The sequence below is a fragment of the Rissa tridactyla genome, chromosome 5, assembly GCF_028500815.1.
Source record: "Rissa tridactyla isolate bRisTri1 chromosome 5, bRisTri1.patW.cur.20221130, whole genome shotgun sequence".
NCBI classification, from domain to species: domain Eukaryota; kingdom Metazoa; phylum Chordata; class Aves; order Charadriiformes; family Laridae; genus Rissa; species Rissa tridactyla.
This window is the reverse complement of record NC_071470.1, coordinates 52,895,595-53,472,310: the sequence shown is the minus strand read 5'-3', so window position 1 is coordinate 53,472,310 and position 576,716 is coordinate 52,895,595. Positions and strand designations below refer to the sequence as shown.

At 41.1% G+C, this 576,716-nt stretch overlaps 1 protein-coding gene across 2 annotated transcripts; it reads left to right on the top strand.

The window, feature by feature from the left end:
* The first annotated feature begins 310,215 nt into the window (after positions 1-310,215).
* UNC5C (unc-5 netrin receptor C) lies at positions 310,216-574,423 on the top strand. 2 transcript variants are annotated; one of them, XM_054203569.1, is made up of 17 exons: positions 310,216-310,379; positions 475,938-476,159; positions 497,755-497,898; positions 511,255-511,358; positions 523,467-523,647; positions 525,770-525,937; positions 527,197-527,361; positions 541,505-541,561; positions 543,053-543,244; positions 544,506-544,850; positions 547,671-547,758; positions 557,518-557,686; positions 560,016-560,249; positions 565,111-565,260; positions 565,499-565,663; positions 569,350-569,528; positions 569,759-574,423. In XM_054203569.1, exons 1-17 carry the CDS (start codon positions 310,256-310,258, stop codon positions 569,922-569,924), a joined length of 2,853 nt encoding a protein of 950 aa, XP_054059544.1. In that variant the 5' UTR covers positions 310,216-310,255; the 3' UTR covers positions 569,925-574,423. The 2 variants fall into 2 exon arrangements, with proteins under 2 accessions (XP_054059544.1, XP_054059545.1); XM_054203570.1 differs by lacking the exon at positions 541,505-541,561.
* The last annotated feature ends 2,293 nt before the right edge of the window (positions 574,424-576,716 follow it).

The following is a 576,716-nucleotide window of genomic DNA, read 5'->3' as shown; positions in this document are numbered from 1 at the left end:
TTCTTCTGCAGAATCTCTCATTTCTCTCTAATGGAATTATGAAATCTTTTCTTCAGGTTCATAAGTGGACTACACATTTGGTATGTATAACATTTAAATAACATGTAATAAAATCAAATGTACAGGAGAATTACTACAGATACAGCCACTTTTTTTTCCTGCTTTTTGCTTAGTGTTCAACATGCTTTAACCAAAAGCATTAGAAACACACCCCAGGAAATGCAGAGTATCAGCATGTGACAACACCTTGATTATCACACCTTACTAAAGAGTACACGCTGCACACAGGAGGGATTGTAAAGAGAGGCAGATTAATTTTCTGCATAAAGGAAAGGAGGTTGCATCATACGCCAAAAAAAGCCTACCTGACAAACAGAGCAGTCACAGGGCCACAATGCCACTTCTCTTTGAGTGACGCCTTACACCACAGAGAGGAGAAGTCCCATCCCTGCTCTCTTCAGGGGACCTTTTAATGGTGAAGTGGAGGTCTCCTGGCTGCGGTACTTGCTTTCACTCTAATGTCAGCTGGTGATGGAATGTGAAGCAGCAGCATCAGGGGAGAACGAGAGCTACAGCCTATGCAACTGACCTTTTGGGTAAGTATTTGACAAAAGCCATCACGTTACTTAAGGGAAATACTTGTAGTGTTCTGGTATGAAAATGTACAAAGAGCTTCCACCATAAATGTCAATTAGAAAGTCACATCTGTCACATTTGTGTCCATTTCCACTCCCATTTACAGATAAATTTAATGACTAGCACCAAAGAAAGGAAATACACTCATTACAAATTTTGCAGCAGAGAAAGGCTGCATTAGAGAAAAAAAAGCACATCCCCACTAGAATAATAATTACAATAAAGGAAACACTCAGGACATCACCTATTAAAATCTGAATATCCTTGATCTGTAGCAAAAGGTAAACTGGTCATCACAACATGCCACTTCTCCGCACTGTTCGGAATTTCTGTCTCATATTCTTATGAATATGAGACAGAAATTCCAGAAACTCCAGACAGACAGAAACTCCAACAATGATGCCCTGCAACATGTGATACTGTAAGGTTTCCCTTTAAAACTATTAGCTGAAATAATAGATGCAAAAGATCCAGAGAAAATTTGCAGAGTTGCACTATCCTCTGCAGCCCAGCATTTAACACTAAATAACAGAGACAGCAAAAACTTAGAGGAAACACAGGCAATTGCCGCAGACATTACTTATCACCCCTTGAAAGCCAAGGTGCAAAATTACCTCTTAACTTTAACTGGTTTGGACAGTTCAAATCTATAATCCAGTGCAACTTCATGCCACAGCCTAATTTTGGCTGCGTAAAACAAAAAGATGCTAAACAATCTGAATAAGTCAGGCTTGCACACCACAGTGAAGTAGTAGTTCCTTAAACATGTTAAAATGAAGATGCAGCTAACTTTCCTACCTGCTAAGAACTGCAAACATCATAGTTTGTCAGTGAAAGCTTATCTTTGATAAGGTTTTCCTACTTCTTTAAATAGTCTTATTTATGTACGGTTTATCAAAACAAACAAATTCCAACAAACAAATCCACCCTCAAGGAACAGTGCTGGAGGTATCAGTCCTGTTCAGCAGTGAGTCTTACAACCTGCAGGAGAGCAGAGCTCCAGGCTACTTCAAGTCTGCCTGCATTTTCTCAGATGGAAGCCAGCAGGCTTCAGAATTTTCTTCCCTACATCCCAGTTGATAGCCAAAGGTAGAGGCCAATCGTGGGGATGTCTGAAGCATTACGTTTCTTTATCATAACAAGAAATGACATGCTTGATTTTTGTTTATCCAACATACCTTCTAGTTGGGAAATAAAGTACGTATAATCAAGGTGGCATTGATCAAACCTTCAAGACTGGGCTTTCAAGGAATGAACTCTGTACTTAATATACTAATACTGGTTTGTCTCTTATTACTACTATGTGACAAAGCACGGAATATTCATAAGAAGCTCTTTATCTAGGTGAAGAAAAATAAAATTCTATTTCAGCTTGACACGGATAGAGAATTGCATAGAAACTGTTTTTTCCGCTGGAGTGATCTGCTGTAGGAGTTAGCCATATGCTTTAAATGTGACTGACATGTCTCTGAATTTAATGTGTCACCTGCTGAGTTCAGGATCTGCTGTCTATCTCTCAATGTGTTAAAAATGAATTGCTTCAAAATGATTTATTGCCAGCAAAATAGAATGTGAAAACAACAATACAAATAGTGCTGTAACGGCATCCTACATTTAATAGCACTGTTTGATGAGTAAATTATTTCAGAAATACAATCAAACATTCTTATTGTGAAACTCTCAGTCTTGATAAAGCTATTGCACAGTCTAGTGTCTGGCCTCCTGATTCATTAAGAGCTAATGCTATTAAGAACATGGAGAAATGTAGCATTAACTCCCTGGGTTCCATTACAGCTTGTAACTCCATCCAGAAAATACAGGGTTATAATTTCACTATTAATCTGTGGAATTAAATCTCTCCGCTTTTACCTTTTGTGCTTTTTCTTCCTTTCCTGTAAAGTAGCTACAGAAGCATCTTTAATAAAGGATTTTCATTTTCTATTTCTTTCTACAAATGCGTGGCTTGCTTTATAACTCTCATCTGTGTACGTGCTAGCAAAGGCTTGATACATCGAACTATTTTCAAAATATCATGCGTTACCCTTCCAAAATTTTTAAAATGTAATATATTGATATTAATGTTTAATAGCTTTAATATGTTAACCTTAGAAAGATTAACATAAATGTTAAAAAACAGTGATAAATACTGGAGGTAAAAGCTCCACCTCATCAAGAAGTGTAAGCATAAATATAATTGAGTATGTGAACAGTTTTATACATGAACAGGACTACTATGTTTAAAAACAGGCTTAAAAGATAACACATCATAATACACATTGAATCACGCTCAGCTTCTAAAAGCAGCAGTCCAGTAAACTTCCAGGAAGTAAACTTCTGCAAAGTATATTTCATTTCCTTTAAAAGCAAAGCATAGGTGCTTACCTCCCTTTCCAGACCATATCCATGTCATCCACACCAATGTTACTCGCCAGAGCCATTCCTAGAGCACAAACAGAAAATACTCAAATAAAACTACGGGCTTTGTTTCTTGTCAAGCGTCTCGCCAAAAACACTATCAGCAATCAAATAAAATGCTACATATTATTAGGTGCTCCTTGGCTGCCAAAATAAACCAGTTTGGTTATTTTTTTTGAGGTCAAGTAGCTCTTTGGTCACTAGGTTGTTAAACGACTCATGTTTACAGCCAGCATTGACACTGGACCACCTCCACCCACCCCCTTTCTCTTTAAGTGCCTGCTGTTTCATATTTGGGATTATAATCTCTGAAATAAGCAAAATGATGGACCTATAAGAAATCCTGTGAGTTACACACAAGCAAACAGAAACGAGAATAAACTGTTGAGTTGTTTGGTGGTTTGTTCTTTTTCCTTCCAGTACTTACAAATGGTTACCTTTTATTTTCTTCTAGTAATTACTAATGATAGGCGGACACAAGGACTTCCTCTGTGTAAGGCTGATTTTGCCTGAAATGGTTTGTTGCTGTTTGGTTTTAAAAGAAACTGAAGTAGCGAATATGAATGACAGTGGTAGCTTGCCAAGTCATGGTAGGTTATTTTAAACATTGACAAGATCTAGCCTTCTTGCCAGCACTTAAATTTATCCACTGCCTTTCAACATATATTTTTCCCTGTTTTGTGAACATTACCACACTATTCTGCCTGCAGAGGAACTCTGACATTTTAATGTCTATTAGTCACAGAAACAGGAGTAGGAAGTGGGGAGAAAAAGGTAAAAACCTACTTTCTGCAGTATTTATCTCTTTTTTTAAATATGTACAAAAGTTAGAAGGCAGCCAGCTGCTGGGCTTTTTTGTTTGTTTGTGATGCTCATGAAACCAATAACTCCTGTGCAAAAATAGATATTGCTTATGCCCCCAGTATTAGTTAGGGCTTCAAAGTGCAATTGGAATGGCATTGCGATGCACAGCACATAGCGATTGTCAAAGTTTACTCTAGAAGAGTTCCAGCACAAAATAACGTTGGAAAGAAAAATGCAAACAAACCCAAAACAACAGAGGAGTTATCTGCCCACAGTTATGCATAAGGTTAATTGCAGACTTGACCATTCAGCGTTGAACTGAAAGTTAACTGGTTTGCCAGCCCTTAGGTAGCACACCCAGACCAGTCTGCCCAGTCACAGGCTATTCGTAGCCACGAGAGGTACATTCCTTAGCAGCAGTATGTATGTAAAGGTACAGCTGACTTACCACCACATTTCAACATGGGACAGAAAGGAAGTGCTCAGCATGAACAAGAACAGGTATTGGACAACAGGCGTCCGATTTGCATGCAACTCCAAAGTTAACTTCAGGAACAAGCTGTTCATAGCTATACTGGTAGGGATTTTCATTTCACTTTTATACCTTGAAAGAGAAAGACCATTCCTAGTCTCTCCCTATTTGAGATTGTGAAGGAATTCCTTAGCAAAATGACAATATGATATTTGTGATGCTGAATGTATTCTCTTAAAGGTACAAAGAAGTCTATTGTCATGTTTGATATAACACATAACAAACTCAGTGGATTTATGTATATAATTCTTTTCTTTTTATTATGTATAGGTCACCATGTTGCTCTGAGAATAAAGAACGCAGGTCACCGCAATCTGTTTTGGATTTTTGGATGCCTGACCTGTTATTGTTCAATCCCTTTTCCCCTCCTACTTGAGTACTACAAAGAAGAAAGGTTACAGTTTGGGAATAGAGCTTTCTGCTTCTTGCACCCAGCTTCAGCTGCTGGCAGCGTAGACATGATGCTCAGTGTAAAATCCTAAGCTTAATATTCAAAGGTAATTTTAACACAGAAAACCTAGGAAAGGTGAAGTTTGGGAGTGAATTTCACCTTCTCTCATAAAAAGGAGGCTGACTGGAAAAAGTACAGAGGATTTCTTTTCAAACACTGAGTATAATACACAAAGTATTATACCTCTATCAAAAAAAAAAAAGAAAAAAAAAAAAAGAGTGGCTTGGATCTCCGGTGGGCACACCGACATTCCATGCACACAGCAGCAGTGGCTATCCCATGCATATCACTAGTCCCATCACTGTAGAGATACGGCAAAATGACAGACAGTAGGATCTATGCCACTTTGCTTAGTGGCAATGTCTGTACACGGCATTGCTAAGTGACGTGATGTATGCACAGACAGCTGCCGACAGCACTAGCATACTGGAAAAATACTTCTATAGCTGAGCTGCTTCCTCAAATACAGGAATTAGAGATTAAATATGGGATTTGAAATCAGGTCTTTACTTGAAAAGTATATAGCTGTTCCTTTTCCAGCTTCTGCTCTATGGGTAAGACTCCAGAGCCCATGATTACAGTTAAGTCTTTCACAGTCATCGTAGTTTTGCCCTTTCCCTTTGTCACATTATATCTGGATCTGAAGTCAAAACCTTTCCTTTTGCTCTGTTGTTTTTTAACCACTTCAACAAGAAGGAAATTAAAAAAAAAAATATAGTTATATCTATACTGCCCTCAGAGGAGATTTCAATGGTCTGGAGAGATAAGTCTTTGCTTACCACTGAGAGGGGACAACATGCCATACCATGGGTATCAAAGTACTGAAGTTTTAAAAGTCTGAAATAACTTCCATCTTTGTTTTTTATTTCCTTCACTAACCAGGTTGTATTAACGCAGGACTTTCAGCTCATGGAAATCTTGAAAATACATTGAATGTCACAGCAAATTACCAGCAACAGATGTTATGGTTCTTAATAATTACCCATAGAGAAAGGTCCCAAATATATATTACTATATGCACGTTTATCACCATTAATCTTAGAAAGAACTGCAATGTCCAAGCCAGATGCAACTTCTTCACAAGATCTCTAACATAAAATGATTTTAAAAAACAATAAAAAAAAATATTTTCTACAGTTACTTAAGAGCAACCTTTGTTAGATGTAAAAATGCAAGGATACATGGAAATGCATGGATGGGTAGAAATCCATCCATCTACCCATCTATTGATGGGTAAACAGACAGGTAGGTGTATAACATAGGAAAATAACATGTTTCAGAACTGAACAGTCAGATTCTGGGATTGTAATCAGATACTAGATGAGGGGAAGAAAATTTTGTCTGCTAATATTAAAATATGGGTACTAGACCTAGAATAATTAGAGTCAGATTTTTTAAAGGCACACAGGTAAACAAAGGGGTTTCCCAGCTTTGCTTTGTAGAAAGGCTGCCAGCCTTTTGAGAAAGGGAAGAGACAAAGTGCATAAAATTACCTCTTGCATCTCTCTGACAGCATGCTCAACCCCAGTGGCCGTCCCACCTTCCTTGTTGGGGGAAGTTGGCTCAGTTCAGTGTGTCAGGGAGCAGCTGGATCAGCACAGCTCCCGAAGGAGAGGTGAGCCTGGAGCAGAGGGCATCCCATACCTGGCAAGGCAGGGGCTGCTTCAGCCAGGGCGCATCCCTCAGTAGCCAAGCAAGGCAAGCAACGCAGCCCTGGAGATGGCGGCCCGGTCCAACCAAGAGTCCAGATCATAAGGCAATATCATAGCGATGAGGCAGGTCTGTAGCCAAGACAGAAAGTCAACCCACAGGATGAGCTCTCACTCAAGGGGTGGACCAGCACTCACAGGGCACAGCTGAGGAAGGGACCAACACCCCCAGGCTGAGCTTAATGAAAGCTCAGGGGGTGGTGGGTGCAGAGGGACCCAGGTGAAATTAGTCAGGGCCATTAAGGCTTATTAGTGCACTCAGGGCTTCACTGGGTAGAAAAGCTGTATGCCTTTAAAGCACTGGCCTTGACAGTGTTACACTGATTGGAAGGATGAGATGATTTGATGTGTTATGCAATTGTGGGGGAGACCCCACATAAACTATAGAATATGTTAACTCCATTACTAAAAAGGCCGCTATCTTCTGCAGAAGGGCAATGAGAAGAACTGTACAGATGCAAGTTTTGCTACCGTGGCTGCAGATAACTTTGTGGGTGGTATTTTGGCAAAGGAAAACATGTTTTGTTAAAGACACACAATATGGCACTCTATTACATCTACCTACCCAATGATGGAGGCTAGAGACAGAAAAAAATGTATTGAGTCTTTTATTCTGTTTGGATATAAAATTATGGAGATAATAAGCTGTAAGGTACCATGTTAATACATTTCGTATAGTTCCATCCGGTGATTTTGTGTATTTTTTAGAAAAAAGATGGAGCAAGATACTGTTCTTTGACCAGTGAATAAGGAAATATCAACGCAGAAATTATTAGAGAAGTCCTAAAATTTGAATACAAAAATAATTTATCTTTTAGTTTTAGCAATATGTACTATTCACACTAACACAGTTATGTTCAACTGTTTTTTCAAGGAGGAACAAGAAATTTCCTGTGTTTCTTTACAGAAGTAAGCCCCATTAATGCTGTATCATTTAAATATTCTCACAAATAAATAGGAGATTAAAAACAAGAAACCAATATATTCAATAATTTGTGAGATATTTATCAATAAACAGAAATAACAGTAATACTTCAAGATTACATGCTTTTATATGTAGTTTAATAGGCATAAGATTTCTAATAAATGTTATGAAGTCTAATCATTATAACCATGCCAGATGCTGGATTGTACAGGCGAAGGTTGGTTTGAATGTGCTGTCATGTTAGACATACTTGCCAATATTAAACAGACTGTGACTACTATCTGTACATTTGTCTCTCTCTAGGGCATTTTTAAGAATTTTTTAATTAGCTTTTGTTTCCAAGCAGTGCTTTCATTTTTCTTGATAAAGCTTTTGTTTTTCCAGGTTTTATTGAATTCAGATTAGGTTCCACATTTCCTATAGTCATTACAATAAGAATATGAAGCTTTTAATAATACATGAAAACCAGCAATGACAAGTATCTTCCAGTGTTTTCCAATCCAGTTAAGAATGAGATAGTTTAATGGTTAGTTTCTTTTATTGTTTTAATTTTGGCACTATCTTGTAGAAACAGTATTTCTCATTAGAAAATTCAGATAATAGAAGTTTATGAAAAATGAATAAGAGGTTGAGCCCTCATGACAGAAAGCGTACTCCATAACGTGGGTGCTAATCTTAACCCAGTTACCCTACTTTCCATGGTCAAGGCCGAGGGCACTCGTCTGAGAGTTGTGTGTCTCTATCTTTGCTGTATTTGTCTCTGTTCTGGGATAAATGCTAGGTTAAGATAAAAGTAAGCATATTCCATATGCTGCCAAGAGGACGTAAATCAAGGTATGGCCAGAATATAGTTTAGCATGATTGCTATCTTCCCTGTACCCGAGAGCCTATTGTGATTCTCTGAGCCTCCCGTCTAAGCTTTGCAAGTCTAGACATCCTTGAGACTCAATCTGCCAGTCTGTACCTATTTTCTTTATTTCTTATACTCAGTTTTCCAATTGACTCCAATTATGGCAGCAAATTCAGTGACATAGGTTTTAACCTATTGTTTCGTACTAGCAGTCAGATTTAAGTCAGCGGTTACGAACCAACATGATTTTCAACAAATTAAAGCAACCAAGCAATAGTCATTTACCTTTAGAGATATTAATAGTGAGTTTACCAAGCAACAATATTCACTATTACCTTATAAAAAATGATGTTTATTAATGGCGTCTCATCGCCTTTCACAGCAGGGTTCCCCATCCTATTTTGCCATAATGACAGAGCCAGCATCAGATTTTAAGAACGAATGTTATCATTATTCACTACAGTACTCCACTGAAGCTTCACTAGAAAGCAATAAAGAACAAAATGTATATTTTAAAGACCCTCATTTTCCCCTAAATGCTTGAATTAAGTTGCAGACTGTGGCGTTCTGAGAATTGAGTTATGTCCTAAAGCAATGCTTCTGAAGAAGTGCATCATGCCTGAAATTGGGCTCCGATTAGCCTGTGAGTTTTCTAATACAGGCCTCTGATTTTCTGCAACTGTAGCTGCCGTTGGAGTTTGCGTTCTGGCATGGCGATTCTTTCTGTTGCCGAGAGAACGATGAATAGTTGTCTGAGTAGCTCCGAGCACATACTTATTTCCTCTTCAATAAGAACAACAGTCAATATCATTTAGGCACAGGAAAGCATCACTTCAACACAACAAATCCAAGGAATGCTTTCTTTTTTACTGCTGATTCTAGCTACTAAATTGTAGCTCTTTCACAGGTTATTTGCATTGCTGCTGTGCTCCAATGAACAGGTATTGCTAAAAAAAGGGTGAGCCTTCAAAGGCCCTAACATAATAAAGCATGAATTCAAAAAGGGGCACGGTACATAAGGTACCTGTGAAACTGCAGCAGTCCTAAAACTTACAGTTCTTTCACTCCAATTTGAATCTCATTTTAGTGACAACATCCCAAAAGTCATACCAGCAGAATTCAGCGCATGCAAGAAACAGTATGAGACTTGGTTAAAAGCTGTTTAGGGTTTTTTGTACTGAAAAAAACAATAAAAATCAGATCAATGAGCTGAGAAGTTTGCAGATCTCAGCTCTTTTCATAAATTTCACGACTTTAAACTTCTGTTTGTCTGGAGAAAGAGTTTTTGACTGGTAAACCATACTTTTTTCCATTTTTAAGATGAAAACCTGGAAGGATAATTAATTGGACATGCGCATTCTTGAGAGAGAATGAAATGAGAAGCAGAAAGTTTGAAATTAAAATAGAATACTTTGCAATGGCCTACATGAAATATTTTTATTTTCAGCTTACAGGAATCTGTGAGATGTTTAATGACTTCTTTTGTTGATATCCCACAGTGTGCTACAGGAAAAAACCAAAAACCTTAGCATTTCTTGAAGATTCTGTGTCACTAAATGGGTGTTACTTAGAAACGTGCTTACAGACTTGGATCCCATTGGCAAGGTTCACTGTGTTCTTTAATCACAACACATTAGTAAAGCTTTCTTGCTAGTCATCTAGGTCCTGATCCCATGGTCACTGAAGTCTAGGAAAGATACCATGGCTGAAGGGATTAAGGAAGTCCAGAATATTGTATAGAGTATTCTGGAGCCTGAAGTTATGGTGTAGCTTTGTATAACACAGCAGTAAGTGCATGTCTGCTATTAAATTACCTATTGTGCTAACCAGACATATTTTCTAAATACCGTCACAGTTACACTACAAGTAAATTCAATACTGTGAGTATCAAGCAATAATAAAGTTTAGTGACCAGTTTCAAACTTCGTATTTTTCTGACCATTCCGGGGTGGAAGTCACTAGCCAATGTCTCACAGGATTTAATAGTTCACCATCAGGCGTTCTGTTGTTTGGTAAAAAAATATAATTTTCATCACTGCAGACAACAAAGTGTAGGGTATGACATGGCGTGCAATTGCCTTCCATCCAGCCACAGCCTATGAAAGCTCTACGCTGCCCAGTATCTCCTTGCATGGTGCACAGGCATTTCACCACCTTTGCCCAACTAGAATGGAGACGAGAATCTATTGCTTTCATCTAGTGCATAATTTATAACAAAAAAAAAAAGAAGCAGTTTTAAAATGATGCTACATCCAGATTAGGGCCATAGAATGAAATGGTGTGCAGAACGTAAATCAGACGCAAAAAACTGTGCATAGGAGCCCCCTCAGCCCACACGAGAGTAATACCCACCCACCAGTCTCTGCAGCCTCTGCTATTCAAGCCATGCCCCAGACAGGGGTAGCCCAGCCCTGGCTTCCTCTGCCTACACCCCCCTCCCTGATTTTTAGAGCAGAGCAGCTCTGCCTGGACTGGGCTGATCCTACATGGCACAGAAGCACACTAACAGCATCCTTTTGTGTACTCTAGCAGTAACAGGTAAACATTCAAAAAGACCAAGAGATTTACATACCTGGCAGAACTTTCAGGGCTTTCCCTCCTGTGCAGAACTGGGTAATAACTAGGGCCAAGTGAATAAAGTATACATTTTCTGTTAATATTGATTTGAATTTTAAAATGAACCTACTCTCGCACCTGTGTAGCTGTGACTGGAGCCAATGCACTCTCAAGCAAAGGGAAAGGACAAAAAGATTAACTCTCTCTAGTCCTCCATCCATTAAAATGAGACAGCCTGGAAACTAAATTGTTTTTCACAGCAACTCCATGTCCCTTGTACACTAAAAATTCCCTGTATTTTCACTGGTCACTGATATTCCATTATCAGAATGTTGTTAAACGACTGCCATTTACATCTTGGTATTTAGCAGTTTGTAACAATATTATCTACTGAATATCTAATTAGTAACTAAACATGTATTCTCACATGGATGCTTTTTTAAACAAACAAAAAAAAATGGCAAAAAAGAAAAAGAGATGGAAGAAAGGATCACATGCCTGACTTACAATCTCATTTTAAAAAAGCTTTATTGGTAAGCTAATTAGCATGAGTTCCAATTCGGGATTCACCATCCCTACCATTGGGGATGTAAGGGAAGATGGCCCTCTGTAGCTACAAGTCAGTATAGAGCAGCTGAGAAACGGAGCCCTTCAGCAGGGGTGCGGGAAGTGGCTTCTGAGCATCTGGGAAACTACAGGCTGCTCACTGCCAAAACAACACTCCTTTGTCAGGACACATTCATCTTCTCTTTCCCCATTCCTCTGCACAGACATGCAGTTTGCTGGATGCCGTACCAAGAGATGCAAGCAGCAGAGTCGAAGCACTGCATCGTGCGTATTCCTTGCTCTTCGTCCCAGAAGGCCGGCAGAGCCCTGGGTACAGTGGGAGGGTGATGAAGCCCAGCCGCAGCTCTCCCAGGCATCAGGCACTGCCTCTCCCCCTTACACGAGTGACAGCCCCGAAGTGGGAAAGACCCCGTTTCTTCAAAAGCGCGCTGCACTGCTGGCTAAAGGCCAGGCGGATCTCAGGAGGGCAGGTGTTTCTTTTTTAGGTCAAATCTTTTCAGGCTTTTTTTTTGTTTTCTGTTGGAAAGCTCTCCTGCGTGCATATCTAGTGCAGCATTTCAAAAGCAGCCTGCTAGAAGAAAATATGCTCCTGACGTGAAGCAAACTTTACAGTACCCTTTGATATGTCAAATTATATCAGTGAATATCAACAATATTCTCCAAAACATAGCATGTTTTTAATACTTAAAGTTCTTGGCAGAAGTGTGCCAAAGTTGCTACGAACAACTTGCTTGCTAAAAAATAAAATAATTAAAAGAAAGGGTTTTGCAGATGTTTTTCCAGGTCTGTCAAGTTTCCTGGCAAATTATCTGTGTACGTGAGTTGTTAGGTTACTGAAAGTAAAAGATACACAGTAAACCTAAATCAGTAAGTCATATAAAAGACAAAACAATTATTTTATTTTAGGACAGAAGAAAACAGAAGTCTTACTTAATTTCTCCCCCCCAGTGGGACTGGGATTTGTTAGGAAGGTGAGCTGGTACAGATACACTGAATTATCTCAGTAATAAGACCAGGCAGATTGCCATGATTTGATGAGTTTCTCTTAGAGAGCCTATCTGTAAAAAATGATGTCATGGTATCCACTATTCAGTGCCAGGATTTGTATTAACATTGATTCACCCTTGACGCTGGACAAAGTACTCACAAATATTGAGTTCCTCATGACCACTTTCTCCAGGGTTCATTACTTGTTGCTTGACTGGTTGCCACCAAATGATCCCTCATTTGATCATTCTATCTATTATGAAATGATCGACAGGACAGAAAGAAGAGTGGCACCCTTGTTCACCTGTTTCCTCTTCAACCACAGTGGTCAATATCCTCTGTCAAAAGGCAGTGGTGGCAGTGACAAGTCAATTGAGCTATTTTAAAACTTTTAGACACCACCTACTTAGTTTAAGATGAAAGGGAGTCTGTGCTCCTCAGATTTCCTATGATTTTTGTTTTTCTTACTAATGAATACATTTGCACTGGAAAGATTAATGGATCATGTTTTGACACATAATGAAAAGAACTCTCACAGTACAAAAGTATGGAGCTCATCAAGTAACAGTAAAATTTAATTAGTACCTGAGATGTCTGAAATGTAGAAGTTTAATTCGTATTAAAAAAAAAATAAATCAAAAAACCCCGGCACCTAGCAAACCCTTACAAAAGTGCATATGACTTAGGCGATTTTCAATGCAGTGAATTAGAAGACTGTTTCCAACTCATGCGTTGAGTTGCTTCACAGACAAGGTTCATTAACTATAGACCACTATGAGTTGGAAAAAACAAAGTTTTTTCTTCAGACAAGTTCCAGTGCAACAGAGCCTAAAGCCCATCCTCCCACATGATACAGACGTGAAGACTGCTTTTCAGTCCTTCTACACATATGAAGAGGATGTAAATCACTAAGAAACCAAAAGAGCAGATTTTTTTAATGAGGTCTACACCAGTGTATATGGATAGCTAGCATGTGAAACAGTACTGTGAGAATAACCGGCTCAAAAATATAGCAACACAGTGCTACAGCTCAACTGAGAACACAGGGATTATGTTGATTTTCTCCACTAGTGAACTTGGTCTACACACGGCTGTTTCAAACCTCTGTTCAAAAATTCAAGCTCAAATTGCAGTTCTTCTCCTGTTCTATATTACGGGAAAATCTTGCTACCCTTTTGTAACTCAGGGTTGTTGGCTTTGTTCTTATTACTACTTTCATTTGTTATCATACTTCTGGATTTATTTCATCAATAAATTGGAGCTCAAAAAGACCTCAAAATAGACTGTTATATCACTAGTTCTGGGCTAAATGGAATTAGGATGTGATAGGATCTTGCCACAGATTCAATTTCAGCTTTCTCCAGTTGCCAGCTCAGCACTGAGGACTTCCCAATTTTTTTGTGTTTCTCTGTATGCCACAGAGGAAAGCAAAGAGGCCCGAGAGAGAGAATTTCGTCAGGGGACACGGCAAATCATATCTGCACACTATGTTGGCTTTCAACAACAGACACTCAAGACAAATCCAAGACTGAATCTAAGAAGCCGAAGGTTTCCTGCACTCCGTATGTAATTCCTCATTTGAGATTTTGCCTATATTTCACTCCTTTCTTGACATGTATGTCTGGCAGCTAAATATATAGCACTCTGTGAAATGGGTTTGGAAGGATATTTGTAAAAACTGCAACATAGCAAAGAACAAAATTGCTAGCTAGAACCACGAATGCATCTCCACCACCCTGCTACTGGCCTTTACTTATTACTATGTCCAAGCTGAACAGAGCTTTACAGTTTCTAAACAACGATGAAATCATGCATTACCCTTTCTCATAGCCTTCATTCATGTTTCCATGGCTGAATGTTTCTAATAATTGCACTTCTACAAGTTGCTAAGAATGGCACCATATCCCAGTTAACATTTGCAGAACAATGCTCTAGAAAATAGCACACAAAATGTATTTGTGTGCCTGCTACAGTGACTCACTGGAGCAGGAATCTCACTCTAATGGTGCTTGTTAGAAAGAACATTTTTTGTATCTGTTTCAGAAACTGGTGTGCTAGTGGTTTGACAGGTAGTTAAATGAACACTTTTGTTCCACCTCTAGATAAATTCATAAATTGAATAAATTACTATCAACCTTTCTCTTCTAGGCAGCAGTACCCCTTTCTCACATTTCACACTTAGGACAACAGTGAAGACTGATGCTTCCTATTACATTTCTGTAATCAGTTTCTTGTGCTAATGATACAGAATAAACGGAATAAACTTATTGCAGATCTTCCTCTCTATGTGTCAGGACACATGCAGAAAAACTCTTCTCTGATGTCCAGAGACTTGTTACGACATCAGCATGACACACAACTTCACTTAAAGAAATACCTTGCTTAAAGCAACACTCTTTAAAATTAACTCTTTAAATTTAAACTCTTTAAATTTTATTTAATTTTAAATAAAAAACTCTTTAAAATTAACTCTTTAAATTAAAAAAAATTAAAATATTTTAAAATTTAAAGATTTTAAATCTACCTCTGCTGTGTTTCTCAGGTACTGAGTGGGCTTAGGGCTGTTTTTTGTTGGAGAGTCATTTGTTTTTAATATAATGTAGACACGGGGGAAGAAACTGCTTATAAAAGTGTTAGGAGAAAGCTACAGTGTTTGAAATGACATACATTAAGAATTCAAGTTAACCGTGATAAAATGTTCTGTGGTTACTATTTAATGCGTGGAAAGGTCGAATATCCTCTTCATGTGAAACCTGTTGTAGCCTACACCAAAACTTAGCAAAAAAGATCAAGGCTCTGATAAAAGCCTGAAGAGCTGTTAGCTGAGGCTTTAATAAAGACCTGCCTCCTGATCTTATTCTCATGTAAACAGTGCTCATCACAGTTGGCCTTTTACTTGGCAGATTAAACAATGATCTTCAACATTACTTGCAAGGGCTTTTTATTTATAGACGTCTCTGACTATTAACGTCTAAAACCATCATGTGCTGTGTCATATTCTTCATAATGCCTGTATAAAACAAAAAGGAGCACTGCTCAGAGAAAAGCCAGTGTGTGATATCTGCACAAGGGTTTCCAAAAATAAGCGGCATTACTAAAATGAATTAAAAATGCAATGACTGTCTCTGTAGACATTTGGCAACGTCTATATAAATGGAGAGAAACTGTAACAAGCCATGAAAGCTGTAAGTTTAGCACAGAAGAGACAAAATGGGAGACTGGATGCTGTATAATGGGCAAAAGAAAAACCCAAGGGATGATTTATTTTAACAGCTCTGTTTTTAAGTGCTGTGGAGCAAGCTGTACTTACTGTAGATAGGCCTGAAGGACCTTAGGCCCTTCTGTGGGGGCCTGTCATTTCTTGTCTTTCTTCTCCCCTCTTTTATTGGAAATGCTGGTTTTCATTTTAAAACTTAGACTCAAATAGTTCAGTTCTCCCAAATAGCAGGTATAAACTGCACCACTGGACAAAAAGAGCAACAACAGGAACAACAAATAAAGGCAAGTAGCAAGCTGACAACAGTATTACACAAGTGAACAAAATTTTTCAGTAATAAATCCAGTCAGCAAAACGGTCTGTAGTGGTACTGTTTGAAGTCATTATTATTCGTCATTAATGAAGTGCAAATATTCCAAATTAAAGAATCGGATTTGTCCATTCAGGTTCACATACGACACCCAGAATAAGAAATACACGCACGTCTCAGACAATGCCAAACACAGCAAACCCAGCGGGTAGTCGGGCAACTAGTTCGGAAGTTTCTCAGCTTCCCCCCCATTCACCCCAGGCTGCGCTGGCCTGTGACCCTCTCTGTTGGCAGACTGCAGATGCCATTCTCCAGCACAAATGTAGCCAGCTCTAACTAGAACTTCCATGGAGGGGTCCCAAGCCCTGACCAGCAGTCAGGCTTCTCCAGGGATCCATCCAAGCAGGGAGTTTGCACGAAGCCACTTGGTATTGCCGGCGAAGACAGTTTACTAGACCTGAACTATTCCCCTCTAGTTGACTTCAGTGCCTGGAATTCTCATGAATGTTAAGTTTACATTAACCTGTACCCCAAGGGCTTGTTTTGTGGCACTGTGAAATTTCCATACAGGCAAGCAAGCAAGCAAAAAAAAAATGAAGCACGAAAAAATAAGCTTAATATTTATTTGGTTGTAAATGAAAATCACCGCGGTGACACTGCAGTAGGATAATGCTGTCTTTTCCTAAATTCTGGTCACTTTGTAAAAACGGTGCCTCTGTCTTCGCTACACACTGAAGCAGCAAGGGGAAGCAGCACAAGGAGCTTTTTGTGAACCACCTCAAGTCTGAAGAGGATTTCAGTAACTCTCCCATGAATTAAAAAATAAAAATGCACTGGCCTTCTCCATCCCTGCTTCAGCACAGATGCCTAATGCTCCACAGATGAGAACCTTCCTATTGCAGCTCACCAGCAGGGATAACATGATATGAGTTCCCTTTGAATAGAAAAGAGCTGACAGAAGTTTTGATAAATAAGACTTGTTTCAACATCCCAAAATTTCTTAAATGGAGTTTCTAGCCTCCATTTGAAACTTCTTGTAGACTAAATATCAGCAAAGCAAATTAGGCAGCAATGTAAAAATAAAACAATCAAGAGCTGCCTTTGGTAAACCCGTGTTTCATCATCCTGTGGTACTTACCTGAAGCCTAGTCACTTCAGAAATCTAACACTTTGCCCCTCTATTCTGTACAATAGCCAGGGCATTAAAGCCTACTGGTGCAGTGCTTGACTTCAGCCCAGCACAGGCAAACAGATGCTGCACATGAAGGATGTTCTCATTACTAACGAGCTATAGGTCATGTCATTGTCATCACCTTATTTTAGCACTGCTCATTTAAGCAGAGATGTGTTCACTCTCCTTGCTTCCTTTCATCTCTTCTTTCTGATGCATAGGAGATCGCCTGATGCAAGATAATTTTTTTTCTTTTTTTTCTTTTAGGATGACTTCAAAACACCTTCCAAGCAGGTTCCTCTCCCTGAATTAATTCAAGTTCAGTTGATAACTGCATTGTAACTCAGCTAGTCTGAAAATATCGCCTAGTCAGGCATACACTTTATTTCTGACCTCTGCTCAGGACTGAAGTCTTGTTCTTCAGAGGATTCACATATAGAAACAGACCAATGACTTGAGTAGGCCTGGGTCATCCCCCAGATGAATGCAAACAGTACCGTACTGAATAAAAGGGGGCAGTGGGGAGGACGGGTAAACATACCACTACAGATGGTGTATGCATGTCACGCAAAATCAAACAACATAAAAACAAAGTCGGAGAAGGTCAACTCATCAGAACAAATGATCCACATGTGGTATTAACGACTAGTAGAGAAAGAAAAGGGAACATTCTGCTCCACTTAACTTAAGCAATTCTCTCAATAATCTCTACCTCAATGGTATCATAAAGTGGTCATTGATTTGTGATATGAACTCATCTCCCAGTGCCCAAAACACCACTTATTTCTTCACGTCTTTCACTCCTCAGATCCCACAGCTCAGCTCACAATGGCTTTGCTCGCACAGTACTTCCTTCTGAGGGAGTGCACAGGTTGGGTTACCAGCTGGACGTCTGCTGCAGTGACCACACAAAGTACAGTGCAGTGGTGAACGCTGTAATAAATGCAACAATGAAGGGGGGAAAAAACCAACATGAAAGTGCCTTCAAATCATTGAAATTGGCATTTCTATTCATCTGGTTATCAGGCTGGGGAAAATTCTGGACAAAAGATAAAGCTTAATCTCTCTACGCTCTTTCATAGGAATGGAAGCAGTAATAGGTGTTATTTTACCTATCAATTAAGTGGAATGAAATGGTTAAAACCAGATGAAAATCACAGGACAATTGGTAAATTACAATGTGGCTTGCATCAGTTTACTTACTGCGTCTTACAGAGCATCACTGAATTCCGAGTAATGATCCACAAGCAGATTTGAATAAACTTGTAGCAAAAATACCAAGACACACGACTGTTTGCAGTATAACACAACACTTATTAATCTCTCATCTATGAAATCCATTCCTTGTTCGAACAGATAAAGGTTTTGGATAATTTTATTTTGAAGGAAAGTGACTTATCAGTGAATAAATCCTTCATCTTCCTTTTATTGGTTTCAGTCACAGCTGCTATCACACCTGACCCCTGGAACCCTTTCTGTACCTACCGCAGAATGCTATTTTAAATTGGATATCAAGAGATTATGGAATTATGGCTTTTGTGAATCAAGTTTAAATGGTTTGATTTTTTTTTCCTGAGCTAAACAGATCTAAGGCAAAAAAATAAACAAACTCACAACGTTCAGAAACAACAACCCTGAAAAGAGCAGGAGTTACCATGTTTAAGCAGTGCTATAGTCCTTGCTTCCTGTAACTTTAGCCCTGAGATGACGGCAAGATATTTTACATATAGCCAAGAGTGATATTATATTACTAAACTCCAAAGAATTTGGCAAGTATGAGGAAGACCATTCAGGGCAATGCTAACAACCTCTGCCAAAGCTCACAAGCAGCCCAGGAAGTGTCCCTAGGGCTAAAGAAGACGGAAAAGGCTTTTGATGATTTCCCAGGTCTTTGATGTTAAGCCACATAGAACTGGATGTGTGTGTTCTCCTCTTTAATGTTACCCAGGAGAAGTGCTTTTCCTACTAACTTTCAGTGCAGTTCCTGAGACCACCTTGTGTGGCATTTTCCCAAATGAAAATTAAAATGAAAACAACGTCAATGTCAGTAATAGACCACTGACGACAAAATCCAGAAATCTGTACACATGCTGGGGAACATGCTCTTCAGAGAGAGATTTCACTGGAAAAAGAAAATTGTGTTAGTCTTTGTTAAGTGAGGTGTACTCACAGTGCGGATCAGAGGGGAGGTGTCATTGTGTTGGGGGGTCAGTCCTGCCCAGGGCAGGCACAGAGAGAGTGTTTACAGTCATGGTAAAATAGTGATGAGCCAGACTGAAACACGTTTAGGCTGTCTCCTGCCCAATACCAAAAGTGAGACAAGGATTGCAGTTAAGCTCAGAACTTCTCAGCTATAATCTTTTCTTTGCCCATGCTGTCGTATTTTGTTATCCTGGTTTACAGCTTCAGCGGACTTATGTGACCATGTTCATCATGTGTCCGTGCAGGTACAGGCTCGGGAGGACAGAACATGAAAGGTCTCAAGGATAAATGAAGTTACACAAGCTTAAATACCATAAGCAGCTGCATGGAGATGGATGGTCACTGCCCTGCCAGAAGGAAGAACAACAGCCTGACCTCGAGCTCCCTGCCTGTTAAGGATCCCAAAATAGGAGAAAAAATAGGAGAAAGCCCCTTACTATACTACGTTTACTTATTTATAAACCATACCCACAAAGTAAAAACAGGCTTTATTGGTTCCAGTCTCCTCAAAGCATCTTGTTCATGCTGTGTTCTTTTACTCCATGGAGTAATCCTGAAAAAGGCCTGATGTCTACTGCTGCTTAGTATGAGGGACAGCATCTCAGGCTCAAAAGTGCAAACTGTGAACACTTACAAGAACAAGGTTTTGGGCTCTAGGGAACTTTTAAAGTTTGATAAATCTCTGCCAAGCCAAGGAGCTGAATAATCTGGTCATCATTTAATTTCTTGTGTAAATGATTGTTGCCTTCATACACTTGCCTCAGAGCAAAAACAATTTGCCTTTCATTAAGGATTAATATGTCCTGGCCCCAATGAAAATCCCAGCAAAATTTCCTGTGACTGGAATTTCATCCAATGAATGTGAAGGATACTATTCATGTGCAAAAAATGTTTCTATTTTCTTACAAATGTAACTATGCTTGCTTCATAAGTAAATAATATAAGGTTGCAGAGAAAAAAACCCCAAACAACAACCCAAAAAGACCTGATTAAGGTTTTTAATTCTGAACTTTCGATTATTTGATGTTGAAGAAAAATTATGGTTCTTCAGGATCAGATGACAACTATAATGCTACCAGATAATATTGAATATCTTTCTGCTTTAACCAGACAAAATGTGAAATAAAAGCTAGCCTCAAAACAGTCAGTACAATAAGGAGACGGTCTAGCAAAAACCACCTTCCTCTTCAGATCAATTTTTTCTACTGACAGAAGTTAATTGTAGACTTATATGCTATACTTAGAAAGTACAATCTTGTTTTCAGAGAGATGGAGTATGTTCTAGACCTGTTTATGACACTGGGGGTTATGGCTCATGGTTGTCGCATCCGAAAACCCAGCTTTGACAAAAAGGACAAACAGAGGCAAGTAAATGAGTCAGATCTTATGCAATCTACACTTTCAGGAGGGGGAAAGCAAGACTAAATTTAGTAGACCGTTTTCAGTCACAGAATCTGCGATGCTAAGTCACTTACTGCACTGTACCAGCATTCCTTACTCACCTGTTGCCAAAGTGTTTGAGTTCTCACTGTGTTGCAGCTGGGGTAGCTCCTAACGGATGTAAAAACTACCATGCTTTAACCGAGCATTAATTTAGCATGTAACCTCTTCTCTAGATTACACACAAGTGTGTTGGCCACATCTGCATACATTTGGTATGCAAAGGGACACAGGTTATGGAAAAGCAGTTACAGGGCTATCTACTAAAATGAGTAAGACTGTGTATCCCTGTGATAGACTGGAAAGATATGAGACCATGTGACGGTGCTTCCAAACTTTACTGATCTAAAGTGCACTGTTACCCTAAATAAATATACCCAAATTCACAGACAAGCAGGTCAACAGTGAAATTTTCCAGGATTTTTCAGAGCTAGCTATAACTTCGATCATCAAGAATATTCTTACTTGCTCCCTCTCTCAGGCCACTGTAACTACTGCAGTGAACAATTACAGACAGGTTACAGCACTTTTCACTGGAGTGGTAGCATTGGTAAAGATAAGACATTTGATTTCCAGAAACACACAAGAGTTCTTCTTAGTATCAAGTGGTTGGAATGACTAGGGCAGGTGCCAGAATGGGATCTTTGGAGATTTATGTCTTTTCCTCGCCCACAGACAGCAGGAGCTTATGCAGCCATCCCCTCACAATGACCCACTCATTTGTCTCACCAATTGTGGCCAAGAGGCTTCTTCCAAGAGGGAGAACACAGCTCATACTCAATTTGCAATTGACAGTGACCCTCTCAGATGTTCTGATGAACAAGAGCACTTGTCGCGATCGTGGCTTTTGATTAAAAGCAATTCGGCAATAAGAACAAAGCTGACAGCACTAATTTGTTTCATACAAGCCAACCTGAAGCTTATCTTCAATTTCTGCCATACCGGGACAGATTTAAACTGGCAACAAACCAATAACTGTCTACACTTTAAAACGCCTAAGCCACCCAACTTTATACTGGAGAACACATTTTTATTTATCTGTAATTATTTAATTTAAAAAAAGGGAAACTACAGATTCTGAAATGCTGTTCTTCCTCTCCTTGATCTATTTTCTACCTTCTGACAGCACAGTACCTGTAAAGCAGCTTAGATAGATAGGAAAAGAATAAAGTAAAAGGCTTAGGCATTACTTTCTTTTTTATTATTTTTTCAATCTTGTCATCATGTCAGGAGTTCTCATAATCACATGCCAGACGCAAAATAATTAGGCCTATGCCTGTTTGTAAGCTGGGGGATAACTGAAGTGATGACAACCCAAAGCTCTTCAATTATAAGAAAAAGGTGGACATATCAACTCAGGGAGGGCTGGATCTATTGCTAGACTGACTATTGTTCTAGCATATTCATATGAACTTCAGCTATCAGCACAGGATCTACATGATTAGAAGAGGTTTAATCAGAAAAACCAATACTCTTGTACTGGGTAAAAGATGCCATAAAGGAATTTGAGAACCCAAGCAAAGCAATTATCAGGTGAAAGGAAAAAAAGAAATTCTTTCCTCTACCATAAAAACTAAAATAACACTTGCAGAATCAATTGGTACTTGCAGAATCAATCAAGGTCTCCTATAACGTTTGTCTTCATTCTCAAGCTTGCACATGCAGTCCTTGCAAAAAAGCCTGAAGTTTCAAGAAAAATAACTCATTTTGTTTCATTCAGGAAAGCTGTTTTCCCTAAGGCTCTACTGAATCCCCTCAGTCTCCCTTCCCCCTGCTCCCTCATCTTGGTAGCCATCAGTTCCCAGTTTATTCTCTGCTGCCCGCATGAGATCCCCTACCCTTACTCCAAAACTAATCGCAAACAGCAAGTTACTCCTAACAATCCCCCAGTCCATTAAGGTCATTCCTGATGTCATTAAGATAGCGCTTCTTTATTACCGCCCTCAAAGCATCAGTACTGATAAAGACAGAGCCAAAGAAGGCAGAAAGTGATTCCTCCGGTTCACGTTAGCAGTGATTGGCGAGGGAACAGAATTAGACTCAGGGCACAGCTGCCTGGACTGAAATGCTGGAAATAGGAAAAGAGGCTTTCTTCCCTCCTAGCCCCAGAACTGCCTGAACCTCCATGTAATTCATCAGGAAAAAATAAAAACCGCAAAAAATCCCACCAATGCTAAAAATGTTCCTCTTCAAACCAAGGAAAATTAACATGAAACATTAGTAACTTTATCTGTGCAAAGAAATTAAGTCTGATCACTCAATTAAAAATAAATCAGATAACACACTCCAAACTGATTCCAATGAATTAGTACTCAGGAGTTTCCGATTAATTGCTGCCAGCCAGCCAGCAAACATGTCTTCTGTAGTGTTAATTTTTGTTCAAAAAGAAAATTACACTTCCAAAGAAAACATTTCTTGTGTCTTTAGCACTGTTATTGGAAGTGTCTTATTACACAAGGTTAAAACAACTGGCATTTTGCACTGCAGGGACAGATCAGATGAGTGAGAGGAGTTGTGGGAGAAGAGGGAAGTGAAAAAGCTGTCTCCTTATCTTGTTTTTCAACCATAAAAAGCAATTGAAACTTTAATCATGTCATCTTTCGAAAAAAAAAATACTGGGGGGGAATATTTAAGAGGTGCAAATGATATTTTCTCATAATAAAGATTACATGATCTGGTTGGACGGACAGAAAAACAACCCAGAATCTCACCAAACTTCGAAATATAGCTATAATACACAAACACCGTTACATTTGTCTACGGCATCATTTGCTCAAGACAATAACTTTCACATTACCCCTTTGCAGAAGAAATGGGAATGCTAGATAACACAGCCATAGTGGAGATAGATGGTCTATGGTGCCCGAGGGTAGGTGTAGAGCTGGATTTAAGATGCAGCCAGAATTAGCACACAGCGCAGCTGAGTTCTCTGTGCAGCAAATACTGGTGCTGCACTGCTGAGGTTCATTCAACAAACAGTCGGCGAGGACCCTTCCTGGTCAGAAGAAAAGGCCTGATCAAAAGTGGAGGCACAAACCAGGGAGGAAAAATCTTAGTCCTGCTGGAATAGCTATGAAACCAGCTACTGAAAACAACAGCCTGCCTTAACGGCAACATGGTTTTAAGTACTAAGATCCACCTTTGTACTGACGGTCCCCCACCTTTGTACTGACGGTCCCAACAAAAAAAGAATACCTCTGGCAGAGCTAAACAAAATAATTTCTATTCTTTCTTTAATGATAACAATACATTACACTGTTATGGTGCTTTATGCTGTCCATAAAATGACTTGCAACATTAGCTAATTCAAAAGCTTGTCCGTTGTCGCACAGCCAACTCCTACGGCGACGTGGCTGGATTGCATTAAAGGGATAATCCTAGCAGTGCTAGTACTCATATCTCCAAGTGTATCCTCACTGTATAATCAAAATATGCAATACAATAATCATATAAAAATATTTATATATCCAGGAACACTATAGAAAATTTAAATCATATAATAGTTATCTATTTCATAATTGCTACACTTCACCCCTGGCCCAGTGACAAATACGTGCCTTTTACATGTACTCATTCTTCTTAATCCACAAATTCAGAATAAGGCAAGTTGTTTTTACCAGACTCATTCCTTACCTTGCAAACATCTATATTTCATAGAAAGAGGCACTGTGGTATTTGTGATAAACACTGTGTGCAACTGCAAACCATCCTGTCCTGCATACGTATGCAAACAACATTTTCATCAAATCCCTGTCTGCACAAATGAAGCCCTGTGGAAAGGGGTCCTACATGGTGTATTTGCAATTTAAGCTCAACCTGTACCCCAAGTCTCTAAGTACAGACAAATATCCCCAGGGCAAACAAAAGAGTATCTGAACACAGTAACTGCAAAATTATTCTGGAACTTGATGGGAAGGTTCTGGATTCCTCTCCCATCAACCTGGCACGTTACCTTCACCCAGAGAAGGTAGAGCTAGCCACAGATTCGACAGGTGGCCACAGGTACCGGGTATCAGAAAGATTAGGTAGAACCACCATGGCTGTGGTCAGATAGTTGGAGCCCAGTTGCCAACAGCAGAATGCAATTCTACAGCTTTTTTTTGTTGTCTTCCGTAGCATTTATTCTTAATAATGTTGGAAAGGGACACTTGGATTTTAGTTATGACATTTTAGATTTTCAATAAAGCATTTGATAGGCACGTTTAAACATGAGGTCATTGCAAACTTGCAAGTTGTTAGCTGAGAATAAAACACACGAGAAGTGTTTCCTTATGCAATTGGATAAGTCTCCTTTCTTAAAGATTTTCAATGTATTTTCTCAGTTCTCATGTTGAAATCATGCATACCAGCTTTTACCCTTGTTATCTCTTGGCCTATAGCACTCAAGGCATCATATAACATCCAGTGAAAAATGTTAGCTTCGGCCAGACTATTATGTCTATATACATACTTTACAAGATGCTAAAGTGGATCTTATCAGTTAGTAAAGCAAGAACCCTGGAGGCTGAATATTACTGGGAACGTATTTGCAAATTTTTAAGGATGCAGGGCTCAAAGTGGTATCTTTAAGAATCGAAGACAGATGTTCTCCTACCTAAAAGCCAACAAAGAGACCAAATTACTGACAGATGATATCCTTGAAAGCCACAGTAAATAAGTGACAACTGTTCACTGGCAGTGCAGCAACCAGAAGAAATAGGTTAACCAGTTTGTACACCAGTCAGTCTTAAAAGTACTATCTATTAATTCTTGTGATTAAATTCAGATGCTTCTCAGTGGAGATAACACTACTGAACACCTAATTTCTACACTGGAAATTTCCTAAAATGCTTTTGGAAATCTACCTATTTTGTTTGAAAAGGTCACTCTGTAATGCAGAGCAGCAAGGCAATCGTGCCTGAGGATTGTGAAAAGCAGCTGAACAAAGAAGTGCTTCTTCATACACTCAGGTGCTTTTCATAATAAGATTTCTTAAGAAGAAAAGTCAAATGAAAAACTTCAGCTGAATTTTGCATAAACATAACACTTAAAGTATTTTGCTTTGTATGAGAAGTGTCTTCTGGAGAGGAAAAAAAGTTCTCATTTAACTGCTTATTAGTTGTAAGGAAAACTGAAAAGGTCAGAACCTCAGCCACGATTATTGGCTGCCTGGCCAGGCCTGTTGATGCTGCAGGCTGCATTGTGGTCCCAGACAGAGATAAAGCCAGTTTCTGGGCTCGTTCGGACATCAAAAACAATCTAGCCAGAGCAACGAAGACCTCAGCATGATCTCATTTACTTGGTCCGCCTTTGTTTCTAATATGTGTTTGATGTTTTTTACAGTATTCAAAGAAGCACCACAATAATGAGAAAATAATATCCCACAGCCTTTTTTATCCTCATGCTGACATTTTAAAGAACACACTGATAATATGACATTATAATTACAGAACCATTAGGCCCAGTTCTGAAGTTCTTTCTTGGTTTCTGGTCAGGAAAACAGAGCAATTTCTGAGGTCTGAGGCTTAATGAGTTCAATTCAGCACTTTTTCTTTTTTTTCTTTTTAATAAAATATGCTGAACACAAAAACAGGAACAACAAAAGGCTGTGTTGCAAAAGGCTGGCACAAAACTTGCTTCCTCTGTCCAGGGATATACATTAAAACATATGCAAAAGCACAAGCAAGTCACTCAGTCAAGAATCTTTGCTGTTTATTTGACTCATCTGGAAACAATAACATGAGGGGAAACTTGGTAGAAAACAATGCTTTTTTTTCTGCTTGTTCTTTCCACATATCCCTTCTGCCAAAAGAACAGGTGCCACTGCTCTCCCGGGTGCCACTGAAAAGCTGGGCTTTGCAGAAATGGTGCTTAACAGAAAGGACCGGCTGAGCCTTGAGTAAGAAAATGGCTATCTGGCAGGAAGCCCTCCAAAACCAGCGATATGAATGTGGGTAATTTTAAAGGATAAAAGGGTAAAATACATATGCTGGTGTAGCCTGTGGTGAAACCCATGGATTTAAATGTATGCTTTAGTTATAACAGTAATGCAGCTGGGTGTAAGGGCTGCACCTATGCCCACACTCAGCACACTCAGTCATCAGTAGGGCAGGAATGATTGCTCCCCAACCATTACTGCCCAGGTGAGATTCTTGATGGACAGATGAAGAACCCCTGCAAGGCAATCCTGGCCTCACAAAGACATCATCAGCAGCTGAATGACAGAGACTCCCTAATGGAGAACTCTGGTTCCTGCACTGTGTTATGCTCAGGTGTATTTATTACTGGATAGGACACTTTTTGTAGATGCTTAAGTTATATTTTCAACACATAATATGTTTTCATAAGATATGTTTTATGCATAGCTCAAGATAGTCAACAGACCACGGAGTGGTCACATAGGACCACGGGTGGCTGAACAACAATAATTCATTGGACAACAGTTCAGGGAGTCTCAGCTGATCCAGGTGACGAAACTGTCACAAAGACGTCTGCAAGGAAACCCCCATGACCATCTAGACAGTGAATGACCAACCTGTTAATGGCATTCCTTATGTGAGTATTAACCTTTGAAGATGATCCCAATAAATCAATCTGTGCATGAGTATCTGTGTAGCATGCCAGCAGAAAAAAGAAACAAGCTCAGTCAGAATATGACCCAGATAGTATATGATATGGAATAGCAGGAGTTCTCCTAGTAGAGGGAGGAAGGCTGTTCAGCAGTTTGAGCTTTAGTTCAAGGCTTAGGAGACTTAGCTTTAATTCCCTTCTCCAGCTACTTCCTTCCGATAGGGTTTCTGGAAACTGTCAATATAATAAATCTTTAAGTACCTTTAGTACTGGACCCTTAGTTTTCCTGTAACTCAATTCTTCATTTGTACATTATTATAGTACTTCCTTGTCTCACAGGGGTGTTATGATGGGCAAGTGCACTGAAGATGGTTAGGCACTCAGGTGCTGCAATGGTGAGCGCCATGCAAACATCCAGCTCATAATCTCGTTGATGTGGTGCCTGGCTGTGTGATTAGAACAAATCCCTCCACCTCTTAGTATCTCTTTTCCTCTTCAGAATTGGAAGAATATTTTTCTACTCTCTTTCCAAAGTATATTAAAGGAGCATTCATTAATGCCAAAAGGTGATGACAAAAATAATGATGAGCAGCTTCTGAAAGCTTATAAATAAAGAAAACATAGTCTTGTAATCAGGATCTGTGATCCTTTACTATGAAAGGAGACTGTAGACAGCCAGGGGAAATAAAGCCTAATCTAAAAACCAATGGAATTAATGGATTTGTGTTTTAGGTTCTTTGATATCACGCAGATAAAGAAATGAGGCAGTTTAAGAAAAAGATGAGACCTAACCTGCTCAGTATAAGATTGAGATCTGTGCATGCAGAAGAACAGAACTTTAGGAACCTGGGGAAATCCTAGCCTTAACGTTTTTGGAGTTTTAGGTAATTGTCTGGAATATTTTAATCATAAATCTTGGCCCCTCAATTCCTCTTGAATCAAACTCTATACTCTTCAATACTTCTGCAGATCTTTCAGTCTCTTTATAGTTTGACTTCTACAATCCAAGACTTTCAGAAGTATTTAGATGTTTAGAAATTGCAGAGAAATGATGACAGAACTTCCAAATGCTTGTAAGAAGATAAGGTGCTAAATCCCACTTGAATCTGCATTTGCATTCTAGTCAGTGTCTGACTGCAAAGTTGCATAGCTCAATACCCTAAAAATCAGATCTTCTGCCATTTAAATCCATTAGAAAATTTTACCCAAATCATATTGATATGATTTATTTTGTGCCTCTCTTATCAGTAACAGATGAGCAACTACTGAGAGAATTTCATACAGTATGAGTCATCTGGAAGTACTTTGGTATCGGTTTTACTAGAGCTTAAATAATTGAAGCTTATTACTTGTGACTTATCATTTATTTGTGTATCAGTGGTAATGCAAGGCTATACATTATCCAAAATGAAATACTTAAACAAAAAGGAAAATGAAAACCCAGAGCTTTTTTATATTTCTGTTTAAGTCATACTGGTTGATCTACTTTATTAGAGAAAACTGGAGATTATATCTGCTACATCAGGTAGAACTTCCACCAACCCATGACATCTTCACTTGAAAGTCACCTGACCGCTGTGCCAAAATGTAAAAATCCTTTAAAAATAAAAGATGTAAAGTAATAGCTATTAGTCTTGATACATCTGATGCATCACTGTGCCAGCAGCTTTCCATTAACAGATGATCTTAAAGAGACGATATAAAATGTTACATAGATGAAAAAAGCTTGGTATGCTGTCCAAAAGAAATTACTGATTTGGGAACTTAATTCCCTCTACACTGGAAGGACAGTAGAAAGATTACTGATGCCAGTAAATCAAACTCTTATGTTAATGATCTGTGTGAGACCAAGGTGAGGGTCAAGCCTATCATTTCTGCAAATTCAAGTTTTCTTTTAACTACATCCATCTTTACAGAAAGTGGGGCATCCATTCCATTACCAAGCTGCTGTAAGAAGCTTACGGTTGATGTGTTTGGCAAGCAAAATGATTTGTAACAGGAAAAAAAGGACATGAAACTCAAGAGAAAATGCCGAGCTGAGAGATTCATTCACAGATTGTTTTTATGACAACTTTTTCACATTCATTTCCCAGTTAATCAGTGGAAGCATGTATTACTGAGCAGCAACTATGTTCAGCATGGCTGGGAAAATCACCTATGAAGACTTTTGCTGAATGATATTCTAGGTCAAAGTAAGGAAAACATGAGCTGTCATCATTATAATTGAAATGTTTCATTTCAGATATACTTATTGTCAAAATAAAGACCAAGATCAGGAAGCAAAAATAAAAATACTTATTATTTAAATGTGCGAATCTATCAGTTAAATCCACAGATCACTGTGTAGTTAGATACTGTTATTTTGTTGTTTTGCAGATATGGATGTAAATGAGTGCCTTTTCTTGTGGACAAATCTCAGTGATTCTGCACCTTGGAGATAGAGATCATTACCCTTTTTCTCAGTATTGACTCATAGAAGCTGATAGCTGAGAAGTATCACATTTTCTATTATCATGGTACAGTTTTTCTTTTTTATATAATCCATGCGTGGGTCCAAATTGATGTTTTTAACATCACCTCAGAATTGAGAATGAGCTTAAACCAATATATTTTTCAGAATGTTCCCAAATGTCTAGATATTAATACTTTTTATATGCATATTTGACTTTGTGAAGTGAAATCACATCTTCCCGGAATCTTTCCAGGATGCTTGCCAAGGACTGTACGTACATCAAGGACAGCATGTTTCACAAGAAGTGCATTCAGTAGCTAAGAGCCCTCAGAAACAATGTTTAGATTTTAGGTGAATTAAAGTTTCCCTTAAGAAAAAATCTGCCCAGAGACTTAGCCCATCAATCATTGCTACACAAGTTAAAAAGAGAAGAGGAAAATATATTTATGTTTGGAATTCATATTGATTTTCAAGCAACGTATGGGATTTTCTGCTATACAAAGCCAAAATGATAAAATTCAGCAACATATATGTCATAAATCAAGACACATGATCAGTGATCTCCAAAATGGCTTTGAAATCACTAGAATGGATACAAGGCTATTTTCTAGTCTTGGACATTGCCATACATCAGGAATTTCAATTTAGCTAAAAATTGCCCTGTGATATTCATGTTCTGTTTGGGACATTCCCAAAAGAAACTGATATATTCTTTCTTTTTCTCTTTATAAGCATAAGCAAAGATTCAAAAAAGGTGAAGACAGAAATTACCAACCAGTTTATACATTCATGCCCATCTCAGTCATGTTAGATTGATTGCTCCTTGGTATACTGGTCCAGTGTGGTTTTAAAACTCAAACGTGTTTTACAGCTGGAATTCTAAGGTCTGCTCTGAGATACCCACTTACCATGTAACACTCAGGGGACATTTTCTATCTTAAGGGGAAATATTCAGTAAACATACTACTTTAAAACTTCAAGCTTACAGTAGTTGTTTCTAACAAGTATCTCATGCTCTCCAGTATATGAAAAATATTTTGACACTATGTTGTACTAATGTTATAGCCCCGTGAATCTTCAATAATTTGTAATAGAAACCAATGGCCTTGGATAAAAATCTGACATTATGTACCTTAAAAGGGTAAGAAAAAGTCACTGGGGTTCTCACTGAAAGTATTTTGAGACAGTCCATAGCTTTCTACCCCTTTAGAACTTGCATCATTTCAGCTATTCATCAAATAATTTCACCAGGGAATTTTATTGTCATTCCTCAGAACCTCTTGAGTCTTTCCTTCATGTCTCAGGTAGTCATTTACAAAGACTGGTTTGATAATCAAGGGCCAAATTCTTCAGTGGTTTTCAGCCAGCTCTCTAGCTGTGCATTGCTAGCTTCACTGTAAAAACTGCTAATGTGGACAGTTTTCATAAAGTATTGAACACAATGGATTAAATGCATGTATGCAAATCCCATATATGTATAATAATGTATGATTATTATGCAATGGACATAATTAATTAATGGGCAAACTGAAAATATAAGTAATGGCACACTGAAGTTTTAATGCAGAGACAGAAAGCGCCGTTTAAACATTTAATATCTCCTGTCATTTGCAGTAACTAACTTTTTCCTAGGATGGCGAAGGATTTGGACTGTTTCATTCATGTGTTGTATTTCCTTTGATAATAACAAGATATTGCTGAAATTATTAACGTGTTCTATTCAGGGGAAAAAATAAATGCTGTCTTTCTATTATACCAGGAACTTTATTTTCTCTCAGTTTTCCTGTTAATTCCCAAGAATGAAACCCCAGGGCCGGTTTTCAGAAGGTCTGAACACTTAACAGCTCCCACCGACTTCAGCTACAATTCTGTTTTGAACACTTCTAAAAACCAGGCCTGCAGCACAATGGTTCTTGCTCCTTATGAAATACACAAGGGGCTTTCTAATGTTCACACAAAATCTCTGATTTTACAGTGTCAGCCTAAAGATTCACATGTGAAATCTGTTTATTATAATGTTTCCTGTCTTTGAAAGAAGAGACCATGCTGCCCACATTTGATTCTATCCCTCCAAGGAGTTTATGAGTTTCGTGTCAGAGGTGGAGATAATTATGCTAGGTTTAGAGATAAAACACTAAATAGAAAAAATGACTCATAAGCACTTAATAGCACTGGTGCAATTAAAAAAACCCTCCTATTCAGCTGCAAGAATATAACCAATTGCACTCAGCTTCTGGGGCTTGGAAAATGCTCATCAGAACATTTTCCCTTTTGTTCTTTGAAGCGTACTCACTCACTTAACCTATTAATTTTCTGCCTATTTCCAGAAAGCAGTTAAATATCAGATGTAACTTTCAATTGCCTCATTGCAATGCATGGTAGTATTTATAGGACAGCTGAAGAGGTATCTGCGTGAGAGAGTGAGACGCAGATGTGGGGGGAAAAAAACAAGAGAAGACAGAGATGTTCTATGTAAATTGAATCCGCCCGTTGGTGTCTTACAGAAACAATTAAACTAAACAATGTAAAGAAAAATATCTCCAGGGAAATACTCTCCTGGAAAGCTGTTTGAGCATAAAGGACTGTTCTTTCTTCCCCTGCTCCTTCCTTCCCCAGACTCAAGCTGCCTATTAAACTCATAGAGCTGTGAAGTAAAGGGAGCACGGTGTGTGTGTTTAAGGCCATGGACGGCAGAGTAGACGCTGCCATCACATCGCACTGAATCTGCTGTTGCATGGAAGAGTTCCGCGTGCTCCCCGCTTCCGTGTTGCTCCAACATGACGTATTGCTCAAGAGAGAGAGACCGTCAAACAGCAGAAAAGGCATAATTGCACAAAGTAATTAGATCAGGATGATTACCACAAAATGACAGTTTTGAAAGGCAAGACAGTGAAAAGTGCAAGGAAAAATTATTTGAATCAATATAATGGTTTTTAAAAATTATTTAACTCTTTGAACAGTTACTCTTTGAACAGGCACCTCTTTGAACAGTTTAGCCATTATATTAATTGCTTTTTCTGTTGCTTTCCCATCCAGATTACCCATAAACCGCCGCTGCCTTTATTTTTGGCAGCAATGCTAAACCAATCAGGTATTTGTTACTTTAAGAGGCTTACATTTTGTCTGGGCTATGATTACACTCTATCATACTGTATCACATGTCTGTGGTGTTGCTTCCCTCTTGGCAAGCTGAGGATGCTGCCGTTTAGCTAGTTCCTAATAAGTAGTAAACCTCCTAAACCTTTTTATTCCCTGCTTGACAATTTACATGAAATTATCATGTAGTGGCTCTGTATTGCAGTTTTTAAACCTATTTTAATGCAAATTAGGGCTATTACCTAATACCTAGACATGTTCAACTTAAATACTATTATTCAGATTAGAGATTTGATTGTTGTGTTTATTGCCTACCTCTCATTGCTAGGTTTGCATGTATTTTCATTTGACCTTTTTGTTAGGTTGGTTCTGGACTTAAAGGGAAAATATCACCTTTAATTATGTGAATGGATTTTATTGCCATTAATAATGTCTTTGCAGTGAGCTATTATAAAGTATTCACTCACGTGAATCTCACTGTGGAAGTGGCACACTCTTTCCTTAGCACAGTAGCATCTTTCACCTTCACTTACTAAAACAAATAGTATATAAAAATGTAATAACTACGGCACGTTGTTTGCTTTGGATGTTTCACTCTGTTTGGTCAGTTACCCATTTTTATGTGCAACTGCATTTTCTTCCTCACATTCAGAAGCATGACGCTGACCTCACTGAAATTTTCAATAGCATTTAGAAAAATGACAAACATGGTTTTTAGTGGAATAATAAACATCCTGGAAAAATGTCTGCCTAACAAAACTGACACGTAGGTCCTCAGCCACTTGACATTGTCTCCTTAACAACTAATCTTTTTGATACAGGGTCTCCAAACTGTATAATTACTCCAGTTAATGGATAAATTGTTCTCATTAAGAGTCAGGATTTCTAGCATGAAAGCCAGCTAAATAGAAACATGAAGTCTAGGCTTATTGGCTTTGACACAGAACAATCATTACAATTTTGCTGTAGAGTCATCAGAACAGCTCTCCCTGCAAGGATCTCTTCCAGCGGTGATTTCTGGAGGGCTGAATCGCATACCTTCAGCGCAGTAAAAGAGTTGAAACAGTCGTGCAACTATTGGTTCCACATTCAAAAATACTTTTAGGGTCCTAAACATTTCCTGTACTTGCAATTAATCTGAGATGGTGTTATCTGAGAAAAGAAGTTCTGCCCAAGGATGATTAATATGTAAAGCCACGTACCTCCACAGTTTAATAGTTTTATGTGAGTTTTATAGTGCAATGCAAGTTGAAATTCAGCGTGGGATTTTCACCTACAAACCTCTGCTCATACAGAATCCTGGTTAACTCCTTATAAGACCAAGTGGTAAACAATCCCTTTACAATTCCTTCTGGAACATTTCTGTAAAGGACATCTCATTATGTTAAGCCAACTTGGCAGAGGCATAGATATTGTTGAGCATTTATTAAAGTGCCTCCTACATTGCTATAGCTGTGCAAAATCTAATTAGAATGGAAGCCAACGTATATAGCCTTATAAATAAAATAAAGTCTTGCAGTAGAGACCTGCTGTCTTTGCACATAATCAGAGTGATCATCTATACAGCAGATGGCTACTTAGCCAGTTGGCTAAGGGTTACAGTACATTCACATTTGCAAAAATGGCTGAGAGTTTGTTAAAATGCTTTCAAATAACTGATTTTCCATGATGTATTAGCCCAATAATATAACTTTAAAGACAGTTTATTGGCCAATTGAAAAGATCAAAAAGGAAATCAAACTGGCTAATTAAGGGGCTGTTGTAGTAACACCTTTTTATCTGTTTCCATTTAATATTCCTTCATTTTTACTATCCTGAAAAAATAATGACACTTCACTGAACATAAAGCTTAACTGCACTGCTGCTCTGGATAATCTTCCAGACATTTAACAGCTTTTTAGCCATATGGACAATGCATATACAGTTAGAAAACAGCTTTTATCCAGATACATATGAATTTACAGGGAAATAAAAGGGAAATATGTATCTTGGGAAGTTAAGGGCAAGCATCTGGTAATCCCAGAAAACGCTTAATTGCTTATTTGTAAACTTCCAGGTATACTGGAAGTTATCTTTAAATAATATCAGTAAAAAATATCACTAAGCACAGATTCATGCATTTATATTCTCCCTATATATAAACACCCACAGAGTACAGGAAGGTTGTGGATAGCTCTGTAGTTAACTGGTTTCAGCACTGCAGTTGAAAGGGACTCAATCTTTTGATACACATGAAAATTACAATGTATCCTTCCCAAAATTACCACACTGACTCACTAGGAAATGAATTTGTACAGAATGAATCAGAAATCTGCCAGTTCTTTTAGGAATTACAATTAATTAAAATTTATTAATTTAAGGTACTTAACACTCAATGCCAGACTAATCTTAGTAACAATAACAAAGCTTCAGGCTTCTGATATAGTTAAAATAGAGAAACGTTATATAAGGCTACATTACAATTTTTCAGAGTTAAGGCCATTTTTACTTCCATTCTTTTTCATTCATTGTCACAGAAGTTATTTATTCACCGCACTCTAAAGGATAAATAGTCGACTCAAAATCAACCTGTGATGAACAGCTTTTTCTAAAGTGATTGTCACCTCTTATTCTTCCCCAGGGGGACTGAAACCAAAGCTGAGCTCCACTGCTGGCCACTCCGAGACAGACTGGATGGCAGCCTCCCCACCCTCGCAGCTCAGGAGACCACTGTGCTCCCTATGTCTGTCTTGGTTAGGATTAACTTCACACTGTGCTTTCACCTCAGCATCACACCTAAATTAAACACAGGACCGCACAGAAAAAAACTTACAAGATGTAAGTAATGTATGTTCTAGTTATCTCCACTTCTGCACACGGTGGGCATACCTATAGGTGCAATTCCTTGGCCTGAAAGTACAGTGTATCTCTTAAATTGCTTTATAGTGCCATATGTGCTGCAAATGTGCAGCATATAAGACTGTGATTTCTTTCTGGGAAGGTCATAGAGTTGTGTGCAGCGGCGTACTGTGCTGTAGGTAGACTGTCATGCTTCTCAGACGCTGGCATAAGGTATGTGGATGCACAGCATGTAGATTATACACCACGCCATGCTTTAGATTGCTCTTGGCCTGTGCTCCACTGAACAGTACAGATATAGCTTTTGACAACACAAGGCACTGCTGATTGATCACTCTGAAAGGAGTCCTTTCTTGCGCAAAGAACCATTTTTGAGATGATAACTGCAAAAATGGATCATTCATTTCAAATCTATGATTTCTGAATAGCTATCCACTGAACCTTATTATCACGTCTGGGGTGGAGGAGGGGGTGAGGACAGTGCACATACACTGGCAAAAATGAATGAAGCAGGTGGGAGAAGCAGAAGAGTGTTTGCACAAGAAAATCAGGGATGCAAGAAACTGTGTGTATTTGTTGAGATACGATTGCCCAGGCATACAGATTAAAGAAAGATAGAAGGAGCATTTCAAAGTACAGGGGGGAGTGCAAAACTAGCCTGGCAAAATGCAGGATCTCTCAGTCCAGTTAAATTGGCTAGTTTGTACTGGCAGCTTTGGGCAGGGATAACAGAATGTTTTGATGACTCTACAAAGCCAAAAAGTTGATAAAAGATTGATATTTCTTATTTTTGATTACTGAAAATATCAGTGGATGCATTGTGTTTGGTTTTTCCTGGTATTTTTTGCTTAGGGACACCATTTTTCATCTGGGAAGAACCAAAGAACAAGAAACTGTGCTAAAGTGAAAGGTGAAGCGGATGTACCTGTCTATGATTTGGAGTAAAATACAATACTGGGATGTTGTAAGTGTTCTCAAACATACATTATGACCCATCAAAATTAATCATTAAGCTAAGTAGCACTCCAAACAGATGAAGCTAGAAATGTGCTGTAAAGGTTCTGAAAAGACTTGGTACTATAACAAATTCTTCAAATGATGAAGAATGAAGAATTTATGATTCTTCACAAATGAATGATGAAAATTCTTCATCAATGAAAACATACAGAAGCAACATTTGACTATGTTTCCTCATGTAATTTTTCAGCATTTATATTCTTTTTCTTTCAATAGACATATTTACCTCTTGGTAATAACTACCCTTTTTGGTATTTGAGATAAATGAGATTGGAGAAGAACATCCCACCCACCTGCAGTGGAACAGGAATCTTCATCTTTTATAAGGCAAATAAAGTTTAAAAAAATTAAAATCTTCTTTCCTCAAATCCCAGATGATTTTTTTAATTGAACTTTATCTGTTCTTCTTTTAGGTTCTAAAGCACTTGACTAACTTAATTTCTCTGCCTACCAGCCTAAAACAGGCATTTGTTTTAGGCTTGAAACTAGGTCAGGAGCCGCTGAGGATCCTTTTCTGCTGAGGGCTACTGCACAGGCATCCTGTACTTTTAGTTCCTGTGTGCAGCGGTGCTGGGCACGGTACTGGCGTATAAGCCCCTGCCACCCTTGTTTAGTGCAAGAGGAAAACAACTCAGCTGTTACAGAGCTGACGCTCGGTCAGCTTCTGGTGGGGATGGAAGAGCTTCCCCATGGAAGGGCAGCCCCTTCAGTATTTCCATCTGGCAGCAAATGAGGAAAATACAGGAAATTTGAAAAGAAAACCTAATCAAACCTCTGCCCTCCCTCAAATTAATCTTTCCATGTATGCCTGCCTCAGACTAAACCTGCTTCTAAATCACCTTTTCACGTTTCTTCCCTTACTATTTCTAAAGTGATTCCGTGCCTCAGAATCTCAGCAGAGATCAAACTGAGAATCATCACACCTATTCCAGACTGATCTTCATTTACCAGCTTTCTTCAACTCTGCGCAACTTCTTAAAGTAAAACCCTTTAGATACTGCTGGAAAAATAATTATTTATAAAGGTTCATTATTTGCAGTTCTTTGTCTATCAAAATGAGCAGGCTATCTGTGGTATTTTTTTATCAACAAATGTTAATTTTAAAAGATTTTAATATCTCAAGTTGAGATTTACTCAAAATATTTTTAAATCTAAAAGCCTGTCACAACTCTTGACTGCAGTCAGGGAATTACAACAATTAATAGGCTAGTCACTTCTCATGTTTCACAGATTAGTGATAAACAACTTGTAGTATTTCAGATTTTTTTATAGTTTTGTCCACATGAGCGAACTTCTGAGGCATTAGTGCCTCATAATATCTTAAGAACAATTACTTGCGATGCGAGAATGGCATTTTATCAATGGCTCTTCCATTAAACCAGCCTTCTGTCTTGTTAATGCCATGGTCTTTTTTTAAGATCTTGACATCATTACAGTATGTCACTGCAAAAGAAAATCTTTGATGGTTTTAAATACCAGAGGAATAAATACATATTTCTAGTGGTGATTAACTTAGGATTCAAAATGGTTTTCTCCTTATAGACCTTGAGCTCTCCATAAGACACATGCCGATATAATCAGAACATCGCTGACTGCAACTCAAAAATCCAATAATAAAATTGGAATGTTTTATCTCCCGTAACGGTTATTTATTTAATATTTTGAGATATTCCTGTCATCTAAGACAATATTGTAGTATGCATGTTGTATACATACTACCTATTTTCCCTGAATACAGGAGAACACTGTGCCTTTCAAGTATAGCAATTCCTGAACATATTAATTACCTCCAAAGCCACAACCTGCAAGGCTTTCATACTGATAAGGATTTGATTGAGTAAATGTAATTTGGAGCATTCAAAATCACATGTGCATTAGAAAAGTGTGTTTGCACGTTTGTTTGTTTTTCCTGGTGTTTCTGGCAGAAGGCATGATAATTTTCATGTTTATTCTAGCATGCAATCACATATATGCCATTTTGAATGTCATGTCAAATGTCTAATAATCTGATCCAACGCCTGTTGAAACTGGTAGGAAGGCTCTTATTAATTTCACTCAACATTAAACATGACCTCATATGTAAAACAGGAGTCAAAACCATTTTTACCTTTGCAGAATAGGAAAGTTTGAATGACATGGTGACTTGTGACTATGAAATTACTTGATCTCTTCCTGTTTTTCTACCACCTCTGCATTAAGCAACATACAAAAGCCTTACCAGAACAAAGAGGGGGTAGAGGACAGTTCTTATGCACCTTAGAAATAAGATCTCCCTTTTCTTGCCTATTTCATGTGGATGTATGTAATTCAGATTTTTAATGTGAAGTCCTGCCTGTCTGTCTTGGTATTGTATGTCTATGACCTTGAGCCATTAAGAGATATCATGTAGCTACTGTGCATTGGAAAGATATGAGAACCCATTAAAATGGAGACAAAATATATATTGTTGTAATTGACTGAAATGTGATGCTCTTGCTACATAAAAAATGAAGCAAAAAATCAAAACCAGAGATAGAAATAATCAGAATAATGGGGGGTTGGGTGGGTGGGTGTATTACCAACTGTCAATACTGCACCATTACAGTGTCTTAAAGTTGTTCCAAGTTATCCACACATAGCCTCAACCATGCTTTTGTTAAATAATTGCAATACTTCAAATGATTTCAAGAAAGACAGCGTCAGGTCTACTTTTCTTCGAGAACATTAGCCCATTATTTTCTGTGGGTTCCTACTGAAACTACCACTTTATTTTGTACATTGAATATTCTGGCTGAGTGACTAGAGGACAATTTAAAGTTGCAGGACTGAAACCTTAACGTACAGCTTTGGTTTTGATTAACATTTCTAAGTTCGATTACACAATTTGGCAAGCTTCAACAAGAAAGTTGAAATCTACATATTTCACAAGGCACAGTTCAAGGAGTAGTAGGGTACAAGAGAGAAATCAGCATAATTTCCAAGATTTCTCTCATTTTACAGAGTAAACTGTAAAAGGCAAGACCGAGGCTTCAAAAAAGAGGAGAAACCTGGTAAAAAGGATGTGTAGCAAACTTAGAACAAAGTTGCATGCGCATTACCAGTGTTGAGATCTGCTTTGAAGCTCTAACAACAGGGCAGAACATCCCCAACCTGCCAGTAAAGAGATAACTTTACTAACTTGATCCGTACAGATTTTTGATTCTATCTGGTTATCAAACTCTGTTTCTTCTATGTATCATAGATAGAAGCAGTTTATTAAGATAAAAAATGGCCTCCTCCAGACAACCGCAGTTTAATTTACTTTAGTTTCTATCAGTAAAACCCATAAAACATAAGTCTTTGTTTTCAAATTAGCTGATTAAAATATATAACACCATCTTTCCCCTTTTTTTACAAATAGATGCAGCTTGTGCTTCTTTAACTGTTCCGGTTTTCTAAAAATAAGAGAAAATAAAATGTTTTTTCCTTCCTATATAAATAGGTCTGAGTATGAACGGAATTACATCACTGAACAGTCAAACTAGACTGGTTTCCTCTGAGAAGACAGCAATATTAACATCAATTTACAGTTCATTTAGATGGTTTTTCAGTTTTTGGTTTCAGATACTCCTTATTGTGCATTTGAGGAAATGGAGATATCGTGATGATGTGACTTTTAAGAGTTGAACCTCCAGAGCTTTACAAGAATCTCTTTTTTGGTGTATTCATCTCCACATAAATGCTGAAATGTTTAGACTGCAATTAAGAACTGCACATCTTTGTTGCAACCATAAGCACTATTTATCATCCCATCTTTCATCAGCACTCTCAGTATGCTCCACGTGGCTTCTTCATATCCACGTTCATTACAAGCAGTAAGAAACAGCTTTTGGAAGAGGAGTAGGGAGTTTGATCAATCCTACTCACAGGATTGTGTGAGTCACTGCAGCCTACTCACTGCAGCCTTCACCGCTACCTGAGTAAGAGAGAACTCTCTTTGGTCGTGTGTGGATTAAGGAAAGTAAAATGTAATTACTATTTAGAAGTGACAATCCCTTCCACATACCAATTGCCAGCAAGTAGTTTACTGGTGTCGATGACTATCCATACTCTAGAAATCTTGAGTGAGTTCTCATATACTGAAAAGGAAGCTGGTGGTATACGTGTTACAAACGGCAAGAATTTTCACTCTTTCAAAGAAATTTGCTTTTTCAATAATGTACAATAAAGCTTGAAGCTAGTCAAGGTGAACACAACAGCAAACCAGAACTTATTTTGGAGATTCCTGGCTGGACTTTTATTGGAAGAAATTGCTGAAGACTCTAGTTGATAAAAATAATTAAGAAATAAACAGCATAAATTAATAAGGAAACAAAGAGAAGCCATCTTCACATACGTTACCTATCTGATAAAACTTTTAAAACCCCTTAAAGAATAGCTTTAACACCTTCCCTTACTTGTTTTTTGTATATTTGTTTTCCTTCCAGGATACCACAATTAAATGATGTCTCACGTTTAAAGCTTCATAATTAAGTCAGTGACAGTCTTTTCATTAGTATCAATGGATTGCAAGTTGGGCAGAAGCAAGTTCCAATTGAGCTTTTAGTGTCAGGCTAGCTTTCACTTTTACTAGGGCTAGTTTTAACTGGACATCTGGGCACTTGTGGTATTTGTAAAGGAAGCACAGACCAAACATTTGGTCTCGAATACAGGTGTTTGATTTTTTACCTTACGCTGTGTCTTCCTAGGCTGCTCAGGACATGAAGAACAATCTAAGGAACTCCTATTCGAAATACAGGTTTTCCACTTTTTACAGGCATAATAGGTTGTGTGGGAACAAAATGTACTTCTTTGAGAGGATGGAGCAGAGACTGGCTTGCACGATATGATTGGCCAGAAAATCAAATCTAAAATTTTGTGAAATTCATAGGCTATTTCTAAGGGTCCTTCCTTTCTATTATTTTTACAAGTAAAAAAGGAAATTCCCTTGCAAGCTTTTTGTTAAACTAAGAGTTCAATTGAAAAGCATTACCTATAAATATGACATGTTTTTAAAAATTTTTTAGAAAGTAAGAAACCATTAAATTAATCTACTGTCAACCTCAGGAAGAAAGCCTTTAAAAACAAAGACAATAACCACGACAGAGCTAAGTGACCCCACCAACTTAAAGACAGATGAACATTTTGACCAGAAAGCAGTGCTAAATGAAACACTGAGCCACACTATGACAAAGTGGGAAAGATTTTACTACTAAGACTCAGTTTTACATGTCCTTGAGATCCACAGCCTGCATTATGTGGTTTGGTGCCAAATGGATAGCCATAGCTGTAAGCTATCAAGCACAGATGACTGCAACAATACATTTCTCAGAGACCTGCTTATCTGAAGCAGATAACACTAAAATTGCTCTGTTTATCTGAACTGCAGAATGTGATGTGTTTAATATTGCTTATCTTATCTTAAGGCCCATAAATCCACTGTTTTATATGTCAATACTCATATTGCAGCCCCCCTCTCAAGTGTCTTCATTCACACATGGCCTCAAAACAATGTTCGTCCTTCCAAAACACGTCTAATATGAACAAAGTTACCCCTTACACCTAACATCTGCTTGCCCCTTCCAACTTGCTATATTATTGTAATATAATTACATTAATAATATTGTAATAGTATTGTCATTCCTGGTTCAATGACAACCAAGTGCGTCAAGCAGCAATGACTCATCGTTTCTCTTCATTCCAAGCTTTAAAGCCATCCATTTATAATTTCTACTTTCATGCTGGTCCTTGTAGAAGTCTCTAAGCATATATTTCTAAAGATAAGAATTGGTAGCTAGGAAACTGTGTTAACGACTTGGAGATATAACATAATGGTGGAAAGGTTTAATGCTATCTCATTAACTAAGTGACCTCCAGATATTGACAATTTGTCCCAGATGAAGTGACTGACAACTGGAGACAAGAGACAGTAACTACCCCACAGGTATTTGTGTACAGCATACTCGCTTGCAGCCTTTCAAACTTTTCCAGAGAGAGATTGATTTATTGTACAGCTTCAAAAGGGACATGACAAACTCTTAATCAAGGGATCCTTTATTACCAGAAGAACATCAATGCCAGTTTCAAGAAGGACCACCCTTCTCCGCCATACTCTTTGTATCCTTTAGTTTTAAATGGTTTAGAAACCTTTTTTCATAATTGAATATGGGCACGAAGTAACAGGCCTGAAGAAAAATACTGTCTAAAGATGCCGAAGAAATAAATTACTTTGACTCAGAATTTTTGGATCAACAGCTATTTCCCACTCGAGTTCTTTCTTGAAAACTTATTGGATAAAGGTACTCTCCCATTCTCCCCACATACACAAAGAAATACAAATAAGAGTTTGAGAGTAACAGAAGAAAAGGCCAGGACATTCATGGGAGTTCAACGGAATTAGGTGAAGAGGCTTGTCTAGAAATCCTTGCCCAAAGTTACAGCACTGCAAACAGAAAGAAGTTTTTTTACATGCACTATGGATCCGCTTTTCACCAGTACTGTAAACTCCATTCAAGCCCAAGCAAATACGGCAGTGTACTTCCTCAATAAGAACAACCGTGATCTCGCTTCAGAAATTCCTCCCAAAACATTCCTAGAATTTTTAATCCCTATTTTAAATAAGTGAATACTTGCTATCATCTAGAAAAATCTCTGTATCTTACAGAACACAAATATCTTTGTATCTTACAGAATGTCCACATTAGAAAAGTAAATTATGAATTGCCTTCAGCTGGTGAGAATCACCATGTTTTGTATGAAAGCAGCATAGTTACGCCTGATTGCACCATTCAAGGAGTGTTCGTTGACATTGAGACATCATACTACCACCTTCGCAACTGAACACTCGCACTAAATAAAAAGACAAGAAAAGGACAACGTGCTCTAATATAGTTATATTTGGATCTACTAATGAACGTTTATGTTCTGATATTTGTACAGAGGATCTAGATATTTGCAAATTCATACAATATTATTATTTACTACTTCACATATGTACATATATTGGTTAAGTGCATGAGGTTTCAAATCCAGGCACTGTGGAAATTTTCTGCATTTCCTTATGAAAACTTGCTTTTGTTAAATGCAGTGAGATGGAAAGAGAGAGAACCAGTTCAGTTACAAAGTAAACTGGTCTCTACTTTAGAAAGCCTTTGATAATTTCAAAACCTAGGACCTATATTTCAAGGACATATCACTAACTACTGAAGCAGAATGAAGCATTCTCGTTGTGAGGAAAATTTCGTGGTAAAAATAGCCTTTAAGTAAGTCACACAACATTAGCAGAATAATTAGTCTTTGACAATTTTCAAGGACAATTCAGAATGACTTATTTTAGAGGCTGGCTTTTTGTTGTTAAACCCAGTATGCAAAGGTATAGAATGACCTGTAAGGTACAGCTTTTATTTCCTTTATATTATAACAAATCACATGTACGCTGAGCTGTTAGAAAGTTTAGGCAAATACAGTATGTTATATTTATCATGACAACTCTGAAGCTCATTGTACAACACCCCAACCCAGAAGGTTTAATTATAACTCACTTTTAATACTGACATGCTCTCACATCATCCCCTTCCTGCGATAACACCACCTTGGCCGAGCCTGTTGCCTTCCTTACCAAAACCAATACCAAAGCTCACGGAATGTGATATGTAGATTAAAAATTTCCTGCAGGGGAGTCACACAAACTGCATCCAAATCTGAAGGTTAAACTACAGCCAACTTTGCTGGACTGCCAGGCACTTTAAGCAGAAACATCACTTCAGGTGTTACACATTATTCCATCTGGGAATAACAAAGAACTAGCAGATGCTCTCCAGTATTTAAGAGTGGTATTCTAGTTGAGGTTATTCACTGCAAAACTAGGCATCCTCTTACCCTGAAACTTATGAAAAGGCTTCCCTATCTTCCTAAATCAGGACCTTAATGAGGATGAAAATACTCAAATATCTACAACACAAAGGACATCAATCCTTCATGCCAAGGACATTCCAGAGTCTACTCTGGCCTCTCTGGGTGTCTCATATTTTTCCCTGAAAGAAATGATAATACACAAGCACAGAATTTCTATTGGTAACATCAAGAGGGATGAGTATGTCTGCCCATAGGCTTTACTTTGGGACAACATTGTAGAGCCTATTTGATGAGGAATTAGACGCAAAAAATGTCCTTGTCTCAAAAGACTACTGGCTTATTTTAAAGAATGTAGGCACTTCGCTGCGATACCTTCCTTGCATCTTAGCACTCCACTGGAGAAGGGCAATGCCACATGCCCTTTTCTCCCCTATTTTCTCCCAGAGCTTAGAAGCAATACCTTTTACTGTGTCCCCCCACAGCCTCAAAGACAGTGCAGCTATTCTCAGAGGTGTTTCCCTAAAGAATGTGCTGTGGCACCATTTCCCACAGGTACACAGTTGGGAAAGTGGCCGTGGTCACTTGCAAAAAGGACTGGCCGGTAGTTTCCGATGGTCTGGTGATTCCTAGCTACTGTGTCCCACTACAAGTGAGCTCCTGGTATTTTCCCTGAGGACCTGGCTTAAGCAGACCAGATTCCAGCAGTCTTTTCACCCCTCTAGCTCTGAGCTGTGGTTCGTGCACAGCTAGGAGAATCTGGGTCACAGATTTTATACCGTGGCATGCCGGGGGGGCTTGTTATTTCACTTGTTTGCTCTCAGTGCCAGTCTGATGCAACTTGGCATGCAAAAATACGTGCAGTGTCACACTAGCCAATAAAGTAACACATATCACCCTTGGGTGACTCTAAACGCCAATGCTTTTCCCATTAAAAGCACTGGGCAACATTTGCCCAACATTTGCACCAGTAAAACTCAACGTTCTTCACCAGAGTTCCTTTTGGATGTGTGAGTTGGAGTGTAGGTAAGAAGACAAACTGAGATTTACGATAAAATTTTTCAGCTTATTAGGATCAAGGTTTTCTCAGGAAACTGGGAATTCTGCTCACACACTTAAACTACGATGATCTGCAAGGCTCATATTTAACTTAAATGATTTTTATGCAGTGCAAATTAGTTACAGATTGGGGAGATAATGAATCAGTGTTTTGAGCTGTTGCATCTGTGTTTTTCCTGTTGAGTTGATGAGTACTGGTTTTCACAGCCTTACAACCTACACTTTGTTACGTCAGGCACTATTATGAGCCTGGACAGCAGCTCGTATTTTTTGTTTTTCATAATGCATAAAGCTTGCAAGGCTCCACTGCTACTACTAATAAGCAGCTTCATAGAATAAAATGACACAGCTGAAGTTAAAAGCATGTCCTTTCTCAGAAATTATCAAGCGTTATACATCATAATTCTCTCTAACAAGTAATAAGTTTAACAAATTCAGGGGAACCATTAATACTTGTATAATGCTTTTCACATCATTTTTATAGTAAAACTTCTAAATTTTATGTGATAAAAGTATACGTTAAAAAGTAACTGAGAGAACACGTCTGGCTATAGAAAACGGTTCAGTTTTGAAAGCATATTGAGACATTTTATTGTGGCCAGCATTAAACTGGACTCGTCTTTTACTTTCTAATATTATACAGCTCCATAGAACTTCCAGGTTCTAAGAAGACGTGCTGAGATACTTATTTTGGCTTTAGTGAATGCTCCATGAATAACCCATGTATATGAACGCAACAAAAGTTCTGACATTAAATCGGATTTTGCTCCAAGAGAAGCTTGGAGCTTGCTTCCTGAGCTGTATAAAAGCCTCTGCACTGCCACTGTGCTGGGAAAGATTTTCACCTATTTTTGTGCACACCACAATCTGCCAGCTTCTTGCAGTTCTATGCAGATGTGTAACACAAGTCTAATATATAGGTTTAAATACTGGAAAGAAAAGGCCTGTGAAATTTGATTCTTTCTTCATTTTCTTTTGCTAGCAATGGAGTTGCTTTCAGAATCATGAGGAGCATGAGTTGCAATAGAAGATAGATAAAACAGGCCAAATAACCATCATTCCCTTTTTGAAAGGTCTTATATCTGAAGTTCCTACTTCAAACTGAAGAACTAAGAGTCCTGAGGTCAGTATTTATTAGGAGTCAAAAGAAATTTAACAGGGGATTGGGCAAAAGCAGCACAGGACCTGTAGCCAATGTTAAAAAATACGGTGTTCATATAGAAGGCAATCTTTCTCTCTGAGCATGAGATGCACAGGAGAACACTTTTCAGAACCTTTGAGATTATGATGGCTTGGCTTTTGTCATTTTGGTTTCATTTCTTTATTTTTAACAGTAAATAGGATAGGATTAAAGCGTGCTAAAAATGGAGTATTAGCCCAGCACAGAGCCTCCATTCAATCCATGCATCATCCATGGCATCACAGCTATCACAAGATTCTTAGTTTCAAACCCAAACAGATGTGGCACTGCTTTCTTTCTCAGGACATGATGAAAAATTCATAGAAAGACTGGCTAAGTATCATCTCACTTTTCTGTAGCCATCAAAAATGTAGCTTTCATTTCTTTTCTTCACATGTATTTGCTTTCTTGTTGAATTTTCCCCTGATACATCATTCCATTCTGATTAGACTCTTTTCACATTTTACCTGTTATCAATTTCATCTCTCATAAGAAAGCTCCAAAGCAATTTCTTCTTCTTCATAGCTTTATTCCCCGCTCATTCAGGAAAGCGCACACCACTGAGATGAGCATAAGCCAGTCACATTATACAGTCAGTGACAAGCTCTGCACTGCCAGGCACTCACTAACCAGCTTCCCCTTGACCACTTTTCATCCAGATGGGACAGTTCAATAGAGAGCGTTGGACTGATGACTTTCAATATCAGCGGTTCCTCTGCACAGAGTTCAGCATAACTCTAGCAGTCCACATCTCTTCTGGACAAAAAGCACTCCTAAAAATGTTTAAACCACTTCTCATCTGCTCCACTTGAGATTCTTGCTATTTGAAAAGCTTAACTGAAGGAAGGAAATGTGTCTGTTCAGAGCCAATAGCACAACGTGAGGCTGGTGAAGGAAAGATGCGATTCCTTAATCCTGTACTTCATAGAGAGCATGGAAAAATATTTTCCATTTGGAGCTTCTTTCAGCCAGGAGCTTTTTCTTTTTTTTTTCATATGTGTATTATTAATACTTGTTCTCCCTCAGACATTTAAGGATGGAAAAAACGGGGGGTTTTGTGCAATTTACATACACTATTATCAAAAGTAATAGGAAGACATAACACTGAAGAGTTAGAAAATTCAGTCCTGTGAGCCTGATACCTTCTCAAAGAAAACATATTTTATACAGAAGCAGGAACTTACTTCTCCCTATAACAAGGGAACAGGAGCACTGTGATCTCTTCAGGCATTTGCTGGGTTAGGAACCCTACCAGAGGAACAACAGCGGGACCTATGATCTGACTATTTGGGTTCTCTCACTAGTTGATTAACCTTTCTCTAACATCTGATACACATTTCTTATTTTCATTTTCAAATAAGCAAAGGACAGATTATTTTAGGACAAGGACAATAAGGGAATATTACTGAATTTGCTCCTAGTGACTGCTACCTTACCATATAAAGAAATAAAATTTGGCATCTGTTTTCTAAATACTTCGCAAAAACCTTCATTATGAAAAATTATGAGAAACCACAAAGGATTTGAATCAATGAGTGTGGCTTTATTTTTATGCCAGGAAGTGTGGTCTGAGGGAGGAATATGAGTTGTGGATCTGTTTCTAACTTCCTAACACACAAAAACTGTAGTATTTTCAGTGGAAATCCTATTACAATCTCTGGCTGTTAGCTGCGCAGATGTACACATTAGCTAATACTGCTTTGTCTGTGTGTGATGAAATTTTTGTGTGCTGTCATGATACAAGCATGCATATGTTACACTGATTGCATTATCTACCATATTGTCTTCTTCAGAACACAGCTGAATAATCTGCAATAATTGGTTGTCAAGTATTTCCCCGCCAGAAGCCAAGCTGAACTATTGCGTTACTGCTTTGGGGATCTGGAAGGAGAGGGGACACCGGATTGCTTTTCCTTTTTTAAATGGTGTGTTGCTGATTCAAGAGCTAAGAGAAAATCATGGGATGTGGGAGATGATAAAACTGGTACTGCTGCTGGACGCTTTGTCCTGCTAAAACCATGCTCTTGGCATATCGTCCAGAGCATGGAGCCCCAATTTTCAAGAGTGCCATTGAACATGCACTCGTGGGAAGGCAAAAGAGAAGAATCTAGAGTTAGTCTTTTTCTTTAGCAAAAAAGGCTAATAAATAATAATATTATAATAACATTTTGGCTGGTTTACATTTTATATTGTTGTACCATGTTTTAGATTTATATTTCACGTAGTTGTAGACATCAAAAAATTCACAACTAACCAAATTCCCCGAAGCACAGAACATTTAGAAGATTCCCTTTTAAAACATTTATACTCAGGTTCTGCCCAGATACTATAAAGGTAAACTTAAAATCAATGGAGAAACATAAAGAATTAAAAGCAAACATAAAACAAGCTGAATGACCAACATGAATGACTCCCTACAGGTTAGAAGCTTGCAAATGAAATACTAAATATTTCTAAATCACTGTAATTTTCTAGATGCAAAAAATTCTCCTGGTATTTTCATTAATGAAGCATTTCAGAAGGTAAGTGTTCAGGTTGCTATGGTTAAAATGCAATTTCAGGTTGATGATTAGGTGATTTGTTTGTGTACATGGCAGGGGGCACTGGGAGTCACATTTACACTTGAAGTTACAGTTTTTGTAGAGCACTTTGTTACAAAGAAAACTGATTGGAACAAAAACCTTCTGAATTTTTTTTTAAACATGATTTTTATATTTTAACAATGCAAACAGAAATAAATGTTCGGTCTACCCAGCTGCAACACAGAAATCATCACAGAAATTACTATTTGCCTGATGGCTATCTGTAAATTACCTGTAGAGTAAATACCACATTCATTCCCATAAGTGTACAGAAGGGTCTTCTCAGAAGAGAGAAGGGAAACCGGGGAAAAACATCATTATCTCAGAAGACAATGAGGTAGCAATAGCCTAACAGGAAGGCCACAGTTTTCACAGTTACTTCACTTGCATCTTCTTTTCAGATTCTTCCAACCTCCGCTGGATGATGAATCAGTATTTACATACTAAAATGTTAATGTATTTCACCACTAAACCAAATCAATACAACTGGTCAAAAAATGAAGTCTGTTAATATAAAAAATGTTTAAAGGAATATGATGAATACGATGGTCTGAATTTTTTGAGGGCACTATGCTATAAGCTATTTGCAATACAATAAACATCATTTTGAGATTCTCATTTATGTGACTTGTGTTGCAGCATTCACCTCCAGGTATTGATTATAACATGATGACTACTATTTTATATTCCAGTATACTGTATCCTATTATCAAAGAGCAATATTTTCCTTATTAAATTGAAACGTGACGTTAAAATGTCATGACTATTTGTTTAAAAACTGATGTTTTAGAGACAATGCTAATGTTTAAATTTCTTCTTTTTATATCAATACAGAATGAAACATTGGACACTAGAAATTCCTTTTTAATTTTTATCAGTTAACAGCTGATTAATAAAAATACTTGTTTTTTGAAAGAAAGCATGGATGTATGGTGCAGCTGGGCGCTGAAGTTTTACCTGGACTAGGCTGTTTTTAGAAACCGCATGTTCTTACAGATGTATTGAACAAAAAAATAATAGGAGAAAAAAAATATCGAGAGTTCTAGCTTGTATGGTCATTGGATCCATATGTCAAATCATCATTTTTATTATGATCCTGTGCAGCCTGGTATTACTTTGTTAGACCTTCACAGTGTATAGAAAATCAAGGTCAATTAAAGTACAGTGAAATGTGTTTATATGAGACATTGGGCACATATCAATCTCCCTCTGTTTTGAAGTCCCATCTTTCCTTTCTTTAAGACTATTCATTATTTCCCTATGCACATTCAGGATTTGTTTGTAAATGTTTATGGAGATTAAATTATTTTTTTCCCTGGAGTAATACATCCTGCAGCTTGCCTCAAGATATTGGTTATATATTTGAAGGTCAAGAACCTGAATCTTTACGCTCAACTGAATGTTCTCCTCAAAGTTGTAGCTTTTCATAAAGCCACAGTGTACACAGAAAGATTAGCACTTCGGTGCTGCTTACAAAAAAATGGGTTTATAGAGTGTAATAACAGAATGTAAATACTTGTACCAGAGGTCATGGCTTATACTCTTTTCTCAAACACTTTTAAACTTAATGGCTTAGACAAACACAAGAATAGCCTAGACCAGGCCTGGATATGCTGACTTTCCAACATGTCTTACGTATCTCGACATTTCTAACATTCTAGCAATAGCTTCACAGAATTACATGTTAACAGAAAGGATGTCTAGCGAAATGCTAGCAAAAAACACCCGAAAGATGTGTCCATGTAACTCCACTAAACATCTGAAAGTCACAGTATCTTTTTGCTGTGAGCAGAGAATCATGACTGATACCCGATGCTAAAGAACAGAGCTCTTTGTCTCTTATTCTTATATAAAGCATATAGGTACGTATATGTGCATATATAGTGTAAATTTAATGCATAAAATTGTTAGCCTGAGTACAGTTTCTTACAATAAAACCAGAAGCAATTACCATTTTTCCCTTTTATCCAATTGACAAATATTCACCCCACCTGAAAAAATTATCTCAAAGAAGAAAAATCATGTTTGATTTTTCAAGCTCAGGATTTCTAAACTGCAGTTTCTTGACGAGACTGGCAGACAACCACTGTCAAGCAGGTGACAACAGTGACCATGGGAACAAACGCCAGAACAATTCTCACCACCACCGTCACTGTCCTGTCTAGGTACAAACATACAAACTAGTCCAGAGAAGAGAATTTTACCTAATCAACTGGCAATATTACAGAACAAAATTGTACATTCAACTCCACCATTCAAACGTCTTCACCCTGTATTGAGAACTGCGAGTTAAATCTGTGCTGCATAGTGTTCCATAGGTCTCAAATGCCACATCCCTCAGATTTTACAGGAAGATGAAGCAGTCTCCATCAAAGCATTAGTTACACATATGCAATGGTTACTGAGTACAGCAATTTTTTTCTCTTTAGTTATGGGTCATCTCATTTCAGTTTAGAGACAGTTCACAATCTATTACCCACCATCTAAAATACTGCGGATCAGGTTGTCTTAACTTTAAAAAATCCCAGACAGTACAAACATGTGAAAGGAATAAACTGAATTTTAGTGGTTAAATTAATAATTTATATAATAAAGTTAGAGATGAACTGCAAACCTTTTTACATATTCCCCCAACTTCAGCAACAGATGTTGAGCTGGAAGAGAAAGCTGAGCATTCAGCACAAATGAAATGCAAACCCTACTGGTTTTGAGGTCCCACAACATCCATTCTGTTAAACTTTTTGCCGCCAGTTCTTCAGTGATGCCCCACTATACACTAAAGTAGTATTATTACCTCAGTAGGGACACCAACCTGAAGCATAAAAGTGACCTTTAAAAGCAGAGAGGTCATACAAGTGACACCTTTTAATATTTAATAAAGGCTTAAAATGTATTGTTCTATATTCATAATATCAAAGATATAAAAAGATATTTTTAAACTTATAAAAAATTTTACTTCCGGTTGGAGACAGAGAGAGTATTTAAAATACATTTTTTTATAGCTGACATAATAGCATGACATTAGAATATATACTGACTATAAGCATAATTTATTTCAGTACTTGAAAGGCTGAAGGATATTCTCAAAATATTATTGTAAATACACTTATTCTCTATTGCACCAGAAGTAATTGCGTGTGTATAGTCATTCTTAAGCTTGTAACAAATTTAAGCCTTATAGATGCATATGTGCATTCTCTGATTACTTTTGAAATACCAAGCATTAGAATTAAGAACTACCTTCAAAATATCAGGAACCCTATGATAAGCAACCTGTGAGTACTTGTCTAAGCGGGACCTGAGTAATGGAGAGCTGCAGGATCACGCTCTTAATTTTCCCATTTTGAGTTCATTTTCCACCTTTATGATCACGGTCTGCTGTAAGAATAAATTTCTTTTAAAGTAGGATCTTGATTGTCCAGTCCCCTCCCCAGAAATCATCTCAGAATTAATCACAGCTAAAAGACTCTTTAAAAGGCGCTGTAGCTGTGAAATAACAATATTTGGTATTTAATTGACCCATAGAAATAAGACTTTGTTAAAGCTGATTCCATAAAAAGCTGGTTTCAAAGGACCATGGAAAGCAGATGGATTCTGGGAAGGAATTAAGTGTCTGCTGGTAGGGGGGTGATGGGTTGCTTCATTAATAAAATGTGAACAGCAGGAGGACACTAATGAATAGGCACCCTAGAACTGGCATACCAAATTTATTCCATCAGGCACGCGCATTCACACGCTCTCAAAATGAAAAAAAAACCTCACCAACCCAACACAGTTTTACTATACCGACAAGCTGAAGGAGTCTACAAAGGGATTCATCTAATAGCAAAGTAAATGGTGACTGCATGATAACTTTGAAAGCAGTGGAAAGACCTCTGAATGCTAGGCAACTTGCCCCAACAGGTGGTCCTGCTTTTATGTCGTGTCTTTTCTCAGGCTTAGCTTTCCCAAAATTATCTCTCAGTACACTGATATCCTGTGCAGTATAAAAGACACGTTGCTATTTTCCTGTGAGCATTTATGGCACTTGATGGAATGTGACAATATCACACAAGGAAAATGCAGCAAATTTAGACCCCCTTTCAATATGGCAGTTATTTAGGTATCTAACCTCAAAGATTGTGCTGCTCTCCAACCCTCTTTAGCAGAGAAACTTTCTGTCATGATTGAAGATCTCTGACTCGACTACATACTCAGCCTTAACGATGGTTGTATGTGGCAGTTCTTTATTATGGATTAAAAGACGAATAAAATTTTTATTTAATTAGCCCTCACAACATGTAAGACCTAGATATATGGATCATGCCGTATAGTTTTGGAAGGGAGTACAGAAATCCTGAATAGCAAAGTATTAGTGTTCGGCTGTGACAAAATGCCCGAAGAGCTCTATAGAGAAAGACAAAACTACATGGCAGGGTTTCACTAAGCACGAGGGATGAGGGCTGATGCAAAATGAGCGATATGGTTCCTTTTTAACACACATTAAGGCACACATTTAGTATTGACTATTTATACAAAAAGTGTCACTTACATTAACCTTTTTCTTTGGTATACAGTTGCTTCTTGAAGGCTTACCATCTACTACAAAGGTCAAACCCCATCTCCACAGTTTATGAGGTCTCAGGGGTTCATTTATTGTTTAAGTTGGTACACCGTGGTCCAACATTCTAAATCAATGGTAGGGGTTCTTAGCTGCAATAGCATTACACTCCTGAAGATTCAATTTGGTCCCTCAACAGTCAGCCTGATGTTTCTCCCCTACAAGTCGAACGCAGTAGGAAAAGACTGCCCCATCTCTTGGTGGAATGAAAAGACTTTGGAAATCATTCTTGGAAGCACCAGCTTATGTAAGAGAATGCGCGTTCCCACACCGGAAGATTACAGTCTATGCCAGGAGGCTCCTTGCTCTTGGAAATGGCTTCGCCAGACAAATGCTGAAGGCATAAACATGTAATCGGTGCTCTTTTTGCCACAGCATGTTAATGGCTTCCTCGCTAATCTCTTATGGGAGCAGGATAAATATTAGTGGTATCTGAAGACAATTTTAGTGGTATCTGAGTGGTGTGAGCATCACAGAGTAGTTTTTGTTCTTTGAATGAATTAATGTATTCATGAGAGAGACCTGAAATAAGCCAATGAATCTCTGGTTTTGCTATGAAAAGGAAGGTACTTAAAAGGAACTATCTATCTAAACATAGTAAGGAAAGATGACAAATACTGTGTGAGGAGTTTTATTTTTTTTATGGGCACTTACACGCTTTCCTGGTGGCATTTTTTTTTTTTAATAGGCTACTATTATCTTCATTAATTTAAATTTAATTTTCTTTCAGTATTGTTTATGTGCCTCATGATATCACAGTCCAAGGTGCAAAGAAAGCAGAAAGATGCTTGTTCTAGTTTTTTTAAGGGGTTCCCTTTCAGAAATCTTAAATAAATTTTAAGGAACCCAACACTTTCTGTCTGGTGGTACCCCATCCAAACTACTTTTGGTATAGGCGCTCAAAGCTGGTAATTTAAAATACTCTTTCAGAGGCACAGCTTAAAGGAGAATATAATGTCATTGAGCACCAAGCATATTTCTCTTTCTTCTGCAGAGATAATGGTAATGGTAAGTTGTTGTTTGCCAAAACCTAGAAGAAGAGAGGTAAAGGAGCAGCTAAACCACTCTTGTGGTTTTCACATTGTCAACTGTTTATTGATACATTTTGCAGTTTTCACTCATTTCTGTTAATAAATCTCTAAGAAATCATTACTTTGTGCTACCAAAAGTCTAGATGTGCTCTGTTCCTTGGAGTTTGTAAGCTGGTGCAGGACTAAAACACATATTTTCTCTAGAAATATTGGCCATTTCCAAAAGAAGGCCTAAGATAGGGAAAAAGTAGCCGGAAAAAGTACTGCTGCAATTTAATACAAAAGGACAAAAAATGCTAAGAGGAAACTGGTCTTTGAAGTACAATGAAATGGCATTTTTCCTCTGAAAATTATTTGAAGCAGAATACCGCAAATCACCCAGTAGTCTTCTTATATGATATTCACTGTAAGATTTTATCACCGCTTTATTAACTTGGGCACCCTGCGCTCTTCTGCCCATCATGGAAGAGGCACGGTTAGGATATGGAAGAAGAACATGCCTTATTTACCTCCACCTTGCTTCCTTCAGACCTTACTCTTGTTGAGGCAGGACGGACCCTGGTATGTACGGCACAGAGCCATGAGGCCTGGCTGTGAAAGGGCAGAGCATCTCCAAAATAAAACCACAGCCTATGCTTATGGATTTCCTTCTCCATCAGTACAATACATCCAAACCTTCATCAACACTGTGGAAGCTGTTGCCTTTGTCCAGGGCCCTTTAGAGGCAATGCAGAAGGGAGCCAGCATTGCACCCGCACTCACTCCCCTCTCTAGGGATACTTGTTAGTTAGGGCAAACATCTATCAGGTGCAGCAACTGCCCTGCAGCTCTACTGCTAATACAACCATACCTTAAAAGCATTTATTGCAACTTTTAACAGTTGAATCCTTTTTAAAAAGCAAATGAGGCTAAAAAATATTAGCTGGATCTGGAGGATGCTTTTTTGCAGCATTAAAAAGGCAACGCTCTGGAAAGCTCTTTAATAATCACTGCCATTAGGTAACAGCTGTAATCCCAGAATTTGCTCCTCTCTTCCCCTCTCTTTAAAATCTTGTGCACACTTTTATACCAAATATTTCCATTTGCATGAGGTAGGAAAAAATTTGAATTGTCTTTAAAAACATAATTTTATATTTGCTTCTCCACTTATTTGGCACACGAACATATACAGCTAGATAAGCTTAGAATTGGGTTTTCTAAAAAATTCATCTCTTACATTCTAGAAAAATATTTAGAAATGATTACTTGACAGTGAAAGGGATTCTCATGGTTTAGATTAGCAAGCTTTAAATTAAAATAGAAGAACATTCAATACACAAAAAGAACACGGTAATTTCTAAATGCAGAATAATCGTACTTGAGGTATTTAAATAAAATTATACACTTTAGATGTACATATGTAAAATACTTTAAAAACTCTTTCATTTGGCGTGCATATTTATGTATGTGATACTAATGCAGTTTCAACTTTACTTGCTGAGAAAGCACTAGTTTCTTTAGATACATATAGTCCCATCCTTTTTACCTACGTTGTTAATAAAGACACGATGTAGTCCTGGCCACCATATGAGTCCCTGTGGCATACCACTGATAACCAGCCACCAGGTGGACTTTGCATCACTGATCACTGCCCTTTCAGCCCCTGGTCCAACCCATTTTTCACCCATCTTGTCGTCCACTTTGGTTGGAAGTTGCTTCATGTTATTAAAAGTGTGTTTAAGTTCAACAATTGGCAAAGATTCTTCGATTTATAGCGATGAAGATTGCAAATTGTCTCAAAAGATCATTCCCCAAATCCCCAAATCTCCGTATCCCCATTCCTGTGATAAAATCTGAAAAACATGGTGCACTGAAATCCCTAGGGATTCCTCATGACTGACAGAAAATCTTACGATAATAAGGTTCTTCAGGATCATTTGAAATTGATGCTACTATCTAAATATAAACGTACTATCATTATTTCAATGGGCAATCACTGAAGTAAACAGCAACATTTCTATCAATGTGAAGAGCTCCACTGCAGACAGGTGCACATATATTTGCATGTATCTGGAGCACCATGCACTGGCACACTGCTTGCATTCAATGGAAAGCCAGAAACGGAGGATTTTCAGCACAGAGCTTTCAAACGCTTCAAACTATGTTACGTCTTAAGCAAATGTAAAGGCACTTTTGTTCTTGCTGCCGGCTGAAGAAATAAAAACAAGCTACTTCTGAGTTACTTGTATTCAAAGAAATAATCTAAAAAGGTCTTATAACCTGAAAACATCTTTCCATCTAGATACGGCTACTCTCCAGGCAGAATTATGTTCATTAAAATCCTTGGGAATATATAACAGTTGAACATAACAGTAAACATGAATATTTTCAGGTTGAGATTTCTACAAGAATGCACTTTCTTTTAAAAAAATATATAAGGGAGAGGAAACAAAGTAGGTCTGTATCAGCTGGAAAACCCAGAAAACAGCATCTTGTTACAGGTTGACTTACAAGTTATAGCTTCTTGGTGTAAGAATTTCAAAGGCCAAACAGATGGGCATGCAGGAAAACAGCTCCTGTAAATAAACAAATAAACAAATAAATACTGTCATACAGTAGTAAGTTAGTTAAGGCAGAAAATCATCAGTGATGTCTCAAAAACTTCTCCTCCATAACCTCAATAAAATACTCAAATCCCAAGCACCCAGGTTGTAAGACCTGATTTTACAAAGCTATTCCTAGTAGGGGTTGCTGCTGTTTTGATTTCCTTCACACAAGCAAACTCAGTTTACTTTGGGTATCCTCACTTGTACCTCAGCTTCTCTATGTTCCAAGATCAAACTTTCTTTGCTGAACAATGACATCAGGGCAATACAAAATGATGAAAAGATTTGCAAGCTCAGCTGATTCCGTCTACAAAAACAAGACAGCAGCACACAAGCAGGGAACCGAATACCATAGGGACAGAAGAGCATCACTGAATGTGTTCACTTGCATCAATGCCACAGCAAAGCATATGCAAGACTGTGTATACTGTAAAGGCACAGAGAAACATCCTTTTTACACCCCTGGGCAAAGCATCTGAGTCACTATGGAAGACAGGAGTTACTATTAAAAAAATTCATGTTGAGCTATATGCTACAGTATAATATTAAGTATGTAAGTTGATTAAATTTCATCAGATAAATGAGATAAACAGCTTCCGACACAGGAGTTCTGTAGCGTGTGTATTCAGGAACCCATCAACTCTACCTTCCAAAAATGCACAGTAAGCACGGCAAGAGAGGGGGAGAAGGAAGAAATCCAGGATGGTCCTTCGCCTTGACATTCATAAACAGTACAAATCTCAAGTTTCTGGAGCAAACAGGAACTCTGTTATGCCTTTTTTCCCAAAGCGAGTGTCAGGGCTCTAATAGAGAATTACTTTCCTTATGGTATTCCTGCTGGTAGGTGAAACTGGACTAGCTCATAAATTGCAAATACGCAATGAAGCTCCTAATTTATTTGCATTTATGTTCAGCCCTTAAGGGACTTACTGATACCAAATGCTATAAAACACATCATCATTGTCTCTAAAAAAAATTTCTGCCTTGCCTTCAATGATAAAAGACAAGACCATCATCCCCTAATTACATATATTATTTCCCAGGTGAAACCTAGCAGATTCTAGCTGCAGAACATATATCATATTATTTTCATATTAAAGAGCATATAATTTTAAAAAAACAAACCCATATGTGTGAATTAATCTTTCCTTATGAACAGAGCCAGGGGAAAAGTTGTGGAAATGCAGATTCTGAATTTTTACAATGGATTAATAGAAAACTTTAACAACATGCATTGATTTGTATGAAAACTAAAGAAAATTAATCAGCACAATGACAATGAGAAGCAAGATGCAACGTTGTTCAAAAGAGTAAAGATAATCCATTTGTTTAAAATTAAAAGCTGTTCCCTTCATGTGAAAAAATTTGAGGCTATTTTCAGTCTTCTATAAAAAAAGGAAATATTTAATTAAAAAATTATTTTTGCATCAAAACCATATTTAATCCAGTTAATATTCCTTCTATTAATTTTTGGATATGATATATATTTTATCCCTCAATGTGGTGAAAATATTAAGGAAAAAAATAAAATTAAGCACATAAAAATGAAGAATTTGACTCTTAAATTCAAAAAAATACATACATCTCAGAACTTTTTGTTTTATGTGAAATGCCAAATATCCATTTTCTGTTCCAATCCAGAACATTTTTTTTACACGTCAAACTTTCTGATAAAATGGAAATTCTATTCTTAATTTTCCTATGCTGACTCAGCACAAACACATGGCATCGCTTGTGCCAGATAGAAATCTTCCTGTTCTTCCTTGCCATCTTGCCGGTTTCATTGTATAGTTACGAGGTTTTACCTAATCTTGCAAAGATGGCAAGACTGAACCAAAATGATGCTTTCCTGACAAAGTAGTCGTAAAATTCTATACGGTGACCAAAGAAAAGACATTCCCCATTCAAATCATCATTAGGAAAAAAAATAAAAATGCCTGTTTGAAAAGATGAATTGCCTCAAACCCTTGAAAAATGGATAGATTATATTCTGCTAGGAGATTTGCATTGATTGTATGCTATGGTGTCTTGCCTGGACACTTGAGGGAGGAAAGCTGTGTGGGGCTGTTATTATGTGCAATGTGTGTTTTGTTCTGGGACAGCTGCAGGTTCTTTATGTCAGATCTGCTGCACCTCTCGATGAGATTGATCCTTGACTAAATAGCACACTAAAGATAATGACTCATATTTTTTGTCTTTCAAATTCCAGTAAATAAATAAAACCCACCAATCGTAACAGAAGCCCTGAACCCTAGCTGCAGTAACGTGAATGGCAAAGCATCAATTGATTGACTAGGGGCAGGATCAGATCTCAGTGTAGCCAACTGCTGCAATCCCAGAAAGGACACTAAATAAAACACCTGCATAGAGCTTATCTGAGTGGATCTCTGATAGTGAAGATTTAGCCTCATTTTTCATGGTCATTCGTGCCTTGAAAAAAAAATAAAATTGGATGTCCGGATACAATTAGGGAAAAATAACAAAAAAAAATCATACTTAATATTTTCATTACTCTTTTGATTAGATGTGCCTTAATATTCCTTTTTACACAATTAAATGCTTCAGCTTACTATATGTTATAAACACTCCACAGTAGATTAAAATTATTATAGCTATTAAGACTTTTAAAAGCTTTATGCAAATTCTCTTTTAACTATAAAACTATTTCATATAACTAGAAGCCAGGAAAGATGAGATTAGTTCAACTATAAGGAAAGAACACTTTTTGTTATTATTTTTGTATGTGGCACATAGCAAAATATATGTTCTATTCTTAGTTCAGACGTCAATTTTTTAATCAAGGCCAAGACAGCTCCAGTAAACAAGCATCCTATCAAGCAATATTTTTTTGGGATAGCATGAGAAAGAAACTTACATTTAAATCCTGACTACTCCTAATTAATCATGTAAACCATACAATTTTGCTACTCATTCTCAGTGCTTGACTTTCAACAGCATAATCCGAGCAATTTAAGACTGTCCATCTGGAGCGTGTGCACAGTCAGATAAAGCTATTTACCTGTTTCTAAAGGCCAGCAAATACAACATGTGTCTTTTTGCATTGCCATGATTATTTTACGCAGAGGTATCACACTGATTTAAGGTGCTTGGAGACCCTGACTCAGAGGAGATCAAGTAGGAAATTCTTTTCATGACTCACTAAGTGCCAGTCAGCATCTTATAGGAGTCATTACGCCCTTGGCAATAGAGGAATCTACATCAACCCTTGTGCTATATTCAGAAAATCAACGTCTGTTGATTTTCCCAACTTTAAGGGGGCTTAAATAAAGATAAAGGTACCGCTCTTATCACACTCATAAGCCAGAAATGAGCCACATGCATTGACCTCATTAATATTTGCTGTCATGAAGAGTTGTTGACTTAAACTCTTATGTGAATTATTAGCTCCAGTGCATGAAAAACTTCATCTGAAAATATTTATATTGCCATACCTGTGATAAAAGCATTTTTCCTCTCAGTGGCTTAATGGCTTGCTAGTAGTTTTGTCAAGCACAGAAGTTACACCTGCTCTACTAAATGGGCATTGCCACTACCAAGAGATGCTCACGTTCCTCGTGCTGGCTGCTGCCGCCTCTTAATTCCACTCTGCAATTTAGTTGGCCAGTTCCCCTCACTAAGTGCAGCAAACTAGCCAATAAAAGTCAAGAGTTTATCATTAGATAAACTCTAATTACATTACGTTTGTTTTTTTTTTCCCTTCAGTCACTCATGTCTTTATGAACCTCTATTTCCAAAAACCTAAATAGTATACTTTGGCTTTATAATTAATTTTGTTTCCACGTTATCATAACGATTTTTTTAAAGTACCTGTCTATTCTGTGGGCACTTAGTCTGTAGAGGCATGGCTGCCTAGAATGAAGGCAGTGGAAAATTCCTGCCATGTCCTGGAGTTCACAAGCTCTACATGGAGCCAGGCAACTGGGTGCCTGCTGAAGGGCAGCAACTAGCATTAGCGAGGCAAGTAGCCCAGCAACAGGAAAGTAGTAAGAGGAGTATCCAAGCTTCGGAGAATTTGCAACACACTTTTTACGTTTTGAAACACTTTAGGAAGCTAATTTGCCCTGCCACTGGAAATCATAAAGACGACTGTTAGTACTTCTAACTGAAAGGATGGGGAGGTTTTGTTTCATTTCTAGTACCAACAAGTATTTGCCTAAGCTCAGAGAGAAAGCAAGAATTTTCAAATTGTATCTTGGTGAAGAAGAGTTGAGGCTTCATTCTGAAAAAATTAAACATCCCAACGTTTTAACTCTTTCCTGTATCCAAAGTGAATTATTAAAGCAAAGCACAGATAGTATGTACTTTTCACTCAAATTCTTCCATCTCTCTCCCTGTCACAAAGTGAATTCAGTGAATTAAAATCCCTTCAACTCTCACCCACATCCTGGGCTTCTACCGAGAGAAAGGATGTCACACTTGATGCATTTCTTAAGAAGTAAACAATTACTCACTGAGATAAGCGAAAGTTTTTCTCAGTCTCTGATGGGCAGTATGTGCACCTGTTGGAGGAGATGTTCCCAGCTTCACTGAAGACACCCTCCAAACATATACAGAGCAGTACGCAAGAAAGATGGATGAGTGCCAGCCAATGCAGGCCTGGCTAAACACCCACCTTTAACTCCAGGAGGATGGGAATCAGTGAAAACTAGCATCCTGTTCTACAAATGCTATTATCTGTTGCACTTTGCAGCAGCAATGGCAGCAGGCTGCTGCTTCTAAAGAAATCACAGCCCAAGCCGATACCCTTCCCTCCAGTTCAAAAGGGAAAATGACTTATTGCTGTCTGTCTTGACAGCACCCATACAGTATTTTTACCTGGTGCTGCCTTTAAGTACAGATGCTGCCTTGAACCAGCACAGATAAAGGGTTCAGCTTCAGGTCAACAGAATTATTTCTGTTCTGATATAAGTCTGGCACTCCTATATCTGAGGTTTATACATGCCAGCGTGTCTGCTGCTACATGTTTCAGGGATTGTGTAGATAGCAGGTAGCACGATTTGCATCTAGCACGCCTCAGTAATGCCACTCTGCTCCTAGCTGAGGTCGGTGCACACCTTGGTTCTTTGTTTAGCAAAGAGGCTGTTCTATGACTCATCAAAATGCAGGAAGATAAAATTGAGTTTGCTGAGGATTCACTGAAGCTGTGCTGTTTCTCAAACACGCAACAGCAAAGAGCCATGTACTGTTGCCACTGCCAGTGCTGCATTTGAAGTTTTCTGCTATTGATCCAGCTCCCATAACCTGCACACCGTCAGTTGTCTGCTCCCTGGCCCTCGCACGCCAGCGCTTGCACGCAACCTCAGTGTGCTTGCAGGTCCTCACACAGCAGAAGACCCACTACTGCATTTTAGTGAAAGAGGTAGGGCTATGGATCTGTTGGCTGGGAGTAGCTACACCGTGTGAAGCTGAGGAGGGAGTAACTATGTAGAAGGTGAATCCTCCTACACAGAGAAATGGCTTATGTCAATCTGTACCTTTTCATACATCCAATAAATACATGTATAACTGTGTGCTTTTATGACTCCTGTTTTTGGCTGATCCGAAAAAGACTCTGAAAAAGTCTACAAAGCGAAGTTTTTGAACTAAGCTAATGAAACCATGGAGAGCAGTGGCAATGGGAAGACTAACTCTCTACTGGACTTTCTGCCTGCTTGCTTCTGTCACAAGATATCTTTTTTACAGCGTGCTTTCTCCATGATTGTTTTCTATATGTTTTGTAGGACCCAAAGTCATCACCAATCTGGGACAGTTTTCTGTACCCAGCCAGATGACAAAATAGTTGCAATGCTTCTAGCTCTGCAGTGGAAAGGGTCCAAAATCCAGGAGGCTGCCTACCTGCCCTTATCAGGGGTCAGCCTGGCACGATGAGAGTTGCTGATAAACTGCATACAGGGTTGGGGCACTGCCTAATCTCTCCCCAGTTTATTTAGCAGAATGAGGTCCAATAGAGGCGAAGAGACAGAGTTTTTTTCTCCACTTGTGAATAGTGATGAATAATTACATCCTCTCCAGAACTAAAAATAATCAAGCACAGTCCCTGAGTAACTAGTGTCTGTGGACAGTAGCCTGCAGCTGTAGGGACTCCCAAGAAAAGCAACTGCATGTACTGCTGCACTAAAGGAGGATGCTCTAAACTCTTCTTTTTCCACAAGTATCATTACTTCCTGAACCTGGAATAGTCAACTGAGTTTTGTGATCCTTTTCAGAGCAATTATCTGCTTATAGCCAAGCCACATTTTTTCTATTATTAGGGTCCATTTTGCCTAATTTCAACAATAGTTCCTTGATTGAATAAGCTTCCAGAAGAAGGAAACCTGCTTCTTTTTTTCTTTCTAAAATGGCCCCCACAAAAAACCACTCATGATCAACGATCTGCTGTGATCTCCTAGTACAACTAATTCAACTCTCAGATTTCAGTTTTGAGACAGAGATATTGACACTTGAAGTAGAGCAATTGGATAAGATAGATCTCTTTTATTTTTCTTTTTTTTTTCCTTTTTTTTTATACTTATATAAAATGTGTCTTCCAGTCTATTTGGATGTTGGTGAACAAACCAAAGCCTTGTGGTGATGAGTTGAATTCAAGGCCTGATGGCTATCTCTTAAAAAACAATGGCCCAGGACAGCCACCACAGGAATACTCCTGTGATGGGAGACAAAGACAGAAGCTCAAGAGCTATTATTTTCTGTTTTGTCCTTAAAAGATGCAATATACCCTCCTCCTGGGCCATACACAGGCACTATATGAATAGGAATTGTATCAGCAATCAAATTCTGAGAAGCTACAATACGGCTGCAACTGACTGAGCTAAGCCAAGTAGAAAACATGGCTATACCAAGGAATAAACATACCTGATAACAAAATTTTCCAGCATCATCAAACCAAACAGACAAAGCCAAAATTAAACTGGACAACTGAAACGAAACTCATCTTTAAAAATGAGGTTCTGTTCTTGTTCTAGGTAGACGAAATGTTCACCAAATATGATGCCACTTAGTCACAGTACTGAACTTGAACACATCATCACGTTTTAACAAGAAATGGAGTTTATCAACCTTGTCCCCTTAAAAATTCTGTTCATTAGAAGCTGCACTACTTGAACACCACTCCTGGTTATTTCACGTAGTCAATCTGAGCTTTACCGCTTGATCTGTGACCACTGAATTGCACAAGACAAGTTTTCTGGATATGGAGTGAGAATCTGTATGTAGTCTTGCAAGTGGAAGGCTTATAATACAGCCCTTCTCAATAGCTTTACAGCAGGCTTTTAAAACAATTCTCCAGGTGCACCCTTGTCTGAACCAGCTACTGTTATCGATTAGCAAACTTGTTTAATATTCTTTTGAAACTAAAATAAATGAGGCAGTTCAATAAATAAAGCAATTTCATGCCATGGTAACATTGCAAATAAGAAAAAAAAATATCTATTATGTGTGTGTCTGTGAGAGAAGCTATGTTAACAGCCTTGACATACCGAAATATATCAAAAGGCAAATCCCTCTATTCTTAGCTCCTCATGCAAACGCAGACCTGAAATACGAGACTGTAAATTATTGACTGAAGAACTGCATGACTTATACCACATCTGATCAGTTACTAATTCACATGATTTGCAGGTTATACTCTTTTATACTCATCACCGTATGCTGTTTATCATATTTTTAACAGGAGAACATTGACAATTCATATTTAATCTACGACAAAGTATAGCTATAAGAACATTATTACAACATTTGTATCCATTTGTATCTTTTCCATCCCATTTTTGTTCAGCTGGTTATTTCTACCGAAATGTAATATCATGCACTTACTGAAATAGCCTAAATGTGTTTTAGAATCACGTCTCCAATTTGTAAAGATAATTTTGGAAGTGCACCTCTTAGAACATTTTGACAGGTTTCCTAGGATGGTGTCAGCTGCACCTGTGAGAAGCATACTTTATGTCATCAGTCATGCCATTAAGAAAAGTATTGAAAAGCACTGGAATCTGAAGAGGTCTCACTGAGCTCCACCCATTTTGATGGTGTAAGGTTGATAACTGCTATCTGGGAAGTTTTACAGCCAGTTTTACATAGAACCTTATAGGAGACTAAAACAGGTTAGGATTCTCAAATTGCTTATAGTAATGTTATGAGAAACAAGATCCATAGTGAATTTTAATTATTTTATCTGTTGCTTTTCCTTGCTCACATGGCTGTCAGCAACCTATCGTGTAAACAGAATGATTATGGCACTATTCATTCTTGCAAAAAAACATGTTGGGTGTTAATCTTCTTCTTCTTTTATTCTAGGCAACTACAAATACTTGCTTTTTTGCCTTTTTTTTTTCTTTTTCCTTAATAGTATATCTGCTCTGTTCCAGTTGCCTGTCATCTCATCCACCCACTAACTTATAAAGTAGTTATCTTTGAGATTTCTGAGATTTCATCATCCAGTTTATCAAGCTCAGTGGATTTAAGAACCTCTAAGATGTTCCTAATCTATTCTTTCCTAACTGAAGATCTTGGTGTTGAGATACTAGATCAAAAAGGAATAGGAAGATACTGTTTTATCTCCAGCACTCAGTCAATATATTTCTTAACGAGGGAGCTTTGCTTGGTTTTTATCTATCCGTATGCCTGTCTGCAAGCACTGGATATACATATGCGTGTACACATGAACACAAATGCAGACCATGCCACAGGATAGAGAAATATTGTTCCTTTTAATGCTGAAGTTATCCCCCATGCTCATCTGACATAGATAAGTGCACAAATGTACGCGTCAATATTTCACGTTAGTTGTGTAATTTGCATATGCTTTTAATAATCAAGAAAATGTGGCTTGGCTACTTAATGTAAGGGAGGTAACTCATTCATGATTCCAAAACATTATCCTCTCCATGATGCACTTAAGTAATTTTTGTGGTCTTGAGTAATTTCTTGAATTTGCAATTTGGTAATAAACCTGTCATATACTTCAAACATGAAATGCTAATCTGGCACTGGACTTCAGTTTAGTTATTGTGCTCTCATTTCATGTTGGATATGCACTGAGCTTCTACTTTATAATTCTCAGTGTCAGAAATTTTTCTTTCTTTTCATGTGGAGTTCTGAAACTTTTTTAAAAATTAACATGTGTTAAAATTTCACCAAAAAATAAAAATGCAAAGCATACATGCTAACTAAGGATTTCTTAGAGTTGTTCCTCCATGCAGTTTATAAGGAAACAAGGATGTGGCAGATTAATGAAGAAAAAGTACATTGAGGAATTGCATAAATATTTGGATTTAAGCATCCTGATCACCTGATATCATCCTGATAATCTACGTCTGATCACCTGAAGGCAACAAGACTACTAATCAATGCAGTCCTCTTCTAAGCTTCTGTACCAAGTCCCTGAGTAGGAACCATACTAGCAGGTCTTCACTCTGTTTATATTCAATGTTTTTATTCGTAATATGTCATACACATTTGGCACAGCAATCAGCTTCTGGGTCCTAAACCAGTTCTTGACTATATATGCAACATTAGCTTCCCAGGAAGCTAATAGAAACCTTGGAAATGGAAAGGTTAATAAAATATGTTGGAGGGATGAGGTTTTTTGTCAAGAAGCACAAGTGAACAAGTTTCATAAAACATTGCCAGGTTATTAAAGTGAGGTTCTGTGGGAGGAAAAAACAGAGACTTTAGAAAGAGTCCCTTTTTATTATAACATCAGGTAGCCATATTTCTGAGGAAACAAAATGCAATGAAAGAAAAGAATCAATAATGCAACACATACTGCCTTTCCTTCCCTATATGGATTCACACCCACATTTTTCTTTATGCAACTATACAACCTTATTTGCATGAAGGTTTACTGGTAAAGAAGTGGAAACTTACAATGAGTTGCTTCCCAAAGAATATTACACTTATATTTCTTAATAAAATAAGTGCAAAGAAAGCAATTAAAAAAAATAATAAAGTAGGCAAAGAGAAAAGACTAGCACATAGAAGCTTATCAGTATGATTCACAAAGAAGCCATGAGATTTACATTATGGTGGAAACTCTTCAGAAGGGTCAAACAAGTACAGAAAATGGCGATGCAGAGAACCATTCAGATATTTAATGAAAGCCATTGACAACCTCTAAGGCTTTAAATTTGAACCAAAAAAGCTCATGAGAGTATGGGTTTTAATTTTTATTATTATTATTTTTTTAAAACAGAATTGCTGTTGTTTCCTTGTCACAGGCAGACCTTTAATACAGCCGGGTCATGCCCTCTCAAAATACTTAGTAGATGTCTGGTTATATTTCCCCTTTCAGGGAATACATGCAGCCATTGAAATTGTTTCTTCTATAGTCCCAACAGCCTGTTTCCCGGTGGCACCACTCCACATGCCCCTTCACAGCATACAGGCTTCTTGCTAGGGTCTTGTGTCTGGAAAGATGGGATCAGCACTGCTCTCTTGCAATTTTATTCCCAACTTCATGGCAGACTTTCTACACCACTTCAGAAAACTGCCTAATCTTCCTCTACTTCTGCTTTCGCCGTATGTGAAAAGGGGTGGGTGGGAAGGGAAAATAATAGCCACTTTTGCTGATAAAACACTTAGAATGTTACACATGAGAAGTATCATATGCACGGTAAGTAACTGCAATAAAGAAAGAATTACTATGAATTTTTAAGCACTTGTAGCGCTGTGGGAAAATTTTGCCCCTGATTTTTTGATGCTATTCATACTTGGATGGTTAGTCTTAGGTTGATCATAAAGAGTTTCCTCATGTGTACAAATTTAAAGGACTGTTTTATAGATCATAAAAATATGTACTCAATTACTTCAAATAACACTTGGGGAGCTGCATGTAAATGGTGCAAAAATTGCTCAATAAATCAAGCCAAAGTCGCTTTCAAAATCAGGAACCTGGGGGTAACCAACATCAACAAACACATACACGCTGTTGAGAAGAGAAAGCTTATTACTGCTGAGTAGTTTTCATCTGCGCTGTAAATAAAACAGGGGCTTTAAACAAAGCCACTTCAAACATGCATCTGCAGCAATTCTATTATTAAAACTGGTAGTGGCTCAGGGACAATCAATGTACTTTGCATCAATATTGTTTTGATCTGCATTACAGTATACTTGTACAGCATATAGATTTATAAAACAGCTTATTCTCCACTATACATGTTCCCAACAAGCTCACTTAAGCCCTATATATCATAAGCTGTAAATCAAGGGTTTGACACTGCAGAACTCTAGTAAACGGAATTCACGAAGTTGGAATTCTCCTCTTGCCCTCTGCCAAAACATCTATTATCACCATCATCAAGGCCTCTAAAATACGTCTAAAATGCATTTGTACAATGTGTTACGTTTATTCTGATGCTTAAAAAACCCTATCAGTTAATTGAAGGCTTACTCGTTTTTCTCTTTTTGATTTTTACCTTTTGACCCATCGAATTTTAGATTCACATCCTACTGAAATTTGGAGCAGATTTTTTTCAGTTGATTTCAGTATCAAGTTCACAGTTGCAGGCTCAATAACTTACAAGTAGTGCCTAATTGTTGGGGCTTTTTTACGCTGAAGCCAATTTTAAAGCTTCTGCTAATTTATATGGAAAACACAAAAATGTTGAATCCCAAAGCTGGTCCCCACAACCTGACCACTATAGAAGAAAGAGAAATATAAGTTCCCGATGGTCCTTACTTCAGAGGAATTACATTACTCTGTCAGTGCATATGGAAAATGCTCTTGGAGCAGAGAGCTAGCTGCTGCTGGAAGGGCTGGTGAGAATCCCGGTGGTTTGGCCCTGGCTTCCTCCATCCACACTTGTGCTGGACAGGGTCACCTGGAAGCTCCCGGGGAACAGCACACACTGTGGCAAAATGCCTTAGCATATGATATTATTTCTACTTTACCTTTATCAAGCACCCAATACCTGTGGACAACAAAACATTTCTCAAATCCTGAGCAGTCTTCAAGGCTCCCCTGAGCTAGACCAGTGAAAGAAGCACATGAGATTTAAATAGTTGTCCTTCATCACCAGGTCATTTGATGGCTGTGCAAGGGGCACAGATTTTATGACATGCTTATAGGATAATTTGTTGATACTTCAATCTGGAAAACAGAGTAAAGGAGAGATGATCTACACTGCTTTGAGATAGGGGCTATTGATTTTATGTTCACTACTGCATTATGAGACTGCATTAGGAGCAAAGAAACCCAGCATCTGAATATAAAAAGGAAATACAATTCAGCCAGTATGGAACAAAATATATATCAGTTCTGTCATCCAACATCATTATAAACCACACCAATCACTCCACACAGAAGTCCCTAAATACAGTTTTGACTTCTTGATTGTTTAAGATTGATAATTGCTTCTGAAGGCAAATGAATCCAAAAATGTGCTTTCCACTGTGTACTTTAGATCATCAGTCTTCAGTTGACAAAGAGTATCTGACTGGACCTACTGTTTCTAATAATGCAGTTCAAAATAATTCACATTGTGTTTGGGAAGGAAAAGCATTTTTCCCCTAAGCATTCTCTCAGCTTTTACTTCAAGAATATTTCAGTACCTTGCACTTGAAAATAAATGAAAATACGCCATGACAATTATGCCAGCAAACAGTGCTTTATATCACATTTTCCAGGGTGCCTTTTCACGCTGCTGTTTATGCGTGCCAAAGACAATGTTTTGTCCTCCTTTAAATTTCTCCATGTGACTAGCACCTTTCATGACGCCTATTAAAACCAAGAGTGAGTAAGCAGCTTGGATACTGTTCTCATCACGCTGCTCAGGATCTCCTGAATATAACTTATACTGTCTCTCCCTCAACAAGATAAACCTCATCTTTATATTCAGCTGCTGTTCACCTGTTACTGTTTAGGTCAAACACTAGTATATGTTGTGATGAAAAAAATTTTGATTCTGCAAATAGTATGATAAATACTGATAGTAGCAGGAGCTGCAGTACAAGTAGTAGAAATAAGAATCATACAAGTTCTACCTGATGCAAACATTATTATCCCCCCTTTTATAGATGGCCTACTGAAGCACAAAGATGGAAAAACTTTCAGAGTTGCCTAACAGGAGAGATGTAGCTAAAATTCCGAGCATTCACTTTACAGATGTTTTTCAGTTTTGAAGATTTGTTAGGAGTTCTAACTCTTAACCTAAATATACTGGATCAGTAGATTCCTTGCGAGAGAAAGTGAATTGCACTTTTGTTACCAAGCAAAAGCCAGCTTTGTCACAACAGGTTGGAGGACTTAACTCTTCAGAGACTACTCTGCCTTTGGAAAATAGCATGCAGACAGAGACCAAGGAACTATATAGTACATAGTGGGCAACAGAGAGCACCCACTGCTGTGGATGCTGTGGCATGCATCTTCGAGGTCGTGGATGTGGAGTTATGATGCAACCACTGTCCAGAGGACTATGCATGTAGCATCTCAGCTTGGAATAAAAGGTAGAGAAATACTGCGGAGAAGGGACAACACTGAAGTACATTTCCATCTGAACTGCATATATTTCAAATAAGTGTGCAAATTAGACGCGAAATGTTTGTGGACAACATCTTAGATCCCCGCTTCTTTGAGCATGCACACCAGAGATATGTTTTTATATAAATTATTTGTCATAGATGCACCAATACTTCCTGACAGAATTAAGAATTGAATGCAGACCTTGAGACTTCCAAGTCCACACATTAACCAGCAAACAACACGTCTTCTTGGCTACCTCACATGTAATACAATATGGGGAACTCAAACAGGCCAGTGACTATCTATCTCATCAGTTAAACAAGGCCAAATTCTGTTCTTTCATTTAGTTTGAAATACTGTAATAAATTCAGTGACATTTCTATGGATTTAAATGCCCCATGTATGAAATCCTGATAATGCAAAGCTCAGCCACAGAACTTCAGACCTCATAAGGTCTAAGATGTGGCTTTCAGAGTAAGGGCTTAAGTAGGTGACCTCTGTAAACCCTGCACTGGGGTAAATTTCACTCTCAGACTAATCTTTTGTAACAGCCTCATAGAAAATATAGCGTATCTCTTTTTTATATCCTTTGGTCCCTATTTAGAACAGATTAATTTAACCAGTACTCTATACACAATACACAGATTTTTGACCCTCAAGATAAACGTTTTCTGCTGCATCTAATGACATTGCCAGACCACTGATCAGTGACTTTACAGTCCAGAAGCTGTTCTCGTTTTCAAGCATCGTATGTCCCAACCCAACAAAACATTGTGGTGTTACTGTATGGCTTCCATGCAGAAATTCATATTTTTCTGCGATTTGAAAGCTTAAAGTGCTCCTCTGGTTAAAATAGACAGCAGTGCTATCTTTATCAAGCTGTTGGATGCTTCATCCGATTGCCTGAGTCATTGGCAAAATAGCTTGAGGCCAGACAGGTATATTACTCTTTAGAAGCAGATGGTGATGCACACAGGAGATTTGAGAAACACACATTCTCAACGCAGCGACGGATCTCTCTAAAATGAGCTGTCCAATTTGTTATGGGTTATACAAAATTTCTTCTATTACCCTCTATTACCCCACCATTAAAAGTACAGTATTTGAAAACAGGCATCAACACAAAGGAGTTTTATTTTCTGGGAAGCAACTTCAACAGAAAAGAACAATAGATTCTTTTCTGTGCAGTGGGTATTTTGGAAGAGACAAATTCAGAAAATTAATGTTGAAGATTAGCATTAGATGAGGAAATTTTTGTCACCAGTGCCTGCAACGCATAGTTTTCTGAAGAAGATGCAGTAGCTTGATATTATTTTTTGTATTAACAGCTTGGGGGCAGGGGCGGGAGAAGGGAGAAAAGAAATGCATTATTGTTGCAAGCATTTCCTGATTATTATCTGCTATTTCATCATCCAGCTATCTATCTGCACTTCTCTCATTGTAATAGCTAAACAGATAGCCTATTAAAAATATATCAATGTTTATTTCCAACCCAATTTATTTAAAAATAAATAAATGAGCATGATATGTCAGTGTACCCTAGCGTAACATTTGGTATCGTAATCACAGCATTTCTAATGCCAGCTCTAAAGTTTGAAATAAGCATCATGTGGTTAAAACTGCTCTTCAATTTTTGTACAAGTAACTAAATTTTGTCTTCGAAATGATCACAGAATCTGGGGAGCATGAGGGCAAAGAAAATGACTATTCCTGTATGTTTGCATTTCGAATTTCACTTTGGATTTGGGACTTCATAGAACTTTTATATGTGGTGAGAACTTTGGAGAGAAAGGAAAGTAAATGAGTACCAATTTCCTCTTCAAAAGTGCTAAACTAAAGAAGCGTAAGGGCACGCAAAAAATCTTATTCTTCATATTACTTAAAAAAGAAACATTTAGATTCTAAAACTAGGAAACAGGTAAGCTGGTAACTACCCCTCAAACCCAGCAATGTTCCCAGCATAACCACCTGTCACAACTGAAAATGAGAAGTGCTCCACAACTTTATTATTACTACAGGTTAATACTTAACCTTTGCACTGTAGGTTGCAGGGGCAGGTTTATAGTAAACTTTGTAGTATGTCCAGCACTGTTTTACAGTAATAATTAATTTAGAATTTAGATAGCAACAATTTAGTAGATTCTGCAACACCTCTGTCTTCCAGCAATTCCTCTTACTGAGGAGATGGAATTCAGAGTGGATGCTGGCTTTTGTTAAGGAAAATACACTGCAGCATTCTCCTGCTTAGAACAGTTTATGGTATTGCCAGCACTAATCCCAGTTAGGAACTAAGTATTTGCTAGCATTTTTCTTTTTGTGTCTACGTTTTTCAATAACTTGTAGCTTATAGCATGGCCATCTTTACAAAAGATGAAAGAAAGAGTGAGAAACTAAATACGTAAACCATACAATGGCTTGTTCCTCACTGCTGGTCAAAAACAGAATAAAAACAAGTAAAGGGAACGTATACAATTGCTACAAAAACTGAAGTCATGACAGCATGTAATTACTTAGACAGCCACAGAAGGTAACATACCCCAGTAATTTTTCAAGATGTGGAGATCTAAAGGCAAGAACACTACCAATGCTGTAAGAGTTTATTTTCCAACTAAGTGAGGATGTACTTGCTTGCTTATGGCTTTTCCAGAACCTACTGGGTACTATCCTTCAGGAAAGAGAAGATAAACAACATTAAGTATTACAGCTACGAACAGACAGAGTCATCTTTTCTCTTACAAAACACAGGTGACATCATTCCTCCAGCTGCTCAGCATGAGGGAGGTCAGTTGGTGATAATCCTTGCCAAATGTCTCCAACAAGCACAGATGAAGAGTGGAGCCTTCACATCATCATAATCTTCCCTCTGAGCCTGTGGATTCTCTTTTGGATGAACACAGCATGGTCCAGGGCTTTGCATACTTTCAGGGGATATGTCTATCCAGGAGGAAACAGAGCCAGGCAGCAGCCACTCTTGGTGGCACTGTTCCATGACAAACTGGTCAATAATCCACCAGAAAATCCACTGAAGTAAATGCTGATTGGAGACGCATTACCTCTAGCTTCTTGGCTTTGCTCATATTAAATGTGTGTTCATTGTAGGCATGCACGGTGAAGGAGTAAACAATTTAAGCCAGGCCACTAATGCTACCGTGGCTCATGACTGAATTTTCTTGCCAGGGAAAGAAGCCAGACTGCAGCATGAACTGCCCAGAACTCTCTGATTTTGTCCTGAAATTTGCAAGGTGGTAACGAAGATCCTTGCAGATCCTTATGTCAGAAATGCATATGGACATGCTTTGTGGCTCCTGGCCACATTCAAGGATTTGCAGCGAGTCTCTTTCTCCTGTCCTGTTAACATGAAGTTGTCAGATGTATTCTGATGCACAAAAGGGAGTGCGTATGAATCATGGTACCATTAGATAATACATTATTTGTAGTGCACCCATTCAGAAAGTGGAGACTAATTTTATCAAGGAGTTGCAAGCAGGAATACCCTAACTACATGCTCATCAAAAAAAAAAAAAAAAAAAGTGCTTGACTAAGTTTGTGGAATGGAAGCACCCTAGATCAGAAAAGCATTACAGATACTTGTGCAAACCACGTTCAATTTCAGGGAAGTACTTTCCACTGATTCTAATGGTCTTCATATCAAAGTCTTAAAATGGATTGATTTTTTTTTTTAAATGCAGTGCACTCCTCATTCACAAGCCACTCATGTCTTCTCAATAGCCAGCTAAGACTACACTGCATTTATTGGGAAGCTTCCATGTTCAAGCCAAGCACAGAGTAAAAGATGAGGCAATAGGGAGAAGTAGTCAGTAAGAAAAGAGAAATAACATGTAAGAACACTTTATTTAAAATGTACAGTGACTAAGGGCCATTCAATTGCATTGTTCCCATTCAGCTAGAGGATAATCGGATAGGTACCATCTTCTCAGCAAATGAAAAATGCACATTTATTCATCCTTTCTAATCTACTAATAATATTCTGATTATTTTTTTGCTACTTTCATTGTTCAATAATAGTCTGAATAAATACGTAGACAATAAAATCCTCTGTGAAAGGCTCTAGTCAGCTAGGACAGTCCTACAAAGTGGTGAAATTCACAGGAATCTTCCCCAAGGACTTTCAATTAGTCAAGTGGTATTTCATGCCTTACAGAGGATTTAAAACCATTCTAGTACAGGAGTGAATAGAAAACACCTACCTGTGATTAGGTGGTTGGTTGTTGTTTTTTTTCTATTTAGAATAGCAAAAATAAAAGCTTCCTACTGTGGGAATCTGGTATTTCAACAGAGCATAAGAAACACAAATCGCATCCGTAAAAAACAGTGGCACCTTTCTATCCAGGTACCCCTTTACCCAGTGTATCTGAAAATACCGAGGCATGATAATGCCACTTCTGTTTACACTGAGTAGTACCTTGGCCCACAAAGTTTCCTATCAAAATTAATCTACTGTCTTGCATATAAAAAAAAGACACTGGAAGTGAACACCTTGATCATCAAATCTAGTACTCCACAATGACAAAGGACTGGGCAGTAAGTGTTTCATTCAGCAGGGTCTGGAAAACACCTGCTTTTTATCCTGCTCTGTAGAAATGAGTTCTCAGCACTCCACATCAAACTCACAAAAACAATGCACAACAAGATCATAGGTCTCATCAACAATGTTTGAGGTTCCTGAAACAGCAGGGAACATGTTATATAAAACTCCAATATGATCACGGGAGAAGACTGGTCCTCATATTACAGTCAAAAAATAACAGTGACACTAGCAGAAATCCCTGCCAACTTCACTTGATGGGGGAAAATTCAGCTTGATCTCAAATCTGAAGATAAACGTAATCCTAAACAAGTAAGCAAGACAAAGATATTTTTCCATGTGATAAGCACGGAAAAGAATCTGGTTTCATCTAATGAAAAAAGTTTTAATCGATACACGCCAGAATCAACAGCACAGATATATACAAAACAGAACCACAGTTGTGCAAATGGATCAATCATTTCAACTAAAAAAACTGTACTCAGAGTCATACAGGAACATATTGTTCTATTTTAATTGTGCCATAAAGTACACAGGGGAAAAACCTCCCATGGAAATAAACAGGAAATAAACAGGTGGTGGATACGTAGGCAACATCTAAGTAACCTCTTTAACTCCACACTGACTATTACACATCTCTCAATTTTCACATTTAATACCAACTTTTATATAAATAACTTGTAAATTACAAATGCATTGGGTCCATAAACGGACAGAGCCTCTCTGCAGCAGCAGTAAGGGAAAAACTTGCCTCCCTCTAGTTTTGTAGCAGACATTTTGTAAACACGTTCTGTTCTGAGTTTCCTCCCATCCTTCCTCAGATGGTCACCTCCACCCAAGACAACTCTGGACTTAAGTCTACTTCCCAAAATTACCCTTTCAGATGCAAAAGGAAATTCTATCTTATCTTTTGTTTGTTTTTATAAACTTCAGCTCTTTGCAAAGCTTGTCCCACAACCAGCTGTGCTTCATTCCTGGAATAACTCAGAAACTTACAAAGCTAGCTAGTAACGTTGTTGGGTTCTCTGGGAGGAACACTGATAAGGCTGCATAAACCATTATCAGACTAGCATTTCCCAATTACACGACTGCTTTTCCTTCCATACTCCTTAGATATGCAATTTATGCAGCAGATGACATAGCGATCATTGTCATATCATACAGTATACGCCAGATCCATATTACAATGTGATAGCATTGGACAGAAAGCTGAGACTACTTACTTCCTTAGCACTGCATTCCTGACTCTAATCATTATAGACATTTGTGTGTTATTTTTATGTTCTCTTAATAAGGGATACAATGAGAATGAAATAATTCATAACTTACCCTATGTAGTTTACTTTTTAGCTACATGACACCTGCCCCTGAATGAGATTTCTGTTCAGCTGAGATACTTACAGAATCAAATTTTTCCATCCCTTTTTGTCTTCACAAGTCACAAGTCTTTCATTCTCTGTTGACACTTAGTCATCAATAGATTTTCAACACTAAAAAATATAGTATTAAACTATATATCCTTCAAAAATATCTCTCTGCCCTTTCATAAAGGTGTGTTTCCAATTTACAAGCAGTGCACAGAAACAGGAGCTGTGTTTCTGATCTACACAGACTATACCTGACTTCACAACCCAAGCCTCGGAAAGGCCACACAGGAAAGCATGAGGCTATTCTAAAACCCCACCAGAAGAAGTTAGCTGCCTGGAGCAATTTTTTTCCTTACAGTTCAAGGGATCCAAAAATATTTGCTAGACCTGCACATAAACAAGAGGTTCAGGGAATAATGTTCTTCATAATGAAGTCCCTATACATTGAAGGATACTGTTAAATGCCTTCCAAGCCCATTGTCATTAAAGTACTTTGCAGAACACATGCACGCAGAGATTTGGTCAATAAACTGCAGTTACCACACAGCTTCACTATCTCACTTTCATGCTGCTAATCCATCAATCCTGGGATTACTCATAATACCCATAATATTCCAAACATTAGAGTGCTGCCAATAACTACAGTTTAAAAAATAAAAATTGCCAAAATGTTTCCTCTTTTCATCATAAATGAGGACTTTCTCTATAAAATCACACTGGCCTGTGACCAAAGATGGGCAATAATCAGCACTGGAGCACTGACAGATTTGAATGCCATTATTTCACAGGACAGCCAGGCTAGAAATGAATGGTATCTGCCAAGAGATAACAGTGATTCTCTTCTTCCAGCGACACTCAGAACCTGCTTCTAGATCCGAAACATAAACTGAAAGATCAAAAGCTAGTTGCTTTTTCACTCATGTGTTTCATGTACATATAATAATACATTTTTAAATCCTATGTTCTGTATCTTTCTGTCTCTACCTGCTGCCTTGAAAGCCAGACTTACTGTAATAAGGGAAATAAATTTTAAAAATAAGTAAGGAAAAGGAGCCTCACTGTAACCTTGTAATGCTCCCTAAATATCTATCAAGATTTAATCTGCAAACTCTCTTCTATACATAAAGCAGAATACATGAGTGGGTATGAGGAATCACATGCTACTTTTGGCATATAATAACTAAAACTTAATACTGAGAGCCCAACTCATACCCATAAATCTTTGACATTACACCAAAAGTCTGTAAGAGCTTGTGGGGACAGAATTACAACTACATGAATGATAGCTTTGTAGAGAAAATATTGGTTTGGTCTTCGGTTCTTCAAGCTGGCATTTGATGGAGAAATAAACAATTATTTTGAGTCTCAAAAGCATTATTTAAAACATAGATATACAGTTCATTCTGTGAAGCTGGATGAGATTAAGTATCCTTCAAATACAGAATAAATCAGAGCCCAAATGAGTGGATGGCCTTATTGTTATTGTTGTTGTTGTTATTATTATTATTATCATCAACTTTTAAGGGACATAGCTTTTAGTGTAGAAGAATAAGCATACATTGCTATGAAAAACTCGTTAATACTTCTATGGAGATATGCAAAGAGAGCAATCATCTTAAGCAAATAAATAAGTACTGCTAAGTAGTAGTAGATGTAAATCAGACATTCCAAATTTTAGGCATTTGTTTTCCCTGCAAAAACCCTGAAATTTACAGCAGAAATCTGGAAAAGTAGGAAGCTGCATTTGTAAGTCCTGCAAAAGAAGTTATTTTAAAAGACTGTAGGTCTTTATTGCTACAAGAATACCAGAGAAAATAGAATGAGAACTTGCAGGCTGCAGTGACTGATGAGCAAGAGGATGGTGCACATTGTGTCTGTGAGTGGAATGAACAGGAACAACTTTCTCCTGTGTGTTTCCCTTATTTTTCATTATGCTTGACATTTATGAGACTTACTCTAAGTTCTGAACTGCCTACTGCAGTGAGAGAGGTTGGAGATGAGAGACACTGTGCTGTGTTATGGAGACACAAAGTAAGAAAACACCTGAGAAATCGGAATGGCCTGGCAGTGGTTTGAAGGTTGAGATGGTGTCCTAGGTGATGCTGTGAAACAAAATACATGTCGTGTGTGTACATATCACAAAAGTTCTGCACATAGTGAAAGAAATGCTAGATCTTCCCTGTTCTTTTGCTGTGCTGCATCGTCTAATGTTGGAGTGGGAATAGGACATGACCCGTGCTTGATGTTCCCAGCATGTTTAATGGTACAGCTATTCTGAAGAGTCCACACTTGCCTGGGACTCCAAAGTAGGATACTGCCAGACATAGACAGTTTAGGGTCAGTACCATTACTGTCTCAGCTTGCTCAGAATGAAAGGAGAAGTTGGCAAATCACATGTTAAAAACCTTCACAGATGCTACAGGTAAACTAGGCACTTTTTAATCCTCTCCTCATTTTTAAAGACAGCCCTACCTGCATAGGGTCCTTAATGTCAATACAACAGACAAAGCTATGCCAGATTACTCATTTCACCCATTAACAGAATTGTGGTAATTATAATGCTTAATTCTTATATTCTTCCTGAAAATACCTGAAAATTAGTCCGGACCTAATTCACCTTGATGCAGCTGCTCAATGTTGCAACACTTGTTCAGGACACAGGAAGGTAGGGCTCACTTTTGAAACAGTCAATGTTTCATAATTCATTTGTCATAGACAAATAAACAGTAAGTATGACTACTGTAAGCATAAACTAACAATAAGAGCTCTCGTCCAGTCTGTTAAACCTTATTTAGTGATGCATGGAACTTGCATTTCATTTCAGGCACGCAGGAGTACATTGCTAGCAACCTCTGACTTGAGCACAGCTTTTCTAAAGAAAGTAAAATAAAAAGCTTTGTCACCAGTCTACCCTTTGTGCTTGGAAGAAGACAGCATTGAGGCAGCTGTGTTTCCAGGGATTGTTCTAAACTGGCAATTTGGGAGAGTTTTCTACTTGTCTGGTGTCACTAGAGCAACTCAAAGCAGTCAAAGGCATGACGGGGATCTGAGCCTCTGAATAATGTACCCTCCTTGGTCTGTGAGAGACAATTTTCTTGGACAATTTCCTCTGGTATTACTGCCTTCCTCCTTTTCAGTTTGTTTTTCGAGTGCCAAAGTGATGATCTCAATATATTATAAGCCCTTCAGATAACAGTTTCAGGATTACGAAGAACAGTTGAATGACTAGCACTGGAGCCAAGTATGTCTTGTCTGGTGCTAAATCAACATTTCAGGAATATTTTTTTCCCCCTGGTGCTAAATGTTGAAACGATTCAGGCATTTCACATATGGCAGTATTGCCTTAAATCCTCCCTTCTGTTTAGTCAGCTTCCATGTGTACCTCTAGACCACTGCTCATACACTATCAACCATACAGGGAAGACTCCCTTAAAATCTACTGTTTCTTGGTTCCCTTCATGATGATTCTACAGCTTCTTTCCAGCATTGTAGTTGTCATTCTGATAAAAGGGAATCTGTTCTTCTTTATAGCAACATAAATCAGCAACAGGTTCGTTGGCTTGAGTGAAGTGATTCCTCACACCAATGAGTGTGGGGGGAAAAAAAATATTGTCATGTTACAGCACTCCATCAGTGTCTCCGCAGAGATCAGGACACACTGGCATTCAGAAAAAGGATAAGCAGGAGAAAAAATATTTGAGTAACGCACCTCTGCTGTGGAGGATTTGGCCCTGCACTGGCTCATCTCAAAAAGGATGCTGGAAGGGCAATGTTTAGAAATTGCAGACAAACGTCAGACTCTTTCAAGAGTCTATTGTCTATCACAGTGGCCAGTAAATTCAATAGAGGAACAATATATGACAGAAAAAAAAACAAAAAAAAAACAACAAAAAAAAAGGGAGCATTAGCCAAATATTAATGAAATAAAAAGAGAAGGTGGAACTACCATACAAAGGTGAAAATATTTACATCAGTATAAACTTGCTTTACATAGGTATAGATGACTAAATAATGTTCTTGTCACTAAGCAAGCAGGCATACTTATATGAGAAGCTGAATGGCTGCATGTTGTGATGAAGCATTGCAACAAAAATGGCTTTCAGATGGATGTAAGCTAAAGAAAAGAGTAGGAATTATTATGAACTTGACGTGTGCTGAAGAAGCAATTTACCATTTTAAGAATCCTTCCCCCTTCTCCTCATCCCTGGTACCTTTCTTCACACATTCAACATTTCCTACACACTAGGGTAATGCCATTCTTTAGTGAGATGCATATTCAGTCTTGTTACAGACATTTTATGTAACTCCTATATGTTACCCTTATTATGGCAAAGCTGCTAGATTCTTCACTTGAGCACCCCTGTCACTGCTGGGTGAGGAGGGAAACAAATAGGAAGGGAGGGGACATCCCATGCACTCTGCAATTTCTGCAGTTGCTAACACTAAACCCCGAGTGCCCCACTTCAAAGGAGACTGTAGCTCCAGCTTTGGGTCAGAAGGCTGGATGCACTGTAAACAAATTCAAATAAGGGCTCATTAGATTTCATGTCTCCCTGGTCTGGTGGCAGGTTTTAAAGGCAATATACATCTGATGGGATTCTCAGGTTTTCCAGGTTCCTGACAAAAAAATCCAAAAATCTGAAAGTCCTAGCCTGTGCTAGAATTTGCAAGGCAACTTCACGTTACAGACTCATAAAAACGAGCCTTTCAGGCTTGTAGGACAGCTGTCTGTTGGACTGCCTACATGTTGCAGTCTGGTAAAACCAGCTACCAAATCAGGGAGCTCAGGAGTCAGCTGGTCCTGGAAGCCGGACACCCAAAAATGTCTCTGCTCTGGATTAAGACATATGGTGGCCATAATCTTTGCATCTCTCTCCCCTCTATTCAGTGGTGAACAGCCATGAAGCTAACAAAAGTCACATTGATTTCACTTGATAGCTGCTGGAGTCCCAGGCAGTACATGCTGTCCATCTGCTGTTCTTTATATCAACCATCCTTCCCCCCCCTTTCTCCCCCTAGTATGTCTACTCTAAATATTTTTCAAAAAAATACTTTGTCTTTAGAATCTGCCACATATATCGTGCCACTTGTGTGTTGGTGCTTCATTTAATTTTTGTTTTCTTAACACTTCAGCAAAAGCAAAATACTGTATCATCTTACTAGATACTTTTCCTCCTACAGCAGTGTTCTGGTAATTTATAGAACAGCGAAAAAGCAACTCCCAAGACATTTTATGGAGCAGATCTTCAGCTGACGCAATGTGGCTCAGCCCTGCAGGCTTCAGTGAAGCAATATCAGTTTACACCAACGGATTGTCTGGCCCTGCTGTAGCTATTCCATCTTTGAAATAATGCAGCAAGAATCCAAATGCTCACCGCAGAATCAGCAGCATCAATAGGTGGGGAAAGAAAAACCACATATTCAATCTAGGGGGGCCACAACTGTGCTGAAGAAAGTCTGAAGGGAACCCCTTATTTTGGGCTTTCCATACTGTGTTCCGCAAGCTGGGCTACAAAACTGAAAAAATATTCAGTTGTGGCTTTCTTTGTTTTAGCACAAGCCCAGCGTAGCTGCTGTCAACAACTGACTCTAAAGGCTTTGTTAGTTCATGGTAGAGGTGCTGGGTGATGATGATGCACCTTTCACACTGTAAAAGCGAACGGATCTTATCCCAAGATTTAATACACACGTGCCCCTTCCCAAACTCAGCACTCGGTGCTCACAAGCCTTACTGACCAGGGCAATGGGGGAGCTGCATGCTTTCCACATCAGCTGAAATAACGACAAAGATTTTGAGAGTTTTTATTATCATCCCTTACTACTTTGACTTTTCAAATTACTTTGCAATCTCATGAAGCCCGATATGCTGTGCTGGTGAGCTACTCAGCGCAGAAGTGGTGATTTTCCATTGAGTATTACAATTAACAGGCCTACAAGCTCATTGATTCATTAATTCCAAATGAACACATTCTTTCATTCTTTTTTTTTCTTTTTGGTTGCACATGGTTCATTTCAGACATATTTCCCTCTGCTTTCAGCAACGTAAGCAAATTAACACCACAGAGATTCAGAATCTATGAAAATGCATCCTCTGAGCATCTGTTAAGTACATTTTTGTTATGCCATATAAATGAGGATGAGACCTAGGTCGGGTCAAGCGCTGTGAAGGACATGCTAAACATATCAATTTGCAGCAATCACTAATCTCTGTTGTCTGCATTTTTAAGACACAAAGTAATAGCTTATTTGTCAACGAAACATGCAGAATTATTGATAGAATTAACATCTATAATGGCAAGAGGAGGAAGTCTCCAGATTTTTTTAATATTTAAATTTATTTCTCTCATCTCAGAATCTATAGAGGTTTTTCTATTTGCAATTTTTGATGGAAGAGAACAGTGTTAGTAGCATTTAGAAAATACAGCAGGAGTATTCTAAGCACATCCATTAAGAGACACAAGCCTGGAAACCTTTCAAAAAAACAGAAGTTCCTGCTTATCTACATTAGCCTTTGCTTTCTTGCCTCAGCAGGGATGAAGGGGATCAGAATAGATTAGGAAGGCTGGATAGACAGACAGACTGACCAACCAACCAAACTATCTCTGGGCCCCTTCTGTTGAACAGCTGGCAGTCTGCTGTTGTCAGGAGGCTACTTAATGTACAGCAGTGAACCGACACACACAATGCAATACAGAGACAACGTGCATAACAACAGTGAAGAAAGCAAAAATCTTGGCTTCACTGGCATTGTCACTCTCACAGCTTAGCCACACAATGGCTATTGTTAACTGTTACTCGTACTAGAGAGGCAAAGGACAAAGAATAGCTATGCAGAGTAATTTTAAATAGAAAGAAGCTTTTCTACTGGACTTTGTAAAATGGAGAGCCATTTCTAAAGTCCTTACACCTTGGTCTCATAGCTAAACTGGGAGCACTGGCAATGCTAAACATTAGCAAATTAAATTTGTTTCATTATATCAGGACTGTGTGTTGTTTTATGGCACAGACAGCTGTCCCCTAGTATTCTGGCCAAGATAAAGAAATTCCTTTTTTTTTCCCTTCTAATGCTAAGGTGAATTTCCAGCAAGGGACAAAAAAGAGAGGCTATGACAATATGTAGTGCCAGGAAAGGAAAAAGGTGGCAAGAGTTGAGTCTCTCAAGGACCAGTCTTCAATCCGATTTCATTTAGTGCTTCAACAATGGTTTCAGTCTAAGAAAAAAGACTATGGCAATTAAATGTCTTGATGACAAGAGGAAAATAAAGGGAAAACAAACAAACAAAAACCTCAAAATTGAAAAGGCATCCTAAATTTAAGGAATAGGAAGAGTTGCATGACCATAAGAAATGGATAAATGAAAGCAGTAGTAGTACATTAAGGGACAAAAATCTTCTGTAACTTTGGGTCTCATTATAAGAAAGCATCTGCAGAAAAATGAGAGAATTACAGCTGTTGTAGGCAGTCAAGAGCTACCCAAATGAGAAAGGAAAGTGATCTACCTCTATCAAGTAAGATCTGTAGAGACCACACCTGAAGCGTCACCCTGTGAACAACCTGGACGTCTAACATTGTGCAAGACCGCTTCAGTGAACAAATGGAAAAGTGAACATGAACTGAATTGAGACTGCTATTTTAAGTTTATGCTGGAGAAGGTATAGGTCTATTATGTACAAACACATCAGGAAGATGAAAAAAATGATACATTAAAGACAAATACTGGAACAAGGATTTATACATTATCAGAACTTAATAAAGCAGTAGGAACATTAAACCACAGGAACTTAATTCAGTACTTCAGCCTCTTAAGTTTTCATGAAATGTTTAGGATCACAGCCAGTAGCTACTGATGTCTGCATGAAAAATTAGGACATTCAGACTTCACTGTTTGCTATTAGGACTGCAAATGAGAAAGAAAAAAAAATTTAAAAATGCATTCTATCTGCAAGTAGAAGCTTGGAGACAATCCACAAACATGTTTGCATTTAAACCACAGAAAGTCCCTTATTCCCTCCATGCCAAGAAAGAATTATATTTTAATCAGTACACCAGATTTCCCCACTTAAAGCATCTTTTCAGTGTTTTCTAAAATCAAGTCTAGAGACCAGTATACAGCTCAGATCACATAAGATTCTGCAGGAAACAGTAAGAAAGTCTATAGTGAAAGAGGAAAAAGAAGCGTGGTTCATTTAACTAAAATCAGTGAAAGCATCTGGGGAAAAATATTTTCATTGACACCTTTACTCGAGCATCCTTAGTGGCTTAAACTTTGGGTCAGACCCTAAGATCTCACTGGAATCAAATTTTATACTTAAAATACTGCCTTAAATGTAACTGTCTGTTAAGACGGGCCTCATTACTGAGAGGATGTTTGTTGTAATTAATGATTTTGTTTTACTTTTAAAAAGAACTTTTATAAATGTTCTTTGGGCAATAACACTTAATGATACATTTCAATGCCATTTTAATTAAATTATAAAACCACAAGGGTCAGTTTTTCATTGCAGAGATGAAGTGAGTTCCTTATGAATCACCGAAATCAGCATTTTGCAAGGTATTATCTAATTACCTAAATTGTTTGACAGGATATTTTTCTAAGGACACATACATTCTGGTGAAGACTTCAGCAGAAAATGAAGAGTCCAGCCAAATGAACAGGATCTTTAAAAAAAAATTAAATTATGGTACTGAAAATAACATATAGATCTGCTAGCAATTTCCACAACTAGAAAAAGAAGCTGTCTGAAGGTGCTGTGACTAATAATTCACCAAATCAGCACTTCTTTTATGGCAGCTTTGGAGAGAGACCCAAATAAATCAGATTTGTCATAACTCTAAATACCATTTGAAATGTCAGCTGGGATTTCGAACTCAGTGTACCACGGCAATGTGTTTGTAAGCCTTGACTGCACTTCACAAAAAGCCTGTTGTTTTCAGAGATCAAGAAGCCATTTTCTGTGGGAGAAATTCTTCAGTTTTTTCCAGTCATCTTTCTTCTATCTGTTCACATCAGATAAAGATGCTCATTCTGTTCAATCTAAATGTACTTCCTTCTTACCAAACACGCTGCTGAGTATGTAGAAGTTGTTCTGTCAGAAGCAGTTTTAAACAATGCTGGCTTTTTCCCCATATGGTTTTCAAAAAACATGGGTGACAGCACAGAGCAGTCATATTGCCTGTACTAGCAGGTAGCTTATTTACTTTCCATGTTTTAAAAATGCCCCTTTGCCTTAGAAAAGGTCACTATTCTTTAAAAGTCCTCTGCTGAAATGTAAGTGGTCATTCATTTAAACAAAAGCGGACGGAGTCTCACAACAGCTTCTTTATGGTGTTTTGGTTTTCAGTCAGGAAAAACCAAATGCTTAATCTGAAATAGATTAAAGCCTAATGGAACAGCCATCAGCAGAAAGCAAGTGTATAAAACACATTGGACTGGATTGGTTGGGAGCATGGTAGCTCCACGTTACCTGACTTACCTGTACCTTTGCTCTTCTGAAATCATTCACTCACAGGAAAACCTGTCCACACTGATCCTCAAACGTATACCACTCTAAATTAATAAACCACCAGTAACCAACATGGTGAAGGCAGCAGTGGTTATACATCATTTTCCATTTACTACATGAAGACAGCATAGAGGAAGGGCAAAGAAAGATCTGACTTGGTTTTGTGGCATGAAGATCCTCCCCAGAGTTAATCTGCTTTTACGCAGCGATGCCAGATTTAGAATTATGTCAGTTTCTCAGCACAAAGTAACTGCAGTTCATCAGAGAATCTAATTGTGAAGTAATATTCTAGGTGGTACTTTATCTCTTCTCTGATGGTTGGGTCAGTTTAGGACATTACATTGTCCTAAACTAAATTTTTGCTAGTGTAGAGACATCCCAAACTGATATTCAGCTATGAAAGACGTGTTTCAGTTTGAATCACTACATAACCAACTTTTTTGCTCTGCTTTCGATTCTCTGTATATGTATTTTGTTGGTACACTTTTTTTCAAGCCGTTGATATATTTGTACAGTCTTTCGAAAACTGTATGTTTACAAAGCCTTAGGAACAATCTAGTTTATACAAGAGATAAGCCTATTACATAAAGTAATAAATTCCACCTTCACAGAACTCACTAACGACTCCCAAAGAAACAAAGGCCACCATCACTGGAATTAAAAATTGTCAGTGTCCTCCACACCCTTGGAGACCAAAAATATTATTTCCCTGAAAAATCTCACCGCAGCACAGGAATAAATGGCCCAGCCAAATAACTACCCACTCACGTAATCATTTTAAGATAATATTTTCAGATACATTTTCATAATAATGTAAGCCTATGAATTCATTTTTAAAAGAAGGCTTTATCCTTTATATTGAAATAAAGCGAGGAAAGAATTCTTACCTCCTTTTTTTCAGTCTTCTAACTCTTATAACAAAGGCAATATTAAAAAGGTTTGTTCTCCCATATTATTTGGAGAAAGGCATTATTCATTAACCAGCGTAACGGATATTGTGACAGAGGAAATGATTCCCTGTTCTGGATTTAAAATCCATTGTGCATGGTGCAAACATTGAGCAAAGAGGATGTGCAATCTATGTAGTGGCAGACACAGAGAAGGAAGGCAGCTGGGCGTACTGTCAAAATGCTCTGCACTGACAAACCAGACCCCATGTAATTACAGGAAGCATCCTGGGTAATTCAGGAACACTTAAACCTCTCTGCTTCTGCAGGCATTTAACTGAAAGGGGCAGGAATTCCTGCAGAAGAAGTGAACATTGTACAACAGCAAGAATGGAAAAGAATCATGTACATAGCGTAGTCCTTCTCACAGTATCCTGTTCCACATTCCTCTTGTAAATGAGCAATTCTTTTATTTTTTTATTAATTCTGACAAATATAGAAATGTATCCTTTGCTTTTGAAATTTTTATGATTCTATCTATATGCGTGCACCAAAAAGCATCATACCTATGTAATGAAGTACAAAAAATTGCCCATATGCAGGTACCTACCAAGCATAAGATACACAGATGTCCTAGCTACCAGCACTGCATCCAACCATGAAAGAAGAGTCCAGACTAACAGTTACATGGGGAAGCCAGCTCTGAGAATGCAGAACTTCTTTGTAAGCTGTGCCCAAATTTTAGGAGGAGAGCCTGTGATAACTTCAGCAATCACGTTCAGGGGCAGCTGGTGTTGCAACTTCCATGCTCATATGTCTGTGAAATATTTTTTTAAAGCCACTAGGAGTCTAGGTGTGATTTTCCAAAGGTGAAATACGCTACTATGATGTAATGTCCCCATTATAGCAGTTATCCCACCGGCTGCACTGGCTAAGTGTTTAGTGGAAGTGGGAGAGTTAGAGAATTTAGGGCAACCAGGACTGCCTTGCATCATAAACCAAGTTCATCTTATCATTCATTTCACACTAGCATAACACCAGTGACTTTTAGGAAGGTACTTCTGACTTACATTTGTGTAAAGACCTGAGTTAAAAATCCAGTAAGGTCTGTGGAGTCTTAGGAACATCTTTAATGCACATGACAACAGGCTGTAAGTGATATCAGAAGAGCCTTTGTTTATAAATAACATCTTACATTGATTCTTTTTTTAACAGTGAGTCAATATGACAGGAAAAACATATTTTTCAGTAAAATGAATGCATTTGTGTTAACTACTTAATAGTCTGATGTTTTCTTAGAGTATTTCTGTTGAGCGTATAAATCATTGGGCTTCATAAGTGGTACGTCAAAGACTGTTTTTCATCCTGGAATATTAGGTTACTCTTTATTTCCATTAAGATGCATTCTCCTCAGTCTATACAAATTGTATTTCTCCTTCTCTGTAATTTCAAAAAGGATTTCTCAAAAAAGAATAGGACAGAAATATTTCACATGTCAAACCTTATCCATTTCTGAAAACGTTCTAAAAGCCCAAGTAGGAATTGAGTTTTGCAGACTTATTGTGTTTCCTAAAAACAATGAAAACGTTGATGTTTCTGAGGAAACACCATAACCTTTCCTAAATCTGCAAAGGCAGCGTTACATAGCAACAGGATAAAAAGCTCTCAGTTCCATTTATTCAAACATAGCCAACTATTTTTTTAAAATAGATAAGTAAATTGTATTAAAAGCTTAGTCAGTACCCTTTGCCAGTAAGTACATTTTCTTAAAATATTGTTTAGGCTCTAGATGTGAACTTAGGAAACTACAACCAGGAGAGACCTTTTGGATCATCAAGTCTATTCCCTGCTGCTGCAAGGGCGCCATGTCAAGTATTATCATTGTAACAAACTTTTCCAATGCTGTTTTAATTCCATTTTTTCCCCCATTTTCTGCTGGAGAGCTGATAGAAGCTCAGTGCTCTCACTCTTCTCTAAACCCAGGAAGTGGCCAGTTCACATCTACCAGAAGTTGTGTGAACTGATGAGCTTATGAAGAGCCAGAATAACCTTTCATTACTTTTCAGTGTCTCTTCCAGGCCCTCTAAAAGGTGCTTCAGTTCCTGAATTTCCTTGCCCAGGTGTCAAGTACTCCCCCACAGTCTTTCCAGGATTTCTTTCTGAGGAAACAGAGTGCTTTAGCCAGGTTCAGCACATGCAGACTCATTCATTTGAAAACCTGCCTCTTTCTTCTCCTATAGAGTATCGAATTTTTATGCCTGTCAGTCCATCTTCTCACTAAGATAGCATTTTTTCCTATAGTCTTTTTTTTTCAATTTTCTAGACATTGAAAATACATATCACAACCATCTCTACCTGCTAAATTTCTCACAGTAACAGAGCCATACTTTACCTAGCTCTCACTGCAATTGGAACTAGTTCCTTAGATGTTTCTCCAACCTTGGTTATCTAAGCTGAAACTGCTACACTGCATGCCTGCCCAAGTGTGTCCCACCTAATTATTTTATTATTTTTTAAAAACTCTTGGTATTAAGAGAGGAAATAGCTGGTAAATATATAACTAAAGGAGTACGGAGAAGAGGAATGGAGCAATAGGGATGCACAGAAAGACCTGGGGAGAAAACGACTGCTGTCTTACATAAAGGGGAAGGCCAGTCTAGTGGAGAGAGACAAGGAGAGTGTGGGGAGAAGGGAGCCAGACCTTTGGCTGGGCTGTGGAAATGAGGATCTGGATGAGTAAAGTAACAGAAACGCCCAATGCTGCTGCAGCACACACCTTGCAGAGCTTCAGACTGAACCCCAGAGTCCTGCTGCTCTAATCTTGGCAAAAGGATATTAAGTCCTCTAGAAAGTATAAGGATCCATTAGTGACCAGATACAGATGGCACCTGAACAGATCTTACCCTGCACCTCAGCCCTTGCCCCTTCTGCATCTGATGGATCAGTGAATGGAGCTGAAGCTGAAAGGGATACAAGTGTGGAGCTGTTGCAAAGTGAACAGAGATGGGGTGGTGGTTGGAGCAGTGAAGGAGCTGGAGGCTACGCTGCACAGGGTATGGGATTTGGATCTATATATAACATCAGATTAAAAAACAAGAAAACTCTGAGTTATGAGCCTATAATTCCACCTCACCAGGCTTCTGGAGGTATATAAAACACTGTGGTAGTTTATGTCACCTGACCCTGCAGTAAAATCAGAGATCCATAATTCACATACCTGCTGGTTTCCCACAATCAGAAGTTTTGAAATAAGTTAGTAATGCCATTAACTAAAACCCCCAGCTATTGCTATATAAAAAAGAAGACTGAACTTCTGATTTTAAAACAAAAAATAAAGAACGTAGCACAAGAATGCTGTATTTCATTCATATTTCATGATTTTCCCTCACCAAGGCAAAAGCTGGTCGATGTTGATTTTTAGTTAAACTGTATTTAAAAAATAAAAGTTTTTATTTCACTCATTAATGCAGGCAGTAACATAGCCTTCATATGATATGTCTTATTCAATATAATAAAAGATAGAGTTGATAGTGAAACTATTCATAAAATAGAGCTATATATAAATACATAGGCTGTACTGTTTCATTTGGGGGTTATAATATCGAACTACAGACTCCCTTGTAGGCAAAACAAAGTCCTGTTCTAATCATAAAGTAGAAGTACAACAAGCAAGAAAAAAAATAATATTTACTTGCTTTCAAAGCAGACATTAAGGCCTCTAAGACAGCGTGAGAAGCTACTATTGTATAAGCACTTTGTAATGCTATCTTTACTAACAACATAACCAGAGACAATGCATGAGCATTTTGCATTACAGCTAAGCTTTTTATACATACAGACATGTATATAAATAATATATAGCTGCAAAGGGTTAAAGGGAAACCTGTAGTGTAACTACACGAAAGGGTATGGGCAAATATGTAAGCAGTAAAAACTGCAAGGTAAGAATAAGATATAGTACTGGCAGGAAAGATGTATGGTGGAGCCAGAAGAGGAATGGCTTCTCTTTTTCAAGGAGGGCATGATCAGCATAAAACAACAATGATAAGCATTTAAAAATGGGGAAGGAAGAGGTCGCCCTTCGGCTTCAGCTCCCCTTACCAAAGAGGCCCCTCAGTGACTGAGACCAGCGCAGACCACCACCACCAGCGCTAATGACACAGCACCGGCTCTGTGGGGCTGTATGCGCACAGCTAATGTGGGATATGATCGTTAAGGACCATCTGTTTGATAATGATTGATAATGAGCCAGAGCTAACCATTAGCACAAAGTGTATCACTAATGAACGTCACTCAAGCAAAAGGGTGCTCTGAAGTTTGCAACCAGCCTGATCCATCCATCTTCCAAACATGCCCACCCCAGCGACCTCTCACTGCCTGACACAGAGATACCGCCCCGGTCAGTCGCAATGCCCTCCTGACAGCGGTACATTCATTTTCATGTCCGAATCTGTCACAGCAAGAGTTTCCTACCACTTATACTTAGGTTACCCTTACATCGCTTAAAATTATTTTATACCCAGAGGTGGTCAGACAGACGCGCGCACCCACAAGCTATCTTTACTCCTCTCTCTGTTACCCTTCTCTCACCTGTTATTGGACATCATACAAAAAATTCACCGAGTATTTTGATTCATCTGGTTTGTGCTTTCTTTAGGTAAATCTATAGAAGGACATCTTTTCCATCTTCCAATACCACAGTGACAGATAAGCATTACAGTCAACTGCTGTGGGAGGGGAATGTATATTCAGTTAACTGCAATAACCCCTGTCACTACGTAAGCATAATGACAACAACAATTATTTCCAATTTTTTCCAGGTTCATGCTCAATGTTAACATTATGGTGAAAAAGGTGAGAAACGGATGCTCCAATTTAGAATCTGGTTCCAGAGATACCTAAATGCATACCCCAAATTCCTAAGGTGTTATCAATGTAGATACTAAAAAAGAAAAAAAAATCATTTTAATCTACAATTTAAACACCTCCCTTTTAGCCATTAGATCATAAGAAAAACATATTACAAGTACAGATGATATCTATTCAGAGTGCTATAACAGTTTCAAGATTTCACAGACAGAGCTAGTGTGTAATAAAAAAACCCAGATATGTAGTGTATTAAAAGCACATTATTTGAAGTCCTCTGAGCTTTATACTATCTTGCCACTGTATCCTTTAGGAGAATTGTGTAAAAGGACTGATGCAAAATCACTGAGGAGTTCAGAAAGCATTTCCAACCTTGTCTGCTTTCCAGCAGAGTCCCACTGAGGTTCAGCAGCATACTTTCCTCATTACTGTAATTACCAATGAAATTTTTGAACCATGGGTTTGGTTATGTGGTTGAAGCAAATAATGGCTCAGAGGTTTTGTTTGCCTGTTTGTGTATTGCTTTTTTTAAAACAAGTTTCCTCACCTATTGATCTTATGATCGAGGTGACAGGGAGGTTGTTTCAAAGACCTCCTCTAGGTGGGTAATTATGTGTGATCTAAAACAATCACAAAAACAAACTGCGCAAGGTACTTCAGTATTTCTCTACTCAGAAAGATGACAGAGGATTTTTTGGTCAGTTTTCTGCCTGTAATCGCCAGCAGAGAACAACCTTGTCTCAAAGGCCGGTGTTTATTTTCTCTCTATGAGGATTTGCTCTTCAGGGAGAGACACGCCTCTGTGGGAAGTCATGTCGTATCTCTAAAGACAAAATTGTAGCCTTCAATGATGTGCAGTAGAGCAAAACAAACAGTTTACACAACTTTCGGTATTTTTAAGGGAAAGTCTTTCTGATGTGAAGAAGATTAAGTGACAAGAGCACATTAAAGGCCAGGGCCAGCTCCAACAGCCGCCTTGCCTACTAAGGCTCTCATACTATTATGACAAGCGTATTTTGTTCTGCTCCAATGCAAGCATTTACGTGACTTATGCACAGCTCAAATTGGTTTACTGTATGTTTTTCCAGTAGTTTTACCAGGAAATATTCTCATGTGAGAAAAAGAGTCATGAACATACGGTCCCATCTACTTGTAGATTCAAAGAGCTTATTAAATACGCAAAATCAGTACCCACTAATGTAAGTTTTCTGTCATGTGAGAATTACTTGTAAAATTAGGAACCTGACATTGATCTATTTTATTTATTTAATTTTTATTCCGTGTTTAGATTGTGTGCAAGAGATCTTCTCTAATTGTGTTTATTTAAATTATCTCAGATCATTTTTTGGGGCAACTCCTAACTTAATCCTGACGAAGGCAAAAATACCGTTGATTTCACTGGATTCACTTAAACAAACCCATTCTGACACTAAGTTTGGAGTAGGACACATATAACAATAATCAAAATAATGGCAATATCTGCTGGACCTTACAGAACAAAATGGGTAAGAATAAACAGGCATCTACAGTGAGAAAGTATGTAATATAGTATACAATGAAATTTTTATGCACTTTATAGGAAAATACAATTAATAAAACACTTGATATATATTTCACATTGTGTATACGCTATAAAGTACCTGGTTATTATTTTTTTTTAATTCTATATGTGAGTTATTTACCACTGCACTGCCTTACAATCCCTGTAAATTCCTTCTGTATGTCTATTCCTTCTCTAGGCATAATTATTTACTATATAAACTAATTAGCAGTTTATATATCTCTTCCATTATCTAATTCACAAGCTAAAATACCTTTTCTTTGCCCTAATAATTTCTTTCTAGTAATTTATATTCTATAGGTTGTTCCCTTCAGGGTTTTTGTTCAGTCAAATGCGGTATCTACTAGTACCTTTACAGGACTTGAACATGCAGCTAGCTATTGCTTTGCTGATTTTGAGGAAGCTTCTTGACCATATTATCTAATATTTTTACAAGTTCATTCCTCTATCTATCTAGCTTGTTTCAGGAGGATCTTGGTTCATCTAAATACTTAAAATACGCATTTAACTTTAAGTGCATAGGAGAATACTCTTGAAATCAGCTAGTTGTTCTAAATTAAGCAGGAGCTTAAGAACCTTGTTGAATTAGGGTGTACGTGCCTTAAGAGATGCTGAGATAACTACAATTTCACAAGCAGAAGCTTTGTGGTTTGGAATTTTTTCATTTACTTTTTTTTTTTTAAAGGCTCTTCTCTGATTGAGATAAATTTTCTGGAATTAGCAGAAATTGTGACACCCATGGTATTATTTTGCACTTTTTTCACATTCATTATGCTCAATTTGAATAAATTATGCAGTTAATATTGCATTTCCTTTTATTTATGTGACCTGGTTATTACAGTAGTCAGGCTTCTTTTCACCTCGTACCCACTATCTCCACACTGAGGACAGAAAACGAGGAGAGAAAAAAAAAAAAAAGACTCTGAAGAGAAGATACAGACACTAAGCTGTAAAGAAACTTCTCTCACTTGAAACCAGGAATGGTGTTAGTGAACTAAAAGTGAGCAATGAGTAAAACTGGCATATGCATAAGAGCATATGATTTGGGATGGCACTTCTAAGGAAGAAGATGCAAAACTTCTTCATCCGTAAACTAAGATAGGCCAGAAGTTGGAAATAAAGAGGAAGTAAAGAACAACAGGAGTGACAGTTAAGGAGAACCAGGCAAAGAATCAACACAGAGCTAAACACATCTACACAAAAGCTAGAAGGCTAAAAATAAAACAGGGGAAGTGGAATGCCTATCTCTAAATTAAGACACTGATTTACTAAGCATATCAGAAACCCAGTGACAGGAAAAGAATCACTGGAGTACTGTAATGCCATGACAAAGAAATAGTAAACCGTGCTACTGTCAGAATAGATCAACGTGTTTACGACAGCCTAGAAGTAAGCCTCATCAATAAGATAACCATCTCAACATATACCTGAGAATCTGCATGGATTTAAATTCCAGGTCTAAATAAGAATATAATAATGGGTTTGTGTTGCTGACTAACCTGGATGATGACCCCAGTGAAAGACCAAATGTGAGGGCAGAAAATACAACTGTTTGGGGTTACTTCAGTGATGTTCACGTACTCTGGGCAAATGTCACATACATATATTGTAGGGGATGCTAAGCAGAAGTAAAAAAATTTATAGGTCAGTGACTGTTCTCCAATGAAGCATCCACCTCTTCTTCTAGCACCTCCTGAGCAAACCTCCCTCGGAAAATGTATGGGGCCAACTTTTTTGGTATGTGAAGACTGGAAGAGGTCAAATGTCTCTCCAGTCTTAAAGCAGGTTTTTGGGGTAGCGTGGAGAAACATGAGGAGCTATTGGACTTAAGTCTGGCAAGTATATAAGGCAAATAGGTAGAGGCTATTTATAGTATAGAGATTCAGCTACTACATAGTTGTAGTTGACTATTTAATTTCTGTTAGAGATTTATTGACATTTGGATAAATACAGTAAACTTGGTAAGACTTAGTATGGCTTCTCTAAATGGAAATCCCACCTTACAAACATTTAGAGAGTTATTTGAATGGATTTATGACCATGTGGACAAGACCAATCCAAGTGATACACTACACAAATTTTGAGGGTGTTGTCAAATGCAATGACAGCTTCCACATGAGGCGTGAACAAGGACTGTCTTATCAGGAAAGAAGATGATCTTATGGGGATATAGAAATCTATAAAGCTTTGGATAAAATACAGGCTATCCAATAAGGCAGCAGGAATCAGACTCAAAACAAACAGAAGGAGGTGGTTCCATGCACCGGGCAGTAAATCTCTATGACAAAGGACAGTGTGCATGCAATTCAAAGAGCTCAGGGGAAGACTGCAGAAGTAACGAGAAGACCCAGTGCAGACTACTAATTAAGCAACAACAGGGTCAGGAAATTTCTGAGCTGAACACAGCTGGAGATTCGTAGAGAATCAGAAAAGTATACATAATTGCCCTCTTATTGCTTTTCCCTCAGTGTCTGCTTATGGCCACTGTTAGGGACGGCTTACTGAGTTGAACAGACCACCAGTCTGCATCAGTGCAGCCTGTTCTCACGTGGAAAAGGATCAGCACAACCTGGGCTGCATGGATGCGCCAGCACATCGGGCAGCCAGCGCTGCCGTAGGGATCCTCCCCTCCTCCTCTGATGGGAAGGAGCGCTGGTAGAGAGCAGGAGGAAAATGGGTCAGATTGGCCAGAACAACTAAGTGATGCCCCTCACTGAGGGCATCTGGCAAAACCCCACAGAAAACTTTGCATATGCCCCATGAGACAAGCAAAAGAACTTTTTAATTCTAATGAGTATGAGCAGCTTTTCAAAATTACTATTTATTCCATAATTCACTGTTAATAATGTTTGTCGATTTGTATATTAGCAACCAGTTCTTCACTAATTGATGTTTTTCTTATTTGACAAGTTGCAGTATTTATTGTCCCTACAGTGAACAAAGAAAATACCAGCAGATACCTTTCCTAGTGCAAATACAGAGAAATGCCAAAGAAACTAGAAAATAATAGGCACTTTAAACTGTGATAATATAAAGTCTTCTCAAAGGTATTTTAATTAACAAGTGAACTGCAGTTATAACTAAGTCTATTGTATTAAAAAATGAGTACCCCAAGAATTTCTTTTCAGTAAGTAAAATTTACTTCCGCTATAATTTATGGTACATCCTTCGAGTTCAGCATCTTCCTACTGACCCTCTTCCATCTTGTACTTTTCAGGGGGTTGATTAATTTCATGTCCAAATGAGTGCAAAATATTTTTTTTTTCATTATTCTCACACTAGTAAGATTAAATTGGTAATCACTTTGATACTAACCAAAAGCCATAAATAGCTCCTTGTCTCCTCTTTTACATTTTATTTCCTATACCATCAGACTGAAGTTGCAACGGCAGACTGGGCTTGCACACTTGGCTGCTTCCCTCCTCCCCAAGCTGAGCAGCAGCTGATTTACTCCGCTGTTTAAATAGACTGGCAGGCTGAGCTACTGCTGGTGTTCAACAGTCAGCCTCACCTGTTCAACCCATTGCTGCCAAATTCAAAGGGATTTTTTTTTCTCATCTTCCTTTTAAATAACACAATGGTGGAATATTGAGCTTGCACATAGCACCACATTAAGCTACAACACACATGCTGCATGACGGAATTTGCATTGCTGAGAAACTAGAAAAACAGGTTGGGAAATAACAGAATTCATTTCAAATATGACCTTTTAAAGACAACAGTGGGCAGAAACTATCAGCTCGAGGGGGACAAGCAATGAGGCAGCAGTATAGTGGGGTACAAGCTGAACCTAAATCAACACTGTCAGGCCATGGCATAAGACAAACACCACTGTTGGCCGTGTGAATGCAAACAGCTGCAAGAAACTTCAAATGGCTCACGGGACCAATCCAGCACCAGCAGTGCCTAAATTTAAGCACTGTGCCTTGCTTTGGGCACGGTCTACAAGAAAGAAAGAAGGCAGCCTAGAGAAGAGCAAACAAAGTATTCAAATGCCTGGAGAAAGTGAACCCACAAGAGCTGAAAGAACTGGCTTTTAGTCCAGAAAAGCAAAGCCTGAAAGGAGGAATGGTAATCGACTGTGAAGGAGTAGTGCAAACACCAAATGGGAATGGATTGTTCTTGCTATCCGAGAGGGACAGAACAGGGTGCAAAAATGGTCTTAAATTGCAGAAAAGAAGATATAAATACATTTCCAGGAAACCTTTCTACAGACTAGGACAGTGAACCAATAGAAGAGCTGATCTGAGAAAGATCTAGAGCCTCCATTACTATGTATTTTAAATAAAATGTAAGACAAGCATCTATCAGCATCTGACAAGCATCTGCCCTTATTCTGAGGCAGAGGCGGTAAACTAGCTGACTTCTCAAGATTCATCCAGTGCTCTTTTGTGTAAGTAAGTGGCTTAATTGGCTAGTCTCCACATAACAACCTTTTCATTGATATAGATAGTCTGGTTCAAAAAAGGACAGAGAGTATAGCCTGGTGAGCTTCTAATTTCTTGACCTTGTGATCAGGTGGGAGCCTTGAAACAATCTAAAGTAACCCCTAGGCTCTTTGTAGTTGAGCTCACAGCACTCCTCAAAAAGCGTTTTGCCACAAGAAATTGCAGAAGTTCAGCAGATTAAGTTTTAACCTCAGTTATTCTCCTTTATCAGTGACAAACTTCAAGCTGCATCTTCCATGCCATAGGGGTTCTCAGTTGCTTGCATAAGCCAGAATTAGAGTCTCTCTGCACACCCCAGGTAATGGGTCAAGTGCCTAGAAATTCCCCTACTGGTTTATATTTTTACAGCATCTTATCTCCCAAAGTGCTTCACGATGCTATGTGAACATCCCACTGAAATGGAATCAGCTCTGACGAGAGAAGGCAAATGCCGATGAAAACTCAGCATGCTGCATGCTGTAGGAAAAGAGCAGAAGAGTAATTTTGGCAATGACAAGAAGAAAAAGCGAGGCTGCATCTTTGACATGCACAGTGCAGGCACACCCTGCTTTGAAGGATGCCATTCAGAAGAATTACTTACTTCTAAATGGATTCCCTGAATATATTGCTCCCCAAACCATGATTATGCACAGTGCAAATATATCCCATTTGAGTTCTCCTGAAAGTCTAACGCATAACAGTAGGAAAGCAAACTGCATTTTCTAAATGTCAGAAAAGTTTAATAAAGCCTGAAGAAGGATATGGATGTGCCTGTCTTTTACTTGGAGCTGTAATTCGTAGTTATCGATGATGATGTTCATTACTGAAACACAGTGTGATGATTGAAGTACCTAATTCAAACTGTGTGCATTAACTAAAAAATAAATGCAATCGTAATTCCATAGGCAGACTCCCTATGCCAGACCCTTAATAAATGTAAATTATCAGCTAAGGATCTGGTCCAGCCTTGCTATATCTTCCTCCCAATTTAAAAGAAAATGCCATTAGTTGTACATAAGAGATACTGATGCTTCTTTTTTAATTAAACACAGCAGGACTTTTACATTTTTATGGCACTGCCTAAAAGGAGCTCACAGATCAACCTAGTCAAAGATTCCAGACCGCTCATAGAGGACCGAAAGATAGAAAGAGTCATTATGAGTCCAAGATTAGTACTAACCACGATGCCACTGATTGCTGACACTTACAAAAAGAAATGGAACCTGTCTGTAGTACACATGAAAAGCAAAAAGAGATGCTTGGCAAATATAAATGCTAATGAAAAAACTTACATCTAAATAATGCCTGATGAGTTCATGAATTCAAATTATTTCTCAGAATATTGTATGAACTATCATTTAATAGCTTAGTTAGCGCAAGCTCCTTTCAAAGCCGTCAGAAGCTGTTCCGTCTACTCCAGCGCATGCAAAGTGAAGTAATGTCTAGTCTCAACAACTGCCCATCTGAGGTACTCCAGGTAATCCTGTAGTGAAACAATAGCCTGCTTGCGCAAAACATACTACAAAGCCACATGCTTCTCACTTCACCGACCTGTTTATTTACCCAGACTAAGCTCCTGCGAGCACAGCTTGTCAGGAGAGTAACTGGGCTCCCAGGCCCATCAATCAATCAATTGAAACAGGCAGTAAAGCTCATCCTGAAGTTCAGCACAGAAGATTTTGTGAAGAAGCTATAGGCCCCTGAAATACTTAAGAGATGTAAATAAATTCACTGTGATGTCTGTGCGTGTTGCTATAAATAAGTTAAAGGGACACTGTCAAGGTTGTTTGGCTAAGAAATTGTTAGGCACGAAATTTAAAACAAATAAAGCCTGCAGATGACTTACTGTATAACCCAGTAAAAACAAACCTGAGCCAGCTATTGTTTGGTGCTTGCTGCTTTTGTTGTGGGTTTGTGGTTTTTTTGTGGGTTGTTTTTTTTTTATATATAACTTTTGGTTTGTTTTTAAATCCATGACCTTGATAGAAGTTGGCTTTCCAAATGAATACATTACAAGAATCAGGAAGCCAAGATATATGAGAGGCATTTTTTTGGTAGGCATTTTATTTTTGTTTATTAAAGTTAAATAATAGATGTTGGAAACTAGATCAAATTTAAGCACGCCACTGAAAAAAAATAAAAATATAAGTCAGAAGGTATAAACCAATGTGAGTTTTGAGTTTAAGATCTGTTAACCATTCTTTTAAAGCTGTTTTACTTCTGCATTGAGTCAGAGAATTAAAATCAATTATCATATATTTCAGTGCCCAAAGGCTTTATAAATTAAAGAGGACAACTTTAATCTCTTTCACAGATACAAAAAAGGATGCAGAAAACAGTATCTCACCAGGTGTTTGTTTTTTTCTTACAAAAGTGAAATATGTGGCCACTGTGTTTCTACTTGTATACCTAGCAATAGAAAATACCTTTTTAATAAAGCACTAGAGTAACATTAAAATAAAATGATATCTCTGCATTTATTTTGACAAACCTACAACGGGACCATTATGTTTTCTGTCACAAAAACATAATCCATGAAATGCGCCCAGAACCCTTCTCTTTTTCTGGTATCTTTTAAAGATACTTTTTCATCACAAGCAAAATCCAACCTTATGGAAAATCAATTACCTCCCCTCTAATATATACTCCTTTGGTTTCTGTTTTATTTTGTTTTCCCCAGTGAGGCTTTCAATCTCAACTCAGTCTTCTGCGTTAATCAATTCCAACCTCACTATGTGAACTTTTTTTAATTTTTTTGTCTATCTAAAAATATTGCTAGTTTTATCATCTAAAAACACAAAAAATATTCCCACCAACATAAAGTAACTAAAAAATGCATGGAGGCTATGCTTAATGCACATGCATATCTTACATTGAGTTTGCTTGTCATTGTCTGGCCTGGTACTTTTTAAGTAGCCAGAACAGTACAGTCTAGTGGAAATTCTTCATGGCAGGAGCAGGTTGTCTTGTTCATAAATGAAATATGCACTACAGGAATCTTTATCTAGGTTACATATTGATTATTTATAAGTGTGTTTTTAAAATAATAATAAAAAAAAAGCCAGATAGCTTTCTGCTGCTGTTTCACAACAGGAAGATCACTGAATTTCTACTGCCCTAAGGTTAAGATTGGGGCAATTTTTGTGTTGACCAAAATAAACATCAGCATCTATGGCTTCACATCTAATATTTATAACCCAATTCTACAAATGTTCATGCTATATAAGGCATGCCTACCTCAGAGACATCTTAGACAACTACTTCTATAAACATTTGAGGAATGCAATTTTGAGTGAATGCTAATGAAGAGATATTGTTAAAAAGATTAAAAGATGGAGGAAAAGGGAAGATGGTATAAAATCTGATTTCCATAACTAGTTATGAAAAATTACAGGACAGGCATAGCATTCTGAGCAAAATAAATACATTGGAAGAAAAAGCAGAGATCATCCAAAGGCTTCAAAAGGGACTATTCAACAAAAAAAGTTTGCAACTATTCATAATCAGGAAACTCAGGTCATGGAAGCCTTGGCTGAAATTTCTGGATATGTGGAAAGAAAGCAGGTGACTGTTAAACCCTTTTCACTCTACACGGACAAGTTTGTGGAGGCCTCAGGATAATTTTGTCCTTATTACAGGTACTGGAAGCAGGCAGTATGACAGCGGTGACTGTAGAGCTGTTCTCATGTATTGTCCAGACCTCTTCACTGAGCCTGTTCCTTAGAGAAGGAAAGTTTAGATGGAAGCTGCAGATGGTTTATGCATCTTCCTCAAGCAGTCTCACCATATTGTGTAAGAGTACAGGTGGGTGGTATGGCTGGACCTTCAAGACACAACTGGGTTTCATTCTACCTTCCTAGAAGTGCTGCATCACACCTGTATAGAGCTCCATCATCCAGCTTGGAGGAGTGGATCCAAGTCAAGATGAAACTTGAGAAACTAAACTTCCCATGGCTTATACTGAAAATCACTACAGAATGGCAAAGCACAAAGCCAGGAAAGCAATACAAGCAGGTGCACAACTGCTTATTTCAGCAGCTCGAACTTACAAGGATAGAATCGGTTTTTCCTAGTGGAAGTTGGCAGCTTTGTAGTCATCGTGGTGATGTCCTAATTTGGCTGAAAATTTACATGTTTGGTTGATTCATTATTTGCTGCCTTCCAGAACTGCCATTATGGAAGGAATACTTTCAAACTGAGAAGAAGTGCACATTTAAACATATTGCAAAAGATGAGCTAGAAGCAGTGCAAAGAAGTTGCCTTAAATTTGTCGTGTCTGACTTAAGTATTGCTTTTTTTGAATAGAACATGTATCAGACTTAGCTGAGGAACTACTTAGAGCCTGATTCATTTCAGAGACAGGACTAACCTTTACCTATATTCTTTAATTATTTCAGTGCACAGTTGCGGTCAGTCAAACCATATGTGTAAGTGCGTAAACTGATTTTTCACGCTTATATGAAACATATAGTCTTTATTATCCAGCAAACTTACTGTAATCCCCTCATAGCTAATTGTTTTGACATCTGTTGGAGGACTGACTCATTCTTCCAAAAAATACAAAGTTCAAGAGACTATATAAACTCCTACTCCCTTATTATGTTTGTAGAGTCAAGAGGGGGAACTGATTTTCATTTACAGAGAACTAGTAACTTCTCACAAGCCCTCGTCCAGGAATTCAGAATATATGCACACACCTCCAACTCTGCCCACTCCTACGCCAACCCACCCCACAAAAGAAGAAAACCTCTGTGCATCTGAAGGATTCTATTCAAACATTTACCAAAGGATGCTTTATTAATAAGAAATATACATTTATTTCAGTAAAATAATTTCAGAACAACTTTTACTTCTTTTCCCCTTAATTTGCACTTTCACTACTGAAAAGAAAAAGGAAAAAAAGTATGTACTCATCACAAAGATCTAGCTCTAGCTTTTTACCTGAAAAACCAACAGCTGTATCCTTAGCCAGTATGCCCTGATTTCCAGCAAATGATGTGACGCAGTTTAAGCGTTCAAGTTAACAACTCTCTTTGTTTTATTCTCAATTTCTCCCCTCCACATCAACATCAAACAACTAAGAGAACTTTAGATGTTATCTCAGCATTTTGCCCTCCTCATACTTGGTACCTTCTTTATGGAAGAAAAGGCAAACCAACCACCTTTTAAAATTAGGTTCAAAAAAGTGACCTAGATCAAGTAGGTGAACAGTTTTATGTCTATGTTTATGAACCTCTAGGAACTGACACCTGCTTGATCACATTCGATAGGATTCATCTCACTTTGTGCTATAAAATGCTACGCATCTGTCAAATCTCAGCTAGTTTTCCTGTTCCCTCCAGAGTCATTCTAGATGGCAACTCATCCCACTCACAATCCACGTGCATTCAAGTTTGGGGTGGTTCTCCTTCTGGTGAATAGAGTTAATAAAGAGTAAGGTAAGATCCATCGTGTAGACATTACCCCAAAATGTCAAACTGTTAAGCACCCAAAGTTTATCCAAAGCATCATGCTTAAGGATTCAGAGGATATGAGCTCTTTGTTATAATTCAATGACATTGGCTCAGAGCCTGAATATTGCAGACCATGGAGGATGCAACATTAGAGACCATGACAATTAAGAAAATAAAATGGTGCAAGTTAGTAATACAAGAAGTCAAAACACAGATTCCAGAAGAAGAGGAAGGATTAAGCCATCACTTCTTGACACAGTCAAGTGAGTTCAAAAACAAGATGAGACTTTACTACCTTTACACAATCATGAGTGCAGTCTTGAAAAATGGAACAATTATGAATTATATTCCCAAACCACAAAAGCAAGATTGCAACAAAATGAACCAAGTTAGGGAGTCTGAAAGTTTTTAAAAAATAAACCTAATTTTGAAAAGTTGTTTCGTCTTGTTTGGTGAGATTTGCTTTTCTGTTTTGTGACTGGGGCCTGAAACTGTTACCACAACTTACCTCCAAAGTACTTTTTACATGGTCATTTTCACCAAGATATATTAGCAACCTTGCAACACACCCCTCTTGAGGTTGGGAGGCAGGGGCTGCTTCTCAAGGGAGGTTTGTTTAATTTGCTGTGCTTTTTTTTGCAGACAGATCAGCCTATTTCAAAGGAGCATTCAAAGTTCTTACTCAGAGTGAACCAGATCATTAAACTGTGGCTCCCACTGTGCTCACATTTAAGCACGTATATGACTTCACTCACATGAGTGACCTTCTTGACCTCTCTCTGGGATCAGGCATCAGAACTCTATTAGGGTTTGCCTGTCACCAAAATGGGAAATAAACACAAATAGACTAGTTATGAGCTAGAAGTATATTGCAAAACTTTCAATAAAGAAACTCCAACTTTTATATTGAAAATTAATAGAATTCAGTTTTGTCAAGATTTTTCTGGGTTAGCATCAGATCTGAGAGAAGCCTGAAATCCTTCCAAGTGAGAATACTTTTTTGACAGCCCATTAATTTAGCCTTGCTCTCTATGTCATTTTGCTTGCCTTTCTGATCACTTCTGAATCACTGTGAAAACGACATTTCAGAGTTATGTGGGAAGGTTTTCAGGGGCACCATACTAAAAGAAAGATGATAAAAAGGATAAGAGGAGGAGTTGCTGTCTGACGTTGCAGGGTTTACAGTCAAGCTAAATTCACTTATCAATTCTCATCCTATCATCTTTCATTAGTCAGTTCAGTGCAGGGTCTGAACACCTCATGGGCTACTTGTCACAGGGACCAAAAGAGAGATAAGAAATGATGTAAAACTATTTCCCTTGACAGCACAGACACAGATGGAGACTTCATTCTGACCATATTGTCTGCTTTAGTGCCATCCCTAAAGCCATTAACTATCATAATGATGGGGCTCAAGTTATTTATTTCTTCACAATTTCCTGATGTTTTTTGCAGCATTACATCAACGTGCTGAGTCCTACGACAAGCCTTTGTGTTTGTCCTTGAAGGCAGCTGCCACATGCAAAATGCTCGATTCTAAGGTATTCACTTATCAGCAGAAGTACAAATGGGAGTTAAAACAACAATTCTGTATGGTAACGGATCTAATACAAAATAGAAACATTACACTCATTTGCTACATATCTGTGCTTTCTTGTATCAGGGATTGAGGATTTTTTTAACCTTTCTGGCATTTTAGTGATGATTAAAACCAGCAGATAACAGTTACTATTATTGATTTGCTATAATCTGTTTCACTTCAAATGCTCTTGTGAAAATTATCATGCTTCCTGACTTAAAGGAAAAATGAAATACTACTGTTCTCAAAATTACAATTTAATAAAAAATACAATAAATATATAGTAATGCAGACTGATAAAATTAAGAAATATCCCTTCCATGTTTTTCACCTGCATTCCTACTCAGATAATACCGAGCTCCCTAACTGTAGAGCTGCAAAAATCATCTCCCTAATTCAAGACCTGGAAAAGAAATTTATTTAAAATTGGAGATGACAGCAAATGAAGAAACAAGGGGGTCAGTGATACAGGGACGGGCCATGACTACCTAACAGATGTTTGGGTGGAGTTGCTAAGAGAAGAGTTTCTGTTTAGAGAGGATGAAAGGACTGAACAAGTTTTGGTAGAAATGCTACTTCTGACTTCCTATTTTCCTAATCTGCTTGTTCGTATCAACTGGACATTTTCTGAAAAAGGAGCTACAAAACGCCTGTCACAGATTGCTGACCCTCTAGATTATAGGGGACGCTGATACCCCTGGCCATGCCCTCCTGCTAAGGTAGCACAGCTACCTCGATATTTTCATCAGATTTGACTCCAAAGACACCAACCAGGCTAAGATAACAACTGCTATATACACATTTAGCAAATTTAGCTGAAAGTCACTGCAATAATTTACAATGCAGCAAGTAGTGTTCAAAATAGCCCAAATAAAAAAAAATAAAGAAAAGAATTCACTTAGTAAGGCACTCTAAATAGCTCATTTATGAGAACAACATCATTTATCTGCTCCGTGCCAAGAAGTTTCCCACTCCAGCAGCTACCTTGACAGTAGGGAAGCAGAAAAAGCAAGACGAAATTACTAGAGTGTTGCATTTTGTATTCCTAACACTTTTATCCCAGGTGTAGTTATGTCAGTTTTTACGTGTCAGGCCAAATTCAGCCCTTGGATACCACTCTCACAACCGCCATAATTTCCAATGGGACTGCACACACATCTGCCTCCGCAGGGCAGAGTTTGCCCCTTTAGATCAGTGAAGGCATTTTAAGAGGTGTTTACATACATGCAGCAAATTATGAATGAGAGAAGCATCCTGAAGAGTTGTGAAATCCACCCCACCGTTTGTCTGATTTCATTTACTTAGAAACTAGCTTAAATTACCAGTCCCTGCAGTTAGCCTACGTGTGATCCATGGAGACTCCCCTTCTGCTGTGTTCAACCTCCCCTGCGAGAGTAGGTATTCACACCTGTGCTATTCATAGCGCTGCTTGTCAATACGGTGCAGCAACCCAATTTTGGTGTAATTGGAACGGTAGCTTTGATGCTCAGAGCTACTGCTCTGCAGAAATTAATAGGGAGACGTTTGGTCCCTGTAATCATAGCGATGTTTATAATTTGCTGCAAAGTAATTCAGCTAATAGGATCTTAACTAGAACAAGCACCACGGTGAATGCATAGCATGAATGTGAGCGTGTGCTGGGCTAACAGTCATTTGCAGGTGATAAAACTGGTTGCCAGCTTGAGTGTCATGTAATTTAACAGAATAATTTGCGAAAGTTGTTTGACTCCTATTACAAAAAAAAGAATTGAAACATTTAAATATCAAACACACCTAGTCAAAAGGCCTCATTCCTTTAAACCTCCAGTTACAGAGATACTGTGTAATAGCTGGACCAATTTGTGACAAGCCAACTAACTCCGTGTATGTGCATGTACAAGTGTCCATACGCATACGCATGCACGTGTACTCACACACACTCTCTCCCCTCTCTGTAAATAATCCCTAGGGTAGGGACAATGGAGGAATTTAAAATAACCTCTTAAAATAACTATGTCCCTCATACTACAAATTATTGTGTACTCCTACATCCTTTAAAAGGGAAAAAAATCTTTTGGGAAAACTGAAGGCAAGAGGCTATAGCTGAGGTTCCTATTTCCACATCATTTTTGGAAAGTATTAGAAGTCTGTGAAACTTTATCAATAATCATACCTTACGTATCTCCCAAATGAAGACTATAACCCTCTCTTTGTGTTTACCTTTATGCACAGTTTTATCATTTTGAACTCTGACATCTAGTATTATTTTAGGGCTAGAAATACTACTGAAAGACAGACTTCCACTGGCAAGTTGGGAGCACTTCACTTGCCCTCCAAAGACCACACAGACATAATTAAACACATGAAAATGAGATGCATGAAGTACTTCAAGTCTGCTTCATGCAAATAATAATACAATAACCACTAAAAAGCATGGTAATTACATTTGCAAATACGTATTTCTTTAAGAGGAATGTTCAGTAGATTAAAACTCTAGTGATCTATGGAAGGAAGGTACATTTCATATGCCCTGTGGCACACCCGTATCAATCAGATTCTAGTTCCTCTGTGGTGTTTTTCACATGCTTTCATCTAATTCTGGAAGAGTACCAGCCAGTCCCTTTGGAAAGCAATAAACTAGAGAGACCACACATTTCCAGTCTATATAACATACCTAAACAAACATGCTAAGTGTTGGCTAGCCCTAGACAGTGCATATGTTGAATCCCAGCCATGAGCCTACTGGCAATGAGATACATCATTCGCACAGTTGCAGAAGTTGCCACTTTTTACATTCTTTTCTCTTTTACTGGAGCAGATTGAACAACAGGCAGGGCTGCCAGAGAACAGTAGCTTTTGATTTCATGTCACACAGAAGTCCTCCAGTGCAGAAGTCTGGCACTGACAGGAACACTGAATGCGTTTAGTGTTTGGACTCTTTTTTTCCTCCGTTCTTAGAATATAAAACAAAATAGAATTTCTTCCCTGATAAGAGGAAATGTGAGCTTGTAGTGTACAGGCCCTGGAAGGCTCATACATTTTCTGTCAGTGGTTTCAGCCCTCAGCAGAGAAGTATGGAATAGGTTTTTATAAAGATTAGAATGTAAGTGGGCGTACACCTGTATGGCCAAGCTTATTATTGACAGCTTTCATTTCTGCTCCACTGGTGCACAAAAATGTGTGGCGTCAAAACACCAGCCCAATTTAGTTGACAGGCAACAGCTATATGCCTTTCCAAAGTAAAGGTTTAGAAAAGAAGCTCACGCTAAATAAAAAGCTCCTACCCGAGCAACTGTTCAATTGCTCTGTTCAATTAAATGATTGCTTTCACTGCAAATTTTCCTTCAAAATTCCTGTCATTCAGGATTTCTATGCATTTTTACAGTTCTGTATGCATATATATTCTGGTGCTACGTGAAGAATCACATTCCACCTCACTGCCAGAAAGAAGACCAGATTTCCAAATGCAGACAGTGAACTCCGAGCCACAGGAGTCTCTTCTGGTGTCCAGGCCACCTCTACGTGCTTGCCTCTACCCTTCTCCTCTGGGATGTTTCTACTGATGCTGAAGCTATCCTTTTGGTAAGATGCAGTAGGCATCAGTGAGGCTTTACTATATTTTCCTGACTTGCCTATATTCTTATCCCCCCTTTGTAGAAGTTACAAAAAGCAATTTTCCCCTCAGTCTTCTGCCGCTGCCTTCACCATCGTATTTGAACACCTCCGACATAAAAATCAGTATTAAGGTCCCTAGCTGACTTCAGACCATTGCTAGCACTTCTTCTTACAAGGATCGCTATTTAGGGGAGGGTGTTACCAGCATATACCCACACCTCTCATTTACATCCACTGCTACCTCATTTGCACATCATAATCACCAATCTGTGCAAACACAGGGCAAGTGAGCATCATACTGACCACACACAACTCCTCCATAGGTACTTATGCACTATATGCTAGTCTGTGCATCCACGCGCATTTGTCAAAATTAGGCAATCATCTGACTTCAATAACTGTCCAGAACCGCACAGGTCTAGAATCTGTATGAATATAAGCCAATTGTGATACAGGAAGCTACATAACAAAAAGGGGTAAATTTCTTTTCAGTGATACTCTGACAACAGAGAACATTAAAAAAAAAAAAAAAAAAGAACAACCAAAAAAACCTCTATCAACTTTTGAAGTGTTTCTTGGAAGAAACTATGTATTGCTTAGACCTTTTAGTTACAGCAACACATTTTTCTTTGTTTCGGTGACATAACTAGGAATTGTATTGACAGCTGAGAATTTGAAGACATTTAGGATTTTTTTTTAACTTTAGAACTTTTCTGTTCCTTATTTCTCTATTTTTTAACAGTTGAAGTTAAATTCAGTAACCACTGAACTGGCACTGCAAAATTCAGTTCAACAGCAACAACTATTTTTATTATTACTACTCAGAGACAGAAGCTAAAGCGAGGAAAGGGAAACCCCCCCATGTGAGAGAATCTTGAGATACAGAACTCATCTCTTCAGCACCAGCCACTAGTTTAAATCTCATTCAGGGATGGTATTTTAGTTAAATCCATAATTTAAAATCCCATTCAGGCCAACAACAACAAAACTATCCCTATCTTCTAGATATAATTTGGCCAACCTACAAGAAAACTGTGCATGATCATTTTGTTTCCTTGTGTACCAGCGTGCAAATTTTAAGAGGCAGAAGACCTTTCAAGCAATGTTATTCTAACCTAAGCAGAAAAGAAAACAGGTAGAAAATGTGCTGTTCTGACACAGAGGTGGTGTCTTTTTCCTGATACAGTCTAAGAGCAACACAGAGAAGATGTACCATATACCTGTTTTGGGAATCCATTCAGGAAGGCTGTTCCCAAGGCAGGCTGGCAGACATCTAGATGCAGACACAAAACCAGCTGTCTGTCCTGACCCATTCACTTCATATAAGTGAAAGAGGACGTAATTTTCTAGTCTTGTCTTATTTCTCAAGTCGCGAAGAAAGAATGGTTGTTACTGGCCTTGTCTTTTGGAAAAAAAGATTAAACAAGGAATGATTCTAGATCCGACAGAAAAGAAACCTGGCAAAGCTTTCCATTTCCACACAGAGCCTTGGGAGATTTGCCCTTCAGTTTCCAAACAGAAGCCTAAATGGTGTTTTTACACTTTCTTTCCATTATTGTCCTCGCCTCACTGATGTAAATAGTGCCACTGAATTAAGTGTCCTCAGTGCGACACAAGGGAATTAAAAAATAAAACTGTTGGAATATGTTGCTATTCACTTGTGTTTACATAATTTTTAAAAGGAAAGATTTGTGTCTTTGTGTCTTAAAAAAAAGAGAGAGAGACGGATGATTCCCAGTGGAGTTTTGAAGCATGCCTAATAAGCTGATTTAGTAGCTAACAACTTTGAAAAAAATTGTCATTTAAATGCTCTAAAATAGTTTCTGCTCTCAAAGACTACCAGTATCTGGGGACTCTTTATCATGTTTCTGCCTCCAGATGTAGCTCATCCCAGTTGCTGAAAATGAGAATGGCGAGATGTGAATATATCAGTGTTTCCACTTATGCGATCTTCATGTCTGAAATTACTGGACTGACCCCAATAACCCACACCCCCCACTTATTTTATTTGTGGTTTTGTGGTTTTGTTTTTTTTTTTTTTTTAAATGACCTATGGGGCTTTGGATCTTTTCTAAGTAAAAAATGGAAAATGCTAAATGCTGCCAGGTTTCACACAGCATATGTGACTAGCAAACTCTCCCTGTTGTTTGACACTTGAATCATTTCACGCTAACTCTGCTTCCCTGCGTACACACACAGACACCACCTGCATGGTTGCACGTATGCACCCACACAGTCATGGAGTGGTAGAGTGGACAATCACATTCGCTTTGAAGACAGCTTCCCATCAAGTTAGCATATGGTGATAGCACGCTGAGTGACAACTGGATGATTGGTTTCTGGGACAAACTCAGGCTTGCAGCCCTGAGAATAGCAAAGTAAGAGGTTTTTAGAGAGGTGATGCCCCTGTCTTTGGGAGGACAGCTGTCCAATGCAAGAGCATCTCCCAGAAGACTGGAATTGGCAATAGTTGGTGTGCTATTCTTGACTGAAGAGAATAGCACACTGCAGAACAGATGACAACGTGAAATAAGGAGGGGAAAAAATAAAAGAGGAGGGAAGCATAATAAAAATCCTTATTTCTCTCTTCTTCAGGATATGCAAGCAAATCAGATGATTGCTGAGGAAGAAAATCAGCACCCTTTCCCGCCACATATTGTTGTTGTCTGGATCGCTACACTCCACCATGTCTTTCTCTCCTCATATAAATATCATCCTCAACTATTTCCTTTTGCTCAGCTTGTTGGAGTGCTGCACAGGCCTGACATCAAATTGCCTTTGGTCTCTGTTTTCCAGTTTGTGACACTAGATGTGTGGAAGTGACTGGACAGGACAAAACGCTTAATGTACTAGCATTTGTCTAAGCCTGCTTGTCCCTCATTCTCTGACCCTAACAGATTTTGCATTCAGTTCCACTTACTAACCACCTGGCAATTTTCACTTGAAAAGCAGAGGTAAAAAAGCCTTTTCCCTGTCTCACAAACTTTGCTGCTGGAACTTTTTCACTGGAACTCCTTCCCTCTTCTTCCACGTTGTGGTTCTCCATCAGCCTTCTCAGCCCTCAGTCTTTCTGATGAACCTTTATTTGCTTTTCATTTTATCTTCGGAATTAAGATAATAAATACAAAATTAACATTGCTTAGTTGGAGGCCAGATGATAATGGGCCATTCTGGATGAAATACAGAAGACAGTCCTATAGCAGGCATTTTAACATACTCAGTTCTCATTCTCAGTCTCTTCTAATCCTATGTAGCTAAACCAAATACAAGAAGCCCATAATAATATAACTGCCCCCTCCTCTCCTGTAGGTGACATCAGAGGAGGACACACTTGGAAAGTACAATATTTTCTTCTTTCAGGAGTAAAGATATTTAATTTTCAGGTTTTTTTTTAAAAAATGCATGATTTCCCTCTTCCATGTAACAGTTCTCACTTAAACAAAATAAGGTATTAGCGTAAATTAAATCACATTCTGAGGACAAATTCCTTTCTACTAACATAGTATTGCAAAACTCATTTTTCTTCTTGCAACAATGCTTTATTTCAATATCTCTCATTTGAAAACACTATGTCAGAGTGGGACAGTGACCTAATGCTCTCCAAATAAAGCATCTGCACTGAAAACTAACAACTGCATGCTTTAATGCAGACTGAACTGACCAATCCCACTCCGTAATACAAATGCCAGTAAACATAGTTTAAGTGAATTGCATAAATCTCCAAGAGAGATGGGAAATTGTACATAGGCAATTGTATTACATATAATCTTCTATATAATCCTATTTTACATAGCTTCATTTTTAAAAGAATGTTACACAAATTATATTAGCTAAAAGAAAGAGATGGACGGGAGGATAAGATCTAGATTTGGCCTCCAAATAGATGAAAAGTGTTGTTTTCATTTCAGAGTTATAAATGCTCATTTATCTTAATTTTTAGAGTATTTCTCTGGTAAGGTAAGGACCGTAAAAATCTGATCTCAATTGCTATTGAAAGCTCTCTTCCCTCTCTCTCACATAGAACTCCTCCAGCAGCCTCCTGACCTTTCTTCCATCTCCACAAATCCCCTGAATATTTGTATTTAAGGCTATCATTTTATAAATGCAAATACATACATCAGTGGCAGGTATACACATGAGCTCTAGAAAGGCTCCAATGCTCGGTAAGAGCCTTCATAATTTTGGTAGGTGACCTTCGTTTCTGCTGGAGCAAAAGATACAGTTCTAAGTGCTGCAGACCACTTTTTGCTGCAGCACAGTTCAAAGAGCACAATGACAAGAATATATACCTATTAAGAGTTTTCAGTACAGGATTTTTTCTTAGATGCTTTACTTTCTGCCTAAGGTGAAAAAGCTACAGTTAAGTTATCATTGGTTTAGCTAATGGAGCTAGTATCAGATATATACAGAGCAAATGGTTTAATCATTAGAACAGATGCTTCTGAGCTCACAGCCATGGATTTAAACCCCAACTGGGAATTCACTGTTAGCCCTATCATTAGCATAAATTGATTGCTCTGATTGGCTAATCACTTAATTAGGAAAGAGATCCTTAATACAGAACCATTTTGGAATAGTTTCTATAACTACAGGATTTTCTTAGGCACTTTCTGTTTAGACTTTATATACCATGGAGCATATTGACTTACTTTGAATTTTTGAAATTTGTAAAATGAGAAGAATAGATAAAGGATGAATTTTTGCTCACCTTTCTACACTGATTTCCTCAAATTCTCCAACGTTCTTCCCCAGCACAATGCAGAGCATATTACAAAGTAAAGTTTCACTGTCAGCTCCTTCACTGCCCTTAAAGTCCCAAGCTAATGCTGCCCTTGAATCACACAAGTGTAGTTCTGGGGTGCAAAGTAAAAGACCCGGTGTTGCCTCATAGAGCAATTAAGCTACCATCCACATTCCTTACAAGGATAGCCCTAACAGGATACTAAAGGAGGACCTGAGTATTCTAGTTAAAGATAATAGATGATACAATATGTTATGCTGAAAAGGTATGAATAAGACATAAGGAAATTGTTTCAAAGGCCAGCCCAGCAATTCTCCAAAAGAATCCCACAGGGTCTGCCGCTTTCCCTCTCCGATGAGCCAGATTAACCGCCTCGCTCAGTGGCATCACAAAGTAACTAGTTTAAAACAGCACTTCAAGAGCTTTTTAAAAGCAAGAATTAAGTGAGTCTGTCTCGTTTAATTTCATTTAATGTAAGCGAGCCTCTGAACTGCATTCCTTTGCTCTAACACTGAGCTTGAAGCCTTGCTGGCTGATTAATGCCGAGCTGTTTGAAGTATACTCTTTTCTTATCTAGCACTGTGCAGGCCTCACTACAGCCTGGGGAGACCCGCTGGTTAAGTCAGAGCTTGGGGAGATTTTTGTCTGCTCTTCACAGAGGGGGATGGAGGCCAGATAAGCCTCATGCTATAAAACAGAAAACAAAATAAAAACCTGTTGCCAGTCCAGAAAAACTTGTTTATATGGAAAGTAGGGAGAACACACCACACTACAACACTGACTTGCTCTGTCTGCCTACTTGCGTATGACTTTTACTGCATTAATGCATTAATGCCCTCTTGATTGAAAATAATCAGGTACCATTACCAAAAATCTTATATTTCTCTGCAGCTGTCCTTTTTAATTCCATTTGAGCTTCTGACATAATGTAAATATGCATAACAATCATTAAAGGAAAGCAGGTTAGCCTCTAAAAGGGTAGCTACACAGACCTGTCTTCCCGGACCGTGGGCCAGTGAACTTCACACTGTCTCTCTGATCTTCTGAGATCTACAGACATTATGGATCCCAAGGAAATACAGTTTAAGGTACCTTCACTAAAGCATTGGGAGCAACTTAAATATGTACACATTTGTACATCGGTGATTATTTCTGTTGCCACACAGTTAAAATGGAGTGAGAAAACTGCTCATTGGAAGGACATCCTGGATGCATCTTGTATTTTCTTTGCTACCAGAAAGTTGCGTAAATATCTGACTTTGATAGCATTAAATGATACTTCATTCTAATAAGACTGATTGATGTTGGAGCCAAAGAAATGAAAACAATACATAAGCAGTTCTTGTCTTAACTTACTATGGCAGTTTTCTGCAGTCACCAACTGAGAACAGCACCTCCCTCATCAACAGCATCCACAGAGATCAAGATATGAAAATACTAAAATTGAAGGTGTTTCCTTGTGGCTTTCAGGGGAACTTAAAAGAAGGCTAAGAACCGGTGAAAGAGTTCAGAAGCAACACGTTCTAATAAGAGTTGGCTGAAGCATGTTTTGTCTGTCAGTGCAGTTATGTTATTTGAAAGGATTGTGAAGCATTAATGGGCAGAAGAGTAAAAAAACCCAACAAACTCTCTGAGCTAGAAAATGAGGAAAAAAAAAAGGAAAAAATAAGAGTCTTCTTTTGAACTATACACCATCAGGAACATTTCCGTCTCAAAAATACTTATGACAGGCAAAAGAAAAGAACTTCTGTACTGCTTTGTTGGCAAACCTCAACCATGCTTCAGGAAAGTGATACATTGTTTTGCTGACCAGATGAACATTAGGTGATCTTAATTGTATTAAGGTCACGATGATCTAATAATACACAGTTTGCATGAAGAGACATTGTCTTCTATTAGATAATCTGGTAGGGTTAGAAAAGAAGATGGGTGAAGAAGCAGCAGACCCAATGAACAGACTGGCCTAAACACATAGAGAAACTTTTGGGGACAGGTTGTGTTCCCTACACTGGATCCTTTTTCCTCCTCCGTTCTCACTTCATCTCCCCAAAAATTTTACTTGGGTTTATACAAAATGTTGTCCCTCATTACAAACTGTATGTCTTTAGATAGCCTTTACTGCAGAGAACCATCTGACCACCAAATGTCAGAGAATTACCCACTTCAGAGAAAAAGTCTGATCTAATACCCATGCATATTGAGAGGGTTGAGTCTCTCACTTAGGAAAATTCACATATTTGGACTAGGTTCTAGCTAATTACACATGTGAATATTTATGTACAAAACACAATCTGACTACAAAAAGCACATAAGATTATCAGAAAACATTTTAAGATGAAAACTGACTTTAGCACCAGTAATATAGTTCCTCAGTGTAAATTTGAACATACCTCTAATGAAGCCTTATGAAAATTTCTCTTCAAAACCTTTAGATGGTTTGTTGTTTATATTTCCCTTTTCTCACTGCTTTAGGCTCCACTAAGTAATTTCAAGTTTCTAGTATGAGACTGCTGCTTCTTCTCCTGCCCTCCTGTTCTATTTTTCTCTCTTCAAGCCCCCAAAATCCGCATATACTGCGTTTTCATGTACATCACTGCTTCACTACAGATATTGAAGATTATTAGGCTGTGATTATACTTGAAAAATACTTCTTGAGCATGAAGGATATTGACTGAAATGGATTTCCTCTGTCTCTGCATCATGCAGAACAACCCCACTCTTTACTGCACTTTTTAAGGGAACAAAAAAAAGTGTTCTCCATCCCTATTCACTTCCAGCCTTCAAAAGTGAAATTTGTCAGTGTAAACAGGACTATAATTATAAAAAAAAAAATATATTTGGCAACACAAATCCCACTACAGTATCTTACTATGAAGTAGATTTTAAACAATGCTTAAATGGCTCAAGAAACATTATCTGCTAACTATGAGCTCCATTGGTGAGGCCAGTGCAGACTCAACAGCTCTCTTCCCAGACAGGTCAGTTCCATTGATATGCTACTCTGTGGCTGGAAAGATTTCCTAAATAACTTTGAATCAAACAAATAGATGAGAGATCGCGTTACCTACGGTACTTTATAAAGCCTAGCTTTTAGGGCTGTTGAGTGATCTCCCAGATGTAGTTTCAACTGTATATATCACAATGGCAATCTGCACGTGAAACCTAATACACATGCTCATCGTCTTTGATTAACCTTTGTCAAAGACAATTTCCTAAATATCAGTTTTCTTTTGGAGTCTTATAAGAAAATAAATGTCTTTCTACTGGCCTTGAGCTCATTAATATCATTAATTCAGTTTAATCCACTCTACATTAAAACCAGTGTCATTAACTTGCAATTATGCAATAAGCACAGTAAATCACAACGTGTGTTTGAAGGACTGCACTTCAGCCTTAGATGTAAACTGTTGTTTTCCTACAGCAAGGCAAAGTTTAGAGAAAGATGTAGTATCTGTTATTAGACTGATAGAGCTGGGGAATAACAATTTTTTTCTAAACCTTTAATAGTAGTGGAAAACAGAGATTAGATTTGTTTTGTAGCAGATGTTTTTAATACAGGCATCTCTTCCTCACATTAGAGTTTGGATGGTATATTTGTATTCAAGACTGATGTGCTTTCATGTTCCTACAGAATGTGCCCTGCTTGCTTTTACAGTGCAGTGATTAGAGCATTAGGTGGTATCTTTCATATCTATTACAATCCTAGTAAGGGATGCACCTCTACTGTGGAACTGGTTTGTTAAAGCAAGAGGCAGAAAGAATGTATGTATTGTTTGGATTTTCAGGCTTTTCCAGAATCCTCATCTGTACAGGACAAAAACTGTCTACATAAAGGAAATATGGATTCTTACGACGATCTCTCTTCACAATTTTTTTTTAAAACACAAGAAAAAAAACAAAGGACATTTCTAAATTATTTCATTGTTAGTGGAGACAATTACTATATAAAACAAATAGTACTTCACAAGCAGAGAGCAAAATGAGCGCAGAAGCAAAATACAGATCTGAGACTGAGCTAAACCCCACATTGAGATCAAAGTGACAGAAGCAACATTCAAAAGTATCACTTTATCTTTCTGTGACTAAGGAGTACAATAGCGCACATTCTCAGAGAAGAATACACTTGGTTACCTATACCATGCATCTGCTTCTGAAAATTCTCTGGAAATCAAGTGATTTCATTAGGCTGATGTTTTCTTATTCACTGTCCACTGATTCACGGTATCAGAATGCATAGCACTACTTCAGATACTGGAAACAGGAAAAAAACCCACATTTGGGGGTTTATATAACTTTGGAGCTAAACTGAAAAGGACTTAGATGCTAACTGCTGACTGCCACGTTATCTGCTTTTGAGCTAGTCCATGCGGTGGAACCTGCACTCCCTGTGAGACACCTGGATTTCATGTACCTGGCCTGCACATGCTGAGTGAGCAATTGCCTGGCCAATAAGAAATGCTGTGGTCTAAGGATTATCTTATATTTCATCTCCTTGTAACGCTTAAGAATCCTTAAATCCTTCAGGCTGCAAGGAGACATCCTCTCATATTCTCCAGTGTCTTCCAAAATGCTCATACTCCCTCATCTCCTTAAAAATCTAAGAAAAAAATACTATATTTGGGAATAGTCTGTCAGCAGCAATGATGCTATTGCTCTACTCTTTTTTTTTCAGCCCACGAGTCCACCTTTTTATATTGTTTACATTGAAGCTATTCCACTCTACAGAAAAGAATTTAAGATTCACTGTGCCAGAAACAGAAGGAAACTGAACAGGAGTGTGCAGCACTCTGATCAGAGCACTCACTGGGCATCAAAAAACCTGTTTCTGTATTTCATCAAATTACCACTTACTGCAACCTTCAAGAGATTAGAGATCTGTTCCAGATGAGCGTCTTCAAGTGATGCAGGTTGCAAAGGCATCGAAGCCTAAGAGCCAGACAGCAGTGGTTCAGCTGAGTCTTGGTAACACAGTCTCCTGAGTATCCACACTCAGGATTCTAAACCAAATCCAACATATTTATAAATATGCTGTGGGTTCCTAGCTATTATTCTAGGAAAGGTTGTTTCTCAGCTATTTACACTAAACATAGGTCAGTCTCCACTTCAAAACTGGGGCTTTCCTCATTAGTGAACTGCAGCCCTTGCATAATCCTCCAGATGGAAGACACTCCAAGATTCAAAATATTGCTGTCCATCTACATTGTGTGACATGGAGGGCATACAGGGAAAGCTTTTCCTATTCCCCAACCCCCACCCTCAGTTTCTTCCTTATGGGCCTACAAAACTGTGCTTTAAACTGAGTCAGATTAAGGAAAAAAAACAAAACAAAACAAAACAGGTATTCTGCTGAGACAGCACTATTTTCCATTTGTTTTTTAAGCCTCCCCAAGCAATTTTCCACTCTTTTCTTTTGATTTGAAGGATAGCCGCTGTGATTATCTGATCTCCACACATAATCTCTGTTGCTTCTTGCTGTGCATTGGCTTTTAGAAAAAAGCTGCAAGTATTGAGAAATGAAGAGTGTTAAAGAAATTTATGATACGACTAATAACTATCAAGAATTAAAAAGTTGCTATTCTAGTCTGTAACGTACACTAGAACATTCACTTAAAGATCCCAATTACTGCTGATTATTGGCTTGTTGAAAATTTCAAAGGACAGCAAGGTCTGATCAACTTCATCCACTGTGGTTGTGCATTCTGCTTCCATATGCCAGTCATTAGTTCCATTTCACTTCTAGCCAGGACGGAGCAATGCAACCTAATCTATGTCATCATGTGATGTGCTTCAAAATGACAGCTCTCTTCGATGAGAAGCTGATCAAAATTGCAGCCACGAAGAAGGTGGAAAGGGAGGGACACCTAAAGCCAGTAGGTTTCTCAGAACTTTGGTGAGGTGCCAGCTGATAGCAAAACAGGCACCAACAGGCACAAGAAACAGCTGACAACAACATCTAAACCAGACTTAGGCTCCACAGGAATCAGTCACTGAAAGCCATGGCGACTTACAAGATCCTCTGGTGTGAATTTTTAGACAAAAGACCCAAACAGCTTGCAATGTTCTCATTATCTGCAAAACAAAGTGTGTTAATAAGTATGCCAAAACGCTCCCTGTTTCTGAAGTCTGTATGCTGCAGACCTTTCTTCTTTTCGTCACTGAAAGTTGGAAAAATATTATCTTTAACAGGCGAGAGAGCTGGGCTGGGCACAAGGGGCGGCTTAATACATAGAAGACATCAGCCAACTCATTTTCATTCTCTCTTGATTTCTTACAAGAAATTTATTCTATAAACACATATTTGTGTTATCATATACAGAGCATTAAATGAACTGCATATTACACTAAAATTAAAGATAAATTTACACTAAATTTAAAGACAAATAAGCCTCATGATTCATCATTATGGATTTATTTTAAATAGAGTCAACAGTTTCTTGTAACTCGGATCCTCCTGTAATGTTAAACCAAAAATATTGCATGTGAAAACAAATAGGTATGACCTGTATGTGTATTGCTCAAAAAAATCTTAAAGGGAGAGGTGACTTATTATGAACAAAATTATGAATAATTAAGATATGCGACTCAGTTACTTTTTGGCTTGATCCAAAGACTGTTCATGTCAATGGTAGATTTTGCTCATTTTGAGGAGCCTGATGTGAATAGGTCACATTCAAAGCTGGCATTTTAACCTCTTTACTTCAATGCAAAGTAGGTTATCTAAATACGTTATATGAAGGTTACTCATATCTATTATCAGTATTGAAAGTATCATCATTAATAAGAAAGAAATGCACTACAATAAGTCTATAATCTGGGTTACAGATCTATTTTAGTAATTACCTCACTGTTCTTTAACTAGCTTACATGATTTAATAGATAAACCAGATAAAAACGATGTACTTTCTTCCTATTCCTGAATACGTAAAAATGACTAGCTGGACAAGAGCTCCCCCCCAAAACCATTACAAGTTGAAGGTTGTGCCATTTGTCAGTGGAAAGGTCATTTCACTAACATTTGGAATCACGTCTCATGATCTGACATATGACTTAACATCAAAATGATCTGAGCATATTAATGTAGCAATTTTTTTTCCTCCAGACTAGTATAAAGATTAATGATGTGGGTCCAGCCGATGCCACCCTCCTGTACCCATCCGATAAAGAGATGGGAAAAATAAACAGGCAAATGATTTTCTATAAATTCCTCTCTGGTTATGGAAATTTCTAAATCTAGAAATATTTGCCACCTTTTTCTCTCCTTGTTACGTGAAACGGGGCCAAGTGGTTTTGGCAGAAGATAAACCCCCTTGCGTTCTAACACTCCTCACCGAGGTAGGAGGCTAGGTGCGGCTAGGTTTAAATTCTGAGTGATGCCCAATTCAGCACTATCAGTCCAATCGCATTTAATATGTATTAAACTACTACGATTTGGATACACTCATAGTGGACTGCACCTTCAGTCTAGTCGTGCTCCTGAACTAGCACGGCCTCTCTGTAGTTTTGGTCGCGTTCAGTGAGAAAGCGAAACGACTAGCTACTTAAACAGTGCAGTTTATTTAAACAACAGATATACAGGTTCTTTAGGATTGCCGGTGATAAATACACTGTCTGCAAAGCACGTGCAAATAAAGATATTGCTAAGTATACAAACGCGCGACAAAATTATAAACGATACAGCCTGGCTATAAATGTAGGGTAGAGATTCTCTAGAGAAATTTCTAAGTCCCCGAGAAAGCGCTCGGTGTAATCGAAGTCTTACCCAAAGGCTTCCCTATGGGGGGGAAGAAAGGCTCAGCCCGTCGACTGATCCCGGAAATCAGCGGTGGAATTCTTCGCGATGGTGTCTTCCCTGACATCCCCTCTCTCTTGGGCTATTTTTATATTATTTTTTTATCTTCAAAGTGGAGTTTGAGTGACTTTAGTCATACGTACTTTTATTATAATTAATGTATTCAAGGAGGAGTGTTCACACCTCGGGGGCGGATAGCCTCCGGGATGGAGGTGTGTTTTGGTACATTGTGGTGAGCAAAGTTCGCACAAAAGGACAGCATTTCATCAACATTTGACGAAATGTTGGCTCGGGTAGCGTGTAGGCCGCTTATCAGTTCCGTAGTACCATCTCGTCCCCATATCTGCTATTCGTCACAAGGGAAGGCCACGGAACAAGCGTGTTCCGTTCCATCCCTCGTGTAGTTTCGCAAACAACCTTGTACAGGGAATCACAGATGTTGCATTCTTCGTGTGCTAGCTGCGGCTGTATTCTACCTCAGAAGCCTCTTGATTTTATGACTTTCCTTAATGTGTGAACAATGCTGTATTTTTGTATTCTTGGCCAATTTAGTAATTATTCCACACTCCTTTTGTCTCTCCCTTTAGGGAGATACAAGGCTCAACGGATGCTGTTGAGCTGAGAAGGAAAGGAACGAAAACTGTATAATGCCACACACCTTGCTTTCTATCCTGGCACTCATAGACCACGAATGCCAGCTTCCTGGATTAAAGCAAGAGATGGATGTTTCAAATTATCTGCAGTATATCTTATACAGCTCAGAGTACACCGGTTCTCTTACTACCTTGCCAACTTTTAACATCTGTCCCAAAACACTGTGAACAGGCAGCTTTATGAAAATACCATTGGACAAGTCCCCAGCAACACATAGTCTCAAAAACAGAATAGTAAAGACTAAAACAGAAGAGAGGAAGAGAGTACTAAGGTGGAGTGGATACCACAGGGGCTGGTTGAAAACAAGGAACCTGGTAGGAAAGACAAATACCGTGAAGGGCCATCAGCATGGAATTGGAGCACCCAGCACTGGGTACCAGTCTGACCCCAGGAATGTGGTCCTTCACCGAGTCAGAGCTATGTCGGTGTACAGCTCCATCAACACGAGCACAGTGGCAGTTCACTCCTTCATACCTACCCCACTGCCTAAAAAGTGTAACAGCTTGGCGTTTCTCAGGTTTCTTAGCTCTAAGTAGCTTCTGTGGGCTCATTTTACCACATGGTGGTCACTCCGTCTTTTGTAACAATTCCTGATAACAGAATACAAAGCCAGTGCTGCAACACTGCCCCCCACTTGGGTTAATGACTTCCGGAATTCTCCTAATGGGATTCAATTGCTGCTATATTTTGATAGCAGTCATTCCATATTCATCTACTGATCATTGCCTAAGATCCAAAGACAGTTAATGAGCAATAATAATGGCAGTTGTTTGCTTTAGTTTTCTTCTAAAAACCTGTCAATAACAATGGCAGTTGTTTGCTTTAGTTTTCTTCTAAAAACCTGTCTTTCTTTAATGATTAATACTGTTGATTCCTTCTGATATCATTTATTCAAAACCAAAAATAACCTGTATATAAGCTAACAGTTTGCCCTTCGGGTAATATGAGGAATTTATTTTATGGGCAATGCTTTCTAGAACATTACTTCATTCCTACCTACTTATCTGTTCTAGGCAAGGCAGGAAAGATATCTCAATCTATCCAGGAAAGTAAACTGTGATTATGCCAGTTTGTAAAGACTACTGGTTTGTGGGTGTTACTTGCATGTAATGCTTCCCCCTCCCTGCTGCTAGAAAGCGGTTTGGCTGAATTTGCTAAGGTTTTGATTCACTGTAAGGTACATTTTATTTAACAAGAAGCCCCAATCCACAAACACTTCACCACATGGACACACAGGATAAACTTGAAGTAGTTTTTCTTGTTGGAGTTTTACTGAACAAAGAGGAGTTTTACTTGACAGAAGTGAAGGGAAACTCATTCTCAGTGAACTGCTGAACAAAGATGCAGTGTTTAAGTCCCATTCCTTACTGCACAGGCAGTTCAAATGACAGAAGCAAGCATAAGACCTCTGTGACTTTTAGAGAAGCTTATTCTCTCAAGTCACAGCGGCTGGGACCCACCCAAATATGCCTGAGAACTGGTCCCTACATATATAAAGTAATAAAAAATGAATGAAACAAACATGCATGCAGGATTTTGAAGGAGACAACACAGGCTGGCCAACAGGTAGCTTCAGTTGAAAATAGCATGGCTAAAAATTCACATTTATAAGGAAGCGTACGTGTGTGTGTAAACACATAAGTAACACACACGCTTTCTCAGTGTCTTTGTCCTTCCTTTTAAATGAACAGTACACATTGACAAATCATAATATCCTTCCTATCCATAGCCAAAACCCTAACATTTTCAGAAATGTACCCAGACAGGCTCAAAAACACCAAGGAACACAAGCTGTCCCTTTCCTAGATATTTCTGTTTAAAGAATGAGAAGTAACTGGGGCTTGTGAGTGCATTCCACACTAGGAAAACTTTCCACCTGAATAGAAAGCTGCTGGCTGATGTCATTGTGAGGTCACCCTCAATAATCTTTGAAAGATCACAGCAACTGGGATAGGTGCTTGAGGACCGCAGGAAAGCAGATGTCGCTCCTGTCTTCAAAAAGGGCAAGACAGAGGACCCTACAGAACGACCAGCTTCATCTCGATCCTGGGAAGGTGATGAAATAACCAATCATGGAAACCATTTCCAGGCACATGAAGGACAAGAAAGTCATCAGGAGTACTCAGCATGGCTTCACCACAAGGAAGTCATGCTTGACAAGCTTGATACCCTTTTATGATGAAATGTCCGGCTTGGTAGATGAAGGGACAGCAGTACATAATCTATACTGATTTCAGGAAAACTTTCAACACTGTCTCCCGTAAGATCTTCATACAGAAGTTGATGAAGCATGGTCTGGATGACCAGACAGTGGACTGAAAACTAGTTGAATCAGTGGGCCCAAAGGGTAGTGATCAGGACACAAAGTCTAGTTGGAGGCTAGGAAATAGCAGTGCACCCCAGGGGTCAATACTGGGTCCAGTTCTGTTCAACATCTTCATTAATGATCTGGATTATGGGGCAGAGTGCACCCTCAGCAAGTTTGCTGATGATACAAAACTGGGAGGAGGTGCTGGTACACCTGAGAGTTGTGCTGCCATCCAGAGTGACTTCCACTGACTGGTGAAATGGCATGACAAGAACCTCATGAAATTCAACACAGGGAAGTGCAAAGTTCTGCACCTGGGGAGGAACAAGCTCATATAACAACCAAAATAGGTTGAGGGACATGCAGCTAGGAAGCCGAAGTGCAGAAAGGGACCTGGGCTCCTGGTGGACACCAAGTTGACCATAAGTCAGCAACGTGACCTTGTGGCAAATAAGGCTAATGGTGTCCTGGGTTGCATTAGAGAAAAAGTATTGCTGGTCAAGGGGGATGATCATTCCCTTCTGCTTAGCAGTGATGAGGTTACACTTGCAGTACTGGGTCCAGTTCTAGGCTCCCCATTAGAGTCCAGCAAAGGACCACGAAGATGACTAGGAGATGGGAGCATCTTTCCTATAAGGAAAGGCTAAGATAGCTCGGTTCAGCCTGAATTCAGCCTGGAGAAGGGACAGCTGAGGGGGATCTCATCCATGTGTACAAATACCTGAAGGGAGGGTGCAAAGAGGACGGAGCCAGGCACTTTTCATTGGTGCCCAGTGACAGGACCAGAGGCAACAGGCACAAACTGAAACACCGGAGGTGCCATCTGAACACCAGGGAACACTTTTTCACTTTGAAGGTGACTGAGCACTGGCACGGGTTGCCCAGAAAGGTGGTGGGGTCTCCCTCCTTGGAGGTACTCAAAAGCCATATGGACATGGTCCTGGGCAACTGGTTCTACGTGGCCCTGCTTAAGTAGGGGGTTCGACCAGATGACCTTTAGAGGTTCCTTCCAACCTCAACTGTTCTGTGCTTCTGTAGTAGGATAACCACTACTCTCACTTTTTCCCAAGCTGGTGCAAATTAGCTAGCTGTACAAAAGTGCTAGTAAAAGAAGTGAAGGCAAGCAGTATTCCATTTCTAACAAGATGAGTCCTCTTAGCAGACCATAATATCCAACAGTTTTTCCTTTTTTTCTCATTATCTCTTTCCTGTTATTTTTATTCTCCCATAAAATCATAAGGAAAACATGATTCATACAACAACAGATGGTGACAAAAACCTTCTCTCTACACAGCAATGTAGGTGATGTCAGTAGTCATTCATCTCAGCTTAATAGGCTACATTCAGTGCTTCAGCAGAGTAAGGATGAGGATCCATTCCATATAAATTATTGACTTTATATAAGTCACAGCTATATATCTAATATATAAACCAAAGATAACTATAAGCTAGAGGCAAGATTTTCTAAAAAGACTAGTGATTTTTCACACCCATCCTTATAAAATTTAAATATGACCAGACATTCAGGATGCTGCCGGGGGGGAGGAGGGGAATGTTTAAGATGTCTTTGAAATGTTCCACATTGGAGAAAAAGAAAACATTAGGCATCAAATTTACGATATACATTTAAAACACTTGGCCAAATAGGTCATTGTGATGTCATTTTAGAAATACACAAAATCCAATTTTTCACTTACCAAGACACCATTTTACCTTGGATAATTCAATTCCTGCTTTCAGTAGATTTTGGAACATCTTGATTTTTTCCACGTTTAGTTATTAATAGTATTTGCACTTGATAGAACCGTAGTGGCTTAATCAGGGTATGGGACTTTTCCCAAGAGGACATTTTGGAAATGCTCATCAAAATCGTGTTCCTCACTCAAAACCAAAGAGCCGCACTCTTCAGTGCAGCTGTATTACCCCTAATAAACAGGTTTAGCCACAGCACTTTATATAGATTTAACCACACGCGGAAGGAAACTGTTATTTTTCATTTCCTTACAGGTATTATATTTCATTATTGGTACCCAGTATTTGGGCAAATACTTTTAAATGTCCTTGTGTGGTGCTATCTGCCTCAAATAATCACACAGTATCTAACAGAATGGTTTCTAAACCTACTACTGTTAGTGAAATTACTTTGCTTTCTTCTAGCGCATAGTGAATTTCAAAAATACTACCATACTGAAACTTGCTTGTCTTTAAAAACAACAAAAACCAAAATCAAGAAATAGCATAACTATCTTTTTCTAGCAATAGATGCCTCAGAGATCAGACCTGCATGATACTTGATACTGTATAAAATACGCTTCCATATGTCATGGTTAGAAGACTCTGTTTGTTATGAGGAATTTACGGTATTATCAAGCAAGTTATAAAATGCAAGTGAAACACAGAGGTGAATTTATTTGCCCTCTCTTGCACAGTTCCCCTCTGAACAGTGCCTCAATTCTCAATCCCTGTTCCATAGAGATGGAAAGCACAGTGTTAGTTACTGTGAGGTATCTTCATAATATATTTTGTGATCTCTACTACCTTTGACTGCTGATTAGATTGTGAAAAACTATCCATGAAAGGGGATGGATGAGAAGCCTAGAGGAACTATAATATGAATCACTGCTTTCTGCAATTTCACTAAAATGGTAACTAAGAGTAGATCATTCATTTGACTGCTGGAATAAGAACTGTTTTTCCCCTCAGTGTATCTAGAGAGCGCAATATTAATTTCTGTATGATTCATAAATATGTACGATATACAGTAGCATGAAAATAATCTGTTTGGGGGTTTAAACAAAAATGATTTGTACAAAAAGATCCCTAAAGCAAAGTACTTTAAACACCATGGCAAATATTTAACTACTTTGTCTTCATCAAAAAACACCACAACACATGTAGTTAATTAAACTCAGGGAGTTTCAATGGGAATCATTGACTAAACCAGACACTTTCTGAACAGTATATCATATACAGAACTATCCAGTTCACAGTGAGAAATGTTTGAGAAAAATATATTTACCCATCTTTTCTAATTCTGAATGAAGACTAACACAGAACTCATTGCCCATGCAGCACATCAAAGAAGTGGCTAGTCACTTTATTCTGCTGTCAGCGAAGGCGTACAAGGGACAGGCTTGGGGCACCTTCTAACCCCTGTCAGAAATTACTAGCTACTCTGGAGATTAATCCAGATGATGGAAAGATAATCTTCTGTCTTCACACATCTGCATATCCATCTGCACAGCCTCTCAAGATCAGACACATTACTGACAAATGCCATAATAATTCTTTTTTTGCCTTACCCTTTATCACACTTTCACGCCTGATGAACTGCCTATGGCTGGTAGGAAGATTATTTCTATATAAGCAACTAGGCAGAGCTGACTTATTTCATGGGCGTTTGTAATTTTTCATTAGAACCACCAGAATGTCCATAAATCTTAGCAGCACAAAACCAGCTATTTTGGTATATGTTGTTGGGGCATACAGATTATCAATGGAATCAACAATCGTAGATTATTTTTGTCATTAATAAAAGTCAGAATTAATATAAAAGACAAACAGATTTCTAGCATTATCATTTGTTCAGCCATCCCAGTCAGCCAGAACTGACACTAAACTGGACAGGAAAACAGTTACTGAAACGCATATTTCTAAGATTTTTCCAAATCCTTTTAGGACTCTTCAATGAGGAAAAATACAGCCAGCAACTCAAAATCAGTATTCTTTCATTTCAGCCACATAACAAACTTTACTAAATATTGTTTGGCCTCTTAAAATGCTTTTACAGATATTAAAACAATTTGACATTAACAAATGATTTCTTGAGGTCCTCAGTATTTAGCTGCATATTCCCACCACTTGCAAAATTTTCTTCTCAAAGTATATGTCCAAATTTAACTACGGCTGAGATTTTCAGTGCAGCTTGGTGTGCCTGTTGAAATTCAATGGAAGTTAGGCATTGGAGCTCTGAAGCTCATTTGGTAAACCTCAACCTCGAAACCTAAAATGAGGAACCAAATTTTGGAAACTCTCATTATACTCTAAAGAAAAAAGAAAATCCACATTTGTAGGCCTGTTGACTGACTTTATTTTTTTTTCCACCACCAAAAAACAGGAGAGGCTTTCCAGCAGACAGCATCCTATAGATTTGTAGTAATAATGTAATCCTGTGCCACACAGCAACAACTTGAGGTGACAACATACCTTAAACAAAGCACAGAGCCCATTTCCTTTCTACGTCATAGAGACAGTACAGTCTATTGACCTGGACTAAACAGATTTGGCGGATTCAATGGGAAAAAAATTTCCTAAGCAAAGGAAAACCAAAAATCCTGTTTGATAAAATTAAACTATACTAAATATCAGCACTAGATGGCTTTTTCTTCCCTTGATTCCGTGATGAAAAACAAGAGACAATGCCAGAAGTCATGCATAGTCAGTAACAGAGTATCACACAAGGCATAATTATTAATTTTAGAGACAGAATGACCTTTAAGATGTTTAGTGGCAAAGAATATACTTTAAAATTATAAAGGCAGTCCTTACCAAAAATAGTTTTACATTGTCTTCTGAATAAAGGCACGAAACTAGCTGAGATAAAGCAGATACACCTGCATTCTTCCATCTCACATTTAATTTTCCAAAATAAAAGCTAACCTTCTAATTCTAATTGCTGTAAACAAACCAACCAACCAACAAAAACATCCTTTAAGATCCTGACTATCTTATTCAGTGCAGTAATGCAACTGCACAAATTCGCAAAGATCCTTTCAGAAGAGTTCTGAGATCTCAACTGACCAATTTAAACAGATTCTAAATTTGATGACAAATAGTTCTTTTCATCAGAATGGATTTGCTCAGGACAACAAATATCCTATTGTAAAGCTCAACAGGAGCATTTCTGAAAGCGTAGAGGACTGAGGAGGAAATAAAAGGATTAAACAGAGGCTACAGAAGATATATTTATGGCAACCTCACACTCTAGCACCTGAGTACCTTAGGATCTAGAATGGTCTACTTTAGAATATCCTTATGAAAGAGAAAAATTGCCATGTTTCTGATTTTATCATGAATTGAATTTAGATCATCTGAAAGTAAATACAATGCCCTTCACCACCAATGCTTACCCTTTTCTTGACAGTTTTAACCTAAGTGGCAGAAGAGCAGTGGGAAGTTGCAATAGTATCATTCATGTCAAAGGAAGCTCAGTCTGAAACTACTACTATAAATGCTCTTTTCGATCTCTAGCTTTTTTTATTTGTTTAAATATTGAAATTTTTTCTCCAGCACTCCTATTTGAAGGAACAGGGTATGCTCAGGAACAATCATGAAAAAATCCCAAGAAAATTCATGAAACGGTGTACAATCTAACTTTGAATCTTGAACTTGCCACTTTTCCTATTAAAAAAAAAAAAAAAAGCTTTGATTCTTAGGGTGGGGTGGAACAGAAACTGAATACTGAGGTATACAAAGCATCAATGGTAGGAGTTCCTCCAACCTACCATAACACCTTATCACAGCAATGACAGATAATTCCAAAGTCGCTCTTAATTAAAAAGCTTCCTGAAAAGAAAGACGAGATGTATTTCTACAGCTGAAGTTTTGACGTGGGGAACTCACTGTGCCAAGAGTATATTCTAAATTACAAAAATCTACTTCACAGGCAGACCACTATGTTCTCACCACCCACAGAAATCAGATGTTTAGGTAAGAATTTAGATAATTCATTTTAAGTTATAAGTTTAAATGAAAAACAATCCTGTAGCAGAGAATTTGAACTTTACATCCCTAAATTCTGTTTATTTTGGAGGTTGATTCATACAAATGGTATATATACATATACTGTCCTCTTTTTTTCTGTCAACTAACGAATACTTTACAGCGTAGTACGATGCATGGGCCAGTTTACACAACCAAAGAAAAGATTAAGAAATGGCAAAACAAATTTCATAATACTTACAAGCAACACAGCATATACCTTTTCAGAGAGGGACACTTCCTACAAGGAGATAAATCAGTGCTGTACCTCTTCTGCCTTGCTGTCCCCGCCACTGACTGAGTCCCCCTTATATTGTTACCCCGACTCCATTTATATAGCATCAGAAATCAGTGCAAACGAGAAAAAGCCTTCGCAAAGAGCCCACAGAAGGACCCTGGCCCGTATCCAGGCTCGTGTGTGTGTCGATTGCAGGACATGTATCAATTGCAGGACACACACAAGTCGAGAGAACCTGACTAACTGACTTCTCGTACTGATGCATCTGGTATAAATGACAAGAAATTCATGCTCCAAAAACACATTTTTGAGTGAGAAGAAGAGAAAAAAGCTCTTCAGTAACCATAAAAACTATTTTCAGTAGGATTCCATTTTAAAGTCCTTCACTTAAACAGTATTCTTCTACACATGAAGACCTTTGAAAGCTGAAATTTCACAGCTTTTTTCTTTCCCCCCCGTTTAATTAAGGCGACAAGCTTCATTTTTGCTTTTTGTGAATGTTGAACACCAAGAACTAGAAAGTCAACTATAATTTGAATTTCAGTTTTAAATTAATCACGGTGTTCTGCTGTGGTAATGTCCATTCTTTAAATGTAAAAAGTATGTATCTTACCTCTCCATTCATTGGTTGAAAAAAAATCTGAGTAATTCCGTATACAGAACAGTTTTCAAAATATATCTATTAAGACTTACATTAAGTTGACAGTAATGTTATGGCTCAGCTAATACCTAATTAATGTTCATTTCTAAAGAAATTCTAAAGTTTGGTACATCCATGTAATTCAAATGGTGCAGAAGACTGATATTCTGGAGCTTAATACCACCAAAGTCTTAGGGTTAAAGATTTTTTTTTCTTGTTATCATACAAGCCTCAAGAAAACACGTTAGTTGGAATCCTAATTAAATACAATACAACATAAACTGGAGCTCTGACATTTAACAAAATTTCATAGCCCTAGAGACCTAGTCTTGAACAGGAGTTTGAAATATGAATGAATTTGCAATTCCAACGGCGCTTAAGATGAGCTCAAGGTTAAAAATATGATTTTGAGGGCAGACAACTGAAAAAATACCAGAAGGTTAAATAAAACACTAAGAGGAAAACGCACAATGCCAACCTATTTGGAAAGTTGAGTGAGGTTTTTACTTATATAGGTCTTAATTATCATTGTACGAAGAATGTGTAACAAAAATGAATGACAGAATATCAAGTACCAGAATGAAAAATAAGTCCAAGACACATAATATGACTCATTAAATACGTGGGGAACAGAAGTAGGAAAAAACAACAACAGTGATTTTTCCCCACAAAGGTTTTGAACAACCAAAGTTCCTGGAACAGACAGAAGTATTCTGAATACTTTGAGACAGTGAAATGGCATTAAAAAGAAAATTAAAACTAAGGAAAGTGGATTTTCAATACCAAGAAAATTTTTACCATCTAAGAGGGGACTAAAAAAGGATAGGCAAGAATTCCTTACTCCACTCTGAGATGAGCCAAATCAAACTTCAAGAAATTTGGAGGGTTTTTTCCCCTTCAAATTATGAAACGGGGAAGAAAAATTATTTCTTGGAAATATATTTCAGGAATGACTTAAACTCTTCTAAGGGCATACAAGAAGTTTATTACCTTGAAAGCATCTTTCAACAGAGTAAAAGCATTTAAATGGCTGCTATCTCTCAGAACATTTTAAAGGTATTGAAAGATTTTATTTTTCTTCTGTGGTTTTTTTTTTCTTTCTGCAAAACTGGAGATAGTTATGTGTTCTAATATCTATTTGAATTTTATGAACATCTTTTTCTTTCTTTCTAAGGAAGCATTTTGGAGACTGAAATAATCACACCTTCTCTTCAGAAGAGTTCAGTTCATGGCTGATGTATCTTTCTATGCTTTTATCTTTCCCACAGTTCTCCTCTGAATTTTTCCTCTCTTCAGTTTCAGCTGGGGCATCATTGCCTGCTCTGACACTACTTCGCTGCCTTTAGTTGAGAAAAATCAAGTCCTTCTCATTATGAAGCAGCTTCCCTTGTTTTCATGCCTGCCTTTACCTGTTTTCTCTTGTCCAGGAAGGAAAGATTTAGTTACTTCTGCCCTGTCAGAGCATACAGCCAGGAATATCAAGATTACTGTGATTACAAAAAGGGGAAGATTATATTTGTATTTACCTGGATATAACTGTGGAGAATCAGTATATCTTCCAGATGACAGCATACCTGAGACCTTGATTTTTAAATGTGTCACAAAAAAAAGTTTGTATGTGCTTAAAGCTGTTGTAGAAGTAGACTAGTGTAATTCAAGAAGTTTCAACAGCTGTGATCTGAGAGGCAAGCTTCTGCATTTTGCTCATAAAGGAGGTCAAAACCTGTATAGGTCCAAACATGTACAGGCACACATTTGCATTTTCTTCTGCCAATAACAACAGTGGGCAAGGAACATGTGATTTTAGAATACAACCTAATGTTCCAGTTTCCACAATTGTTCACTGTCAGTGCCCTCTTGAATAACTTGTGGAAACGTTAGCTTATGTCCTGACAGCACCAGTTTCTTCTCGCTCTGCAGCATACAGGTAGCTTCCATCAAATTAAAAACCAAGATTTTCAGAAGGGCCACTGATCAAAGCTTGTGTGGCAAGAAAAGGTGCTGGTGTATTTTAAAAACATTTTAATGCATCTTTCAGTTTTTTATCATCCTGGATATCGTGTGAAGCTTTCCCATTCAAAAAATGGCATTTCAGAGAGAAATGTAACTAGGATAGAACAAAACTTGTTCACCTCATGGGGAAAACATCCTATCTAATCGTAAAGTGTTGTTGGTAAGTTCACTCCCCCTTCATGATGTTTACCAAAAGCTTTCAACCCTCATTTCTAAATGTGTGTGAAGAGATTCACTGTCCTTAAACAATGGAGAGAAAAGAAGAGCCTAAGGGGAAAAAATAGCGTATGGCTTGTAATAGAGAGAGAAGGCTATCTGTGACACCAGCCACCCATTTTTTAATCTTTCCAAGACTGGCGTAAATAACAATAACTAGCAAACAAAAGGCAAGTCACGGCATACAAAAATTTCCCATCTGATTTGAACTCCTTCTCTGAAATTTGTTAGCATTGATTTTGTAAGAAATACAGCAGAAAATATCTGTTATGCTTTTGGGATAGAGATCAATACAGGTATCACAAATCACTTCAATATTCAGAAGTGAGAGATTTTTCTTGGAATATTATTTATCCTCCTTAATGTAACACTTTCACACAATACATTTATCGCACTATTACATTCAAAGACCAGAGAGATAGATAAGAGCACTTTATGCTAGTAAAACTTTTCTCACTTTATATTCCATCAGCCCACTACAATTATATTGTTAGCCTGTTCCAGTTAGTGACAGCTTAAAGAGCACAGCAGTATTCTGACGAGTAAACACATAAAAAGCAAATTATTTCGTTGCTAATGGAGCTGTTCCAACTGGGACACAGAAATAAATACCTTCCATCTGCAACACGGTGGGCAAAAATTAAAGACATCCATGACTATTATTTGTATATTTAGGGTTTTCTTCCTTTCCCCAAAAGTAAATGACATGACTTGGAAGTTTTAAAACACACTTATGTCCCTTTGCTTATTGCAACAGGAGAAATTCTGCATGTTGTGCAACAAAGCATCGTGCAGAGCTCTGAGCTGGGGAAACCTGCAAAGCTCAGCACCACACACACCTACTTACTCAGGTTTGGAAACATTACAGTTGTAAACCCCGCTGCTCTCCAGCCAGTCCCCAGGTGCCTTGGAGCCAGTCACGGCTTCCTATACAGAGCAACTCAGCACTTGTAGATTAGCGTGCCTAACGTGAAAGCTCCTGATTAGTCAATGAATTAATGTCTGTGTTTAAGAAGGGAGGATAATGTGCCCACCTTGTAAATCTGTCCAGAACTGAACTGCTTAAAAACATGGTGAAAGCCAGATACGCTGTAGCTAGTATCTTAAAAATAAGAATTTAAATCCATCTAACACTGAAAAAGTAAAAATTCATGTCCACCGTTTTGGAACTTTTCCACTGATGATCAACAGTAAAGTCACCACCAATACACATTTAAGTAAAAAATAAAGGCAAATCTCATTTTCATTTAACAGTTTCTTTCTTCAACAAGCTGAAGAGAATTTTCATCAACGCAGAAAGATGCATCCAGAGAACCTGGAATGAGTCTTTCCTTAACTGACTCCCGACATAACTCTGCACCACTTCGCAGAGGATTAGCTCATCAGATTTAGACTTTCACTGGTCACCAGATGAGGGGCATAGTAAATGACAGGCTGCTCTTTCAATGTACTGAAAATCTAAGATAAACGCTTATCTTTAAGAAATAAAAAATATTTGTGAGTTATGTTCTGGAAAGCTTCCATTTGAATCACTGACTATTAACTTAAAAGATCAATACCACAAACTACTGGACCTAATAAAACTGAGAGTAGTTCAGACATCAGCTTCTTAAAAAAAAATCAAATTAAATTCTTCAAAATAACAGGCACAATACCTAAGCTTTTAAGAAGAAACAGAACCCCAACAGTGCACGTATTATGGCTGCTTCTTTCTATCTGCTTATATCCAAAAACCCCAGGTATCAGTAGCGGGAATCCTCTGTGTTCTTAACCAGTAAAGACATTACACAAATGCCTTCAAAGAGCAAAACTGCATGAGCCAGTCTTACTAGTAATTAGTATATGTAACTTTAAAAATTAAGGGAAAAAATAATTCTGGGGCTTCTAGGCTATCAGAAAATGGTGGTTTGTAGGAGGTACCGCAGCTTAGATTATCTAAGCACAGAAAAATTTATCACCACAGAAAATGCATTCACATTCAGTCAGACTCTTTGATCTGTTTCTGAAATTTGGACATCCAATTATACTGTTCAGACATTTTTATAAATATGTGTATGTTTTTTTTAAAAAAAATACATTCACAAACGCTCTGCTATTCACTTCTTTAATTCTGAAAAGTCCAGAAAGAGTAATTATTTAAAAAACCTCTAAGAGCTTATTCACACAACTAGTGCAAGTGCTAATGAAAGAAAGTTAAAAACAAACCTAGTGCTTGTGCAAACTGAATGAAGAGAAGTATACAGATACCATGGAGTATCACATCTTTTGCTGTTTACAATTGAGAGGTCAGAACTTTGACTATAGAGCTCGACTGGCAGATCAAAGTCTAACAAAGATTATGGTACATAGTCTCAAAACAGTATCCTTGAAGACCCAAGCCTTACATATTAATTAAAAAAAAAAATAAAAAAAATTGAGCAGTAATGAAAACTTCACTATAAAATTTCTGCCTTTCCCTGAATAATTTTCAGACTAGCTTGAGATAAATGCCTGGACATTTGGCATCGTGCTGCACAAAAAAAGAATAAATCACAAGACCTTGAAAGCCAAGTGCCAGGTGCCAGTCAGGCAACACACCACTTATTTCAAGTGACTGCTCCCCACTGCTGAGCAGCACCTTTGGAGAAGAATGTTAACTGTAACTTTATGACATGTAAAGAGAAAGTGATTGTAAAAAGACCATTTAATACAAAAATTAATGATATTTCTACTATCTTGTAAAAAAGAGGGTTATTCTAAAAGCTTGCCTTCACAACAGAAAATGTCCTGTGAAGCCAGGAATGTAGCTGATCAGTTCAGCCATGGTCAAATTTTAAATTGGGTTTCAATCAAGCTTTCAAATTTGGGAAATTCTGAAATGTGTACTTAAGCTGCTAACCCAGAAACAAACATTTCTGATTTCCCAAATTGGGCCCGAATTCCATTTGTAATCGTCAGTTTCCCTATCACGAGTATAACAAACTACATTCTCAGATAAGCAAGTGTAAATTAAAGACATTCCTTTTTTCAAAATGTGACTAGATAAAAACTAATTAAATCAGAGGAACAAAGAAACTCAGGCTATTAAATTATTCAAACAAAAGTTAAAGAAACTGAAGACATTTAAAATCCCCTAATAAAAATAGTTGCATGATATACTCCAGGTAGCTGGATTTTTTTTTTTTGTGAAAAATAAAAGCAAACAAACCAACCAACCCACACTAACCAAAAAAAACCCACCCAACCAGCCAATGAAAAAAAAAAAACCACACCACAAAAACACACACACACTGAAGAACATCACCTGGGTGGATCTGAATGGACCTTTATAAATTGGCTAGGGAACAGGCAGGGACAGATGATTCAAACAGATGGGATTAATTCCGGTGCAATCTTTTGTTAAAGAAGTGAGACCTATGTCACTTCAACAAAGTAGAAAGTTCTTAATTTGAATCCTTCTTTTATGTCCATCGTATGATATGGAATAAAGTTGTTTTATTACACATTTCCATCACAACTATCACTTTGGTATTTAGTATATTATTACTATTTTAAATTATAAGTTTCTGAGTAGAACCTTGAACTTACAGCTGCCTGAATATCCAAGGTAAATCTACCATAAATCAGTTTATTATTAATCTCACTACTTACTCGAAGTTTTATTTAAATCTTACCTACCTGCTCTTAAAAATAAAAACAAAGGAAAGCTATGCTTGTCTTCCTTTCATTCTCCCTTGTAGTTGAAAAGAAATGCTGCTCACTTTGAAGCTTCTAGGCGTTCCATACAATATAAGATTGATTCCCTTAACTCTGATCTAATTATGATTTAATTTTCTATTTAATTGAGTCAAGCATCTTGCATGAACCATTGAAACCAAACCATATGAAAAATTACGCATGATTCAGCTCTTAATTTTGAAGGTCAAAACTCTGAGGCAGACCTGAATAATGCTGATATTTCTGAGGTGTGTTTGAGAAACCATGTTACAGAGTGGTAGAAACAACTTGTTAAGATTTGCCAAGTTACCAGGGTCAGTAACTTTCTGTCCACGGTCTGAGCTCTCTGGAAGTCTCCATTCTTGCTAGATAGCCGAGTCGGTGGTGCAATGATTGCCCCTGGCACCAATAGGGGTAACACTGGGTGTATGGATGTATTGATGGGTGGATGGAAGCGGGGCGTGCAGGCAGGCAGGAATAAAGCACAACTTTTCTTTCGACAGACAGACATTGGGAAGACAGAGCAAGTAAAGCACTTGGGAGCATCGTTTGTCCCTGCCACACCAAGCAAAGAAGGGCTGGTAGAATTCAGAGCACCACTGAACCTTCATTCAAAAGGGAAAAAAATAATCTGTCCTGTCTACCAGATGCATCACCGTGTCTTAGTCCCAAAGGCGCACCACATTGCTCAGTATATTCCTCATCCTCCAAAAACTAAGACTTCTCCTAGGAAACACTTGGCAGCTGAAAAGAATGGGACAACACACACTTCTTTTGCTTTTAAAAAAAAGATGCAAACAATGAAAATAGTTTGCATTTATGGAATCTTAAATGCTCAAATACTTCCAGGTCCTTCTGCCAGCCTGGTCAGATTTCAAACCCAGTGAACACAAAGGCTAGAAACTGACAGCCAAGCCACCCATTCCTCTTCCCTCAAATGTTCACTAATTAATGAACTGTGACAACAATTTCTGAAATCCCTGTAAAACGTGTTGGGGGAGGAGAGGTGCACAGGATTGTACTCTGTACCGATCTTGTCTCTCCTCAGGCACAAAAGAAACCCACAACCACTCCCTGAATTTTGGTAATAGCAGTTCTCACTTTGTTTTGCAAGTACACATTTCTGCTCCGATTTATTAAAAGACTAAAAGACAAATTTATTTCTAACTAGTCCATTGTGTAGACCAAGTGATGCAGAAACTAATTTCCCTTCTTCTTTTAGAACCTACCAGGATCTACAGAACACAGATAACATTCAGATTTTGTGAACACAAAAAATAAATCCCAGACTTTATTACACTCTCCTAGCTGTAATAGTCCTAAAGACAAATAATGTATGAAGAAAATACAAGAAGCTAATTTTAAGCCTCACAGAATTAATGCTCTCATTTTCTCTCACTGTCTCTAGCTCTCACTCTCTTTCCAAAGCTTCCCTCCGCCACCCTTTATAAACACAGCAGTAGGAAAGAAGACTCACAGGGATAAAAAGGCACCGCTGTTGAAACTATTATTAAAACACCACAAGGAATACTGAGCCAATTGTGGCATCTGAGTGGAATCTGCTTTTGTTTACTTACAGGCTAAATTGTTACAAAAAGCATAACAAATCAGCAAAACCAGAATGGAGATGTTTTAGTTCTTCATATGCCGAAAGATTTTGCCTAAAATGAAAAGAAAAAAAAAACACATCAGAAAATACTTTTAATTAAAAAAGCTAGTAACCTTCAGATATGGACAAACAAAACACAAAATTTATCTATATTAAGTGAGTTTTGTAGCATCACTTCATGTTTCATTATCCAACACTCTCCGCAAATTATCAGACTAGAGCTGAAGACAGCATGGAAATACAAGAAACATAAACTTTGATAATACACAGATTTCACAGTTGGGTAGGGTGCTGCCTCAATGTCAATGCCATTTCTCAATAAATGAATGGCAACTCCACAATGTTAGAGGAGTACATCTGAATTAGCCAGAGCAAATGCAGATCCTTCCTGTTATTTTGTTAGCCATAGGGGGAAAAAAAAAAGATGTCTGCAGGTTCCCTTGTTTCTTCTATTTTTACTTCCTCACCTTCCTTCTCCACTCTTCCTTCATTCTTCCCACACTGACTAACATAAGAAAGATGCTGAAAAGAGACTTTAACATCACAGAAGGTGGAAAAAACTAAGCTTTGTAACAGGGGTGATCATAGAAACAAGACCAAGCCACTAATTCTTAAGTGGGGGAAGGGGAAAACTTTTGACATATAAAGAAGTAGAGGAACAATAAGTATTCCTCTATTCCTGTACTAAAGAGAAAACCTCCCCTGATCAGTTTAATATTCATTCTTCTGGACGTATTTCAAATTGTAAAAAGGGTACATTGCATAACACGTTCTCCTTTATCTTTTCCCCCTCCTTGAAAAGACACAGCATTAAAACAGTCTATGAAGTTAACCTACTGTCAGGGCATGCAGATAGTACGTGCCTTCAGTGCTAGTTTTTCAATAAGCAGAGCGAACACAAGAACAAAGCACCCTGGCAAAGTAGCTGGATGGTGTGACACAACCATGTGAGATCCAATCCTATGCACATTTGTAGAGAAACCCAATGTACTTCCCTGGCAGCCTGCCCAGATCAGAGGCTCTCATCCTACAGGTGTGATACACCTCACTTTGAAAGCTAGTACAGCTTTTTTGATAGGAGGTAAAGAACACAACTCTATTTTCCTGACACTGTGGTATGAAATTTGAGAGCCTTTATAAATAGAATTCTTTTTCGTCTTTAAATGCCCTAACTTCTAAGAACATTAGAAGCAGAGAGCATGTTCTTCAAGAAACAATCACCAAAGAAGCTTAATATTCAAGTGCAGTCTGAAAAGTCATATTAGGATTAACTCCCTGACGATTCATCTTTTTCCCTAAAAATCATTTACCTGCTCAGTATAAAACATCAGGGGACAGAATGCAATGCAAATGCAGAATCCGCATTTACTTAGTTCCAGTTCTTTCCTGAAAAGGGCATAATTCAAGATGAGTTTCTCACACATGCTAATTCTAGGTCCTGTGTCCCAAGAGTCAAGCATAGGCTCACCTTTCTCCTTTCATTCACGATACGCTGTTACATGTTAGGATGTTAAAAAAATACAACAGGAATTTTACTCATTTGAATTAATGCTGCTTAAAATTGTCAACAAGGCAGGTACTAAAAACACAACAAGCAAAACATTTTGAAGAGTAAAGCACTGGGGCTTTGCAGTTAATGACAACATCAAAAATGGAGAGTGGTGCTGAAGAGAAGTGTTCTACTCAAAAGAAAGTGATGGCTTAGAAATATGATCTCAATGAAGGCTAAATGACAATTTAAGGAAAGAAGTTTGCTAGGCTAAATTCAAACAGATTCTATAAATATTCGTTGGTATCATGAAATTGTTAATAACAAACCTAATGCATCTGTTCTGTCTTTTGTGCAGTTACCTAGACTACATTTCTTGACACTACTGTTCTGTAATAACCTCCATCTGCTCTGCTGTGTCTGTCATTTCTTTTGCTGTAACATATTGTGACAGAGGCTTCATTTACCTAAACTTATCTTGGCGACTTGTACTTCATTAAAGAGAATCCTGCAAGCATCAGTTAAAGCTTTCTTATCTGGCCATGCATAGCTAAGCTTCATAAATCATTCTTTCACTTTCCATTTTGCAGCTTCTGGAAAGGTAACATTATTGAATTCAGATCACTGGAATAGAGCAGTACTAAAATGTTTATTGACTGGCTTTTAGGCACTGAGCTCTGCTTTGAATGCAGACAGTAATATTAGCTAAAGCTTTTGAATTTAAAAGGGGTGTCACTAATATGTTTTATACATTGCTATAAATACTGTTTGATGGCAGGCCACTTTAGCAAGCTGCTACTAATCTAGCAGAAACAAAATATTATTAGCATATATTCCCTCCTTCCTTGTCCTTTTTTTTTAATCACAGCATCTCCAAATAAAATATTATATATTCATAGATCTAAGACCTCAATCACAGCTCAGTAGTGCAGACTGTATCTGACAAAGGAGAAGGGAATGTGCAAAGGGACCTTAAACCAACCTTTATGTTTCCGCCAGATCAGTCTGGCACTGCACCAGGACAGCCCCTGGTGCAAGTCACAGCAGCTGTGGAAGTGCCAGTCACTAGTACAGTGGTTCCTGCTTTGTAGCACAAGAGAATTAGGTGGGGTTTCTGCCTCTGTCCACACTCCTAGGTAGGAATTATGTGACAACCAGCAATATTTATACTGCAGACAATATTACCCCATGATAAGAATCATTTGTCATTAGAATTAAAATAAAGATGAGCCCATTTACAGATGGACAGAGCTATTCTCTTTTGCATCAGATTCAGAAGAGATCCATGCTGTGCTGGCTGATGAGTCAAATCACAAGTGCTGAGCTATAATAGGGTAGGAGGAAAGGAAGAGGGAAGACTTTATTTGCCTGACAAACAAAACTTAATCAACACAGAAAGACATAAATTCAGATAAAATTCAGCCAATGAATGGATATTTCCTATATGAAAACAATATCCAAACTGTTCGTTTCAGCAATATCAAAATGCACTGGTTTAACAGTTAAGATTAAACAGTTGTAATAATTCATAACAGTCTGGGAATCTCAGAGACTAGTAGGATGGTGGTGGCCTGGATTCAGAACTCTTCTCTGATCCACAACAATTTGAACGGACATGTCACACCTTCTGTGTGTGCACCACTTGGTTCCACAGCATTTGGGGATAGGACTCTCCTGTTTAGCATAGTCTAGTTTACCTAAAATATGCATTTTGTAGCCCAGAGAGACAAGAAAGGACATAAAGGTCATTAAAAGACACCCACCTAATCAGTGAGTGACCTAGATTTAATTATCTTTCACAGTTTATTAAAATGCAATGGTTTAAATTGGACAGATTATCAGTTCCTTGGAAGTTAGACAACCTCCAATGACAAGGAAAGGATCTGTGTGAGCAATGAATTGCACTTCAGTGCAACAGGGTAACATCCTAAACCCTGACCTCTCCAAAGACAGCACTGAGAAGGCCCCTATAGTAGCTGCCTTTTGCCCTTAAAATGCCCCCAAAATCCAACTAACTTTTGAATGGATTAAGTCTAAAATGAATAGTTTCAGTTCACCAAATTTACAAAATAAATAGTTTTAAATTAGTCTGAAACAACATTGCCATAGCTTTCCAATCACAATTTCCACTTCACCTGATGAGTAAAGTAAGCCTCGATTATTCACACTGTCCCACAAACACAAACCACCCATGAAAAAAAAGAAGGGGCAGGGCAATTTTGCATAAGGAATAATCAGTCCTCAGGACCTATACTCAGAAAACATGCAGCTGCCTAGGACACCATTTCCCCCTTGTTCCAGGCTCTGTAAAACAGGCCCAGTATCTAACAGTAATTCTAATGAAATGTCACTATCAAGCTTGGTCTCTCTTCATTCCCACACCAGCTTCGTGGAGTCTGTAGCCTCTGGAAGAAAGTCTGCCATTTTGATGGTGGCTCTTTTTGGTAGAGTCATGGTGAGGGGGAGGTAGAAAACACTGCAAGGACAAGCCCACCAGCTTGAAAAAAAACCTGACTTTCATATAGTCACATATTCCCTATGGATCCTGGACACAGTCAGATCTTGGTGGCTGCAATTCTCTCACGGGATTTGTATTTAAAATACAAATTATTTATCTAGCCTGAAGACCACTAGCTATATTGAAGGGGTTTATACACAAAGATGGTAACAAATTTTCCTAATCTTACAATTTGTCTAACACTTAACTAATGCAAACTTCCTTACAGCTATGAAATTTGGTATCGGTTCTGATAGCAATTTTGTCATCAAATGATGATTCATTTTAATGAATTACAGCACAAATAATTCCATTTTAACTAACGGTTGGTTGGATTGTTTTTTTTCTTTTAAAAGATTTACTCCGCATCAACTACAATTAAGCACAGCCTGCAAGGAAGGTAAAATTAAACTATTATCTCTTATGATCAAGCAAAACATTTTCTGATGGGGATTAAAAAGCAATTGGTTTGTGGTTGCCTAATTATGACCTCACAGTGGTAAGGGGGGGGAGGGGATGAAAGACAACAGAGATGCTGCCTCACAGAAGGGAGAAACAAGACTGTTAATACAAAAATGCCATCTTAAGGATAATCCAAAGAATAAAGCAGCAATAGACAATTGTATTCAGCCAATAACAGTATGCCTCTAATTCAGACCTTGCATGTCATTACAGTAATACTATCTCTGTATGACTTCATTAGCAGATCCCAAGCTATTCAGAAATCACAGTACTCATTTGAAGGGGGGGTAATAATTTCCTTCAGACTACAGAGTCAAATCCACAGAAAAATAACTGGGTCCTGTCTATAGTTGAAGTCAAGTCAGACATATTCATAAACCTTTGTGCATAAATAAAAACATCCCAAGCATCTCTCGGTAGCTGAAGAGCTGCTGAAGTCACATGCCTCCTTCATTTTCACAGCCTGAGAACAATCACCCATCAAAACACACCTTCTCTCACACCTTATCTGCACAACTAGGGCATAAAACTTTTGAAAATGGAGAAAGAAGTGGGAAGTTAATGAGCAGAGGTGGACTAACTTTGAAGATTACCTCTTACAGCTCAATACACAATGAATTCATATCTTTAGATGAACCTCAAGGGAACCACTTCATTTGTAGCTCCTGCAAACCAAATAATAGGAGTCAATGTATGAGCCTTTCTATACCATGATAAATTGTGAGGCTTATATAATGTTTGTAAAAGACTTTTGGATCCTTAGGTGAAAGGACCACATAAGGGCCTTTATAGAAGAGTTCATATTGTACTATTTTTAAAAAATGTAACTTAGACCTTGATGGTTTTCTTTAATTTTACTAGTTTAAAGATGTCTTGTAGAAAAATCTTTTCCTAATAAAAACATGTAGATATGCTGAAATTAATACAGATCCCAGTTGCTAAGCAATTCAGAGAATCACACAATCATTTTTTGCTTTAAAGGACACAGAGTTAAGACAGTTACCCTAAAGATATGGACAGTTATCTTAGAATCTTCAAATGTATATATTATAAGCAAACAGATAGTTTTCCCTCTTATTAAAAGCTGTCTCCTTTCTCATTTTCAATTGCTTACAGCTTTACCAAATTGTGCAAATAATAATTTTAAATGTAAAAATATCTTTTGATGTGAATTTTTGTTTCATTTATTTTAAAAACTTCAGCCAGAACAGCTCAAGCATTTTCAAAAATGTTACAGAAAAACAATGTTTTTTCCCCCCCCATTCAACATTTTTTTGACCTTTCGTTAAAGAAATGTGAATAGTTTTGACATTTTAAAATAGGAATTAGAATACTGACAGTGGAATGAATTCTCCCAGGGACGCACTTCTACACATCCCCGAGAAATTCTGATAAATTACACCAAGTGCTAAAACTTTGGGAAAAAAACCCATAGTTTGCACATGCATAGCATACATTTGGTGCATCTTTGCTGCAAAAGTCTCTGAAGAGTCCAGACTGAGCAAGACTTTCCTTACAAGTGAGATGTGGGAACTGGTGAATAATTTTTCTCTCCTCTGTTTTCAATGCCCAGTTGGCTGAATTCAGGTAGCACAAAAGTGAAAGCTACTTGAGAGAAATCAAAGTCTAAGGGAGGAAGGACGAGACCAGCATTCGAGTGTGGAGGAAGGTGCTGAGCAAGGATGCCACATGTGGGACCTGGAAAGACAGAACACAGTAACACAAAGTAGAGCCAGAAAGAGAAATAAAAAAGCTGAAAACCCAGGAATGAACAAGAATAATTAAGGAAAAGAAATGAGTGGAAATAGTGCTAGTTGTATAAGAAAGTTTGGGATAAAAATGGGGGTAGATGGGCAAGAACAGGACTGGAATGAAAAGCCAGGAATCATGAAGGAAAGGGAAAAAAAAAAAAAAAAAGAAAAGAGACATGTGGAATGGACTGAAAAGGAAATATTGACCTCATGGAGAATCTGAAACATCAATGCAGAAGAATGCAGCCCCCTGCAGAGCAGAGAAAAGGCCAAACTCTGCATCCTATAGTTCTGCACTACAAGAACACAATTTCATTCTCTCTCATAGTTCTCAATGAGTTCCTTACACCTAGTTAGCTATTACCTACAAAATATGATGGACCACTTATGTCACCTGTCACTCCCTTAGCTTAAAAGCAGACATCCATATCTGAGTTTTCAATAAAGTGATTCTTTTGCATCCAGTTCACCTGGACTTGAGATTCTGTTGTTCACATGGTCACTCCAACTTCCCTGGAGTTTTTAGATACATTTCATAATCCAAATACTTTAAACCACAATTCTGCAGGTTTTTGCTGAAAACTGAAGTTTTACATGTAAATTCCCACAATCATAACCACTTTCTAATCTGTTTTGTACACTATTTCAAATTACATTATCCAGCAAACTTCCTTCTGTGTGAGGCAGAAACAGTTGTCTCCTACATTTCTTGTTAAGACACATGAAAGATGTATTGTAAAGCTGAAATCCTAAGATCCAAGGCTGTGTATGATTTTCTACCAAATCAGAAGGATTACCGAAGTAAACAGGAATTGCAGTAGTTTCTCAGTAAGTATTAAGTATCTATCATCAGATTATGTGAAAAAATTAACAAATATTAGATTTGGATAAAAAGTTATTAGGGTATTCTGAATTCTTAGGGTTCAGCATTCTGTTGGCCAGGAATAAGGAGCCTCCAGTCAAACTTGTTGGCTCTTATTTCAACAGTTTTACAACAGGACCTCTGAATTCAAAATAATTATCCATGGCCCTCTGTAGCAATGAGCTCTCCTGTCTCAGAAACTATTAATATGAAAAGACTGCCTTGTTACACTAGCATTCTGAAAGCACCTCTGGAAGCATCACATTAGAAAAAAAAATTAAAAATCCCTTAAAAAAACAAACAATAAAACAAAAACCACAAAAAAACCCTAGAACCACAAACCACAAAACCTGTTGATAATATTTTCCTACTGCTTTTGCCTTCCTTGCATCTCTAAGTGATAAATAACTTAAACTCCGTTTCAGCAACATATGGGCCTGTCAGTCTTACTTAGTGCATGTTGCTCAAGCATACAAATTATCTTACGTATTCTACCATGAGCAAGCCAAATGGGAAGAGATTCCCCAAAAGTGGTCAAGCACAGAGAGAAGTATCTGATGAACTCTCTGAGTGTATGGTAAGGGTTGTGTTTTAGCAGATATGCCAATATTCCTCTCTGATCACACTGAAGTGAGATCGTGCTTTAGAACCACTGCAAAATTCTTTAGTCAACCCTCATCTGCAGGGCAGTCAACCCTCATCTGCAGGGCTTTTTTCTGCACCTTTTTTATAAAGAATACACACATTTATAAATCAGTGGTAGTAGTGCTCTGATTTTGAATACGCCCAAAAAAATTTCTTTCAAATATGCCTGTACAGCACCAATTGATCTCACACAGGGTTTAAAAGTTTCACTTGCAAGGTAAAAATTACCATTTTAGTCATGAATCAGACTGTATTCATATCCTAACGTGCCAAATCTACAAATTAAGTTTGCGATAGGCAAGCATAATCATTAAAAACTATGAGCAAAAGAGATCCCTAAAAAAAATCCATTGTTAGCTATATGAAAACTATTTAAAGTATCGAGTTCCTTTATGCCAAAAGTACAAAATACAGTGAAAGTCAGAAAGAGACAGTATCACACACACAAGGCGTTGCCTTTAACAGGAATTCTTCTAGTGTTATTAAACAGCTATGTTTCTGAGAACGCTGATTTCATTCTGCATAATAAAAACCCTCTCTGTCATTATCTAATCTTTTTTAGGCCATTATTAAGTTTTTATAAAGAAACAGATTATCCATAATGTGGCTTTTCATTCATTTTTTGGCCACAAGCAGTTAGTTATAATCATATTGTTGTTACCACAAAGAATTTAATCAAGATCTGTAGTCAGATGATCATGCACAGTATGATTATGCTGAATAAAAACAAGCGGTTAAAAAAAAAAATAATCCGCAACTTCCCTGTCCAGTCCCCTCCCTGAAAGCAAGTAGGAGAAGGTGCTACCTGCTAAAATTCTGGTCAAGAAGATCCAAATTCTGAGATACTCTTACAGTAAACAGCTAATGGCATGGGAGAGGAATGGGTGGGGACAGGTCTGGGAGAAAGAAACACAATTGAGTTGTTAGTGATAGGCAGTAGTGTCTTAGAATAGCAACTGCTTGGGTATCACTTAGGAAGCACCCACTGATTTGCACGGAATATGACCCATTTCACATAAGATAAAGGTCTGGCTGATTGGTAAAAACACATCACAGAAAGTTTATGTTTAATTTTGCTCTCTTGTCATTCGTTGTTATCAAAGAGCAGCAAAAACTTGGAAGCTACTTGATGCCTTGCAAAAATCTTTCCCCAAAAGCATTCCATAGCAATAACAAAACCCTAATCAAACAGGATGACTGGCTTCCTTCCAAAACCAAATTATGTACACACAGTTTGAGGAACAAATATCTCACAGGTCGTCTTCAAGTCTGGAGAACTCGGTGCCTTTTCTACAGCAGTGGCCATTCCTAACGGGACAAGAAGAAGCCCTTCTGGTTAATCTTGTCTGTTGGTACATAATCACTTCACAGGTCTCTCTTATACTTAATTTTAACATGGTTGGAGGAGCAGGAGTTAAATTATTACTTGTACTAACTTCTGAAACAGCCCTCCCTTCTGGTCATAGTGAGAATATATGAATAAATATCAGTGCTATGTCCTAAGACAAACACTCTCTGTTTGCATACAGGATCCCTTGTGTTCCTGTAATTACTCAGCAGAACAACAGTTTTCTCCACTGCCATTTGTTTTTTCTGCATTTTACTAGTTCCCCCCCAACCCACTGGTGCTTTATTACCTGCCTTATATACCTGCAACTTTCACACCTGCATGGAACATACCAGCTTCTGCTGTTACAGTTTCTACTGACACCTCCAATACATAATGCTTCATGTCATAACAAAAAACTGCAGTTCAGCAAAATAAATTAAAAAAAAAAGCTTATTTTGCTTTTTGAATCGTTTTTATAAAATGTATCACTAAAGCAATCCAAGACTGTAGGGCAAATGGCAACTGCATGAAATTAATACATTCATTGAAGTTGTTCATACTTGAGAGGTCCCTTCATTCCATGGAAAAGGGTTAAAAGCATTTAATGGTCTGGGTTAATAATAGTCAAGTTACTAAGTCAATCGAGTGATGAATTGAGAAAAATCATTAATGCTGGATAGAGTGCTTGACCTGCTCTTTCAAAGGCAAAAGCTAAAAATGGCTTCCCTTTAAAACACCAAGCAACCTTGAGTGATCTATGCTTATGCGAATGTTTGATTGACACCTGTCTGGTGGGTCAGTATGATGAGCAAGATATTGGCTATTCTCAAACCTGTAAAAAACTACGGAAAAGACACTTTCTCAGTACATTGATAATCAAGGCCAGAATTTTCAGGAAACATTTTTAATTTATTCTCAGGGGTATTTAATGGCCTGTCTTGCAGTAGTTTTTTGAAAATCCCAGACCTATAAGGGTAACTTTTTATCCCCATTTATGCTTTAACACACATCTTTAGCAGAAACATCCACATTACTAAAACTGAAATTACAAAAAAATAATCAAGGGAATTTTTCACTTGCAAATAAGTGCAGACAACAGTATTTTCTCACTTAAACAGAGTCCCTGCTGTGAGCATGGGGGAAGGGATGAGCAGAGATGAGAAAATGTAAGTGTGACCTATGGCATGTTAGGCAGGAGGTGGGCTCTAGTATGTGGAGAGGTTCGGCTGGGAGCCATCTCTGGGAAGAGAGGCAGATGCAGAAAAATGCTACAGCTAGAAACTCAGCATCGCAGCTTTTCTGGAAATCAAAGCACGGTTATCTCTCAGATTCGCTTATAAAGTACATATATTTTTTTCCCCTGAGTATTCCCATTAAAAAACCAAAAAGTATATATGTATCACTGCAAAAATACAATTTCCGCTTCTTATATATTTATCTAAAAAGTTTCTACCTATAAAATGGAAAAAAGCGGCTCATTTTGGTTCTCAAATCTTCCTCGTAGGGTGAAAAACTGAGATGTTAACTAAAATGCTAATGTATTAACAAAGACTGTCACTCCATGCTGAAATATGAAATGGACTGAATGATGTCTTTCTAGCTTTAATCTAGCAAAGAACTTGAGCACAAGCACAATTTTAAACCCAACACCATAAATAGTGCCAAAGTCAAAAGACTGTTCATACATTTAGACATATTTCAGGGCCTTCACAAATTTGGACTTTTGAACTAGTACTAAGTAGGAGTAGGTGAAGCTGGACTTTCACAGTTCTTAGCCTGGACCTGAAATTTCCTCACTTAGGGACTTTGGCTTCTCATTTGCATAGGCATCCTCATTTCCACTTATGATAAGGAAAAAATTCTTTGGCTGCATCACCAGAAGTGTATTACCTGAAATGGTTTACACACTTTGAAGATGAAACATACATTTACTTAAAATCATATGTTATTATTAAATCTAATCTAATTGTTATGCCTGAGCCAGAAAGCTTAATATTCACAATTTATAAACTAAATTATACTTAGTCATGACTTATCTAGACTATCATTTAACTTCCTCTTCTGTCTAGGTCTTATACCTTCATCACTGGAGTACTGGATAGCAATAAATAAAAAACTATTGCTGCTTCATTCAAAACCACCCCTCGTATAATCAGAGTTTCAACAAAAATAATAAAAAAAGATCCACACATTTGCAAAAAGCAAGTGTTAATGCATGAGTTCCAAACAACAAAAATATTATGCCCCTTTAGGGAACACACATGTAATCTATTTCCTTCAGGTCTAGAGACAGCTATTTTTTATATTTTTTTTTCTTAAACCACACTGTATGTTCCACTATAGATGTCAGCTTTTGGTTCTTACATTTTTCTGTGAGTGATGAACTTTGTGCTATCAAATTGATGAGAACACCTAGTACAAAGGACTAGGTGTTCATCAACAACTAGCAAACATCAACAGTGAGATAGTTATTGGCAGACAGTGTTTTGAGATGCAAATAATTATAAGAGTCTATCTTTCCCTCAATCTGTAATTGCAGGGTAGAATGGAGGACAGGTGGATATTTCGAGCTCTGCTAAGCACTAAAGTTTTAAAGTGTCTCTCTGGATATGGATTTGGATTGATGGCTGATGTATCATCAACTACTTAGAAATCTTTAAAAATTCCGTAAACAACACAACCAATGTCCTACAAACCTTATCCCTTGTACTTTTTTTTTTTTTTCCTATCAGCAGTTAACACAAAGAGTTGTTTCCAACTAAAGTGCAATACAGGTGGAAAAAAAGAAAGTGGATAAACAGAAAGCTTGCAGGAAGAAAGCGAATAGCAGTAAAATGAGGATAAAGGACCAAGGCATACATCGTTGCTAAAAGAAACAATTACCAAACCACAGGCAGCCTTTGTTTTGCACGAAGTCATCTGTAACTCTAACACTGGCTCAGCAAAAGGACTTCTTTCATTAAAATAACCTGATTTGGCCAAATGAGATGGCATCCTTTTAGCTTGGACTTGCCCGATTTTCACAGAGAATTTAGGAATACCTTAAAGCAAAATTTTAGTATTTTACAAACTGAAGAGACTTGCTGGCCCAACAGTGTAATGTGTTATTTATGCATTGATCTTGAAATGTAGGACATGAGCGTGTTCATGGACTACTCTAGGAAAAAAAAATATTATGCTAATACAGATTTTTCAGCCTGAATTATTCCAGCAGATTCCACATCAAAGAATGAGCAAATCTTTCATAGAAAGTAATTCTTGGAATAATCCGTAACATCATGAAGGACATAAAAGATCACAGCATGCTTAATGGACTATACAGGTTCAATACTTAAATTTTTGCTCAAAAGACTTAATAACCTCAGGTCAACAAACAAGCAAGATTCTTCCAGAAAGGAAACCTTAACAGGGTTTCTCCAGTAGTACTTAATACCACTCCTCAGCTTTCTGTTTCGCACAACAATATACAAATCACCTATTTTACAGCTATTATTAAGTGCAGTGTATGTGTGCAAGGACCTAATATGAAGGGGCATACACAAGTACACTGGTAAAAACACTTAGCTGTTTTCAGGGTGCTGTGTGTAGTGCCTCATGCTCACACCCAATGCCTGCAAGCTTTGTTTCACAAATGCTCTTGGAAAAATGAGTGAGAAGAGTCTGCTATGAATTATCTTTTCTATTACCCAATCAAACTAAGTACTAAGGCAAAGGCACCTTTTAGCTCCAGTAGTCTCTCTGAAACAACTGAAGACTAAGCTGCATAACAGCTTGGATGGCTCAGACAAGGAGGCCTTGGATAGACACTGGGTATTCTTAACTTCTCCATTCACCAGCTGGAGGGTTTTGTCCCTACTGGCAAAAATGCTCAAGTGTTAGCTCATTATTTATTTCAGGCCAGATAAACCTGGGCATGGCATACTCTACAGAAAAGGGATAACCTTAGAAGTGGGGAGCATTTTCCAGCCACTATGGGCATTTGGGCCTCAATCAACTACAGAGATTGAACCTGCCGATTGCCGCTTGTATCTTCTTGTTCACACAAAGTTCTCTCCATATTTGAAACAATTAACTACAGAAATGCCATAATGCAATCCTCAAAGTCCCACATTCAATTCAGCCAGCTACGGACTATGAACGCACACGCACCAAAAGAAAGGATTGCTGACTCTACGGAATGAGCCTCCACCTCTGGGAACAGCAACAATCTATCACGCCATATACAGAGTGGGATCTGGCAGTTTCTCAGCTGACATTCAAGTGATCAGCATCACCTCCATACCTTCTTACTCCCTCGGCACAAGTCAACAGCAGACCAAATTATTTAAAAGGCAGAATCACTAGGAAAGGAAGACTGCTGACAAAGAAGATGCAAATAAAAGTACCAGTTCTGCTCTCAGATGCTCAAAGAACTATGGGATTGCACAGCATGTTCACAGTAGGTCAGCGTAACCATATGGTCTGTCTCTTCTGGGAGACGCTTCATCTCTACTTTAGCCCTCAGAAACATCATGGGTTGTTGTGGTTTAACTCCAGCCAGCAACTAAGCACCACACAGTTGCTTGCTCACTTCCCCCCCCCCTCGGTGGGATGGGGGAGAGAATCAGAAGAGTAAAAGTGAGAAAACTCACGGGTTGAGATAAAGACCGTTTCATAGGTAAAGCAAAAGCCGCGCATGTAAGCAAAGCAAAACAAGGAATTCATACACTGTTTCCTATCGGCAGGCAGGTGTTCAGCCATCTCCAGGAAAGCAGGACTCCATCACATGTAACAGTTACTTGGGAAGACGAAACACCATAATTCTGAACGTCCCCGCCTTCATTCTTCTTCCCCCAGTTTTATATGCCATGCATGATGTCATAGAGTATGGAATATCTGTTTGTTCAGTTGGGGTCTGCTGTCCCGGCTGTGTCCCCTCCCAGCTCCTTGTGCACCCCCAGCCTACTCGCTGGTGGGGTGCCGTGAGGAGCAGAAAAGGCCTTGACTCTGTGCAAGCACTGCTCAGCAGTAACAAAAACATCTCTGTATTATAAACACTGTTTTCAGTACAAACCTAAAACATAGCCCCATGACAGCTACTATGAAGAAAACTAACTCTATCCCAGACAAAACCAGCACAGGGGTAATTATATGAGGCCTCCAAATGTTCACCATGGTTCAGGGAGTCAATCTTCTAAAGAAATGAGGAGCAAATTAAATGTCCTCTTGAATTTAATTCCAAAGCTCAACTATATTAATTATCTTGTGGTTGTGAGGTTCTCTCCAGCCTTTTGTTTCAGTTTTCCACTCAAAGCATTTTACCAGTCTTCAGCAAAATGTTACCTGCTGTTGGGAGTATATAATATTTATAGAGTGCCAAGCACTCTGTAATAGCAAGTGCTAGTAATACCCATGAAAAGGTAACAAAACTTGCACCTATAAAAACATGCCTTCCCCTCTGGATTGAAGGGAAAAGACACAGTGCTGAAACAGGCATAGCAGGATTTAACAATAATACTAACCAGATGGAAAGAAGACAAGAGGAAGAAGCAGAAAACTAATCTAAGTCAAACACGCGAAAATGGAAAATGCTTTTCCAGAATACTCAAATAAGACAGGTCCAGAATGGTAATGCACTGAAAAAATCCAACCAAACTCTACATCAGGGATCAGACACCTGTAATGTAAGGTGTTGGCATCAGAACTGGAAGTCTTGCTCTATTTCGAACATGACCTGGCAATGCACACTTGCAGCCCAGAAAGCCAGTCGCTTCCTGGGATGCATCAAAAGATGCCAGCAGGCCAGAGGAGGTGATTCTGCCCCTCTAATCCACTCTTGTGAGACCCCACCTGGAGTACTGCATTCAGGTCAGGGGTCCTCAACACAAGAAGGACATGGACCTGTCGGAGCGGGTCCAGAGGACAGCCACAAACATGAGACCAGAACACCTCTCCTATGAAGGCAGGCTGATAGAGTTGGGATTGTTCAGCCTGGAGAAGAGAAGGCTCTGGGGAGACCTTATAGAAGCCCTCCAGTATCTAAAGGGGGCCTATAGGAAAGCTGAAGAGGGACTTTTTACAAGGGCATGTAGTGATAGGATATGGGGTAATGGCTTCAAACTGGAAGAGGGGAGATTGAGATTAGACATAAGGAAGAAATTCTTCACTATGAGGGCGGTGAGACGCTGGAACAGGTTGTCCAGAGAAGTTGTGGATGCCCCATCCCTGGAAGTGTTCAAGGCCAGGCTGGATGGGGCTTTGAGCAACCTGGTCTAGTGGAAGGTGTCCCTGACCACGGCAGGAGGGTTGGAACTAGATGTTCATTAAGAAAAGATCCAACCCAAACCACTCTATGACTCCATTAATGCCAGTGGAGCACATCATTAAATTTCACTGCTGAAGTTCATTATTGGGAGAAAACGGAGCAACCAAAGAGTTACAGCTTATCCTCAGTCCAGTTCATGACTAAGGTATAAGTGTTAAGGGGAGATATTTGTATTTGGAACAGAAAGACTTAGAATCTGGAATAAGAGTTTGAAGTTCTGGACTGTGTGGTTGAGAAACAAGAGGGGTATAAGCAGAACCCATGGAGATATGCAAAATAACTAAAAAAAATTATACAGATTTCATAGTACTACCACAATTTATAATACAAAAAAAAATAATGGTTAGACAATGATGTTGAACAAAAATAATTCAAGAAGAAGAGGGGGAAAATATTTTTACACATAATTAACCGGTGGTGGTTTTCCTGAAGGTATTATTAAGACCAAGAGCTTAGCAAGATTCTAAAAGGATTTAGACTTTTATATGCATAATGAGAACATCCACAGTTACATTAGATGAGATTTAAAAAAACACATGAGATATAAACCTTGATGCTTCGGTGAATAAGTCAACTTCTTGCTGGTAGGCATTAGAAGGAATCTTTCCCAATGGGCAGACTGCTCCAGAATTACCCATTACGATGCTTCCTTCACTTACCCTTGCAGCAGCTGTGCTGAGCACTCAGAGTCAGAATGCCAGAACAGACAGACTTGCTTTGGCTATTTCTACATTTCAAGTAAAAAAAAAAAAAAAAAAAATGTATTGTTATACAATCCAATTAAGTATGTGTGATAGTGAGCTCACAGAATTTGCAATGAAAATAGAGCTTCTTATCTCATAATTTCCTTTAACTGTCATTAACTGTAAGGTTTAAGTCACTGATAGCTTTGGCTTTTACTGAAAATTCTGTTTGTGTACATCTTTCTTTAAAATTACATTTGGCATTTCACACTAACTATTAGTCTCTGAGCCAAACTCCCCGACAATAGCCAGCCCCACTGGTAAAATACACAATCCCCTCATGTGCTGTGGGCGTTCCTGTCTAGCAAGTAACAGTATGCACCTAAATTCTGCTTTCCTGTAGTTTACCACTCCCTAAAATGTAACACCAGTCCTCACCATATGTAACAGTCAGCCCCTAGGCAATACCACTCAAATTTACCATACTTTTCCCGAAGGCCATGCTTTACCAGGTTTCTTAGTAGCCAGCCCTCCTTCCTTCCTTGCAATACACTAATGCTTTCTCCCCCCACATTATTTTCTCACCTTTCCCAAATCTTACTAAATACAAACTCCTTCAAGATGCCCCAAAAGGCAAAAATCTCTTTTCAAAAGCTAATCCAGTTTCTGGGAAAAGCTTCAAATACAACCAAGATCCTCAAAGAACAACCTAGACAGGACACTGATATTGTATTCTGTCACCTATGCTTAGCCTGGAAAAATGCTTCACTTCAACCTCAACCCGCCACGCTCACATGAAAAGAGCTATCTGTAGAACAGGACAGTTCACTAAAACATCCTGAAACCTCAAGACTTATTCACATAAAAAAAACCAACCCAAAACCAAAGAAAACCATCAGATGATGAGAAAGAGTTGTAACATGAAGATGGGTTGCAGACCCCGTTTGAAGGACCATTTCTGAATTCTGGCTTAAGACCATTTCATGTAAGATGCAGGCACAGTTCTCAGAGCAAGGACTGAATTCCCCACAGATGAGTGGAATCCTAAACATTAGGCTGACAAAAGATACTGTCTCCTCAGCGTGAACTAACGCACCGTTAAAGCTGCTCTATTGTTCAGAAAAAGAAATCATAGAAAGACGGAAGACTGTTTTCTAAACTTAGCCCTCCCCTCTTACTCAAACCCAGAGATCCAATGATTGCCCCCCTTCGACAAGGAAAAGCATGTTTCAAAACCCATACAGCAAGATGAACTGGGTTTCCCCACGTTCAAGGCAAAAGCTTTTAAGGTTGGCTACCTTATGTAAAAGCAGGCATCCCTATCTGGCTGTTTCTTGCAACTGCTGTTGCTGCTGTGTTTTGTATAGGGCAGACCACTATGTCCTGCAGCTGCCCGTTCATCTTGCTCGCAGCTTGCCCATGAGACCAGGCTCCTCAGAGAATACAAACAGGAGAAGTATTTGACTGCAGACATGAACTCTTTCACCACAAGATGGGACGGCACTGAGCCGGTCAGCACTGAAAAGATAAGCAGGTCTAAGAAAGAGAGAAAACAGGTCTAATCACAGAGAGAATGGGACACCTGGAGAACTTTACAAGAACCAAGTGCCTAATGGGCTAAGTGAAGGCCTGAGAAACACGGTTTCTGACTTCCATGACTAGCTCCCAATTAAATTTTCCAGATATAAATGAACTGACACTTAGCTATCAATAACAGAGTGGGAATTGCACTTCCGAGGTCATGCCAGATGCCAAGTGAAAAGAAACCATCCTTTGTCTTCTACCTTTGCAGAAAATTCAATGTTTAAATGTTACTGAACTTGACTTGAATGCTGATATAAACACACATAATATCCACTTGGATCCTGTCTGAACACGTGTGTTTATATTTTCACCATATGCAAAAGACATCTAATTTGAAGGAGGAGAGAAAAAAAAAACCCTATTCGTTTCGTTTATAAAAATCTGGCATGCATACAAAATTTGAAATGCTTTATTTCTATAGATCATGTTGTATATTAATGTAAATAATTCAACATGCAGATTATTCACTGTGCTGAAAATGACTGGCATTTTTCAAGACTATAAAGAGAACTGCTTGACTAAGTATATCAGGAAATGGTATAAAGGCAAAAAAGACTTCGCAACTTCCAGTAAATATTTCAGACTATACAGATTGTTACACATTTGCAATTGTACAGTATGTCAGAGGTTAACACACAGTGTGCAGCACATATTTTGAAGATCTGTTGTTTGCACTTCAAACAAAATAGATTGCCTCAATTTTTAAAAAACTTAAGTGGTTGAATGTGTACATGACCATATGCCTGGATTTCACTTACCCTTGGCTCAAGCTATTGTACCATCAGGCACCAGAGGGGGTTTTTTCCCCTGTAGAAAGTTAACAAAATAAGAACAAAGGAAACATCTTCACTGACAGCTCAAGGTCATTCCCAGAGATCGCTCTTGCTAAATAAGTCTGTGGACATAGTTAGGTGGAAATATGGTAATTATAGGTGCCAGCTGGATGCAGCCAATCACTGGTGCAGACCACAAACTCAAAGGATGCCAAGGGTTTTGAAGTCCAAAATTAGCTCTCATTTTACTTCTATCTTAACTAAAGAATCTAAGATTTCTGGTACCTTCCTTTATCTTACACTATAATATACTTCAGAAATTCAAATGAAAACCAAAAAATCCCAATACCTCCCCATTAGATTAACAGCTGATCAGGCAAGAATTATTTTTCTATTTGGTCAGACTTGGACAACCACACGTGACTTTCAGTAACATGCTATGGATTTGTCTATATTTCACTGTAAGCATAAACGACATTTCCCTATATCAGCAGTTAGGAGGTTCCATTAACCCAAGACTGTAAAATATACATAATATATATGGGTACAATATACAGTCAGATGAGCTATACTGATGGGCTTCTGTAGCAGATGTCTTTTTCATTTCTCTGAAATAACATAGCTGCCATTATAGCTAGAATTTGTAATAAAATTGTAACATACTTCCCAGAGATCTTATCTACCAAGCTGTCCAAACAGCCTGGGATGCTGGATGTTCTGAGTCCCTAGCTGAATCCAGATTCAAAGTTTACAGCAAGCTGCTATATTTATAATTGATGACAATACTAATTACAGAAACAGGCACACATGCTATCTTCATCTCCCCTTGAGGTGTTAAGTACGAATATATAGCCACAAGTTGTTGCATGAGTGTATCATCCTCATCATATTCTTTTTAATGCAGAGGGCATAAAATTCTCATTAACAATAATTGGAGTTAGAAGCAGGAATTCCAGGAAGGGTGTGTTGTCTCATTAGATATTAACTAGAAATACTGTGAAATATTCTGTTTATACATTGTTAGAGTTCTGGAGTCTTTTTTTTTTATCTTTCAAATTAACACCTCTATGAATAAGTCATTTAGAGCTATAGGAAACCTCCTGCAATTCTAGAAACCATGTGTCTACTTGTAAGCTCCCCCAAGGATACAGCCTTCCCACTAAACTGTAGAGTTTTAAGAAAACAGCTCTACAGCACCTGCTTTGCTTATTCCCAGGTAATTAATCACCACCACAGCCTATGGATCTAATAACACCAGGCATGTGATGTCCTCCCAAAATTCCCACCATGTTGGGGCTCAAAAAACGCTGCTCTAGGTCTGCTTCATGATATGCAAGGGCCTGCACACAGAACCACACACAGGACCACACCATTGCCTCTCCATGGAGAGGACAAGGAGGTATAGTTTACTTTAGGATTCACAACAGAGAAATCAGAAAAACTGCAATTTTCTCCCAGGCAACAATCCCTCCCAGGAGTCACCCCTAAGTGGTTTACAGCTCCATCAGAAAACTGCTTCTGCTCAGAGACAGATCTTCTTGAGTCTCAGAAAACATATTTCATTATACTGAATATGTCAGGATAAAATCTTCATTAGCGGCTTATGCCTGTCTCCTAAAGTCAATCAAAGCATTTCCAAGGACTCCAATGGAAATAGGATTATGCCCATTCTAAACATGTTTACAAACTTCACTTCGCAAGATAGCCCAAATATCAAAAAAAGGGGAGGAAGGGGAACCCACACAGATCTGGGCATTTATAATAAGATTCACAAAGGACTTTAACTCTTCGAGTTTAATAATGATTGTCTGATGCTCACAATTATGAAAGGTGATCCTTTGAGCTGCTGCTCCCAACCAAGAGATGGCACATGGTCCCTTGTTTAAAAAAAAACAACAAACAGAACTGCCTTCTTAAATTGACGTTTGTTGTGAATTGATTGTTTAGCAGTAAAAAAATTCCCAAAGGATGCTTCAGTAATTGACTTCCCAAAGCTAATCTACATAAGGATACAAAGTTAGTTCAAAATAAACAAAGGTGCAGTAAAGACCTAAGACAAAGCACCTGTATCAATTCACATTCACTGCTAAACCTATGGTCCTTTCACACAGCAGTTGTCACTTCAGAAAACATGTACCTTGTATGACTGCCAAAGATGGATGGAAAGCATCCTATAGAAAACAAGATAACTGTCAGAGTCCCATAATGAAAGTAACAGTCACTTGCAAAATTTTGACACAAAGAACTTAAAAAAAACACAATCAAAACCAAACCCCATACTAGAAAGCAGTATCCTCTTATTGCCATTTCATTGCTTGATTGGTCAAAACTGACAGTGCAATTTATCATCTTCACTTCATCTGTTAGGGTTAAACCTTTCCAAAATGCTGCAGGACTGCAAAGGACAGTACTCTCACCCTCCTCCTTCTTCCATTAACTCACTGGGAATCAAGTAAAGCCGGCCACAATATTTCCAAAGCTGCAACTCCACACCACAGCATTACACCAAATCTGGTACACTCATCCACCATGCAATAGACAAGTACCGAATGGTCTTCCCTATTACACATCACAGTTTTAGTGAAAACACCACCTCATCTATAAAAGCACTAGCGTGATAATACTTTCTCTTCCACAGTTTTATAACTAACTACACTTACAGGAAGACGAAAGATCTTTTCTTTTAGGAGGTCGTGATATTTATTCCCCACTCAAATTGATAATGCTCTACTCTATCTAACATGAAAATTATATATTTTTTTGAAATAACATTCAGATTGTCATCAATAATGTTTATAGATACAGGGATGGAAGAAGAATATACAGAAAACATATGTATTGTATATAGTATAAAGTTGTTTCCCACAGACGACTTGCCTCAACTTATGAGAGACATAGCTCTTTGTAATGCTTCACAGTCCAAACATGTTAACACAACTACATGGGCATTTCTAATAAATTGCAGACTCTGCATAACTGATGTACCACAGACTTTTGACTAGCTTTATCATGCTTTGTCCAGTGATCCACTCACACAAGCAAACTGTATTCATGAACAGAAACAAACATCTACACCTATAAACAAATATATTACATTGCTTGAAACTGCAGGTATTTGTGTTTATTTATTTAATTTATATTTTATTTATTTAGGTTATGTCATTATTCTCTATTATTTACATACTGGAAGTCCATAATGTGGCATTTTCTACATTCTCAGTACCCAAATTTGCACTCTTAGTAATGGTATCATGTTTTCTTTTACAGTAAAAAACAAGGCACCAGCTAAGAAATATTTTACAATGATATACTGGAAGTCTCCAAGAACTATGATCAACTCTGTATTTTTTCCTGCATAAAATAGCCACAATAAAACATGCAGCGATGCATACATAAGGTGTCGCATTGATGTTCTTAGCACCATTAAGTAGTCAAGAAACAAAAGTAGTAGAACACCGAATCTCAAATTGTTCTAGAAAAGTCATATTAATTCAGTTTTTACATCCATAATTCCTCTGCTTGGCCAGACTAAGTCCTTTGGAAAAAGCAGAGTCTTGCGATGCTCTGTACACGGCACCTAATGCAACCCTGGCAGCTCTCATGTGCACACCTGCTTACCAATACTTATACAAACACATACATAAGTAAAAAAACTTGTATTTTACTTTTCGTTATCTACAAGAAACAGTAGCTTAACCAAGCCAGTTTTACTGTGCTATCAGCCTGAAGAAACTGAGAAAAACATTACATAGTCATTATTTTGTATAAGTGAGTGATGATATTCACCTTTTTACCACCTCAAACACTCACTTCTATTTATTCACATTTACCATAACTACTTCTAAATTCTCCTACATCTCTAATGCAGTTACTATCATACTAATTCTCAGGAGTTAGTCCTAAGTATTCTCTCTATGAAGCAACATCAGAGATATTTGTTAATTTCTCATGTCTCCGTATTTTGGTCTCCTGAGGAGATTCTGCACAAATATCCATTTGCTGGTCAACATTCCTGTACATTTCTTGATCAAAAGCACAGATTTCCACCCCATGACTACATATGGGTTGTTTTGCACTCCCTTTAGTGATTTAATCCTAAAATCCACAATCTCAATTCTATTAATAATACCTGAAGAACAGCATATTCCAGATTTGAACTAAGTTTTAGAACTCTGAAGTCTCAGTGGCGGCAGAAGGCCATGGTGAAACTTCACTGGGGCCAGGGGAAGGGAAACAAAACAAAACAAAACAAAAAACCCCAAAAACAACCAAACAAAAAAAACCAAAAACAACAAAAACACCCAACATACCAACAAAACCCCCTGACATTCTAGTTCAAACAGGATTTTTTTTTACCCCCTCCCCTTCCCCCAGTAGCAGCAAAAGCTTACTCATATAAGAGAGGGAACCAATAGTGGAAAGAGTATATCTTAGAAACACAGGAAATTTTTTTACACATCAACCAATATTTTACTGGAGAAATCCCTAAAGTAGGTCACCAAAAGTTAAAGACACACCACTTCCAAACTGACCTGGTTTTGCTTTCTGCCCTTCCACTCACCCCCCAAAAGGGCTGGTTCTGATTCAAAACCAATGGGGTCAAATTTGTTTTTTCTTAAAAACATTTTTGTAATTGTAGAAAAGTGACTGTATTTTTAAACTTTTTTAACTGTTCCCTATTAAAAGCTACTTTAAATCCTACGGTTTTGCATATTTAGTACTAAAAGGAGAAAACATATGAAAAAGTAATAAAAACAGCTAAGGGGAACATTTGAAAAATACAAAACTGAGCTGGCATTTCTGAAAGGCAATTTTTGGTTTTTAGAATTTTGAAATTTTAATCCTTGTTCCAGAAAATAAAGCTTTATGAACCTTACATTTTTTCCAGAAGAGAATACTTCCCATCAGGTATGCTGATCTGCTCTTTGGGGAAAGAGGAAAAAAATAGGCTTGTCAGAATGCCTGTTCTTCGCGATTGAAAAAATGTATATCAACGAGTAATCTTAAAACCATCTCATTGATGACCGCTCATCCCAGATTCAGCTAAGACTACACATCAGCTCCTGCTAGCCAGTCTTTTCTTCCAGGATAATCAAAATGATGAAATACCAGAATCTTGTAAGGAATCTTTGGTTTCAACTTCATACTTGCATTTAGGAGGAGCTATTTAGTCTACAATGTTATGCAAACGCACACAGCCTTAGGGTTTGGGTACACCTAGAAAACGATATTGAATGTACACTTCTATGAAAATCTGCTTCCTTCTGACCCCGATCATCTTCTCCTTCTTCAGATGTCAGGATGTATTAAAAAGTTTACAGTCACCATACACTTCCTACAGAAGCTAAGCCTTCTTATCCCCCTAAGACACTACTAGTGTTTGCATATTTTACTGAGGGCTAGACAATGTCACTAAGACACAGCCTGGAGCAGCATGTTTCTGCATTGGAGCATTCCATAGGAATGACTGCAAATTAGACAGAGGCAATTCCAGCCTGCTTCCCTGTTGTTGAAGACAGAAAGTAATTAGCTGCTGGCCTATACCAGCAGCAAATCATTAACCCCTCCTGCCCCTAAACATTTAGCTCAGCTGTGCTGGCCACTGAATTGCAAAGAACAGAAATACATCTCTGTCCATCTTCTGCTTCATCTGGTGCAAAGAATCAGCATTTGCGTGCTGTCCTTGGCTCTTGGATATCTCATCTGGCAAGTCTTCTTGAGAGGACTGGGCCGCATTTGGATTTGTTCAGACCTGATACCCAAATCACAGTCTAGCCCTCAATGATTGCAAAAGCTTTCTGGAGCTCCAGAAAGCACAAAGCTGCCTGCACACATGCTATAGTTCCTACCTACATATAGTAGACACATCATTATCCTGCAACAAGTCAGCATGTACAAAAAAGGGTGGTACAAAGGCAGAGCAAGATCTGGAGCTGGGTTTTGTCACCAGTCTTGGGTTATCTTTATTTTACAACACTTAGATCAGATTTTGTTAAATACTATTTTGGACTTCATCCAATAAAGGCAATGCTTGCCATTTAACCTAGACTACATGCAGCCATTCCAAAAGCCTAAATTTGAGAAGTACTTCATCAAAGTAAGTATTTACTTCAGTACTTTTTCTTCACAACTACCAGCCTAGCAGCAAAGTAGGCCAAACACATCCATCTAACTCAATGGGCCAAACATAAAATGTAGGCCTTTTACAAATGCTTGTAAGAAATTATGTCTTATCATTTGAAAGATAGAGTCATTGCATTGGCATTACACAGTCTGTGCATTAGATCAGACAGCAAATGAGATATTGATAGAACTATTTTGAACAGTCAATAAGCTTTCTAATGATTGATAGCTTTGAGCTACCTCTGGTAATATCAATGTCTGCACTTGGAAATGAGAGATTGAAACTGTAATGTAATATTCTCTTTGTGGAATTCATAAGCATAACTCAAATGTAGGCAGTGTCTCCAGTTGAGGGATTTGCATGGGGCTCTTTCTTCATAGTGTAAGAAAAGAATGACAGCAAATTTTACTTGCTTGAATATTTCAATCTAAATCCAACCAAAGCAGTATCTCAGAAGATAAGAATGAGGGGAAAGCCATGGGAGAAGCCAAGTTAAATCACCAAGCAAAAGAATAAACTGAGGAAACAGAACTTCTCCATGAATGTTGCATTTAGAACACCCTGCAGCTTAGTCACACAAATTTCAGAACAAGTCAGAACAGAATAAGTTACTGGACACTCCAAGTAAAGTACCAAAATTTTCCCTTTGAATATTTTATGTACTACAGTCAAAGAGAAAAAGTAGCCATTAGAAGGGGGAAAAGGAGCAGAGGAGAAAACATACAGTCAAGACTTAAAGGTAATATCAAATAATTATCAGTGCAGACCTAAAGTAGCTAAATTTTCAAAGACCACATGCTCTTTACTCTCTCAGCATAAGCTTCTTTCATCTCACAAGGAATCCAATAAAAATCCACTATTAAAAATATTCCTCACATTTGTACTAATTTCTTTTTGCAGAAGAATGGAGAAGGAATTTTAATTCCCTAACCTCCATCTAATAATGATTGAAATTAATGACAGCATATTTATCTTAATTTAAGTTTCCAAGCTGTCAAGCTGATGGTAATGCTCTGAGAAAGCTATAAATCCTGTTTGAATTACAGTTATTCATGTATAGTAGTTTCTATTTGGTTATCGAACCAAGTTTCCCTTCAATTTCATCCAAAACTGGAGAGGGGAGGAAGGTGAAAGTAGACTCAGAGTCTTTCCTCATCATTTGTAAGGAATTATTTCCCCCTGCAATCTTACTGAAATTGATGCTACTATTCACAGGGGTACTGGCTCACACTTGCAAGAGGTTTGCAATCCAGCTATTAGTAAAGTAAAATGCAAAAGACATTATGATTCTCTAAAGCAGAGAGAAGATCCATAAGAATTACTTGATCAAATTAATAGTTAACACTTTAAAACCTGAGCTGTATCAGACTAGAAGTACTAACATTACTCCAATTGCCACTAAGATCAGCAACGTTTTGGTACACTCAGGCATATCCCCCTTCTGCCCTCTCTGCACCTGATGTGGATGCATCCTTGCTCCCTCCTACACAATACAGAGCATAAAGGCGCCTGCATAGTAAGGGATTCTCTTTGGAAAACCATCTGTCAGCAGAGGTAGCTCTTCTTTCACTTAACTTGATACTACGCCAGTGCAAGTCTACAGTCATCCATAATGCTGCTCTTGGTTTATGCTGACATGGGAGACCAGGATCCATACCTAAAACAAATACAATTCAGCACTTGTAGATTTATTGTCATAATCTACTTAACCAATCCAAAATATTTCCTTCACCACTAGTAGTCTGTCCTAAGGAGGCGGTATCCTTCTTCTCTATTGCAGCACTTGAATCAGTTTTTTATATCCCTCTCACTGCTACCCATGTGCTTTCTCTCTTCGTGTTTTTATAAACACTATGCCTGTGTTTAGGTGTTTAAGTAATCATCTCTAATGCAAACTTCATGGTGTCTATACAAAAAGTGTCCATTTTCAATTCATACTCTTCAGCACATGCAGAAAGCTGCTTGAAATTTTAGTTCACTAAAACAGTGCAGTTGCAAGGTGTTCCAACTGCAGAGAGGTGAAGTGGCAGAGTATACAATATAGCATTGTATACAGAGTATACAGTATAGCAATGGGGTAAGCACATTACATGTAGATAAAGTAATTTAAAAGAAACAGTGAGGAGAATAAAGTTTTTGAAAACTAATGTATGCTGTGCTGTTTGTTTATTTTTAGTATACTGACTCCTTGATATAATACAAACTTAATGAACAAGCAGGCATTGCAGTTTTTAGGGAATCATGTCCTAAGCAAGAAGATAAAAATAACAGACATTCTTCAAACTTTCTTGTAACACCTGCATATCACAACAGAGACAACTGGGGACTGTGAGGGATTCTGAAATTAAATAAAGAACAAAACTGGCACAGTGAAAAACAGACAGAAATTTACCCAAATGGGCAGGTATCATTTTTCAGATTGAGAGCTGAAAATTATTTTGGCTAAATCTTTGGTTGTTACAAATAATTAAAGGTGTGCACACCTTGTGAGTTGTGCTGACAATAGTACGAAAGCCTGGCTTTTTATGTTTATTGAAAAGCAGTCCTTCTGTACTTAGTAATAGTCTTGAACATTTTTTTTTAACAAAAACAGACAGCATGGAAATGAATGATTTGGAAGTGCAGACAAAAAAATATATAATCTATGATCACTTAGGCTTGTAATGACTTTTTTCTCCCCCAAAGGATACTTGTGTGCATCTAAATCTGCATTTAGAATGTGTGCCACCTAGTGGGAGCAAAATTTTGATCAAAATGGTAAAATATGATCCTCCAAAAAATTTACCCTGGCACACTGTAAACTGGAGGGAAATTAGAACTTGCATTCAGTGTTGAAGCACAGTGTTTACACGTCAAAGCCTTCAAACAAAGGGGTTTCCGATTGTCCATTATCGCCTCCTTATTGCAAAACGTGAGTAAAAGTTAGTTGACCCACATAGGAAAAACTACTGTTTGATATTGCTGCGCACTACATATACACTGGAACTACAACTGGCTTTAGATAGACTTCACTAGCTCAGGTTAGGTATAATTTTAGCACTGCAGCTCAATACAAGCTATTTTACTTTTTTTGATTCAAACTTTGGGAGGAATTAACCAATTGCAGCAGTTTGACAAAGCTGCAGCCATTACAAAAGGAATAGCGTGTCCATCCATAAGAGGCGAGTCTTGCATTATGTGAACATGAAGGGAGGTGCACAGCTGCCCTGAGACATTTCACAGCCTTCATTTCAGCTTAATTTGTTATGTTAGACACAGAATAAGAGGGATCTTCTTGTTCTAATATTTGTCAGCAGACTTAAGGGAAATAAACAAGTCTGCTTAGCTTCACAATGGGTAGGTAAAAGGCAAAACATTTATATTTCACAGTATAAATTTCACAAAACAGATCTATGAAACTCACTAACAAAAGATGCAAGATGCAGACCACATGAATTCAAGGAAGGCAGACAAGAAACTCAGACAGTAACTAAATACTCACAGCTAATTCCAGCCTAGCAAGTCTCCTGAACAGAAAATGTCAACAAGGCTAAGGGCATATGAAGTATCCTTGCCCTAGTCTTATTCTTTACAGCAGCTATTGGAAAGGGGACTAGATAGACCTTTGATGTGACTTAGCACAGAAATTCTTGGTTTATGTTAGGTAAAAATAACTTCTGTATCTAAGCCCTGGTTATTCAAGAGTAATACAGAAATATGAAACTTTTGCTCAGTGGAGTTCAAAGGCATAGTGGTCTAATATATGTAGTAACCATATTGGAATATTATTTAAAATTAATGATACAAAGCAGTGCACTGTAATCTAATTACCTGACCTTCAAAAAAATAAAATTCTGTAAATGCAGGAAGTGTCACTACATAACCTTAGCTTCAAATCTAATCAGCTTATATCGTTAGTATGGGCATGGCAAGTAGCATGCAAGAGAGAACGAGTGCAAGAGCTTGGACAAGTCTTAGCTTTTAATGATTCACAGCATGGCCACATGGAGTGCTGCCTGCCTGCTCTCAGCTCTCCCCGTGAAAGGCCACAGAGCACCATCTCCTGTGAGGAAACAAGGTGAGAGGTTTTCAGGCCAATACTATTTCCCCAGGGGCCAGGTCACACAGAGTTAAAGGCAGAAGAACAAGGCTGTGGAGAACTCCTCTCAAGGCCTGTCTATGCTTACAGGGCTAAAGGATACATAAACCTCTCTGGGAATGGCACAGGGCCTGCAGAAGGGGGAAGAGGGGCTCGTAGCCCCCACGCGTGCATCGAAGGACTTCTCAACACTGTTATGGTTTGAGGAACCAACAACCATTCATTATCAGTTAGACAATTATTCTCTCACATGATGACCCCTCCCCACTTGGGAAGGGGAATCGGGAAAAAACAGAGGTTGAAATATAAACAGATTTAATAGAGTAAGACTAGATAATTAACATTAATAACACTAAAGAGACAATATTGGTCCCGATACCAATATAAAATATACAAGAATTATACTCAGGCAATTCTATGAGCAGGAAGCTGTGCACTCCCAGCAGTGGACTGCAAATGTCGGACACTGTGAGCGCCGTGGCTTCGGGAGGAAGGGAAGGGCTCAGGGGTCCAGCACCGGGGCAAGGAGTTCTCAGGATCACAGCCATCAAGGGACAGAGAGAACTTCTCAGCAAACTTTCTAATTTATATTGAGTGTGACCTTCATGATATGAAATTAACCTGTTGGCCAGCTTGGGCCAAGTGCCTGGGTCTCTCGCTCCTCCTTATCCCTACACCAGGCAAGGCTCAAAAACACTGAGACCTTGAAATCCGCGTACCATAGCTGGCTATGAAGTAAATATTTTCACAAATTCAGCTGCTAGAGTCTTCTAAAAGTGCAGTTTTCCCCAGCATTAGAAGGGACCTGACTGAAAAACAAAATTACTGAAAGATAAATTAATCCTGTGTCGCTCAAACCAGGACAGGCGCACACAGGCTCTCCTGCCTGCGCCCAGCGAAGGCGGAGGCACAGCCCGGCTCTGTCACCCCCATTGCAGCCCCTCCTGCCCCCCCCAGCCCTCCCCGCCCCTCTGCCTTTAGTCCAGCTCCCCTTCACCAGCACCCCAGTTCGGGCTTTGCCTTGCAAACAGTTACTCGAATGCAGGAGAAAGTGCTCGAACACTTGCCTTGCCCACACACGGCACGCAGGAGGCAGGAGATGATTTTATTTCTTCGTGCTCTTGCTCTCTCTCTTCCCCCTCCAGGCACACAGGGCGCTCCCCCGCAGCAAGGCGGCTTGCATTCCCGGCCTCTGGCGGTCCGGGAGCGGCCCGCAAACGCCCCTTCCCCGCCACCGTCCCTCCGCGTTTCACGGGAGACTCGCTGCCTCGGGGAGGGCAGGTGGAGAGCCCGGCGCCGGCCGGCCCCCCGGGAAGAGCTTCCCGCCTTCTCCGTGGCCGAGCCCCGGCGCCTCAGTGAGGCGCTGGCTCCGCGCCCGGGGTGGCCCTGCAGGCGGGCTGTGGGGGCGATGGGGGGCACAGGCCTCACCACGACGAGGATTCAGAGGCGCCGCCGCCCTTCGTGCTCCTTCCTGGGACACCGAGCTTGGGTTACTGAGACGGTGCAGCCTGGACACCCCTGTCACGGCAGGAGCCGGCGAGGAGGGGTCTGTCAGGCTGAGTTGAGGCCGCACCAGGAGCTGGGTGCTGAGGACACAAGGCACTTGTGAGGCGGTAGCGCTGTTTTCTTCCCTCTTGTGCTCTCAGGAGCATTGAGTGCTTTATTTTTCACTGTTCCTTGGAAGTATTACAAGCCCCACGTGTGTTACTGTGATTTTTGCCTCTTGTTCCTCAAGTAGAAAGAAGGGTGTCGTAAAAGCATCTCTGGCCCTTTCGATGAAAGTCAAGGCTGTTGGCGCTGTGATTTGTCTTACTCTTCTCTCAAGAGAAGAAGACTTCAAAATGACTTCTACCTGGGCGTTGAGTGCTGGAGAGGATGACAAAGAGAAGGGAGAAGGCCTTACACTACTCAAGAATAGCTCTTACTCTCAACAAAAGTTCTTCACACAGTTATATCTGAAGTATCTTCGTAGTTGACATCACATATTTCACTTATGCGTGTTGTGTCAGTTTATTCTTTGTGCAACTTCAAATAGTCTTCATGTAAGATTTCAAGTGTTGGAGAGAGAAGATGCATTTTTTTATTCATTCTGGTGGGGTTTTTTACATGAACTATCTGACGAATATGAAAGCAGTTCACAGTGCATTTCAGTCCTATCAATTTATTATACTCTCCAAAATTTGGTCACAATCTTTTGTTCAGCTCTATTCTTGTGCCTCAGGCATATGAATCAGTAAACCGAAGCAAGATACTTTTCCATTATTTTGTGGCAACTAAAGAAAAGTAAATGGATATGTTCACTCAAGATCTGTGCAGGAAGTACAAAACATCCTCACCTCTTGCCAGCTCCTCTTGGGAAGAAAACAGACTTTCAAAAGCAACGCTTAAAGGTAGATAATAACTGTCTGTGTTTAGGTGGTCTGATTTTCGGGAGTGCTGAATGTTCATCAGATTATGTGTTGATAATCAGGCTGCTGATCCAAGTAGTAAAACATGAATTTTGGCACCACGTTTTACACCCTGACATTCTAAAATAATGTGTAGAGCTAGAGAAACAAAGGTACAGGGGAAATAAGAAAAACACCTGTAACCGTAGAAGGAAGCATCAAGGCTGTTTGTAATATTGTGTTGAGTTTACCAGGGTGTTTTGGAGGAGGCATTGACATCTTCTGCAAATACTGTTAGAGGACAGACTTACAAATTATTATGTGTGTTACAAAGGAACATTTGTGAAAAGAAAGAGGTTTTCTGAGAGTGTGCCTTCAGCTAGTAAGCCAGTCTAATGAGAAGTTGGGGCCAAAGGGGCACCTCTTCCTGCTTCTCTCACACACACGGTCCCATCTCCACCTCAGGGCTGGCTGTAGGACTTGTCTAACCCCACAACAAGCTGGTTTTGGGAACATAACAAGTAGAAAACTATTCATTTTCTGTGGGTTTCCAGTTTGGTTCCCTGAGCTGGTTACTGCTCAGTCAAACAAGTACAGAAGGAAAGGAGGGTGGAGGGGAGTAGAACTTCGCATTTAGCTGGTTTAGTTTTAAAATGAAACCTTCGTACCACAGTAGGAGCAATCGTTCCAAAGAGCCAGGGACTTACCTGGTACCAATTGGTAAAAAACCCATGGAAACTCATTTTTTTCCATCTGTGGTTTTGATACACATGGTTTGAAACCCTCTGCATTTCAATTCTAGTTGATCTACTTCCAAGCCAGTACATGGAAAAGAAAACAGGGAAAAAGCATCACTAAAAATAATGAACGAAAGAATGTGATGTCAGTTTAGGTCAGCAGATCTACGTAAACAAAATCAGTTATGGGTGTGTATGACCTCCTGCAGGCTGGGAACTAGACAAAAATTATACTGTTGTCTTGCATTTTTTGCTAAACTACACTGTAAAGCAGGATTAAATTTTGGAACTAAAATCCTACTACTGCTTAGTAGCTCCTCCCATTTTTTTCCAGCTTCCCAGGTTTTCATGTAACTTAAACTTCAAGCTTACTAAATTTTCAGAATTTGATACGACTGCTTTGCTAAATCTTCCTTTAAGTTATTGAAGTTATTTGAAATGTATTTCTTTTATGTAGCCTTCTATGACTTGTTGCTCATCCATCTCCTTTGCTATACATTATTATATACATTATTATAAACATTATTTCCTGAAGAAGAAAAGTAATACCAGTATACCTGCTCACAGTATACTATCAAGAAAAAATTTCTCCATAGTGGCTATTTTGGATCTGTAGTGTTTTATGACAACAAATAAAAAAGTGCATGAGGGAAGTTTGATCTGAGTCCACTTAAATTGTAAGAAAAATAACAGCCCATAAAGTGTGCAGAAATGAACAACAAATCTGTTTTCAGTCCTTCTGATGTCTTAACAATATATTTTTCTTCTTTTCCTGGTAAGTTGTTTTCAAATCTAGAGATAAGCTGAAGATGTAAAATTGATACAGAATTCATGTCTGCGTTAAATTCTCAAAATGCTTTTTCAGACACTTAAAACATTACCCTTTCTCTGCTGGAGACTATGGTAGTGTCACAAAAAGGACAGTAGGGCCAAGGTCACATTTAAGAGTAGAAAAGCAAGTGGGTTTAAAGTTGATAAAGTACTAGAGATTTTGGGGTGATGTACTTTTGATATATTAAACAGAACAGAGTATTTTGTAATTGACAACAAACTGATTTTACTTTATGGTTTCTCTTGCTTTATTAGGTTCATCCTTACGAAAAAGACTGATTGTCCTCTTATTCTACAGTGGCTACATCAAAAATCAGAGGTGTGTTACCTATTTAGAATATTTAGAATATTTCATGTTGTTAAGGAAATTTCATGAGGAAACTTCATTTCTACTTCACTGTGCCACACATTTTCAAAGCTTCATAAAGGGAAATTTGCATCAATGATGCCAAGAAGGCATTAAGTATCTCCAGCTCCCCAGAAATTCAATAAAGGCAGTAAGGGCTCCCCAGAGCACCTAGAAACTTAAAGGCTTGAGGTCTTAGGCACTGCTGTCATTTACACCTGGAGAATAATACAGACACATACATATAAAATTGTAGGTTCTTTGTATCTATTATTTTAAAGCATGTTCCCATTCAAATATACAATTCTTCTCTCATGCAGTCTCTTTACCAGTAATGGTGAGTGTATAATGACGGCCTTCATACAGCCTCACTAACAGCTAGATCAATGGTACTTGTCACGTGTATGGTTTCCTGGGCTGCTTCTTAGAGCTAATTTTGATGGTATTACTTGAAAACACACATTTAACTTTTGGGTTCCTCCTATTGATTTTTGTTTTTCTGAATGTAATGTTTGTTTCACCCTAATATGTAAGTGTTTCTTTAAAGTGGATGTATAATGAGGTAGTTTGGACTGTGTGTCTTAGCTCTCTCTGCACACTATTAGTATTGGACTCCCAAGGGCAGTTTGTGCAGTGAACTGCAATAATGAGGTTCATGGTTTATAAAAAGGCTGATGTGACAAATTACTGACCTGTTTTGGAGATTAAGTAACCCTACCTTTGCCAAGGTCTGCATATCAGCTTTTTATTCAGCGTTAATTCTTACAGTATAGTAGTTCCCCTGTTGAGTGTTCCACGTGCCAAGCTGATCAAGAAAATAGTTGCAAAATATAATTACTGATGTGATTATTTGTGCTTCTCCCAAGACAAAACATATTATTCCGTGATTCGGGATCTGCACTGGGTTAAATTTTATGCAACTTCTTGCAATACTTGAGGTCTTTAGAGGTTCTTCCAGTACACTACACCTGCAGCTTTAGTTGGGAGAGTATCGGAAGGAGCACGTGTTATAAAACTCACTTCCCCATAATACAGGTGTCGCCCTTTCACTCCATTAATGTCTGTGACATTTGGTTAAGCTGCAGAAGTATCAATTTGTTATCTACTTGTAATCAAGTCTTCTCAGAAGCGCTCCCTTTCATGAGACACCATAGTTCCTCTCAGTAAGTGGCACCTATATTCTTTTCACTGATCTTGCTTTTGGTGGTAATACAACATACCTCTTGATTCATTTTAATATCTCAAGCATTCTGGATCGCTAGTAAAAATGAATTGCTTTTGTCACCTGTAGGACATCTGTATAGATGTTTTTTTAATATTGGTCCATCAACTGGTTTGTGAAGGTAGCCAATAGAAACAACATCCACTATGTATTTTATTTCATTGCTACTTTTACTGATATTTTTTTAAACTTTTCATTTATGCCTGCCAGACTTTCAATGGGTGCGTTTTTATGGGTGAAAAATGGCTCTGTGATATACAATGTGCATTTACATGTGTTCCACAATAATATATGGTTCTTGGAAAGAAACACAAAAGCTGTTGTCATGCACTTAAAAGTGTGATGATGATGCTTAATTTGTCATTTTATTTTTGGAACACTCAGCAAACTGAGCTTCATTGTCCTACTGATGTGGCCAACAGAGAGTTTGCATTGATAGTCTTTCCTCATTAGCATTGACACTGTCGGTTGTGCTAGCTTTCATCTTTCCCCATAGCTATTGCTTTGGGTTTTTTGCTACAAGAACTCTCAAGCATTTAAATGAGCAGAACTTGCTGTTGTCCCCTTGCTGCAGTGGGATTGTCATTTCTTTCTCTCTTGCTGTCTCGCATACATTTCCTGACGAAAAAATGAATTCTATGAAGTATCTCGCATAATTGTTTGTGCCTTTGTGATGTGTATAATGATGTGTAACATTATTTTGGAAAGGCTAAAGTAATGATCAAAAGTTGAATCCTTGCTGCATGTGTGCTTCATGTTTTATCAAAACAGTTGGCAGGCAGTGGTCACATTCAGTTCTGCAATGATATACATCACTCTCTAAACAAGAGGATGGCTTTTGTGGAGCTTATCTCTACCAGGTGCCAAGAAATAATTGAGGCTTTTTGCACAGATAGCAGTGTTGTGTAGTACAAGAATATCAGCACCAGCATGAAAGTATGACTGCAAAATCCTGGGTAAATGTTGTGGCAATGATAGAATTTGTACTGAAAATGGCATATACAAAGAAGTGCTTTAATTTCCCCAGTACTTTTCACCTGCTCTGTATGCTTTAAACTTAACTCAACTACTGAAATTAGTTATTAATGTTTTTTTCCCCTGAAAAATTGAAATGTAATCTGAACGGTTTTGTAAGTACAGGATTCTACATACAGTACTCAGTAAACCTTTGAGATGATGAGAATAGGCTTACTTAAAATGGAAGTCAAGGTCCATTGCCAAAAAGCTGAGCTTCACCATTTCATATGTTTTACATATGAATGAATTATTTGCGTGTGCCCAGAAAAAAAAGTCTTGTGCTATAAGGAATCATTCTTAAATGCCAGTATTATGAAGCTGGCTTTTGGTTTACCAGTTATTTGCAATTTTGATAGCCAACACCATTCTTCTTTATTTTTATTTATATCAGCTCACAACTCATGCTTAGAACAACAAAACTCTTCAAAAACAACAAAAGCACATTTTGCCTACAGATGAATATGGTCCACTTGCGAGAAAAGCTTTTGAACATAAATCTGTCAGCTTATCATTATTTAACAACCAAGTAATCAAGATTGACTTACTTATTTTCTAGGTCTGAAATGATATTAAAAGCTCTTCCAAAATGAGTGTTTTTTAATTCTTCTTCTCATTCAAGATTTGAAGGCACCCGATATCACTGTTTCCAATGGCTTACGTCTCCAGACCATTCTGTATTCTGCTTACAAGCACATCGAGACAAACCCATCTCTGTCAATATCCCTGCTTGGAGCAGAGCCTTCCTGTTCCATAACATATATTAACGAGTATTGTGGCATCTGTTGGAGAGAGCCAGAGATCATCTTTGCTTTGCAGGTAGTGTCCACATTGCTGGGACACAGCAGCATGATCTGTTATGCAGAGGTTTAACAACCCATTCTCATGGGTAAATCATGATTAGAACAACCCTGGAATTTACTGGTATGTTGATCAGAAGTGTGTGTGCTGATAATGTCATAGTTGAGTTAAGGGAGCAGCAAAAAGAACTTGTCAATCAAAAATTCAAAAATAGTATTACTTTGATTAAACTTGATATGCTACGTGTTGTGTTAACATGCATTGCTCCTATTTCAATGGGAATAATTATGCCAAGACTGATGAATGGCATTTTGTGAAAATCTGTCAGCACCAGAAATACTGGGTATCTGTCATTCAGGGACTCTGCTAGTGCCACTTAAACATTTGAACAGGTATGATAGAAGTAATTTTTTTAATGACATTAAATTTCTTCTTATGATACAAATTCTAGTAAATGAGGGAACTCTTGAATGGCTTAGCTTTCCATTGACTTGTCTGGGCTCTAGGCTGGTAATCAGATTGCTTGCTTACACTCTTCTTGAAACAAACTTTGTTTTTAGAGAGACTAAAAGTTCACTCAGAAACATTATTAAGAGCAGAGCTCTCTTTTGACTTCCTATCCAGATTACTTATGGCAAACTTCAAACACGGTATTTCCTAGAGTCATAGAATCATTTGGGTTGGAAGGGACCATTAAAGGTCATCTAGTTCCAGCCCCCTGCAATGAACAGGGACATCTTCAATTAGATCAGGGTGCTCAGAGCCCCGTCCAGCCTCACACTGAATGTTTCCAGGGATCGGGCATCTACCACCTCTCTGGGCAACCTGTGCCAGTGTTTCACCACACTCATCATAAAAAATTTCTTCCTTATACATGTATCTAAATCTACCCTCTTTTAGTTTACAACCATTACCCCTTGTCCTATCACGACAGGACCTACTAAGGAGTTTGTCCCCATGTATCTTATAAGCCCCCTTTGAGTACTAAGAGGCTGCAACAGGGTCTTCACAGAGCCTTCTCTTCTCCAGGCTGAACAACCCCAATTCTCAGTCTATTCTCACAGGCGAGGTGTTACAGCCCTCTGATCATTTTTGTGGCCCTTCTCTGGACCCGCTCCAGCAGGTCCATGTCTTTCCCGTGCTACGGGCTCCAGAGCTGGACACAGTACTACTCCAGGTGGGGTCTCACGAGAGCAGAGCAGAGGGGCAGAATCACCTCCCTCGTCCTGCTGGCCGCACTTCTTTTGATGCAGCCCAGAAAGCAGTTGGCCTTCTGGGTTGTGAGCACACATTGTTGGTTCATGTCCAGCTTTTCATCCACCAGTACCCCCAAGTCCTTCTTGGCAGGGCTGCTCTCAATCCCTTCACCATAGCCATCCTCAAAGCCCCAACACCATTCTTCTGTATTTTTATCAGCTCACAACTCATGCTCAGAACAACAACAAAACTCTTCGAGGCCTGTATTGATACTGGGGGTTGCCCCAACCCAGGTGCAGGACCTTGCACTTGGCCTTGTTGAACCTCATGAGGTTCGCATAGGCCCAATTCGTGAGCTTGTCTAGGCCCTCCTGGATGGCATCCCATCCCTCAGACATGTCAACCACACCACTCCACATTTGCTGAGAGTGCAGTCAATCCCACTGTCTGTAACACTGATGAAGATATTAAACAGTACTGGTCCCAATACGGACCCCTGAGGGACACCACTCGTTTCATGGGACTTCATTTCTGAGTATATATCAGCTTTGCATAAACCTCTCGTATTCTTCCCCAGAATGTTCCTTTACCTAGTCAAATTGATACAGGGCTGCAACTATTAGTAACGGCATTATCATGGGATTCTCTTCTTAGAGAGAGAGACTCTCTCTAAGAGAGAGAGTCATATCTTAGAGTTTGATAGTACATACTATCAGTGTTGTTGTGGCAAGAAGATGGGGTGCCTTTCTAGTCCTTCTAAGTCCTTAATTGTTTCAATTGTTGTGATTTCGTTTGTATAGCATGTTTTTCTATAACACTAACCAACATATCTCTCTCAAAGAAAAAATTGAAGTGGGCTCAGTGTAATGTATGTAGATACATTTTTCTCCTTACAGGATCCGAAAATTCTCAAAAAAATTACCAGATTCTCAGGCTTGTAGTCTACTCCTTACTTGTAAAGATACATAAAGGATAAATTAGAATCACTCTGATTGGACTCACTCAGAAAAATGTTTTGAATTAAAATAACATCAAAAGGCTGTAATATGTGCAGCCTGGTCCGTGGTGAAACCTCTGTGAAAACATTTCTGATCCATATGCTTGTAAGTCACAGTCCTGCACTGTACAGTAACAAAATTACCAAGAATTACAGAGGAAACCTTTATTTATCACTCTAATATTGCAGACAAATTATTGTACAGGTGGGAAAATAATTGCCTATGGGTATTAAGTGTGTATCTACATGTTCATAATGGACTCTTTATCTTATTGCCTGAAAACCAAGTCCTAAGTAGGCATAGTCATAACAAAAAGGTTTTGTTAATGCAAATAATAAATAAAAACAGTTCAAAGAGGAACTTTATAGAACCCAGTACCTCCAGGAATTACGCATATTATTTGTATTACTGTTTCACATTAAGTGCCAGCTATGAGATGGCTATTATACAAGATAGATAGGAAAAGAATACTGGTTTTAGTCCAGTAAAATGTTGAAAAAAGTCTTGTGATCTTCATGAGGTTTTTGGTGAGATTTCTGACATTAATACCAGAGAAAGGGAGACCTTCATGTGATGCAGCTCATCCAAAGTGGGCGTTAGAGCAGTTGAAAGCCAACTGATGCCTGCTGCACCAAGGTACAGGAGGGCTCAGAGGTGCTGGCAGCTCAGAACATTTTGTGTTTATTTCCCACAGAAATCAGGCTTTTGTGTCCCTTCAATTTTTAAAGCAGCCTGCTCCATCTGGCACAGTCTGTGCTTCCAAATAAGGTTCAGCTGTCTGTTGCCTGCATGAGGAAGAATGGAAGAAGGACCTTTAGAAGGAACGTGAAACTAAGGTTCCTGTACAAGATGACTAATTTTCCCTGTCAGAGTTTTGCCTTAAATGTGGTGCCTGAATTTAGGGGAACATAGAAATCCTATCGTCCAGCCGTGTCTAGACATTATTGTTTTCACAGATTAGTGCAAATATTTGCCAGGGAATATGCACTTGAGATCATTCTAGGAAAAGAGTAATAGTGTCATGGGAGGAAAAAAAGGAGGATTTTCATTAAGCTGAAACATACGTGATTTTTAGCATGATAGAAGTGCCATAACAGATCAAAGCCACAGATCTAGATAAATTAGCAAATGAAATATTGCAGTGGGAGACACTGAGAATAACCATCATGCAGCAGAAAATCATATCTTCAAAAAAGTAAATTTTGATTAGGATTATACCAAAACCCAAACAATTATGCTCTTTGTTTTCCCGCTGTAAAGTATTCTTATTGTCCTTGGGGTCTGAACCCTGTTGTTAGTCTCGAAGATCATCATATTCATATAAGGTTGTAAAATCATGATCATAAACTTTTTGAAATCTATGTTGCACTCAAGTGGGTATTGTAATTGCAGAATTAGTAAAGGTAAGTAGTTGTCTCATGATTTTTATTAGCCATACTATTCGTTATTTGTATACTTCTATCATGCTGCTTCTTGTTAGTCTGTTCCTTGGATTGATTAGTTCCGTTCTGTACATTTATCTCCACTTGGAAGTTGTCCATTCTTTTACAGATTTCTGTTACCTGTGTTTGGATTTCTTGTATGTCTGCTTTTCCCTCTCCAAAGGGATGGGGAGAGAAAATATTGTCGATGAAAGTACATAATTGATTTAATGGCGTCTTTTCAGTTATTTGCTGTCCCAGTCTTTCCGTTTACCTTGTGTTTAGCTACTGATGAAAACGGAGTAGGTATTTTTAGTGGTGTCCCAAATGAATTCAAAGTCATTCTTTCCTCACTTACAGGAGATTTACAATCACTAATTATCTATTCAGTATACACAATGCTTTTGTCACAGAATGACAAGAATCACTGTGTTTTATCTCTTCTTTTGACATTCTCTCAGTCTTTTTTTAGGCTTGAGCAACCTAAATATTCTGCTGTCTGCAAATGCTGCCACCTGCATTCTGTTATTAAATAGTGAATGCATAGATTCTGCTGTAAGTGACATCTTCAAATGAGGCATATAGTTTTCAAAACAGACAACATCGAGTAACAATTTTTTCCGGCTTATTGTGTTACTGTACTTCTTTACATGGGCAAGAAATATCCCCCAACAAATGATAAATTATGTAATAGTGAGGATCTGTTGTCAGTGCTTGAAAAAGTACATGATTTTTGACAATCAGAGGGCAAATGAATATTTTTGGAAGTTCTTATTATACAGCAGTTCTCAGGGGGGAAAAAAAAGGAGGAAGGAATATGGTCAGTCTTTGGCACTGAGATAATGTGCCAGAAATCTTAAAAAGAACCTATTTAGTAACTTTCTGAAACAGGACATTGTGTGTTGAATACATGATTTAGTAAATGCATGAAAACTACAGAACTGACTTTCAAAAATTTTACAAACTGTGTCCTAGAGCTGATTAAAATATATCCTTCCTAATACTCTCCCCATTCTGTATCAGTCCCAAGAGAATGTGAAAATCTGTCCTAGTGCCTCTGAAGATTCATAGCTTGTGTCTTTTCGTCACTAAACCTTACAGGTTAGGGGTCTTGGTTGGATTTCATCTTCTAGATTGGTATTCCTATTTGAAAAGCTGAGGGCATATATCCTGGGGAACTTGCTCTGAAAAGTGGGAGTCTGTGACAATGTAGGAGGCATTTAGCAAATTGAAGATACTTCTTTCTGAATGGTTTTGGATCATGACTTTTGGTGATACTAATATATTTGAGGTGTACCCATTTTGTATCCACAGTCAGCTCTATGTGGAATGTCATGTCTACAATACATCATATGCATTGTACATGGTGTGCAGAACTTGGTGTGCAGAACTTTCCTGTTCCATGTGCCTGGCCGCCAAAGTGCCGTGATCTGTTAGATAATGGTAAAAAAGCAGTTCAGCTGGCAAGTATGGAAACTGGACCAGCTATCCCCAACCTCAGTTATGGCGTGAAATTTAGTTTTGGATTGAAATCTAAATTTGGTATGAAGTTTTGCTAAAAATTTTAGTAAATGTAAGATGTGTAACAAACTTACAGTAATAAAATAAATCACAGTTAGCCCTGTTACACTTCAATGAAAATTTTTGCAGTTTGTTCTTTCAAGAACATACGTCAACCAGGTATAGTGGTTTGATAAATATTTCAGCTATGCATCACACTAGCCAGTAGCTAACAACCTTTTTCCTACACCAGTACTCTGGTTCATTTTCAAAGCAAAGTCATTGACAAGGTACTAATAAACCTCTCATTTAGTCATGCAGCTTGCAGTGAAAGCCTCAAGCTGAAGGCTGCGTGTGTATGTAATTTCTTAACTGCTGCTCTGAGCTACAAGCTTTTTCTATCAAGGTAAAATGCATTAAACTAGCTCATAATTCTTCTGTCTGCTTTGTGTTGCTTGAGAGGCTTTAAAGAGCTATAATCAATTTGCCAAACGGATAAAGAATAGCCATGACCCTGCATCATGCACGACAGAGAATTCACTAGTGAAAATACTGTGCATATATGTAACTCCTCACCTGTTACACAACTGCAGAAGCATCAGGGTCCTTGAAATGATATTGTATGCTGAATAAAGGAGAAAGAGAAAAGATGACAATGGATGTTTTACTTTTCTGAAGTGAAATCATGTATCAAATCTAGAATTGGATATGATAGCAAATGAAATGCTGGTAAAAATCCGTTCTGATTTACAGGTGCTATGTCTTTCTCCCTACTCCTAATTTAAGTTTAAAATTGCCAGGTCATATACCGTGGGATTATTTCACATGAAAAATGCTTTAGCCAGCCAGTTTACACTGGGGATTAAGGTTGTAGGTGTGTTTGGGTAAGAAGAGAGAACTACCTATCCATGTGTTTGTTATAATTTCTAAAAAAGCATATGTTGGAAAGTCATTGTTGGTAAAAACAACTCAATGATTAAGGCTAATTTCAATTTATTTATCTGTGAAATCATGATCAGCCTACCACGAATCCTGGCGGAGAAGAGTGGATAACTCTGAGGTTGTGGCTTCCTCCACAAGACAAGCTCAAAACAGCTACAGAAAAACTGTATTTCTAGAGCAAAGCTGTCCTACATGTGTACACTTTTATCCTGTCTCAGTTACTACCCATTGTAATGATCATCAAAGGCTGACTCTACAGCCAGAAGCAGCTCTTTCTCTACATTTATATCATGTAATACACCCATGATATAATCACCAGGAATTAGGTTGCAAAACCGTCTCTGTGTCACAATGAAATTCTCCTACTCTAGGGAAATGCCGTTGCATTGTGCTGCCGGAGAAATAGTTGGTAAAGAGGCCTACGATGTGACAGATTACTAATCACCTTTTCTTAGGTGTTCCAAGTGTAGTAATCTTTTTATTAATTAGTATTTTCTCTCTCTTTTGTCTGTCATGTAAAACTGATAAAATATAGGAGGTTTGGGGTTTGCCCCAAAGAGAATTCACTGGACACATAATCACCATATAACCAAAACAGTCCTGAATTTTTACATATGTAAAGACTTTTCAGAAATGTCAGTGCCACGACGAAGGAAAAAAAAAACAAATTAAATGATTGAGATGCCCACTGCTCTGAGGCTGACCTTAGAGGTTCACTATTACCTTTTCCCCCACCTCTTTTTAACCTTTCAGATTGCTTAGTGATCTGTAAATCTCTTGTAAATCTCCTTTCTATTTTCTTTCAGATATTATAGTTTTTAAAAATTATTATTTGAGAACATGTATAATTAGTGAACAGGTTCATTGGTGGTAGTAGTGCACCCAAGAAGGTGCACATTTCCCTATTAATAAATAGTCAGCAGTGATTTTCTGACATCACAAATTAAAACAATTGGAGCTGGGCTATTGCTCAAGTGAAGCGTTTTGTTTGTCTTGCAAAGCTCCATGGCCTAAGTATTAGCCCGCAATGTTGTTTCCTCCAGCCAGATACCTAGCAATCAGTTCAGCTTTATGTATTTACTATGTAACTAGCATGGCTGTGATTGACAGTTAAAAAAAATGTTGAGGGAAATAACAATTTTATGACCTTGCCTTTTAATGGGTAATTAAGTTTTAAAATGATAAGCGTAGGACCTACTGGGGCTCTTCCTTGGGTTTATTCTTTCTGGGCAATTACATCAGTGAATAATATACTTGAGTACCTTCGCTTGCTAACATCATGATGACAAGTAAGGGTGTTAACATAGAGACACAGCAAGTTTTCAGACAGTTACTTATTTACAGATTTTATCAGTATTTTTGAAAAGCTAGTCATGAAAATGGAGATATTTGAAGGAGGGATTATGAAGAGACAAAGGATGGCATTCTTGCGACCTTTCATAGACCTTACATGATCTCTTTCTAATGACCAATATGATTTGGTCTCAAACTTGAAAACCAATTAACCCTGTGGAACTGTAACTCCTTCAGTTTGTGAGCTTCTCATTTAAAACAACAAAAGACCTGTGTGACTGATCCTTTGCATGCTGCTTGTACCACGTAAGCTCATAAATATGGCCAAAAGCGAAAAAACAGTCTGGTTGTCAGAATTCAGGAGGAAAACAGTGTAATCCTTTGAAGCTGGAATCAAGTGACAAACCAGGAGCCAGCTCCTTGAACTGGAATACATGGGAATGGTGCCACCCGTTTGAGAAGAAGCAACACCACACCCTGAGTAAGCAGAAGAGGAAGCTTGCTCAGTTTTCAGTGAGGAGCATAGAGGCCATGAGAGTGTGGTTTGGAGTTACAAACTTTCTTCTAACACTGAACAAGACCCTTTTCTGTTTTATGGCAGAATTCCAACCTTGTAAGCTCCTCCATAGTCCTACTGGAAGGCTGATTAAAATACACACTATTCTCATTTTCATAGTTTGTTTCAAGTCTGGCCAGACATTGGTTCTATATGACTGCCATCTATTCTGGTATTTTGAATGTCGCAAAACCAGTGTAACAGTATGTAACATTTTCTAAAACTTCCAAGTGCTAGTGTAGCCTGTATCGGGGAACAGAGTTAGCTCTGGAACAAGGGCACTGCTTTAGCTGCAGACCATTAAAAACAGACCTTAGACTAATCAGAAGTGGGTTCACTGTGATCTACAGATTAAAGGGTACACGTAAATTTAAAAAAAGTGTGGAGTACTATGATTGGAAATTTCTCATTGGTGATCAATTAGGTAGGAAAAATTTTTTGAAAGTTTGCTTGGCTTTTTTCTTGCCATGTGTTTGTCTTCGATCATTCTTCAGAGCCGCTTTCACGTTTCTGGCATTCTGTTCTTAATAAGCCTCATAAAATGCCATGAAACAGCTTCAGTTATCTTTCAATACTTAGATTAACTGCAGACGTTCTTGGAGACAATGCCCACCTTGTTTGGGTGCTCTCAAGCCATGACTCTACTAGTTGTTACAGGATGCTACCATTCCTGTCTCATCACTACTGCAGTGCAGACACATGCATGTATCCTTTTCTCCAAGCCAATTGGCAAGTCAAGTGCAGCAAAGAAGTGACTCATGGAAAAAACTGGCAAGGAGCCATGCTTAGGGCTGCAGGAGCCATGTGGGGAACAGCTGTGACCTGGCCACAGCAGCTGGGGTCAGGCTTACAATGAAGTTGTGGGAAGAAGCAGAGAGGGGAGGGACATGGTGCCAGTACAGCAGGTGAGATCCATTGAGCCTGATTGCCAGCTTTTCTCTGTCTAGTGGAGATTAGATGGAAGAAAGGATGTTCACAGCAGGAGTTTTCAGAGTGTGGGCAGCCAGCTTTGGAAAAGTATGTTCTGCCCGGCAACTGCAGTGCTTGGTCTTGGTTGATAACTGCCTGATGGTGTAGGACATAGGACTAGAATCATGGAATCATAGAATGGTTCAGGTTGCTAGCCAAGTAATTGAGTGGCTGCAGATTAGCGGTTGGCTTTCTGGGCTGCAAGTGTGCATGGCCGGCTCATGTAGAGCCTCTCGTCCACCAGCACCCCTAAGTCCTTCTCCTCAGGGCTGCTCTGAAGCCATTCTCCGCCCAACCTGTATTTGTGCCTGGGATTGCCATGACCCAGGTGCAGGACCTTGCACTTGGCCAAGTTGGCCTTCATGAGGTTCACACAGGCCCACCTCTCAAGCCTGTCAAGGTCCCTCTGGATGGCATAGTCACTTCCCTGTCACTTCCCTGTTCCTCACAAATCTGTCTTTTCCCCTGGAACTTGTACTTATACATACATATGCACGCTTATGTGTTTATATACGTTTGTGTGTGTGTGTCTATACTTCCACAACTCTTTCTTCTCCATTGGTAGTGAAGAATGGTACCCTGAAAAGTCCTAACCTTGTTCTTCCAAGGGACTGCATAGGAGCAGCATTTTATGTTATTGTTCATCTTTTTAACACCCTTAATTTGAATACCTCCCCTTCTGGCAATCCTTTGCTAGCCAAGTAATTGAGTGGCTGTGGAAATTAACTACTTATTAGACTTTTTCTTGCTTTCCTTCTCTCTTTCTTTCTTTCTTTCTTTGGCAAGGGATATTTTTTTTCCCCTAAGTTCATTTACCTTTTTACTTAATGCTTTCTCTGACAAGATGGGACATTTGAAGAAAATGCAAATCTTAGGATTCATAACATTTTTAGTAATGCATTTTTTTGTCCAAACTTTAAACCATATTTTCTACCCTTAAAAACTCTCCCTGTTTTGGTAAGGCCTCAGTCCCCATCTAATAAGTTCTTAGTGCTCAGTATCTGTTTCCATGACCTGGATAATATGCATGGCTTTCATAAACAGGAAATATTTCACACTGTAACAGGTTTTTCCAAGTGACCACAGTTTTAATTCAAAATGTAAAGAAAACATCCTCAGGAAAACTACACAGTTTTAAATCTCATGTTAGGTTTATCCTGTTGACAGATACCCACGAAATTAAAATTCTTTGTTCAAATACCTCTGTTCAGAGTGTATAGAAGAACAAGACCATTAAAATCTGTGTTTATTTGCCACTCAGTATTTACTAGTATTTAATGAATACAATTTTAGGCAATAAAACTTTTAACTGTAATTGCCTGGGCAGCATGAATAGTCAGTAGGGTGTTTTCAAAATGGGTGGGTCCCAAATGAGGAAGACTAAAACTGTTTGAATAAATTCTTATGGAAAAATTAGGCCCAGGTCTGTTTTCAGCTGACATGTTAGTCAGTGACACAGTAATAGAAGATTGTGCCTTTATTCTGAAGTCATTATTTGTAATCAGTATTGTACTAATTGTGTTCCATGCAGATTGTCTACCGGTTCCAGTATTATGGCTGTTTAACCATGCTTCATTTTACATGAATTTAACTGTGATACATCCCAAATTGATCCATATTTGCTACTGAGAATTAGTTTTTATTTTAGCGTCCGCTCATTCAAGATGTGTCTGTAGTTCAGGTGGAAGAACATCCCATAGTAAGCAACATATGCAAGAAATTTCAGTACCAACCAATTGTTATTCACCCCAGATGCTAGATAGAAGTATCCAGCAGAGCACTCTTCACATATTTACTAAAAAAGATCATGTTAATCTCCTATTTTAGGATTTGTTTACAGCATTTGTTACCAATGAACATCAGTTTCTGCAGCAGAGATTAACTATCTCTTCTGGATTATCTAGCATGGCGTGAATCATATTTCTTTCAGGGGAGCCAGCTTGTTGCAGTTAAGCCTCTTTATCTTTAATGCAACATTCATTAATGCTGGGGTTCTACAGGATCCCATTTTGGGACCCATACTGTTTTGTAATTACGTATTTCCCTTAGGCAGTATCAGATTGGTCTCATTGTTTCCAGTATCTCATGCAGATGATCTTCAGATTTGCTTTTTTCTATTTTATCCTAAAGTGAATGCTAACGAGACAGAGTAGTTACTAATTGGTCCATCTCTAGGTCTTTGCACTCCTCACTCATTGCTTCTATAAATAGATGTTCCGTTTTCCCCGTTGCCAAGGCTTGTAGCCTTGGTGATAAAAGAAAAAAGGGGGAAAAACTGGGTCCCTGAAAAACGGTAAAGATCTCCTCCTCCTAAGCGAGGGCAAGCAGTCCTAAAAGACACGAGCTTCTGTTTCACTAGAGTGCTTACATGGAACAGATAAGAAAAATATTAATACAAAGAATAGATAGCGATGACTAAAGGGAGTCAAACTGCAATGGAAAAGATGGGCTAACTGCAGATACTATATACCATCCTAAGAACCATTATGGGCAATGGGATATTTTTGCAGCTAGACAGAGGGTATCAGTTTAAGGAAGCATTGCTTAAGCCATCATGTCAAATCTGCAGTCTTGAAGGCCTCTAAGCAACAAGTGAGAACATAAATGTGACAGAGAAGGTGGCAGGACAGTCCTACATAGTGCAAGATGATAGCAGCTTGACTGTGATGTGGAGCTTTTGACAGTGTAAGCTAGAGAGCCCTGGAATTTATAGTCACACTTCAGGAAAGATACAGACATGCTGGAGAGAGTCCAGTGCAGAGCAACAAGATCGTAAGAGCAAAAAGATAGCTATAGTGCATCCAACAGTCCATCTAGTTCAGTATCTTGTCCCTAACTCTAACGAGCAATGAGAGTTCAGGGAAAGAGTGCAAAAACTAGGCATATAACAAAATGCCTCTTGATGTATTTCCCAGATTTTACTAAATTGGAATTTAAGGAATTCCTGAGTTCAAATCTATGCCAGCATCATGATTTTTAGTGGCCGTTTTGGTTTAAATGTTGAATGTAGCTTAATTACTTTTTAAGCCATTTATAATATTTTTATTTACCACATCTTTCAGCGAAGAGTCCCACAGAAAAGCTTTCTATCAGTATGAAGGCCATCAAGCACTGAAATAGATTGGAGCTTATGCTGATCTGTCAATGTACATCTTTAAGAACAGGTTAGACGACTGTCTGTCTGGAATAATACAGGTATAATGTAACGGGCAAATGGGTGGACTGTTTTGTCTTTTCATGTTGTTTTTGGCCATACTTTTCTACAACTCTGTGGAAGTGATGTCATCCCAGGAAAGAAATCCCTGCTTCTTAAATCCTCTCTCATGTAACAGCCTTCAAAGTGATTTTATTTGCTGTCTCTTCCCCCTGATCTATCTTGCACTGATGCCACAGCAGTTTGGACAGCAAGGCACATCCTAAACCTTGTCCTATAGATGTAACACTGAACAGGTATGATTCACAAAGAGAACATCTTCACTTGATCAGACACTGACAGAATTGTGTAATTTTGACATTTTGTTCATTGCTAGTTAGTTAACTCAGGTTGTAAAGAGGAGAACAACAGGCCTGGAGATTTGACTGCTGCGTTGGGAAAGATTTCTAGAATTATTCATAAAGGATGAACTTCTTAGCTTGTTAGATAAAAGTCTGTTAAGCAGTAGCCAAGAGCCATGGGTTTAAAGAAGTAGATCTTGTCAGAAGCATGTGATAGAATTAATCAAGGAGCAAATGGGACAAAGAAATTAGAGACTGGGGATGCTATAGATCTGATTGACTTAGATCTGAGTAAGGCTTTGATAAAGTTTCATAGAAGAAGTTGATATGCAGATTCAAGGATATTAGAGTCAATGAGAGGATGATGAAACGGATGAAAAACTGGCTGAAGAGAATACTACTGAATAAATGGGCACAAACTCACTTAGAGTATAGAAACAAATAAAGGCCCCTGGATTGATTCATTTGCCACTTTAAAAACTTTTCCAGGCTTTATTCAGATCCTTACTCACACTTAGCATATGTCCACTGTTGCAGAAAAATAGCTGGAGAGATGCAATGATGCGATATACTGCTACATCTGAGGAAACTTGCTACTTCCACCTAAGGAAGAGAGATAAAGTAGCTTACAGAATGCAATTTCTCTTGTTCTAAGGCATAAATATTACAGACAAATTTATTTTTATATATGTTCTTTTTCTTTATGATGTATTATGTGTGACTGGCTCATAGAAACAAACGTGGACATCTAAAGTGCAAACAAGATGAAATTACCGTGTTACTTCTTCCTTTTTCCCTCCTTTATGCCAGTTGTACATCAGTATAATTGCACTGACTTGCATTACTACCTTAAACTCTCCCTTTTGTAGGATTGCCTCCTTATATCACCTTAAAATGCCCACTTCCTCAGGAAGTGTTCTGTCTTCAATATCGTCTTGCATTCTTCTTACAGTTCTTAAAGACTGAAGGGTAAGGGCAGTATATGACCTTACAAAGGTCCACTGCTCTTAAAAAAATATGTCTCTAGTTCTGGAAAATCTCCTCTCTCCCTTTACAGGGAATAGGCCTTAGAGACAAACTAGAGAAGCATCATCTGGTACATAGAGGCTTGGGCTGGGATTCAGTCCTGGGTCAGATATAATTTGAACAATCAATTTATGCTTTGCCTCAGTGCTCCATGTGTAAAAGTGTGAATGATACAAAGTTATTTTGTAGACATAATCGGCTTATGAGGCATTTAGCTTTCTGCCATTAAGCAGGAATGCATGTTAATAAACAGAATCTGTATAAACAAACTCAGGTCTTGGAAGAATCAAGCTGTACATGCGTTTATTGGTTTAGGAAAGTGGGGGGTGTGTGTGTGTACATATATACATACATATATGCCTAAATCCCTTCTGTTCTATATTAGTGAACGAATTCACAATGTGGCATATTGTAACACAGCTAGTATATATAAAACTAATTTACATTCATCCATAGAAGCAGACACATGATAAGACATATTCAGAGTCTTTTTATCCAACCTTTTGTTGTTCATTGGACACCTCTGAAATGTTTCATCAAAAAATTCTGCTTACAGTGAAGATGCATTGCTCTGCATTCTTGGGAGCTGTAAAACATCGTGCTCTTTATCAGAAGAGCATGCTAGAGAAGCTGCACAAGAAGTACTGTGATTCCTGGAGACGAGGAATATAGTCTGTCCTCAGTCAATGGCAGAGAAACATATGATAAGATCTATTTTGGGGTTTCTTTTGCTAAAAGTTCCTCTTCTTCAGCATAACTCCATTATTAACATCAACTGTACAGCATATACTCAGACAGAACATAAACAGCAGTACTTTAAAACCAGATCTTCCCTGGGGAAGTGTGGATGCCCCATGAATCCAAAATTGGAACTGGGAATAACATTGGAGCAGCTCTCTGGGAAAACAAACCAAGCACCGGCAGGCGGAAAGGAGGCAGTCTAGCACTCTTGCGTCTTGTGTGCCCTTAATTCTGCACAAAAAGCCTGCAGTTCCCATCCTCTAAAGTACCTAAAAATACTCTGTTCCATTGCAATCCGCCATTACAATCAATGATCTGTCTCCCAGTACAGTCCCACATAGGTTGTCATTCAGCATGACTTTATTTTCCTCCCTCCCACAAGATGAAGAGAAACAGGGTGTCTTTAAACATCTAGGAAGCTTGCAACAATAATTCTGAATTCTGCATAGCAGCTGGGTTAACAGGAGTGTTACAAATATAGCAATCCCGTGTTGCTTATGTCCGCTGGCCTGAATTGGATAGCAAAGTGTCTGCAAATACTTTTTTGATGCTCTGGGGGTGTCTTGACATGCCTGAACCATCTCATGGTCATTCCCAATTTTATTTAAATGAATAAATAGCTTGAAAAATAGAAAGCACAAGAAAATTCTACATCTTTATTGTTGAAAAGTTTTTGAATGCAAAGTTGAACGATTTCTTCTACTTTTAGATGAGCTAATAATTTGATTTTATTAGATCGTCGATCTTTTTTGCTTTTATTCAGTTATCTGAGTAATATAACAAGTGGAATATAGAGCTTCCAAGTTAAGGAAATGGTTAATGTTGATAGACAAATAAGTACTTATTCTGCTAGATACTTCTACTAAGAAGAATTGTTCATGCTGAGCCTGTGATTGTTAGGTCAACGCTCTGTTCCAACAATATGCAATCAACGCCTTTCCAAACATACTCACAGGTATTTTTCTCCCATGGGGGAAGTGGAAAATCCTATAAAGCTTTTATTGACTTTAGGCTCTGGGTTTGGAAGCAACTTGGTGAGTCCCGAGCAATGTACTGGCTGAGTTCAGTAGCAAGGGACTGGTGAGTGAACAGTTTTGTCCTTTCTGGTAGATGTCACCTCAAGTCAATAAGAGCTACCACATGGGATTTTTGAGGGACACAAACCAGATTTCACCAGTCAACAAAAGTCATTAGGCAGCTAGTCCTGTAAATAGCCTGAGTGATTCTTTGTAAAAAACATTGCATGGTAGTAGCTCTAGCTATGTATTTCCGACTTTCTTCCAAATATGTAATCTGCCAGAAATAAAACAAACATCATCTATTTTGAGAAAAAGGAGGTATTCATTTGAAAACTGTCATGAATCCTTTTCTTTCTTTGGTTTTTGTTTCTTTTTTTTTTAAAATCTTGTTGTTCAAAAAGGAAAAGACAAGGTGTCCAGCATAGGCCAGGGTGCCTTCGCTTACAGAGCTTTGTTCTATGTACAGCCTCCTTTATTCACATTTGCAAAACTCCAACACCTTATGATTTCTACTTCACGCTGCTTAACATGTGCATGCTCAGTGTACTAAGGAAACAATTCAAGGCCTTGAAGATAAGCATTTAGTGCCATTTTTATGTCAGTTTCTCACTGCCACTCAAAAAAGTTTGGCCCTTCAGCATACCTGCCAGGCCATTTAAAATTTAAAATGGTGCTAGATGTCTACATTTAAGCACTGGACCCAACCTCCCAAACAGGCTCCTGGCCTTAATTTAATCATTAAGCTAAATGTGATTATTTTCATTTTATTTCATTTTGATCGAGGGGCTATTTGTATTCAAAACCGGTATGCGGGCGTTCAGTTACCTTGTGAATTCTGGTGTTGGTTCAGCAACAGTCTCAAAGACTTTCTCTTCATTGCCTTTTTACTCCTGATTATTTTCAATTGTCTTGCTCCTGAGGAGTTCTCTGAGTTTCCTATGGAACTATCTGAAAAGTCTGTCATTGCTGTTAAACTGAAATAAAAGAACATTTCAAACATCCATGCAGAATAAAAGATGCCTTGCAAAGAAAAAGAGGAAAAAAAGATCAAAAGAAATTTCCATTCCTGGTGCTTTGTTTCACAAAGTACTATCACAAGCTGTGTCATAGATTGTTTTCCTTGTTCCCTAATCAATCAGTCATATCATATGGAGCTTTTCATATCAAAGCCTTAAAAGGAATTTCTTAAGGTAAGACTTTAAAGTTACTGTACCTTGTGACTGAAGGCCCTTGGTTAGTGTTTGCCTAGGAATCATTATTATAAAGTTAAATCCTAATCACCTGGCTATAGGGAAACTGATATCTTCCTGCCTATTTGGGAAGGCAAAGGAAGTTGAGATCTTGAGATGGATCAGTTTTTACATATAAGAGGTGTTTCTACAGGCCAGGAGGCTACACTGAAATCGCCCAGTTGTCTTGTTCAATGGATTTGAGTCCAGTTGTTTGGAAATAGCCTGATGCCTTGGAAAAAGAGGTTCTCCAATTTGCTGCTTGGTCCTGCTAGTATTTCACCAAGACAGTGATTTGAATGGAAGCCTTTTTGCTCTCACACTTTTTTCTTGAGTTCCCTTGTACTGTGCCCATACAGGATGCTCCATCTCAGTGCTCAGTCCTATACTCTATTTCTGTGTTACAGGGATCAAAATAATTGCAAGTGCTTTGTGCTACTACCTGAGTCATTAGCATTCCTAAAGGGTATGTAAGGGGTGAGGTGCACTAATGAATAGGGATTTTCACCTGAGTATACTACAGAACTAAACAGATCTGGCCAGTGCTGTCTCATGCAGAGATGGACCACGCGCATCATACTGCAAGCCCTAGTGTTTCAGTGTGTAAGGATTTACATATAACTTGGGAAAGCTGTCAGTAAATCAAAATCTGTCTAAAAAGACCACAAAATGGATGTTATCTTGCCTGTGCTACAATCCGTGTTGCTAAGTAATTCGGTTGGACAAGATTTAATTAATAACGATCACAGCTTGACAAAGGTAAAGATATTGAAGAGCTTTAAAAGCCACTTGATCTATCCCAAGGCAGGAGTACACTTGTAATTTAATATTAGTCATGTAGATAATAATAATTAATAATTTCACCTTCATAATAGTGGTATTGTTCTCACTTTGCATATGAGGAAACAGCGGCAAAAGCAGGGAAGGCTTTTCAGAGTCAACTAACCGTTCATGTAGCTATCCAAAACACTGTTGTACAGTTTTTCTCCCCCAAGCTGACCTGGTTTTGATAATTCTGAACTAAGATAACAATACAAAAGTGTGACTCAAAGTCGGTTATAGCTTGTCTTTCTAAAATTCAGTTCTGCAACTCAGTTGTTAACACTAAAGAGTGTATGGCATAGTATTATATAAAGAGATATGTTTAAAAAATACTGAAAAGCTATGCATAACGTGAGTTTTTCTGACTTCATTGGTGATTGCATTATGACAGCAGCCTACGTGGACTGAAATAACAATGCAGCTTTGCATTTTCTTTCCTCTCTCAAGGACTTTCTTGAAAATGTAATGTATTACCCCAGAATGTCTAATGGTAGGCAAAATGCTAATAAACAGATAAATCTGAATATCTTCTAAGTCATACTTTTTTGTTTAGAAGAATTTGGAGAGGAACTGGATAACTCTAGTGAGTTGGCAGTAAAAGTCCACAGCTTTAAGCTGTAGGTCACTTGTACAAAATCTAGCTCAGATCAATATGTATTATGGTATACCTGCCTGATAGCTGATTGCCGTCTTATCTGATATAAACTGATGACCTTGATGTACCTGATGGACAGGTGTCTACTGATGTCAGCGTAGCTTTAAAGATTTTAATAGAAAGGTGATAATTTATGAGTAAGAATTATATCACCAGTATGGCATATTAAAGAAAGCATAGACAACCGAACAACAATATAGTATTTAGATTGATGGAGTAAAAATATAGTCCATTTCTGTAACAGCAACTTGGTTATACTCATAGAGGAGACGTTACAGGCTTGAATCATAAGCTTTGGTTTAAACTGTAGACTTTCGTAAGAGGTGTCAGAGAAACAAAGTGTATGTTTGGCATCAACTTGCCACCGAATTGTTTATATTAACCAAGAAGTCAAGAAATGAAGTGGCCCAGAGATTAGAAATGTCTGAATGATTTGTCAGAAAGGGCAGAGAAATACTGATGAGAAAGTACATAAAAGTTACTGCTGCATGGCACGTGATGTAGTCATACCTTTTTCTCCTCCAAGGGCATCAAGTTTATTTTCTTTCACAATGTTAAACTTCTGCAGAAAGTCTGCAATTCTTCAGAAATTTGGCCATAAGATGAAACTTTTGGGGGCTATCTTAAATGCTACCCACTGTAAACCATTCTGCTACATAAATGAAACTATCACCTTTGGGTGCCTTTAAGAGCGTAAAGAATTTTTTGCAAGATTGGAACCTTGGAAAACATTTTCTGCTCAAAATAGTTCTGTTTGGTCCTTTTCTCATTATATATTTGCTTGTTATTACTGTCTGTAATTTAAATGTCGCATAAGCTACATCTCAATAAATAATCTTGATTTATAATTAAATAACAGGTGTTATTAATAACTGCTATGCATTTAATGGAGGCCTATGACTAAAGGCCTTTTTTCATCTAATAATGTCAAAGAAAATGCATATCTTTAAGTTATATTCCAACATGTCATAAAAAATTTTCAAAAGCTTCTTTTCTGATATTTAACGTTTTTAACTACCCACACATTAAAATGGAAGAAGGAACACAGAAAGTTATGCCAGGGATGGTTTAAGAATTTGACCTATACCGAGGAATAGGGTTTATAGTTTTGTGTTGTTTTTTGTTTTTTTTTTTAATTAAACCTTCCTCAAATTCACTTAAGATTGTATACGACATTTAAGTACGGACACTGATTTACAGAATTACATCTTTGTCATGTACCATAGGATTGTTAATAATAATAGTATCTTTTCTCTGTTGCATTCATTCTTTGGAAACAACTAGATTTACTGAATAGCTTATTCTGAGCTTGTTGCTCATTAAGTTTTGGCACCCAGTTATGCATGGGCATGAGTTTTCTTCTTTTGGAGCTAATACCAGAATAAATGCTACTGGGAAACTAGTTTTTATAAGTTGATGTTGTTTGAGTTTGGATACTTAGTGGAGGCTTTGTTACCCCTACTACATAAACCGCAAAAATTGTTCTGTAGAATTTGTTCTTTAATATACCAAGAAGCCTCTCTAGCACATCTGATTCTTTTTTATCATTTTCCAGAGACAGTGTAGCTACAGTATGGATTTCCTTTATGTCATTCTGGAAGGATTTTTAATAAAACAGACCAGGTACAGCCATCAGCAGTAATTATGAAAGCAAAGATTGATCACTACCGATACTAATTAGTGAAGCTGATAATTAATGGCTGTAGTACACGTACCATGCTTTAAAATGGTAATTATTTTCCCAGAGACTAGCACCTCAGCTATGTTATCTCTCAAGTTACAACTGTGCATGACAATAAGATGTTAAGAATAAAACACCTTGTGGCTATGAAATCAACTGAAACAAGCCTTCTTTGTAGAGACTGTGTTTTTTTCCCAGGCCTAAAGTATAAATTACATCTTATTAGAAAAATAATCCAGTGGCATTGCAACTTGGATAAAAGGCCAAATTCTACCAGGATTTACTAACTGCTATCCTAGTTATTTCTACTTATTTATTTAGAGTTGGTTTTACTTCTTTATTGGGACTTGCAAAGCTACCTGCCATTAATTTGCAAGTTAATGCCATTAAATGTGTTTACAAACTTGCTTATTGAAAATGCTTGTATCTGAGTTCTCACATTCGACTGGTAAGGACAGCAACTCCCTTTCTGAAGCACCGAGTGTCTGTGGTTACATTTACCTGGATCCAAATTCTACCTTATACCACCCCACATCCACATCTAAATGTCTCCTGTTCACTTAAAATTGGAGTACAATGTTTCATCTTTGCCATCTCCTCCCTCCTTCAAGATACTGGGCCAGCGTTCAAGATCGGGGTCTATGCAGTTCCATCTGGACATAAAAGCTAGCCAAGCATACTTTGTTCTTCTGAAAGTCGATATCACAAATAACCACAATTACTCTGTTTCTCACAGGCAGTAGATTTGCAAATGTTTGCAAGCAGCACAGCTTGTCTCCCCCCCAGTGCCATTTCCCACCCCAGGAGTAGCACTAGCCAAGCTATACCATTTGCAAAGTTAAGCTCTCAATAAAGGGACTGTTATTATAATATAATATACATGTACACATTTGGAGACTTTCACCCTGAAAGTAAGCATTTGTGGTGGAGGAAATAGAAAAAAAAAAAAAAAGGCAATTTAACCTGCTACCTTACAAGTCCATACAAGCATAGCACAAAATAGCTTGGGCACACATCCAGGATATTCTGACTGAGGGCTGGAGCTCCTTTTCTTAAAAGCAAGTCCTTGTAGCTGGAACTTCTAAACATGGAACTGGAGTTACAGCTACAAGTTACAGGAGTTTACATTTAACTGGGGAATACAGGTGCTTAACACTTTTGAAGCAGTGTGAAAATTTGGATCTCATCCCTTTAAGCCACACACAACCTGTTTTCTCCCTATTTTTTATGCATGCTTCTCTTTTGCTATTTCTTTAAAAGGTTTGTCTATCAAATTCTTGGGAGTTGCTTAAAATCTTTTTGTGATTTGTTATGACTCATTTTATCACAGCCTCGGTAGCATGGACAGCAGTACAAAGAAACGTATCTGATAGGACTGAGATTTGAGATACAAACTAAAAGGCGGAAAGATGTATTCTATAAGATAGTAGGAAGAAAAGTGCCTTGGAAAATGGTAGCTGCATATAGATAGAATGTTGCAAAAGAAGTGCACAGTGGAATGAAGGGTAGGAAAAGGAGTTAAGATGAGAAAACTATAATACGTATTTATAATCACAAAAAAACCCATCAAGAATAAGCATTGTTGGAATTGTAGAAAGAAAAGGATATTACAGCAGTATCAGTTGTTGTCTTAGCTGTGCAGATGTGATATGGGCTTATAGAGCTTTTTTTCAAAAAATGACTGGTATTTTCATCATGAATAAGAGTTTAGAAGTTTGAACTGGGATTTTTTTAATTAAATAAACAGTCTAGTCCCACAACACCAAAATGAATACTTTGCAAAGGGAGATCTCAGCTATATACACGGGAAAAAACAACCCATTCCAGCCTTCTGAATATGGCAGCATATTTCAGTCTTCACAAATAAGTAGGACTACTGGCATAGCTGGGGAATAGAGTCAGTACCCTGCTTTGCCACACTGTACCTCTTTTGCTGGCTCTTCTTCTCCTTGCACTTCCCAGAAGGCAGGATGAGTCTTAGAGCACTTGCTTGTTTTCCTTTGAGCCCGTGGGATTGATTCAAAGTGGTTTTACATGGTTTCACAAAGAGAAGGAAAGCGGAATGATTATTTCTTTATAATGCAGCTGCAATAAGCACCACAGTAAAATCAGTAGAGAAATAGGTAAGAAATGAAATAATGATAGCAAAAGTACACAGACAGGGTTGTTATTTTTGCCCATCAGGTCAACTTCTTTGGGTCTTCTGTTGTTCGTGCTTGATGACCAATACTCGTAGAGAAGTAAGACGAGGATCTCCCTGCTGGCCTCTGCTCTTTCTGCCTTATCAAACCCTAGCAAACATTCCTGTCAGAGCGGTCTCTCAAGCATAAACGTCTGCTTGGCCCTCTACCAAATCCCGGGGGGCTGACTGGAGAGAAGGGGACACCAGGACACTGCTTCAGCTCACTTCCGCTGAGAAGCAGATCCTTGGAGACAATTGGAACCAAAATAAATTTTAACAGCCTGTAAGGACTAGGCCCACGTTACTTCCAGTACACAGTGTTTTAAAACTGCTTTTTCCTCCCACTCTCCAATTCCTGTGACAAGTACAGCTGAACAAAGGATCCCACTCAGTGGGCCGTCCAGAAGGAATGAAAATAAGTGCAAATATACACAGTTTAGGAACCTACAGTGGTAAAGAAAGAGTTGGACTTGATTGTGTCCCTTAAGAACCAACCAAATTCTTACATACAGTAATAATAACAATAATAGCAGTTGGATTATTTTACATAGTAAAACTTGGATACTATTTAAGCAATTTTCAGAAAAAAAATCCTGCAAATTTTATTGAAAAAAATAAGTAAAATGTACTGAACTTGGATGATATTCACATAAAGAAAAACAGAATAAACAGAAAACTATACATTCCAGAGAATTAATTAATTCATAATTGGCCTTAAAACTACTGCTGGATATTTTATAAATAGAGAGAGCTAAATCCAAACATAAATTGCCTAGAGTAGAACATCAGTGAAGTTTAGGTGCCAAGGTTCAAAACTGTGATCATGAAAATCCAGCTTAAGTGCTCCTTACACCCAGAGGTGCTTAAATTCCAGTAGCATGGTACTTCTTGGACAAGTTCCCTACAGCTTTGTCTCTACATTCCTAGAAATGCAAGAGGTTTGACAGCATGCGAGAGACTGGAACTTTAAAATAATTGTCTCAAAGCTTGCTTAAGCTTCTGCAAATCAATGGCAGGCTTGCAGGCCAATAAGAAGCTTGCTTGTATCTGTTTTGCACCTTCTGCAGACCATCCTACTGCTTGCCAGTCACCACCCAGCTTGCCATCAGCTGAGGAGGGTGTGTTGCTCCCCTCCCACCTGGAAATGGTGTAGGCCCCTGGCTATCAGAGTGGCCAGACCCTGCCTAGCCCAGGGCCCACCCAAGCCTGTGCTGTTAACTCCAAAATTGCTGAAGCCAAGCACTGCCCAAACAGCAAGGGGCAGGAAAAGCTGATAAGGCAACCATGTAAAATGACAATTAGCTGGGCAAAGGCCACTGTCACGCTGATTGGTCAAGCTACAGACCGACCTGGGCTACCTGGATTATAACTGGCACGGCGACCCACCACAATTTGGGAATTGGGACTGAGACCCCCACCACCATCAACCACAGATCAATGGGACGCTGCTGAACTTCTGGAGGACTGCCAAGAAGTTGTCGGGCCTGTGGTGTTGATTATACTCTTGCTACGGTCCAGAATACTGCTTCTCTTTTCTGCCTTTACTCTATCGCTTGTCTTAGTGACTTTTGCTGGGGAATAACAATAAATCTGCAAACCTGTAGTGAGCGGCATCTGACCTCATTTGCATCTTAATTTCACGCTTGGAATCATCGCGAACCTCTCCCAAGCCCAATATAGTTGGACCAGGACATAACACAGGATGCCCAGCTGATATTAACTTTTCCCAATCCTGAGTAGGAGCCAGAAACAATTTCTTTCTAAATACCCTGAAAGGCTCAAACCAGGAAACAATTTCAGAATATTTGTAATCTGCACCCAGAACCAGGTTCCCAAATCCAGTGATGGCTGCTAGTTCTCTTGCTGTGAACCCTGTATGTTTGATTACCAAGTACTTAGGGAATTTGTCTATGAAGTGGGAGACTTAAAGTTCAGTTCTGATGTGTGTCTGATCATGTGCAAAACTACTTTCCTTCTTCAATGTGGAAGATGGATCTTTAGTCACCAGCCGTAGGTAACGTTGAACAAGGACATGCTTCTCTGTTCTTGTTGAAGGTCTGTTGCAGTACAAAAACATTTATTAGGTCAGGAAGAAAGAGTAAACTTGAGGATGAAACGATAGCCTGGAACACTTGCCTGGAAAAGGGAAACACAGATCTCAGCCAAAAGACTGTTGGCTCAATTTTGTTTTCTAGGGTCTTCCAAGTATAATAGCCTTGTGGTTAAAACAGTCTGTGTGCAAGTTAAGAGTTGCTGGTTTGAATCAACTCTAATAGCAAATTTGAAAAGTCTGACATCTGACTGTTTTTTTAAAAAAAATGTTGTAGCCCTCTCTCCCGAGAAAACCACACAGCTCTGGATCCACGTACTGCCTGAGTGAACACAGGCACATCTCTGCACTGTAAACAAAGGGGCCACATTTAAAAGATACAGATTGCTCCCAGCAGCATTTCCTGTTGCCTGTCCTCATGGTGACAGTGTAGGATGTGTTTGGCCATGTGCTTAGCATACTAGTTTTCTTGGATCCTGTTCTGAAAGTTCCCAGTGTTGCTCCTTGGCACCTAACCTAGTCCTGGATTTCACTACAACTTTTGCTGTTGGTTTCATTTAAAATGTGGTTTACTGCCTGTAAATTTTTAGAGCTATTGTTGAAAGCATTTTTCAAGACAGTGATTTCCTTAATCTGGTAGAGGGAGACAATATAGTGAACCAGCTTAATGATAAGTGAGATAAATCATTTACATATCAATCATGTCATAAGAGATTGTAGCAGCTTTCAAAAGGGGAAGAAGAAAAAAAATTCCATTTAGGCATTTACCAAGTCTTATTGATATTTCACATGTTAAAATTATTCTTATCATGACCTACGACCTAATCCTTGAATGTATTACTGTTTGGAGAGGAAGGTCTATTTGTCACACTTGTGTCTTAAGTGTTGAATTCATGTTTCTCAAGGAAAACCACTCCAATGATCTTGTGCTGCAGTGTTTGCAGTTGCTTATGCTTTTCTTCCCACTTGAAGCCTCAAACCGCATGCTTAAATGCGGCTTCCCCACCATAGTGCTCAAATACTCACTCTCTGCGCTACATATGATGATATTGAAGAAAAATGAAGATTTACCTTGAGCAAAATCTAAAGAAGGCTGGATTGCTCTTAAGATAGGAGGAAGATGAAAAAATTGGACTGAAGTAAGAGAAAGATTGGATGTTAGAAGTAAGGACAAAGGACTCTTCCGTTGATGTACATCAACTCTTCTGTTGATGTTAATTGACTTTGGCCACTCCTAATCTGGTAAATGAGAGCAGTGTCTCAGACAGAAAGAAGTGCATCGGCAGTAGCTGGTGGCAAGATGTTGAGCAGGTTGACAACATCCAAGATGGATTGGTCTAGACATTACAGGAATTTGGACTCTAAAAATTCTACAATGAAACTAGTAGAAGGAATTTCAGGAAGACTTAGCATGCCTTTGTTTTTCATTTTATCAGGAGCTAAACCTAAGGAACGGAGGTCACTTTTGTTTCACCAAACTTAGTATAAAATCCAACCTAGATATTATTTTCTTTCTTCATTTTGGTATTTCAAATATTCCTGTGCACTGTCTCACAATGACTATGCTTTTGAAAAAGTGCTGCAGTAAGATCTCTTGTCTCCAAGGAGCAAATAATGCTCCGAATCGGTGGGACAAGTGCTCTAATTCATTTTGCCTCAACTGATTGCCTTGATCCTCTTGTTTGTTTTTGTCTGGGTTAACTTCTTTTGATATTTTATGCTGTTCATCACTATGGGATTTTAATTAAATTGATATATTAACTGTTTGGTAATTACAGTTGAAGTATCTGTTGTAAATGTCACGCTGCTGTGCTCTCACCCCAGGTCAGCAATGAAAATGAGATGTTGTGCTTCAATATATTTACCCAAGGAAATTAAAACATAAAATAATTTATGATTTATCATTATCATTAGAGGCATTTATTAAAATTATTTATTACCATGCATCATGCAATGTTTCATAAATGCATAATGGTTTGTGTCTAAGTAGGGAATAAAATAAAAATCAAATGGGGAGATTCAGTTTTGGTATCAGTGGTAGATTTTCTGTGTGGCCACCTAATTGATCTTGCCTTGCCTGCCAGAAGTTAGGCCAAAGAAGAAAAGAGGTGACACTGAAAAAACAAGTAGGAAATTTTAACTTTAGGTCATGCCTTAGACTCTCACTATCCTAAAGTGGAATTGTGAGCTTCTGTTTGCTTCATAGAGCTATTACAATAAGCAAAGGAACGCTTTTGGGTAATCTAACAGTGGCATCCCAGGAAACATTGTGAGGATGCTCGTTCTGTATTCAGCAGAGAACAAGAGTCTGCTGTACAAGATGTACATTGGCTAGCGAAGATGAAATTCAGTCACTTAAGCAAGTACTTTCAGCTAAATGATGGAAGAATTCTCTAGAAAATACAGAAGTAAATACATTATTAAAGAAAATATTCTAGTGCAAAGTGTGCAGGCAGTCCCAATCCTAGTACTTCCTATCTGTTGAAAGCAGGATTAACATTTCAGTGTATGATATATGCATATATTTGACTACATGTTTCACTTAGGAATAGGATTTCTAGCTCTATTTCAGAGATTAAATAGACATGTCACTAGCGCGTGTAATATGGTGGTGCAAGATGTGCTAGTTAACGTCATTTCTGAGCAAGACCCCAGCTGAGACTGAAACAGCATTATGCAAGACGCTGCTCATACATACATATAGTTCTGGAGAGTTTGCAATGCAAAAAATTAAAATTATGAATGGTGAAGAAGCTGTGTACTGTTATTGTCCTTTTACAGCTAAGGAATTTATAGGTTTTTAAATACAGAATTAAACAACTTATTCAGGAAGGCGTGTAGAAAGTTTTGAACTAACTGAACCCAGCTGTTGAACCAACGGCGTGACTATGTCTGCGTCTGCCCTCTGGGACAGGAAAGGTCCTCGTTCCTAGTGGACAGCTTGTCTGTGTCCTGATTTCACAGCACAGTTGGGGGCTGTTAGTGCTGCATCGCCCATGTGCCCTGATTTCCTATAGAGAGCCCTCAACACACTCCAGGAGACGCCTCTGTCTAGACAATTAAAGGAAGAAGGATGCAAGACACACCATAAAGCACACCTGCCACAAAATGGATATACAGTTGGTAGGATCCTCCCTCCCATCTTGTTCTGGTAAACACTTATTCAAGGCTCAAAGTTTGCAGTTCTAAGATGGTTAGTCCCATTGATTCTGTTGACATAGCTATTTTGATGTTACGTTCGCTGAGGTTGTTAATGATCTTGTACATGTCAAATAATCAATATAAATAAAAGTGGGAAGCTCTGAAAGCAATAACCAGCATTACATCAAAATAATTCAGCGTTACATCAAAATAATTCACTAATAAATTCCTAAATGTAAAGACTTGTTCTACAAATCATTGTACTTTCTTGACATTGCTCTACTGCCAGTATAAATACTTCTTATGTTATGGTGTACTATAGGTACAGCAGTGTGTTCAAGTTACTTAAATTTATTAAGTGGGGCAGCTTTTTCAAAATGTCAATTTCTGTCCAAAACACTGACATTTTATGAAAGCTGTCTTACTTAATAAATGTGTGTATATCTAGAATGAACTGTTCTGCCTGGAGCGCGCTATAACTGGAGAGAGGACTCTTCATGTAGGATTCAAAACAATTGGAGGACATATGAAGATTGTTGTGTTTGAAATTAACATTTTAAATTTCCTTTTTAGGTAGTTTTATGATCCTATGTATTCAAGGCTTCAGAAATATTTGAAAAGTGTGAGGAAAATGCAGATTAAAACCTCACCCCAGCAAATGCCGAACAGTTGAAGGTGTTAATGTGATGCTGGCCTCATTTCCACTGACTACCATAGCACAAGGGTTTCTTGCTTTGCTCATGAACTGACCGTTAAATTTGATTCCTTGTGTGCCCTTGGACAAGTCATTTATTTTCCCAGTATCTTGATTTCTTCTTCTGTAAATTAAAAGATTCATACTTAGTTAATTTTCATGAGCATAATGATGCTTAATTAATATTTATATAAATTTATGACAGCCTCAGACAACAGATTCTTAAGGAAGTTATAATAATCAAAATACATTTTTTTTATGAATTGATGGAATGGTGCACATGACACGACATTGCTAGGCAAAGGAGAAACACAACATCCTGGTTAACAGAATTTTAGACTAATCAAATAATTCTTGTAAGGATTTTAACTTGGCTTAGCTATTGTTTCTCCCAGTTAAATTATATCAAACCTGCAAGGAAAAGTCATATTCCTTTTCAGCATTGATACATAATGAAAGCCAATGAAAATACTAGATGCGTGGAAAATTCAGACTGAAGTATACTGGAGAAATATCATCTTTAAAGTCTTGATCAAATAGTACTCATAATCTGAAAATGTTTGGCAGAGCTTCAAAACCACAACACTATCAAATCGTTTAAAGCTGCACAGTGCTGTCATTGGGATCTTACAGTTTAAGACAAATGACTTTGAATTTTGAAAAATACTTTCACATTATCCCCAAACTTAATATGTTTCTTTAACATCAGGCTTTTGGGGATATAAAATAGAGTGAAATCAGGACTGGTGAAAACTTTGTTCACTACAAATCACCTTTTATGAGTCCAACGCATGTAGAACAAAACCAGCTAAGTGTGAAGATCCACCAAATTAATAGCTATAAGTAGCACAAGAAACCATTTTCCTCCAATAGTTCTGTATTTTTCTCAACAAAAAATTTAGCAACAGCTAGTTGTTAGAGCACATCGGGCACTCTATATAGACACCGTAGAGGAAAGAGCAGCAACATCCTGGAGACAAGCCCCTTCCTCTTGATTTGACATTAACAGTTATTTGAAACAGTTTAATCATTTGTGATTTTCTCCTTATGGGTACGTGAATCATAACTGTGAGATGTTCCTTAGAAGCAGGTCCCTGCCCTCCACGCTTCCATCACTCAAATAAAGAGTCCAGTTTTTTTTAGTTTGGCCTTCTGAAATGCAGCAAAATTGTATCTTTTCAGAGTAGTGGACCGTTCTGTCCACAATCCTGTGATTGAACTCCTTGAATTTTAACAGCTAACTTCTTGTACTGCTCCCTGTCAGCAGCTAAAATTTTTCACTCCTTCTTGAAGCTTGTTCTCTTTCACTGGACGGACGTGTCAGAGGTCTGTAGCGCATAGCCCTTTGGTGCCTTCCATCAAAAGAGATCTTCATAGTTGTCTCTACAGCAGAGTTGGGCAAGACTGGAACTCTAAGTATGTTTAGATGGAAAATATTCTTGCTCATGTTTAGGTATATGAATGCCATCATTATTGAATGGAAGAATTCGATGTTTACTAAAATGATTTTCTTGTTCTGAGTGAATCCAAGTTTTGTTGCTCTCAGTGTAGTGCTGCTGCACTTTTTTTCTGGTTTTGTGTTAGTTTTCTTTTTCAATATACATTTTCATTATTGAAATTAAACAGTACTACTTATTTCCTTCACAATACGATTACACATTTCTGAGCAGTTTAACAACAAGGCTGCTTCACAATGTGTTTGATGAAGGACAGAAATCAAGAGGTTAAAGCTTTAAGATGTTAAACAATAAAGTAAGAAAATAGTGCAAATAAGTAACATAGCATCCTTTATTAAAAAACAGAGGTACAATTCATCTGAGAGTTACTCTTTATTTCTGTGGCCCCCACTGGTATTCCAGAGGCAAGGGAAGAGTTTCTTCATACACTTTATATACACTTCAGAGCTTTTGGAGAAAGCTTCTTGTAAAAGTAATAAAGAATGTAAACTTGGTGAAGCTGAAGAATATAAACAAACCTGATTTAACCTAACTCTTAAAGAGATCTTTTACATTGGTCTCGCCATTTGATCATTATCACATCAATTATTCACAGGCTGGTCTACTGGGAATATTCAGGTGGAGAAAATGCTGCGGGACTCAAAGTAAGCCTTACAAAACCTATGTGTCCTGTCCAGAAAGAAAGAAAAAAGGAACAAGAAAGCTGACTGAACCTATTCCTCCATGAAACTGTGGGAAAATACAGTGATATGAAGTAAATGAGTCTAATGAAAGAATATCAATTTAGAAATTAGTATTCAATGAGTTATAAAGAAAGATCAAAGAGAAGATTCTCAGAAAGATGTAAAAATGAATAAAAAACTGATGTGGCTTGGAGTCTTACACAGAGAAATGGAAGAAGACCAAGAATCAAACACAAGTTTTAACTGACTTGGAAAAGTACCTGCCGAACTGTATAACATTTCTGGTCTCTTCTAAGTACTTCCTTGATTAAAATCTAGATATGATCCCAGTGCAACCACTCAAAACAGGCATCAAGCCACCACAGGAAAATAGGCTCCCTACTTGTTTCAGTAATTCTGTCATCGGGTCCCTTATTTTTCATTCACTGCACAATTGAGAAAGGAAATTCAGAGGGACATCCTGTTAGTATTTTCTAAAAAATTTCTCCTATGTGGAAATCATAGGAGCAAATTCATAATCTCTGTGTTGCTTATTTTGAGTAGAAATGTATCTGAGCAACTGACTAGATCTAACTGTAGGTCTTCGAGTTGACCCAGCTGCAGGTCTCTTGGTTGGTTTCTCGTCTGGAGCCAAAAACTGTGGATCACTTGACTTTAAAGGAATTGTGTTGATTTCCATTGGCTGGGGTCTGAAAGGCTGTAGTAAACATTCGTTTTCTCTGAATATTTACCTGAACCAGAAGCAGAAGATTTGGACTTCTGATAGAAACTGAAAAAGTTTACAGAAGAAAGCAGAAATTTTCCAAAAGTACCTGGAAATACCTGTGCTTATGAGATATCTATTTACTCTGCAGACACGTTTTGACTCTTGTCAATAAATGGAACACAATTGTCAGTAGTTTTGATGCACCCGTATATAAAACGAGCTTCTTACTTTATGGAAACTTTTCATGCTTCAGATAGAGTTAATCAGTTTTGCAGAATTAGGAATGAAACAAATTATGTATCATCACCTATGAAAGAAAAATGATCTTCACACATGAAAGATTCATTCACCAGTCACTAACACAGTTAACTCCCTGTTAAGTGTTGCCTTAGGCATGAAGATGTGATCAACATAAAGCAGGGCTCTGGAAAGAAAATATTCTTCTCTTCTCTTCTCTTGAAAAGCAAATTGATCATTTCCATCTTGAAGAGCAAGTAATTTATGACTGGTTATTTCAGCCAATGTTTTAACTTGAAATCTCTCTGTTTAGGCTGTACAGTTATGCCATAAATATCACTGTGGGGATCTAAAACCACTTGGCGCATGGTTGTTGCTGTTGCCGAGTCTAAGGAGCATCTCTTTCTCATCTCGTTCCTCTGACATAATGAAGTTCTGTGTAGGCTTATTGCAGTGTGTAATGTGAGCTGTGCTGCTCTCTCGTTCCTCCTTCTGTCAAATGGTCTTTTATTTTGGATGATGGTATATTACTCACTATACATTCTGCTTTCATTCAGGATTCTGTCCTTGGTTTCCTTGGAAGTATCGCTATAGCTTTACTGCTCAAAAGACAGAAACTAAATACAGTATAATGCTGGCAGAATTCAACAGAATAATTTACAATGTCAATTAGTCAGAAGAACACACTTAAAAAAAGTCTTACATGATATCTGGAAAGTAATTTTCCACTTTGTGAGGCCATATGACTACAGAAAATCAGAACTAAATTTGCTTCCTCTGCAATCTTTGGTAGTACTAAGAGTATGTTTTGTAAATGACTTCATTTTTTTCCTTGTTTACTTTAAGGAATGAAATGCTGGAGGTCTAAATGACTTGAAAACAGCTGTCAGAATTTTCTTTATGGTTAACTAAAATTGCTGCAAACACATATGCTGGGGCACACATGTACCTGAAGTCCTAAGCTGTAAAGAAATGGTCAGAAATAGTCAGAGGCATACTCAGCTGAAAAAGGTTGTACTACTGCTTACATACTTCTGGCTGTTGGACTTCACCCACCGCTTTCTGCAGCAGCGTAAGCCCATTTACAGCTGTGAAAGGGCTCAACCTGATGGAGAAAAGCAAAGCTGGGATTCTGCTGGACGCAGCCAACCTGCAGGCTGACATCTGTGAATTATGCAAACAGAGGAGCGGAACACAGGCTTGTCCTTATAAGCAGGCTGTATTTTCAGCATAAGAGGGGATGGAGAAACACTCTTGCCTAATAATTATTGAAGTTGGGAGGGAACTTATTCCCATGGTGCTTCTCAGGGAGGAATAGTTTGTTTTGGCTTGTCTCTTCAAGTGGAAACATAACTGTGAATTAAAAAATGGCATGCTGAGTTTTAGGAGTGGCTTTTTTGCTGCTTGCCAGAGAAAAGCGGTGGGTAGAGGGCAAGTTGTCATTGATTTTTGAAGCCTGAGTGCGCTTTTCATACCCTGATGCTGAATAGTAAGCAGTGTAATGCTGCTCATGATAGAAAATTTATGAATAATGCTAATAAATGGAGTGTTCACACTGTTCTCCTTCCCTGACATAAGATAGCCACCTGCTCCCTACTTTTGGAAGAAGGTGGTACAAGATAAATTCCACCTTATTTAGGAATATGAGAAGCTAATTTATTCACAATAAGAATGTAAATCCACAAGCGCTAGGCTTCTTTTCTTTGTTCAAGTTTCTTTCTAGTTCTGTTTGATAATTTATAATGAATATATTATTTATTAAGTTTAATTATTTCAGTAATATTCTTCTGTATGTTATGTTATACAGTAGTCATTATGAAAATGCCATCACTATTGCTTTAGCACCAGTGTGTGCTATGTGGAGTCAAACAACAGGTCATTATGGCTATTTTAATATTGATTTATTGAAGAAGAAAACGAAAAACTATTACCATCCTAAAACATAACCTGATTTTTTTTAGATCTTAACCATTGAGTCATTTCATAAATTTCCAGACTAGATACAAAAGATGATTTTATTAACATGCAAAACATTTGAGATGCTGTAAAAAGTGTAAATAGCAATACATATGTAACACTAAACTATTACAGAATTTGAGTAACTTTTATGTGGTGCTGCCCATCAAAAAGCAGGGCTCACTCCATCAAACCTGATTTCATAAGGACCACCAAAATTAAACCATATGCACAACACACGCATGCACAAGGAGTGCTTTTGGGCAGGATTGTTGTCATTCTGGAGCCAATATAAACTCATGGTCTAACTGGTCAAACAGAATATACATAGCATATTTCTACTCTTGATTTTTTTCTCATCAGTAAACAGGGCTCTGAGCAACCTCATCTAGTTGAAAAGTCCCTGCTTATTGCAGGGGGGTTGGACTAGAAGACTTTTAAAGGTCCCTTCCAACCCAAACTATTCTATGATTCTATGATTGTGAAGAAAGATACTAGAACTACATACAAGAACTAGAGTTCATGCATGTTTTCACATCCGTGTGTCTTTCCTTATTTCATGCAAAACTTTGCTTACACACTTAGATATTTCAGCCATAGCTGGATGGTAGGTTGCTCTGAAAAGAGACATAATTTATTGCCTATGTTACTATAACATAATTTTGCAACAAACTGTGAAGGATCCATTGTCATGTCACAGAAAAAGAGTTTGCTTTGTATTCTTCCTTTTGAAACAAATATCACGTTAGGCTTCCTCTGCTAACAATTGGGAGTTACTCTGTAGTTGAATTACATTTTCTAGAACAATACCTGAGTCAGCATAATAAATAGAAATTATATATTCCCATTTGTGCGTGGAAAAAAGAGTTTACACAAGGAACTTTTAAGCAGTAAAATTCTTCTTACCTTTTTTTCTCTGTGACTAAAATTCAACACGGTAGAGAGTCTATGCAATCCCTAAAAACCATACAGTTTCCATTTTGAGAGCTAATGGGGACTTGGGTAACTCATAGGTTTTGTTTGGACATGCAATTTTACCTGTGTGCTGCAAGGCACCTTCGGAAGTCCATAAATGGATTCCATAAATGTTGCTCAGATTAGGCTGAGTCTTGGAATGATTTTCTCGCTTTCATTATTTTACTCTCCTTTTTGAGTGCTGCTTAATAGCCTCTGCCAGTTGTGACTTACTGCTTTTGGACTCACAAACATAATATTCAACAGCAAATTCTTTTCTGTAAACAGATTTCATTAAGTGGCATTTTTTGTCAAAGGCAAATGATACTCCCATAGGAGGACATTCTCAGAGTCCCGTAGAAGTCTTCATCTCTGTCATCTTTCATGTCATAAATAACATGCTACTTTTGACACTGTATAAGCTTTGCTTCCCAACCTTGCCTGTTTTCAGGAGGGGAAACAGGAATACAACAAATGTTCTATTAATAGATGCTATTGCTTAGTGCCATTGCTTAGGAAGGCAAGTGCCTGTGTGTTGCAAACTGTAGCCCCCACAAAAAATATGGTCACTAGGGCATGTATCATTCCTTTAGCTACCATTAATCATGTGATGTAGCTGAAAAGTTTGTTTCTTTCCATTGCAGGCTTACAACTGCCAATACCCACAGAGCCCAGAAAAAAGATTATATAAAAATGATAGTGTACACTAAGTGAACTGTCATTGGTGTATTTTATAAGGTACAGATGCTCCTGTGAGGAAAGGCAGACACTAAATCCTATTTCTTACACATAAAACAAGATTGTGCATAATATAAGAGGATGAATGAACCTCAAAAGCTTAGAATTAAGGAGCTGTTTAGAGAAAGGGTACGCAAGTTCACAAAAGTATCCAACTGTACCAATGCAGCAAAATACGACTGAAAAACTTGGTAAGAAGGTTTCCTATGGAAGTATTTGGTGTAAATTTTTTTTTCCAGCCTGGAGGTTCTTCAGTAAGGATTAGTTATGTTGATGTTACAATTAAGGTGAAAACTGCATTTCAGAAGAGGCATGTTCCGTGTGGTTCTGAGGTGGTGTGGTGCTTGAAGTTTTAGTGGAGAAAGTTTTGGGAACAAATATGCTTTTTTGAGGTTATGTTAATAAATTCATAATTAAACTTTGCTTTAAGCAACATAATTTGGGCTTTCATCAGAAAATGTAATTCCTTGAAAGAAGTTAGAGGCTGTCTATTTCTTGTCGTCAGTGAAGAACATGTGCAGGTGAGGTCAGTTTTCTGCATCATTGCCAATTAACTTACAGGTGAAATGGGTATTCCTGGCAATTGTTCTTCCATGCCCAGCCACCTGTGAATGCCTGTCTCCCAACAGCTCACCACAGTATTTGCTTTTGTTGGAAGCCTTATGTTATCTCCTTGAAAGGTGGCACTTTTCTCATATACGAAGCCTGAAGCAAAGTCTGCTTGATTTGAGTAAAGACATGGATGAATAAAGCTAGCTTCATCTAGAACAATGCATGAAAAGCCTCTTTCTCTAAAGAGTCTGCTGCCAGGCCTTTTAGATCACCCAAGATATTCCCTCTCACTTCCTTTCAAAGTGATACTGTGGATGAGTATTTCATTGGAAATACAGTACTGTGGTAAATACTGTCACTCATAAGCATAAATATTGCATACAGTTACCAGACATACTGACAAGGACCCCAGAAATGTGTATTGTAAGAAACTTTATTCCACACTAAAGATAAAAAGCATTCTTCACATATTGCCCCAAATGTTACTGTGCTCAAAAAAAAAGGGAGAATTTCCTTCATCAAGGGAGAGGCTGTTGTTTTGCTACCATTACTGGTATTATAGCTTCGGTGGAAGTTTTTTCTGGGCTCTGTTGGAACTGGCAGCCTGCAAGTCTCTAATGGAAGCAAATGATAGACTTCCTAAAGCGACAGTATCATTTCACTAATGTGCAACTAAAAGTATTCAAGTGAAATCTAATAGCTTCTACTTTCCAGAAACATTGTTAAAATAATTGCTCCCTCTTTTTGCAAAGTAATATTTCATGTAGCAGATTGTCTGAAAGGAAGGTAACTTAAACTATAACAGGAGAATGTAAATTGCCCAGGCAGTACTTTAATAACTCCTGAGTGGTGTAACCAGAAGGTTTCAACATACCAAGACATTGTGAGCTAAACAGAACCTGTCTGGGGATAATTGATCTCTTTCCCATTGTCCAAAAGGTCATGGGACTCAGCCCATCTTGCTTATTTTACTAAATTATTCAGTCTGTGCATTTATTTATGTATCATTAAGGCAGCAGTGTGACAGCTTTGTTGTACTCTGATGTTGTCTAATTTTATTTCTATTTTCACACTCTGAAATGTGCATGTGTGTATATTTATACACATGAATCTTTGGGTAGTGTGGGTATGAATATATATGTGTACATATGTACGTGAATCAACAAAGAGAAAGAATACATGAATAAAATATTAGTGATGTACAATTAAAATATGATTAAAAGTGAAAGTAACATCTGGAAAACACTATATATCTGAGCACATTGCCTTTCGTGGCATAAACTGTATTGCACAGTATTGTTTACCATTTTTTAATATTTTTTTTCATTTAACAAGCAAAGAGGAATAGGAAATATATATGAAATAACACCATAATGTTAGCGTTTGGTGTTGTAAACTTCTGATCAAATGGGCAACAGGTGGGTTTGTGTTTTATTTTTCTGAGTCTTCCTGACTCAAATGTGATTTGTTTTTCATTATTAAAAGAAGAGTAAAACCAAATTTCATTACCTGTATGAATTAAGCACAATCTCATGCCATGTTTTTGATACCTCATTGCCATTAAGCGTGGTAACCTGCATGCTTGGTCTCTGGCATTTCTCTTTGCTGCTGCCTGAGAAAAGCGGTATAATCAGCAACTCAGAGTTTTTTCAGCTAGACACGAGTCTCTTCAGTTCCTGCTCCCAGCTGAAACAGGTAGCCAAGGAGTTTAGGGAAAAACGAATGTGGTGTGGGATGTAGGAGGACTGTGCTCCGCTCACCCCGATGTGCCGTAGGGCAGCAGTGATTTCAGAAACTGCTGCCCTCGCCCTGCAGTTGTGGCACAGCACACTCTCTTGTGATGCCTCTGCTCCGTGCCCTGGGCAGCTGCTGCCAGCTGGAATACGTAGCGCAGTCTGGTTGTACTTCAAAAAGAAGGAGACTGCCTGCTGCAGCTGAGCAGCTGTATTTCCCCCAGAAGCAACAAGTTTCCTTTGCAGGCTGAACCCTCTGTTGGTTTCCATGTTCTTCAGATTGTCTCCTGCTAGTGTCTCCTGTATGGAGAAAAGCAACGCGTGAGGGCATCTCGCCACATCAAAGTGAAGGCCAGGAAGAGGGGAATAACTTTAAGCCTCTATAAAGCAAGGGGATCTCCCATTCCTTTCTGTTCATATGGCTGTGAGCCTTACAATCACTGTGTTATTACAGCCTCACATTAAGCTGACAGTGCAGCTCACTGCCTGAACCTTGAAATTTAACACTCTGCAAGTATTTAACCTCACCGAAATGCTGACAGCAACATTTGGTTTTAAGGTATATAAGGCAAAATTCTTCCCTCCCATAATTTCATTGGCTATAGTGAAATTATACTACAGAGAAATTCGTCACGGAAAATCCTAAAATAGCCAACCTCTATGTGCTTAAATCGCTAATAAGCTCTAGACACATAGTGCTGCATGAAATAAATAAATCCCCTTTTCAACCTTCAAAGTGTGTGTCTAATAAGAAAAGTGAGAAGCTATAATGTGGCACCATTATACTCAACAGATCTGCTTCCTTTCGGGAGCCAGAATCGCATTACTCGGCTTCAGTGCTGGTGTAGGATCCTTCCTGCTTAGCAGTGTTAGTAGCCCTGCCAAGCCAGGGACCTAAAAAAAGAAGAGTTGCTTTTTATTCTAATTAATATTGCTCTGAAATGATAGCTTAAATATATAGTAGTATAATATGTGTGTGTATGTATTGTTCTAACTCTGTAATTCATTATTATGAAGTTTTATAATAGTATTGCTATATAAAGAAACCTTTATAATCTCTATCTGTCTAAATCTCAACTACCCTTATGCAATCTCATTGAGAGCACTAGGACAACCTGGATGATTCTGATCATGTAATTAGAAGGCAGTGGTGCTCATTGTCTGGTCTGTCCAGCAGAGCAATTTCTGGGGAGCGTGCACCAGAAATAATCCCATTTAAAGTGAGAGTCATTACTCCCCTGTGACACCACGGCAGAGGAGGCTTAAGCTAGTCTGAAGACACTGTGAGTTTAAAATTACTGCGGAGCAAACATCCGTCCCAACGATACCTGTTTCCCTCAGGTCACATTTCAGAGTAGGAATGTTCTTTAGAACCAACTGACACCCATGTGGACATGCTGTAAAGTACATCTATGTTAAAATAAGTCTTTCTCTGGACTCTGCAAAGCATAAACATGCACTTCATCGGAGCCTGTGCCTAAAGTATCGGCTGGGCTTGGGGAGGCAGGAGTGGATCCAGATTTAAGTGATGGGCAAGACTAGATACTGAAAAATAAGAACTCTCATGTCTTGTGTACTGACCACACAGAAAAGACATTTTTCCAATATTTTTAATTCTACTAGCAAATTGGGCTTTTACTCTCTTTCCTTTTTTGAGATCATATGTCAACTTGTCAAGCAGAAATAATTTCATGATAAATCTTAAGCAGCAGGGTTTTTCTGCCTTTCAGTTCTGTGTGGGCAGAACAAATGGAGTCAAGTGTCCACCCTTTGTTCTTTTTCTTGGGTTTGTGTTTTTGTTTACAAAACCTGGGGGGCGGAATTCTTTTACGTTTTATGTCCATCAGTGAATGTGGCCTAGAGGATGGAACATGGGATCTGCAACGTATGGAGTTTGAGTCCACTGCAACAATATCAATACTGAATAATTTCTTTCAAAAAAGGTATTATTTTTCTGTTCACATTTGTATAAATTCCTTGTGTTCCTGTGACTTTTTTTGCATTGGGTGTGGCATGAATGTGTGTTCTTGAGAAGAGAGAAACAGAGAGGTTTGAATCTTTAGAAATAAAATCTTGTTACTGGATCATTCTCCACATAATCAACAGAATTGGGACTTTCATTTTCACCTCACAGCTGTAATCATGCCTGAATTTATCTTTTCCATTAAGTTTCAGGCTGGTTTTATTTGCCTCTTCTTTTCTCAGTTTTCTGCCTATGTGCATGCATGCATGCACACACACATAGACGTCCTCATATGCATTTGAACACACACCCACACGCTAGTATAGGTAAGGTACAATTTAATTTCCCAGTGCACACAGCGTGGCCTAAATCATATATATCCAGTGAATTCACAGCATGTCAAGCTGCTGGGGAGATGTGCCTGAGCCCTAGAGGCAGGGTGACGATGGTATTATCTTCTCTTGCACTGAATTGGACCTGTGGTTTTGCTCCCCATAGCGTAAAGCCCACAGAAGCCTGAAGCAATATTGTCTTTGTGCTAAGCCATGCGTTGCAGTGTGTTCAAATGACTTTGTGTACAGGCAGTAACAGGACTCTGGATAAAGAAAAGAAAAGAGGCAGCATTTTGACGCATCATTTTCCTCATTATTCTCCCAATGGTTCCCTGTTACATTTGAGTGTCAGCAGCAGGTGTTTTTTTTATTTAACACCTCGCTGGAAGGGTCCACAGCGCGAACTGAGCAAAGCGTGTTCCTGCAGTACACCAAAGGTGCTCGGCAGTTGCCTTTTACACGTGCATGTGTGTACGATGTTGAAGGGGACAGCTTGTTGGAGATGATAACCCATTTAAAACTGGCTCACCAGGGCAGCGTAGTGGGTTTCAATTCTACCTTGGGATGCTGGCACAAGGCGCTCTCACACTACATTTTTTGCTGCCCTCTTCGATAGTGCCACTGTCACCGCTGCCCTTCCTTCATTCCTGCAGGTACTGGGGATCTCCAGGGAGCACTATCTTTGTGCGAATGAGGAATATGACACTGCAGGATGCAACTAGAGCGTTAATGGGTCAGTGAGTGACAGCTGCGCCTTCTCTCGGAGGTATTGAGCTGGCTATCACTGCCAGGAGCACAAGGTCTATACAGTGAAGTGTGCCAATTTAATTTTGTCACATGTGGCCTGGGTTGTACAGATAGGGCTGTTTCTAGAACTCTTTGACAATGCTAAAACTGATTGAGGCCACAATGCAACATTTAAGGATGCTAATTAGAAAATAATTGTGCTGGGTTGCACAGACTTTACCGTCGTAATATATCTTAAAGGCCCCTATAGAATGGGAGTGGAGGTATTTTAATGCACTTTACATGCAGAATGAGACACTAGATTTTGTGATTTGTAACAAAGCACAGTACAACTGCCATCACCCAGTAAATCAGAAAGCAAAAATAGTTCTTAAGCAGTTAGTATCCTGCTTTATTTGCTAATTAAAATGGGGTTGGAACTGCTCTTCAAAAATGATTGCTCTAATTAATTCGTTGTTCTTTTGCAGTTCTACCTTCTATACCATTTGAATACAAGGCAATCCCTTGTGCTTCTCAAAAGCCTGACGGCCAACAGGGCATCCTTCCCTTCCTCAGAACAACAGGCTTTATTGCTTGTCATTGTTTAATGAAATGTCTATCCTATACCAGGGCTAAAAAGTCATCCATATACACACTCACAAATCTGTTTGCAATAAAAGTATAAACCCACGATTTTAATTAACATCAAATATTTTTTTTAATTTATGCAGAATTAAAAGAAAAACAGATGATCAAAAGTCCAGTGGCAGATTTTAGCTTTAATTATTTTTTAGAGCTTGATAAAAGATAGTGATTATTGTAATTGCTATTCCTGTCACTGTGATATAATCTTTCATTCTGTGGTTGATGGATGATACTTAAGGTAGTTTCTACAGTCGCCTTTAAAGCATTGCCTGCATTACTGGCATGACTATGCAGAGTACAAGACATCAGTTATGAAAAGGAAATGAAGGAGGTGAAGTATGGAAAAAGATGCACTCATTTTGCATTCCTCAGTTGCTCAAAAGTATGAATATGTTTCACATCAGTCAAGACGGATTTAAGGAGATGTAATTTGAAATATTGGTTGTGAATATACTCTCTGGTAGAGGTAACCTTGTATTTTCTCAAACTGATCCTGCTATCTCTACATATCTGCATATTATTCACAGGTTTCAGTGAAAAAATTAATAGCACAAAGGCTGCTTGCAAACTGTTGTTGTTAGTGACTTGTTCAACACAGGAAGATGGGTGTTCTGTTGCTTGTTCCATTTATTAGAAATTTTGTATGAAAGGAAAAAATGAAGAATGGGTCTGGAACTGAGGTTCACTGAAGTCAGTAGAAAAAGAGATTCTAGATGATTTCAAAATCTGTTTGATTTGATCAAATCTGCATAAGAGAAACTAATAAAAATGTATATGTGTGTGTATAAAATAATGAATGAACAACTTCTGCTAGAATGACGAAGCCCCTTGATGTTAATACTTGCAAGTAGTAACATGATCCCACAAGTATCTCTGGAGTGGCCCCTCAGCTTTATTCAGAAAAAAGGCATGAATCTATCATGACTTGTATTATTTGACCAGTTCCACTTACAGTAGCTGACAAGAAAGTTTTAAACTCCAGATTTTCATTTCCAGCATATTTGGAACTAACTTCTGTTTTCTTCAGTAGTGTATAAATGACCATGATTACAGCCTGTCATATCTTAAAGAATTTAGGATGTTAAAGATAACTGGTCCTAAATTTAATTTTGTGGGGCTTTTTATGCCTTCAAGCTAGAGCTAGGTCAGCGTGGTGGCTTTTGGATCCTGCTTTGTGCAATATCTGGATACAAGGTGTTATGAGCACTATATTAAATATTGGATAAGTGCAACGAAAATCCATTTTTCAGAAAAACATCTCTGTCAACCCAAACCTCCAAGCTATTTGAAGTTGGCCTCTCCATATCTATTTGGTTAGTTGTTAAAAAAAAGTAGATATGGAAATGACCTCACATTATCTAGCTACTCTCTGGTTAAGAAATTTCCAGCATGACAGTATTTGTTAGCAAATTATAAATCATGGGAGGGAACTGGCCCCTATTACCTTTCTCTTCTTGCCCATCTGTCTTTTTAACAGCAGTCCAAGATCAAACAGATGCTTTTAAAGTTTTCTTCCTTAAAAATCAGCAAGCAGACACAGTGGTCCCTAAGGGTCCTATAAGACAAACTCTGCTCTGAGAAAAGAGGCAGTGCACAGCCTGCCTCCTCGGTGCCTCTGGCCTCCTTGCAAAGGGACCTCCTCTCTGCCGGGCACACACCGATTCTTCCTGGGACAAGGTCCTTCCTACCCTTAGGAACTGTACTCCATCCACTTCTGCCTAACTCCCACCCTCATCTTGCTCACCTTCACAAGATTCTTGTTTCACCCTAGCACTAAACTGCTCCTGTTCCTTTTTTTCCCCAATGATTTATTAAATTAATGACCCACATTTTCATTGCAACAAACCTTTCTGAGTGTTTGCATTTCTCAAGTGGCTGCAAGTACTTAGCCTTCAGCCTCATGCTTCACAGCATCGTGACTTATTGCTGCAATAGTTATTTTCCATACATATGGAATGTGAGCTTGTATACTCAAGTCTTCATGCTCCTATACATTTGCATGTGCAGTTCCTTTGTGTTTCCACTCCCACCACCAGTTGGTTTTGTAGCTAGGCATTTGCGAAATACTACAATGACAACAACAAAATCTTTTTTCAGTTTAGTCTGTTTTAAAGTAGCAAAAGAAAGACTTCTCATGGTAGCAGTAAGACAAAAATTTCCACGTGTAATTTGCTTCCTGTTTTCACTATATTATTGTCATCCCTAAGTACCTGTCACCTACTCTTGCCTGTCAAAATCTAGTGATTTTCTCTGTTGTCCTTCAACACCTTATTTTAATGGAGTAAGGTTTTCAGAGGTGCTTCCTGGTACAAAAAGAAGGTCACACAAGTTTGTGCTTTTGCATAAGCAGCATCTGCTGATGCTTGTACCTGTTAGAACAAATATGTCTGTGGAGAAAGGCAAGTGTGTCTAGAAGGTAAAACACAAAGTCTTACCAGTCAGAGTACTGATGAGGTATCTGCTGGGAACTGTGTGAGATACAGAGGGGTGGAATGGGAGAGGCTGGTGGTATGGAGAGATAGCTGAAACAAGCAGATGGCTTAAAGGAAGCTGAGAAAGGCTGTTAGCACATAAAGCAGCAGACACTTGATGATGAATTGCCATTTTGAGTTGCTAGCTTTTTCTTCCTTATTTAGCTAACTACTGTTCCGATAATGACTTATATAATAGCTTCTCTGTGAAGACTTTAAGTCTCCTTTAGATTGAAGGTATCGTTTTTATAGAATGAAAGCACAGACTGAAAAAATCATTAAGGTCTAATGCAAGGAGAGGAAAAAAACTGGGATGAGAGAAAGGTAACCATGCAATTTGCTTCCTTTTCCCTCAATCAAATTAAAGTCCTCTAATACCCTATCAATGGGAAGTAAGACCTAGGAGTCCACAGAAGGCAGTCCAAAATGGCCAGGCTGCTCAGGTTGTATCATCTATACCCACGCCTGAGATAGCTTATCCCAGTCCAGTTTTTACGTCCTGGACACAGGCTCTTTATGACTCCAAAAATCTTCCTATCTTGACGCTTAAGGTATCTCATTACAGGAGTAGACCTATTCGTTACTTCTTGTCTGACTGTAGACAGCTTCCTTACTTTACTCTTAGCCTTAGTTTCCCTACCTGCAAAACCTGGTTTACAACACTAGCTAATCTCAGGACACCATGTCTAGGAGATGGGTTTTCATCACAATATATCAAGTAATACAGTAATTAACAAGAACACTCAAGGAGGAAACATCTGTTCAAAGCAGGACACAAGCATCACATTTTGCCACGCCAGTAGAGTGCCAGCAGACCCGTCCATCAGGATAGTCCTCCACAATCAGCTGGTCACAGGAGAAAAGCTCTTTTCAGTATTTGTCAGACAGTATGGGCAATATATGGCAGGTGACAGGCACTGATATTTGCACAAAGGTGTACTAAGGCATATTTCAGAAAGCTATGAAACATACGCATCCATGTGACCAGGCCTGTGCTGAGTCTTCAGGCAGGGCTTTGTCTCTTGGGTTGTGAAAGACACTCTGGATTAGACTTGAAAAGTGTCCTTCACCGTTGTTACCTTACAATGGGGTGGTACTAGTTTTTAAGAGAACAGGAATGTACTGATGTGTTTCAAGGCAAAATTGCGTGCAGCCCTTGGGATTCAGGCAGTCCATGCGTTGGTCTCATTTTGCTAAATACATTGCTTTAATGTTATTCTGTAACACCTATTCATTACTGGTAATGAGCGTAGAAATGATGATGAAGATGTATCTCCATTTTCCTACTGTACCTGTAAAATATTAGTAATTTAAATGAAGCCATGCAAACCATAAAATTACAGCATCACACACTCTCATTGCAATATGATTGGATTGCCTCTCTAAATGGTTCATCATCAATCCCAATAAAGACAAAGCGTGGGTCTAACGGTTATCTTGAATCCAATAGCTTAGTTTTATTGCCTCAGTAGCAGCTGTTTAAGTGCCCCTTCCTCTGCCACTCAGTGATGTGATACGCCTTTTCCATAAAGCAAGTCCATCAAACTTGCCAGGATTCTGCTCCAGCCCACCACAAGGGATCCTCTCAGGTTTAGAACTGCACAAGTATATTTAGAGGGGCATAAATGAGCAATGAAGACATGAGTTCCCCTTATTTTCCTTTAACTGAATTAAAATTCGGAAGAAAATAAAGAAGAACATTCATCAACAGTTCTCAAAATCCCTGGCCATCTAAAGGCCATTACTTCCATGAAGGAAAAACACAGCAGGCTAAGAAACATCCTGAAATACAAGAACTCTTTGGAAGTTTCCTAAAAATATTTAAGTACTAATGAACTCTGGGGAAGAATTTCCTGCTCTAGCTGGTCATTAACTGCCAGGAAATTCCTGGACTGGACAGTCCAGGATAAATGGATAAATCATGACTGGATATTATTTGTCCAGACTGGAGAAATCATGAAAATATTTGAGTAATAAATCAATTAAACAATTAAGTTACTAAAAGTTTAAACTGAAAGACAAAAATGTACATGTAAATATGTATTAATATTTTCTTAATGGGTGAAGTAAAATAGTAAGCAGAAGCTGATTCTCTCCAATACCCTGAGCGTATAAGTGTCATAACTTCTAATGATTGTAGCTCTTTTTCCAATTTCAGTACATTATTTGAAGTAAGAAACGGTGACAGTCTTAAATGGGGAAAAAAAAAACACATATGCAAATTGAAGATGATCAAAATGGGGTTAAATAGTGCAAATTATTTTTCCATTTCCTGATCCAGTTTTTGAAATAGTGCTTATATAACCCATACTCAGTCAAAATTGCTTTTTTTGCCCTCACTTTAAATCCTTTTTTTTTGAGTGGAAAATCCATATTTACTTTGATTTAAAATCCACTTCACTATGGTGGCTGGAGATTTGTAAGCTTGCATACTACAGAAACATTTCTTTGTAATTTCTGGGCCTCTCTCATCCCTGAGTTGATGCAGAATGAAAAATCACTTCCTTTCTCTTTGCAGTTGCAATGGAAAAGGCACTGCTTGGTATGAACACATGGTATGCAAGCTAGGAAGAAGGAAAGTGCAAAGAAGTTATCATGTATTGCATTGGATGGCTAGGGCTTCTCTGGCCGTATACCTAGGAATATAGTTCTGTTCCTGTGGTTCAGAATTCCAGGTATTAAGTGTCCTGCTGTCCTATTTAAGACATATATTTTAGATATATCTTGGTGCACGTCAGGAATATTTTAAACAAGGAAAACACCTTTTAAATGTTAAAGGATAGCATTTATGTATCATCCGTGACAGTGTAGCTTTAACTGTGCACCTTTTGATTGTGTGCAATAATGAAAGACCTTTATAGTCTTATTCTTATTTCCCAGCTAACCTAATTTATGAGCACGTTGCTAATTTACTGTTCGAATGCATGTGAAATACAAGTAATACACTGCCAGGGTGATTCACACAAAATATATTTCTGCTTTGTTTTCTAAAATTAAGTTTATTAATATTCTGTGAGAAGAAAATGTAATGTTATTATTTTGTTTTCAGGACATTTTCACAAACACTTCGTGCCACAAGGAGAATAAATATACACATCTCCACTACAGCTACTGTACATATTTTATTATAATGTTCTGTTGGCTTGCATTTTTCAGCCTAGAGTTTTGCAACCTGGATGACAATCGTTACGCTGATGAAGTTGTTAAGCTAATTAATATATAATAAAGTAATAGCTAGGTTTATCTCTGCATTTCCACACTACTGCCTTGTAACAAGGGCTGTTTATAAATAAGCAGTCATGCTGAAAAAAATAATTCTGTGAACACAAGTCATCTCAGGCAGAAAAGAAACTAATGCAGCAAGACTGGTGAAAAATGAACCCACCACAGAATTTGGTGTGAATTTAAACTTTCATCCTGACAGGTTTTATCATTATACTTTAGACAAGTGTAAAACAGCACCTGATGAAAATCCACAAAAACAACAGTTTATAGAAACTTCTATAAACACTCTTCCTCTGCTTCAGAAAATTGCTTCATTCAGTGACCAATGAATTTATATGGGCAATTGAGACAAATTGTCATAAATGGAATTTTGAGGTCTCCAGTGGTTACCACAGTATTCCACATGTCCATCCTTTTCAGCAGAGTGTTTAAGGATATGCTTTAAGGCAATGATTAGGAAATATGAACATTGCTGGCATGAAAATAACCGATACTTATAATAATTTGCTAAGTAAGTATACTGATGAATTGGGACATTTCCCATATGCTAATAAAAATATTTTGAGCCTTTTCTAGGTAAATGTCTAAGCACAGGACTTTCACGCTGAAATTTAGGGACGAGTTTGAAGACAATACCTTACTGTATTTATTAGTCATTTTAATGGGTGATGGGATGTTAGTTACTTTTTCATAATCATGACGTGATTTTGTGAAGTGTGTCTTTTCCAGTACTATTCATCAACTAAGATTTCCAAATAATTTTGAAAATTTATTCAGAATACCTCATTGCAAATATCAAAAGATATTTCACTATAAATATCAGTACTACCAAGTTCACATTTTCTTATTTTCTAGTCTGACTGGAGTCTTGGGTGGCATATATTTTCTGTTCCCTTGTTTGTTGACTTACCAAAAATGGGGTTTCTGAGTCTAGGGTCTTAACATTTGGGGTTTGGAATTCCTTTCTTTCAAATATTTTTGGAAATTTTAAAAGAAAATGTAGTTTCTGTGAGTACACTTTCCCGGAAGTTAACATTCTGGAAAAGAAAATTGCCGAAAGTAAGGAATAAGGTTTGGGTTTGTTTTATCAAATCAATAACATATTAATTCATTTAAAAATAAAAAAATTACCTGGATTCTAGTGGAGTTGTAGCATCCTCGCTAAATGGAACTAAAACACTTTGAGGCTTGATTGTAAATGGGTTTCATTGTGTTCACTTGCATCGTGTCTGATTTTTATTGTACAGTCCATAAAATCTGTAATCCTGTTTCCGTTATTGTACAACACAGGGACAACCACATCTTTATTTCGACAAACCTACTAATTACTAAGAGCCTCATCTTGTTTCAAAGACGGATTTAAGATTAAACTACTTTATGAAAGGCTACATGGGCAAGTCTATATCATGGATATGAATCTGTGCATAAGAAGTGGATTTCAAATGCGCTGTTGCTATGATTCTTCCTTAACATCTACTAAATATGTTATTTTCCCAACAGTTATGCTTTCTGCCCAGGGTTATTTTATTTATGGATTATTTGGGAATTTTTATTCATAGACGTGTCCTAGATTACAGCAAGAGTAAATCTTGGAGGGACTACAGGAAAATCATTGAAAACATCTCCATATTGATTTTGCACATTTTTGTCCACTTGATAAAGAAAGTACATAAAAGCTTTAGGAAGCGAAGAGTTGCCTGCATGTTGTACAGTAATCAGAATATTTGAAATCACTAAATGAACTAAAGCAATTCCCTGAGTCAAGGGAATATTTTATTAGAATTTATTAGAATAACACAATAAATTCTAGCTGTTGTCTTTAATGAATTTCAAAATAAGCTTTAATATCCTCTTTAATACAATATAGCTTGTTTTGATAGCCAGATTCATGGCATCATTCGGATAAGCAACTACCCATTTCCCCTAAATTAGGAGCAGTTAGGAAATGAGTTATTAATAGACTGTGTGGAGTAGGAAAAGTATTTTTGTGAACTTTTTTGCATTTTTATTTATTTCAAAACTAATAGTAAATTGTCCCATCAAGCAATTGTGTCCCTCCCATTGTGATTCTCCTTTCTACACAAAATTTGTAAATGTGAAGTGAGCCCCATCCTAGTTTTGTATGAGGAGCAGACGTAAGCTATGTTTAAAGCACTTCTATTGTTTCTAGATGAAAATATTTCATATTTCTAGCAGATTAATCTCTTGTACCATTCCTGTTAGTGGAGTCCAATATCTGTACAAAAAAAAAAACTATAGAGAAACTACTTACCAGCCATTGAAATGCAAATGAGTGAAAGAAAAAGTGGGTTGTAAAACCTTCAAAGCAGACAAGTGAGTTTGTCCCAGTTTTTAAAGCATATTTACATGACTTTAACCCACAAGTGCCAGTCTTCAGTGTGGAAAATTAAATATAGGCTATTTAACCAGTCATTTTAAAATAATATCTCCCTATAGCCTTCCACTACTGAAAATATGTTGGATTTTATTGCCCATCAGGTTCCAAGTTTGAGAATGGCCCACATTCTGGGAGCCGGGGTGGTGTCGTCTTCAGGATGGACACACTTACCTGGTCTTCAGCCATCCTTATCCCAGGCATTTTAGATCAGTGTTTTACCCTGGGATCCTCCCCAGCAGAACTGGGACTGGCTGGTTCTGAGAAGTGCCTTCAGAAAAGGATATACATTGTAAATAATAGCAAACCAACTTCCTCCACCAAAACATTTTTTGTCTTTTTCTGAAGGCAGAATTCAGTGTGTCCATGAGATTGTTCGGTCTTATTTGACTGGAAGTGCTTAGCATAAAGGTTATGCTGAAAGTTTTCACCCCAAATGCCATTTCACTTTTTTTTCATCTCCCTTCAGTATTCTTTCACACCCATAATTTTGTGCTCTCCCACTAAGCCGTGTCCGGACTCTGTTATTAATGCATTTGTTCAGAGTCCTTGAAACTGGGACAGTACAGCTGCTGTCTTCCATTGGGTTTTTTTAGGTTTGTTCCCATTAACATTTCATTGTAATACAATGTTATCGGAAGAAAAGCAAGGATGATCTTGTTAATTAAAATGGCATTTTTGGATAACCATAAGGTGATGACAAAAGGATAAAAGCGAGGACATGTAGTGTAAAAGCTGCCATGCTTTACTAGGCTTCTGCTCTTGGGCTCAAGCTTGGTGATAGAATATGCAAGCTAACTGTAGTACTGTCTCAGTTTTAAGTACAGAATGTCTTATTCTTATCAGAAAATCTACTGTGTCCTATAATTAGAAGTAAGATTTTGTAGCCAGAGGGTTTCCCTGGAAAAGCTATACTAGTTTTCTGCATATTACACCTTGAAGTATAACAGCTCCCTCATCATCAAGTTACGTCAGGGGAGGTTTAGATTAGATATTAGGAAACATTTTTTCACTGAAAGGGTTATTAAACATTGGAATAGGCTGCCCAGGGAGGTGGTGGATTCACCATCCCTGGAGGTGTTTAAAAAAAGGGTAGATGGGGCACTTAGGGACATGGTTTAGAAGTGGCTCTTGTCAGGGTAGGCTAAAGGTTGGACTCGATGATCTTAAAGGTCCCTTCCAACCTCAACAATTCTATGATTCTATGATTCTATGATTCTATGATCTCTGCTGTTGAGGCAGCAAGTGTTTAATCTCTTAATTCTAGAGCAGAAGAGAGCAGAGTGAGCTCCTCCTTCTCATCAGCATTTTCTTTTTGCTCTTCATTTTTCATTGTTTGTATTAATCTTAAATGTGTCATCCAGACTGAAACTGAATGCTTAGCCCTTCATTTCATTCCAATTATGCCATGCTCTCTGAGGTTTCAACTAGCTCATGCACCGTTTGTAAATTTTTCAACCAATGCTGAATGCCAGGCTGTGATGACACCTCAATGGCAGAATTTAAATGGTTTCTTTGTGATAAGTGGGAATCCTTGGATGAACAGCAGTCAGAGCTTTAGCTGTAGTGTGGACACAGGCTGCCCTCTTTCACTTTCTGTTTGGTTTTTATAACTCTACTGTTCAGTAGTGTTATAATTACATCCTAAAGAACTGTTCTAAATGAGAAATTTTCTTTTCATATGTTGCAATAAATCCTTTGAGTTACTGCTCCACTGAAAGTAATGGAGCCCTTTAAAAAGCATATTAATATATATCACGATACCTTTTCTCAGTGCACAGGGAGCTACAGAAACCTATTCAGCGAGCTACTGCAGTGAGTAACAGTTCTTAGGAAAGGGTCTGTATAGTTTACATCTAAGACAAAATGTCTGGCTCTGAGTGAAGTTCAAAAGCATGATGGGCAAGTTAATTTCTGAAAGGGTGCAGTTAGAGCCACCAGGTCATAGTCTTAATTCACAGCACTGAATGCCTAACATAGTTTTGCCTCCTGTGGTGGAATTGCTCTTGTTTTGGTTTAGGATACCAAAAATACCTTGGGTTTAGGTTTTGGTCAGGAGCTGGTCCACTGATGGCACAGCCACTGATTGGGCAGTGATGCCTTTCTGGTGACGACAGAATCCTTCATAAACTCCCAGCCCTGCACATCTGTGGTCCCTGTGCAATGAGACTGCAATAAGAGGGGGAAAGGTAGAGGATGTAAATATTTGTATTCTTTATCCGTGTTTTCAATGGCTTTTGAATTTAAAAATTTAAATCAAAAAATTAAAAATCTTATTTCAAGATAAAAATATTAGCTTTCGATACCATCAAATTTAGTCTATAGGAAGAAGAGCAACACTAGCCTGTGAAATTATTGCTTATTTTTTCTGTGCTTCCTCTTTCTTCAGAATTTTCTTTCTTAGGAGGAGTTAGAAACCTTCAGTGACTGTCAGCTGAGGTCTCTAAACAGTCTCAATTCAATCCAGATAGCCTGATTTTCACCAACACCTGAGAAATAGGTGGCAGCCCCTTAGTGAAGCCAAGAAAGGGATAGTCCATACTCCCTTGCTGGGCAGTTCTGATGGTGGAGACCACTACAGGTCTTTCTACAGTGTGTTGAAGTTAAAACACCCTGGTCATGGTGGCTTTCCAGGGCAATTGTGAGGTTAGTGGAAGCCCTTGCAAATGAGTATTGGGAATCTGTGTATTCTGTTGAGGTTTCAGGAAGGGGGGGAGGTGGTGTTGGTGTCAGCTTTTTCTCACCTCTTAAAATGAGGGAAAAAAGAAGAGAGGGATTTTATTCTCTATAATTTAGAGACAGATTCTGTTTTACCCTCATTCTCTGAATGATTATGGATGAATGGGTGCAACAGTACTTACAGCTCATTGACTTTATGTTCAGGTGAATACCTGAATATATTGTTCCAAGAGGTAAATATTGACTTATGCCAGCAGTAGTCAATAGCACCGTTTTGCATGCTCAGTATTGCACTTCAACAAAAGCAAGTGGTAGCAAGGACTGCACAACTGCGTGCATTCCTGACACAGGTCTTCATTCAGCTGCTTCTGACTGCCTGCAGACTTCAAGACATTAACAGGGTAAGGGACTATGTTTTCTCCTCCTTTCCCACTTTTGATTTGTCTTGAGTGGATTTGTTTGCTGTTTCCTAATCCTTCCTTGGCACTTAGATCCTGGAAGAATAATGCTTTATACTCTCTAGTTACATTTTAAAAGTTAGATAAGAATCAGGGAATTTTATTCATATTTGGAAGCTGAATCCATATGTGTAGTTGTTTCCAGCTCCAGACATGCAATATTCAAGAATTCAGGAAGATTATTGTTTTTAAAAGGAGAGTGCTTTTGTAAAACTCCATGAATAATTAGTTCTTGGACTGATACTTCATATAACCATCATATTTCATTATCACGCAACAACTTTTCATGCCCTGACAATAGAACAGCTTTCATTACAGTGGCACTATTATACAGTGTTAGTATTCCAAGAAATGAAATATTAGAAAAATGTATATTTGCAGAGTGTATTACAAAAAGCCTGATAACACCCATGCAAATAAGGAAATTCAAAGTTAAGACCAAGTATGGGGATGTCTGAAATAAGCATAACAATAGGGAAACCACTGCATTGTTTTGGTACTTCCAGCTGCTCCAAGTCTGTCTTATGATATGCTCTATTTCTAATCTTGACTGTTTAACTGTGCCCATTCCCCTTTTTAGAAATAACAGTTTATCCAAAATAACTCTTGAAAATGAATTGTAACTTTGATCAACTAGTATATGAGGTCAAATTCACATTTCCACTCTCCTTGTCTAAAGTTTTCTAGGGAAAGTATTGAAAAAGTATTCCTTTATAAGGCAGGCTGCTCTTTCACTTGAGGATCCATGTGCACAGGTTTAAACTAAACCTTTTAATGCAAAGAAAATGAAAGTAAAATATAAAGTAAACAATGCCATGAAAATTACCAACCTACAAATCCCTCTAAGAGTCTTATCATAAAAATAATCTTAAAATACCGTTATTTATTTCTGTTCAATGACTGGGCATCTCTATAGGTTTGTATAATACAGGTATTTTCAGTTACATTGTGGACCTGACCCTGATTCCATTCTGTATTTGAAGCTGCCTTTGGAGTAAATTGCATATACAAAGCACAGACCAGATAAAAATTTGAGTCCACAAAAATTTGTGGCATTAAATAATAGCAATTAGAATTTAGCAATAGAAACCTGCTTCACTACATTCGATGTGTTATCTTCTATACCTGATTGCCTTGTTAATCACTGGTCAGTTTCCAATTCCACCTTTTATTTCACTAGAAATACTTGTTATTTTCTGAAAGATTATACTAAAGATATACTTTCCAAAACTATTGCTCGTAAAGAAACGTTCTATGTCTGTTAACCTAAATTCGTGACATTGACTTTGAAAAAGAGCTGACGTGAATTAAAGGAAGTGTTTTCTTATCATGGCTGTCACTATTATCCTGTTATGGTACCTCAACTCTATGAATTTAAATCAGTGAGAAGACAAAGCAACAGTAAAACCTAGCTTGGTTTTCCTCCCAACTTTACTTTTGCTTTATGCGTTGGCCATGGACTGGCTAAATCACCTTGCATTTATTCAAATGCTTTACAGGTTTTCTCAGTCCTGGTGTTTGCTTTTTTTTTTCTTTTAATACCAGGAGCTACAAGAAGAATCACATCTCTAATGTTTGACCTCTGTTAGCAGCAATAATATATACCACAGGCCAATAAAGTGAGCTCACCAAAACTATCTGTATGACTAAAATTCCCTCATTAGCTTGTACAAGGAAGGTTATTCCTTGTTCTTTAACTTTTTCACACTAATTTTCTGTTTGGCTGACTATTTCTCAATAGCTAAGGAAAGTTTGCAGTGGTAATAATTGGAGAAAAAGAGAAACCTCCTGCTTCTTTATTGATATAGTCCATTAATATATATATCTCACCAAGCAAAACTTACATTTATTTTTCATAACATCTGAAAATAAATACATTTTAAGGGGCAGAAGAACAGCGGACCCTTAGGCAGTGAGCAAAACATCAGGTGAAAGACAAAAGCCTGGAAGAATTGATTATGCCACTTGGCTGCTCTCCTGAGGAAGATAAAAGAGGGCAGGACATGCTCTGCTACTCCCCGCATGTAGAAGTCAGGCTTGGAAACAATACTCTGACATCTTTGCCATGCAGATAACTCCAGCAGGCAAGTCTGCTGATTTAACTATTCACATTTTGTGGTTTTTGTGCCCACTGATTGACAGCTACAGAACACATTCTACCAGCTTGATCTTTGTGTACCGGCTTTAATGGAAAAGAAAGAATTAGGATAGGAAAGGGATGAAATTGAAAAGATAAAGTGATTAAATAAAAGATTAGGATTCCTGAAGACTGGGTATTCTGCCAAGATAACGCAAGGAGAACTTGAGCCAAAGTGTCGGGCTGTTTGCACACAGACAAGGACACTGGAGGCTCTAGGAACTGCTGCTGTTCAAAGCCTGCTGGGAAATGTAACTGCAAAAGAATAGCACTTTACAGATCCTCAGCCTTTGAAAGTCTGGGTCACAAACATGGTCTTACCTATTGTGCTGTAATACATCCAAGCCAGTATATCAAAAGACAGCATGCTGCTTACATTCAGTTCCCATTAAATATAATTTCAGTTAAAACTCACAACACTTCTTGGTACTGTGCTGGATCAAACTGGAGGTACCATTTAATGTTTTGCTGATACAAAGATCTAAATCATAGTCATTATCTGGGAAAGGAAGAACCTGAATTCAATGAGATATGAAGTCCGCCCTCCAACAGGTGGGAAAGGAAGGAGCTGCTTTGCACCAGGAGGTGCTGGTCCATTATGATGCCTGTAAGTTATCATTTAAAATGCTAGCTATTAGAGCTAACACTGTAAGAAGAGAATAGCACAGGAAACTCTTATCCTTTTATATTCTGGGAACCCCAAGTGATGTTGGTGTCAAAATGACCTCTGTCCATAGAAGAAGTTCTCCCATTTTGGTCATCCGAGCTATTACAGAATTTTCTTACAAGAAAACAACTCTATTCAGTCAAGCAGAAAGGATGTTCACATGAGAACTTCTTGCTGCAGTCGTAGATAAAGGCAAGGCCACATGTGACATAATCAAGGGTACCAAGCGGGAGCTGCCTGCAGGCTCCTCTCTTACAACAAGCTGGCTGAGTTTACCCAGCGACCAAAGGGTTTATGCAGCACAACAGAGCCCAAAGGCCATGCTGGGCACAGCACAGTCCTGCACCTACTCAGGCTAACTGCTCAACGTACACCCACCGCTAGTTGTACAGTGGTCACCTGGTCAGGAGCTGCTTGCAGGAGCTGCTTTGGTTTTGTTTTAACCTGAACACTGACACTTTTATAGTTCAGGAAGTAGTGATTCCTGAAATGAATATGAAGCACCAGGTTGCACCGAGCAACAAGAAGTTGCAACTGCTGTTTATTGTGGAGATACAAAATGAAATAAAGGGCACAAACTGCCCAAAATTTTGTCACTGTAGCTTCTCCCTGCCTTCTCTGGGACCCAGGCTGTCCAGTGGTAGAATTAGGATCTGTGTATGAATAATCTGACTGTGACAGCTTTAAAAATAAAAGTCAGTAACAAAATGCAAGAGCTTTGAGATAAAGCTCCTGGCCTTGATATCTCATGTTCTCAGGCTATGATGATCTGTCGCCTTTCCCCTTTCCAAATACATGAAATACAAGTGTTGAGTCTTCCTAGAGATGATAGCATGATCATTTGTAGGTGCTGAAAGGCAAGTCTGTGGAGTACCCTTTACAGTAATCATTCTCCCTACCGTCCCATGGCAGCACTGCACCCCATGACTTCTGTAACTGTCGTCTTCCTTATTCTAAGGTCTCCAGATCCTCCTGGCTGGAGCAGGAGTCTGTGGACCATTCAGTTTTTATATGTAGAGGAACCTCAGTTAGTTCTCGGTGAACGGGTTCAAGATTAAGCTATTCTGAAGTCCTCCAGTTCTCTACTCTGCCACCTGAGAAGAGGAAAATAACAATATGATATTATTTTAATGTATTTCATATTACCACTTTTCTTAAGAAAAGGAGGAATTTTACAGTTTTGCCATTCTCTCTTCTGAGTACACTTGAGAGTTATGCCCTACATCTTTTGCAGATTGTTTTTGCAACAGCATGTTGCATCTGCAAGATATTCAGGCACATGCAGCAAAACATAAATGTGCACAAACTCTATTTCTTGCATTCAAAATGGAGTTTCAATTATGCTAAGGTAAATCCAGTGCTATAAGAAGAAACAGAAAAGATTATAAAATAGAAGTTATGATCTGTGCACAGGTAAGGAAATTACAAAATACAGTGAGTTCAAAACAAACTCATATGAAAAATTGCACTGAGGGGGAAACATAACATCGGCTAAGCTGCCAATTAAAGATGTTAGTAGATGTAAAGTAGATGAAAGGTATGAAATGGCCATTATATAGAATAATTGCTGGGAGTCAAATGATATGAAAGAAATGGGAAAAAATAATAGAGAACAGGAAAAAAATCTAAGATGGCTGCAATTGTGGGATTAGGAGAGAGAAGTATATTAGTAATAAAAATAGTCTATTTTAATCCAGAGGTAATTTACAAAGAGTGAACTTGGATATGTGGTTTTGAACTCAACATGGCACGAGCAGAAGTTGCATCGCTGCTGCCTTGTAGACACTTCTAATGTGAAATCTGACAGCCAAAAGACATAAAAACCAGCACACTGCCTAGCTGGGAACTGTGTCCATGGGCACTGGAGCATACTCCTCTGCTTAAGAGAAGTATCACTGGTCTTTGATATGTGTTCCTAGAGGGAAGGACTTTAATGTTAAACTTTTCCTCCAAAGACTCACTCCATGTTAGGAACATATTAAAGATAAAGGGTGCTGTAGGAAGGTGATTGGTGACCTTGCATTGAATTTAATCTATTAGAGCAGAATTATTTTAGTTGGCATTCATCTTACTGAGAGAATTATTTCTTGGCACTCACTACTGTAGCAACTGAACACATAATGAACATTAATAGATTGTTTTCATCATCATAAGCCTTATGTGAGCTGAGTAAGAATTAGCCCCATTTTGCAGGTGGTGAACTAAGCCCAATGCTTCAACATGATGAACGTGTCCTACATAGCGGTGTATGCCCTCAACTCCCGTTGGAATTGCAGAGCAGTGAATACCTTGAAGAAAGCTTTCAGACATCCAAGCGTTTTGTTTAAGTGATTTGCTAAAAGTTCTACATGTGTGGTGTTCCTTATTCTCAATTACACTAAAACCATAATACATTAACTGGGCAGGAAGCCAGGGAACACAGTCTGAACCCTACAATACTAATCCAGTATCTTAACCGCAGGATCATTCTTTCCCTGTAAAACAGGCACCAAAAAAATCCAAGATTTTGGGCAAAAATGGATGTTGGGAAAATGGAATCAGTGCACTTCCCTGGCACAAGTGACAGTTTGTCGACGAGAGGCAGGGAAGCTGGGTTTGTGTGTGTCTGTGTGTAAGGAAGCAGTAGAAGAAAGGAGTGTCAAGATTGAGAGGGTGTGGAGAAGGTCAGTAATAGCAGAAAGTGGGGAGAGACAATATTCGTAGTAGTAGTAGTGCATGCAAAGGAGGCCATTATAGGAGTGAGAACAAACACAGCAAATGGTAAGACAGGAATAAATGTATTGCACGTGTTTTAAATGAACAAATCTTCAGTACTTGCTATGGTATTTGTATCCAGACATGGGTAAAGCTCTGGAAAAGAAGTCATATATACCTTACAGCACCACAATAGCTATAAATATAATGTGATTTCTACCAAATGGTGGTTTGGATTATGTGTTTATTGTTAATTGTCCTTTATGACTCGTGTATTATTTCCTATCATGTTACAGTGTTTATATTGATTAAGTAATTATTAAATGTTGTGATATGCTTCTTTATATTGATCCACCACTACAGTAACAATTGTGCTTTGGGGTTTACTTTTGGTTATATTTACTGTTATCTTTCACAGAATTTCCCTTTAGGTTCTAAGTCTCACACAATAGCTTCTAGACAACTTGAGGGAATACATGTTAAAAGGATTCCAGTGACTTGGGAATTAACACCCTAAAATCAAAGGGTGTTAGATAGAGGCTTTGATCTTGCAACTTTGTGTTCTACCACCTTCTCCCACTCCTTTTAATCCCCTCCACCTTTGCTAACTACTGCCCAACAAGCAAGCCACAAGTTTTCCTCCCTTTACCAGTTTACTCTGCCATGTCATTTATATATTCATTTATATTAGATGCTGTTTTGGAGAATTCCTTTCAGCTGCCAGGTCCCACCCCTTCGATCTTATATTCCTCTGTAAGAAGGGACGATGAACTATATAGACAAAGGCATAGCCGCATGCCTATTGCTGAAAAAAGGCAAGTTTTCTTGGAAAGATAATACGTTCTACCAGAACAACTCATACTGCTACTCTCAGGCCCACAAGTGTCCTTCATCAAGTGCGTGAAGTTCTTCTAAGTAATTTTTGAAAAATTACTACAATGTTGCTCAAATTATATAATACAGTGGAAGAAGGCACAGGAATGGGCTGACCCAATTACTTCTGTAAAATTTCCCAAGTTAAAATTATCTATTCTGTCTCTCTGGTTAAACATACCACTGGCGCATAATTCTTTCACCTGGTGTGTCATATACAGCGATCAGAGACTTTCACAGTACAGCATCCCCTGTTCAAAGACAGAGCTTTTAAAATGACCCTCATGGATTTGCTGTATCAGATTTTCTGGCAAAGGGACCTTCAGTGGGATTTGTGGTCTGTTCAAGCAAATGTCAAGAGCTGTTATTCACCTTGCGCTCACATTCCCCTCTCAAAAGGGAGAACCAACTACCTAAACTTCTCTGGGTCAACCGCAGGAGAAGTGATAAAGAGACAACAGTCTAACAATGGGGGAGAAAAAAAAGGCGCGCTGATTGACATAGATCACGCACTGGGCTGAACAGCAGCTGAGCTGTCAGACAGTCTATTAACGCTTCAGTCACTCAGCGTAGCTTTTACCCTACATTGGTCATTGGCTACTTATTTTCAATGAGAGAAACACAGTTTGTCAAAATACCAGCTTTTCCTGTTAAAAATACCTGTTGGATATTTTGCGTGTCACCTTTGGAGGGACTGGTCCCTTTCTGAGACCGTGTTGCAAATGCCCTTCCAAAGTGATATGTCTTGTGTAATAGCCACAACCCCTTTATTATTTTTGTACAGCAGAAAAATAGTAAAACATCTTTTAAATAAACCCACTTCAGGTTTAAGCTCAGTGCTGCAGAAAGCTGTCATGGTGATTTTGATTTCGGAGGCTGAGAGAAAGGGAAAATGATGAAAATTGCTCTGACCTTTATTCCCGGTATAATGAAAGTGGATCATTTCTGTGGTTACTGTATGGAGAGCTTTGATGTTTAGGATGAAACCATAGGATATTATTCACTGTTCACTTTTGAGAAACCACACACACAGCATAAATGTAACTTGAGTTTAAAGAATAATATATGCACACACACAAAAACACACACACACGCACAGATCAGCTCAGGTACTACAGAGAATACTGATGTGCAGTAAACTGGAAGAATTTGATCTTTTAACTGTACACCTTCCCCTGTATGTTCAGTTTTATTCCTCATGTCCTTTGAGTTGTCTGTTATTTTAACATAGTGCCAGGTGTCAGAATACTATAAAAATATTTCATCTCCTTACCCAAAGGAGAGCACAAGGGCACACAAGTGATGGATATAAATCTGGACACACTCAAGACTAAGTGTCGCAAGAACAGTAAGGCTTATGGCAAGTTAGTTTGAGTCTCACAAAAAAACATTTACTGGAAAATATGACTGGGATGTTTGTTGGGGACTGTATTAGCCAAGACTGCAATGCAATGGCAAAAAGACAAAGCTCTGAAGGGGGTTGTATGTGGCCAGCTATAGGAATTAGAAATGAGATTGGCAAAGCAATCATATCATGCATGTGAAAATCTATGAGCACTTTACTGAACACCAGAAAGCAAGGAGCAAAAAAGGCAGAGTAGTGATTCAGTTTCTCTAAGAAATTACATCCATTACCTGTAAAACCTACACAATAAATCAGGTGCAAAAACAAGGAATGAAACAGTATGATTAAGGCCACCTACAGCCTATGGACCTGCTTACATCCATATGGTAAATTTTCAGCTATGACAATTATTTGTTATTAAGAGCATGCTGTACTGCTGATGTCATCAGATTATTGAGCCCTTCCCAGCTAAAATTGGTTGAACATGAAGAAATCCTTAGAAAACTTAACGAAATCCATAGTTCTCCCCCATACAACATTATTTCAATTAGATTTGTTTATTAGCCATCGTTAATTGGCATAAGGTCAAATATTCAACCCACTTTTGTTCTCATTTTAATCCTTAAGAGCCTAAGGACATTATTGGTCATTACTTAATTGGAATTTCCCTTCAAGTACTTTTAATGAAATATCAGGTATGAGAAACTAACAACTTTTGGAAGGAATCTGTGGTATGCCACGCATCCTCTTCGTATTTGGCTGTGTATGTTTTGTTAATAATAATTTTTTGTTGTCACATTTCCAAGGACCAGAATTTTAATGTTAAAACATTCTGTAGTCTTCCTCCACTAATTTTAAGAATGTGAGTCATGAGAAAACTTAAAAATTCTTAAAACATAAAAGAAGAAGAGGAAAAAATGACTACATATGTTCCACATATAATATTCCCAGCAGCTCACATGCAAAATAGGTTGATTCTCTTCTCCCATCCCATGCTATCAAGAATGACTGGATTGTCTACTTGCTGTATGAAACAACTAACATATAGGAAGTTACAAATCAAGCGGAGATACACAGACAAAATAGACAGGAATGAAGATAAAGTGTGTTTCTCATCTTCCCCGTGTCACAATCTTTCACATGTTTCTTTAATGGCAGTATGAATTGATCTTGCAATTTATTGTATCCAATAATTTTTACTTGGTGATCAGAGAGAACTAGCTTTTTCCACTAAAAACAGATGACTCTTTCAGTGGCTGAATTAACATTTCTGAATACAGAACATTGCATATTACTTGAGCCAGTGAAGTATATTTGATTTAATATTATTCAGCAGACTAATTATGAAGAAGATATCCAACCAAATAAACTAAATTAATGGCAAATCTTAAAACTAGGGAGAAATATTTTCCTTGCATATTTAATCCTGTACTGGATTTGACTTTGGCCAGTAACAGAAGCAAATCCTCTAGCAGGGGGGTTGGACTAGATGATCTCCAGAGGTCCCTTCCAACCCCTACCATTCTGTGATTCTGTGATCAGCTTCACAGGAACAGCCCAACCTGAGAAGAGCAATCCAAAACCAAAGGACTTGCACGCTTTGCTATTGTTACTGATGGACTTCATAAGTTCAGTTAGTTAAACAGATAAGGAAGTCACAGCGTCTGCTGAGAAGGTTTGAAGAGTTTAAACAAACACCTTGTGAAAAGTTGCTCTAACTTACACTACTTTTCCTAACCATTATGTAAGGAAAGTATCTCCAAGCCTAGCTTTATTATCAAGCCCTCAGATGAAAGCAGCCCTGGAAAGTCAATTATTTCTTTCTCTAGCAAGGATAACACCTCCACAGCTGCTGAAGCCAGGCTCTGTACTTGTACAAGCTCACATTCTTTACTTCTTGATAAATGTACTACGATGTATTTTTAAAATATGGTGGTTGGCACAAGAATAATGTGTGGATCCATCTTGTCTCTCTCCAGTGGTATTCTTTTTACTAATACAAAGGAGGAGTGTAAATCATGTTTAGTTGGGAACCCTGGCTACAGATGTAATTACTGCAGTCCAGGGCTTCGTGGTTCACAACTACTTTTTATAGAGTTTGATCACTAGAATGTTTCACTTTGTTGTGTGCACCAGATTACCTGAGGACAGGTCTTACACTATTGTCTAAGAAGTATCAAGACTTAAAAAATATTTTTTAAATAGGACGAGCCAAATTGTTGACACCACAGGCCTGTTTGATAGTACGTCTTGGCTATACTGATAGTGCTCCCAGCCTGACTTGGCTCCTTGCACTTTATAGAATCATAGAATCACAGAATGGTTAGAGTTGGAAAGGACCTTAAAGATCCTTTATCTCCAACCCCCCTGCCATGGGCAGGGACACCTCCCACTAGACCAAGTTACTCAAAGCCCCATCCAGCCTGGCCTCGTTCTTCCCTTTCCCCTTCCATGAAGGGCTCCAGTCCCTAATAGCTAATCCATCACAATTTTTCCTTTTTTATTATTTTTTTAATGGTTTATTTCTTGTACCTGGTTAATGGTGTGGACATACAAATGGCCGAATCAGTAGGACTGGGGGAATGGCAATGTGTGACAGCAAGGACAAGAATAAGGAGCACAGAGCATAGCAGGGGCAGGGATCTCTTAAACTGATTCCCACCTGGCCTCCTCTGATTCCCAGTTCTCATTTTCTCTTTGGAGAAGCAAGTATAATCTATGGCAAAATACCACTGTTCCTCACAGAAATTCAGTCCTAAGGAGGAACAAAAACCAGAATGATGGCTTGGGGATTCAGGCTCCTGAGGTTACAACTCTTTGCACCCCACTTAAAGGCTGGGCTTAAATAACCATCACTCATCCCTTACACTTGCAGCTAAGTTAAAGAATACTCTTAATTATTTAGTTATTAGCTCATGCATTTTACACACATCAGAACTGCAGAATTACTATGGGCGGATAGCAAGGAAAGGAGGGGTACAGCTGAACTGCTAATAACTGCATGTCTCCCCACCTAACGGCTGCTACACACTAGGAATGTAGAGATTTTACTATTCCAGTTTGTGCTTGTATGTTGTCTAATACTGTACCTATGAAATTATTGAGTACAGTGTGTCCTGAAAGGCCATGTCTCAGCTTGGCTGAAATCTACCTCTGAGTAATGCTGTGGAAAAAATTAAAAGAAGATGGGAGAGAAAAGCTCTTTTTTTCACCCTCTTTGTTCTGCATTTGTATGAGGATGAAGTAGGCTGCACTGCAGAACAGTAGTTTTGTCACAGAAGGTATCTTAGCTGATAGAAAGAAATAACCTTGTCACCTTCTGTATCCTTTGCTGAAGTTAACATTATGTCATTATGCTTCTGGTATTTTACAGTGAGACACTAAGTCAAAATAACGTTTCTTTTGTCTTTTTATTTTTTGTCCTCATCCTCAGAGCCTTGAACTCTAGACATAATGTGGGCCTTGAATTAAACATCTGCTCTCTCTGGATTTTAAACGTTTGCACCTTTACTAGGGACTTCAGCGCAGGAGTGTAATCCTGTTCTTGCTAACACTGGTGTAAAGTAGGGACCGTTACAATGCAGTCAGTGGAATTACTCTGGTAGAAAATGGGGGTAAATGGGGCTCTGGATTGTCCTGACTTTCAGACAATTGGAAAAGATGTTGCAGTACGTCCTCCAATTACCATTAACAAAAGTGCTCTTCCCCACATAGCCATTTTTCTCAAAGTGACAATTTCTTTTGAGCTCTGCTTCCCATTAAGACTTTTCCTGAATGAGGGCAAATGAGAGTGATGCTCACTTTCATCAGCCGAGCAGTATTGGAGGACTGGCCTTGCTATTACTATACACTCACAGGCAGCTCAAAAGCAATTGAAACACGCTTGGTTGTCTAATTCAAAACTTTGAAAAAAGAAAGAAAAGGTTTTTTAAGGCTCAGCTCAGTAAGAGAATAGCCTGTGTAGCAGCATTTAAAACTTTCAAGTGCTTTTTAGAACAAAACTCTTGACACGAATTTTTTCCTCTCTTTTCCAGTGTCCAGGATCTGGTGTGTTTCTGCTGCAAAAATTCATGACAGCAACAGATATCTTAGAGGTAAGGTAAGAACTGCGAGAAAATGGTTTACCTTGATTGTTATTAACATGCCCAGACTTTGCATCAAAAGTCAGCTCTGGTCTTGGTAGGTGGGAAGGACAATGTTTGGATTTGTAGAAATTAAACTGTGCTGTAAAACAAGCTGTGACTTTGAACAGGAACCCCAGTCTGGCTGACAAACGAGGTGATACAGTTCTGCACTGAGGCCTCTCGGTGGAGTAATGAGTGAAATCCACCGGCTCCTCTCCTTCCCGAGTCTGGGCGAAGTCTTGCTCACAGCCCCTGGGCCTTGATCGGACACGGGCGCTCAGAGCTAACCCAGTGGTCAGGGTCCTGCCAGTCTCTTTGAAGTAAAACAATTTTTCGTCTCTGTGATATCAAATTTATATCCTTTTAGACTCCCTTATATATGCTTAGATTAAGAGTGACAGAATCTAATTTAGGCAGTTTTATTAATCACTTCTGAATCAAACTCTGTATCTGTTTTCTAAGGAAAATTAAATAAAGATGATGTTCCATTCATATTTATGAGGGATTTTCCTCTACCTCAGAAACATATCCTCCGGTTTATGGTTCGTAAACAGCTTCTCAGAAGATTGTGGGCCAAGAAGCTGTTTACTCTGGGATGCACACAGCTCTTGTTACTTACATTTATTTTTTGTATCAGCATATAATCAGTTGCTAGCTGAGGAGTACCCGGCACCTGCCCTCTTGGGCTGGGGTGAAGGGTTTGCGTGCTCTGTACCTCACACAGCAAAGCCATGTCCAGTGGGGAGAGAATATGCATGTAATGGAAAACCTTACCGTTTAATGTAAAGTCTGTGCTTTATCAAATTTAATGCATTTATTGGTACAGTTATTCCAGTACTTTTTCTGCTTATAGGCCAGTCTCAGCAAAATTCATGAACAGTACTGCTTGGAAAAAATGATGATGAACAAATTCTAGTTCAGTTTTGGTGCTAATATGAAGGTGTGCTACTAAAACAAAACAGTTACTATAAATTTATAGGAAATTTTCAAGAGAGAAGGGTTGAGTCAAAAGGACTGAGACTGAAGCAGTCTGATTTCTAAGTGGCTGTTTACTTTAGCAATCATGGTGAACTTACTCTTATGGCTTAGGTAACTAAAAATTGTTTGTGTGAGAAAATATTTACTATCTTGCATCCTTGTGGCTTAAATTCTCTTTGGTAAAAATCTGCTGTAAATCTGGAGTAACTTTCAGTGTCTACACATCAGGAAATCTCAAAAAGGTACACAAAACCCACAAGTAACAGGTTTGTTTTTAAGGAAAAAATTCACAGAGGGTTTGCTCAGGCCAATACAGTTGCAGATGGGTAAAAGTGAAATCTTCATTTAAAGCTCTATCCACTTGATATTTTTTCCTCTTACTCTCTTAAGTAAGTTCAGTGTGGGTATTATACACTGTATATGTGCTTTTGGGGTTTCTGTCAAGTTCAATCAGTATGAGTAGAATATGTCTTTCTTTGTACAATTACAGAGATGATGATCGAGCTTTCATGCAAAAAAATCATACCAAAAATCCATCCAGGCCTGTTTGGAAAACCACTGCCTTCATTGGCGCTGTTTGAACTTGATCAGTTTTTTCCCCTTCCCCGCATCTCTTCTTATTAACTTAAATTTGAAGGAAATTCCAGCATTTTGATTGTAGCTCCTGTAAGAATTTGGTTAAAGGAATTCCGATTAAAGTGAGCTATAGGTAAACGTTTACAGAATCTTACCCTAAAGTTGTGTATGTCACAGCCTCAGCACTTCATCAGAGGTTTTATACATTCTCAGTCAATGTTGCGGTTAGCCTGCATCAGTGATGCGAGGTAGTGCTGGTAGGGGCAGAAGGGAGGTGTGTGCGCTCTCAGGGTGCTGCACGGAGCTCCCTTGCCATTGAGAGGGGGCACATGGATGTAGGATTCTTTTCAAATTAATAGGATCCAAATGGCTGGGCAAAAGATGACAAAAATAAAAGTTTCAAAGTTACTTGCACATAAATTCTCTTAAAATAGATATAATTTGTGGGAGGAGAGCATTTCAGGTGTTGATTTTTTAACTCCAAAGTTAGCATAAGTACTCAATTATATTGCTTGGTATTTCTGTCTGATGGGCAGAGTGACACCTGTATGCCTACTTGACATCTTCAAATTATCACATTGCTTAGTCATTTTCTTTAAAGCATTTCTAAATATTTTTTGTGGTAATTGTGTCTAGTAGCTAAGATTTAGGCTTGCGATAGAACCTTGCATCAGGGAAATTAGCATTTTATTCTTGAATGTTAAACACTTTTCATGTTACCATTTTAAAGAGATGGGTTTATCAAACCTGTTTTAAGAAAGCAATGTTCACTCTCTGAAGGAATCCGATCTGGTTCTGTTTACTACTATTCAAAGTGTAGAAATGCAGAGATATCCTGGAATAAGACAGACACAGCCAATAGTGCCGGTATGGTTTTGCAGCATTGCTTAAATGGATTTGCCTCGTCTTGGAGGCGTTCTTAACCTTGGTTGGTGGATCCTTAATGAGACTACTGGTAAAAATTTCAGTGTGAGCCATTCAAGTATGACAAGACTGACTGCAAATAGCCTCCACAGAGCTGCAGAGCACATCTTTGATTCTCTAGTTAGTCTACTTGTCTCTGTTCATTGTGTCTCCTCACAACACCCTGCCTAACTAACCTTGAGAAACGTAATTATACACTCACTATTGATCAGTAAGGATCCATATTTAATTATGTGTAACGTGTTCCACACCAAACTTTTAGTTCTTTGTTCATCAACATGTCACATCAGATTGCAGTTTACCTTCAGCCATTGAAGTAATGATCTTCATAGGAAAATGAGGTTTCCCCTTCCTTAAATTGCTTAAGGACGAGGCTTATTTCCTGCTTCTCCAACCGCATGCAAGCTATCGTTCATCCTTTGGTAGAGAAGCATGACTAGTCATTCCTCATGGAAGGATTTTATTTGTATTTTTTGCAATAGAAAGAGTTTTGCTGAGGCAGTGCTTTGAGACCTTTACGTTGAATCTGTACTGCTGTCTCTGAGGTTCATCTCAGTTAAATTTGGATCTATTGCCATAGCAGTTTCTTTACTTTTAGTTCACACAACTGTTAAACACTAATTGTATAAGATCATGTCCGTGAACAAATATAAAGTCTTCCCTAACCAATTCCCATTTACTACAAAAATAAACTTTTCCAGTAGAACAGGAACATATAATTAAAAACTCCTGAACTCTAGCTTTAGCATACTACAAACTATCAGACTTTGCAGACTGTCTCCTTAGAAGTAATATGCAGTGATTTACTTCCTGTTGAAAAAAGAATCGTGCACGAAATAAACCTTACTTTACAGTATTTTTCTCAAGCAGGAGCGTAATTGAATCTTCCAGGGCAAATGTAATCTATGATCCTAAGAGATGCAGATTGCAAATCTTCCTTCTGAATGTGCTTCACCCTGTGTTGTTTGGGTTTTTTTTATTAGCTCAGTGAAGAAGAATTAAAACCAGAGGACTTTAGTCTCTAGATCTAGTTCATGTAAGCTCTGAATTGGAAGAAAAGCCATGACTGCAACTCATATCATTGCAGTACTCCCAAAAACCAGACTTTCCACCAGACTGCACTTGGACCTTCTCCAGTCCCAAACACAGGCTGATTGCTACTGGTAATTCAGGGTCAAATTCAGAAGCATCAAACCGGGTTCTAAGGGAATTAACTTGGGATGAAAGAAAATTAAGAAGTCTCTCCCCAGAGATCACCTCTGTCTTCTTGCTGAAATAGCTTCTATATAGCATGACGATATTTGTAGGAGCATCCTTGCTTGCTTCCATGGACCCAGCCTGTCTTTATATGATAACCTTGTAAGAATCAGGGTTCTGCATTGTGCAGAAGCTGTGCAGCCATGTCATATTCCTCATTATCTCTTGGGAGTTTTGGTTGCTACCAAAGCAGAGCATGGGAGAGTAAAAGGAGAATGAATGTGTCCTCAGAAGACACCATTACTAAAATACTTCCCTATGCAGAAACTGTGACATGAAAATGTACTGATGAGTTCATTGCTCAGTTGGGCTATTTCTGGGATGTTTACACTCACCTCTCGCTCAGAGCTGTGCCTAGTGTAAGCAACCAGTTTTGAAGGTTTGCTTAAGATAGTAGTGCAGTGTCAAGCAGCGGAAGCGTTTTCCTTTGAATATGGATATACTCCAAAAGAAAGTAGTTCTGAGTAGCTCATTTGTGCAATAAAGCCAGTTGGTAATATGCTTTGGGAGCTGTTTGGATCCAAGATGTTATAAGTGGAGGAACATTATCTCTGGAAAGTGCCTCTAATGGCAAATGGTCTGTATGAAGTAACAAAAAGAAAGAGATTGTAAGAAGGGAAGTGTAAAGATCAGATTCAAAAGCATATCAGAGTAACTCATAGGGCTGTAGCAAAGACTTACATACAGTAGTGTCATGGGGTTCTGTTTGTGTTGTGAGTGTCCCTGGTAAGCTATAGGACTACAAAGCATGACACTGCTGTGACTGAACTGACGATGAGATACTCATCTTGTAGTTGATAAAGGAGGTATAATAACATCTCATGATAAAAATAATATTTTATAACATACAGGATGACTTACGTTTTTCCTTCACACTGAACAAGAACAGAATGAGAAAAACAGTAGTAATCCTGTGGCTTGTTCATTCTATGAGCAAGAACTAGGTCTCCCAATCTTACAGGCTGTCTAGATCACCAGAAAAACACAGACTGAAAACCTGTTTTAAAAATCACTTTTAAGTACACTAAATAGCCAGTGGATTTTGAATAGGCCTTCAAACAAAAGGCAAAAGAAATGTGTAATGTTCATGTATCAGAATATGTGTTACATTAATTAAATGAAATCTTTTGTATGCCAGGAATCAGAGACTAGAAATACATTGTTTTATAGTCAGGATAAGTGTTGCTAGTACTGTAAAAGTATATTCTCCTGCTAGTAAAAACTTCTGATTGAAATCCTCCATTTTCTAGTACTGGTTAGCTCTTGGTGCATCCTGCGGACTGTCTCTGCTCTTATTTTATGTCTGATAACACCACTGTGATGAATTGTGTTGTGTGGTTCTAAAAATAATAACAACCCTCAAACAAACATGTTCATATGTGGTACTAGGGAAAGGTGTGCAAGTTGGTGATGGCAGGACTAACAGGAGAAGAATTTTGTTCTGAGAATCACAGAATCACAGAATGGTAGGGGTTGGAAGGGACCTCTGGAGATCATCTAGTCCAACCCCCCTGCCAGAGCAGGGTCACCTAGAGCAGGTTGCACAGGAACGTGTCCAGGCGGTTTTGAACGTCTCCAGAGATGGAGACTCCACCACCTCTCTGGGCAGCCTGTGCCAGTGCTCTGCCACCCTCAAAGTAATGAATTTTTTCCTCATGTTGAGATGGAATTTCTTGGTTCAAGTTTGTGCCCGTTGCCCCTTGTCCTGTCTCTGGGCACCACTGAAAAGAGTCTGGCCCCATCCTCCTGACACCCACCCTTTAGATGTGTAAAAGCAAGATATTTATAAGAAGTTCATTGTGAGGATTTGCAAAATACTTTGCGTGAGCTGTGACAGGAAATCGATGAGATGAAATTTTATCTGAAAATTATATACAAGCTACTTTTTTATAATTATTTTTAATGAAATCTTATTGGAATATCCTTTTAATTTTTTACATTTGGGAAGGAGAAGAAAATGGACAGGAAATTACCTAACTAAAGTAGTCCTATACAACTTACATTCCTGCTAACTGATTCACAGGTCACCCAGTAACCAATGTCTATGTGAGGTAGAGAACTCTGGTACTTGATTTAAAAATTGTTTATGGGAAGTACTGTTTCCAATCTATTATTTGTAGACATTGTAGATTAAAAATTATCCAGACCCTCTCTTTAGGAGCAATGTGAACAGTATTTACACTTGACTTCTTGACCTCAAAATACAAATCACACCACACAAAAAATTTGACATCCATCCCTGCCTTCTCTTAGCTTTTGCAGAAACAGCGTTATAAGGCGGGCAGTCAAATAGTCCTATACGAGCACATTTTGGTCTTTTGGATGTGAACTGAATCCTGACATGTAAGTAAGAAGTCAGTGCGTAAAAGTGATGGCACAATGCCTTTCACATCTCTTGAGGACAGTGTCACTAGTTTCATGAGCTATTTGGAGTAAAGCTTGTTTACTCTCAACACATGTGTCAATGTAAGCTAAACAGAATAGGTCTGTACTGTAAACACCAGACTGAACATCAGCGTTTTCCACTTCGTAATGAGCAGGGAAGAGCAGTCATATAGTTGCATTTCTTTTGTTAAATATATTATTTATATGTTTGAAATTACTGTGTGTACAAGTTTTTAAAAAATCTAATAAACATAGATCCTGCATGCAGCTATTTTAATGTCCTAAATGTCAAACACCCTCCCCAAACAAAAGAAAACCCTGACATTTGAGACCTAATGTTTTTCTTCAAGCTATATGCATGCATATACAAATAAGTAGTGGGTTCTATAAATATTCCATCTGACTCTAGTATCATATGCATGTATCTGCATCTTAAATAGCCAGTTTACAGGCCATTGTAGCTATTTTTCAGGTGATTCTTAGCCACTGCTTGTATGCAAATCTTGTATATAAAACTACTGTAGAAATCTTGCATGCTTATTTACTGTGTTGCTTGTATTTCCAATTAGAAAGTAGTAACTCTGCCTAAATTGTAATGTCAGCCATTCAGATGATCTATAGGTAACTAAAGAACAACTCAGTCTTACTGTTGTGATGATGTACATTTTAACAGTAGTAGGTACACTGTAAAGTTATACTTCATGAAGTATGCATTTACCAAGAATACAGACAAAACCTACACCATTATTTAATTTTGTAAATTAAGTGTTCTTGAATCAAATAATGTGACAAATCAAACAAATGCCTGAAATAAGGAATTTTGAAAGGCTGAGAGAGGGGCTAAAAAAAAAGTAGGGAGCAGTGCATCTGGATTTGGACTCATCTATCATATCTGGGTTGACAGTTACAAATGTGAGACTATGTCTTTGCCTTAAGAAAACTTGTCCTCCTTGGCCGGTCTTTCAAAGCTCTGAGGTTCATGATGGTTCTGAAACAGGGAAAATAACTTCTGGCAGCAACACCCGGGAAAGCAAAAGTTTCATATTTTATGGGATTTTAAAATGTTCATCTGACTTTTAGTAGATCCACAAAAATGTTAAGTACTAGAGGAAATCACAATGAGTCTCCTCACCAATATTTGTCTTGGACTGCTCTGCTCCAGCCGCCCGTTAGGTTAAATGCATACAAAAGCACTGCTAACAAGGCCCAGCCAAGAGCCCCATTTTTTCACAAGAAGGAGGAGTGTCAGAATGTGACAGTCGTCTGCTGTGAACTTGCATGATAAATACATGTCCTAGGTGGGGAGACTGCTGTCAAATTGTGTTATTTTCTAACTAGCTCTGCCAGCTAACCAAGGCACAGTTATGTCCTCCAGCAACAATTCATGATATGTATTATATCCTGTCATTTACATGGCCTCAGAAAGTCTTTAGACAAGTCATGTCTGATACGGTAGAGAATCTGAAAAGGCTGGGTGGAGGAATCAGTTCTTCTACACTCAGGTGGAGGAATCAGTTCTTCTGCACTCAGTCTATGATGGAGAACCTCAGAGCTGAAGAAACCATCTCAAAAGGATCCTTGCTGATTACAAGAAGTAGCAGCTACTCTGCAGGGATCATCACTTGGTCCCTCTTTCAGCAACAGTGATGCCGGGGAACCCGCATTGTCCTTGACCTGAGAGATAACTTCTATGTTGTTGAAATAGCATTGCCTCATGAAAACATCATGACGAAATAGGGCAAGGATATGAGGAAATAGAGTAGGGGAAACTTCAAACGGTGCAAGGAAGAAAGTTCTCTTCAGGAGGATGTTTGCTTTTTGGATAGTGTTGAGAAGAAAAAGAGAATAAAAGAATAGGAGAAGGATGTGTAGAGGAAGCACTTGTTACCCAATGCACTAGAAGGAAACAGTGAAGGAACTCTGTTTCCTTTAACAGTTCAAAGAAGAAGGTAAAATTCCCGATCTGCATTCATGGACCATATCTCATTACACTTAAATGAAGGATTCTCTTTACTATGTTAAGAAATACTTGTATCAAAAATTATTTTGGACTTGAACTGTGGAAAGAAAATAATGTGTATAGCCTAGTCAACCTTATGTGAGTCAACCACAAGTCCTCAGACAAACATGAAGGCATAAAGAAGACAAAATGAGGTTCTCTGAATAAAAAGCTGCAAGGAATAATGTGATATTTAATTTTTTTAAGTCTGCTAAGCTGAATTAGTGGAAGGATATAAGTCTGAAAATTTTGTGGCATAATTGAGTAGAAAAGCATGAGTTTTGTCAAGTATGATATGCCTGGGAGCTTTCGTATTATTCAGATGATGTCAAATGCAGAGCAAACAGCATAAATGCTGAGCTGTGAGAAACATTTTGTGAATAAATATATGCCTATCATACCTTAGACATAAAATATTCATATATTTCAATGCTAATTCTTCCCTAACTGGACTGCTTCCTAGGGGAAAAAAAAAAAAAAAGGATGTTTTTACAGAAAAGACACTGGCTACAAGTTATATTATTGGTACCAGCAGTGGCTAGAAACACTAACTAGCCGTTTTTAAACTCCATTCTCTTTTAATTGTGAACCTTCACATCACAGGGTGATAATTACAGAAACAGACTTAGCATGGGGGCAAACAGCATTTTTCCTGCATCATTGCCTAATAGAGTGGAGCTGGTTGGGATTCAAGTCCAGACCCTGAATTTGCTGGTCTCTCACAAGCAGCTACGGATTAGCATTTAATAAAGAATAGGTCAGCTATGACCAGCTTTAATTGAAAAGAGACAGACAGAGATAATTTCAAATGTAACACCATGGTGTCTTGACCATTTGAAGGAAAGACCTCTCACTTCCTGAAGTGCCCTCAGTGCTGATGGGAAAAGCCCAGCATTTTCAATCCCTCTGATCAGGCCTGGGGCAATACTAAACCAAAAATTATATATCTATACCATTTTTATTGGATATTTTGGTCATTTGCAGCACTGTGGACTGAGAGAGACAGCTCATTTGTTTGTATGGCAAGTCTGAGGAAAAGAAGCAATTTTAATCCATGCACAAGCATTGCTCAGCTCCTCCATCATGCTCCAAGTAAGCATATATGCAGTGCAACAATCTGATTCTGTGCCTCCGTTCCTAGATCTGTACCTTTGGTATGATGATCTCTAGGTATAAATAATGGTCTTTAAACTTGTGGGGTACTGTGATAATGGAGTGATACTACAAAGATATCTGTAAAGAGATAGGTGCTCCAAAGCAATCTCTTCCCGGGGAAAACAGCGTGCACCCTACTGACATTGCAATTACCTAGCACTGCTCAAGCTTGCCTTCGCTTGCTTTTATGCCTGCTGGATTCCTCTGCCCTGTTATTGGTATACCTGCCTCGGCTAGTTCACTTCTCTCTGCCATGGCATTCCCAAGCAGCAGGTTCCTGGGCCTTTACTCACTTTCTCAAACAGACAGCATTGCCTCTCTTGTGAGCTCCCTATTTATTTCTCGCTTGGACTTTGTATTCCTTGAGCTCTACACAAACCTGGCCCCAGGATATTTTATTGGGTTCTTTCTTTCTCAGTCATCGTCCTTGTTTTTCATACTCATCTTACAGCTGAATTTTCATTTTTTCGCTGTACAGCTCACCACTTGTGGTTCGTGATGCATTTTTTTACTGCCGTTCCTGACATCTGAAACTGATTCCCTATAGTTCTTTGCCTTGTGAACTCTTCATCTTCTTCCAAATCTCAGCTGAAGATGTACCTTTGAGTACATGCCTATATCTCTAAATTTTCTCTTTGCAGTTTTTTATTATATAACTTATCAATTTTCTTGCTAACCTGCATAAAATCTTTAGGAATACATGGCATATTTTTTAAAAAAGTTATATCAAATATGGCTAAATGGTGTTTCCCAGATTCTCCTTACCCACATTAGTTGGAAAGTAACTCCATAATTTTCCACAGAATTACACAGATACAGTCTGGAGTAAAAGAGGAAAGAGACTAGGACACAGTATATTTTGTAAGGAGTCTTGACAGCAATCCTAGATACTATGCAATGTGCCAGAGGCTGCTCACCTGCATGGTGGGCTGCTCTAGATTGAGAAACAAGCTGGTCCAGGATCGTGAAGTTGGCATGGCAGCAAAAAGTCATGTTATAATAAGAAACAAGCTAAGTGAGGGCTTCTGTGAAACAAACCTGGTGCATAAATTCGGCATTATTCATCATTTTGCTTACTGTCTTCAGTAGTCAGTGCTCCTCTTCCATCCTTGATCACCTTAGGTCCATATAGAACCTCCAAAGCCACAGGGCCAGCAGAGCTGCACTGAGTCTTTAAAACCACTTTGAGGTCCTTATATCAAATGAGTTTTACATGCCCCTGCTTTAAGGCTGAGTAAGTCAGAAAAGACAGAGTACATATGCTGCCCCCAGAGGTTGTGTCACTGGCAAAGAAGTCAGGCATTGCTAATTACTGAAGTGCCTTAATGTGTCCTTTGGCTTAAGTAACTAAGGGGCTGATCCAAAGAGACCACAGGAATCAGTGGGAATTTTCTTCCATTTACTTCAGCAGGCTTGGGGTCAGGCCTTTGTTACAGTGTTCCAAAATGTGCCTAAATACACCTGGAGTTTCTGCTGGTCTCATAAAATCTATCAATTGTTCCCAGATGCACTGTGCAGAAAATAATTTTCCTTTTCTGTGAGATTTCAAATATAAACAGCAAGTAATATGAGAAATCTGCGGGCAGCTGGTTTGACTTTTGTCCTAGAAACTCCAGACTGGCCACGTATAACCTTTCTTGAATAGAAAAAATAACAACAATTCAAAATGACTTGGATGTAAGTGCAGTCAAAAGGACTGAAACTGGCTGAAAAGACCCTGGCTTGGAAGGAACTTCAAACACCACTGAGGAGAGAAATAGAACAGAGAATGGAACTGTGAGCAGGAAATTATAAAATGAAATTCAAACCAGAAAAGAAAAGTTAATAGAACTTCATCCAAATTCTGTCTTCATTTGCACCTTATGTATTTCTTTTGTTCCTGATCTCCTCCTCTCTTGCAGGTTTTAAATAGGCCTGAAAAAGCCATTGGCTTCAGTAAGGGTGTTGCTGTTTTGCCTCAGTGCCATTGTGAAGTGTATCATCAGCCTCAAAGAGTTTGAGATGACTGCATGCAGTCTGGAAGAACATGCCCGAGTTTCTCACAGTCTTCAGGAAAAACAAATATGAATGATATTTACATGTCTGTTCCTGTATCATCCTTTTTCTCAGGATATGCTGGCAAGGGGACAATTAGCTTTATACAGGATTTGGCATTTCTTAGCTCAGCGAGGGGTGTGTCCTAATGAACTTCCAAATAGTCGTGAAATATTGATCCCAAACATCGAAGAGATAGAGTAGGCAGATTTGTTAGTGTGTCACTGGATAGAAAATAATTTAAATGTAATATTAAGAGAATTCAAACTAAATATCACTTCCCATCAGAAGCGAAGTGTTTCTCTTTAAATGTACTGTAGGACCTATTTCTTGAGCTGTCTGAAAAGCAGTGGAAGGTAAGTACACTGTAAGAGGCGGCCTTGCCCTGGCAGGAGGAAGAACTAGGTACCTTTAAGGTCGTATGTGTCTAAAATGGATCCTGCAATGATTTTAATGGAATGGGTCTAATAGGTTAGCAGCTGAATTCATCACTTCACTGGAGGACCAGTACTTATTTGAAAGTGTTCACACAGTGATGTATATTTAGAAACCAACAACAGCCTAGTTTCAGCTGCTTGTCACACATGTAGGATGGGTGCTAGATAAAAGTGACATGGATTGGAAAAAAAAAACAAAACAGAAGAGGAGAGTTTAAGTATGAGCCACAGAGGCACTGTGTTCCACCCTTCCAAGGAAAGGTCTGGGAGAAGAATTAGTTGAGATCTTGTCAAAGTCATTTATTTCAGGGGTTTAATGAAGCCTAGCTCCCAAACTTACTTCAGGAAAAAGGAAAAAAAAAAAAGGAGCTAAAGAGCTAGCCTTCAATTTGGAGTTAAAAACTTGAGATGCTATATCTAGGACATGTGGCTAAACAATTAGTAATACAAAATGTATCTGCTTCTATATCTAGTTCATTTTAGATAAAACAATCTATAGCCAAAATTGATTTATGGAACTAAATGAAGCAATTAGGATCAAGCCAGAAAATATCTATATGCATGAAAATCCAGTGCATACGAAAGTAATTAGATAAGCCACCAATCTAATACAGTTAGATATACTGTACAAATGAGCGACCTAATTGTTCGGTTGTGCTGGTGTTAAGCAGATGTAAAATAGGTTAAATGCAAATCCAATGGCTTGCTACCTGTTTTTTATTCAAACTGGGTTTGCTCTGACATACTGGAGTGCAGTGTTATACACCTAGTGTCATGGGCAGCAGCAACAATTTACTAATATTTGTTTGCTAGTTTAAATATTTGTTGGTTTGTTAGGATGGACGTAAGATAGAAAGAAAGAGGAAGGAAGGACTGAGGGACTGTTTGTTTGGGGAAGAAAATGCAGACATACAAACTAAAGGACAAATAGGTAAACACTTCATCCAAGTTGATTTTCACATCCATATACCCATCACAGTTGTGCCTTGTAAAATCAATACAATTTACTTTTTCTTTTGCTAGAAATAGCTGCCTGTTTCTTTTTAAGCTGCTACTCTGAAACTGCTTTCTCTCCCAAGTGCTTCCCCCCACCCCCATTCCCTCCATATGCGTTAGGGGTTGATAATTTTAAGAGTTGAGTATCATGGACTCGGATGCTGTTCTCAGTCTTAAAAAGCTGGTGTGTCCCATTCGTCCCCTGAAAACAAAAACTCTAGGGTTTTTTTGATGTTTTTAAGTTTGGGAAGATGGTGAGGTAAAGGAAGCAATTACACTAGCTGTTTAAATCCGTCGATAGACTCTGACTGGCAGGTCTAACTTGATTTTAGTGACAATGGAGGAGGCAGGAAGGCTCAGCAGACCAACCCCACAGTGGAGATGGACACCAAGGAGAGTGCAGACAGTGCCTCGATAAAATCAGATGCCTCAGTAAAACACAATGGGAAATGTGGGATTGGTTCAGATATGAATAGCAAGTCTTGTTGCTTTTGTTATTGCAGATGCCGCTGTTGCTGTGCTTTACATATTCTTCACTCTTTATGCTTATTTTTATTTTTATTTTTTATTTTTCCTGAGAAAAAGATATATATCACATCCACATCTTGAAATGTGCTGCATTCATAAGCCTCTGAATGACAAAACACATGAAGAAATCTAACACAAAAGATGAATTGTAAAAAAATAGAATGATGCATAAAACCAGAAAAAACAGAAGAGTGTAGATTAAAATCCAAGAGGTGTTTATAGAACTGAGTCAACAAATCAGCTTGAACACATTCATACATTTACTTTAGGCCTATCTATAATTCAGTTTCTGGATTGTTTGCCTGAGTATGTAGGGACTGATTGCCCTTTTGCTTGTTTGTTTAAATCAGGAACGTCTTCGGTGCATTTACTAATGTAACAGTGACATAACAGAGAGATGAGTCAGTCACAGAAGAAAGTTATATAATGGTATTTTAAAAAGATATGTTGTAGTTTACTGTGAGGCAAAAATAATTTTTATAAGCTCTCAGCAAAGAGGTGAACAAGCCGGACTAGGCATGGGGACCAGTTCCTCAGTGGCTCAGCCTTGGTCTATGCTGACAAAAGATCTGCTTGGGGATGTCAGTCACTGAAATGAGCACAAGGCAGCAATCTCTCCCAGGGATGCTATTGACCCCCCCTGTGCGTGCCAGCCAGCGGTCATTTACGCAAGTTGTGAGAGCCGGAGCCATCCTGTTCTTCTCATTCCTGCAGTCACGTGAAAGGCGTCCCTTTTTGTAAACCCCCTTTTTGCAGCTTTCACATCCAACACTGCTTTCACTCGGTCAAGAGGCAGAAGTGAAGCCACATGATAGATTTGATCTCCTACAATTGTTTGCCAATCTTTTTGGAGCAAGGGAGATCAAACACAGAGAACAGTTCATATTCAGTCCACGTGGTTAAACAAAATTAACTTTGGATAATGAATACATTTGAGGAAATCGTGACTTGCATGTGGATAGTCCCACAAACAGGAAATGAGACTAAATCAATTTGATAAATTCCTCTTTGCAAATGAGTCATTCAGACATACTTTTGCAAGCACTGCATTGAGAGCTAGCCAGAGCGATGGGTGAGGAGAGGAATAGAGGGGCTGTTTCCTGGCAGAAGCGTAAGCAGGGTATCCATCTTACCCCATCCAGGAACAGTCTTACGGTAGTTCCCAGGCAGCTCCCACCGTCTCTCACCTACCGTGGTGCTGATGGCCTTTTACTGGAAAAGGTTTCCACAGTGACCAGGGGACGTCACTGTGAGAGCTGTAGTTCACACCAACACTCAGGTCACCTTGCAGAGAGCTGTCGGGAAACAAGGCCCCAGTTCTTTCCTGGTGAGTTGTTCGGTCTGTGAAATTTGAACACTGTCAGTGTGGAGGTCCTCAGCCCTTTACATACACGCTTCATAGGCTTGAACCATGCATGTCAGTGGGGAACTTCAGCCTCGTCAGCAACTATGTTACATCAAATTAAACTCCCTGTGAACTCACTAGATCTAGCTCCACTACTAATGTTGTATTTATTTTGTTTTATGTTGCATTCACCTAGGCACAGCTACACTTGCAAAAACAAAGATTCTGGACAGTTAGCTGGGTATGTGAAAGTAAGCTGTCTATTTTCATGTAGATACAGCTATGGAATAACGTGCAGAGGAATAAACTAGATTCCTTGGTGTTTATCTTAGATCTCTCCACATCTCCTTTATCCATCCATGTATGAAAGAGCCTGATATTTTACAAGAGGCATAAAGAACATGGCAGCTATGTACACTGCCACAGCGACTCTTTTGGGAGGTAGGAATATATTAGCTTAAAGAGTATTTGATGCAAAATGATTTAACACCATTTCTTAGCTTTGCACTAAATGGAGATACAAAGGTTGGTAGATAAAGCTATTGAGTCAATGGTGCTACTAGACACAGCGATTCTGGCTATTTTTCTATCTTTCTGGGGACCCAATCCCTCATTCTGTCAGATAAGACAGAAGATTGGCTTTGCATTCCCACATATTAAATGGCAGGGATATTCTGGCTGGAAAATAACAACTCTGTAACTAATAAAGCAGGAAGGAATAGGGGAAACTTGTGGGGAGGACTTAAACAGGAGTATACTGATAAGTGTAAGTGCTTTTGCTCAGCAGAGGTAGGTATTGTGTGTGCATATTTGTGGGTAAGAGAGAAACGCTTTCAAAAACACACACATTTTTCAGTGCAGGTAGAATAACAGTTTTTACTCCTGAGAATACTCAGGTGACAGACAAAGTAGTGCTTAAAGAAACTTTGAGCTGAAGTGTTATTTCTACAGCCATTATCAGCTGCACTCCCATGACTAAAATGCGTTCCTCCAGAGAGAGAGGAAAGCTAACAGAGCTCCTAGCCAATTCGCAGGAAATCTGTTTTTTCTTCTTCAAAAAGGAGCAGAGGGAGTACTAGGTGAAAAAATTAAATTTGTTGAGACTGGATTTTCAGCACACAAGCAGACACGAAATGAACAACTATATAAGAAGTTAAAGTCCCAGTCGCACAGTGGGGAATCCCAAGGCCTCTTGTTTTTAATGGCGTGGTGACATTTGAGACCGGATGAGCACTCGCTCTTTGAGACTACAGCACACGCAGTGAGGTAGTAAAAGTTTTCAATTGCCAGAACTGTAAATCACTTTAAGGAGTTCTAGTTTTTTAATCTTCCCTGCTTAAAATGATACCACTTTATGTATTATTAATCAAAGACCAGAATATATTTCTGTTACATGGTCCATATAAGGATAGCATAGATTCATGATAGATGGAGCCGCACCACTTTTGTACCAGTTGAGGGTATGACTAACTGAAATAAGAAGTTTCTATCATCTCTCAGGGAAACAGAGATTATCAAACCCATTTTGCAGATGGAAAAGCAAAGACCCTCACATATATTGTGTAGCAGAGTTTGAAAAAACTCTGTTAATTTGCAGGGCCCGTTCTGCCTCTGCCGTGTCAGGTCTGTAGGTACTCCTCCTCCTCCTCGCTAGATACTACCACTCAGGCCAAAGGGCACAAGGTGCAATTGGTAGATGAAACAAGCAAACAAGGAGGTAGCCCACAGCTGAAAATCTCTTCCAGTGACCCCATTGTGCTGTTTTTCTAGCTTCATTTCTCTCTTCTAAGAGCTGTGTAGATTTAAAAGTATGTTTCCCGGTTATTTCCGTTACCATTTCTGTACAGCATTATAATGTATCATGGAACTCTGTTAGTACAGATCTTTTCCAGGGACATGCCACAGAGAGACATTTTGAAAAGTAGGGTAAGTAAGGGTTAAAAATTGATCAGTGGAACAAGCTAGTGTCTCCAAATTGCATTTGGTAATTTTAGGTTGTCCCAAAATACACAGTGAGAACATGAAACATTTTTAAAAAATAATGTTTGTCTGGATTAGAGAATTTTTATCCCATTTATGTTATATGCAGAAAACATCTGACGGTATGAAGAAGTGAGAGAAAAAAGTTCATTTTTCAAAGTACAGTATGTATTAGCCAGTATCTTATGTGATGTGTCAGGTTAATGGATTCATTGCATTGCTCGTATGGTTGGTCATTAGCTATAGCCATTAGCCTGGTGTTCTGGACTGTCAGAGCAGAGGAAAAGAAACACAAAAAAGTAACTCCGCTGCACTTCAGAAAGCAGGAAAAAAGTCAGGATGTACATTTTCAGAAATACAGAGGAGAGGGGGAAGTCTTTCTAGCCGAGTCAGTGTCTCAAAACAAGGAATCCTCCCAAAATCAGACAAATATGGAAGCTCCATTTGAAACCGTGGTCTAAGCACTATGGATGTCTGTGTCCGCACTGATTTATCGTCACTATTAGATACAAAAGAGAAAACGTCAGGGGTCATGAGAGAAACAGACAACCAAAGGAGATGATGGGAAGCAGTAAGATTTTGAAACTGACTGTGATTAGTCTTGGTATTGAATGAAAGAGTTAATGTCTGGAATACTTATGTATAGCATATCTAATTCTCTGAGATGAACAAATTATCTAGGGTTGAGCTAAAAAGAACCCTGGTTTTAGACTACAAGAGAAAGACCACTGCTTTGAACTACAAGAAGTCAAAAAATGCTGCTTTGAACTACAAAAAGAGGTACCAGCGAGAAGAACCTTTCTTTAGTTGAGCAGCAAAAGAATCCTGCTTTGAAATACAAGTAGGGGAAAAAAAATCCTATCGCATTCTGAAATGAAATGAAAGTAAGAAATGTCCTTCCAAAATAAAGACAAAACCTGGATTTGGACATTTGAAAGAGAACGAATAGAAACAGCTGTAAATACAGCATCAGAGTTGTGTTATCTAACGGTCAACACCTAAGAGTGGAAAGAACTTCCGAATCATGGTTGCTGCTAATTTGGTCTCTCCTTAGCTGCATTCCTTACCTAACTGCTTCTCTTGCTCTCTCTGTAACACAGAGCTGACTCTGCTTACCTATCTCGCAGAAGTGGGGATATTTTTTACAGTGCTTTGAAGATGTTAAGCCTTATGTACATAGTAAGTATTGTTATTATACTTTGCTATGGATGATTACAATGCAAAGGAGAAAATAAAAGCCTGCTTTAATATAGAAAAGGCAAATGACAAATGAACATGCTAGCTGTAAACAACAGTAGGTAATGTAGAAAAAAATCAAGAGACTGAATAAAAGAAAAAAAAAAAAAGATGAGGAGGAAAGAAGTAAGCAAGAACACTCTTCCAAGCACATCCGTCATCCATGAAATGGAAATGACTTGGAAATGACTTGCAACAGGGTGAATTTCCACATGGAAATGACTTGCAACAAGGAAAGTGCTGTTTGTTTCCCTCCTACCAGATGAAGTAGGCCTCTTGCTGTCGCATTGCCATCTGGTGGGGAAAGCGACAGGCTTGCACAGCGTGTGCTCTCCGAGGGAGTTATCCAGGTAGAGCTGAGGCAGGAGCCGCCGGGTATCGATACCAGAAATGCCACTGCCTGCAAAGACTGTTGCTTGGCTGATCTCTCTGAGTGCTCCACTGTACTGAGGAGACCGACTGTGCTAATCTGAGAGCAAATGCAATATGTAATGGTGCTTCCACTAATGGGTAGACAGAAGAAAGCTAGTCATGCTGAAGAGTATGTGCTGAGTACTTCAAAAAATAATATATAATTAGGGAGACATCTGGGTAAATGAATTTCAAAGACTAGGTCCTTCATCCACTCAACTGTACGCTGTAGCTAGCTCTTTTCTTTAATATTTCCAGTGAAAATGGAGAAATAATGAGGCAGAGCATATGTACTTGTACTTCTGTATGCATTAAACAAAGAGTTTGCTTTGGATAGCCTGATAATTATGTCCACCATAATGAAGATATATGAGGAAAACACAAAATTAATTTTGTCTTGCAAAAAAAATCAAAATGTGCTTAATTCAGATAGTTTTTTTAACCCAAGCACACACAAAAGAGGAAAGTGAGAATAAAGCTGGCAGGAACAGAAAGTTCTACATTCTACAGAATGTTTTGCCGTTTCAGAAGTGAATACTAAGTGTGGTATAAATTTGTTGCATCTCCAAACAAAGTCAGCTAGTTAAGTCAAACCTTTCCAAAGAAAATGCTGAATTTTGTGGGCTAAAGCATATTTTCAATGTATGACAAGACCAATCCATTGAAACAGGAGTGCTCTGGGTAAAACTAGATTTCCTGTAGTTACTTTGTCTTCATGAATGAAACGATTAAAGTCAGGCTTGTTCAGGGAGGCCAGATTCTGAGTCCATTTTCACCCATGTTTGTCAGATCACCACTGCTGACTCCATTCATCAGCCTTGCAGCAGTAAGGTTTCCGTGGCATCTTTCAAAGCCATCAAAACAGAAAGTCTTTCAGATATTGATTCTGCCACTAAGTATTAGGCACACTGTTACATTTGATTTTTATGGATTGTTACCTTCCTCATGGACCTTTCTATTCCAGGTTCCCCTGAGATCGATGAACATGCATGCTAAATAGAACCTATCAAACATTATTCTTCACTCATTTTAAACCGTACATTTCAACAAGCAGGATGGAATTCAACATGCCACAAAAAGCTACTAGGGAATTGCAATTCACCTTCTTGTCAGAGCAAGAGCAGTAACTGTAGTGCCAAGGGACATCCTGCACAAGGAACAACTGTGGCCTTCTAAGCTGCATGGTTGAATCACAAGAGACTGGCATAAACCTCCTCCAGCTTCCTAAACTTTTTGCTCCCACAGCTTGTGATAACCCTTCTCTCAGCACCATGATGGAAAGCAAAAGCCTAAGCAGTCTTCTGGAAACTGATGAGATGGTATGACATCAGACTCTACTCATGTTGTGGTACCAGCACCAGAACAAACCCTTGAGCTTTCCGCAGTTTATATGACTGACTGCAGGGTTTTGTTCTCTGGTTCAAAGGAGCTCCGTGACATTGGGCAGTTTTTTCCAACATCATTTCAGCTCTGTGGCGTGTAGTATGTTGACTTTCTGAAGCAAAAGAACTGTCGTGTTTCTGAAAGAAAAGAGTGGGCACCTGTAACGTTATGCCAGAACAGGGAAAAATCGGGAGCACCAGCAACTGGGTGCAAGAAAAGTGGAGAGACCATAATGTGGGAAGCAGCAGAGTGTTTGTACTTAGCAAAGTTCCTTCTGCAAGGATCTCTGTGTTGCATGGAGCATCTTCCTCTCACTTCTGCTGTTTAGCTAGGCTGATCACCGGTTCTCCTGGCAGTAAATAGAAAAGGGCAAGGGCAGAGCAAGAGATGACTGCATTTAGGTTTTATCAAAGTGGTGGAGTGGCCCCATGGAAAGTGAAGCATACTCCAGAGCTGTCTTTCGCCTTCCTCGGTTTGGATCATTGTGTACAGGCTGCCCAGGTCTATGAACATGTGGCTTTTCCCTTTGTCATACCCTGAGGAATCGCTTCTTTCCTTGAATCTGTTGTACCTTTTTACATGGAGGGTTTGGATGGATATGATTTTTCAAGTTTTCTTTACCTCAAAGTAATTATCTTTTAGCTTAAAAATCTAAAAATTACTTTAGCTGAAAGTGTATATTAAAATATGAAAGTTTGCCGAAACCAGGTGATTACTGGAACAGAACTTATTCTGCTCTAGACCACTGTCCTGGAGAGTAGTTAAATCTCTGCACATAATAAAAAACTTTAAAATAAATTCCTTAATATGAAGCTTTGTTGATCCCTTCAGGGGGAGGAGATACTTTCGCCCTCCTTTCTGCAGGACTTTTATTACATAACACTGAATTCTGGTTAAATATGTCTCTCAATTCATGTGGGCCGCATGGAATTTAAATAATCTGAAAAACAGGTGCCATTCAGCATGGTGTTTTCAGGAATACAGGGATTGATCCTCCCTTGCAGCATCCACAGGTTGACTGTTTCCACCAATACAAGATGAGAGCAAGGTGGGTGGGAAGCATTATCGAATCTGAATACGAAATACCCACTGAAGGCATATGACAACAATACAAGACAAGCTTCCAACATAAACCATTCTATGATTCTACGATTCTACTATAGGCACTGCTACCCAGGATTGTTATGTAAAATGCAAAGTCATGGATATAGATAGATGATATAGAGATAGAGATAGAGATAGAGATAGAGACAGAGACGGATATAAATGCAGACAAAATAATGCAACATGCTTTTCTCAAATTTTCTTCAGTGTTTCTGGAACACAGCTAGGGAGAAAAGTATTATACACTTTATTTTTCTTCTTTTTTGTTTGTTAAGTGCCTATAAATGTGGAAATGCAACGTGTCTTACAGAAATCATACAATATTTTTCTGTGGGCATATTTCACCCCAGCAGGATTTTAACGAGTACAGTCAAGGGACAAACAATGTTAAGACAGTGGGCTGCAAGTCCATGACTTGGCATTACGAGCATTACTGCAGCATAACAATGGGAGAGGCTCAAACGTGAGATCAGTCATACCCAGTTCATTTGGGCTTCAGGTTGTACAGTGAAGAAGCATTTGTTGATCAAGCAAAAATAAATGCCACCATGACAAGGCTGATTAAGTTATAGCAAGATACATTCATCAGCAGTTACAGGTGAAGTGCAAGGCAGAAGGCACAAATGATAATGCACTTGCCATTTTCACCCTCTTTAGCAATTCCAAGTTTTACCTTGCAAACTCTTTTTTGCACTTAGCATCTTGCAGGACAGAGCTGTTTATATGATTATTTAATTGAAAGCAATTATCACAAAGGGATCCCATTTTCTGCATTGCAGTCCCTTTGCTTTACTTAGGAGTGCTCTGAATTTACATCAGCTTGACAATTAAAGCTCCAAACCAGTTGTGAAAGGCTTTTATATCTGGTTTTCATTAGTTCATATTAAACGATTCATTGGCTTGATTTTCACTTCAGTGAGCCTTCTCATAAAATCTGCTTAGACATAATGGTGATATCACATAGGAAGTGAAATGAATTAATACATCAGCAGAAACACTAACTAGAAGGCTATTTTTTTTCTCACATTTTATTATTTTGCAGATATACTTGTCAGTCATGTGCAAGATGTAGTGAGACCAAGGGAGTGGGAAAGCAGCACTAAGTCAAGAAGGATGCTTTGACACTATTCTGTGTTGATTTGCTGAAGCAGGTGTGTAGTCAGCAAATCGCTGCTGAAGGGAATTATTCTTTAGATGGTCTCTTCTTAGTATTATAATCGCACCACTAAAGCTGCAATAATTAAGGATCTCTCAGCATTTCATTACAAAATCATATTTTCAAGTGGATGTATAAATTGCATGTAGGGAAATTTTGCTTCTCGTTCAAATGTCTTCCTAAAATTAGCATTCTGAGCGGGTTCTTAAAAAAACCACACATATTAATTTGTTGATAAGAATGACTTAATGAGTATTTAGCTCAGAAATCAGGGAGAAACAGCTGTAACTCAATAAGAAGAAATGGTTTACCGCCTTCCAGATCTGTGCAAATATTGTATAAAATGTAATGTACAAAATGCCCCTATACACAGGTGCAGACATTGATCATCAGAAATATATGTTTAGCAGGCAGGGAGCATCCTTCCACTTACAGGTTTTTAATGTTTGGTGGAAGGACTGTACAAGCTGACTGAAAATACAAATCTGCACGATCTGATGTGTTATTAACCTTATTAAAAGGCTGGAAAAAGAAATTTACAGTGTAGCTTTCCTAAGATGGCAATGAGGAGAAAAGCGCTTCTGTCATCCAGTTGCGTGGCCAGTCCAACAACCTCTGTTTTGCCCAAATTATCCTCCATATTCCCTTGTATATACTTCAACAAAAAATGATCATCAGCTCTAGAACCAACATGCTGGAAATGTATCTATTGCATAGCTTGTGCATAGCGAGTGTGGCAAGTTAGGCTGGCATAAGTGAGGGGACATTCTTTGCTGGCCGAGATGCTTGTGCCCGTAACTATGTAGGCAGATGTAGCACGGCCAGGCGCTCCAGCTTGCAAATGCAGTTTGCTTTTGTGGCAGGCAGCGAAAGCAGAGGGTGACTCAGGCAGGGAAGATCCCAAACTCATCTCCCCTGAACAGCTACAGCAAGCCAAGGTTTTCTTTCTCCAGTTATTATCGGTCTGTTTTCACTCTTTTCCCTTCCATGAGCCTCGTAATGACAAGATCAGATTGGGGCCCTGTTTATAGCATGGGAAACAGTGTGTTTTCATGAGGGGCTGCCCATGGGTAAACATGGCAATGGCAATAATGTTATTCCTTGTTGGGCTCCATTCTGTTATTTTGGCATTTCTCTTCTTACGCAAAGCATGCATTCACCATGTAGGTGTTGGGCGGAGAAGGATCAGCTGTATACTTCTGACTTTGAACACCAAATGCTTTCCACAGCACTGTCACAGGCAGTTCTGGGGTCTGAGTTCTGTCTTACACGTGTAAAAGAGCAACAAATGGCATGCAATTTTTCCTTCATTTATAAAGGATTCAACAACAACCAAAAAAAGCCATTTTAATGTCTTTGCTGCACTACAGAAGTGTTATATTTAATTTTACTTCAAAAATACCTAAACATTTTTGTTTCAGATTTATTCAGTATTTACCCAAAAGACTGAAGCAGCTCTTTTTGGAACATATAGCGATATGATCTATAAATAACAGAGAGGATTAATTAGGTATTTATCCAGCAGATGGTCAGTGAATGAAATAATACAGGTTTTAGAAAACTTCATAATTATGTACTTTTGCCTGGGAGCCCAGTTAATCTGTATAGAACACTAAATATGAAAATCCGAAGGATGACGTTAAAAGGCAAATGTAAATATCAAGAGCACTGAAGTTCGTTTTCCAGGACTTGTGCAGTTCAACAGCAAATGTCTGCGCCTCCAGTCTTGTTTTGTTGGAATTACTTCTGATTCATGTGAGTATAACTAGGAGCGGACCCAAGGATGAACTTTTTTCTCTGTAAATCATGCTGTTCTGCCTTTTTTTTATTTTTGACTTAAATAGTTCTAGCTTACCTGTCAGTTTGTCAGATCGTTGACACTAAACTATATTAAACCATAGTTCCTGTTGGAGTTACCCGCTGCATATCTAATACTTGCATAACTAAATTGCTCAAATTGTGTGAAACAAGGCCTGTATGTGATGGAATATATTAACCTTTTGCACATTTTTCAGGAAACAATCCAAGATTTTGTCCACTTTCCACATAAGGATACACAAAAGGAATTTGTACCGACAAAATGTTTTGAATTCTAATGCTCAGGTTTAAGAAAGTATCCGGTATTAAGGTTAGGGTTTGACAGCCTGATTCATTATAGTTATTTCCACCTAATTTGAATATTATCTTCTGCATGTCCTCTCCATTTTTCTCCCATATTGCAAAGCCCCATTTTTAAACAACAAGTGAATTCTCACTACGATTATATTCCCTTTACCTGCCCATCCATATAATCTGACATCTTGAATAGGTGACATCTGAGCCAGGTGCTATGGAAAGGCCAGTCTGTCCCACCTATTGAATGATGGTTGTTTCTCTACTTGAACAAAATGATTATTTTTTTTTTCTTGATAAACAGACCATATATATATTAAACCAGTAGTTCTAATACTGGCATTACAATTCTGTGAAATGGAAAAACTGCATTTTTTTTGTCTTGCCTTTTTAATTCACTTTGTAAGCATCCTATTCTCATATCAGCTATGTAGAGCAAAGGCACTAGTTTACTACCTCTAAATCTCTATATTTCAGTCAGGTTGGGTATTATCAAGATGTACTTTTTAAAAAAAAATTAATTTGTATTTTACTCATTACTTCACATCCTACAATCACATCAGACCAGAAACCATTTTTATCACAAAAAGGAAACAAAAATTTTTCAATACCTCATAACTGAAAAAAAAAAGATTTGAATCTGTTATCTGGTTATCTGATAAGACTCTGAAAAGAACAAAGTGAACTGCAATTGTGACACAATTTTAAAATCTCACTGCTTTTAAATTAAGCACATGGAATTGATTTGGGTGTTGGCAGAAGAGTTCCTCTGAGTTCTCACTGGACATGGGTGTGTGTCAGGAAGATCCCTCTCCTGCCACCCATCCCAAGGCTGAGGCATCAAGGTTAGGCTGCCATTAGGAAGCATGATGATCCGGTCTGTCTGTGGTGCCCTCCCACTATCATGATCACTTGCCTCCAAGCAGATGAGAAGAGACATGTCTGCTAAAAATATACGTCTCTCAATAGCTGAAAAGTGAGCAGGAACAATACTGTAATGCCCTCTAGAAACCAAGGGTGGAAAAAGGGCAGAAGGGGGAGGAAGCACAGAAAAAACTGAGAAGAGCTGTACAGAAGAGTCAAAGGGGGAGCAAAGCAGGTGACCTACAACCGGCTACTACTCTTTGGGAAAGCGGCTTTGTCTTGGAAGTCAGAAGAGAAATCATGACCAGGAGCAGATATGGAGTATGCAGTGAATGTGAGCCACCCCTGTTGAGCAGAACCTTTAAAGCAATCCTTTTTTTAGTTTAAAATATTAGATTAAAATTCCGCTTAGCTTAATACTGCTCACAAATTTTTCTAGGATCAGAGCTAAGGTGTCATCAGAACTGTTTTTAATTTATTTTTCATTACTCGTTTTTTTAGGATTTTTCTTTCTTCTATCAATGTTTTTTTCCTTTCAGCAACAAAACGGGATGAGGGAAATAAATGTTTTGTAAGAATTTAATCCACCTTTTTTTAACCTTTGAGGAAATACTGGAAGATTTTGAATAAATCTATTTTCCTGAAAATACTTGCAGGATTTTGCAAAGTCCTATTGGAGGTAGGATAAATAAATAAATCTGGAACTAAAAAGTTAGGTTGTGCCCTGCCTTTTTTTTTTTTTTTCTTTTTTTTACCACAGCATCTAAAGCAAGGGTGCCATAGTTAATACTGCAAAGTGGAAAGGAGCATGGATACAATAGCACTTGCTAACCTTCATTTGGTTTTAGGATTTTTTTGTAGGACTATGATAACTTTCTAGTTTAACTGAGGGTCTGAATATGCAAAAACAGTGTCATGGTCTGAAGGGAGGCAATGTGAGCTGTAGCAGGCAGGTAAGAACGCCATGCAAGTGCCAAAATCAGGGTGAGCTGGGACCAATATCTCTCTTCACACATGTCATCATGCAGATGTCATCTGATAACAATTTACTTAACACTGTATAAAGAGGATGTTTCTCATCTTCATTACACCAGCTCTGAAATAGCACTATGGATTGCATTGAAATTATTGCATAATTAAAGTGGCAACTAATGTACAGGAGAATATAACCAAGATTCAGATTTTATTACTTATGGAGACCACAAACTATGGCCTGGGGTCCTGGTCCTGGTTTGTGGAAGTGGAGGAAGAAAATGTGGGCATACAATTGGGACCCCAGGGCAGAAAGACAGGGTAGGAGCAAGGGAAGGGAGTGGGGACCACAGCATTGATATTCTGCTTTGGGATGTGGGACAAATTGTGATATACTGCATTAGAATGTGGATTATAATATGGAAGATGGAGTAATCTGAGGATCTGTAGATAAATATAAATCTATAAATTGCATTTCTCCATAGAAAGCTGTAGGCTTCTGTGGCCAAGGAACAGTAATTCACAGCTGGCCAGTGGTGAACAGCAGAGGAAGCGAATGAAGAAGTGGTAGAGGCTAGCAGGAAGCTAGCAGGCTAGCTTCTAAGGAAGCAGTGATGGCTGAGGCAGGAAGCATTAGAGATATGCTAATAGCTATTGAGGAATTCGGTGCTGCAGCTGGAACTAAGACTCAAATAGCCCACACCTAAATTTCTGAAGATTAAATGCCAAATCAGCCCAAAGAACAAGAGAACTGACCACTCAATGACCCACTATTTACAAAACTGAAAGCATGAATAGTTGGTAAAATGGCTTCGTATAAATGAAAACCAACTCCAGTCTTTCAGCTCACACCTTAAAAACCAACCAGGTCACCCTTCTCTGCCATCGGAAATAGTACTTGGTGAAGAAAAGGGAATCATGGAGTATTTAGGAGAAGTATTGGCTGACTGATTCAGGGTTTTTTTGATTGCGTATAATCATAGGAGATGGTCTGGCAGGGAGCTAAAGAGATCATGTAATTCTTTTCCACATCCACAGAAACATCTCAGCACCAGAAAATATCTATTATATTTGATTTCCGGCTTTCTCAGAACTGCTTACTATTAAATAACTTCAGGGAATCTTTTCTTTATGAATTTCAAGCTGGGGCACAGAGAGACAGAAAATCAAGCAATTGCATTATCTCTTGGAATAGAAATCACTTCTTTCAAATAGGGCAGAAATCTGCTCTGGCAGAGCAAGGAATAGTCAGGCACTGGACCCTGAACTGTCCCCTCAGTTTGCCCATTTAATGGATTAAGGGCACACCAAGGTTCATGCCCACCACGTGGTTTCTTTCATTACTGAAAGAACTGCTTTATCAAGAAAATACTAACATTTGCTTACCACCAGTAATACAAATAGAAAACAGTCTCTGTTCACAGCCGAGCAAGAGTGGTTACAGGGCTGTTGTCTCACATGGCCAGCTGAGTGACAGCTTCCAGGATAGGGATGAGTGTGCTGCAGGATAGAGGCAGAGGAGGGATGTTCTTACGCCCTGCAGAGAAGCCCAAAGGGGAATGGGATTTGAGTCTCAAAGTCCAAAAAAGGAGAGGGGAGAAAAAAAAAAAAAAAGCCTGATTATATGTAGATTCTTTATTGTCCCAATAGCTAACAATTTGGTAATATGCCTGCATATTTTTTGGATGAATTGAAGGCTACTTGGTGTTATTCCTAGGGGAATTTTATCAGTAAAAACATTCTTTCCTGTGCAAGAATTGAGACATCTCTAGGACAATGATTGCTGAATAGAAGAAAACCAATAGAAACTCACTGACAGCCAAATATAGCATTAATTTGTGCCTCCTGAGAGGTAACAAAACATATGTTTTGGTAGCATCAAGTGGTGAGCAGCAGGAGGAAATCTTAAGATCTCCCTTGATTATCTGACATCTTTCTCCTGTATTAAAACATAACCTTTGTTTTGCCCACTGAGAAATCCTTTTGGCATTTCACAGCCCCTCTGAGTACCTTGCCCCAAGGCTTTGTAAAACTCCTCCTCCCAGCTAGCTTTGAAATTGTGCAAATTCTGCAGAGTGTCTTGGGGAATGGAAATAATTTGTTTGTCCATTTGCACTTACTGCAGATCAGACGAGGCTCCCCAGTCAGGGCCCTGGGCAGAGTTTTCCTATGCAAATTCCAGCAAAGTGAACATCTTTCGTGCTAAATATTCCCGCACAGTACACATGTTATTCCCCTGTCAAAAACAGTTTGTGCTGAAGTGCCTGGTTGTTGTAAACAGGGAGCATGGAAAATGACTTCAGGGGAAGGCTCACACACACACACACACACGTAGCTCTGCGAGCAGCTCTGATTGAAGCCGTAGGCAAACCAGCAGTTTAAATCTGTCTTTGGAGACTGTAGGCCAAAGAGACCTAAACAGCGCGGGAAACTTAAGACATTATCCAACAGATGTAGTTTAATTTTGCTACATCTGTTGGCAGGTAGATGGAACATGAGAATATAGGATGGCTGATAATAGCAGCCTGGGAGGGGCAAAGCCACAGGCACTGAAAACTGAATGTCAGGGACGTGATGCCCGAGGCAGGTGTCACTGGGCATAAAGTGAACTCTTTCCTTTCAGCCTGCCAGCTCGATAACATTTGTTTCTGTAGATGGAAAAGGTATTTCCTCTAGAGATGCTGCAGTCAATCTAGCAGGGTACATCCTGCAGGTACAGTGAGCAGGGAAATAAAAATTACTTTGGCAAATTAGCAGAGGGTTAAAAAGTTAAAGTCAGCATTTTCAGGATCGCACACAGATTTAGGAGGGCTCCGTTTCTGCACGCTCAGCCTCAGACAAATAATGGCTCAGATGCTAAAGGGCTAACCTCCCACCCCCTTAGAAGTTCCAGCTTTTCAGGGTTTTCAGCCCTCGTAAAAAACAACATTAGCTCTTTTGTGTAGGGAATGTCTACAGATTAAGTGCTGCTGTCACTATCGGCCTCTGGAAAATGTCGCTTCTTGTTCCCACCTTTATGCTTTACATTTGGCACCTCTATCCGGCTATCCAGATGTGCTAGTGCAAGTGAGAACTGTCCTCTCAAACACACCTCTATTCTCATTCAGCTGTTGGGTGTTTTTGTTAGGGTTTTTTTTTATTTTTTTCAAATTAACAATAAGCCCTTATATTTAGGACTGTATTCAAATAGTATTTTCAAAAAGAAAGTGACAATCATGGATTTTTCTTTTTTGAAGTGCCATATGCATTGACTTTTTAGTAAGGTCTTCCTGAGCATCTCCTGGTTAGGCTGTTGCTCACTTATTCCTAATTTATTCCTAGTTTATGTGCATAATCATCTGAAAAGGAAGCTATACAAAGACCTTTCACCTTCACCTTGTCCTGGCAGTGAGAAAGTAGCCTTGCATCTGCAGTTTTTTCACCATACCTTTCCACCGTGCCTGATGTCTCCTTTGTTTGATACTTCCTTGAGAGAAGTGTAGCCATTTGGTATTACTTTCTGCTTCTGCCATTTACAGACAAGAGGAAAGGCTCTGGCTCATGCTCACTTTGCACCAGCAATGCCTTCAGTAAACTGAGGGCTGTTTGGAAAGCACAACCGTGGGCTGGTGGATACTCAGCTTGTCTCTGCCCAACCCAATTCAGTCCCAGAGTGGGAAGGCCATGCTTAGCACAGTAAATTCAGTAAGGCTAATATAGTTACCATCTGTAGAAATGCCTGTGTTTGCTGTGAATGAGCCGTAGGCTCTGTAGGTCCTTGATACCCCATAGTTATGTCAACATGCCACTCTGCCTGGTGTGAATACCCTCCGTCCCTTCCTGGTGTGGGGCTAGCTCATCCAATCAAGGCTCGCATTTTTCATGCCTTCCTCATCAACTCAGTTATTCCTTCTCCCCAGAAGGACATTTGATTTAAAATTAAGCATAAATTCATTGTATTTACATAAGTATTTTTATTAAATTATTTCCTGGTACTTTATTTAAATACAGCTTGAGTATTTTCTACATCGTATTGGCAGGTATCGACAAAATTTCCTCCTGTCTTTGAACATGAGCATATGATCATCCTTTCAGAAACAGTGAAATCTTTTTTATGTAGTTCTTCCTTCTTCATCCTGTTCTTCCATAGCTTCCTATATCTGTGAAATACAGATAGTGTTGCGTATAGACTTTCTCAGTGCCAAGGAGAGATAGGGAATGGAGGAAGATGAATTAACTGGAGCTCAGTCAAAACAAGACTAAAATTATGTCTTTTAAACATTCAGTTTATGTCAGAGGCAGAGAATAGCAACTATCGATGTAGTAATGCAAGATGCGTGGAGAGAAATACAAAAGTATCACTGGTCTTTGCCCGGCATAAATGATTCTTGCTTGTAAACTATAGAAATCTACATGATATAATCGTAGAAATTGTAAGATTACCTTCTAAGTGCCACTGAAATGAATCAGAGCATTTTCTTGGGTTTCCCTGAGTCTTGAAGCTGACACTGAAACTTTTGTGTTGCATTGCTTGTTCATTCAGATTTCCCAATGAAGTCGGGGGGGTTAAAGCATGAAGGAATACATGACTGGCTCTTCAGGACACATCAATTTTGATGTGAACTGAGAAAAAGACTCCTGCTGCGAATATAACCATTAACCTCGTGCTTTGATACTGACAGGCAGCTGTAGCATTTAGCCACTAGGCAGAGAATGGAGCCGGAGAAGTTAATGAGAGTTAGCGGGGAGCACCTCGCTGTGCTCAGGTACTGCTGCCCCCCTGCCTCCCTTCGCTGTGCCCACTACATGTGGCCCAATCCCTGCTTGCATCTTGTAGGGCAGCGTGGGCAGCTCCTGGTGTTTACGGTCCGCAGCTGTAATGGACCCCTGTTCCAAAGGGTACCTATGGGTGAGCTTAAAATGGAAAACCACAAAGCAAATAGCTGTTGAGATGATGAAGAGGTGCTGAGGAAGCCAGAGCCCTGGTCTGCTGGTAGCTAGCATCAGTGGGAGTCAGTCCGGTAACCTGAAAACAACTGTTCTCACTCAAATTCGTCTCAGGGCTTTGCAGGGAGCCAGGATGGACCGCTCAGGACTCATATGGGGGTATGTGGTGGTTGTGTTTCCCATCGCTTCGAAATTATATGTTGTTGTGCTCTGCTACAAGCACCGATGGGGTCCAACGAAATTATGAGAAGGAATGAAAGTAAATTTGGAAGGATTCAAAAATGAAAAATGACACAAAGGAGCTCTGGGAATTTGCAAGTAGGAGCGAAACAGAATTGTGTTTGCAGTGCCTGTGGAGAAAACGTGTTCCTTTTACACTGGGCTTGTATGAGCTGCTCTCACGTAGCCTGCGGCAATTTGGGAGGCCCGCTGATGAAGCCAATGCACTTACGAAAGTGTAAATCCAGTGAGAGAGAAAAATTAGGAGCTATTATTGTGACATACATTAGGAAAGTATATTTACAGTGAATATAAACAAAGATAACTGTTGAATATAGTTGTTCTTGGAAAAGTTTTGCCTGTGCACTGTTTGCCCAAGCAATATCCTGCTTATCATAGGCTGAGTGCTTATTTAATGAAATCAGTTCCTGTTTATCTTCAGTTTCTGATCTATCTGTCTTTCTATCTGTGTTGTAATGGTCTTGTTTTCCATTTTCAGGCTAGTACTATGCAAGTTTTTCACCTAAGCCTGCTCCCTTTGTTTGTCATTCCTGGGCTTGTTCAGAGGTCCCTCCCAGCTCCAACCTGCCAAGGCTTCCTTGTAGGACTCCTTGTGCAGCAGGAAAGGTCGTCAGTATTTCTTACTGAAATAATCTTTTTCTCCTAAGGTTCCATCAAGCTAGACGCTTTAAAAGCTATGTTAAACTGACAGAGTTCTCTGGGTTTTGCTCTTCTTTTAATTTGAGTGTTTGACTGATTTATTTCTCTTGTCTGCTCTGTCAACTTACTGTTTATTCTCCCCTTACTCGCTTTAGACCTGCTGTTTGTTCCCTTGGCATTTTTCAACTTTCTACTATCTTTTCGTGGGCTGCTGTAGCATCTAGAGGTGGGATCACAGCACATGCTTCCTCTCATGTCACCCACTTCTGTCTGAATAGTTGACTTTAATTTTCTCAAAATCAAGAAAAAAGATCTGGGAGAGTTTTCCCCTCTCCACAGTTTCCAGCTAACGCTGCAGTGTGTATCTTGCAATGTGGTAACTGGCCTTAGTCCCCTTCTCTCTGTCTCCTTCGCATTCAAGTTCATGTACTATTGAGTTTAACACTCCTTGAGGGAGAGCAGCGGGGCTTTTCCTATCCCTCTATAGTGCTGTATTTCAGAATATAAAGAACAAAACCAACAAGAAAATTATAATAATAGTACAATATTGGAACTGTAATAGGAATGCTATCGGAATTCAAGTGTGTGATCTCCAGATACAACTCAGCTATCACAGGAAAGGATGTTACTGAATGCAAAGGTTTTATTTTTCCCAACTCAGTACGTAGCCAGTGTTTCACCAGGATGAGAAGAGATGCTGTACTGCAGGGCTTCTTCCACTTAACTGTAAAACCAAGTTTATGATTGCTTATGGTCACTAATGTGTCCTGGCATACTTCCAAGCATTGGATCATTAACCTTGCTGCCAGAGCTAAAATCCACTTATATAACTAGGTTATCTTTATCTCAAATTTCCACTTGCAGTTTCACTTGGAAAAAATAAACCCTGTTCTTCCCTTCCCTTCAGAAAAGAAAACAGCTGTGTGGAGCTGCTGTCAAATAAAGGTGACTTGGCTCTTCCTTTGCCTTTTCCGCTTGTTTTTTAAACACAGTAATACGTCTAATCCTTTATCTCCTCACTTTACTCTCTTTGATTCTGTACCTAAACCACAGAATTCAGTTTGATGCTATTTATGTCCTTATTCTGCACCCATGACTATCCCAGAGAGGAGTTAGGCTAAGTGAGTGGCAGCTTTCGTGTTTTTTTTGCTTTCTCTTTAGCTGATTTCGAACAAGCCAAAAAGTTATGGAGAGAAGGAAACGTTGTGGTTTGCTATGAGATGCTCTGGGGTTTACCTTTGAAGACAAGGTCAAAGCACCTTTTAGTCTTTGGAAGGGATAGCGACAGGGTTTGAGGCCGTTCTTATTGTATGAGAATTTTCATGTGATATTTTTGGTGCCGTTTTTCTTCACATTTTTCCTCTTTCTGTGTAGCGCATTCCTCAGTAATTTAGTACTTTCTGTCATCTGTATAATGCTGTACTAGGATTTAATGTGATACTCATACCTGGAGAGTGCACCCCACTAGGCAAACGAAAAGCTCTGAAGTGCAGGCAGGCAGCAGGAGGCACCTCACATGCACTCAGCAGTGTGCACGCTTCCAGGTTTAAATTGCAATTATGGTTTGAAACTTGTACCTGTGAAAGCAACACCGTGAGAATTTGGAGTATCTGCTCACAAAGGTCAGAGGCAAAGTGCGCTAGGAATTTCCTAATGGCCAATGCTTTCAGCTACTGCCACTGTTAGCACCTGAAAATCCATCTTTGTTCTGCCTGCCAGAGATAACTTCATCTGTAACAAAAATTCTAGCAGGGCAAAATCTTACCTAATTTACATTTTTGCAACTTCATTGCCATCAGATGCCTCAGTTCACATCACATTTTTTTTCCCTGTGTATCCCTGAACCGATGTAGACAGTGGAACTGCGACAGGGGCCGTGGAGGCACATCTGGACTGGCAGCTGCAGCTGGGTTAACAGATTTGTTGTGAACGAGAGCAGAATCCAGCTCAGGCACGCTCTGTGCCAGATCTGCATGACTAGCAAAAATAAGAGAGCAGCTAAGGCACATTCTTGTCACTAATTCCTATCAGCTTGCCTCGAAATGCATCCATTCCCACAGTTTGATGGAGGCATACGCTCCGGGTACCTGCTCCACTGATGGGAATTTGGCCATTTGTTTAAATGAGGGTCTGTTTTCTGTTTCTTTTTTACCAGAGCAGAGTAAATGTTTTTAACCACTCCCAAAGCTTTGGTGCTGCTCATTCAGCATGGTGATGTTCATGTAAATGGCAGAGGTGATGGCCACACGGGTTTGCATCTGTTTTGGTGTAACCATTTGTATCTGTCTCCCCGCTACAACTCATACGTTTCAGCTCTGCTAACCGCTAAGAAGCTATTCTTGGCAAAGACCGTGGGCACAAAAGAAAGCAAAAAACACCAAAATGTTTTTCCCATGAACCATAACTGAGATTGCCAGCTTTATAACCTGCACAGGAAACAAAGGTCAAACCATGGAGGAGGTACATGAACCAAACCTTTCATAGCTAAAGGGAAGGATGTTTCAAGTAATATAATGTTGATGAGAAAGTTTTATTAGTGATAGCATTGCCTTGCTTTTCTCCTTTTAAACTATTATGGAAACTATTCCATATTTAGGACTACAGTCTATCTCAATTATATGTAAGACATAAAACTATATAAAGTAATATCAATAATTGGATAATAAAGAATTTCACTTATTTAGATATATATGGAGCGGAGTATAACAAACAGTAAAATATAGATCACTTTCATGAATTGCCGTGCTCTTTTAGCATGGAGTAACGTGTACTTTGGTGGTGAGAAACGACATAGGAAAGAAGATTAGCCCCATCATATGTTATGCTTCACAACCTATCTCCATGGAAATGCGGAGTTCACTTTCTTCTTTGCTCAAAACCTGTTTTGGGTAGAAATCACTATTGATTTGAAATGTAAATTGAAATTTCCTCATGAATCAGAGGACTTCATTAGTCATGCATGGCATTGTTCTTTTCAATATCACCTCTGTTTGCAAAATGATGTCTTACTCCCCTTCTCAGACTGATAGAGTTGTCAATGAAGGAGGAAGGTTGTGCAGCTTTTAAAAAGGTAACTATTTATCTTGAGTGCTTATTTCAATATTTTCTGATGTGAAAGCAAAACCACATCGGAACCAATTTCCTTGCCTTCTGTCAGTCTGCCTCACTTCTTCCACGAGGTGCAAGTTGTGGGAATTCACTGAACAGAAATGACGCCGCTCGTCCTGTCCTAAGCAGAGCTCTTACTTCCGTTTTAATGTGCTCGCTGTGTGAGTGTGTTGCATGGAGTGGAACATCATTTAACGTATACTGTATGATATTCTAGTCCCTGATGCCAATGGTGCATGGCTGAATACTAAAATCAACAGAGAACTCAGTGTACTATAACATTTTTTTCACAACACTTCTTTCACGGTGTGAAGTTGATTGATGTTTTTGATTAGCCCAATTTTAGCATAGAGGACGGTGCGGTTTGCAGTTTCTTCTCCATCTTGTCTGGAAATATCAAAAAATGCAAAGTCTGGTATTTCTAGTTGGTATTTGTTGACTATAGGTACTGCTTATTTCTTCAACCCCATAATGCAGTGAAGGATTTATGTAGTGCAAGGTGAATGCATTCAACAGTAGAAGTAAAATTCATTCTGTCTTCTAAGGAACATGCACGAGCATATATGTAGGCAAGTAAATACTTTTATTTCCATTCTGAGAAACTTACAAATCTAGCATCAGGATCTAACAGTCTGATTAATGACATTTTAATTCATTTTAATTATATATGTACTAAATAGGCTTCAGTTAAATGTTTTTATTAAATAGAACTTTTAAATGTTCAAATAATTCATATCAGCCTAAAGTAAAACGGCAATGAGCATTTTCTAGCAGTAAAATAAAAGTTGAAAAACTTTTAATTAAAAGACAGAACTGTAAAAACTCTAAAAAAATCATCCGCTTGAATGATTTCATTATTTATACTAATAGAAAGTCTCAATGGAGTTTGCAAAGATCTCCATAATGAAAAAAACCTAAATATAATAACCTTTCTTTTCTTTTTTCCTCTTTTTTTCATATAATTTAGATAAATAAAAATAAAATGTAAAGTATTTTGTGAAAAGGGGGTATGCAATCACACTTTAAGGCTTACATTTCAATTGGTTTAAAAATAGAGACATCAATGAGACTAGGTTTCTATGAAGTTTTATCATTAACTTTAATGTTCCCATAAAAGTGAATGAGAAGTTACAGTGTTTTGGTCATCTCGGCAGTTAAACTACTAAAAATATATACTTTTTCAACCATGTGTACCATAGTAGTCCCAAATGGTTACAACACATGGGGATTTTTTTCCCGGTTTTCATTTTTTTTATTTATTCTCTGAAAATTTCTGTTCTGACTATTCTAAATTCACATGAGCATCAAACAGTAAGGCTGAGAAAGGCTTCCCTTTTCAGGGAAGCAAATAAATCACAGAAAGGACAAAATAATACGTATTCAAATTTCTTTTTTTCAGAGCCATTTCAATTTTTAGCTGAAGCAATTCTTTTGGAGAAAAATGTAAATTGGGAGGGATATATTTCCATTAAAGTTCACTGAATTGTTCCATTAAAAGACCAAAGACAAAAGGAAAAATGTGAATGCTTTACTTGGAACTTTTAAAATGATTTTTTTTTCATGAAAATGTTTTCATTTTTCATCCAAAATATTTACATTTTGAAATTTCCCTGCTTATTTCAGATATTTTTTTTGCAGTGGTGAAATCAAAATGGTGTTTTTCCACTATCCTGATTTGTTCTCATTGAACTGTTTCATTTGATCCTCCATTCTTCATGTTTCTCCTCTAAAAGACCCCAAATCAACAACAATGCAGAAAGAAATAAAACTCTTCTTGTTTCAAGTTGAAAAACCAAAAGCAAACTAACAAAAAATCCTGCCTTGCGGGTCACTTGAAAGCACTGAAAAATGTGTCTTCTGAAGCTAAACTGAATTAGGCCAGGAATTATTCTCATCATTCTAGTTGTATAGGGAAGGAGCATGGGGAACGTCTAACCATACATCAGGTGTGCATGAAGAAAAACACAGGCACGGAGAGACTGTAGGGATAAATGACACTGTTTGCTAAAGGCACATGGACTCTTAAGGTAAATATTCTCCTTCTGAGTCCAAGGTAGTGTCTCTGAAAGGCATGGCGCCCCACGCGTGTACTCACTGGTGTCAGGGCTGCCTCTGCATGGTGGCACACTGCTTGTTGGCACTAGGTAGAAATCACTACAAAGGTATCTCAATGTTTTTATGAGCCAAATGAAACTCACCCAGAATTCAGGAGGCTGTGGATGAGCAATGACCTTGCATGAGGACACTTCTAAATCCGAAGAGAAACAAAAGGCATGTACCAGTCACTCCCAGTTATCTTCCTGTCACTCGCTTCCTCTGCGGTGGGTCTGTTCAGCGGCAGCTGGTGCTCCTCCTGCTTCCTCTTTACTGCCCATTATCTAAGGCATAAAATCAAGAGATTGGGTATTTCCATGCTACAGTAATGGCAATGAACTGCTGCGTGGTGTTGAGGTACCCAGGCTGACTTTTAAGCAGCTAAGCTCAGGTGCCGTTACCCTGACACGTCACCACATCAGTTCACCCCGTTCCCGTGGCTGTGACTGATGCGTGGACAAATGCTGTGTCTCTCAGCAATGGAAACAAATCATAATCCATTCACGCTTAACCTTGATTCTGCCTTTTAAAATAGACTTTAAAGCTAATGAAAAAGAGATTATCATTTGTTGCATGCTTCATTTCACCCCCAAGTCAGGACCTTTAGATATTCACTGCTAAACAAGGACTATTTGGAAAACAAGGTCCCAGAAAGTGACTGTGGATCTCTGCTCCTAGGTCGGAGCCCTGGTAGCTGATAATAAAGCAAATGAATGTTAGGTTTTTAAAACAAGAGTAATCTCAGCTTCTGACTCTAAAGGGAGATATCAGCTGTTGAATTTGCTCATATCCAACTATTCATGTCAAGGACTGGTCAATCAAACATGCTTTCCCATGAATGTTCTACCTGTCCTTCGTAATAAAAGTGAGAAAGAGAAATTATTATTATGTTAACATAAATACAAGCACAGCTGAATTATAATTATGCGGTAAGAGGGAAAAAGTAGAAAATTTGGAAACTGGATCATTCAGCATATGTTAACGTGGCCTTTTACTGGGGAGAGTAACAGAGAATTTTGTTCAACAGCCATCCCTTCCAGAAAAATAAAGATATGTTGGAAGCAAAATCATTCCAATGTTAATATTGAATTCCACAAAAGATATTTTTTGCAAATGGCTACTATTTTTTTCAAGCCATGAATTTATGGATATTATGTATATGAATACTATGTGTATTAATGTACGCTATTTTCTCTGCGAAAAGCAAGCATCTAATCTACACAGTGTCCACCCATTCTTACAAAAACCAGACATCCACATAGCAATGCACGGAGCTTGATCAGTTAGACAGCTTTTAAGATTTGTCTTTTAATGTATGACCCTGACAAAAAAAATAATTATATTGGTTTTGTGTGTGTGCCAAAGCACATGAAAAAGTATGTACTTGCAGCCTGTTAAAAATAACAGAAATTTCACTCAAGATATTTCAGTGCTTTGTGGTTTGGTATTTTACTAATAAGAAATGAAAGAAAAAGGACTCCTTGCTAATCTGCTTCTTTGTGTTTCTCTCAGAGTTACACATCTGTTCAATCCCAGTGGAAATGATGTCTTAACTTTATTTTAGTTACTAAGCAAAATTTTACAGCTGACCTACCGAAGGAAATGTAGTCTCACTGTTTCACTTCCCCAGGTCCATTTAAAAAGAGCCGCAAGGAAAGAAGGCTGACCTCCGCAGTGCAGGGCACCATGGAATTGTCACAGCAGAACTTCCAAATCTTGCATTAGCATTAGTGATAGCCATTTTTAAATGGTTTCACACTTTGTAGAGCAGAATGCAAAATTTTTACAATTTTAACAATTACTGGTAAGAATACTGAAATGCGGAGTTGTGACATCCATAAAGTAAAACATCTATTAGCAGGAAAAGACTGTGTCTTGCAAGCTGCCAACTCCCATTCATCCAGGTGGACATTCCTGTGAAAATCACAGAAAAGGTGCGATCCTAAGCTGTTAAATGAAGGTCACATTTGAAAGGGGGACTTAAAACACTTAGGTCTGTGTAGAATCAGGCCAAAATATCCTCCAGACATCTCTCTCTCAATCTTGCTGTCCCAGATCCTGAAAGCTATTCAGGTTCTTAATTCCCATTCAATCAAAGACCTTTGAAGCTCTGTGCATTCTGGCTCCAGCTAGGTCTGGAGGAAATTGCTGTCACACGCGGGTGCTGGCTTATATCGTTCCTTCCATAGGTTTTCATAAAATTCCATCTGTACCACAGAGGTAGTACCACTTCCTGAGCTTTTGTAAGACTGTGAATAGAAATGAAGACCTGAGAGGAACTGGTAGTATTGTAACAGAATTTTTGTCAGTACAGTAAGTGGTGTCTAATGCTGGTCCTGAGGATGGGCTACTGCAGGTGCTCTCACTGGCTTCTGTGCAGCTTGGGATGGTATGAGGTACTATTTTCAGTCAGTGTTGGGAATGATGTGTGACCTTAAATGAAGAGTCATGGGTAAGTACACTGAGAGACTCTCCAAAGCAGGTAGTGTGGAAGGAGAATTGTAGCTTCTGCCAAAGAAGGAAAGAAAGAATAGAGAGACAGAGAGCTGGACAGAATGAGAAGAAAGAAGACAATTAAAGATAATTTTCCTACACAAAATTGTGTGTCTTGCCCATGGGCTCTTTGCAACTAAGTAGAAAAAAAGTTGGATAAACAGGAAAATTATGTAGAAATTCTTTTTGTTTACCTAGAACTCCCCTTCTTTCTGTAGATATTTTGTACTGAGTTTATGTATATGTTTGTGGTGACCAGTGTCTGTGAAACATGGCTATGGAATAACTGTCTCTTTCTTTAGTGATTTTCCTTCAGGGCCTATGAGGTCTACTCCTGCTTGCTTTTACTGCACTGCTCTTTTGCTCACACAAATCATTCATCTCTGATTTAAACGGAGAAAATAAGTGAGATTTGTTCTTTGTGATCATGACAGAAACCTTTAAAGATGAAATGCCTTTAGCTAGTTTGGGATCTAGAGTCTCTGGGACAGAAAGGGTAAATAAGATGGCAATGACTGAACAATACTTCAGTCTTGACATGACCTCCTCTTCTAGCAATTACAGCAAAGAAACAATATGTTCTTTACCCCTCTAAGCAAACAGTTATTCATTATTTGCACGAGATGCTGGTTAATAACACTGCACCAGAGGTTTCTTTATTTTATTTTATTTTATTTTATTTTATTTTATTTTATTTTATTTTATTATTTTATTTTATTTATGTCTTGGTGTTCTTTTCTCTTTATCCCAAGGCATTAGGTGGATATTTTCATCATGTAGACTGGCTCATTTGTCTCTGTAGCTCTTCCATTCAATGCATGCACCCACTTCCTGGCACATAGCCCTTCAGCTAGCAGAACCAATTAACCTCCCTCTTTTTCTTTAAAAGTGAAAAAAACAACCCTCTTCCCTTCTCTGTGCTTACAATAGGGTTAGCCAAAGTACATATTCACAGCTATAAATATATCTCTTGGAAAACTGTAAGCATGTGCCATGAATTGGATTTATTTTGTCTTGGGAAATCACACTTAATATAAAACTACAGTTTCTGACCTTTTCTTTGTTTTTCATTGTATTACTTATTAGCATAAACCAACATTTGTACTCCCGCTAATATCCAAAGAGGTGTTGACATGCTTGTGGATACATAAGCTTGCCAGATAAATGACAAGCCAAAGGGATGTGTCTTACCCGTGCAGTCACTGCAGTGCATTGCAGAAAAGGAAAATATCCTGCAGATCAAGGAGGTGTTGCAGAATGAACACCATCATCTTGACTGAATGCAATCGATCTGCTTGAAAGCACCAACGTCAGCTCAGGAAAATGTATTCACTCTATCAAGACAGGATTGATAAACATTGTTTGAGCCACCTGGGCTTCTTCCAGTTGCAATACCTGGTGGGTATTGCAACTGGAATGACGGGGTGGGTGGACGTCCTTATAGTAACCGTCTGGCAAAAATTACCCCTTATTCCTGCCTAAACCCTGGATGAAACTTATGGTTTGTTTTGATTTTTATAAAGGCAAAGGCTTTTTTTCTGTTTCTGTTTCCCCAGAGTGTTGTCAGCTGTAGGTTGGAATCCCTATTAATAAATTTATTGGTTTATAATATTTTATATATTATATAATATATAATAAAAATAATATTTCCTAATTTATAATTTAATAATATTTATTATTTTATATACAATTTGGAGTATTTCATGTGTTCTTTTAATTTATTAATTTATGAACTACCTTGAAAGAGAGTGTGACATGCATGGGCTAGCCTGCTACAAATATAGTCAAGGCTTCTGCTGACTTTTAGGGCCATTCTTGAACTCACTGAGCCCCTTTTACTGATAGCTTGAAAAGGACTGAAGCTTTGTAAGCAGAGGTAGCACCTGAAGCACAGCTGTGATGGAAAAAAAATGAATTGTGAATAAGAGTCGGAGTGGAAATAAAACTATGGTATTTGGCCAGGTATCTAGTCCTCTGTACTTGAAATACCTATGATCTTTTCTAGGAAGGAAAATGCAAAAATCAGATTAAATAGGAAAATGTGACTAATTGTGACACGTTCAGTCCCTGGTAAATGCATGTTTGTCACCCATTACATGAAATTTTTGACTTGACACCAGAAATGTTCACTTTGTTCTCTGTATATCAGTCTTGTAGTCACAGATGTTTGGAGCATCTCCATGAACTTCCTCATTCTGAAAATCACAAGGCAATCCTTCATAACTCCATCGAGCCCATTTATATAAAATCCCTGCTATCCATTTGATATCACATCATTACAACAGTTTCACACAAACTCATGCTTAGTGATCTGTTTAACCAATGTCTCTGGCTTTGGGAACATTGGGAGGATGGCCTTTTGAATCAGTGAAGGCCAAGAGGATTTTTTGACAGTATACATTGTCCATGAGTGCCCTACCTAAACCCTCATCAGTCCCACTAGATTTTAGTGAGTATGATAATATGCTAATGGGGACTCACTCTCTCTGCTACAAGGTAAGGTTCCTCATAGCTGGCAATTTCCTCAGTGACCAGCTCTTCCAGGACTTTGCTGAGGAAGGAGCACATGCTGAAGTGTTGCAATTTCCAAGGCAAACTCCTGAACAAAGCTATAAGAAGCAGCCATACATATTCCAGTTAGAGGTATGGCCATGCTAACCCTTGTAGTATCATAGGACTGCGGCTTCTGCTTATCTGTAAGGGACTTCTACCCTTGCAGTTCGAGCTGCCTGTACTGCTGGAAGCAGAAATGAAGGAGGTGCAGCCCCACAGGTCTGTGAGCCGTTGAATTGTGTTTGCGTATTGATCTGCGCCAACAAAAGCAAGCTGAGAGGAAACATCATGTTCTTGTTTCTAAGTCTCCCCTCTACTCATCCTGCCTGTTATTTTTCTGACCATGAGAAAGTCTTTATTCAAAGCTTTCTCCTCCTTGGAATCTACTCCTTCCCAGAGAGCTCATTTTGTTTCCAGAGGTCTCCTACAACACGCAGGCTGGCAATTAAAGACCAAACTAACAACTACAGTAGCCAACAGAGCTTTAAGGTAGGTGAGTAAAGTAGTCTACAGTAATTGTACCCTGCCTGTGTTTTGGTACCTGCTGTGAATTTAATGTGGAGGTAGAGAATCAAGACCACTGCATTTGGTGATAGGGAAGAGGGGATAGTTCTGCAGAGAGGCATCTTCACCCAGCTGTGCAGGAGTTGTGTGCAATCTGTGTGTGAGGATGGCGTGGGCAGAACTGAACTATCTCCAGTGTGTTTTGTGCTGCCTAAAGAAATTTAGCAGAGATTCCCCCCTTTCCAGACCCCAGATGTTTGACATGTAGGAACTGTGATTAGCTGCATGACAGCAAAGTTCCTTGACTGTTCCTATTACTCTAAGACCTGCTTTTAAGGCTATTTTCTCTCTTTGTGAATTCAATAGACCTTTTGGAGCAATTTTAAACTAGCTAATTGTGTGATGGAGGGGGGTTGTTACAGACCTGTTCAAAAATGGGTCATTGCCTTCTCATGGTGATGGAAAAGAGTGGAAGAGGAGGGAAACTATTAAATAGCTTCAGGGTTAAAAACTGAATTGGTTGCTTTTGATCTGGCATAAAACCAAATGTAGGTAAGAGGTTTCCTGGGAAGAGAGGTGGGGAAATCAAGGAGCGCTGATGATTTGTAGTGCCTACTGAGTCAGAAGCAACCGTAACACAGGAATCAAGCCTGCTGCACAGGTGTGAAATCAAGAAGACACACACGTCCAAAAATACATTGAATGCATCAGATGCTGCTGTGATTGACCTTATTTTGTGTACATTAGATTTGTAACCTTGTACAGTAGGTAACGTGTTCCACGCAGTAATCCAGTGTGCAGTCCATTTGTCCTTTGTCTCGACAGATTGATTCAACAATTTGCTAACACCTCTGATCCACAAGTGGCTGATCTTTCTGTCCAAGTCTCAAAGACCCGTGCCCACTCCTGCTTCCGTGTGTTCCTTGCAATGCTGTTTCACATCAGAAGCTTCCCTCTTCCCAGATAAGGAAGGAAGTGGCAATTAATTCTGCTGTGAAGTCGAACAAAGAAAAAAGAAGATGCAGGGGAAATATGTTTCCTTTTTTATCTTAGCATATTTTTAAATAAAAATTGATCCTTTCCAACCAACTTTGTCAGTAATCAAAAAAGAAAAAAACCCAGCTATTTAAAATATGGCTATTTCCTTCTCATCTACTATTTATTAAATGTTGTTACCAACTTTTGCAATTCAGGAGACAGTCTGAGTGGTGATGCAGAGGAATTTCCAGCTCTGCTCAGTGGGTTGATTTGGAGATCGAACTGATCACAGTCAGACTTTCTATTGTCCCAGCTTCAAGTAATGCAGCCTGCAGGCAGGTCCTGTGGGATCAGGCCATCCTGTCGATTGAGTGGAGCTCAGCCCCACTGCTGCCTTGTTCAAAACTCCCACTGTCTTTTGTGTCGTGGTTTAACCCCATCCAACAACTAAGCACCATGCAGCTGCTTGCTCACTCCCCCCCGGTGGGACTGGGGAGAGAATCAGAAGGGTAAAAGTGAGAAAACTCACGGGTTGAGATAAAGACAGTTTCATAGGTAAAGCAAAAGCCGCGCATGCAAGCAAAGAAAAACAGGGAATTCATACACTGTTTCCCATCGGCAGGCAGGTGTTCAGCCACCTCCAGGAAAGCAGGACTCCATCATGGTAATGGTTACTTGGGAAGACGAAACACCATAACTCCGAATGTTCCCCTCTTCCTCCTTCTTCCCCCAGCTTTATATGCCGAGCATGATGTCATAGAGTATGGAATATCTGTTTGTTCAGTTGGGGTCAGCTGTCCTGGCTGTGTCCCCTCCCAGCTTCTTGTGCACCCCCAGCCTACTTGCTGGTGGGGTGCTGTGAGGAGCAGAAAAGGCCTTGACTCTGTGCAAGCACTGCTCAGCAGTAACAAAAATGTCCCTGTATTACCAACGCTGTTTCCAGCACAAATCCAAAATGTAGCCCCATACCAGCTACTGTAAAAAAATTAACTCTACCCATCCAAAACCAGCACACTTTGATAGGGCCTGAATTTCCCACTTTGCATAGCGCCTGGTAGCGATTGCCCCAGTGAAGGAGACGAACTTGCCGTTATATAGGCTGTTAAAAATGACCATGATTTCTGCGACCTACCATCGGGAAACAGACATAAACCACTGGAAATCAAATTTAATTGTCAAGGTGTTTGGAAAGAGCAGGAGCATTCCTGTGAGAAAGGCAGGAATAGCAGCAGCAGAATCACCGGCACCATGTCTTCTAACCTGAATCTCTTCCATTAATTGTCCTGCTTTTCATATAGGAAGGATTTCTCAGCAGAGGAGGGGAGGCAAAACTCTGTCTTACTATGAAAATTTAGTGTTTATCATTGCTTTTCCTACAGCACGCTTATCTACTGCTTTCTCAGGGATTAAAACCTCCTACAATGGAAACAAAAAGTAGTTAGGTTTTGCACTTTCTATTGATATTGCTTGTGAAGGGTGCCCTATTAATTAACAGGTATGTGTAAAAGCTCTCTTCTTTTTAGATTAGAAGAGATTAGATTCCATGTTGCTGTGCTGTGTGCCTACCTACAGCACAGCTTCCACCTTGTCCCGCTGCTACTTCCACCACTGTCTGCATATTGGACACCTTTCTCCCTCTAACCTCATCACGCTCTACTCTGCCATTGAAGCAGAAATACATTAAAGGGCTTCTTTATAACCACCAAATGCTTCAGTCGCTTTTCCTTCTACCTTTTGCAGTTCCTTGCACTGGGAATGCTCCTCCTACTGGTTCTTTGACGGATCATACATCGCAGTGTACACAGTAGAGCGTGGTAAGGCTGTGTCTGCTTTGCAGTGTGTGTTGTAGGCACTTATACTTCCAGGGAGCAGGTGCAGAGTTCTGCCTCCCTTTCAGCTGCTTTTCTGTAGTGCTTAGTATAGGTATAAATGGCTACACTGAGCTCAAAGCAGAGGTGGGCCCCGTGTCTGTAATTGTTAATACCTATTCTTACTTTCGAATCAAAAAAGTAGAAAGCTTGTGCAAAAATCTGATCTTGGGGCGGGGGGGAAAAGAAGGCAAAAAGCCTTTCTAGGCTTGCCTCTGCCTGCCTCTCCGTACAATTGGCAGGATAGGTATTGCCCTGTTTGAACAGAATCTGCTTCAATTCACAGAAAATATTGGTTAGTAAATTATTTTACCATCCATAACTTCACTGCTTCTGACAGCTGAGCACATGTCACAGTAGTGCATCACCTGCTTGTGAAAGCTGAAACTCACAAGGTGGAATAAAACCTCCCAGGTCAGAAGAGCGAGGCACTGTGGAGAGCCCTGCACCTCAGCATGGTGACTGAAAGAGGTGGGAAGACGTGGTCCCCGGGTTTGTCCCTTGCAATAGGGTAAAAAGCAATAAATTCTCTTAATTTCTACATCTGTGGGAGTAGACAAGAGGAAGGGGAATCAAATGTGGATAAGGGGCAAGGGATGAAGAACTACAGGGCTGCTCTGCAAATTATTCTTTTTTTAAAGAATATCGAAGTGGGAAGTATAAATAGATTAAGACTTCAGACCACATAGGCCATGCAGGAAGAGGCCCTGCTGTATACTCTGTAAAGTGTAACAAGACAAGCTTCACAGTATGATTCAGGCTGCTGTTAAAGAAATGCGGTACCACAGAAATTAAGACAAATTGGAAGCTTACTGCAAGTTCATTCCCAAAACATCATCACACTTCTGCTTAACGTTGGATTTAAATGTCTAGCAGTCTCCTTTCATCCCAGCAGCTCACAGCAGGCAAGGTTTCATCTTGCAAATGCCGTCATCACAACTGGCAGCCTTGCTGACCGCCTTAGCAGAGAGGCCAAGGACTCGTCGATGTTGTGTTAATTTAAATGGAATAAATTGGCCTAAAGAGTCAAAGGCATTAGCGCGACCCTGTCACTGTACGCTTAAACAAGGCTCAGGGTTTTGAGCACAGACTTCAGCTGAGTTCCATGGCAAAAAGCACCATTAAAAATCTTTTAACTTTCATTAAAGATTCAGAAAAATGAAGAAAAACATTGAAGTCACTGAAATGTAGAGTATTAACGCTTCCATTCAGCATTCCATTAACCCTTTAGTTATAGAGCTTGCTTTATTTAGAGGAACAGAAAGCAAATAGTTAGTCCTAAGTAGGATGAAACTGTAGTTTTGGGGAAAAAACAAGTTCGTTGAGAAGGTCTAGACTGTTGCCATTAAAGTCCAACCTTAGCTTCCTGAAAACAAACACTTGCAGTCACACAACAACTGGAGTTTCTGCCGCTAACGGTGACTCTTCCTTGCACTTCTACAGTCCCCTGATGGGTGAGGACAGGGACAATCTGAAGCCCACCACAACCCAGTAAGCTTGCCACTCTTTTCTGTCCTATTTAGTATGTGGCTGTTACTGGCTTCATTGGTTACAGAGCTTTAATAGTACTGCAAAGGATTCACTTACCAGGTAGACAAAACTGAAGACAAATGGGAAACGGAAAGAAATTGATATTAAAAAGAGGAGAAGACACACAGTGGGAACGTCAGTTCCAGGGGGTCTATCAATGCTCCTCTCCACAGCATACTCTGCTCAGGAGGCTTTCAGGGCAGGGACAGCTGAGGTCCAGCTGGGGCTCAGAGCAGTAGTGGCGTAGCTCTAATGGCAGAAATGGTGTCCTTCAGGGTGATACTTTTTCCTAGAAGAGTTGCTCATTGGGAGAATTGCTGACTTAACAGCTCAGCCCAAGTAGTACTTTGTTCACAGAGAAACAGTTTTTTCTTCTGTTTGCCTGTATTCCTCAGGTAGGATCTAATGGCATACTTGAGTTTTGTCAGTGCTTTTGGCTGGACCAGTTCTGTGTCTCTCTAAAGTTTCCTATCTTTACTATGTGTACATACAGACTAGCCCGATCTGGACTTTATTCACCTTAAATAGCTAAATGCACCACTGGAAGAAGTAAAGACACAAACTGTGCAATTGTGTGCCTTATGGAGCTGGCTGAGGCAAAGTCATAGAGCAGTGTGGAACAAGCATGCCATGCTATTTTGGAGAGTAACTGAATTTAATTCAGCAAACTGTCTATTATGAAGGTTCCTCAAGCAACCAAGCCTGACCCCTGGTTGTGGTAGGTGTCATACAGGAGTAGATGACAAGTCTAGCTCGCAGATATTTGATAACACAGCGATAATAATAACAACTTAAACTTTCCAGTGGCAAGCCCACTTCCCTTTCCATTTGGTTAGTTAAAAAAAATTAATAGAGTGAGTCCTGCAGCATGGTGGCTGTGTGTCCTCTGAAGAATCAACAACGAAGGCTCAGCTGATACATAGTTTAGATGGTTTAGTTTAGTTACCTAACAGTAAAAAGGACTATTTAAAAGAGAGGAAATATAGCTGCCCATTAATGGCTTCCCAAAATACTCGATGGCATGTTCCCTTACAGTGTACCAGGCAACCCTTGCATGCTGTCAGCCACAGCTAGATATCAATATGGTACTGAAATAAGGGAATCTGTGGAGCTGCTTGAACAGAAAGATCTTGCTCTGGAACAAACAAGGCATGCAATGCAAAGGACAGAAATAGACAATGAAAACCTTCTTGCACCTGTAAGGGCAGACATACGATATAGTACACAGGTCTGTAGACCTATCTTTGTAGCCACCCAGCTTGTCTGACCCACCTCCAATTATTGTGCCATTCTCTGCTGCTACAGGGACTCAAGAGTAGCAAAGGGGGGAAAAGAGGAAGTTTCTCCAGATCTGCAAGGGTTAAAGCCTTTAAAACTCAAGGAGCCTTTTCCTGCTATGCTGGGTTCACAGGGACAGGACCTATTTTAAATGTAAAGTTAATTCCACATTACCAAATAAATTAAAGAAGTTTACTTGAACTTAGAAAGGAGGAAATATAACCTGACTCTATCTCCACCCGGGATCAGCACTCTTTACCACGCAAAGGCAGCAGGAGCTCTCCCGAGTGCATTAATAAGCGTTTCCCTGCAAGGCATTGTTCTGGAAGGGGGGGAGAGGGAGGCTGTTCTCTACGTAGGAATGGTAGAAATGCAGCCATGCAAACAATTACTGATAGGTAAACAATGTATGTACTTGAGCTTTGCAGTGGATTTAAATTATAAAATTGCAAAGGCAACAGTCTGCACGCTTCTGGGCCTTCACCCGCCACCTGGTACATCTCGGAAGAGGGCGGTGAAGCATCTCCTGGATTCTGGGACAGGGCCAGACTCCAAGATGCTGGAGCTAGTTCTCCGTATCTGGCCGTCCTTGTGTCCTTTCAGAGATGGCACGAGGTCAGAAAGCCAGAGCCAGGGTTCAGCTACCAAGCAGAGCATTCAGAGGAGCCCAAGTGCCTCAGACACAATGGCAGCACTTGCCAAATGCGTTCACTCCCTGAATCCAACCTGCAGTTCTTGCGTGGCAGGATCAGAGCGGGCACTGCACAGCTGAGACAGAAAAAAGAGGCCTCATTATTTGGAGACCCTTACAACCCAGATGTGCTGTTCCGCTAGGCAGAAATCGGTGCCTCTCTGTTCATTATACAGAAACATTCTGCCTGCATAGAATTTCCTTTCTAGGTAGAACTTGATACCTTTTTATTATTATTATTATTCATTCTCTGCTGCTGTGTAAATACTACACTGAGCTGTCGGGAGCTACTTTATTGCCCTTGAGTTGTTACTTTTCGGTAGTGGATGAGCTGACTCCTGTGTTAGAAAACAGCTTTCCTCTTCCCAAACTGTTTAGTGTAAACAAGACTTTTTTTGCAAGTATGTGATATTGTTTAATTGAGGTAAAGTACTGCCTAATTGCACAGATCACGCACAAGAAATAAAAGTAGCAAAATTGCAGGATGGAATTTTTAAGGGTCGTCTTTTTTTTTTAACTTTCGCTGTGAACAAAACATATTTCTACACTGATGAGTTTTTAATTAGACACAGCTCACATTAGCTAAGATTAGGAGCTGGATTACATCTCCTGCATTTTTGAAACGCTATATGATGATGAAAAGGATAAGTGAAAAGGAAGAATTAACACAAAAAGTTCCATTGCATCTAGGGATATGCTAAACAACATCTGAGCAAAGATAACTGCCTCCCTCCACCCCTGCTGATGAGTCTGGGTTTATCAGCAGGAAATGAGAGTGTTTATGTATTGGGAGATATTTGTTTTAAATATTTATAGGGTGCAAACTCCTTAGGCATTTACAGGAGGCTTTGTGAATTCATCATTAAGTTTTTTACAGAGACATATTTTGGTGAATCTTTTTGGCATAATGAAAAAAGATTCCCTGCCCAGCCTCTGCATTAACCTTACTGCACTGTCTGGATTAAGAGGAATAGGAGAGGCAATGGCACAGTTACAGATAAATGGGCAGTACCTGGAACACAGGAAAATTTCACTGTGAAGCACAGAGGGTGGAATTACAACACTGGCATTCCTAACATTTCATTTTTCCCTTTATCTCACCCGCGCTTGCACAAACAAGTATACACAAATATGATCCAGAGTGTTTGCTCTGACCCTGAGTGTAGCAAAGAGGGGCTTCTGAGTAGCTAGTGATTATAAGACTGATGATAAGGCACTGAGAAGAATCTGTCTCCTGTGAATAGTCATAAAAATATAGGTGTTTCCTTGCTTTCCTTGCTTCATCGTTTTGCCCTCAGATTTGTTTCCCTTGTTTAGCCTAATAGGGCTGGCAGTTATAGATGTTTAAAGATAAGCATAAGTCAGAACTTTAGGTTGCAAAGCAGGTATTCAGGATCATGTCCTACAGGTTAAGGGCAGCCCAATTCTTGGTGCTTTGGTTAGTTTTTTTGGAGAGGCATGGACAGGGGGCCACGTGATTTTCTTTCAATCTATGCAACTGTATGGGATGAAGCACAACCCTTGATTTTTCTTTTCCTTTTTGTTTTTAAGGAGAAACGAGGGAAAGGTAGAGAGTGTGTTCTTTGTTGCCATAGGTCCTAGTGAGGAACATGCTCCCAGATCCTCTGCCAGCTCTTCACCTGTAAAGCAACAGATGAGCCAAAAATTGCTTCCCTCTTTCTGGAACACCATTGTGCAGAAATTCATGCTGAGGAGCACTTTAACGAACGACAAATACTCTCTTCCACTTGGCATTTCAACATCAGTGATACTTGGGATTCAGAGCTCAAAAATATTCACAGATCTCCTTGTACAACACCTTTGCCGTAGGCATGCTAACTAAAGATGCAAAATCTGGCTGGCCAGGCTATGCTTTGTGCCCACAGTGGATGAACAGAATGGGTATTTTGGCTGCCAGCTCTCCAATCCCATCTGTTAGGATGCTGCTTATGTGGGTTAGATGTCGGTCAGACCCTTGCCCCTACTCCAGAAATGCTGTGGATGAAAAAGTTGACAGGTCAATTTGATTCCAGACTTGCAGTTATTACTTGCAGAAAGCAGCAAGATGTGTATAAGTTGGGCTGACTTATGACTGACACAGAATGTAAGACTTCATTAATTAGAAGCTGTATTAATTAGGAAACTTTTTTTTAAAGTCACGGGGTTCTGTATGCACATGTTATTTTTAACTGTAATTGTTAACTGGAAAAAAAATTAAGCGAGAAGGTTGTAATTAGCCACGTTTCTGTACTGCATGCCTTCATACACTCTGCCACACCTGTTGACATTTAAGTTCCAAAAAACCTTTTCTAAACAATGCAATAGCCAAATAGCAGATGATGGGAAGGCATGCAGATCATAAGGCTTGTAGATGCCAAAAAGACAGATTGTATGCAGCAGGCACCCTGAAAAAATATTTGGAAAGTCACTTGGTCTCTGTAAGTTTGTCACAGTGAAGAACTTACAGGCAGCCCCACTGCATGCACTGACACCTGCAGATAAACTATAAAAAGGGTTAATCAGATGAGACATAATTTGGAGCCTGCCAGTCAAAAAGGAATAATCCCAACTGGACAACCTCAGGGTGCCTAATCCCCTTGTAAAAAGACCAAGGACATCACAAAATATGACTTCCCTATTAAGTTTATTGCAGTATCACCTACAGGTCCCACCTGAGACCGGGACTTTGTTCTATTATAGGGTGTACAAATGCAGCCTCTACAATCAAAAAGCGGGGAGTCCATGTGAATGAGGTTGGCGGTGCCCAGCCACAAAAGGCTGGCCTGATTTGGGCACGTAATACGCAACCTCATTCTCGGGCAGGGAGTTAAACACGATACCAAGCGCAAGGCTGGCTGCTTGGTTCATTGCATTCTGCCTCCCCTTGGTTTTCATTGTACTGTTTGTGCTCATAAGTAAAAGCCTCTCTTAGTGCTCTGGGAATGGGAGTGACCATACAAATGTCAACGCTGGCTGTAGATCATCTGTCATACAAGCAGAAGACAGCAGACAGCATGTGTTAGGCAAGGCAGAGAGATACTTTAATAGCTCTGAAAGGAGTTCAGTAATTGTTAATTTTGAGATCAGCTCATTTCGTTTACCTTTAGCTATAATGGTACAACGAGGAAGTGGGATTTATCATAATTACATTTTCACCCTGAGGAGAGAGACCTGGAGGCAATTCTGAACTTCAGTGCTATCTGCTGGGTTCACAGAAGGTTTGGGATTAAATAAGAAAGATCAGGTTTGCACCTCTTGCCACCAGGCTTTGCTGCTACAATGTCAATTTGAGCAAAGTTCCCTCATACAAAGATTGCTGGGAGTCACCATGAACCTCTCTAATGATGGTAGGGTTACAGGTGCCTTTTGTTCAAGACAGTAACCGTGCTCCTTTCTGCAACCAGATAGTAAAAACAACTGGGAGAAACAGATAACTTTCATCTGTGAGAAACCCCTGGACTTCTGCTGAGAAATTGTTCCAAAAAAAGCCCAAAGCACTATTAAAAAAAAATGGCAGAATGTTTGATGGCTTAAGTCATCATTTATTGTTTTTATTTTCTCTCCCTGTCTCCCAGTCCTTTCCTTCTCTAATCAAATGTTCTTCACCACACAATGCATCTTATCTCAGCTCATGGATGTAAACAGTTTTCCTCTTGAAAAGAAACCTCTTGAGTACAAACAACATAGAGCATGGCAGGAAATACAGCAACTGGTGGTCTCAGTACCATGGGAAAAAAAGCAGGTTTTGTCATTTCTGACTTATAGGGCAATTATAAAATTACTTCCAGACATCAGCTGAGATCATCCTCTTCAGCCTATTGTAACTTTGATTCGCTTAGGTTGTAAAATAAATAAATAAATAAAAATAAGCAAACAAGCAGTAACAGAGTGCACAACCCCATAATCTGTTGCTTCATTAATGCAAGATGTAAATGCTACTCTTAATCTTCCTGAGCCTAGGAGTACAGGGTGGTGTATCATGATGACAAAGCAGGGTTACTGAAGGGACACTCTATACACCCTTTTTAACTCAAACGCATTCAGTGCTATTGAACAAAAAGCTTTAATTTATCTCATATGCAAAGCTCTGAATGTATTGCTTGTTTAATCACGTTGATGTGGACAGTGCAATTACTCAGAGCTGGAACTTCTTTCACTGATGGCTCAACTTCAGGTGACATTAGAAGCAAAATAAGAGGTTGATTCCAAAATGTTGTGTGCCATGAGACTCATATTGCTAGCTGGGCCAGCCACAGAACTGGGAGACTCAAAGTGCCCTGGGCTCCCACTGAAGTTTTTGGGAATGACAGCAGCGAGGAGGTGCTGACTCTCCCTGAGGCCACCGACTTGAGGTCCTTGTTGGTGCCACGTGTTAGTGCACAGAGCAGGCACTCGAACACATCTGCAGTGCATCTCTGCTGATGGACGTAGGTGCTTCCCAGGGAGGTGCTGGCAGAAAGGAGTTGGCTCAGCGTCTTTGGACATCAGGCATTTTACGTGGGTAGTATGGATAACAGGTGAAACCACATTGAGCATTTTGCCTTACGGTGCACACGTAAATTGCACTGGGCTTAATGCAGCTTCATAAGCACGCAGCAGAGCAGGGTATTTATAATGCCTGTCACTGTGATATATAAGCACTTATCTAACTTACTTTAAGTGCTGAGCAAGTCAGCTGCAGGCCCTCCAAGGAAGCAAGGTTAGCAGGCGGCTCGTCACTGCGCCCTCAATGGGAAGCACTTGCTACTGGGAATTCTTGCTACAGGGAATTCTTGCTACCTAAGGAAGAGGATGGTTGATTTCTGTGCAAGAGTCATATCCAGATCTGGCAGCAGGATATGTATCCTAGGCAGAATACATCTGGCTATAAATTTTAAATATTTCACAACTTGATTGTATTTTTATTTAGCTCATGCAGCTCTTGTATTTCAGCTACTGCACTGCTTTGGTGATCCAAAAGAAAAAAACATAATTTTGCAATGCTGAATACACGTTGCACATACATGAAAAATAGAAAATAATTGTATTAGAAGAAATTTTTGTCCTGCCTCTTTCCCCCAAACAAATTCAGTCTACTTCCCAATCGAGTGTGTCAATCATCATAACAATCATTTCTAGATCATTTGAGACACTGCTACATCCATGCCATGGGAAAAAGAGGAAAATCATAGGGGATAATTTCACAGTTGCTACAGAGCTTTTCCCCAATTTTCTGCATTCTAGGCCTATGCAGGAGTATGTATGGGATTGTACCTGAATTTGAGTTCAGTCCCACTAATCTTAATGTTGCTCTGCATGGATATACGACCTAATTGCAGATGTACTTACAAACCCACTCTGTCCTCACAAGCAGCACAACTGCAGTGCAAGCCTCTGCAGCTCATCTTTACACAATACAAGTGGCTATAAGATGTCTGTGCTGCAAGGCAGTATAGTATAGCAAGTCATCCATTTTTGCTTAAAAAAATTCAAGTCCAGTTCATTTGCCATTGAATTTAAAAAAATTTTACTCTCCTTGTGTTAACCTGGAGGGAGTTTTTCATCACCGAGTGCTTACACAGAGTCAGTGCTCTTCTGAAGTTGCTCCAGTGTTTTAAGACACTGACTTGAATTTTTCAGTTAGATACTTGTATGGCCACCTTCTGTAATAGATGTCTCTCATTAACTCTATGAGTGAGAGATCAAGTCCTTTACTTCAAACTATTTAATTTTAAGATTTAATTTTATATATGTCAGTGCCTTTAAATTCAGTTAAGGACTAAGACCTCAGACGATTACTACTAGCAACGTGTTAATCTTTGAGGCCCAGACGTGTGATCCTGAAATGCAGTCAGTGTCTTGAGACTCCTTTGACAAGTTCTGAAAACAAAGGTAACTCCTCCACGTACTTCCCAAATATGCAGCTTGCCAGCATCTTGGTTAAACTGGTAGGCTGATGCCAATGTGAGTTGCAGAAGTGCAGTAGTGACATAATAATTTGAATTAATAAGAGTTACCCAATACTGTAATATAATTTCTAGGTGTCATGTGTTCAAAAGCTACGTTTCCAGGAATGATTTAAAAAGTTGATGGTGCCAGCAAGGTGAAAGGCAGCTTAAGTACCAAGTCACATCTACCGTGTCTGCAACTCAGTATCCAGCACATTAGTGTACGCAGACCTCATTCTACAGCTTTGGTCCAGCTATGCTTGTGTTGAATGAAGCTTTAATTAGCTCAGAAATAGGAATTGTGGTGTTTTGGAAGTGAAAGCATATCTTTTCAATGTTATAAGTTCAATGTATGCAAATTTACTTATACCGCTTTGGGGAAGCAGAATTTAAGTAAGTGCCAAGATGAAGGTCTCTATTGAAACACTAGACTCCGACTTCCAGTTGTAGTTGAAGCTGTTCAAGGTGGGATAGAGGAGAGGCCATGAATATTAATACGGGCTCTATAATTTGAAAAATGCAAAAAAAGAGGATAATTTGTTCCTTATTTGCCAGAAGTTTTTTTGTTGTATGGAATCACAAGCAAGAAGGTATCCAAACATCTTTGGGCTAAATTATCTACTTTTCCTCTTCCTTTTCCTTCGTAATGCATTAAGTTGCCTTCTTGAAGTACATATCTTTATGAAAGCCTGGGGGTCTGTTATAAGACTCGCACATAAATGGTAATCAAGCAATTTTAAAGGGTTATTTGAAATGTGTATAGAATGGCATTAATGAAACTAACGGGATTTGTATTTAGCCCAGTTTTGCGGTGAAGTTTTCAGATTTCTGGTTTTGAAGATGAAGGGAAAAGCTTTGTTTTATGCTTAACTTCTGGCAGGTAGCACTTCACACGTTATGCAGTAGGAAAAAAAATATACCTTTGTTATGGAATAATGGATTATATTTCTTTAGTTCTAGAATAATTTTATTGTTACTGTTTCCATTGAATTGCTTCCAGGAAAGGCATCACTTAGGTTTTTCCTCTTTTTCCAGTCTTTATTCATCTTTTTCTTTTTTCCTTTTCTTTCCTTTGCTTCTAGACTTTGACTTCAGATTCTTTTTATAGAGCGAGCAAAGCTGAGAAGGTTTGTTGTTCTATTTCAAGTACCATTAAAATGTGTATAAATGTAGTACTCAACAAAATGTGACAGTAATGGCAGTCCAAATTCACAAGTGTTTCTGTTTTATGCTGCAGTCCCAGCTCCCTTGCAATTAAAAAGCACAATAGATAATGTTGGGTGACATACTCTAAGTATTTCTATGTGTTTCTGTTTCTTATAATTCTAACGCAATTCCCCTCCCTTATAACAGTTAGGTTAGGTATTATTACAGTTATTAGTGTATCTTCTGGAAGTGTTATGCCAAAATGTATCTCAAATTCAATTCTGTTTAATGTAGGCCGTCATCTCAAAAGATATTTAGATGCTGAACTTTGAGGATCTTGGCCCTAGGCACATTGCAGGATGTACGCACATGAATAGTAATAGCACTAGTCATATTTCTGAAGTTACTGCTTCGTGGGATATGTGCAGGATCGGGAGCTAATGCTACTGAAATTAATGAAAGTATGCATTAGGACCATGGTCATAAATCGAGAGGAGCAAATGCTGTGTCCTGTATTTGCCTTATTTGGAACACAGCTTGCAGATCTCCTGAAGTTTTCAATAATATTGGTTAAACAAAAGACAATTTACCTTTAGTGCTTAGAATTCCTGGATCCTCGCTTCTTTTGGCTCTCCAGATGACATGACCAGCAGTAATGAGTCCGAGCTGGCAGCTGGAGAATTCCTACCCCTCTGTAATTTTTATTGGGTGATTATTAGAGATAGAAAACTGACATCCTGGAGTTTCTCCTCATTTGCCTCCTCAGAGCAAGTAAAGAATATGCAACAGAGCTGCAAATTTTCCAGCTTCTCAGCCCTAATTAACCAGAGATTGAACCAGACACTAACTAAAGCCTAAAGAGGCTGCCCTGGCCTCAGCATCAGCCTTAATGTCTGCTCTCACAATAACCCATCTCGCAAAAGAAATCTCAAGTGTGTGTTTGGTGTATTTACAAGCAGTCCATTTGCTGTTGAAGAGGTGATTAACTTGCACGTTGTCTACTACTTGCCTGCTTCTGCAGCTAAGAATCTGCACAACAAATCTGCACATTGTTGCTTACTTAGAGTAGCATCCAGTGTTGCTAATTAGAATTAGATTTTAATTGTCATTCCTAACAGCATGCTTGAGACACAGGCTAATTTACCCCTCCTTCTGGCAGTGAGATCAACTTCCAGCCTTTCTTACTATGATTTCTAAGGCATAAATGAGTTCCATTTAATGTCTAGTTAAGATGAACCCAGACCAAGCATGACCTGAAGAGTCCAGAAGCACAAAACTTTGTGGCTTTAGACTAAAAATGTTCATCCTCAAGTTCCCAAACTCTTGACATTATTAATTCTCTTTGTGTCATGCATATTGGCACTTTATGGCTAATGACAAGTACTTCTGCCCCTTGTCGTTCTCTGGAGGGAATTCACAAAGTTTTGGTAGAAACTACGGCAAACATTTCTGTGTGGGCTCTTCTCTAACAGAAATAGGACTTGCCCCAGAGACATTTCATATAGGTTCATCAGATCTTACTCTGTAATCTATACAGAAATAAATTGCCAGGACTTTTCATGTGTGCTGGGATTTGCGGAACTGAATAGTTAGTTTCCTTTGCCACTAGTTTGTACTGGTTCCTGCAAAGGGGTTGTATAGAATCACGGAATGATAGAATCATAGAATAGTTTGGTTTGGAAGGGACCTTTAAGGGTCTTCTAGTTCAAACCCCCTGCAATGAGCAGGGACATCTTCAACTAGATCAGGTTGCTCAGAGCCCCGTCCAACCTCACCTGAATGTTTCCAGGGATTGGGCATCTACCACCTCTGGGCAACTTGTTCCAGTGTTTCACCACCCTCGTTGTAAAAAAATTATCCCTTATATCTAGACTAAATCTACCCTCTTTTAGTTTAAAACCATTACCCCTTGTCCAACAGGCCCTGCTAAAAAGTTTGTCCCCATCTTTCCTGTAGGCCTCATTTAGGTACTGAAAGGCCACAACAAGGTCTTCCCAGAGCCTTCTCTTCTCCGGGCTGAACGAGCCCAACTCTCTCAGCCTGTCTTCATAGGAGAGGTGCTCCATCCCTCTGACGATTTTTGTGGCCCTCCTCTGGACCCACTCCAACAGGTCCATGTCTTTCCTCTGCTGACGGATCCAGAGCCTTGTGGTCCATCCACTCAAGAGGTATGGGGAGAGAAGTTGCCAGTGAAGACTGAGGCAAAAAAGTTGTTGAGTACCTCAGCCTTCTTCTCATCTTGTTGTTAGCAGTTTGCCAGTCTTGCTCATCATGAGAGGTACACTTCGACTTTCCTTTTCTGGCTGATATATCTGTAGAAGCCCTTCTTATTATTCTTTATGCCCCTTGACAAGTTCAACTCCAGACGTGCCTTGGCCTTTCTGACCACATCCCTACACAACCGAGCAGTGTGTCCCTGTACTCTTCCCAGCATACCTGTCCCTGCTTCCACTGCGCGTGAATTTCCTTTTTGTCCTTTAGTTCGACCAGCAGGTCTTGACCCAGCCATGCCAGTCTCGTGCCTTCCTTTCCTGATTTCTTACACCTGGGGATCGAGAGCTCTTGCACTCTAAGGAAAGTGTCCTTAAAGATTTGCCAGCTTGGTTCTGCTCCCTTGTCCCTGAGGTCAGTTTCCCAGGGGGTCCTATTGACTAACTCCTTGAACAGCCGGAATTTTGCTTTCCTAAAATTCAGCATCCTGACTTTACTTTTTGCCTGGCTCATATCCTTCAAAACTGCAGACTCCACCAATGCATGATCACTGCAGCCCAGGCTGCCTCCAGTCTTGACGTCACTGATTAGCTCACTTGCATTAGTGACCATCAGGTCCAGTATTGCATCCCCTCTGGTAGGTTTGTTTATTACCTGGCTTCAGAAGTTATCCTCGATGCACTCCAGGAGTCTCCTGGATTGCCCACGGCTTGCCCTGCTACTTTTCTGGCAGGTGCCTGGGTGCTTGAAGTTCCCCAGCAGGACAAGAGCCTGCAAGCATGATGCCTGCTGTATCTGGAGTAAGGAGAGGCTTTGTCAATAGGCTCGCTTTGATCAGGCAGCCTGTAGTAGACACCAAGCAGGTGTAGTAGACACCAAAACAGGAATGGCCACCAGAAAAAAACCAAGATCAAGAGGATCCTGTATCCTCCCCCTGACAGGCTGAAGGCAGTAGCTTAAAGGAAGGGAGTGAATGAAGGCAAGTCCATGCTTGGGGCAGCAGGCAAGTCCCCTCCTTTCCTCACCCACCTTCCCAGGTGCCTCTGTACAACAGGTATGAGGGTCTGGATGTGGAAGGTCAGTCAATGGATGATGAGGACAATGGTCCATCTACACCAGCGGTGTTGCCAAGGTCAGAAAGGACTACCCCCTGTTTCACAACCACCTCCACGAGGAAGAATAGACAGATAATAGTTGCAGGTAACTCCCTTCTGGAGGGAACAGAGGGTCCAATATACCGGCCAGACCCTCCTCTTAGGGAAGTCTGCTGCCTCCCGGGGGCCTGGGTTAAGGACATCATGAGGAAACTTCCTAGCCTGGTACAGCCCTTGGACTATTACTCACTGCTGCTCTTCCGTGTGGGTAGCAAGGAAGCCACAACACATAGTCCAAGGGCAATCAGAAGAGACTTCAGGGCTTTGGGATGGTTGGTAAGAGGATCTGGAGCATAGATTATTTTTCCCCCCTCCAGCTGTGGGCAGTGACATTGAAAGAAACAGAGGAGCCCTGTCTATTAAAACATGGCTCCATGGCTGGTGTCACTGCCACAATTTTGGGTTTTTCAATAATGGGATGGCCTATACGGCATCAGGCTTGCTGGCCTCAGATGAGATTCACATTTCTGAAAGGGTATTTGCTCATGAGCTAGCAGAACTCATTGACAGAGATTTAAACTAGGCTTGAGGGGGGCAGGGGACAATATCAGGCTTGGCCGTGACAATCTGTGGGACAGCATGCCAAAGTTAGAGGGGCGGGGTGCTAGCCAGAGCCCGCAGCCTGTTGCCCTGAGGTGTGCTGGCTACACCGAAGCACACTTGAAGTCTTATGGAGATGAGCCAGGTGCTCCTGAGGTAATAGGAGCCAAGAGGGAAACACCAGTGAAATACCTCAAAGGAACTAAGAGGCGTTCCTCTTAAGAGGGTGACATGGCTGACAGCCCAGATGAAATGCCTCTAAACCAATGCACACAGCATGGGCAACAAACAGGAGCCACTGTTGCTGCTAGAAAGCTACGACCTAGCTGCCATTGCTGAAACTTGGTGGGATGAATCCCACGACTGGGTTGCAGCTATCAATGGCTACAGGCTGTTCTGAAGGGACAGGTGAGGAAGGAGGGGTGGAGGCGTTGCCCTCTACCTCAAGAATAGACTACCAGCAGTCCTCTAAGCCAGTGTTTCTCAGTCTGTTGCAGCCCCCAAAGAGTCTGTGAAAAGGCCAGAGGGAATTGTGAAGAGTTAGGGAAAAGCAGTATTGGTAGGCAACGCATTTCCTTCACGCTGAGAGAATGAGACGTGGCTGTGGTTACTGACTGTGAGTGTTTACACCGGCCAAGGAGCTCCCAGCTGCCTGCCTTCCTGGCAGCACATGAGTTAGGGCAAGAGAGTGAACGTCTCTGCAAGTAACCAAGAGTGACAACTGGTTCCCACCCCACCTTTCTGAAAAAAACTGTGAGGTTATGCTGAGGACTATGCATATCGGGGGACAAACAAAGGAAGATGAGCCATGTGGAGCGCATAACTTTAGAAATGTCTGAGGAAAGATTGTAAGCCATCTACATGCGTTTTAGGTACTTACACTAAACATTTCTATTGTTGGACTGGGTTACAAATGTTTAAGCAAGGTTTCTAGAAACCCCACCATCCAGGCTGAATGACACTTGATAAATATTGTTGTATTAAGTTTTGGGTTTGTTTTGGGTTTTGTTCCTCCCAATGTCTGTACAAGGGTAATGGCTCATTTTTCAATTCCCTGGTGAATTCCTCTTGAATGTATGCTCTGTGTGCAGAATCCATCAGCCAAAACAGTCCTTGTGCCAGCAGCAGCCTCAGAGTGCACAACTAACAGAATTACCATCAATAAAACGCATATGGAATTCCTTAAGCTTGTGAACACTTATTTTCCCGCCAGAGGTATATGGTAGTTCATAAGAGTACTAGCAGGAGATTCCGGTTATAAAGAATATTTTTGTCAGTAGCAGATGCAATTAAAGGAATCATTCTTTGGTTTAACGTTCACCTTTGGCACTAATTCTATTGGGGTTTAAATGTGGAAGGACATAAATATTGTACGTGGGGAAAATAGCATCTCTATTTGCAGACCAGCTGAATTAAAAACTGCAAGCAGTTAGGTGGTCCAGATGAAAACTATTATAGCGAGAGGTGAAAACCATACCAACTATTGTGGCCCCAGTTTTCAAGAAACACACGCACCCGCAGTGATTTGCAGCAATGGCTACGTGGTTGCATGGCCACTCTAATAATGCACACACAACCTCTAGTAGCTATAGGAGGAGTTAGTTCACTAAGTGATATCTGCTGAAGTTCTCAGGAAACTAGCAACAGACAAAGCATGGAAGATTTATTTCATGTTTTCATGGATTTTACATGACTCTAGACAAATACCAGTTCTCTTTTTTGTTATTTTCTCTTCCAGTTGATTTCAGTTTATGCCTCTCAATACCAATCACCTTCACCTTGTATTAATACTTAATAAGGAGACAGGAAAAAAAGGGCAGCAGAGCTTCTAGTTCCACAACCAGCTGTGTCTATTTATCAGTGCTTCCAAATGAATCAACTAGATGCAATGATATAAAAATATCTTTTTCCTCCTATCATAAATCCCCAGACTGGCACAGGTTTCTTAATTATGCCACTCATCAGCAGAGAATAAGCATGACACCAATACGATACCCAAGCAAACTCCATTAGCTTTGGCCCTTCAGCTTCCTACAGTACTGTAAAACATTTAGGGGTCTTCCCAGCTTATAATTTTTTTCTATAATTTGGATACAAAGAACCACATAAATGATCTGCTGTTCTCAAAATTGTTTATACGTGTACATTTGGATGTTTGTAATAATCTTTTCTCCAAAATTACTGATCAAAAGTAAGGCATGTGACTAAATAGTTCTATCATTACTTTCTATAATCAGATGAATGGAAAACTGAAAAACTTTATTTGGGGGCAGAGAGCCATACTGCAGTGTAATGTCCCAGTGCAAAACTGTATTTTCAAGTCCTGACTAGGTCTGAGCCTGATCCTGCTCCAAGACACTACACATTGTTTAGTACTTCTCCATGGCACAGAGTTTTACTGGTGGTTTGGAGAAGGACAAATGATTAATGCTGGAGCTGTGGTAAGGAATAAACAGATCTTACTCATACATTATGGAATTGTTGATGTGTGTACTAATTCTGGGAAAACCAGCTAGGAGGATAAACACGGTATTGAATGTAGACTTGCCTCTTGATCCTAAGACCACTATCACTGGGGATCTTAATTCTCTTGTAAACATGAAGGACACATGGTACTCCTAGGGCAGAAGAATATCCTTAAAAGGGCAACAAAAGGTCTGGCCCCATGCCAAAACAGGGTAAGACTGCACAGTGGCTCCTTTGCGCTCCTTTTTTTGGAGCTCCACTGAGCACAAGTGGGCTAGATTGGGCTAGATGGATAAAGTCACAGAGCTACCTTCTACCACATACTCAAAGGCAGTCCAGCTCACAGCGCATACAGCTGTGCAAACCACTGCTGTCCTGGCTTCATTGTGGAAAGGACGATGGGTAAGTAACTGCTAAGGCCAGGCACCAAAGGCTAGGCTGTTAAGACATGTCTGAACACCCCTTAGAGCTGAGAACTCTAAGGAACTGCTATGTGGATCCTCTGCCTGACATGACAATGACCCCAGCTGCTACGCTCCGCTGATGGCCTTCCCTTTGGGGAGGATAAAGCAGAACAGGGCCGTAGTGCAAGCTGCATCGCTGTGAGAATGATTTTCCTTGCAGAGGAAGATGGAAAGCATGTGTGGAATAAAAGTAAATTTAAGTGGAAAATAAATTCTTTCTGGGGAAAAAGAAAAAAGAAAAAAAAATACATAAGAAGGGACAACTGGCTAAAGATGGGGGAGTTACTTTGTTCTGTGCTCCTGGAGGGATTTTGACAATCCCTGAAATGTTAGAGGTGTGGGGAGGAACAAGAATCATGAAATCTTTTCTTGGCTTGTAACTGTGAAGCTTGTCCTAGTTATGATCATATTGTTTATCTGATCCTTCTAAGAAAGAGGATCTTGCTGCTTATATATAATGTCCCACTACTTTTACAGTGTTCCATCCCTTGCAGTCCTCCCACATGCTCATCCTTGTAAACTGTGATCAGTTCATCTTTTTTCTTCTAAAGTAACCAAATCTTCCTCATCAATTAAAAAATCAAAGGATAAAAATGACAGCCAGCAGCCTCCAAAATGCTGCTCCTGCTCAGTTCCAATTTATGCCTTCCTCTTCTGGCAAATGTTTGAGACCACGTAGAGCAGGCAGAGAGCATCAGAGGTCTCCAACTGTTCACGAATTTACCGTCATTCCCTGTGACTTTTGAAACTGTCTGTTAATGTGCTATCTCGTCCCCCTCCCATGTCTACTCTTTTCCATCCTATGCCTTCTCTCTTGGTCACTTGCCTGTTAAAACTTGCTTTTCAAAGGGATCATTAAGGGAGCTGGCATTGTTGCTACTTGTAACAACTTAATTCCAGAGAAATCAATGAGTACCCAGGCAGGTCTATTGTGGTCTAACCTTCTTGTCAAAATCGTGTTCTTCCCTTTTTCACTTGTGGTCTGGAGAAGGAGGAGCTTTTAGAGATGTAAGCAATTGCTCTTTTTCTTGCCAATAACACAATCACTGGTACTGCTTTGTTGGATCCAAGAAACTGGACTTTAGCATATTCAATTTTTCAGTGGTAAGTTCTTGTTCCACATTTCAGGACTGGTTCTAATAATCCAGAGACTAAATAATGAATGATATTTTAGTTATGAAGGTAAGGTATCCCTTCTCAGAGTTTGTGTTACTCAGAGAGGAAGCAAAAGTTTTGGCCATTGTCAAGCCAGTATTGTAATCTGTATCTTATCAGACCCTTGAAGAGAGACTGTGAATAGTTCCAGAACAGAAAAAAAAAAAGAGAGAAAAAAACCTGCAACATTTTATAGAGGATAATGCAGAATATTAAGTTTTTATTAATAGATTACCATCAACTAATTTTATGAATGCACATGGAATGAAATGAAACAAGAAACTCGGTGCAAGATACTTTAATCATCTTCGAACACAGATCAACTGAGACATCTAATAACAGAAAGCATTGTGTGGGGCCACAGCCCAGGGTCCATTTATTTGATATTACATTTCAAAATGTTAGTCAAAAGAGAAACAATGAATAAAAATGTAGGTCTCGAATTAAAGCAGTAATAAACTAGATAGCTGCAGATAACCTGCAATGCTCCCTGGTCAAAATAAGGCTCTCTCTATTATCTTCACAGTAGAGTCCTATAGGTGAAAGGGCACAAAGTTTTCCATGTAGATGACTTATTCCCAAAGGGCCTGAGCTGGTTTCTGTAAATCTCTGTGGAACTTCATCTGAAATAAGAGCAGACCCAGAATAACTATGTCTATTTGGCACAAAACTTAAACCTTTTTTTTTCAGTGTGTTACAAAAAACGCACGTGGTCATGGTTAGACTTCAGAAGTAAGGGGAGTCTTCTTATTTTTCAAGTTCTTCTTGATATTATCTGTGTTGCGCATGAGGAAATGCACAGCTGAATTCCCAATAACATCTTCAGACAAAGAAATCTTAAGGCTGTCAATTTAAATTACTCTAGTAACACAAACCTCCTAAGTTACTTTCTAGCATTGAATAACAGGCGCTTTAAGGAGCTAAAGGTCATACTTAAAGCAGGATCACATGTTGTTATTATGGGTGATTTTTATTTTCATAAACTTTTCATCTTCAGCTGTGGGGCTGAACGTTTTTGTTATTCCATCATTTTTCAGCCTCTGTACAGATAGATGAAATGGAGTATTTCTATGAAAACAAACTAATTATTGCTAAACAGTGAAGAATGTTGTTAATTATGTGACTTAAACAAATCATGCTGTTTGTGAAACATTAAGGTCTATTATAAGATGATAATGATAACTACAAGTATTATAACTGCCTTTATGAAAAGAAGGTTAGAATAAATGTTCTGGAAATGATACAGTTTCTCTTCTACAGTTTTACCCAGAACTTTTCTACTGCTTCATCTCTGAATTCATAAGCACTAAATACACGGACAGCTTGTAGCACTTCACAAAACAGAATAAATACATCTCCTCATTCGAATCAATAAAGCTATTTCAGTTAACAAAGACTTCATTCTTGTTGGAGCAATCAAAATCTATATAATGTTTGCTTTGATTAGTGTACTGGGATATCTTTTCCCTGTACATTTGAGCTCTAATTGCTCTGCCACCAAGAGGCCAGGAGAAAAAAGGCTGAAAGCACACAGCCAGGCTTCCCCTTACCGGCACCTACAACAGATTTCCTCCTGCTGTCGCACACTGCTCAGGAATTTGAGGGTTTCCCTGTGAAAGCTTCTTTCTGTTGGGTGAAAAAGATAATCCGGCTATGTGTTGGCAGGAGTACATGCATGCTAGGAAGGTGCAGTAGGAAGGTGCAGCTAGTAGGGAGAGTTGCATTTTGAACCCGCTGTACAACAGAGTAGTTTCTCAAGTTTCAAAATGAAAAAGGAAAAATAACACAAACAAACAAAGTGAGGCTGTATGTTCTTGTCTTAGCTGGGTTTTGTCACAAAGTAGATATAAATGCTAAGGCTGGGGCCATTGCCATATACCCAGATTCCCACAGTTTGCTTAATGTGGTCTGTTTTCACAAAATAGCTCATGCACGAAACTGCAAATATATTGAGCTATAATCTGTAACAATTAAAAATATGCCATTTTTGATCTAGAAGGCAACAAATAAATGTTATACAGGTCTGTGTGTAAGTTTGATCTTATTGTAGAGCACCAAAATACTATGTTAACAATTAAGTTTCTCAGAAAATGTGTTTCTTCATAGAACCTGCATCTTCTTAAACATCTTTTGCCAGAAAGTTTCCTTATTCTTCCTTAAGATTTCTTTCTGCTTGCTATCAGTTTCCTCCCTTAAGAAGTGATTTAATAAATACTGTAATTATAATTCTTTCTAATGGCACTTTATGCAAAGTGTATCAGGCAAGAGAATCCATAAAATAGCAAATGGAGTAAGAGCAACCCAGCATACACAACTTCAGGGAGAATTTGAAGCAAAGATCCCAAAGTGCAATTATGCCTTTATCTCCTGCTGCATGAGACAGGGAGAAAACACGAAGGCAGAGGTGGTCAGAGTGGTAATATTGAGACATCGGAGAGAGGATTCTTGTAACACCAGTAAAGAAATCTGGAGGAAGCCCACCCTGAACTGGACAATGAGAAATTAGTACTTGGTAAATAAAACAAAAACCCACCTCAGTGGAAACTAACGGGGATAATCCTGGGGTAGAGACAGACATGCATCAGTCACATTAATATTCGACTCAAAGATAGAATTGTGATTACAATGTTGTGAAAATAAAAAGTGAGTGGAGAGCAATAGAGGAATATAACCATATTGTGCAACAGACCGAGATATTTTGCACGTTATTCACGTCCTTTATCTCAGCTCCTGCGGGAGCCTTAGGAAACCTGTTGTAGGATGAAGTAGTTAACAGGGCCGGACCTGAGAGAGGCGTGTTCCCAGCTAAAGCGCTCACATAATGAGAAGCCGTGGGACTCTGACACGTTCCTAAAACATCCGTGAGCGGTCTGCGGGAGAAGCCGGTGGCGGAGCCGGTGTCTCACACCTCCCTCTGCCGGGAGCCGCCGCCATCGCCCAGCCGCCGCCGCCGCGCCGAGGGCATCGCTCCCTTCCCTCCCGCACAGGCAGACACGGGCGCTACCTCGCACCTTTTGTAGTGTTGCCGGGAATTTCCAGGCAAAGGAATACAGAGAGTACAATGATCAAGCTTTTTTTTTTTATTTGTAGGTGGGAAATAACGTTTTGATATCGTATCATGCAACAGGAATAAGGGCAATAGTTTGAATGCTGAACTTCAAATGCTCCTGATGAATTGTGCATGAAGGATCTGCAGCTCAGGAGCTGTTCAGAGAAAATATTCACCAAACAAATGTAAAGAGAGAATAAATAAATAAGAAATTTGTCATCTGTTTACAGATAATTCACATGAAAGAAAAAGCTCTTTGGGTGCATTATTTGGCTGTAGCTGGAGGACACGGATTTCAAAAATGGGCAAGGAGCCTAAGTCCCATTGCCATGCAAGAATTTGATGGCCCTGACTACTGAAAGTGAAACTTAAACACCTTTGAAGTTTTAAATTTTATTCCCTAAGCATATGATTCCCCAGCTCCAGCAGTATCCTCTTGCACAAGTTACAACAGGATGTTATGCACAGTAGGACACAACAGGATGATATATATGCACAGTATCCAGTGGGAATACAGGGACAGAATTTGGCCCTACCTTTAGTATAATTTCTTGAAATGGTCCTTTAATTCAAGAACATCCTCTTCAGACATTATGAGGAGATAAACTGTTTGAAAGAACAGTGAGGACAACAAAGTTGTTAATTGACATAAATTTATTAAACAAATAGCAGCACCTGGAAAGGAATAAAGAGCAGGAGATCATATGGCCTCCCAGGAGATTCAGCATAGTTCCAGAGCGAAGGTTAGTTGTTATGAGGTGAAACACTGTTTAAGCTGTTTCGGTGGGTAGTAACACATATGTTGACGCATGGCCTGGTTAATACAGTATCTAGACTGAAAATTTAGCACACTAGTATAGCGCATGAGTATGGATGAACTTCGGAAGATCTGTTTCCATAAATAAGCAAACAAAGTAGTGATTTTGGAAGCTGAAACACAATCAGTTGTTTTATTAGATTTCATTAGCTATGAAAGAAATTTTCCTCCGACCACAATTGCACCACAAACAGTCATTCCCAGCGTGAAAAAAACACACAGAAGTTTTTTTACTAGGAATGAGGTTGTGTTGCTCTTGAAATATAAGATGTGAGAAGCGTAGTTTCATTTGCTGATCCACAGTATCACACAAGGCAACCGCAGAGGAAGTAATTGCCTATCTAAACTGCGAGAGAAAACTGCAGTACTTGATAGCTTGTGGTATGTATGTCAGTGAAATGAGAGGCTTGTCACACACCTGCTTTCTGGATTGCGTTGTGCCGGGCTCTGCCATGAAAAAAAAAGAGCAGCGTGGCGGAGCCTGGGGGAATGGCACAGCCAAAAGCAGGTGTGTGATACACCTTCCATGGCAGGCATGCCAGATGCTACCCAGCACTGCAAACTGCTAGCGGAGAAGCTTGCAAAATATAGTCTTTGCTCAAATACTCCGTGCTGCTTTAGGTGTATCTCAGTAGCTGAGAGCATCTTGACTACTAAACACAACCACCTGATGTGGAGCCTGAATTTATATCCTTTATTAATGTTTGCATAGCAAATGAGTCCTCAGGCCGGTTGCCCAGAGGTGACAGTATCTGCCTAGGAATGCAATGCTCAGTGTGAGGATGGGTTATGGAATCTCACTCATAATTATCAGTGCACAGAAGAGATTCCTCTCCTTGTTCAAACTGGCATCGTTCAAGTCCCACGTAACACAGGGGACCTCAGTATCTCTGCTCCAAAGCCATTAATCAAATTTTGAAACTTTTTGCAATGGGGATCGGGGCTCTTTGTTTTCATACAGTGCCTGCTGCAATGTGGTCCTGAGCTGTGCCACTGTAACGAAAGAAAACACAAATTTCCCTTGAGTTCTGTAATTAGATTAAGGTTTGTATAAATAGTTATAAATGTAGAGGATCTTAAGGAAACATCTAGAGCAAAACCTGCTACCTATACTACTATTCACAATATTAATTATGAAAGACGATAGGACTTTTCAAATTCAATATACCTTCTAATTAATTGTTTTGCAACTTAAAAACGCAATAAAATACACAGAATTCACCAGCTCTGTGCTTTCAAAAACTCCTTGTCAAGAGCTTGAAATTCCTGAGTTGACAGCAGGGATGAAAAACTTCCAGTATTGATTTAGAACCTAACTCATTTAAAAAGCTCTTTTGGAAAAACAAACAAACAAACAAACAAATCCTTCAGTACACAAGCTACACTGAAACATTTCAAATGTTACCCTAGTAACATTTTATAGTCACTTACTGTGGGAATCTAATTTGGAGTTGCAATTTCTTGAATTTACCTGAAAAACTAGCTAAAGCAACACCTGTTAGGCTGCTAAATCCACTTTCCAACGCAAATTGTTTGACACTTGTTATTTTTATCTAAGTATGAAAATTGGAGATTAATATTTGCTTCTGATGAGTTTATGAAGGCTATGCAGTGATTTTTAAGGACATTAAAGGTGACAAAAAGATAAACTTACATTACATGTACTTTTCAAACAGCTGGGAAAACACCTCCCCAGACAGGTTCTATCAGGGAAAAAAACCCAAACACTTTTGGAATAAACCCAGGCAATTTGCACTTTCTAATCCCAAATCCCTGAATTATCTCAGTCCTTTAACTCCTGCATCAAATCTGAAATTTATTAAGCTGGGCTAATATGTGCTTGTCTCACAGGCAGAAAGGTAAAGAGCCATTGGGAATGACTGGCTCCTGAATGGGCAAAATCCAGTGTTGTGGCATTAGGGATGGCCCAGGCACAAGCGCTGTTTGTCAGTGCATGGAGAACCTCTGTGGAAGTTCCATGATGTAGGCACTTGGAGCATCCTTGGATGCCCTCTGTCACAAATAATGGAACATAGAAGGATTTGAAACCACACTTTCCAGAGAAGACGCCTATTTAGCTATTTTTTGCTGCTGCTTGAACCATCTTCTCCAGGTCAAGGTATATCTACTTCCAGTAGAAAAGTGATTACTGAACACCTCAGGGTGCGGTACCCTTGCTTCTCTGTTGTCCACCACACCTTGGGTATTGCAAAAAGACTTGTTTTTTCCCCAAGCCAAGAGTATGCAGTCCCCATACCGTCACTTCTGTCATGGCTGTCAAGCAGCAATGCTCCCCCATGCACCTACTCCGGGGCAGAGAGGCTGATGGGTTGGCAGCCACCAGGGATCCCTGGGCAGGGCTGCGGGGACGTCGTCTTGAAATTGGGATGGACCAATTTAATGAGGTCACTGAGCTACTAACTAGAAACTAAGCCTGGAACTATAGGTATTACTCCTGGGAAGCCCCAAAACATCAAAAATAAATTAACTCCATTTAATGGAGAAGCAAGCCCTCCCTCCCCCATCCCTTGTGGCAGTCGATGTGCCTGTCAGCTGGTGCTGCAACGAATACATCTTCCACCATCTTTCAGGGGTCTCATTTCTTGCCTCTGCCAACTTTCCCCTAGCAGAGGGAAAACAGTAAATACCCAACAAATGAGAGATGCTCCCAACTTACAGAGTTACGGCAAAACTGGCAAACAAACATCATACATGGGGAACTGCTCTGCTGACTACCAACCTGAGACATAAGGCTGGGGAGCATGAGGTCAGGGATCGATGTGAGGAGCGCAGGCAATCAAAAAAGCTCTTGTTCAGGAGCCACATTTTCCTTTGAACATGGCTACGAGTTGAGAGTTTCCTTTCCACCACTTATACAGCCTCAGGACTTAACGCATGGGTTATGGTGGAGACTTAATGTTTTCTGAACTATGCAGTAGTGTTTGAAGCGGATGGGACTTTCCCCCTTAAAAGATGTAGTACAGCCCGGAGATGGAGAGCCGGAGTCTTCTAATTTGGAGAGGACTGCTTAGAGTTACTGGGTTTCAAGCTTGTTGGGCTTGTAACGCACCCTTCCCACAGCACCTTCCAGGTGTACCCAGGTGCATTGCCCAGAACAAAATCTGCCCCTTTTTCTTGCTCTATGCCTGAAAAAAAAAGGGAAATGCTGCTTTCCTGTCGCACTGCAGCTTTGTGTCAGCTGCTGTGGAGGAGAACCCCGCCACTGTCCCCCAAATCCAGAGATGGGAACGGTCTGGGTAATTTCCCAGGAAGGGCATTAAAGTCAGGGGGCACTGGGGACGCAGCCTCCCTGGGGACAGGCAGCTCCTGTGGCCCCTGGGAAACCCTCCTGCAGTATCAGCAATGCTGCTACTGTTTTCCTGCCGGGGCAAAAGGCAAAGCCAGCGTGTTTGGGAAGATCCCAGTAGCGCCTGGGAGGAAAATAGCACTCCTGGCCTTGCACACAGCCCTGCTTAGGGGAGCTTCTGGGCTGGAGAAGGCGACGCTCCCTGGAGTACCATGGCTTGGGGAGGGCTGTGGGGCTGCAGCCTCCTGGCGTTGGAAAAGCCCGGTGTGCGAGTAGCTGGGTCCATCTGGTCACCGCCAGGGACAGCCTGCCTGGGCTCTACAAAGGGAAAGGCAGTGTAAAAAAAAAACAAACCCAAACAAAAAATATATATCCCAAAACAAGTCCCAGAAAGCAACAGCAAAATCCAAGTGAGCCCTGGTTGAGTGGCAAACCTGAGATGTGGGCACTGCCATCCCACTTGGTGGGATTTGGTGGGCACATGCTGAAGACAGAGGCCAGGGGAGAGCTTTTTGGGGGTGTAAGGAGGCTGGGAGGGTAAGGTCTGTCAGGGAGTGACCCCAGCCTTAAGAGAGAAACCCTGGGAAGCAAATGGGGAGATGTTCCCCAGGGATGGGGGGTTCCCCAACATCCCTCCTGGTACTGCCTCTCCCTCCCCCTGGCTCCCCTGCCTGCTGCTTGTGGGAGCAGACGGGTGCCCCCCGGCCGGCACAGGGCTCCTCCGCCCTGCATTTTGTGGCTCCCTAAAGGACAGCCCCGGCCCCCCAGAGCCCCGCAGGTGTGCGGGGGTGTCATGCCCACGGGGACGGTGGCGGGGACGAGAGAGCCACGGGTGCAGCGGCGTCCGGCCAGCGCAGCCCCGGCTGCCGAGGCTTCTCCCGGCGGCACGGCCCGGGTGGGCTGGGGGATATGTGTGTGTGTGTGTGTGTGTGTATGTGTTTGTGCGTTTGTGTGTGTTTGTGCGTGTGCACTAGCATCTGCGTGCGAGTGTGCCCGCGGGTGTGCGCGCAGGGGGCGCGGGCGGGGGAGGCGAAAGGGGGCCGGTTCTGCAGCGGGTGGCTCCCAGCCTCCCCCGCCCCCTTCCCTCTGGGTCTGCTCCTCGCTCCGGCTCGCATTTTATCGCAGACGGCCGGCGCAGCCCCCTCTCCCCAGCCCCAGCCCCAGCCCCGGCTCCGGCCCCCGCCCACCCCTGGGGTGGAGGCAGCCGCGCCGAGCCGCCCGCGGGAAGAAGGCAGCGCTCCGCCGGGCTCCGCGCCGCTCCGCGCCCCTCCGCGGGGCCATGCAGCGCCCCTACCCCCCCGCTACGAGCGCTGCCCCTCGCCCCGCCGCCCCCCGCGCAGCCTGAGCGCCTCGCGGGGGCTCCGCGCCGCTCCGCGCCCCTCCGCGCCTGGTGGTGGGACGGGGCCGGTGGAGGCAGAGGCGGCACAGCAAAGCTCCGCTGCTCTGCGCGACTCCGCTGCCTGCCCCGGACATGGGGAAGGGGCTGGAGGGGACGGCGGCCCGCTGCGGGCTGGGACTGGGATACCTGCTGCAGACCGTGGTGCTCCCCGCCCTGGCCGTCCTGGGGGCCAGCCGCCCCGGCTCCGCGGCGCAAGGTAAGGCAGGGGATGGAGGGAGAGGGGCCGGGGCATCCTCTGGGTGCGGGCTGAAAATGCGAGTTTACTCCGTGATTTTTTTTTATTTCTTTTTTACTGTGTGTCCGTATGCAAGTAGCGCATTCCCCCGCATGCATGGTCCCTGGCGGGGTCGGGGGGGCTCCGGTCGCCCCCGCCGACTCGGGTCTGTCGTTGCTGAGCCCGGTCGGGACAGGCGTTTCCCCGCACTCCGTCCTCAAGCTGGGCACCGAGGCCGGAGGGGGGCATTGGGCTGCAGGAGCCCCGCTGGTAGCCCTCCGGCCGGCGGGGAGCGGCGCCGGTGCGCCCCGGAGGGCTGGCGAGGTGCGTGGGAAAGGCAGGTGCGGGCCGGGCGTCCCTCTGCAGCGGCACAGCCGTGCCCCGGGGCTTTGCAGGCGACGGTCATCGTGAGTTCCCCGTCTCCCCCCACGCCCTCCTCTTCGTCCCTAAAACATGATAGACTCGAAGGGAGTTACCGTTTTTCTGTGTTTAAGCTTTTTTTTTTTTTTCTTTTTCCCCCTCCCTTGTCGGAGGTTGTGGAGTACATCTAGATCTGTTTTCCCTGTAGCCCGTGTATAAATTCTCCTTTCCAAGTGAAAATGTTTTGCTTCTCAGACCGTGTTTAGCGATGTCTTGAGAGCATCACAAAGAGCCTTGGCTCAGTGTGTCACCCACCCGGCAGACAGCCACAGCAGGGGGCTTTTTCTTCTGCGAGCTGATGCTGGATAAACTTTCTCGGTGCTTTTCTCCTCTCTTCCCAGGAGTTAGACCTAAAGTGGAAATGGGTGGCTTTTGCTGGGAAATACTTTTCTACAACCTCCTCAGCACTTGAGAGAGAAAGAGGTTGCTTCTGCATGTGGGCAGAGCTGTGCATAGCATGGATGTGCGGGTTCATTAAAGCACTTAGAAATCCTGGTTATACAGTTAGCAAGAGGAAAGGAATTTTAGACACTGTGTTGCGTTTGGTTTTTTGGTGTGTTTTTTTTCCATATACGCTACCAAGAAGTAATAATATGCCCCAAAGCTTTGATTTGGAGTTGTTAGCATAATGCAAGTGGAAGAATGCTTCGTTTTCTCCCATCATCTCTGTGGAGAGGCACTTGAGATGACTGCACAGATCTGACCCTGTGCTCTCACCCAGACATTACAAAGCACGCTCCTTCATGGCCTTTCTGACAGGCGAGCGGTGCTGGCTGCTCTGACTCCTGGTGCCCCTGGCAGGCTTTCGGGAACTGTAGTCTTGCTGCCGGTGGGCTGGACGCACCGTTCATCATGTCTGTACATGTAACGGTGCTAATCCATTTCCCGCTGATACTTACTCCGTCCTCAGAGTCACATTCCCTGGCCCATACCAGGCATTTATCTTGCAGGAAGATCAGAAACCTGGTCATGAAAAGGAGGTAGCAGAGAATGAGAGTACAAAAATCCCTTATGCATCATGTCACACTTCTGTGTCTTGCATACCAGGGTTTCCTTTCACCGGTCGGTTTCATGTTTGAGATAAGACAGGTTTGATGTTATGTATTTTAAGTTTAATAGTACCATGTGCATGTAGACCTAGATATCGATGGGTATATAGCTGTCTGTGTAGAATGGGGGGGTGTCGAAGAGGAATGATCCTCTCGGATAGTTGGGCCCGGAGCAGAAAGGCGTCTGCCCGCCCTGCCGGCAGGACACGGGTAATTCGCGTGACAGATGGCCTGAGCGGGGAAGAGAGGACCCCTGCGTTCTGCTGTTTCAGAGCGCACATCTCGGTGCCACAGGGCACAGCCCACGCTTTCAGATGGTTTCTCCTTTCCACGCAGACCCTCCGTAACACAGCACTGTGGGGCAGAAATGTCGTGAGGGGAGAGGAGCCAGGCCCTCTCCCCTGTGAAGGCGCTGTGAAGGGCGGCACACGTGTGGGACCCGTCACAGGACACTGGCATGCTCACCTACCTACAAAGGGACAGAGAGCTCTTCAGCAGCGCTTTGCCTTATGCAGCGTGTGACAAACTTTCACAACAGAGTGGAAAATCCAGGGAATGTGGTTGGGATATAGTCACTCATCTTGGACTCCTTTTTCCATGTGTGCTTTTATTTTTATTTCACATTTGCTGGGACCAGGCACAGAATTTGGGTGCAGACCTGGTTTTGGCATCTTTCCCAGAGCTGAGGGATTTTCTCATTGGTGTTTGTGGCGGGGATCTTCATGTGTGTGTATGTGGCGCTTCAGCGAGGCAATGAATCAACAGTTTAACTATGCCCTCTTCAGGAAGTTTTCTCATAATATAGCACCGGGCAAAGTTTTCCTTCTGTTTTATTTATACGTTTCCAAAAACGCACGAACGCTGAAATGATTCGGACACCATCCTCTTTCTCAAAAGTCATGCTCCGTTCAGTCTGTCTCCTTCTAAATGGAAACACCCCTCTAGTCTTTTCAGTTGCATTCCTTTGAGAGCAACAGAAATGGGACACGGGGAAGTTACACTCCAAACCTGGTCTAGGTCTTCTGTTTTTCAGTGGGTCTGGAGCTAGCTGATTTGGTTTTAATTGTGAAAAAAAACTTCAATCTTCCTGTGTGATACCTGGAAAAGGAGAAAAAAACTTAAAGTGGTGTCTTCATACAGCAAACACATAGTTAGGATTTAGAAAGGGGAGGATGGGGAAGGGAAAGAGGATGTGTGCATTTTTTCCAGTACTTGCTGCTAGTATTATTTCTTGTTTTGCTTTTCTTCTCTTCTCTATTTCCCAACCATCTTTATCTTTTGAAGCAGGCTAAAGAGGCTGTGAGCAATGCTGGGGCTTCTGCTTTCATGCTTTCCTTTTCCATTGCCTCGTTGAAAATTTATTAACTGAGTAGTTGTTGGATCAACCCCCCCACTCCCTGGTAGAGAGATTTGTATCACTGGATCTCAGCATCCTCCAGTGAGCTTTTCAGCAGAGCTAAATACACTTTTTGTTTTATTAGCATTTCTTATCTGAGGCTGTCTAAGTATTTTTCCGCTGTTATCAGGAGAGAACAGGAAACGGCCACAGTGATAGAGACAGCCCTTAATTCTCCAAGTGGGGGGAATGGGGCCAGAGCGATTATCAAGCCAGAATCAACCCTGATCTGACGTCCACTGCATTCATTATACCTTTACGATAAGCTACATCAGAAGGAGAACTCAAAAGTCCCAAACTGTGGTAGAAAGAGCAACCACCCCTGGGCCCGAGCACCTACCCCTGCCTGGCATTTCAGTGCGATCTCCCATAGGAGCAACTTTTCCTTCAGCTCTTCGGTCAGCAGAGACTGAGTTTCAGCTGTTGCACTTCCCTACTTCCCTCCCAGTCTCTAGGCGTTGAAAGTGTTTGAAGAGATATTTGTCTTGCCCCAGCATAGTCTGTATTAGCAACAGCAGCAGTTTGAAAATGCTTGGTGTGGAAAAAGGGAAATATAACATGTGAATGTACTAACCTTTTGGGGGTGCACTTCTTAATTAAATACCTAAATGCATCTTCTTGAAAAAAGGGGGGAAAAGGACTTAATTATCCTAATGCATCAGTGGACTGCTTGTATTTGATCATGTGGGTGTAATAGTATTTGTATTAGTAAAGCAAGGGCCAAGGAGTATTTCATTGTGAATGGATAAACCCACTTGGAACACTTATTTTTTTTAAAGTGATGTGCTCTGGCAGATTTCAGTGGTGGTGATGAGTTTGGGTTGGATGCGGTAGCCCACACTGGCCCCGGCTAGCATTGTAGGACTGCAGGGGGCTTCAATGAAAGCAAAGCAGCCTCTAGGTTTCGTTTGCTGACTGAGGTGCAATTTAAGCAGGATTAAAATGAAGTGTCGGGACCTGTCTGTGGAGGAGGGATTCCTCCCTGGGAACGTGGGAGCCAGAATCTGGGCTTCTTTTCCTCTGTCTCCAGTCTCTAGCAGCCGGTTGAAACAGTGGGGAAAAAAAAGTATATACATCAAATACAGCCCCCTTCTGATGGCTTTTCAGCATTACTGTCAGTGTCCTTTATTCCTCTGTACAGTAAGAATGCCTGAATGTATCTGAACATTTCCACAGTCATCCTGCATATTTATGCTTAACCATTTTATGTGGATCATTCATCACACAACTTTTTTCTTTTTCTTTTTTTTTTTTTCCTTTGGTAATGGCCTTAAAACCCTGGTTATTCACTATATTTTGGGACTAGCTTTGTGTGTGACATCCAAACTCAGAAACAGGAAACAGCATTAACCATATTAAAAAGATTTTTCTAATTTAATTTTCCAAAAACAGGAATACAGCTCTATGCCAAGGCTGGGCAAATCAGTTCCATAGCTGGTCTGTGCAGCAACAGAAGAGAAAATGTGGATTATATTTATTAGACATTTTCAAATAAATATCTTGATTTTTTTTTTTTTTGTGCAAGTTGAAGAGTGATGTTTTGAGGCACAGTCTGTCCAGTTCATTTGACTAGGATACAGAGCAATATTGGTTCCTATGGAAGGTGAGAGGGGCTCAGGCTGACTAGGATAACAATTGAGTATTTCTGTACAATATACGACCAGTTTTGTGTATATGGAAAATCCTAAGGAGAGCTGTACTTTGAAAAGTGAAGCTCCATTTATTTTGGGCTACCAGCTAAGTAATCTTGTTTGGAGTAACCCATTCTATAGCCTGTGGCTATGTTTGTTGCTTTCAGGTGTCTTACTGGATTTTAAATCATTGGACTTTTGAGGAATCGGTTCTGGTTACTTTTTCTGGAAAAAGGCACAAAAGTCACTTTTGCAGCTTATCAGAAAAATATGTTTTAATTGCTATCACAAAGGGGAATTCCTAGGTAAATTTGTATTTCTCTAAGTAGCAGAGTTTGCTGCAGTTTAGACAAAGAGGATTTGACTCAACGTGAGTCTCAAATGTTCAGATCACTGGTTTGTCTTTGAAAACGTGTCACTGGAGGCTATCTATCTATCTTTGAAATACAGGTTAATTTAATCGTGGGTGCTCTGCCTATGCAATGTGTTTCGTGAAACTATATATATGTCACAATAGGAAAAAATGATATTCCCTTTCCTCTTCCCTCTTTCCTCCCTTTTGAGTGGGGAGAAGGTTGTGTTAGTTTGTGAAGTGCACATCTTGTTAGCCACCCAGTGGAGGTATTCAAGTTTAGCAGGCAGCGATCTTGGCATCGGTGCCAATAAAGCAGTAATTACATCGCCTGTCGTTTTCATTAGCCATCTTTGCTTTCACGTTTGACTTGGAGGTATAAACCAGCGCAAGCTTTGAAAGCGTAAGTCAAGGATTAAATGTGAGGAATGAGACGAGCAGCGGTTTTCCAGCTGGCTACAACCTCCATCAACACACCGGCAGAATAATGTTGTGCAGGGGCGCAGTTCAGCGCTAACTGCTTCCAAGGACTGAAGGGATGGTGGTGTTTTAAGTGATTTATTGCGTGTGCTCGGTAGAGTCCAGTCTCAGGAGCAGGCGCCCCTGGAGCTTTCCGTCATAACATTATCCAAGAGGCGATCAGAAAGAAATGGTATTAAGTCTTCTGGGAGGCAAACTGTATCCGAAGCAAGACTTAATTTGCATCATTTGTAAGCAAGCATTTGAAATTATGCTCAAAAGGGAAATGGTTGTAAAGAAGCTTCTGTCAAACAAACAGGAACAATACAATTCCCCTTAATTTTGCACATACTTTGTTTCCCTGTGTTTAAATTAATGGGACCGTCTGCAGATACTCTGACCCCAAACTCAGCAGTGTGATGGGGAGAGGATTTATTTAGTATTGTCATTGTTTTTGTGAGAGGTCTGCTTAAATGTTTTGCAGAGCATTGGCTGTGGGTTTTGTATTTAGATCTGTCTTTCTCGGGTAAGGATGTGGCATAAAACTGACTGCAAGCCGTGGGCGTGCACGCTAGCCAGAGAAGGTAAAAGAAAGCCCCAAAGTGCAGTTGCGTTCCAGTTGCTTTCCTCAAGGCTGGCTCTGCTCATACAAACAACACGCAGGAGTAAGGCGCAGTGGGCCAGAGCTGCCAGAGGTTTTCCCAGCTTTCAGTAACCTCAGAGATGCTTGTATGTGGCTTTCCCCCTAGGTAGTCATCGTTAGAACAACTTCCTGTTTGCTTTTATAACTCCATCCCAAATCACACGTACGTTAAGCAGGAAACATGGGATTTCCTCCTAATTCATCAAATGCCAGGTTTTAGGGAGTCCCTTTATAGCCTGGCATATTATTATCTAAAACTTTGGGCTGGGGAAGAAAAGCTTCATGCAAAGCTTCATTTCATTTAATAATGTCCTTCTCATCAACATGGAAAATTTTTGGGGGGGGGGGGGGGGGGGAAGAGTCCTTTTTGTTTATTTGCTGGGGGGAGGTTGGAAAAAAAACAAGAAACCTTAATAAAAACCAGAAAAGATTAAGTTATTTTAGTGAAAAGGTCAATAAAGCTTCAAATATTTACCTCACTGGCCAAACTTTTTGCATTTATGCTCTCTGAAAATCTGTTAGGTTTTCAGTGAAAATGAAAAAGTTAGAAGTTGTAAAGTCTTCCGCCAATAACAGTTTTCATTTCCACTTAATTTTTCCATACATTTCAACCTGCCTAGTGAAAAACCTTACTATTAAACTTGACTTACAGTCCTGGTTAAGCACTGGTTAAGGCATATATTTACAGAAATTTCTTGGTCTTGCACTCTTCTTTTTTTATTTTTTAATTTTTTTTATATCAAACTGATTTTACTGTGATGCAGATTGAGATACTCAGATTCTCTTAGTGGTGCCAGACATGCCCTTAATGCTGCCGGGGGAGGGCAGGCAATGCTGGATTTAGGTAAGTACCTTCGCTTTTCCCCAAAACCAAGCAGTGCTGCTCTAGTTTGCGTGACTGCACAATTATCCCATCAAGGCAGGGAGATCCCCTGTGTCAGTATGTGATGCTGCAGTGCATCGGTGCCTCCCCAGATTCTCCCTTTCCTTCATTATGAGTCCTACACAGGCAGGACAGGAAAAGGCCGCCAAGAAGCTGTGCGTGCTCATCTCAGCTGGTGATACCTCCCATGGGGGACATCTGCAGTTGCATCTTTAGGATACATGTTCTTGTTGCTAGAGACAATGGGAGGTTCTCATTTGTCACGTTGCATTAGCTGTTTAATCTTTAATCCATCTTGCTGGACCGGGAGGACAGCTGTATTTATCTCTATTTGGTGGAGAGATATAAGCGGAATTGCCGAAGGGTGCAGAGCAAATGTATAAGGAAGCCAAAATGTGAACTCAAGGCTGCTGAGCACCCGAGACTGGGTTTGGTGCTCCAGTCCATCCTCCTTCCTGTCTGACAATCCCAAAGATGGATGCCATGGAAGGAGTGCTACATTGAAGGCTCTCGTGTGCTTTCCCAATGTTGAATTTGTTGTGGCTCGCTGGTGGTTTCTTTATATATGCTGATAGCTAGAAAAAGGCATAAAAGATGAAGGAAACCCATACGCTGTTCCTCAGAAATAGGAATGCTTCCTGGAAGCTCTGACTTCACAGTGGCAGGCGGTTTGTGAGGATTCGCGTCATCCGGTGAAATCCACAGTGTTATCCCAAATATAGAGGGAGCAAGAGCGGATCCAGCAGATGACTGCAGCACTGTTGTAAATGGAATAAGGATCACTGCCTTGGGTTGTTTTGTTTTGTTTGGGCTTAATCTGCAATTCAGGACTACCTTATTCAACTGTACTTCATTCATCTGAATGAACAACTTATGCTCCAAAGGACCCTGTTGCATTACGAGTCATAAAAGCTATGAGGTTGCCAAGGCAATTAAATCAGTATCTTTTTTTCTCTTGTTGAGGTAACATTATCAACAATAATGCTAAGGAGCTTGGATAGGTTTTACTGGCCTGGCAACAGCTGAACATTTTCTTGTTGGGTAGCTCCTGCCAATCCCTTTTTGGTTATTTTCAAGAAGTAAAGTAGCTTTCTTTCTTAGTCTCATATTGAGTGAGAGGTTGAAATGTTAAGCTCTGTGGATTAACGGTGTATCCTTTGAGAAAAAGAAAAAGCTTAAGTTTTTCTTGGTCCCCTGAGTGCTGGATGTGATTGTTTGAGAAATCTTGGATTTCATCAGCTAGATAGAAGGAAACGTGCAAGTAAGCCTTGAATGATCTGTCAAAAGAGGTTGACTATCGCAGCCGTTTTGGAAACTTCTTTGAACGGATAGTTGCTCCCCGGGCATTTCTTTGCTTGAATTTAGTCCATTTCACGTCAAACACTGAAAAGTGATCACCACGGGATTATTAGTAATTCAAAGCTTCTTGGAGAGCTAGCTTGCAACCATAAATTTGCTAAATTAATGGCTGCAGCATGAATTGCTGCACTTTTATGATGTGCTGTATTTATTGTTTAAATACATCGCTTGTCTTATCCAGTCCCAACATATGTGTTTTTACTGGAAAGTTTACATAGTGAGCGACAATAATAATATGGTCTCACTGAATGAGGTTAATTGCAGTTCAGTCATACCGAAATCGAGGAATAAGAAGTGGGACAGGATAGCAAGCGAGACTAATTCTGGTCTCGTATGCATTGGATTTACCTACACTGACTGTAGCGCAGGTAATTACCGGGAGTAATTCAGAGTACAGACATGCACACTGCCTTACTCTGAATTAATTTTCTCTTTCATTAATATATCTCCTAGTTTTGCCAGTTGCGCACGGAGTTAGCACAGACGTATTCCTCTCGCCTCTCCCTACATCAACAACTTCATGCGTCCACCTGGTTCCCCTGCAGCTCTGGGCACACCAAAGCTGAGCGGCCGTGACCAGCGGTGAATAGCCAGGGCTAACAGGGTAACCGTGAGGTGTCCAGCCTGAAATTTCCGGTTGTCTGTGGCCAGATGAGATTATAGAGAAAGCTCTGCTGCTCAAGCTTTTATTTTAGGATTAGGACAAAACTTAGTGGGGCTGTCAACTAGGAGGAGACAAAGCTTCCCCTGTCAAACTGAGAATCAGAGTCGATTATGGAAACTAGAAGTCTGTCCAGTTAAGGGATGGGGCTGTAATTAAATGGTGGTGAATGTGCCCTTGTTCCAGTATTGTTCACTGAAAATCTCTCTGAATTGGCTCATGAAATACTAGTATTCCTTGCTCTGAGCTTTTTGGCCCCAAAGCTGCACTAGTTTTTGGCAAGTCTTCATCCCCATTAAAAATTCCTTTCATGCAGACATGGCAAACATAGCTTTAGGGACTTCCTTTCTGCTTCCTCACCAGTTTCTGAAGGTAACTTTTTTTCGTTTCTTGCTCAAATAAAATGCAGCGATCTTCTTAGGCAGCAGATCTCTGCTGGCAAGAATGCGAGCGCTGGCTTTCCTTCTCTTCCTCATGTGAAATAGCCGTGCTGCAGCAAATAGAAAGTTCCTGATTTCTTAGTCCCTAAATAACTAGAAAGTTTGTACCTATAGAAGGTTCAGTGCCTTCTTGGTTCAGGGACGTGTCAGTTTACTATCGGTTTCCTTTTGTTTTTTTAAATCCCTAGTGCTTGTACCAAGGATAGACTTACACTACACAAGGCCAGGTTATGACCACCAACAAATATAGCTCCATTAATTTTCAAGCCAGCACACATCAGAAGCTGTTCTGGTTCTGTGTTAAAAATATATCGACACAGTAGAGTGAGACTTCAGGATCGATGGACCTTGATCTTGCCTTTTTTGCTGGCAAGTTTTTTCGGTGATGTTTTGTTTTTTAAGCTCAGTAATTTGCATAATTTTCTGGCTTTCCATTTCCCTTATGTGTAGTGATGTGGCTCTTTGCTGCAGCGAGATTAACGCAGAGCCTCACTTCAAAACGCGTTGGCAAGATTCTTCCAGGTAGATGTTTTTTCTCTTGGTTTTTGTCACGTTGTTTCATGTAAGAACACTGACAGCCAAATGTCACCACCTGTAGGCAGATATCCATGTAAATATCTATTACGTAGAAATGTGTGGCAATTTCCTGCCTCAGCAATCAGTTGTTTCTTAACTGAAGACCTCTACTACTAAAAGCATGCTCTTTGAAGGTTTGAGTTAGAAATGCAGTCTGGTAGCTGGTAACAAAAGCAGTTGTTATCCTGCTTCAGTGCCATGTGCCTTTCACAAGCACTGGAAAAGGCAAAATTGTTCCGCTCTTCCTAGCTTTTGTCCTTTGCTTGTCCTGCACTATTTCTGTATGGAAATTTTTTAAAAACTTTTTTTGCTAAGTGTTATATATTAATTCTGTGTAGTAAAGATAGCTATTAGATAAAACCTCCTTTTTTTTAAAAAAAAAGTTCTAATTTACTTACTTGCTTTGTAAACTTTTCTATCATTTTGCAGTCTCTAGAGGAAAGTCTTACTTTTGCGTTTGTAAGAAACATTTGCAAGGAAAAGTAAATTAAAATGACAAAGTGATATTGCGTGGACTATTCATCTGCTCTGTTTTACTGATGAGCTGATTTTATGAGTAACTTGGTTTGATTGCAAAGATCCTTTCTCTTAGGGAAATCAATTGATGGTGGTACTTCAATCAAATTTTGCTTTCTGTCCGGTTAGTTTCACTGGATCGCTGGGGATTTACTCACCGGAGCAAGACAAGGAAAATTTGGTCTTTTGTCTTTAAAGTTTTATATCCGCTAGTACCAATGCAGAACACATATTTCACTCGTGGAGGCCGGGCTGAGGTTAAGTTGGCTTTAAAGATAACAGTAGATTCCAGCGTCCTTGCATTTGTTTTGTATTTGGTGACAGTCACTAAATCAGAGGAAGGAATGTTCAAACAACACACTTGAGGAAAAGTGATTTTTATAGAAAGGGCCCATTCTTGCTAATAGCCAGTAACTGCACATAACCCCACTGACATTAAAAGTCCATTAGCTAAGCCCAGTTTAAACAGCAGCTGATGCTATGTCAGCTAAATGTACATTGGAATTTTTCATGTAATGCAGCAATAGCACTTCTGTAATTTTTCTAAAACTATGTACATTAAGGAAAGCAAATGTCATCTGATAGTAGGAAGATAAAGAGTTTGCATTAAAGTAGGGAGAACTGAAGTCAAACTGAAGTTGCCATCTGGTTGCATTCACAAGAAACGAAAATGGTTACAAGAAAAGCAGAGTGTGTCAGGTTTCTGAATTAAAGCTACATTAGCAAATCTGGTGTACAGGCTTTTGTAACACAGGAGAACCACAGAGCTGCTTATCTGCTTGGTTCGTTATCATTAAATACATTATGACCTTGTTCAAGAAAAGTTTCTACTGAAGTCAGTAAGATGCTTTGTCATGTGGAGCATTGGGTTGCCATGGAAAAAAAAGGGTTATTTGCTGGCTATTTAGGAAATAGGTCTCATTACAGCAGTGTGAAAACATTTAAACTTGTCAGGATAGTGTTTGCACGCCTATGGCCTTTAATTCTAGTTAACCGTTGGCACAGCAAATAGCATGTACCCATCTTGGTGTATCAAAAAGAGGGTTGAGAAGTACGGTGAAAAAATGGTGTGCGCTTGGTAAAGAGCAGCGTGACAAGTGACAAACTTGTTATTCATCTTCGAAAGCAACGGGCAGACTGAGGTCCTACTGCTGCAGTCCTGGGACCCACCGAAGCATGGTTTAGCACCCAGTTTGGCAAGCAGTCTAATTCTGAAAAGTCACTTTGAAGTCTGCTTGGAAAACAGATCTTGTGCTATAAAGCCATTGTGGAGACAGGCGAAGGGTCGCTTAGTAAGTTAATGTGAGAGCTGGAAGCAGAGGGGTGATTAGTTGCTTACTGATGTGCTCCCAAGTACGGTGAAGTATTACTGTAACCTCCTCTGCCTCCTCTTTGCTATTATCCGTCCATTAGTGAAACCTCATACAAGTACTGACAGGAGGAGAGCTTAAATGCCTGATGTGGGTAGACATGCCCACTGCAAAAATCCTGCAGACACATCTGGAGGGCTCACTTAAACTCTCAACAAACTGTGTTGGTGGTACAAAACTCTCGAGTGTGTCATGAGGCTGAACTGGAATTTTTTGTCTTCCCAAGCAGAAGGAATTGACATCAGTAGCGTGCCCAGAGCAGATCGTGTGTTTGCGAACGATAGGGTTTAAGGAGGGTAATTCAATTGCATTTTTTTTTTCCTCTTCTGGAACATAACATGTAAACATATTACTGAACTAAAGCCTGGTTTTAATTACAAGCGGTAACTTTTTCATGTTGACGGATTTTCACATGGAAAGCTTTATTGAAAATGAGAGAAGACCTTTTTGCCATCATTAGTTCTTGCTGCTTAGTGCTTTTATCAAGTACAGTAAAATACTGTTTGTAATTAATTCCAAGCTTATATGAACATGTTTAATATAATTACCAAACAAAATCCTGTTTACTAACATATTGCTTGTGAAACCAGTCTGAATAATCTGGTCTCTGGCACACATCAACCAGGCAGTAATAACAGCTGTAAATATTTCACAATATACTTAGAGTGCTTTCATTGTAATACTGAATCCACTTTTGGGTTTTAAGGATAAAACATAGGTTGAAAGTCACTTTTCCCATATGTTCTTTCCTAATCTCTTTTACTGCTTTGCCTGAAAATTAAAAAAATCATTATTGTATTTGATTATAAAAAGTAAATATATACACATTTGTGCGCTGGGAGAATTATGTAAATGAATTATGCTGGAGCTAAAAAAATGACGCTGTTCACATTGGTGCGGGACAATTGCTCTAATGCAGCCGTGAATATTTTTCATTGGAAAAGGCATTGCAGTGCCAATACTCTTTGTCTTCTCAAAAGTTTTACTATTTTTATCTGTCTGGATGTCTGTATATTGTATACTAAGCCTGAAACACGTGTGTAAAACTGTTAGAAGCAGCTGGTTATGCGGCGAATTCAGGCGCCCAAAGGGCTGTGAAACCAAAGGTGGCGGGGAGCCAGTGGCGTGCTGGGGCACCTACGAGGCGGTGCTAAGTGCTGGGATCCCTCTTTCTGGGAAGGCTTTAAGCCTGTGTTTAAATAGAAAGAGGAAAAGGAGACCAATAGTCTGTCTACTGCAGAATATTTGGGATTGCATGAGGCTACTAAACTGTCTTTGAGTTAGGACTGGGCGTGTAGTTTGTCCAGTTCAGCAGAAGGCCTTGAAATTTCGAGAGAAGATTTATAACCATCCCTCAAGTCATTTTCCCCTGCCCCAAACAAAGACCTTAAAAAATCGGTTGTGCAAAACAAAACATTTTGTAATTTGTGTTTACTTGGGAATGTTCTTTAATCTCAAAAATCAAAAAAAGAAATAAAGTAATGAGAGTACTGTTTTGAAAGACAAATTTGAAAAATGTTCATTTTGGGGAATTATTTTTTTTTCCCCCACTCTCGTTCTGTAGTTGGATTCCCTCACTAAAGTTAACGTAAATTTTCAAATGTTTTGCCCATTGCATTCTCTGAAGAAATTTAGTCTTCAAAAATACACCAGGCTGCTTCACGAATGCTGTCTCCTCTGAACCATGAGCCTCTCAAGCATAGGACCCCACTGCCCAAAATCAAAACCACAACTGAAAATTGTTATTAGGTAGGTGATAACGTTGGGAAATGTTGCAGGAGGAGATTTTTCTTTTTCCTACCTCCTTGAGGGGGTGTCTTGCTGCTCCCCTGCCCTCGGGTGCAGGTGCCCAGGCCTTGGCAGCAGGGTCTGCAGGGGTGGCCCCTCTGAGGAGAAGGAGGAGAGGCTCCAGATGCTGGGGATGAGATCCCCCTGCAGCCCTGGGAGAGCCCAGGCTGGAGCAGGTTTATCCAGAGGGACTGCAGCCTGTGGGAAGGACCCACGCTGGAGCAGGGGAAAAGCACTTTAAGTGCCTCAGGAGAGTCTTGGTTTTGTAGGAGGCAGATGAAGATCCATGGCAAAGCTGGCACACTAGGCTGCCATTAATATTTTCTGCAGTTAGTTAAGGACAATAAATGATTGCATGCTGTCATTTGTGCAAGCAAAAGCCTTTATCGAGCAAAACTTTGGGTTATTCTGATTGTTTCAGCTCTTGGGGATATGTCTGACTTTAACATGATTTTTCCACGGTTTCTGCTGTTATATCAAGGCATTTTGGAATTTGCCGGGCTTATGCAAATGCATTTCTGACTCCCAAGTTCTGAAAAGGGCTCTTAATCAACAACAAAAAAAAAAGTAAGGACTTTCTGCTGTATTTGCTTCTTTTTCTGTTTCTTCTCTATGTACATCAAAAGAAAGAAAGTCTGGTTGCTCTTGTCAAAGTTCCTTGTTTTTAGACGTGGACTTTAGCACTTCCATGGAAGTGCATTAGCGGGGAATTGTATTTGCCACATGGCCTGTAGGGTCAAAATTAATCTTAAACCACTATTGATTACTTTTTGTTGGCTACTAAAGTTTAATTTGTTTGAGCAAAGTAACTCTTACCCACAGTGCAAGGTAAGAACTGTTGTATTGCTTGTTTTCTGGAACAGCATCTGAAAAATAAATACAAATACTGGCAAATTTATTATCACTTGTGCATATTAGAAAACAAATATACCAGGAAAGGTTTTGCTTGAGGCAGTCCTTAAAAAAAAAAAAAAAAAAAAAAAAAAAAAAAAAAAAAAACCTAAAACACAAAAAAACCCATCATACTGTTTAATGATCAGATTTCACCTAACTTTGCCTTGCTTTTAGGTGGTCAGTATTTTAAGATACATCAGTATATTTTGATCAGTATAACAACATGTGGTGTCACTTGATACTTGCGATCAGTATAAACTATCCCTGTGAACATCCTGCGGGCGCCTAGGGATACATAGCTATGACTTGCAAAGGTGTTACTATAAAATACGTAGCAGGTTGTTGCCTCCAGAGAGATCACTGGGGTTCCCGAGTGCAGTACTTTGGTTCTGGAAAGCTGAAGTCTCAATTCTTAGTTTTCCGTAGTATGAGAACTTGCACTGAAGTGTGAGTTGTTGGTTGAGAACATTGCAGGGCATGAACGATATTAAATTGCTTTGTGATGTGTACGTGCAGGCTGCATCCAGACACTGTCATTGGGAAGTTATTAGTATATATAATTACCTAACCACAAGGAATTTCTGGACTGACATAGCTTATGTAAGCCTACATGCTTCCTTCCCACAAACCCAGCTTAAAGGCTCATGCAAGTCTCTTGCCAAGAAAGTGTGTGTGGACCATGAAATATTGTTTGGGAAGATGCACTTACCTGCAAGGGTAAAGAGCTTACCTGACAGCAGCCCAACCTTCAAAAGTCAGTTCTTCTGACTTGTGCTCTGGGTTGTTTATCAAATGCTGAGTTTTTTCATATTAGGTGATGTGACCTTTAGATTTCAGCTGCTGACATTGTCTAATCGGCAGCATCAGTTAACATATTCACGAGAATTTGTGCAGCACTGAGTTTTCATGACTTGAGGGCCACCAGGTATGACTTGCGTGTATGAAAACCAAGTAGTTGTAGCAATTTTGGTCTGAAATTCGAGAAGGCCAGACATGTTTTGATTAGCAAGGAAGTGGATACCAGCTGGTTTATTTATGTTTATAAATATACATATAACTGTATTTAGGTGCACAGGTAAATTGTGTATGCCACTTGGCCCCATCTGTTCCTAATACATTTCAGCCCACAGACTCTAGGTTTGGAAACTTCTGATTATGCTCAGATAGGTGAAGTTTCTAAGCGGAAGAAGCCTTCACAAAATGTGTTTGCAGCTGAGCCTCTCATTTTGTGTAAACCAGCACAGCTCCCCTGAGTTCAGCGAGTGCTTCGGTCCTGCACCAGCTGAGGGTTGTTAACAGTTAGGATTTCTGTAAGACTGTTTTCATGGTGGAGAGATTTCTATCTCGTCTGTTTGGACTGAAAAAATTTCCATGACTCTAAGAACGCTTTAAAAAAAAAAATATGGGAAAAAAAGGAGCAGACACTGCAAAATACATCAGAGAGCGATCCCTGTGGTAACAAAGAGATTCTTTGCCACTAAAATGAAGAGGAAAATGTATCTTTACAAGATCTTGTCCCAGTTAAGAGGGCCTAAAGAAAAGATAGGCATCTAGAATGGCAATTATTGGGTAAAATGCTGGTTTATGACTACTAGTCGTTTGGGGCTTTTCATTTTTTCAAAAGAAATTTTTCTTTGGAAGTTTTTGCAGCCACCCACCACCCCACGGATGCAAAACCTTTGCAAAGACTAAGTAATTAAAATGAAAAGGCTGTATGTTCACATTGCCCTGCTCTCTGCAGTTGTTTGTTCTCAGAACACCACCCTACTTCTGGTCAAAACCTGAGATGAACTTTTCTCAGCAGGTCTCTGTACCACCAAGGCCGTCTTCCTAGCTATGGCAATGGCTGGTCATTTTTGATTGTCTTAGAGGGTATTTACAAAACCAAAAATAACGCTTGATTTTCCTCATTGTCTTCTCTCAAAGTAGGCAATGGAAAATTAAAACATCACAAAATTCACCTGTTAGGATTAGCAGTTTCAAATATTAATTAGAAACAGTGGAAAAATACATTTATTTGGAGAATTAAGGGTTTTGAATACACTACAGTATTTATTTTTATTTCCCTGGGTGGTAAGACAAATATTACACTGTATAAAGAAGTTAAAGGTCCTCTTTCCCCCAAAATACATGTTTATAAACAAAAGGTATAGACTAAACATTCTTCTCTCTTGCCTGAAAACTGGGGATGGGAACAAACTTATCTGTGGAATTCGAGGCTGGAGAAAGATGGTGTTTTGATCCTCCAGCTAAAGAAAAAATATATTTTGGGGAGCAGAGTAGTATGTATTCACTAGCCACTTCAAAACCACAAAACAGACACAAATGCGTGCAGGCTGTCTGTTTATAGGTTACCAAAGCATGTTATGCATGATGCTCCTTGAGGCAAGAAAGGGAAGATGGTGATAAAGAAACGGCTCCATTTTGTTAGGACACCGGCACGCTCATAGCAGACGGGTCCTGCCTCGTGACCACGGGGAGCCGCGCAGTCCTCTCTCACCGGTAGTTGTTTGCAATCGGGTGGACTGAATGAGGCCCTGACATAAAACAGGGGAAGTGGTTGGGAGACAGGCCGGGAATTGCCAGCAGCAGGTGCCCATAGTGAAATGCTGGAGAAATGTTTGAAGCGGTAAATGCTGCTTTGGAAAAGATCTCAGGATACCCAGTTCAGGATGGAAGACAATTCGGTATGAGCTGAGGCAAGCAGGGATGAAGAACTCCCTGAAAACCAAAAGAAAAGTCACATGAATTTAAGTTGTTTTTTGGGGGTTGGTGGTTTGTTGTTTTGGTTTTTATTTTTTTTTTTAAATAAATATGTCATTATCAATATGAACTATCTATGACAGTGTGGCTATGAGGCATATTAAATTACAGAGGTGCTTTAAAAACAAGACAAAAAATTAATATTGCCACCAGGTTGTCTCTTGATGTTGTTGTCATTTGGTTTGTTGGTTTGTTTGTGTGTTGTTTTTTTTTTTTTAATGTGAGTCTGTTCTTACACACCTGAGAAATCTTGCAGAAGTGGGAGTGGAGCACTTACAACAATTTTCTGAATTGGTCCATCTAGGCACTAGAAAAAGATATCAGAGGGTCGTTATTATCTTCGAATACAAGAGGAAACTGTAAAACCCAAAGACAACATAAAATGGGATCCCATAAACTGTCTGAGTGAGGAATTTGGAACAAAATAAATGGAAAGTCTCGGTGAAAAGGCCTTGCATCAGGCCCTTGTTTTGAGTGCTAACGCTGCTGCCAGGGCAGAGCCATTTGTTATCAGTGACTGTCCTGTTGGGATGCTGAGATAGGTGTCATTTTGGTGTGCTTGCTGCGTCCCCTAAGCTGTAAATTACACAGAAGGAACCAACAAAGTCAGTTCAAGCACTGTGGGGTTTCATACCTGTGGAAAAATGTCGAAGGAGAATTTGAAGCATAAATGGGCGTAAAGGCACAGTTCTGTAAAAGCCCTTTCTCTCATGAGTGGTCCTGTTAACCTTTGAAGTGTGACGACACTTCTGCAAGCGTCTGTGTTTCAGCGTGTGAGTAATCCCACGCCTCTAATATGCAGCTTTGCAAGGTTGTGGCCTAAAATGAGTAGTCCCACTAAAGTTCCCCAATAGGCTCGGAACAGTCCCCGAGGAAGGAGTTCAGAGCAGGAGCATAACTTCTCTGAAGAATTCTTAATCTAAACTCCCCGTTGCAGGAGCTCTCATCAGAGAAGTTTTGATGTTTATTGATTACATTTCTTTTTTCCGTATCTGAAAAAGTAAATCGAAAGGTCATTTTTTATATAGGCATGTAAGGAGTTTTATTGATTCTCTTTTATGAGGCATTAATGAAATCTATAGAAACCTAACAAGATTGTATAGTTAACCTTGGCAAGATTGCTTGCTCTTTTTACATGGGCAGAAAAGGGAAAATACAGTGTTCTACTTTGGCAGTTTAAATTATGTGGGAGTGAGTGAATTTCACGGAATCAAATACCTCTTAGCACAGAAAGAGAGCATGATGTATCTATACTAACCCGTTAGCTCCAAAATGTGCTTAGCAGAGATTTTTTGGGAATACTTTGTTTTCCCGCCTAATGGTAGCGCATATTTATCACTATGAAAACAAGCAGGGAAGTCAATCACTCATTACGTGTGCCAGAAATGCCTTCCACAGTCACAATGGTGGTATGTCAAGAGTCTATCCCACTTTAAAAGAACAGGCAGGATTTATTCTGGAAGTGTACCAAAATGGACCAATCTTTCTCAAAAATATGAAGCTGGGATCAATTTTGCAAAGTTAAAATAAACAGCAGTCACACGTGACCCAGTATATTACGGTAACAGAGGAAGAAACATAAAGAGATGGGGGTATCTATGGATTTGCCTTGGTAGAACATTAAATATGATACATTGGATTAAAAAATTATCCACTAACTTAAAAACTATTCATAATGAAATTTGGGAAGGATTTTCAGTATATTATTTGATTCCACATTATTTTCTTAAACACGTTTTCTTTTTATACCACTTAAATTAATGAAGGCCATCTTGGCTATGAAGTACAAAGCTAATACCCCCTGAGAAAGGATGCCTTTGCATAGTGAAAGCTCAGATCCCGCTCATCAGAAGCTCAGAAGCCTTTGAGTGAATGTTGCGCATTTTTATTTGCAGTAGGAAAAACATATCGGAGAGAGACAAGTATAATTATCTCCATTTTTAGATGGAAACCAGAGGAGCAGGAGGCAGGACTGGGGAGCGAGCAGACACAGGAATTCCCCTCTGGTGGGCTCACAGAAAACATGGAAGTAATTTGTGGTATGAAAATGGGTGGTGTTGCTTGTTTCCATCAAAAGGCCATGGAGAATGTAGGAAGTGGGCGCTGGGTTTTTATACCACAGTCTTATTTGTGACCAGCCTGACTGCTGCTGGCCCACCTCTTCTTTGCCACTCATCCTCATCGGGTGGTCAGCAAGCTGCTGGTACAGACAAAATTGGGAGTGGGGCTCCTAATATTCATTTTTGGCTCCACAGACCTGTGCTGAGGACAGCAGCTGGCTGCAAAAGCCCAGTTGGAGGAGCCCTGTGCTGCAGAGCTGTTGGTCCTCCTTTGCCAGTGCCTCTGAGGACCAGCCCTTCCCAGTTTGCTCCGTGCCACGTGGTTTTCTCCAGCCTCCTCGCCTAAGTGCGCGAGTTTGTGTGACTCTAATGACAGCCCTCACGTGGCTTTTCTATTACTCACTGCTCTCGTAAAAGCCTCCTTTTCTCCCCACCAGATGGACAGTCTTCCCAGAGCATTTCCAAGATGGTTTTAGCAGTGAAGGTGGGGGGCTGCAGCTCTACCACTGCCCCCGTGCGCAACGGAGGGAGCCACACTGAACTGCATGCTTCTGATCTGCACAGCTGGAATTCCCTCAGGATCTCGGTGTAGTTACTTAAGAGAAGTGCCCTCGCTTCACCCTGTGTTGGGCACCAGTTGTATTTGAAGAGGGTGGAATGGGCTAGAGATGCTGGTCTGGAGTTGCCAGAGAGGCATCACATAGCCAGCCCAGACTTTGCCTGTGCCCAGAGGGTGAACGGCTTTGCTTTCCCGTTCTGGAGCTCCGGTCTCCTTCAGGGAACTACAAAATCAGGCTGTAAATAGACACGTCCCAAAACACAGAAGTGGTCTTTAGCTCAGCTCTTGCACTTTTATTAGCTGTCATGAAACTGAGGGCTAGATGTGGCTGCGTTTCTCAGCTCATGAAACAGGTACAAGTCAATTCTCCTTTTTGTATTTTTTAAGTCATGTTATGTGTTCTATTACTGGTCTGGATTTTGAGTAATGACCACTCAGCCTCTGGTGTTTATGAAATGATGTCTGCACTGGAGGACGGAGGTCTGCAGTGCATTAGGTTCTCTTTATTTCCTCCTTTGGAAAGTCTATCTAGAAAACCCGTCGCTTGCGTCTCCCTGGGTGGGAGCACCCCCAGAAAACAGTTGAAGTAACCTCTTGAGATACTGTAAGAAAACTGCAGGATTACATGAACATGCCTAAAATGCATTGTAGGATGTAAGTGAATCAAAGAGGGATAGGCAGGCATGTTACCTTGCATTTTCATGTGTAAATAACACATAGAATAAGGGTTTGGTTATTTTCTTTTTAATTCAACATTTTGGTTAAACGTCCTTGCAGTTTGGAGAGGTCAATACATCAGTAGATTTATATATTTGAAAGCTAAAGACATTTTGATGTCTGCTAATATTTATTTTCTACTTCAGCTAAGCTACTGGACTCTTTTATTTATTGATCAAACGAGCATTTAGGGTTAAAGGATGCCAAGAAGTATTTGGACCCTGGCACTCCAGTAATAATATAAGGAGTAAGCACAATTGTATACACTACCTCCAGGTACATTTCCAGGCAGCAAGTTTCCAAAAAAGCAGAAACTTCCAGTTTTGTAACTGAAAAAAAGACTGAGAGACAACTGGAGACAAAAAGACGAATGGGTAGATGCAAAGATGAAGAGAGATAGTTGGGATTAATCAATCCTTTGCAAACATAGTACATGCTCCAGAAATGGCGACTTTTTCTTCCTGGGAGCATGCTTGAGAGTGTGTGCAGTGGCTTTGGGGGGCAGGGTGGGGGGCAGGAGAGAGGGTGCTGAGCTGTCTATAAATGCTCCTGCAAAATCCAGCTGACAACAGAAATGAGTGCAAACCAAGCTGTTTGTAGCTGTCGGTGCCTCGCAGCACCAGGCAAAGGTAGGAGCATGGAGCAGTTGCAGAAGGCATCTGGCCGCCGGGGAGTGATGGCCACATTTGTGGTCCTGGTGACTGGGCTTTCTTTGTCCCTTAAGTGTGCATGCCAACCTCCATGCACTTGCAGGTGAGGGCACCTGCCAAACGTCTGTGCCGAGTGTTCATGATGTGTCTATCAGTGAAATAGAAGCTGTTATGAAGCCTCTGATGCAGATGTTGCTGCCTAGCCCTCTGTCTGGCTTCTGCAGGTTGCCAAGGTGGGTGATTTATGATCTGGAAAGGGGGCAACATAATTCAAAGGGAAAAAAAAATAACTACTGACCTAAGGGTTTCTGGGGCTTCTCCAGCAGGCTTTGTGCTTCAGTCATCCCATGGTGGGGTTGGGCAAAATCATTATCCATTTCCAAAAGCCTTGGCCCTGCTCTCTGGATGGGCTGAACCTTTCACTGGCTCCGCTGGGTCCTCCCACCCAGCACTTCCCATCAGTCTGGGAATCCATTAATGTTCAGAAATTTGTACCTGTATTTTGGCATTTATTGCTTTATGGAAGTTAAGAAGTGATTGTGCATGTTATGAAGCTGGCTGTTTTTATCTTTCCTTTGATACTGAGGGCTTCTCTGGACAGGGTGGAGCTGGTGACTTCTCCAGTCTAAATGAGGTTTCTGCCTGTTGTTGAATTTGAGAATATCTTTGTTACTACTTTGTTATATACCTTTGGGTCCAAATGGGTGTTTGAATCCCAGAAATGGCGATTTCCTGCACAGAAGTACCACCAGGCTACAGCAGTACTGGTGTCAAATATGCTTTAAGAAGAAAACCACATGCCCCCAAGTTCAGAAGCTGGGGTTAAAACCTGGGTAGATATGTCCTAAGCACTTGCACTCAGTTGACTTGTCTCATAAGGAAAATGGACTCCCCAGACTACAGCCAAGAAGGCAACGTATTTTTGACAAGTGGCCAAAAAAAACGTTGCTTTTTTGAAGTCCGGAACAAGAGTTCGAACTTCATCCAAATCATTATTAGCTACAAAATGGGACTTTGTTGCAGTAGCTTTTAAAGTACCAATGGCTTTCTGGCTGTGATTAACCTTTCTCTTGTTTCACTCAAAAGCATCCGTGCCCGTGCACGAATGCCATCATCCCTCCCTTCCTCTCCTTTCCTCTGCTTGGAATTTTGTGGGCTTCAGGTAAGAGCTTGTGTGTTACACACAGCCTTCAGGACACCCTGATGAGCAAGTCCTGTAGGAATTGCCCCAGGTACTGGTGACTGGCACTGCTCTAGCAGGTAATGCTTTGTGCCTTTGCTGTGAGAAGCTGCATGATGATTCTGCAGGAGGCCAGCTGAGCCCTGCACCTTCTACACACTAAACAAAAATTCCTGCTCTGCAGCAAAGGCAGTACTTAACGTGGTGGGGTGCACACCTTTTGCTGTTGAGACATGGAGACCTTGTTCTCGGTGGTGTAAAGTGAATTTTCTTCTTGTTATTTGCACTGCAGGGATAGCCTGTGCTAGATACCTGTGAAACCAATAGCTGGAGAAACGGGACTTGCTCTTGGCCAAGATACAGTTGGGGGGTTTGGCACATGGTGTATTTCTTCTGCTTGTGTGCAAACAACTAGGCAGGGGGTTCCCGCTGAAGTTCATCCTCCGGTCTTCGCTGAACACAGAGTTCAAAAATTAATGAAGCAAAGTATCTCAAAACAACTTCCACATCTTTTTTTGGTGGTTGCTTTTTTGGTATTGGTTTTACCTGGCAAAGGAAGATTTGTGTTCTTTCCTTCTTTTTTTTTTCCCCTTTCTTCTAAATCAGAAAGCTATATAACCTGTGGATATAAGATTATTTCACACAAATGCTGTAGTGAGTACTGCGCAAAATGAAAGGAGGAGAAAAACAATAGAGTTGCACTCACCTTGGGATGTCCACCATCTGTCTGCCTTTAAGTAGCCTGGCTAGGACTTCTACGCAGAGAGATGCTCTTATTCTGTCCCTGTGCAAAACATGGTTAGGGTTAAAATGGTCAGGACTGCCTTTCACTTGTCTGTTACATTCAAGGTCAGATTACTGAAGAATTTAAACTGCTGATAAAAATAGGGGGAAATGGAGTTGCAGTTTTTTATATTGTCCTAAGGACATTCCATTCTCTTCGGTGTAATATTGTAATTTTTAATGGGAGAAGAGTGACTTACACACCACTTATGTCTTGTTTAAAATTTTCTAGTAGGAATTCAGTGTCAATGAGATTTTGTATGGGTCCTTTGTATAGGTATGAATTAAATTCAGAAATGTTATTCATTTGCACAGGGTAGGAAAAAGACTTTAAGATTTTGTTCTGTTCTTAGATGTATTTTATTATATAGTTTTCCACTATAAATCTTGCTTTGATATTGGGATTATTACACATACTTCCGTTGTCTTAAAAGGCTGTTTTCAAATCTGCCTGTTTGTCTAGCGCATAATAAATCTGCTTCAGTCAATTAATACATGTTGCAGTACTTTATACTGCAAATAAATCTGCTTCACTTAATTTATACATGGTAGAACAAATGCTTGAGCTGGGGAACTGGAATCATGTATCTAATAGAACTGCCCACTTTTGGTGACATCGAAATACTGTGCTTTACATGACAGTCATCGTCTTTCTGTGAAATTGAAGTGTTAATCAGTTAATTGCATATTAATAACATACTGAAACTCAAGTATAGGGACAGCAACAGCTTTCTGGAGTGAAAACTGAGTGATGCTTTCTAGCTTTTCTCATACTGCAAAGCCATGCCTCAGTGGCAAAATGGTGGGTTTATGTTCTCTGGACTGAATTAACACCATTTAAATGGGCATTACGAGAAGTTAAGAAAAGGTGGATGTACTCTGGAGGAGAACTGTGGACTGAAGTTTCATCCATGCATGCCATGACATAGGCACACGATGTAGTGAGCAGCAGTGTTATCTCATTGCTGTCCATTGGATGCGATGTGCGGGAAGTACCAATTTCCCATTGATGCTTATTCACAAGGCTTCCACTGGGGGCTAATGATACAGGAGTTACACGTGCCTTGCAGTCCTAGAAACCCCCTTTTTTTTTTTTTTTCTTTCTTCTTTTTAAGCCTGCGAGAGTGCTGCATCTTGATATGTAAGGGCAAAAATATTTTAAAATGTTCCTAACAAGTGCAGCTTTGTTGTTTCAAGGGGAGGCACGGAAAAGATGCAGCAGAACAGTCAGATTCTCCGTTGTGGGGAACAGCGGACCATACCTGGTACTGGATTGCAGCGTGAAACACTAGACGATGCCTTCAGGCAACCTGAGTCTCCAAAATATACTCCAGAACATACCGAGAGGGTGGTCAAACACTGGAACAGGCTTCCTAAAGAGGTGGTCAATTCCCTGAGCCTGTCTGTGTTTAAGAGGCATTTGGACAATGCCCTTAGTAATTTGCTTTAACTTTTGGTCAGCCCTGAACTGTCCAGGCAGTTGGACTAGATGATCGTTGTAGGTCCCTTCCAACTGAACTAGTCTATTCTATTCTAACCCTTCCTGTTGGGAGGGGAGCTGTTGGGAAAATGAGAGAAGCATCCGTTCCCAGTTACATATCAGCGAGTTTGGCCGCCTTAATCTCTTGCAGCCATTATGTTAGTTACATTTGCATATGTACTTAAACTAATCCAATCCTTGCTGGTTTTCTTGGCATCAACCCCAACACAAGAAAAAAAAATGCTACTTTTGAGAAGTTTAGGAAGTTCTTCATGAGTGCATGCTGATACTCAAGACTTCATTGCCAAGTTTGGGTCAGTGAAGGGTGTGGTGGAAGCCAGACCCTGGAGGCAGAGCTCTCCAGGCATTGGGAGTCTCCCAGCCAAAGTAGTTCTACTGTTGGCTTGCTCTCTGGCTACAGAAATATGTGCAGGCAACATTGGGGTGTTGTGTAAACTATTTTGTACGTAGACTTGACCAATGAGAACATGTAATTGAGAACTGGCATTTTTCCTTCCTTTTTCAACAGGCATGCCACTAGGATTTGCTCTCTGCTTTGTATTTAAATAACATCCATTGTAGCTGTCTGTTCTCACTATTCCCCGAGCATAAAACAAATGAAAGCAGAAATATGTTAAAGCATGTTAAATTCACTCTAGCATAGCCTCAGCCTTTCCTTCCAATTTCTTCTTCTTCTTCCTATGACTATGTGAAACAATTCTCAAAAGTTAATTTCTGCCTCGTTCCCCAGCTCCTTCCTCCCTTCGCTTCTTCCAAATAGCCTGGAATTAAATTTGAATCTTTTTGAAGTTTCTAAAACCTTCAGTTAATTTGCATGCTTTTCATTGTCGTTTCCGCGCATCGTTTTGAAGGATGGTCTTGACAGAGCAATCGGTTTGCTTCTGGCGGGGGTCTTGCAGGTCAGGAGATCAGCCTATGTCCCAGAAAAACCCCAACCCCCAGCAACCCTTTTTGAAAAGTTTCTGTCTGAATTCTGCCAGCTATTTTCAGAAGCTGTCCCAACAGCTATCCGAGTATTTTGTTGCTTCTCTGGACGTTGTTGATAAGGCTGATGCTGTCGTTAGTTGTAATGCTTTTTATCTCCCAGAGCAAACACAAACAGAACTGTTAATGCGGATTAGCATATTTGTCAGTATGTCACTAGTTTTAATTTCTGTGACTCGGTCATCCTTGCTACTGTTTTTCAGCATCTGGATAAGTTAGTATTGAAATAATCTGCGAATCCTTAAAGTCCGCTGAGTTGTGAGGTGATTGATCATTTGTCTGAAAATTTGTATTGAAAATGTATTGCATATCAGAGGGGTGTCAGCAGCAAACTTATGATTTAATATCTTCTAGCACTAGGAAGCAGGAATGGCTCTTAATGTCTTGTATGCCTTGCCAGGTGAAATGGTATATTGCCAACACAAAGAGTTTGGGAGTAAAGTGTACATAAAAATTTTCCATGAAAATAGTTCTGCAAATACTGGCAAACAGCAAACGTAGTTGAATAATATTCAGATCAGATTGTAAATAAAACGAAGAAAGAAATAAGGTGTTATATAACTCGTGAAGAACAACATGATAATTCATTTTTTTTGCCACTACTTTATCTTGTTGCTGCCATTTTTCAGTGCCAATCAGAATTACTGTGGTTACTTTGAAATGCACATTTGAGTTACTGGGTTTGGGAAACACAAATCTGAACAGCTCAGTTATCACCTTTGACTTACGCTGCACATGAAAGGCAGATTTTTCTTAAAAGGAAACAAGTTAAAAGGAACATCAGTAGGCTGGCGCAGGTAGAGTTGACAAGTTTTGTGAAGGGAGGCTGGTACCTGAAGCAGGGGTGATGGCGCGAAGGGGAGGAAGGACTCAGCAGGGGTCAAACCCTGCCTTCGCCGCAATCAGTGGGAAGACCTCCATTAACGTCGGCAGGGACAGGACTTTACCCACTGCGTTCAGCGAACACCAGAGTGAAGCCGTAAGTGAACCAGCCCTGTACAGGGCTTTTTCACGATGCATTTCTACTTTTAAAAAAAATGCTCCAACCAAAACATCTATTTCAGTTTCAGAGCACAGTTTGCCTTTCAGACCGGGACTGGGGGTGCCGATTTTCAGCTTGCTTGGAGGGCACAGGAGAAAGTCGGAGGAGAGGAGAGACAAAAGCAACTGAAACACGTTAGTGTGCTCTCCTGCTCCAGTTGTAACGACTTCTTCTGTCACATTCTGCCTCTGTCGTCATGCTAGGCATTTTACCTGAATGTACACTGTCCTTTTATAATTGCAAATACTTGTTTAGAGAAAGATGTCTGAGCATTTAAAATCTCTCTAAGGGAAAGAAAAACAATTAAAACAGTACAATCTGTGAGACTTCGCATAAACATTTTCTTTTTGAAAGTGGGAGTGGGGTGGGTGGAGAAGGAGGGTAAGTCAGGAGGAGAGAGCGGTTCCTCCCTCCTCGAAGTATCGGCAGAGGTGCTAAGCGGTGGGAGGCTGTGCAGCGCTCGGCGTATTGGGATTGAGCACACCCCACGTTTCTTGAGTGACTGTTAGCAGTGACACTCAGACCCGGCGGAAAGAAGCTTAGACTGTCTGTCTGCCCTTTGGAGAGCTAGCACAGCCAGAGCCTTTCCCTGGAGTTTTATCGGAGTGCCAGCTTACCCCGAGTAGCAACACATCCGCTTTCTTGCCTGACTTTTTCTTTCCCCTTTACGTCAAGGAGAATCAGCTCTCAGAGCGTAGATAGCGTGTTCTGTGATTACAGCCAATGCAGTCGCTAACATCTTCCAGATGTTTTATAGTCCCTTGCATCAGTTTCACAATTAAATTCCTCTCTTTGTTGCCTGTATTTTCTTTTATTTTCAGTTAAATCTATACTCTAATGGATACCTCTTTTATAAGATGTAAATCACTCAATTTTAGCAGTCTCTAATGAACATTTGCTGCCTGACAGCTCTACGTGAAGTTAGTGGGATTTTCATAAACTGGCTTCAGTAGAAACAAGACTGAAAATGTAGTAAACATTTACCTACAGAAACCTACGGTCAAACAAGGAGTCAGGGAAATGAGTATTTCTTACGTGAGATTATATAAACCAGGCTAGCCCTGTACATGAAGAGTAGGGGTTCAGTTCTTGCCTGGATGCTGAAGTTGGGGAATGAAAGGAGGCTGGGGATTCAGCAGTGAGCGTGTGGTAAGTGCTTTCCTCTTCAGCTGGAGTCAGTCATTTTCAAGGCCTTCAGTAGGCATAAAGTCTTAAAGCTTGGAAGCAGATCTGCATGATTCAGTTGAATAAATGTGTTTGACATTGAAGACAAATATTGTACTCAGTAGAGCAATTTTGAAGTCTAATACTCTCCTCTCCCAACTAATTCTAAGGCTTAATTACTGAATACCAATATTGTATAATTCACAAATAATTCCCTGGCTGCCTTTTGTTCACTTGTGCCTTTAGTACCATATTATCAAATACCAAAAAGATTATCAGATAGCGTGACTGGTTTGCAGATGCTCTGCAGTGCCAAAAAATATCAAAATGCAGCGACTTGCCAATTTGCAAAGTGGTGTTCCACTGGCTCTGTAAGAGGATGAAGTATTGTTCCACTCTTTGGTTTTCCAAGCCTGATTTACATGTAGTAATAAAACCTTCCCTTCGTAATACGATTAATCTCCCAAATTTGAGAGGCAGACAGAATGAGTTTCCTTTGTCTTAATTCAAGAAAATATATGCTTTGCCTCTATATCTTACAGATTAGTTATCTGCCATCAAATTACTGTCACCCTAGGAAATGCAAGGAGGCTGAGCCTTTCTGCGTGGACAGCTTCTGCTTGAGTATAAACAACGGCAGCGCTCCTGACTTTATATTGCAGCCTTTTGCAGGAGGGGCTCCATTTGGTCCACTTTAATAGCTTGAGAAAATACTTTTTTTTTTTTTCTTTTTTTACATTAGTATCTTGAAAAGCCGAGCTGTTCATATGAGAACTTTTGTGTCAGTTTTCAGTTAGCTGAAGTACTGTACACAAAAGGACATAAAAGCAATATATCTAGCAGTGGAAATTGCTAGAATTGATTTTTGTACCATAAATTGATCTTATTTTTAGCAATAATCATATTACATTATTACATCTAGAGATTTCATAGATGTGTGCAGTTTTTTCTCCCTTTAATGAAAAGGTGTCAGTCAGAAACTTTTAGTCTTCCTGTGCTCAATGTAAAAATAACACTGGGAAGGACTGGGATTTTCACTGTGAGTAGATATCCCATTATCAGACAGAGCAATTCATATATTTCACCTGACAAAGGAAAAAGAGTGAAAACTAAATTGCTACAAAGCCCTGTGAAAGCAGGAGAACAGTTCAGACTTTGCTGGGCACTTAACGATCTCACCTGGTAATTGCCCACCCCCAGGAGAGGAGCTTTCCACCCTCCCTGTTCTTTCGTCTTGGAGAGGTGCAGAAGGCTCCATGGAAGGTCTTTGCTCCTGTTAGTTTGCTAATGTAGAGAGGAAAATTTTGAGTTGAAGCTCAGTTTAGTCATGGCTCTCAAATTCCTTGGGCCAAGTGGTGAGTTCGGAATAGTTCTCGTTGTTTTCTCAGTCTAGATCTGCTACTAAAATGTCTTTAATCCCCCTGAAGTATCACGTATGGCGGATGCCAAAAAGAGTAATACGGTGCTGCCGGCTTGCCCGACAAAGATGGAGTGACACGGAACTTTCTTTGCATAGACTTTTCTCTCCTGCTTGGCTTTTTGTAGTGCAGGAGGTGGCAGCAGCTCAAAGTGTTACCCCAGGCATCAGCGATCAGCGAGAGCAGCAGCTTGAGCCCTTCCTCGTGCGCGTTGCCGCCACGTTCAGTGCTAGCAGGGCTGCAAATTCTCTTGTCACCAAACGCAAAGCCGTACTCCCTTCTGAGAAGACTCAAGGCTGTCGGGTGCTAGTTGTGACTGTGACTGCAGCACGGTGACTTGCACGAGGGGCTGGGGAGATGAGGAGGTTAGAGAGTGGTAGGACTGACAATAAAGCTGTTTGAAGCAATTAACAAGATAAATTATACTGTTTGTACTGTGACGCTGGGTTGGCAGCCATGGCTTTGCATAGGGTTTCGGTTTCATTTCCCCTAGTGTGTGTTTATAGAGGATGCGGGCTGTCGCGTAAGGAGGAGGAGGAGTCTTCCAGTGCCTTCTGCCGTGTGCCCGGGCAGATGGCTATGTCCTCCTATGGTTTTTTTGGAAACTACGGAAGAGCAGCAGCGCTTACTGCGGCACGAAGAGCAGTGGAACAGGGCTTTAGAAATCCCAGACACGCTCCTGAGCACGCAGAGCAAAAGTGAGGTGACACGGGCTCAGGAAAAGCACGTAGGCACTGGGGGCTGTGCTGGGCTAAGCCCAGGGCTCAAACACAGGGAGCGAGTGCCTGAGTTAAGCCTCTGAGGAAGATACGCTTTTAATGGTGCTGCTACAGTGTAGGGTGACAGTGCATCAGTAGGTTGCCTCGGAGAAGCCTTGTATTACTCCTCACCCTGTTAAATCTATCTGTGCATGAACAAAGGCTGTTGGTTTCTAGGGATACCTATCCATTACCTCAGAGGAACGAACACAGGGCTGGAGGAGAAGGGTGTTAGAGCAGCAATGACATGAGGTTGTATTAAGGAGCCACAGCTGGCCACTTAGCTTTTCATTAGCAACTATCGCTCAGTTCAAGACAGGAAACCCTAGAAATCTGCCGAGGAAGCTTGAATTAGCAAAATTGTGAGGACAGTTTTGAGATCAGATGTTCAAAGGATTAATTAACTTTTGGAAAAACCACCTGCTGACAGATCCATATTGAGCCTTTGAGACTGCAGGGGTTGGACCACCGCAGAGTGGGACGTGGTCCTGGGGCTACGGTGTGGCAGAAGCCATCGCAGCGTAAGCACCCCTCTGCCCCAGCAGAGCCGGCTGCAGAAGCCGGGCTGCAAATTCCGTGTTAGAAGTGGTTGAGAAAAATATAGGGTCTGAGCTGGAGTTTGCAGAGATAACGAGGTATAATTTTTGAATGATGAAGGGTGTGCATCAATAGCAAAGCTGGAACAGTGAGTTGAATCCTGCTCGCTTGTCCCTTCATTTGTTATTTTGTACTTAGAGCCTCTAACGGCTTCATGTCCCCACTTTAATGTGAAGATCCTTTTTAACTTGCTGACCTGCAGAAGCTACCGTGAAGCTGAGTTCATTAAACTTTGAAGTTTTCAGCCTCAGCAGAGGCTGAAGAACTACCTGCATAGAAAGCACTGTTGAAGGGGCACAGTGGTGTTTTATTAAAGCAACACATCACACAGGTTAGATACTCTTGTAGCACCAGTCCCTAGAAATAAATAAATAACCACAGTTAGTGATTTTTTTTTATTATTATTTTTTAGGAGATTTTGCCCCTTATTTGAGAGAAGCACTTAGGAATAGGTGCTAAGAGAGTACTTTGGTAGGAGTAGACTTCTTCGGCCATTTTCCCACTGATTCAATATTGCTGAAACGTGCAGGACTCTTACAGCTGTTATTGCTGTATAATGCAATGAGTGACAAACACTACTTAGCATACTGAATGAGGGCACTGTCCCTAGCTTAATCTACCTAATGCCCCCACTGCAAGATATAAATAGATTAAGAGAGAAAATCCAATAATTTCTCCATTCTCCCACCAGAGCAATACGCATTACATGTTCCTTGCCATCTAATTGTATTACATGGCAGGGATGCAATAAACATTTAATGGCAGTTACAGTCATCTGTCACATCCCTTTAGATTGGTAATGTTCAGTATGATTTACGTGCCTAACACTGTACGTTTTTGGGGGGACAGAGGAGGATATGAGTAACACGCATCAAGGAAGTTCGGCTTTTAGCTGAAAGACTTTTTTTAATTAGGGTTAAGAAAAAGGAAGAGATTGAGTAGTGAGTACTCCTGTGGTACCTTAATTAATCCTGCATGAAACTGGGAAACTCTTGGGCCTGATTTACCTCCAATGGTACTTTAGTTTTGCACAGGTATAATGCCACTGAAACGAAACTGGAGTCACGCCAGTGAGTTAAGCGCAAATAATTACTTCATAATTTACTTCATAAATTACTGTGTTTCAGAGGGTGCTGGGAAGCAACATGGTCTGATGTATGTATATATTTTAGGACGTAGGGAATGTAATTAATCTAAACAGGGAATCTTCCATTAGCTTCAAGGAGAACAGGGCGGTTCCATCGTGAAAGTTTCTTAGAAGCATGGAGACCGTGAAATATATTGTTCATGTTGAACACTTTAATGGAAAAGCTACAAATCCCTGTGGATGTGTTAATATAAAATTATAATTTTTTTCCCCCAGGACAAGGTGGAGGGAAGATGCTCAGCCACACTTCTCATAAAGCTGCTCTGCTTTGCCTTGTGCAGAGTTTTACCACGTGATGGGTAACACGTTACACATCGAGTGGCAAACCCAGCTGTTTCTAAACAGGGGGAACAAAAGCTTTCACATACTTTTTCTTGTAAGCTGCATCAGGGGCTGTGCTTTCGAATACGCAGATGCTCACTTTATGGAGCAAAGTCAAATGACACTGCTTCAGAAAGTGTCCTCTCCATACCAATGTTTTTTTGAATTCACTATATAGGCATGAAATGTAAAAAAAAAAAAAATTAAAATAATCACAATGTAGGTGAGAAGAAAGCATAAATGAGACGCAGTAACAAAGTCGTTGTGAATTAGAAGAGCGATTTTTAAGGCAGATAGGAAGGCACCAGCTTATTCCAGACAGACCATCAGCAAGTTAGCATCTGGTGAAAACTTTCAGCCAGCGTGAATCTGAGCCAAACAGTAGCCTGCAGGTGACAGCCTCTGTAGCCCATTAGCGGTCTCTCGAGGCCTCTAATCCTGCAGCTGAGCCCTTTTCTTACTCTGGGAGCTCGGTTCACGCTTGCATTTGCTTTGCTGTGCTTGCGGCTTGCAAGCGAATTGGGGAGCAACTGTGCTCTGCTACAGCATGTGGTTCCCCAGCAGTTAGGCAGTTTCCCTGCTCCAGCTTCTGTTGATCCCGAGAAAGATTGCTCTCAGATTTTGTCTCTTAATTTTGCTTTTGTACTCTGTAGGAAAAAAAAGAAAGGGAACGGGATTTGGTTTTGTTGTGTGTTAGAGTTGGGCTTCCTGGATCTTTCATGAAGGCATGGGATGAGTGGAACAGAAATCCAGTGCTGAACTACTCTGTCCCAAAAAGAGCTCCTAGAAATTGTGCTCAGCAAGGGTGGCAGACAGAGGAAGAGTGCGTGTGCATGTGTATGGAGATTCACTTGTGGATAAACTCACCTCTGTGGTTTGCCAGCGAGTTACCTGCTCTGTGGTGCTCTGGGCTTCTGCTAATTTGACAAGGTCACTTCATATGGCACTATCTGCAATGCAAACCATTACCAAAGGTGGCAAGGCGGCTTTTCTTGTATGAATCACTGAATCATTAACTTCTGTGTCACTGAAAAAAGTATCCCAGCTACTGTTTGTGTCCTTCTCAATCAATATCTCCCGACAGAGTATCCATGTCCTTTATCCCCCACAGGAATGACTAAACTGTTCCAGCAGCTCCCAATCACTCGGGTAATGGGCACGGGAGCACAGACCTTAATTGTCCCTGACACCAACACAACCGCTTTTCTTCTTTGCATATCAATACTATACATCTCTGTCAGAGCAGGGGCAAATTGAGTTATGAGAACGCTAAGGCCGCTCTCGGAGTACGTTACATCAAGTTCGGGGCATACTGACTTGATCCTGCTAACATACCCGGGGTTTTTTAATATCCTCCTGAAAGCAGTTATTTGTCACTCCACGTCGAGATTACGCCGTTAACAATTTCCCCCAAATCCTCCCGATTTCAAACTTGGGGTGGGAATCGCTGCCGGACCACGTTTTCACAGTGGGAAGGGGAGAAGAGGAAACCGAGCACACAGCGTAACGACGGTACTTATAGAAATAATAACCCCCCAAAAAAGGCAGCAGTTGGCGATTTCTTCCCTGTAACACACCCCCCACCCCCCCGCACCGCCCCGAGGTCCGGAGCCCGGGGGCTGGCGAGGCGCGGCGGGGGCGCCCTCTAGCGGCCGGCCCGGGGAGCGAGGGGCCGGTCCCGGCTGAGGCGCTCGGGATGGTTCGGGGAGGGGGAAAGCGGGTTTTTATGCGGCCGTTGCTTTGAAAAATATTCGGTTGTGTTGCTAGCCTTCTAATGAAGCTTTGGTATTGAGAAACGCTTTAGACGTTTAAAGCATTTTTAATGCTGTCACTAAATCCCCATGAAACTACTTCCATAGCAATTAAAAATGAAGATTACAACTGTTGCTGTCAATCCCTTGCATTCCGTGAATCTGAGGTTTTAAAAACCTGAAAAGGATAGTAATGACTGAAGTTTTGATCACGTTACGTTTTTTATGTACACACTGGATTCATCCATGCGGATGTTTTAATTGGAATTTCTAGTCATCATTAACAGTAAAAAACCAACTAAGTTATTCCTTTTATATTTCACATTCTAAGGCATATCTTGTAACTTTATAAAAGAAGTTAAGGTGCTAACATAGCCGTAACAACTGCAAAACTCCAGGTCCTTTCTTTATGTTCTGAGAAATGCGGTAGTTTGCAGGACTAGCAACACTTGCCAGTGTGGATGTGACGGCCTGCCTGAGGCACTGAATTTGGGGATGGCAGAGCAGGAGTGAGTTCTATACCATCCCTTGCTGTCCACTTAAGCAGAAGGACATGCTTTGATTTAATTTTCTACTAACGAGATGAAATTTTACTTCGCTGAAAAGGTTGCAAGGGTTACTGCGTGTCGGTGCAACTGGGATTTTGTGGTCTGAGGTGCTGGGAGCTTTGTTTTTACAGGTAACAGGTCTTTGAGAAGTCTTCCCATACAACTAATATCAGAACGGTATTTTGAACCTATATCTATATGGATAGTGTAAATATATATATCTTTTTCATCCCATCCCACGTTTAGTGTAGAATGAGGCATGATTTGGCCCGAGGCAGTTGCCCCAGTGACAACCTCTCCTACCCCTACTGCAGCCAGTGCTGGACCACAAGAAGACTGCTGCGGTGGGAGGGTACGGTGCTCCCAAAACACACAATAGTCTGTATGGTTCCCCCAAGTCCATCCTTTCTTCCCACCCGCCTGTCTCCACTTTCTCTGGAAGCATCTGCATTTGTGCGTGAGTGTGGGAAGTTGTCTGCTCTTACGCGCTGGCGTGAATATTCAGCTTTGTTGCTGGTTTATTATTGTGCTTCAGGCCTCATTAGTAGTTTTGGTAGAAGCATGTGCATATAAATATAGTCATTAACACATTTATTATTTGCAAATTTACACTAACTTTGGCTATTAAACAAGTGGGAACAGCCTGTACCAGTATTACTAAGCTGCCTGAAATATTAATTTCAGTCATGTCTTGCAGTGATGAAAACTGCTGTAACCGCATTCAAATCAATGTTACTGTGCCATTTAGTGCAATTTGAAAATCTGGCCAGAATATATATTATTTGTTAATAATTTGGGGAGGGAGTTTTATTTATTCCTTTGAGGACGAACTTAGAGAAGCCTAGATTGAAAAACAAAGTGTAACAACCTATCATTAATTATATGTATAATACATATCTCAGCAGCATATACCATAAAGCAGTATAAAAATCTCCTAGCCCCTAGAAATCATCATCTTTTTCTTTTTTTTTCCTTTAAAAACAAATATATGTATGTATAGCATACAAAGTGAGACTCCATCAAAAATAATAAAGTTTTTGAAAGCTGTTTTCATACTGTGGGAAGGCATAAAGGACCCTGGTGGAGAAGAAGAGTGTGGAGTAGCGTTGGGTGGAGGTTACTTCGCGGCCCTGTTGACTGGCTAGCCCAGGAGGGAAGACCCGAAAGCAGAGGAGGGTTCTTAGGGTGGCGTCTGATGGGACTCTCATAGGGGTGATGTGTCAGTCCCTGGTCGGCGTGGAGAGAAAGACACATCGTCTCTTCTACTCGTTTCAGATGTTCTTGGAGATTATGTAAAAATATTTATATATATATATATATAGACACACACATGTATACAACAACAAGGAATGCACAGATTTAGAAAGTAATTTCCATCCTACTGCAGTGAAAATAGTTTCTTTACTGGCACCGTGTTGATAGTATGCTTTGAATGCAGTATCAGCAAATGCTTAAGGCTTTGTATCCTTAAAGGAAGCTGTTGATTCTTCCCTTTCCACCACAGGGCCGGGGACTGCTACTCCCTCTGCTACGGCAGGAGGCCCCAGCTTGCATTTCGTGTTAAATATCACACGGAGCACTCACAGTAGAGCAAGACTCGGCGTTCAGGAGCTTTAGGGACACATGCGTGGACCACCATCCTGTCCCGGGAGGACACCCCCTCGGGTCCAGGGCTCGCAAGGCAGGGGTGAAACGCTCTGACCACCATGGAAGCTGGTGGTCAAAACTTGAAAGTTCCCTGGGAATTGCATGTCTGTGCAATGCAGGCAGGAGCCTGGTTTTACAGGTCTTATCTGTAGTGATTTGGGGGTGGGGAGACTTCTCCAGACCTGCTCTGCCGGGCAGCAAGTGTGCTCTTGCTATGCTGCACTACCTATCATTACCTATTCATCAGAAGCCGTGAGAGTCAGCTGCTCGGTCCTCTGAGCTTTCTGCCTTCCTTTAATGTATTCCTAAATTGCTTAAAAGTTTATTTGTAACTGTAATAGCCTCTGCGATCTTAATTTCTGTCTGCGTGTTTGTAAAATCATATGTCAGCAGCCATCAATGTTTGAAATCATTGCAACATATTTCAATTATATCCCTTTGATGCTGGTAAAGACTGGTTAAGAATAAAATAACAACCCTGCACTTAATGCAATCAAAGTTTCCTCAAAACTGGTTTATACCATCATCACTCATTCAGTATGGTAGAAAACATTTTGTATAATGCTATTAGAGTGACTTGCCAGTGAACGATAAAAGTTACTATTGATTTTAATACACACAAATGATTCCTTAAATCCCCAAATGCTTAATGAAAATTTCAGTGTAGTCTTATAAAAGAATTCATGGATGCAAGCTGGATAGCATGCAAAGAATAGTAGATTCTTCCATTCCAGAATACAGCTTGATATATGGCATGCTTGTTTATCTTACCTACCCTCCAGGTAGAAAGATTCATGGCTCTATGAATATTTGACATGTTGTTTTTTTTTCTTTTCTTTTTTTTTTCCAAAGAAGATCACAGAAGTGTGTTTTTAAGGCTCTATCTGCACTGGGAAAATTCATAAACTAATTCCCCAGCTTAGCAGTGAGAGGAGTCTTGGTACTGACAACGCTTCGTACTCAGACCTCTTTTTAGCACTGCTTCACTTTGCCGTAATGAAAACTAGCTGTGTTGAGTAGCAATGGGGATTTCTCCACCTGACCTCGTCCTCTAACCTCATTTTGTCTGTTTTAATTTCTGAGCTCCTATATGAACTGTGTTCCCAACAAGCTAAGGGGTGAGACATGGAGAAGAGAGATCTGTGTTCATGATGAGGGGAAGTGCTAACAGGGTTGGTAGATTTGCTGGTTGGTTGGTTTGTTTTTGTTTGTTTGTTTGTTTTTTAAATCGGGGACCTGAAAGTGTACTTGCATTGTAAAAGTAGAAACCCAAAGAAGAGGATTAGGTAAAGAAAAAAATAAAGAAAGAGGGCTCAGGAGGGAGACTGGAAGAAAGAGGTATGTGAGGGTCACGCCAGGAGGATGGAGATCCCACCTTCCAGTCCAGATCCACATGGATCAGCTGGGAAGGGACAACCTCTTCACTACTTTGGCCCTCGCCCTCCTCGCTGCAGCTGGTGATTTTACAAGGTCTATATAAGCTGGAGACTAGTACGTGGAAAGAAGTCATCTGAGATCGAAAAATCATTTTACTTGTAAGCCACCAAGCAACAATAGACTCTGTGTGACCAGCGCTCCCCGGAGAGATGTGTTGCCCTTTCCTCTGTGTGGTCATTAAGCAAAAGTTAGGTTTTCATCTCCCCAGCTTATGCATTAAGCGCTAAGGGAAGGAAGATACAGGAGGTATACAGAAGAAAGACCTTACTCTAAAACTGTACCAACTTGCTAATATTTGTGCAGCTTTATGTTTTCTCAATTTTTGCCTAATTTTTTTTGTAGTCAGAGTTTGCTGTGCAAGAGAGACCTGGCACCCAGGTTGCAACGTGAAATCACAAGCAAAAAAGAGTTCTTGTTGCTGCCATCTTTTTTTCCAGCCTGAGAGATACAACAGCATCAAGGGCATACTGATGTTTTAACTACTGATGTCCAGCAAGCACTATGTCTTAGCTTTGGGCAGCAACGGAAGCATGAGTGCAGGAACCGCCGGTCTCTCTCTGGTTTGCTTTCACCCTCCTTTCCTTTCTGAAACCTCCATTAGTTGGTCCATCGCCGCTCCCTTTTGCACCAATTGACCCATGGAGGGTCGCTTCCCCTGTCCAGAGGATGGGGGAGTATGGGCTTAATGGCATCAAGCCATTGGATTCAGTAGAGTGGATGGTTTTGCATCCCCTGCCATGTTTAGTTCACCCATTGCTGCCCTTTCTTCTCCCTGGGGTGCCGCAGGGGGGTGCCATTGGTGTCGGCAGTATGGCACACCTCCTCCGTGTGCGACTGCAGAGCGTGCCTTAAAGCACAAACTATTCCGCTCTGAAAATTGCTTTGAGATTGTAAATTGCTTTTTTGATCCTTTGGGATGAAAAGTCCTATATCAGTGTATTATTATTAATGACATAAATTATTCTTGAGGCGGTGGGGCTGCTTCGCTTCCTGTGGAGTGAAATGAGTAAGCGCTTTCCCGCGAGTAGCCCCCAAATGCAAAATGCCGGCAGAGGAGCCTTGCAGCCGGGCAGCCAGATGTTTTGCCTCTGTGCCTGTGTTTTGCTCGCTGAAAACGTGGCAAAAGATGATGGCCTGAAGAGGAGGCACGTCGTACTGCCGGCGACATGCTCCCCGGTGGTGGGGCTGGTGCTGGCTCTATGGCTCGCCAGCAGCCTTCGCCGGGAGCTGGCTGCACCAACGCCCTTTTCAAGAGGCTCGCTGAAGTCCCGGCTCGGTGCCTGAAGCATTTCCACCATTTGTTTTTCTGGGATCCCTTCCAGTTCTTCTGAATCGGCCTCTTGTTCCCCTGAATCGGTGCTCCCCAGGTCTCCTCCACCGCTCGCTCCTCCTACTGTGTAGCCGGGGGGTTGTTTGGGGACAAGGAATGATTCAAAGTGAAATTTGGGTAACCGACAAAGCAGACGTTAACTCTGTCACCGACTTTGGGCAACACCCTTGTCTCCCATTTGTTCTAAAACACTCAAGTTCATTACTGCAAGGTCAAGAAAGAAGAAATAAGCCCCTATGCTGGAATCACTGGCTGTGGACAAGCTTGGTTTTTCCTCCCCAGCCGCACACTTTTAAATATTCAGGATTTATTGTTTTGAAAGATGTCCTGTGCGAAGTCGTATTTCAAAAGGCAGAGGGGCTGAGGGTGCTTAACGTGTTCTGGCGTTTCGGGAGCACCGTTAACAACGTGAGCTCCGCAATGATGCTTTTCAACCCGGGAACAATAGAGATGTTCAGCGTGATGGATCTGCGGCCAGGCGCGAGCCGGGATGGCTTTGCGCAGGCTTGAGAAGGGGAGAAGCGGGGGAACGACAAGCCATGTAACAGCAGATTTGTGCGGCAGTTCTTTTCCTTCTGTTTTTATAGTAAGTGAGAGGCTATGGCAAACTGTTTTTGTGCTAGTGCTGTGTTTCTGAAAGAAATCCAGGCACTGCGGAGAAAACCAGCAAAAAACAGTTGTGAAGCACCTCCCAGCCACTTCATACCAAGTTTTCAAGGCTGAAATAAAGCCAAATCATGAAAAGCATTCTCATTAATCACTGTAATTTCATGAAAAATCTGTTTATTTGCTAGTCTGAGAAGAAACAAGGTGAGAAGGCCAAAAAAAAACCCCAAACCAAAAAAACCCAACAACTTTTTTTCTTTCTGCAAAACCTAAAGGGAATGAAGTAGCTGATGCTTTGCAAAGAGAGGGATGGAAAGGGGCCAGGAGGGTAGCGGTGGGTTTATCCAGTTCTAGCACAAGGCAGGGGGTCCTACTTCATGGCCAGCGCTCCTAGGTGGTCTTGCAATACAGCTGCTGATAATAACTAGCCCAAGAATGGATGACCCCTGGTCGGCGAGGCTGCCTGTGGCCCCGCGGCACAAGGTCTGTGGCAGCAGCGCCGTGCGAAGGGGGACCCGCAGCCCCTGGCCCCTGTCTCCCGCTGCTTGCCTCACCCCTGCGGCTCTGCCAGCTGCCGCCAAAACGCTGGCGAAGCTGGTATTGACGGTATCGATGCCAAGGCCTCTGTGCTCTGCAAACTTGGCTTCGGTGTGGAGAGCCCGTAGTTGCTTACTCATGTTTTCCCTAGGTAGTAAAGTTCTCGTCCTCGCGTGTGCACATGTCCCGTTTCCACACCTGCCTGCCTTTTCCAAAATGGGCGCGATGGCTAGTTTTTTAATGATAAGCTGACAATAAGCTGGTAAGATTGTCCTTCTGGTTATACTTTTCTACCAGTCTGTCAGTCCTCTGGAGATCAGGAAGATGTTCTAACAACAGAAATACCTTTTTCCCACTTTAAAAGAAAACAGTGAAGAATACAGCAGCTGTGGGCTTGGGCTGCTGCAGATCTGCTGGGGGAAATTTGGTAGGAAATTTGTTTGGAGGGTTTGGTGGAGAGTATTACAGCTGAAAAGTGTCATTTCACTAAAGAAGTCTAGAAGAATGATAGAAGGAAAGTCCCTCTTACCCAAGCCATTGAGAGGCAGCACTGACGAGAAGAAAAGAGGGTTTAGGTTTTATGCACCTTTTTTTTTTCTTTTGCATAAATGTTTATATGAACTTTCAAATACATAAACACAGGTTTTTGATCCAACAAATTCTGTGCTATGTACTACCTACTCCATGCCTGTGTGTTGGCATGAGACAGGAGGGGAGTGAAGAGAAGGTAGTGAAGCATTTTCTTTTTCACAAGGTTGAGAGCCTGTGTCCAAGGAGAGCTCTATGAGTTCTGCATCTGGGCAGTCTTCTTTCCATCTTCCGGGGGTGGGTAAGATAACCAGGGGAACAGTTGGAGCTCTCCTGGATCTGTTCTGAATTGCACAGATGGCAGATCATGATCCTGGGCTCAGATGAGGCACTGGGTGTCCGTGTGCCTTTGAAAGAGGCTGATTGGGAAAGCCAGTGTTGTTAGTTTTAAGACATGTTCTTGTGGACAGATGTAAACGATGGGCATGGTAGGGTTCACTGTAGCTGTTGTTGTTTTAGACTACCAGCGTAATCAAATAGCAACAAACAGAATCGATGGGATTTTGGTCTTTTAGGTCAGGTCCTTCATGGAATTGCTCTGTTCTAACCATAGCTTTCAAGGACAAGAGGTAAACACATAGGAAACGCAGCTTACTGCAAGATGCAGTGTCATCATGGAAAAGGTGGACATAATAAAGACTAAACCTCAGTAACTAGACTAAACCACATCTTGACTGTGGTGTTCTTCATTTAGGATGAGCCAGAATAATGTCCATTGCAGCAAAACATCCTTAAAAACGTTAGGCTGGCATACAGGTATTTTCAGGTTTCATCAGTCAAATGGAAGAATATAGATCCAAAGAACTGGCGTTATTATTGAAGGCTCTAAACTGGACCTCAGGGACAATAAAGGGTTCAGATTTGCATTGATGGGGGGTTTTTTTTGGTTTGTTTTTCTTTTTTTTTTTTTTGAGAACTGACTGCAGTTGGCCTCCACTCAAAGATGGGAGGAGTGGATGGCCAGGGACCTGTTCTCTTTTTGTCTCTGCTTTTCTTGATTTAATTATTTTAATGAGGCAAAAATAAAGGAAACATTTATCTCTTCTTGTAGAGAACAATTTGATATGGCCTAACAAGAGCATTAACATCATAGAAGCTGAAAACGATAAGGATAAAGTAGACCACTAGTAATCTATTCACATGGCATTGTGTGTGTGTTGGGTTTTTAAAAAAAAAAAAGAAAAGAATGAGCTATGCAGTCAGTCTAATTATTAGGAAATTCAGAGCAAAAGGGAAGTCAGGCAGAACTGCTCTACTCAGAGGGAAGCAAACATATGGAATAAGTTGTAGAGCAAAGCTATCAAAACCAATATGTGAGTTGCAGCGAGACAAAGAGGGTGACATGTTTATTGTGAACAGGGAGGGGGCTCTGAAAACACAGAAACAGATGCAAGTAAGAGGAGCTGAAAAAAATTTAAAGGGGATAGACTTGATTCTGTGGGCATAGTGTTCTTTTCCTGTGCAATCAGTTTCTACACACCTGTAACGTAAGGGAAAAATTTATTTTTACATTGAAGTTTCAATTTAACTGGGTGCTTTTAGAAAACAAAGGAGCACAGAGATGGAAGCCTTCATTTTTATTGCGGCTACTGTTTCAAGGAGTTTCATTTCCCAACCGCCAGACCGTTTTTGGGCTCTGGTGACACTGGTTTCAGTGGACCTTGGTGTTTTATACCAGCGAGTAGGTCTTTGTGCAGGTCTGCCCTTCCCTCTGAACTTGATGGGTGACTATTGGAAAAAAAGATCTGCTGATGCTCTGATACTGGTGCTTCAGCAAGGTACACAGCAGAAGCAGAAACTATCTAAAGAGGGTGTCGTCTTCACAGCTCTCGGCATGTAGAGAGCATTGCCCCGGGAGACTGGTTCTCCTGGCCTCAGCAAGTCTGCCTGCCTTTCCAAGAACCGGTCAGGATGCTTGCCTTTTTTCTCCCAGTTTTGGAAGAAGTGTGGGGTTTCTTTAAATGGGAATTTTAATGATCTGAGCACTGCCAGGGAGTCCAGCTTCCAGTCCTTCCTCTCCCTGCAAAATCGACCTCTTCCAGGAAGAGAGCTCTGATGGCAAAGATAAGGCTGTTTTGTGAGAAACCATCCCCTGCCCCCTGGGGTCTCCTTTGTGAAGTGTGCCGAAATGAAGAGCAGAAGGACAGATCCTTTGGTCCAAAGTGATAGCGAGAAAGAAAGGAAGCGTGACCTGAGTTCCCCTAATTATGGCTCCGAGCACAGAGATCCAAGGCTCGGGGTCTGGTCTTTGCCCCCACGCCTTTTTTTTTCCTTGATGTAAAACAATCCCCTAAGTGTGATAGCTGGTCTGTGGGTATCCTAGCCATGATACCTGCAGCCTGGAAAGATTGTCTGCTGCTTTGCATCAGAGCTCTCCTTGTTTTGTACTTAAATGTCCCGCATAACATTGGTCTTTGTATCCCCTCTTAGGTCTCAGAAATTCCTGGCTTCTTGACCAAAAAGTCAAGTTAATGTTTAAGGTCTTTGATATATTGTTTACTAATATAATTAAGAAGTGCATAGTGGATAACATAGTGTAGGAAATCTTTCGCTTTTAAGACTGTCTTTTTCACAGATTGATAGCAAATGCTGTATTTGAAAAGTTGTAGCAAGCCTTAAACTGGGAAAAGCCAGCCCCGGCTGTGAGCTGGGCCCAGACACGGTACCATTTAGTCTCTCGTCTTCTTTAAAAAAAATTTCCCTGTTTCCCAAGAAGAAAAATTCATCAATAGTCTGTTTATTTCTACATCTGCTGGAACCATTTTCTATTAGATGATGTGTGAGTGATGATTAATTAGTTGCTTTTGTTTCAGCTTTAAGGTTTGTGCAAGCGACAGTGGGAAGAGGGGGTTTGCGAGCTGGTCTTCTGCCAGGGGTTGTCATTCACATGGCTGACAACTCCATCTTGCTAGAAGGCCATATAATAATGTATTTCAAAATAAAAAGTCGGTTAAGGGGACATTCATCACTTTGAGAGCATGTTCAAAGCGAGTGTCAGGCATGTAATTCAAGAGCGCTTCAAAGTAGGGCTCCCGAGAGAAGAATTAACAGGAGAGAAGCACAGCCAGTACTCCCTGTGTCCTTCCCTACCTACCTTTTCCTAACAGGAGAGACGTGGCTTTTTATCTCTGTCTTAAAGACTGCGGGTTCAGCGTTACCGGCCGTGCCTGAGCACCACAGCCTGTTGGCATCGGCGCGGGTTCACCCGGCCGGCAGTGCCCTTCTGTCTTTGCCACCTTTCCTCGGACAGAAAGGGAGAGTGCTGATCTCACTGATGGTACTTTTGCACTCGAAATGTCTCCATTATTATGGCGTCAGTGTGAGGTAATAACTGGTTCCAGGGTGTGCTTGCCAGCTGGTGTTCCACACTGCCATGGTGAGAACAGGCAGCAGACGGGGCGATGCGGCTCTGTGGTGCGTCCTGTTCGTTTGACAGCAGCAGATGTTGCACCCCTGAATCACCTGATTCACACAAGCCTGATCTCGTTCTTGATGGTCGCCTCACCCTCTCGTTCCCACCGCTACGGGTGCCGTTCAAAGATGAAGTTTCGGGATCCAGGTACAAACTGGTGGTGTTTTTCTATGGCCGTGAGACCCCACTCACTAGCCCGGGATCTAGCCACAGTCGTGTGAGTGTTAGGAGGGGTACTCGAGTCCGTCAGCATACTTTTATGTTTTCCGAATGAGAAAACAGGGTGAAACGAGCACACGTTAAATTGCTCTTAATGCTGGTTGAGGATGATTTTATCAGTTCTTGTCTTACTCTTTAAATGAGTCTTGCCATTTTTTCCATGACATCTCTTTGGATCTGTGTAAAGTCATTATTTCTCTGATCTTGCTATTTCTGTGCAACATGCCTACTGTTCTGGGTCTCAGGCTGGGTCAACCCTTCCACTGTTCTGTGACAAATGTACATTTTGGTCTCGCCGTGATCTTATCTAATGTCTCCATTGATGCATAGGAGACAGTGGGAGTTTTAAACCCAATTTCTTTTGATCATATTAGGAATAGGAATGGATCTTAGACCCGTTTGTGCCTTAAGTGGAATGCCGTTTCCTGAAAGTCTTGTCGCTTTGGGTCCAGGCATGTCCTGCTTGTCAGTGTTGCTGGGCAGAAGACTTCAATGATTGCTGTATGCTATTCCCCAAACCAAAAATGTCTGGCAAGAGGATCAAGGTGCTATCAGTGAAACTACAGGTTGTTTTCACCTTTAGATAGCTGGTAAATGAAAATTGCTCTCCAATTTCTCAAAGAGGAAAGTGTTAGAAACTATTAGCTAAAAGCTTTCTGCCTGACAGCATTAATTTCCTATTCATTTCATTAAAGGGACATTTTTGTAGGGACTTGTAAATTACAGCATGCTCCTACCAGAATAATAGCTTCAGGAAAAACATGTAATAGCTCTCCTTAATCAGAATAAGGGCGAGTTGTTGTTTATCCAGCTGAAGAGCTGGGGATCACTTAAGCTTGATTTCTGTTTTTCACACTAAACAATTATATATATATATTGAACTACGTTTTAAGAGAAACATGGGTATATTTCGGTAAAGTACCTACCTATTTGGTTATTTGTTTGTTCTGAACATGTTTATGTTTGCTTTTATATTCCTATATGGTCTCCTGGTCCATGCCCTTCCTTGACTGTGACATGTCAGCCAAAAAGACGCAGCCTCAAACTGTTGGATAAAACAGAACTCTGCCCCTGTGGGATAATGTAGCAGATATTATCACTGTTTAGATAAAAGCTGATGATAAAACCTTGTGCCAGAGCTGAATGATTCTTGTCTTAGTCACGTAATAGATCAGGTGGGAGTTTCTGCTGGCGCTTGCACTGTGATGCTGAAGATCAGCTCACACTAACTCTATGCATGTAAATCATTAACACAAGGTGGAAGGAGATCCAGAATTAGACCACTGATTCTAGTGGGGCTTTTCAGAGAATGGTGGATGCAAGCGGGCTGGAGGTGGCTAGGGCTGTGATCTTCAAAGACATTTAGATACCAAGTCTAAAGGGGTATTTAGTAAAAAAGGTCCATTTAAAATGAATATGCCAAAAATTTAAGTTTGTTTGTTTGGGTTTTTTTCCCTTGGGGTACCACTTTCCTGCTTACCTTGGCCTATGTCTGCTTTTAATTGGGTTTTAAATGGTTTGTACTGTGGAGTTGTGATTCCTCTTGCATTATCTTCTCTGTGCTTTGCAATTAAGAACAGTTTTATTATGTGTTCCTGCAGCCTGTAGGTTTAATTAAGACTCACAACCTCAGTTTACCACAAAGAGTTTTATTTTCATTATAAATAAATAAAATAAAGAGAATTTACATAGAATAGAGTAAATACATTTCTGAAATAACATAGCAATTTAGTAGCTGTAATCCCTTGGTTATTGCTTGTGTACTTAGGACTGGCAGCGTACTACAGCATTTCTTGGTGCCTCCCAAAACCTGTGAGCTTGTGCTCTTTCCTAAAAGACTACGACACAGTAAAGCTAGGGGCTACTTTTTGCAAGTTAAAATACATGGAGTTCATTTTTTGGAGTACGTACTGCGGTCAGATTTTCAGAAATGCAAGTGATATCCATTGGTAAATTTGTGGTGTGATGGTTGGGTGGAGGCGGGAAGGGTTACGTGGAGATGGGGCTGGAGTGCGGTGGTACCAGTTGCAGGCTATCATCAGCACCAGCTTTTCCCTTAAGGAGTCTGTCAGCATTTCTAGCCTGCCTGTGTAGACTCCCCTGGAAAAGGACAAAATAACAGCCCTCTGTTTGGACAAAATGAAGACTGAAAAGCGTATTCAGATGGATGCGTGCCTTTCAGTTGGCTTCCCTGCTCTGGTCCAAGAAATGTATTTACAGATCACAGCGTGGCAGGGAGTCGGAGCGAAGAGCTGGGGCCTCTCCATGTCGCGGCAGAGAGTAGGAACCTTGTGATTAGTGCTGCAACAAAATCATACTTTTCAGTGCTAATGGCTGACTTTACTAATAGTGGTGTCGATGCACATGGGGAGGAGCAGAACGAAGAAATAATTGAGAAAACCATGAAGAGCAATAACATTCCCCAGAAATAGCTTTTTTTTTTTTTCTTAGACATATGAAGAGTGGCATGCAGTGCTCTTGCCTATATTGGATTCTCCATCTGGCTGGTTACTGAAAGCTCAGATTCTCCTGGGCTTTTCTGAGTTATTTACTTTAATATTCTGCCTTTTATAGAAAAGATTATCTTACAAACTGGATTCTCCATAGTGGATAGATTTTTATGGTTTAATCCTGTTTTTGATATCTAATTCTATTTTTTCCCCTTGAATTTAATATCATTTCCCCTGACACACATACATAAACATGCACAGTATTTCATGTCTTTTTTTTTTTTTATAGTAGTGTCTCATGCAGAGATTCTTTTCTTGCCACACTTGGTTGAGAAATAGCTCCTATGGGATTCAGAGAATTGTTCTATACCTCCAGCTTAGGGACTGAGAAATCCCGGTGCGCCTTGTTCCCTTTAAATGGGGACTACAGCCAAAGCCCAATTAATACAGAGGGAATCCTTCCATTGATTTCAGTTATCTCTTGGTCAGGTTGTCTGTCTTTTATGCTTCATTATCATTATCACTTTATCACTCAGCGTATCATAATACCTATATTTATCCTACTACATGCCTGCGAGGTAAGGAAGTGGTAGTCTTTCCACTTTATTGATGGCGATTTGAAGTACAGTGAAATGAAGTGCTTGATCCGGCAGGAGACTGAATTCAGTTGTTGAAGCCCTAGTTTAGATAAATTCCAAAGTATTGTCACCAAAAGGCTCTGCCATGTTGCTGTAGGTGCTGGTGAAATGTACGTATCCTTTATGCAGACGATGCGGTTCACAAGGAAGCAGTTCTGGGAGCACAGCCTGGGATCCAGGAGTAGCTGGATGCTTCTGGGATGATGGCCTTAAGCGAGAACAGCAAATCTGCTTTCTCTCTCTCTCTCTCCCTGCTCTTTTTCTCCTGGGTACGCACTCAACATTATGCGCAGTGGTGTATATGCGGTGAGAGTAAAATCCACCCCGCACAGAACGTTGCTTGGTGGCTGTAGGACTCTTAATGAGAGAATATGGACCCAAGTTATCTGGAACTGAGCCTGGGTAGCGAATGACCAGTGACATATTCTGCTTTGTTCCTGAGAGATTTCTTGCAAGATGTTGGCTCTTCAGAAGAGGTTTCAGGGTCAGAAAGCCCTAAGCTGGCAATTATGAAGGGGTTTTTTTTGTTTCTTTTAGTCGGAAGGTAATTAATCGGTCTCCAGAATGGTTGGTGACAGGATACTTTGGGTTGCACTGGTGGACATGCTTAGGATGGGAGGAAGAATGTCTTCCAAACTGTTGCCAAAACAAAAAGAACTGGAGTTTTGTGTGCCCTGGAATCACGCCAGGGGCTTTCCCTGTTCTTGCTCTATCCCACCCATCACACTCACTAGTACATTGCTGCATTATGCAATGAAAGATGAATCTCCTCTGGTTTAGGTATTTAATTTTATGTGGGAAAACAATGTGTTTTTTTTTCTTTTCTTTACTTTTTAAAACATCCGTGTAAAGGTCCTGTAATGCCTTAGGCAAATCACTGTGAGATTTAAAGCAGAAAGCTTAGGACTATGTTTAGTCTTCCCATTAGGCTGAAAGGGGTTTAGATTTCCCCTGATTGACCACTGAACCCTCCCTTCCTCCCTCCCCCCACCAGCTCCACTTCTCTGGCCCAGATCAATGTCAGTAGTTAAATGGATCGGTTATTTGAAAGCTGTCTGTTGACCTTTCCTTCATGATTGATTGCATGAAAAGTGCACAGGAGTGTGGCTTCCAGCTAGGCGAGCAGTCACTGCTGACGGCTCTCTTTCACCACTCCCCGTAGCCCACTAAGATTTCCCACAGAGGAATAGGCTGCCTGGGAAGACGCCGGACCAGAAAGTGCTCTCAAGTAACCATAATGAAGCTGAAAGCCAGCTCTAGGCTTCCTCAATGGCCAAGAGGAATTATTTATGAAGAGGAGACCAGGGCTGAGTGGTTTACTGGTCTTCAAAACACTTCCTGACCGGAGGTCTGGAATTGGAGAGCCACAAAAGCCTTGGGTGGCAGTTGCTTATGGGTGTTGGCAGGTGTCCTACCAAAAAGGAGGAAAGAGGACAAAACCAGGGCCATCCGACTCTGGTGCATGCACCAGCATGCACTTGCCATCTCATGTGCTCACCGTCTCGCACGCGTGCTGTCCTAGCCCAGAGAAATAATTAACTTTACTATCTTTCAATATGCATTTGAAATACAAAAACAGCCTGCAGGAGCAGATGCATAGAATTAGTCTTTGTGCAACTCTTCTTTCTTATGCTTTCCCAGTCTAAAACTAATGTTGTCAGAGCTTTAATTTGCTTTAAATCTCCTGTAACCAATTCCATGGTAACAGGTTTTGATTTCTGGCATATGGAACATTTTAGTTGCTCCCGATTGTTAGCATTATGAATAATAAACCCACCTTTTAACTCTTAAAATAAAGTTTGACAGTGCAGTAAGTGACGTTCTGTTTGCACAGGAGCAGAGAATACAAATTACCCTAAATCAGGTAATGGGAAGCTGATGTATGATGATTATGTTGTTTCATCACCCAGTTTTTAGTAGGTTGTGCAGGATCGGTAATTCACTGCACGATCTCCCTTTTAAATCACTTTCTTAATAAACATGTAACAACACTAGCCTGGTGTAAAGCACAGCGTGACTCTGGGCTTAATCTGTATTTTACAAACCAGCAATACACCACAAGTAATGAAAAGGTTCATAATGTCAACGCTTGATTCTCATTACTAGGGAATTGCTCTCTGTGGAGTGTGGGGCGACATGGAGAGATGGAGAAGAGGGTGGAGCAGGCTGAGAATTGTGGTTTCTGCTGAGAAATACCATGTACCAAAGCCTAGGCTGGTGCGTGAAATAACTGTTGTAACCTAGGTTAATGGTGGATGCTGGGCAATTTGGCAGTTGGAACAACAGTTGGGTTTTTTTTGATGGCAGTGATTTGCCATCAGCTGCCTTCTCTGAGACCCATCAGTGCTCTTCAGCTCTGGCACTGCTGGGTGGTCCTGCTGAAGGGTGGGCCTTAACCCTTCACGAGTGGTGGAGAAAATAGCTTGCTGAGGAGCTCTGAAAGGCACGAGCTGGGAGTGAGGAATGAGTGGATCGGTTGGAGGCCGAAGAGGACTTGGGAGCCTTAGGTCTAGAGTGTGATCCTGCTTCCCACGGAAGGAAGTATTTGCAGCCTGCTGTGTTAATCTTTGGGGCATGGTGTGGTGGAAGGAGGGGCAAACAGCTGGAAATATGAGACCTACCTCCTGTGAACTGCTACCTGTACAAAAGCCACCCTAAGTTTCAGCTGCTGTAACTCAACACCAGCAGATGAAGACAATACAAGCCAGGTTTAGGTCTAGGTAAGGATGCTAGTGGTAGTTTTGCTACATTACATGTACGACAACTTTGGATGAAAAAGTCACTGATTTGAATGTGATTCCCACGTTAGAATGTGGGAATGCAGAAGGCTTGGGACCGGTACTTTGTAGTGTCTGTAATTGACTAACTTTGCCCTTCTGGCTGCTGGAGTCTAATCGGCAGTTACCACCACTGATGTCGTGCTGTGCGGGTCCCAGTGGTGGGGCTGAGCTGGAGAAGGACACGAGTGCCCAGCTCTGTGCTGCGACAAGGTGGGCAGAGCCAAGCCAGAGCTCTCAGTTCAGAGAAGATCTTCCTGGGCCATTCGTGGCTTTAGGGTCCCTCCATGTAGCTGAACAGACAAAAGTGAAATTGTAATAGGGAAAATCCCACAGATCCACCTGAAGGATACTTGTACTAGGCTGTGGTTAGTGGCATCTCCACATTCTCTCCGTTTGGCTCCACTCCTCGGTTAGTTTTTGTAAAGGTTGTATAGGCTATTTTTGTCCAGCTAAGCCATGGAGCTGATGAATTGAGTCCTTCTCTTCTCACATGCTCCTCCACACAACATGGGGTTCATTACGGCAGAGCTCTTAATTTGCCTTGAATGCCCTAGTAATTAACAAATGCCATCAGCATGCCACTAGTTGCCGGTGTTGGAAAGTAATGGTGGAGAGGATTCACCATCACTTTCACATCATCCTCTAAATGGCCTAATGAAAGACCAGGGAGAGCTGTTTCAGGGTTAATAAAAGAAATTGTAGCTCTTGTGCTTGTTAGAAGCTCTTGCTCATCTACCCAGTAAAAATGAATGTCTCTTTCCTAAGGGATGAGGGATCAAATGGTGACTTACCAAATCACAGGGAAGTGAGATTATTCCAGGCTCTAAAAGGAGTATAATCAAGAACAGACGATTTATTTCTTCTCTTGGTGCGAGATAATTTAAAGTTATTCGTTGTACTGAAAGGGGGAGGGAAGGAAGGAAAAAGGAGACGGGAACAAAATAATTTTTTTTTTTTTTTTAAAAGAGTTGTCAGCTCTCCAGCCTCCTTGCAAACAGAGTTTGAACCTGGTGCACGCCAGTCTGCACAGCGTCATGTTTCCTTGCCCTGCAGCCTCATCTGGAGTAACTCCATGGACAACACCCATTTTACTTAGGGTGCTTTGGTTTGGTGAGGGGTGTTAGGCAAAGCAAATCCATGGTATTTAATAAATATTTCCATAGTTAAAATTAGCAGGAGAGTTGGTGTGTGTTAGATAAGAGTCTGGTGTTTACTCAACCCCTCATTCTGATAAAGATGGAATGGTAACAAAAACCTCCTAGGCAGAAAGCTGTTATTTCAAGGCCTTGAGGAAGTGGACAACACACTGGATGCTGTGAACACCGAAAGGCTCGGACTCATGCAAGACTGTCACAGAAATAGCTCTGCCTTCCTGCTCAGCTCTTTTACCAAAGTGGTGAGGAGAATCTAGAGAGAGCATCTCTACATCATTTTAATGTCCGCTGGGAGGGTGCCTTCCTCCTTCCTTTCAGGTTTTGTTCCAGTAATTCCCTTTCTTCTATTGTTTTAAAAATATATACTTTTCTGGCATTAAAAAAGAAACCTATAGGGACGTTCATCTGTTGCAAAGATGGAATGAGGGGCTTTAGTAGGGCTAGAAACTACAAACCTGTCAAAGAGGACATTTAGGATTACAAAGCTGTTCATGGGAGAATTAATTGCTAGGGAGCAGCCAGCACCCATGGGTTTGGGTGCTGAGGCGTGACAGGTTCGAGTCTCCCTTCTGTCTGACTCGGACCAGGGACTTGAATTTCAGTTTCAACTGAAAAACACCCACTGAGTGTCCTGACTGTTGCCTGTTGGGTTCATTTCTGAATTGGAACGTGTATCTTTGATCTGAAGAAAGAACTGGCAAAAGTTTCAGAGAAATAAGCTTATTTCATCAAATCGTTTTCAGTATGGGTACTATGCCAATTTTCCTTCAGGAGGGAGCAAAAGGAATAAGTCTAAAAATTTCCAACCAACCTAATAAAGAATGAAACAAAATATGGATTTCATATCAGTACTCATTCTCCCTCTCTTCCCCAAGGATTCTTTCACTGCCAACGCTGAGATAAAATGATGACTCTGCAACAGGCACTGGGGAAAATCATTACCCCAACCCATGTGTCCTTGCATGGTCCTCCAGACCCAGCACTAAAGGGAGTCCTTGTGTCTCTCACGGATCTTGCCAGTTAGAGCCCATGGACAACGTCTGAGCACACGTTTATAGCTCAGGGAAGCAGTTACTTGGGCTCGCTGCCGCGAGTTGGTGGGGAGTTATTCCTGAGCACGGTACTTGATTCCTACACAGGGTCTCGGAGTGCGCCCGAGATAACCGCACCTTACCTTCGAATAAAACTAGGCTTGATGAAGAACTGTTTTGATAGCTGAACAGAAATGAAGAGGATGCAAAGCTTTCCCCCTCCCTTCTTTCCTTCTTCCCAGGCAGGACAGCTATCTTTATCTCTCCTTCCCACCCTGCCCTGGGCACCCGACTGTTCCCGGTGTTGTGGTGCTCCACACTCACGTTTCCACAGGGACTCCAGCCATCCTTTCCATGGCATCTCCCCACGGCTACCTGACATCTGATAGACTGGGGAGTGAATGTGCTTTCCTGTCCGCTGCCAGTGCAAGGATGGCATCGGATTTTGCAAATGACCTTTTCATTCCTCATGGAAAGCTCTAGGTCTGGGCTTCAGATTTCAGATGTTTTATTCCCCGACCTTGCCTTTCCCTGTCAGTAGGCAGAAAGCAGTAGGTAAATGGAAAACCCACAAGAGCTATTTAACCTCCCCGCTAGCTTAGTGTAATGGTCTACACCAGCGTGCTGCCTTGAAGAATAAGGGGAAACATATCAGGCAATCTGATTTGTTTTTATTTAGAGGGAGAAATGGAGACATTTTGAGAGACTGAGTGCCTAAGGCTGGGCAGGGCGTCTGACCGGAGCTCAGACCTGAATTTACCAGTTGCCCAGTCGTGTTAACTGGAGCTCAAGACTTTTTCTAACCTTTGAATAAAACGTGTTTTTAACCAAACAGTTTTAGTTCTTTCTGGCATGGCTTTTTGCAAATCATTCCAGTAAATCCAAGGATATTAGAAAGTTTAAGAATAAACCCAGGTCATAATATCCTGCATTTTCCTGAAGTCACCTATTGAATTTTGAGAACGTAATTTCTATTTTATCATGGTGAAGAGTAGCATCTGCAGCGGGTTTATTTCTTTGCAAATGCCAAATCTAATGTTTCAAAGAAGGCTCGAGATGAAATGAAAATGAGAGCAGAAGGGTACATAGCTGTCATTAGCCTTAAGATTGTTTATGAAAACCCGAGATGACCTACAGCTTTAAATGACATTGATTGGCGTACTTTAACTTTGTGCTAATGGACTAATGACTTGCAAAGCTCTGAACATTCAAAGGAGAAAAAAAAAAAAAAAGACTGGCATCTGTGAAAGATGTTGATTGCAATCTGTGGTATTCAGCTGACTTTTCCAATAAGTGTTAAATATGCAGGACACTGCATAGAATTGTAATTGTTGCTATTTAAAAAAAAAAAAAAAAAAAGAGAGAAAAAAGTCATTCCTCAAGTGACAAAGTCTTTTGCCTTTAGTGCCAGAAATATGTGTTGAAATGAATACTTTCAAGTGTAGCGTCTCGACACTAGAGGCAAACTTCGCTACAATTCAGCAGCACATAGTGTCTGAACAGCCCTTCTAAATCTTCAGTCTAAAGGAAAGAGGACTGAGGGAATAAAGGTAAAAAAATAAGACAAAACCCCTTCCTCCTCCTGCTGCAGGACACATACCAACTGCCTTTGATTCTTGTTTTCCCCCTTAACTCAGTTGGATGTTTGGGATAAAAGGGAGGGTAGGATTTGCCTTAAATTTCCAGTGTAGTGGTGACTGTTTCTTCTTCTTTTTATTATCCTGAGTAAAATGTGGCACTACAAGAATCCTTTTGAGACATGAAATACTGCTGAAAGGTCACTGTTTAGAGCACAGCCAATATAGCACGAGACACTGCTAATCTATCGGTTCCATGATGAATATGTTGACAAGCAGCTGAATTTTAATAATTAATCATGATAAAACTAAGGCGAGTTAATAATTTAGAGTCTGATAATGGAGAGTGGTGCGACTCCTTGAGTAGGCAGTTTCTGTTAAGTTTCACCTCTGTTAATTTTAACCAAAAGGAGCACTGTCACTTTTAATTATCAACGAGAAGCTCTTGGAGCTGTGCAGCTGGCACAGAGCAGGTCAGCTCCAGTAAATGTTAACAGCTTAGAAAGAAAATTCGGGGAACATATATAAAGTCAATCTAAAGCTAATCAATGTGGTTGGTTCCTCAAACTATATATTTGCTTTACCATAGTGTGTGCCTGGGCAAGAAGTAAGCAAAATGGTAAGAAGGTGAATACATAGAAAATACATTTTTTTTTTTTTTGTAATCCCAAATGTGTCAATCATGAAAAGTCAGAGGGTAAAGCTCTGACGTTACTAGCAGTGGTGGCAGAATTGTCATTGTCTCTAATGGAACCAGAGTTTAGCCATTTGTATGCATGTTTTCATGAAAATGTTCTCATGACCTATCCATCTTTGCAATTTCCTCCTATTTCATTTAAGTGGATGGACAGAAAACATTTTGGATTCCCAAAGAAGTGAGACGTGGGTACTGATGCTTTTGCCAGGCAGGTTGCCCCTCCAAAAACTTGGTAATTTTTTTATTTAAATAGCCCGTTTCAACAGAAAGAGGTAAGGAACTCCATGAGATGTTTCTCCAAGCTCTGTGAAAGTCGGTGGCAGGATATGAGGGGGCCTAAATGATGTCCTGGTGGAGAGAAGGATGTGTGTGTGGAAGCATGGGATGCACACACCCTGCCCCTGCAGCCGCGAGGGGCAGCCTGGGGTGCTGCCAGTGGCAAGAGCCCACTGGGACCAGGGGAGCAGATCTAGGGGATGTAAGGCAGGAATTTAAAGGAAACCAGGCTTCAGCAATTCTGCTGCTCAGTGAATAACTTTTGCTTTTGTTTCACAACTGATAAATCCATCGTGCTTTCTCCGGGCTGAATATGCCAGCGTAGGGCCCGGCAGCGTGCCCTCTGTGTAAGATTGCCAGCGTGGCGTTAGGTGCTGCAGTGCCTGAGCATTGACTTGTGTTTCCCGCTACTTACGGTAGGAAATTCCTGGAATACTGGGACTACTGAGGTACCCATTCAGTTATCAGCAGCATTTGGCAAGTTTCGAAGGACGACCACTGTAGCCAAAATGTTATTTTAGTAATTTTACAAAGCTCTTTGATAAACAGAGGTTGACGTTTCTAAGGAACTCTGTTCTCTTCACCCTTGTGGCAGTCAGAGTTGGCCAGTGGAGAGGAAACACCTCACATGGTGTGGCTCAGGTTACACAAATCAGATGATTTAACAGACTTTTCAATGTTCGCTGTTTAAATAGCTGCTTTTGTTCCAGGCTTGGCCGAGTTTACAGAGGGCTGCCGTTCTCCACTTAACTGTCTTGTTTGCAAAAGTTGGCTGTTCATGTTAAAGGCGCATTGGCATGGTTTTAAAAGAAGAAATAATAAAGCAGGGCAGTAAGTAGTTAAAGTATACAGTGTGTAATATTCAGAGTTACTTTACTGGCCTCAGCACTGTATCAATGGCAAAAAAATTAACACCAAAAAAATGCATGCAAAGAACGGCTGCCTCTGAGAAGCGCTCCAAGCAGTACCCGCTTGCCACTCTTAAATCTCCGAGTGTGTGATCTTGTCTCTGTTAGTTGTTTGTTTTGGCCAGACTCCAAGGGATTTGTACTACAGGCTGTTTTGTCACTGCTGTTGACATAGCTCACAGTTTTTCCCTTTGGTTTTTCACTAGAGGTAATCGTATTTGTTGTACTGTACAGAATAACTTCATCTCACTGTTTGTAGTTTCGTGTCATGTTGTGTTGATGTGTGATGAAGGCATGTCCTGTCACAATTTTATGTCATTATATGACAAGACAATTCCTCATAAATTAACACAATTTGATTAAGTTGCAGCATTGGGTCAAGTTATTCCATTGCAAAGTTTCAGGAGTCCTGGAGAACCAAACTAGTTCAGAACAATAATAAAGCTTCAGGCTAAGCTTGTGGGACGTGAGATACTCCCCATAAAATCAGGATTGTCCCATTAACTTCTTTGTAGACACTATCGCATCATATCCCAGCCTGAGGCTGTTACTAAAACTGTTCCCGAATTGGCTAGCAAGCACGGGCAGATGAAATACATGTGGTTTAGGCATCCATTCCTCCAAAGACGACATTCACCTCTATCTGCACCTGCCAGCTTCCAGTTGACTTGAATGAAAGGGGTCCCCAAATGTCTGTCCTTCTTACTCCCTAAATCCATTACACAGCAGTACTGTCTATATCTCAGGGGTCACCAAATTCAACCCCCTTATGGTAATGCTATCACCTACTGCCTTGATTGATTTGTTGAGGTAATTGCATATGTTATTACTCAATTACTGTAGAATTTTTATTGTAATTCACTCATCTATAAATTCCAGGCCAAATTAGACTGCATATCAGATAATCTTTGTATTTGTTATATATACAGAAAGAAATAGTAGAATCACATTTTTATGTATGATGATTTGTATCAGCAGTCATCAGCTTCCTTTCTGCGGGCTGGAGAAAGAGTAATATTGCATTCTTTCTTAAAGTTACATGCTTTGGAGTTAGATTCCATATATATATATATGTACACATAAAAGGTTTTTGAGAATCTTGTAACTTTTTAAAATGTTGAGTATTTCTTTGCAGGTGACAGAAATGAGCTGAAAGTATAAAATTACCAAAAGCCCCTCCCAAGTTTTCCTTCTTGCCAGTCATTCATCACTTTACAGCATATAAAACTCTGGAGCTTTTTTTATCCAGCTTGGTGCTTACTGCATAACATCAATAACTCCTTATATCTTCAATACAATCTATGGACAGGAAGACAAATTAAGTCTAGCTTGTTCATGATTTATTGTAAAAAGGTTAGCTATTAGGTTTTTTGATCTCAGGCCAGCAGAAAGCCCTTGCACTTTAACTATCCCTACCTAGTAAATAATTTTTCGCAAGTCATTCAACCAGTAGATGTAAAAAGCGAGCGCTCTCCTGCAAGCTGATGTAGTTGTTGAATGGTTAAAATTGCCTCTCGCATTTTGGCTTCTACCACATTTTAAACAATGGGCGTCACGCTTATTCCTTCCCTAAACAAATGGTGCAATGAAGTAACCTGTTTTACATGACTTAAAGGCAAAGATGAGAGAGTTTAGAAGCTGACAAGCTCACTTGAGGATTGGGATGAATCACAGCCACTGGGTGTATATGGCAATGTTACCTCTTCCCTGTTTGCTGTGCTGATCCTGCAGCTCAGAGGTGATGCTCCGGGACGCACTGCGATCGCATCCCTTGCGCGCCCCATGACATGTTCACTCCTTCCTCTATCCTCTATCCCACCTTCATCTGCCTGTCAGAGGAACGATGAGAGAAAAAGAGAAAGGGCCCAATCCTGTGAAGCTCTAAGCGTACCCCAAAGTTGTGTATTCCCTCAGCTCCCCAGTGATTAAGATCCTCGGGTTTGTCCATTCTGCATTAGGCACGTCAGCATGGGTAATTTCGGTTCTCATTTCTGTTTTGCTTGTTCCTGTCCACTAGTTGCTCCCCAGTTTTTTTCTTGTTGGGTTGCTCTGTGCACTGTATCAGTAAAAAGTAAAATCTCTTATGTAAACTAGATAAAGAAAATATCAATCAATTTCTTACAGGAGTTTATCTATCTGTTTTAAATTACTTTCATACGACTGGTGTTGTGTGCTGAACTAAGAAGAAAAGAAAGCAAGCTGACAGTACGTCTGGCCATCTTAAGATCTCTTGTGGAGAGTTTAATGCTCCTTTTGCAACTGTGGGCTCTGCTCTCTTCGCATCATCTTATACTTCTTACCTGCTTTTTTTTTTAATTGCTCTAAGATCATTGTAGCTAAAAGAAATTTTAAAGCGATGCAGGGAGTCGTCAACTTGGACTGATCATAAGAGAACAGTGAAGTAAAGACCATGAAACCAGCAGTGAAAGAAAGTCAAGGTTTTCTTCCTGTGGGCTCAGACCTGTCACGGTGTAACTGCCTGCAGCTCACTGATGGTCACAGGTTGCTCCTGAGATAAGCTGCGCTTGATGTAGGCTAAAGATGTACTCCCAGCATTTTGGAGAGATAAATGTGCTTGGCTTTTTGTTTGCCTTTATTTGGCAAGGGTTTTTTAGTTTTGTTTATTTAAGAAAGTGGCAGGGCAGAAAGCGTTTGGTGAATTACTATCACTTGCTGTTTATACTAGAATAGACAACATGCTGTAGAGTCTACCCAGAGCTGTCAGGAAGGCATGATTCCTCCGCTGCAGAGCTCCCCAAATCAGTATAGGCACAGAGAAGAAGACACAGGCCAAAGCAGATAAAAAGGGTAAAATGGAAGTCAAGTCTGCTCGCTATAATATGGCACAATTGTTTCTTAAGGGTATTTCACGAGTAATGAAGCTAAACAGCTTAGTTTCATTATCCAAGCTGAGATAAATACATGGGGAATGCATTTCAATACATCATCTAAGCCTCCGAGTGATTTAAGTCTCCAGTCAAGTTACGGTCTGTTCAACACAACACTACGTTTGTAGGAGTTGGACTTTTAAACACAATTAAAACTTCAGTTCCCAAAAGTACGTGAAGTCTAAATTTTTGTAAAGGATTTAATGATTGCACAAATAAAGATGTTACTCCAACTAATTAGTTTGGGATCACTGCAGGCCATCGTATCTTTGGCATGTCCTGTCTCGCAGACTGTGCAGAGCTTGGGCACTCTCACTGTGCTCAGAGCTTGGATGAGAGAGGAAGAAGAAAACAGGAGGGTCGCTGGGCTAGCAATACCAGGCAGTTGGCTTCTGGGTGCATGACCTTGGTAGAAGGGTGAAAATAAGAATATTTTCTGGCTTGTTATATGGAGAAAGGCCCTGTCTCTCTAAGGGTGTCCTGAAACCAGAACAGGATGGGGGACAGATCTGGGAAATCAAGTCGCCCATGTAGATGTAGGGCTGCAGAAATAACAGCCAGTCTGACATGTTCCCAAACTCCGGCACATGCACTGGGTCATGGATTTGAGAGGGAAGTTGATACCGAATACATCTCTTACGGAATTTTGACTTAACAGTGTATCTTACGCAGTGTAAACTGCATCGCTTTGGAATTCCTTTTAGCTACAATGATCTTAGAGCGATTAAAAAAAAAAAAAAAAAAGCAGGTGAGAAGTACAAGATGATGTGAAGAGAGCAGAGCCCTCGGCTGGCCTCTGGCTGCCTCTTTCCAGCAGAGCTCTAGTCGAGGGCTTGGCCTGTGGTGTTTATCTTGCTAATGTCCCTTTACGTGTCATATGCTCTTCAACCTGAGTACCTCGGTCCAAAGCATCATCTCTGCTTCCTCCCGTGCGGTGCGTGCACAGAGTGAACAGGAAAGCTTCAGTGAACCAAATCTGTTCCCACAAGAAGTCAGTGGGGAAACACTCACTGATATCCATGGAAGCGAGATTTGCCTTCACTTGCTTGATAGATTACATTATCCAGAAGGTAAAACTTTCCATTTTGAGTTCTTTGATAAGCCCGTACTAATTACTGCTCAATGATAAGCATCGTGCTGTTCTTCAAGCAGTGAGTAGAAAGCAGAAGATGCCGTCAGTGTGTAAGATCAAGAGATAGAGGAGACATCATAAGGCGCTCTGTCCGGCTCATTTGCTCGCGTGCCCTTCTATGATCTCAAAAATCTGCTGCGACTCTGCACTCTGTGGAAAAGCCGTGATATGCAAAACAAACATGATGCTGGTGATGCAACATTAAGCGACTGATGATGTTAAGGAATGTACTAATACTCATGTTTGAGGCCGTCTGGTCTGGCTTAGCCCTCCTGAGCCTCTTTAATAGATGAATACACAATAAAGTGCTTTAGGTTAAAATTCTTCATGTTATTGTTGCTACATTCTCTGAAATTAATATTTTCTGATTTATATTTCCCCCGCCTCTCCCTTTTTCATACGTATGAATGTCTGTATGCAACATATATACATTTTGAAAGAGAATTTTATATTTCATCTGTCTTGGGAAAATTCTTTTCTCTGAAGATGCCTGGTTTTCCCTAATGTGGGCTAGTGGCAGTGAGTTAATGAATTTTTGCTTCTTTCTGTAAGAACTTTCACCAGAGACAGACACTTCAGTAATAGGATAGTACTGAATGTAAGTGGAATATAAATTTTACACAGTTGAAATGCCTGCTCTGGTAGAATGGGGCAGAATTACGAATGTGAGATATTCCAAACTGTTTTGAGAGGACTGGATTCATTTGAAATACAGCATCGGCGCAGAGAAACAGCCTGGGGGTGGATAGATCTTGTTTACCTACTGACACGTTCCTTCCCTCGTTGGTTGTCTGTGCAGAAATTTGCCCATGCAGAACAGCATGCACTGGGGAGACAGGTTCATTTTAGACCTTTCGACTGATTTTCTTCAGAGAATCTAGCTTGTCAAGAAGAAAAATAAATACAAAAAGAAAAAAGAAAATGTTGCACTGTTCCACAAGGTTTAAAAAGGAAGGTCAGGATTCATTTAAGCCGTTAAAATGTTTCAGTGCCTCAGTCTTCCTGCAGCGTCCCAGTGCAATCCTGCATCACCCAAAAGAAATATTTGGTATTTTTCATTCTGATGTTGTCAAGTTAGCCGAGGGACCTGGTGCAAGAGGTAGCATCTCTACTGGCATGCTGTGGCGCTGCTTCTCTGTTGGTTTGTTATTGCCTACATGCTGCTGAAAGCCTATTGAAATGGTGCTGCCACACAGGTTCCTAAATGAAAGAGCTCTTCCTTCTCTCTTACCTCCCACCCTCGCCCACACACCCTGCTGGGGGCCCTGGGGTAAAAGGGAAGAGAACGCAAGTTTTAGCATGACAGCATTGTTTATAATGATGTATTATTTCTATTACTGTGCTCCTTGGAGGCCACATTTAAAGGTTGGGGCGTAATTGCACTAGGCGCATTGCAAACATGTGGTAGAAAAAAGCTGGCGTCATCCTGAAGACACTTGTTAATAGAACACCCTCGCTGGCCGCAAGTCGAATGGGTGCGTGAGGTGGGTACAGGGGAGGGAAGGTACAAGATAAAACAGAGGAACAAATTTGCTGTACAGGAAATGCGTGCTGAAACTGAAGGGAAGTGTACTTTACTTGGGTATCAGGCACTAAAATAAATCTTACCAGCCTCTGAAGAAGAATCAAGACTGAGCAGGGTGGCTGGAGCTGGTACGTAACAGGAGAGTTAACAAGCCTGGCAATAAAACCCTGGGTAATGATGGCTCTGACGAGTTACATTTGCTTTGGAATTTACTTTTATAAAAGTATGAAATTTTACGTATAAACAAGATCTATAACCTCCTATATAAAAGTAAGGGGTTTTAGTGCCTCAGCAAATGATGGACCATATTCTGTATGTTACTGCAGGAGAGATCTTGTAATAGGACTGTAGGATCAGAGCTCAGTGAGTAATTCAATATTGGTTATTTCATAAGCTTTGTCTTTGGTGAGCATAAAATACGATTTTCTTGAACTGATTTATCATATGACTTTGGTTTTTTTTTTTCTGCCAATCTGTTCCTGCCAGACTTATTCTTACCATTTCCTGGGTCACTATGCACTCTCAGCCTGGGGCAGGGAGTGACCAACCCTCTCTGCAGCCTCCTGTGCAGCCCTTGCCACCCTGCCTTGCCTTTCTGCTGTGCCAGGACCCACAGCCACAGCCTTGAGACCATTCTGCTGCTGGCAACATTGCAGCAGCTTGTGGTGTCTCTGCAGCCCCCCTCTGGGCCCCAGGAGCCAGGAGATACAGGGGCAAAAAAGGAAGGAAGAGTTAGGGAAGGGCAAAAGATTTTTTTCTGGAGTCTTCCTCCTGTCTCTTCCTTCTGGAAACGCTGGGGCATGAGTTATGTTTAAGGGTAGTGTGGATATAGCTGTTGCCTTCAGCAAAAACGCGTCGAAAAGCAAACTTGTTGGAATTACACTTTTGCTTATTGCTCCCATGAAGCAGCAGCCTTGTGAACCTGGTGATAAATCACAGTCCAAAGCCCACAGCGATGATGAGGTGAAGTACGGGAAAAACCTGCAAAGGAGAAAGCAAAGACAATGGAGGGAGCATTGATTTGATTTTGATAGCTGCTAAACAAACTGGGCTGACAAAAACCATTAATGCCCCTTTCAGCCGCCTCCACAGGAGGTCAGCTGCCAAACAAGAGAGGAAATGGCAGGGGTGAGTTATGTGCCATCTGTAAGACCGATGACTTCTTATGCTTGATGGAGCCAGAGTTGCTTGCTAGTGGATGTCCTGGCGTAGGAGAGAGAGAGGCCTGGGCGTTTGCTTTCTGACAGGGGGTCCTGAAGAAGCAGTGAAAGAGCGTTGCTCGCAGTGGACTGGCAACAGTGGGCTGTGGGAAGTGCCTGAGCTCTGCCGCTGCCCCGGGAGGTACGCTGGGATCACCTGAAAATGCCTTGGTCTTGCACAGGGCACGGCCGCCGGGCACTGCCAGCCCCGGCGTGGCGCAGGGTGTGCTGAAGGTAGTTTTGGCATGACTCCTTAGAGTGGCAGTGTCTCCTTGCTGGATTTTTTTATGGTGATGTTTAGGGTTATTGGTTTTGTCGAGTGATCAGGCTTTGTTCTCCTAGGCAATGAGATTCAGAGGTATTCAAGGTACTGCTGCTTGTGTTAAATAGCCCCGAGGAGTGTGGGGTTGTGGGGAGCAGGGAGTGGTGGTAGGGCAGGGTGGGGGAATCCTCAGGCGGTAGTGCTTGCGGCGGGTTTATTTGTTTATTTTCCCCCTTTTGCTTTCCCTCTACTCCTCCCCACTCTTCCTCCAGGACCAAAATATTCCTGTTCGGATCTATGCGCGTTTACAAACTTACTTTAAGACCATATCTGAGCTCATTCTTACTCAAAATAGTTTCAGCATTGGCCGTGATCAGAGACACCATTTGTGTCACTGTTGATCTGTAAAAATTTTTACCAAACCAATAAGATACTGCTTTGAGATCATGAGGCCGTTCTGCAGAAACTCAAGTTGTTTCCATAATGGAGAAAGAAAGAACAGCTGCATATCGAACATTTTATTATTGATAATGGCCAGCCAAGATGACCAGAACAGGATGCTGCTGTAAGAATAAATCTGGCAGGAACAGATTGGCAGAAAAAAATTAGCAGTGCTGATTCTTTCCTCTGTTCTAATGTTTCTGTGGATGGCAACTTGAAAAACACAACTAAATTTTGCACTCATCGGCAGACATGAAGTTTAATTACAACACAATAAGATTACAACGCAATAAGATAGCTGAGCTAGTGTTAAAGTGGTGCTCGGCTGACGCGCTAAAGAAGTCCAAAAGAATGATTTTCCCGTTCATTTTAACATCACATTCCTTCACTGGCTGTTTTCATGTTATGGACCATGGAAAACTGTTGGCAGTCTGTTCTGTATGAGTGACAGATTATTTTAAAATACTGTGGATTTTGACAGCAGGTCGGAGTCGACTTTTTTACTCAAGTGGTGGCCCGTAGGGCAGAGACCCAAATTTCAGAGACCCAGTAGCCCTAATGTGAACTTTGTCGCTAAAACTCTGCTCTGCTTTTAAATGCCCAATTTGTTTCCATTTCACATGAAAAGAGATAACCTACTCAAGGTACCTGGACAATTTTGTTTTGGCTGCAGATGTCTGATGTAGAAGTCTGTAAATTACTAATAGAGGCAAATTGAGATTGCTGTTTTTCTAGCTGAGTTACCACATAACCTAGCTAATGGCTTGTGCCTGACTAATATGCCCTTCCTTGGCAGCAAAGTTGACTTACGGGATTTCTGTGTGCTCCCCATCCTTCCTTTGCTCGCTATTACCTACTTCACCAGGTTCTTGCCTGTGCTCACACTAGTGTTTGTGGGGCAGTGCTGTAACCTTATTGATATGATCCAAGTTGAGAAAGAAAGCCTTAGAAGAGGTCGAGAGTTGATTCTTTTTACCCATATTGCTTCTCCAGTGCATTTTGTAATAAAACCTTGAAAATCATCAGCGTAACTGGGCAAACAGTGAGCTGTTTTCCCATTCCCAGGTGATGGAGACAACATTCCCTTAAGCTGCAAAAACTCTAATCTCCCTTCTTTTGGTAGTTACCTTTATCCTACCGCTTGACATGTTATTCTCTTTTCAGTTTCCATCACCTTCTTTAGGCACCTGATAAGCAAGCAGCTTCTGCATGTGTACAGAATTGCTGGCTTCCAGGACTTTTATTTCCATTACTTGCATCAGGACAACACTAATGAGGTATGAAATCATGCTGGCCAGGAGACATTGTCTAAGCAAATTCTCCTCCAAAATAAGCAGGCATCTGGGCCTGATGGAGCAGTGGAAGTTGCATGGCGCAAGGAGGGCCGTGGAGAGCCATATGTTTGAAGGCTGGTGGTGACATTTCTGCTTTTCTGCCTTATATGGTTCATTTCTACAGTTTTTTTTTCTTAATTGCTCTCTGTTGCTGAGTCTCTGTGGACTGTAATGTATGTAAGACAATGTGTGTGATTCAAGAAAAAGCAAGGGTTTGACTGTCTTGCTATACATACAAATATGTAGAACGTTGTGAACAATGAATTTAAGGACCCCACTGTCCATTGAATTAAATCCTAAACCACTTGTAACTTAAATCCTTTGTTCTAACTACGATGTAATAATATTTCGTAGCAGCAGGTTTGCTGTATGGCGGTGTAAGCGCCTCAGGCACTCGCACAAGATCAGGGCTCACTTGGCTGGAGTGCTGTACGCGCCACAGCCGTTCCAGCAGGAAGGAGCTTGCTTTGTCTGAGCAGGCAAAAAATCTGCAGAGAAAGGGAGTATTTTCATCCTTCCTCCGCAGAAGAGGTGGACTGAAAAATTAACAGAGTTGCCCGTAATCTCCCAGGGTCTTCACAAACGAGGTGGTTGAGTCCCCCGAGTCCTGGTACATCATCTTCATCACAAATTCTGAACTAATCGATAACGCATTTATTTGCCATCCCATAACTGCAGTAGTATTTTCTTGTTAAATACCCTGCAGTGTCATTAAAAACTAGGTTATTTAAGAATTGTAACCAACGCGGGCACTTGAGGCACTTCTAAAGGAAATAGTGTGTGAGCCGTTCAATATAACAAACAATAAAAACAAAATACTTGATTACCCAGCGACGCAAACCTGAAATCCTTCCTGAAGTAATCTGGAGAAAGCCTGTCAGTGTCATACCACCATGGTGCGTCCTCTTTGCTACTCTGCTTAGCACTGTAAAATGGATGCAAATTGAAACACAAAATTAAAAAGGAAAAAAAGAGAGCTGGGCTACCGTGATCTGAGGACAAGGATGAGAACCTGCCCCCGTTGCCTCTCGCACCCTGAAATGGAGCAGCAGGGCATAGAAGGGGAAATCTAGGACAGGAAATTGCAGCTTTGAAATTCCAAATTCAGCATTAAAAAATATTGAAACCTGGCCGAGCAGGCTGGTGGTCTGCTGGAGTAATCACCTGCAGCTGGCCGCGTTCTCAAACAAAAGCTCTGAGGAAAGCCACAGGGTCACCAGCAAAGGGGCAGAAAGCTAGTTTCTCACCTACCTTTTGTCATAAATGGTGGTGAGCTGTGAGTCCTGGTCCCAGCGGCAGACCACTGCAAGGGAGTGATTCTGTGGCTAGAAATGATGTGTTAAGACACTTCAGGCAAAACCAAAAAAGTTGCCCCTCCATAATCTTTAAATGGGAAAAATCAGATTAAAACACTGCTACTGTGTGAAGACCCAAAGATCTGAAGCTAACAAGCTAGGCAAAGGAAGATGGTTAAGATTTAGCCAACAAAGGAAATGTCTATAGATAGTTTTCCAAATCCCAGCTGTTAAAAAAATTATGAATTGAGCTGACATATGGATAACACAGCATTGTTTCTGCTTTCTGGATGGGAACGGTGCTTTTAATTGGGTTTTCAGTGCATGTGCTTGCTGTTAGAATTGCGTTTGGATAAACCTGCTGGGAAGTTTGCTCTTAACGTATTGTTTCAGCAGCATGCTTGTTTTCTAACATTCTGGTAAGATCAATATTTAAAGGCTGTGAAAGCACTCGAGTAATTTTATTTACAATTTTGAATTAACATTTTGGGGAACTGTTCTTCTTTTTTAGTTGCTCTTTTTCCCATTTGGTTATCAATATGCTGGAGATAAGAAAACAAATCCTGTTCATCTCCTATTGATTTTGGGCTAAGTGAGCAATCAGCTGCGGTAACTCTACTCCTCGGCATGCTCAAATAACATCTGTAACAGCAGAGATGCAGTAACAGATGTGAAGGCCAGATATAGATACACTGCTTTTGCAAGGGAAGCATTTAATAGAAACAGGAAAAATGAAGTGAGGGCAGAAAGTAGTTTGGGAAGGCTACCTGAATTATCTGCACTCTTGAAAGTGATAGTAACTGAAAAGATAATTTCTCTCTGAACCAGCGGGGGAATTCCTCTGCCTCAAAAACTTGACCAGAGTATATGAAGCAATTAGCGCAAATATACTACAACATTCCGGAGCATGAGCATATTTTTTTTTTTAATTTTGCAACAATAGAAGAGGCCAAGTACCATTATATATTACATTAATGAGATAGATTGCTACTTTTAATGGAGCCTCTGTGCTCTGCACTGCACTGTATGCAGATTTGCTAGTTAATAAGCCCGAACGGTGTTTCTGTTCATGGAAAATGAATCTGAAACGTTTGTCAGATTATCTGTTTGGCATGCCTGACTGGTGTCTGGAGTGGCACTTTGCTAATGTGCTATTACTCAGTGTCATTAACCCGCAGAAGTTGATTGAAAGGTGAATTTATATTTGCATCGTGCTGCTCAGAACAGGCGGTGCTTTAGATTAATCTGGTGCCCTGTGAAATGGTGCTGCACAGGAGAAGAGGAACCGTGCATCTCAGACAGCACAGCTCCCTAACTCTCGTTAGCTTTTTTCGTTAAAGGAGTGTCCCGTTGCGATTATGGTAAAACGTGGTCACGAAGTTGCTTGTGCGAATGTTTGTTTGTTTGTTTGTTAGCTGTCTGTTCAACATCATTAGAAATCCAAAGTTTTTATAATTCCTGTGAAAAGCTTCCGATTGCTTTACTCATCAGCATTAAAGCCACATTAAATATTTTGGCAGCTGCATTATGTATGCATAGCTTTGAAATCCTGCATTAAAAAAAGGGAGGATTGGTCTGAGAAATGCAGAGCTGATGTTTTTTTTTTTTTCTTATTGATCAAGAAAGTGTATCTGTTTGCATGCGAGTAGATTACTTTCATCCTACAACGTATTTCCTTCTCCATTGAAAGTGAATTAGTCTTATTTTCTTTCCATAAGCGGAACCATGATTGTTTGTTTGTTTTAAGTTAAATTACTGGTTGGAGACTGCTTAATGCTTTGCATCTCATGATATTTTTACAAACAGTATTCCTTCCAAACAGTTTTTAAGGGACATTTACCAAGTAAAAGCCACAATCTTTTTGTTCGGGTGGGTTTTGAAGCTGAAATGGGGATTACTATGACCTGTTCAGATTTGCAAGGAGATACAAACCCACAAAAGAAAATGGTTTCTTGCTTACTTGAAAATGTAGAAAGATGGGGGGAGAGGAGGAGACTGCGGTTATTCTACAGCTCTCCTGATTTGTGTTCTTTCTGTTTTGGTTTTACATCAAAGTTTGAGGCTTGAAGTAATTAATCTTCTGGGGTTTTTTGATGTTTTTTCAGTAGTTTTGAAATATTGGTATATTTGTCTATGTAGAAAGGCAAAAAACCTTCCCGTAGCTCTTTTGCACCGTACTTCACAAACGACAGAGGAATGTGACATACTGCGATAATCCCCCTTTGACGTACCCCAGAGTCGGAAATATTTTCCAAAATCCAGTGATGGGGGATTGTATTTCCTACATTAGAGGCTCAGGGCTCCCGCTTGGTTTGCAGCCAAAATGCCCACCGTTCCAGCAGGAGTGTGGTACCCGCCTGCCCGCGCAGTGACAGCCCCTGCCCAAACACAACTGAGAAAAATTGGGGGGGGGAAAAACCAACCAACCAACCAAAAAAAGAAAACCAACCCAAAAGGTGTAAGTGAAGACTGTGACATGAACAAATCATTGCAAAAACGAGCGGAGAGCTGATCTTCAAAGAGAGGTGCCACGGTAATAAATGACTTCTGAAAATCGTGGTGACAGGCGACTGTGTCTGGGCTCGGGGTGTGGAGACGCCCCCATGCTGCGTTACGGGCTGCACCGAGACTTTGCTTGTCCCACTTCTCTTTAGAAAAATGCCCGTTCTTACCCATTTTCCTTGTAGTAAGGATTAGTGCTATCTCCACTTACGAAGTTTAGCCCTTTTTCAGGGACTTGCTGTTCTTCTCAATTAGTGCTTTTTTTTTTTTCGTTTAATCAGATAGCGATCAGTTTTCTGTCTCATTCCTTAATAATAATAATGCACTGATGAGCCTAATTGTTATAGTAATTAGACCTCAAACCCAGGAGCAGTCACCCCTAAGTTTTATTCTTCAAAAAAGGATAAATGCAGAGCAACCTTGAATGTCTTTTCCAGACGTTGATTAGCTGTGTAGCCTAAGTACTGGGATTCTTCTGTGTGTTATTTTTACTGTTATTGGATGGTAAAACAAAGAAAAGAAATCCCGAGGAGTTCATCTACATTGACATGATAGATTACAAGAGCTTCTCCAGGGCATTTGTTCATCACATATAGATAAATTCAATCTCTCTCTCCTTTTTCTGTAATGGAAAGATTGCTACAATGTGGGAGTTAATTAGCAGAGCTCTTTATGAAAGGAGGGGGGGGGGTTATAGGCATGGGTAGACGGACGGATGGATTGATGGATGAATAGATAGGTGCTGCGATGATTTTAAGTTTTTAAAAAAATCCATGTGTACAGGGGGTTGCAAAATATGGAGTTTGCCCATATTTATAAAAACAAAATTACTGCTTGCTGTCAACCCTGAAAAAGTATTTTACAACAGAAATATTTTTTTTTATTTTTGTGTGTGCGTATGTGTTTTCGTTAACTGAAAAGCACTGTCTGGACATTGTGTAATTCCACTCACTAACAAGCAAGTCCCTTCATGTTACCCAGTGGGAACAGGACGGGCAGCACAGAAAAATGGAGGAAAAATAATGATGAAGTTTAAGAAATTGTTAAGGAGAGCCTGGAGTGGTGGTGTAGTCTGCTAATTGAATTGTTATGTCGATGAAGAAAATGTGCATGATAATAGTACTAATAGTACTTATAAAGAGAAGGCAATTTATTTATTTTGTTGTTGTTTTTGTTTTTTTTTTTAAGGCAAAACTGGGTCATATTTCAGGGGTATTTCTTTATTATTTTTATACAACTTAATTTGGAAAAAAGTTACAAACTGCAACGAATACATTTAGTTTTCTGCATTTCACTCCAACAGCGGTGAGGCAGTGACCTTCTCCTATTTCCACTTTAATAACTAATACTGATATCAATCTGGACAGATTCAGGCCTTTTCTGTTTCTGATGGGTTTCTGCTCCTGGATTGCATTCACTAAGGAAACATGGTTGTGGACCAGCACAGTACTCTGCTACTTGGGTTTCCATTGCTCTGTTCTGATGATTGCTTCATTTAATTTGGTTGTTAAATAAAGCCATTGTTCCAATCTAATTATAAAAAAAAATGAGTAGCTCTTGAAGTTAAGGAGAGAGCTCATGAGATAATTTATTCCCATTTTAACTTCATTTAGGTAAATGTTTTTAGGAGATGGTTGAAGCCTTTTCATTAGAATATATACATATATATCTAGGTTTAGCTTAATAAGGTGTCCTTGACTCACAATAGTTTTTCATTACAAATATAAATGGTTAAAAATATACAGAAGTCTTAAAAGCACGAAAATTATTTGTAAAGCCCTTTAGCAGGATGTATATGTATGATACCATTCCTTTGGGCTTTAAAAGGGAAAGCGTAAGGTTCAAAGTCAAAATGCAACCAAAATTCATTGCTAATGAGCCCATATACAGTGATATATGTAAACATGTCAGTCAAAACATATTTTGGGTTTGCACAGAAATACTTTGAAACTTGCTGTGAGATGAAGCATATTTTATAGTTGCCTTATTATCCGTGGATCGGGAAGAGACTGTCTCGCTGAACATGAGACCAGCGCGTCCTCCAGCCTCACAATTATTTCATTCTGCGATTTAATGCAGAAAATAGCATGACCATGTTGATATGAGAGTAGAAGTACTGCTCAGGAAGGGTCTTCAAGGAGAATGAAGACATTTGTCCATAATAAGAACCCGCTTGTGCCGTTTGCTCCACCATTGCCCCAAATTTGGTCATGGACATTTGGAGCTCTTCATGTCCTGGGCTGAGGCACACCTCGCAAAGCAGCATGGTCTCTCCCCTGAGCATGCCTTCCTTTGAAACAAACATCCTCCATGGCCTGCTGCTGCTTCTCCTATTGTTGCTTCTCACAGCGAAGTCTTTCTTCAGGGAGGCTGCGAGATTTCCAGCTGCTCACAGTCTCCTCACCAAAGTGTCTCCCCCAGGTATCCCAGGAAGTTTTCCATTTCCTAAAGCTGCCTGCAAGAACACAACTTGGTCACGAACGTGGCTTTAGACTAACAGTCGTCAACAAATTGTGCCAAATCCTCCCCACGCTTTTGATATACAATAGCAGTAGAGAAAGTGAGAGTCCTTCTACCAGGAGCTCACAACCGATAGACGTTGGTTAGGCTTATGGCAAGCACCTACATGTAGGCCATGTTTTCAAACATCATCAGTTGAGATCCTTCTCACTAACAAAAGGGAAGATCATGAACCAGTTTTCAAGGCAATAAGCTGGTGAAACCCACTTAGGGCAAACATCTCGCTATCGCTTGGAAAAATAAAAATGCATTTTACTTCGCCTCTGGAAAGGACAACCCTTGGGAGGTGGGGACTCATTCCTTTGTCCATGTGAGAAACCACCCATTGCTCCTTCTCCTGAGTGCTCGGGGGGCTCTGCGATTGTCAGATTTTAAATTTTTTATTGTTTTGTTAGCTTAACCTGCAGTTGACCCATACAGATTTCATTCAGAGTGATGCCACTTAGTAGTAATGCATTTTCTGACACCCTGTAGAAATTATGCTGCTGGCATTGCGGTCTGGACACATCAGCCTGGGCGGAGCTTCTGGCAGGCTCATCCCCAGCCGGGGAGCCTTGACAAGGCTGCTTTTTTATTATTTAGCACCTTGCTTATGGCATCACGCTTGAACTCTGGAACTTTTCGAGTCCGCTTCCCGGGGGTTCGAGGGCAATTATTAACCCCTGCGATGCCAAAAAGCTCCAAGAAGACGAAACCCTATAGGTGCCTGTGGGCATGGCTGGTGTGTTCGGGGCATTCGCTTACCACTTGACAACTTTAAATTAATTTAGCTGCCAGTTAAATCCCGGTGTGGGGCCAGACCCCAAAGGGTCAGCTGTCACCACCCGCACGTCCCTTTGTATGCTGCTAGCTATGGGCATAGCCCCCTAAAGGCAAACCTTCCTTTAGCCTTGACATGACCAGGATTTCACTCCTGATGTCTAATGGCATCGTGTATTTAGAGTCATATGTTGCCTGAGGAAAGAGGCATTTAGTCCAGTTATTTCCAGTGCTTGCCAATACGTGGTACTGGTTTCTTCAAGTGGAGCTTGTAAAAATGCCTAAGTAAAATCTGTCTGTTATAATGTAGTGAAGGCTAACAACACAGGCTCATTACCACAGTGTTTGCTGCTAATACTCACTGCTCAACGCCTTCTTGCAAACATGATCCTTTAGGAAATCAATTTTAATTAAAAAAAACATGCCGAGTTAAAATTAATGTTTCTGCTGTGCCTGAACCTTTGGAACAACCGAAGGAAGGCGGAATTCAGGTTTTCTTCTAGAATGTGTGAGAAATGAGAATATTTTATCTCATGAAGTAGAAGTTATGAAAAACAACCAAATTTGTTAACGTTTTATTTCGAACTTGAAGCTGCAGCTCAGGAAGGCATCAGGCGAGAGAATAATAACACCACGAAAAGCTCGGTGAGGAACAAGCAGGGTTCTTGTGGTGGCACGTCCTTCCCTGCGGCTGTGTACAGGTGTGTGGGGAAGGGGAAGCCGGTGGGTGAGCGCTTATGTTTCAGGAGGACCTTGTGAAGCCGTTCTGTGCCTCCTACTTTTTTTCCCGTTCTTCTTGCGAGCAGTGAGAACAGCTCTCATGAGAACTGCATTGCGGAGAACAGGGAAGGAAAAGCCAGCGCCTGTGAGGAGGGGTGAAGGCTCCCTGGAACTGCTGTCACAAGCCCCGTGTTCTGGAAGAAGACATCCTTAGGGTCCCCCAGCCAGATTGTCCAGGTGGACTTTGTCAGTTTTTAGGGCAAGGGTTTGGTGGTGGTAGCACAGCAAGGGTCCCATGAGGTCGAATGGGGAGTGGGGGCTGTGCGTGGTGCATCACCTTCACGAAGGCCCTGCTCAGGCACAAGGGCTCTCTTTATAGGCTACTCCTGAAAGAAAAAGTCTTAGATATTTTTAAATGGAGTTGAGTGAGTGTCTCAAAGACAAACACTGTCAAAAATTGCTGAATAAAAAGCCATCCCCACACCTGTTTCCCTTGTATCTTTTGGCCCCGTCTGTGCAATGGAGAAACGTTTCTTTTGTTCTCAAATGTGCTGGATGCAGATGGCAGCCACCTATAGTCCCGCTGCAGCCGTACTTAGAGATCTTTGCATTTTGGTTGTTTTTCACACCACGGCTTAAACTCTCTCCTAGGGGTAGGTGCTACCTTGCCAGGTGGTTGCGGCAAACCACTCTTCCAAGCACGTGGGGCTGATCCAGCCTTCATCTCTGCAGCTGCTCTGTCTGCCCTTCTCAACGCAATGGGAAGCTAAAGATGTAAATGGTATGCCACTGGCATGAATTTTATCCTAAATAGAGCCGTACCTCCCTTAGCTTTGTAACTGTGGACTGCAAGTCAAAATAAAATGTGGCAAATCATTATGCAAATGAGGAAGGGGAAAAAGTGTTATTTCTTAAGCGCTAGATCTTGCAAGTGGATGTCTGCAGGCTGACAGAGCCTTGCCCTCACGTGGAGCTCTGAGGAGCTCTGCAAAAGCAGGACCGGGCATCTCTGTGCATCGCTTTGCAGGATTTGGACTGGTATATTAAGGGGAGGAAAAAAGTGAGGAGCCATCATTTGTCTTACAGAAAGTTACAGTTTGGAAAGGTTTTTCTATAGACAGGTTATCACTGCTTCAGAACTAAGTACCCACATGAAGACACAACATGATTGCAGTTCCTTTGTTAAAGGGATATTAACTTTTAGTGGACGTGAATTTAATCTAACCTATCTATTCGCATTAGACAGATCATGCATTATCACTGATGATTATTGGAATTCTGCTTAAGCATTTGAAATTCAGACAGGATGCTATGAAAGTAAAATTGAGTAGGAAATGACCGCAGACAAGTGTGAATCTGACTATCCTGTCTTCATCAAGAAGGGAAAAAAAAACAGTTTAAGCCTTGAAAAACAGGCTAGGTGGTAGGAAATCTTTCTGGTGTTGATAATCTTCACATGCTTCTACTGTTTATATGAACTCTAAAATCCAGAATTTTTAACCTGATGAATGTATCCCTCATTCATTTCATAGCATGTTTATTTTTCAGCAATAGAGTCTGTATCATAAAATTCATTAGCCAATTGATGGGGAATCATCTGGGAAAATAAAAATTAATGAAGCACCCAGCAGGCAGCTCTTCCCTCCGTCCCCGACAGACCAACAAAAGGGGAGAGAGAATCAGAAGTTACCCACCTCTGAGTATTTTTTGTTGGTGGTTTACAAGGTAGCATTTGAATGGTGGTGGCTTTGGTGGCTAAAATCCCTCTGATCAGGTCTGCCCTCTAACCAGACCCAGGTTAGGCTGAGTTTCAAATTAAGAGGGACCTTGAGGGAGAGGAAGGCTTCTGAGACTGATGATCAGATCCTTATATTGTCTTTTTTTGCTTATTTTATACTGCAAAAAAAAAGGAGGTTATTTTCCACCTTTCAAAATGGGAAAATGAGTCTGGAGTGTATACTCAAGTGCCCAAACATCAGGTGGAAGTACGCATCTCTAGTTCCATCTCACTCATGGTTTGCCATAAAAAGCAAACCTCTCCCAATCAACAAGAATTTTATAGTGTTTATTCTTTGCATAAAATACTCAAATTTTAATTCTTTAGCTCACAGGACTGTTTTGGGAATATAATTATTAATATTTATTCATTTAATTTTCTTTCATTAAAACTAACAGCTAATGTTTTAATTTTTAATACTACTCCTGATATACCTGGTCCTAGAAGGAAAATAAAGATGCTCCTGGGAATCTTGCTAAATTTATAGCTGACCTATCCAGTATGAATCATCGGTCTTCAGAGAAATGAGAGGTCCATTTTGGTATTCCTTTGTCTAGGGTTCTGTATCTGTGGGAGAGAGATACGGGATGTTTAAACTCTTACCAGCTCAGTAACTATCTACAGACGATAACTGAAAAGCTCAGTTATAAGTGATGGCCAGGTAGTGGGGAATTTGGTTTCGTATGTTGAAGGAGAGAAAGGGATATAGTCCAGTCAGGTGTGCTGGACTGCTGGTATGTGACTGGAGAAGAAATAATGTATGGATGAGGGGTCAACAGGTGGTTTTTATTGGCTCAGAACTGCCATTCTGAGCTCAAAAAAAGAGATATAACTGAATATTTAAATTGAAATACAAAGTCCTCTTTGGGTATCAGAGTTCATTAGTTCATTATCATAGAATCACAGAGTATTTTGGGTTGGAAGGGACCTCTAAGGGTCATCTAAGTCCAACCTCCCCAGCAATGAGCAGGGACATCTTCAACTAGATCAGGTTGCTCAGAGCCCCGTCCAACCTGAGGGCTAAAATCTTACCTCTCTAAAAGAAATGGAAAGCAAAGCTCCAGGGTATGTATATATGAGGATCAGTTTCTATATACTTCTATACATTCTAGTATACGTTCTAGTTGTATGAATGAACATGTGTGGATACAACTCACAGAATTGCTGACAGCTTTCTTCAGTGGGTCGGCTGCAATGTAGCAAAGCTGAACAGAAACCAACACTGAATTGTTTCCTCACTTTAGACTTTCTTGTAGGAATGAGGGCCCTGGTCCTGCACGGAGCAGGGACAGCTGCAGTTTACAGTCCACTTGAATGGTGCGATGCGATTCCTTATCCGTATGAATGTTAACCTTTATTCAGATTGCAGCATCAGGCCCATATTCCAGCTGTTCCTACAGCGTACTCGATGGAGTGTTTTCATGCTTTCAAATGATCCCATAGCTGGTCTGTGGATGCTCTCGTGCGAGTGCTCAGGGTCATGCAGGCAGAGGTGAGGTGTCCCATCTGCTGCTCTTTGTGTCCATCCTGGATTACACTGTCCCTGTGCCTCAGGAGATGTCCAGGAGCTCCCACCTCTAGCTGCTTCTCAGGGTTGATACCGCACCGGAGATGCGGCACTGCTGGTCTCAGACCTGCCGCGAGCACGCAAGGGATGTGGAGGTTCCTCTTCAGTGGTGGGTTTACGCCCTGGGTAGGGGGTGGTTTGTGTAGCCCACCCTCCATGCTGTTGTGGATTTTGCCAGAGAGAATCCAGCAGTGGCGGTGGGCTCACAGCTCCCTTTGCGTTGCATGGAAACGTTGCCTGCCTTAGACAGATGGCAAGGTCAGGTCCTGTACGAAGCAATATTTAAATTACAGGCTGTGGAAATGAGTATTCTGACCTTTTTGTAAACTTTTTGCTACTCGCTCTTTTTGTTTTTATTCCTTGTTCACCAGGGTTTAAAAAAAAAAATAAAATAATCCAGTAGAAAGTCTGAGACTGACATTTCCGAGTGAAACAGAGAGTGCAAAATTTCAGTTTGACCCTGGCACTGCAGCTGCTGAAATATTAACGGCATTAAATGCAGGTGAATCGGAAATGTATGCGCAGGCCAAAGATTCCTCCAGGCGGTTTTCTTCGAGCTCGCCCGCTCCCTGCGTCGCTGCCGCCGGCGGGGAGTCTCCTCCGCTCGCCCAAATGAAGAGTGACAGGGGTGATGAGGACGGCGGTTATTGCAACAGCCTTTCTTTGATAGCGAAAGCTGCCTCTCTGATAAGATTGAAGAGGCGGCGCGGGTTGTTCAGGCAATGCAAAGCCACCGCTGGAAAGTGCGTTGCCCGGCTAAGGAGAAACCGCGTGTTCTCCCACAGCGCCGGCTGCCACTGCCAAGCCCACGACCCTGGGGGCTTGGGGACACGGGTGGCTTTATTGAGGTGAATCGGGACCTCAGGCCGGGCTGTGTTGTCTCCCGGGTACCAAGCTTCACCTGCAATGTCCCGACATTTATTAGTGATGGTCAGTTGTAGCGTGGGCTGCCCCCGCACACGCTGCAGTAGTGAGGTAGGGGAGTCCTACGGCCGCTCTTCCCAGGAATTGCTTGCTTTAATAAATGATTGCAGCTTGAGGCCTAGAAAAGGAAATATTTGATGAATAGAAAAAGCCACTCTGAGCTGTCTGTCCCAAAGAGCGGAGAGGGTGGTGGTGCTACGCGGCTGTCAGGCACTAAGCTCCCGTGGCGGCAAGATTTTGGTGGTGTTAGGAGGTGAAATATTTGGAAGTGGGGACTCTCATGGCTGCCAGAACAATTTGAATTGTTAATTTCCATCAGTGCCATGCCAGCTTTTTCACAGAACTGGTTAATGTTGTAAAGCAGTCATTTTGATATTGCCACGTTTAGGTTACTGAAAAATCTGCCGTGACATAAATGGACTTCAAAAAAAGCCAAAATAAAATGAAATCTCTTTAACTATTCCTCTCCTCCTCTTTATTCAAACAGAATAAAATGGTAAGAAGGGGATTTAAATTATTGCGTATGTGCCCAAGGCATAAGTTTTACTCATTTCTGCTTTTTGGACATGAATAAAAGCCACGAGTTTGTTTTCAAAGTTAGTTCTCCATCAAGTTTGGTGTCTGATTTTTCTTTAACTTCCTTTCTGCTCTTTTACCCCGTCATTCTTCCCTCCCCCAACTGCCACCACACACCATCCTTGCTCGCTTTCTTGCAAAGCTGCCAAGAAACTGTGAGCAAATTTAATGTCTGAATAACTGCTCGGTCTCTCAGTGACCTTGAAAAAATTACTTTGCGTCATTAAAAATTCATAGAAATGAAATTTTTTTGTGAGGAGACTGGCACATGCAAAATTAGTACTTGTTGAAATGCAGCTGGAGTAATCCAACCTCCTGAACTTTCAAAATTGTAATTCTTATGAGAGCTAATTGTGGCCACCTTACAACTTGGATCAAGTGTTGCTGTTTGACTTCCTAAAATAATATCATCCTATGCATGATATACCTGTAGGCATGTGCAGTAGGTGCAGGTAAAACTGATAACGTAGCTTCGCAGGGACAAAAATGTTTAAAGATTGTTTAGCGCTGAGAGGATGATACGTGCTGTAACAGGATGCGGTGCCTGGGTGGGATAGCTGGGAAGTAAGTAAATGGTATTGCTTTGCCGCTTGCTGTTAACGGGCTGCGTTGGAGCTCTTGGCTGCACGTCCACTCCGTACCGTTAATTAGCTGTGGTGCTGTGAAGTTCAAGCCCACGTCACGTGTGACTTCTTGAACTCTCAGAATTTATCAGTCCAGATTTTGTCCCCTTGCGTTGGCCATCTAAGCTGTGAAGCTTGCTCGTGCGTTTGAGGGGGGTGGGGGAAAGTGTGTTTGGGTGCTAACCATCTTCTGTGTTGTCTCACTTTCCTGTTATATGTGAAGAATGTTTCGCGAGGGAAAAACATAATTAAATAATAACCACTGAAGTACTAGTAGCAAAGTGCACTTTCCCTTGCCCAGCAGTGTGGCAGGATGGAGGCTTCGACAGATGTCGCTTGTTCTGTTCGGGGAAATAAAATGCGATGCTCATGGGGCCTGAGCAGGAGGAACACTGTCCCCACGACCCGAGCGCACCAGGTTGGTTGGCCCTGACGGAGACAATCACTTAAGGCTTCTGAGTACTGACCACCACCCTCCTGGTGTGCCTCTCTCTTTCTTATACTTTATTCCTTGAAGGCTGCTTGCTAATAGAAGGACGCCCTACAGTGTATTGGGCGTGATCTCAATTTCATTAATACCAATTGGAGACTTTCCATCTACTTTGTCGAATTTGAGATTTGGGTTTGTTGCATCCACAGGAAAAGAAAGAGATACCTTTTATGCTTATGTTCCACGGAGGCTGTTTTACACTGTCATAATTTAAGAATCACCTGCTTTTTGTGTGATTTGGTGAGAAATTCAGTGTGTGTCACTAAATGGTTGACGTCCCAGGCTCTCAAGCAGAGCTGGGACCATGCAAAGGCTGCAGCCGGCAGCGCCCGTGTTTTGTTATAAGTAGCTTTTGTTTGCTCAGCTCTGAAACGTGCCCGTGAGCTCAGTGGACATGCTGAATACCAGTTGCAGCTCCATCACCACCCGTGCTGCGGTCCGTCTTGCTGTCACATCGTAATTAAAAAATCATTGCTCTCAGTAACGTTTGGCGCCGTGGCTGAACAGAAGCAGCAAGCAGCTCGGATGGGATGTGTCTGAATGACAAAAAGTTTCACTGCCCGGCTTATTTTTTCAGCCCAAGTCTGTGAGAATAGCAATACACCCGTAACTTCAGGGAGCAAGCTAACTTCTTTTTTGGTTTTGCTTTGTTCCTGGGCATTTTCCTGCCTTTGTTATACAGTCTCTTGGTTTTTTGAACGCATCCTGTTGTCTTCCCTGGTGCCTTGCTGCTGGATGCCATTAGCATATATCTGGGCCGCCCCTTGTGCAGAGTTGTCCCCAGGTGAAAGCCCTCGTGGTCTGGGATGGAAAGAGGCTGCAATTTACTGAGTCCATTATCACCTCCGGACGTGTAGAATGATAATGGAAGTGACAGAGGTGCAGCTGAAAATTGGCTCTTAATATTTTATGTGTTAAAGCTGAGGATTGGAAATCTCACACTGCTCTTCAGGGAAAATGAAGTGTGTGTGCGTCTTTCCCCCCCCGCCTCCCCCTCCCATCAAATTCAACCGTTGGGCAAAACAGCTCTCTTTTTACACCTATGTGTGATGGAAACACTGTGCTTCAGTAGCGATATTTTAAAAGACAATGGCATGAAACAATATGAAGAACGACAAGTTATCCTGGGTGCCGTCACATCATTGCTGTAGTGAAACTTTGAGGATGTACGTGCAAGGCTGCTTCCTCCTTTCTCCCTTCAAGTTAGGGACGAAACAAAATGTCTGCCCAGAAGCAGCACCTTCAAATTGCTTTCCTTCACATCTTACAGTCTGTAAACCTGGGTGGTTTCATCCCTCTCTTCTAATGCTTGCAAATGATACTCCTTTATCAAGGCAGTTCCCTTCCCCCACCTCTGCACATATACACCAAACTATTATTCAAGATTACTGTTCATCTATTCACGTGTAATGTGTCATGGATACATAATTTTAAATAGTTTCTTCTTCTAAATTACTTATGCAAATGGCAAATTAGCTTCCTGGCCTTTCACCAAACTCTGTCTGCAGACTTTCTGCGTCTTCTTGGTAGTGATTACAAGCAATATTAGATGAAATTGGTTCTCGCAGCTTGGCTTTATTAATTCCTCGTGTTCTTACATCAGCTAAAACACTTAGGACTGGGTGCTGCTGTGATTCCCATTGACCCAGAGATTTCTTGAGTGCTTTGGAGGACTCCTTCCCTTCTGCGTAGCCTCTTCTGTGACAATGCTAAGACTGGGAGTAATAGCACTCTTCTGAAGGGTATTTCCCTGCATACAAAAGGGATTCTGGCTTTCCTGGTGTGCTCTGCATTTTTGAATGAGATATTCAGCGAGGTTTTCGTATGTATTCCATCGCTTCCCTTGCAGGCCAGCCTCGCAGCAAGCAGACTCATGGGCCACGTGTTGTAAGACACTGGTGCGGTTTAATGCCTCCAGTTCACCGGTATTATAACAGCCCCTAAATATAGTTGCATTCAACTTCCTATCACGGGCTGCCATACTCTGTGCTGCGCATTGTTTCTGCTGTCCTCCCCACAACCAGAAATGTTTAAATATTAATGCAAACCACCATTTTGTAGTTGTCGTTACCGTAATGGGCTGCAAGTTGTATAGATCATAGATTAGGCTCGGATTTAGGGAGCCTGGGTGCTAGCCGTGGATCTGCAGAGACTTCGTCTGGCGGTCCGGTCGCATGATTTCTCCATGACTTCGTTCTTCATTTTTTAATGAGAAGTAAACACACTTTCTCAGTAGAGTTGCTGTGACATAACAGTTACTGATTTGGAGATTGCTCATCTATGATGGCATTATGACAATGGGAATGCTTAGGAAAAGTCAATATTACTCATCCCTTTACAAAATGGTAAAATAAAGCCTTAAAAGAATTTCAGCATAAACAAGGCTGAGGCATCGTAGCTAATCATGTTTTTATAGTGTGCCGAACTAATTTTGCAGAACGGAAAAGCACCATCCACCCCCACACTGTTCCTGCTTCTCTCCTCCGCAGAGACGCACTGGGATGCCGGGAACGCCATGAGCTGTAGCTGGTCGCAACTGGGGTGCAAGAGATAGACGTGCCAGTTTGAGGAGCGGGGAAAATTGCCAGGATAATAAAAATCTTTTCTTCAGTGGTTCCCGCTTGACTGTTGTGAAAGTTATGGAGGTTTTTTTAATTAAAAATCGTTATTACTGAAATGAGCAACCCTGCATGCCATATGGGTGCAAATAAAATATAAAGTCCAGCCTTTCCATACTATTTGTATTCTGTCTTTTTGCTTGTTCAGTTTTAAATAAAGAACCAGAGAATCACCCTATTAAGATTTAATTGACTTAACACACACAAAAAACCCTAACTGAGAATGACGAGCAAATGTTTCCTCTAATCCCAACAACATTTTATCTGAAATAGAAAAAACCTGCCCATATTCAGATTTTGTTATTTAATGACCGTGTTTGTTCCTAATTTCTGTGTTTCGTGCCAAGCCTATTGCAAATAGGCAGTGAGTTTTTCTAATAGACAGCCCTTGTGCAGATGGTCAGAAGGAGCAGTATATTTGCAGGACATTATGGGAAGTAATAAAAAAATGGAAAGAAGATGCTTCAGTAGCCTGAGCAAGGTGAGCAAAGAATGGGATGGGAGTCAAAGTGAAACTGGGCAGCCAGACTCTTAAATCCTCTTTGAGGGTATTGGAAAGTGTTGGCAAGGGGAGGAATTAAAAATCGCGGAAGAATTTTTCTCCATATCAGACAGTTAGGATGAGCAAATAATGAACTGCAACGTTAAAATGTGGCTCCAGCTCCTCAAACTTCAGGCTGTTTGGATCTGGGTTTGGGATTTGTGGTAAGTCCTGCTGAAAATAAAACCATTCAAATTTTGCAAAATACAGATTTGGGGAAGGAGGAATTTTTTTTTTTTTTTTTTACATTTGCTTTCCAACAACGTTCACTTAAATATATCTACTCTTTTAAATTTCTAAAATGTACGGAGGAATTTCTTGGCTACCACAACAAATATTTTCCAGAACGGGGAAAAAAATGAAATTATAAAGTAGCCTCATGAACAGTTGTAAAAAGTTGAGATTCGATGTGGCTTGGTGCACATGGATTCGATTAGCTCAGGATACAAGCGCTTGAAATAACGACAAGTACAATTTAACCATTTCAGCAGCCTGACCTTTTTGAGGACTCTACCAAGTTGCTCATACGTGAGGACCTTGGCGTAAAGACACATTCGGTTCTGGCATCCCATGCAGTACTGGGTCCTGGCTGGAAGCTGTTGCCCAATGCTTGTAGGAACAGGCAGGCTCTTCTGATGGGGCTGTGTCCCTCTCTTGCTTCAGAAAGGTGGAAACGGGTGAAACCAAGCTCTTTCCATTTCAGGGTTTTCTGCTGGCTGATGTCGTTCTTGACACTTGACAACTTAGGAACATCTACCCGTGCTGTGGCCTTCCTTGTTACCCAGATGTGGTGACCAAGGCAGGGAGAAAAGCAGTGGTCAGTCACTTTAATGGCAAGCAGGACGCTGTGGCAGGAGGAAATAAACTCCAGGTCGCTGATACGATAAATCTCTGTCTCCTCTGGCAAACCACAGCACTGCTGAGACATCTTATTTCAATTCCATGTACTTACTACTCTCATCAAGTATAAATAGGACTATTCATGCTTCACTGTCTGGTTGGTATTTACCCCCTTTTCTTTTTTCAGTTGCTTTCAGAGCAACAAATTGAAAAGATCTTATTTTGGTTAGGTCTTTATTACAGATGGATCTTTATTACAGATGCACAAAGTGCAGAAGGACTGACCTGGGCAACTTTGCAAGTTAGAAGTTTCTGAATGAGCATGAAAACATTTAAGTTTTCTTTTTTTTTTTTTAATTTTGCTGTTTGACATTAGGTTAATTGCCTAATGTTTGAGAGAGAGAGAGAGAGAGAAGTAAACAAAAGCACTGATAAAGGTGGTGGGCACCTCTGTGTGCTGTGAGAGGTAGCATTGAAAGGCTGAAGTTGTCAGGTTGGAATGACCTCAGGGAACTAACGTTCTCCCAAAGCACCCACAGCTTATGATTTTTAGCACTGATAGTGTGTTGCTTCCTACCTGCTATATGTTATTCCGTAATTTTTATTATTGTTTTTTATTGTTTTTTATTGTGAATTAGCAAAGAAAAAAACAGTCCTATTTCACTTAAATGACCGGTTCTTCTCAGTTATTTTGCAAATACTTCTAAGTAACGTATATCCCCAAATTCAAGATCAAGATACAGACTGTTTTCATCTGAAGAAGGGAAGCAAGCAGGGTTACAAGTGACATCCATTTTCATAACAAATGATTTTGGTAGTATTTTTGACAAGATTTTGCACAAATTAATCATATATTTTTAAAAGTGAATACTCCTTAATAAATATTAGTCTGCTTTATAATTTGAAGGAAGAGGTACCATTGCCTTGTGGGAATCAACTAATACTCCTTTTCTCCTCATAGCCCATTGGGAGAGGAGATCCTTAGGATTTACAAGTAAAGGAGGAGCTGAAAAAGTAAAATACTCGATATAAATACTTTGTGTAAAGAGACATTGATTTAAGGAGAAAACGAGAGAGGGAGAAGAATTCCATTGTAGCAGTTGGCTTTTCAGACACTTCTAGAGCAGATGGCCTAATGGTCTAAGCATCTGGTTTGAAATATCTGCTTTCCCTAGGGCCATCAGCTCGAATTTAGGCAAGCTTCGTTTATACCTTTATTTTCAAGACAGATCATTCGGTCTGTCTCTCTGGTTGGTTACAGGAGGGTTTTTTTGCTCAAGTAACACCACTGATACTGGCTCAAAGGGTTTCATGCCATTCACAGGGTAGATTTTTCAGGCTTGACCTTAAAAATGGAAGTTCAGTTGGCTACGTGTCATTCTTTAAGAGGATCCGTGTGCCGCAGGGGGATTTGTCCTGGTGTCATTGTTCAGAATTTCCCTCGTGTCTCTACTGCTATGCAACATTTCTTGGATGGATGATGTATTGTTCTTGCTTCTGTTCTGTGCTTTGAGTATTTAACTGAAAAGCTTGGAAATTACATCTGAAATTGGACGGAAAGCTTTTGTGTAAGAGCAGGTAACTGTGTTCAGAGTGAAAAAAAGAAATCACCCTTGTATGGCGAGTAACACAAGAGTGTTGCATCCTCAGTGCTCATTGCATGGGCTTTTACAAGATAAGGCTCGTTATGTGCCTTGAGTCACACTTACACCTTGCTTTGCTTTCTGCTATCTATCACGCAGAGCGCTCCCTCAGACACATTCTAATAAAACCGAGAGGTGTATTTTCTTGTAATAAAGAGGCAAATCTGAAACAACAGTAGGAGAATAGGAGGGCAATGCAAGGGCAGGTTCATTTTGTGATCATTGTGTGAAATTGTTAACGCTATCGTGTATTCCTCATTGCTGAAATCATCTAACAGATTTCCTGCAAATTTTGTATTATGCTGTGCTACAGCTGGTGACCTATATGCTGTCATCTGCGTGGTTTTTTATAGTAAGAATTTGAGTTTGAATTAGTTTTCTTCCCTATTATTTATTGACAGCATGTTTTTAGATAACCAAGGAGAAAAAAAAATGAATAACAGAGAGATTTATAAGTCAAATGATGAGAACAGAATTTAGCCTGCTGTATAGTAATTGAGTGGCAAAAACAATTCCCCCTGTTGAAGAGAGATTAATCAAAAGATTAACCAAAACCACTTGCTAACGGCAGTTCTTAGGACAGTCTGGAATATGTACTGGCAAAATTAATCCTTCCAAATTGCTAAGAAACTCAGGGACTTTGAGATTTAACCCAGAGTGCTGCAGTTAGTAAACCATTTCCAATCAGTGTGTCAGGGTCGTAATTCTATTTTGTTTTGTTTTGCTTTGTTTTGGAAATATAAAACCTCAGCCATATTTGTGCCAGGGGTGAAACACTTGCCTGGACTGCGGCATCCTTGTGTCCCTCAGTTCCTGCCCAGGTTGTACAGAGCTGGGGCTCTGGAGGCTGCTCAGAATTGTGCCGGCTGTCTGTTCAATAGAAAATCAGGTGGCTGCTATTGATTTGGGGAGGATTCCTTTAGCTTGTGTCCCATCAGCATATTTGCCCGTCTCTAGGAGGCATCCCAGAGCAGTTGGTGTAGGCACTATGCTGACAGCTTCTAGTCACTTTAGGGTCTGGCGACATAAGCAAAGGGATCCTTCATTAGTCAGCGGTATTGATTTTGTGCTGGCTTTGTACAATCGCAGCCCTACTGCAAAAGAGGTCTTACTCCACAGTGTCGGATGTCACAGAGCTTTGATGGGGCATTGTGTATCTCCAGGGATGATCAAGGGCTATAATGAAGAGCATGCCTTATTGAGGGGTGTCTGTGTAGGTTAACGTAATAGGTGACCTGAGCCATTCTATAGAACTATTTAGTACAAATAATGTCTGCTATGATTAGAATTGGAAATAATCTGCTTCTCAGATCTGGTTCCCGATGGGTTTATTGGGATCAAGGAGAAATTAGGAAAGAAATGAAAAATAAGCAATACTGAAAAGATAAATGGGAATCCTGCACAATTCATTTAGTAAATAGTTTTTTCCTCAAGTGCCTTTCAGAGTGCAAAGGAGAAAGAAGCAGAAGGACAAAAGACTTCCGGAAATTTCACTGCAGCGTTCTGGTTTTTTCAGGCTCTTTCCTTTGCCAAAGCACAAAGGAAATCACGGCAAACTGGGAATGAAGCAGCAGCATTGTCTTTTTTTTGTTTTGTTTTTTCTTTTTGTCTTCATGACTGACATACTCAGTGTTCCGCTTTCCAAATTGTCACCTTTGCTCCTCAAACTGCTTTCAAATCCCGTGGAGCTCCTGTGAGGAATCAACCCTGTCAGATGTGCCCATCTGCTCCTGACACATCTATGTACACAAGGGCCTGGAAGACATGTTAATCCCTCTCCCTCTTGCCCCACTTTTCTTTATCTCAAATTTTCCCACTCCAAATTTTCCTGGAAGTTTTTTTTTTTTTTAAGTAGGCAGGGAGCCAAGCAGGGAACGTGAGCTCCATGAACTTTCCAGCCCTGGTGGCTTTGCTCCTGTATGTGGAGTTCAGTCTTGCAACTTTTCTGCCACGTTTTTGGAAATGACCCGTTGATGGGTACTCAGGCTGCTCCAGGCCCTTCCCACAGTGGAACCTGGAGTGTCAGGGAGGACATCTTGACACCTTCATGGCGAACTCTGCCAAATGTTGGCCGGCAGTCAGAGGGGCCAAAGAGCGTCTCAAAAACCTCCCCTGAGCTAGAGCAGGCAAGGCTAGGAGATGCCGCGACACACGGCAGGGGTACAAAGGTGGTTTCCTTTGCCATGATAACCTGGATGTTTCTTAACTGTCAAGTGCTGGGGTCCAGAAAGCCATGGCTCTCTGTAGGGCTGTGAAATGCAATGTAACTTTTTCCTTGCCTTTAAGAAATGCTTTGGAGGGCCAAGGTAAGCTAGCAAGTATCATGAGTTTACCATTCCCGTCACTCTTGCTGAATTTTTTTTGTTCCACAGTATCAAATTTCTCTGAGCACATAGAAAATTAGTGTAAAAGCATGGAGTGATTAAACCAGGCAGCAGAAAAGTAGGATCCGATTGACTGTCTAAAGGGTTTTCTTCAGAGGACAATCTAGTAACTCAATATTTTGCTGTTGCTTACTTTTTTGCCACTTTAGAGACCTTTAAAAATGTACTTGTTTGCTGCAAAAACAGATTAATTCTTGTCGAGTAGCAAGTTTTCTTTCTAGGTGATAGCCAAATATAAAATACTTAAGCAAAACTACCACGTTGATTCTTCACCGGGTACTCTGACTCGTTATTGCATATTCTGTGTGGGGTTAAATGAGTTCCCATGTTACGTATTTTTGCTACAGAAAATGATCAGCATTTTTTTCATCACTGGTCCCCTCAGTATTTTGAGAGGGGGTGAAAAAGGAAAACCAAACCAAAGCAGTATTTCTTGAGTATTTAAAGGCTGAAACTGCAGCAGACACATGGCTTTGCCTGGAAGGGCACTCAAACACTGCTGGAGTTTCGGGCTTGGTACCGTCGCAATTTCTGTGCCGTTTCCTTTTGACATACTGCAGTTTTGAGCTCCTGAGGTCCCCTGAGGCTTTATGTGGATTGAGAGAGCCTTAGTTAAGCTTGATTTGATGCAGCACTCTTGGAGCTGAGACAAAGCTTTTGTATTTCCTAAAGAGCACGTTATCCTCAGAGCACTTAATTTATACCCTCTACTTTTGCTAGTAAAAGAGGCAAGTGCTGCTCTGCCCTCCATGGGGTAGTAGCAGGGTTTTATTCCCTTCTGCCTCCCCTGCGCATCTGTGTTAACCATAGTTATTTACCTGTATTTGCCTGCAGATCTTGACAAGGTTTCTTGTATAAATAAGGTGATAAAAATGAAGCACAGGAGGCTATTTTGCTTTGAGCCTAGTGCACATCTGGAGGCCTTTTTTGTCCCGCTGTGCCTGTGGCAAAAAGCTATCTCACAAAGCAAGGGAGAGAAAACGTGCGTTAGTAAATATGTGATAATGCTTCACAAGTAAGAGAAGCGGGCGAAGAGCAAGAGAAACATTATCCGCCAATATTGTGATACGGGTAGAAAGTCTTGTAGCTGAGCTGGCAATGTACGGAAAACCTAATTCCCTGGATATTTTCCCAGGCCTAATCTGATGGCCGTTTTTCACTGCTGATTGTTGGCCTATTCATTCTTACCCTTGGCCACAACTCACGCAGCAGATACAAGTATAGGATGGCATAATACTCTTGAGGTTCTCTGTCCACATATCAGCTCATAAATATCTCTTTCTGATGCATGTGGCAGGGCCTTAGCAATTGCTCATCAGAAACGCCTTGCCGGCAGTGTCAGGGAAGTGGAAACACAGCTGCCCTGAGCCCGGGGCAATGTGCTCATGGAGCATCTCATGCGATAGTGTTTGACCAAACAGAAGATGGTCACGAGTACTTTGTATAGCAGCAAGCACCCCCCTGCCCAGCACACGCAGGTGCTGGACTCTCTGGAGACTCGCCTTTGCCGTGCAGCCATGAACCTGGCACGGTTCCACCAAGGTCAGTGGGCAGACTGCTGATGGGCAGCAAAACCTATGCGATGAGAAGCTGCTCCATGCTGCCAGGTGATACGCAGCTCTCTACTTATTTATGCCTACATGGGCCATGGGCTGGGATAAAAGAAATAAGGAGGATGAGATCCAGCATCCAAGGATGCCACAGGGTGGGACTAAGGAGATGAGACAGCAGCATAGGAGTGTTTTTCTGCACCCAGCTGGGCTTTTCTACATGGATGTAGAATAGAGGTATTAGAGCTTTGAAATGCACTTCTTTTTATTCTTAATTTGCATCCTTGGCTTCTTTTGTTAGGGTTCAGTAGTAACTCAGTCTCTGTAAATGCTTGCAGTTTTGTCTGGAAAGTCAAGGACCAGTGTGATCTGCAGCATACAAGTGGAAGAGATCTTTGATTATCTACTGTGTGCAGGGATCAGGCAATAAAGGTTAGAGTCAAGAGAGGCGTCTAGTGGAGCCGGTGACATAGAATCATAGAATCATTTAGGTTGGAAAAGACCCTTGGGATCATCGAGTCCAACCATCAGCTCCACTCTGTGAAGTTGTCCCTTACACCATATCCCTTAACACCACATCTGAACGAGTCTTAAACACATCCAGGGATGGTGAGTCCACCGCCTCCCTGGGCAGCCTATTCCAGTGTCTGACCACTCTTTCTGTGAAGAATGTTTTCCTAATGTCCAGCCTAAACCTACCCTGCTGCAGCTTGAACCCATTCCCCCTTGTTCTATCACTAATTACCTGTGAGAAGAGACCAGCACCAACCTCTCTACAATGTCCTCTCAAGTAGTTGTAGAGAGTGATGAGGTCTCCCCTCAGCCTCCTCTTCCTCAAACTAAACAGTCCCAGCTCCTTCAATCGCTCCTCATAAGATTTATTCTCCAGGCTCTTCACCAGCTTCGTTGCCCTCCTCTGCACTCGCTCCAGCACCTCGATATCTCTCTCGTATTGAGGTGCCCAGAACTGGGCACAATACTCAAGGTGTGGCCTCACCAGTGCTGAGTACAGGGGGACAATCACCTCACTATTTCTAATACAAGCCAGGATGGCATTGGCCCTCTTGGCCACCTGGGCACACTGCTGGCTCATGTTCAGCAGCTTGTCAATTAGAACTCCCAGGTCCTTTTCTGCCAGGCAGCTTTCCAGCCACACTTCCCCAAGCCTGTGGGAATGCATGGGGTTGTTGTGGCCCAAGTGCAGGACTTGGCACTTGGCCTTGTTGAAGCACGTTCCGTTAGCATTGGCCCATCGGTCTAATCTATCCAAGTCTCTCTGTAGATCCTCCCTATCCTCATGTAGATACATGCAGCTGATCCTCCTGAGATTTCCATGAAAAGTCATGGCACGCACCAGCATGGGGCTATAGATGTTGCCCAATAGAAGCACACAAGAAGTATGTAAGGATCATAGGACAGAGGTGCTCCTTCATGCCTGGAAATCCAGGAGAGCAAAGCCACGTTCCTATAGGCAAGGAGACGGGAAAGTAAGGGAGCGTGCAACCCGTGCATCAGTTCTTGCTAGCCAGCTCCTGCCCTCTCCGTCGATACATCTATGTGCAATAAGCAGAACCAGGGGAGCTGCATTTTGACTGTCATATCTAGGCACTGAGTAACACAAGCTGTCAGTAGGAAAAATTAAAAACCGTTGTAGGATCTTTTTATATAATCTATGTAAATCTATCTAGGTAGTGTGTGTTTGCTATGCCTATTACACTCAGATTTTCTGTGCTGTGTTTCTGCTGCTTTACACTTCCAAGATAATCCTTTTCTAAAACTGGAAGAAAAAGTGTCACTGACTAGCAAGATAAATCTGATTTACCTGCAGTGCGAACAAAAGTGTTGCAGAGAGGTTCTCTGTGAAGAAGAGGGCAAAAGCATTAAATGCATTTTCCATACAGCAGAGCTCCTTTATTGGATTCATGTTTTTCGGTTTGGTTTGGTTTGGTTTCAGTGAGTGAATAAGATCTGCACGCATTATTAATAGTCAGGAGCATGCGTGAGCTGGCTTTTACCCGCAGCCCTGCTGTTATCTCTAGCGCACAAATAAACTACAGCTAAATTGCAGAATTAATCACATTAAATTTTTGGTCCCTGATAAGGAAAATGCCACTCTATTTTTATTTATTTTGAGCCTGGAAAACAATTTAGCTGAGTTCTTCCGGATGTGCAGTTTGATTCCATTTCGGCATCCTACGGCATCACATTAGATCTTATCACTGCTGCCACATTGGTGTGTCTAAGCAGCACTCCGTGATTATATCCACCTTCTTCAACTCTACTGCTAAATGAACTGGGACAGAAAAGCTAATTACACCTTTGCTATGGAGGAAGGTTTCCTACTATCCAGTCAACATGCCAAAAATATGGAAGGGCCCAGGCTGCAGATATAATTTATAATATTGCTTGATCTGCCGACTGCCTTACCCTGGCCTGCAAGGATTGCTAAACCATGGATCACCTGATGGATCCTTCAGGAAGGACTGGAGATGTGGGAACAGAGGAAACTCACTGCTTTTAGTGGGAGGAGGTGAAGGAAACTGTGAGAGCTAGGAGGAGGAAACTTTGGAGGCAGGAAGGAATGCAGCCTAACAAATCGTGCAAGTAGGGGTAGGCTCCAAACCTGAAGCCACGTCCTTTACGGGGCACTGGCAGGTTTGCTGTATGTGCAAGCCCACTCGGCACTATAAATGTTGTAAACCATAGTCATAAAAAATAACAAGTATGTCTGAGGAAACCATGACCTGATTATAAAAAAGCATTCTGGTTTCACTGAATGAACTATTTCCTGCAAGTGATTAACTCAGATGGAGTAATAAATGAAGTAATAAATCTCTGCATTTGATCCTCTGGGTTTAATCCATGAGACAAGATTTATGACTGGACCCATTAACTCTTGTACTGGGAGAACGCTCTTCATCTCTTAGCCAAATGATATTATATTTGAAACGTTTGCATTCAGACAGGTAAATCTTAGCTTCCAGTTGAAGTAGGGTAAACTTTTGAGAATATTTCACAGAATATTTCGCACTAAAAATACGCAAGATGAGGTCCAAAAGCAGTGTTCTTCCGATGTATGCAGCATTTTGCAGGTTGTTCTGAAATTACGCTATGGTCTGACTGAAACCTTAAAAAACAAGGACAATCCATTTAAAGCTTCAGTCCATTCTGAATTCATGCTCCTGTTGCCAAATGTGTTGGCTACTCATGGATCTGCTTCTGCACGAGAGAAGACTCTGTGAACTGCAATGTATTGTCTTAACAGGATGTGTTAAGAGCAGAATAGAAATAGAGGACTTTACTCTGCATTTGACTGTCTCTCTGGATTTAAGCCAGCCTACTGCAGGCATATTCAGGCAATTTGAAGGTTCAGTCAATATGTATGTATGATTTTAATAGTCTGAACAATTAGAAAGGCAGTAAAGCATATAGATGCATGATGCAGGAGATTCAGCCAAGCCAAAAGACCAGATCTCAACAGGTCTGGGTATTTGGGTGGTTCAGCACCAAGAACAAAAATGACTTCATATTTAGGCCCTTTTAAGTGCCTATACAACAGCATGATTTGGAAACCTTATAAGGAACCTAGGAACCTCATCTTTAAATATTTTTAGCTCTAGATCTTGTGTCCGACCCATTCTGTAGCAAAATTAAAGACTGTCAGTAGAGCTTGTTATACAGAAGCGTTCAGCTACTATTGTACGTTGAAACCTTAGGAGCCTCAGTCTTACAGTTTGGCTCTTATGGTAAGCAGTATCTTTCTTAGAAATTGTATTTCAAGGCGCTTTCCGTAGTTATAAAATAGCTGCAGAATGATGTACAGTATCAGCTGACAGTGATGGCATCATAGCTAATAAGCTCACATGAGATCTCTTTGTTTCTTCAGCTGTTTGAAAATGGATAGGGTAAAAAATTAAAAGCTAAATCAAAGATTCACAGGTGAGCTGGAAGCAATATCCCATTTTGGGGTTCTTTTCATGGAACTAATGCAGCAGAGCCATGCGGTCCATGTGTCATTATATAGTCCAGTGGTCAAAAGTAAGGGGGGGTTCTGTGTATGTGTGTGTACGTCCATACATATACATACATACATACATACATATATATATATAAAAACACTCACTGCTTCAAGTAAGTATAAGTGCCTATTTTCAGATTGCTATTTCTGACAGTAATGGGGAAATAAGTTCCTTTACGGTGTGCTTTCAGACACTAATATAATAAACTTGTTACTATCCACAGGATTCAAGGTCCCTTAACATCAGTAAGAGCTTAATTATAAAATATTACCCCATAATAAGGACATGCAGTGTTTCGTAAGTGTAAACATTAAGGCTGCTCCAATTACAGGCTTCCTTGTAGCTGCTTTGGAAAGGCACATACCTCTCTGCCTGCTTTCAACAAGCAGAGAGAGGTGTAAGCCGTGTTATGGGCGTGCTCAGCTGTGCTGGCTGAACAGTCCATCAACATCAAAGTCTTTGAAAGATAAAATCTTGGCATCCTATGGCCAGATAGGATTTCACCTAGGCTCCATATATTAAAGCGGGTATGTACATTTTTTTTGCAGATTTTGGACCTTAAGACCAAACACTACCCCGAGGTAGGGCCCTTTTAAAAGAACTCAGACTGCAAAATGGAGCTGTGCCACTAAATGTCTGGAGAAGAAAAATTTCTTTCTTTTTTTCTTTTTTTCTAAAGCTGGTGAGGTGGCAAACTGTAAAGGATTGGTTTGGGATGAGTATCCGGAAGGTGATTTAAATTAGGAAGCTGCACATAAATTTCCACACTTCTTATTTGATCATTTCTGACATTCAGTATTAAGTTAAAATGTTCAAAGAGTGTCCGCAGCCAGGCATTCTCTCTCTAGTTCATCACCCTCATTCGCATGGCTTGTGTGCAGAAATGCTGCCTGCAGCCCGTGCCCGACCAGCCCCGCGTGCTGTACTGTGGCTGGACCTGTCGTAGGTCACCTGGGTTCCATAGCATTGACGCAGACAACCTTTACGCTAAAGATGGGACATGCTGAAAGCCAGGAACTTCTCGGGGTTGGCAATGGGGGGCAACAATATTGTTAAAATTCACTTTGCCTCTGGACTAATACAAATCGTGTGCTAAAGCAAGGCGCAATGCTCTGCAGACCGATTCAGCCCAGGCTTGTCAGAGGAGGAGGAGGGCCACGGTGGTAAGATGGGTTGTGCCCAAATCGCAGCCATCCACAACCTGATGGTGCACATAGCTGTGAGAGTTCGTGGGTTCTGGGAGAGTTCTTCCTGTTCTTGGGAAGGCTTTTGAAAACAAAGCTTCTGCTGCCCCACTCGAAATACCCATGTGCCCAAAGTTTCCGTCACACTTTGCTCTGTGTTTTGTGATGCCGTCCTCTGCGCCTGTGCAGCACTGGGGGGCTGAGCTGTCGCCCTTGCTCTTTCATGTAGACCCCTCACTGAAATGTGTTGCCAAGGGCAGCTGTGCCTGTGTGAGCTAGAGGGGCCACGTTCTCGTTTTGTTCCCAGATGCCCTCATGGGTACCTAAGCACGCTTTGCTTTTGCTCTTGGTCAGCCGTCAATTTTTTTGTGATAATATAAACACTCAAACAGCCCTCTATATCTAGTAGATCTGGAAGCAGTTAATTAGCTGAGTACAACCAAAGCAGAAGCAAAACATAGACTCTCCTCCTTGGAGATGCTTCTGGAGAGCCAGATGTGTGTCATCTACTGCAGTATCCAAATGCTGCCTCCAAATACTAGACAAACGTGAGGTGGTGGCAGTCACGCAGAGTGCTGGACATGGGCTGGGTGAGATGTCCGGGCTCTCCCGACTGTCACAGCAGCGGAAACGCTGAATAACCCCTTCTGCATCACTGCGGTTTGCCGGCGGTGTGACTTTGCAGAGTTTGACCCCTGGCCCTGCTCGTGGGAGCTCCCCCGATCATCCCGCTCCCTTCCTCGTCCAGGAGCCAGGGAGTGCGGTCACCCGTGCTCATGGAGGCAGGAAAACATACAGAACTCCTGGCAGAGGGTCTTGGCCCACGGCATCCCCTGTCTGTGCACTTGAGCGACCCATTTTCTTACTCTTTGGTTTATTCTTTCAAGCCCTTGCGCAGGGGAATAATCTGTTTCCATTTTATTCTTCTGACTCAAATCAACATGACTGCTCGCATCAGCTACGTTTACAAGATCAGGCTCCCTGGTTTGTAAGGCTGTGCGTAGTTCATCTCTGTTGGTAAACTTCTTTTCTTACTTGCAAATCTACCCAAGAGAAAATGGTCAGAAAATGTGTTACGGGCTCACTAACCTACCATTTAACAATGGTTGGAAGGGTTTCTCTGTTTTTATGTAGAGTGCAGATCGATGAATCTTTAATAAACATCAATTTTTTTTGATAATGCATCTTTTGAGCTATGGGAATGCTAAATTACCTACAAAGATGGGCTTCAGTACAGAAAAAGAAAAATAAAAGCTCATGTATAAAATTTCAGTCCTGGGAATTTTATGTTTTAATCAGTTTGCTTAATAAAATACAATAAGGCTATTGCAGTTATCAGCAAGATACTTTTCAGAAATCTGACACCTACAGCTGTCTCATTTATAATGTGAATCACAAAAATAAATGGCAAATACAAAGCATTCAGCCGAAGTTGTGTTAACTCCCAAGATGGCTTTCTTATTCTGTTGCCTCACTGGCTTAAGTTTATAATGACAGCACTGCAGTTCTGATGTCTTTGTACTGAATTTTTAAATAATCCTTAGAAGGAAGAAAAATCAGGCATCTAACCAATTAAGACTAGGGGTTTGGATTCAGAGTTACAGACACTTCAAAGAAAGCTAAGTTTGCCCAAAAAGACATTTTCCCAGGCCACTTTTGGTTCAGATGTGAACTGAGAGATGTATTTCGTAAAAAAAAAAAAAGGCTGTTTGTTTCGTACTTAAAAGCCATCTAAACAAGCTTGTGGTTGTAACAATGACCGTCATGTTTAAAAAGTAGTTGTATATATTATAACATAACAAGATAATAAATAATACATGTCTGTTTATATCTATCTATCCACCCATCCATCCATCTAGCCATCCATCCATGTAAATCCATTCCTTTTAACTGTGAAATTATGAATAGCAAAAAATGGTCTTTCTCCCTGATACGCTGTATTTTTTCCTAGGAATGATTCTGAACTTAAACCTCAGATTTAAAGGAACGCTTATTTCGATCAGGCTTGCTTACAAATCTAAATTTTCTGTGTGAGACCGAAAATGTCAGTGCGACCAAAACGCAGATCTCCCCTTGCATTCCGCAATGACTTTTCGTGCTTGGCCTTTCTTTTTTTGGGGGAGGGAGAGGTCCGGTGATAAACCATTATTGGCATTTACAATTTGTTACGCTTCACTTGCATGCAGTCTGTGTCAAAAAATGCAGGAGCAAGCCAGGCTTCACTAGTGCCCAGGCAGTATTTGGGGTTATCTAGAAGGAGACCGGGACTGTCCTCTTGTGTAGAACACGTGTGAGACACAGCCCTGCTGAAGCGGTTGTCGTCGTGTGAATCTGAGGACCGAGACCTCTTGGGTCCAAATCCCAGCAGTGTCTCTGTGGGCTGCAGTCAGCGAAACAGTGTTTTCTGTTATCTGCTGGTGGCAGATAAAAGTCCCCACTGTCCTTGGGAGGGTCCTAGGAGCCGGGGGGCATCGCTGCTTTGCATCCAGGCAGGCGCAGCTTCAGGCTCCAGGGATGCCAGTTTTAATAATTGAAAGCTTTGCTCCCCTACACAATTCAGAGCTTTATACCCTCCTCCTACGAAAACTTCCCAATTCCTTTTGCTGCTGGTAAAACGCCTGCGCCTGTGGGCAGGCTCCGGCTGCCTGCCGATGCCGGCAGCTGGAAGTGGGCATTTCACTGCCAGGCATGGCAAGCGCTGGTGTGGCGTGGGAATTGTGGAGGCTTGTCCCGGTGCTGCTTGGCCAGCGGGCAAGTCTGCAGGGATGTGCTGGGACAGCCTGGTCCTGGCAGCCCCCAGCCCCTGGGAACGGGCACCCCACGCAAAGCCCCGATGCCAGGCTTTTATGCTGCGGGTTTTTATCATTCATGTGGGACGTGGATGAATAAATAACCTCTCAGAGCTGAAAATTCATCGTTGCGGTGGGCTACCTGTGAGGGAGAGCAGTGAGGGGGCAAGTGAGGCGGTGGGGTTGCTCTCAGGGAGTCTGCCTTCTCCAACATGGGGCTGGAAACTGCTGCATGGGGGTCACCACAGTATCTGGCATATGGCAGGGGTGCTTCCCATGAGAGGAGGGGACGGAGAAGGCAGGGGTGAGGTGTGGGTGATGGGGAGACAGTGAGAGAAATATTTGGCACAGTGGAATGCTGGCGAGACCAGCGCTGCAGAGCACTAGTGTTGACACAGGAGACCGTAACTCTTTCTTGGCTTGCCTTTGCATCCTCGTTATGAATTATTTTAATTTCTTCTGTGGATTTATTAAGCGCCTCTTGTCCTGGTAGCTCAGCACTTATTTACCAATTTAAACCAAGCAGTAAATTACCTATGCGTGCCTGGGCACGATGGACAACGCGACAGAACTGCTGTTATTGTGTTAGGAAATGAAAATCAGGCCAGAATTTAAAAAAATGAGAACACTTTTACTGTTTTTCCTGCCTTTGCCTTCTGCTAGGTCTCTCTGGAGAGAGGAATCCATGCTGGAAGTCCTCCCGGAGAAAACCTCTGCTGTCCCCAGGGCCTTAAAACTAAGGACCCTCCTAGCTGATGGATAAGCACAGATTTTCTCTCTGCCGGAGCCTAAGCAGACAGTTGCTTTTTGCAATACCTCCTAATATTGGCATCAAAATGCACCTTCTCCCCAGCAAAGACTGATCCAGTCTGAGAATCTGGCTCCACTTTGTCTTCTGCGATGGCGTTGCAGTGGGGCTACGTTTCCCTTGGTGATTCGCAGATAGGTCAGGTATTAGCTGGGCATTGCGGCTGGTCCCGCAGTTGGCCCTTCTCCATAAAGCCCATTAAGGCTTTTATGCTACAATTTAGGCTAAGAAATTCTATTTTATCAATTTTGTTGTCCTCAAGGTTTCATGGTGAATGTCAGATTGGATTATACAAATGAAGAGGGTTTTACTGACAGCCTGTTAAAGGCTCTGTGCTAATTTTATAACTTGGTTTATAAAGTGCTTCTGCTAACATTGAATTGATTGTGAGTGAAGAAGCAGAGGCTGTTTGGTCTTTTGATACTTCTCGGTAGAAGCAACGCAGTTGTGGAGTTTAGTCAAAAGCATCAGATAATCATAGTGGGTTCCCAGCATTTGGTTGTTTACAATCCCCATACGTTTTCTGTGCAAACATTTTCCCTTTTCTGATGCTTGTTTTTGCTAACCCTCTCTAGTCAGGAGACAGGGTTCCCTTATTAATCTGTAAATCAGAGACATTTAATTGCTTCTGCAATTTCAGTATGGGTTTGGTCGTGTTCCAGTGGAAAGAATGTTGCTTTGACCAACCACTGTGATGTCTGTTTTTCCAAGCAGGAGACAGAACAGAGAGCAGAGATAAGATACAATCAAACAGAGAATGCCTTTTCTAATTACAAATGGCCTATTCTGTTCTGCTGTGGGCAAAAGGCCAAACATAATATATTTCAGGATATAACAATATAACCATATATATGTATGCTTAATATTAGGGGGAAAAAAAACATATGTGAACTTACAGTGTCTTCAATGGAAGGAGGAATATGCATGTTTCTTTGGAATAAACTAGCAATTTGTAAAAGGGAGAATTTTCTTCTATCTTTCTGACTAGCTGTAGGCTGGCAATTACAATGCTGTTTACATTCACAACCATACTCAGATCAATTCATAATGAAGGCAGATGAAGGCAGGCTCCTCTAATGACTGGAAGGAGTCCAGAGTATGTCAGGAATTTCTGAGACACTTTCTAGGGTGCACTGCAGCTAATTAAATCCAAGGAATAATAATAAATAAATAAATTTTTAAAAGTAGAGGAAGTGCAAATACAGATTGCAGAACTAACCTCAAGGGTCGTTGCCATTTTTAAGCTGTCTTTCCTTGAATATAATTTTTTTTTTTTGGGGGGGGGGGGATAACTGCATTTATTTACATTTCTATGTACATCTCCTTTCTCACAACGCTGCCTCCAGCTTTGTGTGACCAGCTTCCTCAGTGCAGGGCCCAGTTACGAACAGATAAGGAAGAGCCAAACAATCCCAGTAGGACAGGCACTGCTTTCCTCCTTTTCTTCCAGCTCTTGGAGTGCCTCTGTGCTGGCTAGGCTTTGTGCACCCCATCGGTGCCTGCAATTGTTGCTTTTCACTTCCATGTGTAGGCATCTCTGTGGGTAGCTCGCTTGCACCTCTCCATTTGAAGCTGTCCAAGGGTCTGGACACACCACTGGGAGTCACGTAACAAAGTACAATTCGAGAGGTGCGCATATAGGTTAGGATTTGAGCGGTGGAAAGCCTTAATCTCTTGCTGAGGTTGGCAGCCTGCACTGGAAATCAGCAAGCTCTTGCTGGACTCAAATAAAATTCAAAAAAAGGCTCGGGGGGAGCTGAGCATCAGTGTGTGGGGATGCAGGGCTGCCCCTGCCCTTCCTCCCCTCACGACCTGCAGGCAGGAGAAACCAATGTGGTGCTGAGCAAGATAGGAGGCCCCCCCATAGCACACTTCTTTGCTGGCAGTTTTTGAGGTGGGGGCTTGGCTCTTGGTCTGGATCACGGAATTGCCGGCCGTTTGTAACAGGCCAGATAAAGCTTCTTGCTGGCTTGATTGCTTGATGTAGTCCAGGTGGTCCAGACACAAAACAATTAAACAATAAACTCCCCTTCATCAGTAAGGAATTGCTAACATTTGTTACCCATGTGGCAAGTAAGGCCAGGCTGCTTGGTGGACAAAGTGCCCCTTGAAGGGGAGCAGGTGGGAGGCAGTGTCCCATGGACTGGAGGAGTCACAGGGTTCCTGTCAGGATCTCCATCACCTGGGAAGAGCTTGCTCATCCTCCCCAGCCGCTGCTGCTGCTTCCATCGTGCTGCTTTAAATAAACAAAGTGAGGTGAGTTAAAGCTTTTAGTTGTCCTTTCAGAAGCCATTACAAGGAGCTGATAGTGCGGCTGGTGGAAAAGAACTGGTTTCAAGCTAAAGGTCCAGGTGGTGCCTAAAGACGGGGCACGTTAGAGGTGGCTTCGTGGGAGGGGGATACTGGAGCAGCCTTGTTGAGGGGGAGAATTGCTGGGCTTTCCCACTTGACCACTGGTGGGAGTTGATGGGCTTCAGGGGCCCGCAAAGAGCTTTGCAGAGAAGTGGTGTGCTCTGCCGATGCTCACAGGTCCGCACCGAGGCTCGGAGGCCAGCGGCTGCTATATCGCCTGTGCCCCTCTTTGTTTATTTGCCTTCAGAGAGTCTTTGAAATCCTACTCTATGAAGTCTTGTGTAAATATATTTTATAAAACCCCACAGTTTAATGGGAATAAAAAGCAATTCCTGTGTTCCTACATTTGCTGAGCTTGTTTCCCGCTGAGGAATATCAAGTTTTAAATAACTAGTAAAGTGGCTGCAAAACTTGAGGAGGAACTACAGGAGGGATGAAACCTTTGAATTTGCAAATCCTTAGGTGTGATCCTGTAGACCGGCTACAGAAATCCGTTTTGGAGTATTTGGGGTGTGCATACAGGCTGCAGGACTAGGCTCTTTTGTTCTTAATAATGCCAAAGATCTTTTGTAGGAATAGATGAATGCAGATAGCAGATATTGCAGCAGCAGCAAAACTCACAAGAACCCCCTAGCAACCCCAGTGCAAAGCTGCAGAGCACCTTTTTTCTCATTTATGCTAGTGCAAGGCTTTGTTTCGAGACGAGACCTTGGTACCGCAATACCCCTCTGTGGAGCTGAAAACCTAAGAGCTGTGCGAGCCATTGAATGAATGCCATAGCTGAATGGTGACTTCATTCACTGTTCTTAGTTCAAAAGTGTCCTTTTTTTTGCTTGTTCTTTGCCAGTCAGTTACCATGAAGTTTCCAAATATTTTCTGCCCTTACATGTGTACCTGTGTCTATATATTTGTGTAGGCTTTCAGTTAAGCTTGAAGGCAAAGTAGAGTTATTTAATGTTTTTTGGTTTTGAGACAAAAGGTTTTATTTCTTAGTGAAAACACAGATGCTGGGAAGATGCCAGGTTGCCATGTCCCCTTAATAACTAGAGGAGCTGCCCTCTAAAACTTTATTTTTATCTTGAAGAAGTAAGTTCCTGATTTTCCTTTGCTGGAGAAAACACACTAAAACTAGAAGATGTAGGGCATATCTGAATGAAAACCATTATAGGCTTTTTTTCCCCACCCCTGTTCCCTAACCATCTTGTAAGTGGAAGGTCTTTCCGTGCTGCTGCCATTGAGACAAAAGCATCTCTGAGCTACCTATGGCCATCAGCCCTTGCCTGCAACTCACTTGCTCTTGGGTAGCCGTGGGATGGGAGGGCAGTTCCCAGTGCCTGGGAAGGGATCGGGATTTCAGTGGTAAAGAAAGAGGCCTGGAGCGTGGCTGGCTTTCATGGGCTGCTCGCAGGTTTTGCAACATTTGGGGTCCTGTTAGAACCACAGCTGCTGGGCTGCAGTTAGTATTTGTAACGCATAAATTTCTAACCTGCATCGCTGGTTAGAATGCAGGAGCCAGAGACTTGTGACCTTGGGCACACCAGAACCATCCCAGAAAAAATGCAAAGGGCCTTGAACAAATTCTTTTTTTAAATTTTCCTTTTCCTTCTCTTTTTCCATCTTCCACTCTCCTAAGTGATTAGAGTGGAAAGGTTCAATCAGTTTTGTTTCTCTTGGAAGCATTGTATCTGGTACAGGTGGAAGGAAAAGGTAGTGGAGCAGTAAGCCAGAAGGAGAGGGGGAGTGCAGTCTGCGTCCCGCAGAGCTGGACTCTTCGCCTTGAGGTGCTTGCCAGGAAGCGGGTAGGTAGGATGACATTTTGATGGAAGAGCATCCTTCAGGGAGGGAGGCCAGGCTTTTTGCAGGATTTTTTTTCATTTTCCAGTCCCATCCTGCTCCCACATATGTGCCTGTTGATTTCATGAGGCTCTCCTCTCCCTCGGTGAGAGTGATGTGCCAGTGCCTTTAGCTGTTGAATCCTGCCTAATATACGAGAGATTTTCCCCAAATGCCTGAACGAGATGGTACCATTATGGTAAGCTGAACCTTATGGTCTGCAAACCGTATTTCTTCCAATGCTCCCTGTCTTTTAATGAAAACAAGGCTCTTCCTCTGACATTATGTGATGCTTTTGTTTTATACAGATTACACTGAAATTCTCACTTACGAGCTTATTACAGTTTATAATCCCCCGAAACTCCATTATGAATCCTCTTGTAGTAACAAGTACCTGGCTGTCACGTATGCAAATGCCTTATCTCATGAGAGCAGCCGGGCACAGAGGGTGCCCTTTGCTGAACACTTCAAGGTATGTGCTGAGATTGCTTGTTTCTTTTTGCGCGAGTTTATCCCAAAAGGAACCTGCCCTCCAAGAAATCAATAACGCTTCTATATTTGTCCAGGGGTTTTTGTTGGTTTGCTTAGCTGTGCCAACACAAATCCCAACCAGAAAAGTTACCGAAGCAGGAAGATAAAATTTATCCAGCTTCTACCAGAAATACTACATAAAATTTGTAGGGTATCATGTCGTATGTGCAGTCTGCCTCGTCTGTGATGATCATCAGCAGCCTGTACTTTCAAGTAGCTGATTTTACATGTTAAAACCAAAAATAAAAATTACAATTCTTTGTAATTTCCTGGACTTTTAGGTCCTTGGAAATGTGCAGTGAGCACGCAGGGCTTTGCTTTGCCGCCTCCCAGCCGCGGGGATCTTCTCTGTCCAGTCTAATCACAGAATCGTAGAATGGTTAGAGTTGGAAGGGACCTTAAAGATCATCTAGTTCCAACCCCCCTGCCGTGGGCAGGGACACCTCCCACTAGACCAGGCTGCTCAAACCCCATCCAGCCCATCCAGGGCTGGGGCAGCCACAGTTTCTCTGGGCAACCTGTGCCAGTGTCTCACCACCCTCATAGTGGAGAATTTCTTCCTAATATCTAATGTAAATCTCCCCTCTTCCAGTTTAAAACCATTACTCCTCGTCCTATCTCTACACTCCCTGATAAAGAGTCCCTCCCCATCTCTCCTGTAGGCCCCCTCTAGGTACTGGGACTTAGGACTTGATTTGTCTCTAATGTCTTCCTGCCTACGCTTCTTTTCAGCTAATGATAGGGGTTGTTCATCTTTCTGCAACACTGGGGGAAAACTGCAAACTCGAAAAACTACCACTCATCCTTGCTAAAAAAGTAATTAAGGAACTTGCTGTATTAACATGTGCAAAGTGAAGCCAGATTGCGTCCTCTCCTGAGACCCTGGCGAGAGAGAGATACTGGGGCTTTATCGTAGGAACACTGGGTCTTCGTCTGGGCTAATTGAACTGTCATAAGCAGTGCATCAGTTAAGATGGTCAGATACGTCTCCATTGCGATATCTACAACTGTCGACGCAGCTTTCTACTGAGAAAATCCTGGCCTTGCTGCAAGGCCTTTGACTTTGGAGGTGGGGGCGGGGAGGAGAGAAGGTTAAGAAGAAGAAAAGGGAAAAAGCAGGGGAGGAAAAAAAGGCTAGGGCCTAATTGAAGTTACAAGTGATCTCATTTTAGAGAATGTTTTCTTAGCAGAGTGCTGCAATTCTCCACCTCAGCGTTTTGGATTAAGTTACTGTTGGTAGAGATAAGCTTCATTAGGGCTGTCATTTCCAAGGGAGGCTTTTCCATGGCTGTTACTCTTCCTTCCTCCCCCAACCTCAGGTACAACGATAAAAACGTTAACAGGGGCCAGAGTAGGCCACGAGGATGAACGCTTTATTACTATGCAAATGCAGGCAATCTAGGAAATGAATATTTCATGCTTGCCTCTCTTCACAAGGCGGGTTTCGATTACAGGCTCCTGGTCCCTCGGCCGGGCAGCTGCCTGTGAGGGCTGTTGTCAGAAGCAGGGTCTTGAACTTTATTTTTCTTTCTTGCCGGCTGTTATCTGGGGACCAGTCCAGGGACTGGCCACGTTGTGTTGGACGGGCTGCCCTTCTATTGCCAAAGATCCAGATCCAAAGATGCCAAAGATCCAAATAGCTCCAGAGAGGAGCAGAGCATCTGGGTGTGCACAGCATGGTGAGCGCCGCTTCCCAAGCCTGTAACGCTGTGTTGCGCATCCTTCCCGGGAAGTCAGCTTGGGAAAGGAAGGTCTGCAACAATTAGAGACGCAGTTGAAATACTTTTCTCTGCTCTCCCCTAGCAGGCAGCTAGGCAATGCTACAGACAGACGTATGGCCAAGATGCGAGCAGGTCAAGCTGCCGTCTGGCGTGATAAGCCTTCTGTGTGTACAGCATTGGGTAACGCAGGCAGGGCCACAGCGCTGGGGTGCTTGTAAGAGTGGTTTGAGTGAAGAGCAGGTCTGCTTGGTGCAGGTGAAGATGCAGATTTCCTCAGGGTCCCCCAAGGGCGCTGGCAATCCTTGCACCTGCCTTGGAACGAAGCAGCATGTGGTCCCCCAGCACCCGCTGATGGGCAGAACACTAACTGCATCCCCAGCGCGGTTTGCTGTGGTCCCTTAGGCTGGGGCTGGCGGTAGGCATGCTGCCCAAAAAGCCTCACGTGCTTGAGAATAGCAGGTTCTGGCTGGGTCCTGCCCCTCTTCTCTCTTCCTCAACCGCTCTTTGCAAGGAGCAGCTGCAGTTTCACCTTCCTGAAGCCTCGCGGCGCGCCTGTGAGGGGAGCGAGCGCTGCTGTGCCGTTTGTTCAGGCGGCTGTGAAATGGCCCAGCCAAAGTGACGTAGGACTCGGTAGTGAACTTCAGGATGGGTCTCAGGATTCAAGTGCTCACCTGCTCTTTTCTTTACTGTGATTTTAATGACCACTTATCACAATATATATGCAAGGCAAAAAGCGTAAGTCAATACATACCACAACCTGAGACCACGCAGGAAGCGTTCCGCTTCTGATGCGCTCACCCACGAGGAGTAAGAGCCTCTTAATGCGTTCAGAGCATTAATAAGCTTAAAGTGGATTTGAAGAAAAGGTAAGAGAATTGTGAATTAAATATTGATCCTGGTATTTCATTGTTGAATTGCAGACATTCAATTGCCCGTGGATTATTCTGCCATCGAATCATAGCAGCTAGAGATGGAAAAGCCGTACAATTATCCTATTCATCTCCTTGCCAATGGAAGAGTGTTCCCCACAGTACATTCTCATAGTGGTTGAAGTTGATTACTTAATTCCAATTACTGACAGTCTACTAATTGCTTAGGCTGTATTCCAATTTTTGTCACTCTTCCCATCATGTTAACTCCTTATCTAGAGGTCTGCCCTGCCTTCTGGAGGGGGATCACGTGAGTGGTTTTGAATAGGAACCTTTAAAATAAGCCAAAGTTCCCCCCCCCCCCCCCCAGTTTTTTTTTCCTCTGTTCGGCTTCATTTCTGACTGCATGTGTTCTCGATCCACCTGCACTTTATAAAATAAACAGGCAACCTAAAATACCTCCACATGAGTCATTTACGAAGAGCAGACGTATGTCAGCATTCCCCAGCCATGATTATTTTCCTTTCAATGTGCCCTGGTCACTAGCCTCCAGCGGATGGCTTTCTGATTTTATATACTTCTAAATAAATTAAGGCAAAATATCTCTGCCAAAATCTCTAGCATCAGATTCACGTAATTTTTTTTCCCTGACATTACAGAATTATCCTCCAGCAATCCTTAGTTACAGAAATTACTTTTGATGAAAAGGAAATATTAACTTTCTCTGTTGCTCACTGGTAAACTCGCACCTCAGCCCTTCACTGTCTTCTCTCTCCTTAAAACCACCCTCTTTTACCCCAGGCCATTTTGCTGTCAGGGGAAAATTAGCCAGGCACTGGCAAACGCCAGAGGGCAATGGGTAGTTTTCTGACTGCCCAAATTCCTTTAAATCATTTATTTATTCACTCATACATTTTTTTGGCCAGCAAATGTGTGTGAGCAAGGGTGTCTTGATGGGACTGGGCAGCCAGAAAGGTACCAGATGGAAAGGTTGGCAGAGACGGAGGTCACGGGAGAGTGAGGATGAGTCTGTGAAGTTTATTTAAAAAAGAAAGCGCTAGTGATGGAGCTGAGGGTAAAGGCTGGTGCGGGTCTGGGGAGAAGATGAAATGCTTGAAGGTGGATAAAAGGACTTTTCTTCTGTGTGTGTGCACTGCAGAAGCAAGTAGTGAAAGGCAGCCGGGGCAACAGCAGCAGACTGGAAGGATGCTCAGCATCCCTGAGTGGTGCTGGGCTGTGCCTGGCACCATGGGGGGACAGCAGGCACCGGGGGGCTGGTGGGGTGCCTGTGCCCACAGATCTCAACCCTCCCTGGAGGTGATGTGAGTGTGGAAGGAAAGCCTTGCAAGCTCAGAGCAGCATCGGGAAGTCTCCGAAGGGACCGTGGTAAAGAGGCTTAGTTTTGACAGGTGAGGGCACAGCAGTCCCAGATGAAGTGACACCAGATAAATGACTGTCGTTTTCAACCACGTCTCCGGCACAGAGTTTTGTGAAGGAAGGTTTCTAGGCACAAAGGGAGGAATTTGACTGTTGCTGGGAATCACAGCCAGAAAAAGAGTAAGTCAGTAAAAGAAAGTCCGCTGTTTTAAGAAGTTTACAGAAGACAGACAACCACGTGAAAGCAAATCTATTAGACCTCCAGGCACATAAAATTAAAGAATTCTGCTCAGTCACAAGATGACACAGAGATATGTCAAGCTTTCGGCCTGAGAGCTTATGAAATGGCTTAAAGTCTTGGCTTCGCTTTTACTTTGAACATCCCAATTGGGCGCTGAGCGAAAGAATAGCCGGGGAGCACGCAGGCTGAAAATGAGCCTGTGCGGCAGAGCTGCCGCTTTGAAGGTGCATGGCCTTTCACCGCCACGCAGCTTTATCATCTGAGGCCCACCAAGTTTTTAACCTGATAAAATGAACTAGGCAAAGGGAAAGGAAAATGCGCGAAGGGAAAATGTTACATCTGTCTGCAGTTTAAGCTGAGCCTCAAGCTCAGGTTACAGAGCGAAGCGAGGTTCACAGGAGTTACTTTAATATTTCAGTAACTGCGGTCAAGACTATGGCTGTGTTTATGACTGGCAGTGTAGAATAACCTACAGGAAACATTATATGTCCTGAAAAACACACAGTCTGAGACAAGAATGCTGTATGTTAGCGCAGAGTGTAATATTAAAAGGAGCTACTATCTCCCATGATAGTTGCTTACGAAAGAAATGTGTTGCCAGTTACTGTAGCTACACTATGTAACCTCTAAAATGATTCCCATCATCACCTCCAAACAATAGTTTGTGGATTTTTTAATCTTCTATTTGATGGCTGACGTGGCCATTCTCTCAAAATGTGAATCGTGTCTCTGTTAGAGATGGCTATCTAAAGCAAGAAATCATCCTGCTTCTTTCTGCTTACCTTACGTTGCTGTATAGCTCATGGCACATGCACTTGACTGCGCTCAAACCTCAGTATATCCTGTGTATTTCTGTCCCTTGCAATACGAGTCTGAACTGATAAGACGATACGGGTGATATGGGCCCCGTGGGTCTCCCACCTTTGATAGTTATCTTTAGACAAGATATTTGTTTGAATAGCACGTAATTTTATACTTACAACTATGGCATTCCATAATTAGGAACTGCTTATATTTAGGAGATTGTAAAAAATTCACTTACTTTCATTAATTTCCATACCAATTCTGATGGCAAGATATTTGTGTTTAAACAGGCAAAAAAAATTACTACAAAGAAGGGGTCGGACATCTTTCTGTGTTCTCACAGGACAAGGCTGAGGGGGCTGAGATTACAGGAAAGGAGATTCAGGTAGATCTTCTGAAAATCTTTCAGAGGAGTAGGATAATTAAGCACCTGGATAGTTGCCTGGAGAAGTCGTCAGGTCTGCACTGAAGGGGATTAAAAACTTACTGGATGCCTCTTGTAAGCGTGACCTAAGTTGAGTGGATCTTGCCCGTGGACTGAAGGGCGATGTCTGTTTGCAATGATTCCCAAGAGTCAGGGAAGAAAGACAGCGGGTCTACACCAGTTACTACTGTTCTGCCTGGATTTAATTCTGCTTGTCCAGGCTGGGTTGTAAGATTAAAGTGCTGTAAGCCCCCAAAATAGTGTTGTATTTGTGGCAGTGTGCTAGTTTGGAAACACACCATAATTGCAAAGAAAGGTCAATGACCTTATTCAGAGTTAAGTGGAAAGATCTATGGTCCAAAGGGGAGTAAGCTTTTGGCAAACAAAAATAGCCAAATTTAGCAAAGCAGAAGAGAGTAAGTCAGTGGGCAAATGCCCTTCTGTTATTGTTTAAACTGTAATGCTCTACTCTTTCCAGCTTGCTCTCCAGTTGAGCCTTAAGCAGTTGCAAACAGAAATTTTAGGATCTGCTTCCTGAATAAATAACAGCTCTGGAAAGCAGGTGCGGATTTACAGGGTGATGATGAATGACTGCAGAGACTTTGGCACTCCATTAACACTCGTAGGTATAGAGTGTCCTCCCAGATCGTACGGTGTGGTTCACAACTCTCCATGAAGTTTTCTTTAAAAAGCCATCAACCTCCATCCTGGATGGCATGTTGTGATGGACAGGTGGAGGGGATTACAGAGCTCTAGTCTTGCAGCTCTTCTCACAGTAGATGTTGCCATCAAGGCACCTCTGGAAAAAGACAGAAAGGAGGAGGTAATTTCTAGTTCTTTTACCTTGCTGTGATTAGCTACTTCACTGTGAAATACTGAAGAAGTGGTTCTGGTGCTTTTGCTAAGAATGCTTTGGGGCAAACACTGATAATCACACGTGGCCCATCTGGCTGGTCAAAAGACTTACCAGCAGCCCAATGCAGCAATGCCATTCTGTGAGCATGGACCTTTGAACTGCTCTGAGCAATCACTGCCTTTCAGTTGTGCTACAGAACCACTAAGCGATCCACGTTGCATGTGAAATTAATATGTTCGGGTAAGAATAGAAAACCAAGCAAGCAAAAGTATGTTTTCAGATGCTTTAAGTAGTTTTTTTTTCCCTTGAGCTTTGGACCAGAAGGAAAGCTTCCTGGAGAGTCAGGGTTGGGCTATCAATTGAGGAAACTGAGGAAGCGTACCCATGAGTGTGTTTATTTTCCAAACAGTCATCCTTGGTTTGGGTCTTGTTTCCCAGGTGAAACAAGAGAAGTGTTCCCTTCCCTGCTGCACACAGCTCTGACAGATTGATGTAGTGTGCCCAGGAAGAAAAGAAATGCTTGTCCAAAACTTATTTCCCATATCTTTGAGAGGAACAAGCCGTATTATTTCTTCCCTTGATTCTTAGCGCTGAGAGCTCTGCCTTTACTCTTTAATAGATGACTGTGTTTGGTGAAGGTTTTTGAACTGCCTAAATGGTCAGGTGTCAGAGATCTATAGGCAGCTGGTGTTTGTTTAGTAAATGATGTCTCTGTTATTGTAGTAAAAGACAGGCCTCGGTGGGCTATAAATACACTCTGTTCCCATGCATCATACCTCTGTCCAAAGGTACATTTCAGACCTTTGGTTGTTTGCTGTCCAATTTCTTTCTTTTTCATTACGTTTCTCCCTCCCTCTCTCCCACCATGTTATTACACTGAAACAAGACCAAACCAAGTAATTCACGTAATAACCCTTTCAGAAGGAAGCAGAATTTTCTATATACAACAGTTGTCATTGCAATCTTTATCGTTGTGGTTTGCCAACTATTGATGCTGCTGTGTTACTTGAATAAGGTGACAAAGATGACAACGAACAAGTATTTAGTGGATACCACTACTGCAAAATGCCCCTATCTATCTGCATGAGAAATTGTGAAATGAAAATGGTGGACCTTAACCCGTTTTCCTAAGTTGATTGCATGACTGCATTGTGGAAGGTTAGAAAAGGAACTCTGCTGGTTAGAGAGTGCATGGGATTTTGTGATTAGATGGGTGGCCAGAAGAGAAATTAAATAGCAGGACTATTTCCCATTTGTCTCTTCTCATTTTACTCCTGTGATGGTTGGTCCTGTAGATGTAGAGGAATTTTAGGTAGTTGACAGGATCAGTAGAGCCCCCACCAAGATCCCAAAGCTCACCAGGCGTTCAGTTGAATATCTAAAGCTGTAAGGTCAGAGGAAGAAGTGGCTTTTGGAAACCATTTTTGTAGATCTATATTTTCTATACAAAAGTTAATGTTCTTCTGGGTTTCACATACACTGATGCTATTATAAAAATAGCTTGTCTTGTGGTGTTTTGACCATGTAGTTTCTGGTTCTGTTTGGGACTCTAGTATGAAGTGGGAGATTGGTGCAAGGCTTGGAAAATACACGAGTGGGACTTTTGCAGTAAACGTAAGCTAACCTTTCCTTGTCTGGGATACCACATGGTCATTATTACCTTATGTCAACTGGGTTGTCTCCTCTCTTTTGCCTTGCCCATAACCCAAAGCTGCTGGTCTGCTCAGCTGGAAATGCCAGTGCAGTGTAATTGAGAATAGAAAGTGCTCTGAACACGCCTGACATATGGGTGGCACTGGATGGTACCTCGGAGTCAAATCCATCCCGAATTTGAAAACGTCTGAATCCAGGAGGAGAGTGTATTTGAAAGAGGAAAGGAAAATTTAATCACTTTGAACCTTGGAGCGATTCATAGGCTCGTCAAACTCTGAGCCCAAGCTTTCCAAATAAGAGCAATCTCTGCCCTTAACTCTTTATGCAGTAAATCTGAACATCTGATATTTCACTGCTGGCGAACAACTGGCAGAAAGCCCAGGAACGCAGAGCCTTGAACTGTCCTCCAGTTAACATCTCAAAGTCTCCAGATCTGTGAGTGGGAATTAAGCATCCCACAGGATCTGGGCACACCCTGTGGCCAGGGTTGCGTTTGACCATGATTTGAAAAATGCGTTTATGACTTAAAAATTGCCTTCAGATTCAGAATCGGATGGAGTTGCTAGTAGACAGAGTTAAATTTACAGTCTTCACCAAAAGGTCACGAGGACAAGAAAGGGTGACATTGCAGGCTTTCTGATACTCTTCTGAAAGAACACGGTCCTTTGTTCAGTATAGGGGAGTAGCAGTACCTCCTTTTAATATTATTTTTTCTCTTCAAGCATATCTGGCAGAATTAGAACTGCAATAAAACTGTCCTGATAATGATGCAAACCTGTGAAATTGCAGATCTCCTTCAACAACCTTTTGCTCTTAGTTTGTTTCTTTTCGGCTGTCAAGCTGCTGATTTTAAGCCTCCCTTTCTCCTGAAACAACATTTTATTGGAAAAAAAGATATTTTCTCACTTTTTCCTGGCTTAACTTTCCATTCTCCTCATTGATACTCCAAAGATAAATCTTTGAGGGAACCGAATAATTGGAATCTTCAGGGTACGAATTGTTCATTTTCCACTAAATATGAAACCCATCATGCTGAACTGTGAATACAGCAGGATACACTTAGCAGGTGTATGAAAATGAAAATAAAAGGACACTGATAGAAAGGAGAGGGGAAAAAAAATCATGAAAGTGACATTTCCTCAACTCATCCAAAATATACAAAACTATTTTAACTGCTTTCATAACAGATACCATGCAAAGAGACCCAATTAATCTTATCTTCATGCTGCTATACAATCTGTATAATTCTTTTGGTCACCAAAATGTCTGAGGTGCATTATATTATTCATACAGACTTCACTCCTTGGAAAAAGAAATCACATTTAATCTCTTTTTCTCATTATCTGCGGATTTGATCTGTCTGTGAACAGGTCCAAATCTTAGGACGAAAAAAAGTGTAAGTAATAACAACATGATAAATTCTGGAAGAAACCTTAAAGAGAAAGCATGTTCGCATCAGACAGAGATTGGCGTTTAAATAGAGGAGCACATACTGCGTGGATGTAATTGTGTTTAAAGGTATAATGTCTTGTAACTTGGTATATTGAAGAGATGAAGTGCTTTTGCAAGAGGTCACAGTAGCCTTACAATTCGCATGAGGGTAATGGAGGGAATGCTAACAATAGCAAATGAAGCCCTAATTCCTTGCATAGTTACTGGGAGTCAAATCCATTCCTACAGTTCCTTGAGCCAGACTCACTTTTGTTCTGCTGCTGGAAACCAGCATCAGTTTTGTGTATCTGCAAAGAAAGGGATTGGCCCAAGACCCTCAAAGGAAAGTGCTGGTTCAGTTGAGCAGTGGCAGAAATTTTGTGAAATGTCTGTTCAGGAATGCAGGACGGGGAAGGTCAAGTTGCCCTCCATTTTTAGGAATAGGTACCTTGTTTCCTTTGCAAGGCTTGAGACGGGTAAGTCCTGGCATTTTCATCGTTGAGCTTCGCTTCAGCCTGTGGTGAACGTTACAGGTTGCTCATTATGCCTGAGCCAAATGTATTGATGTACAAGGATGCTGGAGAGGAAAAACGACACAAACTGCTGCAATTTGGTTATGGCAACGGTGTGTAATTGACAGGTTGGCAAGTGGGTACTCAGTGATTTGTTCTCCAGAAACATTGAAGAGGGAGGATGGATGGGTAGATTGATTTCATAATTAAATGTGAAACTGCCTCATTTTCTGTTTCATTGTCAGCTCAGAAGCCAGACCCAGTTTGACGAATAGTTTTCTCTTTTTCTGGCTTTCAGAAAGCTTTTGTGCAGTTTCAGGTAATCTTGGGCTAAATTCAGCTCTATACCGGGGTCTGGGAAAATCTGGGTTAGTGTATGATTTCATGTATCTAGCACAGAGAAATCAGCAAATTGCATAAAGTTCTTTTTTCTTCCTATGGGCTAACACAGCGAAGTAGCCACAGCCAAATGCAGCCTAATTTGCAGGTGAGTCCAAATGCTGAGTTTGGCATCTGGGCCTATGTTATTTTTTTAATCCCCGAAGATCCAACATTTGACGGTTTATGTTAGTTGTCTCATCTGAATGTAAATCACAGCAGGAAGTCATAGAATCATAGAATCGTCTAGGTTGGAAGGGACCTTTAAGATCATCGAGTTCAACCGTTACCCTAACGCTGCCAAAGCCACCGCTAAACCATGTCCCTCAGTGTCACATCTGCCTGTCTTTTAAATACCTCCAGGGAGGGTGATTCAGCCACTTCCCTGGGCGGAAATCACAGGCTAAAACTACTTTTTCTCCTGCAAAATGAAAGCACGAAAATTAGTCTTGTAATATTCACCGAATTGAGCCTGCTGAATCTAGAGACCAAGCTGTGAGCAGCTCACCTTTGGGAGAAAGTCCGTGGGGTACCTGTGGCCATTTGGCGTGTGGTAGGTAGGAGAGCCGCCTGGATCTGCATTTGGCAGTGGAAAAAGTAAATGGCCATAAAGAGGGGAAAGCACCACAGTTTTCACTGGCTACAGATTTCAATGGCTCCTTTATATTCAGATGAGAGCTGAGAAGGAGCTGATGCGGAGCACTGAGTGGGAGCTGTGACCCGATCTGGAGCACCGCTCGTTCTCCAGTTTGCTGCCCGGGTAGCCCCGCTGCTCCCTGCCCCTTTCTCCCAGCAGCTCTCAGAACTTACAGGCTAGCCTGCCTTGCGGGCTCGTGTTTGAAGATAGCAGCATCTTCTTCAGTCTGGCCTGATGTCAACCACATAATAAGTGTGTATTTGTTACAACGTGGGTGGGAAGCCTCTTGGAATATAGGACAGAGAGCCTGCCCTATATTACGGGGAATTTTTTTGTCATTTAACAAATGCTCATTTATCAAGCTGCCGAGGGGAGAGAAATCCAGCTATTTCTGCCTGTGTGCCTGCTAGGATTAAAAAAAAAAAACCTTTAAAGGTATAAACAGACTTGAAACCCCAAAGGATTTAAAGACAGACATGAAGCATATGCAAGTTTTTAGAAAGATAAGTAGTTAGCTCCATCCTTATTTGGTTTCTACTGATTTTATAGAACATTTTAAAGCAGGGATTTAAAAATACTTCCTGTATTTCTCTCTGCGCAGTCATCTTTGCATGGTCTGCACATTTCAGGGGAGCTTATTTTGAAATACCGGATTTGGATAGTGCTTCTCCTTTTCCTTATTTTAAGTAATTTTCTTGGCAGTGATTGTACTTAACATTAATGCCTAAACTAATAGGCAGAATGGATGTCATTGGCCCTCATTCTCTTCTCTTTACCAGTCAAAGGGTAACCGTGAAGTGAAAGTAATTATATTGGTCTGAAGTTGGCTTCAAGAGGCTTATGCCTGCTAAAAATTATCTTTTGTGTTTAACGTATACAAAGTTTTTAGGTTTTTGCTTACAATACACATACATACAACTACTTGAAGAATCATACCTACTTTTTGTGTCCTCTAATGACCTTAATTATTGGCATATCTAAAAAAAGAAAAAGCTAGGTTGGTTCTTCTTTGAGGCTCTGACTTTGAACATGGGATATTGAATTGTACCTTGCTTTATTTTAGAGGTTCCAGCAAGAAGAAAAGTCAGGAAAATTGCGAACAGCAGGGAGGGCCTTTCTGTTCAGAGGTAGATCACTTTATCTCTAATCCTCTTCCCTTCCTTGTGCCTGATGCGATATGCACATACACGCATCCATATGTACACAGCTACTTGTACAGTTTAAGTTTCTCTTGCTCTCCCTCAGAGCCAGAAGCATAAATCTTGTTTCTCTAATAAAGGCATTTAAAGCACAAAGTTATGAAAATATTCTCTATATCTCTGTGTTGGGTATGTCACTGGCAGCAGGAAGCATTTATCTTCCCTGTCACTTAGTTTTCTTGCTGAAGTCTCTAGGGACAGCAACATTTGGTTTTCTTGAAATTTTCAATAAAGGACAGGCAAATAATGTCTTTCTCTACTAGGCTTTCCCCAGCGTAGCTCTACCGTGGTGTCTTGCAGGGACAATTACACCACACCGTTGCCTGAGTTTCGGTGGATATCGTTATTGCAGCATTTGTCCCCTTCGTGACAAATTGCATTATTCCCATGGCCTCGGACCATTAGTGGGCCCAGGGGAGCCAGGAGGGGATCGCGACCGGCTGCTCGCCCCCGGGCAGAGGCAGTCTCAAGAGGGAGCGAGCAGAAGGCGGCCAAAAAGGAGCCCATTTGGGTGCTCTCGTGTACTTCTGAGCTGCCAGCTACTTAGTGCTCAGTGTACCTGATGCCCCCTTCCCTGCCTGGGGCTTGCTTCTCTCTTAGCTTTGCAGTGCTGCACCCCCTGCCCTCCCTACACCTCCTCCCACCAGGGAGGGGGTCCTTTTCCATGTCCTTCTCTCTCTGCCTCAGCATTTGTCAATGGGTGGTCACTTAAACATCAGCAATGCCTAGCAACCACGCCACTTTGCTGAAATATTCCTTTTTTCTCTGCCTTTTGTGGGGTTTGTTGTTTTGTTTTGGTTTTGATTTGTTTTGGGTTTTTTTTGCTACCTGGTTTAGTTTCAGGCTTTTGGCTTCTCTGGCGGCACAGCCAGGAAGGATGGCAGATGTCATGCTCTAGCTGAGGTTTTGAAATCTCCACAGCAAAAAATGGCCAGAGCTTTTCAGCCTCACGTCAGGCATGGCGCAGGCAGCGGTTGGGCACTGCCGAGGCCATGGGAGGAAATATATCCTTGAGGCTGCTCGTTACATTAAATGGAGCTATGCTAGGTGGCTGGTCTCTTTTTGCGACGCTAACGTGAGGGGGACAGGAAAGAATTAAGAGATCAATAATTAAAGCTTATCTTGACTTGAAATTCTTCCCCTCTTGAGTTCCTGATCGCAAACATTCAGCTGCAAAATCCCCAAAGAGGCCAGTTCGTAATTCTCACCTAGTCTTTATGTAACTAGCTGTGTTTTCCACATCCCAGGGGTGATGTGGGTCACCAGGTCTCTTGCTTAAGCGTTATTAATTCACAGGTTTTTTTTCTAATACAGATGTTCCCAGTTCACTTTTTGACATATAGACGGAAGTGGTGATGCATTGTATATTTCCTACTATATAGATATTTCTGTTAACCTGAATAGTCTGCTTGGGGAGAGACAGAAGGGAATGGTTTGCTTTGAGAGGTAAACATAAAGGAGTCTGGTCTCTTCTCTCAGACTGCTTTAAAAACACTGAAGAAAGCTAATATTTTATCACTTGTAAGGTTCTTTCTGTTTGCTTGCTTTCCCCAGAAATCTTCACTCCAGAAACAGCATGTACATGGTACTCCCTTCATGTGTGTCACCTTCATATGGCACTTGCACCTTGGTGAAAATACACTTTTGGTGTGTTAGGCTGATCTAACTTACTCAGCACTTCAGTTTAGCATCTATACTTGTAAGCACAGCCATATTGGTGATTGTTACCATCAGAAAACAGATGCTTCGCTCTCTCATTGAGGCAGGTAATTTGTTTGATGTTCTTGCTCTCTAGGAATTTTTAGATTGTAGTGTATTTCCATTTGCTGTGGACAAAATGCACATGCTAACACACCAATCCTGTGCAAATTTCTGCTGTGAGAATTTATGTAGAGTCTAGGTGGAAGCACGTGAATCAAAGCGGTTAAAGAGTTAACGCGTAGCAAGATTTGTTCCTTCGGTTCTCTTCCTACCTTTGCTGCAGACAACGTGTTACTTAGTACAGGTGCTTCGCTGGGAATCTCAGTACCTTGCAGTAATGATCACTGCAGATAATCAGCCTCTGTCTACAACAGAAAAATTACCGCAATTGTATAACGTAGTTTGTCTCCCCTGGGACCCCAGATGAGGCGTGTTAGCATAACTGCACAGCCAGCCGGCACAACACTTTTAAGCACCATCTTGAACCGTGAGATGAGGGAGATGCTGCGGAGCTTGGTAGGGCAGTGGTCAGCCATCTGCCGAGGCTACGGTCCCCACTGCTACTAACAGCGCGGGCGCTGAATTCCTAAAGTGTTCCTTCCAGGGACCGTAGCCATGGCTAGCAATCCTGCATTCCCGGTCGTCTTTATTTACCCGCAAAGCCCTTCTGCTCACAGGAGGAGGAGTGCTGGCTTTGATGGCAGCGCTCAGCTCTCCTGCACTGTTTTGCTAAACATGGCAGGGTGCTTTGTCTTAGCATGCCTGAAAATAAATGCCGCGTTATCAACGCTGGGTTTTAAAGATAATTTGTTGAGGAAGTGAACCATTTAAAGTCACTGCTTTTATAAAGAAGCCATAGGAGCCTTTAATTTGCTTCGGTGGTTACTAGGTAGGTTTAATTTGATACATCTAAGCTTTGAAGCACTGATCAGGTCTGAGATTTGGGAGCGTGCCTTGACGGCATCCCAGATCTTCATTAGAGTAAGGCCTGAGTGCATGGGGGCTGAGCCCCGGGCATGCTGCTAGAGCTGTAAGCCAGCAGCAAATCCCAGGTCCTCCTGGAAGCTCCTGCACAGGCAGAGATGAAGCAGCCCTGAGCTGTCAGCGTATAGGAGCCCCACGACAGGAGAGGATAAAAGGGGTAAGATGGGGCCAAATTATGAGACAAGACAGGTCCATGTTTTTCACAGGGTGGGGGTTTTTGAGGTTTTTTTGTTTTGCTTTTTCACTTTTGAGCAAACACCGAGGCTTGTGCTTCTGAGAGCTGGGTTTGCAGTGCTTTGTTGCATAGATGTTCATCATGTAGCACCTATCAGTTGAGATCTTGATCCTAATAGAAACTGTAAGCAGTATACAATGTTCCTCATTTCACTGTTTCAGCCGAATAAAACAAAATAATAGAAACAGCAGCTACGATTAAGAGTGAACTCTTAAAATTCTTTTTGTTTTATATAAAAGTTGGCTAATCTGTGCATCTAATTGGTCTCATGAACCTCAGTGGGACTGTTTGTGGGAATAAATAGGCTATCTTTTAATCCCTCAGGTTTTCCTAATAACATCATGATGTCATTTAAAGCGTGAGCAGTATTTATCTTGATGACCTCTGTTATTTGAGATCAAAATCAGATAAGAGTTGAAAATTAATTCATCCTAGCAATTACATTAAGAAGCATCTACAATAAGAGTTTCACAGCGGAGTTGTTCTGAAGGTTTCATTTTGGTCCTTCACTGCAGTCTTTCCTTCCAGAAATCCTCTTCTTGGCTTGGGGCACTAATTACCACCTTTATCAAGAGCCTTGTCCTCAAAATGCCTGTGCACACGTCTGTGTCTCCTGGCATCACTGGTGTCACCGAATGGGAAATGAATCAAATTACAAAGACCTAAAGATTTGATGAATTCTAGCCTTGAGTAAGAAATAATACCTACCTACTTCAAGGTGAGTTGTGGGGGTTTGATAAGGACATGAAAAATCCCTATTAGTGCTAAAGTATTATTGGAATTAGGTCATGATCTAGTGGCTTTTCCCTAAGCATATGCACGTGATACTTGTATCAGAAAGACACGTGTGAATCTATGTGAGCCTGAAGCTGTACTAGCTTCAGAGTTGCTTTTAAAATATTATTCTTCCCTCCTCCCTTTTTGAAGGGTCTCATGAATCAGTCTGGAGCTAGTACCTCATTCAAAACCATTTTAATTGCCTGATTCAGATTTACAATAACATGTGGTGGTGGTGAGCATCGTATTTTGTGAATTAAATTCCAGAGACAGAAATAATTGAGCTTTTTTTGAACTTAAAGATTTCTTCCAATGAGTCCTATTTATTTCGTGCAGCGGCAACAACAAACCAACTTTCTGCTTTGGCTGAATATGTCCAGAAAGTTCCCTTTCTAATCATCTCACTTTTCATGGGTAAATCTTCCTGCTTGAAAAAAGGTATTCAAACTGCTATGTAGAACAAAACCACAGTATTTTCCCCTAAGTTATTAACTCTTGCCAACCCACTGGATGCATGAGTTGTAAGAGACAGCATCTCAAATTATGTTAGATATCTACATTTAGGCGACTGATTTAAGCCCTTTGTATGATGATGGCAGTATAATTAATTCATACTATGTAATAAAATATGCATAAGTAATTCATACTGTAATGAAAAGTGACATTCTTATTGTCTAGTGTTAGTAGAAAGACCTGGCACTGAAAAAGACTTCAAGGCTTCCTTATATGTGTTCACACATATGCAGGATATATAAAAATGTTTTAAACTTCTTATTACATTGGGCATATCATGCAACACAAAAGAAGAAAAGTTGCACTACAAGATCTATAATTGACCTTCGGCCTTGAAAGCAGTGTTAGAGATGGAAATTCATCTTAAGTTCTGTTCGTGAACTTAAAGTACAAAGTAAAATTTATTGGCAGGTACGTTTTAAATGGGCGCTTATCAGGAGCTTTGAGAATTGGGAAGGTCAGTATAGTGAAAGGGAAATAATGTAATAATGCTGAAATGTATCAGGAGCAGGAAGCCACAGAAATCAGCAGGTCCCTCGATATTAGGCGGTATTAGAGAAGATAAGAATGTTGCAGATGGTTTTCAGGATTTTCTTTTCCTTGGTCTTTGCTGCTGAGAATGATGAATAAATCTGGAGTGGGGGAATTCCAGAGAGTAAAGGTGCAGTGCTCCTTCTGACAGATGTTTCCAAAAAATTCTCTCTCTCTCTATATATGTATATAAGTTTGTGTGTGTGTGTGTGTGAAATGGAAGAACTCAGGAAATTAAATGTCAATAAATCATTGGGACCAGAAGGCATTCATCTGAGATTTCCAAAAAATGCAGTAGCAGAGTTACTACAAAAATATGTATAGATTATCACTGAAAACAACCTCATCTATTAAAAGAGAACAGTCATCAATTGAAAAGACTTTTAAAAAGACAGGCATAGTGGCAGGAATGATATTCTGGCCAGCGAAGTTAATCTCCACAGTAGGAAAATAGACGTATGATGTTTTAATAAATTAGCATACTATTACTTTTGATGTCCTACAGTCTTTGACTGACTTAACAAAAATATTTAAAACAATGCAGAAAAGAACCCCATGTTATTAGAAAATAGATATAACTAATTTTGGGTTTTTTCAAATGTCTTGTTATAAGGTTCTTTTTATGAAGTCTGTTAATGAAATTTGTTAACCTAGAGGGTGAGGGTAAAGTTAAATCTGTTCAGAGATTAAGGGAGGGAGTTAGATTCCCTAGATTACAGATAGGAAAAAAGAATGCAAGGACTCATATCAATGCCTCAGCACGGAAGGAGGTTATTAATACGTAGCCACGGGGTTCAAATCTAGAATGGGTGTTGTTAAATGTGTTTAGAGTAGGGGGGGGGAAGGAAAGAGGTGGCTGCTGGCACAACAGGGACTCGTTTGTGCAGCCACACAGTGTGCTGAAAATTCCTAAGAAAGCTAGAAACTTGGGCAGTGTCATTCAAGCTAGGCAAATGCAACAAAATGCACAGTGGAAAGAACAAGTTGGCAAGCCCTCAGGCAGGTTTTGGATTAACTCGAACCACCTCTAGAGGAGACAAAGGGGTGGGAGGTAAAAACCTGGCCCTTCTACATCAGAGCACACGCAAGTCCTTCTAGAATAAATTCAGCCCCGTGACTGGAGGGAAGGGAGACAAGCATTGCGTGTCGTGGGGGTGTCTGGGCTTGGTACCGCTCACAGCAGCATTAGATGAGCACTGCCTGCCTTTTCTTTGTCCCTGTAGTAATGGTGCCCATGCCTGTGTCTCACAGAGTGTTTATGCAGCAGCGCATCACTTAACTTCGTGCAGGCATCCAGGCAGCTTCCCATATGCATCCCACTGCAAATGTGTAACGAGCATAATTAACCTTACAGAGCCAAGCGGCACTGAAGATAGACAGCTAGAGATACCTGTGAGGCAGAGAAAGATGATGAGTGGAATACCGAAATATCACACTTTGTTAAGGAAGAGATGATGTTGTCTATTAGACCTTTTCACCTTTATTAAGTGGTTCACTTTTGCTCATTTTATTCTGTCAAAAAAAAAAAGTAAAAGATAGCAAAGAAAAGAGTGAGGAAAGGCTCACCAAAGATGAGAGGAATGGTAGGTAGAAGTGAGAAAGACTCAGCAATGAAGACTTGAAGCAGTGCTAGGAAATCAATTTGTCTCCCTTCCCGTGCACAGGCTGTAACTAATGATTTGGAGAACGTTTCTGAAGGAGGCGCTTGCTATAAACCCCAAACTAGCTGATCCATTTCACTTGAAAGTATTTGATAAGGGAAAAGTCTACTTTATCTTCTTTACTCAGGGTAGCAATAAAGTCCTACTCATACTCCTTTCAGTTCCAGCAAGAAGTCTGCATCACTGGCATTCTCAAACCCAGCTTTGCAAAGAAAACATCTAGAGACAGTTTTTTAAAAGCAGGCTGAGATCTGGTTTCCTCCGTGGGGATCAAAAGGCTGGACTTTTCACAAAAGATTTACGGGCATCTCTTCCAAATTCTCAGCATTCAGCTGAATAGGAAGTCTGCCTGTTTAAAAGTTGGATTGATAATTCAGTGCAGTGGGGATAAAGTATCGGCTTATGATGTTTGCCAAGAATTTTGTATCAGAGCATCCTAAAGGAGTGGAAAGGAGGGCTTCCGTGCCTGACATTACAAAGCTCATCTCTAAAAACAAATATCTCGCAGTTTGGAGTTTCAAAAGAGGACGTGTTTATTCCGCAGCGTTCGGAGAATCTGAGAGGTCAGCAGAACAGGACTTTCTTCTGCTGTGATTTTTTTTTTTTTTTTTTTTAATTAGACAAAAGCCAACCTTTCCTCAGAAGGAAAGCGTGCCTTCCCCAGCTCCCTCATTTCCTCACAGGGCGTGCTGTTGGCAGAACAAGGACTCGCTGCTGAAATCATTGCTACCAATTAAACAGTAAAGATAATTCCGCTGAGAAAGTGTAGACCAAACTTTATCTCATTAAGACAAAGTCCAGATGCTCTGTTTATGTGTGTTTTAAAACCAGAACAGTAAAGTCTTCCAGATACATACAATTGGCAAGAGAAAGCAGAGTACAAAAGGGTAATAGTTCCGCTCTTTTGTTTTAAATTAACAACTGTGGTGTATCGTCTCGTCTCCAAATAGAGATCTGAACAAGGACATGGATTGTACGGCATGCCAAAAAGACTTCGCGGGCATAAGTTGCAGGAACAAAAGGAAAGGACTCTCTGATGGATAGGAGACGCTACAAAGACTCTCTAAGAGAGAGTAACATTGGAAATAAATCAAGATGCCAGAAATGTGAGAAATAATGTCAAATTGTGGGCTTCATTATTTTCAGGGTAGGAGAGAAAATAAATGTTCTTTTGGGTCTTTGGCAGGGAAGCATTTCTGTCCGTGCGCAGGGATGGGAAAGACCCTCTCCCAATTAGCCAGGCTGTCTGAAAAAACGTGCCAGAGAGGTTGATGATGGCCTTTTGCTCAATTTACAGATATTCAGTAGTACAAATTCCCCTCTGGCCCCCTGGGAGCCAGCTCACAGGTAATCGAGAGTAGCATTTTACATAGGAAGAGGTAAAAAACCTGCATTTAAACAATTCTCTTTGGAAAATTGTAGCCCAAGGCTGTAATAAAGATGCCAGTTTCATGAAACTGAAACGGGCTTGGACACGCTGAATTACGGAGTAAGGGGAACCCAGACAATTAATAGTAAAATTGCTTTTAAATATAAATGAGAGTTTAGGATAATGTTTTTGATAATAATCTTCTTGTAATAGCACAATAAAGTGATCTGCACTCCTCACCTTGTGCAGAAGAGCTTATTTAAATGTCCTCTATTCTCTCAAGACCAGGTTTAGATACTTGATACACACACTGTCATTATTTCCTGAGCGTGTCGGCAAAGTTTGACTCCATTTATTCTAAGTGCTGAATTTAGCTGGGGGGGCTCTGCAGGCTCTTATATTGCACCGGCATGACCGCGGCTGTAACGCAAAACAACGGGTGAGACGCAAATGGTGATGGGGCTGAAGTTTCTGCCTCCGTTGGCAGGAGACGGCAGCGGAGCTGTGTGCTGGTGGGACGTGCGCCACAGCTCGGCCCACCCGCTGCGGGGCAGGCCATGCTTTTGGCACAAACAGGAGGAAAAAGCTGGTTATGAGGGGTCTGTTCGTAAGGCGAGCACCAGCAGGCTTTTTTCAGTCTCTTGTTTTGAGTAATCCAGTAAGGCTTTTAAATGCATCTCTTGGAAATTATACGCTGGAAGGCTGCACGTAGCCGCGGCGCGGGAAACAGTGTGGAATTGCTCCCTTATCTGTTGATGTTGGCTTGACAAAAGAGCACGGCAGAAACTACGGCCCCAATCTGTCTCCCGGCGGAGGGCCGCTAGCAACCCAATCTCGTGTCTGCGCTGCTTTATAGGGCATTGATTTTCTCTCTTAGGAGTGGATAAAGCTCTCGCTAAAATCAAGGACAGAATCCCTATTGATACTGGTGGAAGTAGAATCCAGCTTTTGTGATTTAAGTGGTGTGTGTATAAGGAGGGGTCTCTGTCCCAAAGAAGAAAAACTCTTAACTTTTTTAAGCTTGGCTGCATTCATCTTGCAGGCGATCTGAAACAGGTATTATAAGGATCCCAGTTCCCTTAAGTGCTTTCTGGGGGAAGCGCCAAGTGCACCAAAGCTTCATGTTATTTCTTTTACTAAAAGAGCTGACTCCAATGTTTGCAGATGCCGCAAAGAAGCAGCTCCCTTTCATGCCTGGGGGGAGACTGGTTGTTCTTCAAAATGCCGTGATTCCCTTCCAGCTGGGGCAGTGCCCTCCACAGGCTGGAAGTCTGGGCGCAACTTAATGCTCTTGCCCCTGGCCTGGCTGTGGCATCGCTGGCGATGAAGGAAAAGTGACGCATCTTTGTTATACCACCAGGACGCGCCCTTCTAGGGATAGGGTTAATTGGCTTTTTAGGGTGGTGAGAGGGAAAGGAGGGAAAGTGTGACAGCTGTTTCATTAAGACGGGATGTTGAATAAAACAGTTAAGAGACTGCACCCCCCAGACTTAACCTTTCCTGCCTGCATTTCAAAGCTCAATCGTGAAGTTAGGTTTGAAAGGCTGATGGGGTGGGGAAGGGGAGGTTAATGTGTTTTATTAGAGTCAGCTAAGGAAAAAAAAATAAGCTTTTCTTTCGTGAATTATTATCTCCTACTATAAATGAAATGACAGCTCACCTGGGAGAAGAGAGGGGATTTAAAACCAAATAATGATTCATAAAATCCATTGCCGCAAGATAAATACGTTTTGAAGAACATCTAGTGCTAGGCCAGCTTTGTAGTGTACAAAAGCCTCGTAGCTGAAAGCCATTAAGTCAATTAATACTGTACAATACATCAGAGCTAGTTCATGCCGACAGAAGGTCGGCTCAAGGCAACGATGCCGTGGTCCAGCTGGTGGACTTGGCTAGGACGTGGCATCCCAGGGCAGTGTCCCAGCAGCACAGGGCAGGGCGCGGATCCTGGCTGAGCAGTCCAGGTTTTCATGGTTTGCAGCTGGCTACTGCATAGCCTTTTTCATCTGACTCCCATCTCCTGGCATTTGCTTTCTGCACGTTTTCTGGCATCTAGGGCAGCGTAAATGTCTCTCTGGCAGAAATTTGCACGACTGGTGCCCTGTCGGAAGGTGTCCTTAGGGCTTGTCTTCTGAGCTGGGGAGCTGCGCTGCTCTGTGTTTTGTGTTTCCCAGATACCACTGGGCTCTGCTGTGTTTCACACCGGTGTAAATCCAGAGGAAATCCGTGGCTTATCAGTTTACACTGAGGAGAGAAAGACACCCACTGCGGCGAGTGCATTGTACAAAATTAAGTAATAAGTCAGTCCGGGTCTCCACTTGGCCTTGTCAAAGGGCAGGCAGAGAGACACGCAGCGCGGAGGTGGTGGTGGGGGGTGGCAGGCTCAGTTTGAATGTTTGCCCTTTGAATTAATTCTGGTTGACCTACTTCAGCAATGATTGAAGAATTTTTTATTCAGTTTGCCCCGATCTATCCCCTGGTGAGCGTGCGCTTGTTATTTTTTAATGAAACCATTTTCACAGCCTGTTGTTTTAGGTGTTGCGAATGGAGGAGAGTGAGGTTATTTTTTTGGTTTGTATTCTATTTTTTGTTTCTTCAGGGTTCCCAGTGCCACGCGGTTGCTTTTGACTGCGTGTGCACAGTGCACTCCCCATTCCTTGCTCTCAGCTCAGCAGGTTTGTTTTCATAGCAGAGAAAAATAGTGGAAAGATATAATCAATGATTAAAAAAAAAAATCCCTCTTACAGGAGTCATAACCGAATATTTTAGTTTTTCCCTGAGAGCCACGTGCAAGTAGACTCAAGGAGCATCTTGGTCTGGCTTTAAACTTCTCTGGAGCATTGGTGTTTGAGCCTTTAGATACAGAATATACGTAGGATGGGATGCGCTGAAGTAACTGTGAAAAATAGCTATTAATTTACACTCTGTGCTTGGGTCGACACAAAAGGACTTGCCACACTGGTCGAGATGGCTGTTCCATCTTCTGTCCTGAGGAAGGTGCAGTGTCTCCTCCAGCATGTACATGCACATTCTCCCACCAGGCTGTTTCGCTGCAAATGCAGTACCAAACGGTGAGATCCTGAGGTCTCTGTTTATTTGGGAGCTTAACTTCACAAGAATTGCACTTACTCTCCACCACTCTGGAGCTTTTCTTGTATAACGAAAGAGGCTCGAGGGATGACCGTGGTGTAGTGACAGTGCAGATCCAGGGCTGATTGCCTTTTGAAGGTATTGCTTTGGCTCTGAAGGAGCAGGTACGGTAAACAGTGGCTTTTGGTTTTTCTTAGCAATCAACAGCCACCTCATTTTATTGCATTAAAAGACAAGAGGTTTGGTTTTATTAAGCGACACAAAGGAGGTTTCCTTCTGGCAGTCTGAGAGACACTCATGGGATGTGCCATTCCCTGGCTGTTTGCTGACAGTCTCAGCTTTCGTTTTGCAGGGCAGGGGCAAGCAGCAGCAGGCACGGAGGTCAAAAAAATTATCTTGGTTCTTTTTGTGTTTTGAATTTTATCTTCTGCCTTAAAGAAACTAATTTCCAGGTTTCTGGCTACCAAATAAACATGAAAAAGGTTACTTATAAACATTGAAAGTTAAATAAAAAGACCCTCAGTTTGTTAAGTGAATGCTTCTTACGCATTGATCGCAGTTTCAAATATTGATTACTCGCTTAAAAGAAAAATTGACCAAATGCCAGTAACCTTTTTTCAGCAACAAAATAAATAATGCTTTAGAGAGGAATAACATAGTATTGTTATTTGCTGTGTCATATCACTGTGATCAGCTACATGAATTAAGGGGCATATAAGTTGAAAGGAAAAAAAAAAAAAAGAAGCCTTTATCTTGAATAAAGACATACAGCTTCATTCCTCCTCCTCAATATAACTTGCCAGGAACAGGTTTCATAATGGGACACTATTATCATAACTTTAATCTTGTTTAAATTCAAAATTCTTCCTGCAAGCCTCAAGGCTTGGAGGAAAGACCTTTAGTAAATTATCTTAAGAAAGCAGATTGCGTGTGAATCACTTCTTATAGTCTATAAAATCCTTTGTAATTTACAGAACAGCTGTCCATAATAAAACTTCAGAAATGCTCTACTTTGAGTCCTGAAACGGAAATAAACATAACATAGAAAAATACAATTATGTGGAACTCACTTAGAAAGGTGCAGGTGCCGTACTGCACCTTAGTCTTAAGGTAACAGGTTAGAAAAGGATGCCAGATAAAATAATAGCCAATAAATATCCATGGAGGAGCATCAAAATGCTCAAAGGTCAACCCCTTGGACTTCTAGAAAAAACTGTGACCTCTGATGAATTTGAGAGGGAGAAAACAATTCTACATGCAGGTTTTGTTACATCATTGACCTTCAGATCTTTAAATTATTCCTCTCTTTGCTGTTCTTATAAACAAGTTCCAGGATCTTTTCAAGGCTAAGAGTGGAGCTGCTGTAACATTTCAATGTAATAGGTGTTCACTTAGCATATGTTGGCCATCAAGAGAACAAATAGAGCCTTTTCAACCCATAGCTGTTTAGAAAAATAGCATTCACGATACTGATCCCACATAAATGTCTTCATAACTTACAGATACGCTTTTTTGAAATGAAATTTCCCATAAAGTCATGTGTCAGTTAAAACAATATTGATGCCTGCTTCTCTGCCACCTTTGTTCCTTGAAGACCTTAAACTTACTTTGGTGTCACAGACCCATCCGTATTTTACTGAGATATTCTAGGACATAATAGGATAGGAAGTAAAGTAAGACACAAAGACAGATTTTTTTTTAGAGGAGAGTTCTTACTTCCATTTGGAACGAAGTTGCTCCTTCTGATGCTCTTTCTGGGATTCTCCAGAGTGGACATCAGTTTTGAATAATTTTCCTAGGTCCTCTAAGGAAACCAGCTCAAATTTATTGTGGAGACTGTTTTTGTTAGTTTGTTTTTTTTAAAGAACTGCTCCAAGTGGAATGGCAGCTATGGTAAGCAAAATCACTTCTTGAAAAGCAAACCGGCAGTTAGCATTCAAGCAAGGCAACGTGGGCTCAGCAGAAACCTTGTATCACGGTACTAGGGAAGGAAAAATTAGGCAATTTTGGTGGTAAAACTGTTCCAGCCCTCTTTTTATACCATCCGAGGTCTTGTATTTCTTTTCTGATACAGTGACTGGCTGTATATTAACTTCACAGTGACTGGATTGCAATGGTTTGGACACTTGACGGTACAATGTTTATAATTTGCAAAATAAAATAGCCTTTATGGGGAAGAAAAACAAAACCCAAACACCAGCACACAGGGTTACTTGAACTCTCTTGTCTTGCTTGTGTCTCGTCAAATGAGAATGATGAGAGAAAATGGTTGTTATGTCCTTATATAAGGACTTTACGTTATATATTAACAGAGACATAGGTTTCTTTGTTCTGCCCAGTGTTAATAAATAGACGAGACGGGAAGATCTAGTGGATTTTCTAGGAATCCCTTAGTTTTCTCAGCACGCATTGAAGATTGCCGCAATGAAAAGGCATAGCTTGCTGGAGGGTAGGCGGTGTGTGTGCTGAATTAGTTGGAAAAATACGTTCAACCGTACTACAGAACAGCAACTCCTTCATTTGAAAAGCAACAAGAAGCAGAGGACAGATTTCAAACCAGCTTTTTACATGTTTTGTGTTCAAGACCCAGTAGCACCGTTAGCCAAACGGTGGCGCTGAGAATGCAGTTGTGGTCTGCCCAGAGGAACTATGGTAAGAACAAAGACTGAATTCAGCAAATGAACCATGGAATAGAAAGATTTTCATTCTAAGTAAGAAACCAAAAGCTTGGCACATCATATACACCAACTCCCTATGACCTCTTCTGCAGTCCAAGGCTCTAGTATATGTCCCATACCAGTGCGCAGACTTGGAGTGGGAGTAAGGAGGAATGTTACAAGCCCACAGGAGTTAAGTTGGAAAAAGAAAAAAAAAGAAAAAAAAAAAAAGAGAGAGGGAATGTGAACAAAAGATAGCCTGTGCAACAAACACCCCACATGCTTATGCTTAACCAACTAAATAACTTCAATAAGTAAGTCTTTCAATCGCTTTCCCCTTCTGTTAAAATACTGCATTTCCCATTATTATTTTCCCAGTACTATCTGATTATAGTAATCACAACTTAAGCTGCTACTTCCTTAAAAGAATAATAAATTTTATTGGATAGGGAAAAGAAACTAACATGAAAAAAGAATGGGTGATGGAGGTAAAAAAAAAAAACAACAAAAAAAAAACCAACAACAAAAAAAAACAGGTTGGGAGAGGATGCATAGAGTCTGGCCAGAGCTACAGACACGTTTTGTGTCTTCATGTGTGAAAGGATATCCCTAAAGGTGGTTCTGCCAGGAAAGATTAAGTCATGCTTGGGAAGAGGGGCTCAATGGTGGGTTTGGCTATTGAATAAGTGCAGCAACTCTCCTTGGCTTTCAGGATGGTTTTAGCTATCTTTGATAAACACGGGCAGAAAGAGCAGGTTGAAAAGGATATAGCTTCCAGTTGCAATTAGTCCCCCATACTGATAAAGGGATTCAGGACTGTCGGTTCGGGGTTTTAAGGGTTTCATTGCTGTTTTCTGAAAAGCATCGTGGTTGCTGAGTATTTTCTCTCCTAAACTTGGCAGATTTCGGTGAACGCTGCCCCTATGCCTGTTTTCCAGCATTATCCTGATAGCGAGCTGATGCTGTGCTCAAGGTTGCAGTTCTCTCTGTGGCATATAAGAGGTAGTGTGAAGCGGTTACTTTTTCTAGATCAGTAATATTCACAGTAGCTTGTTTTTATTTTCTTAAATTCAAACATTAGTATGTCCATTTGACATTTTTCTGATTTTCAAATTAGATATTTCAGCAGCTCTAGCAGTTAAGCTGAATTTGCCAAAAGATCCACTTGTTTAATAACATGGGTGGCAAAAGTTAGCAAAAGCTTTGATGCCAGAGGCTCTCAGAGCAGAGAGCCTTCAAGGGGGCAGGACAATGTAGCTTAAGATAGGTAACCTGTCTTTTGTGCGCGGTACCTAAGTCTGCACAGCTTAAAGTTGGCCAGGGCCTGTTGAGTAAGTGGCATGCCAGAATGACGCAAGCTGGAGAACCTGAGATGGCCTCAAAAGGCTATCCATAAACACCCACAGGTGTCTAGAGACAGTCAAAGTGAAGGAGATGAATGATGAGGATGATAGCTCTCCCCCACGCCACCCTGGCTGCAATGTTGTGCAGCGCAGGAGACGGCCCAGTGTGCTGGGGTGTGATTTACACCCCCCTGGCCCAGCGAGGGCTGACAGTGTCAAGGTACCACATATTTGTCGCTCCCACGCACCCTAAAACTCTGCAGTCTTGGCTGTCAGTTTGTCTTTGCTCAATGGAAAGACAGCAACCTTCCTCCCTTATCAGGCCATGCAACATCTGTTTCAGTTTATTAGCTAATTTCCTACAAAATTGGGAGGCTTTAGTCTGCTGAAAATGAAGTTTCTGCTATCAACAGCTGCCAGTGGAATGTGCTTTTGTGGAGCATCCCGTGCCTTTGCACAGGACTTGCTCAGCTTCTTAATTAAACCTCTCTGGTCCAGAGAGCACACTGAAGGTGTGGAACGGGAGCCGAGCTCATGTCAAAGGTTTCACTTAGAATTATTTCATATCCAAATTCTGACTTTTCCATTACAGGTCTGGTGAAACTTTATTTCCCTTCTCTTGTTGGCTTCTGCCACCAACTCAAACTTTCTTCATTTTAACAACCTCCTTTCCCAAAGTCCCTGCTCAATGGAGGCAAAGCTTTGCTAATAGGGTTGCTCTAGGAGCTGATCCGCTAGCTGCGAGGGAACCACCCTCTTGGGTGACTTTTAGTGACTCTTGCTGGGGCCGGTGTTGGACCGCTAGGAAAAAGTAAAGCCACCGTGCTGCCCAGGGACTAAGCTGAAACTATCAGCTCTGACAAAAAATTCCGTTGGGGTAGCAGCGTATCTGCCTTGTATTTCTATTTGTATGTATTTCAGTGTGGTAAAGTGTCCTCCAACTCAGCAGCTTGAGGAGTGCAGCATTAAATTACCCTGTTGCTGTTATTTTGAAATTAATCAACTCCTGCGTTGATGCATCCTAAAGTGACAGGTTTAAAATATAGCGTTGTTCTTGTGTCCTCCTTTCCCAGATGCAAAATATCGCTCTCTTTTTGAACTCCAGTAAGCGCATGTGCAAATACTGAGCTCTCCTCACCCTCCCATCTGCAGATTGCTCCCCATATGTTACATTTTAAGATGTAATTTAATAACTAAAGGGAATTAATACATTAAAAAAAATTGGGCATTAATTTTTAGTGCTTGTTGAAGGTGACAGATGGACAAGCGGTGGAGAGGGAAGACCTTTCTTTGTCACCAGAGGCCTGAAAACAGGAGTAGCGGCGGCACAAAGCTCCTCACATTGCCTGTTAACGTGCCTCAATCTCCTTTCTTAACCGACTGCTGAGTTTTTTCTTGGGATTTGCTCCAGACCCGGGCCAGACTGAATTTTTTTGGCTTTTTGGCTGTCTGTCCATCACCCTGCCCCAAGCAGCGGGATCACCTTCACAGCAGGAAGAGAGGTGCGTTTGGGCAGGACGGTGAATTCAGCGTGCTCTGTTCTTGGGCTGGGAAATGGTTTGTGGAATTGCTGTAAAGGATGAAGGTGAAAGCTGGCAATTACCGAAGCCCTTCTTGGGTGGCTGGTACGTTTTGTGAGCATACAAAGGCAGCTGCAGATGAACAGAACAAGCACTTTAAGCACATCTCTCCTGCATTGATATAGTCTATGGCTTGCTGAGATTGCCAGAGTATTATATAGCAGAAGCCAGTTTGAAACCTGGATTTATATAACTAATCCACTAAAATACTGTAATGAATAGCGCATTGAGCTTTTAATCAAGAAGTGGTCTTTATAGCTACAAAATCATTGCACAATGGTATTATGTAATACAATTGCACATTTTAAAACAAAAAGCCCAATGCTTCAGGACTGATGGCTTTTGCCATCTTACTATTTTCCTCCTCCTAAATCTGCTGTTCGCCAGGTTGCTTTTTTCTCAGAGCGTGCTTTTAGGTAACATCAGGGGTAAGGCTTGCCATGTTTATTTAAAAATAGGTCACCAACAGCATGCAGTCTTCATTGAAAAGTATCTGCGTTTGCTGTCTGAATATTGAGTATTGGCTCCCTTTTTTTTTTTTTTACCCACAGCGAAGTGAAACAGGACTCTAACGAGTTTTGTTCAGCTGTTGAACTGCCTCGTAATCGTTGTCAGGTTTCATGGACTTTTGATAGAAGTCAAGCATTGATCTTAGAAAGTCTGAAGTTTTACAAGAGATTTAGCTAGTCCAGCTGTTAAAATAGCGAAAACACAAATGAACAAAATACAGTAGATAAAAATGTGGTTTGAGGGCATGCTAGAAAAGCCAAGCCCCTTTATCACCCCGGTGCCACTGCAGCTCATTCTGAGTCGCAGAGCACTGAGAGCCAGAAGCTGTGACTGCAAGCGTATGTGCTTCATGTACAGGGTAAGGTTTGGAGCTAGGTCAGCTAGAGATGAAGCCATTATGTCAGTGGCACACCCCAGGTATTATTTTAAAATCTTCTTTGATGGAGCTTTTCACACCTACGTGACACAGTGAGATTTTTTTGTAGCTTTCTCGCCGAGCTGTGCAAAGGTAGCTGTGCAAAAAGGGGCAGAACAAATGGATGCGACTGGAGAGGGCTGTGTTTTTTTTTCTATTTTAATTCAGTATTTGTCGTGGTTAAAAGTAATCAACATTCAAGTTGGTAACAAAGCGCATTTATGTAAATATGTGAAGCTAATAAATGAACAGAACAGTTAATGGCAGTTAATGGAATAATTTTAATGGATGTGATAAACACAACCGTATAGGTAATATTTTTTTCACATTTTTTATATGTAAGAAAATCTAACTTTTCCCTTCAGGATGATAAATATATGGTGGTAGTTACCTGCATCAGCTACTGCATGATGATGGGTACCACGTGACCGTATTCTCGACGTGGTGCCCAAGCACCAGTCTTGAGTGGCCACAGAGAGATGCCATGTCTTGTCATGGAGCATGTAGAGGCACGTCAGCTTGAGGTAGTTATGTTAAATAAAAAAAAAAACAGGAAGTAAATGAGGAAGTTTTTCCACTTTGCAGCATGCGAGCCGTAAGGAATGGAGGTGCTTTAGGCACAGTTAAGTGCGGAGACCATGTCAGCGGTGGCTCTGCATGCCCTGGAGATGGATAAGCTGTTTGAGAGTGGAGTTGCCCACTGCCATCAGTAGGAGGCACATTGGGACAAAGCCAGGCACTTCTGGGAGTCCCGCTTTAGTGTGATTTACATGGGGTTGCAGGGAGCGTCCTGGTGCTGCAGGCAGGTGTAGGGTGTCCCCAAGGCACCAAGTTTCCCCGAAGCCCACCCTGTTAATGGGTGCCAGGCCTGCCCAGCTGTGGCTTGTGGAGCCTTCACCCCCCAGTATGGCCTCTGCCAGCTCAGGAAGCCTCCTTAATCTGTAAAAATTGCTCATTGCCCCTAGACGGGGGGTCTGTAGCCTGTGGTCTGGCATACATTTTTAGCCAGTTTGTACCCTGCTTTGGTTGCTGCCTGTGACAAATACATTTAGCAAGTGAAAGGTGCTCCTTTTCTAAGCCATGGTGGTGTGTCTGCACCCTTCACCTCAAAAAGAAGCACCTGACAATGTAGTAGTGGTTTTAATTTCAGTTTCTTTTTATCGTCTAATTGTCAAACTACCTGCAGCCCAGCTTTGATGCTACGCTGTGTTTTAGAGTGGTCCTTCCGTGCGCGCTGCCCTGGGTGTTCACCTCCCATTATCATCCCCTGCTGCTGACAAGGCAGTGAATAGGAATCATGGCAAACGTGAGACAGGCGATTCGAGGAAGCGTTCGGACACCCCGGGTGAGTGAGTTAATCAGCTTTTGATACCTGCGAGCTAACCGTACGAGGGGCTGGAAGACCGATGGCACGCTGCCGCAGTGAATCGCTCCTCCTTCGCGGGAGGCAAGCGGCAGCCGCGCCGTGGGGACGACGGAGCGTTTGACAGCTCACCCGTCAGGTCCCCGCCGGAGCCGCTCACCCTCCCTTTTGCATGCAGCCGAGCGCTGAGGAAGCAGGCGCTAAGTAGGAGAATCATTTTCCAGTCAAACAGCGGCGTGGCAAAAGGGCCTCTGTCAAACCCCGCTGCCCGCAGGACATTCGCCTGGCACATTTATTCAACTAAGCCCTGTGCTTGGCTGGTTATTCTTTATGCATCAGGTGGCGTAGGCTTTTTCTTTTTCTTTAAAAAAAAAAAAAAGTGTCCGAGGAGATGGGGAAAATGGTGAAAGTCTTTGCTGATGTATGGTCTCATCGCATTCATTAATGCGAGGTGGCAGGATGACAGATACTGGGAAAACTATGCAGGGTCTGTGCAGCCATGCAGAGGGGATCTTGCCAATATTTAATAAAAGAAAGAGCGATGAGACAAAGAATGTATGTACATGGACTGACGTGGTTAATCGGTGCTTGGCCTGTCCAGATGTGAGAGTATTCGAGTAGCTTAAAGAGTGACCTGGAAGCAGAGTAAACAGTGTTACGCGTGTGCTGTTGAGGCATTAATCTGAACTTCCTGAGGGATTTAAAATCCAAAGTAGAACTATGATTTTACAAGTGATGGGGATTGGGATTATCCAGGTCTTAATATAGCTATTTCTTTTTCAAAAAGCACATGATCTCTACTCAGTACAGAAGCACTTATCTTCTAAAACTACCAGGAAAATCCTACAGGCAAAGACAAACTCAAACGGTATTATCTGAAAAGGCGGGGGGGGGATGCAGTTTTCATACAATAAAATTCCTTGAATTATTTTACATGTTTTTGCATGGATTACACAGATTTTCCCTATACCTTAAATTTATTACTCTACCACTGCAATACCGTGGGTTTTAGCTGTTGGGTTTTTTTTAAGTATTTCTTCAAAAATGAAGATAATGCGTAGTTTGAACAGTGGTAGTTTAGGAGCTTACAGCAGTCAGAGGTCAATTCATCTTCCCCCAGTGTCCACTGGCAACTTTTTGCAGACGTTTGCCATTTTTAAGTCCTAAAGTTCTGCAGACAGCTACTTACCTTCTTGCCTAATCCTGTGTTTTCTTTACCAAGCACAAATCTTTTGGATTAATTATGTTAAAAAAACCTGTTAATTTGCAGTGATATGAATTCAGTGTATTTCTACTGAAATTGATAGGTCTGTTTTAGATTTATATCTGGGCAAATTGAAAGCAGAATTTGGTTCATTATGCCGGTACATTATGCACACACTTATTTTTAAAATCTTTCATTATGAAGTTATGTATCACTAACATTACTGAGATAGTGAGCTCAGATGTCCCGACCGCTCAAATTCGCTGATCCAATAACTTTAGGGAATACTCTAACTCCTTTGGTCATCTAGCTGTTGTCCTGGGTGTTGTCTCCTTATGCTTCAATATAGCTCTTGTTCGGTTGTGTCTTTCTTGGATCACAGCAGCCAGAACTGTAACCTTTAGGAAGGTGGCCAAGTTCAACTATGCAAAGTGTTTTACTTCAGTTCTTAAACCAAATGTGCATCATTGTCTGTGTGCAGAATCAGTGCATGTCTTAAAATTCCATCTTAATTTCTGCCCGTTCCCAGCTGGATGTATGTATCAGAAGTTCGGCAAAAATTATGAGGGGTCTTTCCAAGTAAAACTTGGAAATCTGTCATTTTCACTGAGTTATTTCTTGAATCAACTCGTATATCTCAGAGATTTAATACTTTGGCATCATGATGCTTGGTCCAATATTACTCAGAGCTCAGGTTTTACTATAATAACTGTAGGTTACCAAAGATCATATGTGATCACATAGATCCATCAGACCTCGTGGGGCTCTGAAAGATCCTTAATATTGGTGCTTAACATTTCAGTTCAAAGCATGTAAAGACACTGAAAATCATCCTTCCCTCTAAACTGAGGTTGAAAAATGTAAACCCTACAACCTGGCCTACTTCCTCTCTTCCCCCACACTCCCTAAAATATGCCTACATGTTAACACATGCACCTGCTTCCTTTGCAGAGATGACCCATTTTTGAAGTTATATATAAGTGCATGTTTCACTAGGTTTGGTTCTGTGTTTTCTTCAAATGAGACCTAAAGATTGTGTTTGGGTTATGCTACACAGATCCAAGACCACAGATCAGCTGTGGATTCTAGTGTAATAAATAAAGCTCTAAATTGCCTGGCCCAGCGCTGGGGAAGGAGAGCGTGGGTTTAGGTCAGTTGGTTTTGAATGCCCACTCGCAAGTCAGTAAATTTGGACACTGGATGGATCATAGCATCAGGATGTGGAGGCTGCTGATCCATGACTTTGCACTGACAGTGCCTGTCCCCTCGGTATCGCTTTTTTCAGGTCAGGAGCCAAGAAACGCGCAGGTGGGACAGGAGCAAGGAGCCCGGAGAGGCAGACCTCCAGGTCCAAACCTACGTGGGTGGAAGAGAAGTGGGAGGAAAGGCTAGGAGAAACAACACAACAGCATTATGGCTAACTGGTTGTGGTTTTAGCAGCAGGTTTGCCAGAAAAAGACCAGACCACATCCTGCCTGCTGTCGAAATGTCCCCTCGCTGAGTAATCCTCCGCAGAGATGACACAAAGTACATACTGTTGGAGACTCGCAATGAAAACATTTGGTCCCAGGTTCTTCCTACTACATCCCACTATTTTCTGTAAGAGGTTAATTTTTTTAAATTTGCGTTGTATCAGAAGATAGAAAATTAAGTTCAGTGAATAAATAGCATCAACCTTTTCTCACCATGGTTAGGTAAACCATACTTGTGTAACGTAGCAGAGGTTCATAATAGGTCACACACAGTATGGGCTTTTTAGTTTCTACTTAATGTTAATGGTACGTACTTACCACAGCCAAATAAAAAGTGCCAGGGAGAATTCTCTTCTGATAATACACTTTTCCGTTAGAATGATGTTATGTAGCATAATGATATGTTACCATATTGCACATAGCTCCTTTTAGAATTAAAAAAAAAAAAAACACCTGAAAAAGGAGTAGGTCAACTGCATCAAAATACCTAGTTGTACACCTTTCTACTACAGTTAAAGGGCAGCAATTTATGGACCAACAATTCCAAATGGATGTGGTGGGATTTACATCTCGCTGCCTTTGACTTTGTAACTCAAATAAAACAGGATTTGTTTAAATTAGAGTCAGCTGGCAGCTATCTTTGGAGGCTTTCAGAATGAGATCCAAATTTGCAGCCATAAATCTTTAGGAAAGTGTCTTCCCGGCTTTACTCCCTTAACTCCATAGCCTATGGCAATTCTTCATTACGCTGAAGAAGCATAAGATGAAGACCTGAAGGAAGAAAGTTAAATAGGAATGATGCAACATTATCCATGTCCCATCTTTGCCACTCTCACTCAAGAGCTCTTGAAGATTTCTAGTTTGGGGGTTAGGTATGGAGGAAGAAATGGAGTTACGGCATCTCTTGAGCTGCTTTGTGTGTTCATTTCTTCATCAGTTAAGAAGCTAGATAGTGGTTTCCATAGAAGCCAAGAATCTGAGGGATAAAAACATATTGCTTTAAAACTAATGGTGCACTGTTGACTCATAGGATTGTTTGAGCTGGGAACATAGCAAGAATGTCTTGAGATACACGACGCAAATCTCTTGTTTTGTACAAAACAATATGGTGATTTTAAAATGTAGAGCTACACGGTGATTTTTAAAAACAATCAATCAAAACACTTGTTTTCTGGAAACAGAGATTCACACAGGTTCTGTAACTGAAATGCCAACATCCGGAAGGGTCTGCACGTGCTTCTAAAAGCATTTGTGTTTTTCAGACCATGTGACTCTTGTGGGTGTTTGGTTTTTTTGGGAGGGGAGAGGGTGTTTTGTTTTTTTTTTTTTTAAAAACACAGAAAGGTTTATCTAAACCACGGCTGCATGCTATTTGCTGTGTGTCATAACCTTATTTTCATAGCAGATTTTCCAGTACTGCACGGTGTGCATCTGTGTCTGAGACAAAATCAATGCTTATAGATTTAAGTGTGTAATCCTATCGTTTGTCCTCCTAGATATGATTTGAAATGTAAAGTTCGTTAATGTTTAAATGAACTTGAAGGCCTAGGGTCTCTAGAGGAGTTTTCAGTTTCTTAGAGAGTAATCCATTTCTTATCTTTTTATTTTTCCTGCTTGTCACTGTCTGTCTTTTTGTCTCCTTAATCATTTAAGACTCTGGAACACTCAATCGTGCCCAGAGTATATATCGAAAGAAAAAAGCAGGAACGTTGCTAATCATGTTGCCGATAGCTGCTTAAGCATGTGGAACGCTTGAATTCCTCTGTATGAATCGGGGTTAGGGAAAGTGAAACAGAAAGTGAGTAATTGGCTTTTACTGCTTTTGTCACAAAATCGGTTAAAATTCAGTTCCCCCACACTATAGACGTGTACTCTTACCTCTTTCAAAAAACACTATGTACTTTTCTACGATACGCTATCTTACCTGTTTTAGCAATAAATATTTTAATTAAGATGTAGGAAAAAAATTTTTATTTTTGTCATTCTCAGTTTTACTGCAGTATATATACCAATGCCAGGAAAAAAAAAAAATGATTGGGGGGTAGTTTGAGGCAAAAATTTCTGTACAAATTTTTAAAACAGAGAGGCAAAATAGTTTTGGGACTTGTTGCAAATTTTGCGAACCCTGCATTTATAACCATCTGTTACTTATTTGGTTTGCACTGCTAAGAAGCCAGGCCTGTTTACCTAGGTAAGGAAGTAGACTATTTGGGAGGAGATATTTGGTTATTTTAAGAGCTCACCTGGCATGATGCTGAGAGCAGTGATTAATTACTTTTGGTCTCTTAAAGCCCAGCCTAATTCTGAGACAAAATGCTGTTTCCTTGGGCTGAGGTTCTGCACTTTAACGGATTAAACTGCTGAATTGGGCCTTGATTCCTAATGTTTTCCCTGAATATTCAGTGTCTTCTTACACTTTATCTCGTGCTTCCCTCCAGGCTGAGCATTGTTTTTTGAACGAGAGCTGCTCTGAAGTTTGGAAATGGGGTTCACGTAGCGGCACTGCGGTCACCGCCGTCAGTGCAGATTGCCAAGCCAAACTGCCTCAAACACTTCAAACTCAGCCTAGGGTTTGTGGTTTTCATGTTTATGGCCCTTCAGCGGTTCTGGGGGCAAACTTGGCTCCAGATTCAGTTTATTCCCATCCCAGTTCTTCTTCCTTCCTTTCTCACCAAGTGAAAGTCCCTCCGTGGGGGCACCTCTGAAGGTGCCTGGGGCGTGTTGGGAGGGACGCCTGTGTGCCTGCCTGCTGGCGCTCGGGGCATGGAAGCTACGTGTTGGAAGAATTTCTCTCAGGTTTCTTCAGCTTGAATCCTCAAACAAATCAGCAAAGAATCTATAAGCTTTTTTAACTTTTTTCTTTTTTTTTTTTTTTTTTTTTTAAACCCACACTCAGGATTCATTTCCTAAAACCCTTATGAAGCGAATCCCCAAACGTGTGTTGTGTGTGTGGATGCCCAGGCTGGAGAAACAGGCAAATCCTGGGTTTTCCACGAGCCTCAGTACGAGTAGGGCCTTTCAAGGACTCTCAGGCCAAATGCAAGGAGGAAGCAGAGAAAGATTTTTAAAACATTGTTGTAGGTTGGGGTGTGGGGTGTGGGGGTAGGAGCGTCAAAGTTTCTTGCCTTTACTCAAGGCGAATGCTGAGGCAGTTTGTTATTTCTTGTACCTACTTATTTATTTATTTACTTAAGAGGAAGGTAGGATTAACAAGGACTTTAGGATGTGAAATTTGTACTTGGTGATCCTGCAGTAATAACCTGTTCAAGCTTGTACATATCAAAAGTCTGGTACTTCTTCCAGCTCAGTTGTTTTCATCGCCAAAGTAGAGCAGGGTAGGGGCAGGAGAGAGAAGCGCGTTTGATCCCAGTGAAGTGTCTCAGATCATTTATGTAACATCCCCTTGCAGCTCCCAGGTGGGACAGAAACTGCAGTAAGAGCACTAAAAAATTGGGGTTTGTTTTTCAGAAAGAGTGTGCTGATAACAGAAAAATCTGGCTTTGAAAAGCATTATCCGTGTGGGCTGAGGCCCGTTTATGTATACGCAGCCTGTGGGCTCAGCTTTGATGTGAGGTTTTACAGGTTGGCACGAATACTTCCCCTGGGCTGACCTTCAGCCCTGGTTGAGCTTGGGGCCGGTGGGCTGCCGCTGCAACAGGGAGAAGCAGCGAGAGTTTCTGGTGGCCGCGTTAATGGATGTAAACTCAAATCGATGGTCACCTTGAAGCACTGAAGCTCAGGGGTGGGTGGTTCTTGTCTGCTGGGCGGGTATTCTGCAGTTGGCAGCGCGCACCCAGTGGGAAATGTGGATTTTGGAGTCAAATAGTGAGGTTTGACACATTTTGTTCTGACCAAACGAACCATACTTTATGATGACAAAAAGCAGTGCAGAGAGAGCTTAACTTGCGTTTTGACTTGCGCTGTCAGCGTGCTGATAAGGAGAGAAGGATTCGGGGGGCTTTGCAGATGGGGAATTCAGGAACATAGGTGTTGCAGTTACTTGGGCCATGTCAAGTGGCATTTAGAGGCAGGGGCAAACTACAAGGAGCTGAAACAGTACAAGAGGATGGCATTAATGGGAACCGAGGGCTATTGAGTTGTTTGAGAGGCTGGAAATTGGACCAGAGGCTCTGTCACATGAAACAGGTATCTGTATGCAGTGTTGTTTATGACTGTGAGAATAATCTATGTTAATAATTGATTGTTCAATTAGTAAAACAAATGTTACAAAGTTAGACAGCTTTGTGTGCCAGTGATGACAGGAATATATTTGACTGCAGCCCATTATCGGTCCAAGGCTGAGAAACATTATTCCAAGAAAATCCTGTTTGTTATTCCTCTTGCTTATCCTTTCCTTCCTCCACCACTTACAACGGCATAATACAGGCAGACACTAAGTACATGCAGCGAATAACATTAAATGAAGATGTAGCTATGCTTATTGTATCACCGGTAATAATGCTAGACAGCATAAAAGGCCCCAGAGCTGTCTCGGCAAGGTGACATCAGAGCCCCAACTTCTTCTGCAGGTTTTGAGGAGGAAAAGCAAGCTGGCAGGAATTCTTGCAGAGGGGCACAGAAACAACATCTGCTGCTGTTTTATCTCGTTTGCCCTTGTAATGTCGTTATGTCCAGAGTGACGGTGTGTTTTGCAGAAGAACGCAGAAACTCTGGTGTAAGCAAATGTAACTTTTCGACAAGCCTTGGAAATGTGTGAGTGCAGGTACAGATTACTCGCTTTACAGTGTGAGGCTTTTTTAAAAGATGTTTGAAAAAGTTTGAATAAATCCTTTTCTTGTTGGCTTATCTTAAAAAATGGTGTGTGCAGAGTATGCTGTAGAGGTTTTTGAAATCAGTTGCCAGGAGCTTGCAAATCCCTTATCAGAAGTTACGCAAGAGCTGGACCTCTTCTCGTTACTCCATTCACATCTATGAAGTTTTTTGTACAAGTCTGTATTGGAAGTAACACACCAGTAATCATTCTTCTGATTACCACTGGTAATACCTGGGGTGGCTTTCCTAGAAGGGTCTCAAAGAAACATGTAGCCATTAATTGCTTAATCCTCCCTGCACTCCTGCCGGGTCAGTCTGGTGGGTGCAAAAATGTGTTACGACCATTTTTCAAGGGAAGGTTGCAAGTGAAAGGAGGCAGCTTAATAAAAGGATGGAACCAACTTCATAAATTGCAGTGCCCTATATTTGGCTCTCTCCTTTCGGAGAGCGTGATCCGGTCCCGCAGCCCCGCCAGCTCAGTCAGCACTTTTCAGGCTGCTGCCTGGCCGTTTGGGAATTTGAACTTCGCATTATTTTTGTCCCTTGGAGTTTTGGGACTGCAATTAGTAAGCTAGTCTTGCTTGTTGCTTATTTCTGCAACGCTCCAGCTACGCGGAGGTGCCGCGTGTGCACGTAGGGATGCCCGTGGCCCGCGGTGCAAGAAGCGCGTCGGCACAGCGGGCTGTTGTTGGGGACATTTGGGGGTAAGTCCAAACCTGCAGCAGTGGGTGTCTTTATTGACCTCAGGAGTGAGGAGGCAGAGCTAAGTGCGTTTATGTAATGAATGTTGGGAATCAGAGGTGTGATTAATAAAGATCGTTATGAAGCTGAATGGGTACAGAGATCGCTAAAGCTCATATTAATAATCCCAGAAGGCTTTGGGTCTTTAAATAATGGCAGTGACAGGAAAGAGCCAAAAGTAACGATGCGATAGTGAAAGGCAGTGGTTTATTTTATTGTAAGAAGTGCCGTACTTAAATTTTCAAAGATTTCACACCAAAGGAAATGGCACAACAGTTTGGAAGGAAAAAGAGGCAGTGATCAGAAGCGGGTCTGCTTTTTTCTGTGCTTTTTCATTGCTTTGTTCTGTTTTTCTCCCATCTTCCTCTGTGTTTTTCTAGACCCTACGCTTGCCAGTGCAGGAAGATTTAATAGGTGTTTGTACAGCATGTTTGGGCTTCGTTCTAATTGTAGGATTTGAACACTACCAGAACAGAGCTAATAAACAATAATTATATCAATAATAGAGCCACACAGACACATGTATAAAAGTTTGAAATGCCGAAATAAAGTCAATGAGATTAATTTGTGGGTAAGGTATATAATCAGGCATATAGTAAATTGCACTGGTTTTCTGCTATGTGCCTCTGCTGATCGCATAAAAATCCCTGTCACAAGTCTGGAATATAAAATAGCTTTGCCGTGCGCATTTTTCTATACGTATTCTTACATCAGTGAGGCATGAAAATGTACTATTTTGTGTTAAAGATTGCCATAACTTTGACAAAAAAATTTCACAATTCCAAGTGAATTAATAGAAAGCAATGGTGACTATTTGCAACTCTTCAGATGTTTTGTAATAAAGCCTTAAGGGGACGGATGTGGTAGGAGACAGACTGCAACGAAGTTTGCCAAAGGTGTGATGAATTCTTGTGTGCCTCTCAGATTTTATGGCATGACTTTCGTCAACACTCATAGCGTTCTCCTACTGCTCTTCACTTACACATTTGTTTAAAAGGGCAATGAATTAACTTAGGAGAGCAGCTGATAGAAGCGGGTCAGCATCTTGGAGTGAGCATTTGTTGCTTCTCTTTGGGCTTGTGTTCAAAGAGATAGATAGATCACTGAGGAGAAAGCAGGTAAACAGTCAAAATTATGACAAATGAATTTGTGACATGGTTCTGAAAGTTATATTTGGGTTCGGTTAGCGGATGTCATGTGCCATTGGCATTTATTAGTGAATTTGATGTTGCGTCCTTCAGCTTGGCTTGAAGGGAGTTTGCAGAACTGCTGAGCTTATCGATGGCAGAGATGCGAGTGAATCTGGTGGTTTTTATGGCGGTGTTGCTAGGTCCTAACTTTCTGAAGTGCTGCTCTACGTTAGCCAAAATGGAGCCTGAACTACCACATAGCGTCCATAATTGTCACTTTCCATCAGTGCCTTTCAGGGAAGGGCTGCAGTCGGAGTGGTCTTCCTGCCAGTGCCACAGGCAGCCCCTGTCCCATAAAATACAGGGCCTGGGCAGGGCTTTTCCTTACATGTTTGACTGACGGCACACGTGCAGAGCCTGTGCATGAGCCGGACAGTGTCACACGCAAAGAGAGACCTGGCTGGATTCACTCACTGTGCCAAAATTGTTCTGCATTGGCAAGATGCATTTGCCTGGCACATAAGAGTAACTGTATTGACGGTCCAACTTCCAAAATCTTTAGGGCACACTGGATCTCTGTACTTTGGTGGTTTTTTATATAATTGCTAGCAAGTGGCGAATATGAATACAACTAAGTTGTTATACTTCTCTTCGCTATACAGTTCATGAGTATGTAAAATGTATATTGAAAAAGCTATTACTAAAAGAAAATTAAACTGGGAAGGCTGTGATAGTCTTGTGCTGTATTAGAGGAATGTATTGAAAATCACTGCTTCGCTGAATCTAAATTCTGCCTCTTAAATTTAAGTATAGCGTATCTCCTCTCCTGGAAGTCTGTGGTGCTAGCAGTGATGTTCTATTGTTTAGCTCAATTTAGGCCTTGAAAACATGGAAGGCAAACACTTAGAAAGCAGCTGTTCATCTGAATGTATTAAGCAATTTACTTTAGGTAATGTAGCCTATAAAATTTTAATTTTGGATTAAATAAACCGTATCCTTCAGCATGACTCTCCTACCTTGATGTTCAGAGAATGAAATATGGGCACATTTAGTGAATTCTTCTCCAGGATGCTCCAGTGGATAAGGGTCAATAGTTTCCTAATGAAAGCAGTCAATAGCAATTTCTCTTAGTAAGCACAAAGAAATTAGCATTAAACAACAGGCATCAGTGGCGTAAGTTTTATGTGATTATGTGGTTGGACTGCTACAGTCTTTAGGAAGTAGCTGTAGCAGGTAGTATACTACTGCTCAATAGATAGGAAGCAGCTTAATTATATCCCTGTTGACAGGAGATGCATCATCAAAAAAGTGTCTAAACAAATTGGCAAGAAATGTACAAATATTTGTGTCTGTGTGTGCAAAGGTAGGCGTGTTTTCTACAGTGTTTGTTAGGTGTTTTATGTCATAAGATGTGGAACTAAGCAGATGTTTTGCTGTGGAAGAAAGGCTGAAATGATTTCTTGTCACAGTTCCCTCACAAATACTGTTCTCGCCCTAAAAACATGTCATTTCTTGCCTCAGTTACTGTGGCAAGATTGCATGTGCTTTACCTGTGCTCCTCGAGGGACAAGACCTTCAGCTGGTGTTGAGCAATATTGCTCTCCTGACAGTGACTGAAATATCACTTGGAGCTGCTGGAGATCTGGCCCTTCTTTCCTTAGTCTTGGAAGAGCACAGCATTGAAATGATGAAACCTAAAGCATCAAGTGAGGCTGTTTTCCTATGTGAAATGAATATTACACTGCAAGTTTCAGATCAAAATCCCACAGATGGCAGAGAGTGTCTCTCTATTGACTGGTGTCACTGGGATCTAAGTATAAGAGAGTGCAGGCAGGGATGCTGGTGCGCGTACAAGTAGCAACTGAGGCTATCATGGAAAATAGTCTACTATCTCAAACACATCTTGTTTTTAATTTAAGAAATCAGAGCCAAAGCGTGTATAGCAATTTTTTAAGGAGAACAAGGTTGACCTATATCTAGAATGGTTTCATAAACATGTGTAAAAATAACCAGCCCTGAGAATCAGTGAACACCTTCAGCCTTTGCTTACTCCTGTTTATTCTTGATATCAAATTAGCTTTTGACTTTATGACTCAGAGTCACATGTAGGCTCTGAGATGTTTGAGATGGGAATTCAACAGATTTCATTAATCTATGTAGGAAATGTTAATAGCCTGGGAGGCTTGATTGTGTGTGACTTGTTATCTGTTTGTTTTTTAACTCCTTTTTTTTAATGTGGTCCTTCTAAAGCTCTTCTCCATTTTTCGCTGTAAAATAGAAGTCTCACGCGGTCGATACCAAGGTTTGTACAGTCTGTATCATAGTATTGATTTGGGACAGGTAAGGAACTCAACTATTGGCAGACTGAGGAATGAAGAAGCATTTTTAATATGGCTGAGATGAGGTTGTGCCAAGGGGTCTTTATTCATTCTGATTCCAAAGCAATACCTCATTGCATCTAAATAACAGTGAGGGAGGCAAAAAGGCTGAGTAAAAACAGGGGAGGATAGCAGGATCTAAGAAACAAGTCTCTTCCAAATGCCCAAGGCAGCAGGCTGTGAGGAACTGTGAACATAATGCCTGTTTAATGTGATGCTTTTAAAGACTAGTGTTTCATCTCTTAACAACTTGAGAAAATCTCTTAGAATAAAATTAATGTAATAAGAAAAAATACTTTTTGAATGGCAGGAGAAAAAAAAATATGGTTGCACAGCAAGCAGTCACTTTTTTATTAGTTTCGAAGACCGATGCTTTCAAATACTTGTTTCTTTGATGAGAAAAGTAGCTTAGTGCTTGTATTATATCATATACTTCCAGAGCTGTTGTTTGATAGAAAAATTTAAGGCATGGATAGTTTATTGAAGTCTTGATTTTATTCTTGATAGACTACCAATTCACCCAGCAAAGGAAATTGTTAGGATAAATTTTACTTCTGCCTGATTCATTCCACAGTTCCCTTTCCAGAGAGCACAGCTTTATTACATATTCAGTCTCATTCTCTGCTGTTACAGAAAGACTATGCTGCAGAGAGATGCGCTGCCTGTCAGAAGAAGCTTTGCTCTTGGTCAGCCATGACTTCACGAATAACCAGGCAGAGAATGTCATTTATCCAGGCGGCATTGCGATAGCAGCCTGGTTTGGAGGCAGCTCAGGCAGAACTGAAAAGGTGCTTTGGGCTGCCTGTGCCACAGGCGTAGGGCAAAAAGTGATGTTTTGACTACCAGGCTTCACACATCCACACAACCCCATGGTCATCGTCTTCACTGCAAGCAGTGTCCAGTTGGTGTTTCATCTAGGGCACAGAGACACCTAGAGCAAAGAGACAAATTGGCATTTATTTCTTCATAAGCCCAGGCTCCTTCAACAACAGAATTTGCAAGACCAGAATTATTTATCGTTGTTTAAATGATGGTTTTACTAGAAACCCGAATCAGTTGTACTAGTGTGCATAATGTGTTGCATCAGGAAAAGACAAGAAGGCCGCTCGCTGCTGGAAAAGCTAATTGTGTGCCTGAGTAAGTACAGGACAGGGGTAAATGCCCCCATTTGCATGTACATTCAGTGTGTTAGCCCAAATCCTTCAGTCCCAGCTGACCGAAGGACGTACTATTCTGACGCGCTGGAATAACTCGTCAGTTGGTACAAGGCATTTCCTTACAGAAGCCAAGAGTTGGGTAAGGATTCATCTGACACTGCACAAAATCCATCCCATTCCTGCTGGAGGAATAGGAGACAAATCATTTGAGAACACCAGAGCGTGTCAGTAAGAAAGCTGTATATTGTATAACTATATTTTGGAATAGGACTGGTGTTATTTTTCATGGAACAATACTAGTAGGAGTAAAAGCCTGTGTTAAAATGGAGCAATGGCACAATGTAGATGTCTGTAATGTGGATTGAAACACAGTACAATTATTCCAAATCAAGGGTTATAAATGCAGGATATTTAGACTTCAGTTCAGAGATCTATGCTTGTCAAGGTAGGGAAGTGCTTAGTATCCAAACAGGCTTAGCTCTCACCATCATCACCAATAAGGTTAACAACCTTATTACTCTCATCACCAATAAGGTTAACAACCTCCTTATTACGAGTGAAGTATTTAACCTTTCTGGTCCTGGATTAGGTTAAGCTGATCTTGAGGGGCAATTCTAAGTTTTCTCCTCTGTGGCTGTGTGATTATGTTGCGTTCCTGTGCCTCTAGCCTTCCCTTGGACACACGCTTTCCCATGTGCACCTACATTCCCTCTCTCTGTAGTATCCTCTTCTTCTGTCAGGGCCTCCCACTCTACAGCTGTAAACGCCTGCTCTCCTTTTTTTGAGACTGCAGCCATCTCCCCGTGGTACCAAGAGACCGGTGACAAAGCTGTGCTATGGTTCCCTCTCTCTACATGACCGTTCCATTCATTATTTTCAAAAAAAGTGAAGTTGTCTTTTTCAGGAACTAGCTGTAGTCTCATTTCTCTTGTGAATAATGGGAGATAAACGTTCTCAAAATAGCTACCTAACAGTGGGTAAATTACGACCTTTGTCCCTTTCAGAGCAATAGGAAATTACGGCCATTTGGAAAGATGGCAATTCTACATCAGGTTCTCTGTGCTATAATCATGTGCTCATGCTGGAAAAAATAAAAAAAAAAAAAAAGTGCTCAAAGTTAAAAAGAATTGCTGGGAAAATACTAAAAGATTCCCTCCCTTCCCACATGCCCAGCTTCTGCATGCTATTTCAGTGAGTCCCTGGCTATTTCTGACTATAGAGTACCTGGACATACCGCAGCTTGCATTTATCTTAGGCACCACTGGTACAAATACTGTTGAAGATCCAGCACTGCAGATTGCGATGGAAGCTAAATATCCAGGGTCCCAGGTGGACTGGCACACGAGGTACTGAAGACAAACCTGTCACTTATTCATCGCTTTTATTATCCAAGCCATGAAGATTAAAGTGGCTCGGTGCCTGCAAATACAATTCAAATTGTGATGTAGACCTAGATTTAACTCAAAGGGAAGCATAATGCATCCATCTTATTCAATAATGAGAAGGAAATGGTCTGACACACAGAGGCCAAATTTCTTGAAGGGCTTATTTTAAAATAAACTCATACATAATCAGTTTATTTGCATTGTCTCAGAAAGAAACGGTTCTTTGATCAAAGTCCTAAGCTCATTATCAGCGGAAGGTCAAGTGTCTTCCTGCTCGAAGCGTAAATGCTTTGTTGCATCTGCGCCTAAATTCTGTAATTTTGGGAAGGCTATTGTAGACATATAGGCATGGCTTTAACTTCAAGGCTAAGCTTGCTCTGTTCTAGAGGCAACGTGAATGTAGTGAAAGGTCATCTTTGTCCCTGCAAGACTAAAATATTAAGAGGTAAAATAAGGGTGGAAGGAATAAAGATTACTGCTGCGATCCTACAGACCGAATGGCTTGCCCATGGTTTCTCAAGTTGTCTGTGGCAGAGCTGGGATTGACCTCGTAAGCCCTGTGTACACATCTGTCACGTAGCTCAGCTTCCTTCCCCTCAGGACTTTGCCACTGGGTTTATGTTATATTGGGCTGGACTTGTTTCCCCACGTGAGACGTTAAATCTTTCTTTCCATGCCTGGCAGGAGTGCACTTCATGTTGTCCTCACTTAGGACGTGGAGAGCACAGCGAAAGCCAATAAGGGACACACATCAGGCACAAAGTCTTACTCCCACCTGACTGGCATGTCCTTGCACAGAGGATTGAGATATCGTTGCAGCGTGGGACGCAGCTGTTGGTAGCTGTAATATAGCGTGCTTACAAATTTCCTGGCAAAATTGATACAGTCAGCACACAGTATGCTTTACAGCAATGCTAATCAAATGTTCCATAATGATGTATGATTGAAAAATAGTACTGGCACTCCCGGCCCTGCTCTCCCAGGTTCTTCGTATTAATGGGCAGCTTTGCCAATTTTCCCTCTCCACCGGGGGGGAAATTCATCCAGGCAGCTGGGTTGTGTTTAGTTTTTCAAACCTCAGGGCATGCTCAGCTTGCTCTAGAGTGACAGGACCAGCAGCGCTGTACGTTCGTGGGAATATTTCTGAATAATTTCTGAAGTGCACCGGGTACTGGCCGGGGCTAAAACGGGGATTGCTGAGAGCTCAGCACAAGTCACGGCGGGCGCCCTGCTTGTAAGGATACGTGAAACAGCAGCGGCTGCAGCTAGCACGTGATTTGAGGAGCACATGAAGACTGTCCTCCGTCTCCCCTGCTTCTGTCAAAATTCGGCAGGAACCGTTCTCAACACAGCCACTGGAAAGAGAAATAATAGGCAGCTCGCAGGCTGTGTTGTTATTATCCGGCTGGTGTTGACTGGCAGTACCAGGACACTGCAGAACTGCCTTTCTCTAGCTGTCAGCCGATCAGCTGTGACAGCCCTAATAATGGTTATGTCAGGAGGCAAGTAAAGAGGTGCCACAAATGGATTGCACGTGTATAATTGCTTCAAAAACAAATCTGTTAATAAAAGGAGATGAGAAAATTGACAGGAAGAAATGGCTTATTGCATGCTAATTTTCTTCAGCTTTCATATTCTCGCTCTCTCTCTTTTTTTATTTTTTTTTAATTCAATTGGGTCACTTCTAGGGAGAATCATGGTCGGAAAATTGAATGTGGGGAGGAATTCTACATAATACATAATTACAATGGTGTGTTTATCCCAACAAGGATCAGGTTCAGGCAGATGGATTTGGCTGAAGAGCTGTTACCTATCCTGATGACTCTTTCAGGTTACATTTACCCTGTTACAGTCCTTTGAGTTTATAGGCAAAGGAGAAGCTAAGTGTAGTAGCCCTGAGAGCATAAAATCTCTTTGCCCAGATGTCTTCAAAGGTCCCATGAGGCAGTCACACCTGCGTTATCTCTCTAGAGGAAACAGAACTCACTGCAATTCTCATTCATAGAAATGGCAACATCCACAACTGATGAGATGGATTTCTTTTTTTTTTCTCAGCCCACAGCCTATCAAGATCCGTATGGGTGTTCCCGAATTAAAATGTTTTGCCTTCTGCACCTTCTCAGTAAGGTTGCTAGTGTCCATAAACAAAGGGTATTTACGGAGCGTATAAGACTGACTCATAAATATATCTATGCAGTTGAAACCTGGGTTGTCCCAGAAATAAGATAAGGAAGCCCTGAAGCAGGGGAACAAGAGAAATTAATGGGTACAGCTGATGAGACAATAAGGCTAGAAGTAAATAGTTTGAGAAAATTGTACCAAATAATGGGATCAATACAACTCTTGATGAAGGCAATAGTTTTCATATGACATTAGCGGAAGCAGCTGCAAGACCAATAAATACAAACTCAAGAACGCCCATTTTGGGGAAAGTTTTTATTTTTCAGAAGGAAACATTTAGCTATTCTTTCTAAAGTAAAGCATCTCTTTATCTTTATATAGCTAAATATATCTCTACTCCCTAAATATATTTAGACCTCCGCTGCAATTCTACAAACCTGCAGCTGTAACATGAGTCAGTCTGACTGCTGGAAGGGCTGGAACCCCTCCTGAGCTGTGGCACTATCATGGTGCTGATTTACAGATCAAAGTCATGTGTACCCTGCTGGAGTTTAATGGTAGAAAAGGTCAGTGTGTATGTGGCACGATCTACATATTCGTGTGGTTTTATGAACTTTGTTGACAAACATTTGTTTAGTTCGGAGTTACAGGCTGAGGTATATTCTGACTTGTAGGTGGAAAAAAACAACTGGAAAGGAGCTGTTTGGAAGAAGAGAGAACAGCGGTATAGTTTTTTTTTTGGTTTATTTCTAGTCTGAGGTTGCTAAAGATGAAAGTTCTTACCGTAGAAGTCAAATGATGCTGAAAGTTGTGAAGTTAATTTGTGCTCTTGCTGGCTTTCTAATGAACGCTTTTCTGTTGCATGAATCTCAGCATCTAGATTGGTCACAATTTGCAGCCTCAGCAGAGAGCCCAGGAATTAGATTACTTCAGAGATAAGGTTTGCTCTTTTAAAGCAGTCCAGTGAAGCTAGACAAACGGCTTTAAAGGAAGAACTGATTCTAAACTCTCTAGGCTATGACAAAAGTCTCAACTCAAAGTGACAACCCTACCCCCAGAAAAGTTGGTCTAAGGGATGACTGGGGATAATCTAGAGGAGTGAAGAACCAGACTGAGATTTCAGAAAAGTGGGTTTGAGTCATTCAACCAGTTTGCAGTCTGACAGGGTCCCCGTGCTGTAACCAGAAAAGAAAAAGAAATAACATCTTTTTCTCCAAGACGCAAGAAACCACTGCTGACAGGGAAATGGACAGGTTCTCCATCAGGGGGCCAGAATTCCTGTGCACTTGCAGAAATTCCTTGATATGTTTGGTTTTGGGTGTTGGAACAACCATCGTAGCATTTTTTTCTAGCATTTAATTCATGCTACAAATTCAAATTTCAAAAAACGTTTCTGGAGAACACTTATTTTCAGATTTGTAAGGAGATATTAGAAACGGCAAATGATAAGAGCAGGAATGCAACCAGGGAAAGTGGGACAAAGATGAAGAAGGATTTGAACAATATTCTTTGATGTTATTCATTTAACAAAGATAGAGAAGACTCATTTCATTGCTGACTGCTGCAATCTGTGCTAAGATAGTTTGTGGCTGCGTCAGTTTTTACACTTTTCCTCAAGCTGTTTGGGGATGTAGCATTTGCAGTACATTATTTAAATACAACGTGTGCTTCATATTTGTGCTTTCCGTAATTAGACGTTTTGTGCCACGGCTTGGGGTTCAGGAGAGCAGCCACTGCATGAGCTCTCTCCGCTTGAGCAATGAAGAGCAGGTTGCTGTACATGACAGCATTTCATCTCTGTATGGCTGAGGACAGTAATGCACGAGCAGCAGGTGAAGGCATTAATCTTCTCAGCTATCCAGAAATGAACTGTCATGTAGAGCAACTTGTTCTCTGCTGCTGCTACCCAGTCCCCTCTCTTTCCACATCCAGGATGACCTTTGCATACATTAAGCATATTCTTGGGGTAATGACATTTTTCCACTTGGGAGTAGCAGACCAGGGGAAAATGAAGGCAGGAGGTGCTGCAGTCCACGGGGACAGGCAGTAGCGGTGGTTGTGGCAAGTACGGAGGTGGTGGGTATGCCACAGAGCATCCCCTTTCCAAGCCTGAAGGTTGTAGGGTCTGAGGGGTGCTATGGGGGAAATCCTCAGGATTTGAAAGAAGCTGCTACCTGTAGGGCAGTGGAGAAACAGGCTGGTAATTTGTTACCTCTGAAGTGTGTGTGATACATTGGAGCGTGTCCCCAGTACCCTGGCCCATTTGCTGCCTGGCTTCTGTGTAAAATAGTCCTTTTCCAGCCGACTTCCAAACCCTTTGGGTTTCTGCTCACCTGGCCAGAGGAGGATCCTGGTAGAGAACAAGTCACTTAAAAACCAGCTCCAGCTGCAAGCGAGTAAATTGTGCAGAGCAGTCTAACTTCAGCATGACAATGGAGATTAATGTAATAGCTTGGGTTGGGTTTTTTTGCCGGGGCGGGGGGGTGCGGGGCGCAAATTCAGGTTAATTCACAGTGGTGAGAAGTGCCGTGTTCACTTCAGTGTTGATAGGGTAGCAGTGCCTACACATTGCCAAAGAGCAGAGGTGGACTTGGGAAAGAAGCAGCTCAGCTAATGGAGATTTTGTTCATTAACAGGAAGCTACAGCCCAGACTCGTGAGGCAGAATACTGCCTGTCTTGCTTTTACAATACCTGGTTTCAGCTCTGCTATAATGAGTTTTGGCATCAGTGCTGAGTACAGTGGGAATCCAACCAAAATACACCCCTCGTTTTCAGTAGCAGCAACGAGCTTCTCAGGTTTCTTGCGTACAATTACTACCCAAATGTACAGCTGCTGTTTTAATTTAGATATTAATTTGCTTGTGTGCCGTGATTTTGCCACTTAAATGTGTCTCAGAGAGTGAAATGGAACAATTGCAAATGACCTTTTTAGTGTAAAACCTTCACATACTGTGGCTAATAATTAATGTTATAGGTGTTCTACCCTTTCTGCCCCAAGCCTTGTACAATCACAGAATGTGACCTTCTACCATATATTTACAGATGTTTGATTTAATACTACTGTGCTCTGCTGGTCACAAATTAGAAACCTGCTGAACGAGGCTACCTAACGGCAAAATGAATTTGTGCTGTTCAAGCCAATTTTGCCAAATGAAGATCAGAAAAAGCTGTTTAAACTAACTGGAGAACCACTTTAAACTGTAGTCTTTGGTTAGACACTAGAATAAAGCGGGGTTACCTCTTTCCTTACTTCAATATTAGAATATTATTACTGTTGTGTGGATGGATGGATTTTGCATGGATGTGGGTAAAGTAGATCTGTAATTAATTGTTCTGAGAGTTATAAAAGTAGGTGCAACTATTTAGGTTTGACGTTGGATTTCGCAAGATTTCTGTCCTCAGTCATTCTCTGTCTCTGCTTCTTAGATATTAATCTTTATCCGTTTGTAACAACATAGCGAGATTCCTGACCAGTCAGGTTTGCTGAACTTGAGGAAAAAAGGATGGGAGGGATGTGGAGTTAAAAAAAAGGGGGTAGAGAGCCTAGAGGTGAAAAAGAAGAGGATAAAAATGGGGAATTAAAGGTAGGACAGAAAAGGGATGAAGAAGGTCAGAGATGAGAAAACAGAAAGTGGGATTGAAGTACGTACGTATTATGCTCAAATCAGAGATCTTAGGTCTGTGATTCTCTAGTGACAGTGTTTATGACCAGGAATCGACAGATTCAGCTGGGGCTGGATATCAGTTTCCTCAGAAAGGCTGGGGATGATGGGGAGGGAGATAAGAGCACTGATTCATTGCTCCCCAGCTTCAAGCTGACCTGCTGAGGAGTGCTGAATAGATAAGTATGATACAGCAATTCAATACAGCAAATCCAGCAATCCAGCAAAGCCTGCAAATTAACTGCATTTCTGTTATTCCTCTACAGTGTTTCTTTTTCTTTATGTTTTGGATTCATTCATTAACATTGCTGGGGTGTCTTTTTGAGCCCAGGTCCGTGTTTTAAAAATCAAAACCAAAGGAATCCATTTGCATCTGGTTAGGCCCAAGACTCTGGCACCAGCAGCAAAGTTACTTGTGCAGGGAGTTGGGACCTTGAAGATTTACAGTTTCAGATGAGACTGAGATATAGAGAAATGCAATTTCTTGGAATAATCTGGGCTATTACTGAATGATAACCACTTTCTTTACACACAAGGGAGTCAGTGGCAGGTATAAATGACCATGTGTCCCAATACAAATCCCAGTGCGCATTTAAGGGGCAGTTAAACACTGCCTAAACGATGTTGTCCTAAGTGCTATACAGTGTGTTAGCACCTGTGGCATCTACAAGACAGAGGTAGGTATCTTCCAGCATTTCTTATCCTGCTACTAGAGGCGGTCAATCTAGAAACACTTCAAGACGCCTTTTCGCTCTATTTCTGCATATGCGCTTTCAGCTACTGAAACTCAACACTGTTAGTATCTGACCTACAGTTTCCGTTTCGGAGTGCTTCTGATTCAGTTCAAACTAATTGACAGCACCGAGGAGAAAAAGCATATGTAACTTGGTAGCGAGTCTTCTGCTTCTCAGTATCTGAAGCTCCTCTTCCAGTGGCATTTTCTGTTGGCGTACTAAGAGATATTGGTCCCTGTAGGAACCTTACATTAAAAATGGATGTGGCAGACAAGAAGCTATTTACAGATAAGGAAGGGAAGCAAGTCAGTGTGTGATAGATCCAGGAGCTAAACTTCGGCTGCCAGTTCTGAACATCAGCACCGTCTGTCTTTCCATAAAACATCAGTGCTGGGTCTGTTCTCAGCGCTTGCTGGGGATTTCTCTACTTTAACTACCGTTGCCAGTTGTAACTGTGATTACTGAGTATTCAGCAGGTTTCCTTTTCTTTTTCTTCCCTTGTTTGTTCTTCCTGTTAGTGGCTATGGAGTGAACTTGAAAAGGTTTGGAGGCAAAGGGTAGGGTGGTGGCTGGCAGGGGTGGCCGTGCACTTTGCTGGTACTGGAGTTTTACACGCTGGGGTCCAGAGGAAGTCAGATGGCACGTGTCAGAGCTTCCCATAGACACTGCACATTTGCTGTCTGGTTTCAACAACTTCTGTTTGAGCTATCTTGGGTGCTCCTGATGATGGAAAGGGTGATACTTCACCTACTTGTGCTGAAAGTTGAGTTGGAGGTAAAGCAAAGTCAGGAGCCTGCTGTCTCAAGTTGCTCTTTGAGTTTTAAGGTAATTTTTTTTTAATTGTTAGAGAGTTTGAGAGTAGCAAATCAGCAAGACCTTGGAAATGAGTGTGAATTAAATTAGTCACTGCAGGGGGAAAGTTCCAATCTGTAACCGAATACTTCAGACCTTTCGTGGAATCCTGAAATAACAGTGTGAATGCAGAGTGGTTCTGTTAGTCGTATGAGAAGGGCTGTACTATCTCTCTGTGGGCCCTGGGATCAGTCCATCATAGTTTCCACCTTTAAAAAATGATAGGTGTTAACGTCAATGAACTAGCTGTGTTCTCCTTCCGCCATCCTTCGTTTCCTGAGTCTACTGATGGTGGGGGTAGAGTGGCAAGAGGAGAGGATGGTGCTGTCCTCTAAGTAAATGTGTGCTCAGAGAGGTACGTTGTCCATGCATCTCCTCAAATAAGTAGGCTCTGCATGGAGGGTGATAGTTGATTAAATCATCCTGTATGTTTCCAAAGCAAATAAGGCTTTCATGCGTTCATTTTCTCTCAGAGGGAGGAATACATTCGATTATTTTGTATTAAGATTTGGTTAAACACCTTATTATTATCTTTATTAGTATTTATAGTACATACAATCTGTTGTTATTTGCATGAATGCAACCATGATATTCAAGCAAACCAATGCTTTTCATCTACTTACAAAGTCTCATGTATTTACAAAACCAATTGCTAGTCAAAATAAATAAATAAATGTCTGAGTCATAGTTCTGATCCTAGGCAATAATCTGTGTTCTTCCATCTGGCTTCCTAAATACCTGGGTGCTTAGTTCAATAAGAAGATATTTATCTTTTTCTTTTCCTTTTCTACTTTTTTTAAGGATTTGGTTTTTTCCCCTTTTCCACATCTGGTGCTCAGATTCCCAAGTTTCCCCCCACCCCCGCCCTTTCCCCTTCTCCTCAGAAGCTCCTGCTTAGAATTTAGCTAATGGATTTCTAATTCAATTTGGCCTTCTGCTGGGATAAATCAGCCTCATACAAAATAATTTATGGTTCTTGAAAAATCGGCTGTGGATGAAATTAGGTAACTAGCACCAGGCAAATAATAATCTCATTAAGATCCATGGAAGAAAGTAGTGAGCAGGTAGATATTCACAAGGACTAATGTTAGTCTCAGGACATCAGTCTCACCAGGATGTCCGCAGCCCATGAAGAGAGCCCTTTAGAGCACCCAAGGTCAGGCTCCTGCTCCAAATCCTGCTCCTCAACCTCTCCATCGATATAGAGGGAGACCAGTGACAAAACTTGCATCAGCTCCAAGACAGGCAGACTTTGTTCCCTAATCATTTCATAAACATAAATTTGATTTGAGGTCATTTGTGTTACTTTTGTTGGCTGTTTAGTAAATGATGCTGACAGCTATTTTGCAGAAATTTTGAAGGAATAATCCAAGTACTGAGTTCTTTACCCAGTTGAAAAGTAGTGAATTAGAGTGCTACCTATTCGGCTGCTGCATCCATTTTGCAGATGGGACCCTGAACCTGACAGAGTAGATTTCCCCAAGGTCGCACAAGAATATCTATCCCCTGGGTCTCAGCTTGATGCCTTAACCAGGTGGCCATATGACTGAGCTATTATTTTAGGTATAGGCAAGTGTCCTGTGTTTTTCTGGGATGGAGTGATCCCACTAACTAGATTAACTGTACATTTCACACAGCTCGTGAAATCAGGGTCCATGATATCCCACTAGATCTGTTTTATTAATCACGAGATGTTGGATCATCGCTCTGCTGAGAAAAATGCTTGCATTGAAAGCTTTTGAAATCTGGGAGCAGAGCTCTGCGGCAGTTTTAATAATGGGAAAAGTAAGTATAAAACCAGCCATTCTTGCTAGAACCAAAGGCTTGACATTTTAACCCTAACATACTGATGCAAGAAGCAAGCTTAATTATTAATATGAAACAACATGAAAAGCTAACAAAGTATTTGTAAAGTACCACATTCAGCTACAGATCTTCTCTCAAGCTAGCAGTACGGGACTCCTTTCATTGTGCCCCAGCCATCAACAATACTTTGCACACAGATTTATCTATATTAAACTAACTTGAGCTGCGCGATATGATTTAGCACTGACCCTAAAATCCATCTGCCTACGGCTGATGACTCTCTATCCTGAGCTCTGTCATTGTTTGGAGTACATGCTAGATCCTTAATAAATCCTTGTGTGAGAAAAGGTAGGATCAGTTCTCCATTTGTTCATCGTATTTGGAACACCGCATTCGGACTGTTGACATAGCAGTCAGATGAAGGACCTGAGCCTGAACTTCCAATTCTAGAAATACGTACAGAGTTAGTTATCCTCGGATTTCCTAAATTGTATGCTTTGGACTATACCCAGGAAACTTGTTTCCAGTATGTATTGAAAATATATTTTATGTGCTATAAAATGCATCCTACCGTCTAACCACAAAGGTTAAGTTAGGTCTTGTAAAAAGAGATTGTTCGTATTATGGTGACAGGCACCTACTTTCATGTTCATGTAAATATGGCAGGCTCTGTCCTGTGTGACGGAGTGCCTGAAGGGGACTTGAGAATGAATAGGTTTAACAAAAAGTATTTTAGCCTAAGCCTTGTCCATCTTTAATTAGTTATCAGGGTTAAAGGAGGGGTCAAGAGCCTGGAGCTGCTTCAGGACTAATGTGTCAAAGGAAAGTGAAGCCTGACACTGAAGAGGAAATGATGCTCCTCAGAGGTTTAATAATTTTTTGACCCTGTGTCAACCATTATGACTACTAATGGCAGCTGGGGCAGAAATGTTTCAAATTAGATTTTGCTTTGCAGGTGGTTGGGAGGGGATCCCATGCCATCCTGCAGACCCATCACAAGCTAGAATCCAAAAGGAAAAGTGCATTTCAGTTTTACAGGCAGGGCACAAAATCTCGTGGTCTGACACTGAAGTTTCTCCGCTGTTCATGTGTTGCATTTCTATCAGAGAAAACAGAACTAGCAATAATACGCAGCCAAACTGCTCGAACTCTGCCAGCACAACCATGTATAACAGGACTTGTGTTAATTTTCTAATTAGATTAAATGCCCGGAGCTCACACTTAAGGAATACAGCATGTGCACTTGGCAAAGTAACACTTGCATGTTACTGTCTGTGGTTTTGTTACAGGACAGAGTAAGGGAGGTAACGTTTCAGAGACAATCTGCAACCCACTTTTTTTTTAAGCATGAATATTTTATTAGTTTTAAACAAGTGGAAAGAGAGAGCAGCAGGACAAAGCAGAGCAATCTTCCATGGGATAGTAATTACCAAGAAATGTCACGGAGGTCATCTGCTGTCTGTACAAGCAATTTTGTTTTATTTTCAGGTGCTGTACTTTTGATAGCCATGGCACAGTAACTGAGCCAGCCTTATCCAGTAGCTCTGTACAAGCACAATAAAGTTTCCATCAGAATTAATGAAAGCGTTGCAAAGAGGGATGTGACTGCTGATACACAGGACAGGGCAGCAAAGAAACGGGGCCTTTGCCTCTTCACTTGACATTTCACGCTGCCAGTGCTCGTAAGTCAGCCTCACCCCCTGGTGGTTTGTCTCCATCCTTTTTTATCTATTTATATGGTTAGGCAGCCTCATAATTAATAGCACTTGTAGATTACTGCATTAGATTTCTTATACTGACAATAATTGTTAAAAATCTCGTTGCCCAAAGAACAGCTTGGTGCTCTTCATCTATATATGTGACAGAAAGCATTTTCATTGCCTTGCGTGAACTCATACCATGTTCTGGCATTTTCCTACACCGAGTCCGGTGCTAACAGTACCTGTACCATCTCTTGAATGTTTAGGCAGCAGCTGGTGGTCTGATGGAGTTTGTCTCAGGGCAATGGTAAAGCTCTGGATACAGAACCTTAAACGTCCTGTCTGTGTATACCGGCAATCTTTGTCTTGGCTTACAATGGGATGTATAAAGAAATCTCTCTCCCTTACAGAGGGCTGTGGAAGTCGTTTTGAGGACACATGTTTTGTCTTTGGTTTGCCTCTGTTCTGACTGATGATAAAATGGCCATTAGCACTGAGAGAAGCAGAAACTTTAATTATAATTATGAATTTAAAAAACTAGGGAAGGATGCCTTTCCCCCAGACAGTAATACATAACTTACAAGCTGCTTTATAAAGCTGGTACAGTCAGTGTTTTCCTCATCTAGACCTGACTCTCCTTTTCCTTACTCTGATGCAAACCAGATCTGACTCCCCTGGAATTAATTGTTGATTATCAGCAGTACATTTTACCCGGGTAAGCCAGACAAAATACATTCCAAGCATTGACCCGAGAGAATGAGAGTGTGCCATCAAAGCCGGGGAGACGGAGCACAAGCTGATTGCTGTAGGTAGCATGGTCGCACAGCGTCCACATTGGCCATGGCCAAGTGATAACCATTTACTCCTTCATCTTCCTTTGCCATTGGCTTTATGTCTGACCATGTAGCATTCATGTGAAATAGGGGGATGGAGAGAAGTGCACAAGAGAAGTGCACAGCAGCAACTCATTTGGCTTCTGCCACTGTGAAAGGTCCCTGCGGTTGAACCACAGGTCCCAGATTTAGCAGGCACCCTGTCTAATGCCGGGCCATGCACTGCTGTTGCAAGGGAAAGCATGGCATTCTTCTTCTCCCCTTCAGCTCTTCCCAGCTTTCTGGGAAAGGTGAGCTGGGGTAAGATGGCCATAATGAGCACGATTACTGTATTAGGCCTTCGGTAGCCTCCTTATTTAATGGGGATGTTCAGTGTGGTAGGCCTGTCACTGAGTAACAGAAACCTCCTTCCTGGACTCTTCAGTTGAGCCCAAAATCCAGTATTTCAGCTGTCTTAGATGCCCTTCATCTGGATTTTCGAAAGGCCTCCAGGTTGGTGCCTGTGGTTGACAGTGGGTTGTGTAATGTTTCCCATGCCTCTGTGGGAACTGTTTTTTTGGTAGGGGTACATGAGGACAGGAGAGGATGCATTTGGGGGGTTTTTGATGTGTGTGTGCTTGGGAGGGGGGCTTTTGCCCAGCAACCTTCTGATCTATACCTAGCGGCTCAGTGGATATGTTCCTTGTTCTCTAAGTGCATGCAGAGCTTGGGTTTAATGTCCTGGGGATGTGTTGTCAAGCTGAGATGTGCTAGGAGGGTCTTCACCGAGCTGCGGCAGGTGCAGGGGAAGTTCATCCCTTTTTGCAGGCTTTATTTATTCTGTTTCTGGACTGAAGTCACCCCCCCCAAAAAAAAAGAACGTTGCATGCCCTATCGATTTCTCTATCGCTTTTCCCAAACCATGCCTGCACTCTGCTTTCCCTGCTGAAAAGAGCATTTAATTTTGTGGGTGCTCAGTAAATTTGAGTCTGAAATTCCCTTGACCTTGCTCCCGTGAGAGCTCAGCAAGGTTCAGCCAGCATCTGATTTGTGGGCTGCCGCAAAACCGAGCCTTGTTTGTAGGCACGTAAAGGCCTGCAGTGAATTCAGCTACAAGCAAGCGGATGCCAGCCTCCCAAGCTGCCCAAATATTATGCTGTTACAAAATTGCAGTTCTTCCTGGGCTATTTGGTGAAGTCCTCCACTTTCGAGGTGCTGACGAATAACGTGTGATTGCCTTGCTGCCTGCCTGCCTTGCAATCAGCTGGAGGTAGGGCTGGCAGAGGGCACGTGCTGAGAAAGCCACCCTCCTCCTCCTCTTCCCGGGAGCAGGGCAAGGAAAATGTGCTTTCTCTTTCAGGACATGGGCTACGCTTTGCTGTGCCCGTCCTCTGTCCCTGTGTGGTCACCAGAGCTGAGGCGGGGTTGAGAGGGCCGTCTGACATGGAAACTACTCGCTAGTAATTCTGCGAAAAATTCCCGTTTTCTCCCATTTCGCATTCAGCTTGGCCTGAATTTGGATTCGTAGCTCCGCGGGTGTTATGGGGCTCTCAGGTGGTGGCACGCTATATGGCATACGGAATTTTTTTGCTTCCTTGCTTCCCATTTGGTGGCACCGCGGTACCTCGTGCCCTTCCTAGGAGGACAGCAAACCCTGCCACCAAAGGGCTTCCAGCTGAGTAATTTTCCCTTCCTGAAAATGTGTGCGCTGTAAACCAAACCCTTGCCTCCATCCTGATAAGCTGTTTTACCGAGCTGGCACCTGCTGTTAATTTCACAGTAAACAGTACTTGTTGCTCTAGAAAGCTTTTTAATCATAACATTAAAAAACTGAACAGAAATCCCATCCATACAGTTAGCTCCAGCTGCCTTTCTTGCAACGCGTGGGGAATGATCTTGCCGAGTGATGGGCATCCAAATGCAAATGGAATTAGCTTTGCAGCCATTCATTTTAAATTGCTCTTGAATCATTCTGAAGTAAATTCCATTTGAGAAGAATTTGCTTCAGGTCTCGCACAAAGAGATAATGGTCCAATATATTACGATCTAAGCAATAATAGTTTAAGTCTCGCAGTTCAGAAATATAGTGAGTTATATGCTGGGTTGATGAGAATTAAAGCTTGATATATAGTAATAAAACTAGTGATCTAGAGATGAATAGATTGGTGTACAGAGCACAATATTTTCCTGCCACAGATTAGAGTGGGGATACTAGTCCATAAAAAGGGAAGTATACCGTAAAATCTCCTTTTTCACTTGTTATGCATGAAGAGCTATAATATGTACAGTTTTACAAACAAATGCATGAAAAGAATTAAGACCTTTCCTAACGTCGAAGGGTTCCTGTCTTAGGCAAAGATTTGTTTTACCTTGAAAGAAAATTTAACTAAAATTAAACTAAAATTCCTATGTGTGAGAGTCCATCCCAGCCTTTATCAAGGCTGATTGCAGTGACACTTCACCTCTTCTTACAGATTTTGCATTTGACTTGCATTAAAAAAAGATTATATATAATGGTCAGATACTACAGAAAGCAAATAAAAGCATATCTGTATTCAGGCCAGCAACTAAAATAAAAATTCCAAATTCAGTTTATATATTAAAATGGCTTTTTAAAATTTATTTTCGTAATGTGAATGATTGTGTGAGTGGAACCAGTTTAGCAGTACCATTAATCAGGTCTTTTGTCTAGCTAATATAAATCAGTCAATAACAACAGATGGGCTGTGCACTTTATTATGTGAAAATAAAGATGAATGTGACATACTGCAGAAGTAAACTTGCATCTCAAAGTTACTGAGCACAGAAGGGGATTTGTTACAACAGGGGAGAACTCTGTGTGCCTTGCATTTGCATTTGATCAAGGTTGTAAGGGGAACTTGCTGCACATGACATTGACATAATGGTTGGAAATCAAGTACGTGAATTTTTAGTGTTTGTTTGTATCTACACTCCCTGATCGCTCCCAAATGGTTTAATTAGCTTTTTTCCTCTAGACAGAAGAAAAAATGTCTAACTCCTTAGGAGAGTTAAATAAGAGATACATAAAGTTTGCTGCTTTCTCGCACTGTCGTGAAATGAACATTTTAAAAAACCAGTGATAACTGTCAGGAAGATTCAGATCAAAGTCTCAGGCAAGATTTATCCCCTCGTACAGAAATGGAGAATGCAACAAAAGGCAATCCCTGTCCAAATTATAGAAACAGGCCCCGCAGGCCACATGGTTATAACACAGTCATCCTGGAAAACCCTGAGTCAGAGTTTGGTCTTTGAATGGACAGAGGAGTGATCTGTGTAACTAGAGCCGGTCAGGAGAAACTTGATGGAAGTGTTTATTAGCTTGTTAGAAACTATGGCCTCATGAAAAGAGAGATTTGTGAAATTGCTTCAGTTTTACCAAAAGTTTGTTTTGTAGGAAGTTGCAAAAATCTCAACACGGTCAGATATCCTATACTGACGTTTTCAGAGGAAAATATCTGTGCTGGATTTTTAAGAATATTTTGTTGTATAATCACACTGCCATTATAATTATGCTTGCACGTTGCTGCAAGCATTACAATGAAAGCATAACAGTAGATCATTCTAATTAAAAAAAATGAAATGCAAGACTTGGATCCAAGATGTGTGTTAAGGTTGATGGTTCAAAACCCTGTCCCAAACCAGCAGCTGAATCAGCTGACTGTCCTAAGCCATGCCACAGCTGTGCTTGTTGTGGTGGGCAAGCCATCACGAGGGGATTTATGGTTCTTCCTCCCCAATGTGTCCTTATCCCGAGAGGCGAGTACCGCAGCCCAGCACCAGGGAACCGTGGCTGCAAACCCTGCCTACCTGTAAACCACCATCTTGCGACTTTAGCCGGTGGTGGCTGGCGTGCCCGGGCGGAGGGGAGCTGTGGTTTGCCTCCCTGCAGCAGCTGATCCCTGGGGAATGCAGGGAATGCCTAGTTTAGAGCACAAGTCTTATGAGGAGCAGCTGAGGGAGCTGGGGTTGTTTAGTCTGGAGAAGAGGTGGCTGAGGGGAGACTTTATCGCTCTCTACAGCTACCTGAAAGGAGGGTGTAGTGAGGCAGGTGTTGGTCTCTTCTCCCAAGGAACAAGCGATAGGACAAGAGGAAATGGCCTCAAGTTGCACCAAGGAAGGTTTAGACTGGATATTAGGAAAAATTCCTTCACCAAAAGGGTTCTCAAACACTGGAACAAACTGCCCGGGGAAGTGATGGAATCACCATCCCTGGAGGTAGATGTGGTGCTGAGGGACATGGTTTAGTGGTGGTTTTGTCAGTGTTAGGTTGATGGTTGGACTCAATGATCTTAAGGGTCCCTTCCAACCTGGACGATTCTGTGATTCTATGACTTCCCGCTGTGATTCGCGCGGGCTCATAAAGGCGCCTGTTACCTTCCAGCAGTGAGCAGCAGGAGCGAGGGGCCCTGAATGCTAATGGGGGTAGGACTAGCTTTTCAGTATGATTGGGGTTCTTTTCTGCCAAACACAGGAACATCCAGTTGTGGTCATATTCTGGATGCTCCTCTTAAGAATCTGCTCTATAAAAAAAATAACTCCAATGTTGCTACTAATAGCAAACAGTACGAGGGCAGGGATTGAATGAACATACTCCAGTTTAAAAAGCCCCAAAAATCTGTCTTAGCCACTATTCTTAAATTTATTCTGAAATTGCAGATTTTAAATGCCATTTTCTGGGAACAAGGCAGCCTCTGCGCACTCTGTTTGTGTGACAGTTTGTGAGCGGTTTCCATCTATATCTCTAACATTTAGGAGCGGTTCAGATGCCTCTTGATAGCAATGAGAAAGAATCTGGAAAAATAAAGCAGGTCTTTATTATTGCTTAAGAAGAGCGAGGTGGAATTATATCAAATAGCCAGTAGGAAAACAGGCTTGTATCTGACTGCGGGATGCCAGGCTGGTGGAGAGAAACAGCTATCGCCACAATCAAAATATGAGACTAGGTTGTCGTGTACTGGGCAGTGAATCCCCTTTAACATAAAAATAATATTTAAACAATAGAAGCAGTTACCTTCAGGAGGGAAAGCCAAAGCCCACACACATTCTCCAGGCTGATTAAAGAAATAATTTTAAAAACCATCTTTTTTCTTTTCTGCAGCGTGCCAATCCCTCCTTTTAGACTTTCTAGTTACATCTTTGATAAGATGCAGTTAATTGGTTAGGCAGTGTAAGTATTGTCTTTGATAACGTGCAGAAATCTAGTGGTGAAAATAAATACATTTGTTCTTCCTGTCACCAGAAATTAGTGAAGCAATACTTGTTTAATTATAAAACATATGTGTGCTTTGTTAGTTTCCATCTGTCTGCTCGCTGATTTGCAATTAAATGACCAGAAGAAAAAGATACGTCCTGTGGCAATTCAAGGGAAATGATTCATCTCTAATGTTTCCGTGTTGTGGATGTCTATGGAGCAGCGTGTGTGAGAGGGAGGGAGCGGGGAAGAGGGGGAGATACAGAGAGAAAAGGGGATGAAGAATGCTGAAAAGCCTCTTGCTTCACTTCAACCGTGTTTCATTGTCACGAAACCAAATGTGGACTCCCACTGACTTATTGTAACTCGTCTTTTTGGAAAAAACTGGAGAGCAAAATGGGGCAAGGAAGAAATACCTAATGGGGAGAGGAAATAGGATTGCAGAAGAAGGAGGCTGGTGTGGTCAGAGTGAAAAGCAAACTGCAGGTAAAAGGGAAGGATGGGAAAGTGATAAAAGTTAAATTTGAGTATTTGGGGATGATTAGTTAGAGATGGAAATGGAAATGTTATACTCTGTCACAGATTTCCCCTTTGCTCGAAAAATGTCAGGCCTTATTTAGTGGCCTTTTCTTCTATCATTGAACCAGTACAGTTCTATTAGCTCTCAGGGAGAGATGCAGTAGTGAGTCAGGCCTGTTACTCTTTGCAAAATGAGACGCCCGGAAAGGCAGGAGTATTTTTAAATTAATATGAAGAGGAAAAAAAATAACAACCAATTCGTGAACATATGCTGTCTTCATAAATAGTTCAAGAGATTCACATAATCTTTTGCTGTGTAAGGTATTCCCATCGCTGATAAAGACGTACAGTCTACCTCCATATAGCTATGAGGATGGGTATCGTATTACCTTCTCCCCCTGTCTCCTTCGTCTGTTGCAGTTCTTTCTTCTCTTTCTGCAAAAGCAGTGGCTGGAAGGAGAGCCTTTCATGCCCCTTGTAATTCTGGACACAACCTGCACAGGCATGTCTTTGGAACAGGAAGGTAGCTGTCTGACATTTCATCTTCATGAAGACTGGCAGGGAGAAGATAGCCAGCCTGCCCCAGTATTTTCAGTTTGATGTTCTGTGGTGTTTTATTGATCATCAGCAACGTCCGTCACTGTGTATAACGATAACTGCTTCAGAGGCAGAAAGGGGGAGATTGAATAAAGCCTTCAGGACTGTCAGCTTGCTGCTGGTGGATCCGTCAGGAGTTGGTGCCCCGCACCCCTTTGCTGCTGGGAGCCTCCTGGATGTTCTTGCGCACTGATGGCGGGTGGGGAGGTGGATGGGAAGATGGTTATTCTCCGCTGAATTGGTGCTTTCTGATGTGGAGGAATTCCACTGCGGACAGGGAGAGAGGGGCTTTAGAGGGGGATTTGTGAAGAGGGAGGGAGAGGGAAAGGAGAGTATGTGACTTAGGTGTTTTCAGTGTTGCCTCTTGTGTGATGGGTTCTTTTCCTCCTCTGGACTTCTTGCATCGACTTCATGCATTACCAGCAGCACCAGAGAGGTGCAGAGGTTCCTTACGTCAGTAGCATGCATCTGTGTGGTCCCAAAATGTCATCATCTCACAGCTGCTCAGCCCCATGTTCCAGCTCCCAGTTCCTCTCCATCGTGAGGACTGTGCAGACCAGCGTACTAAATGAAGTAAATAAAGCATAAATTGGCACCTTTATTAGCAGTCTTAGGAGGAGTGTCAGAGTATGAACAAAGCAGCGTAGACTGGACTTGCATTTAGTCTTTTGCCCGTAGAGCGGATTTCACGTTGCTCATCTGAAATGAAAGGTGCTATTTCCTATTTGTACCAGCCTCAGCCAATGCTACCCATGTGTGTGCACTTGATTAAACAGTGCGATAAGTCACTATTGAAAAGTGTGACCTTGAAGCTTCCAAAAGTTTCTATTATTTCCTTTTACGGTTTTGCAGGCAACTCTCCCAAGCGTTAACATAATGCTTTATTGCTAGTATTGCCAGTGATGATAACAAAGGACCGTTCCCAGTCAAGTGAATGTACACATCCCTGCTGCATCACATAGAGGAAAGAGAGCTCAGGATGTAAAGAACAATTTCTTCTAGTCTGAAAACGGCAGTACATTTAAGCCTCGGTTTACAAATGCTCCTAAGATAACATTTTATTTGAAAAGTATGCTCCTTTTGAAATTTTCAGAAAGTGCTTGTACATCTTCGCCGGCTGAATTTTGGTTGTTTCATTTGTCCTTTTTCTCTCTTCTCTACAGATGATGACTTTTTTCATGAACTTCCAGAAACTTTTCCATCTGATCCTCCAGAGCCATTGCCCCACTTCCTCATCGAACCCGAAGAGGCTTACATAGTGAAGAACAAGCCTGTGAATCTGTACTGCAAAGCGAGCCCAGCCACGCAGATCTATTTTAAGTGCAACAGTGAATGGGTTCATCAGAAGGACCATGTGGTGGATGAGAGACTAGATGAAACCTCGGGTGAGTTCGCATTATGTCGGAGAGGGATGAGAATTAAAATGCATTAATATCAAGTCCACTGTTGTAATCTAGCAGCTACTTCTTGTGGCAGCTACTATTCTTTACTTTTGATACACCTGTGAATTCTCTATCTGGCATTATTGAACATTGGCTGTCATAGCACAGAGATGGTGTCTGCATCCAGGTCATTTAGTAAAGCGGGCTTGTAGAGCACCCTGCCCAAGTTTGAAACAAAATAAAGACAGGAGAACCGTGCACAAACAAAAGGGAATTGCTTTCTCAGCTAGGCCTACCCTCTGTTCGCTTCCCCAGTGTCACAAATTCACAGTGGTTGCACTGTATTGTAGTCACAGACCAAGAACCACGTTCTTCCCAAAGAGCCGAAGAGCATTTGTGTTGTTCCTAGAACGATGTTTTCTTTGGGAGATTTGTGAAGGGAAAAAAAAAAATTTACTCGGCTTCCGGCAAGAAATAAGGAGAAAACACACCGGAGCACAGTTTAGAGCAGTTTATTGATGCAGAGCAAGCACCTGGCTGTTATTCCATTACACTTTTCTGCCTGCTCCATAGAGCCTGTATGAAGGAGAACTACAGTAGTTTGGCAAGGAAAAGAAAGATGAAAGATTAAAAAAAAAAAAATCCACCAAAAAAAAGCCAAGAAGCCAATAGCCTCATCCTTCCTCAGTGAATACCAGAAATCCTGATATTCATGGAAAAAAAAATAGGACTGTCACAGCACCAACAAAAAAAAAAACCAACCAAACCCACAAATCAAAAAAAAAGTTCAAAAACTTGAGTAATAAACCAGCGTAAATCAAAGATACGATTGTTCCCATTTGGGAAGACTGGTAATCAATAGAGTTTGAGTCACATGCAAAGAGAGAAGCAGGACTTACTGCTGTTTTGATGGCTTTGAGAAATAACTGGATACCTAGCAAGAAGGTACCTTTCATTTGGGAATTACACTACCACTTGGTCTAATTACTTAGAAAAATAACTCCACCAGATGTCTTGGAAGTCTCTTGTGAACTGGGTTTTATTTGTTTCAGCTCATTTATTTGCACAGAGATCAAAAGCATAAGCTTTTAACGGTACTGTGGTGCGCTCAGCTTGAAAAAGAGAAGGTGGGTGTGGGAAGAAAGACTGTAGAAAAAAAATCTGTATTAAACTTTGGTCCTGTTTATTTGTTTGTAAGAGTTGGCTTTTCCAAAAAGTTGACTGCAGCAGAAAAACTAAAAAAAGGTATTCTTGTTGATACACCTTCAGTTTTTTTTCGTTCATGGGAGTCCACCGAAATGAAGAAGGACAAGCAGGAGGGCAGCTGTCACTGCGTTAATTTTTAAAGCTTTTATTAACATCAGCATTCAGAAATGTGGCAATGCTGATGTGGTGACTGTAGTTTTCACTAAGGGTGAAAAATGCATTCTTTTTTCTTAAAAATCCCATTTTAGAAGAACTTCGTGATACTGTAAAGGAAATTGCATTCAACAAACGTAGCAGGCCAGTTTTGAAAAGAGATACATCTGCATGTATTAGAGGACAAATGTTTTGCATAATAAACAGCAGCAATTATATGCAAACGAAACCCATATCCAATTAGAGATTAACATTATCTACTAGAGCTGGGGGGGGGGGGAGAAGGGTGTCAAAAGCTGTGCACATCAGATTATTAACACAAGAGCCGCAAACCCAGCCACACTAATAGCTTGTTAAAGTGAAACTGCCATCAGAACCTAAATTTGTCAGTCAGCCTGGTTGTTGCCAAAAGGCTGGTTAATGCGTGTCACGGTTGCAGCGTTTGTGCACCTTCCTGTAAGCAGGCTGAGAATCTAGGGCTCACAGCACATAGGTAGTATAGAAAAAGTTAAATGGTGTATTTCAGGCAGTGGTAAAGTAGTATCTTCTTCAAAGCAATGGAAGCTCCGGAAAATAGATCCACTGCAGATGGAGCTGGAGAAAACGTTGCAGGAGACAGTGGCAGTGAGGATTCATTCTGGTGCCTGAAGAAGGAGGTATGAGATCATCATCAGCTTGGCAGCTTGCACCCGTCAGGCTGGCAAAGCCCTTTGACTTTGCCACTTCTGAGGCTATTTTGGTTTCTGTTGCTATTTTTGGCTAGCTAATGCAGTAGTTGTAACCTAGGGCACAGCAGTAGTGACTGAGCTGCTCCAAGGGTGGCGTAAGGACGGCAGCCCAAGCCTCTGCTGCTGCAGGCTTCAGGCTTGCAGTTAGAGAGGCTGGAGAAATTGTCCCCAAACCAGGTTAGGTCTAGCCTTTACATGGGTAAACCACGGCTCAAAGGGAGCTCAGATACACAATGTTTCTGCTGGGTCAGTCGCGTAATCCAAGCAACTGACAACTGGGCACATTCTTCTTTCCTGGTACTTTACTGTTCTTAAGGTCTCTTTTGCCTAAATACGAAGAAAAGCACCGTGCTGAGCGGTCTTCTGCTGCCATTTTTGAACCAGCCTTTCTCTTTCAGTTCTTTAGGTAGAAAAACAAAGCAAAGGAAAACAAGACAAACAGGCAATAAAATGTATGAGAGGAAAAAAGTAAAGGTCAGCTACGCTTTCTTTTCTAAAGGATGGGTAATTGAGAAGAAAGAGGACTAAAATACGGGTGTGATGCTAGCGGTACATCATCTTGGGATTGTAAATGATGCATGAAAGAGAAATAGGTTTTGATTTGCAAAAGATTATGTGTTCATGGACTTTGAGCCTGTGCCCAGGAATGAAATCTATGTAGAGATGATTAACTCTTCTTATCAGGCAAATTTGTTTCTGTCATTGATAAAACCAGAGACAACAGCACAGCAATAGCAGTGGCACAAGAGATGGAATGAGAGTGCAGCCCAGCTCTCATTGAAGAAAGCTGCTAGATAGAAATATTGAATATATTAAGGTTAATTTTTTAAAAGGGAAAATAAATATTTCTATCTTTTTCCTATGTATATATATTCTTCTTTTGTAACAGAGAGAAAGTACAAAATAAGAGTTATATAGCACTTTGCACTGTGGGATATTTTTAAACAGTAGGTAAAGCATTGCTGTAAAGAACATTCACAGGGACTCTGTGGGAGTTGTTGCCTTCTGGTTGGAGAGGATGAGAACAGTAATAGTGACAGGGTGTTCTAGTACCACTTTATTTAATTAAATTAGCCTGAAGAGAGAGCTTTGCGAAAAAAAAATTCCAATGATCGAGTCTGAGAAGCCAGAAGCTTTACATAGAAGATCATTACCTTCTGGTTTTTAATCCTCAGATTTGCTGGAATTTTTCTTCGTGATGGAAAAAGCTAAGCATTTTCATAAAGAAGTCAAATGGGTGCTTTGAAAATCTTTAGTGCACATCTTCTGACTCTTTCATTTCCTATGTATGTCTAATGCAAGGCAGGGCATGGTCTTTTTAATGTTTATACTGGAAGATTTTCCCATTAATGTGGAAAAATATAAGTAAAGAATAGGAACACAAGCTTTAAAAAACAAAGATGAAAGTTGTTTTGGGGGAACACTTTTGAGTTTATGGCTGACTGTCATAAAAGATAACAGCGACGAAAGTAAAATGAACCCTGCAGAACTGATGCTTTTGGGGGCAAGAAAATTCCATAGTTACAGGGCAGGAAGCTCAATAGCATCAATAATTGTTAGAGCAATTTGTGCAAATTTTCCAGATTACTGTACCTCTGAAAACGACTACGGCAAAAGATTTTATTTTGCATGAGTGCTTTTTATGCAGAAATATTTTCAGACACACACACACCAATTCTGCAGTGGTGGGAGAGTTGTGGATGTATAGAAAATGAGTGTCCTGCACCCCTTTCATTTGTCCAGAGGGATTAAATGCTGCTAAATCAAACCCCACATCCCAGTGACGTACAAGAGAGAAAAATCAGGACAATAGGGACCTTGTTTTTGTCTTTTCTATTTGGATATGCATTGTAATATTTTCTCCGTGACTATTAAGGTGAAATGATCTATAAACCCCCTCTTGCCCTCTGCAATGCCAGTGACGTGTTCTTCTTTGCTCTCCTTCAAGCAAGGAGAAAACAACATTTGGGACTCTTCTAAGTGCTAATTAAATAGACATATTGGGCAATTCAGCCAGCATTATTGTTTGCCTGCGCTTTCTGTCTTCTTTTGCTGGGATGCATAGGGAGAGAGGGGCTCAAGGAGTTTGCTGATGACCTCCTCCACGTTCCCAAATAGCAGCAAGACAGAATAAGGACTCTTGAGCCGGGCCTGAGGCCCCAGCTAATGCAAAATGAACAGGCTTATCTCTGCAATCTCAGAGGAAAGGCACGCTGAGGGAGGCTCTGTTAAGGAGCAGATGAAGATGCCAATCCTTTTTCCCATGTCCTGCCTTCAGAAGCAGGCTCTCAGAAGACGTAATGTCCCCCAGGAGCATCCCCGGTGCCATCCAGCCTTCAGCAAGGAGGATAGGTGGCTCCGAGGACTTTCCCTTCAGCTGCCCCTTCTAATCTCTGCCTCCCCACAAATCAATGAAAACGACAAAGTTAAAATCTGCCTAAGAATAAAATTTTCCTCTGATTAAGAGGGTTTATCGAACTGCAGTGAGGTGGATGAATATGCTCTTCTTTTCAGACAGAAATCTTAGACTTCTTTGTTTCAGTTTCTTTACATAGCCGCCACTGTGATTCCTGCGTTTGCCTCCCACCACTGCCTTTCCCCATTAATAAAGTTTTTTTGGATGACTTGCAGATTCGATGAAAGCAGGCTGAGCTTTTGACGTAGGGTCAGCATTGATCTGGCAAACAGGAGTTTGTTACCTTGAGCAATGGGTTTGGCGGCCTGTCGAGGGAGTAGGTACCCAGCTAGCTAAGTCTTTAATAGATCACCCTCTCAACAGAAAGATCAAAGATTGACGTCTGCCCTTTTGCCTTTAAAAGAGCTCTTACAAGATGCTGCAGCCAAGGCAGCAGTGGGGAAACCTCCAGAGCGACTGTCTGCTCTTCTGGCACCATGTACAGAGGCAGAAAAATCGCTTCCATCACACAGTGCTCTGTTGCTTTATCTTCCTCTCTGTGTGTACATCTCATGAAAGCCATTTATTTTCATGCTTGTGACACCACGTCTTGGAAGGCTGCATTGCCCTAATGACAAAAGCCCCATCAACTTCTTCAGATGTTGTTTAAGGCAGGACTTTCGATTATTCAGCAAAGATCATCATGTAGCCTCTCATTTTGAGCAGTTGTGCTTGTTTGTCGTAGTATTTTTTATAAATAAGAAAAATAAAAAGCTATTGTTACTTTTAAAATACAGCACTTCTTTGCATAGCAGTGTTGAAGAACTTAATTTTGGAGCCCAAATGTGAAATTCAGGTGCCCTCTGCCCCCAGGTAAGCACAGCTCAGGTGTAATGTTTTACTTGTTTTCTGTGACCCACAGATCTTCCTTTCCTTACTGTTCTTTTTCCTCTCTGCACATCTTCCTTCCTTAATTTCCTTTTGCTGCTTCCTGACCTGCTGTAGCCTCCTAATCCTCTGTATTATTTTTCAAGAGTCCAAAAGATAAGGAAGAAAGCTATTTTTCTGAACAAATGTGGCCAGTTTCCCTATTAACTTCACTAAGGAGATGACAAGTGATGCTAAATGCTGCAGTTATACTTAGCCTGCAATATTTTGTCTCTCTGGGGTAGAATACCTTGGGGTTATGTTAGTAAGGGTAGCCACATATCATAAATAAGGATTGTTTTCATTCCACTGTTGTCACAAGTCATTTTATTTTCTGTTTGTCATTGGATCAAATCCACTGCAAACATCAAGCGCCCTGATTCAAAATAATTATTTCTCAGCAACATATTGCCAATTTTTAGCTCTGCTCCTTCAATAGTCTGCCCTAATCCAACTCATTTCAAGGAAATTTAAAAATGTGTCTGTGTGTCTCTTCCCAAATGCTTCTATTAACAGTTCTGATATGTAGGTTAGATTTGATACTACAGTCCATTTTCTTTAGTAATTCAAAGTCTGTCCCCTCTTTGGAAGGATACTGTAAGTGAAACATGTTTGTATGTATGGTCTGAAAGGCTGCAGCTGGTGCAGAAAGGAGCAGACAACTCTCTCTCTCTCTCTCCGAAGAACTGGAATTCTCTGGGGAAATACAGGCTGTTTACTTACATAGAAGTATATGAACAAACCCGCACTTTTTTTCCTATTTGACATTTAAGTTGCAGCCAATTCTGATGTTAGTCGGGCTGTCTTCTCTCTGCCTATCACTCCCTGTGGCCTCGCAGGCAGCTCTTCTGGGGAAGAGGAGCCCAGTGCCCATCACCGCTGCAAGAGAAGTTCTCTCTTCTGGCAGTTTCCACTTTTATCTTGGGTAATTAGTATATTTTGATAGAAAAAGAACCGTTTTGGCAGCTTCAGAAGAAACACTGCCTCACAGAGAGGCAGAGAATCACCATTTTCTAGGATATCAATTCAAAATGGTGTCTATTTTTGTTGAAGTGAGTGAAGGAATCACTGAGGTCAATCCTGACTTAAAGAAGGGAAATAATCTTTTTATATACAGAATAACAACATTGAGCCAGATATTTGCTTCCGGAGGGAAATCTGCTTGTAGGCAATACAAAACCATCCCCCAAACCCAGAAAGATTATATTTTTTAATAGAAGCCTGCAAAGGACTGTGGGGTTTTTGAGTTTAGACTCTAATTAATATAGTACTCCCTTATAATACATGTATTAACGTGTCATTAATCTCTTACTTAATCCAACTGTTGTATGGGGTTTTTTTGTTCCTGTAAGTCTTTGTGGAAGGCTGCTTCTAGCCCTTAGACCTAGACACCTTCTTTGCATGTTCAGAGCCTGCCTGTTCCGCTAATGCTGTCCTCTCCAGCAGCTCTTTGCCCTTGCAGGGGTACGTGCCCAGCCACCTTCACAGTGAGCAGCCCTGGACTTCGTGAACCCTCTGCCCTCTTGCTGCTAAGCTGGCTGAGCCGGCCGCTTCCAGCCTGGGCGCTTGCTCTGTCCTTCAGGGTATTCCAGGATGCTAACAGGGGGGCCCAGAGGGAGCTGCTCTTCCTGCAAGTTAATCCTGCTCACGCTCTTCCTGTGAGTAATGATGTGTCCATGGGAAGGGTCATTTGCCAATTCTAAATTTTCTGTGGATTTGCCACGTATCTCTGTGAAAACTGCTCAACGTCTCTGTTATTTACCTCTGCAAAGTGCTTTGGGACCGAAAGATAAAAGCTTTAGAATATTCATTTCTTATTGGTGCATTAACTTCCTATCTGCAGCTGTTCCTCTAATTGTCCTGAAGGTTTCCTGTGGGCTTCTAGAAAAACAAATCTGAGACAGGAAATAAAGTTATTAAAATAATAAGGAGGTGAATATGGATGCTTAGTGCATTCATCTGAACCATTTGAGGATACCCCTCTGAATATTTCCAGCCTACACCTTATCTCCGTCCAAGTTTTTCATTCATTAAACCCTTTGTTATGCACTCATAATCCCACTAATTCCCCAAAAGACATTTTCAGATATCAGTCCACTCATCACAGCTCCGGACTAGCCACGGCTTTGCACAGCAATGCTTCCTTTTTCCATCCACGTCCCTTGGCTCCCTTGGAGCCGACCTCCCTTTGTATGGGATCTGGACCCCCAGCAGCACGGGCGGTCTGGTGCCTGAAAGGCTAATAAATGTCAGCTTGGTTTGGAAGCAAGTCCCAAAGGTTAGTCTCCGTCCTGCGTCCGCTGGCCTAGATGGAAAACAACAGGTTTTTGGGGTACAGGAATGGCGGAAAAGAAGAGCAGAGCCCGGGTCTTGTGTGCTGTCAAACAAAAGCTGCAGTCAGTGCAAGGGCAGGATCACTTGCATCCTATAAATGTAAGGGTTTCAGTTAATTAAATATGAGAATGAGTAGGACTAATAGGTCTGTAGTTTCTTTGCAAAAATCCCTGAATATTTTCAGGGAAATGGAAGATCCAAAATTATACCTTACTTTTTCTATGTTGAGAACAAGTTATGGTCTGATGCAGTCACTGGAAATGTAGCCTAACCGTGTTTAGGGACATCAGGGTCTTGATGACTGTGCAAGATACGTGAGTGTTGTTGATTTCTTGAGTCCCTTGAAGTCTGTGTAAGCTTGTGTCTCAGTTACCTGAGTATTATCTTCTACTTTTTTCTCTATTATCTCATTAGACAGTGAAATCATTCCCTGAAGAGTGATAAAAGAATTCCTGTTGCTTGAAACTAGACTGGAGAAACGATTCTTTTTTTGGAAAAAAACCCCCACCATTTTTTATGGAACAGCCATTGCACATCAGATTCAGTGAGGCTTTTTTCACTGTGCGGGTAGGGTACCAAATCATCACTAACATGTAAGGGAAAGAGAAGTGGCTGTCACATGCAGCTCTGACCCGCACAGGATCCAATTTTTGTGCTGCCTTTGCGGGTTCACCGCCTGTATTCATTTTGTCATTCCCATGCATTCCTGATCCGTACATAAATGAGCAGCGTGATGTGGTAGGTACCAGCAGGACTGCTATTCAGTGTCAGGGTTATGTACAGCTCTTTCTCATCAGGTTTTGATGGGATGCCTTTCACCATTCCTCATAACTTCTCATCCCTCTTCATATTTGGATTTGAGAGCAGAATGGGAGTCTTTTGTCAGACTCTTCTGTGTCTTTTCTTCCCCCTGCATACTGATCTTTAGACCCTCGCGGCCTCTTCTATTATTTGCTCCCAGGTTTTGATTTCAGAGAGGATCTCGGTTGGTCGATTGCTGCTTTTGGCTTCCCAATGGCTTGTATAATGATGTTTCTGTAATGAGTGCTGACACGGCACCTGGGTTGGTTGCCGTGCCCTCCTCTGAGCGGGAGTAAGGTTTGCCAGGCCTGAAGAATAACGGTGCCTAGAAATGCGTGTTGGAATTCAGTCAGAGTGCGTTCTCAGAAAAAAAGAAAAAAAAAAAGAAAAAAAAATGAAAAAAAAAACACGAGGCAGCCAGAATTACAAGGGCACTATTGATGATATTTAGTTACATAATTAAAGAGGTCTTTTTCCATGGCAAAGTTGCATGGATCTGCAGAGCGACTTGCTCACATCCCTGGTGCCTTGCTGTAGCTGCCGGGGACCATGAGTGACGCTGTATCCAGAAGCGTGTACACACCAAATGGCTTCTGTGACCACCTGGCTGCCTTTTTGCACGCCTTCCTGCAATGATTCTTTTATTCGCTACAAACTAAGAAAAACTTCCTGGCGTTCAGGAGCTGGTGTTTTGACTGCTGCCCTGGCACAGCCCTGAAAACACGCTGGATGAGGCAGCAGACAGTAAATTCCCAGAGCTTCATCTCTGTCTGGAGAAAGTCACTTCACTTGACAGCGCACTGGACAAAGCCACTTTGAAAGCAGCTGCTTGCCTTTTTTCTTTTTTTTTCTCTTTAATTTTTTTTTTCAAGATACCTAAGTCGGCTGTGAAATGCCGCCCCTAGCATGCAGAACAACAACGGCAAAAAGCGGTGGGGCTTTTATGCTTCTCCCCCAACCTGCTGTTCCTGCACATTGTGCGCTAAAAAAATAGGAAAACAACTGCTGAGGAAGGCTCCCGAGTGACCCCTTGTGTCACGTTGCGACTGTCCTTGTTCCCACAATAGCTGCACCAGCCACTGAACTGTGTCATCACATCAAGTTCACAGAAATAAGGCATTTTCACGTTGTCTGTGCTTCTCAAAACCACGCAGAGTGGGTGTGGTGCATAAATCCCTGTGCAGATACATATTTTATATGTATCCACGCACATGTATATGTCAGTAAGTCAATAACATAAACAACTTCATGTATATTTTTATATAAAAATTTACACACATACCCATTTATTGTTCGTTTCCCTGCCCCTCCTCCACTATGAAAAGGGAATGTAAACATGTTCAAAATTCAGATGCTCTCAGTTGGCTTCCAGATGTTTGAAGTTCAATAGATTTTTTTCTATTTTTTTTTTCATAATTTCCTTAGCTTCTTCTAGTGAAGTGCTAAACAACCATTATTCCTTTTTGCCTGCACATTGAGATTCGTCTGTAGGCTCTAAACTGCCTCAAAAGTGCTTCAATTTTGCATGAGCACTAAGCTGGGGACTGGGAAGCATTACCCACTGCTGAAGGCCCAGATCATTAGAAAGAGCATGTAAATCCTCTGAACCAGAAATAAAAAGCGCACAGATTTTCTTTGTGAAGTCTCAACTGCAGCTTTAAGTAAAACATGAACCATTGGCACGTTTTTTCCCTGGCCCTTGAAAAAAAAACAAAACAAAACAAAACAAAGCATCTTTTCTCAGCTGCACGTGCCTCAACCAAAAGAAGGGAAAATTGGGCTTTGACCCAAAAGCTGGAGCTGCTAAGAGCTCATACTTATGCTTTCCTATGCGGATCGCTTTTCTTCTTCCCTGTCCCTGTAAGTACCATGAGCCTGGCAGAGAATTGCTCGGGTACCGCTGCTTGGGGTTGCGTAGTGTCGGGATGGCTTGGGTCAAGATGCTTTGATTCACATTTCTTTCTGGAACCTCAGCCTGTGTGATTTCAGAAATGATGATGCCCATAGTTGAACATAAATATACGCTTTGGAGCTTTGGTTTTCTTTGGAGTCCTGCTACACCGGAGCATGATTATTACTTTTGTACCAGGAAAAAAGGAAAAAAAGAAAGCAGCAACAATAGGCACACGTTGTTATGTGTGGAAGAGAACAACGCGTTTTGGAGCAATCTGTGCATATTAGCAAAAATGCCGTCAACCAGAAAATAGCCTCCATTAAAAAAAAGGGGAGGGTTCCTTTGTCTCTGAACTGTTTATAGGCTGAGAACAAGCAATCCGATGCTGTTCTAAAGTATTTAACAGCAACACTTCAAGGCTTATATAAAGCAATCAGCTGCTGAGGTTGGCCAGGAGAGGAGATAGCACAGGGTCTCTTTTACCTTCCCCAAGGGGACAAGCCTACAGGGCTGTACTGCCCACCTCCACCATGCTGGCAGGGACCAGGGCACATGGTTTGCTTTCCACCAGTATTCAAGAACTCAGTTTTGAAATCTTCCCTTCATCTTACACAACTTGGTCCTTCATATATATATATGGGAAAAGAACATAAAGGCCTTGTTTTCACTAAAAGAAAATAAAACCCAAACAGAATGTGTGCTTTTAAATTACAGTTCAAAGTAAAACCCCTCTGAAGAGAGCCCTTTGTAATTTTTCTGTAAGTAAATCAGTTAAAAATAGTAGGGGGGCTGGGATTTTAGCTTTACTCACTACCATTAGCTGGTAATTAGGTACCATAGCTAAATGATAAAAAACAGTGCAAACTTGACATTGGTTTTAATACAAACTTGACTTTATTAGGCTGTTGCCTTCATCTGTGTTAATTTGCATTAAGAATATATCTCTTTCCTAAAGAGAACGTTATGAAGAGAGCAAAAATAGCTGGAAGCATTTAATTTAAATATTTCGGCTAGTATTTGTGGAAAATTGTTTGTGATCGTCATGTAGTCATTTCACAGAACCAGCCAGCCTGGAGAAGCAGTACTGAGGCAAAACCAGCTGCATGCAATCACAGCGTGAAGGATTACTGGGTGTTAAAGCTGTTGCTCTTTTAAACTATCTCTAGATATCTATCTGTCTATCTATCTTTTGTTAAGATTACAGATACTCTATATAGAAAATAAGCTATAGGCAAAGTGTGCCGTTAGGCAATCATCTCTGTCCCATTAGGATGCATGGAGTACATTCTTCTCAGCAAGAACTTTCATATTTGAAGCCGTTCTTCTTGTGCATAGCCTATTTATTCATTTTTTAAACACCAAATTCCATAGCTTAAGTGCTCTGATATATTTGAGCGGAATAACTCTCTGACTGTGAGGAATCCATTTCTGCGAGAGGGTAAATAAATTTCAATTCTGACATAGCACTGCTTTTATTTTTACCTTTGTAAAAAGGTTATTTCACCAAGTAAAGTAATCAGCCTTCTGCTACAGAGACAGGTTGTTTATAGCACCTATGATGAGCGATTAAATAAATCTGTAGGCCCTCTGTAGGCAGATAGGAGCAGCCTCAGGTTCACAAGCCCTGGTCCTCATAGGGGACTTCAGCCACCCTGATATCTGTTGGAGGGACAACATAGCAGGGCACAAGCAGTCCGGGAGGTTCCTGGAATGTGTTGATAATAACTTCCTTCTTCAAGTGGTAGAGACGCCAACTCTATAGATAGAGGAGAGGTGCCACGCTGGACGTTATTCTCACCAGTAGGAAGGGGTGGTGGGGGAATGTGAAGCTCAAGGGCAGCCTTGGCTGCAGTTACCGTGAAGTGGTGGAGTTCAAGATCCTTAGGGCAGGGAGGAGGGCGCACACCAAGCTCACTGCCCTGGACTTCAGGAGAGCAGACTTTGTCCTCTTGAGGGGTCTGTTTGGTAGAATAGAGTGGGGTAAAGCCGTGGAGGGAAGAGGATCCCAATAAAGCTGGTTAATATTCAAGGATCACCTCCTCCAAGCTCAGGAGAGATGCATCCCAACGAAGAGGAAGTCAGGCAAAAACGCCAAGAGGCCTGCATGGATGAACAAGGAGCTCCCTACAATGAACAAGGAAGCCTACAAGGGTGGAATCCAGGACAAGTAGCCTGGGATGATACAGAGAAATTGTCTGAGCAGGCAGGGATCAGGTTAGGAAAGCTAAAGCCTTGATAGAATTGAATCTGGTCAAGGATGTCAACAGCAACAAGAAAAGCTTCTACAGCTACATCAGTGATGAAAGGAAGGCTAGGACAAATGTGGTCTCTCTCCAGAAGGAAATGGGAGAGCTGGTCACCTGGGACACGGATGAGGCTGAGGTACTCAATGACTTCTTTTCCTCAGTCTTCACTGGCAAGCGCTCTAACCGCACCACCCATGTTGCAGAAGGCAAAGGCAGGGACTGGGAGAATATAGAACCTTGTACTGTAGGAGAAGATCAGGTTCAAGACCATATAAGGAACCTGAACGTGCAGAAGTCCGTGGGACCTGATGAGATGCATCCACAGATCCTAAGGGAAATGACCAATGAAGTTGCTAAACCACTATCCATCATATTTGAGAAGTTGTGTCAGTCAGGTGAAGTTCCCACTGACTGAAAAGGGGGAAACATAACCCTCATTTTTAAAAAGGGAAAAAAGGAAGACCCAGGGAACTACAGGCAGGTCAGTCTCACCTCTGTGTCCAGCAAGATCATGGAGCAGATGCTCCTGGAAACTATGCTAAGGCACATGGAAAATAAGGAGGTGATTGGTAACAGCCAGCATGGCTTCACTAAGGACAAATCATGCCTGGCAAATTTAGTGTCCTATGATGGTGTTACAGCGTTGGTGGATAAGGGAAGAGCAAGTATTGTCATCTGCCTGGACTTGTGCAAAGTATTTGACACTGTCCTGCGTGACATCCTTGTCTCCAAATCGGAGTGACGTGGATTTGACAGATGGACCACTCGGTGGATAAGGAATTGGCTGGATGGTCGCACTCAGAAAGTTGTGGTCAACGGCTTGATGTCCAAGTTGAAACAAGTGATGAGTGGTGTTCCTCAGGGGTTGGTATTGGGATCAGTGCTGTTTAACATCTTTGTTGGCAACATGGACAGTGGCATTAAGTGCACTCTCAGCAATGCACCAAGCTGTGTGGTGTGGTCAACACACTGGAGGGAAGGAATGCCATCCAGAGCCTTGACAGGCTTGGGAGGTGGGCCTGTGTGAACATCATGGAGTTCAACAAGGCCAAGTACAAGGTCCTGCACACGGCTTGGGGCAATCCCTAGCACGGATACAGGCTGGGCAGAGAATGGATTGAGAACAGCCCTGCTGAGAAGGAGTTGGGGGTGATGGTAGATGTGAAGTTCAACATGAGCTGGCAATGTGTGCTTGCAGCCTAGAAAGCCAACTGTATGCTGCGCTACATCAAAAGAAGCATGGCCAGGAGGTCAAAGGAGGTGAGTTTGCCCCTCTGCTCCACTCTGGAGAGACCCACCTGGAGTACTGTGTCCAGCTTTGGGGCCCCCAACATAAGAAGGACATGGACCTTTTGGAACGAGTCCAGAGGAGGGCCACAAAAATGATCAGAGGGCTGGAGCACCTCTCCTATGAAGACAGGCTGACAGTTGGAGTTGTTCAGCCTGGAGAAGAGAAGGCTTCAGGGAGGCCTTATAGCAGTCTTCCAGTACCTGAAGGAGGCCTACAGGAAAGCTGGAAAGGGACTTTTTACAAAGGCATGTAATGATAGGACAGGGGGTAATAGATTCAAACTGAAAGAGGGTAGATTTAGATTAGATGTTAGGAAGAAGTTCTTTATTGTGAGAGTGGTGAGACACTGGAACAGGTTGCCCAGAGAGGTGGTAGATTCCCCATCCCTGGAAGTATTCAAGGTCAGGTTGGACGGGGCTTTGAGCAACCTGGTCTAGTGGTAGACGTCCGTGCTGATGACAGGGGGGTTGGAACTAGATGATCTTTAAGGTCCCTTCCAACCTAAACCATTCTATAATTCTATGATTCTGTGAAATCGTACAGGTCATTCTGGAATATCAGTAAGTAAAAAGATCATCATTCTTGGCTTTGGTCATTTAAGTTTTGCCATCAGAGAACAATCTAATGTCAAAGGACTGCATAATAAGAAAGCAATCTGTTTGCCTTTTATTAAGTCTGTTTACAGTTATACCACTTTGGTGTATGGTCTAGGCCACTTTCATGAAGCAAAAAATATGGTGCTGTTTTAAGGATTTTTGGATGAAGCTTTGTATGAAGTGTAAGACAGATGGGGACTATGAGAACTGAAAATGCTTTCATTCTTTTTGCCAAATACTGTGGTGGTAATCCAGACCCTCCTGAAATTATTGCAAAACTCCAGTTTTCTTTTTTGCTGTCAGGATTCTCCTTCTACCCTCATCTTGCATTAAAAAGTGTGTATACTTAAGTCAGCCAAATCTGTCCTGAATGAGCAACATTCATAAAGTATTCCTCCACTCTCCTCTCCTACTCCTAGTAGCTAGAAAAAGGAACTGTGAGTCAGAAAGCATGGACTGTTTCAGACTGGCATTGCTTTATTTTAAGGCTGAGCCAGTCACCGCATTTTTCGCTATGTCTAGATTGAGAATCTGAATGGGGACACACCGTGTTTTTCTACGTTACGTGCCGTATAATTTCATTCTATAGCAGCATGCATTGCATGGATGTGCAGAGGAATCCCCTTACCCCGGAGCTGTTTTACTGCTGACTCCCTAAAGCCTCTGGGACGTCATCAAGAAACACCACCCCTACTCTCTGCATCCCCACTGCACAGCAGGAAGGGAGATCTGGGGGCGCGTGCAATTGAGGGAACCCATGCCTGTCTAAGCAGGCGGGGAGCCAAGAGCACCGAACGTCAGATTTGGGAGGGTGCTCTGAGTACTGATTTCAAGAAATTGAACTTGTAAGGGGTTGCAAGTTACCTGCATGGAAATGGGCTGCATTTCCATACTTATTTACAGTGGCTGCGGTACACCTGCAATCTATATGCATGTATTACAGTAATGTCTTTTTCCAGACCAGTAGGTCATAAAGTTCCGTCTCCTTGAGAAATGTGTTCTATGGCTTATGTGATTACTAATTAATGAAATACCTTTTGGGCAAATGAAAGCACAAAAGCACAGAAATTGTTTGAACTTCTACTTACAGAGAAAATAAACAAATTATCCATGCAGTTTCTTAGAGTTTATAAGCACAGTTTAGTCTTGCAACTAAATAGCTCCTGTTTAGTGTTATGCCAGAGGGTCAAACACATGCCAATATAATACTTACACACAAATTGCTCTCTCAAAGTCCTGAGGAATATTTTCACATGTGTGGGGTATTAATATCAAATGCTGAACATTTACAGCAGCCAAAATAAATCCAAATAATTTCTTGGCAGAACGGTGCCCAGTGAGGTGTAGGTACTAACTCTGTGACGTGGACTCACTCCAGGCCGGATAATTGCGTTTGATCAATTGATAATAATCTTCCGTTTTCGGACATTTACAGTAATCATTTCTTGTCTTGAGCAGTCATATTCGGTTGCAGAACCTTGTAAGACATTTTTGTTTCCCCCCAGAAAGAAATTAGTCTGATTGGTAAATCTGTTCCTATTAAAATCATTGGGAAATTTGCCAATTACTTCCGTGAGTGCTATCTGGAACACGTGAGTTGCAGTTACTAATAATCTACTGTAATATCATACAATTACATTACATTTGCATACATTAAAAAAGATAACATTTCTGCCTCTGAAGACCAGATAATCTGCCTCACAGTTTGTATAGCCAGCTAAGTTAAGTGCTTGGGGACCGTGTGAATGAAATGTGTCTCTGCTTGATTGTGTTTCTATGATGGAGTTTATAATAAAAGACCGTGTATGTAAGGCGCAATTCCCTCTTCACGCTTCCTTTTGGTCCAGGAGGGGTAGTTATTTTATTTTGATGTGTACCATCATCTAGTGCCTCTCCTCTGAGCTCATTCAGCTGCACATATTAGCAGTAGGCACACTGAGCAAGGCTCCCACCACCCTCTGCCTCTTTCCGCCCATTAATCCCTCATTAATGTGCAAAGAGAGAAATAAGTAAGTTTCTGGTTCCTTCCTACTCCCTTTTCAGAGCCCAAGTTGTATTAGTCCCAGAGATACATTTGTTTTATTGAAATGAATAGTTGTATATGCTGTGCTACTAAATATGTAAAATTATTCACTGGGACATAATCGCAGACTCATTATGCCAAATGCCCTGAGCCGCCTTATAAGCCATCCTCCTTCCTCAACTGGACAGAAAAGTATTAGGGGTAAAAGGATATCTTAGACGGGTTTAATTAGTCTCCTAATGGCTGCAAGGTTTTGGTCCTCTTTTTAGGGAAATTCCACCAATGTAGTGTCTGTTTCTGGTGCCAGGTTTAGGTTAAGTGTATTAAATCTGAGTGATCTGTGTGTATAAATAGCCCCAGCCTTGAGCAACATCTGTGACATCTTTTATAACCCAGCAGATCCAGATCTGCATACTCTGGACCCAGAGAGGACAGCAAATATTTTTCGTTTCGTTTTTTTCCTGAGTTATTTTACTTCCTTGTACTCAAGTTGTAAAACTTCTTACATTGCTTCTCTCTTGGGAACGCTGCAGTTATTCACCAAGATCAGAAAAGAAAAGCTTGTGCAGAAGGAGCCCAGCAACCTGGGGATGCATTTTTAAGCATCTGTGGTTTTTTCAGTGAACAATCTTAAGATACAATTACTGTTTATTTTGGAGAATTGCTTTAAATGACATTGATTTTCTGCATTTTTGTTTTAAAGCTTGTCTCTTCCCAATCTTGTTGCCAGAAATAGGGCGGTGATAATTAGACCCAATTTCTTCACGTATCTGTCTTCATAGCCAAGATCCAGATGGACTGCAAACGGCTACAGAAACAGTTCTCACTTTGTTGAATGCAAATCAAGTTTGGACAGTGCAAGGAAATGCTTTTCCCTGTCACATTCTAGCTATTCATCACAGGGGAGAGTATGAGTTAGAAATACTATGTAGATGCTCTTAAGGGATTTATACACATTAGACGGGACCTGTCAAGCATTCTGGCTGCCCCCATTTCTGTTATCTCTCTTCAGCTCTGTTTGTTATTGCATTGCTTTGAAATAGGAAGATCCTGAGTTCTTGTGGATTGTGCTGCCATCGATGTGATTATATTAATTCCGGAAACGTGCAGCTTACTCAAGTGTTACAAGAAAACATTTATGCTGCATATCTTCACCTGCTGTATAGCTTAGCCATATAAGGAACTAGACTGAAAAATTCAATATATTTCTAATAAAGAAGGTGAGGTAGAGGAGATACTCTCTGTGAGAGGGCGACATTTTGTTACTGAGGACTGTGGCAAAGTAGAATTGGCCAATACCAGGTAGGTTATATGCTGCATAAAGTACTGCTAATCTCTTGACCTGTCTTGTCCTGACTATGTTTAGGCAAAATATAGGGACTCATTTTATAAAGTGACTTCTTATTTTGCACTCAGAGCTTGTGCACTCACCTATAACCTAACAATTCAATAAACAGTTGCCTGAACTACAGGCGCAACATGTCACATTATCTGTAAGTATTGAGAGATGGGTTGTTTGGCTTTTTTTCTTTTTTTTTTTTTTTTTATGACTCCAGCTACTGTTCTTTGATGTAGAAGCAGAAGCAGCTTCAGTGGGGATAAGATGAAGATCTCTGTTTGAAGTCATCATACCAGGGTTGTCCTGCGCTTGGTGCCCACATGAGGTGGATAGGCGATACACCCCTGAATGAAAGCAGAGAGACGGTACCAGCTCCTCTGTGCAATCTGGTGTACAGCGGTACGTCAGCTGGTAACAAGGCAGTTGCTATCTGCAGTGTTTCAGTAAATTGCGTTTTTTGTAATCTAGCCTAGAAGGGGATTTTCTATTAGGAGTTACGTTGTAGTGTGTTATCAGAAGGAATAGGATTGCGAGTTGGTATAACAAGGGAAACGCATCCCTTTGCGCTTGCCCCAGAGTCTGAGGCTGGGTGTGTTTCAGCAGGTGAGATGTTTCTCCTAAATTGGTGTGGCTGTTTGTGCAATGAGGTACCAATAGGCGATGCTGGGAAAGAGTGATTGAATCAGCTTTTGAGTTCTGGCCATGGATCCTTACATCCCAGATGATCTCATGGAATCACCAACTGGTTTCATACATTTTGAACTACAGGAAAAACAGTTCACCTTAGAGACAAAGACACAATGATATGTTTTGCTTGTGAGCAGAAAGAGTCGGCATCCATTTGGTGCATAAAGAAGGTGTGCATCTCTTTGGTTATGGCACAACTGTTGATATTACTCGAAAACCAAAGGCCAAATTACTTTGAATAACCTGGAACTTATCAGTACTTCACGGCTGTCTCAAAAGGCATTACCGAGAGTAGCCTGTTATTTTGAATTAGAAAGCATCTCAGGAAGTCAGAGATAAAAAGTTCTGCTGGTGTGTTCAGTGGGAGCTATTTATCGTATGGTTTTGTATCTTCAACAGACTATCAGAGGATGGCATTTGTGTCCTGAATGTTAAGACTATTTCATAATCATTATTAACCAGTACTGTCATTATGAGCCTGCTTGCTTTAGCCCTCGGGTAACAAAGTTCACTGCTCCATCAAGCTCTGTCATAATCAGCCTTATTATAAAAACATAATATTGTAACCTTCAAAGGCTCCCTTGGCTAGTGCTATAAAAACTGGGAACGAACTGAAGTAATCTTTAGGGTAGCAGCAGTTGCACTGGGAAAATATAACCATTTTTATGCATGTAATGTACATGCTCCCTCCCCACCCTCTTCATGCTCTTCTCAACAGGACAAAAGCTATCCCTCAGACCCCTTTTGGAGCCAAATTAGCTCATCAAAGCAGAACAAGTTTATAACACAGTGTTCACTGCATATCAAATGCTCGCGCACCGCTTTGATTTCCATTCTTTGGAGTTGGCATATTTTGAGTATTTCATTTCAAGGAGGAAAGCTATTAAGTGTTTCCCCCAAAGTAGCTGATTATTCAATGGCTAAAGATGTCAAGGATAATGAAATAAAAAGGGAGCTGGGCTGTGGTAGTCTCTAGCAGGAAAAGGCATCTCATTAGAAGTCATTCCCACCAGAGAAGTCTATGGTATTACGTGCATGAATTGCTTTCTGCTGTTGTTAACCAAGTTTTGGATGTGAACAGCATGCAGCCTCAATGACAGTGCACAAGTGTGTACAAACAGTAATTAATCGTTGGCTCCCTGAATGGAGCCTCTGTGAGGCTGGAGGCAAATCAAAGGGCTGGCCTGGTTTCCAGCGCTTGAGGAACCTGTCGTGCTGTACCATTGGGAACACTCACGTTATGAATATCACCTTGTAAGCGGTGTGGCAGGAGGCTGAGGGTAGCTGGCCTCCATGGCTCAAGTCTGTGCTCAGCAGAAGGACCTGCCCGTTGGTGTTTGGTGATCGGGACAAACTGTGCATGCTGTGATCCAAGGATCTTTCAGTTGAGTTTCCTGGCAGTTCTGGAAGGAAAAAGAAAATCAGTCCCACTACACAAAATATTTGTGAGTGGATTTATATATTCAAGGCTGTTTGCAAGAGTGCATTTTTGAAATGGCGATGGTGTTTTCTACAGGCAGATACACATTAGAAGTTTATTGATACTTTGGCATCAGCAACAAAGACCAAATACGCTAACAAGAGGTATACACACTCTCTCCCGCCCCCGCCCAGTATCTTGGCTTGAATTAAGAGTGTTTTGACCAGGCAGTGCGTTTTGAGGCGGAGAGGGGGGGTTGTGTCAGCATGAAACACAGTGGTTGTTGTTAGAGCATCAACATATTATCAACAATCCTTGCAGTGGTGTCTGAGACACCGCAGTATTTCCTTGCACTTAGAAGAAGCAAAATGACTTCCCAACAGAGAGCACTGTGTGGGAAATGTGGTCAAATACCGGTCTGCTTGGAAGGATAGCGAGTCAGTCACTGTTGTTGTCAGTGTGGGTCTGGGGGGGGCTGTGTTGACATTCGTTATGGAGAAAAGGGCCAGGGAGATTCTCAGGCACTGACGTGTATTGCACTGTGTTATAAAATCACCTAAACAACATCGCAGTATCTGCAGTATGTATGACAATGATAGTCGCCGAACTGGGAGCTTGCAATAACCGTACTGCAGCACTTGTCCCCGTCATTACAGAGCATTGGGACATTTTGGCGTTGTTCAGCCTGGAGAAGAAGAGACTCCAGGGAGACCTTATAGCGGCCTTCCAGTACCTAAAGGGAGCCTACAGGGAAGATGGGGAGGGACTCTTTATGAGGGAGTGGAGAGATAGGATGAGGGGTAACGCTTTTAAACTGAAAGAAGGAAGGTTCTTATTAGATATTAGGAAGAAATTTTTCACTCTGAGGGTGGTGAGACACTGGACCAGGTTGCCCGGAGAAGCTGTGGATGCCCCATCCCTGGAAGTGTTCAAGGCCAGGCTGGATGGGGCTTTGAGCAGCCTGGTCTAGTGGGAGGTGTCCCTGCCCATGGCAGGGGGGTTGGAACTAGATGATCTTTAAGCTCCTTTATAGCCCAAACCATTCTATGATTCTGTGAGTTTCTACAGTGGCAAAATCCATTTTCCTGGGCAGTTCAGTGTCAGAGTGAACAAGTCTTCTCTCTGTGCTGTATCTGTCTAGCAAAAGGAGATGAAATACAGAAGGGCTGAGTCATATAAATTGAATGACCCTGTGATTTTATGATATTTGTATGAAAATAAAACTAAGCTGGATTGTCACTTGATGTAAATCGTCCTAGGGATGTGGTACAATTTATATCTGCTGAGGTGCTGTTCCTCTTATTTGTCTAACATACATGCAGTATGTGATAAAAGTCAAAGTCGCAGTGATTAGTTTTTCATTCACCCACTTCTCTTATTATGCAGGTAAAGTGTTGGTTTTTTTCCTTCACATTCCTATGACAGTCCCTGTTGCTGAGTAGATACTGATAGAGAGCTGTAAGGTCTCACAACAACTTTGCAAGCAGACTTCTGTTCTGCACTTCTTTCTTTCTACCTGTAAGCATAACGTTGACCAATGTTACTTGTCCCCTGACAGGTCTGATTGTCCGGGAGGTAAGCATTGAGATTTCCCGCCAGCAAGTCGAGGAGCTCTTCGGGCCCGAAGATTATTGGTGCCAGTGTGTTGCCTGGAGCTCTGCAGGCACCACCAAGAGCCGGAAAGCCTACGTCCGCATTGCATGTGAGTGTCTTTACTCTGGGTGTTGAGTCGATGGTGTTTGGGTGAGGAAAAGTGGGGTCTGTGGCCTTCGGGAGAGAGATGTTGTTTCTGACCACTTAGGCCTTGTATTTTCTGAAGTTACTGATGCATACTAAAATTAACACCTTCAGAAGCATTCATAAGAGTTTCAGTTTATCCTGTTCTTAAAAGCAAAATCTCATTCTTCTTTGTGTGGGAGAAAAGCATCAAAACCAGTATTTCTTGTGTATGGTAGCTACCATATCTCAAGAAAAGCGTCTGAAGCTAATAAGTAGGCATATTACCAAAGAAAGCTATGAAATGAGGTGACAGCTGTTCCTTTCACAGAATCACAGAATGGCTGAGGATAGAAGGGACCTCTGGGGGTCATCTTCTCCAACCCCACTGCTCAAGCAGGGCCATCTAGAGCCAGTTGCATAGGACTGATTCCAGATGGCTTTTTAGCATCTCCGAGGAGGGAGACCCCACCACCTCTCTCGGCAACTTTTGCCAATGCTTAGTCACCCTCATAGTGAAAAAGTGTTCCCTGGTGTTCAGAGGGAGCCTCCTGTGTTTCAGTTTGTGCCCATTGCCTCTGGTCCTGTCACCGGCCATCAGTGAAAAGAGCCTGGCTCTTTGCACTCTCCCTTCAGGTATTTGTACACATAGGTGGGCGCCTCTCCTCTGTGCTGTACAGTCCCAGCTCTCTCAGCCTCTCCTCACAGGACAGATGGTAGTCATCTTTGTGGCCCTTTGCTGAACTCTTTCTGGTGCGTCCATATCCCTCTTCTACTGGGGAGCCCAGAACTGGACCCAGTACTCCAGGTGTGGCCTCACCAGTGCTGAATAGAGGGGAAGGATCACCGCCCTCATTCTGCTGGCAATACTTTGTCTAATGCAGCCCAGGATACCATTTGCCTTCTTTGCAGCAAGGGCACAGTGCTGGCTCATGGTCAACTTGGTGTCCACCAGGACACCCAGGTCCTTTTCTGCCAAGCTGAAAATATATACGTCTGCAATCATATAATAAAGCTGCTCTTCTTTAATAAAGAAAAAAATGTGTGTTTAGTGTATCATGTAATCAGATTGGTAATACAAGATTGAAAGTGATCATCTCAACCCTAATATTTCATCATTGTTATTCATAGCTACTAACCTCAGTATTTATTTTGAACTATTCCCAGATTAGGCTCCAAGAACACAGGGCAACCAGTTCCCTGAAAACAGATCTTCATTTGACTGTACAAATATTTAATGTTCATTAATTTTCAAAGAGGTACTTTTCTTTGTAATAGAGTAGTCACACTGGGGACTCCCATTTCTCTTTCACATGATGAAATCCTGTTTTGTGTAATGGGAACAAAATATATAACAAATCTGGAATTACATCTCTTCTGCTGTTTTCACCTCAGCAAAAACACATTTTGTGAGAAGAGGTCATTAGAAGCTGGGTTTGCAGCATACTTACATTTCCTGGACTCTGCCTAACAATTTATAATGAGAGAAGAGAATTATTCCAGCCAAATAAAGCTTTTTACAGAGACGACTGTCATTTAAAAGTCTACATTTAGAGCTTGATTCTCCTTTTGTTCTTGCAAAAGTATTATGGGGTTAAATCCTTGAAGAGGTATTACCTTCTGTGTAAATATCCTGATACAGATCTAGGAGGTGCAATTTAAATACCCATTTTTGAATGCTTTTGGTCCAAGTAACTGACTGGAAGTAGAGGAGCTGTACTTTTGAGTATAGGATTAGCCTCAGAGAATAATTTCCCCAGGGTTAAGGGGCATTAAAATTACTGTACTGTCTTCCTTCAGAATTAGAAACACCATTACATATGTGTATAAAGCTTTTCCATGGCAGGAAACTTCTCAAGACTTTGAGGATTTCTTTTTCTGTACTGAAACAAAAGAGAGCAATTTCAGGTTTTTTTTTCTTCTAAGCAGTGAGCACTTCAGATAGGCTTAGCAATGTTTAAACAGGTTTTTTAGATTATAACTCCTAAGTTAACTCATTAAGTAGATTTTCATGTCCTGCCAGTTAGCCCTTGACAGATGACCATTAAATTAATGCCATTTAGAAGTCTGAGTGTATTTCACTTGATGGTTAAGTAACTTGCGTATACTGCCATTCCTAGGCACTTAATTTCTGTATAACACATAACCATTGTATGTGTATGCAAGTTATTTTATATCAATTGACATTTCTTCCCAGGTGTCCAAATTTCTATTGAAGGCATTCGTAATATAAAGTTTGCTTCTTTTTCTTACCATAATTTGGAGAGAGAGGAACAATCACATCAGTGATTTTTCTAGAGTCTTGGTGGGTTTTTTTAAAACTGTCTAATTAAATAAACTCCAGGGAGTTTTCTGTGCCTTTAACTCAAATGTGGCTTTGTATTTTAGTGAAGTTTTTTTAATTTCTCATTCCTGAATTTGGGGTTCTTGGGCAGCTGTGACATAAGCAAATCACTTAGACTCCTTGGGATTAAGGGTTGAAGCCTTCAAACTGCAGATTTTCAAACAGCAGCAAAAGCGCATTCTGTGCAAAATTTCCCATTTCCAGTTTCACAGATTTCTATAAATTTCTCAGGTAACTCAGGGCTATTTTTTTAGGAACTCGGACATATGATGTGGGGTATATGCCTCACTTTACGATACTGTTTGATCGAGAAGGTCCCTGTTTCAAACTGTGGACTCAGATATACAGATACTCGTCTATATTCAGAGCCTTGGCTTTAGAGGTGTAATAGTTGTTTCCTGTCTAAACTTTAAACACACCTGCTAAGTCTTCAGATGGCTACACAATGTGCCATGTGTCTGGGGTGCAAGATAGGCTCCATGCAGTATTTATTAATCTAGAAAATCAAGGATGTCAAAATTTAAGAGGGGCAGAAGAATCCATCTCTCCAGCTCTGTACGCAGCTGTAGTTGCATATTTGTCACCAGTGCAGTCTTCAGTTTTAAACAGTACAAAAAGTGAGCACTGACACCTTTGGGAAAGGTGAAGGGTAAATGGAGCATATAAAGTGCTCTGCTTAAGTTATATTATTATTTATCTTACTACCTGAACCTGGTGATTTCATCTCTAGCCATGCCTAATACATTAAGAAAAGCTTCTCTCCTTCTCCCCCTTCCTCTCCTCTTCCTCCTCCTCTTTCTCCTTCTCCTGTTCTCCACCTCTTTCTCACTTTTCTCCCTTATGCCCACCGGTCTTATTCTGGAATTATTGTGTCCTCTCAAGGGCTGGAGCTGCACTCCATTAAAACAAACAAAAAAACCAAATAGCATTCAACATCTCTGTTCACTGAGCGTGTAATAGAATTAACTGAAAAGTAATTTGAAAGTGTGAAAAATGTGCATCCTGGAAAAGCGGCTTGTATTTGTTTAATGCAGGGTCAGGCACGTGTCAGAAAGTATATAACAACCTGGTCAATGAAAGTTCTCTGTGAAAATCAATTGCAACATCGCTCCGGCCCAGAGCTTCAGCTACTCAGGAAGGCAGTAATCTATAAATATGGAGTGAAGACACAGCTGGTTTTCAAAGGCTGCCCATGCTGGCAATGTAGACAGGAAAAGAGTCCGAGTCTAAAGCCAACATCCTGGCTTCTCTAAGTGTTTGGGGCATTTAACGGCGTCTCGCCGTTGCACTCGCGGATGACGAGTGTGCTGGAAAATCACTCCCTCCTGTGCAGGCTGTTTCTGAAAAGGAGGGGAAATAACAGGTGATAGAAACATCACTATTTTCAGCTTTTTTCCTGTTTCATGGAATTCATCTTCCTGAGGCACTGGTCTCCCCATGAGAAGACAGATGAGCATTTCATCCTCTTAAAATAGCAGATTTTTTGGGATTGATTTTCACTTTGCCATTCTAGGTATCTCAGTAGCCTACAGAGTAGGGATACCTAATGTATATCTTGGTGGAGCTGAAAAGATACAATTTTCTGAGATACTGGCCTATGAAAGTGCTAAAATGTATTTCCTACTTATTCACACATTTATTCTAGGCACATCCTATCAGGAGCACTAGCAGTCACTAATACTGCTAATACAATACTACTAATACAACACACACTGTACTTTTGGTACAGTTTTTCTGCTCAATTAAAAAAATGTTACTTTTCTGGAGGGAGGAAGGAGGGGGTTTGGGTAGTTTTATCTTTGGTTGAAAAAAACCCAAGCCCAATATAAAGTTTTAATATGAATTTTATGTAACAAGGCTGATGTCATTGAACAGATAAAACCTAACAGGGCAAAATTCCTGTTAAAAGGGTGAATGAGGCCTGAGCCTGCTTAACTAAGAGTAGAGTTAAACCCACTGGAAAATACACCTGACAAAGACTAAACAATAGCTGCAGGATTTGACCTAATTTTTATATCAGATAATAAAGGGGTGGCTAAGACAAATTGCTCTGAGCCCATGTACGTAAAGCAGACTCACTTTTTATTTGCTCCAGTTTGGCGTTGCTGTAGTCTCACTGACTTCATGTTGTTAACCCAGGCTGTCCTTGAGAAAATACAGTGAGAATATAAGCCCTAAATCTGCTGCCTGATTTTGGATATGTTGAAAACTTATAAGAAAATAGCAGCTTTCTCCATAATTTCTGTTACCTGATCTCTTTTGGTGTAATGAATGTGAATAGTCTCTTCTTTTCCTTTATTCATTAGCTAAAAGCAGAATTAAAAAAAAAAAAAAAATCATTTTTAAAAGCCCTGATGTAGTAAGGAACTGCGCTTGTTAATCTGTTGTATAATTTAATATTAGTTTCCTATGTACTTATCTAAAAGCCTTTTTTCCCCCAGACTTTTTTTTCAAAGGAATGTAGCTGATATATGCATGTCAGATACTGTATACTGCTAAGATAAATGCAGTACAGAAAGTAATACAGATACGAAAAAAAAACCCCACAGATTGTTTACTGACACTGAGTTATCTCACCTTTTAGTCCTGGGGCCTGTGCTCCACGGTACGTTGCTGCAGAGACTTTCTTCCCTCATTCCCAAGCAAAGCTGTGTGGACATTTGTAGCCACCAAAGGATTAGAGCACATTGCAACAGATACAAAGTTGGGTGGGTGTCGAGATAAGGAGAGCGATCTGGGAAGGACGTCACTTGAAAGTTTTAATAGGAAGGTATGTCCATGATACGCAGTGTTAAAAAATAACCCAAAAATGTGCTTTGTGAACTTTGAGAAGTGTGTATGAGAGTTAGCAAAGATAGGACCTTAGTCCTTCCTTGTGTACCATTTAAGTTTCTACTGATCAATATCTGCTGCTGTAGTTAATAAAGTGGTAACTGAGGCACGTGCTCCGGAGCTGAGATTACTGAAGAGAGAACAGCAGATCACAGAAAGGGCAGCAGGGAAGTTAACTGAGCATTTAACGTATTTGATACCACCACTCTGCTTTTGTTCCTGACAGGCATGTTTCTGTACCACTTCCCAGGTTAGCAGGCTTGACAGACTCCCAAACTTAAGGATGCAGTTGCAACTGTAATAAGTACAAATCACATTGCTCTGTAATAAAGAGCTAAGACTTTATAAATCAAGATGGACTTGACTTCACTTTTAGCTTTGCTTAAAAAACAAAAGGAAACCCCTTTACTGGATTTATATGAATTTAATCCCTCAGCAGGAGCCTTGGGAATACCCTACCTACGCTGTCTTGCCTCAGAAATGATCATCTTTCAGTAGAGTCTGCTTAGTGCCTCGTGGTGAAACACAGATGCAGTCAGGAAGTTAACAAAATTTTGTGTATGTTATGGTAGTGACCAGACAGCTGTGTGGGTCAGATTAGTGTATCAGAAGAGCAATAACAACAAAATACCACATTTATACAAATTATTTTCTGTTTTAGTGTCTCAGTGTGTTGTAAATTCAATTCTACATATGAATTGCAATGTATGCCTGATGTTTCTAATGTCTATCTTTAGTACCTTTAGTATATCTGTCATCTAGAAAGGCACCTGTTGAGATTAGGTTATTTGAACTTTACATTTAAATTTATTTGAAAAACAAGAACTTTGGATTCCATCTTCAATCACCAAATAAAATAGTGAATAGAATTAAGTTTTTAAGTTAGTGTGCAGGTTAAGCTTACAAAGAAAACCAAGAAATACCGAACTATCAAGTGAAAGTATAAGAGGAGGAGAACAGTGCAATTGATGTACACCCGGGAACCCATCTGCTCAGTGAATTCTTGATAAAGTTAGCTTGCTTGTATTTTTTACGGTTGTATCAATACCGAATGTGTTGAGTGGGTGGTTCTTCATTATAAGCACAGCCCATGTGGAAGCTGTGTTGCAAAAGGGTGTTTTGGCTTACCAGCATCTGGCTGAACTAGGCTAGAGCTGAAGAGAGAAGGGGAAGAAGATGTTTTTTTCTGCAGACATGCAGGCGGTGAGGCTCTGAGGAGTCATCAGGGAGCAGCGTTATCCCCAGCTGGCTGAGGATGCCGTCGGCAGAATGAGGGGCTAGCAGGTGGGCACCTCCGGTTTGCTCAGGCTGTAGGTACATAAGGAACAAAAGAGGAGAGAAGGTCCTGGGCTCAGGCAAAGCATCTTGCAGATTGCAGCCTGCCGAGCAAAGGGCGTTCATCACCTTGTTCAGTACCTCAGGTCAGCGGTGTAGCAGCCTGTGACCCCAAAACATGTTGTGCACTCCCAGGAAGTCTGCCTCAGTCCCCACCAGCCGCTTGGCTGTGAAAGCTGATGTGGTTTCTCGGCTGTGCGGGGTGGCATCCCAAGGCCTCACTCCCAGGGCCGCTGGAGGGGTATGGACAAACTCAGCACAAGCTGCGGGATGCCAGGTATTTCTGGAAAGGGGGAAGCTCCACCGTTCTTGATGTTCCTCTCCAGGCTGAGAAGGTGGCTGGGGCAGCCTCATAGTGCCATGGCATTTGTCTTTAGGGCTGGCAAGATGTGAAACAGCCCCTCCAGAGAAGGAAAGAGTGGCACAGTTGCTGTACGGAGCATAAAGAAAGGGTTTTGAGGTGTCGAGTTATTTCCTCTGTCCTCAGCTCCAGCTGTTGATGTTTGGGCCGGCTGAGAGGACATCCTTGTCCTGCTGCGATCTTATCCCGTGAGCAGCAGCACACTGAAGGAGGGCAGGGGGCTTTGATCAGCACCCAGCATGTGGCTGATACAGCCGGGGACTCCACAGGGCAAAGTGCCACGCTTACAACAGCAATTGATAGAGGTTTCAGAGGGATCCCCTGGGTTACAGACTGATGACACTCCTGTGACTGTCTCAATGGAAATCTGGTTTAATATAATTAACAACAGAGAGCTGGAACCACACAAGGACAAAATAAAATAATAAAAAGAAGGGATTATTTGTACCTAACCTTTCCATTACTTACCCACCAGTGTGATCGATCCCCACACAAAGGTCGTAGACTCAGCTGTGAACAGAAAGGAGAGGCCAAAGTATGCCCGATAGCATGTGGTTTCTTACATTTAGAATTGTAATTCAGTCTCTAATGTCTTTTTTTGCGGAAGAAGGCATCTCTTAACTCCACCTGCATTGTGGAAAATGATGGAAGAGGATCAGTTTTACAATATTGGTCATGTTTCTGTAACTCAGCATCAGTCATCCAAGTTTGGGAATAAATGCAGTGAGATGTGTTTTCACAAGCATGTGGATCCTGTTTCATTTTGTAGAACATCAGTGGCATTTTACCACTCTTTTTCCACAATTATTTTTCTGTTTGGCATTTCTTATTAGGCTAGGTAAAATTAAACAGCATTGAATCTTACCTCTTGAGAACACTCTCAATGGTAGGACATAGGCTTGAAGTGGAGAGCTTGGTACCTATTGATCCTCTAATAATTGTTAAAATAATACCAAGCCATATTCCCTTTTTTTTCTGGTGTTTCAGTTGTGTTTTTTGCTTATGACCTGTTTGGTTTTATATGGATACCTGTATGTACTTACCCATATAAAGCAAGCTGTCTTCTATATGGAAATATGTACTTAACTGTGAAGATCTTCTTACATTCTTTAAACCTCATTTCTCTGAAGGCACACGCCAAATGTACGTCTCTCACTGGCCATAGTTAATATGGTCCCTTCCAACCCCTACCATTCTGTGATTCTGTGTGAAAGTTGGATATAAAATAATGTGTTTTTTTCTTTTTGTGCTCCTAATGCTGTCTCATTTTTTGAATTGTTTGTTATAGAAGGAAAGTTGATGTTGGAGTTACTAGAAGGAGCACTTTAAGGAGCCTTTAAGGTCTACCAAGGGCAGAAATCCATCTTTCCCTGACAGTAATGCTGCATTGTTCTGTTCGTTTCTGGTTTACATCTAATTCCTGGCTGACAAGTGTCCGTTTTTCATGCTCATTCATTAGTCACCCTTGCATTAGCACTGTCTTGAAGGCGTCTGGTCTACCTCTTATCACATTTCTCAGAAATGATAAAAGATATCCTTAAAGTTTTAACCACCCACCCATCACAGTAAAACCCAGAACAGCAAAGAGATAAAATACATTTGATTAAAAAAAGAATAGGGTCATTCTATGCTCTTTCTTAGAAGCTGACAGGTAGAAAAGGAAGTGAGGAAATGCCATGAATTCCTGTAGAAACTATTACCTTTAGCAGGCGAAAATGCAACTTCTGAGTGGTTTGTAAGCTGAAAATGCATTAAACGTAAAAGGAAGTCATTTAGCAGTGCATCAAAATTAAGATCTAATGCCCCTCTCCCCAAAAAGCATAGCGATTCAGAAATAAAGCTAACAATATGGTGTACACTGAGATTCTGATTTCCCATTATACTATTTCAGTTTTATGCTTGTGGAAATTCTCTCATTTCAATGCAGCTCTGAGTGCAGCCATCTGTCCTTGCCAGAGAGGGCTGTGCAGGAGTATTTCAGGAGTCTTGGAGGAAAGTCTCATCTTAAGTATGCTGTAAATGTGCCGCGATACATGCCACAAGAGCCCCCTCTGAATTTACTAAGACTATGCGTTAGTAAAGAAAATACAGTCTGGCTCAAGATGGCAGACCAGAATTTTAATTCTTCTCCTTGGTTTCTTTTTATGAAGACAGCCTTGAAGGGAAGTTAGGGGAGGGGGAAAATGCCCGCTGGGGGTGCAGGCTGTCCCCTGAGCCTGGCGGTGACATCCCCACCTGCAGCTGGGTGAAATACGTGAGAGAGCTGGTGAGAAAAACAAGGTGGACCCTCCAGCATCACTCTCCACCAGGGCTCGCTCCGCTCCAGAAGAGATGTGCCGTGGCAGCAATATTACCTCTATAAGGGGAGGAAGAGTATTGCTAACACAGACAATCAGGGATTATCCTATATTACCGAAATAATAACGGAAAGAAAGGGCAACCGCCTTTCTCTTGTGCCTCTCCCTATTGAAGGTGAGGGTGGAGAAGGCTCTCTCTCAGCGTCGCATTAACAGGGCTGCTGCCAACCCGAGGCTTTAATAATTCACACTGCCTCTTCACAGACAAAGAGGTCCTGACCCAGAATGGATCAAATCTTTCATTGTTTTGCTTTTTCAGGCGTATTTTCTGAAGATTGTTAAAACTTTTCTCTGTTTTTTTTTTTTAAATGGGATGTATTTTATTCATCTTTTACCATTCTCTGGGAAAATGTATCCCTTCTGTCCTTGCTTGCAGGCAATTGTAACTTATGTGACGCTTTGAAAAAGTGAAAAACATTATTGGAAATACTCTGCTTGGAAAAGATCCAAAGTCCCTCAGTACATTAGCAAGCTTACCCACTCCCGGTCGGCAGCGTGAAGTTGCCATGATGACTATAATTGTTAAATGGCAAAGGGAGCTGAAGACTGAAGAATTAGAAGGACGTTGTTGTTATCGACAGAAATCATACTGCAAGGGCCGTAGGAAAAAAAGCAGTCATTTCAAAGCCCAGTGCTGTCCCAGGAGGGTGTTTCATGACAGTTAGAGCAGGTGACGAAGTTGTTTGTCCTGCCCTCTGCTTCTTCATCACTTAAAAAACCACCTTGTTAACTTTTTTGTCGGTTACAACCAGTGAACCTTATGCTTGGTTGGCTAAAACCTGCCCTGCACAGCTGACATCTGTAGCTATTTGTAGGTGGCATGGCTGTGGCGGGAGGTGGGGGGGTAGTTCTGGTGGGATAAAGCTGGGAACATGTGGGAAGGAGCCAACAGAATAGGGTATGAGAGCTCACAATCTTGTAAATACACAATCATGTACTTCCCCCCCCCCCCCCCCCCCAAATTAGTATCATTTGCTCAATAGTATCTAATGGCTCCTTTGAGAACATTACTGTCTATTATGTCAAGGCCCCAACTTAGTGTATTTTTAGTTTGTGGATTATTGACCTGCTGGAATCCAACGGCGCCGTTAAAGCGTCTGCACACAGGAAGGCTCCGCGGGCAGGGGGCAGCCGGGGCAGCCCAGGTCCCACAGGATTCGTCTCACCTGCCCCAGCCCCACTGCAGTGGTTCCCAGGGAAAAGGGGCTGTTCGTACCTAGCAATTCCAGCTGTTGATAATAAAGAGGTTAAAGTGGGTTTTTTTTACTGTTATTACACATTTCTAGACTAATGCTGTTTACTTTTGTACGCATTAGAATTTGGGGGTTTTTTCAAAGGCAAGTGCTTTGTGAGAGAGGTGATTATTGTGCGTGTGAGGCTCTGGAGAACTTCAGAGCTCTATTAATGTTTCAGGAAGGTAGGCAGGACAGTAAATCAATGTGTCAAGGCAAAATCTCAGATTATTATCTATCTAATCTGCCTTTACTGTCTTCATTCCTCCATATCTGAACACCTGAAAGCTATTATTAATGTACTGCTTATTACTGTGCTTATATGCTTCTATTACCATTCTCATTTATCCTCAGCCGTGATATTAAAGCATGATACATCTGTTATAATTGTCTGCACCATGCACGTATGTGTACCTGATAGATGCACTAGGATATACCTGATGTGGAGGTAATTCTTTTCCTTTGGAAATACCTGTGGGATGAGCAATAATATGATCATATGGGTACTGCTTGCAATATTTGCTAATTTAAAGCAAACTGCATCAGCCTGGCGTTATTTGTGCCCAGGATACCTATCAAGCCCACAGAATGCGTGAGGAGCCTGGGCCAAAGGAAGAATGTCACATCCCAAGAAACCCACCAGCTCCTGAAAGAGCTGCTGGTCTCTATGTTTAACATGCAGAAGTACAGCAAGCCAAAACTCAGCGTCGTGGCCTCGGAATGACTCCCACCCACAGGGCACCTGGAGGGTTTTGGGTTTACTCAAATTAAGCTGTACAACCCAAATGTCCCCTGATTTGCCTCTCGGAGAGAGTGGGATGAAGCTGGTGGGCTTGTGATGCTGGAGCTATGGACAGGCCTCGGAGACTGACCTAATCTGGTCAGTTGTCTTGTTGTGGTCGCTCTCACATGAATGAGCCTCACTAGCCTGGAATAACTCCAGTGTGACATCCTTAGAAATTATTACTTCCAGATGTTTGCTTTGCCATAAGTTACCCAGTGTTGTAGGTTAAAGCCCCCTTCATCAACAACTGAGGTTAAAATGGAGGGTTTTGTAGTGAGGTACCTCTGACATTGGCACGTGCTTCCTTTCAGCAGAGGGTAACCCCCAAACAAGCAGACAGTTGGAGGCAATAATGTCTTATATTGCCACAGTAGGAGCTGCCAAAGCTTATCTTTCTGTGCCCTGAACTGTGGCGATAAATGTTGACCCATCAGAGGGGCTCTCAGCATCCCTGCCCTGTGTGCCGGAGGGAGCAGGAATGCCAGAGGTGGGGAGGGACTGGGGTTTGGAGTCACTCCTCTAGTGCCTGCGGTGCAGGGAAGGAACAGAGATGCCTTAGTTTCACTAGGGAAGTGCATGGGTTTGAGGACATTAAAAGTTTGCCATGTAATAAGTTAAAATCAGCATCTCCAGCTATGACAGAGCTTTTCCACAGGACAATTAGATTGACATTTAATTCCAGGTAGTTGAACAACTGACGTTTTCCCAGTGTTGGCTGAGGTAGTGGGCTTGTGCTATCCAAAGGCGAGTTTCAGAGCAGCTGATTTTGAAGGCAGACGCCCCGTCCCTTTTCCATCCGTGCATTTGCCTGCCCCAGATTTTGCCTTGTGGTAGTGCTGATGCCGTTCCTGCTGGGGTCAGCTGTAAATCAGATCTTGGAGGTAATCTAGATGAAAAATAACCCTTTGGATGGTTTATTTGTAAACTGGTTCAATTCAGTGATCCGTTTTCCAGCACAGCTGCAGGTTATGGCTTCAAAATATGAAATACTTGGCTTTTAAATTGTTCCCATATGACTTGTTTCCAATACGACACAAGTATTTGTGCAACCTCGCCTTGAGCTGGCATAGGGAACTTGTCTGACTTCAGAACAAAAAGTAAAATAAAAGTAACTTCTTTGCAAGGTTGTTTTTTTTTTTAAAGTCAGGCCAGCTCGCCGATATGGCCTCAGACGTGGCCCTGCATCCATTTGCAGCAGAAGCTGGCAGCAGGGAGAAATATCCCCAGTTGCTACTGGGGCTGAATGCTCGGTTCTCCGAAACCCCGTCCTCCCTGGCACAGCGGAGAGGGGGCCGGACCATGGCAAGCCAGTGGTGAGGAGGGAACTTCTCAAGTCCATTTTTACTACCAACGCAAAGATATTACCGAAGCATACAAAAAAGCCGGAGTGCACAGCTGCCTAGGATGATGAAGGGGTCCAACATTTGGAGGTGCATTCAATGCCCTTTCTGCCTGTCACATTTCTGTGGGGCTGTGCCAGGATCCAAGCACAGTTCAGCTCCAGATTACTACTACTGCTACTACTACGACTACTACTATTATTGTTATCATTATTATTACTGTTATTATCTACTTAGCGCTACAGGGATAATAATAAAGTGAAGACACATTAGGTAAAGCTGTAAAGTTAATGCTTAGAAACTAACAGTACATCAAATCGCAGCACGAACACTTGCATCCCTGAGTTTAAGGCTTATGTGCTTTAGTTTTACAGGTTTATTTAATTTTCCATAACTTTCTTTAGTACTTCACTGGCATCATTTACCAAACATAAATTGTCTGAAGAAGGGACTTGTTTCACTTTTTGTTCTGTGTCTGAACATGACCTTCCACAGTGAGGCCTTCGATCCTCGCTGGGTTCACATGCTGTACCACAATATAAATAATAAATCCACTATGAAACCTTTGACAGCTTAATGTTGGAATGAAGTGAAAACACATCCCAGTTTTTAAGTGCTTCAATTTACAGGGAGAAAAAATGCTATTTTCTCTGTTTAGAAAGATCCCTCATATTTATGCAGTATGGCAATCAAATGTAATTTATACAACCAGCTCTTAATACTACTAATTCTTTTTCTTCTCCTTCTCCCTCCCCAGATCTCCGGAAAACTTTCGAGCAGGAGCCCTTGGGGAAAGAAGTGTCCCTGGAGCAAGAGGTCCTGCTCCAGTGCCGTCCGCCCGAAGGCATCCCAGTAGCCGAGGTGAGCACCAACAGCAGTGTCCTGGCGCTTGGACATCCTGACTAAGGCCTCGTTGGTGGCTAATGACGCAGTGAGTTAGGGCACGGCGTGATGAATGGGTGGTAACGGAGAGCTGACTGACTGCTGCTGGTAGACAAGATTGATTGGGAACTGATTAATGGCTTTGGATTGTGGTGCCTTGCTGGGCAGAGCTGCGGGCGGTTTGGTTTCAGTTTTTTCTTCCCTTTCAAAAAATCACAGTAATATCTGGCATCCAAAGAATACATAGCTGGCGGAGCATATTAATATCAGCCTACTGTCTTTCCTTTACCTTTTAAAGAAAAAAAGCATTTCACTTATTCTGAGAGGCACCTTTCAAGCATAGTATAAAGTTGTTTTAATTTTTAGTTTGATAGATTATAATTCCCTCATGCTTGTGCACATGCTTTATGTGTGCGCCAGCCGGCCAGCTTGGCATAGGAGGATGTACCGTGGTCCAGTACAGGCTCCCAGGGGAAGCTGCATGACGTGGGAGCAAGTAGGGTATGTGTCTGCCTAATAATCTATCTTCAGGGGCTTAATCTAGTTTTCCTGCTGGCATTTAAGTAAACCCGGAGTGGGTAGCCTGCCCTGCCCCTGGCAGGAGCAAGCCGACCCTTCAGCAAACTCTGTACCCCCCACAGCAGCGAGTGCCCCTGTGAGCAGGAGCTTGCCTAAGTGCAGTGGTGGCTCCAGCTTCAGACTCATTGCTCACGGGAGGGGGGTCTCTGAGTCACAGGGGGGGCCTCTGAAATCCTAAATCCGCTGCGGCTGTTAAGAGAAAAATTGATTGTTAATGACGGTAATTCCCCTATCTGAATTCTCCTCGGTTTTCCTCTGCCACGCACAGAAGAAACAGTTGCCAATTTGCATTAGGGTAAGTTAGGCTGTCATGGCTAAGTAGCAAAGTGGTTGTCACTCAGAGCTGATGACTGATTTCTCAGGAGATGAAGCTTAAAGTGTTACCTCCCAATCTAACCCAAGTTTAGATTTAATCAGAATTGCAGAAACGTGTCCACAAACATCAGAAGGAATAATTAGCACAGAAGATTTTTCCCATTTTCCTTTTCCGTAGGCTGTTTTCTTTCCCTGTTAAGATCCCCAAAACTGTAAAGAGCATTTAGGTCTGCCAAGCCAGCTTGTTGACAACTGTAATATTAATCAGTTGGTTTCCCTCAGGAATTTAGCAGCCACTTTTTGTTTTCCTTTCTGATGCTTCTTTGCATCAAATCAACTTGCCGTTGTGCCATGACAAGAGTGTTTGCCATGGGATATGTTGTTCTGGAAGTGCAGGGTAGTACTGGGGAACTTCATTACCTTTGCTAGAAACGGAGATTGGTGGTGTTGGGTAGTTTGTTTGAATGCAATGTTACAAGCACCTCTGAAATTTCAGCAGCCAGTCTGGTTATTCCCTCGGAAAGGTCTGTAATGCCCAGTTGGGCGGCTGAGACCCAAACAGCATGATTTAACATCATGCGTCGAAGTGATCTCTGAAAAGATCCTCTGTGAGCCGCTGTCATAATAATTGCGCTTTTTCCTGCCTTCTAGTATCCTGGCTCACTCTGTCAATAGCCGAGATTCATGACTGTACATTAACTGGCTCTGAATCTTATTTGTACCGTGGTCAGGGCAGACACCAATTAACACTTGGCAGGCTCAGAAATCGTATACTCCCCATCTGACATTCAAAAGAACCGTTCTCAATGTTGTTTTTTTTTCCTCTCCTGACTTTTGAAGTCAGAAGGAGATCAAACACCCAGATTGGACAGCCGCCTAATACAGCCTCTTTGCAGATTCTTTCCAACACTATTAAAAGAACAAAGACCTGAACACTAATGAATATGAATACCTTAATGTGACACTTTATTACAGCCACTTGCTGAAGCTGGTAAGATAAATTTAAAAAAATGGAAAGATGAAAGGTAACTTGGTGGGTTGAAGGATTACATGATTATTTTAATTTAGAGATGAATAGGTTCTTTGTTTAAGACTTCGTTTATTTGTTCGGAGAAGTTTCTGATGTGATGGTGCAGGTAACTAAGTAAGAGAGAACTTGGGAGAAGGCAGGCAGCAGGCTGAGGCTTTTTTCCATCTTTTTGAAAAGCTGCTTTGATTCTGAGTAGGGTAATGCATATGCTGCAGCTGTGAGCAGCATTTCCAAATGCTTTGGTGAGCGTGTACCCCAGACTCTTCCCACTCTGGGCACTGTGTTTGGTTTTGGTTTTGGTTTTCTTTTCCACCTATTGCCTTCTAAAGTAGTCACTGGCTTTAACACCAAAACAGAGGAAGAAAAGCTTATGCTGTGAAACTATACAAAATACACATTCAGTGTAATGTAATGCTGGAATCCAGAGTCCCAGAGTCTTCTCCTTGCTTTTTCTCTTTGATTTTATTCTCCCCCTTCATTTTTTCCCCCCCTGGTATTTCAAAGTGGTGTGAACAGCCACGCTCAGGGATACATTCTGCCGTCTTTTCAGTAGCTGGGGAATTTAGTCTTATAATTCCCAGCCTATTTAATTGCAATTAACTCTGTCAAGCTCTTATGGATCAATGCTAGAGCAGATCTTACTATTATTGAAAAGCTGAGCCACATAGCAGCATACAGCTGCTCCGGAGGGCAAGAAGGAAAGAGACAGAGGTGGGCAGGCAAAGCTTCTAAAGCAGCACTTACCAGTCCCTCAGATCCACTAGGACATGATGAGCACTAGAGTAGGCTCAGATCACAGCCACTGAAAAAAAAGCCCAAGATCCAAATAAAAGAAAGTATGTTAAAATACAGCAGTCTCATGGCCTGAGGTCAAATCCAAGTACGTCTTGCTTGTTCACTTGGGACCAAGTAAGGACCAAGGGTTTGCTTGGTCTCTGGGAAAAGCAGATCAGCTTCTCTGCAGCCATATGCTTTTGCCCACCAGCCCTAACCAGCGTCAATGCCAGCTGCACCGTGGCATGCCTCCCCATTTCCAGTTTTATAGTTAATATCAAGCTGAACCTACCTACAGGTTCTGAAACACCTGGAGTACTGTGTGGAGCCCTGGAGTCCTCAGTACAAGAAGGACATGGACCTGTTGGAATGGGTCCAGCGGAGCGCCACTAAGATGATCAGAGGGCTAGAGCTGGATGGGGCTTTGAGCAGCCTGGTCTAGTGGGAGGTGTCCCTGCCCATGGCAGGGGGGTTGGAACTAGGTGATCTTTAAGGTCCCTTCCAACATGAACCATTCTATGATTCCTATAGGTGGCCCAGGCAAGCAGCAGAAGGAGCAGCGCAGGTGCTGTCACACTGAGGTTTCCACACATAGCTGAGGGGTGAAGGGGCAAACTCAAATATGAAAAAAGAAAAAAAAAAGGAATGGACATAAAATCAAACAACACCCTGCCCGATGTCCATGCTTCCCTGCCTTCTGCTTTTCCTCAACTGGGAGGAATAGGATAAGGCAGTGGGATAAGCAGTCTGACCTGCCAGAGTTGGCAGGAGCTGGCGGTGCTCTGTGGAGATCAGACAGTTCCCTGGTGTTGTCAGAAACATCTCTTTCAATTCCACTCTCTTCTGTGTGTGCATTTTTTCAAGCCTAACCTGAGAAGGCAGGAAAGGTCCCATTCTCCAACGCTCCAACAGTAATGGCAGAGTTATTAGCAATTAACCCCTTAGCTCATTTAATTTGTTCTTTGAAAGATGCCAGCATCATATTGCACATGATCAAATATAATTAGAGACACCGAATCACATCAAATTAGCTCATTGTGATAGGTTGTAGATCAAAACATCAGTGAGATGTAAGATTGGTTAATATGCCGTAAGCTTCCAGATGAACTTTTGCATTGAAATGTGTAATTTCTGGCACCTTTAACAGGGGGATAGTTGCTTCTTTAATTATAATTGAGGTGTTTCACCAAATAGTTTAATTACAAAACAGGGTACAACATACAGTTTGCTGACCCAGTTGCATTTTAAACTGGACAGGATATTTATCCACATTCATGGTTTTAAATAGGAACTAGAGCAAGGGGAAAAGCATCCCTGAGTCAAGAGGCAGAAAAGGGTGTTTTGCAGAGTCAAGATGACTGGTGACACAGACTTTATCCAGCTGCTCTTGTGCGGGCAAAAGCTGATGGAAGCTGGGGACTTCTCCAAATAGGCAGCATCAGGTGGCTGCTCCATCTAATTGATTATTAATACGACCACTGTTTGCTTTGTTTCATGAGAGCCACTTATGTTTTGCAGCAATTATCCCTTAATTGGGAGTTCATGTGTATGCATTTCCATGCAGGTGTGTGTCACTGAGGCAGTGGTTTATATTCCCAGCAGGAAAGTGGGCTCTAAAAGAGGGGACTAAAGGAGTTTGTGGCCACAAATACTAATTAGCTGGGAAATGATACTGTCCTTTGCAGTGCCTCGCAACATACAGCAGAACTGCCTTTGGCTGTCAATGGGAGGAAGAGCAGGGAGGGGGAGGCAGGTTTGTGTGCAGAAGAAGCACAGCCTAAAAAGAATGAGGACCACCCATTCATTTTGCCCTGGAGAGCCATTGGGTAAGGTCTGGCAATGCAGGCCTGTCCTCCTCCAAAAGGATAAATCTCCCTGCAATCGTAAGTGTCCAGTCCCGTATATTTCTCTTCTTTTTTACACACTTTTTACACCTGAGGCTAGTGGTGGATGGTCAGGGCACTCTTTTGAGAAGTGAGAGAAGTGGGTTACAACCCCCTGCTTGAGGACAGGGCGTGCATTTGGATCTCGTACTTCCCTGGGAAATATGCTGACAAATGGTATATTAGGTGGCCTTTTTTTACACTTCCTACCAGTTTGTTTCCACCGTGAAGAAACCTGTGTGCATCTCTTCTTGCAAGACTGAGTTTTTTTTAAACCTGATTTTTCTATGGGATCTGGTGTCGCGGGCGGAGTGAATACCCACAGAAATCCCACATCTACCCCTATAGTTTTCCTTTGTAGAGAACTTCTGTTGATGCCGATGTAAGTGAGGGCAGAGTGTGCTCCTAAGTGAATCAAGTTGCTGTATGATTGGCACAGGCAAGGATGATCTGTGGGACTGGAGAATGGTCAGGTTTCTAGTTCCTCCATAAAATACTACAATGAGAGGTTTTCTACAAGAGCAGTGACATGAACCCTGCTAGCTTATCCTCTCTACAGCTTGCTTTTTGCAGAAAAAATGGCTCTGAGATGCTGGTTTAGCTAGCACAAACTCTCTCTCCTCTTCATGATGTACTCAGAAAGAGCAGCGTTTTACCTTACACATATTTTTGAAAGATATGCTGTGTGGGAAACAGCTTTGTGCTGCATTTTTTGATGAGGTAGAAGAGCGTACCTCCCAGCTTTCCCCTTAGAGAAGATAGCTTCTCATCCTGGAGGTACTATTCTGTAAGCCTACAAGATTAATCCATCAGGTCCTACTTTAACACTAACTGATTCTTGTTCCCTTTAGCCAACAGGCCTCTTAGCACCTGAAGTGCAAGAGTTACCTCTGGCAGGGGCTTGCAGAGCTCCCGGTTCTTACCAGCATCCTCAGTCACCCGGAGATAGCATTTGCCTTGGTCACTTCCTTTGGCAGTAACTTCTTCAGATACCGTGCTCACCTTAGGCGTGAAGAATTATGATGCTCCCGTGTTTTAAATGAGGTGTTTCCAAAATACGGTCTGCGGAACACATGCCAGCTGTCACTCAGAAGTCATCTGTTCAGGTTTTGCTGGATTTTGCTCAGGAATTTCCATGTGCCTGTAGAACTGATGCTTTTCTTTCACTGAAAAGTGTAACCTGGACAAAATCCCGCATATTTTAGAACTGGTAGTAGGAGTTGTCCATACGACAACAGGCACGATGCCAGTTTCAGGGAGAACAGGAAAGGGACCATCCTCAGGGACTGCATCCACCACCCAACATCCTGTTCCTTTATTGAACTAAATGATCTTGAAAAGCGTATAGCTCTGTGCTGTGAAGAAAGAGGCCAACTATCTATCTATCCATCAGTCCAGAGAACCTCAGATGTCACATTGGTAACCCATTTAGAGCTATTTTCAAACAGACCCCTCCCAGTTGCTTTGGGGATCGGGGAGTCCACATGCCCATGTGGTGCTGAAAAGGTCAACCAACACGTGGGACCTCCGTTCTGCACCCTTTTTTCAAGCAGGAAAGGGAGCCCAGCAACTCCTGGTGGCCACACGGCAGCCACTGTGGTTTTTGGTTAATGATGCCGTGATCTGTATTTGAATTTGACACTCTATGAAACAAAGTTCTCCGTCTGCTACTACCTGAGCCATGCAGTCCACCTCGGCCTTTGAAGTTTCTTCTGTGAGGTTGCACTTCCCCGTTGTGCATAAAGCAAAGCTGTAATGGGGCCAGAGACATCCAGCAGCTGTATGTACACTCTGTGTAGATTTTAGTACTAAGCAGAAAGCTGGATATATGTGCAATTAAGGAAGTGCTTCCACAGCAGGAACACAAATTCCCCTTATTGGCAGCAGAAGCACAGTAGCAACAACTGAACAAAATGTCACGATGGTTTGCATTTGCTGTCTCATTCTCAATATGTGTTTTGCAGTCTCTCATAGCTGTAGTTTCATCCTCTTTGGAGACCACACTTTTTTCTCTCTCTCCCTGTTTTTTTTTTTTTTTACTCTTAAGCAGGTTCAAAATCTATTTCCAGCAAGTAGTGGGCAGAGGACATCCTCTCCAGTGGGCAGTTGCTGGGTTGAAAGTGTATAGTTGAAACCAAATCCAAAAATCAAATAACATTCTTGAAAGAGGCACTCAAGTCTCAAGGTACCTGAAATAGCTGCTGGCTCAATAGCCTGTATGAAAGCTGCTAAAGTTTTCTCAGTCTCACCTGGGTGGCTTGTACTGTGTCCAAATCAGTAGTTAGCTTCACAGACATTTCATTCTTGCTGGCACGTGTATGTGTGAACTTAGTATAAATGTGGGATGGGATGCCTGTCTGTTGTTACAATTCAGGTGAAGCAGGGGAGCTGTGATTTCCCTGTGGCTGTTGGGGGTGATGTGAGTTCAGCAGGGACTGCGGGAAGGCAAGCGGTGCCATCGTGACTGGTCCATATGGCTGCAGAGAACTCCAGCGGCAACAGCAGCATGGTTGGGAGACCAGATGGAAAGTGATCCTGCCATGTCGGCCAGGCTCGGGGAAGGCAGGGATGCGGTCATCTTGCCTCCCAGAATCCTAAATCACCTTTTATTGAGGCGAATCTCTCACTCGCATCTTCTTTTTTTCTGGAGAATTGCACTCGGGCACCAGAGGGCTTTGCCTGTGTCTAGGGGAGTGGAAAACTTGCTATTTTCATGCTCTCTGCTCTGAAGATGACTCCAGGACAGGTTGGTGCAGAGGAGGCAATGAGAGACCAGGATCCAGAACTCGCACCTTGCTGACTTTCCTCTTGAGATTGCGAGAGGTGTAAGGAATAACTGATACGATCAGGAGGGAAGGATCTAGATGATCCCTTGTATCCCTTTTCCATTCCTGGGTTTCTTTTGGAGCAGATGTGCTTCTGCTCTACCAGTTTCTAAAACAGTCACGCAGACGCAAGTGTGCCAAGAGACTTAAGTGTCGAGTAATGCTAGTTACTTGGTATGGCTAAATTTGTGTCAGCAATTATCTTCCGTAATAGGTTTTCCTGCATATGTAATGGCTTGTGTGATTTATGTTCCCTGTGTTCGTTTAGTCTGCACAGAAGCCTGGCCCGGCTTTGCAAGTCTCGGTCTCTGCGTGTGCTGCCTTATTTCAGGCTGCTGCTGGAAACGTCCTGAGGCAGCTCGGCTCTGGCTGCGGCTCGGAGGTGTAGCTGGGGCAGTGATTGCCGGTTTTCTCTTCTTGCTGATGGTCTCGCTTTTCATGTTGGGTGGCGTGTGGCAGGTTCCCTCTGTTAATTAGAACAAATGTGCCAATTATGTTAATGTATCTCCCGATACCAATCAGTGAATAATTAGAGACAACACATCTGTCTCTCACTGGGGAGCGGGATGACAGAAAAGATGCTGAGAGATACATTGCTCTGAATTCCAGCCGCCTCGGAACGTGCGCTTCCTCAGCCGGTCGCGGGGGCAGCTGAGTCTCGTGGCAGGCTTGCCAGCGCGTTAGCAGCACTGGACGTGTAGATCCAGCACAGCTGGCAGGAGCCCTGTGCCTCACTGCTCTGAAAATTACATCCAGAAGACTAAGGAGCTCTGGCCAAAAACTGACTGACTTCGGGTGTGCTCCACATTCTCAGCATCCGCAGTCGCTGTGAGTCAGGATTTCATTCGGTGCGCTCACACCTTTCTCTTGTTTGTCATTTTGCAAACATAAATACAATATATAACATATGCAACATACAATATATAACAAAAATACCTTCTTGAGTAGAAAACTAAAAAAAAGAAATGGGAATTTCATGCCTGCTTTGTTCTGGGGGCTGGTATGTAAAAAAACACATTTGCATGTTGTTGTAATATTCCATAGCTGTCATCTCCCCAAGGGAACACTTACACCATCCTTCATGGAAGTATTGTTGCCAATTAAATGATTTCTGTTATGATAAGGAAAAACTGATGCTCAGGCTTTTTCTATGTATATGCACAACCATCCGTACATTTATCAATAACAGTTGGAGGGATGGGCCTGGTTTAGTTGAATAAATAGATCTAGGTGCCTGTTCAAGAATCGTTGTGACTATAGCCAGTAAATATACATCCTCAATATTTTAGGCAAAAGCAAACATCTACTCTAGAAACATCTTCTCCAGAGAACTGAAAAATGGAGCCATGAGGGCTTGGTTTGGTACGACCCTGAGGACAGGCATCTTGTCCACTTTGAAATGCCCAGGGGTATCCTGCTGCCCCTCTGTCTGCTTGCCCAGAAGGCTGCAGGTTTCTGGCATATAAATGTCCGGTGCCTCATCTGCCAGCCTTGTTGTGAGCACGGCGGTTTCCCCAAGGCACCAGTCACCATTATTCAGGCAACGGAATTAAATTCAGGATAAGTTTCTGCATTGACTGGATTAACAGCCTGCTTCAGCAAGGGGGCTGCGCCTTGGGGAATGACATGGCATCAAAAGAAATCGTTGCTTTTAACTTCTGTAATAACAGTTTGCATACTTGTCATTCATAAATCACACTGTCTTGTTCCGCTTTCTTCTCTTCTCTTTTGCATTTGACACCTGTTCTTTTCCTGCTTACGTGACAGAACACCCCTGCTCCCACCTATTCTGGTTACCTCAAAAAAAACCAAATCTGAGGTTTGGAGGTGCTGAGCACTGCGGTCATCCGCACCAGAAAAAAAAGAGGCCATTAGTAACTGAAAATAAGTATCAACAAAAGTCCTTTTTACATGTAGTACTGTGTTTAATTAGTTATCCTTTGTACAAGGACCGAGGGAGGAAACGCATCCACAAGAGAGGTGTGCTCTTTTTTGTGTTGCTCTACAGATGGCTAAGATGTATATGTAAGGAGACTGCTGTCTCTTGTCAAATCCTCCATCGGTTCCCTTCAGAATTGGTGATGTTATCACTTGCTACATGAACAGACTCATGACATTACAAAAACCTGGATGCCAGAAGATGACCAAATCAGATATGTTAAAGAAGTATCTTGTAAGAGAGTTGGGGTTTAGACACGTACGCACAGTACCAATGTACTGGCAAAACAGATTTTTTCAGAAAAAAAGACATCCTGTTATTCTGCACACTTGATGTTTTGTTGTTAGAAAATTCTCTGAGCCACTAGGTGAAAAGGATCTTTTTCCTAGGAGATTTGATGAAGAGCCAGAGGCAGTATACTGAATTATACAGAGTATCTCTTTTTTTCTGATATTGGCAACTCCTGTTTTCATATCATCTTCAGTGTTTTTGCAGGGATGAAAGGGAATTTAATGCTCACAGCTTTAATTTTGTCTAATCAACTGAGACCCAGACTGAGGATGTATGTGTGCGTTTTTGTGGAGAGAGGGAGTGTTGCACAGTACTGGAAAAAGGGAACCGCGTGGAGCCCTGCATAGTGCCGAGGGTTGATCACGTATGGGCTTGGATGGGCATACCAGAAACATTTTGGATGAGCCTTAGACTGTGGGATGACCATAATTCTGTCCTCACTGACATCCCAATGTCCTCGGTGTGCAGAGCACAGGAAAAGTACAGGTGATTTGAAGGAGCCACACAGCTGTGGCAGCGTGTGTACTATCTCTTAGAGTCCCAACACAGGTCTTTTCATCATCCCAGAAATACATAATGGTGTTAAAACCCAGGAAAGACATATTTTTGTGTGAGAGACGGGTTAAGTGGCAGCATACCACTGGAGGAGAGGTAGGTTCCTGGCTTGTTTTACAGTCTGGGATGCGTGCAGACTTGACCTGTAGGTGTGGAAGGAGCTGAATATTGCCATTGACTGAACAGGAATCTGTCTGTCTTGATTATACCCAGCACCTATTAGGACTGAAGAAAGGAGGAAGAACAATTTTAGTCGACCTGGCAAGGAAAACGAGGCTATCGACTAAGAGTGTGTGTCTTCCGTGGTAAAACATTAATGTTGTAGTGACAGAAACACAGCCTCCAAAGTTTTATTAAGTCTTTTTTTCTTCCTCCCCAGTTCCTTGCAGACACACGTATCCATTTCCACAGCCCTTTTTGCACCATCAGTTTTAAGCTATAAAGTATCAATAGTTGTGAGGCTACCACATACTGCAGTGATCTGCTGTGGGAGAGGAGGATTTAAATCAAGCCTTCCTCAGGAGAGTGGCTTTATATTCGGTGAGGCATACGTCTTTGGAAGCCGCTCACACCTGATGCACATCCACCCGAACTGGGGCAGGGGAGCTGGAGCTGCTAAGGACGGGGAGCGTGCAGCGGGCAGCTTGAATCCAAGCCCACATCCACCAGTGCTGGCCTTGCAGCCTTGGACCAGCTCCGTCTGGGAATGAATTGAGCCTTCTGTGTTTAACACCAGGAGAGCCATCAGTTTTCTCCCCATGGCTTGGGACAGTCTGTATGGCTGTCTCAGGCGGGGAGCAGGTTCTCTGTTGGTTTTGGGGTACGTCGACGCTCAGGCAGTTCCTCAGATGTCTTTGGAAAAGTGAGGTCTTGGCAGTTAGCACCTCGCAGGTCCGGCGGGTTGATTGTATTTATGTTTTCCTTCCTTTAATTAAATCCTGGGCACAAGCTGAAGTGATCCAGTGACTTGAAGGCCCGGCTTTGATCCATCCAGGGCCCCAGTTCATGAGCATGCTCGGTTCAAATGAAAACAAGCTAGTGGGTTTGCAGCCAAATTATATTAGGGTGGCTCACAGCAGTCAGATGGGTTATAGTAGGGTGTTTCTTTAGGAAGGCAATAAAGAGAACATTGTCTAGATTAAAAATCACATATGAAAATATTTTTCTGTGTAACCAAGGAAATTACGCTTTATTAAAATAAAATATAGCTTACATAAAGCAAAGGGAAAAATAAACATTGATGTGCTTTGTGATTCCCCATTTCCTTGGTAACTGTCTCTATTTTGTTTAATCGCGATTGCAGCAAAACAATAACATGCACGTACATGGAAGTGCATCTGTACTTAAAAAGATTGACGTGTTTGTAATTTGTTGGTGCGACCTACTCCGGTATAGGGCCTCATTGTGTTAGACCTAGGGCAGGTACATGCAAGGTTACTGCCTTATAAACTGCCTAATTAGACAGGACGTACAAAAGAATGAGTGAGATCTCTGCTGTTGTAGGGTTTCTGATGTTGTAAGGGAATTTTCTGTTTGTAGATACGGTGCTAAGGTATCACCCCTTCCTTATCCCTTGCCTCAGACCCTGAAAGCATAGATCAGCTACTTTTCTCTGTACAATAGCTGGCAGCCTTTGAAAATGCGTTGATATTTTCAAGGCAGGGCAGGTGGGAGGGAACGGGACCTGAAGGAGAGGGTAGGCATGGAGGGTGTTCTCCAGTGTTTCTGCGGTGGTGTTCTATTTCAGCTGGCAGCGTGCATCACCTGAGTCCTTTGTGATGTGCCTTCACTCCGAGCCCTTTCTGGGATGAGCAATGTAATCACAGATAGTGTGCCCATTGTGGTGTGACCTGGTGCTGACTCACTGCCTCTCCTCTGGCCCTTTGCAACCCCAAGGTGGAGTGGCTGAAGAACGAAGAGGTGATTGATCCCATGGAAGACAGAAATTTTTACATCACCATCGATCACAACCTGATCATCAAGCAAGCCCGGCTGTCTGACACGGCCAATTATACTTGTGTCGCCAAAAACATTGTGGCCAAAAGGAAAAGCACCACAGCAACTGTGATTGTCTATGGTAAGTGATGCCTTGTTCTGCTGCATGTGGATGGATGTGCACTCAAAGCGAGGGATGGGGCAGGAGGGGGATGCAAAATGCCTGTATGCAGCATTTACAATGGTCAGTGTCCAGGCTTGCAGCCATATGCGGGGACTTGCAGCCATGTGCAGGGACTGCAGGCAGTGTTTATTACTGAAAATACTCAGAAGTACAGGTCTGATGGCTTGGCTAATTGGTGACAGACAATGGCGTTAAAAGAGGAACAGGCACCTACACAAACAGCAGGTTGCCTCACTGAAGAGAAGGCGGCCGCTCCCCTTGCCATAGCGTGTGCTGGCTGGAGGCAGCACGGAGCCACGAGGGCAATTCCTCCAGCAGGAACATCCAAGGCATCGTTTCTACCAACGCATTTCACTTTCTTAATGACATTTTTCAGAAAGAAGAGTAAAACCAAAAGGAAGTTTGTGCTTCCAGGTACTGGTAAGAGTGTCAGCTCAGCAGAATCATCCAGCTTCTTCTGTCTCTTTAAATAAGCTTATTTTTGGTGTCTACTACCAAAACATACTCTGGTGCCAGGGGCAAAGTAGCAAAGCACTCTGAGGCTGCAGTTCATAGGCACACAACCTAGCTTAAAAATAAACATCAGAGGAATACAAAGCATGGGATAACATCACTCTGTGTCTGCATCCGCAGCCCTGATCTAATATTGAGGTTGGCCGTGCTTTGGCTGGGGAGGGGATGGATGAGATGCCCTCCTGGGGTCTCTTCCAAGCTGTGTTGCGCTGCAGCTCTGCCACACCAGTCCTAGCCTTTACCCCTGCAAAGTTACTGCTCCGATGCGTCCCAGGCAGGGTATCCACCAGGACATAAACCTGCTCTGACAACATGCCAGCTGACTGTCCTGGTGTTCCTTACAATCAGCTTAATTATAGGATAGACAAGTAGGAAGAAATCCCTATGATTACCCTAATATTCATTTCATATTCAGGGTAGCAGTTAGATTTAATTGTAAGCAGTTGCTTCCCTGAAGTTACAATGAAGGCCTTTTAGTTCAGTTTTTATAGAAAACCGACTGAATTGAGTTGATTAGCAGTGCTTGTGATATAGAGGGATGGACCATGCAAGAGCACTGTTTTGTAACTGTGATGAATGCAGAAACATAAAGAGGTAGGCATACTGCGACTCTTCCTCATACATACACAGCATTTTTTTCAACAGTGCAGTCAGGAGACATGTATGTAGGGGACCAGCCATTTCTATGCGTTTTGTTTTCAAAGCTGCTTAAGGGTTGTGTCATATCACAAACTTTTGGGGATTGGTGAATCTGCGCAGTTAGTATGTTATCCATACCCTGGCGACGACATTATTTCATAGAGCAGCACAGCTCCTTCTTCATCCATCCATCTATCCCAGAAACGGAGGTGTGTGGAAAGAAAGAGTCAGCTTGAATATCTTCCCAAAGATACATTTCTTCTTAAAGTCCAAAAATAAAAATGCGTTTAGTGAGACTTCACTCTGAGCAGCTCAAATATCTGTTATGGAAGTGCTGGGACATTCTTAACGCACCCGCTGTGTCCACAGAGGGGTGAGTGAAGTTGCCCTGGCGTGCTGAAATCACCTTCTGGAAAGAAAGGGAAAGAAAATTATCAATTCCTAGCCAAAGCACGGGAGTCTCTCAGCATGCATAGATGATGGGCACATCCGAGGATGCACTGGAGTGCAGGTTGCCTCCCTTTGGAAAATGGTCCGGTTTTCAGAGCGCAGGCTTCTGGCTGGCAGAGCTGCTGGTACTCTCTGACCCCGCAGGGATTTTTGGCCATACACACACCACCACGTGCTTAGTGCTGGGTCAGGTCGGTGTTCAGGAGAAGGCAGGTCACCTGCCAGCCGTAATAGTCATCAAACGGTGTTTTTCATTCAGCGTCAGCATTTCTTCAACTGTTACAATGACTTCTGGCATGCTGTACATTCGGTACGCTGGAGACCTGGGTTTGTGTCTGTTCAGTGTTGCTTCTCATGCTCTTCCCAGCCATTACTTATGACTGCTGTTGGAGGCAGCAAGACACAGAGCCAGAGGTACCTCTGGGGATATCAGGATGATTTGCTTACATGATCATACCCTTTCTCTCTTGCTTTTCAGTGAACGGAGGCTGGTCGACTTGGACTGAGTGGTCAGTGTGTAACAGCCGATGCGGGAGAGGCTTTCAGAAGCGTACGAGGACCTGCACCAATCCTGCCCCGCTCAACGGTGGTGCCTTCTGCGAGGGCCAGAGCGTTCAGAAAATAGCTTGCACCACTCTGTGCCCAGGTTCAGTATGAACAGTACATAGCCCTAGAGAAATAGTTAGTTCATTTCAGGAGAAGACTATTAGTTACAAAAGTCTCCTTCTCTTTATTAATAAATCCAACATTTAAGTGAATGAATATGAAATTATGTTACGTAAGTAGATAAAATAGTGAGCACATTGTATCAAGCAGCAGAGGATTCAGACCCACTTTTGCATGCAGCTTTCATTGGTGTCTCAGCCCTGGTAATTCAGGGGATCTGGGGGACATTCAGAGCTTTAAATTGTAGGAGATAAAGGTTGAAAGCACTGGGAAAGGACTGAAATTTGAATATAGAAAGCAACTGTGATGTAAATACATCCAGCTGTCACAGCAAGTGGAGCATCTGGGGTGTGGATGTTAAATTTGAGGCACGTGTTTACCTGACTTCAAATACAAAGACGTTTATACTGAAAAGAGAATTGTGTGCACACCATTGAAAGGTATTTAAATGTAAACTTCTGAAAAATACGAAATTGTTTCAAGAGACGCAAGGTAGTTGGCTTTTCTGTGACAAAAGTTCTGCCATCGGTCCTATTGTCCAGAGTTTTCCTACCTCTGCAGTCCCACTCGAATTGATGGCAGTAGGATTGTCTTCAGCCTATGAAGCTTGGCTCTCCGACTCTGGGTCTTAGTTGTGGGTGGAACCTGAATAGCTGAAATTTTATCGCTGGTCACTATTCCAAGTGACAGACTCCAGGCTTAGGCTGTGTTACTGGAACAATTTCATAGTTTGTTCTTCGGCTGTTCAATTTAGTGCTTTTGAAAATCCTTTGAGGGAGTTTGAAAGGAGCTAAACACATTCCTGGTGTGCTCAGGTGAAATAGATTAGTGCCTCTAGATATTTCTTTTCATAGAAAATATTTAACATTAAATGTGTTCCTACTAAAGAAGAATTTCTGTCCAAGTTTAACCGCTGTCTTAAAAAAATGCCAAAAAAAAGAGACAGATTCCTGACTTCTTCATTTTCTTGTACAGTTTGAGCACAGATAAACTGCTGACAAGTTTATAAAAAGGGAAGAAAAGAGCAGAAATGGGGCTGGGGCAGAGAGAAAGGAGAGGGAGAGTGAATGTGCATTTACAGGCCAGAAATAGGACTTTAAGAAGAGCAGACTGATGATCCTTCTGCCTTGCTGGGAACAGCCAGTAGCTGCAAGCTGGCTTGTGCCAAGGTGTGCATCGCTCTCGCTCGGTCTCACTTTTATGTACCCCCTAACAAGTCATGTCCTTTCCTTGTCTCAGTGGATGGCAAGTGGACATCCTGGAGCAAGTGGTCCACCTGCGGCACGGAGTGTACCCACTGGCGCCGGAGAGAGTGCACAGCCCCGGCGCCAAAGAACGGGGGGAAGGACTGCGAGGGGCTGGTGCTGCAGTCCAAGAACTGCACCGACGGGCTCTGCATGCAGGGTAAGTGCCACTGTGATGCCTCTGGGGTCTGGGATTTATGTGGCCATAGAAAAACCTGCAATAGCTGCAGATCAGCATCAATGACCTAAAGTCACAGAATCGTTTGTAGGATGGAGAAACGGGTTAATCCAGTTCTTGCCAGACGGGACGCCCCTCTCTTCTTCCCCGAAGATTAGTGTAATGCTGTCTGACATTGATGAAGTCGAGCAGTGAAGAATTAAAGTCTCATAATAGAGCCCTCTCCCCTCTGCCATCCCCACCAGACAGCCCTTCTCTCTAATACTGGCTCAGCATTTCTCGGGGTAATCTTGCCAGTGACTCTTACAGCAATGCAAATGAAAACTAGACAGTTTAGGGCAAAGCCAACATTTTCAAAAGAGTAAACTTGGCAAAGGAGATTGGCTTGTGGCTTCGTACTATCAAGAATGGTGGGTGTATGTGTTTCTACATATAGTAGTTATCACAGAACGGAAGGGGCTGGAAGGGACCTCTGGGGATCATTTAGTCCAACCCAGAGCAACCCACCCCTGCCAGAGCAGGGTCACCTATGCCCCTTTCTGAATTTGGGGTGCCCTGTAGTAGAAAGAGGTACCCTGTATCTATGCAGTGCCTATGCAAGCTTCATATATAGTTATCAGTATGCTGCAGCCTCATGAAGATCAGCTCTAGCACTGAAGTCTATTCTGCCCGTACCTATTCACGCCATGGTCCTGCCTTTGTGACTAATAAGAGTGAGAAGTAAAGAAAAGCAGGCTTTTAGGGTGATTCTGACATACACTGACAAACAATTCGTAGTATGTGAACCCCATTCCTTCTCAAAAACGAGGTCTTCTCTGCTCTGCTAATGCATTGAAACTTCCTTTCACGTTTCGTTAGCACAATAACCTGAGCCAGAATCCTCACATACACCTCTCCTGTTCCTTCATTCTGTCTCTCTGCAGTATTTCTCTGTCAAGGCTCAGCTCTCTGTTGTCTGCAGAGTTGTGGCTATAACTATCTGGTATCTATGTGTTCAGATCATAAAAATGCTTTGAGTTCTCTCATGAAAAAGGACTCAGGAATTACTATTCTCTGGGGCAGGTTACTTTTGACTGAAATAGTCAGGATGACGGAAAAGTGACACTGCTAGCTAATACATAGGTCTGCTTCTTGAATAAGTGCCATATAGGTGGCTACTGTGCTGGCAGTGATCTCTGAGCTACCCTATGGCACAGCATGGCCATTTACTCTGAGGTTTCCCAGCTCAAAAAAGTCTTCTTCTGAGTGACTCGCACAAACACTTTCATGACATTAAAAATTATTAGTCAGTGTCAGCAGCCTATAAAGCTGTAATTCCTCAAAACATTGGTTTTTATGGGGAAACCAGAAAGGTGGGATTCAGGGCTCCTCTCTTTTTCTTTTCTAAAGATAGAAAAAAAAAAAAATCCATCCACGTCTTACTGTATAACATCTTGGTGACTTTTATAGTGGGGAAAGCTAACGTACCCCTGGCTCCAGCAGTGTGAATAAGTCATTATGGTAAATTGGGAAGAAAAGATACATTTCCCCATACAGAAGAGCTCTTCGCTATCAGATTATATTTAGGCAGGTGTATGTCATCTTTGTGTATGTGCATAAAGAGAGCCATTTAAGCAGAAATCTTGTGGAAAAGTAGATATAATGGTATGGCAGAATAAAAGCCCTGTAGGGATCTCATTTATCTGTTGATGGTATATTGCATTTTATTTGTGAAAGTGGATGCTGAGTACAAAGCAGAGAGAGCCCTTCAGCGGGAGAGAGAGTGAGGCTGTTGTGAATCCTATTCTGCTTCATATATATGTATATAAAAAATGGTAATGAAAAATATACAGTCACATATTGACCTGCTTGGCTCCAGGGGCTATGATCATCCTTCAGTGCTGGAATTTAATGGCAGTGTTTTAATAGTGTCTTTATACTCATGGGGTTTCATATACCTGTAAAACTTACAGTCCTGCTCCCTGATCCATCACCGCTGAGAAGATTGATTTCTATACTTGGTGGCAGCGTGCCTGATGTTCTTTCTCTCCCTCTCTCTCTTTTTCTGTAATTCTCCTTCTCACTTTAAAACCAGGCCGAACACTTATATTTTTACGAGTGTGGATCTAAGTTCATAGCAAATCTGCCTGCTGAGCCTAGAAGAAACACAGGACTCCTTTAATTCCTAAAACACCATGCCTCTTTCCACATTATTTGAGGCTGGTGGGAACGGGCCTGGGGCTAACATTTCTGCTAGCCTGGGGACCTGTGGATCCACAGCAGACTTTTCCAGCGCCTTCATGCCAGTGGGTCTTGCATGGCACAGGTGGCATGGGGGCAGCCACAGCCACCTTCCCTCTGTGGTCATAGCCCTCCGGGAGGTGTGTTGCCCAGCTGCTTACCTGCACTGCAGCCAAATCCTGCTCTTAGGTGGCCTGGTGCTTCCTCTTTAGTGTCAGTCTTCCTCGAGAGCTTGAAGGTTGACTTTAGACCGTAGGTGTAAGTTGAGGTCAAAGAATTAGTAGACACACCCTCTTACCAGAAGGCTGTTGCTTTGACAAAAACTCACTTGTAAATATATATCTCTATATAGCTGTACATAAAAGAGATCCTGGAAAATGTTGGATTGAATGAGTCTAATTTACAAGCCCTTTTTCTTCCAGTCTATTATTCACTACAGTAGCATCAGCTGGATAAATCAATAAGCTCTTTCATCAGACTGCTCCTGCTCCACCAAAGAGCAGCAGTCTGCACCGCTATCGATTTCTGTGGGGATAAAAACTGTGGAGCTTTCTGCATCCCTTGTAATTACAGTATTTTACACCCAAAGCTGTAGTTTGTGCTTACCACTAACTGTGGCATTACTCGTGCAACTCCACTGTCACGTTTATTCAGACTAATGATCTTGCTAGTACACACATACACTCCCTTATCCAGTAGTTAGTATTTTTCTGCTAACATGAAAGGATGAACAGTCATTAAACTAGAGAGCCCGCAGAGAGACAGCAGGCTGAATTGAAGAAGAAAAGCAGCTGTAGTGAAAATTTAGGATGGTCATTGCTATTTTAAGTTTCCAAATACACAATATTGCCTAGCAGGTCCCATTATACCAATTTCATAATTCCCATAATGGCATTAATATGATCTTCTGGAATAAAATATGCTGTAGGTGTAAGAAGAATTGGCTGGTTACCGCCCACGCTAGTTGCATTATTGCCTCCATAGTTGCATTATTTCCCATTTGAAGTATGACTCCTGTGGTAAATACTTCAGTGCAAGGAACAACACTTTTAAAGGCACGCACTGCATCTCACAGGGAATCGCTATAAACTGAAACACTGCAATTAGCTCTCCACTCATCCTGCCTAATGACTTTTGTGGGCGTTCTGTGTGGGGACTTAGAAAGCAAAGCACTCCACTGCTGGCGCAAACTTCAGCACAAGCAGTTCCCTGCACTAGATGACAAATATTTTTAAAATTATGTACAAGAAGTGTTTTGCTGGGACCAATCTGGAATGACTGCGAGATCACGCATGTGGTACCAAACAGATGCTAAAAATCCCTGGCGGGCCAAATTCTGCTTTGCAGTATGTGTAAAATGCTGCTGGTAATCGGGAAGAGGTGGACAACCTTTGAAGGGACTTTGCTGTGTTGCATGGTTAAGTTGAAGGCTTATTACATGAGATGTGATGTGCAGCTGTCATGCTCAGAGCATGTCACCTGCGTCCTGTCTGTTGAGGATCTGAAGTGACGGTGTTCAGATCTGTATTCTCCCTGCCCTGAATAACTAAGTACAGAAAGTCCGTAGGCGTGAAGTTGGTGCCTGTCCATGCTGGTGAAGCTGTTGGTCTTTCCTGAAGTCGTGCATGTGATGTGCAGGGTTGGCAGAAGCGCAGTCAGAAGGAGACAACCAGTGCCCCTTCTTCAGCTCACTCTTGGCTTTAGTAGACGACCGTGACCTTTCATGAAAGGCTGGCCAACTTGTGCTTTCCATTTTTTTCAACAGACAGGGCTAGGTATCTTAGAGTAGCAGGGTAGTTCCGAAGCACATATTGTCGCTTGAGGACTGTGGATTGTATAGTTACATAAATAGTACTGTTACTCTGTATAGTAAAACTGTTCACTTTGTGCAGACTCACAATATGGAATACAAATCCATCATTGAATAGGGCCAACAGGAAATTTCCATTTGTGAATCATTGCCAAGTGTCATCAGACCCAGTGTGGACTTTTCCTTTGTTTACTGGATTTAAATAAATTAGCATGAAAAAACAGAGATGTGCTACTGTCACGTAAATAATGGAAGAAAAGATTCAAAACATCTTCACCCGTCATTACAGACAGCACTCTGGACTAACTCTCAGGTCGCTTTGATTCTCTCCCTGCATGTATCTTACGTACTTGGAAATTCAAATAGTGGATACACCACTTGAGAAAGAGGCGCCTGTACCATGGTGAAGATGTTATTATCAAACTACTAATCCCATTCCTTGTTTAAAAAAAGGCTGCCTTCTAGTAGAGAGTGAATTGATATGAAATGATGACAGCAAATCTATGTTTGCCAAGGGCTTTGAAATCCTCATCTGAAAGGTGGTATGAAGTTTATAAGGTTCCCTCTTACAACGATGCTGCCTAAGCGAGTGAAAAAGATGCATTTGTCATGTTTGTGCAGGAAATGGTTAACTGCTGCCCTTTTCCAGTCTTGTGCCTATTTATACACAGATCTCGCGTAGAAAGCAAGGTTAACCTGATACTAAAATCTCTTTCTTCCCAAAACTTATATATTCTGCACATGCCCTGCTTGTTTAATGTAACATGCCAGAACTTCTGATGCATTCGTTTCCCTTTTTGGCTTGTTTTGAAAGCAGGCATTCAGGGAAGAATTACAGGGCAGAGCAGTTTGATGAGGACCTCTGGTCCTCCAGAGGAGATTAGTGTGCAAAGAGCAGGGGAATGTTTTCCAGCCTCCAGGAGGTAAGCAAAGCTCTCTCAAGGGAGACTGCAACAGAAGCCCGTGTGTGCAGAGGAATGAAATAAAACCTTTTATTAAGAGCATGTGGGTCAAGAGAGAACTTCTAATGCGTTCAGTCTGTCGGCATAACGACACAGCCACCTGGCCTGTTTCGCCGAGTCCTTGCAGGGGGAGTTTCATTCATTTGAAGAGCGCATCTCGTCTGTTCCTGGAGGAAGTTTTCTGTAATGCTGTTATTTGATATGAGTAAAGAGATGTGTTATAACTGTTTTCAACCCAACTACTACATAATGCTGTAGCAGCCAAGGGAGTTTATGCACACATCTCAGAGTTACGACTCATCTTTATTTTTATTGTAGCGACATGAGAAATCCCCAGCTGAGAAGTGTCCACACTCCGGCGGGCCCCCTGCAACTGCCGAGTGAGAGCTCTTGCCTAGAAAACGTACTGCTCGAGGCAGATAAAAGTGTTGAGAGAAAACAGAAGGGCAGAGCCACAAGCAGAACCCAGGACACTGTGTCTTACCCCACTCAGTTCAGAAAGAGCCACCTCCACATTAATTTTAATGAAAGACAAGTGCTCTAAGATCTCTAGGCTGTTTTGAAAAATCTCGACTAATTCAAAAATATTGTAGCCATGCAGAAAGGAGAAAAACCCCAACCTTGTCGATCTATAATTTTCATTCTTCTTAATTCTTTGAGTTTTTCTTTTATTTTTCCCTTATTCCTCTGCACACTAAAGAAAAAAAAAAAGTTACTCAGCTGAATGAAGAAGGCAAGCTTATAATAAAGTCTGATACATTCATCATGGAAAAAACCCCAACCATACAGTGACAATAATGTTTGTATTTTCCTTACCATGTACAGAGGTGGATATATTTCGTGATTTTCGCTGTCCCGGCAGGGTGGCAGGTGAAGCAAGGTTACGTGAGCAGCACAAGGCTCATCAAGGGTGGAGTGACAGGATCAGGAGTAAAACTCAGCACTCTCTATTACTATATCTGTGTTCTACATAAAGGACTAACAAAAACATTGAGGCATCCTTAAATGAAAACTCATGTTGGGGAAGGAAGTTCCTGTAGTTCGGGACATGAATGTTGAGCTGATCAGCTGATTCTGGAGTCTCTGGGGTTTTTGAGGTTTTAAGCCAGGGAATACAAGTCACTTTGCCTGTGAGCTCACAGACCTGCCAGAGATTTCAGTACGTGTCAGTGAACATCCATATGGATAACTCATGCTTTCCATTAGCCTTTCTTCCAGCAGTCCTTACAGTTTCGATCCCCTCTTTTGATCCTCTTCCAGCTGTCCCTTCCTTCATCTAGTTGTTTGCCATGTGTCCTCCCTTCAGTGCTGCCCACCTTTCAGCTCTCCCTGTAACCTCTGTGCTCTTGTCCTGCTACAATTGCAAAGCAAAGCAAACCCCAGGAGGTCTATTTAATGTTCAGTCATTGCAAACGTGGAATTTGCAAGTACACAATCTAGCAAATTGCCATGCTAGACATGTGTTTACTTTTGCTGTCGAACTGCATGACAAACCCAATGTTAAGGTTCTGTGCTTCTAAGATACTAAAGACTGACGTAAAATTTAGCCAAAAGGTCAAAGTCCTTAACTGTAAAAGATTGCATAATGTCAAAATTGCCTGTTCTAATCCACATCAAATTTTAGCACCAAGTTATCCTGCTCTTCCATCTTCCCCCACCCCCATATAGATGACATGCCTGTTTAAACTCAGGCAAGACCTTTCTAACAATGTTAACAAAATGTCAGGAATCCAATTTAAAATGAAAACATAGTTTCAGTCTTAATTATAGAATATCATAAACTCCTGTTCAAGGACAGAACAAGAGAGACTCCCCATTTAACCTACCCCTTAAGGAAAGATCTGAGATAATACCCAAGTAAATAATCAGTCACAAAACCTCAAGCTCCCTGTTTATTAGCCCACCCTGAACATGCCAATAATTAGTCCTTTAGAAGGAAAATAAATTAATGTGCATTATCTCTGGGATGCCTGATACCATATCTGACCTTCAGCATCATTACTGCAGACATGAAGGTCTTTCTTTAGAATAGCAAATATAGGAAGAAGCTGGGCACATTCTGTCTGAGAATTTTTTGCAGCTCCAGGGGTTTTGTTTGTTGGATTTTTTTTATTTTTAACCACCACAAATAAGTTATAAGATATCACATCTTCTTGTTTATGTGCTAGAGTTCCTGGGAAATAGCAGGGGAGAGAAACAATTAACAGCAATTACAATTCAAAGATTATTTTTAATATTCCTCCTGTGGCAAATCTGCATTAGAAACATGTGAAAACGAGCAGTGAGAATATGTGGTTTACTCTAAGGTTGCATTTCTACCACTAACTCTGCCTCCTTGTTGAGCTACGGGAAGCTTATGCAGTCCCAGTCTCTGGACAGTGGGACCTGCACGGAGCAATTCAAAACTCCAGGATGTCAAATTAAGTCTCCTAAGTTCCTTCTCCTAACAAGAGAATATGTGACTGCCTGTCCATGGCTGTGGAATTGCTGAGAAGTAAACTAGGTAAGGCAAAAGGAGGCCTAAGGTGGAAACAGGACTAGTAATGCTCGGTCACTGCTATGGTCACAGCACCACAAGCACTGCAGAGGCATGTACCTATCTTCTTTGCCTCAGAAATGTCTCTTTATAAGAGAATTCAGAATTGCTGGATGTCTCTTCCGAGTGCAGAGTTTTACAAAATCTGAAGTTGAGCTGACTTTGAACCGAGAACGGCATTTTACAGGAAAAGGAAGATAAGCAGAATTTCTAGAAGCTGGCATTTGGAAGCAGCAAAATATACTTGTTCTTTACCTGTTGAGATTCACTGAACTCAAAAATTTAACAAAACCAAACATCGTAATAATAGTAGTAGTAATAATAATAATAATAATAATAATAATGGATCTTAAGCCACTTTGACTCAAACTTTTCAGGATAATTTCTGAGACCGAGCCTGGGTATAGAAAATTTCAGCCAAACCCAAAGATTTGAAATAAAATTCTGAGCCACTGGAGCTGGGGAAAGAGGAAGGTGTTGAATTAATGCTGAAACAAGAATTAAGTATGTTATGGGAAAAATTACCAGCTTGTTGGCTTTGAATTATTAAATACTGGAACTCATCTGATGTGTTTATGTGTCACAGAGAAACAAAGGGTGGTTCCAGGAAATTCTCATGTCACAATATATTCACCACATACCTACTGTGAATCATCTAAGAACCACTTCCTTCAAATTTTAGGCATCTACATGTGCGAATTAGTCTCTGTTCATCTGTCCGTTGTAGCTCTGTGGTTCAGAGGCTGTTGCCAGCACGAGATTATTCCTACTTCATTGTTGCTACCCTGGATAAAGCCATCAAAGTAGAGGAAGAAAGGCAGCAGTTGAATGCGTCCCCTCTTCTTTTCTCATAGGCTATTTAAGGGCATTGACTTTGGAGCCAAAAGGGGGGAAAGTGCTGTTACAATATATTATGCTCAACCTGTTGAGTTCATTGCTACAGGATGTTACTGAGACGTGTCCTGTGGCTAGGCTTTCAAAAGGGCCACATAATTAAGTGACCTTAGCTCATTTTGGAACTGCTACATAGAGGGTAAAGAGCATTTATAGATTAGAAGCAAGTGGTGCCGGATTAAAATATGATGTATTGAAGAAACAAGCACTTACGGCGTGCTTTATGCAATCTTCACTTTATTAAATGAAAGTGCCTGTCTCCAACTCTCACTGACCTTGATACGGTCTCAAAATAGGTATCATTGACCGTGACCTCGGCAGCTAATGCTACAGAGCAATATCTTTACAGAAATATTGTGAGTATTTTTGTAAATATGACTCAAACTGTATAAACCCTAGAAAATAAATGCCCAGAAAGATCACCTTCAGCTACTCCACCATCTTACCTAGTTACTTGCTGGGAAGAGAGAAAGTAGCTGGGGAAAATACAAATGGAAAACTGGGAATTTTTCTTTGTCTCTTATGTGAAAATTTTATTTACTACAAGCAACAGAGCAAAATACTTTCATAATCTGATCAAATCGCTCTAAAATTGATATCCGTTAATACAAATTCAGCATGACTAGAAAGCTAGGAAAATCTATTAAGGACTGAAAAGGGGAGCCAGTTACAACGTTCCCTCTGCATGAAGCCGTGACTCAGTGTTTTATACCACAGGGATAGAAGTTGTCTTTAAAATATGCCAGTTCGCAGGCCAAGGCGGTGTATTTCCAGGGTCCTGTATTCTAGGTAAAATCAAACACAGGATTTCAGGATGCCCACGGTCATGATCCTGAGTTCCCAGTCTGAGCACCGTGTGTGTATGTATACCCACGAATGTGCTGAGGGGTAGATTCTTCCCCAGTGGGAAAAAAAAAAAAAAGCTTAGAAAAGTTGTTTTGGTGACTGTTTGGTGACACACTTTTTCAGTTTCGGTCTCCAGGGAGTCAGTGCCATAATCTCTGCACAATTATCTTTCATAGGTTTGAGATTCTTCCATTCCCAAATGTTTCATTTTTCCCCAGTTTGGCAGAAGGTTTATTTAGTCCTCCCAAGGAAAATTGCGGCAGATGAATTCATACTGTAAAAAGGCTCAGCCTGCCTATTTGTCAAAGCTAACCCCCTAAGGCAGATGATCCCACACATGCAGATATGCTGAAGGCCATTCAGCCACAGAGACCCACCGTTGGGTCTGCTGTGGTCTCTGGCATAAATGTATTTCCAGAAGGTCAGAACAAGTCATGTGGGACCAGAATGCTCGGGCTGGACTTCCAGTGCTTGAGGATCATCTGCGTTCACTAACTGCACCAAACTAATTGAATGAGCTTCAAAATCTGTTTAGTTAAATGGACACAGTTCCCCAAATCAGTGCAAGTGTGACTGATGCTGAAATTCAGTTAAACTAGATTGATAAAAAGCCTGCTGAAGTCTTTTCTATATGCCAATGTTGGACCGGTTTATCTTTCCAGTGCAATCTGACATATTCACCCTTTTCACTTTTCCCAGCGTGTTACATCATTATAAAGGTGCTTAAATTGCTCTTCACATGCTTTATAGAAAGAGAATAGGCAATGCCTACGTATTGCACCTTTATAATGATACATCTACATTTGTACAAAGGATTTGTGCCAGTGTAATTACTTTAGTTAAAAAAAAGCCCGCCTTTAACACTCAATAGAAGCACTTCCACAGGGACAAAAAATGTATTTACAAGCCTAAAGTGGAATATAAAGTAGAATGCATGGAGGAACATCAACTTAATTAAAGGCTTTTTAATGAATGCATTTACCGTGCAATTACAGTGGTGCAGTTTCTGTGTGTTAACCCAAGCCTCCGACTAATTCCCCCGGTATGACATAGGGTGAGGTACTTGTAAAATGAGGGAAATAAATACCCGCTTTTGGTAAGCATCTGAGAGCCTCAAACAGAAGGGACTATGCAAGTGTACAGTATGATTATTACTATTTTACTCATCCAGCAGTAAGTTACACAACAAAAAATCAAAAGCCCCTTTGAAAACGTACATTTCTCAACAAGCTGTAGGAAGAAGCTTAAATTACTTTTCTCAAAGCAAGTAGCTCACTGTGAAACCAGCTGCTCCGAGTGTGAGTCAGCAGCCTCAGCAGCCTTCCCAGAGTCAAACCCACCAGCACCTTTCTAAATTCACCCTCGTTAAAAATTTTGATGATCCTGGTAGAAGTCCCTCAGGTACTTGCCAAGCAACGCTGTTGATACAAGGAAGGAAAAAAAAACCCACAAGAAAAAGATCTCTTTTTCACTGCAGTTACTTTGAAGAGAGGAGAGAAGTCATTCTTCATTATTTCAGTTACTGATCCCAGCAGGTTTGCATCGTTATCTGATGAAAATGTCCTTTCTCATTTTTTGAAGGCACAGTCAGAGGGACCAGTGTGAAAACCAACTTTCTAAAGCAATCCTGGTGCTCTTGTGCTGGGAGCATGGCAATAACCCTACCTTCTGCCCAGCCACCACCACCAGTGCATGGCTGTAAAACGTCCCCTTACCGCTGCCACTGCAATGCCCGCTCCCTTTTGGAAGAGCGCTTTCATGACAAAGGATTGTCTAAAAGTAGTTTTATTCTAAAAAGTCCTGCCCAAATGGCAGAAGGCATCTGTAGTTGCCATGTTTGAGTGATCTCCAACAAACGTGCTTAATTTGCAAGTGCAAATGGAGCTGGCGTGCAGACAGCGGGGGTCACCGGCTTGCTGGGATGCTGAAAGTCAACCCAAGGTAAGGTCTCTGCTAGCTTCAGCCAGGGGAGTCTGCCCACATACTGTGAGCAGACAGGGTTGTATGACCATCACAGCCTAGCTTGTGTAGCACTGTCACCTCAACAAGGACTCCACATCCAGCACGAGTGGCCACCTCTCCATCTACAGCCAGGTTGCTCAGCTGTGATTTGTTCCTCAGCTAAAAAACGGCACGGCCATGACTCAAACACATGGCATCTCACTCAGCAGCCCTTAACCCTTCCACCTCAGCCATGCCTTTCTCCTATGTAAAAAACATGTTTTTCAGGCTGAAAATGTGTCCTCCAAGACTCTTGTGCAATCCAGGCTATGCTTGCACAGAAACAGTTGGCTGGAGTTGGGTGCGTGGTTCAGTTCACAGCACACACAGGAGAATAAAATCAAGCTCACTTTACTAAGCATGTTGGTTCGCGAGGCTAATGGAAGGAAATCCTCGCCTCTTCCTCCCAGTTTAATAGACGTGCCTTTGAACACATACGCAAAACATTTCCTTTTGAGAAATTGGTGTCACCTTTACATAGCTGCAGGGATGCTCTCTGTAGTTACTTCTAAGAGAATCTATGCAAACTTGTGAGACACAAGTAAGTATTTGTGACAAAGAGGGTCTGTGAAGAGGTTGTGATGAGGTAAATTACTTTTAGAGTATTTGAGGACCACACTTGTTTACTTTGCTGAAAAGACGTGAATTTGGATTTCCATTTTCCTGGGAGGAGAGAACGCTTTCAATAATACCACAGCTAATCCAGTCCTTTGTGCCCATCGAATGGCGGTTGTTAGATCGCTTCAGAAGTGGCAGGAATGACAGAACCTTGAATGCAAAACTTGCCAGCTGAAATGCAACGTAAGGAGAGCAGAAAATCCCTTCCGGCTCTGTGCAGGTGAGCTTGAGCTCTGTGGGCGATGCAGAGCTGAGGGACACGTGCTGCCCTGTGCCGGCTCCCCCGAGAACGTGCTGGGGCACATGAAACGCAGGGAGATGTCCTCAGCTTTCCCAGTGGATTTGAGTACAAGGCAAAACGGAGTTCAGAGATGGCAGCCAGCCTAAATACCACCTTGTCCTTGTGCCTTGCATTTCCTGCTGACTGCCTCCTGGTCTCCAGAGACATCTTGGCAAGGGAAATATTGGGCATAAGGCTATAGCTGAAATTTAGGTTGACTAAATATGGGCCTCAGCATTTGTCTAGGGAGTAAGTGGGGAGTAACTAGGGTACTGTAAATACACGCCCAGACTTGCTGAGAACTCACTCAAGCCCGCAAAAGTTGCGCGCCTAATTTTTTATGGCCAATGCCTGGAGTGCACTAGTAGAAGTAGGAAGCAGTTATTACAAAAGATTGAGTGTGTGTTCAGAGTACACATAGGTGAACTTGCCTCAAAGAACCAAATAAATGAATGTAAGAACATAATATTTCTAAAAGCAATTGTAAGTCTGGAATCATTGCTGTGAAATAAAGTTTTAAGTAGATATTAAAGGCAATATAGTCTGTCCCACGATGCCTCAGAAAAAACATCATCATCAAAAAGCAGCTCTTCTTGCTCTGGTATTTCAGTTAAGGTAGCATTTACACAATAGTTAATGTCTGGAAACTTCAGGGGGAGGTAAGTTTGTACCTGCAATTGGGATAGACTATATCTTCATTAGCAATCAGTGCAGCCAAGCAGGAAGAGCTCTGTAAAGCACAACAGATGCCGAGCACCCAAACTCAGCATTTCTGGGAGCTGGGGAGTATTACTGCGGTCTGCCTGTAATGTGGCCCTGTGCATTAGGTGTGCACCAGGAGCGCATTTTCCAGTTTGGTTTCACCTGCAGGGAGTCCCTGGCAGTGTGAGCTCCTCACAGTGTGATCCAAGGCGAGAGGGTGAAATTCCCTTCAAAAGCACTGAAGGGAAGGTGATGGAGGAGAGGTACCTTCTGTCTTACACCAACTCTAATCTGCTCCCTGACAGCGACTGCCCCGCTTGCTTTGGATTTGTCATTTACCTTTCCAGCAGGGTGGGACTTGGAGCATTTCACTCGTTTCCCGTATGGATGGAAAGCAGCTGGGAGGTGCTTAGCGAGTTCATAGGACTCGTGCAGAACTAGGCAGCTCCAGCGTGCCGTGCTGTAGGAGCTGCAGAAAGAAAAGACAAAGGAGACAATCTCTCTTATTTATCCCTTCCAAAATACAGCAGTAAATTGTGTTATGATTTTGTCGATATACGGTGCTTGCAAAGATTTCAAATAAATAATGTTATGACCCCAGAGGCCTTATTGATTTTGTAGTAATTTCGAGGAAAAGCCACTCAGTTTCCCGTTTGCCAACAAATTCTTTGCTCCCTGAGGAATTCCTATTGACCACGTATTAAAGACAGGATAAAATAATTCCAGGGAAATAGAGAGAGAGGGCTTTGTGCATGGGCTCTGCTCAGCGAATGGGTATTTAACCTCTGACCGGTGACGACAGGTCTCCTTTAGCTCTATTAGATCAACAGCAAGCTACTATAATTAAATAAAAAAACTGTTTAGAGCCTCACCGAACATGTCCTGGGAATTAAAGCATATGGCAAGGATAGGGAAAAAAGACTTTCCATATGCTAATGACCCTTGATGTCTGAAATAAATTAGATCCATTAGAGTTTATGCTCAATAAAAGAAAGACTTTAAGCACTCCAAAGTTAGTGACTCGAGACCGATTTTGGCTTAGAAATTCAATCTGCCTCCTTATTAATTCTTAGTAAGGCTCTGGAGGAGACAGGGGATGCAAAATCATAATTCTGTGCTGCATCAGAATTTTAAAGTGCCATCAGTTTCTTTTCCTTCTTTTTTTTTAATTAAACCATTTTTCATGCTTCCCTTTTTTGTTCTCCTCATTAATTTGATTTTGTTCCCATTTTTTGTTTAATTTCTTTCTTTTCAAGGTTACATTTATCCTATTTCAACTGAGCAGAGAACCCAGAATGAATATGGATTTTCTTGTAAGTTTAACATTTGATTTTACATTCCTGGATGCTAATTTGATGCTGTTCCCTGGGTCAAGCCTCACTGTTGTGCCAGCTCTGTGTGACTAGGCAAAGAGGGACCTGTTCGGCGGAGTAAGTGGCGTGCTGCTTGGCGACAGCAGCCGCAGTGTTTCGCTGTCAGCGGGTTGACACAGAACGATAACGGCCCTCATGCACGAGGGAAATGGGAGAAGATACTGCCTCCGAGACAGAAACTGGAGAGAATGAGCCCTCCTCTCATTAAAATTTCCTTAGCGAATGAAAGAAATGTGGTGGAGGGGTAACTTTTCTTTGAGCTGGAACTCAGAGATCTGCTTCCTGAACTGCTGAGGGAAAAAAAAAAAAAAGTGGTGTTTCGGGGCTGGTACACTGAAGGTCTGATAGCTAGGAGCTTGATCAGAGACGGATCAGTCCCTTTCGACATCTGCCAGCTCTCTCTCACCCCTGCGCTGGAGGGCAGCCTGCCTTAAATGGCTAGAAGGCAGGGAGCAAAAAAGTAAAATAAAAATTATTTCACGTGTTTGAAACTTAACAAAAATGGGGTATTAAAAAAGTGTGATTTGGTTTTGCACTTTCTTTTTTCATTACTCTATCTCTAAAACTGGGATTCTTCACTGTATAGAAACACATCAAATTTTGGTCATATATTCAGACCTTTTGGAAAAAAATGTCTAGTGGATAATGATGCTAGAGATTAGCCTGGAATTAGTGCCAAAGATACGGTATAAGCAGCTAGTAGAAATATCATAGCCATTTTCTCACAAGACAGCTCTAATAAATCTGGGTTCCTTTTCGTAAATTACCACATTATTTCTTGTGCTTGCTTCGACTTTTATCCAAATACGGATGTGTTAATGCCAGTGATGAGAATTCAGTGGTTGATTCTGTGCTTTGCTAGATTTATTTTTTTTTCAAGAGAATGGATGGAAGGGAGAAAAGGCTCAGTGCATTATAGTTCAAAAAAAGCAAAGTCAAAGATATATCCTGGTATTTCAGACATTCCATAGAAAATGGACTTTTGGGGAGGTTTTGACTTTTTTTTTTAATTTAAAAAATAAGGCTCCTGAAGTTTAAAAACCACAACATTTTTTTGTTATCAGATGAACCACTAAATACCAATATTATGACACTATGTCACTAAGATGTACTATTTTATTTCATAGGGTGAATTTGCTTCATGAGACTAAGTCTATAACATGTATTATGCTTAGTAGTTCAAAGCCTTTGGTACTAGATAGATGAACAAGTAGATAGGGAAAGAGTTAGAACACAAGTTAAAGAGAAATAAAAGATCATTTTCCATCAAAAGGGCATAGACCTGTTATATAGCTTTGGAAATGGATTTTAAATTAACCTATAAAAAAGGCAGTAAATATCTGCGGGAAACGAGAATAATAAGAATGTGTTTTCTTGAAAGTCCATTTGAGGAGCACATTTCTTCAAGGTTCCTGGCCTCTCTCCCTCTAGCTGCTCCTGACTCAGATGATGTTGCTCTCTACGTCGGGATCGTCATAGCCGTGATCGTGTGCCTGGCTATTTCCGTGGTTGTGGCCCTCTTTGTGTATCGCAAGAACCACCGTGACTTTGAGTCAGATATTATCGACTCCTCGGCATTAAATGGGGGATTTCAACCTGTTAACATCAAGGCTGCAAGGCAAGGTTAGTTGTCTTTTCACTCCATGTCGGCCAATTCGGGGAGATGCTATAAGGTTATGGTCTCTTGGGCTGCATGAATGATATTGGCTGGATGCTTGTTGGCACTTCATAAAAAGGAGAAAGATTATATCCATTTGTTTCTGATGGTCAAGTGCTCAAAACCCACGTTGGCGTTTTTCAGATGTGCTCGAGAGCATAAAGCAGAGGAATTTAACTTCTGAAGAGATAGCATGAATGCGAGAGTGAAACACAGAGACATTTATGGAAATACAGCTCCAGTTCAAATTTAAATCAAAGGCAAAGCTCTGACAGAAACAACGGAGGCAGGATTCATCACAGGAGTGATATTACAGTACAGTAATTCTATCACATCTTCCTCCCCGTTGTTTCACTAATAGCCTTTTTTACTGTGCCCTGTCTCTACAGGCATAAATAGTAGTTTAAGAAGTACTGTACTCTCAATAGACAATGTAGAAGAAGTTGCAGTAGAACATCATTTAATAATGAGCATTTTTATCACTGGTGCATAACAGCTTGATTATTTCCACACTTCATTTGCCAGAAAAAGAAACACTGTAAAGTTAGTGCTGGCTTTTTCAAGACCCATGTTTAGGCTGTAGATTTCCTCTTTTTTTCCCAATATGCATGCAAAAAGAATAAATCAAAGTAAGAGTTAAGATGACAGGAGAGTTGTCATGTGGAAGATTAGCAGAATTATCATTTTCTTTGCTGGGGATACTTTTCAAACAAATCTCCAAAAAGTGTGTGATGCAGGTACTAATCCCCCACTGTGGGGAGTCGTGGGCACGAAGACTTCATAGGTCAATTCTGCCTTTTATTTCAGGAATGCTGTCATTAGGCCAATTAGGTAAATTGGTTAATGATTCTCACTTAGCATTTAGGGAGGGGATATTAGTTAATAAAACTAGATCTACTGAGTATGGAAAACGTCTTGCCCTGAAGCTAAGCATGTCATACTGGAAATCTGAGTGCGGCCTGGAAAAATAATCTCAGTGAAAAATCCTTAGAGGAGAAACGTGCTGTAATTTTGTATGACAATTAGATTCCATAGTGGCTGGGGCAGTACAAGTCTTGTGAGTTTGCTAGAGAGGTGCATGGAAAAGGAGACCAAGGTCAGTCTGCAAGGACCTTGTGCATCTTAACCTTTGGTATGAAATGCAGAATGCAAACCCGAATTGTTACCCAGAAGAAAGTCACCAGAACAGAGAAGTAATATGATTCTTCCTTCTCATCTCCAATGCAGACCTCCTGGCAGTACCACCAGACCTCACTTCTGCTGCAGCCATGTACAGGGGTCCTGTTTACGCCCTGCATGATGTCTCTGATAAAATCCCAATGACCAATTCTCCGATCCTGGACCCGCTGCCCAACCTGAAAATCAAGGTTTACAACACCTCTGGCGCAGTCACTCCCCAGGATGACCTCTCTGACTTCTCCTCCAAGCTGTCCCCGCAGATTACACAGTCTCTGCTGGAGAATGAAACCCTGAACATGAAAAACCAGAGCCTTGCTCGGCAAACAGACCCATCGTGCACCGCATTTGGGACCTTCAACTCTTTAGGAGGTCATCTAGTAATTCCCAATTCAGGTAAGTGCTAGCCATGTTGGCTTAAAGGCTCAGTTGTTTTGTGTTTTTAAGTGGAATTAGCTTGCTTTTATGGAGGGTTCACTCCTGGGACTCTGCCTTTTCTTTGTTCAGAACAAACAGATGGGTTATTTTCCCCCCATTCAGGTCTACCAAAGTACTTCAAACAGTCTTTTTCCAAAGTCCTGTCCACCTTTTAAACAGAATGTTGCAGGGCTCTTAGCCACTCTCTGAGACGTGCGAGGCTTCAGAGCTTCCCTGTGTGAAATGCGATTCATCATCCTTGACCTTTTGCTTTCATGCAGCTCTAGAAAAGGGACTCCAACCCTTTTCACCTTGTAATCACACATAAAAAGGACAAATTAATTAAAAAACAAATCAGTTGTTCCACTTCCAATTCATTGCAGACTGTGTGGTATTGAAGCAGGACAGCAGAATACTAATTTTTGGAAGGCTTTTTTCCTGCACACATGACATATCCAAGGAAAATAAGGCCCAGGTGTGTTTTTTCATATTTCTGTCCTCATTGTATTTATTATTGACTTCTTTTACAACTAGGAAAGAGAGGGACCGAGCATTGAGTGCCTTCTGATGTAGTTGCAAAGTGCTGCTCAGTTTCTTTCATATGGTACGAGGCCAGGCTGCCAGCCCCCTTTCAAGCCACCCAGGCACCGGGAGGCGGTTTCAGAGCATCCAGGGAGCTCCTAGGCAGCCTTGGGAGAGCTCAGCTCTCGCAGTTGTTTAGGAGAACCATACTGCTGTTTGGTTCCTAAATGAAGGGCTGGCATTCAAAGGAAGTTCAGCATCTAGATGTTCCCATGGGTTTGGCATGAAGAGCAACATTAACATCTAAAGCGGGGTCGAATCAAGTGCATAAAACACTGGATGCGGGGAATACGCAGGCTACACAGTGGTCAGGAGTCTCCCTGCCTGGTTTCTCTGGAGCTCTGAGTCCAGGTAGGAACACAGTGCATGCGAGACACAGCTCACAACTACCTGACATTAATAGCTCAAGGTTTCACAGCACCTCCGTCTTCCCCTTTTACATTATGTGGTCAGCTCTCGGCCATTTTACAGCACGGTGCCCTGCCCGAGGAGATGGTGCCTACCCTTGTCTCCAGCTTCTTTGCTGGATCTTTTCTTTTTTGTTGATGTTACGGAGAAAGCAAAACAACTAGGTGGCCCAGGACCTAGGTGGTTTGGTCCTTTTGGGACACAGCCCCACACCACCCAGGAAGCAGCCAAAAGTGGTCGGTGAGCAATAGCCCTCCTCTCTGAGCTACCAGGGAACAGGGGGCAAAACCAGCTATCAAATTTTAGATCCTGCGTCAAAGCTGAGCTACTTAAAGAAATCTGGTGCTGACTGCTGAGGAATGTTGAAAATTCATGCTGTATGATCCTGGATTTCACGTTTCTCTAAGTAGCAGCTGAAGGTAGATATTAATACTCGGTTTTCTTATGCTGTGGTGGTGCATGTTGTCAGCAAAATCTATTAGTCACATTTAGTTCACATATATTAATATAAATTTGTAAAGAAAAATTATGGTTATTTACTGCTGTAATCCCTTCCAAATGATTAAAATAAATTCTGTAAAATGTATCAGTCTTTCTACCACTACCATGTGTGCTCCGTGCTGCTTCTAGATATGTGTATATCCTTCTAATAACATGATCAAAGCCCTTCATTTACACTGCGCCTGCCCTGTTACAGCTGAGAACATGCACAGGTGAGGTTGTAACAGGCCTGTAAAGAAGCAAGTGTCAGGAGGCATTCATGGCAAAGGCTTTCCTAGCTAATCCCTCCCCTTCAAAGCCAGGTATGGGACTGAGCCCCTGTACACCAACACATGGGAGGTCTCCAACGTAACCAAACCACATATGCTGAAGAAAAGAGACAGGGCCATGCAAGGTTTCTATAAAGCCTCTCTTATGCATATGCATATATGTAAATAATCTGCCTGTAGGTTTGTTTTCAGCTACGTAGTAATAACCGTATTATAATCCCTGCCGCTGATTCCCAGGTAGTCCACATCTGCAAAGGCAGCTGGCTGAGACGTGTCCGGCAGAGTCAAATAGTTGGTTCATGTGCCGTTTTTGTCGTGTAACAACAGGACATTTCTGAAATGGCAGTAACATAAGAACAGTGTTTTGTAATCAAGTGTGCAGGTAACCACCACTGAAAAGGGCACTGAGCGTATTTCCCCGCATTATTTTCAAGGTTGGATACCTGAATTTTGAGCCACTTTACGGGACTAGGCACATTGAAAATACCAAGAAGCCCAATTCTGTCTCCCTGATAGTCTAATTAGAAGTCGAGTGCATTTAAAGACAGGATGCCAGTCGCAGAAGCCATCTTTCAGGAAACAACTAGTTCTTGTTGCTTCCTGGGATGGTGCTCCACTGCCTTCCTTTTCTGATTTTAATTAAGTAGGAATCGCCTAGGGAGAGATGTCCTGTTACAGCTGTTGGAAATTTTAGTCAGTGGTGTTCGTTTTTCCATCATTTTACAAGGTAAGCAGCAGCATAACCATCTGGCTGCTCTTTAAATAAAATAAAAGGGAGGCAAATCGTCTTCTCCACGCCTGTGTTTCAGTGCGGAGGTACAAGAGGAATAAGAACAGAGCAGCTGACCGCTGGAGGCACCACAGCTGCAGTAAATACTTTTTCTGACGAGTTGCTGAGGTCATGTAGAGCCTGCTGGTGAGGTTGGGTGAAAGTCTAGCATCGCAGGCTTCATCTTCTGCCTCTCCTGTCTCTCCTCTTCACAGGCCCACTTGCCTCTCTTTTCACCATTTTATCTTGTGTGTTTCTTCTGTTCTGCAGGAGTGAGCTTGCTGATCCCAGCGGGGGCCGTTCCACAAGGGAGAGTCTATGAAATGTATGTGACAGTTCACAGGAAGGAGAACATGAGGTAAAAGACTGCCTTTATTTGCTTGTGCATTAACGGAAGGAGAAAATGTACTACTAAAGACCTGTAGTAATATGCTTATGCAAAGCCGACCGCCCTGAAGCGATTTGCTGACTTGGAGCTGAACGCGAGCAAAGCCGAGGATAAGCTTTGCCACAAAACCAGCTCAGACTTCTGCTTTTCTAACCAAGAGCTGCACTCTGCGGCAAGCCCTCAGGCTGGGGGGATGCCGAATCATAGCCAGAAGAGAGGAAAATGTACCAGTGTGAGTCTGGTGCGGCAGAGAAGGTGTGAGGTAACCGCTTAATAAAGACCCGTGCTGCAAATGAGCACCTGGCTTGGAAAAATCTCCTCTCCTATTATAATGAAGGTGAATTGTTATTTTACCCTTCACGGACTTTGCTAGTCCATGCAGGGAAGAGGATGGAGCCAAAGTTTTTGGTGTCCTCCCCACCTCCTCTCTCTGGGGTAGAATAAGCAAGTAGTTGTCTCGCTTAGCCCCAGGCACTGCACGCCGAGGGCCACCCAGGGCCCGTGGTGGGATGACCCCTGTTTTCCTCACCTGTTATCTGCATGTGTGGCCAGCTCATATTCTAGATCTTAATGTCTAGTGAGTGATGGGGCAGCCGTGCAACAAAAAAAGAGTTTCCCAAAACGCCAAGATAACATTTGAAGCAGTTTAGGAAAACCTAATGAAGAGAAAGGTGGGATCTTAGTCTGCAGAATGGACTCGTGTGCACAAAGGCTGAATGGCAAATGTGAATCTAAGCAATCATTACACGGTACTTTGCCTCTTTCCCCTCCTCATAGCTAGATACATTTTTTGGCTCAGCCCCTTAATGGCTTTTATTATGTGCTAAGCCACAGCTGTTTATACACTGTGTGATATTGAACACTATTCTTTAGCGTGGTAGTCTTTCACCCATGCTAAAATAATCTGCTTAAAGAAAAAATAAGTAACCCTTCCACCCACCCTTTTTGCATACATTATTCATCGCCTACTCTTTGAAAATAGCTAATTGCAGCTACAGAAGAAGTATCTCTGTTCGTATCTAGTATTGATTGTATTCCTATTACTTCTGGCTGTGCTTTAAAGACACTTATAAACAGCATTGAAGAAGGACTCTTTCCTGCAGAAGGAAAAAAATTAAAATCAGGGGGCATCCCCTGTTATTCAGCTTGCCTCCAAATCTTCCTTTCTAAAATATCTAATTCTTCCAAAAAATTGTATTTCATTCCCAAGAGGAGCTATACGTACAATTATTTTCTTTCCAGCCAGTTATGGAGGGAATCCCTGCCTCCTTCTTCATGCAGCTGTGGACAACCAATGTCACATGCTAGTCTGATTCATTTTCTTCGAGGGTCATAAAGCCTCTTCTGCGTCCTTTGTGATAGCTGTTCCTCAGCAGGTCACACAGGGGATCGAAGGATAGGTTAACCTCGATTGGGAAAAGCGTGCTTGGAGCTGTGCTCTGCCAAACTGAGCAAGTGTGCTGAAGTACGCCTGCAGAAGTGAATGGAAAGGTGGGAATCCTCACTTGCAGTGAAGACTTTGAGAAGTGATTTCTTTCCCTAGGAGGGGAGAGGAGAGAGCGGGCTGCCTTGTCCGTCGGGGCAACGGGGCTCATTCCATTGTGGTGTTAATCGCTTCCTGGGCACACAGACCTCAGCTGCTTATTTGATTTATGGCAGCTTTTGAGCCCAGCTCCAGCATGCCGTGCTCTTCATGCCCGAGGAAGCCAACCACTTCTAGGAGCGTATCAGGTGTTGTTTAGATCACTCAGAACCGAATAGTCACCCAAAAGGGCTTAAACACTGCAGGACTGTAACATCCTCCCCTGTTACTCGCTCCCTTTCCCCAGGTGCCCAGGAGCAGAAAGGGGAGGGTGGCACCCAGCACCCAGCTGTAATGGTCTCCTGCTGCAGGACTGTGTTACCAGACGCTTCACGTTCTGTAGCAGAGCTGCAGCTCGGTCAAAGCCTCTTTTTCTGACTGCGTGGGCCACAGATGTTGCTTCATGTAATTGGAGTCATATGGGCACCAGAAGTTTGTGTGCAGCGTAATTATTTTTTAAATCCACTGCTGCACTCTTACAGCACTCCAGCAGAGAGTGATAGTCCACAGTAAGGACTAGCTGCAGACATTTGCTTTTGTGGCCAAGCGGTAACTGGAACGTGTTCAATAAACCCTGTGAGACTCTATATTTATTTTCATGTGCACTGTGTAAATGTGTATGGGTTGAAGAGTCCTGTCATGTGTTGATGTAGTTTGGAAGGGGACATATAGAAACTATAAAATGGGTGTTATTATCAGAAATGAAGGCAGGCTCTCTTTTCTTGATATACAGCCACCACTGAGGTGAGAACGTGGTCCCCGTAGCGCTACCCTAAATAGAACCAGTGCAGCAACAGAGAGGCTCACCATTGCAGCTTGCGTATCTCCAGCAACTTAAGATTTAGCTCACACTGTGTAGAAATATGAAACGACTTCTGAACAGTCAAGTTGAAACAGGAAATCTGTTATCCCTCTAAGTCCTTTTCTTTTCCTTCCTTTGTTTTCCTAATACATTTCCCCGGTTAGTCTGAAATCTGTAGTACAGAAATTTGAGAGACTTCACAACCCAGTAATGTCACTCTTTGTGTTGCCTTGCAGATTGGTTAGGAGAGCTTTCCGAGACACTCTATTTGTGCCATTTCATAGCCATCAAAGCATGTGAGAGCAGGAGGGTCACCCTAAAAGCATTATCCTTCTGCGGTGAACTGGGGTTCTGATGGCTTGCAGTAAACACCACTTGGAGGCAGTTGTTTTCTCTTAAGTGTGTTAGCGTGCTTGTGGCACAGTAGGTTTTTGCTTTTCCCAGACTAATACGCCAGCAGGCTGGTTTTCCTGCTCCTGCACTGCAAGCTCATCCTCATTCTGCCTGTCATTCAGGGCAGGATGGATGGCAAGCAGCTGCCAGGCTCTGATCCCTGGCTGGCGTGTTGACCTCGTGGAGAGGTCCGTGTGCTTTATGAAGCGGCTATGGTGGGGAAAAAGATATCTATGTATATAATGTGTCTGTGTGTTTGTACACACTATATGCATGTATATAGAGAGAGATCTATGGATATATATAAAACTGAAAAAATGACAAGCCTAGGAGAATACTTTACAACTATCAGACAGGCTTCTGTCTTGAAGCTCATTGGGTTTTTCAGTGGTGATCAGATGCTCTCTCCCTTAGCCTGGGGAAGTATCGCCGACTTTGAGATTTGCAAGAAGGGGTGCCGACCTGAGTTGTGGTTTCACCTATAAAATAAGCACATTGTTGTGACCAGAATCTGGCAAGAGCCTGTTCCCATGAGCATCTGTGAGAGCCTACATCTTACACGATTAAGGATTAAATACCACAAGTATAAACCTCCAACCTTGAGGATTTTCTTGACTGCCTCAGGCTAAAAAACAAATTTAGCTGTGAGCTAAATTAGTGGAGCTGTGTGCTTCTTTTGGGAACATCTGGCGCTGGTCAGTGCTAGACAGGGTCTGGGCCTTGATGGACCACTGCTTTGATCTCGTATGGCAGTTCCCGGGTTCCTGCGTGAACCCCTGCCGAGCTTGCACAGCTTTAGGTGGAGCTACTCTTGCATGCTCTAATCAGAGGGAAGAACTGCACTAAATAACGCACAGTGAAGGACACTCGTATATAATCCATCACACGGGAGATGATACAAATGAGACTGGATGTCCCCATGCCCACAAAATGTGACAACCCTGAAACACGCAGTGCTCCTGAAGATCTTGGTGGAAGACACACATAAATTGTGCAATTTACAAATTAGCTACCTTAAAAGAGAGAATAGTCAGGTGAGCCTTGTCGGGATTTGGATCAGTGGCTTCGCAGTCTATGTATAGACTTTATATTAAAGTCACGCAGCTGATCAATGAGTTTGATCCAAGGAGCAATGTTGCCTTTTTCACCAGTAAACTCTAAGCTTAGTGATGTGAAATAAAAGAAATTGAAGTCTTCCACATCTCGTTTCTCCATCTTCCTTCTGTATCTCAGTTGCATAAACAAAATTACTTTGCAGCTCCAGAAGACAATTTCATGAAGTGTCAGTCATTATAATGGAAAAATTCAAAATAAAAAGACTAGAACATGAGCAAAAGGGGAGGAAGACTTTTCAGATCATTTTCCTTCTAAAGACAGACTAGCAGAAGAGCCGGGTGAATCAAGAATATTGTTTGAAACTTAAGAAGGAAAACGTATTAAAAATAAAGCCCCAGCAATGAAAGGAGAAATAAAATGTCTTCCGTCTGACTTTTGGCTAAGCTGTATAGAAGGGTTGCCATCTGTTGCTATGAGTTAGCCATTCCTCTCTCCCTGCTCCATCCTGTGCTTCCTGAGCTGCTGTGATTGCCTGTAACATCTATGCACGGTGCCAGGGAGCGCAACGTAGCCCACTGAGGAGCAGAGATTTCTCTAGTTGTGCTCACATCTGCTGTCTGACAGCTACCTTAATGAGTATGGTCTGGCTTATTACAGGGAGACGGTTTCGAATGAGTAATCCCATTAAAGACACAAATTTGATTGTGAAGGGACCAGATATAGTGTATAAAAGTTTGTTTGCTTTTAAATAAAAGGTGACTGTTCTTGATAAGCGGTGCGGGATGGGACAACAACTAAAAATATCTGAAGACCTTTCAGTTACGATTAGTGCCTTTTAATAGCAATGCTGAACAGGGGATTAGTCTCAGCCAGGTTTTTGTAAAACAAAAACATCTCTTTTGCCTGCAGAGAAGTGACTTTGGAGTCATACTAGCACAGCTGAATGCCCAGTCCCATCTAATAAGTCATCCCAAGTCTACTGCAAGCCTGAAGTGAAGCACTTGTGGATGGGGTTTTGGGGGGTTTGGGGTTCTTTTTTGGGTAACAGCCTAAAAGAAGGTTCTGGCCCACAGTTTTGAAGACGTCTGCTCAAAGGCCTTTCTGCTTTAGAGGAGATAAGCCCGTTAGTCTATATACTCCCCTGTGCCTGTGTTTGTGCTGGATCTCCTGTGATCTATAACACAGAAATCGCGATACTCAATTACAACATGGGCTCGGCTTTGCTGGTGCTGCATTACCTGCTCCAGGAGAAGGTAGAAAACTGCTCATAATGAATGACTACACAATAACCTGTCTTCAGGGGAATTTGTTGTTTACTAATCCCATCAATTAGTGTTGGGTTTATGCCTTGAAGCAGAAAGATTAATATCTCCTGTATAATATATCTTGTCTACTGCATCTGTTTTGTTCTCATTAGCTATAGTAAGGCGTAATCCTTTTGTTTTAAAATGGAAATTAGAAACAGTGAGAAATAAGAAAGGATCTGTCAAGAGATTTTTGTTCCTTTTTCCTGTCAGTTTTCACAGGGCACCTCTCTGCTGTATGTGCCATTGCATGGTTTAGCCTCATTCATTCCTCCAGATTTCAGGTGTTTATTTCTGAGATCTCGCTGTGGTCCCTGAACACCGTGCTACCTGCAGTCACGTTAAAGCTGGATAGGAAAGGGAATATCGCCTCAGCATGCTTTGACATGCCTTGTCCCATACAGCCCCAGAAATCAGATTTGCTTTTTACCACTGTTTCACATAACAAGTTGATGCCTGCTGTGTTGCAGTAAGCTCACCTGAGATCTTTTTCACTTTTATTGCTTTTCTTTGCCACTGAATAACTGTGTTTGTAACTTGTTTTGCTCTGGAAGCGTGAGCTGCGGTACAATTAATAGGATTTTATTTCCTACCCATATTTTTACCTTCTGTGGATCTTTTGCATTATTTTCTGGCTCTCATTGTTACTTGCAATAATTCCTTATTTCATGTTATCTGTAAATTTAATGATGGTGTTTGTATTTGCATTGCCTTGTACATTGTGAGTAGAAATCCTGGCCTTGCAGTACTCAGGGAGAGGTTTCACAGTAGGGTTGGAAGGGACCTCTGGAGATCATCTAGTCCAACCCCCCTGCCAGAGCAGGGTCACCTAGAGCAGGTTGCACAGGAACGCGTCCAGGCAGGTTTTGAATGTCTCCAGAGATGGAGACTCCACCACCTCTCTGGGCAGCCTGTGCCAGGGCTCTGCCACCCTCAAAGTAAAGAAGTTTCTCCTCATGTTTAAGTGGAATTTCCTGTGCTCAAGTTTGTGCCCATTACCTCTTGTCCTGTCCCCGGGCACCACTGAAAAGAGCCTGGCCCCATCCTTCTAATGCCCACCCTTTAAGTATTTATAAGCATTGATAAGGTCCCCCTCAGCCATCTTTTTTCCAGACTGAAGAGACCCAAATCCCTCAGCCTTTCTTCATAAGAGAGGTGTTCCAGTCCCCTAGTCATCTTGGTAGCTCTCTGCTGCACCCTCTCCAGCAGTTCCCTGTCCTTCTTGAACCGGGGAGCCCAGAACTGGACACAGTACTCCAGGTGCGGCCTCACCAAGGCAGAGCAGAGGGGGAGGATGATCTCCCTCGACCTGCTGGCCACACTCGGCTTGATGCACCCCAGGATGCCATTGGCCTTTTTGACCACAAGGGCACATTGCTGGCTCATGGTCATCCTGTTGTCCACCAGACTCCCAGGTCTCTTTCCACTGAGCTGCTCTCCAGCAGGTCAGCCCCCAACCTGTACTGGTGCACGGGGTTATTCCTCCCCAGGTGCAGCACCCTACGCTTGCCCTTGTTGAATTTCATAAGGTTCCTCTTTGCCCAACTCTCCAACCTGTCCAGGTCTCTCTGTATGGTGGCACAGCCTTCCTGTGTGTTTAGCATTGACCTCAATAGAGGTGGGTTTTCACCAGTTCAATGACACTGACCCTTGTTTCACACCACTCAAAAACAACCTCCCGACTTGGTGTTCTGCATCCTTTTTTATCCTAGTGCTAATCGGACATAAAATGTTGTGGTGCAGAATCACGCCCTCCATGAGAGTCCTAAAATTTAATAGCTAACAAAATTTTGTCACGGAGCAGTGACTAAACTTAATTTTACTTTGAGACAAGTTTAGGCTGTATGATTCATCAGAATCGTATTATTTTAATGACCTTTTGGCTTTTTTTTAACCGCATGCATCAGTGCTCAGATTCTTGTTGATTTTAACACATTTTTCACCTAAAAGACACTGTATGAATTTTTTTACAGCAATCATGGTATATTCCCTCCTGTATTCTTTTTGACTGCTGGTTTTGTAATTCAGTCCAAAAAGCTATGATAACTTGTATTTCCTTCCTTCCTTCCTTCCTTCCTTCCTTCCTTCCTTCCTTCCTTCCTTCCTTCCTTCCTTCCTTCCTTCCTTCCCTCCTTCCCTCCTTCCCTCCTTCCCTCCCTCCTTCCCTCCTTCCCTCCTTCCTTCCTTCCTTCCTTCCTTTCCTTCCTTCTCTCCCTCCTTCCCTCCTTCCTTCCCTCCTTCCTTCCTTCCCTCCTTCCTTCCTTCCTTCCTTCCTTCCTTCCTTCCTTCCTTCCTTCCTTCCTTCCTTCCTTCCTTCCTTCCTTCCTTCCTTCCTTCCTTCCTTCTTTCTTTCTTTCTTTCTTTCCTCATGGGTCAGTAATCTTTTAGATGAAGTTAGATTAACCAGATAATTAAGTCTGTAACTTGTCATATCTGTAGCTTTCCAGACAAATATAGTAATTCTGAAAGATCTTTCTCATAAGACATGCTGGGTTTTGGATTTTCTTGAATTAGATTCTAGGAGAGCATTCAAATATCCATTAATGCACAAGGTAGGTGACCATTACAGACAGCTACCACGTTGTGAGTGTTTTTTAAGCTTCTTGTTGTTTCTTATGAAAAAAAGAAAGAATTAAATGAGTCTGAAAAAGAAGCAACATTTTAGTCAAAAATTGCCCAGTGATTTATTCAGCTGAGTGTTGCAAGAGAGTCATCTCTGATCTTCTTAATCTGAATCCAGAGACCCCTGCAGGACACAAGAGAAGCTGGACTAGGTACTCTCTCTGCTAGTGTTTAATTTCTTTTGTGTACTGCTTGTTAAGCTAAAATAACCGGCATAATACATGATAGCTGTCCAGATTGTTATATTTTACATCTTTTTTGAAAGGCAGCTATCACAGCTGTTTATTTCTAGTCCATGGCTTTTCAGAAACAATTGTTAAGTCATTTAGTAAACTCATCAGTTAATTTCCACAGATGCATATCATCTGGATTTACTGATTTGCATAGATTTAAATTTTGCCATGCCAGACCTCTTTTTTTTTTCTCAAATGTTATAAAAACCTCCCACAACATTTGTAGCAGCAAGAGACTCTTTTCAAAAGTGCCTTCGTCCCACTTTGAAAAAGGATTTCTCAGAAGTTTGTCTTTATTTTTCTGTGGGATTAATGGATTATTCAAGGAGAATTAAGGTGGGCAAAATTAGAATATGCCTGTGGACATCTCTTTGCAATAGCCAGAATAGGTGTAATGAATTGGGTATCAAAAGAGCTTCTGTCCTGATTTGGCCTCCTTGAAAATGTTATCTAAGCTTACAGGTACTTTTTTTTTGCTCTTTCTTTTGGCAAAGGCAAAGAATAAACAGTATTTAAACAGTAGACATAAAGAGTATTTAATGTTGTCTCAACTGATTCCACTAAGACCGATACAGATGTAAGTACAAGTATTTGTAAATGCAACAAGGGGTTGAACCCTCAGCCGGAGCAGAAGATGGGAGGTCCTGTGGGCAGGTCTGGAGTTTAAGCGGAGATCACATGGAACACTTTTAATTTCCTGCTTGCTGGTTTCTGGATCATGAATTTGTCCTCTGTATTATTCAGGGAGGCAGTTGATGAGGCGCATTCAGCTGTATTTGTCATACACCAGATGTCGGGATAGTTAAAGTCACTCATGCTTCCTCTGATTTTAAGCTCCTCAGCAGTTGGTCTGGGATAGTTTACCCACGCGCACACATGCACACGCATGGGCACACACGCACACGCTTGTTTACAAACTACAGCGTACGCAATGTATCCTACGTATTTATATGATTCCCCATATCACCCATTCCTCGTGACTGGCCACAGGTGCGCGCTGGGCAATACCGATGTTTATCTGAACAGCTCTGGGTCATCACTAGAAATCTCAGGCTTCGCGAGTGTGTGTTGCCCTCTGCGCTATTCCTTACCATCCCTTTGCCCTTTGTCTCCTGCCACCAGTGACACCTGCTCCCCGCAGGCGTATTTGCAAAAGCCATTCTAGCAGATCTGAATGCGTTTTAAGTAAAAGGGAGTACCAGCAGGTTTGGCGGTGGCTCTGAACCCAAACTGCACGTCTCAGATGTGCTGTATACCACTTAACGAGGTTTCAGACATGCTCATTAGATCATTCTCTTCCTTTGTTCTTCAATTTTCTCTGCCCAGACAGTAAATAATTCTCACACATGGTGCTTACAAGAGCCACTGCTCATTTTTGTATGCTGCTAAAACAACTGCCAAATGCGGCAGTGACCACATTTCGGCAGTGGGTGAAGTGAAGCCTCTGCAGATGGTCTGCAAGGAGCCTTACGAGAGGGGGGCGCTCAGCAAGTGTGGTCTATAATTTGCTGCAATCTAAACCTATATTTTGACAAATGGGTGATATTTGGCAAAAAAAAACCCGCAACAGTTGGGGATTTGGGAAAAGAAAAAAAACACAAACAAAGAAACCCCTCCATTCTTTGTTGCACAATCTTTTAATTTTATGAGAAGGATGTTTTTATTTTCCATACCCGAATGTATTTTTTTGCCTTTTTCAACTCACTTAACCTGTCCCTCTTTCTGTCCCGTTTTCAGGCCACCTGTAGAAGACAGCCAAACCCTGCTGACGCCGGTGGTGAGCTGCGGCCCGCCAGGAGCCCTGCTGACCCGGCCTGTCATTTTAACCATGCACCACTGCGCAGAGCCCAACACGGAGGACTGGCAGATCCAGCTGAAGCACCAGGCTGCCCAGGGGCCGTGGGAGGTGAGGCTCCGGAGCTCCAGCCTGAGCACTGGCTGCAGGCAGGGCTCTCTGCTAATCCTTCAGCTGCCTTTCCAAACCAGGATGCCTGTATCTCAGGTTTTCCGTGTGAGGTGCATGGCTGCTGCAGGCAGGCAGATGTCCACCAGGTATCTAAGCTGCCCAGTGCCTATACAGAGATGCTGTCTTGGGGCAGTTTGGTGCCTCCTAGTTCTGGATATTTTCCATGAAATAGCCTCCATTGCAGGATCGTGACATTTGAGGTTTTGGTCATGGCAGGATATTGTGCCGAAGCCATGGGGAGAGAAGGAAGAAAAAAGGCAAAATGAAAAACAATGGCTGAAAGTAATTTCTGACTCGATTCTAGAAATAAGATAAATGGTTTTTTTTACGGAGTAGTTTGAACTCCCCTGGTTTATAGTCTCTTTTCGAGAAAGTGAAAATAATGCTTCAAATTAACTCCTGCTTCAGCATCAAGACATCGGGCAGCATAGTACTATTTATAGGCCTTATTTTTCTTTTCTTTTGCCCTCCTAAGATGTTGGTAGAGCATCACTTTGATTCAGTTCATGCAGCCGGGATCCAACTCTGCACCCTGTTCCCTGGGGAGCTGCACCAGTGTTGCTGGGCAGTGCCGGCTTGGTGGGAGCCTGGCTGGTTCCTTGCCAGCGGTGCAGCAGGAGGATGTCCTGGGGCAGGGTGGCAGAAGGGTCTTCCGCTGTAACTGGAGCATAAAGTGATGCTTTCAGCAAGGCTGGGCTGTCCTGGCAGAGCCTTCCTCTCCAGCTCTGTGTTCCTGGTACCTGCTGCCACCAGTTTGGTCTCACATAATTAATTGGGCAAGGGCACCTTCTCCTACCGGTAGGTTTAATGAGGGCAGGGTGGTTTTTGAAGGCAGTTGGGCTGACAGCAACAAGAGCTCTGTGTCCGGCATTGCCTTCTAAAGACTCTTGCTGTTGTCCCCTGCCTGTGGCACCAGCTCTTTCTCACGCTGGGAAGGAGCATGCAGCAGACACGGGTCTGTCTCGCCAGATAATCTGCACCCCACCAGCCTGACTCTTGGCACTGCACATATGTTCCTTATTTGTGTCTGTGCGTTACTGGCGCCTCTTCATTTTCTGCCCTGTCCTCCTGCCCTTGACAGAGCGGTTGCTCCACCGGCTGTGCACATGCTCTGGTGCCAGCCCAGCATCCACAGCATCCACAGCCATCACACTGCCATCTTCTTCCTCCACTCAATTCTGGAGCAGCTCCTCCAAACTGAGCCCCACACGTGCACACACATGTGCATGCACACGTGCATACATGCACACCCCTGCAGCATCGCTCGGGGCCAGCCCCTCCTGCCAGAGCCAGTTGCTGCCGTGGCTGCAGGGGAGCTGCAATCAGCGCTCCAGCACTTTGCCCTCCAGAAGGATTGTGCCACCCCTGCACGCCTGGCACGTTTGCCTTTCCTGAGTCTAGGGGGCCCAAGCTTAATGACGGATTTCAACTGAGCCCACGCTGCACAGCGTCCAGATGTGTAGGAGGTGCCGCAGACCTGCCGGCAGCAGGGGTGAAACAGCTGAGTTGTGCCGAGCATCCTGTGGCGCCTGGTGGCTTTGCAAGAAGCAGCCGTCATCCACTGCTGCCTGTTCGCTTCTGCTTTCTCTCAAAGCACCTTGTGTTGCATGCAGGATATTACACGCAGGGTCGAATGGAGAAATTAGCAGGGCAGCTGTTTTCCTTTACGCACAAGGTTGGGAGATTGTCTGCGTTCGGGTTGTATCTAATTTTTTTCTTCACCCTGCAGTCTCGTCACGGAGGATTACTCCAACGAAGCAGCAGGTGATATTTCATGTAGATGTGGCATTTGGCCATCATGGAGGTTACTTCACCTTCCTTGGGTCTTTGTAACTCCTTATTGTCATGCTTAGGAAGTGAAGCGCAGTTATTTCTTCAACATGCCTGCAACTACTGATGTTAAATCATGGTCAATGAATGATTAGATCTGTAATACCTTTTCCATAAAGTATTGGTGATATTTTCATTATTTACCTAACTCTGCCCAGGGCTTTAAAAGCTGCTGCAGGGCCCAGAGGAAGGAATTACAAGTCTTAGGGGAGTGAGGATAGGAGGAGGTTTCTACCACCATCATCACCCCAGAGAAACCACCCCCTCGCTGTGCCTACGCAGGAGAAAAGCTCGAAGCAGGAATTTTAAACCTTGATTAATCTAAGGTGCAAACATCAAGGACTTCGTGCACCATCCAGGCTTGAAAGGGGCATTGCTGTCTCAAAGGAAAGCAGCTCTGAGGGGTTGGGAGCTCTAACTTGGCCTCTTTCTCCCTTAGGATGTGGTGGTGGTTGGGGAGGAAAACTTTACCACTCCGTGCTATATCCAGCTGGACCCAGAGGCCTGCCATATCCTGACAGAAACCCTCAGCACGTATGCCTTGGTGGGACAGTCAATCACCAAAGCAGCAGCCAAACGTCTCAAACTGGCCATCTTTGGACCGCTGTCCTGCTCTTCGCTGGAGTACAGCATCCGGGTCTACTGCCTCGATGACACGCAGGATGCGCTTAAGGTGGTTGTTGCTCTCTTGCTTTCCCTCTCCTGCTCCCTGGGTTATTTTTCTGATAAGAAGAGTTTTACAACAAGCTGCTGTTTTATAATTTAACCCCTACATGCTACAAATTGTCCTTTGCGTAGGGATCTCACACTGTTTTCCACCCACCCGTCTTTTTTCCTTTGTTTACCTGTATCATATCCTGAATCCTAAGATTTTTGCATTATTAAAAGCCCATAAGGTACACGGGGCTTCATTCGTTATTCATGTATTTTTAATGCTAAGTGCCAGCTCCCCAGAGATGGTGAAACATATAAATGCTTCTTTGTAAATAGTTGATAATGATAAAAGAAGCTTCTGGGCTGTTAATCACTGCCTGCTTTCATACTGCTTTATTACACCTCTTCGCGTGCAGTTTTTTGTGTTGGGAATTCACAACTAAAATAAACCAAAGCTGTTGCTATCTCTAACTGTATAACCTTACTCGCACTGTGTAATTCTGGCATGCACACAAACACGCACTCGCTACATACAGATGAGCAGACAGATAACCATACTTGCTATTTCTGTCTATAAATAACTGTATTTATACAGATGGTATCTCTAATAGATGCACTCATGAAATATGTAGCTCCAACCGCACATGTAAGAATGGAGGTTATTAAAAGGTGGGGTTTTTTTCTTTAATCGTAGCCAGTGCAACTTCCCAAATGCCTCTTTGCAGCAAAACGAGTTGAAAGCCTGGCTCTAAGCAGAGTCATCCTGGTGCTGTATATGCTTTTTGCTTCCTCAGCTCCGCGTGGGAATTATTGGGATTCAGACCCGCATGCGCTGGCTGGGAGGCGTTCGTGTTTGTCAGAGCAGTGACTTCCATCACTGCAAATGGCACGCTCCGGTTTCCTCCCCAGTACTGTCTGATACCAGGGCTTTGCTGGGGGGGATACCCTTTCCCTCCCTGTAAGAAAGGCAGTAAAGTAGAAGGGTTGAAGCAGGCGCATCGTGACTTCAGCATGGTTTCATCTGTGCAGGGCCTGGGAGCTTGGCCTCTGTCAATGCGGTGCTGTTGTCAGGCTTTTAGAAACAATTATTGTCCCCAGTCTGACTTCCCTTTTGGTTTTCCTCTTTAAAAAAACGTGACAAGGATCTTTCATAATGATCGAGCTTCAAAAGTCCTGATGGTTTTATGCCTGTGCTGCGTAATAAAATTTTCCACGGGTGCGTCAAGGCCTGAGGTAATAATAAGTGAGTCGGAGGGGCCTCGGACAGACAGCTAATGCAGTCAGGGCCGGGGGAATCCAATTAGGTGTTACTCAGGAGCTGTCGTTTTGTTTCTAATAGACTGTGGGGAGAGCTGTGAGGTAAAGTTAATGCGATTCAGTGCGATAGCAGAAGGGGTCAGGAGAGGCTCTGAGCAACACGCAGGGACCATCTTCCACCCGAGAAGCTGCAGACGGCGTTTGGGAGGGCAGCCGGACAGTCCTTGGGCTTCTGCTGCAGGTAGACCCCAAAGCGAGCTTGTAATTTGGTGAGGAGAATGAGCAAAGTCAGGTGGCCACCATCCCACTCGTACCTACTGCTTTTTTACAGCAAACTCTGTGCGTTTTAATTTTCTTCTTTTTTTGGCACATCGACCCCCAGGCCGGAAGGCCACCCACGGGGTCCAAGACCCAGCTGGCTGGTGGTTTTCGGGAGGCCAAGCACACGTACTCGCTGGCCACAAACTCTTACGGATGGATCAATTGCGCTTCTCTGGAAACGAAAGGTCTGGGGAAGGACAAGGCTTAAGAAAAATGAACGTAGTAAACAAACCAGCCCTGTGCGACAGTGTTGTGTAGACTCCAACTATGACTATTTAGAAAGAAAAAAAAAAAGGTTGGGGTGTTTGCTGCCTGCTTTCACAACAGCTGGCACCGCTGCAGCCCCGGCCATGCTGGCAGGAGGCCCTTGGCACTGCCGTACTGCCAAAGGGAAGGCATTCCCTGGGCAATTGCCGCAGGCTGTGTGGGACAAGGTGTGCAGATGGGTCTGGACCAGCGGGTCCTGAGCTCCAAAGTAGTTTGGGGAAGGTGGAAAAGGTGTAGGCAGAAAGTGAGACCCCAGCTGCAATGTCTCAGTGTTTTGGGGCTGGCTGCTCCGGGCACGGCAAGGGGAGGGAAGAGCAGCCTGAGATGTTCCCCCATTCGGATGTCTGAGGTTTGGAAGAGCCTTTGCAGGGTATTATGTGTTTATTTTAATAGGCAACCGAATGCATTCTGTTATTATTTACAACTAGGAATGAGTGTGCCATATGCTGAATATATCCTAACAGCCACCAAAGGAAGACAAGCAGTTGCGGTATAAAACACCGTGCAGTATTTATCCAGCAGGCTTTTCCCTCTCATCATGCAGAGTAAGCACTCGCTGCTGAACTGCTGGCACCCGCAGTACGGTAGGGAAGTGTAATGACTTGCCATCAATAAGGGTTTGGTTATTGTGGGAGCAGGTTGGCAGGGTTCCTGGGGGCTGTGGAGCAGGGTGGGCTCAGCGCTGATCACGCAAGCAGCATCCTCTGCCCTGCAGAGTTCCGAGCCACCTGCATGGGATGCTCACAACAATGCTTTTTGGGGAAGGGCAAGGGAAGCTGTGACCTCCAGCACCGAGCTCTTTATTTAAGGCTGATTTTTGCACTTTGAGGGGGGGAGAAAAAAAAAAGATAACTATGAAGGAATCCAGCTGCTTTATTCTCATCTGTTTATTCATGTATGGCTTTGAGATTGAGGTATGTGAGCTATGTGTGGCAGCGTGGCGGGGGCTGAGCAGCCGGGCACGCTGCCTCCCACAGCAGGGGCAAGTGAATGATTTCAGGCTGTAGCAGGGTGGCATCCCCCAAGCCGCCTCGTGCTGTGCAGTAACCGTCCTCAAAAAAAAACAAAAAAAAGGCATAATATGCATGTGATCATCTCTCAGTTATTTAATGCGGTTTTTTTCCCTCTAATGAAGAAAGGCAACAGCTTAGACTGAACGCCGTTCTTGCTTGTGCCCCGTTAATGAGGAAGCCCTTTCCAAATACAGGTTGTGGCTGGCTTGGTGGCACTGATGATGGAGTGATCCATTACCTCTCCTAGGAAGGGCATAAAGGCTTAAGTCCCGGCTCATGAGGGTGGTGAGAAGCGATGGGGCGGTGGCCAGAGGCACCTCGGCACAGGGCAAGGAACACACATGCAGCTCAGGTTTTGGCTCAGGAGGGCATAGAGGCACCAGCCAGCAGCATAAGCACTGCTCTAAATAACATGCCGTATGGCTAGAGCCAGCCTGCAGGTCTGAAGGGCTGTGCAAATCATGGCTCGAAATGAATTCTGAATTAATTAGCTGAGCGGCATGGGAGAAGCACAGGCTGCTCGACGTCCTCCAGTTGGAGCACGTAGAGGGGCTACAGTGACCGAGGGTGGTTACCAAAAGTGGGATATTGAAACTAAACACCCACATATAGCGAGTGAGATGGCGCAGCATCACGCTGCAATGTTTTTCCCCCAGTAGTGCGGCTCCTGGGGCTGATGCTGACGGGCAGGAGCGGCCCTTCGGCCCCTGTGCCCCGCGTGCCTGAGAGGTGGCACCTGCAATTAGCTCACGCAGTGCCGCGAGTGTCTTCTGGCCCTTCCAGGGAGGTAATTTGGACATAATGAAGATCTATAGTAATCAGATAATTACTATCGATTGCTCTTTAGACATCTTGATGAGGTAATTAGGAGGCACTGGAAAGAAGCTGGAAGTGATTCATTGGCATAACCTTAATCTAAAAGGTTTCCTGATTTTGTTTCTTTTCCTCTAATAGCTGATAAACAAACAGCATTTTCCTTCAGGATCTTCCAGGTGCTGGGCTCACCAGGGATAGGGGCTTTTCTTGTATGCTGACTAGATCCTGAATGTGATCAAGAGCAGCTTGTTTTGTGCTTAGCTAAAATGGAGGCTCCTTTAGTTGGCCTGTGGTAGCATCCTGGGTTTGTGTGCCTGGGTACTTCTTGAGTGTGCTCATTCTCCATGTGATTGGTTTTGGCCACATGAGACTGGTTGGCTGGTTGGCTCTTGTAATTAAATATGACCGAGTTTGGCTGTGTTGGTTTCTAATGGGGCTCATGTAAGTGCCTTTGTACTTGCTTCATCCTGTGGACTACAATTAGGCTGTTTGTAGGCTGTTTGCCCGCTGTGGTCTCATTAGTTACAGGCATGTATTTGTTTTTAGCTGCAGAAAATGACCAGACTCTTGTCTTATGAGCTTTTAATTACCAAGTCAATATTTCAGTAACCCTGAATGTATGTATTCATATGTACAAAATTCTCCATCACAATGTCTTGATCTTGTTTTGATACCATCCTGCCTGACCGTTAGTCTCAGAGCAGGCATCTGTTACCTCCTGTATCACTCTGTCATGGAGCAGTTTGCCAGGAGGCCACAAGCTGAAGGACCAGCTGTATGCACAGATCCTGTATCAGCAGGACCTATGCAAATAAGAGCATCCAAAAAGCAAAATCGTAACGCTGCCATTGTATGTCCTGTTTGGTGAGCAATGGAGAAGGCTGATATATTTCCATATTCTAACAGTGCCTGTATGCAAAGTCTTTGTGTTCAATATAATTGCATGCTTTCTGCTTATAGGTGTGTCTCCCGAAGGAGACATGGGTGCCTGCATCCCTGCTGGGCTGCTGCTGTATGATGAGGGTGAAGGGGTTATACTCAGAGCCACTAGTGCAATACACGTTCACAGGGAAACACAACTCTGCATTTTTTTTCTGTATTGTGCAAGTTAAAGCATCTACAGCAGTCGGTCTGGAGGAATCAGAAGACCAGTGGGCTGCCTTGACGAAAGCTGACAACTTTCTTCTTGTTATCGCAATACTGCAGGAGGTCCTCCAGCTCGAGCGGCAGATGGGCGGGCAGCTTTTGGAGGAACCCAAAGCTTTGCATTTTAAGGGAAGCACCCACAACCTCCGCCTGTCCATTCATGACATTGCCCATTCTCTCTGGAAGAGCAAACTGCTGGCTAAATACCAGGTGAGCATCACAAACCATTCGCATTGGATCCTAGCAGTGAGGCTTTAAGAAATACAGTGATACACAGGAGTGTTTAAAAAACACGAGGTGCCTGACTGCAGGTGCCTGGACAATTTTTTTTCCCTGGACTATTTGCAGTGACAGTAGCATGGAGCCTATGGGCTCTGGTCATATAGCGTCCACACTGTGGTCCTGCATCCCTCCCTGCCTATACTTTTTTTTTCACTTTCCTCTGCAGGAGATTCCCTTTTACCACATCTGGAGTGGATGCCAGAGGAACCTGCACTGCACCTTCACACTGGAAAGGTTCAGCCTGAATACCCTGGAGCTGGTATGCAAACTCTGCGTGCGGCAGGTCGAAGGAGAAGGGCAGATCTTCCAGCTCAACTGCTCCGTCTCAGAGGTAAATGACATCTCTATCTGACTGCAGGACCGTGAGAGGGCTAAGGAGGTATATCCTTTCCCATTGCTACCTGTGTAGTGCTTCCCATTTTCTTCCTGACTGCTGGGATGGACATAAGGGATGGATTAAGTCGTTGCTTTGTATCTCCTGTTGTATTTGCCCTTAGTTTCTCTCATCTGGCAGAGAGCATCCCCCCTCAAGGGAGGGAGGAGGGCAGCTATGGTCTCCCTGTGAGTGCCGCCTTTCTGTGTGGAGGAGCTCTTTGCCTACCACTCTGTAACAGATCTCGTGAAGCATTGCATCGTCCTGTTTCCTGGCAGTCCGCAAGACCATCATGCCCGACATTTCCCTGGAGAGGGAGGAGGGAGAATAGGAAAATGTCATTGCCATATGTTTGCATGAGCCACTCCACTCCGATCCCATGTAATAACTGCTGCGAAATAGGGAATATCAGATGGTCTAGTTGCAATAGACTTTCCTCCTCAGCTTTTGCTACTGCTACGAATCCTGACTATTATCTTCAACAATTTTTATTTTGATGGCTTACATTTTCCAGCAGAAAAAATTACAAGTTTTGGAACAACTTTGCTGATGCTACATAGCACCTGGAGAATTTTTGCTTCTTGGGCAGTCAAGCTTAGGGCTGAGTCCAAACGACACGTTCAAGCGTGAAGTCTCATTGACTTCAGTGAAAGTGCTGGTGGGTTTTATGCCTGGTACCCTCGGTGGCTACAAAGAGCAGCAATCTCTGCAGGCTGACTTGTGGAAGGGCTCAGAGACCACAGACGAAAGTTACTTGTGCTGCAGGACCCTCATGGTGTGCACCATTACCCATAACATCTGCTTGGTTATTGGGTGTAAAGTTACATATTCAGCTGGGGACTATACAGCATTAAAGACAGATGGTAAAACAAGTATCGTAAACAATTATTGTAATAAGTGCTGCATTGAGGTAATCTCTAATTTAACCTCGCAGAGAAGAGAAAGAACTGAGAGTAACTTTAATGAAATGCAAGTATACACTATAATCATCTTCAGCTGCTTGTGTGTAATAAGGCCTGGTAATAGATTCAGAGGGAATAGGATAATATTCTTGTCTTGTGCTGCAGTCCCATCCATCAGGGATGAATAGAGGGAGTGAATAATACCGCCATTACCAAGGCTGCCTGCTGCAAAATTGCTCCTCATGGTTAACACCTCATGATGCTCCTGAGCCCCAGTGAGGGGCAGGAGGACCCTGGTCTGCTAAGGGCTGGCATACAGGGTTGTGTCAACTAGAAAAAAAAAATAAAACGCAGACGATTTGATGACAAAAGTCACCTGGAAGTGTAATAACAGCAACCTAGAAACAGATGCGTATGCCTCTGGAGGTGCAATAAAGATGCCAGACCAGGCATCAGGAAACTTTGGCTGTGGTTCCTCACATTTTCTTCTGTGGTTAGGCCAGAGGTATCCAGCTAGTGGTTAGGCATTGCAGGAATGTGCCGATGCCTTTCTTCGTTGCTGGGTCTGCCTCTATTCCTCTGTCACCCTGCGGTTAAAAATATAGTAACACAGTTTCCTGCATCCTCCCTTTATGGGCTTTCTTTTTCATTCCCTGTAAAGGATGTAAAACTTCTGCAGATTAAACTGTCTTACTCTGGCTTTATACAGTGTCTTCCACTGGGACTTCAAAAATACGAATGCAATGAGTGCCAAAACATGCACATTTGCAAGGCAAGAGGAAGACTGCAATAAAGGTCTCCCACCATTTGTTTTTTAAGTTCCCTTTTTATTTCGCGCTGCCGATACTCATCTAGAAGAGCCCCCGGGCACCGCCACAGACACTGCAGCAATCCTGATGCACCTGGGGCAGCAGGCCACCTCGAGAGCTGGGGCAGCACTGCCTCAATGTGTCGCATGTGTCCCTCAGCCCAGAATAAAAAGGGAAGGCTGTCCGTCTGCAGTGCCACCAGTCACCCGCCTACAGCCGCTTCTGCCCTGCCAGCGTGGGTGAGCCGTTTTGCCGGCTCCCGGGCAGCCAGAGGACAGTAGCTTATTGCCTGAAGCGGTGGGGTTGGGGCACCCAAGTAGGGATGCTGCGGCTGGCAGTGCTTTGGGCATGTTCACTGAGGACATGACAGCGTGGCATAAAACCTTCCTTGGTTAGAAATTTCACTGATTGCCTAAAATGCCGTTTCATTTTTTAAAAAATGCAAAAACCAAAAGGCATACTTATAGAGTGGAAGAGAATTAACTGGTGTGGATAAAAGTATGGAGGCAAAAAAGGTTTAATTCTGTTCATTGCTCACGAATACTTGCTCTCCTCCTTCCATCTCTGTGTACTTTGGGGGAAACCAAAGACTCCACATGACTGTGAGCATCTCCAACAATCTGCCTGGGAGGTTTGTGATGGCAGCTTAAGCCAGGCGTTACCTGGTTTTGAGATAGTTTCAGGTTTTACAGGGCCTTCCCAGCAGCCAGCTCGGCACAAAGCAGCAAGGCAGCTCACAGAGGAGCAAACAAATTGACATTTGACGATGAGTCTTTTGCTCGGGTGCTTGTGGCTGCTCAGGGCTGCAATCTGGCAGAGGGGGAGGAGAAGCGGCTCCACCATTTCTGCCTGAAAACGAGACCAAATTGAGAAACAGAGTGAGAGGCGTGAAGGGAGAACCAGCCGTGCTTGCTGCTTTTTCCATCGCACACTTTGGTAGCTGGAGGTGAGAAGTGGTGCGCATGGGAGCACTGCGCGGTCGGGTGGCCGGTTGGCTTCGGTGGGGTTTGGAGGGGCTTTCAGCCGCCCTGCAGGACCTCATCGCTCGTAAGCAAACCCAGCCATCCAGATTGACCAACTACCATTGTCCTACCAGCTACCAAGCCTGTGGGTGCTAAATCCATCCAGGCCAAGGAAAAGACAAAACCCTCGCCCAGAGGAGCCAAGCGCTTGTTATTCCCTGCGGGGCCGCGTTATGGCGGTGCCATGGGGAACCTCCCAGCTGGGAGAGCATCAACACCATACCCACAGGCGACAAGCTGGCTTTGGAGGTGACTTTCGCCTTGAAACACTGCTGCCGCACTGCCTTTGAGCGCAGTGCTGGTCTTGGGGAGGAGGGTGATGACCGCCCCCTGAGCGCACACGCTCCATCTATCTCCAGCACAGAGTTAAAGCCGCATAAAAATGAGGGATCAGCTTGTGCCTGGGGCAGTATTAACCATCTCTCTGTGGTCTGCCCAGTATCAGAGGCTTCGGAGACCACGAGTGCTGCCAGAGGGAGCCTGGTGTTGGCTCGGTGTGGGGTGGGGGGCTTGGGGGGGGCTGCCGGGAAGGGGCTGCTGCCAGCCAAGCTGGGAAAGCCCAGTTCTGCCCTAGCAGCAGCAATTTGCTCTGAAATGTGTCAAAAAGTGCCTGATCTTTCATTATTTCCAGTAAGTGATTAATCAAGCTGGGCTCAATTTTGTCCAGCTGTAGTAATTTTCACCCTCAAAAGAAAAAAAAAAGACCAAAAAAACCCCAACTGCTGCTTACCCAGAGGTGATAAATATTTCTCTTTTTCAGCTGACTAACATAAATACTTGAGTAGCAGAGGGCTGCTCCCCTCTAATGCAAGTAAAAGCCCTGAGTCTCAGAGGATAGACTTCTGCAATCGTCTCTGCACTCACTAACAAATCTGCTGTATTATTTATTTAATTTTTTTCTTTGCTTTCAGGAACCTACCGGCATTGATTATCCTCCTATGGACTCAGCAGGCACCATCACCACCATAGTGGGGCCCAGCGCTTTCAGCATCCCCCTCCCGATAAGGCAGAAGCTGTGCAGCAGCCTGGACGCCCCCCAGACCAGGGGCCACGACTGGCGGATGCTGGCCCACAAGCTGAAACTGGACAGGTGAGCGGGGCTGCCCACACGTGGTCGGGTGGCAGATATCCCCCGAGAGGGATGTGCAAAAGGGTCGTGGTGAAGATGAGTGACAGCAGATGTGTCTACAAACTGGCCAGACTGACTGTGCAGGAGACGAGCACCTTGACAGCACCAGCAATGGGGATGGGCTGAAATCATATAAATTCAGGTAGCCCTCATGCAGCTCAAAAAATTATTTTTCTTTCGGCTTGTTGCAGGTACCTAAATTATTTTGCTACGAAATCGAGTCCCACCGGGGTGATCCTGGACCTCTGGGAAGCCCAGAATTTCCCTGACGGCAATCTGAGCATGCTGGCGGCAGTTCTTGAAGAAATGGGAAGACACGAAACCGTTGTTTCTTTGGCAGCAGAAGGAAATTACTGATGCAGCCTTGGCGTGAACAGGAAGGACAGACGCAGGGAGCGGTAATGCCCTGTTATCACAAGCGAGAATTGAAACGAAAACCCAGACCAATGAGTTACGCAAGAGACATTTCAGAGAAGAAAGCAAGCAAACGAACGAAAAAAAAAACAGCCCTGACCTTCACATGTGCTCTCCTTGTACATTATCACAGGATCTAAAAGAAATCATGCAAAGTTATACCTTGAAAATATAAATCAACCTAATGTTCCTCTCGGCTTGGCTGTACACTGCTTGGTACAGGATTTTACAGTTTCCTAGGAAACGCTTTTTATTGCTATCCAGATATATGGATAAACTTTCTTAACAATCCCAGTTTCTATGGATGTTGTTTACATCAAATTCTGGACAGGGGTAAGGAGACTGTCCATGGCTCTTTATATTTTTTGTTTAAAGCCATTCTAGACAAGGCTATGGACAGTTGGTTGTGGCTATTTCAGCTTATTGGTTTCTGGTGAATTCAGATTTTGGCTACAATTCTGCACATCGATTGTCTCACAGTGATCCTCCTGTCATTGTTCTGTTTCCTAGACCTACTTGTAAAAAAAAAAACAAAACCAAGAAAATCAGCGTTTAAGAGGTGTGCATCTGGAAAGCAGGTACTCTGGGTGCTAAGCAGGAACACATGTAACATCCCCTTCCTTCCCCAGTCAAGTCCCACTGAGCCCATGTGGAGAATAGGTGTAGGACAGCGGGGAACATAGGATTGGAGTTAATTTTCAGTTCACAATGTAACACCACCCTTTCCACCCCTTTGCGCTATGAGGGGCCCGGATATGCAATTCAGAGTGGTTGGGGGGAAAAAAAAAAAAAGAAACCCAGAAAAAAATAAAAGAGAGAAGTTGCTATGATAATTATTTACTGATTAGTATCTAGTGCAAGGATTATAATGACTATTATTAATATTATTACCATTATTGCTTTATTTCTAATTTTGTCAGCAGCAGAATGAATCATTCCTGGTTTTCTGGAACCTGTTGTCCCCTTCCTGAAGGTCTTCTAAGACGTGTCCCTCTATATGCTGTCTGTCCTTCCATCTCCAGCCATCATACTCCTCCTCCAAAGTCCTCTGCCAACCCACAGGGGTTGCTCACCTCACGTTGGCGTTGCTGGGTTTCATGCCTGATGATGCAGAGGTGTTACAGACTGGTGACAGTCCGCTGAAGTCACTGATCTGCACCTGCAAAGGATCCAACCCAGCACCCCTCCTTGGGATGTTTGCACCACCGTGGTGGTCACTCCAAGAGGCAATCCTGTCCCAAGGTGGCTGTGAACCAGTGACAGCCTCCCAGTCCAAGTACACGTAGACCACTGGTTCAGAAGCACGGGTGCAAGCATGTGGAGTCACTGATGTTGACCACCTGATTTGTGCATCCAAGGTGGGCCTCCATATGTCCTGCTTTGCTTTGGAGCAGTCTGAGAGCCAGCAGCTCCCGTTAGCTTCCCACGGAGACGCGGGTACTCACTCTTACTGAAACTCACCTCCTCCCATTAACTTTTAACTTTCGTGGTGGTCAGGGCTACTGGGAGTCATCTTCTGGGTCGTTTCTGGGTGAGATGCACTCAGCGGATCTCCAGAGCGATTCCCAGGCTTGCTGCAACCAGTGAAGCCTCCGACACAGGGGGTCAGTGTAGGCTGATGGAGTGGTGAAGTCAAAAATCTCATGTCCTGCAGGCTGCTGCCTGCGTGGTGCTCCCGCTGCCGCTGCCCCGGCAGGGCAGTGCAGGTCCTCGCTGGCTGACCGGCGGGACGTTTGTCCCTCTCAGCCACATCCCTCTTGGCCACCACAAACAGGTGAAGCGGGAACTTGGCAAAAGGAGCAAACTCTTGCTTTTTCAGTTGTCAGTGCAAACAAATTTTATTTTTTGCTCAGTGAAAAGACTGACTCTTTGGTACATGACAGCGCACAGGATAGCAGCAGTTTTACTGCCAGGCTTGTCTGTCCTCTACTTCTGGTGCAAAAAAGGCTTTCTGCCCCAGCTCGCCGCTCCAGGTTTCTAGCCGGGCCCTGGTTATTGCTGTAGTGCACACATGCATGCCCCTGCCCACGCACATATTCCCACTCCATGTGCTTCCTGAGCCCGGAGTTGCCTTGTTTTCTTTTGTGTTTTTGGTTTTGTTTTTCCCCAAGGCTTTCCAGATTGCGCCTGTAAAGGTAACTTTGAAAATGTCATTGGTCAAAATGAAAGGAAAAATTTCATCTGACCTTTTTCCCACTTGACATTTCCATAGGCTTGGGACTTTTTGTTTGTAATTTCTCAGCTCCCTGACACCAGCCGGGTTCTGATTGACTGCTGGGCAGCCATCACAAAGGGCTCCCTTCCTTGTAAGAGGTAACCTGGCAGTTTGCAAACCAGCATTCCAGTCAAAAACCAGAGACCGGAGAACATGCATACATTTTAACTTTCAACACCTGTTTGCATTTTGTCTGTGTAAGCCCCACCGTCTCTTAATGTAGAGATGTTAAGGGCATCCTTTCAACAGCCAACCAGCTTATTTTTCACCTTGGGCATCTAATGCAGGCCATGGCAACACTAATGGAAATCTTGCTTCTCGACTTCACCTGGGGCTTCCAGCTCTGCCATTTCTCTACTTTTTTTTTTTTTTTTTTTTTACTCACCTTGGAGCTCTAAAATGGCTCTTAAAAGCCAGGTCTCAGCTTTTTGCCCTCCTTGTGACATCTTCAGGTGTAATCAGTTGCATTTAGTTTGTGCTTCTTCACCCCTTCCACACGTCCTTCCTGTGTGACTCGTCTTCCAAGGTGGGTGCCTGAGCTGAACTGTCCTTCGGCTCCTTCCCCTCGTCATCTCAGTCTTTGTTAGCTGGTGCCCGGGCCCGCTGGTACTCCTGGCTCATGGTTTTTGCAAGCTGGGCACCCTTCTGACAGGGGCTTTGCCAGAAAATGTCTCGTAGTTATCTGTATTGCTATGAGTCAGTGCTCCTTTTGCCAGCTCTCTGACCCACCCCTCTGATGCTTCCTTCAAGAAAAACAAATGAGCAACTTTCTTAAAATATTTGGGGGCATTTTCCTTTTAGAGCCTCACTGTATTGAGAGGCATGCTCTGATGAAGAGGCGCATCCACAGAGGTGGATGGTGGTCAAGAACTTCACTGCCAGCTAGAGCAGTGGCATCACCATTGCTGGGCGGTGGAGCTGCTCTTCTTCCAGCCCCACTGCTCAGAAACCTTCTCTCGCCTGCTGCAATCACGGGCTGGACGGTTTCTCCAGCCCCTGCTCCATCAGCCTTTGCAGGGTCCCCACGCAGCACCGTGACAGCTTCCTGGCAGGGCAGGCAGAAGCAGGGGCTGCCGGGGACGGGACCTTTCCTCCGCAGAGCCACATCTCATCCCAGCAGCTCTGCACGTGTGCTTTGCCACCGCTGCTAACAGCAGCTCCCCCCTCACCTGACGCTCCCCCTGCATTAATTTTGCTCAGTTTTTTTAATTTTTTCCGGTGGTACCACGCTGGCAGGGCGTCCGGCTGGGGAGAGAGCGCTGGGCCAGGCTGGTGGTACGCACCCCTCAGCGTCCCCATCCCCACCCCTCAGCATCCCTCCCCACGGAGGGAGGGTGGGAAGCAAAGGGGGCCAGCTCTGCTTGTGATATTATTTTTGGTGGGAGAAATCCCAGCAGCGGTCCCTCCGGCTGGCTTGCGTGGACACAGTGCCATCTCGTGGGGCGGCGAGCGACATCGCTCAGGGAAAGGCTTTCCCGTGGGGCAGCTCTTGAAAAATGGCAAATAAGTTTGTCAGACAGAACCGGCTCTTAAAAGTTATTGTAACATTTTTATGTCAGGTAAGCACATCTGCTTTTTTTTTTAAAAAATAATAAAAAAAAAATGGCTGCAGGCTTCTTCTCCTCCAGTTATTACTACTTTTTTAAATGCTTATCCTTTTAGTTGTCCACCTTCGGCTATGTGCTGTAGCAGTTTTGCTGCTCTTCACACCATCTCTTCATTACATGTTGATTGCTAGCGCTATAAATAATATATATATTATATAAATATATATAAAATATCTACTGACTTCAAGGAACACCTTTAATTTCCAAGTAAGAAACACTATTGGAGGCAGTCCTTTTCACCTGATTTTTTTTTCTTCAGTTCTTCTTGTGTTGTGTTCTTGTAAAGGTGGCCGTCAGTGTATAGGGTAAGTTTGGGGTTTGGTTGGGTTTTTTTCTGAATTTTCTGATCACAGCCGATCCACTGTATCTCGCTAAACAGTGCAAGACCTAAGTGCTGTTTTAGCGAATCTCAAAAGTTTTGAGGCAGTGAGGGTCTCCTCAGTCAAGATTTGCTTCCATGGGAGACCGAGATGCTTTTTTTTCTGTATCGCTGGCAGAAATGCAGACACTCATGAGACATGTTGGAGTCTGGGATGCCCACAGAGCAAAACATGTCTGTTCCTTGGGTTTCTTGCTATTTCTGTTGCTTACATATAGAATAAATGTATTTACATGCTGTAAGCCCGTCATTGTGGACAGTGTCCTAATGTCTTGTATTGCTACTTGCAATAGTTTCTTTTCGGTTCTCCTTTTCTTCTTGTTTTGAGGGGTGGGGGATATGGGGAAGGGAGGGGGAGGGAGCCCTTAGATCATTGTATGCTCTAGACAAGTAGTTACCGCAGCTCTGAGGTTAATTTTAAACAAGACAATACTGTTGAGGTTGGGTTTTTTTAATCTCACGTCCAGGGCACTTTGTAGACTATTTTACTGAGCGTTCAGAAGTCTTTTCAGGTATTACTCTGGCTCTTGTCTGGCCACGAAGTAGCTAATTATTTGCAGGCTGGCTTGCTTAATATCAGCCGGTGCAAAGATGCGAGTGGTTTATGAATGAAAACCAAACCTTTGGCCCTTCTGCCACAAGGACTCCAATGAGGTATTGACTTTGGGGTCACCACCACAGTCCATTCCTAGCTTCTGTGTGAAACCTTGAGTTCATAAAATGAGCTGCGCTGCAGGTTTTTAAATGCTGAAGAATGTATCTCGGACATCCTTTAAAATGGGAATTTAACAGAAATGCAAAGTGTATATATGTGTGTGTGTATATACACATACAGACAGAGAGGGGAAAATAAAGGCTGCCACTGCTGGAGGCTTTTAGCTGTGGTCTTAGTTGTGGGCATCCTCTTATGACTGTTTGCTTGGGAAGGTGAAGGTCAACATTCAGTGCTGTATCATCACTGCAAGGTCAAATAGGCAGGACATCGAGTGCCAACAGAGTAAAAACCGTCAAGACACTTGAGCTGGACTTGAACCAAAGCTACAGAAATGAGCCCTCGAGTTTGGTAGGTCAAGCTCCTCGCTTGAAGTAGGAGTTTTTAGTTTGTTTACTTACTTGTCCTTTAAGCTTGGCACCTGCTCCCTAAAATCCGCAGATCACTTTATCTGAAAGTCCTTTGATAAGCTCTGCCTGTACAAAAAAGCAATGATAATCCAGAGTTCCCACAACCTTCTACACTGACTAGGTATTTCCCATTTTCTGTGATGGTGGGTCGGTCTCCTCGACTGCTTACAAAGAAATTAATTGCTGTGTGTGCTATACCCTGGGCCTGCCCTTTTCTCCAGAAGCATCCCGTGCCATGGCACGTGAGTAGCTGCTGGATGCCTGTGAGGAAGCGGGATGTAATCAGACAGGGCCTCCCGCAGCGGTGAGGTGGCTCTCCGAGCGCTGGCACTCTGGTCTCCAGCTGCCGGCTTGCAGCTGGTGGGACAATAGCCTCTAGATGACAAAAGCTTGCGTGGCCCTGAGAGCTGCTCTGGCTGCTGCCAGCTGGCTCTTGCTATGGCTTGCCAGTACATTTGGGAGCTTAAACAATGCGAATAAAAAGGCAAAATCAGTCTGGAAAGTAAACAAAATTAGGAAGAAGGAGAAGCAAAAATGCTCTTCTCCCATAGATCTCGCACGGCACCTTGCAAAAACACCCCCAGCCACGAGCCAATAACCTGCTTTGAGGCAGACAAGTTATGGCATTACCTGGCACTACCGTTTTGGCACACCTGTGTGGTAGACTTTTTTGCTGACACATGTTCTGTCTGTTAACATTGAAGAGTTCAAAAAAAAAAAAAAAAAGTTTAAGATGGTCCCTTTGGTACCTTTCCAAAGCAAAGAAGGAGGGCCCACAGGAAATGAAACGTCTGCGTGACCCGGGCCGAGAGGCTGTATCGCGTCTCCCTCCTCTTCCCATGTCTCAGCTCTACCAGGGTTCGCGGGATTTGTTTTCTTTGCTCTTCAGATCTGTAGAACTATTTTGGTTTTGATTTCCCTGTTGCTGTATCTTCTATGCAATTCCTTTTCTAAAGACTGACTTACTACCAGAGAAGTGCTAGCCATTGCATTATTTGTATTGCTGTACAGTGGAGGTGTGGTTTACTAGTTCTGAGTGTGCCTCTTACCCCCCTCCCTTTTTCTCCTTCCCTCTGTTTGTAAATGCCTGCATTTATTCTGTCAGCCTGACATGTACAAAGTGTAAGAAAGAATTTTTAAACAGGTAATAAATTATATTTATAAGCAACTGGAAAAAAATAAAATACACCACTACCTTGTGTTCAATTGTTTAGTTCCTGGAAGCCTGAAAGGAAAGAGGAGCCTTTTATTTAGTTTCTTTTGGAAAAAAAAAAAATGGGCTCAAAAGAAATGTTTCTGTTCGTAAAAGCTCCTTGTGATGCACTCTCCCTCATAAGATACCATCCCTGATGTCCACATGCCCATGCAGGCTGTTTCGTTGCACTTCGTAAATGCTCGTGCCTCCCCGAGGG

Excerpts from the sequence above, each read along its gene's own strand:
- UNC5C (XM_054203569.1), top strand. The coding sequence starts at position 310,256 with ATGGGGAAGGGGCTGGAGGGGACGGCGGCCCGCTGCGGGCTGGGACTG. Across the intron at positions 310,380-475,937 it reads CCCCGGCTCCGCGGCGCAAG|ATGATGACTTTTTTCATGAA; the intron begins GTAAGGCAGGGG and ends TCTTCTCTACAG. Across the intron at positions 476,160-497,754 it reads GAGACTAGATGAAACCTCGG|GTCTGATTGTCCGGGAGGTA; the intron begins GTGAGTTCGCAT and ends GTCCCCTGACAG.